General features: G+C 40.4%; 11 protein-coding genes, 1 long non-coding RNA gene and 2 other non-coding genes across 23 annotated transcripts; 12 read left to right on the forward strand and 2 right to left on the reverse strand.

Moving 5' to 3' along the window:
• Positions 1-4012: 4012 nt before the first annotated feature.
• Bicd2 (BICD cargo adaptor 2) lies at positions 4013-51636 on the forward strand. 2 transcript variants are annotated; one of them, XM_046457715.2, is made up of 8 exons: positions 4014-4336; positions 35399-35611; positions 40705-40857; positions 42627-43085; positions 43802-44842; positions 45402-45553; positions 47537-47747; positions 49525-51636. In XM_046457715.2, the coding sequence occupies exons 1-8, from the start codon at positions 4097-4099 to the stop codon at positions 49528-49530; spliced, it is 2475 nt and encodes an 824-aa protein (XP_046313671.1). In that variant the 5' UTR covers positions 4014-4096; the 3' UTR covers positions 49531-51636. The 2 variants fall into 2 exon arrangements, with proteins under 2 accessions (XP_046313670.1, XP_046313671.1); XM_046457714.2 differs by having other exon boundaries at positions 4013-4336; positions 47537-51636.
• Positions 51637-63144: 11508 nt separating this feature from the next.
• Positions 63145-84810, reverse strand: LOC124101625 (uncharacterized). 2 transcript variants are annotated; one of them, XR_006854674.2, is made up of 3 exons: positions 84460-84810; positions 67783-68060; positions 63145-67123 (listed from the first exon to the last, which is right to left on the reverse strand). It is a non-coding gene; the product is annotated as an uncharacterized LOC124101625 (long non-coding RNA). The 2 variants fall into 2 exon arrangements; XR_006854673.2 differs by having other exon boundaries at positions 63149-63259.
• Positions 84811-84975: 165 nt separating this feature from the next.
• Positions 84976-138485, forward strand: Ippk (inositol-pentakisphosphate 2-kinase). Its single transcript, XM_046457736.2, has 13 exons — positions 84976-85220; positions 96412-96459; positions 97855-97950; positions 101134-101200; positions 102554-102675; positions 103802-103891; positions 112569-112627; positions 114782-114854; positions 117946-118219; positions 120368-120518; positions 121249-121351; positions 132726-132805; positions 137026-138485. The coding sequence occupies exons 1-13, from the start codon at positions 85140-85142 to the stop codon at positions 137249-137251; spliced, it is 1470 nt and encodes a 489-aa protein (XP_046313692.1). The 5' UTR covers positions 84976-85139; the 3' UTR covers positions 137252-138485.
• Positions 137437-373070, reverse strand: Cenpp (centromere protein P). The gene is made up of 8 exons (XM_046457747.2): positions 372701-373070; positions 367830-368011; positions 366104-366192; positions 358751-358839; positions 327895-327991; positions 141358-141437; positions 140334-140425; positions 137437-140010 (listed from the first exon to the last, which is right to left on the reverse strand). Exons 1-8 carry the CDS (start codon positions 372805-372807, stop codon positions 139883-139885), a joined length of 864 nt encoding a protein of 287 aa, XP_046313703.1. The 5' UTR covers positions 372808-373070; the 3' UTR covers positions 137437-139882.
• Ecm2 (extracellular matrix protein 2) lies at positions 192266-225183 on the forward strand. Of its 6 annotated transcripts, none has more exons than XM_046457737.2 (13): positions 192266-192419; positions 193013-193062; positions 199153-199224; positions 200328-200419; positions 202662-202973; positions 207403-207591; positions 209713-210261; positions 212460-212575; positions 214304-214439; positions 218491-218648; positions 221373-221512; positions 222773-223099; positions 224918-225183. In XM_046457737.2, exons 5-13 carry the CDS (start codon positions 202685-202687, stop codon positions 225084-225086), a joined length of 2073 nt encoding a protein of 690 aa, XP_046313693.1. In that variant the 5' UTR covers positions 192266-192419; positions 193013-193062; positions 199153-199224; positions 200328-200419; positions 202662-202684; the 3' UTR covers positions 225087-225183. The 6 variants fall into 6 exon arrangements, with proteins under 6 accessions (XP_046313693.1, XP_046313698.1, XP_046313696.1 ...); XM_046457742.2 differs by having other exon boundaries at positions 209779-210261; XM_046457740.2 differs by lacking the exon at positions 200328-200419.
• On the forward strand, positions 245076-269474 carry Aspn (asporin). Of its 2 annotated transcripts, XM_046457745.2 has the most exons (9): positions 245076-245330; positions 249115-249211; positions 252242-252520; positions 255510-255622; positions 259392-259605; positions 260692-260802; positions 264842-264935; positions 265681-265819; positions 268214-269474. In XM_046457745.2, exons 3-9 carry the CDS (start codon positions 252271-252273, stop codon positions 268409-268411), a joined length of 1119 nt encoding a protein of 372 aa, XP_046313701.1. In that variant the 5' UTR covers positions 245076-245330; positions 249115-249211; positions 252242-252270; the 3' UTR covers positions 268412-269474. The 2 variants fall into 2 exon arrangements, with proteins under 2 accessions (XP_046313701.1, XP_046313700.1); XM_046457744.2 differs by lacking the exon at positions 249115-249211 and having other exon boundaries at positions 245078-245330.
• LOC124101659 (U6 spliceosomal RNA) lies at positions 249297-249400 on the forward strand. The gene has a single exon (XR_006854680.1). It is a non-coding gene; the product is annotated as a U6 spliceosomal RNA (small nuclear RNA).
• Omd (osteomodulin) lies at positions 293296-295316 on the forward strand. The gene is made up of 2 exons (XM_046457743.2): positions 293296-294271; positions 294777-295316. The coding sequence occupies exons 1-2, from the start codon at positions 293332-293334 to the stop codon at positions 295109-295111; spliced, it is 1275 nt and encodes a 424-aa protein (XP_046313699.1). The 5' UTR covers positions 293296-293331; the 3' UTR covers positions 295112-295316.
• Ogn (osteoglycin) lies at positions 305607-320724 on the forward strand. The gene is made up of 7 exons (XM_046457746.2): positions 305607-305752; positions 306723-306971; positions 308936-309023; positions 314796-314954; positions 317558-317760; positions 319382-319477; positions 320234-320724. Exons 2-7 carry the CDS (start codon positions 306798-306800, stop codon positions 320402-320404), a joined length of 891 nt encoding a protein of 296 aa, XP_046313702.1. The 5' UTR covers positions 305607-305752; positions 306723-306797; the 3' UTR covers positions 320405-320724.
• Positions 332278-332556, forward strand: LOC124101645 (large ribosomal subunit protein eL43-like). The gene has a single exon (XM_046457749.1). It carries the CDS (start codon positions 332278-332280, stop codon positions 332554-332556), a length of 279 nt encoding a protein of 92 aa, XP_046313705.1.
• A 73-nt stretch (positions 373071-373143) lies between the features above and the next one.
• Positions 373144-399601, forward strand: Nol8 (nucleolar protein 8). Its single transcript, XM_046457716.2, has 17 exons — positions 373144-373480; positions 374495-374660; positions 375160-375222; positions 376583-376661; positions 379256-379391; positions 380092-380160; positions 381159-382964; positions 384271-384384; positions 384875-384997; positions 385250-385340; positions 387343-387481; positions 388134-388211; positions 390379-390650; positions 391697-391826; positions 392575-392645; positions 398303-398382; positions 399076-399601. The coding sequence occupies exons 2-17, from the start codon at positions 374522-374524 to the stop codon at positions 399124-399126; spliced, it is 3441 nt and encodes a 1146-aa protein (XP_046313672.1). The 5' UTR covers positions 373144-373480; positions 374495-374521; the 3' UTR covers positions 399127-399601.
• Positions 399602-401958: 2357 nt separating this feature from the next.
• On the forward strand, positions 401959-460604 carry Iars1 (isoleucyl-tRNA synthetase 1). Of its 2 annotated transcripts, XM_046457697.2 has the most exons (35): positions 401959-402071; positions 404138-404181; positions 406417-406542; positions 407231-407387; positions 407640-407759; positions 410334-410416; positions 413070-413187; positions 415951-416098; positions 418385-418472; positions 418717-418777; positions 419819-419914; positions 422792-422914; positions 423767-423858; positions 425217-425315; positions 427248-427374; positions 428627-428700; positions 429950-430144; positions 431764-431850; positions 433207-433290; positions 434229-434373; positions 435547-435667; positions 437531-437622; positions 438311-438388; positions 439279-439400; positions 439828-439930; positions 440253-440336; positions 440625-440799; positions 442986-443098; positions 445206-445301; positions 446212-446388; positions 446853-446958; positions 453647-453772; positions 454221-454364; positions 455667-455819; positions 460097-460604. In XM_046457697.2, the coding sequence occupies exons 3-35, from the start codon at positions 406424-406426 to the stop codon at positions 460177-460179; spliced, it is 3789 nt and encodes a 1262-aa protein (XP_046313653.1). In that variant the 5' UTR covers positions 401959-402071; positions 404138-404181; positions 406417-406423; the 3' UTR covers positions 460180-460604. The 2 variants fall into 2 exon arrangements, 1 of the variants encoding a protein (XP_046313653.1); XR_006854675.2 differs by lacking the exons at positions 454221-454364; positions 455667-455819; positions 460097-460604 and adding an exon at positions 447116-447262.
• On the forward strand, positions 404692-404824 carry LOC124101661 (small nucleolar RNA SNORA84). Its single transcript, XR_006854682.1, has one exon. It is a non-coding gene; the product is annotated as a small nucleolar RNA SNORA84 (small nucleolar RNA).
• Positions 460605-480292: 19688 nt separating the features above from the next.
• On the forward strand, positions 480293-502051 carry Znf484 (zinc finger protein 484). Its single transcript, XM_046457757.2, has 5 exons — positions 480293-480408; positions 487350-487394; positions 494408-494534; positions 494822-494914; positions 498618-502051. Exons 2-5 carry the CDS (start codon positions 487380-487382, stop codon positions 500918-500920), a joined length of 2538 nt encoding a protein of 845 aa, XP_046313713.1. The 5' UTR covers positions 480293-480408; positions 487350-487379; the 3' UTR covers positions 500921-502051.
• The last annotated feature ends 13320 nt before the right edge of the window (positions 502052-515371 follow it).

Below are 515371 nucleotides of genomic sequence, written 5' to 3' on the forward strand. Positions count from 1 at the left end.
CAGTTAAGTCGGAATGACTGGCATTTTGCCAGAAGGAATGGTTGAAAAATGACCCTGCTCTGGGAATAGGGCGGCTCCGGGGATTAAGGCGGATCTTGCTGGGAATAGGGCGGCTCTAGGATTAGGGCGGATCCTGCTGCCTCTGTCTGGTGCCCACTACTTTGGAGTTCCCATTGAGTTCTTGTGGGGTTCCAAGAGAATTGGCGCGCGGAGCCTGGTGGAGGGAGTGGATTCCTGGGAAGTGTGTGTAGAGTGCTGGTGAGAGTTCGGGAATAAAGAGTTGCTATTTGAACCTACAAGGCTTTGTGGTGGCTCAGTTATTTTGTGCCCAGCCAGACTGCGGCAAGCCTCTACCTCAGAGCAAAGCCTATCGAAGGAAGGGGACATGACCCTTGTGCTTGGAAAAACCCATAGAGTACTCCTAGGCACATACCCACCCTGCTGAGTTGTATGTCTGCAAATAACAGGAGAGATCTGCAGCGCCAGGTGTCCTTGACTCAGTTAGGCTAGGTGAGGACCCATAGCAACCTCCTAGCAACCACCAATCAGCATGAGATAGGGAAAATACCTGGGATGCCAGATGACCCCCAGTAGTTTATGGTGGTTGATAACATGTTGGGAAACCATGTAGTTTAGCACATACACCCCTCATGGCTTAAACCAGTCAGTTCAAAGGAACCCCCTTCTTGTACTAACCAATCACCCTTACCCAACTTGTTCCCGCCAGTGAATGTGCTAATCAATGTTAAGAGTTGTTGTTTGACTTTCCCGTGGTGTGAAATGATTTGCTGTGTGATGTTGTGACACATAGAGTATCCCCCCAAAACCTATAAACTGAACAAAGGGCCAGGACTCACTCCCTGGGACCACTGCATGGGAAACGGCTGTGAATCCAGGCTCGAGCTTGCAATAAAGACTTTTGTGTGATTGCATCACATTCGGCTCCTGGAGGTCTATTGGGGTCCCACGAATCTGGCATTACAACATTCTAGGGAGAGGTCCACAGTGCAACAGCACATAGTATCCAACAGAGGAAAGCAAACAAATCTGGGAGGTGAGGTGCAAAGGGAGGGCCATTCTGGGGTGTGCAGAGCCTGGGAGGTGGCTGTGACGATTTGGCTTTGACTCTGAAAGGATTTGAGTAGAGAAGGTATGACCTTAGGACCCCTTTGCTGCCATATGAGAACAGACTGCGGTGGTGGTGGTGGTGGTGGTGAGGTTGGGAGGGGAGTGCCGAGGTGACATAGTGATCCAGGGAGAGGCAATGGAGTTGGGGCCAAGGAGGGTAGCTGGGGCTAGCAGGAGGCTCTCATGTGAAGTTTGTCCTGAAGCAGGGCAGGCAGTGTTTGCTGGCAGAGTGAAGGGAGGTGAAGGGTGATAGATACCAGGGATTCGGATGTGAGCCTAAGTTTCCTTGATTGTAAAACAGATGGCCTAATTTGTGACATTGTGAGGACTCAATGAGTTGATGCATGTCAGGGACCTGGCCATGTTGGGAACCGAGAAGGAGCTCAACAAGGGGGTGGCCCACGGTCTGTGGGGCAGGGGGAGCCACTTGCTTCTTGTTTTTGTGGGTCCCTTATTTCTGCAGCCTTGACCTGATCAATTCCTGTACATCCTCTTTCCTCCCTCAGGCAACACCTCCTCAGAAAAGCATTTCCTGATTCCTCCACCCTTATTTGTCACCATTGTGGATCCTAGGCTCCTCCCTCACATCCCTAAACTGTTCAGTGCTGTCCCTCCTGCAGAAAGAAAGCCCACAATGTTAGTGACAGATGCTCTGTCTATAACTGAATGTATATGAGATCTTCTACCTTGTCTCCAAGTTTAAAATTCTCTGATCAGTGTCTGCCCCAGATTTCCATGGCCTTTCCCCTCTCTCCTCAGACCTGTCCCATAGACAAGTGTGGCACAGGGGTAGGGAGGTCGCCAGTGTAGGCCAGTCTAGGTCTGGCAGGCATTGCCGAGGCTGTGCACTTGTTCAAACAAGGCTCTTTCCTCCTTTGCCCTAGAATCTCTCCCACTTAATACAAGAGCTTGCCTAGGTCTAAGATGTAGGAACTTCAGTGTGAATCCAGGACAGTCCAAGCAACTGGGCACATCAATCATGTCCCACTTCTACTACGGCTGAACTCCTTAATATCATTTAATATGACAATCCTAAGTATGACACACTCTCCTGAAAACATTAAACCACTAAAAAGAATCAAGGCTACATGGGGAAATGCCTGGTTGCAGGTCTAGAACTCAGAGAGTACAATCTTGGAATGACTCAAGCCAGAAAGTGAGAAAATGCTTTAAAAAAATTATGACATTTTGAAAGGGTATGGAACCAATCTGGAGGAATTCTCCCACTGGCCAAATTTGCTGACATTTGAGTATCAGAGTAAGGTGAGTAATGTATTGTAACCCACTGAGTAAAAAGAATTCATGGATTCGTATTGCTAATGAATTAATGAGAAGGAATAGTTTTCTTTCACTACAAAGGCAACTCATAATGAAGGATGGGTGGAATCCGAAAAACCACTAGTGTGGTAATGATTTATCCATGTAAGAAATATCAATTCATGCTAAACTAAATGTTTGAGGAGTGACAGGATATTTGCAAGGTCTATCTTCTCCTGTGACACTAATCACAAAGGAAAAAGCCAGCGGCAGTCAGGGATGCTGATCCATATCACGCGCCTTCCAAAGTGCACTGAGAACTAGCAACAACTCAGTGATGGTCCAAAATGCATGACCTAATTTACCCATGAGGATATGTCAAGAGTGCACATCACTGCTCTGCAATCCTTGCAAGGGTGGGATTGAAGAAGACCAAGGAAACCCGAGAACTGAATGCATATGGATCCTGCATTAGAAAAACAAAAGCTCTACAGGATGGTTCTGGGACCCTAGTGAAATTGAAGCATGGATTGTGCACCTGTGTGCTGTGATTTTTATTGTTATAATTTCTTTCTAATTTGATTTTGGGTTTCTTAAGAGTGACCATAAACCAAGATAGACATGGCCACTTTCTAGTAGAGGGATGGAGGTGAGCGTAGTTAGCTTCAGGTGTTATGTCAGGTGCGACAAAATGAGGAAGTGAAACGGAAATCTGTTATGGGGTGTGTGTGGTGGGGCAGTTGTGGATTGGCTGGTTCAAAGAAAACGGGATGGGAGAATGAACCTATTTACATGACTCTGGGGTGGACCGCTAGGTTTGGGTTTTGTGGGGGTGCGCGACTATGGGGTATGTGGGAAGGTTTTGGGGACAGTGAGAAGAATTATAGCCATACCACACACAAGGAGGGTTAGTTTCATCTAGGCACAGATGAAGCGTATGATGTAGCAAATAATTTAAGTCATGCCTGAAAATGGGTGCCAGGCAGAAACTCTATTAAACACATCTATGGCACTGTGCTCTCAGAATGTCTTCATCCCCATGAAACACGCTTTGAAGGATTGGAGGTCACGAGAGGAAGCAGTGATTAGGTCAGGTTCCCTTGGACTCCCAGCGCCCTTAGGCGTCACCAGCAGCCTTCCACACTTGCACCCAAAGACGCCTGGACGAGACGTCACACGGTCTCCAGGCTTTGATCAGAAGCTGTACACTGACGCTCCTGGCGTCGAGAGCTGCCTTGCTCTTTATACTGCCGGGAACTCGAGCCTAGGGGTACTCCGCGCGAGTCACCAGAATCCACGAGTGTCCGAAGAAGCCGGTGCTAGTCCGCGACCTCGGCGGCGCGGGCCAATCACCGCCGGGGGCTGGGCAGGCGCGGGGCACGACGGGCCCTGTAGTAGCCGTGCGGACCGAACTGCAACCCCCATAATGCCCCGGGAGGTGTCAGCTTCGCGACGGCGCCGGAGGGTCCGCCCCCGCAGGGCGCGGACCAATCAGGGCCGGGGACCGGGTGGACGCGGGGCCCGACGGGTCATGTAGTCGGCGCGGCGCAGGACTTCAGTCCCCAGTGTGCTCTGCGGACGGCGGGGAGGAGCAGTGCGGCGGCGCGGACGGCCGTCGGGGCTGGGCGGCGGCGGCGGCGGCGGCGGCGGCAGCTGAGGAGGGCCCGGTTGCGGGAGCCGCGGGGTGGACCGGCCTCGGCGCGCCGCCACCATGTCGGCGCCGTCGGAGGAGGAGGAGTATGCGCGGCTGGTGATGGAGGCGCAGCCCGAGTGGCTGCGCGCCGAGGTGAAGCGGTTGTCCCACGAACTGGCAGAGACCACGCGCGAGAAGATCCAGGCGGCCGAGTACGGGTTGGCGGTGCTGGAGGAGAAGCACCAGCTCAAGCTGCAGTTTGAGGAGCTCGAGGTGGACTATGAGGCCATCCGCAGCGAGATGGAGCAGCTCAAAGAGGTGAGCCACCGCCTGACTCTAGGGCGACCCATGTCCCGCGACCCTGGTGGGCTGGGGCCTGTGGGGATAAGGTCATCCTGCCCAGCGGGGGTTGCTAGGGGTGTGGACGCGGGGGCACGGGGCCGAGAGCTGTGGTCCCGGGCGGGGTGTGGGAGTGGGCTTGGCTTCGGCCGGCTGCGGCTGCAGGGCGCCTTGCAGACTTCCTTGCCTGCCGGACTGCTTCTCTGCTGGCCTTGGCGGCACCTTCGTAAGGGCTGATGCTTGCGGTTCTCGTCGCTGCCCTGGGTGTGTCTGTGTGTAGAGTGAGGGTGGGCGGGCAAAGACTGAGTCCAGGGCTAAGGCCACGGACGCAGGTGACCCGCTGGGCAAGACAGAGCCTGGGACTGGGTGGCCGCTGCTGTCACCTTCAAGCAAATCACTTCCCCTCTCTTAGCATGGTTGCTTTCGGCCCATTTCATCTCCTACTATGAGTGTCCAGAGGCCGGGAAGGAGCCCGAGGGAGTCGGGGCTCTGGTTGTACATGGCCATTGCTGCAGGCTGGAGTCCCCCAGTGTCCTGTTCTGTGGCCCAGAGCTCTGTCCTCATCGCCGTGATTGAGCTTTCACTGCCTAGGATGCATGGCTCCCTCGCCCACTTCCTGTCCTTCCCTCCCCCTCAATGTGGTGTCTATGTTCCTCCTGGACGGAAATCTAGGTGGCCTGTGTCATTCCCACTGTGGAGAAAAGAGGTTAGACCCCCAGGCTGACTGAGAGCTTACAGGAGGGGGCGGAAGGAGGGGCCTGGGCAGTTCTCCTGGGATGGTTTAATTACCAGTGCCTCTCCCATCCTCCCTGACTCCTCAGCCCTGTAGTGGAGATTGAGGAGAGAGAATGAACTTTCTGGATGGATACAGTCCACATTGGACCCGGGAACTACACCGTGCTAGTGATGATTGTGGGTAGGGGCACTCCCTGATGACCTTCCTCCTCTGCAAAATGGGGTGCAGCATTGCTGGTTCAGAAGGGGTTGTTTTGAGGGTTGTGTGTTTGGAAAGACTTGGTGTGTGGGGTCAGGCAACCAGTTTATTTGATGTGTCCCCTTCCCCATCTGAACCCATCCTAATCTTGGCTCTTGATCACAGGGCTCACCTCCTGGCACTTCTGCTTCTAGCCAACATTGGGCAGATATCTTGACTCTATGAAGTTTTTTTTTTTTTTTTTTTTGCCTTCCTGGGGGAGATAAATAGGATACCTGTCTGTGATAGTGGAGAGGAGGAACTGAATTAATCTTTAAATCAAAGCAGAAAAAACAGCAAGTTCTGGGTTAGTAACAGAAAACTACTGCCCCTCTGGGCAGGTGGGATCTGGGTCCTTGGACAAGATCTTGAGGACTTGACCCTGTTGTTTGTCAGGAAGTACTGTCACCTTCTCCAAGCCAGGCCCCACTGGCATTGGATCCACAAGGGATGGGATGTAGTCCCTCCTGTAAAGGTCCCTCATCTTGAGTTAGGAAGATATGACAGAGGAAGGCCAGGGACTGTGAGAATGTGGCTTGAATGCTTTCATCCTATTTCTGGGGGATTCTGCTCCTCTGACACCTACTGAGGATGTCCTTGCCTTCATTTCTTGAGCAGAGGACTCTTGGGGGCTGTGAGGCTGTGGGAGACCTGAAGATCTTTTGTGGACCCATTGCCTACCCGCCCCCTGGGAGGTCTGCAGCACTATCAGAGCACTCTTCCCTCTGCGCACACAGTGTGTGTGAACCCTGCTAGGCAGCCCCCGCAGTCCCCTTGTGTGATAACAGCTTTCCTTCAGTGGTATCCACTGTGAGAAGAAACTGTTGCTGACTTGACTCGTCCCCATTTCCCGGCCTTCAATTTGTTAGCTCTTCGCTATTATGGACATAATCATTTTTGGCACAGTGAAGAATCATGGCATAATGTTGTGGCATGTAGCTGGAGGGCAAGTCCCTAGCAGAATGGGGAAAAGGGCGTAAACCATTTCTGTTGGTGCTCTTTAGGTGTCTGCTTGCTCAATTTAATGTCATCTCTTGTCTCCTCTATACACTGGCCACATGGCCCTGGACAAATTGCTCCTCTCACTTTTGTAAGCTGGAATAGGGTTTCTGCTTGAAAGTCCTACTAGAGTATAGAGGAATGTGCATCAATTTCAGCAGATGTTGCCAAAATTTTGTTCATAGTTTGCCTCCCATGAATATTGTGCCTTTTCTGCACATCCATGCCAGCATAGGTTCTTGCTAACATGTTTGATTTTGGTCAGTATGGAAACATCAGGTTTTGTTTTAAAAGTCAGGATTTCAGGAGGTAATATTTGTGAAGGATTTTCTCCCATAGGCAGGTGAACCATCTTAGTTATTTTAAGGTTATTTCTTAAAATAAAGTGAGTGTAATTACTAATAAATTATTCTACAAATAGAATTACTTATGCTTCTCTGGTATTTCTAGATAAAACAATCTTTGAGGGAAGGAAGCTGGCTGACTGGTCCCAAGTGAGTGGATTTATGACCAAAGTGGAGGAGAGACCTGTGGTGGGTGAATGGAGTCAGGGCTGGCCTGCTGCCTTTCTCCCTGGGGCATGTCTGTGACCTCATGTTGGCTGGGGCTGGAGGTAGGGAGGCCACCCATGGCCCATTTTGCTGATGATTTTTTGAGTTTGACTCAATAAAGCCCACATCTTCTCTAAATTATACTATGCCCTCTCGCCTTCCCCAGCATGGTGTGGAGGAGAATTAGATGGACTTTGGTCAGCCACATGATGTTGGTGGTGTTGGTGGTCCTGAGTGGCCATGGAATATCTTGTACTGTATCCTCAGTTGCAGCTTCCAGGAGAGAGATGTGTTGGGCTGACGGGCATGGCAGGTATTATAGGTGAATGGGCTGAGTTCAGGTGCTCTGTGGTTCTCATCAGAGAGGAGACTGTGTTGGGAGAGGAATAGGAACAGTCTTGGCTCCACCTGAGGTTGGGCTCCATGTATAGGTTTGGATGCCTTCACTGTCTTGCACCACCTCAAATAGTGCTGAGCACTGGAGTGTCACCACCCTTGTCTCTGAGGTGTGCTGGGTGGAATTGCGTGTCAGACTGGGCATGGCACCTGGCATGCAGCAAGTGCTTTGTCAGCCTCTCCCCCACCTCACTTATGCCTCCATCTCGTTTTGGTATCTGCAGCTCCTCCCTATTCCTGTCAGTCGTGAGTGGTTTCTTTTGCTGCCTCCTGAAGGCTACCCTGTGTGTCATGCCCTGCCAGTTCGTGGGACCACCCTGTTTCTCCCTATGCTCCTGCTCACCCTTCCTCCTGGAAGTGCCGCCCACCCTTCAGCCTTGGACATTTCTTACTGGGAGCTCCTCTGGCTGCTGCCTTCTGGACTTGCCTGAGCCTCTGTTCCCAGTGTTTGGGCTACTGGAGGTGGAAGGGTGACAGGGCAATTAGCAGAGTTTCCACCCAACATCCATCCTTTGGTGTCCTCAACAGAGAGTTACTGGAAGTGAGCCCAACCTCCTGAAGCAGGAAAAGTTTTGTTTTGGTTAAGGCAAGTGGGGGATTCTCCAGCTCCTCTGATACCTACTGAGACTGTCCTTGCATTCATTTCTTGAGCAGAGGACTCTTGGGGACTGAGAGGCTGTTGGGAGACCTGAGGATCTTTTGTGATGACAGTGATCAGATATCTGCATGAAGAAGCCTGTCTTGAGGTGTAAGCTGGTATCCTGTGAATCCTTGAGGCACTAAAAGTGACCCTGTTCCCAGGATCTAACAGTTGGGAAGAAGTAGCTACAGACCTCCAAAGATGATGGCCAAGTGTTTCCATTCTTGTCACTGACTGCCTGGGCTTCCTTTCCAGCTGCTGAATCTGGGGCAGAGGTCTTGAAGGAATCTTAAAGTAACCTTCACATTTAAAAATGTCTGAGACTTCCAAATCAGGCTCTGGTACTGTTTTCTGCAGGGCTGGGGACTAGGCACCTGCGTCCAGTAGAGAATCTCCCCCAGGCATGTGGATGGCGGCTGTAGGCCAGCCCTGCCAGCATGTGGAGGCGTGGCCTTGGCCACCTTCCACTGGAAGTGCGGCTGGCACAGCTGTGTTGGAGCAGGCTGTCTTTAGGGATGCCAAGCATGCTTTGAGGCTTAACAGGTGGGGCCAGAGGGAGGGCCAGACCCAGTGCTGGGAGCCTGGGAGCCCTTGGGGAGCCAGGCATTGTTTGGGCAGGAGAGGAAGCTAATTGAATGTGGTTGTGTCCAGCCCTATGGTTTTCTTACTCTGAGGCCAAGGGTAGAGTTTGGACCCTGCCTGGCGATCAAAAAGTTTGCTGCCCTGGATGAGCCACTGTGCTTGTCTGGGCCACAGTAGGTTAATAATGGCACTAGCCACCACAGCCTGGCACTCTGAATGAACACTTGGGCTGTCACTGTTTTTCCCTTGGGTCTGAGCACCCAACTTGCATAAGAGCCATGGCCCAGGTTTGCGTGGGATTCCTGTTGAGCCTTCCTTATCCCTGGGCCAGCTCAGACCCTCCTTTGAGGGTGGAGGTGAATTTTGTCTTTGTCAGTTTGGGGCAGCACCCATCAGTCACACCTGCACCTTTACATTACAATGGACTGGAGGATGGGCTTTGCCCATGAGGGTATAGAAGGGTTTGGTTTCTTCTTAGATAATCCAAGAGGTGCCACCTGTGGGCAGGGATGGCCAGGACTGTGCTGGCTCGGACAGGCAAAGTGTTGGCTTGAACCCTGTGTTGTCTGTTCAGTGTTCAGTGTGGCTCCTTGAGCCAACCCCCAGAGCGGGAAGGGGCAAGGTGAATGCCCAGCTGCCTCCTCAGGATCCAGTCCCAGGTCTCATGCCCAGCCAGCTGTAGGAGGTAGATGGAGAGACGAGGGCCTCCCTGCTCAGGTGGATGTGAACATCTAGGAAGACTGGGGACCAGCTTCATTTTTAGAAGTTACTGTGTTTAAAAAATTGTACGTCTTAGGAACCTCAGAATGTAGAGCAGAGCAGTGTGGCACCCTGTAGGACCTGTGCAGATATGCGTGTTAAGTGGGGAACACCGGACATTTCTCCTGGCCAGCTCTTCTTCCTGAGAGTGTATAAGATACACATTCACCATAACAGGAAACGCTGGATGCTTCTGTGAAAGAGAATTTTAAAGGCAGATTTTTGAATGGTTCCCCTCTGAAAGGACTGTCCTAGTTTTTATATATGTAAGTATATATATGTTTTAGTTAGAGATGGACACGATACCTTCATTTTATTTGTTTATTTATTTTTTTAATATGGTGGTGGGGATCCAACCTAATGCCTCACATGTGCTAGGCAACTGCTCTTCCACCGAGCCCAATCATAGCCCCAACTGTACTAGTTTTTAAAAGCCACCTTCTCTGTTGGAAGTTTTAAACATAGCAAAAATAGAAGGAGCTGGTGAGCCTCCCGTACTCCTGTCCGCATCTGTGGTTTGTGGCGGTGATTAGTGTTGCTTCTGTACTTCAATTAATCTTGTCTGGCTACTTCTGTGAGTACCTCATTTGCTTTATTGAGAAAATAAGTTTCTTCAAACTGTAACTACAGTTGGTTTTTCAACCTGAAACCTACTGTCCAGGCAGCATTTGGTTTTCCCCAGTTTGGTTGCTTTGTCCCTATCAGGGGCCAAGCAGGTTTTGCATGTTGCATTTGGGTAAAGATAGAGTATATGCAGCCTGTTCTCTGACCCCTTTTCTGTAGTGCCTGGATTTGCTACTAGGTCTGCCGGTCCTGTGCTGTGGAAAGCCCTAGCATGCAGAAGTTCCCACCTTATCTCCCTTGTCCAGGCAGTCAACTCTTGTATTTTTTTTTTTTTTTTTTTAATTAGCTAGGGTGCTGCCTTTAGTTGATACTGGGCTTGGCTCAGGTACTGATGTGCTGTGGTCATCTGTTGCAGCTCATTCCTCACACTAGTCTTTATCTCATAACTGTGCCCACCTGGGGTGTTGCTGTCATCTAGTGAGTGTGTCCTTATATGCCGAAATGCCCAGGGATACCTAAACCAGGAGAGAGGAGCAATTGCCCCATCCTATAGGTGAAGACACCAAAGTCAGAGTGAGGACTGACTGCCTTCACTCTCACTGGCACAACTCCAGTTCAGCTGCTCTTGGCTTGGCTTGTGACCCCAAGCTGGTCCCATCCTGCTCTGGGCCTCAGTTTTCTTGTTTTTGGCTAGTGAATCCCTGATGCCCTTGTAGTTGGACCAGCTTCTCTCTCTGGTGATACTGGAAGTCATGGCAGCTAGGATGTAGCTGCCCTGTGGGTGCATTGCTGCTTCCTACCTGGTGTGCCCAGCCTAGGCCGTGCCCTTCTCATACCCTGTGCTTCACTGGCGCTCTTCTCACAGGGCTGCTCAGGAGGTACAGAGCTGGTTGTGGCCACTGTGTGACTTGTGTGACTTGAGATCATAGTACCTCAAGGTGAGATTTTCATGCTCACTGTTTATTTCTTTAGTGAAGCACAGTCAGTTCTAAATTAATGCTTGTTTTGGAAATGCCAATTTGGGTGGAACATAACTCTAACAGAGTGCTTTCCTAGCATGCTTGAGGCCTTAAGTTTGATCCCCAGAAATGCAACAACCAAAAAAAAAAAAAAAAGAGAGAGATAAAATTTGAATTTGATCCAAAGTGATTGATATGTGAAGAAATGATTTGAACAAAATGAGAATTTTGCATTTGCCTATGTGTGATTCCATTTTTAAAAACACTAGTTGTGGCTCAGAGGAAGAGTGCTCGCCTAGCATGCATGAGGCACTGGGTTCTATCCTCAGCACCACATAAAAATAAAATAAAGATATGTGTCCACCTACAACTAGAAAATAAAAATGTTTAAAAAAAAATTAGTGAGCACAGAGCCAGCGGATCTGAGCTACATGGGAATACACAGGACATACACACTGCATCTGGTAATACAGTTCCCATCCCATTTTGAAAACCTGCCTTCCTCCACCTCATAGCGGCTACAGAGCTGCCCACCTGTGACATAATCCAGTAGCAAACCTCAGCACCTCATTAAAATAGCATCATGTGTATTGTAATGTGTGTGTGTGTGTGTGTGTATGTTTACCCACTTAACATGTTCAGACTCTGCTGCCTTTTTGTCATTATTTTAGAACTAAACAACTTTAGGACAATTTTCTATTTGTAGAAAAATTGTAGATAGTACAGAGTTCTTGTATCTTCCACACCCGTTATTGTTATGTTATTAACATGGTACATTAGTGTGATGTTTGTTACAGTTCATGAACCAGTATCAAGTCATTTTCACTAAAATCTATATTTTCTCTGGATTGCCTTAGTTTTTACTTAACAGCCTTTTTTCTGACCCATAGTCCCATCCAGGATATCACATTTCATTTAATCATTATGTCTCCTTAGTGTCCTCTTGTCTGTGACACGTTCTCACTTTCCTCATTTTTGATGACTTTGACAATTTTAAGGAAGATTGGTCGGGTATTTTGTAGAATGTCCCTGAATTGGTCTTTGATGTTTTTCTCATAATTATATTGAGATTATGGATTTGAGGGAAGGAGATCAGAAGTAAAGGGCCTGTCTCATCACATGTCAAGGGTACATATGTCACAAGATGTGTCATGATTGTTGTTGATGTTGATCACCTGGCTGAGACAGTTTGTCAGATTTCTGCATTCTAAAGTTACTATTTTCCCTCCTTTCCATTCTGAACTCTTTGGATGGAAGTCACTGTGCAAATTATTTGAAATTTTTTTACATGGAAGATTTAACCCTCTTTCCTTCCTTTCCTTTATTTATCTTATGAGTATATGGACTCATGGAAGTTTATTTTATAATACACTGGGTTATAATCCAGGACTACTTAATTTTGTTACTTAAATTGTTCCAGCTTTGGCTATCAAGAGTTCTTTTAGGTGGCTCTTATGTCCCTATGACATACTCCATTATTGTGACTTATTTTTCCCTTTTCTTTTTAAAGGCACTTTTTAACTTTCTGACATTACAGGGTGCTCGAGGCTCATGTTATATATTTCTTTTTTGCAATCCTAGGATCAGCTATTCCGCCCAAGAAGCCCTAGTTCTTTTAATTGGGAGAGGTGTTAGACACTAAGATCTCATTGCTAGGTGTGCTCATTGCTACAGGGATGTGTTCTAGACTCTTTCAGCTACAGAGCAAGGGGATTTACATATGTCTCCTAACCCATATGTACACACATATCTAAAACTATTTATGTAGCTATGTGTATGTATATTTAACTAACCATGAATTCATACTGCTGCAGATCATCCTCACCACCTGTCTTTGCTTAATCTGTAACCTCCCACTCCAGCAGTGACACACCTGGCTCCCACCATCTACCATGCAGCACTTCATTGTTTGATTCCAGTTCACATGTGGTGTCTGAATTGTTAACCTGTACCCCAGTGGACTGTGTTGTCAGCTGTAGTACAGTGCTTCTGTGTTATTCCTTTGGTCTTCAGTTTTAGGCTCCACTTTTTACTTAAGTCACCATCTTATTCCCCCATCCCTCTAGGTGAGGTTGTTTCATACATCTGTAATATAATTGGATTGTTTTACCACATTCTTTATTCCATGATGGGATTCCTGATCTCTTAAATGACTTTTAAAACTTCACATACATCAAAAATTCACTCTTTGTTTTTTGAAGTTATCTGGTTTTGACAAATGCATAATGTATCATTCATCTACCATTCTAGTATTATACAGAATTGTTTCATTGCCTTAAAAAAAATCTCCTGTGTTTTACCCTCCTTGTGTGAACTCTGTGAACCACTAATCTTTTTACTATCTCTCTATAGTTTTTTTTTTCCAGAATGTCATATAATTGGAATCTGCCTTCTTTTACTTAGTAATTATGCATTTTAAGATTTATCCATGTCTTTTAATGGACTGTTAACTCACTCTCTCCTTTTTAGATTATAATAATATTTCATTGTATGGCTGTACCACAATTTATACAGTCACCGGTTGAAGGACATCTTGGTTGCTTCCAGTTTTTTGCAATTTATGAATAAAGCAGGGGCTGGGGTTGTGGCTCAACGGTAGAGTGCTCACTTCACATATGCGGAGACCCTGGGTTCAATCCTATCTTCTTTGCTATCCATTCCCAACTTTTGCTCATTTTAAACTAGGCTTGCTTCTTTTCTTATTGTTGAGTTTTAAGTGTTCTTTATGTGTTTTGGATATAAGTTGTATTTTTGCAAATAATTTTTCCTAGCTTGTTTTTTCATTCTCTTAGTGTCTTTGACAGATTTTTATTTCAATACTATTTTTTATTTTTGCTTTCATGGATTATGCTTTTTGGTGTTGTGAACTTTATCACCAAACCCAAGGTCACATCTTCTTCTTCTTTTTTTTTCCCCTCTAGTTTTCTATTTTTTACCTTGTTCATGTGGGTCTTTGGTCCTCCTCAAAAAATTTAAAAAAATTTAAAAAAATTTTTTTTTTTTTTTTAAATGATGAGTATGTCTGAACTGATTATTTTGCTGTGGGTGTCCAGGGGTCAAGTACCATTAGTTGAAAGGACTTTCCTTCACTAAATTGCTTTTGTTCCTTTATCAAAGATGAGTGGACAATATTTGCATGGTTCTATATCAGGGCTCCCTGTTCTGTTCTTTTCCACTGAGCTAGTGATTTTGCCAGTACCCCACTGTTTGAGAGTATATGAATGTCTTCATTAGGTTTCTATCTTTATGTGTCACTGATGAAGTTATACCCTAACCCATCTTTGCCTGAAGTCCTGTGGCTTTCATTGTGTGATTTTTGTACAGCACAGTGATTAGGAACCAGGCCTGGGTCTCCCTGTGCCTTCCTAATGAGTATTTGCCAGAGGCTCAGGTCTTTTACCCTGGACAGGTGGGATTGCCCTTGTCAATTGATGGTAGTTCTTTTTTGTTTTTAATCTGTAGAGAAAGTAGTAGTATTTGTACATTGGGTTAAAAAAAAATCACCCAGTAGAGTTGGTTAGCTTTTTCATAAAACGTGAATGTGGTATTTTTCTTCTTCTATTATGTTCCTATGCTCTTGTTTCTAGGGCTGTCTACAGGACAAGTTTCCATGTCATTTTCCTTCTGCTTGGGCTTAGCTCAGAGTAGGTTTCACTCCTGTAAACTAGCCTGTTGACTGAGTCATGTGTATTTTGATCAAGGTACCAGTTAGGGTAGGGTTCTGTAGTCAGCTACCAGTCAGCCTGAGTTTGAGTGCTGCTTGGGTATTCACATAGGCAGAGGTTGGTGCAATGTCCCTGACGAAGGATGACTGATTGATTGTCCTGCCTTTGAGTCAGATGCTTCCACTGTCATTTTAGTGTTAGCCCTACCCTTGCTGGGCTCCTGTTGCCACCACTGCCCTCTGGGAGTTCTTTTCTGTCTGGCAGTCCCCTGGATCTGGGGCTCCACATCCCAGGACCCCCACCCCCACCAATCCTAGGACCTTGTTCTACTCTGAGATGACTTTTTTCACCTCTTTCCTATACTTGCTTCACTGACTTTGGGACAGTTCTGTGTGAACCCACATGTGGGTCTGTGGACAGTCGGGTGGAGCTCTACATTCCAGACCATGTTGGGTCTCCTGTGGCATGGTGTCTGTCCCAGGCCTGAGCCCTCCTGCTCATGCACATTGCTGCTGTCAGTCACAGTTCCTCTCCCCACACACTGGCTGCGCCTCAGTTTCCACCATGGGGTACCTTTCTCTCATCCGCACTGGCTAGAGTCTGAAACACCATCCTGTTCTCAGGACTCACAAGGGAATGAGACTCAGAGGACCGCCTATCCCCCAGCTCATGCTCCTTAGCCCATGCTGCATCTCTGAGAAGTCACCTTTGTTCAGTGACCTAAGCATGCCTGTACCCTTCAGTAACTCTACACACAACCTAACACAATAGACTCTTTTGCCAGCGGGGAGGGGGTTGTAGTGTAAACTGCTCCTGTGAATTGGGGCACAGTCATTGCCTGAGGTTTGCATGGTGGCTGCTACTACTGGAACAAGGATTGCTGCGTTTGTGGTTGGACTATGTTTTTATCTGTTTTCTGCTGGTGCAACAGAATACTTGAGATCAGATCATGTTAAAAGGGTTAGGGGTTTATTTTAGTTTATGGTTCTGAAGGCTGGCAAGTCATCTATATCTGCTGGGCTTCTGGTGAGGTTCTCATGCAGCTTCAAGTCTGGTGGAAAGTGGAAGGGCAAGCAGGTGCATACAGAAGAGAGAAGGGGGCTGAACTCCCACAAGAAAGGCATACATCCATTCATGAGGGCCCAGACATTTCCCATGAGTCCCTAACATTGCCGCCTTGAGATGTCAAACCTCAACATGAGTTTGGTGGGAACAAATTATTCAAGCTGTGGCAGACTATGACATGGCCTAGGGTGGTCTCTGAAAGAGTGTGTCCAGGATGACCATGCAGGGTAGTGTGTCATCACGGGAAGAAACCAAAAGTGTTTCGCCTTGTGACCTGTCAAGGCATGGGGGACAGGCCTCAAGGTGTGAGGGGGATAGGGTTGGGGCTAGGACACCAGGCACTTGGGCTTGCCCTGCCTCTTAGGACAGACACACCAAGTCCTGCATCCCTCAGTCTGAACCTGGGTCTTGTCCTGTTGTGTGAGCCCCTTGTGGCAGGGACCCACCACAAGATGACTGAGATTGGATGTGCACCCAGGGTGCCTGTCACACTGCAACCCTGGGACAGGGGTGCTTGATTGCAGTGGGCCAGCAGACCTTCCCACCTTCCAGAACTTCTGGGCTATTGAGCGTTTGGGTCATCACCACCTATGACTGCCTCTCTTTGGGCTCCTCTCATGTCTCAGGTCCCATGGTGGGAACAATTCTAGGCTTGTGAGGAGATGGCCTAAGCTTGAGGTTCTCTTGCCATTTGCTGACCTGAAGGCTTGCTGATGTCCCTCCCTAAAATGGGCTAATGAAGTTAAGAAATGTGATGAGGGCTAGAGATGAATTGAGGAGAAAACCTGGCTGCTACCACACTCTGTTGTGGTTTCCACCCCAACCTGGGGTGGGCTGCTTTGCCCACTGAGCCACCCTCCCCTGGCCTGGAGAAGATGTAAGCTGGACGGCGCCCAGCATGGCCCTGGGCCTCCTCTTCTGCCCATTTCATACACTGTTGAATGGAGGTTTGTGTTGGGGCAGCCAGCTGCTGTTGAGGATGAGGACTGCTCTCCAGGCCCCAGGACTGGGCTCTTGTGTCCTCAGGTGGGGGAGCTATAGTCCATGGGGACCTCTGCCAGCCCCAGGGCTCAGCTGGCTAGAAGCCTGTCTGCTGACACCAGGGCAATTAGGGTGTAATCTTCTCTAAATGGCACCCAATTCTGGCTAAATCCCTCCTGTCCAGGGATGAATCCCCTGTTTTCTAAAAGCAGCTTAGCATTTGGATGTTGCCCAGGGCAGCTGGGCTTCTCAGTTGGTGACAGGATGGTCACTGAGGATTGACAGGGGCCTCACAGAGGAGGGGCTATGACCCAGCAGTGACAACCAATACAACCTCAGGCTATTCCCTGTTAGGGTGCCTCACAGGCCCTCTGTCCTAATGACTTCCACAGCCACAGTGTAAAGGCTCCTACAGAAAGAGCCCTGCAGTGAGAAGGGCAGGCTGCTCCCTCAGCCTCTTGCTATGGGACAAGAGGGACAGATGGATCATTGGAGAAGCCTGGGCCAGTATGGGTCTATGGCATGTGGTCTTATAGATAAATAAGGCCTGCTGGGCAGAGGAATGTGGGCAGATATTAGTGGGCCTGGCTCCTGAGTCCCAAGAGGCCACCATCCTCTACTGCAGGGATATCATAGTTTTCCCAGGCTCCTGCTTCTGAGGCCTGGGCCTCCTCCCTGCCCCCCTTCAGACAAGGCTATCTCAATTCCTCAGGGCCCAGCTCCGCCTCCTGGCCCTTCCTCAGCACCCCCTCCCCAGAACCCCTCTGCCTTTCTCTGGACACCTTCTCCTCTGGAACCACCCTGTTTCAAAGAAGAAAGATGTTTTTTTGGAATGACAGGCCCTATGGTGCCACTGAGGCAAGTCATCTGATCTCACTGAGTCTTAATTTTCTTACCTGTGAAATGGGGTTGGTGACCGGTTCTACTTTGCAGGACTACTATGAGGCTCAGATGAGAACTCTGTCCTCTCCTGGGAGCCCTGGAGACTATGCCCTCTGCAGTGTGCTTTGAACAAAAGGAGGAGGGAATTGCTCCAGATGACCTTTCCTGAAGCCCCTCACCCAGGTGGGGTAGATGGGAAGAGCTGGCTGAGGAGACCCCAGTGATTTCCTGGGGTCCTTTTGGGTGAGTCAGCAGGTCCATTGCCTAGATCTGCCTGCACAGGATCATCTGGAACTTTGAACATTTCAAAGCCCTGGCCACACTCGGGCCTATTAAATTGATCTCAGGAGAGTTTATGCTTCTAGAATAATTCTGTGGGAGGATGAGTGTGGGAACTCCAGCCCCTGCAGTTTACTCCTGGAGATCTAAATGCTCCTTCCTCTGCCCATGATATGATTTGGCCCATGGACAGGTCCTGTCTGTCTACTTTGGATACTTTAGTGCCCCTCTTTGGAGTAAGCCTGAGCCCAGGAGGGTACTGTGTGGGAATAGGGAAGACCCAGGAAAGGTTTGAGTCTGGGAGCTACTCCTGCTGTGTCATTACTGGGTTTATGTTCTCTCACTGACTGGAGGGGAAAGAGGAGATATCCACAGGAACTTGAAAAGCCAGCTTATCCAGCACCCCAGTGTGCCCTGAACCCCCAATCTTACCCTATATTCTAGCATCTATCATCTCTTGGACTTGCCATCCCCATCTGCCTATCTCCCAGCTGAGTCCCCATGTCTGTCCTCCGTTCATTCCACATATACTTCCTCTGAGTGCTCACCACCTGCTGGGCATGGGCTTGTCCTTTCCATTCCTACACCTGCCAAGGAGAAGTTTCTCAGATTCAATGTCAGTACAGTGTCCTCTCATGCAAGAAGCACTGCCCCGCCCCTTGCTGTATCTGGATGGCAAGCCCTGCCTCTGTCTTCTGACCAAGCCTCCTTTGGCAACTGTGAACTGGCTTGTCTGGGTGCTGGTCAAGGGTAGTGTTGGTCTGGAGGGGCTTCTCTTGTTCTGGGGGAGCTCCTGAATTATACCTCCCTGCCAGAAGCCTTCTTTCCGACCTTGGGCCTGACCCTGGGCCCTGAACTTTGCTCAAGAGCTGTGCTCCCACAGGCCTCCCATGAGGGAGGAGCAGGATGAGACCTCTTTCTGGAGCCTGCAGGGGCTTTGGAAGGGTTCACCAGCGTGCAGATCTATTTCCCACTGTAGCAGGGTCTGGTACAAAGTGTTCTCCACAGCCAGGCATGGTGGCACACAGCTGTAATCTCAGTATACTGGAGGCCAAGGAACGAGAATTGAAAGTTGAAGGCCAGCCTTGAGACTCTGACTCAAATTAAAATTTAAAAAGGACTGGGTATGCAGCTTAGTGGCAGAGTGCTTGCCTCTCATGCATGAGGCCTGGAGTTCAGTCCCCAGTAATGCAGGGAAATAAGTGCTTCTCCACAGTGCTGCCTGACTTCCCACACTGGGCCAAGATGCTGCAGCCAACTGCTGTTTGCAGGGAGGGTGGTGCCAAGTCCATTTTAGACCCTGGCGATATCCTGGCTCTGAAATGTGGCCTGATTGGGATCCAGCACGGAAGTTGCAGGACTCTTCCCCAGCCCTCTAGAAGGTTCTTTATTCATGTGGAAGATTAGCAGATCCTTTCTTAGAGGTTTCCAGGGTTTTGCTGCTATTGGGGTGTTTCACTGAGGCAGAGCTGAGCCCTGTTTTAAGATCAGGTGGCATTTTTGAAGTGGCCTCTGACCCCCAGGAGCAAGACAGGCGTTTTTGATGATTCTGCTTGGCACAGTCCTTAGTTTTTAAATTGAGGTATAATTCACTCCAAATACAATGTTCAGTGTGTATACTCAGGTGGCTGCTTCCTAAGTAAAACCCTCTGCCTGCCTGCTGCAGTGATCAGTGGACCACTTGGGGTGCAGCTCCTGTCACCTACCACAGCTGTGCATGTCAGGAGCTAGTTTTCTCACTGCTGAGTAACAGCTTCTGCGAACTGTGCACCAGGCTTGGTGTGGACATGTGGCACGTGCTCCCACCTTTCTTGGTGGAAACCACTGTCAACCCCTCTTCTTTCTTATTCACAAGTCAGCAGGTCTCCAACAGGGAGGTGGCCCTCTTCTGATGCTTTCCTCAGGTACCCTGCATCTGGGCAACAGGTGCTGTGTTTCAGGAGTGAATTGATTTCCATGGGAAGTGGGTTGGGGCTTCAGACCACAGGACCTGCTTCAGCCAGATCCAAATTAGTAGGCCTCCCCCCCAAGTCCAGACTTCCCAGGATCCAGGCCAAGCCACAGGTGTTCCCACCCTTGAGAACAGAAGTTTCAAGTTCCTCAGGTGATTCTGGGGAACAGGCAGGGTTAGGCAGTGCCAGTTCTTCTAGCTCCTGAGCCTTCAGACCACCTTAGGGAAATGTTTATGGAGTTAAGTTTCTCACCTGTAAAAAAGAGTTAAGCATTAACTCTTATGAGAAGCTAATGAGCTTCCATTGGGGCAAACTGTGAAAAACAGTTATTATTGCCCTCCTTTCCTGGGGCCAGGCTCTTTCTTGCTTTCCTGTTAATAGCTTTTGTCCTGGTCTTCTTCCTGCCCCAGTCTCCATCAGAGCTGGAGCAGGCAGAGCTGACAGCAGAGGTGCCCAAGGCGGTGGGGATTAGGGCAGAATGGGGGAGGGGGTATCTGAACAAAGCAGACCCAGGGAAGACGCCCCGGGATCTGGAAGCCCCCTTCTGATGGGTTCAATAGCCCCCACCCACCACTGCACTGTCTCAGCCCCTGTGTGTCTGGTGCTGCCAGGAGCGTCTGCACACACCTTGGGCTTTCTTGTCTTGGGTCATTACTGGGTTAAGCAATAGGGAGGGGTTTTAGTTCTTTTCACACGCATCCCCCAACCCAGTCCCTCCCTCATGGCCCTAGGGCCCTCCCAGCCCAATGCAGAGTAGGCCCTTTGACTGTTTAGCTGGTGCTTTGTAGCTCCTCAGTGCATCTGTTTGGAGCATATGGCCCTTTGTAAATCTGCAGTCCATTTCTTGTTACTATTTCTTGACCTGGCCCTGTGTTCTTATATCAGGTTTTTATGAAGTGCATTTAGGGAAATTGGATCTTTCATCCTGTCTATGATACTGTTTCATCAATAATGGGTAATTGAATTCCCTGGAGTATATTCAGACCAGGGGTACATTTAGTTTGGAGTTTCATTAACCTTTTAAACTATAGTTACATATAGTTGAATGCACAAACTTTAAGTGCATGAATGTGTTGGCAGATACCTGCTTCTTTCCTGGGGTCCATTTGCCATTCTGTTCCTTTCTTTTTTCTCTCCAGGAGTGGGAATGACTATGGCTTCTTGCTCACTTTAGAGTTGTACATCTGGGTAACATTTCAGATAGTGTGTCCTTATAGTTGAATTGCTTTGGGATTTTGTTTTAAATAGATTGATTCTATTTCAATACTCTGTTTCAGAGATGATTTTGTTTCTCTGTTTTTAAATTTAAATATAATTATTTTCAAGCCCTATTCATAATAGTTTTGATAACCATCTCTCTCTCTCTCTCTCTCTCTCTTTTTTTTTTTTTGGTGGTGCTGGGGATTGAACCCAGGGGCTGTGCATGAGAGGCAAGCACTCTATCAACTAAGCTATATCATCCCCAGCCTCTTGTTAATCATCATTTTACACTAGTTTCTTAAAGTAAAATGAGCTGTTGTTACCAGCAACCCAGTCAGGATAACCTGCCTGGATCCCAGCAGACTGGTTTCAGGGTCTGCCCACGTAAGAAATATGCAAATGATGGAAAAAGGAAAAATGAATTTTATGCAGTTTGATCGCACTGGAGAGAAGCAGCTAGATTGCTTTTCTCCAGTCTCAAAGACACAATATGATTTATAGAAACAAAAGCCAGGCGATATACACATATAGATTTCACTAACCAGAGAACAGGTCAGTTTTAGACTCCTTGGCACCAGTGTAGGCCAGGGGGGTAGTTTTTATTCTCCAAGTTAAATTCAGGAGCGGTTTCACTTTTCATTATAGTGTAAGGTGAATACAGAACCGACCTAGATCATAATGGCACAGCTTCATGGTTTATCACAGTGAGTGCACCTATACTGCCACAAGCAGATCAAGAAATCATGTTGTCAGCCACCCAGGGCTACTCTAGGTCTTTTGGGTCTGTGACACCACAGATCCATCTTGTCCACTTTCGACTTACTATACCTGGAGCACACGTGTTCACTGAGCGTTACTTTGTGAGAGTGATATTGGTGGTACCCGTGTGTGTAGGTTGTTGGAACCCCTTGCTGTATGAGGTTTGTTGTGTAGATGTCCACATCCTCCTCAGCCACTCAGGGGGACAGCATTTGGGTGGTTTCTAGCTTGGTGTTTGAACACTCCTGCGGATGGAGGGTGCTTCTGTCTGTTGGGCATGGATGGGCCATCCTCCAGATAGCAGGGCAATGTGAAGGAGCCCCAGTCCTCACTGTCCTTACTGCTGGCCTTTGTTTTCATTGGTTAAATACTAACCATCCCAATCCATGTATAGCAGTAGCTCATTGCGGTGCTGTTTGTCTTCCTCATGGATCATTTCCAGTACTTCTGGCATGAACTTGTCAGGACCTTCATCCAGTGCTCTTGTTGGACATCTGTCTTTTGTTGTTGTTGTTTGTTTGTTTTTGTTTTTTTCTGGCAGTACTAGGGATTAAACCCAGGGGCACTCTGCCTCTGAGTTAGACTCCCTAGCCCTTTTTGTTTTATTTTGAGATAGGGTCTCATTAAGTTGCCGAGGCTGAACTCAAACTTATGATCTTCCTGTTTCAGCTTCTGGAGTTGCTGGCATTGCACATATGCATCACCATGCCTGGCTGTCATGTTCTTATTGATGTGGGACCCCTTGATATAGCCAGGGTATGGCTCCCTTTGCCCTCAGGTAGCAGTTCTGACCCCTTTGTGCAGTGGAAGGAGCCAGCATGAAGGGGGCAGGGACAGCTCTATTCCAGCTGAGCCTCTGCCCTTTCATGGCCTCAGCTGAGAGCCTTAGTTTCTTCCTCAGTAAAATGGAAGCATGAATTCTCAGAAATTTGAGATAGGCATTAGGCAGAATAATATACTTTATGAGACATACAGAGTGGTAGCTTTTATTGTTTCTAATAATTTCATTATAAAATGAGAAGATACCTCAAACCCACTAGGATGGCTCTAATCAAAAGACAGATGACAGCAAGTACTGGTGAGGATGTGGAGAAGTTGGAACCCTCTACACTACTGTGGGAATGTAAAATGGGGTAGTCACTGTGGAAACAATTTGGTTCCTTAAAAAAAATAAAAGTTGAAGAGACACCATGTTCTTCTCCTAGGCATATATACCCAAGAGAATTGAAAATATACATCTGTGCAAAAATTTAGAGATACAAATTCATAGCACCGCTATTCGTTATAGCCTAAAAATAGAAACAGCCCAGACATTCATTAAATGGATTAATAGGATGTGGTCTGCCCATGCCATGGACTAGTATCCAGTCAGAAAAAAGGAATGACATACTGAAACACCCTGCAGAAACATTATGGCAAGTGGAAGAAAGGAGTCACCGAAGGCCACAGGTTGTGTGATTACATTTATGTGAACTGTCTAGAATAGACAAATTTATCAAGACAAAAGATAGCTTAGTGGCGTCACGGTCTAGGGGGAAGAGAGCTAGGGAGTGACTGAAATGGAGAGGGCTGTTTTTTTTTTGGGGGAGGGTAGTGACAAGGGAGCATTAATATAATGGTCATGCAACTCTGAATGTATGATAAACCAATGAATTGGTGTCTAATTCAGGGTGGATACTATGGTATGTGGATTATGTCTTTTTAAAGATGTTTAAATGGAGTTAAGGGGGAGAGGCCTTTGCTCACTAATCTTCTAGGTAGATTTCACTGTTAGTCTGAAGTAATCTCCAAAAGATTTGAAACAGCTTCCTTCCAGCTCTGCTGCTTTGGTGTCCACAGGGAATAAACTCCATTGAGGAATAATCTTACCTTGCTATTAAGTGTAGCCTTCCTCATTAGTGTATTTATAATTTCCTTGGGAGTCAATCATGTTTCTAGTCAAATTAATGGCTAGAGGTTCATTTTTTTTTTTTTTTTGAGGTAAAGTTATAAATGTAATTGCTCTTTTTCGTTATGTAGTCCTTACCTAACAATCAAACTTGAGGGAATTTAAATATTTGTCTGTGGCAGAAAGGTTGGTATTTTGCCTTCTGATGTATGATTTACTTATGCTTGTTGGTCTGTTCTGTTCCATAGCAGATGCTAAATCCAGGTTTTTTTAAAAAACTGAATTCACTTACTGTTTTTTGGTTCCTGGGCAAGATCTTCTGATCACGTGAGTAACTGACAAGACGAATATTGGTTCTCTGTGTGAGATTTGCAGTGGTTTGCTTCCACGTTCAGCACTGGTTTGGTCTTCGATCCTACCTTCTGGAAGGAAAGACGGGTTGAAATCTGGAGAACATTCATTGTTTGAGTGGATGTGGTAGAGACAGGGCACTGGGCCTGGTTTGAGTCCTACACTGCGGCCTGGCACCTGGGCTTCCTTTTGGACATGCACTTCATGCCTTGGTCCCGGGAGACAGGCCTGCTGCTGCTTGCTCTGGCCAGGGATGGGAGGTGGAACAGAGAGATACGGTGGCTCAGTCCTCACATACCTGTGGTACCGCACAGTCGTAAGTGTTCGGTTACCTGGTTTAGGGATGTGTACTTTTTACGGATTTACTGATTTGGATGCACTAAGTGGCCAAAACGTGCCAACAGTTGTTTTGCTGTAGTCTTTTGTTTCTGGGTTTGGTTGTGTCCCTGTCCCTTGGTGAGACTTGGCCTTGCTACCTTGTTCAGTTTCTGAAGTCCCTGAATAGATGCACTGTTTCTTTTTATCATTAATATTTATTTTTAGTGCAGAGCCACTCCTCCAGCACAGGACTTCTTGGCAGTGATCCCTGAGTTTTGATATGATACGTTTCTATTTTTTGTTTACTCGGTTTCCTGTTGTTTTGTTCTGTGTGCCTTCTCTGATAGAGACATTATTTAAGAGGTCATTTTTGTTTTCATGTTTGGGTGCAGGCTAACATAGTTTCCTCGAATGTTTACTTTTTTAAAACAGTTGTAGATTTACTTTTGTTCTTGCGTGGTGCATATACATGAAAGTGAAGTTTCTTTTTTAGATTACTCTGATGTTCTGTGTCCCTTTTTGATATCATTTTCTTCCAAAAAAGAACTTTTCTTGAAAAGAAGGTTGTGTCCTCAGTCCTGGTGTTGTCTTCTATGTTTGTACCAGTCCCAGTTGCCTGCCACTGTCACTGTGGGGGTCCCAGATTTCTTGCTCTTTGCCTAATCGACACTTTTGTACAGTATACTAGGCTCTTTGGGTCATGAAAGGTTTAATCAACCTTTGATTGTGAATTAAATCTCTTAATGCTGTAAATTATTTATCTCATAGAAATAGTGTTAATGCACTGTTTCTTTTTATATTTTTATCAGCTTAATAGTCCTGAGTCCCATCTTGAATGTAATAAGATTTGATGCCATTTGGATTCCTGTGGAATCAGAAGTAGGTGAGGATCGCATCTTCACCCTGCTTCCCCTGCCCTGACCAGGAGTCTAGCAGTGGGTCCACCAGCAGGTGGTGCGTGGGCCCTACCCAAGCAGATGGTGCTAGGGTGGGTGGATGGTGCCACTCAGGGATTCCTGGAATTCCCAGGCCCAGCCATTCAGGAAGGTGGGCCCACCCTGGGTGCAGGCATGGTGGCCTTTCAGGAACAAGTGTTGGACCTGCCATCTGTGGGTGAGTGGTATTGGATCAACCCTGACAAAGGAGTGGAGGGATCCCAGCGTCATTGTGTAAATTGTTTCCTGGAACAAGCCTTTCCTCATCAGAATGCTGAGGCCAGCTCCCTGCCTTGGCAAATGTTGTGACTGCTACATCAGATGACCAAACTGGTTTAGGAAGAAAGAATTCCTGGGACAGCCCTGCCTGGAAGCCTGTTTCTTGCCCTGTTGGCATAGGTCTTCCCTAGGAAACCAGGTCCCTGTGGACAGTGTGTCTGTGTGGGTGGGGTTGTGTTTAGTGTCTGACGTACACCTGTTTCCAGCTCTGCACAGGTTTGTCTGGAGACTGAAGGGTCAGCCTATACGGCTGGGACAGGCACACTCTCTTTGTGCAGTATCCACAGTGCTCTCAACAGTGGACAGAGGGTGGGTGGTTTTCTTTTTTAAACGAAGAAACTGTTTCAGTTGGCATTGTCAGACAGCCAGACAGCCCCTCGGCCTGCAGAGCAGGGCATCTCCTCTGCAGGTGGACAGCAAGGATGTTTAGGACCTCTGGCATGTGGCCTTGAGGGGACTAGCAGGGACAGGCCAACCATGTGGCAAGTGGAGAGGGGCAGGCACTGACTTGGGAACTGCTCTTCAAGTCCTGTTAGTCTTCACAAGTGGACTGTAACAAAGTGTGGAGCCAGTGCCCATGCTTCCTTGGGACACTGCTGGCCTTCCTTATGCCCAACAGCCTTGTAGCCTGCTTTATAGAGGGGCACAGCAAGGGGTGCTCACCCGGTGAGTGGCAGAGCCAGGACAGGAGCCCAAATGATGTGACTGCAGGCAACTGGGACATGCTCAGGGAAGGATACTTCCTGCACAGCAGGTTGTCAGGCTGGGGTCTGCCTGGTGTGGCCAAGGAGGAGGGGAGGGGATCCCTGTCTGGAGGTTGAGAGGCCCTGATGTGAACCCAGCAACCCAGCTCTCCTTGCTCCACCTTGATCTACCTCTGTGCTTTGCCTATACTGTTTCCTCCATCTGGGGCACCTCCCTATCCCCCAGACTCTGATCAGCGGCCTTCATTTCCTCTGCACCAGGCTCAGGTTAAGTACGGGATACCGCCCTTCCAGCATATGCTTACAGATTTTATGTAACGGACCATAGAAAGTAGCATGCAAATGAATTGTTCCAGGTTGGTAGAGGTGCATGCAGGAGACAATTGGAGCATTGCAGATGCCAAAATCATGAGAGGGTGAGAACTGCTGCCACCTGTTCTATGGAAACACAGCTATTAGATGGTCAATGATGTCCCCTAAATAAAACTGAAGGAGGCATCTTGGTGTTAGAGTCTTGAAACCAGTAAGGTCCTGCTTTTAAACTGCAGGAAGCACTTACCAGCCCTTGACCATTTCTGTTGTCCTGCTTCTGTTTCTGGCTCTCAGCCTCTGTTCAGGACAGTGGGAACCAGAGCATCTGGTGTGGGCTGGGGCCTGGCCATCAGGCAGCTCATTCTGGAGCCATCCAGGCTCTCATTTGCTGCCCCTGACCTGGGGTCATTTGGGGAGGGGGGTTCTCAGCATGTTGACACTGGGGTCCAGTGATGAGAACCTTGGCCACATCCTGAGTCAGACGTGCTGACTGTTGGGGAGTTGACTCCTTCTGGGGCAAATGGAAGGCAGAAGAGAGCAGGGAGTGTGTGACTCCCTGAACTTGTATTTCAAGCCTCCTGTTGTTGGGGGCCAGGTGGGGCTGGTGGGGCTACTGGTGTGGAGGCCACACAGGCTCTCTAAGTGAGTTGTTAACTGACTAAATCCTCACAACGATCACTGGTTGGAGGTATTATTATCTAGGTTACAGATGGGAAGTTGAGGCACACTGTAACTGGTGCCCATCGTGGCCACTCATCCCTATGCTGCAGCTTATTTCAGTGATGGACCAGCTGAGGTGGCAGGGATGCTGACCGTGCCGCCTGCCCAGGACTGGGCGTGGGGATGCTGGGTTCACCTCATGCATGTGACCCTAAGGCCCTGTTCTGTCAGGCCCCTACTGTGGCACTGCGTCATTCTGTACTGTGGCCAGACCAGATATCCTTGGCGAGGCCCTGAGTTCTGTTGTGCCTCAGTTTCTCTGTATGCAAGGTGGGCACATGTTCTTGGTGCCCATGGACCATAGCCTAGCTCACAGGCTGTGCTTGGTGTGCAGCAGCCGCTGTCATCACGCAGTGGTTTCCATAGGTCACAGACACTGCTGTCATTGAGAGATGAGGTCATCTGTCCTGTACTTGTGTGATTCAGACAGCCCTTAGGGTGAACAAGGAGGGGATAGCCCCGGCCTGGATGGCCCCGACTGGACCCGCTGGGAGCTCTTGCAGTGGGACTCAGAGCTTGAGTGAGACTCCAGGCCTTGTGTGCTGGGGACCCACAGGCTGGCCCCACAGGTGCAGCAGGAAGGCCACAGAAACACAGCGTTTGCAGAGGTCAGGTGCTGCTGTTCCCTTGTTGCTCCCCACTGTCCTGACTCTCCCCTTTGGCCTCCCTGGGGTCTGGTGTAGCTTTCCTTCCTGCCCAAGCCCTTTCCTCCACCTTCAAGCCCTCGAGGCTCCCTATGTCTTCCACTGCCTTCAGAAGGACTCCTGGTACTTTTCCCATGTGGTTGCTTATGATGTTCCCTCATCCACCTCTTTCACCATGTTGATCTTCAAGTCCTGCCCCCAGATCCCCTGTGATTTATTTTCCTGCCTTGTAGCTTGCCTTCCATCTCCTGCCCCTGCACCTCCTCTACTCCGAGACCATCAGGCCCAGTGCGTGTCCTGTGGCCGTGTCCCAAGGGAGGATCCAGCCTCCCTAGCCATGGCTGGCCTGGCTCCCTGTAGGCACAGATGATTGCATCCATCTGGGTGTGGCTGACTAAAGACCAGCATCCCAGGGGGTGGGGAGGGGGCCTGCATGTTGGCCAGGAGCAAACGTGGGCAGGCTCCTTCCTGAAGGCGCCTGGCTGGCTGTGACCTCATGCCTGGACTCTTCCAGCCCTGTTGGATCTTGCTGGACCTGGGCAGCTTCAGCACAGTGGGCAGGGTGTGTACCAGCAGCTCTGGTCAAGAGCTGCACCCTCCATAGAGCCCCTGGGAGCCATCACCAAGGTGCTGCCTCCTCACAGCCCAGATGAGTGCGTCCCTGTGGTCCAGGAGGGCAAGAGCTTTGAGCTTCCACCTGGCCCCTTAGGATTGAACCCAGGACTTCACGCCTCTACCACTGAGCTTTGTTCCCAGCCCTTTTTCTTTTTGAAACAGGGTCTTGCTAAATTGCCCTTGAACTTGTGGTCCTCCTGCCTTAGCTTCCCAGGTCTCTGTGATTACAGGTGTGTGCCACTGCATCTGGCTCTTTTCTTTGGGTTTCATTTGTTTGTTTTCTGGCTTTTAGTTTTTTAACTTTTTATTGAGAAAAAGTATACAGAGCATAAATCAGAAGGGGATTTTATTTGTTATTTTGTGTGAATATAAAACATTTAACTTAAAAATGTTCACACTATAATATATAAAATAGCTATTAAGATGTACATAGTGTATTCTATGGCAGCCAGGTATCTTTTTTTTTTTTTAAACTCTTAGTTATACTATGGCTAAGACTTGTATCTTCACTCTTGGAAAAGCCCACATTCTGTCACAGGGATGTAAGGTCAAACTCAACAGCCCCACTTGTTAAACACTTGTATCAAGTCTTAACCAGGTTTATTGCAAAAGGACTCTGTATACTTATTTATCAGTTCTAGTACCTTAATAGCTGCCCGACAACTCATTAAAACATAGAAACACGCATCCTGAGAAGCAAGAACTTCAACCATCCTTTCTGCATATTAGCAACTTGTCACTCCTGAGGTCTGTGAGCAGTCACTTTTAGCTTTCATCCTGAGTGGAAGATGGAATGACTGAAGTGCAAACGCAATATATTATTAGCAGTTTCTTACCAAAAAGGTGGAGGGGGGGAAGTATAAATCAAAGTATTTTATAGAGTGTACTATACAACTCCATAAAAATTGCTTTCCCTTAAACTCTCTCCCCGTATCCAGCGAACCAGTTGGGTGTCTTTGGGCATGATAGTGGCTGTGAGTGTGGGTGGCACACAGATTGGTGTCTTTAGATAAACCCACCAGGTCTGCTTCACTAGCCTCCTGAAGTATACCTGCGGCTGCATTCTGAAACCTCAAGTCGGCTCTGAAATCCTGGGTGAAGCTGTCACCTGTCTCTGGAAAGGCAACTTTTGGATGAGAAGCTCTGGCAATTTCTGCCAACTGCAAAATTCTTGAAGTGTCAGGGTCCTGGGCCTGTAGTGGTGAGATTTTGTCACTTAAGTGGTCGAGGGAATGCTTTTCCTGGTAGCTTTTATGTCCAGCTGTTGGGGTGGGGCAGGTTTCCCACCAGTGGCCTTAGGGGCAGACTGGTTCAGGCTGTTTTCTTCTACCCAACACCAAAACCTTGGACTGTGCTAAACTGTTGCCCAGTGAAGACCTGAGCCGCCAAGCAAGAGAACAGGGCTGCCCCTATGAGTGACTGAACTGTTCAGTGCTCCCAGAAATGTGTTTTCACCCAACAAGCCCCAGATCAAGAATTAAGACCTTAAGGGGCTGGGGATGTGGCTCAAGCGGTAGCGCGCTCGCCTGGCATGCGTGCGGCCCGGGTTCGATCCTCAGCACCGCATACAAAGATGTTGTGTCCACCGAAAGCTAAAAAAAAAAAAAAAAAAGAAAGAAATATTAAAAACTCTCTCTCTCTCTCTCTCTTTAAAAAAAAAGTATTAAGACCTTAAATCTCTCAAGTGTCCTCCAGGCACTGACCCTCCCTGTCCCAAAGGGTCACTTCTAACAACCTAAGTAAGCTTTACCTATTGAAACTTTATATAGAAACTTTATACAGATCTGTATGTAAAATACATGCAGCTTATACTGTAGTTTTCTGGTATCTTTCACTTTATATCATAGGAAATACATCTCTGTTGTCTGTGGCAATATCCATTTTTCATTTCTGCATAGTATTCTATTGCATGAATATATCACAATTCATTGATCCTTTTTCTGTTTATTTGGAAACTTGCTGGTATAGGCTTTTAAAAAAAATATTACTTTAATTGTAAATGGACACAATATCTTAATTTTATTTATTTATTTTTATGTGGTACTGAGGATTTTAACCCAGTGCCTCACGCGTGTGAGGTAAGTACTCTACCGCTGAGCCACAACCCCAGCCCCTGGTACGGCCTTTTGTAAATAATGTTCCTATAAATGTGTTTTTTCAGGGTTCCTCTCTAGTACATGCCTAGGAGTGGTAATGCTGGATCAGAGAACAGGTGCATGTTTAGCTTTAGTAGATACTGATTTCCTAAGTGGCCCTACAAGTTGTAGTCCCACACTAGATTAGGAGAGGTCCTGGAGTTTAGGCAAAGTTGTGTCCTAGTATTCCACTGATGCTGCCATATGTTTTTTGAGCAACTGAGGGAAGAAGTGAATGCACAAGCACCAGCTGCAGAGGACAGTTCTGACTGGGCCAGCTGACCTTTCCTCACAGAACTCATCAGATGCCAGCCTGCGCCTGTGGTTCCTGGGCTAGTTTTTTAAAGATGGAAACTGAAGTCATTGGACTTGTCTTTTTTTTCTTTTTAATTTTTTATACCTTTATTTTATTTATTGATTTTTTTTTAATGTGGTTTTGAGGATCGAACCCAGGGACTCGCATGTGCAAGGTGAGTGCTCTACCTGAGCCACGACCCCAGCCTGTCTTTTTTCCTATAGTAGGCATTTAGTCTTATAAATATCCTAAGTACTTGCTTATTGACATGCCTAAATTCTTATTTACATTTCATTTGTATTTAGTTAAAAATACTTTCATTTGGGCCAGTGCTGTGGCACATGGCTTGGGAGGTTGAGGCAGGAGGATTGTAAGTTAAAAGGCAGCCTCAGCAAAACTGAGGCGCTAAGCAACTCAGTGAGACCATGCCTCTAAATAAAATACAAAACAGAGCTGGGGATGTGGCTCCATGGTCCAGTGCCCTTGAGTTCAATTCCCAGTCCCCTGCCCCAATACTATCATTTGACACATGGGTTACTTAGAAGTGTGTTATTTAGTTGCTAAATATTTGGGGATTTTATAGAAATCTTTTATTAATGTAGATATTTCACATGTCCCAGCATCATTTGTTAAAAAACTATTTTTCTATCATTGAATTATTTTTGTACTCTTGTCAAAAATCAACTGAGCATATGTTTAGGGTTTATTTTTGGATGCTGTCTGTTCCAATGGTCTCTGTCTATTGCGATTCTATTACTACACTGTTTTAAACACTATAGCTTCATTTTATGTTTTAATGTTAGAAATTATGAGCCCTCCCTCTTTGTTACTTTTTCAGCATTCTTTTAGCTATTCCAGGACCTTTCTAATTCCATGTGAATTTTAAATTTAGCTTTTCCACTTCTTAAAAAAATGGCTTTGGAGTTTTGATAGGCATTGCATTGAATCTCAATTTAATTTTCTCTTAAAGAGACTTAAATAATGAGAACAAGTCTTTTACTTTGACCAACATAGTTAGCCATTTCTGGTGTGTTTCATTCTTCCTTGTAGGTTTAGATTTCTGTCTGGTACCATTTTTCTTCCACGTGAGGGATTTTACTTCCATGCCTTGTGTAAAGCAGGTCTGTTGTTGGTAAATTCTTTTGGCTTTTGTGTGTCTGAAATCTTCATCTCACCTTGTTAGTGAGCAATGTCTTCTGGGGGTGGTGGTCTGCTTAGCAGTTGCTGTGCTTTTCAGGGTGTTGCTCCGTTGTCTCTGGCTTGTCATAGAAATCTGCCATCATCCTTTCTTTTTTCCTTTGTAAGGCATGTATTCTCTGCCTGATTTTAATATTTTTGTTGTCACTGGCTTTGGACAATTTTATGTCAAACCTCAGTATAATTGTCTTCATGTTGTGCTTGGGGTTGACAAGCTGCTGATATTTATGGGTTTATAATTTTCATCAAATTTTGGAAAATTTATAAGCTATTTTTTTGGGGGGGAGTCATTTTTGTCTTCAAATATTTTCTCTCTTGTCCCCTTTTCTTCTCCTGTGTTTCTCCAGTTACCCATGCCGTAGGCCCCTTGAAGTTGTCCCACCCTTGACTGGTACTCAGTTTTGTTTGGTTTAATTGTGGGTAGTTTCCTAGGGTAGTTTTGGGTAGGGTTCAGAGTTAATCTTCTTCTGCACAGTGGGTCCGCCGTTAATACCTATTTTTCTCCTCAGAAGGTCTGTTTGATTCTGTTGAATCTTCTGTCCCTGCTTAGTATGATGTACCTTCCCCAGCTCTTGACTTGGGGGACTCGGTTCTGGTACCCTACTTCTCTGCCCAGCTACTCCTTCCATGGCCACATTAGCACTCAGTGCTATTCATTGATGTTTCTTCCTTAGCTTGGTTTGCTGTGGATCTCACCTGGTTCTTCAGGTTTGTTCTATGATGTAATGGCTAGGAAACGTTGATTCTTTCAGGGTTTGTCTTTATTTATTATTTAATTTAATTATTGTTATTATTATTATTGACATTACTGGGACTTGAACCCAGGGTCTCTGTACCACTGAGCTATAGCCCTAGCCCTTTTTATTTTCTATTTCAAGACAGGGTCTTGATAAGTTGCCAGGCTGGCCTTGAACTTGGCAATCCTCCCGCCTCAGCCTCCTGAGTTGCTGGGACTATAGATACGTGAGCCGGCCCAGGGTTTGTCTTTATCCTTTGCTGTGCCATGCCAGAGCAGCGTTTAATTCTGACTGATTTTTGCCAGTCCTTGGAGGGCTCCCTCTGGCCAGTTCTGGTGGGAACTGGCTCTTGTTTTTAGACTTTGTGAGTGGTGGGGATTGTTCCCTCTGGCCCCTGTGTGTCCTTTCGCCTGGCTTCCTCAGCCTGTGCTGACCATCCCACCATCCTTGTTGAAGACTCCTCTGTACACAGGTCTGCCTCTTCTGCCCTGCCTCCTGACTTCCAGCTCCCCCTCCCCCTCCACAGGCCACCACTCCTCCCCCCACCCCAGGCGACTTTTCTGTACCATGACCCGGAAGTTTCTCCTGTGGGGTGAGGACCATTGTGTAGCTTCTATCATCTTGTCACTCATTACCTGGTGCCAATGACCTGATAAAACCACTACTTATTATTCATTCATATTATTTCCATCACTGTTCAGTTTTTTAAAAAAATTTTTCACATAGGAAGTAGATTTGTTCCCTGTGGCCATCTTCTCTGAACTAGAGGCTCTGTTACTTTGTGTATGCAAAGCCATCTGGGGCACCTGAAGGCTCCAGGCTGGGAGCTTGGATGGAAGAGGAGATTCAAGGTCCAGGTCGGCAGGCCTGGACTTGACTGGTGTGTCACAGCGTGTATCCATTGCACCCCAAGAAAGCCTCTGAGATGTCTGCAGCTCCAGTTTCAAGTTTGTGGGTGTGTCCCGAGTTGCGCAGGTGCTGGCGTCCAGTCCGTGCAAGTCAGACCCAGCTGGCCTGGCACTGCCCTGTGCTGGCCTGTGGCCTACAGCCACCCCTTATCTAATGAGGGACTTGGGATGGGAACTGTCACTCAGGCCAGAAGCCCTGGGTTGGGGCCAGTTCCATGTCTAGCTTCCCTTCCCGTGTCCTGCACTGGGCAGCCAGCTTGGGTCAGGTGCTGTGCAAATGTAGCATTTTGTTACTTGGGCCCTTCCCGGGACCGGCATGAGAGTCGGAACAGGAATCACAAAGACGAGCTGCTTTGCGTTGAAGCACAGAGCATTGCTGGGCTGAGGGCAGGTGATCATGCCCCTGTCCCCTTGAGAATAGATGACATGAACATCCATAGATCTGCTGTAAGAGTGTCACAGTGTGAGCCCCAGGCCTCCCCATGCAGTCCCAGAGCCATCCCTGGTTGTCCTACTGGGCTGTAGTGTCTCTTGGTCCATTCCAGTGCTCCCCGCAACATGGGACATACAGCACGTGGCTGCTCCCGGGTGTGCTTGCAGGCAGGGTCTTCTGTCCTTGTGATGACCTGAGGTGGGCCTGTCTTCCCTCTCCTCTTGGCTCCACTCTGGGCCCCATGGAACCTGATGCTCAGACCAGACCTTTTCGCTAGTCCCTGTCGGGAGGGAAGTGGGTTGCCCTCTGTTTCGATTAATGGACGTTAGAAGTCACCTGTTTGGTATCATCCTTGTGTAACACAGTTTTGTACATTCTCCCAGTTGCTTTCTTGGGCTGAATTCCTAGACTTAACGATAAGTAGTAAAGGAAGAAATTGTTCTTTTTTAAGACCAAAAAAAAAAAAAATCATCCATTTTCTTGCTCTTTAGTAGCCCTTCTCTTGATTTTGTTTCGTGCTGTGGGCCTGGTGTCTTGTAAACAGAGGAGGGAGCAGGGAGGACACCTGCTGAGCGCCTGGCCCCTCACAGGGGCACAGAACTGGAGACTAGGCTGGCCAGGGTCCTTAGGACGGGTGTGGGCATGGCACAGCTGCTGACCTCAGAGTGTGGACAGACTTGGGTGTCCCGGGTTAGGCCAGCCCATTGTTGATTGCTCTTACTTAGGGGTTTCTCTCTGAGCCCCAGGGCTTCTCTGTCTGGGACGCAATGGTGTCTTCACCTCTGGGTCTGCACACACTGTGCTGGGCTCTCTGTTTTTTACCCCATTGCCATCCTTGGTTTCTGGGGCTCTGACTGCTCAGGTTTCTTTCAGAACAAGTGAAGGGGGATGGGTCAGCATTAAGTGGCTGGGTGGGAAGATTCCTTACCTCTTGTGTGGGGGAGGGCAGTGCACTTCCCTGAGCCTTGGTTTCCCCACTTGGAGTGGGGAGGAAGTCAAGGTTGTGTGGATAGCCTTGGGGTTGTTCCCCAGTGGAGCAGCCAGGCTTATGGTGTCTGACTCCTGATGGATCTCAGGAGGTTCCGTGTCAGCCCGAAGGATGAGGCCTGGCACTTGGTCCCACTTAGAGGGAGATCCTGCCACACGTGTCTACATGATGTCCTGAACCCAGAACCCTGTTACTGTCCACACTGCTCCCCAGACCCTGTTGGGGTTCATTATGGAGAGGCAGGCTCGCACACCAGCACACAGCACCGCCCACACTGAGGCCCTCACCCCTAGCCTGCTCTCCTGCAGTGAGATCGTCTCCTTGGTTCCGTGGTCCTGGGACAGCAGTGTCATGAGTGTCTGGTCTCCTGATACAGGCATTCGGACAGGCGCACACAAACCACAAGAAGGTGGCTGCAGATGGCGAGAGCCGCGAAGAGAGCCTGCTCCAGGAGTCGGCCTCCAAGGAGCAGTACTATGTGCGGAAGGTGCTGGAGCTGCAGACGGAGCTGAAGCAGCTGCGCAACGTCCTCACCAACACGCAGTCAGAGAACGAGCGCCTCACGTCAGTGGCCCAGGAGCTGAAGGAGGTTTGCTGGTTGGGGGGTACTGTCTGTCACCTGTGATAGTGGCACTGCATGGCAGGTGTGCCTTGGTGCTGTGCTGGCTTTTGTGACTTCTTCCAGGTTCCCCCTTGCCCCTGGTCGTGTTCCCCACAGCTCAGAGGTGAAGGCCTGAGCACTTCATCATCTGGGTTCTGCCCAACTTGCTGGTGAGGCAGGTGCCCTGAGGAGGCCCAGACCAGAGAAGTGATCAGCCCTTTGTGGGGCCCAGGTCTGGTGTCCACAGTGTGCTCCCCTCACTGGGCACTCCCTTACCTGGGGAAGGTTTTATTTCTTCAGGGCGAGACCATTCCTGGAAGGTAGGCCTGCACCAGAGGAGGACGGTGTCACAGGAGAGAGCTGCAGGCCTTAGTCAGGACCCTGGAGGAGCCATGGTCCTATTTGTGGTCTGGTGGCCATAGGGATAAAGATGGGTCTGAGAGCCTGGGAGACGCCTGGCAGTGGAGAGTCCCTATGATCAAGGTGAGGGTGTGGACAGACCTGGGCGTCCCGGGTTAGGCCAGGGACTCTGTCACCAGGAACAGCAGCAGTGACAGAAATTCCCACATGAGCTGCAGTCCTGATTGTGGCCTGAGCTTTTAGCCTCCAGGTTCCCATGGAGATGGGTGGATACTAGCTGTGCTCTTCACTGGGCCTCAAGACCTGGACAGAGCCTTGTCTTCAGGGTCAGCCTCAGTTTCCCACCTGTGTACCCATGTAGTTTCTAAAGCCCCTCAGGGGACACCCGTCTTCTTTGACCCCATATCTTTCAAGGACTTTTGGGCCTATTTTAGCTGTGAGAGCCCCACCCTGGGCCTGCTGTAGCTGTAAGACCAAGAGGTCAGCAGATCATGGGGTACCAGGGTGTGCAGCAGCCAGGGCCCCATAGGCAGCTTGCAGCCCAGCATCCAGGAATTTGGGGACACTGGCCCTGGGGCCAGTGAGCTCTGGGGGCCTGGGGAGGAGCTGGACCTGGGGGACAGCCCTCAGATTCTAGCCACAGTGGTGACATCATTTCCCTGGTAAGTGCTGCTCTGTAAGGGTGGGAGACGAGGCCATCCCGAGGGGGAGACTAGCCACATCTGCCCCTGCTGCCATCCCTTTTATTCTGGCTCCTCTTGTCCTGCAAAGCCAGTGCAGGGATGGGCAAGGGCTCTCTACAGTCCAGCACACCACACCGCCTTCCTTGGCAGCAGAGAGGGCTGGGTGACCCCTGCTGTGCCGGAAATGAGTTCAGTGAGTCAAAGACTGGAGGGGCGGGAGAGTCCTGCTGTTCCTGTTCAAGGCTCAGGAGGAAATCCTGAGTCTCCCTGTGTACCCCTGCCCTCATTTCTTTGGGTCCCCGCCTCTGTCCTTGGTCCTTGTGCCTGTGGCACTCTGTCCTCTTGGGCTTGGCCTCCCGTGTACCTGGCTGGGAAGCCCCCCGCCCCGCCCCCCGTGTCTGGACTCTGCCCATTCCTAGCCACTCCTCAGCTCCTGTTTCCCTGCTGCTTTTGTGTCCTGGTCTGAGCCACTGCTAAGCTCCTTTGTGGCCATGGCACGGCTGTCCTCTCTCACTGTCTGAGGCTTGTGCCTTCATGGGTTGGAGAGGGCACACTTGTGTCTTCCACCCACTGGTCTTGCTGGCCCTCAGTTTGCCCTTTTTGACCCACTACCTTGCCCCTGACAGCTCCTCTGATCCACCCCCCGGCCCAGTGACTACTGGTTAGGTATCTGTCCTCCTCCACACCCAGCACCCCCTGAGAACATGTGAAACTTCATGATACCAAACACGCGTAAACCTGTGTCTGATCCTTCAGACCTGGTCATCCTGGTGACCCTACCAGTGTCCTGTCACACATGAGGAAACAGGCGTGTGAAGTGGCTCTGGGGTTCTGTCTCCTGATGTCTGTGCTGTGTGGGGGACCTGAGGTGGACATCTTGTCAGCTTTCTGGGGGGTTTGGGGCCCCTGGTAGGTGGATGAGCATCTTAGGAATATTCTGGACAGGATTGAGAAGGACATGGCCTCATTTCCCAGATGGAGAAGCAGAGGCCAGAGAACTTCATGCAGGCAGGGAGAGCAGGGCCCGTGCATACACTAAGGCCTAGTGAGCTGCCGGGCTGCCTTGTGCCATCAGGGCAGACATAGTGTCCTGGGTGGGTGGGGTTGGGGACTCTGGGGGTTCAGTAAGGAGGATAGCCAACACCCCTGCATACTGGCTCTTGCTGGGTGGTCCCAAGGAAGGGAAAGCTGCGATGGAACCCAGCTGGTTGGGTCTAAGTCCGTGCCCCTGCCCTACCCAACCAGTGTAGTTCTTCACAGAGCAGAGCCTGTCCTCTGTAGCATCTCTGTTGTGCTGATGTCACACCAGCTCACCTGTCACAAGGTGGTTACCTGGGGAAAGCTAACCCTCCAGTGGCCAGTCAGAGCCTGCTTGAGCTCTCTGCAATTGGGTGTGTGCTGGGTGGTGGTGCCAGGCGGCAGACCAGCTGAATCTTGGTGCCTACGCGGGTGTGTCAGGGATGGAAGGAAGCATGGTTGCCCTGGAATGAAATTGCAGGTGTTTGGGTGCCCTCACTGCCATGTGGTATTGCCAGGCCAGTGCGTGACTTGTGTATGCCTCTCTGTTCTTGTGTCTTACCACATACCCATAGGCCTGCATGGGCCCAAAGACTCTTGACCAGCAGAAGGCTCTGTCATGGCTGACACCCTGGATTCCCTGCCTAGTGATGGTGCAGAGGCAGAGCTTCTAGAGTGTTCTGCCATGGCCAGGCTGGTGGACGGTGCTGAGGACTTGCACAGATGGCACAGACAGGGCCACAGCAGTGCAGTACTCCCCGTGCCTGGGGTCCCTGGTGTTACCAGGCTTCCATCCTGGCCATCTGCTGCTGTCTTCAGTTTGGCAGCTCGCCATCTTTCTGCCCCTCCCCTGAAAACACCTCCAGCCCTTCTCTCTCACCACCTGGAGGATCTCCTAGGTCTACCAGTTTTGATGCACAGACCTGGGGAGTTTATGGGACTCAGGACCTTTCCCTCGGCCCCCATTCCACCTGAGCATCCAGCCATGTCCACCTGTCTGAGCACTGCTGCTTGCCATGAGCATTAGCAGAGAAAGGGCAGGGGTTGGGGAACACTTCTGGCAGAGGGGCCTGAGCCCCCATGGAACATGAAGAGCCCGATGCTTTGGTTGCATGGCACCTCCAGGCTGTCGAGAGGGGCCTGTGGTCCTTCCTGTGGCTGTGCTGGGGCTGTTTTCTCTCCCTCCATCCCAGCACATGCCTCACCCGCCCTCTCCTCCTGCCTGAGGTTTTGTGAGACTTGGCCTTCTCTTCCTCTCTGCGTGTTGTCCCTTTCTCTTGGTGTTGGCTCTGGCGCCTCCTTGGGTTACCTCATGAGAGGGCTGTGTGTCGCTTTGTCATAAATTTTAAATATGATCTTTGTTCTGAGTGGTAAGCATTTATTTCTCAGTGGAGCTTATATCCTGACTCCCCCTTCCGTGGCCTTCCTTGTTTCTTTCTTTCTCTTCCTCTTGTGTGGTCCTGTTTCATTTTACTGACCCAGCGCTGCTGTTTTGTGTGTGCCTGCATGGCATCTTGGAGTCTCATCACTAAGGTGTGCTCGAGCCCTTCAGATGAACGCATGATAAAGTGACTAGAAGCAAATCCCACATAAACTGTGAGTGGGAAGCATCAGTGAGGACAGAGCTTTGGGTCCAGGGTGGGAACAGGGCTTCTGGTTAAGGGCTCTGGAGCAGGGGCATTGTTAGCCTGGGGATGCCACCCGGGCACTAGGAGCAGGGGACAGGAAGGGAGTAGAGTGCAGGGAGGGGATGGAGGCTTATCTGGGTTGTTGAATTTGCACCCAGGGAACATTGGCAGTGTCTGGAGTCACCTTCAGATACTACAGTGCAGGAGGGGCTGCCTCTGGTGGACAGAGCTCAGGGAGCTGTTGAGCGGACCCTGCAGCGTCCAGGGCAGCCCCCATCGCCAACACCTGGCCCCGAGCATCTCCAGGGCTGAGGTGGAGGCATGTGGTTCCAGGTGCGTGATGTGGGCATTAGCAGGTTGAGAATTCCCGCAGTCTGGGTTGCCTCCTGTTTACCCTAGCCCTGCCCAGGCCTCTCCCTTTCTGACTCCTCACAGGTGACTTGGAGCCCAGAACAGGCTTTGTTGAGATTATGCACACCCTATGCAACTTATCTGCTTACAGTGTGCGATCAGGAGTTTTAGCAAATATTTACACATGTGTGCCTTTCGGTAGTCCTTTATTTATTTTTTGTGTAGTGCTGGGATTGAGCCTAGGGCCTTGTACATGCTAGGGAAGCCCTACACCACAGAGCTACACCCCCAGCCCTTAAAGTCAACTTCAGAAGATTTTATCGCTTCAAAAAGAAACCCCATTCACAATCAGTCCCATCCCCCCTGGCACCCACTAATCCACTTTCTGTCTATGGATTTGCCTGTTCTGGACATTTCATATAATGGATTCATACAACGTGTGGCCTCTTGTGACTGGCTTCTTTCACTCAGTAGAATGTCTTCAGGGTTCATTCGTGTTGTAGCAAGCGTCAAGACGTCATTCCTTATTTTGGCTGAATACCATTCCATTATATGGATAGACCACATTTTGTTTACTCATTCACCCGTTGATGGATGTTTGGATTGCTTCCACCTTTTGACTGGGAACATTTGTGTACAGGATTCTGTGTGGATGTGTGTTCGTTTCTCTAGGTTAACTATTTGAGCAGACGTGTGCCATAGCATCACCATTTACTAGCCCACCAACCGGGTGACCCCATCTTACAGATGGAGCGCTGAGGCTCAGAGCAGGCTGAGTCACTTGCCAGGGGTTCCTCGGCTTTGAAGGGCTGAGAGACTCTGACTCAGGACCATGTGCTCTTCCCTACACACCATACTGCCTTGGGCTGCTTCTCCCTGTCAGGTGGCCACACTGGTGCCCAAGGGACTGGATCCTAAGTCCTGGTGCTGTGGTATGCCTGTGTGTCTGCCTACACTGAGCTCCTCTTATGCCACTTACAGGCAAACATGGTGGGGCTGGCCACAGAGGTCACTCATGCCCACATTTTTACTGCCCTGGCAGATCAACCAGAATGTGGAGATCCAGCGCAGCCGCCTGCGGGATGACATCAAGGAATACAAGTTCCGGGAGGCCCGCCTGCTGCAGGACTACTCCGAACTGGAGGAAGAGAACATCAGCCTACAGAAGCAAGTGTCTGTGCTCAGACAGAACCAGGCGAGTCTGAGGGTGTGGGTGGGCACACAGATCAGCTCTGGGTCTCAGCCCTCTTGCCCACCCCTGTCCTCTGTCTCCTGTCTCTCTCCACGTACCTGAGGCCCAGAACCAGCACACTACAGTGGAGGCAGGGGATACAGCCAAGAGGGCCTCGACTCTCCAGGGCCACAAAACAAAGCCTGTGGCTGCAGTGCTGCAGAGGATAGAGTGGTGGCACCAGAACCCTCTAGGCTCTGTCCCCTCGCGGGTGCTGACATGATGCCTGAAATATTGCCATGCCTCCACCTGCGGCAGGGATGAAGAGGGCCCTCTCTGTGATGACACAGGTGCCCGGGCTCTGGGGACCACTCAAGCCCTGAATGTGCCTCCCCCTCTCCGAGAGCCACAGCCCTGCAGAGAACTTTTTCTCAAGAAATTCTAAACTTTGTTCAGGACTGCTTTCCTCAGAACCCCTCTCCCATCCAGCTCCTCTCAGCAGAAGGTGTTACCATCAGTAGCCCAATATTTATATCCTGGGTGAGCAGCTTGTGTGTTTATGCCACAGTCTGTGTTTACAAAGGCAAGTGGGGAGCAGATTATGCTCCCCAGGAACTACAAGGACAGCTCACAGCCTCTGTTCTGCAGTGACAGCTCATGCCTGCATGTGGTAATAGCAGTTGTCCACGAGTAGGTATCGTTTGGTCCTTGGTCATTACTGTCTGTAGAAGCAGCCCATAGCATCTGAGGAGGAAGTTGCGAGTGGGAGAGACCCTGTCTTTGATGAAGTCACCCCTTTCCCCAGCATTCCTCGCCTACCAGTTTTGGACACTAAGGTTCAGGTCTCCACCTCTTGTGAGCACACCCTAGGATACGATGCCACCTGTCCTGTCCAGAACCCATGGATTCATTCAGTTCTTCATTTTATTGTTTTTTTTGTTTGTTTGTTTTTGAAAAAATATTATAGACTAAGGCATGTTTTTTAAAATTGCCCAAAAGTGGGGAAAAAAAAATTGTCCAAATGTCCTGACTCCTCACATTAAGCATCACTTTATGTCTTCTCTTTTCCTGTTCACTGCAAATACATTTTCAAATCAATGAGACTGATTGTGCTTTCCACCCACCCTCTAATTCCCTGAGGCCTGCAGTTCTGAGGGTTTGGTTGGTGCTGAGACATTCTCCTTCAGGGGAATTTCAGTTCCTTCATTTTGAAATAATAGCCATAGCACACATAGGAGTATATATTTTATGTGCCTTAAGATCCTTGGTTGGCTATTAATGTTAACTAAGTAATTTTGTAGATTTTTTTTTAATTGTAGATGGACACAATATTTTTATTTTACTTATATGTGGTGCTGAGGTTCAAATCCAGTGCCTCACACATGCTAGGCGAGCGCTCTACCACTGAGCCACAACCTTAGCTCCAATTTTGTAGAATTTTAATCAACACACTTGGTGATATTTTTAAGAAACCTTGTAGAAATTTGGCAGCATAGATGCGTGTTCTCAGGGCCATAGCAGCGCAGGCTGCCCGTGTCTGGTGTTGGTGTTGTCCACCCTCATGGTTCCTGCTAGTGGGCTGGGTGTTTCTGTGCATGTGCGTCCCATGCCCTGGAATGCTCTTGGCATCTACATCCCTTGATGGAGTAAATGGCATTGGCCTCTGCCTCCTCTGCAGGATGGTGCTTCACCATGAGGGTCACCTCACATTTTGTGGTACATTCTACTGATCCGTCAGACCTAAGCAGGGCCTCCGAGTCACCTTGACGGGGAGTATTAATGCTCTTTCTCAGGTGGAGTTTGAGGGCCTCAAGCATGAGATCAAGCGCCTAGAGGAGGAGACTGAGTACCTGAACAGCCAGCTAGAAGACGCCATCCGGCTCAAGGAGATTTCAGAACGGCAGCTGGAGGAGGCTCTAGAGACACTGAAGACGGAGCGGGAGCAGAAGAATAGTCTGCGCAAGGAGCTGTCGCACTACATGAGCATCAACGACTCCTTCTACACCAGCCACCTGCAGGTCTCCCTGGATGGCCTCAAGTTCAGTGATGACACTGCTGCCGAGCCCAACAATGATGCCGAGGCCCTAGTCAATGGCTTTGAGCACGGTGGCCTGGCTAAGCCATCACTGGACAATAAGACGTCCACACCCAGGAAGGATGGGCTGGCACCCCCCTCCCCCAGCCTCGTCTCTGACCTGCTCAGCGAGCTCCACATCTCTGAGATCCAGAAGCTGAAGCAGCAGCTGGTGCAGGTGAGCAGGCAGCCCCCCCCTCCACCCCCACCCAGGGCTGGCAGATCTGCACGCACCACCGCAGCTGGGCTCTCCTGGCACCTCACTAATGTTAACTTACTCCCACTGATTTTAAATGGTGTCACTAGCATGACTGAAACTCCAGTAGAACGAAGTGGAGTCCCAAAGAAGGAGGCTCCTGATTATTAGGTGAGGTTTGACACCTTTTGCTCATATTGTTCCTCAGTACCCACATAGTGTCCCCGTGAAGTGCATAATGCTGGCTGGTATTACATGTCCCCTCACTCCAAAAGACCACAGGCCACAGTGACAACAGGGCCATGTGTGGGCTCATCTCCTGGGAGATTGCTCTTGATGCAGCAAATAATCAGGTGCCTTCCACAGAGTGGGGCAGGACAGTTGGCAGAGCCCCTGTCATTCAGAGCAGAGAGCTAGGGCAGCGAGAGTCCCCGTCAACCTGTTCTGCCAACTTGTTGCTCTGCATTCTGAGCTTACTCTCCTTCAGCAGGGGTGGAGGGAGCCCTCAGGGATGACCACCATTGCTGGGGATGGGAGCATTCTGAGGATCTACTGCAAATTCTGTCCACTTTGCACCCTGCATGTTGCTGAAGGCCTGGTCAGGGAACCCCCAGGCCCATCCTGGCACAGACCAGGATGTATTGCTGGGCCACCCTGGAAGTCCTCTCACAGGCTCGCCTGCTGTTGTGCCTTTGTAGATGGAGCGGGAGAAGGTGGGCCTACTGGCCACACTGCAGGACACGCAGAAGCAGCTGGAGCAAGCTCGGGGAGCCCTATCCGAGCAGCATGAGAAGGTGAGCCGCCTCACAGAGAATGTGAGCGCCCTGCGGCGCCTGCAGGCCAGCAAGGAGCGGCAGACAGCCCTGGACAATGAGAAGGACCGCGATAGCCACGAGGATGGTGACTACTATGAAGTAGACATCAATGGGCCCGAGATCCTGGCCTGCAAGTACCATGTGGCTGTGGCCGAGGCTGGTGAGCTCCGTGAGCAGCTCAAGGCATTGCGTAACACACACGAAGCTGCTGAGGTCCAACACGCAGAGGAGAAAGGCCGCTATGAGGCTGAGGGCCAGGCACTCACCGAGAAGGTCTCCCTGCTGGAGAAGGCCAGCCGCCAGGATCGGGAGCTACTGGCCCGGCTGGAGAAGGAGCTGAAGAAGGTGAGCGATGTGGCTGGCGAGACGCAGGGCAGCCTGAGCGTGGCCCAGGATGAGCTGGTCACCTTCAGTGAGGAGCTGGCCAATCTCTACCACCACGTGTGCATGTGCAACAACGAGACCCCCAACCGTGTCATGCTGGACTACTACCGCGAGGGCCAGGGCGGGGCCGGCCGCACCAGCCCTGGCCGCACCAGCCCCGAGGGCCGCGGGCGCCGCTCACCCATCCTCCTGCCCAAGGGGCTGCTGGCCACAGAGGTGGGCCGAGCAGATAGTGCAGCTGGGGACAGCAGCCCCTCACCCAGCTCTTCACTGCCGTCACCCCTGAGTGATCCCCGCCGGGAGCCCATGAACATCTACAACCTGATTGCTATCATCCGCGACCAGATCAAGCACCTGCAGGCTGCCGTGGACCGCACAACAGAGCTGTCCCGGCAGCGCATTGCCTCTCAGGAGCTGGGCCCTGCTGTGGACAAGGACAAGGAGGCGCTCATGGAGGAGATCCTCAAGCTGAAGTCGCTGCTCAGCACCAAGAGGGAACAGATCACCACGCTGCGCACTGTGCTCAAGGCTAACAAGCAGGTGAGATGGGACTGGCCTGGTGGACGCTTCTTACCCTGGTCTCCAACCTCCTCCTGCTGCAGGGCCTCTTGGGCTTCCCACAAGATAGGACTGACTCTGTGTCAGTGTAGGCTCCTGCCTTCTGCCTGCCAATGGCTCCCAGCTAGAGGGTGGAATGGGCGGGCACACTTGAGGGTCCCTTCAACCAGAGCAGCTTGGCTAGTAAAAAACTGCCGCCGAGCGCCTTCCACCAGCTCTGAGGTGGAAGTAAAATGTGAGGACCCAGCGTGATTGCCCTGGAGAGAGCCATGTGGACTTTGTGGGATCCCCAAGGCAGATTGCGGGGTGCACAGTCTTCCTATACTGGTGAGGATAGTGAGTGGAACTCAGTGAGGAAAACTGAAATGAGGCATGGCTGCTGGAGCCTGTCCCCAGGGGTCCATGGAGGGAGGTGTCTCCCAGGTAATGTTCTTTGTGGGTGCAGCACACCTGAGACCCAGGGTGCCCCTGTGAACCTAAAGCATCTCCAGGACGGCCTCACACCCTTCACCTACTCGCCCTGCACCTGTCTGTCCCTTAGACGGCTGAAGTGGCCCTTGCCAACCTGAAGAGCAAGTATGAGAATGAGAAGGCCATGGTGACCGAGACCATGATGAAGCTACGTAACGAGCTCAAGGCCCTCAAGGAAGACGCAGCCACTTTCTCCTCGCTGCGTGCCATGTTCGCCACCAGGTAACTGCAGTACCCACAACCCTTCCTTTTTTTCAGCCTCTCCCTGCCTGAGGCCCACAGCCCTGCTGGCCTGGCAGGGCTCGTGTCCAGCTTCTTCAGGGGCCAGTGCAACTCAGGGTTTGGGGAGGACTGCCCCAGTCCATCCCTGGCATATGGCTCAAGTTGGTGAGAAGGAGGAGTGAGGAGATACAAGGACCTGCAGCATCAAGGTCCCCAGCTGTCTGTGCCTCAGCTTCCCAAGCGTCTCGTGGGCAGGTGCCCAGGTGGGAACATGCCTGGCAGGCACCACGTGCTGACGTTCATTGAGGGTGTGCAGTCCTTCCCATTCTTGTCGCTGCCTGGCCTGGCCCCAGCAGCCCAGTTCTGTAGGCTCTTTCTAATTTTGCTATTAGTAAAAACCTGGCAGATTCAATTAGTTTTGCTGTGAGTATAAGGAAGCTCAGGAGCAAAGGGACCAAGTGGAATGAGCTTTGTGGATAAACGGGATCCAAGAGTTACAAGTGCTAACTCAGGTCCAGTGGATGATAAGTCCTGAATTAGGTTGTAAGGCTCATAACAAAGAGTTCAAGTTTGTAGATCCCCCACCCTGCCTATTATGAGGGTCCTGAGATAGTCTGAAGGCCACTGTGTGTTTACACCCCTCCCAGGCTGGGGGAGATCAGATCCCAAGAATGGAAAACAGGTCGCCTGCCTTTTACCATTCAAAGGCAGACAGCACCACCTGCTGGTAGGTGTTGGGATGGCATTGTGGGGGATATCTCCACCCTCCAACCCCTCAGAACCTGGTCAACCCAGCCATTTCCTATGGTGGATAAGAAAGTGGAGACGCTGAGGGTTGACAGGATGGGAGCTGGGCCAGAAACTGCTTCTTGTATCCCAGGCCAGTCACTCCCAGTTTCTCAGACTTCCATGGGGAGGCCCTGCCAGGGTAGACAGGGATGAGGAGAGTTCCAGGGTTTCTCTAGAAGTTTCTTTTCTTCCTGGGATGTAGGAAAGTTCTTGGGGAAGGGTCAAATGACTCCTTGGCATATGGCATGTGGACCCTAGTCTTTTAAACTTGTTTTATTTAAAGACCTGACTTCAAAGGCTGGGGCTGTAGCTCAGTTGGTAATGTGCTTGCCTTGCATGCACAAGGCCCTGGGTTCCATCCTCAGTACCACCATAAATATAAATAGAGACCTGACTTCAGATGGACCCAGAGTTCTAAACCTGTGAGTAAGGCAGTGCAGGTATGTTACTGAGAGGGTGCTGGCAGAGGGTGGTTCACAGTAAGTAGGCACCCAGAGGGCAGGGATGTGGGACGGGCATGGAGGGGCTATGCTCAGTGCATGGCATGTCCCCCACCATCCTGTAGCCCTGAGGCTTAACCTGCCTGATGTCTCAGCACTTCCCCCAGGCCCTCATGGGAGAGGGATGCCAGGAACAGAATAGAGTAGGTGTTTCTCTTTCCTCCCCAGCCTGCACCTGGGTGGGGCCAACGTGTCACAGTAGGTGGAGGCCCAGGTACCGGGATGGTGTTGTGTACAGAATCCACATGTTCCTTTCCCTGGCCCTGGGTGTTGTTCAGCACGGACTTGCCAAGTACCAGCAGTGTGCTTACTGTGGGAACAAACCCAGTCCTGCCTTGGCTTTATTCTCAGACCCTGAGAGCCAGTGATGTCTTGGGTACCTGAACCACCTTGTGGCCTTAAAGTCAGAAGAGCCAAATTGCTCAGGGTCATAACCTTCTTATAGGAATGTCTTTTAAACAAATGGCAAAATAGCCCTTTCCCCTGCCCCAAAAAGGCAGGACAAAATTTAAACCAACTTTACAGGGCTATGCTGCCTGGGATCGAGCACCCCTCTGACCCTAGTCGGGACTCCTGCCCTTGCTAGAAGAAATCAGAACTTGTCTCGTCCCTCAGCTCCCGCCCCAACTCAGCGGCCCCGTGAGGGACAGCCCTCCCCTGCCTGGCCCTTTAGCTGTGCTCTTGGTCCCCATAGATGTGACGAGTATATCACACAGTTGGATGAGATGCAGCGGCAACTGGCCGCCGCGGAGGATGAGAAGAAGACACTTAACTCCCTGCTGCGCATGGCCATCCAGCAGAAGCTAGCGCTGACCCAACGGCTGGAGCTGCTCGAGTTGGACCACGAGCAGACCCGACGGGGCCGTTCCAAGGCCACCCCCAAAGCCAAGCCAGTCACCCCGAGCGTAAGTCACACCTGTGCCTGTGCCAGTGACAGGGCTGAGGGCACTGGGCTCTCCAACCAGGTGTTCTGCAGTGAGAAGCACAGCATTTACTGTGATTAGGGCTGTGGGGGCGCCGCACGCTGCAGCTAACGTCTGCTTCACCTCAACTAACCCAGCAGCAGCGGGACAGCGGTGCTAGGCCGGTCTTAACGTGACTAATGCACAGAGGGCAGGATTCTAGCCGAGCAGCAGCATGGGGCACATCTGTCACCAGGATGCTCCTGTGAGCTTTCTGTCGCTTCTTCCTTCTCAGCCCCCTCAGGAGCTCCTGGTGTCAGCTGTTGTCTTGGTGGGATCCCAGAGGTGGGGGTGGAGCTGTGCTCCATTACTGAAGACAAGTGCAAGAAGTGTCTTCCGGGGCCCCAGGCACTATCGGGAAAACGCAATGGAAAGAGTCCCGGTCCTGCTCCCTTGGGACCCTCAGAGGGGCAGAACCTGAATTGAAACTTGCATGTTCCTCGCATGTGTCTAATGTCAGCACCTGAAAGCAGTTGTAGAAGGTTCTGGCATCCAGCCTCGGGATGGCTCTGTGGTTGGCATAGTTTTAAGGAAAGAGTTATGTTGTAGTCTTTTGCAGGATCTCACTGCAAATCACATTCAGGACAAAAGTACAGAATTTCATCCCCAGACCAAGAGAAGAGTGGCCCTGAGCTCCTGCATTCTGCAGACAAGACTCACGTCTCAGACACAGCCGACTGTGGGTAGCACAGGAGAGCAAAGCTCAGCAGCCCTGGTTTCTGAGATTTACATGCTGGTCTGGTGGCCCTGTGAGGTCCCAATTGACAGGGCCCAAGGCCTAGGGTTTCCTTTTTTAATAAGAAAAGTGTTCCAAGTGCCTGGCCAGTTCTTGGTCCTCCGTGTGACGCCTGTCCTGTTGTATTTGGATAACCCAGGCTGCCCATTTTCAGGCCTTCCTCCCAAGGAGTTTCCGACCTGAAGAAACAGGGCTTTGAGAACTGCAGCCTGAAGTCTGAGCTGCCAGCGGGCTCGGCTGAACTGCAGGATACAGGTGTAGCAGAGCCCAGCCTTGTTCTGGGAGAGCTTTGCATGGTCCCGGGGCTGGTTCCCTGGCTGGCAGGTAGGAGGTGTGTGGTTCTCTATTTAGTGCAATTTGGGGGTGGTGACAGAGGAAAGCTAGCCAAGGGCTTTCTTATATGGGGAGGCTCTGTCCACGCCAGAGCTGTGGCATCAGGCATCTGAGTTCACACGTTCTGAAGCAGAACTCTTCTCAGTATTTTTCTCCTGATCCCTTTCGGGGGCAGCTGGACCTGAGGCTACTGTCTGCTCCCAATTGCTGCTTCCCTAAGGGAAGGGGACTAGCGTTGCCTGGTGCGAGGCCATGTTGTCCTCAATAGCCGTCTGCCCACCACCCGCTCTTCTCTTTGGTGCCGAAGGTGGCTCGGTCTCCTCTGGATTCTGGACACCACACAGTGCAGAACAGCTGGGGTGCAGAACAAGCCATGTGTCCCCTGCATGACCATCCTGGGGATGGCTGCCCGCATGCCTACCCACCTTCTTCCTTGCTGTCTCCTCGCCAGGCCAGCACGCAGCTTCTCTTGTACTTGTAATGGGCTTTGCGGGCACTCGGAGCCACCGGTCCCCCTAACACACACGCAGGTCTCCCTCGCCAACTAACGGGCTCGCACATGCCCAGCACGATCAGAGTTTTAGTTGTCGAGTGAACAGGAAGCAACAGGTGACCAATTTCTAACTCTTTCTTGTTTTCTCCCATTTTCAGCTGTAGAGTAGCTGCTGGGGAGGACGTGGCTACCCGGCCCTGTTACACCGCAGCCCCTTCCCCTCCCCTCCCATGGCCATGCAGAGGAAGGAAGGGCAACCTAAAAGTCCACTTAGAAACGTTTTGGCTATGCCACTGCAATTCTTTTCAAAATAGCATTCTCCGAGGTTTTAATGGGAGTAAAAAAAAAAAAAAAAAAAAAAAGCTTTAATATTGAGAATGCTGCGAGCTACTGCCTGAAAAGTCCTCTGCTTGGCCGAAGAACCTGCTTCCACAGCCCCCGCAGGCTTCTCGGAGCTCACGGGAACGCCCACCGTGGGCCTCCTTAGTATACACGTTCCTTTTTTATCCGATCAACCTGTGCACTTTTGATATTTTGATATTATACTTGCTTCCTTGATTCCTCGCGTAGACAGTCTCAGATGCCGTGGTCTGTGGTCGTGGTCCTGTAGCTGTCCGTCTTAGCTCCTGGCGTGTTGATCTGGTGTCAGCACGAGACAGAGCTGTGTGCTCCGTAGTGTGTAGCTCTAGACTGGAAAGGAGGCTTCAACCCAGCAAGGAGCTCAGCTCGTGTATCCACGCTGTGGTTCAGCCTTTTAGGTTTTACGGCGTTACGGCTCATGTTTGAAATTACAGATTTTAAATGCCATGTTCATTAAGAAATCCAGGGTATTTCGATTCTGGGGTTTTTCATATTGTATTATTATTATTCTTAGGAATAGTTCAATGTAACAAGAAGAAAACTTGACCTTTGCTCTGGTTAAAACAGTAATAGGCACTTGAAAAAAAAAGATAAATTATTGAATGAGTAGTATTACCTACAAATTCCAGAGTTGTCTGGGTTTTAGGACATTGTGAAGCATGACTGATTAACAGAATTTTATACAACTGTACCAGTGAAATTCCAAATTGGAATTGTTTTGTTACTCTGGTTGTTGTGCCAAATTGTGGTACACTTAGAAAATTCTACAGTTGTCGATTTTTTGGGTGTTCTATTTCAACGCCTTTTTGTTAGTAATCATTGCCAGTAGTGCCTTCATCAGTTAAGGGAGGTGTCCCAGCGAAGTTGATTCTCTACAATGTGCAGTGAAGAGCTAATTGGGAATGCTGAAGGCCAGTGTGGACCAACAGGTGGGAGCGGCACTCACCTCACACCTGTACCTGGGCATCTTCATTGAGGGAGAGAAAACAGTGATTGTACAAAATTCTGTTAGTCAGTGATTCTTTACTTGCAAATTCAGGGGCTTAGAAAACAAAACCACAAAACCTTGAGTGTGTTTTGGGAACCAAATGGACTTTATGGGACAAGCTAAGCAAGCTGTACGAACACCACGTTTGTGAAGAGCTGAGGGCGTTGAGAGAGCCGGCGTAGTCGGCACGTGAGTGGGGGACGAGGGTTAACCATAGTATTCTTTGCAAATGTGAAAACAAGACATTATATCTTCTCTTGCTTGGTGTAACTAATCACTGTTAATTTCAGGAAACAGAACTCATTAAAGCTCCTTAGCAAACCAGGTCTGCATCCTGTTCTGTTTGCTGAGTGAGGTTCACGGGTGTGGTCAGATTGGTACTATTGGAGGAAGAGAAGCTGTCCTCCATCCTCCAAAAAAAGGGACAAATTGTAATAATATAAATTGCAAGAATCAAAGAATTCTGTTTCCTGGAATGAGCATTTCTTATTCCTAGTTGTTGGGACTCCTATTTTTACCTTCTGTTACAGTGTTGATTCATAAGAAATATTGTTACATTTGAGATAACTTCATCTGTATGGGGTATTTATTTGCAATGATGTCTAAGTACTGTATTTTTTCTGTGCATTACCTTAGTGTCAGAATGTTGGTCTTTATTTTAAAGTCATATGCATGTCTTCCTGCCAAGGAACCTTTACACAGACCCAAACAAACAAATAATAATAAGCAAATGCCTTCAATTTCTGAGAAAATGAGGCAGAGCATGGAAAAGGAATAGGAAGGAGAAATTAATTGAAACTCTCTGGACACAGACATGTGACACAAATGTCTACAAAGCCAGCATGCATAGGAACCGCGGGCCTGGGTAAAGAGTCACGTTGGTAGGACCAATAAATAAAGAATAATAAAAAGATGAAGCACATCGCTCGCCGTCTGTGGTTGCTTTGACCCCTGTTCTGAGTGACTGGTTCCAGCAGCACACAGTAAGGTCAGCACCTCAAAGCCCGCCAGCCTATCGGGTGACCCTGGTTCTGGGAACTGGAAAAAACATGGGGGTCCATCCTCTCAGGGGTGTGGGGAGGAGACAGTCAGGCACATCCCCCAGGGTCCAGTCGGCACTGAAAATATCCAGCCGAGGCCACCAGGATATACTGTATTTGTACAGATGATAACTTCGAGTAGCCTGCATGTGGAAGCAGTGGTTGGATAATGTGGAAGCCCGGCCGGCTCTCTGGACCAGGAGTGAATAGATTCAGGCAACAAGGGTTACCTGTTTAACAACACAGAGCCTGTTTAACTGGGGGAATGTTCAAAGGTAAACTGGGAGCACTGGAATGATTGCCATGGGTGTGGGAAAAGGGAACAGTGTCCTAGCTACAGGGAATGCAGATACTAGGGTACGCTGTGGTTTCCTCTTGAGAACCTCACTCTGCAGAGGATTATCCCAGGCCTCGTCTCCCTCTAGGACCCCTCTTTAGTAGCAGTGCCATGACCTGTTTTCAGTGAACTATTCTTTCTGGTTGAACAGAAGAGACTGTTGTTCCAGTGGGCCCAGGAAAAGTTTGAACAGACCCCTCAGCTGATCTGGAGGAAGACCTTAAAGAGGAGGGAGGCCTGAGGCACCAGCGCCCAGTGGGCAGTCACCTTTCCAGGGGGTTGGCCTGCACCCTCAGCCCCCACCTGTGTGTGCCACCTGCTGCCGTCTGGCTACTTTCGCTCCTTGGGGCATTTGATTTACACAAGCATGTGGACACTGAGCCTGCTTCCCCCATTCTGGGTCTCCCATTGTAGGGGAGGAGTGACAGCCTCAGTGGTGGCGTCCTAGGGCTGAGGAGGGGAACAGTCCATTCCAGAGGCTGCCTGCTTAGCCGTGATTCCTTTCTGTGAGGTAACTGATGTGTCATCAAGCCCTTGATATCTGGCATGCAGCAGGTGTTCGGTGGACACTTGTTGGTAATATGGGTTCAGGCTGATACCATTATCATCACCAGGGCCTTTGACACCAGGCCTTGGAGCTGGGCCTTTGTCCTTTGAAGAATCTAATTTTAAATCATCTGTTTTTCAAGGTGTAATTGGCATCCAGGGGAGTACACACATCCTAACAAGGAGTTCGTGTTTGTGTGCAGTGAGTACAGCAGTGTGGCCAGCAGTTCTGAGGCTCCTTGAGCCCCCCAGGAGTGCTTTTTGTGGAATGTTTTATCTTCAGCACACAAATTAACAGGGCGTCTGCCTGCCAGGCCTCACGAGGCCTTAGGCTGCCTCCTGCTCACAGAGCCTCCCAGGACAGATATCCCACCTTGGGTTTGCTTCTGCATAGGCTCACCTTTCAGTCATGTCCATACAATGGAGCCAGAAGGGGCTTCGTGTTAATTGTTGAAGTTACTAGTTCACCTCATTTTCCCAAAAGTCTTCTTAAACACAATTCCTGGGGTGAAGGGTCTCCCCACATGGAGCACCTCTTCCTAGAAAGCAAGAAGAGGCAACACCTCACCATAGAAAAGCCCCCCCACCCCCCATGCAGGAAGCCTGGGACGTGGGAGGAAAGAGCAATAGGAATTTTCCTTTTGTTAGTCTCACCCTCAGGAAAGGAACCAAGAATTAAGGTTTCTGTGAAGGGCTGCACACATACACGAATCTGCAAACAATAGTGTTTACTAGTGGACTGGTTTTTGTTGTTGTTGTTGTTGTTTTTTTTTTGCTACTGGGGACCGAACCCAGGGGTGCTTAACTACTGAGCCACATACCCCATCTCCAGCCCTTTTTATATTTTATTTTGAGACAGGATCTCAATAAGTTGCTAAGGCTGGCTTTGAACTCATGTCCCCCCTGCTTGGGCCTCCTAAGCTGCTTTTTTATAGGCATTCACCACCATACCCAACAGCCTGCAGTCAGCATCCAGACTAGAAGCCCTAGAAGCCCTTGTGCTCTCTGCACCTATTCCTCCCCCTGGGGAGTTCCCTGATTTTGTCAGTGCAGATCATTTTTGCCTATTTCTGAACTGGAACTTTTATAGAGTTACCTATCAAACTGCTACATATCAGGATCCAGCTAGACTTGGAGGTGCCCTCTTTATATTCAAAGACACAAGTAAGTATGGGTTGAGCCTAGTGGCTCATGTCTGTAATCCCAACAGCTCAGAGGCTGAGGCAGGAGGATCACAAGTTCAAAGCCAACCTCAGAAACTTAGCAAAGCCCTAAGCAACTTAGACGCTGTCTCAAAACAAAACAAAAAATGGGCTCTGGGTGTGGCTTAGTGGTTAAGCGCCCTTGGATTCAATCCCTGGTACCCCACAAAAGTAAAAGTATGGAAAATGATATTTCATGAAAACAGTAACCAAAAGGGTACAAGAATGTCTATTCTAATATCAGACCAAATAGAATTGAAGACAGAAATTTGTTATGAAAAACTAAGGACAATCTATGGTAAGTTCACTAACTATAAAAGATATAACAACTGTGTGTGTGTGTGTGTGTGTGTGTGTATATATAAAACAATGTACATGCACCAAACATACCCTGAAATACTTGAAGTAAATACTGCCAGAATTGAAGGGAGAAATAAATGGTTAAAAATTTTATACTCTACTTTCAATATTAAATAAAACCACAGGACAGATCAGAAAAGAAGAATGTCTAAACAGGACTGTAAACCAGCTAAACCCAAGGGATTTCTAAAGAACACTTCACCCAACAGCACTACCCACATCAATGTACATGTGACATTTTCCAGGACAGAACATGTTAAATACAACAAGAGACTTGATTAACTTAGGAAGATTAAATTGTATGGATTATATTCTCCAATGGAAATGAAATAAAATTGGAAATAAGAATAAATTTGGAAAATTCAAAAGCATGTGGAAATAAAACAATACATTTCCCTGGGCATGTACTCTATATTATTTATTTGCAGTGCTGGGGATGGAACCCAGGCCTTGTGTATACCAGGCAAGCCCTCTACCATGAGCCAAACCGCAGCCTACCATACTTCCTAGGAAGAGAGAGCTGGAATTAATAACCTAGCATCCTAGCTTAAGAAACTGGAAAAGTAGGAACAAACTAGGCAGGAAACAAGCAGTCGGAAGAAAACAGTAAAGTGGACTTCAATAGCACAAAGAATGGGGGAAACCTCCACAAAACCAAACTTTTTTTTAGAAAATGGTGAACAAAAATGGCAAACGATTAGGTTACCAAGACCACACCCCCTCTCTCTCTCCTGCGGGGCGGCGGGGTGTGGGGGGGATAGAAAAAGGAGGACTAAATTACTAAGATCAGAAAAAAGGGGATGTTAAGACTGATTTTACAGAAAAACCAGGGATGCGAAGATTATAATGCCAATTAAACATCAAAGATCACTTAATCCCAATACAGCAAAGGGAAAGAACCTAGTTAGTAAAGGTTAGACTGAGGATAATGAAATTGAAAATCAAGAGAGAAAAATCAACAAACCAAGAATTGATTCCTTGAAAAGATACATTCGCAAACCTTTAGCTAGTTTGTCCAAGGAATAAACAATAGACCTGTGACAAACAAGAGATTCAATCAGTAATCAGAAGTCTTCCCACAGGAATTCCAGTTTCTGATGTGGTTACGTAAGGAGATCAGAAGTCAGCATTCTTTCCCAACAACAAGGAAAAAGGTGAACATTCTAAGATCCATCAGAGGAGTGAGTCATAGGGCAAACCACTGCACCAGAATCTAAAGACCAGGGGGATACATGAAGTCTCAGATGGAAATGAAGAGCATGTTATTTGAAACTGGAAAGAAAGAGCCAGATACATTGACGCATGCATGTAATCCCAGCAACGCAGGAGGATTACAAATTTGAGGCCAGACTCAGCAAGTTAGGAAGACTGTGTCTCAAGACTGGGTAGCTCAGTAGTAAAGCACCCCAGGATTCAAGTCCCAGTACCAAAGGAGGGAAGGAGAAGGAAACTAGAGAAAAGGTCATTCTTGTTCAAAAAAGGCAAATACTGGCTGAATTTTGTTCATGCCCTAGTATTTTATGGAAGGTAGAACTTAAAAGCAATTAAATTGGGTATTTAGCAGAAGCTATTTGTAAGCAAAATTTTGGAGGGGTGGGCTGGTTTCTTTTGACTGCCTATAGTTAAAATGCCATACAACAGAAAAGAGATCATTAGACATTGATCAAAAGGAAAGTGGAACTTAGAAATTGGGAAAATTCTCAGCCTGTCCATATTAGAAAAAAGAAAAAAGAAAGAAAGCCAATTTGGTAGATAACAAACGTGTGGCCAAGTAATCCTTGGATGAAATAATGAGTATGTATCATCTAACTCAATGGAAGCCAAGTACTATTCATCAACCGAGAGAGATTAGTCACCATCTATAAACCGTTCTCCAAGGCAGTGGAAGAATGACCCAAGAAGCATTTTAGAGATTAGAGCTGCACGTCCCACCAGCAGCCCAGTGCAAAGCTACGGGGGTGTAGTGGCCTTCCGGAATTCACAGGATGCAGCAGGCAGAGGATCACTGCAGATACAGGGTCACCCCAGAGAGGCTTCACTAGGCCCAAGGCTGGTGGAGCCATAGTGGAGGGGCTTCTTCCGTGGCCCCAGCCCAGTAAGGCCACCAGGGATTGATTCTAGGGAAACCCGTTGTTCGTGACTCAGGCACAGAACCACTGTAGGCACACAACTGTCTCAGAAGCAAGGCTGCCACCCCATGTGTCCTGAAGGTGGTACTATCACCCTAGTGGGTCTAGAGGGCAGAGCCCTGAGCCAGAGAAGATTGTTCTTGAACTGTAAGATTTAGTGTTATTTTTCTGTTGGGTTTTAGACTTCCTTGGAGCCTGTCATTTCTTTCTTCCTATTTCTCCATTTTTGGAATAGTAATATCTATCCTATACCCATCTCACTATTGTACTTTGCGAGTGAGAATTTGGTTCAGACAGAGCAGTTGGCTTCAGAATGAATCCAACACTCATTCTCACTTACGCTTGATTTACTGGAGACTCTGACTCTAAATTTTTTAGTTGATGTTAGAATGTCTTAAGAATTTTGAGAGGGGCTGGGGATGTGGCTCAAGCGGTAACGTGCTTGCCTGGCATACGTGGGGCTCTGGGTTCGATCCTCAGCACCACATAAAAATAAAATAAGGATGTTGTGTCCACCGAAAACTGAAAAATAAACATTAAAAAATTCTCTTCTCTTCTCTTCTCTTCTCTTCTCTTCTCTCTCTCTCTCAAAAAAAAAAAAAAAAAAAAAAAGAAGGAATTTTGAGGTTACTAGGATGGATTCAATGTATTTTTGGTGGGAGTAATGAGGATGGAATCCAGGGGCACTCTACCACTGAGCTGTATCCCCAACCCTTTTTATTTTTTAATTTTGAGACAGGGTCTCACTGGGTTGTCGAGGCTGGCCTTGAGCTTGTGAACCTCCTTTCCCAGCCTCCCAAGTTACTGAGATTATAGGTGTGTGTCACTGTATCTGGCTGATTTAATGTTTTTTTGCATATGAGATGTGCATGAGTTTTAGGGTACCCAAGGTAGAATGCTAGGGTCTGGGTGTTTGTTGAATTCTGATCTCCAAGGTGGTGATATGAAGAAGTAGAGCCTTTGGAGATGATTAGGTCTTGAGGGTGGGGTCCTCATGATTGGAAAAGCACCCTTCTAAGAGATTCCAAAAAGCTAGCTCTTGCATTCCACCATGTGAAGTTACAGTAAAAATACAGCTGCTCATGACCCAAGTAGTGAGATTTCACAAGACACCAAGTCTGCCCACACCTTGATTTTGTATCTCCCAGTCTCCATAACTGTGACAAGTAAATTTCTATTTTTTTTTTAAAAAATTATTTATTTATTATTCTAATTTGTTATATATGACAGCAGAATGCATTATAATTCATATTACACATGTCGAGCACAATTTTTCATATCTCTAGTTAAATTTCTATTTTTTATAAGCCACCCAGCTTAATGTATTTTGTTATGCAGCCCAAATGGACTAAGACACATATAAAATGCTCAGTTAAACAACAACAAAATAGTGGGAACAGGGTTGGGGATGTGGCTCAAGTGGTAGCGTGCTCGTCTGGCATGCGTGAGGCACTGGGTTCAAAACTTAGCACCATATAAAAATACAGATATTGTGTCTACCTAAGAAAACTAAAAAAAAATTTAAAAAAATAATTTAAAAATAGGGGGAACAAAAGTAGGAATAAATAACAAGGATAGCAAATAGAAAACAGTAACAAATATTAACCCAGCTATCAATGGATTAAATGTCGGTGGTCTAAATACTCTAAAATTATAAGATTATCAGAGTGGATTAGAAAACAAGACCCAACTGTTAAGTTGTCTGTTAGAATCTTTAAGGGGCTGCGGTTGTGGCTCAGTGGTAGAGTGCTTGCCTAGTATGCATGAGGCACTGGGTTTTATCCTCAGCACCACATAAATATAAAATAAAGAGTTTATGTCCACCAAAAACTAGAAAATAAATATTTTTAAAATAAATCTTTAAATGTAGCATATGCTTAAAAAAGAAATCTCAAGAGAAATTTTTAAATACTTTGAACTAAATGATGAAAATGCAGATTATCAAATTTTGTGGGATGTAGCTAAAGCAGTGCTTAGAGAGAAATTTATAGTATTGGATGCATGTCATTGGAAATAGGAAATTAACCAGCTAGTTCTTTGAAAAGATTAAAAAGAAAAAAAGGCAAATGTCTAATAACTACTTAAGACAAAAAGAAAATACAAAGTACCAGTATTAGAAATGAAGGAGGGAGACATTACTGCAGATTATGTGGACATTAAAAGGACAATATAATATTATGAACAACTGGGCTGGGGATGTGGCTCAAGTGGTAATGTGCTCGCCTGGTATGCGCGAGGCGCTGGGTTCGGTCCTCAGCACCACATAAAAATAAAATAAAGATGTTGTGTCCACCAAAAACTAAAAATAAATATTTTTTAAAAATTCTCTCTCTAAAAAAATAAAATGGACAACTTATGCCCACAAATTTGATAACTTAATAAAATGAACTCATTTCTTGAAATAATCTGCCAAGATTCACACAAGAAGAAATTGGCAATCTGCATAAGCCTATATCTATTAAAGAAATTAAATCAAGAGTTAATAACCTTCAAAGCATTAAGAACTACGCCCAGATGGGTTCACTGGTAAATTATATCAAACATTTTAAGGAAGATATTACCCCAGTGCACTACAGACTCATCCAGAAGATAGAAGCAGAAGGAAAGGTAAGCATTATCCCAATACCAAAAACAGACAAAGATTTGAAAAGAGAAGAAAACATACCAGTATTTCTTGTGAATAGAGATGCAAAAATTATCAGCAGAACATTTGCAAACTGAGTCCAAAAATCATCAACAAAAAAATATTAATACACCATGACCAAGGAACTTTTATCCCAGGTGTTCAAGTTTGGTTTGGAAGTGGAAAGTCACTTAATTCAGTTGATCACATAAACAAGCTAAAGAAGAAAATATGAATAGATTCAATAAATACAAACAAAGCATTTAACAAAACCCAACCCCCATTCTTGATTTAAACAACAAAAATCACACCATCTTGGTAAAATAGGAATAGAGGGGAACTTTTCCAGTTTTATAAAGAACATCTACAAAAACCAGATAGCTAACATCATAATTAATTGTGAGAGACAAACTTTGCCTGCTAAGATAGAACAAGACAGGGGTATCCCCTGTTAACACTTTTCACTTTTCAACATTGTACCAAAAGTTGTAACAAGGCAATAAGAAAAAAATAAAGGAAGTGAAAGGGAGAGATGGAAGGGTGGTATATAGGTTGAGAAGGAAGAAATAAAACTGTCTTTGGAGATGACATTATGTAGAAAATCTGAATATCAGTAAAAATATAGAATAAGTGTTTATAGCAAGATTATAGGGTACAAGGTTAAGATACAAAAATGAGTTGCTTTTTTATATACCAGTTAATGAATCAGTGGAACTTGGTGTTAAAAACACAATGCCGTTTACATTAGTATTCCCCCCCACAAATGAATACTTTTTTTTAGGTATAAATCTAACAAAATATGTACAAAATCTATGAGGAAAACTAGAAAACTAATGAAAGAAATCAAAGAACTAAATAAATGCAGAGAAATTCCATGTGGATAAGAAGACTTAGCCCTGTCACAATGTTTTTTTCCAACTCAATTTATACATTGAATGCAATCCCATTCAAAATCATAGCAAGACATTTTGTGAACATCGACAAACTGATTCTAAAGTTCATGTGGAGAATACATCCAACTCCATATTGAGGGAGAACAGAAGACTGACAGTACCTGACGTCAAAGGTCAACAGTAAAGCTACAGTCATCATGACAGTGTGGTAAGGCAAAAGAATAGACAGAGTAGAGAACTCAGAAATAGATCCACATTAGTCAGCCGATCTTGACACAGGAGAAGACAGCCTTCAGAACAAATGGTGCTGGAACAGCCGGATACCCATATGCCAAAATATATTTTTAAAAGAATGTAAACAAAGACTTTTTAAAAATACTCAAAATTGATCACAGACCTACATGTAAAATGCAAAACTATATAACTATGCAACTCCTAGACAGTAATATAGGAGAAAATCTCCATGACCCTGGGAATGGCAATGACTTTTTAAGTAAAACACAAAAGGAAAAATCCATGAAAGAATTGATAAGCTGAAATTCTTTCAAATTAAAAGCATCTTCTCTGTGAAGATATTGTTAAGAAAATGAGAAGACAGCTACAGACTGGGAGAAAGTGTTTGCATAAGCTGTGTCTGATGCAGGTCTGTTAACTAAAATATACAAAGAACTCATAAAAATCAACAATGTGAAACTAATGACCCAATTACAAAGGAGCAAAGGACCTGAAAAGACACTTCACCAAAGAAAATATACAGATAGCAAATAGCCATATGTTCAACTTTAGGCCATTAGAGAATTGTAAATAAAACAGTGAGATACTGCTGTACACTTATGAGAAAGGCAAATGTTGAAATTCTAACATCACCAAATGATGTCAAGGATTTGCAGGGGATCCTCAGCCATGGCTGGTAGCAATGCAAAATGCCTAAGTAAATTTGTTTTTTTAATAAATTATCCAGTCTGCGATATTAGTTACAGCAAGAGAAAATGGAATACGTTGGTAGATGAATGGATAATGCATTGTGGTGCATTAAGACAATGGAATGTTATTCATTGATGAAAAATAAGTGAGCTTAAGTGCATATTACCATTTAAAGGAAGCCAGTCTGGAGCCCAACCATGGAGCCATTCATTTAGTGGGGGTGCAGATTGCAGGAGCCAGCACTCCTGTAATCCCAGCAATTTGGGAGACTGAGGAGGATTGCAAGTTTGAGCCCAGCCTCAGCAACTTAGTGAGACCTTGCCTCAATATAAAAAGAAGGGCATTTGTGGGTTCAATCCCTAGTACCAAATAAATAAATAGGCCCATCTGAAAAGGTGACACAGTGTTTGATTCCACCTTTATGGACTTGTGGAAAAGGCAAAAACTGTGGAAACAGTAAAAAGATCAGTGGTTACCAGGGCTTAGCAGTGAGAGAGGGAAGAATAAGCAGAGCACAGAGGATTTTAGGGCAGTGAAACCATTCTATCCAATACTGTTACTGTGAAAACTTGGAATTATACATTTGTCCAAACCCATAGAATGTACAGCACCAGGAGTGAACCCTATCTGTAAACTATGGACCTTGGTAATAGTTTATCGCTGTGGGTGCATAAGTTATGACAAATGTGTCATTGATGCAGATGTTGAAAGTTGTGTGTGGGTGGAGGTGGGGAGTCTGTGGGAAACTCTGTACTTTCCTCTCTGCCATAAACTTAAAACTTCTCTAAAAAAATAGTCTTAAAAAAATCTTCTAGCAGGGACTAGGGTTGTGGCTCAGCTGTAGAGCACTTGTCTGACTTGTGTGAAACACTGTGTTCGATTCTCAGTACTACATATGAATAAATAAAATAAAGGTCTATCAAACAACTAAAAAAATTTTTTTTAAATCTTTTAGCAAAGAAAAGTTGAGGACCACAGATGACTAACCTCATGAGTTCTACTAAGCCTTAAAAGAAGAATTAACACTTCTTTTCAAACTCTTCTAAGAAATAAGAGGAGGACATTTCATATCTAAGGCCAGTATTACCCTCACACCAAAGACAAAGATATACAAGAAAATTATAGCCCCTTCCTTCATAAACATACTAAGTAATATTTATGATTGCATTAAAGTGAAGATGAATATAACTCAGGCTTGATTTCATTTTTATGTGTTCAGTGTTACATTCATCTTTCTCGTGATTTTCAAATAAATTAAACATTTTCAGGATCCCCTAAGCGCAGTACATGTCCACCTACCAGCACTGCCTGGAGGCCTCCCTTTGCGTATTTCTGGGCTCCTTGATGATGCTCAGGGTTGTCCAGGGTGCCTGTATTAGATTTCTATTACTGTAACAAATACCCAGGATAGGAAATTTATGAAGAGAAAGGGTTATTTTGGCTCCCTTAAGGTTTCCACCACCTTCCAAGAGCACCATAGGTTGAGGGTCAAGCCTTTAATACATTCCAAATCCAAACGATAGTAATGCAGATACCAGCCCTTCCCAGATACTGCAGGTAGGGGGTCTGTGTTTCCAGATGGAACATATGCAGTTCCTAAGGAAGCTTAGAGGACCTTAAAATTCTGTTAGGAAAAAATAGTCTGTATGTACCACAACCCCCATTTCCTCATAGATTGAAGCCCTAACCTCCAGAACTTGAGAATGTAACTGTATTTGTATATAGGTCCTTTACACAGGTAACTGAGTAGAAATCAAGTCATATGGATGGGCCCTAATCTAGTTTGACTGATGTCCTACAAGAAGAGATTAGGGGACACACACACACACACACACACACACACACACAATCAACCATGTGAAGACACAGGAGAGGATGGCCTTAGGAAAAAACCAACCCTGCTAATCTTATATGGTAGATGAACAGAGGTGCCAGCAGTCCTGTTGGCCTGAAGTTTTGTCCTAGTTGGAGTGAGGAATGGTTCAGGATTTAGTGTGGAATTTTGGAAGTGGAGACACCAATAGGGAACTTGGTAAGCTTATCACATGTCACAAGTTGATCCAAAGCATTTACACACATACATGGCAAAGGCCAGATGGGTTCCAGCCATTTCACACTCCAGCCAGCAACACACATGTGTATGCAGAGGACATGAAAGAAGTCCCAACAGGATGTGAAGGCTGAGATAGACCTGGAAGTGACCTGAGGTCAGATGGTGTGCCCTGGCCCAGGCCTCCATCCATCAATAGACAGTGGAAGCCTCATTGGCTCAGAGCATAATCTGACCAAGCTTTGGCTAAATCTACACTGGGAAGCCAGGTGTCTCTGTTTATTGGGCAAAATAAATAAAAGAAAAAAATTTCATACTGGGTAATTTATAAAGAACAAAAATTTATTTCCCAAAGTTCTGGCTGGAAAGTCCAAGATAAAGACATCAGGTCCAGTGTCTGGTGAGGTCTTAGCTTCCAATATGGTACCTTGTTGCTGTGCCCTGCAGAGGGAGAGAACACTCGGTCCTCACATGGAGGAAGGGAGAGAAGGGAAGGGCAAAAAGGGGGCCTGGCTAGTTGACCTCCTGCCCTTCTATAAAGTCACTAATCCCATCCATGAGGGCAGAGCTCTCATGGCCTAATCACCTCTTACAGGCCCTACTTCTTAATACCATGGCATTAGGGATTAAATTCCAACATGAATCAGTCTCCCTATTGTTATCTGAGGAGGGACAGACAACAAGTACTTCTGAAGGTCACAAAGACTGACCTAGCCATGGAATTATAGATTATCATTCCCTGACACTTGATCACCACATCAGTTAGGCTCCTATATACTAAAGAGATCAGAACAGGAAGAACTGCAAGACTAAGACCCTATTTAAGAAGTCTCTAGGAGGCTGGGGTGTGGCTCAGCAGTAAATTCTAGCATGTCTGAGGTAAAGTCTTTAGGGAAATCCACAGGCATTACAGGAGGCAAAAGCAATACCATGAGGGGGAACTTTGTCTCTGCCGCCTACATCTATGCCAAATGGTAATCACAGCCTAACTCTAGATAGATAAAACATAAAACCTCATTTTCTAATGGCCTATTTACCTGTTCATTTTACCCAATATATCATATCTAACTTTCAACAAAAAAATTACAGTCTGAAGAGGCAAAGCAAACATCGGACGGAGCCAGACTTAGATACGGAAGAGATAGACGACGTGCAAAAAATAAATGGGTGATAGAAGCAGATAGGTGGGAACTGTAATTAAGAATCCAGGGAAATGATAGAAATCAAAAACATTCTAACAAGCCAGGTACAGTGGCACACACCTGTAGTCCCAGTGACTTAGAAGGCTGAGGCAGGAGGATTGCAAGTTCAAAGCCAGCCTCAGTAACTTAGCGAGGTCCTGAGCAACTCAGCAAGACCCTATCTGAAAATTAAAGAAAGACTGGGGATGTGGCTCAGTTGGTAAGTGCCCCTGGTACAAACAAACAAACAAAAACTACTCTAACATAAATCAGTAATGAAGGACTTGTTAGTGGACTGGGCACAGCTAAGCAAAGAGTCAAGTGATTTTGAAGGTAAGTTTCAGAAACTTCTGGAACTGAAAAAGAGGAATGAACAAAACGGAACAGAATACCCAAGAACTTTGGGACAACTGCAAGAGATGTAGCATACATGCAATGGGAAGTCAGAAGAACTAGTGATTGGCAAAAATTGGTGACAAAAATTGGTCTTAGAGGACACCAAGGAGGATAAATACAAAACAAACAAACAACAAAAATCTACACCTACGCATATAGTTTTCAAACTGCAGAAAACCAAAGACAAAGAGAAAACTTTGAAACAAGCCAGAGAGGGAAAACACCTTATCTACAGAGGAACACAGATGAAAATTACATCAGACTTCTCTATAGGAACCATACAAGCAAGAAATAGAGCAAAATATTTAAAGGTTTTCAAAGGAAGAAAAACTATCCATCTAGAATTTTACCTCCATTGAAATTATCCTTCACAAGTGAAAGACTTTCTCATATAAAAAGAAATTTAGGAAATTTGACTCCGTAGGCATGACTTGCAGGATATATTGAAGCTCTTCAGAGAGAAGAGAAATAATATAGGTCTGCCAGGCCTGGTGGCGCACACCTGTAATCTCAGTGGCTTGGGAGGCTGAGGCAGGAGGATTGCAGGTTTGAAGCCTGCTTTAGCAACTTAGTGAGGCTGTAAAAACCTATGGAGACCCTGTCTCAAGATAAAAAATAAATGGGCTAGGGATATGGCTCAGTGGTTGAAGTGTCCTTGGTACCAAAAATAAATAAACAAACAAATAAATAAATAAAATACAAGTCTGAAACGTGGTTCTACACGAAGGGAAGCATTTATAATAAATAAGCTAGTAAAGGAATAAATGAAAGTAAAGTGAAAATCGTTTCTTACTCTTAGTGATTGCTCAAAATAATAATAATAATAATGTTTTTAATGATTATAGGTCATGGATAGGTGAATGATAGCAACATTAAGAGTAACAGGAGTGAGAAACGATTGTGTTATGTACAATACTTGCCCTGCCTGGGAAGTGATAATGTTAGTTAAAAATAGACTCGGATTAGCTTTAAATGTATGTTGAAAATTCCAAGACAAATACTAATTTTTAAAAAAGTACAATTGGTATACCAATAGAGAAAAGGAATTGAACTCATAAAATGTTCAAAAGCAGAGAGCAGAAATGACTGAAGCACACAAAGAAAGAATGAGGACAATAAACAGTTAAAATAAGTAGGTCTTCATCTAACTACAGCAATAATTACTTTAAATGAGAATGGTTTAAATATACCAATTAAAAGACTGTCAGAGTGAATTAAAAATAAACAATCCCCAACCATATGTTGTCATAAGTAACCCACCTTAAAAGTAGGGATACAAATAGATTAAAAGTAACAGGATAAGCTCCCCACTAGTACTAGGAAGCTAGTACTTAAAACACAAAACAAAATATGCAATGGCAAGGGATGAGGATATGGAGAAATTGGAATCTTTGGATATTGGTAGTGGAAGTGTTAAATGGTGCACTGCACTGGAAAACAATTTGGCAATTCCTCAGAAAGTAAAAATAGTTACCATATGTTTCAGGATTTTCATTTGTGGGTATATACTTCAAGGAGTTGAAAGCAAGGACTCAAGCATATAGTTCTAGACCAGTGTCCACTAACAGACAAATAAATAAATCAACAAAAATGTGGTGTATACATACAATCAAATACTATTCAGCCTTTAAAAGTCATGAGATTCTGATCCATGATACAGCATGGGTGAACCTTGAAGACAAAAAAGGTCAACTATTGTATGATTCTATTCATATGTGAAACTACTGGAGGGAAATCCTTAGAAAAAAGGAAGTAGAATAGAGATTACCAGTGGCAGTGGAGGGAGGAAAGGATTAGTGTTCAATGGGTGCAGAGTTTCTGTTTAGGATGACTCAAAGTTCTATAAATTGATGGTAGTGTTAACTTGCACAACATTGTGAAAGTACTGAAGAGCACTGAATTATATACTTAAAAATTGTTAGAATGGTAGAGTTTGTGTTATATATATTTTACCACATATAGAAGTGAGGGAGATGCAGAAAGATATACCTTGCTAGCAAAAGAAAATTAAGAGTGGTTGTATTAATTTCAGATACACTACAGAACAAAGAAAAATTTCAGGAATAAATAGGATTCAGTTGTCTAAGAAGACATACCAACTTGTATGCATCTAGCACAGAGTACCAAATATGTGAGGTAAAAACTAACAGAAATATAAGTAAAATTAGATGAATCAGCTGTTATGGTTGGAGACTTTAACACCCCTCTAACTGTAGTGGACACAGCCAGGAAGTGCACTGTATTGGTCATGGTTCTCCAGGGAAACAGAACCAATAACAGTGTGTGTGGTGGTGGTGGGGGGAAGGTGTTTAAGGAATTGGCTCATGATTATGGAGGCCGACAAATCCAAAATCTGCGCAGTGGGTCAACAGGCCTCAGACCCATGAGTTATTCATGTCCCAAGTCTGTGCTGCTGCATTCCCTCTTGCTCTGAGGAAGTCAGAATTTTTGTTCTACTCATGCTTTCAACTGATTGGAAGAGGCCCAGACACTCTGTGGAGGGCAGCGTATTTATTAAAAGTCCACCAATTTAAATACTAATGTCATTCAACATACCCTTACACCCAGTGTTACAGTTTGTCCCCCAAAGGCTCATGTGGTGAAAGCGTGGTCCCCAACTGGTGGTACTGTTAGAAGGTGTGGAAACTTAAGGAGATAGGCCTATTTGGAGGGAGTAGTCCATGAAGGAACATCCTTGCATCTTGTCCCTGGCTCCGTTCCCCAGTCCCTGTAATGAATGTCATGGGGTCAGCAGCTTTTCTCTACCATGTCCTCCCTCCATTATAGACTGCCTCACCATAGGCCCAGAAATGGTGGATCCAAGTGACCGTGGACTGAAACTGTGAGCCAAAATAAATCTTTCCTTAGGTATTCTGTCCCCATGACAGAAAGCTGACTGGCAGACCCAGAATAATGTTTGACTATATATCTGGACACTATGACTCAACTTTAACATAAAATTAATCATCACAGATTAGCTTCACTAATTTATCAATCTACTGGATTGAATTAGTGTCTGTAGAATACTTCATCTAACAAAATAGAGTATGCATTCTTCTCAGGCTCACATAGAACATTCATCAAGATAGACCACATTCTGGGGTTACCTTCACAAATTTAAAAGACCAGAAATACGTAATACGCTCTCTCACCATAATGGAACTACGTGTCAGAAGTAAAAAACCTACCAGAATTATTTGCAATTAGATTTAGACAAAGATTTTTTTTAAAGATGTGATACCAAAAAGATAAACTGTAAAGGAAAACTGTTAAATGGCTTCATTAAAATGAAACATGTTGTGATTCCAAAGAAAACATTGAGAGGATGAAGATGAACCACTTACTGGGAAAAATATTTGCTCATTGTATATCTGATAAATGACTTACCTTCAAAATGTACAAGGAAATCCTATAACTCAATAATGAGGAGACAAAGGTTGAAATAAATGCTCAGAACTTGCTTTGCAAAGGGTGTTGGTTACTGTCACTTGTTTGGCAGAGATTCAAAGGCAGGCAGAAGAGTGGAAAGGGCTTAGCCATGGGGCGCAGGGACTCTAGTGAGCCCTGATGTGAAGCTGTTGCCTAGGAAACTGGAGGCAGCTGAACCACATGTGATGGGTTAGGTAGGCGCATCTGGCTTTCTGTGGTGGGTCCTCCACTGGAAGCTGGGACAAAAATTAGGGAAGCTGTCAGTCATTGATCAAGTCCTGGCCAATTCAGGCTAATTATTACAAAAGTTAATGGGTAGCTTCCTGGATTATCATAGAAGTTGTCACTTCAGATTTGACCTATAGGTGACTGCTCTCCTGGGCTGGTTACTGTAGATAAGGGGATAGTTTCCCGGGCAGGTCACTACAGGCAGTGGGTCAAAGTTCCATTTTTGTATATTCAGTCTCACAAGCAACTCAATTTAAAATTGGGTTAAATATTTGAATAGACATTTCAGCAAAGAAAACATAAATGGCTAATACATCATGCTGGTAAAGCTGCTAGCAACCAGAATCCCTATAAATTGCTGGTCAGAATGTAAAATTGTATAGCACCAATGATACAAACTTATCAGAATAGTTTGGCAGTTTCTGAAAGAGACAAGCATTATAAGACCCAGGAAATTTATTCTTAGAATTCTTCTCAAGAGAAATCAACATGACATTCATTCAGAGGCTTGTACGTGAATGTATATGACATTATTATTCATGATAGCCAATGAATGGAGAAATTCAATTGCCTGTCAACTGATGGATGTGTAAAACACAATGTGGTATGAATACTAGTTGGTTGAAACAAACAAACAAACAGAAAAAGCTGTAGCATGTATGAACATCAAAAGTATGCAGTGGAAAAAAAAAAGCATTGAAACTATCCACCTGAGGCTTGAGGATCTCCTTGGCTCCTAGCAGCCAATCCTGACATTCTGACTCCTGCCCTCAGTTTAGTGGCCACTTCTCAAAGCAGTGGCTCTGAGAAGGAAGGCAGCACTAGTTGACAAACTTTCTCTGAAACTGCAGCCTCATGGCTCTTCAAAATCAAGGTTATTGTCCTTTTTCTGATCCAGGAGGTACTTTAGAAGGAGACTGGGGGATCAGGCTTCCTCTTTTCCCAGTTGTAACTACAGTACTGGTCCCTATCACCCGGATATCACTCCTTTCACCTTAAGGTTGAGACACTTATGCCCATTAGGGTGCTTTTGGTTACGAGTAACTGAACTCTGGCTTCAGTCAAGAAAATCTGTGTATGTATTTGAATCTTCACAAGGCAGTCTACCTCCAAGAGCAGCTTGTTCAGGGTTATGGCCTGCTGAGGTCTGGATAAGTGTTCCCCAAAGGCCCAGGTGTTAAAGGCTTGGTCCCCGTGGTGACCCTGTTGGGAAATTGTAGAGTCGTGGAGCTGGGGTCCTGTGGGAGGTCCTTGTGTGTCCTCAAAGGGATTGTGTGACCCTAGCCCTTTCTTCCTTCTCTTTTGCTTCCTGACTGATGAGGTGAACAGTTTTTCTTTGCCATTTGCTCTTGCCACATGTGCTGCCTCTCCACAGGCTCAAAGCAAAGGAGAGCAACTGGTCATGGCCTGGAACCCCCAAAACTGTGAGCCAAAATAAACTTTTTAAAAATCATCTCAGGTATTTTGTTATGGTAATAGGATGCTAACACATGACCCTATGGCTGCTCAGTTCTCTGCCCTCCTCTCCACATAGCTTCATGCTGAGGATGGAAAAGTTACAAACTGGCTTCCGGAGCTACTCTGGTCTCACATGGCACATTATCCAAGAAGACAGCTCCTTTCTCTCCATCCATAAGACATAGTTCTGGCTTGACTTGGGTTGCTTGTCTAACAGGATCAGGGAATGCCATGTGGAGAGTGGCCCATGGCTGAGGCTAATGTGAGTCCCCTCAAGGAGCTGGGATGGGATCATTTCTTTCCAAATGCCATGACTGCTACCTGGTAGTTTCAAAGGGAAGTGATGTGCGGGGGGTGGAAGCACTATGTCCCCTCCATCAACCCTGCAAGCCTCCAGTTTACCTGGGAATGCAGGCCACAGGCTGAAAGGGCCTCACCAACCCTCTGGTTTTGGATAGGTGAGTTTCATCCTAAGAGTGTTCTTTCTTTAGGTGCTTTCTGCAGCCCATGTGGACAGAGCTCACATCAACAGTTTTCTCCAAGTGCCCTAATCCTGCAGGTGTCAGGTACATGAACTGTATCCCAGTGGACAACAGGCAACAGTTCAGCAAGGAGACTGAGATTCTAATTCTTTCTAACTCCTCTGAGCCTCAGTATCCTCGGAAAATGGAGACGCCATGTATGTCTGCAGTGTAAGAAGACAGACCCTTAAAGCCAGGATGCCTAGCTTAGGACCTCTACCGTCACTTACTTGTGAGAATGTGAGCAGATGACTCAATGTATCGTCCTCAGTTTCTTCACCAACAAATGGGACAGCTATGGTGCCAACCTCATAAGGTTGTATAAGAACTAAATAAATAGTGTAGGTAACCAGCTTCAAAAAGCACCTGCCTGGGGTTGGAGTTGTAGCTCAGTAGTAGAGCACTTGCCTAGTTTGTGTGAGGCACTGGGTTCAATTCTTAGCACCTGATACAAATAAATAAAAAAAAAGATCCAGAAACAACTAAAAAAAATAAATAAATAAAAGCACCTGCCTGGGTATGCCCCATGCAAGTCACCTGTTACTACTGTTGTACTTCTCAAAGTGGGGTGCTCAGCAGCACCACCTGGGAAAATGTTACAAATGTATATTCTCACTCACCGGATCTGGTCCCAGGTAACCACACATCTGTTTTCTGTTGGGGAATGGGATTTTGCTTGTGTTCCTTTTGTTCTGCATAATGATTCAGAGTTTAGCCTGCTCTTTAATGCTCTGAGATTCATAAGAGTGTAGTGTATACTCTAAAAATGCTATTATCAGAGGCCGCGCTCTACACACTGTCTTGCACCTGGAGGTCTTTCTTGCCACCTCGGATCTCTCCACCTTTCCTTCAAATGTATCCCCCATCCTGCACCACAGGATGACCTGTCCCCAGCTGATGGCTTGGAGGTAGTTTCCAGTTTGCCTATAGAAACCTCTACAGGGCACGCCTCTGATGTGTACTTTGGCATGTGTGTCTGTCGGTGCAGTGGGCTTAACCTTGGTGCCACAACTCTGGTGTAAGAAAGTCCTAATCCTACTGTGTTGTGGTTGGATGCTCATCTGTTCCCTGTCTCCATACCCTGGGGAACAAGAATTCAATCCCTTCCTTGCAAGGGTGGCCCAGCCCAGGGTACTAACCTAAGGGGTTTCTAGTGGTCACTGCTAAGCCCTGCTGCTGCCTATTGGGGTTTGTGCCATTTTACTCTTGGTCGGGGGCCTGGCTAGTGCTGGTTCTTCCTCCTTGGGGAACTGTGTGGTCATGTCAAAATGTACATTAAATCTTATCTCCCATCTTACAGTTCTTCCACCACTTCTCGTTGAACTTGGAGAAAACCCCCACTTCCCCTTCTGTTCTGCCTTCCCCTGTGTCTGCCTCTAGGGATCTCAGGCTTGTGCCTTCCTTGGGGCCTTGGACTTGCTCCTCCCTCTCCCTAAAGGTCTTTTCTCTTGGTCTCTTCTCATCAGCCTTAAGTTCATCCCCTGTCCCCCATCATAGCTCCTAGTCATCCCCTCTCTAAGATAATATGCATTACCTCCCTGCCCTGGGCCTGAATCAAGTGAATTGGACTTTCCTTCCTGGGAATGTGTGTAAGTGGTGGCTCCCTCAGGGGACATCTGTTCAGAGACATTTTTGGTTGTCACAACTGTGGTGGGGGTGCTAATAGGCAAATATCAAGGATGCTGCTCACATTTTATACTTTTCAGGGTTCTCCAGAGAAAGAGAACCAATAGACTGTGTGATTTATTATCACACAGTCAGGGCGTGACAAGTTCCAGAATCTGCAGGGTGAGTTAGCAGCCTAGAAGCTGGGGGAAGCTGGCCATGTATCCCAGTCCAAAGACTGGCAGGTGGAGACTCAGTAAGAGCCAAGAAAAAGGCATGTCCCAGTTTGAAGGCTGGAGGCAGGGGTTATTCCCCTACTCAGGAGAAGGTCAGCCTTTCTGTTGCATTTGGGCCTTCAAATTGGTGGCTGTAGCCTCTCTAAATTAGGGAGGGCCATTGGTTTTACTCAGTGCTGTGGACTGAAGGTGGTGCCCCGCCCCTAATTAATATGTTGAAATCCTAATCCCCAGGGTTATGGTGGTATTAGAGTTGGGAGCTTGGGAAGGTGATTAAGTCACGGGGCAGGAACCTCATGAATGGGATCAGTGCCCTTATGACAGCATCAAAGGAGCTTGTTCACCCGGGTCTGCTAATTGAGGACACATGGAAGGTGCTGTCTATGGGGAACAGGCCCTTACCAGTCTGCCAGCCCCTTAATCTTGAACTTTCAGCCTCCAGGACTATGAGAAGTAAATTTCTGTTGTTTATAAGCCACCAGCAACACAAATGAATAAGACAACTATTCTGCTGGTTCAAACACCAATTTCATCCTGAAACACCTTCACAGGCACATACAGAATAATGCTTGATCAGATGTCTTGGTACCCCATAACTATCACACCAGAACCCAGAACACAACCCACAACAACCTTCCACAATTCTCCAGCCCAAATGTCAGAAGAATTGAGACAGAAACCCTAGTAGGGTTTATCTTGATCCAAAGACATATCTAGAATAAATTCCTAGGAGATGGTTTTTGCATACTTTTAAATTTTATTTTGTTGCTGGGGATTAAACCCAGGGTCTTGCATATACAAGGTGAATACCATCACTGAGCTACATCCCCAGCCTCTGTGTAATTATATTTTAATAGATGTTGCCAAATTGTCCCCCAGAAACACTGCACCTGGTGAGATGACACATCATAGTGCAGAAAAGAATGTACTGTTTTTTCATGGCCCCACTAGCTCCTGTATTATGAGGTATTTATGCTTGAACAATTTTTCTCATCAGAAAACTGTGGAACCAACTCTTTGGTCAGTGAGTCAGGGACTCTGTAGCCTTCTAGGATTGACTGTTTTCTAATTATTTTTATAATACAACTTTCTGGCTGCTGGGTGGTGAAGCAGGTTGACATTCTTGAGAACTGTGAGTCATTTATGCATGTAAGGGCTTATCATAAGGGACTTGGCTGGCGCCAGGGGAGGACATCCTTTCCCTGGAGCAGGGGCTCATAAGAGAAAGAGGGAGCCAGGTTCTAGGCATCCTCGTGGGAGTATACTGGGCAGGGAGGTCCCTTGGGAGCAGCCCTAAGCCAGCCACTGCATTCCTGTCTTCTGTGCAGCCCCACCCCCAGCTTCTATCCCAGGGGACTATTGTTTCTCCCTTTTGGTCCTGCAAACAGGGGCATCTTCCTGGAGCCAAGTGGACTGAATCTGGTAAATTCTAGTTCCCAGGCAGCATTGTCAGGTTGTTGGCCCCAGTTCTTGCCTGGCAATATTGTGGGGTATTTCCATGACATTGGTGTAGGCTGGCGCCTGCCTGTTTATTCCTCTACCTTTGGGTACCTCCCAGCTGCTTTCTGGCAGGCTGGCCCCATTGCCTGGAAACCCCACCGGGGTAGCTTCAGGGTTCTGGCATTTGCCTTGCACATATGAATGGTGACACATTCCTGCAGTTTCTCTTAGGAACCAAGATGGCCATGAATCCCACTAGTCAAGCCTGCCCTGCACCATCGTCTAGCTCTTAGTCATTGTTACCCAAAGCACTTGTATAACCCAGTGACTCAAGGAAGTTTGCGTCTGTCTGGGACCCACCATCACTGTTCCCATCTATCCTCCCAAAAGCTCTTGAAGGTGCCTCCCTTGCCACTCCTGCAGGCAGCTGGCTTGCCTTTGTCTGCCTCTCCCACAGGTTTCTGGCCAGGTTTCTTGGTGCTTCCTGCTGTCTTCTCCAGTACCCTGGAGCTTTGCTCTGTACCACCTCTTCCTGTACCATCAAGCCATGTTCAAGGACTGGGACCCTCTATTTTATTAAGCCTTGTCTTGTGACTATTCTCTGCCTTGACAGTGGGTCCCAGTCTGACCTCATTAGTGGTACCCTGTGGCCAGTTCCAAGCCAAGGATTGTTGTGGTGTTTCCTGATCCTTCTCAGGAACTATGTGGGGAATGAAAAGAAAAGGGTACCCTGCCTGGCACACATGAGGTTGGTTCCGCTGTATTGGATACACCAATTCTAAAAGAGACATAAGCGTCTCTTTTAGAATTGGTGTATCCAAGCCAGGGAAATAACGCCATGATGTCTCAGGGATCCCCTTCCACCCCAACCTGCAGTGCTATAGAGCTAGTTTCTCCCCAGTAATGGTCTCTTTCAAAGTCCAGTCAGTCCCTAACAGACACCTCCTACTCTCCCTGGCCTTGCCTGTTAGGACTCTCACCCCATGAATTCTCCCTCCTTAGCATTTGCTGTTTATTGAAACTGAGCTCAAAGACTTCTTTGAAAGTTCCATTGACAACTCTCCAGCCAGGGTTTGGAGGATTGTATAGACTCACTGTCCCATACTCTGGCATCAGCAAAGCATCGGGGCATAAACATGTGCCCCTAAGGCAAGATAATTTATTTTACTATTATTAGTATTTTGTACCAAGGATTGAACCCAGGGGCCACTTAACCACTGAGCCATGTCACCAGCTCATTTTATTTTTTGGGACAAGATCTCTCTAAGTCACTTAGAGTCTCACAAAGTTACTGAGGCTGGCTTTGAACTCTCATCCTCCTGCCTCAGCCTTCTGAGCCGCTGGAATTACAGGCATGTGCCACTGCTCCCAGCACCTCATTTGTTTTTGATATATGAGAAGTAAAACGTTACAAATGCCACTGAGTTCCCTATGTATCTCCCAGCCTCACCCCTTGTACAAAATCAGGGTCCTGAATTCAGGGTTTATCAATGGGCCGTATATTGTTATTCTTTGGCTATGTGCCAGAGACATGATAAGATGTCAAGTTGCAGGAGTCTACTCCATATATGAATGAAATCACACTACACATACCCTTCTGAAAAGTTTTTTTCTCAGCTTTATATTTCTGATTCATCCCATTGATAAATAAGGACCAAGTGCATTTATTTTAACTGTTGTGTGATCTTTTGGCGAATCCACTGTAATGCAATTCATTGATTTCTCCTGTTGATGGACATTTAAGTCATTTATTAAGAGAGTACTGCTGTTCTTGTTTCCTTCTATACATGTGGAAAGAGACTTGTTAGGGCACATACCAGGAGGGAGATGTCCTAGCACCTGGCAGCCTTAGGTTACTACATTGTCCAATCAAGTCTTCATGTCTTAAACAGCCCTACCTGAAGAGATCCTGTTACCCGTTTCCTCTTAAGCCTGGGCCATAGTCAAAGACACTGTAATTTTTACCAGTCGGACAGGCATGGGATAGTACTTCTCTGATACATAAGCATCTCTTTTAGAATTGGTGGATTTAATTTGCATTTTGCCTGGTTACTAGTGCAGATCAGATCATTTCACATTTTTGTTGGGCATTTTGGCTTCCCCTTTTGTGAATTTCTTGCTTCAACTTTGTGACCATTTTTCTCTTTAGCTCAGTGTCTACTTGATTTCTAGGAGTTCTTTATATATTTTTCTAATTAAAAAATTATTTTATTCAAGTTGGGTGCAGTGTTGCAATGCCTGTCATTCCAGTGACTTGGGAGGCTGGGGTAGAGGAATCACAACTGAGACCCTGTCTCAAAATAAAAAAGTGGGGCTGGGGTGTAGCTCAGGGATAAAATGCTTGCCTAGCATGTCCAAGGCCCTGGGTTTAATCCCAACACCACCAAAATAAATAAATGAAGATAAATATGATAAGGATGAAACCTGATTAAAAAAAATAAAAAGGGCTGGGGATGCAGCTCAGTGGTAGAGCACCTCAGATTCAACCCATAGTACCCAAAATATTTTATTCATTTTGTTTATTTATAGATGTTATTTTTAGAGCAGTTTAAGGTTCACAGAAAATACAAGTGGAAAGTACATAAAGTTCTCACCCCACCCCCTGCCTGGGAACAAATTCCCCCACCATCAACATACCCCACCAAAGGGTACATTTGTTACAACTATGAACCTACATGGACACATCATTACCACTCACTGCAGTAAGTTCATTCTTGGTGGTGTACATTCTATAGGTTTGGAAGAATGTATAATGGCATGTATCCACCATTATAGTATCATATAGAAAAGCTTTCCTTCCTCCCATCAATCCCTGGCAACTGCTGATCTTTTTTACTGTCTCCATAATTTTGCCTTTTTCATGTCATAGGTTTGGAATTATACATTATGTAACCTTTTCAATCTGGCTTCTTTCCCTTGGCAATAAGCATTTAAGATTCCTCCATGTCTTTTTTTTTTTTAAACATCACTTAAAAATTTTTGTTCTAATTAGTTATACATGACAGGAGAATGTATTTTGACACATTGTATATAAATGGAGCATAACTTCTCATTCTTCTGGCTGTACATGATACTGAGTCACACCAGAAGTGTAATCATACATGTACATAGGGTAATTTTGTCTGTCTCATTCTACCATCCTTCCCATTCCCACTGCTCCCCGCCTCAACTCCCCTCTGCATAATCCAAAGTTCCTTCATTCTTCCCTTAACCCCCCACCCCCCCACACCTACTATGGATCAGCATCCGCTTATCAGAGAAAACATTTGTTGATCTTTGTTTTTTGGGGGATTGGCTTATTTTACTTAGCATGATATTCTCTAGTTCCATCCATTTACCTACATAATTTCATTCTTCTTTAAGGCTAAGTAATAGTCCACTGTGTACGTGTACCACATTTTCTTTATCCATTTTTTTATACCATATGAATGGCTTTCATGGCTTGGTAGCTCAGTTCTTTAAACAGCACTGAATAATATTGCATTGTATGGCCATACCAGTTTGCTTATCCACTTAGCTACTGAAGAAGACCACCAGGTTGCTTCCAAGTTATGTCAGTTATGAGTAAAGCTGCAGTCAATAGATGTGAGAGGACATAGGTTTTCATCTCAATTGGGTAAACACCAAGGAGCACAAAGGCTTGATCATATATTAAGACCATATTTTGGGGCTGGGGTTGTAGCTCAGTGGTAGAATGCATGCCTCGCATGCATGAGGCACTGGGTTCGATCCTCAGCACCACATAAAAATAAATAAATAAAAGATGTTGTACCCATCTACAACTAAATATATATATATATATATATATATATATATATATATATATATACACACACACACACACACACTATATTTACTTTTCTAAGAAGTACAAAACTTGTAAACTGGCCAGACCATTTTGCATTACTATCTCAGCCATGATTGGGAAATCCTGTTATTCCACCTCTTCTACAGCACTAGGTGTTGGTGTCTGCCAGTTATGTATTTTCTTTGGTGATATGTCTTGTCAGATCTTTTGCCATTTTTTAATTGGGTTGTTTTCTTATTGTTGAATTATAAGAATTCTTAATAGATTCTGGAATGCAATCCTTTATCAGAATGTCTTTGATAAATATTTTCCCCTACTCTGACTGGCCTTCTCATTCTCTTGACAGTGTCTCTTATAGCAGATTTTAATTTTAATCAAGTTTATCTTTTTGGTTATTGCTATCATAGGTGTGCCTTTGGCATTTTATTTGAAAGTTATTGCCAATCTCAAGATTACCAATGGTTCTCTTGTTACTTTCTATGAGTGTTTATAGTTTTGGTTTTACATTTTGGTCTGTGATCCATTTTTGGTTTATTTTTGTGAAAATGTAAGCTCTGTATCAAATTTTAAAAATAGTTTTGCATAGATTGGTTTCAGTTGTTCCAACTGAAAAGGTGGGCATTCATTGAAAAGGTGGGTATTCCCTTTGCTTATATCTTCTGGAAGAGAATGTAAGATTGGAATAATCTCTTCCTCAGATGTTTGGTACAATTCAACAGTGAACCCATCTGAGCCTGCCACTTTCTGTTTTAGAAGGTTATTAGTTACCAATTCACTTTCTTTGATAATTATATATTTCTTTCCATGTGAATTTTGGCAGGTTTTTTTTTTTTTTTTGAGGTATTGTTCCATTTATTCTAGATTATCAAGTTTGTGTGCACAAGATTGTTCATAATATTTCCTTATTAACCTTTTAATGTCCCTTCTTTCATTTCTAATATATGTCCTCTCTCACTATTATCACAATATTTTAATATTGTGTCTTCTCTTTTTTTTTCTTATTAAGCCTCATTAGAGGCTTATTGATTTTATTAATCTTTTCAATGAATCAGCTTTTGATTTCATTGATATTTCTCTTGATCTCCTAGGAATTTCCAATGTCATTGATTTCTACTGGAATTTTTATTATATTTATTTTCTCCTGTTTACTTTGGATTTAATTTGCTCTTCAAATTCTTAAGTTTCCTAAGTGGAAACTTATTGATTTTTAGAACTTTCTTCCTGACAAAACAGAATAGAATATACAATCCTTCTCAAGGAATACATTGCCTTGGGCAATGAGTAAATGCTGGGTTGAGTTTACTGGAGGATGCTAACTTTATATTGAATCTTATGTTTTCTAGAGAATTAAGATTTTTATTCTCTGTGGGTAATCTGTAACATGTAAAATTCTTTGCAACAGATCATCAATACATTTTCCCCCCAATACTGGGGATTGAACTCAGGGGTGCTTTAGTACTGAGCTACATCCTGAGCCCTTGGGTCTTGCTAAGTTGCTCAGGCTGGCTTTGAACTTTGATCCTCCTGCCTATCCTCCTGATTTAACAGGTGTGTGCCACTGTGCCTGGCCAAAGATACTTTTACATTTCTTCATTTAAAACAGTTGAAGCCATCAGGAGTTGGTGGGGAGCAGGTGTCAGTGGCCCAGATACTTAACCAATAACCATCAGGCACCTATCTCATCCCCTACTGCTCTGTTACAGCTGCTGTTGTCATCAGTCAGGGCTCCAAGCATATCTCTAGAAGCAGAGGAGACCTCAACTCAGATGTCCCAGGTGTCTGACCCTGTCATAAAAGAGAATTTAAAGGCACATAGTACAGTTCAATGGTAGAGTGATTGCCTAGTAAGTACAAGGCCTTAGTTTGATCTCCAACACTTAAAAAAAAAATTCTGTTGGCTTTTGACAGTTTACTAATAATGTGTTTCAGTGTGGATCTCTTTGATTTCATCCTATTTGGAGTTCTTTGAGCTTTTGAATGTTTATATTCATATCTTTAATCAAGTTTGTGAATATTTTGGGGAACATCAGCTTTTCTGGAACAAGTGCATGACTGCCTACCATGAGGTTGTGGGGTCAAGGATGAGAAGTTACTGTTAAGCCAATGCCTAAAATTGACCAACATTAACTGCAATTGACCATCTACGCCTGCCTGTGGAGTTTCCTCTTCAGTATCCTCTAGAGTTCTAGCAGGTTCTGCCAGTACAATTGTTGTCTAGGTGGGAAGATGGATTCCTGTTACTTCCTAATCTGCCACTTTCCCAGAATCCCATCTCCTTCTCTCTCTCTCACTCACACACACACACACAAACAAACAACAACAACAAAAAAAACCTTAAATGCAAAAACAAAAGTTCTACATGCTAATGGGATACTCCTTTACTTTTGAAGGATAATTTTGCTGCATACAGGTTTTTCTTTTTTTAAATTTTTTATTTCTTTGGTGTGTACATAATTTTTGTAGATAGCTGAGGCCACCTGGGATCACCGGGAGGTGCCATTGTGCATGGCCATTCAACTGACAGCTACCACTGCTGCCCTAGCACACAGCCAAGTGGCCACACTAGCTCTGCGTGATGAGCAAGTAGGGAAGGAATTGGCCAGCTATGCAGCTCCCTTGATTGTGTGGTTGTCGTTGCAGCAACCGCTGATTTAGCCATTGCTACTCCACTGTTAACACTAATAAGAGCTGGAGCTGATAACACTAAAGGGAACTGTACTTTGCCTTTTCATGATTTCTATCCAAGTTGAGCAAAACAAACAAACGAAAAAACCCTCAGCTGATTGGTAACATCATTAGCAACTACTAAGGGAGTATCCTGAACAAGAGGACCAACAACAGTGGTGATTGGCATGTCTTGCGGATAAGTGGCTGCCAGAATCTTTGCTTCTGTCAACTATGAATGGAGAGTTCTGTCTGGCTCTCCCTGTGTAGCTTTCCCCACCCAAAAAACACCACACCCCTTGTTTGTGTCCTCTATTCTTTCATCACCTTTTCTTCCTCTCATTTCTATTGCTCACCATTTCAGTTTCAGTGTTAAATTTGTGTTGCACAGCAGACATCCAAAGAGACTCCTGACTAAATTTGGAGGGTGGAAGTTGTAATGAAAACCAGATTGAGAAATGAGCAGATAGTAAAGATAGTTAACACTTTTAGGCTATTTGTTCTAGAAATTTTGAGGTAAGAAAATAACTAAAGACAGGTAATAGCTGAGAAGATTTTCAGAATAGATAGTTGAGTCTTTTTAGAGGAAGACAGCAAGGGCAGTTGAAAGGGAGTGAATACCCCAAAGGATGGGATAATTGGTTTTAATGTAAAGCACAGAGAGTCAGACTAGATCTGAAAAGGGACTCTGAGCATTGTGGAAGGCACCAGTTAAAGGAAGGCACCAGTGACCAGTGTCAGGGAGAGATGCTGACAAGTCCAGCAGTCTCCAACCACACCGGTGGCATCTATCTAGAGTTCAGTGGGTCGGTTGTCCACAGAGAATGTAGGAGCAGAGAGGACTGGAGCCAGTGTTGAAAGAGAGCTCCTAAAAAGAGATGAGAGCTAATGAGGGAGAAGAAAGAGAGGTTAAGATGGGTGGGAATACTCAGGGAGAGAGTGGTGAGACCCAGTAGCAAGTCAGGTTGGACATGCAAGGACAGGAGTAGGAGAATCAGATGCAGATGTTTCCCGGGACTGTTTTCAGACAAGTGTAAAAGAAAGGATGTGAAAGGACATCTGAAAGATTGTAGGGAGCCATGGATAGTTTCAAAAAGTATCCATAGCCTGTGGCCAAAGAGTTGTGAGCATGGGCTGCTAGGTAGAATGTGTAGATTTGGTATAGTCTGTCTATGCAAATATCACTATATGTCATGGACAGTGAATATGGAGGACAAGAATGGATTGCACACAAGAGCACTAATGAATCAGCCACATGATTCACAGATGGCAGCTCAAAGAATGGCAGATGGGGAAATATATAACTGTTCTTCATGACGCAGTAGAGTAGGAAAACAAGGAAAAATATTAGCTGGGCACAGGAGAAAAAGTGGTCTACTGGGTAAGAAAAATGAAAAAGAGCAGAGCATATAACTAAGCAGCTAAAAGAGGGGGGATGTTGGGAAGATCAAGGTGGGCACTGCTCCAAAGAAAGTACATCAGGGACCAAGAAGGGAGAGAGCATGGAGAGTACCACTACACTTGCTTCTCATGTTTTTAACCTTTTGGTAAAGTTGTGTCTTCCAAGTTATAGCAGTTCATGGTCAAACTGATATTTATGCATGGTTTCCCTTTAGTGGAAGAATCAGGTCCTATAGGTCATGAGAACAGTCAGTGGGAGATTTTTAATGCCTCCAGGGACCCATAGGGTCAATGCCTGTTGTCAGCTGTAAATAGTTAACGGAAGATAGAGACCTTCATCCTGACTCCTTAAGATTAAGGAGAGGGGCTGGGTTGTGGCTCAGTGGTAGAGCGCTTGCCTAGGCACTGTGTTCAATTCTCAACACCACATATAAATAAATTAATTAAATAAAGGTACATCAACAACTAAAAAAACGTTAAATTAAAAAAAAAAAAAAGATTAAGGAGAGCTGGAGTAGTGGTGCAGGCCTGTCACCCCAAGAGCCTGAGGTAGGAACATTGCAAGTTAAAGGCCAGCCTTGGCAACTTAGTGGGACCCCTTCTCAAAATAAAAGGGCTGGGGATATAGCTCAGTGGTGAAGCCTCCAGTAAGGAGTAGGGGGAAGAAAGGGAGAGATTAAAGAGGATAAAAATCTCGTAAGGGGGAAATGAGATTAGAATACAAAGGGCCTGACCCAACCCAAAAGGTGTTTTTCTGTTTTTCTCCTTTGTTTTCAAAGGTTGTTTTTGCAGTTGGCCAAAGCAACCTGGGACCAATAAGAGCAGGTACCACTTGACTGACAGTCCCCACTGTTGCCCCTGGGGATAGCTACATGGCCTCACCAGTTCTGTGGACAAGGTGTAGGTAGGGTAGGGACGGGATCAGGGCACCACTTATGCCACCTTTGCAGCCCCTGTGCCCATCGTGGCTTTCACTCTTTCTACAGCAACCTACTGCTCAGCAGCTGCTGCGCTGGAGGTCATTTCTCTCGTTGTTGCCACTCCAGAAGCCTTGGTCCAGCCTCTGTGGCTGTCATCAAGGCTGTGGCAACTGCCACTTCAGCTGCAGCCAGTTTAGAGGCATACATGGCACATGGCTGCCATCTTCCCTTTGAACTTGCTGGGAATTTCTCTTCCCCAAACATGAGAGCTGAGTACAGATGGACTTCATACACGTGTAGATCACCATGGTTAGCATTATGGTGCAGACAGTCTGTGGTCACCAGTTGACTGTGCCTGCAGGAGCCACCCTTTTGTCTATATAAGCTCTATTCCTGTCCTCAGGGTGCCAGTCTGATGGCTATAATTCTGAGATCAGAGTGCCAGCATGGTTGGGTTCTGATGAGGGCTGCCTTCTTGCTGGGTACTAATTGCTTCACAGGGGTTCCACCTTCATGACTTTGCAAAAAGTCCACCTCTAAATACCATCACATTGTTGTTTGCCCTTCTGCATAAGAATTTCTGGGGGACCTAAAATTCAGTTCATACACTTCTTATGTAGGAATCCTATCTAATAATACGCATTCAGTCTTTGCTTCCAATATCCACCTGAGGAGGTGATCCAGTATACTCTTGTTCCTGGTTTGGACTTATAAGTTGGGAGTAAAAAGAATCCAGCTTACACTGTCTTAAGCAAAAGATGGAATTCATTGGCTCAGAAGCTTTAAAGCAATCTGGTCAACAAAGTACTTGCTATTTCCCAGCTGTTTCCTGTTGATTCACCTATGCTGCCTGGGACACTACTGGCAGCATAAGCTAATGAGGCTGTTCTGTCAGCCATCTGAAAGTGCTTCTCCCCCTCAGGTCAGTGTAAGCCACAGGAGTGAGCTTCACAGGATCCTGTGTATCACCTCCCTGTACCTCCTGAACCAACCCCTTTATGTAATTTCCAGGGAATGTAATTCCTGGTTGCCTGTGTCAAAGTCACAAGCCCAGCCTTCAGAGTAGGAATTAAGCCCAGGTAAGTCAGATTACATAAACTGAATAGAGGAATGGTGCTTCCCATACAAAGCCTGTGTCGGTGTTTTGAAAAGGAGGGGATGTGGGGCAAAGGCATCAAAACAAAACAAACAAACAAAACAAACAAACAAAAAACACCCAAACCAAAAAACTGATGTCCCCCATTCCTATGGCTGATACTTTGTGATAAACACTCCTCCTTGGGGGGGGGGTGGTGGTGGTGTGGGTGGGGGTGGTGGTAAAGATGTAGAATGTTTCCAGCACCACAGAGGTTTCCTCAAGCAAATATTTTAAGACTTAATGTGGTATTGATACTTAGTATGATTCTGACTCCAGCTCTCCTTTCATGTTTAGGGTCTCCTGGCCTTGTAGGTGTGGGAAGTCAGGCCTTGGTGAACTTTAATGTCTTCTCACTGTCCTGTGCTTGTTCCCTCCACCCCTTTGGGGTCTGTTTACCTCCAGGAGTGGCTATTACTACCATTTCTGAAACTTTCCTGCAGAGGATTCTAAACAGCCTCCCACCTGGCCTCCCCTTTATCCCAAGCTAGAGGAAAAAGAGATGCTTGAAGCTGTTAGATCATTTTCCTGATGATCTAGCGTCATTTCGCTGTTATTCCCAAAGCCTGGCAGGTTCCCAGAGAGGCTCTCAGTAAGCCATTCTCAAGACTAGGTCTGACGGTCCTACTTTTATGAATCACATATCTGCATTGGCTCGATTTTCTTCATATACGTCAACCAAAGCAACCTTTAACATTGCAGCAAACCTAATGCAGATCTGAGAATCCCGTTACTATCCACTAAGCTTTAAAAAGAGTTGCAAAAAATGTAAAACACCATCACTCTTCTTTATTTTCGGGATATGAAATTTATCTACTAATTACATATAATATGTTCGTTTTTAAATTAAAAAATACGGCTAAACATTTGAGGGGAGTACTGGGGAATTAACCCAGGGGCGCTTTACCACGTATTACATTTTCCCCCTTTTGAGACAGGGTCACTAAGTTGCGTAGGCTGTCCTCGAACTTGGGATCCTCCTGCGGCACCTTCCCAAGTCAATGGAACTAGAGGCGTGCGCGACCACGCCGGTCAAACTTCTTGTTTTAATTTAACTATAACCCATATCAGCAAAAGCCTCTGGCCCCTCAATCACTGCTAGGAGCATCAAGTGATCCTGAGACTGAGGACACGTGAGCCTCACAGCGGCTCTGCGAGGCGGTGACATTCTCTCCTCCGCCCTAGGGAATAAGCCTAGGGCCAATTTCCTTCGCCTCACCTCTGTCCCTGGAGGTCCGCGGGCAAAAAGCGTCACCAGGGAAGGGGGGGGGGGTGTCTCTCGCTTTGCCGTGCCATGTTTTCCCGCGTGGAAAGCGAGGATGACAACGTTTTTACCTCACGGGACCCACGGATGCTCTGCGTCTGGTAATCCCGTGAGGGTGCAATGGGTCATATTCCATTCTACAGAAGCGAAAGATGAGGCTCAGAGACGCCAAGCACCTTGCTGGGGTCCCACCGTCAAGCGGTCCGGAGCCCCAAGACGCCAAACGCTGAGACAAGACACTGCCGAGGGGTCCCGGGTGCCGAGCAGCCGCCGGTCATTCTGGCCAGCCTCACATCCGGTGCTCGGGCCGGAAACCTCCCTTCCGGTTCCCAAGACCGCGCTTCGGAAGTGAGTCACTCTGCCAATACTTAAGATGGCCGTTGGCTCATTCACTGCTGCGGTCAAAGAGGTGAAGTGGGCGGGATCCCGGAAGTTGCCCGGCTTGGTCATGGCAGTCTCCGGGGGCGTGGCTTCCGGCGGCCCGCGCCTACGAGTAGCCGTGGAGGAGTCGACCGCAGGCGGCGGCTGACAGGCGCTCCTCCCCAGACTGCGGCCACTGGAGCCGGGCGAGGTGGGTGGCCCCCAGCTCGCGTCCTCACGTCCCGGACTGCGAGGCTCCAGGGCCGCGCCGGGGCATGGAAGAAGGGAAGATGGACGAGAATGAATGGAGGTACCACGGAGAAGGGAACAAGAGCCTGGTGGTGGCCCACGCGCAGGTGAGCTGCAGTCGGGCGGCGCGGTTCAGGGCCTTACCCGAGGGCCCGGGTTTTCGGGGCATCCCCATATCCGCTAGCATCTCCCCATTTTGGGTCCTTCATCCCTCTAGCAACTCTTCAGTTCATTCCCGCATACCCACCAGCACCCTCCGTAGTTCGGTCTCCAGTCATCCCCCAGACCCCATGTCGGTCCCCCATCCCTCTGGATCCCGTCCCCGCTTGGTCCCCGGTCCTGCCTCCAGTGCCACTACCGCCGTTGGGCCCCCGTCCCTTTCAGTTTCCCCCTCTTCTCGGTCCCCCATATCCCAAGTATCTCCTAGTCCCCGGCGTGGGTTCTGAGCCCTCCCCCACCACGCCGGGTCGCTGCCGAGAGGCCTCACGCAGTGCAGCCTCTGGCCTCGCCCGACTCCCAGGCTGCCAAGGGGTGTAGGCCAAGTCGGGACCAGGCCTGGGCAGCACAGGGGGGGAAGTGCCTAGGATGCTGTCGCTCCAGGCAAGGAGGGAATTCAGCCTCATGAAACGAAGGTACTGCTGTTCTCCCTGCTGCTGTTAATAACCGGGTACTGCCTACAGGTTCGCCTCCGGAGTCTTTTAGAATTTAAAGTTTCCTGATTCAGTGAGTTTCAGAAACTGCAGTGAAGACTTTCAAGGAGGTGGATACAGGAAGAGAAGCCTTTGGATTTGTGGCCCAGAATTCTTTGACATCTTTGGTACAACCCGGCAGGAACGTGGTGGGTAGGAGGGAGAAAGATGCCAGATAGGGAAGATTTAGAGCGGGACTTAGAAGCACAGGGAGCTGGGACCATTCCCAGTTTTGCCACCGTATGGGGAGGCTCAGTGCCTGCATTTGTAAAGTGGAACTAGGAATAGAATTTGCTTTTTGGCATTTCGGGAAAGATCAATTGAGAGGGAGCCAGACAAGTTATGCCTTGCCAGTGATACCTATCAGCCCCTTGGTCAGGTGAAGCAAGCAGAACTCAGAGCAGTTAAGGTCCTGCCCCATTACAGCAGCTGTTCAGGAATGGTGCAGGTTCTGGAGTAGGCACCTGGCCCATGATTCTATCCTTGTATTTTGTTACCCATTAGCATAATTGGGGAATTAAAGAACTGAGACCACAGGTTCTACTTATGACCTTTAGGTGAGTTAATAATGGACAAGGCTAACCTAAAGCTTCTCCTTCTAATGGAAGCTGATGTATTAAGTTTCAAAAGTAGTGGTAGATGAAGGAGCAAGTTCTAGACTTGGAGCAAAAGCACACCCAGGGTTAGAAGAACAGAGGCTTCTGTGCAGTTACCTCTGACACTTGGATCTCTCTCCATTGTCCCCAGCAGGCACATGTCCACCCCCCTTCCCTAAGGAGGCATTTTTCAAGGTAGCCCAGCTCCTGCCTTTTTACACAACTCCATTCGTCATGGTTGTGTTTCTTTTTACTTTTACCTTTTTAACTTACCTTCAGCCATTAGGCTGTCCTGGACCCATGCTTTCACGCTTTATTTAATTGTCATCATCATCATTATTTATCGTTATCATTTTTGCAGTGCTGGGGATGGAACCCAGGGCTTTGAGCATGCTAGGCAAATGCTTAATCACTGAGCTACACCCTAGCCTTAATTTTATTTTATTTATTTATTTCCTAGCCCTTAATTTTAAATCTAAATTTTCTCTCTATGCACCTTCCTCTTTGGTGAAGAGAGTTTCAGCTCTTCACTTGAAATTGAAGCTTATCAACACAAACCATCTCATAAGAAAATGTTTCCCACGAAGTTAAGGTGGATGATGTTTGCATCTAATGTAGGTAAACTGAATTTGTGCCGTGTTGAGAAGCCTGGAGAAGCCTTTGTGCTTGGCCTGGTTCTCGAGCCTGGCTGCCAGCTCATCCCTGCTGGCATGCTCAGGCTTTGGGCTGAGAAGAGAGTGAACCCTGGAAGGCAGCTTTTCAGGGCTTGTTGTGCCCAAGGAGTGTGTATATGAGTGGTTAGAAAGAAGGTGGGTGAGTGAGAAGACTGAGAACTGGAGGATTCCCATTCCTGTGAGCACTTAGGCACAAGCACTGCTCTTATTCCTATCTGGGCATAGGTGCATCTGCTTCTCTGCTCAGCTCTCCAGATCAGTATCATCCAATCCAAGAGAGATGGAGGCCTTCACCAAGTCTTTCCAGATAGAGGTTCACTGTCTCTGAGAGGGCACTGACCTTATAAAATCCCATCAATCCTCCCTCTGTAGCACGAGAGCATGATGCACAGTGCAGGTGCAGACAGTCATCTGAGGCCTGACCTGCAAGAGCTGAGGGTCTAGGTGGGGACATCTGCACTGTCATTGGCCAGCAATAGAAGGAATACAGTGATGCTTCTTCTGCCATATGCAAGTGTAAAATGAGAGGGAGACTTCTGTGGTATGCAGGACTTGGGGCCTGGGATTGAGGAACTCAGTGTGGACTGCTGGAGGTGGTGGGGCATGTTCAGGGTGGGCAGGAAAGTGAATGCAGGCCAGGCCATAGAGAGGAGTTGTAACAGCATTCCTGACAGGTGGTAGTCATCTTCCCAATAGCCCCTTCAGAGGCAGCCCAGTGGCCCAGGTGGTTCCAGTGTTGCCTGTCAGGACATGTTCTTTCTTGTTTGGGACAGTTGTGTAGATATCCCTTTCCCAGATACAGCACCTGACTGTCCTCTGCTCATTTGGTATGGACCATCTGACGTGCATGCCTCCTGTTAGTCGCCTGGACACTGTCCCCCATTGGTGTCTGGAGCCCTAGGCATGGACCCTGAGGGGGCTTCTTGAGCAGGGCATGTTGCATCTGGTCATATACTTTCCTTGTTGCTGCCTGAGTGCATGGCACTTGAGCTAGCAGCCATATCATAGGTCATCAAAACCTGTGACTATCCTCCATGCTACTGGGCTGGACTTTTGTCCCCAGGTCTCTGCACTTGCTCCTTCACTTTGACCTTATTGGTTTTGAATTACGGCTTGTCCTGTGAAGGTCATTTTATGTCTGGTTTATCCTTCCATCTGTAAGGTATCCAGGGCACTTAGCCTCTGGGTCACTCAGGCCTTGGTATGCAGGGGCAGACAGTGTGCACTTGTCATGACACTAAGCTGTCATGTTTTCCTTCTTGTTGACAAAGGTAACCTGAAGGATTTTGCTCTTCATTGACCTGCCAACAAAGAACATTTATCAAACTTGTGTAGAGAACTGTTCATTTCCAGTCATTCGGTTTTGTAGCCTTTCTCAGATTCTGAGGAGAGCTTCACATCATTTCTGCAAATTGGTTGGTGCTTGTGGTGTTTGTCTGGGCTTTGCAGGTGTGAAGGTCAAGCAGTCAGGGGTGAGGGGCCATCTCATTGTTTCTCTTCTCATCTTCTGTTTAGGATATCTGGTTTTCAGATTTTTTACTTTCAATATAGCAGTATATTATATATATATATATATATATAAAATGTAAACAATTTAAATGGCTGTTTTACAGAGACTGTATTAGGTAAATTATGCTGTATTCCATGTAATTTGGGTAAATGTTTACAATGTTAAAAGGAAAAAGGTTACAAAAGATGTATAGTGTCTTGTGGTTTTAAGTATATATGTGGGAGGAAATACATCAAAATGTTACAGGTAGTTACCACTTTGTGACCATATCAAGATTTATTTTTACCTCCTTTCCTCTTTCCTTTTTTTTTTTTTTTTTTTAAAGTGGGGTTTCACTATGTTGCTCATGATGGGCTTGAATGCCTTGACACAAGCAGTCCTACCTAAGTCTCTTTTGAGTGGCTGGAGCTATAGGCATGCATAACACTACACCCAGCTCCTTATTAATTTTTAAAAAATATTTTCTACAATGAATATGCATTGTAATCAAGAAAAGGGGCTGGGAGTGTAGCTCAGTGGTAGAATGTACATTTAGCTTGCTTGAGGTCCTGGGTTTGAATCCTTAGCATTAAAAAAAAAAAAAAAATCAGGAAGAAGGATTTCTAAATGGTTTATAGTCTGATCTAATTTCTGTTCGTTTTTTTTTTTTTTTTTTTTTTTTTTTGAATACCAGGTATTGAGCCAAGAGGTGCTTAACTACTGAGCCACATCCCCGGCTCTTTTTATTTATTTATTTTTGAGACAGGACCTTGCTAAGTTGCCTGGGACCTCTTCAACTTGATGAGGCTAGCTTTGAACTCATGATCCTCCTGCGTCAGCTTCCCAAGCTGCTGGGATTATAGGTGTGCGCCACAGTGCCCAGCTTTGTTCATGTATTCTTGTATTCTTGAAAAGGAGATAATTAGAAATGAAAATAAAGATTTTTGTACTAAAAGATATCCATTACAGAATTATTTATCGTAGCTTAGGTGGAAAGCAGTTGTTCAGTGCTATAGGAATGTTGTTAATCACACTTTTTCTGGAGATGCTGGAAGCCCATAAGTGTTGATATTCTTTGTTTTTTTGCAACCATCTGGCATATCCCTAAGCTCTGGGCTCTTGTTGAAATAGTCTTAACTTTTTCTTGCCACTAGCGTCTTTAAAAAACAACAACAACAAAAAAAACAAACAAACAAAAAAACCCTCTACATTTAAGGTTTTCATTGGCGTTCTTATAGGCTGCTGTTGCTGATATGACTTCTGTCTGTCTGTCTGTCTCCCTCCCTCCCTCCCTCCCTCCCTTCCTTCCTTCCTTCCCTTTCTTTCTGTATTGTACTGGGGATTGAAGTCAGGGGCACTAGACTGAGCCATATCCCCAGCCCTATTTTGTATTTTATTTAGAGACAGGATCTCACTGAGTTGTGTAGGGCTTTGCTTTTGCTGACGCTGGTTTTGAACTCTGGATCTTCCTGCCTCAGCCTCCCTAGCCACTGCGATTTCAGGTGTGTGCCACCGCGCCCAGTAATATGGCTTCTTTCTTGGTGAGGTTTGTTCTTTTCTTGTCCCACTCTAGCTTATTGCTGAGCTCTGCATGTGACCCCACTTTATGTATACCTTAATTTATATTTTTCATTGCATGGTTAGGATTTTTGTTTTTTAAATTCTCTTTGGTGGTTTTTAGCGCTGTGCCTCACTAGTATGTGAAGGTGTTCATCTGTCTGGTTTTACGTCTTCCCAGGTGACATGGCCACTTTTTCCTCCTCTTTGGTCAGAACTCAGTTGGAGATGGAGCTCCCCAGTGACTTTCTTTTGAGAGCTGCAACACAGGAAGGTGAGGGAGGCCTTGCTGCATCTAGAGAGCAAGGCTGCACTTGACTGGGCCTGCTTCATGGCTATGGTGCAGCTCAGGCAGGCAGTCCCAGGGATCCCATACTTGCTGTGCTTCTTCGGTTATGTGCTGCCATGAGTCGTGCCTTCTCTTCACACGTGTTCAGGTTTGCCATCCTTTAGGTATCACCAGGCTGTCCCAGTTTGTCCCTTCAGTTCTCCCGTTTTCTCAGTTATATCATCAGTGTGGCACATTCTTTTTTTTTTGGTGGGTTAGTACCTCCCCCATGGTTCACACCTGCATCCTCTTCAGTCCATTAAGGATGACCGAGAGGTCCAGCTGGAGCTGAAAGAGCTTGGGAAGGAGGTATCTTGCCCAGGTTGGACAAGGTTCCTGTGTCAGCTTCCTGGCTTTCCTGCATGCCTGCAGAACAGTGGGCTCCCTCCCAATATTACAGCTTTGCAGGTACCTTCCTTTACCACAGCTTCATTCTCTGTTGGTTTGCTTTGTGGCTCTTCTCTGAGATTGAGTTCACCCTGAGGTTGAATTGTACCACTGGGAGCACCTAGTGGAGCCCAGCCCTGGCAGCCCTGCTTCTTGGACTGCTGAGTCCTGGGGGCCCTGGGGATATGTTTCTGGTTGTATTGCAGAAGTCAGTGACTTGGCATCTTCTGCTCCTGGTGATTGGCAGACCCTGGGTGGCGTTGTCTGATGGAACAGAGCAGGGCAGGATGAAGAAGGGCTGTAGGGGGCCCGCCCCACTAGATGCACTTTTGGGTCCACCATGGTTGTTGCCTAGGAGTCATCTGCACCGATTGGGAAAAGCTGGCAGAGTGCTGTTTCTGGCCACATTCCGAGGGGTGACACCTGTGCTATTGTGTTTTTCTGTCTCCCTTTGAAAGTAGCCTAATCTCAGCTTCCCAGGGTCTTTCAGGTCACCTTCCTAGGTTATCTCATCACTATGATGGAATAACCAACTTGAGAAAGGACAGGGGACTTTGGTATGATTGACTTAGAGGGTGACTCCCATCCCACACCTTAAGAGTGCCTTGTAGGTGATGAGACAGCCTTTTCCTGTTCATCTTTATGGAAGGTCTCTCCATAACAGGGGACCATAAACCTTGTTATGGTCTAGATCTTAAATGTTCCCCAAAGACCTATGTGTTGAAGGCCTGGACTCCAGCCTGTGGTGGTATTACAAGGTGGTAGAACCTTTAGAACCTTCTACTACTCTAGTCTAATAGAAGGAAGCTAGATTGTTGGGGACAATATCCCCTATGCAGGGGATATTGGGCCCTCCATCTCTTTCTGTAGTTTTCTGTTTTCTGACTGCTATGAAGTGAACAGCTTTATTCTACCATGTGCTGCCTCCACAGTGTGCTACCTTTTCAGACCTGAATGCCCTTGAACTAAATTACCACAGACTAAAACCTCTGAAACTATGAGTCAAAATAAATCTTTTCCTCTTTTTAAGTTGATTTCCTGAGGAACTTTGTCATAGTGAAGAAGGCTGACTGGCAAATATTCTCTGTCTTCACACTGGCAGGTGTTCATTTTATTGTATTGGTTCACTGTAGGCTTTTTAAAAATGATTTATTGTGGTAAGAAAACAACATGATATCTACTTTTCTATTTAATGTTTAAGAGTAGAATATAATGTCATTAATAGGTATGCTTTATATAGCAGATCTCTAGAATTTATCTTGCTTGACTAAAACTTTATGTCCATTTATTAGTAATGCCACGTTTTCCCCTCACTTCTCTCTCTCTAGTAACCACAAGTGATTCTACTCTACAGATCCATGAATTTGACTATATTAGAGATCTTCATAGCTGAGTAATCATGGAGTGTTTGTCCTTCTGTTTGTCTTAGCACAGTATCCTCAAGTTTCATCCATGTTGTATCACACTGCAGAAGTTCTCTATTTTTTTTTAGGGTGAATAATATTTTATGATGTGCATATTTGTTGTATGCATTTTCTTTTATCCACTCATCCTCCATGGATGTTTAGCTTGTTTACACGTCTTCATCACTATGACTAGTGTTATAATGAACATGAGAGTACAAATATCTCTTCCAGATCCTGATTTCCATTCTTTGGGATAGACAACAGAGTCTGGTTTCAAAGGTTCAGTCCATGGTTGGCTGAATTCACTGCTTTTGGCCTGAGGTGAAGCTGATCATCATGGCAGTAAGACATGTTGGAGGAAATTTGTTTTCACCTTATGGTAACCATGAAGAGGAGGGAGAGTGAGCTCTCTGTGGCCTTTCATTTTTATTTATTACTAATCATTATTTCTTCCCTCTTCGGAAAATATATAGTATTAGAAGGAAGAAAGTAAAAATCACTCCACATTTCCCACCTAGATACTAGCTTTTATTATACTTTGGTGCACTTCCTTCCAGTCTTTACCCAGTTTTATGCCTTTTTTTGGTAGTTAGAAATCTGTCAATTTTCAGTTCTGGATTCCTCCAGGTGAGGGTGCCTCTTGGTATCATTCTGTTAATGAGAACTGATAACGGGTTGATTTTTTTTTTTTTTTTTTTTCCCACCTAATTTCTGCCATCAGCCTGCATGAGCGTCACCAGGCTCTGTCACCACCTGCCTAATGGCCTCTACCTGGCATAGCCAGGGGATCTCCCACCTCCAGCTGGTATCCCCTGCTCAGGCCTCTTGTGAGGGTCAGTTGGCACTGGCTGTGCGGGATAGGCTAGCTGAGTGTGTTTGAGTGTTGGTATTGATCAAGATTGGCATTTTAAGCTGATTCTGCAGTTTCCTTGGGGATGTTGGTCAGGTTTCTGGTGACATTTTTGGATGATAAGTGGGTAGGTGGAGAGAGCTTAGTAACCTTGAAATGGACACATCACTACATTCAGACTTTGTTGGTGTCGGTTCTGCCTCTTTGAGAGGAAGGGAATGACCTCTAACAGGGAGGCGGAGCCATGGTGCATGGATGGGGTGGCCGAGGACACACTGGGGTGGCTCCAGAAGGGGTGCTGGCAGGCCTCTTTGCTGCACAGGGCTGGGAAGGCCTGTGCCACATCCTCTGCCAGGGGCTAGCTCTCCAGCCAGTGCACACGCCCCACCCCCAAACTGGCAACTCAGCAGCCACAGGGATCCTGACAGTTGGAAGGACATGTAGGGTTCCTTTGGGGTTCGGGCCGCCATCCAAGCCCTGTTTCACCCTGCATGACCTTGATCTTGGGGATCCAGCCTTGATCTCTGGGCTTCCCTCCAGGCTGAAGCTGGGCCACTTTATGTGTATGTATTAATGCAAAGGAAGTTTATAATTTCCATTTGTAAATAAACAGAAAAGACTAGCTTTTCCTGCCTTTACCAGGAACATATTGATCAGAAACTTTGGAAATCTGAATCTGTATTAATAGGCAAGTGTTGCCAGGTATGATGAGGCATGGGTGTAATCACAGTGACTATGAAGTTGAGGCAGGAGGATGACAAGTTTGAGGCCAGCCTCATCAACTTAGTGAGGCCCTGTCTCAAAAAATGAAAAGGGTTGGGGATGTGACTCAGTGGTAAAGCACCCTTGAGTTTAATCCCCAGTACAAAAAAGATAAAGATAAAAGATGGCCAGATGCCTCCAGGTGAGAGGGTTCTTGTGTTCCTCACAGTTGGAATTTCATGGGGCTTTGAACTCCTTTCTCTGAGGCTGTAGTGGAGAGTTCTGTGAAGAAAAAGCTCACATGACTTGCCTTGCATTGCTTTTCTTAAGACTGCTTGGCTATAAAAATCTGGTTTTTAGCTCATTAGGCCCCTGGAAAGTTGAGAGAGACTCTGTTTTCCTCTAGATAATGCAGAACTCTGTGGGTGGCAGGGATGGCCCTGTTGGAAGCACAGAGGAGAGCTTGCATTGTGGATGGGCCAGGGCAGTGTGGGTTAATCTGTTGATCAGGGCATGAGTATGTTTTCTTATTACATTTTCCAGCATGATCAGGCTTACCCTGGGAAACTTAACTCACTTTACTCATTAACACATGTTTGTAGTGTGAAATACTTACTGTTAGTGGCAGCATTCTTATTGTATTTGGTGTCTAATTGTGGGAGGGATTGATCAGACAGGCCCTTGAACAGAACAGCCTATTGTGTCTAGATGAGGAGTGAATAACTGTTAAGGAGAGTGAGTTTCTGAAAAGTTGTCAAGAGTTTAGATTTCTGTGTATCAACTTCTGATACACTTTCTATGAAAGTGTGTTAGCCAGTTGATTTCCAGGACTGATTGTTGATGCCTGCCTTGACAGTTTAAGCATGTATGCCATAGACCTCAGCCCTCCTATTGCAGTTGGTGTGGAAGGAGGGCACATTTATTCAGTAGATTCACAACAAGCCTGGTAGATGGTACCAACTGGGAAGGAGAGCTCACTAAGGGGTGCTGGGGAAGCTGGGTGTGGTGGCACATGCCTGTAATTTCGGCTATGTAGGAGACTGAGGCAGGAGGATTGCAAGTTTGAGGGCAGCAACTTAGCAAGAGACCCTGTCTCCAAAAAAAAAAAAAAAAAAAAAAGGTGTGGGGGGACTGGGGATGTAGCTCAGAGGGAGCATCCCTGGATTCAATCCCCAGTCTGCCCGAAAAAGAAGAAAAGTGGGGGAGTGGTGGTGCTGTAGAAGCCAGCACCTATGCCTGTAGTCTGCACATTGTCTTAGCTGCTCAGGAGGCTGAAGTTGGATTTGAATTCAGGAGTTCAAGGCCAGCCTTGGCAACATAGTAAGATCCTGTTGCTTAAAAAATATATAAATATAAATAAATTTAAAAAGTTGCATATATGTTTGTGTGTGTGTGTGTATCCATATATCTATATCTATGTATATATAGATATAGATATAGGTGTAGATATAGGTATAAAAGGAAGAGGAGGAACTCGTGGACCAAGAGGTCCCAACCAGGACAGATGGGTTTTAGGAGGAACAGTGTTTCTGAGTGGGCATTCCCCAGGACTGAGGGCTGATTTCCTTTCTGTTGGGCCTTATTGCTCCTTAGGCATCTTCTAGAAATCTGTGCTCTCTAAGCCTTCTCCAATGTGCCCTGCCTACTCTTGCCCCTGCCAGGTTCATGGATGCTACCCAGGACTCCTGCCAGTCACCACCTCCCACTCCTCTGTGCAGGTGAAGCCTGCCCCAGGCACACTCTTTCCCATGTAGAATATGTGTTCTTATTCTGTGTACTATGAACATTAAAACATTTTGGAATATTCCAGTAAACATAAAAAAAAAAAAAATTGTGGTCATGACCTGATACTGTTAAACTTGTGTTGAACATCTTTTCAGACCTTTTCATACCAACAGATCATATGTATTTGTTACTTCAAAGTTTTTATTTTGAAAATCTAACATTGGAGTGTAACATACCTGTAAGAAAAGTGCTGAGGTTATGAATTTCATTTAATTGTCATAAAGTAACAAAATCTCATTACCATTCCCTTCTGGAACCTTCCTTGGGGGCATTTCCACCTACCTGAGGAGTGGACACCAGGGGTTGATCTTGCCTGTTTTTTTAAATTCATATAGGTAGGATTATTTGTAGATAGGTGTATATGTGTATATATATAGAGAGAATTTTTATGAAAGTGGACTGATGCTTTGTATGTAGCAGTATATGATGACTGCATGTCTGTCTTTAAATACTGACACCTTATTTTCTTGTAAATGACTGCATGGTATTCCATGGTTTGTGGTGTGTCCCCACTATTGGTGAGCAATTAGATTGTTTATACTTGGAATTATAAACTGCTTTTATACAAAGTAGCTAAAAATCACTTGAACTCCTTTAGTTATTTCCATAAGGTAAATAAGTAGGAATGGACAGGCTTGGTCAAAGGTAGTTTTTCCTGGCTTCCCTGCTACCCACATGCCCTGGAAGTGGCTTCACTCTAGTGTCCCTTCTCTGGGTCCTTCCTGGCAGCCTCAGTCCCGGGACCTCCTTGCTTTCTGGCCCCTTCTTCTCAGCTGCTGACTCCTGTGCCTGGGTGTCAGGCGAGTACTAATCAGACTGTTTTATTTTCCAACAGCGTTGTGTAGTGCTGCGTTTCCTGAAGTTTCCTCCAAATAGGAAGAAGGTAAGATTGGTGGGTGGGCCACCCTGTCATTCCAACTGTTATTTAAGAAGAATTGGGGGCCAGGTGCAGTGGTCCATGCCTGTAATCCCAGCACTTCGGAGGCTGAGGCAGGAGGATAAGTGCCCCTGGGTTCAATCCCTGATACAAAAAAAAAAAAAAGACTTGGATTTTTCCTTGCTGCGGAAACATTAATACTATTTGCAGAAATTTTAAACACAGCAGAAGCATCCAGTGGAATGTGGAAAGAGGTGGGCGCTCATTCCTGATATGAGAACTGCCAGGCCCCAGCACTTTGACCCATGTTTCACCATGTGTCACCATGACAGGGTCTGTGTATTGCTGAGCAGGACCTGCCCTGGCCTGGCCTCTGTGTCCTGCCTGAGGGCCCTGTTTGTGGTGAGGAACCTAGGACCAGGTCTCAGCTTTGCATTGCCCAGTCCCTTGGTACCCTTGCCCCAGTTTACCCATCTGTGGTTAATTGTATCTGTGAGCACAGTACTGACACTTGGTGGGCAGTCTGTGTTGAAGTGGCTCTGGGCAAGGTCTGGTGGATAATTAAGCTTCTTTTGACCGAGTCTTCCCAATACAGTGTCATAGACCCCCAGAAAACTTCTGCCGCCCCGATCAGCTGTCTAACTCCCGGTATATGTGAGTCTCAGGTGTTCACAGGTGCTTACTACACAGTGGAGGCTCCTGTGTCTATGGCCCTTTCTCTGCTTCTAGCACATCCTCTGAGGGAGAGGCTGAGACACTCATCTGGCTTGCTCTACCCATGAGGCCCCCTGGGTGGGTCTGATCCTTCTGTGAGGGTGGGTACCCCACAGTGTGGCAGGTGGAGTGCTTTTGAGGTGGCGCTAGCCATGTCGAATGTGTAGGATTGATGTGTCACCATCTCACTAGGGCAGTGGGTTGAGTGTCTGTGGGCAGAGGTCATAGAAAGCTGGGGCCCATTGGTGGGTGGAGGTGGCAGCACACACAGGTGCCTCACAGGGTTGGTTTCACAGGGGAGGAAGGAACTGGAGTGTCATTGGCAGGTGGGGCTGCAGTGAGAGTGGAGTGGAATGAGCAGCCGGGGTGCCCAAAGGGGCCCCAGCGTCCCGGGCTCCTTGCCTCAGCTGCTGAAGAGAAATGACCCAAAGGATTCTGTTTCAGTAGATGTGTTCCAGAGGTGGCTCCATCCTCTGTTCTGTCTGTCCCCTGTCCATTGACTGCACTGCCCAAAACCACCTGAGGCAGCACATTCTAGTCGGCGTTTTCTCCACGTTTTGCAGCACAACAGGTGGCTAAAGACTGTGGCCTAGATGCAGCCATTGTGACAGGGTCTTGGGGATTTTGGTGTCCCCCCAACTTTGGTGGGTTCTGCCCAGAGGTCCATCTTAAACTTGTCTCTTACAGACCTCAGAAGAGATATTTCAGCACCTACAGAACATAGTGGACTTTGGCAAAAACGTCATGAAAGAATTTTTGGGGGAGAACTATGTTCACTGTGGGGTAAGTGACTTTTGTTCATGTCTTAATCCATAGGTGGGTTCTGTGTGAACAATAATAGCATCTTGATTTTCCTTTGGAACTTGGTGCTTTTGAAAACCCCATATAGTCAGAGTCTCCAGGCGCTTTTCCTTCCTGTGCTGTGAGGCAGTTCAGCAGATGCTGAGGACCATGAGGTTCAGAGAGAAGCCTTCTACCTCCCCTGGCCCTCCTGCTTGGTGAGGGCTTTTGAATGAGTGTCGGCCTGTCCTTAAGCTCAAAGGGACAACTTCCAGTAGGTTAAGAAGCAAAGGGAGCCCCTTCCCTGTCCCTGGCTGGGGCTGCCTGTCCTTGTGGAGAGCACATGGGTGTGAGGTTGGAGGCAAGTCCCTGCTCTCCACACCCACCAAGGGCTCCAGTTGCCCAGTTTAATTTTAAAACCTGGGTCTAGAGAAACAGCTGTGAGAACCCTTAGCACTGCTGTGTGTGCAGGAGCCGCCTGCTGCTTACCTAAGGTCAGTGGGGACAGGACACACCCTGACCCATCTGTCTGACCTGTACTGTCCTCTGAGCAGAGCCTCAGGCCTGGGCCCATGAAAGCGTCCTCAGTTCTGCCTTAGCTGTTGCCAGGAGGCTTGCCTTCTGTGGCCTGTTTCGCACACTGTGGTCTTGTTGGACATCTGGAGGTCATGGGTGGTGCTTTAGGAAGAGTCGTGAGGTTCTTCCACACTGTGCCCCTTGGATGGTGTCTGTGCCAACATTCTCCTTGAGGAGAGAATGTTTGCAGAAGTGCTGGAAGTGCTGCTGCCTATACTCTGGCTCCTGTGCTGAGTGGGAGTGTTTCTGGTCCTGTGGGTTTCAGGTCTCTTTCTGGGAGGGTGGAGGACATGGGCAGCGATGGTGTTTACTGGCTGGGATAATTGGATGTGGGAGTGCAAGGGATGGTGACCTGTGGGGTGGTGGCAGGGACTCCTTTGAGGTAGGGGACAGGGTCAGAGTTGTCTGCAACAGTGGCTCTGGGTTTGGTTCTGTTTGTCTTTGATGTGCAAGGCTGTAGTAGAGTAATTTGCAGTGATAGCAGCTCAGCCCACAAGGTCAACTGCTATGTATCACCTCCACATTAAGACACCTGCCAGAGTCAGCTTGCTTTTCTTCAGGTGAGCAGGTGCTGGCAGGATGCTTGCAGTGTGGGCCTGATCAGCTTCTCCAGGCAGACATGTGTTCCCCAGGTGACAGCATCATTAGGGCTGCAGGGCCACACTGGCCCCAGTAGCAAGGGTGGATGTGTCAGCAAGTTAGGTGAGTGAAGCCCTTGAGAGGACATTTGCATCTTGTTTGCCCTGAGACAAGACATAACAGCCCCTGTGCCGAGGCTGTGGGAGACAGTGACCGCCACACCCTGACCCCAGGCCTGCTGAGGGAGCATGATGTGAGTCTAGGCATCTTTAGGGACCTCAGTCCTCCAGCCACTGCTCTTAAGTACTGTAGAGGTCTGCAATTCTACAAGTTCTGCCTCTGTTCTTTTTTTATCTTTTGTAGTTGTAGATGGACAGAATGCTTTTTAATATTTTTATGTGGTACTAAGGATTGAACCCTGTGCCTAATATGTTCTAGGCAAGTGCTGTGCCACTGAGCTACAGCCTCAGCCTCTCCACCTCTCTTCTGACCAGATCTACATGAGGTTGGATGCTACTGGGGTGGCCTTGACTCCCTGTTTTGATCCTCGGCATGCCGATGTGTTGGCCAGATTGGGATATGTCCTTCTGAGCAGTATCCCTTTGTCCCTTCAAGGATGGTACCACATCTGGAGGTCCTCACTCCGTGTCAGTGGCATGTCTCCAAGAGGGGCATTCTGTGGATGTTAACTTTGGCTCTTTGCAGGCTAGTGCCACACACAGGGACTGCTTGTCACTGGGCTCATGTGGTTGGTTGGATGGCAATGCTATGTGACTTCAAAGGGGCTGCCTACTATAGACATTTTATCTTGACTTAAAACATAGACATCCACATCATAAAATCAATAATTTAATGTTGTATAGAAGGAACCCAGGTCAGCTCTTCACTGGGTGGCTGTGGATTCATTTGGGCGGGAGGCAGAGGGTGGCCTGGAAGGTCTCTGTGTGTCTGGCCCCAGACCTGGGTGCTTGCTGTGTCTCCCCTGGTGTGCTTGGTGGTGTGGGACTAAGGTGCTTCCAGGATGGAGGATCATCATGCAGTTGTTATCATCATTGTTACACAGCTTAGAGACAGGCACCTGTGCCTTTGTAATTATGATTTCTTTAAAGCAGAATAAGAACTTGGACTTCAGTGAGATAACCCAGGTTTTGAGTTTCCACACTTTTGTGTTTCCCACTGTTTTACCTTACCTGATTCAGTACTTGGCATTTTAGTACCTCACCTGTTGTCAGCTTATATCAAGTGTAGGTAATGAAATCACAGGTGAAACTGGCCCAGCAGGCTGGGGAACTGATGTTTGGGCCAGGGCATGCTAGGCCTGAATGGAGAAGCTGGTCTCCTCATGGGCAGGATCCCAGCATTTTTATTATAGGCAGGTCTCCTGCGTCCCTTTGGGACAATTCAGCCACCCTGAAAACACAAAAGGAAAGGAAAGATGGTGAGCAGTGAGGCCTCAGCTGAATCCCTTTCACCTGGGATCCAGTTTCACTCAGCAGAGAAGCAGCTGAGTGGAGAGAAGTGTTGGGCAGCAGCTCCGTGGGTCCCCTGTGGCTGCGAGTCCCCTGGTGTGCAGGCGTCTCCCCTGACACTGATCATCAGACTGGCACTGCTGCTTAGGTGGAAGCATGAAATGCTCAGGTTGTGTGAGGGCTCTGCAAGGGTCTTCCTTGTGGCCTGAGAACTGCTGCAGGCTCTGTTCTGTGTCTGCAGATGCTGTGAGGATTGGGGACTGCAGGAGTGGGCTCTGTGGTGGGAGACTGGTGGTGTGAATGGCCACTGGCCACTCTGAGAGCCAGCCACCATTAGTACACTGAAACGTCGGCATCTCTGTTTAACCTGGATTGGTTCTGGAAATAGACCAGCTTATCACCAAGACCTATAATGAGTTTAAGCTGTAAATTTTTTTTTTTATTGTGATAGAATGGTTCATTTCACATTGTGTGTATGTTAACCCTGTTTAGATGCACTGCTATTCTGTGGCATCAGCTATCTTGTCATTGTGCAATCGCTCTGTTTTGTCTATTCTTACAGGAAGTTGTTCAGCTGCCTTTAGAGTTTGTGAAACAACTGTGTTTAAAGATACAGTCTGAAAGACCAGGTAAGGATGTCCTAGTTTAGGAATATTGTTTGTGATTTAAAAAATATCACTTCAGAAGTGTTTGACATGATCCCCTGGCAGCAGTTCTTTTTCCAGAAACTTCATCATCTCCACACATTCTTACCCTGGCCTCATGCCTATCTTTCTTGCACTTGCTGGTGGCCTTATGGGCAAGACCCAATTAAAGCTTTTTTCCCCCATAGTCACTGTCAAAGACATAAAGTTCATGTGCAAAGCATGGAAATATCTCTTCCTAGAGCACAGCCAACCAGTGAGAGGACGGAATTGGCCACCATAGAATTCCTTCCTGATTTGATTTGGAAAATGGAAGCCAGTAGTGCTCTGGGCCTGGGGTCTGGCTGTGGCAGGGAGGAGCAGGCTTTGTGCTGTAGGGGAGCCTGAGGTGGTTGTTGGCACAGGACAGTGTCTGGGTTCCCAGTCTTCATCTCCACCAAGGTGGATAGAGGCTGGCTCCAGGGTTTTGCCTCCAGCTGCTTGTGCTGCTCAGCATTCCTACTTCATGTTATAATCATAGTTGAAGCTTTATTGCACAATGGTAAGAACTGCTGTCCCTCATAGCAACCACTTGGAATGAGGCTTGCTATATGAAAGAAAGGACGCCTACCCCAGGGGCCTGGAGCCCAGTGCTCTTTGGCTCTATCCACACCAGCTTCCAGCAGAATCCTGTGAGGCAGAATGGGAGCACCATGTGTTGGGAAGGGCCAAGGCTTGAGAGGAAGAGGGGCTGCAGACTCCTTCCTCTCTGAGTTCCTGGACTTAGGGAGCCATGGAATTAGGGGGCCACTCCCAAGGCGAACCTTGCTTCTAACAGTTGCACCTTTAGGGTCCTTCAAGGCCATTCTTAGGGTTGATAATTGGCTAGAAGGACCCCAGGTCTCACTGTTACATTCATGGTTATGGTTTATTACAGTGAAAGGATAAAGACAAAATCAACCAAGGTAAGAGTACAGAGACAGGTTGGAGAAAGTTCCACAGGGCACATGGGCAGCACCTATTCTCTTCGTGAGGATGTGTTAGTGCCCCATGTGATGCCACTGGGAAAGCTCACAGCCTCAGTGTCCAAGGCCCTTACTGAGGTTCAGAGGCATGAGCCCCTCCAGACCTGAAAACATGTGGCCCAAGGCCTGCCATGAACCACTTTGTTACTGTCATGCATCCCAGAGCACCCAGGTAAAGTTGAGCTTCTTGCTGGGCTCTAAGTGACTTTGGAGCCAGCATGATGGTGGGCTTGTTTTGGGTGAGGTTGACCCTCCCCTATAGGATTCTTTTCAGTGCCTTGAGGTTAACTGTCTCTCCTGCTGACCTTCAGATGTCACTCTTGCTGTCTTCCAGAGTCTCGTTGTGACAAGGACCTGGACACTCTCAGTGGTTACGCTATGTGCCTTCCCAACTTAACCAGACTTCAAACCTACCGCTTTGCAGAGCACCGACCAATTCTGTGTGTAGAGATCAAGGTGAACTCAGGGAGAAGACTGATTGGGCAAGGGGAATATTGGTCTCAGACTGTGAAGGCCATGGGGTGTCTGCCTCAAGTACGTGTATGGCCCCTCAGCAGGAACTTGGTCTGCTTCTCTGTCCTTCCAGAGCCACTTACTACATTCCACATCTCCCCCAGTGAGAATGCCAGTCATGGATCCCTCCTGCAGCTCCCAGAGCCCAGGTTTAGGCTCCTTCCTGGGTGTTGACAATGCCCTGGACTGGGGCAAGCCCACGTCGAGGTTCACCAGGGGAAAGCAGGTCAGGTCATCCTACACACATCATTTCCAGGGATGCCCTTTAGACTGGACACTGTCTAACTCCAGAACATTTTCATCACTTCACCTGCACAGGAAGGACTTTCTCACAGGCACAGTGGCTGGTGTGTCATGATTAGGAATCCTGAACTTTTAGTGGGGGGAGGGCAGTAGATACTGGAGAAGGGCCAGGGCCCCCTTGCTTTACCGTCCATGTTGAGAGTGGCTGCCTAAGCCTCCCAGGAAGTTTTTTTTATAACATTTGTCTATTACCTCTCTCCATCCTTCCTACTTCTGAGGCAGTGATCTCTGGGTCATGCCCTTGGCCTGAGCACTTGATCCTCAGCCAAATTCTCTAGCACCCAACTCTGAGCACAGGCCTTCTGTGTTGCTTGTGCTCAGAGGACACAGTTTTTAGAAGGCAGCTGGATTCCCTGATGTTCTGGAAGCTACCAACTATCAGTTGGACGCCTTTAGGCCACGGACTGGTGTCAGCAGGAACAATGGTTATGCTCCTTGGAGCTGGGAGTTTGGGTCCATCTCTACGCCTTCTCATCTGCATTCCATAAAGAAAGCATAAAGCTGCTCTGTGTTGTGCTCTTGTTCAGCCAGTACAGAGCCAATGTTCCCTGTGGGAATGCTAGCCTTGGGTCCTCTGGAGGCCAAGAGAAATTTGTATGATGTGACAGGGAAGTGTTGATCCCTCTGGAAGCTGAAAGTGAAAACGGCTTCTGGGGCCGTTTCCACCTGACCCCCATTGCTCTTGATCATCTTAGTGACTTGTATGTTTAGAGCTGTGTGAATTCTCCCTAAATATTATTTTCTTCCTTATTTGCTTATTTTACAGCCAAAATGTGGGTTTATTCCTTTCTCCAGCTATGTTACCCATGAGATGAAGCACAAGGTGTGTCGCTACTGCATGCACCAGCACCTCAAGGTGAGAAGAACTGATTACCAGGTTGCAGGAGGGCTGCATGCAGGGTGTCTGAGCTCCCGAGGAGGCCACCCTGAGGTTTCAGAAGAGTTAAGGAAAATGTGAATATTTCCTGTTGACTTTTCTTTTTAATATTTATTTTTTAGTTGTAATTGGACACAATGCCTTTATTTTATTATTTTTATGAGGTGCTGAGGATTGAACCCAGGGCCTCGCACCTGCTAGGCGAGCGTTCTACCGCTGAGCTGCAACCCCAGCTCCTATTGATTTTTCATTTCACAAGTTCAAGTTTCTTAAGATATAGTTCACAACCATTAATATTCCTCTTAATTATTTAATTTAGTGGGTTTTACTCTTTCACAAGGTTGTGCAATGGACACTTCTAACTCCAGAACATTTTCATCATCTCAAGAAGAAACCCTGTCTGTTAGCAGTCACTTTCCATCCCCCACTCTTGCAAGCTTCCACCAACCACCAGTCTGCTCTGTCTCTGTGGATTTCTCTATTCTGGAATTTCACAATGGACTAATAATAGTAATATGCCTTCGGTGATTAGATTTTTTTTCATGTTGCATTAATTTTTTGAAGTTGATCCATGTTGAAGCATGTCAGTACTACTTTCCTTTTCTGGCTTCCTTATAACAATATTCCATATGGTATTCCATTGTGAATGTACCATGTTTAGTTTATTCATCTATCTACTAAATAGAATTCCAACATGTGGATCATTTTTCACCTTTGACTATTATGAATAGTGCTGCTATGAACATTTGAGTACATGTACCTCTTTGAGACCCTGTTTTTTAATTCTCCTGGTAGATTCCTATGAATGGAATTTTTGAGTGTTAAGGTAATCCTGTGCTTAACATTTTGAGGAAACACTAAACTATTTTTCATAGCAGCTGGACCTTTTGTATTCCTACCAGTAATGTGCAAGGGTTTTGATTTCTCCTTGCCAGTACTTGTTATTGTTTGTTTCTGTGGTTATATCTATCCTAGTAGGCATGAGTTGGTATCCGTTTGCATTTCCTTAATATTAGTGGTGTTGACCATCTTTTCATGTGCTTATTAGCCATTTTATATCTTCTTTGGAGAAATGTCTATTCAATTTCTTGGCCTATTTCTGAAATAGTTTTTTTGTTGTTTTTTTAATGTATTCTAGATATTAATACCTCATGAGATCTGATTTGCAGATATTTTCTCTAATTTTCTGTTACTTGCCTTTTTTCCCTGTGATTAATGTTTTCTGACGCACAGAAGTTTTTAATTTTGATGAAGTCCAGTGTGTTGTTTCTTTCATTACCTGTGTGTTTGATGTCATATCCAAGAAATCATTGCCAAATTCAGTGTTATGAAGCTTTTCTCCTGTATCGTCGTCTTCTAACAGTCTTGGGTCTTACGATGAAATCTTTGATCTCCCTCTCTCTCTCTCTCTCTCTCTCACACACACACACACACACACACACACACACACACACGTACGTTCTCTCTCTTGCTGTCTTCAGTACAGGGGATTGAACCCAGGGGTGCTTAACTACTGAGCCACATCCCTTTTTATTTTTTTTGAGACGGGGTCTCACTAAGTTGCTTAGGGCCTTGCTAAAGTGCTGAGGCTGATCTCAAACTTATGATCCTCTTGCCTCACCCTTCTCAGCTGTTGTTGAGAATAAATATACATATATATTTCTCAATTAACATTTTTTATATGTGTATGGACACCATACATTTATTTTGTTTATTTAATTTCTTTTATGTGGCGCTGGGGAACAAACCCAGTGCCTCACATGTACTAGGCAAGTGCTCTATCATTGAGCCACAACCCCAGTCTGGTCTTTGGTATTTTTTGAGTGGTTTAAGGTTAAGTGTTCAACTTAAGACTTTTACTATAGATAGCTGATTTTCCCAACACCTGTCAAAAGACTGTCCATTCATCCAAATAATTGTCCTGCCACCCTTTTTGAAGACCTTTTGGCCATATAGGTGAAGGTTTATTTCTGGGCTCTCTTCTCTGTTTTTCATTGGTCTGCATGTCTGTCGTTATGCCAGTATTATACTATTTTCTTATTGTAGATTTGTAATATATTTGAAATTGAGAAGTGTGGTGCTTCTAGCTTCTTTTTCAAGATTGTTTTGGCTACATGGGCCTTCTTACTGTTAAATAAAATTTGAGAATTGGTTTTTCATTTCTGAAAAAAAATGCTGTTGGAATTTGACAGAAATTGCATAAAACAAGATCATTTGGATAGGATTATTGTCTTAATAGTATTGGCTCACAATCATGAACACAAGTTTATTGTTTTTCTTTCATCTTCTTTAATTTCTTTCAACATTGTAGTTTTTGGTACTTTGTCTAAATTTCTGGGTATTTTATTCTTTTGGAATATTGTAAATGTCATTGTAAATGGAATGGGCTTCCTTAATTTCTTTTTCAGACTGTTCATTGCTGGTGTATACAACCACTACTGGCTTTTTTATTTTTTTCTTGGTATTGGGGATTGAACCTAGTACTGCTCTGCCACTGAGCTATAACACCCTTCTTGTTATTTATTTTGGGGACAGTGTGTCACTAAACTGTCAAGGCTGGCCTTGAATTTGTGATCCTCCTGTCTCAGCCTTCCAAGTCACTGGGATTACAGGTTTATGCCACCATGCATGGCCACTAATGACTTTTGTATGTTGATCTTCAACTCTGCAAATTTGCTTAGTTTTTTATCAGCTCTTATAGCTTTTTTGTGGATCATTTTGAATTTTCTGTACATAGTATCATTTGTGAATAGTTTTAAATTTTGGTGTCTTTTTTTTAATATATATTTTTTAGTTGTAGATAGACACAATACATTTGTTTATTTATTTTTATGTGGTGCTGAGGTTCAAACCCAGTGCCTCACATATGTGAGGCAACTGCTCTACCACTGAGCCACAACACCAGCCCCTAAATTTCGGTGTCTTTAGCTTGTCAACTTCTGAAGGAAACCATCTAGGATTTTTTTTTTTTTTTTGATACCAGGGATTGAACTCAGGGCACTTAACCACTGAGTCACATCCCCAGTCCTATTTGTATTTTATTTAGAGACGGGGTCTCACTGAGTTGCTTAGTCCCTTGCCTTTGCTGAGGCTGGCTTTGAACTTGCGATCCTCCTTCCTCAGCCTCCCGAGCCACTGGGATTACAGGTATGCACCACCGTGCACAGCTACCTTCTGGGATTTTGATAACTATTCCATTGAATCTGTGGATCAGTTTGGGAAGTATTGCCATCTTAACACTCTTAATACTCTGTGACCTTGGGGTGTCTTTCCATTTTTGTAGGTTCTTAATTTCTTTCATTGATGTTTTGTAGTGTAAATTTTTTACTTTTGTTATATTTATTCCTAAGTTTTTTATTCTTTTGGATGCCAATTCAGGGGTAATTTTTATTTTCAGACTGCTCATTGCTAATGCATAAAAATATGATGGATTTCACAATTTAAAATATATATTTAAAAATTCGTGAGGTGAAATACTTCTAACATAAAATTTATCATCTTAATCATTAAGTGTGGATGTCAGTGGCATTAAACATATTCATATTGTTGTACAACCATCACCACCATTTATTTCCAGAACTTTTTTCAGATTGCAACACTAAAACCCTGTGTTCATTAAACAGTAATTTCCCATTTTCCTTTCCCCTAGCCCTTTTGTAAACACCACTTTACTTTCTGTCTCTATGTATGTGACTAGCCTAGATACCTCATGTAGGTGGAATCATACAGTATTTGTCTTGTTGTGACTGGCATATAGTCCTGAACATAATATTCTCAAAGTCCATTCATGTTTTAGCATGTGTCAGATTACATCCTTTTTAAAGGCTGAATAATAATAATTTGTACCATATTTTGCTTATCCATGTGTCCATCAATTGGCACTTGGGTCACTTTCATTGTTTGGCTGCTTTCAGTTCTGTTTGTATATACAACCAGAAGTAGAATTGCTAGATTATATGGTGATTCTCCTTTTAATTATGAGGAACTGCTATAGTATTTTCCGTTGTAGCTGCACCATTTTACATTCCCATCAGTGGTGCATCAGGATTCCAGTTTCCCCATAATTTTGTCAACACTTGTTATTTTCTGTCCCCCCCCTCAATAGTAGCCATCCTAATGGGTGTGACGTAAGAAATTAAATTGTTTGTTGTTTACTGGTTTTGTATCCTGTCACTTAGCTGAACTTCATTTGTTCTAAATTCTTTTTTTGTGTGTAGATTCTTAGAACCATTTGTGTATATGATCAGATCATTACCACATGGAGATGGTATTCCTTCTTTCTTTCCGACCTTGAATAACCTTTCTTTTTCTTCCCTAATTGCATAGGCTAGAACTTGTAGTATTGTTATATAGAAGTATTGAGAAGTAGACATGTGGACTTGCTTGTCGTGTTTCTCATCTTAGGAAGAAAGCTTTCAGTCTTCTTCATTGAATGTGTACAGTTTGCTGGCGTTTTCATAGATGTTCTTTTTTTTTTTTTTGGAAGTTCTTAAAAGATATTGAATTTTATGAGATGCTTGTTTTGTGCCTGTTGAGATAATCATGAGATCATGAAGTGTATTTGTTCTTCCTATTAATGTGCTGTTAGTTAACATTGATTTTCATAAGTTGGACCACTTTTGTATTTCTGGGGTAATTCCCACCTTATATGCTATTGAATTCAGTTCTATAGTTTTTGTTGAATTTTTGAATCATAAGGGATACTGGTGTGTGGTTTTCTATGCTAGTGATGGCTCTGTCTGTCTTTGGTCATAATTGACTTCAAAGAATGAGTTAGTATTTCCTTCTCTACACTCTTCAGTTTTTCTTGAAGGGTTTGAATAGTGGTGTTGATTCTTTAAATGTTTGGTAGAACTCCCTTGTGAAGCTATCTGGTCCTGGGGTTCTTTATAAAGAGTTTTTTTGTTGTTGTTACTGATTCAGTCTCTTGTTATCTGTCTATGGAGGTTCTGTTTCTTGTGTCAGTTTTGGTCATTGTGTGTTGCTAGGAATTTGTCCATTTTGTCTAATTTGTTGGGATACAGTTGATCATACTATTCCTTTATAATTACTTTTTGTTTCTGCAGCATTGGTAGTCGTATTCCCTTTTTCAGTCATGACTTTGGTAACTTGATTCCTCTTTTTGTGGTCCAATTAGAGGATTGTGTCATATTTAATTTTTCATAGAAATAACTTTTGGTTTTGTTCCTTTTCCTTGGTTTTGTTCATCTTCTATTTTGTTTCACTTATCTCCACTTAATCTTACTGTTTTCTTCCCTCTGCTTGTGTTTCACTTGTTCTTTTTTGTTTCTTAAGAAGTTAGGCTAGTATTTCGAGTCTTTCTTCTTTTTAGTAGAGAAGTTTACAACTCCCGGTTTCCCTGTAAGCACTGCTTTCTCTTCATCCTCTAAGTTTTGGTATGGTGTGTTTTCATTTTGTTTATCTCGTTTTCTGATTTCCCTTTTGAGTTCCACTTTATCCATTGGTGATTAAAAATATCTCCTTTCCTCATGTTTGTTATTGATTTCTAATTTTACTGCACTGTGTTTGGAGAACATTGTTTGCATGGTTTTGCTCTTTTTAAATTTATCAAGGCTTGTTTTGTGGTTTAATTTAAGGCTTTTACTTGAATGTTTCATGTTTACTTGTAGAATGTTGAATAGAGTGTGTTCTGTATTTAGGTGTGTTTGACTTATACTGTTGTTCATGTCTTATTCTTCCTATTGATTTCCTTTTCTTTTAAAATTTATTTTTTTAAGTTTGTGGTTCTAGGGATCAAATCCAGAGTCTTGCACTGTTCTGCCATTGAGGTACATTCCCAGTCCTGTTTGTTTTATTTTTTTAAATTTGAGATAGGATCTTAGAGTTGTTAAGGCTGACCTCAAACTTATGATCCTCCTGCCTTAACTTTCCTAATAACTGGGATTACAGGTATGGACTACCATGCTGCTCAGCTACTTATACTTTTTAGTAACAGAATTTAAAATTCTGTTGTATTCGGTTCCTTTTTGTAATTTTTAGCTCTTTATTGATTATTCTCTATTTAAGACATTATTTTCCTTGTTTTCTTTAGTTCTTTGTCCCTGGCTTTCTTTAGCTCTAATTGTATTTAAAATTGTTTATTTAAATCTTTGTCTAGTAAGCCCAGTGTCTGGGCTTCCTCAGGGACAGTCTATCAATTGCTTTTTTCTTCACGTATGGACCATTCATTACATGTTTCGTGATTATTTGTTGAAAACAGTCATTGTAAGTAATGTGGCCATTTTGGAAATTGGATTCTCCCCCCCTTTCTGGAATTTTTTTTTTTTTTAATTGCTGCTGCTTATATTGTTTTGTTTAGTGACTTTTCTGTGCTTATTTTGTGAAGTCTGTATTCTTTGTCATGTTTGGTCCTTGAAGTCTCTGCTTGCTTAGCTTACTGGGAAGTTAATTGATAGATATCTTCTTCAGTCCTTAGATCCAGTAAGTCTTCCAGTCTTTGCCAAGGGGCTTTTTGTTGTTGAAGCCTACTAAACACTCAGCTGGGCAGTGGACAGCTCTGCCTTAGCCTATACTTCACAGAGCCATCAGCTCAGGAAAGAGCTCAGGGCCTTTTCAGGTCTTTCTTGAGCCTGTTCATGACTCATTAGATTGCCTGGGATATTTGGAGCTTCTCAAAGCTTCTTTGTACATCTCCTTCTTGGGTTTTTCTTCTTTTCTGGTACCAGAGATTGAACCCAGGGTGCTTAACCACTGAGCCACATCCACTGCCCTTTTTTATTTTTACTTAGAGACAGGGTCTTGCTGAGATGCTTAGCCTCATTAACTTAGTGAGGCCCTATCTTTGAACTTGTGATCCTCTTGCCTCAACTTCCTGAGTCATTTGGATTATAGGTGTGCATCACCACACCTTACTTTTTCTTTTTCGTTTTTAGCTTTAAGTTAGCCTGTGGTTTGTCCCATCTCAGAAAGTTGTGAAGTTATATAATTGCTTCTAAATATTTTTGACAAATGTCCCTAGGAAAAAGGGCTTCTGTACCAGAGAGCTTTGAATCAGGTCCTTTCAAATGGAATCTTCCTAGAATCTAGAGATGGGCTAGAAAGTGACGGTCCTCTGCGAACATGGCTTTGGGGATGCACCTGCCCTGTTCTGCTCGCTCTGTGGCTGCCAGACTGTGGGTGTTCACTGTGATTGTGGGAGGTGGTTTCCATGGTTCCCTTGGAGCTAGAGATAGAGAGATGGGAATAGGGCAGTTCAAGTACTAATAAGCACTCTGTTCTTGCTTAGATTTGGCTGATTTTCTTGAATAAATGTTTCCTGGATTGTTGCAAATCTCTGGTCAATTTCCAGAGTTCTAAAATTTTTGATTGACAATTTTTGCTAGTTTTCTTCCGCAAAAACCATGCCCAGCTTATGTGATGGGTTTTGAAGAAATATGTTTTTTTTTTTTTTAATTGTGAAGCAATACCTTGTCATGTAACTGATAAAATAGGCCATCATATGGATTTGGTCACCTGCCTTCCCAGGTAACTCATATTGTCAGTTTACACAACTTTCCATACTTTTTCCTGTGGCAACAAAATGAACATATTATTCAAGGGAAAAGAAAGTGATGTGTTTCTCTCAACATGTTCTAAAGTTTGTGTGTGCACACACCCTTATATGGTGAAATTGGATCATGCCAGGTGTACATGTTCTGCCAAGTCCTTGTTTTTTTTTTTTTTAATTTTTTATTTTTATTAAAATAACCCTTGAGGATTTGTTGTGTATTCTTTAAGGCCTTTTGCAGTGTATATTTGGATGTACAGATATGTAGGTAAACTTTTTTTTTTTTTTTTAAAAGAGAAATGACCTCATACTGTAGGCATCATCCTGCCGGTTGAACTGAGCCCTACTTCTTTCTGGGCCTGGTGCATAACATGTATTCATTCCTTCATTCAGCAGATTGCTGGCTGTGTGCTGACCCACTGAGTGGGTTCTTTAGTCCTTTCTTTGCTCTTGGCTTTTGGTTTCAGGGTTCTGCTGCTGTTGATAGTCTGCAGTCAACATTTTATCCTTATACCTTTTTGTCCTGTGTCAGTTTTTCAGGATTTCTTGTAGATTTATCAAGCCTGGGGGCATGCACTTTTTTTTTTTTTTAAGAGAGAGTGAGGGGGGGAGAGAGAATTTTAATATATATATATTTTTTTAGTTATCGGTGGACACAACATCTTTGTTTGTATGTGGTGCTGAGGATTGAACCCGAGCCACACGCATGCCAGGCGAGCGCACTACCGCTTGAGCCACATCCCCAGCCCGGCATGCACATTTTACATTTTGATTACCACCACAGAAGGTTGTGTCCGTTTTTCATCCCACTGGTGATATGGAGTTACTTGTTAACAACGCCCTCTCCATTACTGGGCTTTACAATTTTAAAGATTTATCAATCTCATCACCAAAAATGAGCCCTGTAATTTTCATGTGCTTGCTCCTTCTCTGCTCACTGAAGGCCTGGGCTGTGGTCACCTTACTCCCAGAGATGGGTGAATGTTTCCTTGGCTCCCTCCTGCAGAGAGTCGTGCACCTGGAGCCTTTTCTGGGAGAAGTCTACAGCCCCCCTGATGGTCGCATTTCACTTACGCTGCTCTGTGTGGAGGTGGCTCTGTGAAGTCGCAAACACCCAGTAATTTGACCCCCTCATTGTTGTTTTAACAGGTAGCAACTGGGAAGTGGAAGCAGATAAGTAAATACTGTCCCCTTGATCTCTACTCGGGGTAAGAGACATTTCTCCTTTATCCTCCAGAGGTGGGGTTGGTGACCCACTAGGGGATATCCTGTGGGGTGGGTCCTGTGGGTTCTGCGGAGTATTGGTGGGGGTATCTTGTGAGGGGAACTGAGGGGGGTTCTTCTAGTGTCAATGGTGGTGAGTATTCTGTGAGGTAGGAGCAGCTGGCGGGTCTTGTGTGAGGATGGTGGGAATATTCTGTGAGGTGTGAATGGAGGGGGGCTGTTTGTGAGATGAGAAGGATGGGGTATTGTGCGAGGTGTATTCTGTGAGGTGTTGACAGTGAGAGGTAGTCTGAGGTGGGGGTGCTTAGGGAGCTTTGAGAGATGTTCATGGTGGGGGGTGTTCTGTCAGGAGTGGGGGTGTATGGAGTGAGGTGGGACGGGGGGTCTCCACTGTTATAGGGCTTTCCTTGCCCTCAGTGTCTGAGAAACCCTGGGGACTTGGGTTTTAGGCTTTGTCCTTCTGCTCACAATTTGAAGTAGTCACGGATTTACTGATTTTCCTTCATTCAGGTTCCCACCAGATTTGTCTTCTACTCATGCCACGTTGTCACCCCCACCCTTAGACCCTCCTAGTCTGGTCATCTACACATTTGGCCCCTTGCTTGTCTACACATGTTAAAAGGGCTGAGGCTGCAGCAGCAGCTTCTGCCCTGGCAAGTCGGCCTCCAGCCAGTGGTCAGACTCTCAGGCCTCCTCTGCGCACTCTGGCCCTGCAGCTGTGCTGTGCACCCATCGTGTATCAGTTTGCATGTAGCACATGACCCAGTCTTGGCCCTTTAAGGTCAGGAAGGTGGTGGTGACTGGCGGCTGGGGTGGGTCCATCCAACAGCAGGGGCTGCAAGGGAGCAGTCAGGCGCTAGGGTGGAGGGGTGGCAGGAGGAGGCTGGCATAGGGAGAGCTGAGGTAGGGCCTGGATGGTACCTGTGTCTCACAACAGCGCACCCCAGCCCTGCCCCACTTTGGGTGGTCCCGTGAGTAAGTTGACCTCAGGGCAGAGTGTGATTGTGAGCCCTGCTGTCCTTTCTGACAAGCCAAGGCCCTTTCCAACGTCGTCTTCCCTCCTTGGACCCTGGTCGGTGCAGGGCTGTGTTGGTTCTTCCTTTGCCTCCCAGCCTGCCAGTGCTCATCTTGTGTCCCCTGCCAGTTCCCAACACACAGTGCCTGTGGGCACAGCCACAGTACTTTTTGTTGAGTGGTACTGCAAACCTTCCAGAACAAAGACTTTCAAAGTTAAAAAGTCCAAAATGAAGTGTTAAGTGTGCCAGAGCACAGGGAATGTGCTGATTTTTCATGTGGGAATCCTCCCCACACCCAAAAGCTGAGAAGTGGTTTTTGTTTTAAATGGTGCTGGGGATAGAGCCCAGGGCCTTGCGCTTGCTAGGCAAGTGCTCCCCAGCCAAGGCTCTTGAGTTTTGAAGCAGTTATTGATAAAGGTCTTTGTTGAGAATTTATAACTTGTCAAAACTCAACTTGGGAGCCTTCCCGGAATGTTCAGAATGCAGCCTTTCTAGAGCCGACTGACTGCGGGTGGGGGGCTTGGATCTTGCTGGCTTGCCCTCCCAGGGTGAGTGGTGACCTTTTGACTGGGCTCAGCATCCTTGCCTGGGGTGGTCTGCCTCCACCCCAGGTGGGTGGTTAGGGACAGTCCTGGGGCACCTCTGGAGAAGAGGCCCAGGGGTTAAGTGGTGGTGAGGTGGGGCGGTAGGCTGAGGTCTTTGGATAAGTGAGGGGCAGAGCGTGGGGTAAGTCCCAGCCCTCAGCTCCCAGGAGGTCAGAGTATGCGGAGTCCCAGGACTTCTACCCTTCTCTTCATGCTCCCCAATGACCTGTCAAGTGGCTACCTGAATGCATGCCCCAACCTTTGGAAGCTGCAGTGGGAGAGCAGTAGTGGGGGACACGCACGCTGATGGGGCCCTGGCCTCCTGCTCCCCTGTCTCAGCTGGGGTTGCTCAAATCTCCTGGGGCCAGGGTCAAGCCCCCTCTTCCCATGTATGCTCAGTGCTGTGGTGGGGGAGGATGTCATTGGACTTTCCCAGACTCTGGGTTTCCCAGTTAAGCTGAGAGCCAGGTGCTGGCGCACATGGAGGTCAGGATTATTCCTGCTGCCCTTAAAGCGTGACGACATTTGCTCCTTTTAGAAACAAGCAGAGGATGCACTTTGCCTTGAAGAGCTTGCTGCAGGAGGCACAGAACAACCTGAAGATATTTAAGGTGAGAGCTGCTTCCATTTGTGGGTAGTTTTGAGGTGAATCCGCTGCACTCTGTTCCTGGGAACAGGTTCAGTGATGACAGATGGGAGCATCTGGGCTAGGCTGCCTCAGGTCCTCAGAGTCTGACGTTGCTTGGAGTGCCTGGAGTCCTCGCTCCCCTGCCACCTACACACATCTTCTAGCCCCAGGCACTTCCTGTTTTCTAGCCCCAGTCCATAAGCATAGCATTCTGGTGACCCTGGGTTGTCTGTGTCCCCTGGGTGTGTGACAGTGAAGCCATACTGGATGTGTCTTCATCCCCTCTGAGATGCCAGAGGGCGCACACTGGTCAAAGACATACCTGGCACTGTCCCAGCTATCCTCCTCTGTGGGTGGCCCATGTGGCTGAGGAGGCAACAAGAACGGGGGCTACCGACTGCGCAGGTCCTGGTGACTGCCAGGGCACTTGTGGTAAGCTGAGTGCCAACTGCCAGCTTCACAGTGTCTGCCTCTTGTGTGCCTTTATTCCTGGTTAATTTAGGGACCTTGTAATTTGGGGAGCTCCTTGTTGAAAAGCAGATTCCCTAAGCCTTGTAGTTCTGACCATCCCAGCCCTGACAGCCTAGGGACAAGGGAACATTCGCCACTCAGCACAGCTGCCTGCAGTTCCTGGTGGCCAAGTGGGCTGGTGGTCTGGCCTGTTGCGAGCAGTGCTGCCCAGGGTGAGGAGGAGGAGGGCTGGGATGGAGAGGGAGGGGGTGAGGTCGGGGGCAGGGCTGGCCTGGGCAGCAGGTGGGGGCTGTGCCTATGCTGGAAAAGTGTCCCTGGAGTCTCCATTGCCATGGCCTTGACCTGTAGGAGCTGAACCTCTAAGACGGCCATTGTAGGTGCTGGACCTGCATGTGGCAGGGCTGATTGTGGGCCTCCCGACCCCCAGGCTTCCGTCTAGGAGAGGTCACCAGTGAGCTGGAAGCCCTTCCTCTTGCTGCTGTGTGTCCTGTGCCTTTGAGAACTGGGTGGACAGCCTGATCTTGACCCATTTCCCTTGTCTAACACAGAAGTCCCACTGCCCTGCCTGCTGGGACTTTATCATCACCTTTATTCCCTGCCTCCACCTTCCCTAATCCAGAAAAGAAGACTTATTTCAAAGGCAGGTTTTATTTTTAATTCTTCTCAAAGACTCAAGGAACTTGATATTTAAGTCCTGAAGATAATTTCCTTCTTTGGGGTGTTTGTTTAAAGCCCTTAGTGAGGGTGGTGTTTCTGACCCCCATCAGGCCCTCACTCAGGGTGTCACTGCCTCATAAAACTCGGCAGGAGAAAATCCAGATGATAAGGCAATAGTTTACAAAGATGGATAGAGACAAGTGAGATGGAGTGACTTTCTGAAATAATAGGACAGCAGCACAGTAAGTGATTGGTGGCAAGCCCCGCCGGCTCTCTGGAGCAGCTGTTTCTGACCCTAGACCTGTATTGCCCTGAGGCTCTTTAGACCTGCCCAGCAAGAGAGGACACGCCCAAGGCCCTGATGTCCCAGGTGTGGAGCTGCAGCCTGGGTCCTGGCTGGTGACCTTGCACTGGATACTAATGATGAGAGGCGTTGGTTGGGGCCTGCAGGGTGTGGACACTGTCAGAGAGGCACCATCTGGACTGCCTAGGGCATTGGCTTTGCCAAATGCCACCTGAGGTCCTTGAGCAGCTGAATTTGCATGTGTACAAAGCTGCCCACCTGGATTCCCCGCTCCCATTGACCTTCACATCTGATATCCTAATGCTGGATGGAGAGGCCCTGCTGTGAGAAGTCGCTCAGCCACCTGTGACTGGCTTCACTGTGGGCACTAGTAGTGGCCCTGCCCTGACGTCAGCTGGCCACCTATGATTCCACTTTTGTCTGCCTTCCCCTGCCTACTGCCCAGTGTGTCCCTGTGGTTAAGTGGGTGTGGATACCAAACAGGTGCTCCCAGAGAGGGGCCCTGGGATACAGGAAGAGGAGCGCCTGCTCGCATCTCTTAGATGGGGATTGCCCTCTGTGAGCTACTTGTGATCTCAGTGCCTGAGGTAGTAGCTGGTTCTGGCTGGGAGTCTTATCTGAAAGCTTGGTAGGTGCTGATGACCTTAGTTCCTTCTGCATGGGGCTCCTCCTGGGACTGCTCTGTGGCTGCTGTTTTGTGAGGAATGAGTGACTGAGATGGAAGTCACATCACCTTTTATAATGTGGCCCTGTGGGTGGTGCTGTTGCCTCGGTATCATGTTGGATATACTGAGCAGACCCCATGAGGAGAGGACTCCAGGAGCAGGAGTGCCCACCATACTTACACAGATGAAGCATAAGGTTCAGAGGGCCTCTTCCTGCTCCTGGGGTCAGCTGTGGCTCAGGCCTTCCCCAGACACATCATATGTCCTGTGAAAGCCCCTGTGTCAGGTCACTGGCCTATCTAGGGGAATCTGTGGTCACTGTTTTTTCAGAGTTTTCTACTGTTGCATCCAGGAATAGGAGTGGGAAACCCCCAAGTCAGGGCTGAGAGCCTCAGGAGCACACAGTACCTCCAGACGGGCCCACTCACCTTCGTTAATGCAAAGGCCACTGTCCCATCATCCTCAGTGGCCAGATCAAGCAGCTCCGAACAGTGTTGCCAAAGAAGCTTCTTTGTTGGACTGTGGGAAGGCAGGACTCTCAGGGTGCAGGTCTCACCTAGGGTCTTGCTTCGGCAACTCTGGAATTCCAGCCCCAGGGTTGCCTGGGGTCAACTCTTTCAACGCCTCAGCCTCTGCTCGGGCCCCTGAGTAATGGGCTGTTGCCTTTGGGAAGTTGATGCCTCGCGCTGTCTGCTCGTGGCTTCTACATGCTCGGGGAGGTCGTCTGGTAGGCTAGGGTGCTGGTTTTCAGTTTTTGAACTTCTCTTCCTTTTCAGGTTCAGTGGGATTCACCTCTTGGTTGATGACACAGCACATGAGGGCAGGTTTCCCAGAGAGGCCAGAGTGTGCAGCAACCCCAGGGGGCCCATCCAAAATATTGGGGCCTTCTGCTTGTGCCTGACCTTGCCCCTGCAGGAGCCGAGGTTTTTACTAGCTTGTGGGATCCATGTCTCCCTCTCTCTTTTTCCTGCCTGAAGAATGGTGAGCTGATTTATGGCTGTGGCGATGCCCGGAGCCCTGTGGCTGACTGGAGGGAGCTCGCACATCACCTGAAGCCTTTCTTCTTCCCTTCCAATGGCCTGGCCAGTGGGCCCCACTGCACGCGAGCTGTGATCCGGGAGCTGGTACATGTCATCACTCGGGTGCTGCTGAGCAGCTCGGACAAGGGGCGGGTCGGTGCACTGAGGCCTGGGCTCCGGGGCCCGCGTGTCTGTGAGGCCAGCCCTTTCAGCAGGAGCCTGCAGCGCCAAGGTAGGAGCTGGCCTTCCCTAGGTGGGTGGTGGGTGTCCACGGGGGTTTTAGGATTGTCCATTCCCAGTGGGCAGCTGTGGTGGAGCCGACAAAGCCAAGTCAGTGGCCCTGTGAGGCATCACAAAGCATCTTGGGGGAGTAGTCCCTTTGATCAGGGCTCCCCAGGGTGGCCCTGTTGCTCACGCCCAGTGGACATTACCTTTCTCATCTTGTGGCTGGATTTGTAAAAATTGCAGAACATGGGACTGGGGTTGTGGCTTGGAGGTAGAGTGCTCGCCTAGCATGCGTGAGGCACTGGGTTCAATCTGCAGCACCATGTAAAAGTAAAATAAAAAAGGGGCTGGGGCTGTAGCTCAGTGGTAGAGAGCTTGCCTGGCACATGTGGGGCCCTGGGTTTGATCCTTAGCAACACATATAAAGGTATCATGTCCAACTACAACTAAAAAATAAATATTTAAAATAAAATAAAGATATTGTGTCCACCTATAACTAAAAAAATAAGTAAATAAACTTTGCAGGACATATTTGTGATGTAGGGTTTTTCCCAGGAATACATCCATATATTTGTATTTGCAGAATTTTTTTTGTGTGTGTGGTGTCGGGGATCGAAATCAGTGCCTCACGCATGCTAGCCAAGTGCTCTATCACTGAGCCACAACCCCAGCCCCTGCAGCATGTTTTTGACTCCATTATCCCTTTGATCTTCATTGTAACTCTGTGGGTGGGGTCTCTATTTCTTCCTTGAGAACTGAGGCCAGGAGTCCTACCGGGCTGGACCTGAGAACTGTGGGTGAAGATGCATGCTCACTGGCTTCTGGGTCCAGGTTTTCTTCCTCAGACTGGAAGAAGCTGAATCAGGCTGGCCTCTGTGGCCTGTTGTGATGGACGTCTAGTGAGATGGAGCTGCGTGTCTTGTGGGAGACCACTGAGACCTGCTAAGAGTTGAAGGTGGCAGGTGGCTCCTATGCCAACAGAAACCCTCTTGGCTTTGCCTTCTTTGCTGCCCCCATTCCAAATTTTTCTTACCACAGATGAATTTAATTGGGTATATTTTTGTCATAAAAGCAATTCCTATTGTTTTAGAAGATTTTGTGAAAATTCTGGGCTCACAGCTGTAGAGTGTGTCTGGAAGTGTGCCAGCCACTGGGGTGGTCTGGGGTCTTCTAAGAGGAGGCTCCCTGGTGCCTGGGTTTCTCCCAGACCTGGGGACACTTGTGTGCAAACAGGCATAAACTTCGATGCTCAGTATTTCCCTCCACATGTTCTTTTGCAACTTTTTTTTTCTTATTTAACATAAATCTCTATCAACAAGTGCATTTTTTTCAACTTGTATTACCCTGCTGTTGTGGTAGATATTCACTGGCATTTAACACGCCTCCTGGGGGACCCTGTGAGCAGCTACTCCCGTGTCCTGCCTGGCGAGTGCACCCTGATGGGCAGCCTGATGCAGGCCTGCCACGGCTCTTCCCTACATGGATGTTGCCTGCCCTGTTTTCACCTGTGGCTGGTCCCTTCTGGGAGATGGTGGGATTTGGTGTGTCCCAGGCTTGGGCAGCGGTGTCAGCATACACAGTGTTGAGTGGAGTTTTGTCTCCTTGAATGTCCCTTTGAGATCATGTCCTTGTCAGTGGCTTTGGCTACTGTCCCTGGCCCTGCCTGGCCAGTTCTGAGCTTGTTCTGAGGGCAGCCAAGCTTCACCCTCTCAGTATGAATTTATGGCTCTTAACTCTGGAGACGGGGTCTCGGTTGTCTTTTGTGGTCTTTCAGATTTGGGAATGTCAACATGATCTTTTGCAGTTGGGCCTATCATAAGGGATTTCTGGGGTGAGTGTGGGGTTCAGTGGATGCTCTGAGGAGGAGAGTGTGTTTGGAGAGCACAGGCACAGAGTGAGATGCTAGGTTCCTGTCCTTTCCTTTATGCATGGCTTGGTGTGGCCAGCACAGTCCTAGCGTGTTCTGACCCCATGGCTCTGAGGTGGTCATGGCGTCTGCCCTCAGCGCCAGGCCAGGGCCCAGTCCTCACCTGCAATGGTGCTCCACAATTGAGCCCAGGGTGGGCCCTGCAGTCTGCACCAACCTGTGTCCCCCTCCCACAGTCTTCAGTGTGATAATAAACCTGCTCTCGTTTTCCCCTGATGTTCTTGGTAGGAAAAAACACCCCAGAGCGCTCGGGGTTACCGAAGGGCTGTCTTCTGTACAAAACCCTCCAGGTGCAGATGTTGGACCTTCTGGACATCGAGGGCCTCTACCCTCTGTACAATCGGATTGAGCGGTATCTGGAGGAGTTTCCTGAGCAGAGGTGAGGCTGGACATGAGGGGAGGCTCTGGTGGGCCAGGGATCAAGGTCTCCCCAATTCAAGGATAGAACAAGCTGCCTGGTGCCTAACTCCTGGAGGACGATGCCTGCTGGCTATTTCCCCTTGCACTCAAGTGCCATAGCCCTGCTGGGAATGTAGTACCTTGTGAGGAGAAACCCAGGCATGAGATTACTGGTTTTATGAATTAGATCAGTGGTTTTTGTTTTACCTCCTCTTTGTAGTAAAAGAAAGCACAGCGTATCTGTGAACCCAACTATTCAAAATCCTGAGTCAGGGCCAAGCCTGTAGAGGGCAGTATCGTTCCATGGGCTGCTGTGTGGAGCACTGGCTGCGGCTGCCCCCCTGAGTCCCCAAGCTTTCTTGTCAGCTGAAACTGGGTCCCTGTGCCTGCACTGGGGGCCCTGCAGTGTCAGATGGGGGTGGGTCTGCCTCCTGCCTCCTTAGCTGCCTTTGGAACCTCTGTGGGTAACTGGAGAGGGCCTAGCCTCAGGGCTCCTTGGGCCTTGGTCTTGCTGGGTTGTTTCAGACCTCGATGCTTCAGAACCAGGTTTAATATGAGGAAGAAGTAGATCCGTTGGGTGCCCTATAAAATGAATTGTGAGACTGTTAAATTCTGCTACATGCTGTAGCAATCTAAGAAATAATTTCCAGGTAGCTTTGTCATCCTGTTTTTTTTTTTTTTTTTTTTTTTTTTGGTGCTGTTCTCTTCAGAAAAATGTTACAAATAGATGGGCCTTATGATGAAGCCTTTTACCAGAAGCTGCTTGATCTGTCCACTGAGGATGATGGGACAGTGGCCTTTGCATTAACGAAGGTGAGTGGGCCCGTCTGGAGGTACTGTGTGCTCCTGAGGCTCTCAGCCCTGACTTGGGGGTTTCCCACTCCTACCCCTGGATGCAACAGCAGAAAACTCTGAAAAAACAGTGACCACAGATTCCCCTAGATAGGCCAGTGACCACTAAATGCTGGTGCATATAGTGTCCAAGGAATATTTCTCCTGGCTCAGTTTCTGCCCCAGCCAATGCAGGTGAAAGGAAGGGTCTAGTGAGTACTGTCCTGAGGGGCCACCTGGTTGGGACCATGGCCCAGGGTGGCCACTTTTAATCACTTTACGGCAGCTTTAGAACGGACTCAACACCAACCATCCTTCTCCTTGAGGCCTGGCCAGGGGCAGGGCCCACACCACACCCAAGACTGTGCATGGCTGCTTTTTTTACCCAGGCCACAGGCAGCCCAGGAAAGGCTCTTTCAGAGGAGGCCTGATTGTACTCTCTGGTTTTGTGAAATTCTGGCAATTCAGGGTTCCATGAACTTAGGTAGAAAGAAGATTGCATCTTTATTTTCACTGATATCTACCTGAAATTTAACATTTCCATCCATTTTGAAAGTGACATGACCTCATAGGGTAGGCAGGACTTGAGTCTCAGCCACTAGGAGAGGCCAGGCCTCCCTCCCTCTCCACAGTCCAACATCTCAGGATATGGTCATGTTCTTCACTTCCTGAGGTGTACTTTAGAATTCATTTCTTTTTTTTTTTTTTTTTAGAGAGAGAGAGAGAGAATTTTTTAATATTTATTTTTTAGTTTTTGGCAGACACAATGTCTTTGTTTTGTATGTGGTGCTGAGGATCGAACCCGGGCCACACGCATGCCAGGCGAGCGCGCTACCACTTGAGCCACATCCCCAGCCTCTAGAATTCATTTCTTTAAAAAATATTTCAATATTTTATAAGGTCATCCTTTTTTTTTTTTTTTTTTTTTTGTCTTTAAAGTTGTTATTCTAAGAGGGGTCATAGGTTTACTAGGTTGCTCAAATGGTGACGAATTCCTCTGTTCAGGGTGTGAAGTGCGGTGCTGTCTTCCTGCTGGTGTGTGATGGGCCAGGGCCTAATCTGTCCCATCCTGGAATTGTCTTGGCTCCCATCCTTGACAGAGCCCTAATGCCTTCATTGCCTATGGCCACAGCTGTAGAATGTCTGAGGAGGAAGCTGAGGATGTCTACCAGGGCCACAGGGGAGTGAGCTGAGTCAGAGGCAGAGCTCCTGCAAGGGTAGGGGAGGGTCCCAGAGGAGAACCTCAGGGTTAGGATAAAGCTGCCATACAGCATTGACAGCTTGGGTACATCAGCCTAGAAAAAACAACAGCATTGCCTTTCCTTTTTTTCTTCTAATAGAAGACACAGAACTTTCTTTTATATTTCTAATTTCCAATCTCCTAGCAACTATATACATGTATTACCTGAAGTTTTATTTTAATTTTTCAACTTCAGATGTAGTCTTGTTGTCAGAGACTAAAGCAAGTCATCCCTCAGCTGTCCTAATCTGGCTGAAATCTGTCCATCGGGACACACTAAATGCTGGTGCAGAGAAACTGGGTCTTGGATGCAGTGCTGGAGGGGCTGGAGGATGGCACCACCTCTCTGGAAAATGATCAGCGGTACCAAATCTGCAGCCCTCATGCAGCCCAGTACCTGCACTCCTGGGCCATTGTCCAGAGAGATGAGGTCTTATGCTCACCCCAAAACTGTACAGGGATGTTCTCAGCAGTTTCATTTGTAATAGCTAAGAACTGGAAACATCCTGGGTGCACAGGCTGTGATGCAATCATCCCTGGAACTTCTCAGCAGGAAAGAGGAACAGTCTATTCATCTGCATAGCAGCTGGATGGATGGCCAGGGAGCTTTGCTGAGTGATAAGAGTGAATTCCCCAAGGCTGCACACTGCAGGATTCCACATGTGTAACATCCTTGAAATGACAGATTAGTGGTTGCTGGGAGTTAGAGAGGATATGATTATAAAAGGTCAAACCTCAAGATCCCTTTGGTGATGGGACTATTTTGTACCTTGACTGTGGTGGTAGCTGCACAAACCTACACATGATAAAACACATATGTATATGCAGCCTGGGAGACCTGAGTGAGGTCATGGATTTAATCAAGGTCATGCTTCTTGCCATGATATTGGACTATAGTTTTTGCAAGATGCTACAATTGGGAAAATCTGGGAAGTGTGGCTTGTCGTCTTCCAGTTTTGGCATGAGAGGGTTTCCTCTTGTTTTTTTTTTTAAGGACTAAGGTGTTGGCAGCTGAGTCTGGAGAGGGTAGTTATGATGCTGAAGCTGGGGAGTGGATCGAGAACATTCCACAGAAGTTTTTTTTTTTTTTTTTTTTTTCCTGTTATTTATCTAATTGAACCTTATGCTTCTGGAGAAGGAATAATAATTCCATTGCTCAGGACACTGCAGTCCTTGGTATCTCTGGCTGTCACGTAGTATCTGGAGCAGGGATCAGCCACAGATGATTCAGGCTTTCATGTCTCTGTTTACAGCTGCTCAGCTTTGCCACTGTAGCTGATAAGTAGCCACTGATGGGACACAAATGAGCACTCTGTGTCCCAGAAGAACTGTATTCATAGGAATAGGTGGTAGGTGCTATTTGAGGCCTCTCCCCCTAGAGTGCTGCACTGTTGCTTTTTTTTTTTTAATTCCTTTTTTTGCTCTACTGGTTTAGAAGTTATCCCTTCGGTTTCTGTCCTGTGAATGTCCGCATCTAAGCTTGATCGATTATTTACCACCCCTTCCCCCACATCAGTGTGGAACTTGGGAGACGTCAATTCATTCAGCTCTCCTAACATGTGTGCAGTTATTATCTGGTATTTTGTATAAAAAACAAAACCCCCCAAAACAGTTTTTTTCCCCTTTTTTTCTTTTGGGTGTTGGGGATGAACTGAGCTGTACCTCCAGCCATTGTTATTTTTTTAAAGTCCCAATTTAGAGTATTATTTTATACAGATATTTGTCTAGATTTATCCATATGGTTTGACCAGTATCATCACTGCCTGACCTTTTTAGACCTTTCTACTTTTTCCTATAACAACTTTATTAAGATATAATTTATATGCCATTCAACATACCCACTTTAAGTCCACAATGCAGTGATTTTACTGTTTTCACACATGTGCAGCCCTCACCACAGTTAATTTTAGAAGACGTGCCTCACTTTAATAAAAATCCTATGGCTTTGGATATCATCCCATTGTCTGCCCACTCCTTTTAGCACTAAGCTACTACCACACTACCTTCTGTCCTCTGTAAGAGATTTGTCTATTCCAGAAAATACGTATGAATGGGATATTTAATAGCTGGTCCTTTGTGTCTGACTTTGTTCACTTAGCATAAGACTTTAAAATCTCATCAGTGAGAAGAGAGGTTGAACTGGGGATTTCTCTTACCTCTGCAAGCCAGCACTATGGGAAAAGAAGCCTTAGCAGGGTCTCTCGTTTTGTAGAAGGGCTCCTGAAGTCCTCCAGACCCCTGCCTCTTCTCTTGTGCAGTTATGCCATCGTTACATGTTTTTAATTTGTTACTGTTAGTGTCAGTATTTATGTTGTACTTTCACCCTTATGCACATAAACATTTGTCAGATTCTAGAACTAAAGTTGTTGCGTTATTTTGATAGACTATAACACAATATCCCACCAAAAAGATTTTTATTAATTTGGTTCGTTCTTGCAACTTGAGGACACTGTTTTCTCTACCCTCACTAACACTAAGAAGTTATTGGTATTTAAACTTCTGATTTTAATTTTATAAACTTCTGTTTCATTTTGTATCATGAAATAGTAGCATAATCAGAAAAGTGCTCAGAGAGAAAAATGTACAGTCCAGTGATCTGTCACAAAACAAACCCTTGTGGGGCCACAACAGAATACAGGCAGCTGCCCCGAGTCCCTGTTGGTGTCCTGGCTAAACCGCATTGTACTGATTGGTATCCCGATGGGTGTAGTTTGTCCTGTTGGAGTTTACATGGATTACATTACACAGATATGTATTCTCCTGTGTCTTGTAGTAGTGTTTTCTTTTTCCCTCTACACCATTTCTGAGATGCACCCTGGTGATTGCATGCTCGGCCACGTTTTCATTGCTTCTTAGTGATCCGTGAGTGGAGAGACTGCAGTTTTCCCATGCTGTTTGTGGACGTTTGTGTTGCTGGTCCTATGAATAAAGCCGAGGGAAGCAAGCATTCTTACACTGATCTCTTGACATGTATGCACTCCTTTATTGACTCCATCCTTGGGGGCGGGATTTCTAGGCCAGAACGATGTTAGCTGTAGTAGATCCTGCCAAACAGCTTTACCTGCTGCGTTCCCGACAATAGGTGGGGAGTGACCTGTGCACCACACTCTGGCACTTGTTTGTGCATCTTGCTGATTTTAGTCATTCTGGTATGTAGTAATGTCTCGTGGTGAGATCAAACACCTTTTCATATATTACTGGATTTTGTTTGCTTGTGAAGTAACCATTTAAGTCTCTGTAGAGCTGTATGTCCTGTCCTTATTGATTTGCAGGAGTTCCTTGTACGCTCTGGGTAGACGCCCTTTGTCAGGTCTATGTGCTACAGATAGCCTCTTCCACTCTTAACTTATCTTTTCATGTTTAATGGAGTCCTTTAGAAGAAGAGAAGTTCTTAATTTTAAGGTAATTCAATTTGCCAGCCTTTTTTCTGTTAACAAGTCTTTTTACCCTAAACTCCTAAAGATAACTTTCTTTAAAAATGTTATTGTGGGGCTAGGTGCTTGGTGTATGCCTGTAATCCCAGCTACTCAGAAGGCTGGTGCAGGAGCATCACAAGTTTGGGGCAATTTAGTGAGACCCTGTCTCAAAATAAAAAATAAAAAGGCTGGGGGTGTGAATGTGGCCAAGTTCAATCCCCAGTACCAAATAAATAACCTCAAGGCTCTATTCTGGGGACTAGGGTGTGCTTGGTGATAGAGCATTTCCTTAGCAAGCAAGAGGCCTTGGGTTCGATCGCCAGCATAGGAAGAAAAAAAGTTATGCCTTGCCTTTCACATTTTGGTGAGCAATCATCTGTGATTTGTTTTTGGAATGGCATGACGTAGTCTTTTCTTTTTGTATGGAATTGTCCTGGACACTGTAGTCTAGTACATCTTTAAAGTTGGTGGAAGGAATCCTTCTACCATCTTATAGATTGGGGCTCCCACAGTTCCTTCCTTGGGTTTGATTAATTTGCTTGAGTGGCTCACAGAACTCAGAGAAACGTTTACTGGTTTGTTATAAAGGATGTTACAAAGGACATAGGTGCTGAGACGCACAGGGTGAGGTACCACTTTTCAGGAAGCTCTTAGAACCTTGACTATTGGCAGTTTTATGGGGCCTTATTACACAGACATGATTGATTATGTCACTGGCCGTTGGTGATCTGTTTAACCTTCAGTCCCTGTTCCCTCTCCAGATGTTGGAGATTTGTGCTATGAAAGTCCTAACTGTAGTCCTGTTGTGGTCTTTCCAGTGACCAACCATCAGCCAACTCATCTGGTGCCAAAAAAACACTTATCACTTTACAGATTCCAAGGGTTTTAGGAATTGTGTGCCCAGAAATGGGAACAAAGGCCTAATATATATTTCACAATATTACATTTCTTCTCCAAGAATGTTTTGGCTTTAAAAAATGCCTCGGCTACACTTGACCTCTTGCTTGTCTACATCAGTTTTCATTCACCTTGTTCAGTTCATGAACTGGGCTTCTGGTTGGTTTGTAATTCAAGGATGGCAGACATTGGTGTCTGTACAGTACCGACCCTTTCAATGCGGATGTTTTCCATTTTTTTAAGTGTTATTAGTGATAAAATATATTTTTTGGTTTTCTTCAGAAGGATCTTATTTTTCTTTTAGGTTTATTTAAATATGTTTGATAGTTTTAGATATAAATGGCATCTTTAAAAATAACTTCATTTTAAAATGTTTAGGGTATATTGGCATCTGGTTGGGTTTTTCTTTTGATCTTGTATCCATCAACTTTGCTCACTAATAACCTAAGTTGCTTTTGGATTTTCTTGTGTGTAATCATAATCTCTGAATTTAATTTTTTCCTTTCTTTATTTTATTTTTTTATGTGGTGCTGAGGATTGAACCCAATGCCTCATGCATGCTAGGCGAGCACTCTACCACTAAGCCACAACCTCAGCCCCTAACTTTTTTCCATTCTAATCCTTTTTTCACTTATTTGTTTGCTTCAGGGTATATAGTTAATTTGTGATAGTGGGAATTTTGATTTTGTTATGACTTTCAAAGAGAATTTTACTATTATTTAGTGTAGGATTTTTGTTTTAAAATAGATGGTTGGGGTTGTGGCTCAGTGGTAGAGCGCTTGCCTAGCATTGTGAGGCACTGGGTTCAATTCTCGGCACCACATAAAAATAGATAGATAAAATAAAGGTATTGTGTCCATCTACAGCTAAAAATATTTTTTAAAATACAATGTTATCAAATTTGTTAAATTTTATTTTTGGTCAAGTGGATGTTGAATTTTATCAATGCCTTGTTTCTGTTGATAAGATCATATGATTTTTTCTTCTTAATGTGGTTAATACATCAGTTTGTTCTAATAGATTTTTTTTTTTTTTTTAATTTTTATTTTTTATGGTACATGGGGATAAAACCCAGGACTTTGTGCATGGTAGGCAAGTGCTCCACTGCTTAGCTACACCCCCAGGCCTTTAAATATTTTTAAGGTTTTGAGACATAAAATTTTGAGATTTTTTTTAAGTTGTCCAGGATGGCCTTGAATTTGGTCCTTCTGCCTTAGCCTCCCAGGTATCTGGGATTAACAGGCATGTGCCACCTTACCCTGCTTCAGTTTCAGATTTTCTATTTCATGTTTTGGTAGGTTTCCTTTATCTAAAAATTTGTCTCTTTTATCTGCATTTTCAGTAATAAGGCATATGGTTTTCTGAGTAATACTTTTAATGTTTTATTGGATCAGAGAAATGTTCTTTTATTCCTATGCCTGGTATTTATTTTTATGCTGTGTCTTTTTTCTGTTTGTGACCCTGCCCCACAAGGCGTATGTTGAAACTTTAACTCCCACCGTGGTGATGTCAGGAAGTGGGGCTTTGGGAGGTGATTAGATCATGAGGTTGGAGCCCCTCATGACTTGGATTAGTGCCTCACATAAGAAGCCTAGAGAGCTAATCAGCCCCTCCCACTGTGTGGCATAGAGTGAGAAGACGGCTCATTATGAGGAAATGAGCCCTTGCCAGTACCAAATCTGGTGGTACCTTGAGCCAATGTCTGAACCTCCAGAGCTGAGAGAAATAAATTTCTACTGGGTGTGGTGGCATGCAACTGTGATCTTAGTAAATGGGGAGGCTGAGGCAGGAGGGTCTCAACTTCAAGATCAGCCTCTGCAATTTAATGAGACCCTGTGTAGCTCAGTACTGGATCAACCCAGGATCAATCTCCAGTATGGGGGGAGGGTGGGGGTGTAAGACATTTCTGTTGTTTATAAGCCACTTTATTTTGTTATGGCAGCCCGGACAGACTGACACTGTCTTCTTCATCAGTCCTCAAAAGTTTTAGTTTTGTCAGTTTCATAAAAATTAAATTTTGATCCTTTTATACTATGGTGATTTTTGATTTTGTTAATTCTCTTACCTTGATACTCTACTGTATATTTTCGATTTTATTAATTCTTACCTTGACCATTCTTTTTCTACTTAGTTTGGATAACTTCTTCCTGCTCTGTTAGTTGGGAATGAGCCCTTTACTTTTCTGTTAGTACTTTTCCTGCTGTTGTAGCAAGCTGTCAGCTCTTAGGATTTAGTCGTTTCACCCTCCTCGTGGACAGTGCAGGCTTCCTGGGTGCCTTCTGCTGCTGCTGGTGTCGGCGCCTCCGCGTCCGCTCCAGGAGCCAGGGTTGCTGCTGCTCTCCGGTCATGCTCGTCCACCCATGTGCTGCCCTCCGCTCTGCCCTGCATCTTAGCTTCCACAGGGTCACTTAGTTTTTGTCTGAAGAACACCTTTTAATGTTTCCTTTAATGGATTCTGATTGTATTTAATGATATTATAAATGCTTTTTTTTTTCCTTTTTGGGGCTTTTTTTTTTTTTTTTAAGATATGTTTAATGTCTGTCTGCATTGGGGGAAAACTTGTGGCCTTTGTTGTGATTTTTTTTTGCCCACTTTCTCTCCTCTGGATTCTAACTGTATGTGTGTCAGACCATCTTGCACCCTTTCCTCTATATTTTCCATTTCATGTTTCATTCTGGATATTTTCTTTTGATCTGTCTTCCAGTTTAGAAGTTCTCTTTAGCATTTTCTTTCTTTTTAAGGTATCTACTTAGTTTGGAAAACTGTCATCTCTGCTTTGTTCCCTGCCTGCAGATTACCTTCTTTGTCCGGCTTATATCTGTGGGGGTAACTAGGTTTACAACCCTAGGTTTTATGGTAGTGTTTTTACTTGCTCAGTAACGTTAGCATTTTAACTATAAAAAAGTGAAAAATGTGGGAATTGCCGTTGCTTTGGAAGAAACGGTAGAAGATCCTTCAAGCCGCGGTGGTCAGTGAGCTCCTCTGTGCCAAGTGCTGGGTTGGCTCCTTCCCCACCTGTGGAGGGCGGCCTTAAGAACAGTGTTCCTTCCGAGTGACCATAACTGTAATCCTCCACTTTCAAAAGGAAATTGCTGGTTAGGAGAAATGCTCATTGTGAACAGTTGTTGAAATTATTCCCATCAACCACTATGTCAGCCTTTTCAGTTTTTTCTAATATGCTTTTAAAACTACTTGTTGAATTTTTAATATGAAATTTTGTTCTAGGGTTTCTATGTGGTTCATTTTTATAGTTTCCAGTTGTCCTCTGAAGTTGTTTTGTCTGTATCCTTTGAACACAGCAGCATGTGTGTCTGGCGCCACAGCTGGAGTCCCTGGAGTGGGAGTCCACTATTGTAGGTTTACTTTTTTTTTTTTTTTTTTTTTGTAAGAGCATTTTTGAGTTATCAGCAAAACTGAGTGGAAAGTGTGGAGATTCTCATTTGCCCGTCCCCTCGTGTGTTTATTGTTGGTTTACATTTGTGTTGTTCTGTCTTATTGTGTCTGCATATTTTTTTCTTATGTGCCAGAAACTATATTTGCAATTATTTTAGAAATACTTTAAAGCCTTGGATCATGTTTTTCCAGAGTGAATTTAGGTTTGTTTCTGCCAAGAGGCCTCAGAACCTCTAGCAAGCTGGAGTCGTAGTTTTGATGATTGATCTCTTCAAAGTCGAGCTTCAGTTCCCAGTAGGGCCTGTCGACTTTGGCTCAGTTTAGATGGACACAACACCTTTGTTTTATTTATTTATGTGGTGCAAAGGATCGAACCCAGTGCCCCATGCATGTGAGGCAAGCCCTTTACCACTGAGCCGCAACCCCAGCCCCCGGTTTCATCTTAAAGGAGCATTATTTGCACATTAACTCTAGGATGGGGTTCATCGTGGTTATTGTCCCCAAGGTCCTGGAGGGTAGTGAAAAGTGTCTCTCAGACAACCCTCCAGAATTAGAAAGCCCTCCCCTGGAAAGCAGACCCAAGCGCCTTCGTCCCCTCTGCCACCTCAGCTCTGCTTCAAGCTGAGGTTTCTGATAATTTGTTGAGCTTTTGTAGTTGGCCTCAGCAGAAGAGTTGGACCCAGTTACCTGCTCCAGCCCCACTCACAGGGAAAATGTGTCCTTTCATTTCATGCCTGAGGCACAGCTTTGCCCATCTGAAGAGTACATAGTATTTCATTGTTACATTAATTTGATTTTCATTGTTACTTTCTTTGACTAGTAGTGAGATTAATCATATTTTCATACATATAGAGGGTCTATGAGATATATATAAGAAAGGCCGTATTGATAGGAGATACGTACGTATATGTTTATATATTCATCACTTTGGGGCCTCTTGTGGGCAGTTTTCTTGGTCTGTCGAGCTCTGGCACTTAGTTATTTTGTGTTGATACTGTTTTATGCTGCATGTGTTTTCTCCCCATCTTCCACGGTCTTTGGATTAGGACTATATCACGTAATAGCTCTTTAGTTTTTAAGTCTAGAGAATCTTGTAGCATTTTGGATTTGTATCTTGGTTAGAAAGGCTTATAGCTGCACTAAGGACATGATAAACGTTTTGTACCTTTTTTTTATATTTGGCTCAGATCTTTTGGACTGGATTTTTGGTGTCTGCTGTGTATAAAACCTGAAGAGGGTGTGAGAACAGGAGTTGGTGTTCCCTCTGGGGCGAGGGCCTCACCTGGAGGGAGGAGGTCTGAAGCACACTCTTTTGTTCTTTGGTCCTCCCCACACCTGCCTGGGGGAGGGGTAGCTTTGAGGTTGGCCAGGGCAGAGCCTCCTGCTGCATGAAGCAAGGTTCAAGGGGTTCTGATCTGTCATCAGCACTGAGGCCAGTGATGACTTGTAAGGCCAGTTCCTTTTTGTCACTAGTTTTTCTTTTTTTTTTGGTGGAGCGGGGCCTGGAGATTGATCCTGACACCAACCACTGAGCCACATCCCCAGCCCTATTTTGTATTTTATTTAAAGACTGGATCTCACTGAGTTGCTTAGCGCCTCACTGTTGCTGAGGCTGGCTTTGAACTCGCCATCCTGCATCAGCCTCTGAGCTGCTGGGGTTACAGGCGTGTGCCACTGTGACTGGCTTAGTTTGTGGTTTTTAAAGCGGGAGCCATCCAAACTAAAAACTTCAAGTGAGACATAAAGTCGAAAGGAGGAGGAGGAAAAAAAAAAGTCTCAAACTGTGCATTGCAGAGGGAACAGTTGTGGACGTTTTGTGGACTGTCCTTTTGATCTCTCCTGTCACCTGCCATTCTTTTTTTTTTTTTTTAAATTGTTGATAGACCTTTATTTTATTTATTTATACGCGGTGCTGAGGAACAAATCCAGTGCCTCACACATGCCAGGCAAGTGCGTTACCGCTGAGCCCAGACCCAGCCCTGCCATTCATTCTTTCGGGCCTCACTTTTCTCATCTCTGTTGATGCCCGCAGTGCCCATAGGGTTGTGGAGGGTGAAGAGTTAGCATGTCGTGCTCCTAGTGTTCTGCGTGCACTGCCTGCTCAGTGCTCTGTGTGGCCAAAATGCCAGGGAGCGGAGAGGACTTACTGCTTTTTCTTTCAAAGACCCTTGCTGAAGACAAGTCATGTTTCAGGTTGCAGCAGGGCCCATGTGAGGGGGCAGCAGGCAGGGCTGAGCAGAACTGTGTTCTCATAGCAGGGACTCCTCAATACCGCTGCTCTGTGTGGACCACACTCCTAATCTCATCCTCGGCTTCTGTCACAGGAAGCAGTTCCTGTACCTGGCTGATCAGTGAGGGGTAGTTTGGTGGCTGTGAGCGTGACCCGGTGCTGACCTTTCCCTCCCCACAGGTGCAGCAGTACCGAGTCGCCATGACTGCCAAGGACTGCTCCATCATGATTGCGCTGTCCCCAAGTCTGCAGGACACAAGGTGAGGCCCCTGTTGCATGTCACCTGCCCTTGGGCTAATAGGGGTTTGTGGAATAATAGGGCAAGCAGGTTCCCCATACAGCTTATTCTTAATATCATTGGACTTACTAACTCTTGCTTCTCTGTAAGTTTATAATTCTGTCAGACATTTCTGGAGAGTAACTAGAGATGATTGTTCTCTTAGATTGTATTTTATCAGTGTCATTGTTTTTCCGTACTGGGGAGTGGACTCGGTGGGAGTTCCACCACTGAGATACATTCCTAGCCCTTTTATTTTCCATTTTGAGACAGGATCTTGCTGTGTTGCCTGGCTGGCCTTGAACTTGCAGTCAGTCTCCTGAGCAGCATGCCTGGCTATTGTTATTTTCTAAGAAAATACCCTAAGGGTGGAGAAGCGTGTGGATAACATGGTGAATTGCTTTGAAAGAGAGCTCAAGCCCCTTCTGGGCTCTCATACCTGAGGTGGCCTAGGTTCCCTGTGGGCCTTGTTCAAAGACTGTACCAGGTCAGTGGAACGTGCCAGCTCCAAGACTGTCACCATCATCTTAACACACATGTTCACTGGTCTGCTCCCCTTCTGAATAATTAGCGTCTGCAGTCTCTCCTGGCACTGCTTCTTACAGTCCCCCCATGAGTTTTCAGGAATTCGGGATGAGCTTGATAACCCTCACTAGTTGGCACCCTCAGCACTGATCTCCAGGATGCTGAACCCTGCGCGTGGTATCTGGAGTGTCCTGTTGTTCTGACGGGTGTTGCTGTGTCAGGATGACCTGCATCACCAGCTGTCAGCCACCCATCTTTCTGATACTTTTGAGCTAAACAGTTCCCAGGAATTCTGTTCCCTGGCAGGCACAGCACTGAAGGCTGTCCAGAGTGAAATGTGCTGAGGAGCAGGCACAGAGCACGACTGAGGTGAAGCACAAAAATGGTGCTTCTGTTTAGTTGAAAAGTCCTCTCATTCCTAAGAAAAATACCTCCAGTACTTGGTTATAAGGAACCCCCAGATGGATTGAACATTAGATAAGAGACACCCACCAAGACATTACTTGCCACCCGGCCTGACCATGGGTGCCGTGGGAAATGGAAAGTGCGTGAATGCAAGTGCTGAAGGGAAGTTGCAAGAAATGTGGGTTCACAGACTGACAGAGGCCTGCCTGTAAGAGGCTGCTAGTGGACAGATGTGCACCATGCTTCCTCCAGCACCTGTGTCCTGTGAGTGTAGCGCCCAGTGGTGTCACGTGGTGTGAGCTTCGGGCTGGGTCCTGTCCAGTTTGTACCAGCTGCCCAGCAGAAGTCAGCACTTGCTGAGAGGGGAGAAGAGTGCATGTCCAGAAGGTTCCTTGCCATGTGGGTGTCTCATACTGGGGGTAGAGGTACAGGAATCACCACCCACAAAATGCTCTATTTGGTCCTTTCTCCACAGAGCCAAAGGAAGATCATCTCTCTCTCTCTTTTTTTTTTAGACTTGTCAGTGGCTTGGATGTGACTCGGGGGCTGCCTCAATTCACTGACTTCTCTCTATTGCTTTGAATTGGCAGGGAGTTAAGGGAAATTGGTTATGGGGAGGGGTGAGGTGGCATGACTGGGTAGGACACTGATTGATTTCAGTTGCAGAAACTCTGCTCTGTGGGATCTCAGAGGCCCCAAAGCTGAGCAGTGTACTGTGCAGCAGGATTGTGATTTAAGAATCTGAAAACAATGTTAATGTGCAAAATAAGGAAATAGTTGAATTATGGTGTGGCCATTTGCTTATTAAATTTATAATTGTTTGTTCCATTTTTGTCTTAACATTTCATCCTGAGACCTCTGCCAAATTTATTTCATGATGCAAGTAAATGCATGATAAACATGAAAACATATTTAAAGGTAGGAGGCGAAAAAATTAAGGACAAAGGAAAGTATACCCAAGTGTTTCATACACAATGATTTAAGTTTAAAAATTAAACTGTGCATAGGTAAGCTTTGTGTTGGAAAAACTTTGCTGGTTAGAAATGAACCTTTGATTTGAAGGAGGTTAAGCCTGCGGAAGCCTGGAATTCTGTGATCCAGTTGAGGAGTGACAGGAAAGCTGGAAATTCTGACCTGCATTTGCAGAGGACTCTGCCCTGGGAAGCTGCTTCGCCTGCTGGAGTCTGGGGGCAAGGCCAGAGTAGGGACCCTCTGTCAAGGGGCTATGAACTGGTGGCCTAGCCCTACCTTGCAGAGTGGAAGTGGTGGTAGGAGAGTGGAGCAGGCCCCCACTGGTGCTAGTGTGACTTGTGCACCTGAGGGCAGTGGGAGTGAGGGGCTCCCCAGAGCTTTGTGCACAGGGATTGGGCGCTCAGTGGCTCTCAGAAGCCATGGCCAACTGTGGCCAGGGTATGTCCCAAGTCATCTTCACAGCCATGAAATGCACACCAAACCTAAGACTAAATTTAGATCCTTAAATTTTAATTTACAGCTCACAGACAGGTTGACTACATTTAAACTTACCACACCCCTAAAATAGAGGCTTCTCTATTTCTGTTTCGGCCCCATCATAAACAAGAAGGTCTTAAGTCCGCCACCTTGTTTGTGCAGGCATTTTGTGATTTTGGAATCACAGGGCGAGCTGCTCACAGCCTCCTATGTCTCAAGTTCTGGTCCTCTATTCCATTTCCTGTTCCAAACAGCACGGGCGCAGCTTCAGCCTTGGGCTACTCTGCCCGTCCCTCTTGCTACCTTCCCTACTGCTTTGGGCCCTGGAGGCCAACTGTCCAGGCGAGGGCAGCAGCTCCCTGCAGCCTGGTTATCCCAGCCCCAGTATCTGAGGCCATGGCAGAGGGACATGTGTGCCTTGGGAGATTCTTGCCCGGTTTTAGCTTCAAGGACCGACCCTGGGGGCAGGCAGATGTTTGGTGGCAGGGGCTAGTACCTGCTTCCCTGGCTTATAAGGAGCTTGTGGTCAACCAGGTTGTCGGACGGAACTGCTTAGAATTCCCTTCCTGTCGGCTTATGTGTCTTGTTGGATGCTGCTTACAACCTGAGAAATTGAGGTGTTCTTGAAAAGGCATAGGCCTTGTCCTGGGCTGACCATGGGCTTCGGGGCTCTCTGTAGCAGGCTGATCAGGGTGAGCTGTCCCCTTCTAGCTTCCAGAGGGAGACCCAAGATCTTGTACACAAGTTATTTGCTGTTCTCTGCTATTCAGCAGAGAGTAGGTAATGGTCCTGGCAACTGATTTGTGACCGTTTCTTTCTATGAACAGAATTCTGAAACGGGTTGAAGAGCTGAGGTCTTTATTAGCATCCTTAGAACAGGCTGTCTCCCAGGAGGGAGGCTTCACAGCTGGTGTTCTGTTTTTAATGATTTCTAAATTGAGAAGAGCAGTAAATATGGTAAAATCGGATCCCCAGAACACTTCTTCTGGGCGAAATGAAGTTTATAATTCATTCAGCCACTCTTTTGAATGCTATGTGTTGAGTTTTCTGAGCAAAGCAGATAGATAGATACATAGCCATCTCAGGACCAGATTCAGTTGTTCTCAAAGTGCTATTTTTCCTTCTGGTAATGAGGATTAAACCCGGGGTGCTCTGTCACTGAGCTACATCCACAATTTTGAGAGGGCCTCACTGATTTGCTGTGCCTGGTCTTTGCCTTAGCCTCCTGATCCCTGGGATCACAGGCGTGCGCCACCATGCCCAGCCCTGAAAGTGTTCTAAAGTACAAGTAGTTGTTCACACTGATGTTCACAAATGCTACAAAACTAAAGAGAAAATACCGAGTACTGAAGGTTTGATTTGAGAGTAAAACGTGAAACCAGGCCTCTCTCTGTGAGGAGCATTAAGAAGGCTGCTTTCCTCACCAGGCGTGGGAAAGGTGCGTAAAGAGGAGTCTGTTCTCGGCTTTCATCCATCTGGCTGTTGAACGGCCAGAACTACTTTTTAACTCTTAGGTTTTGTAATGCTTGGCTCGTGATAAAGTGACTTTTTCAGCATTCGTTCCCGCCACTGGGGCCTGGGGAATATCACTCAGGCGTTCCACATAATGGCTTTTCCATCTTCCAGTCCTTTATCCGTCTTGTCTGATGTGGCTCAGGGTGCTGGCCTGTGTCCCATAGGTAATTACTTCGTGGAAGCTCACATGCTAGTGTATACAGTTGGTGCAGACAGGATGCACACAAACACTGACTGGGTGCTCTTTGTGAGCTGGGATAAGAGAACTTGGAGGGTCCGTGTATTCTGAAATTGCTTTTTTACTTGCAGTTCTGATCAGAGGCCTGTCATCCCCTCGTCGAGGTCCAGGCTCGCCTTCTCCGTGTCTGTGCTGGACCTTGACCTCAAGCCCTATGAGAGCATTCCTCATCAGTATAAATTGGACAGCAAGATAGTCAACTATTACTCAAAGACTGTGCATGCCAAAGATGATGCTGTGGTGCCGACTCGGTTGAAGGAAAGTGAAGACTGCACGTTAGTTCTCCATAAGGTCTAACTTTTTTCCCTGCAGTGTCTTTGAAACTTGAATGTGAAAGTTGAATGATAGCTATTTTCTATTGTGTTGGACGACTTCTGGCTGTGAATGTTTTTGCTTTTAACCCTGTTGAGGTGATTGCCTCTTGAAGACATAAAATTAAAGAGCACTAGAAACATCTTCCAGGACAAGGAATGTAGGATGTGAGCGGGGTGTCCCAGGAGGCTGCTCATATTCTTAAATCGGAAGTGTCCGTTAAGCCCTGGGAAGACATCCTGGGTAGTTCTTCCTTCAACCAGGGCTCATGTCTAATTCTCTATGCGAAAAGCCTTATAAGACCAAGGTTTGGATCTCTTACCACCAGATTCCTGACGTAGAAAGCTTGAATTGTCACAAGCATTTTATGGTTTGAACTTTTGGAAAACAGATACCACTGGAACTTTCCCGGTTGTTACTGGTCACTTTTTCAATTTGAGCCACATATCAACACAGGCTTTGGGTGGTTCCCTGCTGCAGAGAGTGATCAGAAGTTAGTGTGGACGTCGGTTCTGAGTGGTCTAGACTCAGGGTCCCTGTGGAGGTGCCGAAGCTCAAGGCTCTTAAGGGTCAGCAGGGAGTGTGAGACTCAGGTCAGGATGGACACCACTCACAAGAGCATTGACTTTTTGTTTTTGCTTTATGATTTTTAACTCTAGGGGGAGATAAAGTGTTCTTTCCTACCTGAAATCGCTACTGTGGAAGCTGGGAGCACAGCTGTAACTCACTAGGCTGCCGCGGCTGGCTGGGGTGGGCACGCCCGGTGTCCCAGCGTTCTGGTAGCACTCCGTCGTGTAGGGTGGTCGAGGGACTTCCCAAGCTGCACTCCTCCCCTCGGTTTGCCTGGGGGCTTTTTTGGGTGTGGGCCCCAGAGCCTTGCCATTCCCGTTGGGCTGCCACGGGCCCTGCTTCTGGAAGATGGGTGGCTCCTAGCTGGTGGCTCCTAGCTGGTGCAGAGGGTTCTTGTTGGGATCACCAGAAGTGTGCCCGGCTGCTATAAAATTGTTGGGACTCTTGGCCTCCCCTTCCCCATGGCAGGTTGTACAGACTGATTATTTATATAATTTTGAGGGACTAATGAAGGCTTATTGTAACATAATATTAGTGAAACCATGGAATTGTATGAAAATGCTACATGAAAAATGAAAATATTTTGTTGATTGTAAAATTTTTGTGGGAAATTTTGCGATAACTTGAGAATTACACTTGTTTGAATCAAGCCAACTCTTCTAGAATTGATTCTTGAATTCTGTCCTTACATTTGCTTTATTCTATACTCGGGCACAAAAAGATAGTCATGTGTCTGGACACACTGGCCCCTTTTCCTTCAGCTTGCGTGGTATGTGTGCTAGGGTGGGGCTTTGGAGGTCCACCCCCAGTCACGTCCACAAAGCTCAGCTCGAGGCTGTGGAGGGTGGGAAGTGGCCATTAGCACTGTTTGGATTCAGGATGGTTTGTTGCTGCGGGCCTGGGCGGCGTCACTTGGGACAGGTTTCTGCACAAGGTGGTGCACTGTGTCCTGGGCTACGCCATGCTCTTGAGGTAGCATCCCTCTGCCAGAACCCCAGGCTCTCGGGGAGGTGGGCTGGGGAGTAGTGTTACAGCCTGGCAAGGGGCCTCATCCAGCTGGATGGGCGGAATGAAAACAAGCAGGCTGTATTCTCATAGGAGGGAGGAGGGAGCGCCCCAGCCTAGGTCTCGGCCCTCCGTCTGGCAGGTGGTGCTGAGGCTGGTCTCCAGCCCTGCCACGTCCCCGCTGCTGTGCTCAGACTCCAGGATGCCCCAATGGCGTGAAAACCCTCACTGACCCTGACTTACGGGTGATGGAGGGGCTCCCAGCTCTAGTTCTCATCTGAAATTATGGTGTAGCACTCAGGCCCTCTGGGGTTCTCTAGTGAAGGTCCTGTGAGAAGGGAGCAGTGCTGGGTGGCTGTCATCTGGCACTGTTTTGACGTTAACAGCCGTGCAGATTCTGGGGAGACCAAGAGGTTCAGGACTTAGAGGTGCTGCTGTGCAGCCAGCGGGGCAGGCGTGGCTGCTCTGGCTTCTGAGGAATGTTAAGAAATGAAGCTCCATCAACAACTGCCTCCAAGACCCCCCAGGTGGCAGGAGGTGGATGGCTTCTCAGGGCTGGACCACGCGTGGCTCCGTCTCTGGGCAGACTGTGAGGTGAGGTGGGGGCCCAAGCTGGTCCACACACATCAAGGGAGGGAGAACCACTCTTGGTATGTCTTCTCAAATGTTCAATTCTGTTTGACATTTTGTACATGAACAGCTGTATTTTTCACGCCATGAGAGTCTGATGTAGCATAACTGCACACAGCTTGTTTTGGGCAGTGATGGGGCCTTAACCCAGGGCTTCATGCATGCCAGGCAATCGTTTTACCACTGAGCGACGTGCCCAGCATTGGTTTATTCTTTGGAGACGGGGTCTACGTTGCTGAGGCTGGACTCAAACTTGATCCTTCTGCCTCCCAAGTAGCTGGGATGGTAGGCAGGTGTCAAATGCATCCAGCTAAGGGTGTGGTTTCTGAGGGGAAGGTAGATAGTACACTTAGAGTCAATATAGGTCGCACGCTTTTCGGTGCACCATCTTGTTCCTTCCCTGTGTGGGAACTAGTCATTCTCTGCACAAAGTAATTTTATCAGGCTTTCTAGAGCGGCTTCAATTCCAAGCACTTCTAGCAGGGTTCGGAAGCTCTGAGGGGCGGTTTCTAGGACTCTGTTCTTGTCCAGCTCCAGAGCTATAAAGAAAAAAATAAACCAGGTAAGAAACCTTGAGCTGTTGGCGTCCCCAAGACCCCTCCTCCTCCTGAAGGATCACATGGACCTGGAGGCACTAGCCCCGGAGCAGAGAGATGTGATCTCACCCATGTCTTGAGGCAGAGAACATTCTCCCTGCCTTCGGCCGGCAGGGCTGTGGGGGAACGATCACTCTTATGCTTTTTGGTTTTTAAATGTTCTTATTAGTAATTACTCAGTGTACAAAGTACACTAAGCCAGATGAACAACACCTAGCTTTGACTGAGAAGTCCCCTAGAAAGGACATCCGTACCCAGAGCCCTACCTCGCTGAGGGACTTTGGTGAGCAGGTCCAGCTTTGGTGAAACCTTCCCTTCTTCATCTATCTGTATTCTCCAAACAATCACCAATTCAAACCTGAAAGAGGTAAAACACATTGGCCAGTGCTTTTGAAATCTGGTTTTTAGCTCCTTTTCTCTATTCTGGCTTCCTTGCTCCTAAAGACATCCACCCCAGAGGAGGGAAAAGGTGGTCAAGGGGAACCAGGACCACACTGGCAAGAATTGGATGTAGACAGGACGCAGAGCGACAGGAACTTGCACATGGCTGGTGCCGGTGCAGAGGGTCATCTTCCTTGGAAATACTCTGGCACTGACAAAGCCGTGTGTGCCTCTACTCCACGGCTGGAGAATTTCGTGCCTCAATATCTGAGCCCAAGAGAAGCCTATGTAGTGTGGGCTGGGAGAAACAGACAGGGACGAAGATCCTAAACGCTCGAGAGCTGAGGCAGCCAGGCATTTTGGTGGACTGACCTACCAGAGGGTGAGGAGTAAAAATGAACGCACTGTGGTCATGGGTCAGGGGCAGAAGGACGCCTGCAGAAGACTACCTGTTTGAAGGCTTGAAGAGGCGCGCACAGGGAGATGCACAGGGAGATGCACAGGGGCTGAGGCAGGAGGCTGAGGAACATGGGCAGGGCAATGGCTCTGGGCAGAGTGTGGCCAGTGAAGGGAGGTGGCCGTGTGAGGAGCCCTGAAGCGGTTTCTCTGACTTGGCCTCAGGGGCTTCCTCACCCCAGCCTCCGTCCTTCCATTTGTGCAGTGGTTCCACACACACCTCCTCCTCCTCCCAGCGCCCCCTACATTTGCTCCTTAAAACCCCTCAGTGGAACTGAGGCCCAGGCCAATAGGCACTTGTCTGCGTTTCCTGTGGTGGTAATGTTCACAGGGTGCAGAACGGCCTGCCCACTTCTCCTCCACCCGACGGTCTCTGGTCCTCAGGGGATAGTTTCCCTTCTATTGAGAATCCCTGTTTCACAGGGACTCCAGGCCGCAGCGGCCCGCACTCACCCTGGCCTCCTGGCGCTGCGGATCTCCATGCAGCTGGAGCAGGACCCCTCCGAGAGGTGCACAGTGTCGGGGTACTTCTCCTGGTGGGAGAAGTGGTTACACAGATCCGTGAGGGAGGAGGAAGAGGCCCTGAGCTGGGGTTCTGGGGACTGGTTGGGAGTCAGGGAGAACCCCACTTGGAGTTGAGAGCCCTGTGCCAGGGCCGAGTGCACGGCCCCACTCCTTCATCCTGCCTCACCTGTTGTCACACAGGCCCACCCTTTTCGAGATCTCTCCAATGCCAGGCAGCCTCCACATTCCCGTGACCTGTCACCTCCCCTGTTTCTTCATCTCACATGACCAACCACTGTACAACTCTGATTTCACCGCCTGCCGCCCACTCAAGCCTGGTCGCAGGCCCCCTTGCTCAGGTCTGCTAACCTGGCCCTGAGCTGTGAAGACTGTTCTCAGAGGTCTGGCATCTGCCACCAAGCCTTTCACCCTGAGCCTCTGAGGGTGGTGGCTGCCACACTGCCACAGCAGATGCTCCTGGACTGTGCATCCTCCCAGCTCAGGCCGCAATCCAGATGGTTGTTTATCCATGTTTGTCAGCATGTCCTGGGGAACTCAGGATTGTGTGGAAAGCGTCCTTCTGTGTAAGTTAATCATCTGCTCCTGTCCTGCTTCACTCCCTTGTCTGGTCACCTCAACTGCAGAGCACAGCCCCTGGGATCCCCCCTGACGCCCACTGCACCAAGGGGAAGGCTCCATGATGAGCTGCACCCTACTCTGTAGCCACTGCAGGAGACAGGGTGCACTTTCCCCGTGTCTAGGCTCGCCACTCCAGGGCAGGTAGGGCTCCCCCACACGCTGCGACGCCTCTGGACACGTTATTCATAGCAGGACCTGGGAGCCTCCTGCCTACCAGAACTGCCACGTCTGTGTCATGACAGTTGAGCTTGCTTTACAGGCATCTTCACAGCTGGGAAGCAAGAACCCATCTGCTCAGTTCCCACAGACTTCCATCTGCTCTTAGGAGTCATGTTGTAGGGTTCGGGGTCATATGCCAACAACTCTAGGTTGGTTCATCATGAGATTTCAAGGTTCTCTTGTCTGTGTGTCCTGCCACCGTGCCTGATACGGAAACGGCCACCTGGGGATGGCTCAAGTCTGATGCAGGCCCCACCCTGGCCAACACCAAAGCCACAGTGGCCTCCACAAGCCTTGTGAAGGACAGTGAGGCGACCTGAGAAGCGTGGTCTGCCAGTCAGTCCCAGGAGAAAAGGGGGCAGGCTGGGACCCAGCTGGCACAGCTTCCTGGGAGGCAGATACTTGCTGGATTGAACAGCTTAGCTCCCTCAAGTGAGGTTGTGTGGGGACAAAGATGCGTCACAACTTTTAAAGGAGCCAGCTCCCTGTAAGAACTGCTGCCAGCACCCTGTGCATTAAGCCGCCAGAAAGCAAGAACGCATCCAGACCCTAAAGTGGGTGGGCATGGGGTCCGCTTACAGATAATGACCGATTTCGGCAGAACAGTTGTTAGGAGAAAATGTATACCTAAGTGACTTAAGCGGAAAGTGCTGGTTGATTTTTAAACCTCAAGCTCTTCTAAATTAATAACAACTGTTTGAGGAACATAAAGGAGAGTGTGTGGACGTGGCAGTTCAGCTTCCAGGCTGTGCTTGGCAGCAGCACGTGGGGCTCCGGGGACGACAGGGGCTTGGGCTGGCTCCAGCATGGGGCCACGGCGCAGCCTCCAAGCCAGAGGGAGCAAATCTTTGCCTCCCCAGGCTTTTCTTCTTTGGGAGCAAAAAGAGTTTAGGTGTTTTCACTAAATATACTCCTTTTAGTTTTTACAATAAAGACAAAAGTAGAACTGCTGAATCGGGGCAAGGCCCGGTGTCAGCATGTCCTGGGGAACTCAGGATTGTGTGGAAAGCGTCCTTCTGTGTAAGTTAATCATCTGCTCCTGTCCTGCTTCACTCCCTTGTCTGGTCACCTCAACTGCAGAGCACAGCTGGAATCAGAAGGAAGGAATTAAAGGCTGACAGAAGGGCCAGAGAGCCAAGCCCAAGAATGGCAGCCTCATGACAGTCACTGCAGTGCTGTGAAGGCCAGCTCACCTGAGCAGATGCACAGGTGGCTTTGAGGGAGAAATGATCTCACTAAACCAAGATGGGCTTGAGGTCACTGGCCAAGATTAACAGTGATGGAGAGTTTCAGATACTACTATATCTGACATTGATGAAAGATGATCAAATGGGCAAGGAGGTAAGATGGACAGCTATTGATAAGGTGGAGATATGTTCAATATATATAGAATACTTTACATGAAGATACACACAAGCCAGGCACGTGGTGCACGCCTGTGACCAGTGGCTTGAGAAGCTGAGGCAGGGGGATCGCAAGTTCAAAGCCAGCCTCAGCAACTTAGCAAGACTCTGTCTCAAAATAAAAAAAAAAAAAGGAGCGGGGGATGTGGCTCAGTGGTTAAGCTCCCCTAGGTTAAATCCCTAGCACCAAAGAAAAGTACACACAAGGTTAATTGGAAGCCTATAATTGATCTGGAAAGCACCTCTGAGACGTCAGATAGCCACCAGTGAAGCCAGGGAAGGGAAGCACCTGGCCAGCTCTCCAAGGACTCAGCCTTGGACCCAGGGCTCTTTGCAGAGAGCTGGAGTGATCTGCGCACCTCAAGGCTGTGGTGCCTGGAGGAGCCCCGCAGGAGGCTGTGTGCATCCACAGGTGCCTGGGGAAGGCTGTGCTGTGGAGGGGGCTGTCGGGAGGGGGCCTTGCTGGCTGGCGGGCGCTGGCATTTCCTTCTGGGGCCCCAGCCTCCCTCAGGAAAACTCCACCTGAGGAACGTGCTCAGACCGCAATCCAGATGGTTGTTTATCCAGCTGCTCGCCATATGGGGCAGTTTGCATTGGAGGCCTCTCCTGGTATTCATGATAGAAAACTGGTGGCAGTGGGAATGTGGCAATTGGATATCTGCCCATTCCACACCTGCCACCCACTGTGCTGCTGCAGCCGCTGCTGGGCTGCAGGCGTCTCACCCCTACTAGTGCAGGGCCAAGAGGAACGAGCACACCGCCTTCCACCCAAATGGAACTCTTGAAACGTGCGCACACTTCTTGTGTCCACGGGTGTCCACTCACCTAGACTTTACTGTTTTCCCAAAGATTATGTCTGAATGATTGAAAGAATAGAATTTTTAAAAATTGAGATATAATGCTTGTCAAGGCTGTGTGTGTTGGCACACGAGGCTAAGGAAGCACTATTGCAGGTTTGAGGACAGCCTCAGCAATTTAGTGAGACTCTGTCTCAAAATGAAATTTTAAAAAGGGCTGGGGGTGGAGCTCAATAGCAGAGGACCCCTGGGTTTAGGTCCCAGTACCGTGCACATGGTCGCCCTACAGTGCACTCATTTAAAGTTCACACCTCAGCGGGTTTTAGTGATATACCAGCAGCACCAGCGTCCTTCCCTTCTCTTGGTTTCCCTATTCTAGATATTTCGAACAAGTGCAGTTGCACAGTGTGCGGGTTTTGTGACCAGGGCTTAGTGTCTTTTCAGGGCCCCTCCACGCACTAGCAGGGATTACATCATTCCTTCATATTGCCAAATAGCACTGCACTGGACAGGTACTGGCCACATTTTGTTTATCGGCTTATCAACTAACAGACATGGGTTGTTTTTAGTTTTCGGCCACTGGGAATAATAATGCTACAATCATTATGGGAACATAAGGTTTCTTTTCTCTTGGTTACACATCTAGGGGTGGAATCCCAAGCTGTTTCCCACTGTGGCTGTGCTATTTTTATAATTCCATTAGCAGCGTAAGTCACCTGTCAGATGTATGGTATTGAAGAGTGTTCTCCTTTCTGTGTATTTTTTATGATCTTAATGGTATCATTTGAAGCACAAAGTTTTTAATTTTGAAGGAGTCCAATTTGTTTTATTTCATTTAATATTTTTGTGTGTGCTTTTGGTGTCACAGCTAAGACACTATTGCCTAATCCACGGTCATGAAGATTTATATCCGGTTAAGAATTTTATTTTTGGCTCTTATTAAGTCTTTGACCCAATTTTGAGTTGACTTTTGATTTCTGTGTGAAGTGGGAGCCCAGCTGTGTTCTTCTGCCTGTGATCACATTGTTCTTGATCAGCACAGATTGCTGAGACTGTCCTTCCCCATTTAACTGTCTTGGCTGCACCCACGTTTTTCAAAACTTTCTATTTTGGAAGCTTGTGGGATCCACAGAAGCGAGTTCAGTGAGGTTACCCTGTGGGTGAAAAAGTTGCCTGGATTTCTCAGGGACTGATGCGGGGACAAGTGGACACCCTCATGGAAGAATGAACCCCACTGCCTACCTCACACCATGTATAAAAGTTTACCAATGGATATAAATGTTAGAGCTAAAAAAAGACTTCTGAAAGAAACCACAGTAGGAAATCTTGGTAATCTTGGGTTACCCAAAGATTTGTCAGATACAAAATGAAAAGCAGTGATCATAAAAAGAAGCATAAATTGGCTAAATGACAAATTGACTTCATCATAATTAGAACCCCCCCCCCCCCCAAAAAAAAAAAAAAAAAAAAGGATCTCACTATGTTGCCCAGGCTGGCCTTAAACTCCTGGGCTCACGTGATTGCCTCATGTCAGCCTCTCAAGTAGATGGGACTGCAAGCATATGCCTCCTAACCTGGCTCGTAATTAGACACTCCTAGAAGAAAAGAAAAAGGCTGGCCTCAAACTAACTGAAAATATTGGCAAAAACAGAATATGTAAAAACCACACCTCGGTAATAAGATAAATCACACCTCAGTAATAAGATAAACAACCCACTTTTAAGTAACGGCAATGACATTAAGATGCTTAATCAAAGATGAGACATGGACAGCGGAAGACGTATTACTAGTAATTAGGGACACGCAAACTAACCACTTGGAGGCCCCCAGCACGGCTAATGTCAGAAAGACCAACACCGAGTCTTGGTGAAGACGTGGTGCACCCGCATCCAGCGGACATTCTTACTGGTAATCAGTAAGTGTGTAACATAAAACATCACCACACAGCCCAGCCATCCCACTCCTGCACATTGACCCAAGAGAAGGGGCAACATGTGAACCTGGATGTTCACTGACATTTTCAAAAGGGGTCACGGCCCTGTGGGGAGTCCTCGGAAGCAGTGGGTGGTGGTGGGAGAACAGCAGGACACTGGTCCCACAGCTGCAGTGTGGCTGCTGTGCATCTGGAGGGGACAAGGAGAGGGTGGAGGGGGTGGGGTGAGCAAGGCTATGCAAGAAGCTGGGGACTGTGGCCCTCGTGGCACTGGGTGGCCTCTGTGTACTCTGGGGAGGGAATGGACGCCCCTGGCTTGGACCTCTAGTTGGGGTGGCGAGGCAGGTGCTGTTGCTGAGGTGAGTGAGAGATGGGGCCCTGGCTTCAGGTGAGTCCCTGGGAAGTGTGCAGGGATGGCCAAGGAGGGACAGCCCAGGCGGCTGGTGAAAGCAGAGCCGTGCCTGTGCGGCGGGAGGACGTCTGCCTGCCTGACTGGGGTGGGTCAGGAAGGGCACAGGTGGTAACAGCAGGCACGAATGGCTTCCAGCAGCCCCATCAGGAGAGGCTGGGCAGCAGTGGGCCTCCAGGCTCTGGTACCTGGACACCTGGGATGATCCAGGGAGAAGGGAAAAGGGTGGAGGAGGAGAGCAGGGGGCATAATGGGTGCTGATGCTCCCTGCAGGAGGGCTCCTGGAGCTCAAATGACCCTGGCTGTCCTAGCCTGCTGCGACTGGAGAGAAGCACTCCAAGCTTCAAAAAGGTTTAGAAATGCTATGAGCACTTGAGGACAGGGATCTGCCCTCATTTTAAAAAGGAAACTAAGGACTACAAAGTGGTTCCTCTGCACCGTACACTGGTCCAAGTCCTGCACATGCATTCCTGTGATACACGATGCCATATGTAGATGACAGTCGCTGGTTCCACTCAGACCACAGGGACTGCGGTGCCGTGGTTCCTGGCACAGCTGCTCTGCCAGGAACAAGGAGCTTGGTGCCCAGGTCAACTGCACAGCTTTGAGAAATCACTTTGATGAGCCACATTTGACTGTTTTTAAAATTTAATTTGAAACAACTGAATTTACAGAAGCTGTGTCTGAAGAGAATGCTGAGCTGCCCCTTCACTCTGCCTCTTGCTCCTACACAGAGGTGTCTCCGCACTCGAGGACAGGTCCTTTATGACCAAAACCACCAACCAGGCCACAGAGTCCCTTCCTGATGTCCCTGCAGCATCCTGCTCCTTCTTGATCCTCAGGCCCTATATGAGCTGGCCTTGCCCTACGTTATGTCTTGACAGTCTGGGTGGCAGGTGGCCCCTCTGTGGCACAGGCTGGCTCTAATGCCATGTGTTCAGGCAGGAGAGAAGCCAGGGATGTCCCAAGACCCCTGCTCCCGGCCAGGCCCCAGGATAATGGCTATACAACCACAGTGAGGGTTGTTGAGGGTGGCTTTCTACCTTCCTTATGTGAACCAGCACTAACCAAGTGAGGTCTTTCTCCATGGGCTGTAACCTTTTGCGATCACTGTTGACCGTCATGCTCACACCTCCTCGGTCTGTCCTGCATAAGCCTCTACACGCTGCTCCTGGGACCTTCTGATGTGCCCCACATTGGAGGCTTTCCTGACTCTGGCCAACAGGCTGTTGGGGGCTCATTTTGTTCTTCCCATCCCTGCTGTAGAATGAAATGTTTCTCCAAGGAGCCAGTAGTACTGGTGACCAAGACAGGGCTTGCTGTTCCTGGGTACTCGTTACTTTTAGAGCCTCTCAGTGGAAAGAGGTAGGACAGATGCTTGTATGTGTGCACATGCATGCGTTTGCCAGTGGCCATTCCCACACCTCTCTGTGCATAGTGTTCAAAACAAGCACATACGAGCTCATCTGGACACCTCAGTCCACACACTTTGCAAGTCTGAATTGCTGCAGCCTCCACTCAAGGCATTTCCTTGTTTTGATCAGCTAGTTTGTTGTCACCCAAGAGTGCCTGCTGCCCTGCTGAGGGAAGGAAAGGCAATATCTTAAAAAAAACTAAACACGGTTTGTGATGCAGTAGACACAAGGCAGCTGACACTGGGAACCTTCTCAGGTCCTGGTGCAAGATTGGGTAGGTGCCTTGGTCCTTTTGGTCAGAATGTGCCATGAGAACCAAGGAAGCCGAGACAGGGTTTTCAGACTGTCTTGAGCTCTAGCAAGGGAAGGGCTGGCTTTCCCAGGGCAACGCTGGAGAGCTCCTTCCTATTTGAAGCCACCATCACAGCATCAGAAGCCCTTCTGGAACTCTCCTGGCTGGCACAGCCATGGGAAGGGAAGACTTGCTCCACAGTGCCTCCAGCTGAAGCACTAACAGTCCCATGCTGCGGCTGGCCAGACGGTGCCCCACCTTGAGTCCTGATTACAGCATGGAAAGACCAAATTTCCAAGTTAATGGAGCAGACTTTAACTATTTTCTCTTGAACCATATTTTTCTTTTCTTTTTTAACAGTTATTTTTTAGTTGTAGCTGGACACAATATCTTTATTTTATTTATTTATATGTGGTGCTGTGGATTGAACCCAGGGCGTTGCACATGCTAGGCGAACACTCTACCACTGAGCCACAACCCCAGCCCCTTGAACCATATTTTTCAAGCAAATTTTCCATGAAGTAAACAGAGCAGGATGAAGTTTTGCTGCAGAGTTATATCCTCTAAACCATATGATGCACACTTTCCTGGATGTGGTCTTGCAGACCCAAGACACAACACACAGGCCCAGGCACACGTGTCTGCCCCACGTCTGTCCTGTAAGAACAACAGGCACAGCTGCTCATGGCTCGGGGGCATCAGTGCCACATCTGGCTGACCCCACAGGGCTCAGAGCTCAGAGATCAGACATCATTAGTGTATGAATATGGGCATCCACCAAGGACTCCTGAGGATCAGCACCACTAGATCCATCCAGGAACCTGGGAAAGTTGGAATGTCGTGGCAGCACCAACAGTTACCAGACCAAAAACACAAATCTCTTAAGACAGGAGGACCCAGCCCAGCCTGGGTGTGACCTGTGGTCATCTTTCTGTGCTGATGTCTCAGAACCCTCTCAAGGGTGTTTACCAAACACTCTCCATGTGCCCAAGCCCGAGGGGTGGTCCCAAGCTCAGCACTTGTTGCCTCATCTCTGGATCACTCCAAAGCAGGCCTCTTTCCTCCCTGCACCCAACATTTCTTGTTTACACAGATTTGGGGAGAACTGGAGAACCTCAGGGTTCCTAATGGAAATAGACTCCAACAGCCATTCTAAAGCAAACACTTGGGAAATTAAAAAAAATGAATAGCAATGTGCGCATGAATAACCAGCTTGGGTCATCAGGGAGAGAACCACAGTGGAGGACGACCCTTGGAAAGTCGCCAACAACAGGTAGATGCCAAAGTCCAGGCACTCTTCCTTTTGTATGTCCCCAAGCTAAAAATGGATGGAAGAACGCAAAGGTTTTGACCTGTGAAAATTATATGAAAGTCAACATCAGCGTCCATAATGACACATGGCTGCATGGCCACACTCATTCATTTAGGTCCATGTAGCTCGTGGCTGCTTTTATGATAAGGCAGCAGAGCTTGGTACTAGAGATCTCTTGGCTACTCTCTGGCCTCTGACCCTGAGGGATCAGGGAGGGGCCTCAGTCCCTGGGGAGCCTGTGGTACACCAGGCAATTTGGACATCCCTGAGACACAGACCAACCACCTGGAGGCTGGAGGTGACCAGGGCTTGGGGGACTCAGACCCTGTTCCCTGCGGGGAGCAAAGTCTGGCAGGAACTACATCCTATTTTTTATAGTGTTTTCTTTTGGGAAGTGACCCTGGGAAACAGAAGGAGAACAGATTAAAAACAACCACCCTGCACATCATCCCTCCAGTGGCCCGGGCTGTCTCTGAAGAGGAAGGTCCGGTGGTCTTGCTGGACTCAGCCCCCAACCTTAGGGGACTGCCTTCTCTTTTTCAGTCTCCTTGCTCTAGGGCCACCATTAGGGCCCAGTTCAGGTGCCATTTCTGTACTTTTGGATTACAAAATGGTTTTAAACCTCCAGGAATGAAATTTCAACAGAAATTCCTTTATTCCCATAACCACAGTTCCTTCTGCTTCCACGTAGTTTTTACTTTTTTTCATATTTAATTTTCATTCCAGAAAGCTACAAAAACTCTTCAAAAAAAGTCCTCCTTTATTTTATAACAGTATTTACATTTCACTTATCTTTTGTTTTTGATCTTTGGCACTCGTGGCAGTTTCTGTCTTGGGACGACAGAGCATTCTGAGCTGGCACTGTGGTCAGGCCCCTGGTGCCCCATCTTCTCAACTCCCTCTGCCCAAACCCTGCTGAGACAGAACACCCAAGCTTGCCTTTTCCATCTCATAACACACATCATACCCCCAAAGAAAACAAGATGAGTTACTTTCCCATTCAATATCCCCTCCCGTCCAACCTCCCATCCAGGACTCCCAGATTTTTAACATTGAGTTTTCTCTCTGGAAATTGTTCTGCCGTTGCTGGGCCTGGGGGCGAGGCCCACTCCCCGTTGTGTGTGTGCCAACAGGGGTTCTTAGACACTCCCAGCCCAGCCTCCTCCACTCTGAGCCCTGAGTAACCTTGGCAGGCCCCATGCATGAGCTCATTGAATCCTCAGCTGTCGTATGAAATTTTTGGTCTGATGCCCATTGTAATGAAACTGAGGCTCAGAAAAGTTAAGAGACTTGCTCAAGATTACAAAACTAGTAGAGTGGTTCAAACCGAAGGCAGTCAGATTCCAAAACCTAAGCTCATAAACATATTACTATAGAACATTTCTAAATTCAAAGACTGTTGTAATCTACAGGTTAAGTTTCAGTACGATCTCATTTTGTAACATGATTCCATGTTATGCTGGGGACTGACTTTGATGGTAGTAACAGAAGCATTTTTGTTAGGGAACATAATTGCTTTAAAAAAGTTTTGTTCATATATTCCCCATCTAGTGCCAGGCATGAATAAGAGTGTTTTGACTTAGAGAGCCAGATCTAACAAAGGAAACTTCCTAGGCCTTACTTTTAAAATTGATAAATCCATAGTTTTCTCTGTAGAGGAAAGTTATTTAAAAAAGAAAGAAAGAAAAAGCCAGAGTGGGCCCAGAGTTCAGAATTTCTCAGTTCCATTTTTCCCACACGTAGGCTGGTCATCACAGTGGGGACAGCCGTGGGATGGGGGTAGCCTGTCGCCTCACACACTTTCAACCAGACCCTCTGCCACTCCGCCCTTCCTCAGGTTCCTGCTATCTGTTTTCTGAGCATGCTGGGGTTCTAGAGAACACAGCCATCTTCCAGGCTTTCTGTGGTCTCAGGCAAACACCGTTTCAGCTTCCTAGCTTCCAACACTCTGTTGTTGCCTTCTGCCGGCCTGTTCTTTACCTACATATTTATGTCTTTTAAATGCCTGCACACTGGTGCCTGTCTGCAATTCCAGCTACTCAGGAAGCTGGAGCAGGAGGATGGTAAGCTTGAGGCCAGTCTGGGCAACTTAGCAAGAAACCCTGTCTCAAAATAAATAAATATGAGCTAGGGATGTGGCTCAGTGGCAGAGCACCCTTGGGTTCAACCCCAAGTACCTGAGATGGGCAAGGGCGTTCGTTATCTTTACTGTCATGTTAGAAAGGCTATGTTAGGGTGTACAGGCAATGCTATCTATTTCAATCTGTTATTTTAGGGGATTTTTGTGTTCAACCATGTTTTTAATTTTCCTCCAAACTTAACAGCTAGTTTGGACATGGCATTTAAGGTTGAAATTATGTTTAAATTATATTTTATGAATAAAGCCCATGATGTATGTCTAAACTCACTTTAGAGTCCTACATTCAAATACTTTTTTGGGGTGGTATCTGGGATTGAACCCAGCGGCGCTGAGCCACATTCCCAGCACTTTTTTTTTTCTTTATTTTGAGACAGGGTCTTACTAAGTTGCTGAGGGTAGCCTTGAACTTGTGATCCTTCTGCCTCAGCCTCCTGAGTCTCTGGGATTACAGACTCCCCCACACACGTCCAGCCCAATACTGTGTTTTTAAAGATAGGGGAAATAAAAGAACCAAGAGTCAATACTTCTTAGAAAAAGAACAATCCCCTATCTCTAGGACAAAGGAAAACAAGGCATGAATAACTCACATAGCTCAAGAGCCAGGCCAGGTAATCCCAGTGGCTCAGGAGGCTGAGGCAGGAAGATCACAAGTTCAAAGTCAGCCTCAGGAACTCAGTGAGGCCCTAAGCCACTTAGTGAGACACTGCCTCTAAATAAAAAAACAAAAAGGGCTGGGGATGTGGCTCAGTGATTAAGCACCCCTGAGTCAAATCCCTGGTATGATACCAAAAACAAACAAACAAACAATAAAAACCCTGAAACCAAACCAAACCAAAACAACATACATAGATGGAGTTTTCTTTTTAAAGATTTTTTAGTCGTAGATAGACACGATATCTTCATTTTATTTATTTATTGTTTATGTGGTGCTGAGGATTGAACCCAGTGCCTCGTGCATGCCAGGCAAGTGCTCTACCCCTGAGCCACAACCCCAGACCCATAGATTGAATTTTAAATGGTTAAAATTTTGTATTACCTCAAGAGCTGATGGTTATGGAAAAATAAAATTAACCCAGGGCAAAAGAATCAACGCTTGAGGGGGGGGGGGAAAGCCATAGTAAAGCAGCGCCAGCAGCAGCCATGATTCATTCTATTTGCATAGCAGTTCTAGTTCTGAAAGATCTTTTATGCATTGAATCACAGAACACCTTTAAGAAGCAGGGACATAAAATTATGCCTGTTTTAAAAAATAAGAACAACAAGGCTCACAGACTGTCTGCACCAGCGCCCAGAGCAGCAGTACAAGTGGCTGTGCTAAGTGGGCTCCCTGCTCGCCACCTTTCAAGAAAACTTTAGGTTCCTCATGCACCAGCTGAGGTGTAAATGAGGGGTGGGGGTCAGAGGGGCATTCACTTGAGACAAGAGAGCAGAAGTCTCAGGGACCCCCCTTGACAGGCTCCTCCAGGGCCTGCTGTTATTTTTTTCTTACATTGACTTTTTCTAATATTTATTTTTTAATTGTGGGTGGAAACACAATCTTTATTTCACTTTTATGTGGCTGAGGATCGAACCCAATGCCTCACGTGTGCGAGGCAAGCACCTACCACTAAGCCCCAGCCCTAGCCCTTACATTAACTTTTTATTTATTTATTTATTAATTATTTCTCTTTGTCTTTTTATTTATTTATTTATTTGCATTCAATGGGCTTTTCTACAATACAATTACTCTCAGGTTTAAAACAGAACCCCAAAATCAAGTCATTTCACATTTTTTTCTTTAGTAAGGATTTTTTCCTGTATAAGTTGTTTGATGTTTTAAAATGTTACTGTATCAAGCAACGGCTTTCCCACATTGTTTACATTCACAAGGCATCTCTCCAGCATGAGTTCTTTCAATTAGAACAGTTTTAGAATGGCAGAAAAATTATGAAGACAGTGCCGAGTCCCCTCCCCCACCCCACGTCCGTAACATCTTACATGAGTGTTGGCACGCTAGCTACAATAAACGAACTAATGTTGTGCATCGTTATTATCACCTAAGTCCTTCCTGTATTCAGATGTCCTTAGTTTTTATTTAATGTCCTTTATTTTTATTCCAGGGCTCTATCCAGGATACATCACAGGTGAGGTTACTGGGGATGGTAGCAAAGTGCACCTGGATTCCTACTTCTTTACACCTTTTCCTCTGTGAACTCTCCTAGTGTAAGTGACCTCGGTTATCTTATGAGGGGCTCCCATTGTTTTCCTTAAAGATTTTAAAGAGAAAATGCATTTTATTTGGGCCCTAGAATAACACTCGCCTCACAGTCTGGCCACAGACCACAGAAACAGCTCCACCAATACTAATCACTGTTCTCCTTCCTTGCTGGCCTGGGCAAGAGGAAGGAACCAGCTTATTATGGCTTGACTTTTAAAGTCAGAAGAGATAATGGAAGAGTAGAAAACACTGTGTTCCCATTCATCTATTTCCTACAGATCATCCACGAATTGGCAAAAGGGATCTTATAAACCATTCGTATTTGAACATGAAACATCTCCTGAATTAGGGTAAGAGAGGATAGCAAGACAGAAAATCCTTTGTGCCCTGAAATGGCTCTGTTTCCCTAGAGGAACTCTTAGCATAAAGTACTTTAGATTTCTCTGTTGGTGGCCCACACAACCTGACGTGCATCTGAGATGATCTCACAGCGTCCCTGGTGTGTAAAGATGCCATGGTCCAGCTTTTCTCTGCCCAGCAAGCTTTCTCATCTCCCTTCTTCTGGCACAAATCCCAAAGGCCTGTGCTCAGGACAGGCTCGTCTCCTCACGGCCCCACCAGCGCCTTCCACACAGCGCACAGTTCCCTGGCCAGCCCCTGGTCCCCTGGCCAGCCTCCGTGCCTTGGAGATGGGAGCTCAGCACAGGGAGATGGTGACACGGGCCGGCACTTCTCCGACTGTCTGGACTGCTCCCGCCCTCCTGCAAGCCAGGAGCCGTTCAAGTTCCTTTTTCCACTTCAGCCAATGCTGTCCCACCCTCTGACCTTGTGGTGAAAGAGCCCCAACTACACACAGGCATGATGTTAACACATCTGAGGTTGAAAACGCTGGGTATTCATAGAAAAACACAAGAAATGCCACATCAGGGAAATGCAAACTAAGACCAAAAGGTACGCCATGACATATACGCCCAGTGGGCTAAAAACCACCACCAACAGTGTTGAAACAGGAGTGAGCAACTGGAGTACTTGGACACTGCTGATGGTGTAAGTTGGCATAGTTACCTTGGAAACTGTCTGGTAACATACATGTACCCCATGACTCATCGGTTCACCCAACATAAATCTGCACCTGTTCTCACATGCTCATGGTGGCCCTGTTTGTAATGGCCAGAACTAGAGAATGCACAGGACACTGTGATAAATACTCTGTGGTACATCACACAGTGGAATACCACACAGCGACGAGATGGATGATCTGTGGTCACGCACAACGGGGACCATGGCCCAATTCCATCCATGTCAGCGTTAATAGCGGGCTGCTGGCCCTTCCCCTAGAAGCCAGCAGAGTGCTCACCCACAGTGAAAGGATGACTGGAAGGAGCAGAAGGGCTTTTAGGGGCTGCTCAAGTTCTGTTTCTTGACCTGAGTGGTAGTTCTACAAATTCCTTTTGTGAAAAAACATCAAACTGTATATTTATGATGTACATCCCTTTTTATATGTGTATATTTCAACAAAGAATTAAAAAGTAAAGGCAGCATCCTTGACTCAGGAAGCACACAACTTGGTGGAGAAGACAGACAATAAGTACATAAATAAACTAAGTTTATAATTAAAACATCATGACATAGGCGAAGACGCCATCCCTTTTGCTGTCACCTTGCTGCTTTCTCCTCTGGAAGCACTGTAGCCATCCTGGTGACTTTACCGCCTGTCTGTGGATCTATCAGCGCTTTGCCGTATCCATCCTACACAACAGTGACCATAATGCACAACACATTGTAGATTCTCCAGGATTTGGTCCAAAGAACATATAATGTACTTTGCTTCCCATGAACTTCTGGATTAAGACTAGCCATCTGTAACCATTCTGCATGCTTCAGTGCCTGGGATACTGTTCAGGGAGCAATCACAGTGTCTTTCTTGGGTGAGGATTGAAAAGGCATATTTTTCAGTAAATATGTTTCAAAGCATGTTTGGTAGGGCCTACCTATAATCCCAGCTACTTGGGATGCTGAGGTAGGAGGATCACAAGTTTGAGGCCGGCCTGGGCAACTTAGTAAGACCCTGTCTCAAAATAAAGTAAAATAGTGCTGGAGATGCAGCTCAGTGGTAGAGCATTTGTCTAGCCTGTGCCAGGGCCCTGGGTCCAACCCTCAGCACTGCAAAAATACACAAACACACACACACACACAAGTATGCTTTGGATTTCTCCCCAAACATTTTATACCAATACACAAGGAATTCTGATTATTTTTCTGAGTGTTCTGAATGTTTTTAGTGCCTTTTTGTTCTCCTAGTATTTCAGTATGTGGAAAGGATTAAAGTTATCCGAAAATATCTGGAAAGGATTACAGTTATCAGAAGATAAGGAGATTTTTAATGTTGACTCTCTCTGGGATCATTTGTAGAAAATTTCAAGTGCTTTATATTTGTCTATCCTGAAACTATGGTCCAATGTGACTTGGCTCAACTAGAATTAGCTGCATTGCATTTGAAATAAATAGGCTAAGAACCGCAGTCTAGAAATCTTTGTTACATGAAGATTTTAGGTGTAGACATTTGTTTTGGTGTTTGTGAGTTTCTATTTGTTTTTCAAATCTTCCTCTATTAATAATTCAGCTTGTGTCAGTTAAAAATAAAAAATGTATTTCAAGAAGTAATTTGGCTTGCTTGTAGGTTTAAATAAACTTGAAGAAACACACTAATTTTCAGAAGCCAAGGCTGACCAAAGAAATGGAAAAGGACTGCACAGTTCTTAGCTTTATTTGGAAACACAAGATGCTGTGTTTAAGGGCTGGAGAGGGACAAGGGCCCCTGAGGCCCGGAGACTTGCATAACAGCTAACTGTGATCATGCCGTCCTGGCCAGCAGTGGGATGGAAACAGAGAGTGAAGGCCAAGACGGCGAAGCTGTCTGCTTTTTTCTTAAAGACAAAATGTCCAAAAGACAGACTCCAATTTCCTAAAAGTTGTACTTCAGCCTCAAACAAACATGAACTCTATGATGTTTTTTAAAGTGAAGTACCTTTTTTTAAAATATTTTTTTAATATTTATTTTTTAGTTGTAGTCAGACACAATATCTTTATTTATTTATTTTTATGTGGTGCTGAGGATCGAACCCAGGGCCTCGCACGTGCTAGGCGAGTGCTCTACTGCTGAGCCACAACCCCAGCCCTAAAGTGAAGAACCTTTTAAGCACATCATTTATTCACACATTTGTCCAGAAAAAGGATTCTTTATTTACAAGTACCATAGCACTGAATACTGACTAGATAGGCTTTACTGCCTCTTATGAAGCAAGAAAATGCACAGAGACACCAAAGTCAGACTTTGAAAAAAACTGTAGAACAAGTCATTAACTATCTGTGTGTTAGGGCTGGAGTCATGGCTCAGTGGTAGAGCACCTGTCTAGCACGCATGAGGCACTGTGTTCAACCCCAGCACCACATAATAATAAATAAACAAAATAAAGATATTTTTTAAAAAATCTGTGTTAAACAGAATCAGAGAAGCTAAAGTCCTTTGTTGACATGTACCTCACCCCTGACACCTCATCAGAGAACTTAACTTGCTCAGTCAGTGCCTGAAGGTGACTTTGGGGCAGCTGCAAATGTTTCTGGGTCTTCTCTTTTCTTTCTTTCTTTTTAAAAATTTCTCTGGGTCTTTTCTGTTCCTCAGTCTTTGTATGTGAATGAGAGAGGGATACTCTCATAAAGCACTCCTATGTGACTGGCTTATATTAACATGTTAACACGTCACCACTCGTGAAGCCATTTACTCATTCCATCTTGTAGCAAGGAGAGGTTTAACAGAACTATGCTTCTCCTGAAGAGCCAAACTGCATATTGTCAGATGAAATAATCAGCCTTTCTTTTGGGAGGTGTTATAGGGAGAGCGAGGATGATACTGTGTAGTCTGTGCTTATAGATGAATATACTCCTTAAAACCTATTGAAAAACAATTAAAAATGGGACAAAAGGTGATAAAGAAGTAATGTGAACATGTGGTAATTCTCAATTTAGATTATAACTAGACTTTATAAGATGAAGAAACTTAGGCATTCAGCAATAATCTGTCATAACTGGCTTAAATTACGCATTTGTAGGATCCTTGGTCTGACGTCCTCCCTAAATGCACAATCATCTCACAGCCCTTAGCACAGCTCTGGCAGGAGGCTCAAGGTGGAGGGCTTGAGGAAGGCTGGCAGCCTCGCTTCGCCTGGGGTGGGGGTCACAGACCACGGCTTCTCTGCGATGTGGGGGCAAGAGGTTTTTCCCTGGACTCGATGCTGGACAGTCAGACAAGGGAGGAGGACAGCTCTGGAGCCACGCCAGTGCCAGTGGGGGCCACAGGTCGGCCCAGCGGGAGGCAGGATTGGTGCGGCAAAACCTGAGGTCAGAACAGCAGCCTGCCCTAAGCTATTCCAGAGGCTGCTCTGCGCACTGCAGCTTGGAAAGGGCTCTGTTCCTCGGCTGGCAACCCACAGCTGGGGCAGCGCCATCTCCAGGCGGCTCCGCAGCTGCTGCCCTCAGCCCAGGAGGCACCTGGCAGAGCAGGAGTGGCCCAGGTGCAGAGCATGTGACTCAGGGGGTTCAAGAGGAACAGTGAAGGGGAGGCCAGCACACTCCCGCTTTGAGTCTGGTGGTCACCTGAGCAGCAAAAGCGGGCTGGGAATCTGAACAGGTGGTATGAACAGGCTCAAGAGCAAGTGTGTGCAAAGGCTGGGTCCAAGCAGCTGAGTGTGTGCAGCACTGGCGCCTCTGGCCCAGGAGCAGAATTTTTGGGAGGTTCCTAAGCAGAATCCTTGAGAGGCTCCACACTCCCAGCAGAGATCAGCAGGGCCAGGCCTTAGGGGCGTGTTGTTCTCATCTCCCCAAGCTCGCTCCTGAGGCCTCCACAGACCCAAGCCCCACCCCGGGACTCCACTCAGAACTCTGCAGCAGCTCCACCCTCCAGGGCACCGAGTTGGTCTGTGGGGACAAAACTCCAACTGGCAGGACTTGCCATTGTGTCCTACCTCACAGTGAGGAGAAGGGAAGCTGAGACTGACTTCAACCAGCTTCAGTCTGAGGCCACTCCAACTGTCGGTTGGGAGAGCAACACAAGAAGAGGAAGGGCTAACCTCCCCCAGTCTGTGCTCTTGCTCTGGGTACAGAGCTCAACAGGAAATGGAAAGACAGCATTTTAAAAAATGTAGTTATTTTTCCTTGCCTTGTCTTTTGAGGGTTAGAGTTTGGGGTTTATATATAAATTTGGGTTTTGTTTTGTATTGGTGTAAGTTGTTTCTCTCTTTTCTTCTTCTGTTAACAACTAAATTCAATTGTTGTCTCCTCCTTTAGTTTGTTTGTTATTTTTTCTGTTCCTTCCTTATAACAATCACTTGCTACATCTCTTCTACATTCTCTGTTCATTTTTTGAAATTGTAATCTCTTTTCTACCTATTTTCTTTTAATTATCATCTTATTACCATTGTTTAGCACTAATTGGTTTATATAACTCCTGCCTTTACCATTAATATGCTGTTGCAGTTATTATGTGGATGGATTATTGACACCTGTTGTTTGCTTTAATGCCAGATCTAGTTTATGATTACTTATTGTTTTTGCTGAAGGCAATTGCTGACCCCATCATTTCTTTTAATGCTATATGTTGTTTGCATTGGTTATTGCTGTTGTTTATTTTCTCCTCTTCTGTGAGGTGCTAAGAATCTACAGGGACACTAAGTTCACACGGTACAGACTCTGCTATTGAACTAAATTCAACCAAAAGACACAGCACCTTGCTTCACATCCAAATTAATGTCACTCAGTCTTCAGCTATACTTTAGCACAAAGACACAGAAACACAAACTTAACAACCAGGCCCCAAGTAAAGATGGTTAAGGTTGCCCCCCAGGTCCCACTTAAGAACATCCACTGTTATGGCAAAACAGAGAATTAACACAAAGGCTATGGATACCACACCTATGGGAGGGAGGGTCTCGATCTAGATCACTCTAGGACACTTTGGCAAGTGAAGACTGTGTCCTAAAAAGTCCCACACATAAGAGCAGAGGAGAAATCTTTCCCAACAGATGCACAAAACCCAACACAGGAATACAAGAAATATGAAAAAAATAAGATAACACCTCCTAAATTACATAATTCACCAGAAACTGACTCCAATATTAAAATGGATGAAATATCTGATAAAGAATTCAAAAGAATCATTATAAAAATGATCAATGAATTCCAAGAGAACACAGAAAAATAACTGAATGAATTAATGAAGTCAGTACAGGATATGAATGAGAAATTCAATAAGGAGATAGAAATACTGAAAAAGAACCAAACAGAAATCTTGGAGATGAAAGACACAATAAATCAAATAAAATGTCCAGTTGAAAGTTTCTCTAATAGACTTCACCATGCTGATAGAAGAATCTCAGAGCTGGAAGACAAACTGGCCAGCCTTAAACATTAAGACAGCACTAAAGAGAAGAAAATAAGTAATCATGATCAGAATATACAAGAGCTCTGGGAAAACATAAGGAGACCAAAGTTAAAAATCACTGGAATTGAGGAGGGCTCTGAGATGCAGGCTAATGGAATGGATAACCTCTTCAGGGAAATAATAACAGAAAAATTTCAAAACCTTCAGAATGAGACATTCAGATACAGAATCCATTCAAAACCCCACAGACGAGATCAAAAAAGAACCTCCCCATTCATGATAAGTAAAATGCCCAACATACAGAACAAGAACAGAATTTTAAAAGCCTTAACAGAAAAACATCAAGTCACATTTAGAGGTAAGCCAATCAGTACAAACTTATAATTTCTTATCACAAAATCTACAAGCCAGAAGGGCTTGGAATCATGTGTTCTAAGCCCTGAAAGAAAATAACTGTCAACCAAGATTGTTACCTCCAGCAAAGCTATTGTTCAAAAATGAAGATGAAATAAAAACCTTCCAAGATAAGCATAAACTAAAAGAATTCATGTCTACTAAACTGGTACTACAGAACTTACTTAAAGAAATACTGCACACAGAAGAAATAAAAAACAAACCTTGGAGCTCACAGAAGAACAAATCTCATTTGAAAAGTAGCGAAGCAAATGAGAAACAGCCAAATTAAACACAATAATCCAAAATGGCAGGAATTAATAAACACCTCTATAATAACACTGAAGTTTTTAGTCTCAATGCTCCAATTAAAAGACATATGCTAGCAGAATGGATTAAAAAAAAAGACCCAATTATATACTGTTCACAAAAGATGCACCTTACAGGCAAAGACAGCCAGAGGATGAAAGTGAATGGATGGAAATTAATATACTATGTGAATGGAGCTTGAAAACAAGCTGGAGTAGCTGCTCTCACAGCTGAAAAAGCAGATTTCAAACCAAAATTAATCAGAAGAGACAAAGAAGGTCACTTTATATTGGTAAAGGGAACAATCTAATAAGATACAACAATAATAAACATTTATACCCCCAAAATGGGTTTAATTAATTACATAAGAGCCACTACTCAAATTGAAGCCTCAGATAGACCCCAGTACAACAATACTGCTCTTACCATTAGATTGGGGTCACCCAGATGTAAACTCAGTAAAGACTCTTTGGTCCTTAAAAAAATTATAAATCAAATGGACTGAAATGACAGTTATAGACTATTATATCCCCAAACAGCTGAATACACTTTCTTCTTAGCAGCTCATGGAACTTTCTCCAAAATAGATCATATTTTAGGCCACAAAGCAACTTTTAGCAAATACCAAAAAAAAAAAAGTCATAATTCCTTGCATCTTATCAGATCATAATGGAATGAAATTATAAATATAATGGATATAGCTCAGTTGGTAGAGTACTTGCCTTACATCCACAAGGACCTGGGTTGAATCCCCAGCGTGCATGCGTGCACACACACACACACACACAAAAACACACGAACAAACCCTACAGAAATTATATAAACACACAGAGATTGAACAATATTCTTTTAAATGATGAAGGGGTAATAGAATAAATCAAGGGAGAAATAGAAAAATTCAAGTGAGAGTAGTGTTACAACACAGCAGAACCTCTTGGGACACTATGAATATAGTTCTAAGAGGAAAGCTTGTAGCTATGAGTGCCTACCTAAGAAAATCAGAAAGACCCCAAATAAAAAACTTAAGGATGCATCTCAGGGCCCTTGAAAACAGAAGTACAACCAATTCCAAAACCAGCAGAAGGAAATAATTAACATCAGAGCTGAAATCAATGAATTTGAGAATAAAAAACAATATAAAGGACCAATAAAACAAGAGTTGGTTATTTGAAAAAATAAACAAGATAGATAAGTCTTTAGCTAAACTAACCAAGGGAAGGGAGAAATGAAATTTAATAAAATTAGAGATGAAAAGGAAGAAATCACCACAGAAATCCATTAGGGACTATTTTGAAAAATTGGAAAATCTGCCAAGACTGAATCAAGAGGACACCAAAAAAAAAAAAAAAAAACAAAAAAAAACCAAACAAACAAACCTAAATTAATATCATTTCACCTCTAAATCCTCTTGCATTGCTTCACACAGGAGCTTTTGTGGGACATCTAATATTTAAATCATAACAGACCTCTACAATAAAAACTATAGACCACTGAAGAAAGCCTCAGAAGATGGAAAGACCTACCATGTTCATGGATAGGCAAAATTAATATTGTTAAAATGGCCATAATACCAAAAGCAATATACTGATTCAATGCAATCCCCATCAAAATACCAATCATATTTTTCACAGAACTAGAAAAACCAGTCCTAAAATTAATTTGGAAGAATAAGAGACCCAGAAGAGCAAAAGTAATTCTAAGCCAAGAAAAGCAATGCTGGAGGCATCACAATACCTGACTTCAAATTATACTACAGAGCTATAGTAATAAAAGCTGCATGGTACTGGCATAAAAACAGACATAGACCAATGGCACAAAACAGAAGATTTGGAAACAAACCCACAGATATAGTCATCTAATCCTGGACAAAGGTGCCAAAAACAATCACTGGAGAAAAGACAGTCTTTTAAACAAATGGTTCTGGGAAAACTGGTTATCCTTAAGTAGAAGAATGAAAATAGATCCTTATCTCTCACCCTGTACAAAAGTCAACTCAAAATGGATCAAAGACCTAGGAATTAGAACAGAAACTATGTAACTCCAAGAAGAAAATGTAGGACCAAAACATCAGTATGTAGGCACAGAGAACAACTTTTTCAATAGGACCTAAAGCTCAGGAAATAATGCCAAGAGTTAATAAATGGGATGGCATCATCACATAAAAAATTTTCTGCACAGCAAAGAAGAATTTAGAAATGTAAATTAGGAATGGGAGAAAATCTTTTCCAGTTACTCTTCTGACAAAGGATTAACATCTAGAATATATAAAGAACTCAAAACACTTTACATCAAAAAAGAAAAAAATCAAATAACCCAATTAATAAATGGGCAAATGAATTAAACAATTTTCAAAAGAAGAAATACAAATGGCCAACAAATATAATTTATAAATTTCAATATTATTAGCAATCAGGGAAATGCAAAACTACACAGATTTCATCTCACACTAGTGAGAATAGAATTCAAATATTAATAAAAGCTAGAGAGGATGCAGAGCAAATGGAGAAGAAGTAACACTTTTATATTATTGATAGCATTGTAAATTAGTTCAACTACTATGGAACTCAGTATGGAGGTTCCTCAAAGGACTGGACATGGAACAAATGACCCAGCTATACCACTCATGAATTATAGTATTTACCCTAATGAATTAAAGTCATTGTACTGTAGCAATACATGCATACCCATGTTCACAATAGCCAAACTATGGAACCAGCCTAGGCATCTATCAGTGGATGAATGGATAAAGAAAATGTGGTATATACACAATGGAGTTTTACTCAGCTTTAAAGAAGAATGAAATTATGTGATTGGCAGGAAAATGGATAGAACTAAAGACCATTATGTTAAGCAAAATAAATCAAATGCAGATGACCAAGGGTCTTATAGTATCTCTCATATGCAAAAGCTAGAAAGGAAAAACAAAAAGAAAAATGGGGGTGGATCTCATGGAAATCAAAGGGGAATCAGTAGAGGAAAGGGACCAGAGGGTGGAAGGGAGTAGGGAAGTGTTGGGGAGGGAGACTGGCAAATTATATTGTTACATTGCTTGCATGTATGGATATGTAACAACAAATCCCATCACTATATACAACTACAATGTACCAATAAAAAAATGTGGAGGAAAAAATAGCTGAGAGCCAATTCATAATAGCTAGACTGTGGAACCAACCTAGATGAATGGATTAAAAAAAATGTGGCATTTATACACAATGGAATATTACTCAGCACTACAAAATGACAACATCATGGCATTTGCAGGGAAATAGATAGCATTAGAGCAGATTATGCTAAGTGAAGCTAGCCAATCCCTAAAAAACAAATGCCGAATGTCTTCTTTGATATAAGGAGGGTGACTCAAAACAGAGCAGGGAGGAAGAGCATGAGAAGAAGATTACCATTAAACAGGGAGGAGAGGTGGGAGGGAATGGGAGAGAGAAGGGGAATCACACGGAAGATGGAAGGAGACCCTCATTGTTATACAAAATTACATATAGGATGGTGTGAGGGGGAAGGGAAAAAAAGAGAGAAATGTGTTACAGTTGATGGGGTAGAGAGGTGAGGGGAGGGGAGGGGAGGGGAGGGGGGATAGGAAGGGGATAGGAAGGGCAGAAGAATACAACAGACACTAGTGTGGCAGTATGTATAAACGTGGCTGTATAACCAATGTGATCCTGCAATCTGTACACGTGGGAAAAATAAGAATTCATACCCCATTTGAATCAAATGTATGAAATATGATGTCAAGATCATTGTAATGTTTTGAGCAACTAATAAAAAAGAAAAAAAACCCTAAAAAATAAATATTAAAAAAATTGAAAAAAAAATAGCTGTGAGCAAAAAATATAAGTGTGGGCAGAATGTGGAAGAAATGGAGCCTCACACACTGTTAGTGCAGCCAACACAAGAGAAGGTTAATGTGATCAAAAGAAGGAGAAAACATACACTTTGTAAAACAGTTGGAAGTTTCCTCTTTCTCCTTTTAATATCCTTTACAAAATCTAAAATGATACATTTCCATGTTAAGTAAAACTGTTCCTTTTTATTCTTGGTAATACAGGGTGTCTTATGTATTCATAACCCACATATACACCCTCCTCACAGGAGCTCTGGGGATGTGCTCTCTTACAAGGTCAATCTCTCAAACCTTCCTGTATCACTAATTCTGGGCCCCAACATTGGGACTTCTTCCAGGGAGGCAAGGCTAGAGGGACATAAACTGCTCTTTGATGTGGGTTACCCAATACTTTTCTCAATCCACCCTGGATTCCCTTTCCACAGTGAATCCTGTTATTTCATCCTTTCTGGACTGGGACAAACAATTGAGGGTATCTGACAAGGCAATGTTTTCTCTTCTCAAGAAACCTTCTCTGGAGCCCTGGGAGTTGGAGAATGGAAAGGGAGAAGGTATAACAGGGAGGGGTTTCTTAAACGTAAGCTACTCAGTCTGTTTCATTTTTACAAAATTCACATAACAGAAAATTAATGATTGAAGGTGTCTAATTTGGCAAAACTTAGTGCATTCTCATCATGGTACGATCACCACCTCTATTTACTTAGAAAAAATTTTATCACTCTAAAATAAAACCTGCACATTGGCCAGTTAATCCCAATTGTCCTCTCCCCCAGCCCCTTGCCCTACCGGTCACACACTCACTAATCTGATTTCTGTTTTTACAAACAGATAATTCATCCAAATAGAACCATACAATGTGGTCTTTTGTATCTGGCTTTTTTCATGCAGCACCAAGTGTTTTTGTGTCTGGCTCTCAGCCCACTTAAGGTGAGACAGGGAAAATGGGAGGAGTGAAGTTTAAAGGCTGTCAGCAAACATCAAAAACAACCAGACTCTTGATTCTCTTAGGTTTCCAAAGTTACCCTCCTAAAGTATGAGTGTTTTCATTTTGTTATTCCCCTCAAAAATGAATGTTGAGATTATCTGATGCTAAAATAAAGACTAAACTTCAAAACTGTGGTATTCAAGGACCTCTACGGAATTCCCCCAAACATACTTTCTATCTAGCATTTATTCTGATACCACACCCTGGTCCCCATTCACAGGTTTCCATTTTGTGCTACCTGTAAAAATTGTCATTGTACCCAAATGCTATCTCTTTACGAAATCTCTCTGTTCTTTCTGATTACTGGTGTACAACTAAATTCTAAAGCACTGAAGCACCTGCATAATTTGCAATTTGGTCAGAATATCTTACCATTTACTGCCAGTGTAGTACCTAGGCACACAGAAGGTGCTTGACAAACATTTGTTGAATACATGAATGTTCATGACCTACAAATAAAAATGCTAAAGGGAATCAAAAGAGATTTAGTGAAATTAGGAAATATAAGAGAATGAGAAATTTAAATAAGAAAGTAAAATTAAGGAAATTTTTACAGGCATTTTAATATAAAAGCTCTAGAGCTTACCTGTACAACTTTTATGTTTTTATGTATCAGTTAAAATTTTAAAACAAAACCAAAAAGCTTTATGAATGACAACTGGCTGGAGACAGAAGTAACTACTAGTAATTCCTAGCACCTAAGTGCCTGCTGAATGACATCTAGTTGGTTAAAACAAGTAAAGGAAGCAATGGAATAAAGAAACACTAACCACCTACTCTGTGCCAACAGGACGTGAAACACATACTTAGGCGAGGGCCTTGTCTGATTTGGGAGGCAAAAATTAAGTGGAATAAAGCTGACACATGCTGGGAGTCACTGACAGATACTTGTTTGGAGGGAACTTGTGTTACTGCAGATGGGAATCGTTGAATGGTACTTCATGAGACGGGTCAGACCAGGACTGGGGTGGTCATGGGAGCCAGCACAGTCCCTCAGACAGGTGAGCATGTGGACCTAATCACATGGTGTGACCAGCCTTTGGTTCACATTGACAGTGAGCACAGTGACCACACAGGTGGGACACTGAATGGAGTACACCATCAAGTCCATCTGAGAAAAGAGAGCTTGGCTGCTGCCGCGTGCTCACCATCACTCATGCTCCCCTCCTAAGACATCTAGAAGCTATTTTCAGCATGTAAACATTTACAATTTTCTTCTGCTATTCTGAATTAAAGACACTAAATGGCATACCATCATGAACAGATGAAGGCACAGCTCCTCCAGCTAGTGTGCTGGTGATTTCTTTTTTTTTTTTTTTTTTTTTTTAAAGAGAGTGAGAGAGGGAGAGAGCGAGAGAATTTTTTTTTAATATTTATTTTTTAGTTCTCGGCGGACACAACATCTTTGTTTGTATGTGGTGCTGAGGATCGAACCCGGGCCGCACACATGCCAGGCGAGCGCGCTACCGCCTGAGCCATATCCCCAGCCCAGTGCTGGTGATTTCATAGTGAAAATATTGTTTGTCTCACTAAAGCCTGCTTGATATTAGCTGATTTCAAAGCAAAACAATTCTTACCCACTGAGGACAGTGTATGTTATAACTAACACTTTTAAACTACTCTCTATATTAAAGAAAGAAAAAAAGAAAGAAAAAACCATCACCTCTCTAAATCAGAAAAAAAAATGCTGAAAATGAAATCAAGCAACTACTGTTTTTGAACTTAGTATGTAATTACAGGACAATTCTCATGAGATTGTACTAAAGAAAAAAACTGTATAAGATTCCTGTAATTAGTTACAAATACTCTAAATGAACCAAGCCAAAAAAATAATCAAATCAATAAATACTGACAGATTAATAGATGCAAAGTTTTTACTATATTATGCAACAAAGTACTCCAATATAAAGATCTTCTCTTCAGGAAGTAAAGATAAAGACATATTGACTTAAGTCAAATAAACATTAATAACTTTCCTCTGTTACCAAGGCTTTGTCACGGGATAGTCTACATGGAAGTTCATTCACAGACTACCCTATTATTACCACCACCCAGCCACGCCTGTACAACTTCCATTTGACCTTGACCACACAGATCAACAGGACCAAGGATGACCCAAGCTGGCCCAAGTAGATTTTCTTGGAGAAACCTGAAAGTGAGAGCCAGACCACCCGTCCGGGGAGCTATTTGAACTGAGGATAAAAAGACTTGAGGATGCACAGATCGACCCTTTGGCCACATGCCTGTCAACAATGACAGCTGTTCTGCAGAAGACAACACTTTGTGAAAGAGGATGAAACAGTATTGCAGAAAGTGGGAGGGATAGGCAATAAGACCCCAGAACAAGAAAGACCCTTTGTAGACATGAAGAGGCCTCATTACTGGTCCTGGGACCTCGGCAGTTTCCGTGATTTGTCCTGCCCTTTAAAGCGAGGAAATCCTTCAGTGTTCCTCTAAAATACTCTCTTGTATACTTGGGGGCTTACTTGAAGAAGATTACCATGACTTTCCACCAAAGAGTTTCAATAAGCACAATGGCCATTTCAATTCCTTTAGTGTCAATGTGGAATATAGGATAGGAATGAGACTCCCCCCACCAAAGGCTATCTAGGACATTATGATTAATATAGTTAATAAAGAAGAGGGCAGAATCAGCCTCCAAATTATTTGTTCTTTGCCTTTGGTCAATCTCTTGCCCTCAAGCAGTTATTGTTTTTAGAATAACTTTTCCAGTTTTATAGTTGCTTTCTTGGGAGGATGATTCACTGCCCTCTTAATTCTGCCATAGTTGGAAATCCCATGTGCAGATGAGAAGGATATATCTTTTGGGTAATGTGCTCTGCATATGTTTCCTGAGTTTTCAATCTCTTTATTAATACTTCCATTTTGTTCATTCATCGTTTCTTTTTACTTTTTCCACATTTTACTTGGGTTCTCTGAACAGTCTTAATACAGTTTTTGAGTCTTTTTATAATAATATGCCATGAGGTCTTTTTCATGAACAGTTTCTATTGATTTATTTTCCCTCTTGGAATAGGCCATACTTTTCCATTTCTTTATATGCCTTGCAATTTTATTGTTGAAAACTGGACATATGAATCTAATAATGTAATAACACAAGAAGTCAGATTCTCTCCCTTCTATAGGGTTTGTTTTTTAATTATTTTGTTATTTTGGTGGTTATAGAGTGTTTTCGTGACAAAGATCAGACTCAGGTATAAAATTATATCTTCTCGGGTCTGAACTGGTACTTTTTCTGGGGTATGCCTGGTCAATTTCTAATTTTCCCAGTACATACAGTTACTTTTCAATTTTTATATACCTTTATTTATTGTCTGCTCCTCTGTGATCAGAAGCAGCAGTCAAAGCACCAATTCCTGATACACGGAGGAGAATGTTGATCCCCCAGGTTCATTAAGCACAGATGTCTACCATGGAACTAGGTTGGGGAAGGGGGTAGGTGCTACTATGCTCAGAGCTGAAATTGACCAAATCAACTACAATTTACTATCTAAGCCTTCTTCTGAATGCTGCAAGCCTGTAAGAGACTCCAGAATTCCAAAATAGTTACATCAAACTGACTGTATATGTGCAACTACTGTCTAGGCGGGGAGACAGATTCTTGATGCTTCCTACTGTGCCATTTCCCCAGAATCCTCTAATATAATTTAACCAAATCTCTATTGATAATCATTTAGACTATTTTCAATTTTTTACTATTTTATATACTACAATAAATATCCATGTATGAGATTTTAAAAAATTTCTCTGTACAAAAATTTTAGTAGGACAGATTCCTAGAAACATAAAGGCTTGACATTTTATAGAAGTTAGTGAAATGACATAAACAGTTTATCATTTCACATTTCTTAACAACAAATGTATGATAGGAGGGAGCTTTAAAATTTTCTTTAGTTTCTCTAATTTTTTAAAACCTTGACAAACAGTTCTATTATATATAATGGTCTATGATCTCATGCAATTTTGTGGCTTCAGTAATATCTATACACATTCTGAGAAATCTTATATATTTTCCCCAGGTTTCTCTTTTGTTTTGCAGAACTGATTATGTTCTCTTTCTCTGTAAATCTGTGATCACCTCAGGAAATGGCAACAATGCAGCTGAATATGCCAGGAATCCCCGCTTCATATATTTGATTCCTCTTCCTTCCCCTTCCCTATATCCAACTATATCTTAGGTCCTGCTGATGTTACCTCCGAATTATATATTGAATGCCCCTACCTGAGTAAAGGAGTCTTCTCCCTTTTTTGGATAACCATAGTAGCCTTAAAAGTGTACTGCCTCTAATAGACTTCTTAAGCCATACTACAATCAGTGAGATCTTTCCAAAATGTAGACTCAGTTACTTTTTTTTTTTTCCCCCCTCACAGCCTTTGGGTAAATCAATATCATTTCCAATCCTTCCTTGCATGATATAGACAATTTCTTTTTGAACCTCCTCTCTCATGATCATGTTCATTCCCTGCGGGAGGAGGAACAACCAGTAAAAAGGACTAAGGAGTGAGACATAAGACAGGGGAGCTAAAAACACCTAAAGAATGCAGTGTTTGGGCTGGGGCTGTAGCTCAGTAGAGAGCGCTTGCCTAGCATGCACGAGGCACTGGGTTTGATCTTCAGCACCACATAAAAATAAACAAATAAAATAAAGGCACTGTATCCATCTAAAACTATAAAAAAATAAAATAAAAAAAAAGAACGGAGTGTTAGCTGGGCATGGTGGCACACGACTATAATCCTAGCAACTTAAGAAGCTGAGGCTGGAGGATCATAAGTTCGAGGCCAGCCTTAGCATCTTAGGACCCTGTCTCAAAAAATAATAAGGGCTGGGTGGTGACTCAGCGGTTAAGGACCGTGGACGTACTGAGCATTCATGCTCCCACTGTGCTGCACACCCAGCACGATCACACTATTCAATTCAGAGGCAGTGATTTGTCTGATACCCTAGCGGAGAGTAGTGACTATAATCAACTGTAGTTTCTTAAATCTGTTATTGTTACAGATTTCAGCAATCAGCTCGAGATGTAATAAAAGTTTGATGAATGACTTAATCACTGATAGGAATATGTGTGACTCCTCAAGGAATTTATGTACTATTTGGGGAAAACAAAGGAAAATTACCATTCATAATATAAAGCAGGGTGAAAGGAGTACTGGCAAAGTAGTGTGCCTGGCGTGCAGAGAGCACTGTGGGGCTGGAGATCACTTCTTGGAAGGGATGACATTTAATGAAGGGACTGAAAAGATTAATGTGCTCAGAAAGAGGAGACTTGAGGTTTTAAAAGAATGATACTTAATTGTTTTTAATGTTAATTTTTCCCTGTGTGGCATGACAGAGGTTGTACACATTTGAACCTATAAGTAGGCATGCCTAAATTCTTCACTCTACCAGAGGTACGCACAGCAGAACATTATATTATAAAATACTATTACTTATCTCAACAGTGTTGTGATTATGCCTTTTTGTTTTCATCTCTATATTTCCTAATCATTTCCAATTTTTTCCTTCCGCTTCAACAAGGACAAATTTTAGTGTTTTTATTTTTTTGTTTTGTTTTTAAAGATTGGAGTTTCTGGGCTGGGGATGTGGCTCAAGCAGTAGCGTGCTCGCCTGGCATGTGTGCGGCCCGGGTTCGGTCCTCAGCACCACATACAAACAAAGATGTTGTGTCCGCTGAAAACTAAAAAATAAATATTAAAATTCTCTCTCTCTCTTAAAAAAAAAAAAAAGATTGGAGTTTCTTTGGGGAAAATGAGAAAAGAAATTAATTGAAAACCTCCTGAGGATGAGGGTGTAGATCAGTGGTAGTGCATGTGCTTGGCAGGCATGATGCCCTGGATTGATCTTCAGCACAAAAAGAAAAGCAAAAGCAAAGGAAAGAGAAGAACTCCTTCAAACACATGGCAGAATTAAAACAAAAATTCTCTTTAAATATAGCATAATAAATGCAGTCAACATTAGTTTTTCCTTTTCCTGGACACGAAAAGATACTAAGGGAAATGAAAATGATGATGTCACCCACCAATAATGGGGAAAAAATGAGGCTGTGGACAAACACACTATGTTTTGATTTATTAAACCTCAAGTGAATGTCTTTTTATCCCCTCATGAGTGATGGGTTATGTTAGTTGCCAAAGTCTTTTTTTTTTTTTTTCATTAAATACCTTTGTAAATATTGTGGTTGCCCTGGTTTATAGCCATCTGTTTCAGACAGTGTATCAGTGGAAAAGAATCCCTATTCCCAGAAAATGTTAAAACTACCATATGTGCAATCCTCTCACCAACCTCACGCTAAGCATGGGCTTCAGGAGTTGCAGAAGAAAAATTACAGGGAAAAGAACAATTCTAGAGGCCATGTCTACAGCTGCCCACTTTCCAAAGCAAGAATACCACACCCTGGAATGCAAAAGAGGCACAACCTAGGAAATCTCTCTAATAGTATTATATGACAGATCAGAAGACAGAGTCCCAGAAGGAGAACGTGACTCATCCTGGCTTTGCTGAGGCACGTGACCCAGCTGAGGACTGACCTACTCTGTCGGCAGCAATCAGTCACTAAATTTCTCTCCAGGTACTAAGCAATCTGATTTTCATCTGAATCTTATGGATTTGAGGGAGGGGGAGGCCTTGATACACATGAGAATAGGTGTCTGTTAATGTGCTAGTCAGTCTGCTGGAGAAAGAAGTGCTGACTGGTGATTCCACCTTGAGTGCAAGAAAAGGAAATCAGACCAGCTTGGGTTCATTTGCAGTTTTCTAATTGATCAGTAAGTTAGGTAGTTTAACTCACCAAGGTTTAATTTCCTCATTTAGCTTCTGTGATGTTTTTAGTTTTCCTCATTCATAAATTGGAGAATAATAATGCATGTCATTAGGTTTAAGAATTTGAGAGTACATGTGTACAGTGCCCAGCAAAGAGCCAGGCATCTGGCAGCCAGGAGGTACTCAGGCATGCTGGCTCCCTCCATCACTTGTCATGTATAATGTTGAGGGGGAATAGGTCAGTACCTGATGCTGCCAATGAGCAGACTGTCTGTTCCTAGTTACTTTAAAATCTACAAAGCGAGAGCTGCCCCACGCGCCTGCAAGGTAGGCGGACCTGCGACCCACTGGCAGAACAGGCCCAGAAACCCGCGGAGGGGCAGAGCCGCCCACGCGCCTGCAAGGTAGGTAGACCTGCGACCCACCGGCAGAACAGGCCCAGCGGCCTGCGGAGGGGCAGAGCCGCCCAACGCACCTGCGAGGTAGGCGGACCTGCGACCCACCGGCAGAACAGGCCTAGCAACCCGTGGAGGGGCAGAGCCGCCCCCCGCGCCTGCAAGGTAGGTGGACCTGAGACACACCAGCAGAACAGGCCGAGCAGCCTGGCCGCGCCCCCCCCCCCCGCGCCTGCAAGGTAGGCGGAACTGCAACGCACCGACAGAACAGGCCCAGCGGCCCCGTGGAGGGGCAGAGCCGCCAACTGTGCCTGCAAGGTAGGCGGACCTGCGACCCACTGGCAGGACAGGCCCAGTGGCCCGCCAGCGTGGAAGACACATGGCCCCGGTTGGGGGAGGGGCAGAGCCGCCGCGCTCCTGCAAGGTAGGTGGACCTGTGACGAACAGGCAGAACAGGCCCAGAAACCCGCAGAGGGACAGAGCCGCCCCCGCACCTGCAAGGTAGGCGGACCTGCGACCCACCGGCAGGACAGGCCCAGCGGCCTGGAGAGGGGCAGAGCCGCCCGATGCGCCTGCAAGGTAGGCGGACCTGCGACCCCGGCAGAACAGTATGAAAAGACAAGGAAAGAAAGGACCACAAGCAATGCAGGTCAACTCAACTTTAGAAGAGGTAATATCTGCAACAGATGGAATGTCAGATAAAGAATTTAGGATATACATGCTTCAGATGATCTGGAGTCTCAAGGAAGACATTAGACAGCAAAATCAGACAATGAAAGATCACTTTGACAATGAATTACATAAACAAATCCAAGAAGCAAAAGATCAACTATACAGGGAGATAGAGGTTATAAAAAACAAACAAAAAGAAATCCTAGAAATGCAGGAAGCAATAAACCAACTTAAAACTCAATTGAGAATACTACCAGCAGAGTAGAACACTTAGAAGACAGAACATCAGACAATGAAGACAAAGTATTTCAACTTGAAAAGAACATAGACAGCTCAGCAAGACTGTTAAGAAACCAAGAGCAGAATACCCAAGAAATATGGGATAACATAAAGAGACCAAACTTAAGAGTCATTGGGATACAGGAAGGTATAGAGGTCCAAACCAAAGGAATGAGCAATCTATTCAATGAAATAATACGAGAAAACTTCCCAGACTTGAAGAATGAGACAGAATCCCAAATCCTAGAAGCCTACAGGACGCCGAATGTGCAAAATCATAAGAGATCCACACCTAGACACATTATAATGAAGATGCCCAACATACAGAATAAGGAGAGAATTTTAAAAGCTACAAGAGAAAGGAAGCAGATTACATTTAGGGGTAAACCAATCAGGATAACAGCTGATCTTTCAACACAGACTCTGAAAGCTAGAAGATCCTGGAATAACATATTTCAAACACTGAAAGAAAATGGGCTCCAACCAAGAATTGTGTATCCAGCGAAATTAAGCTTCAGGATGGAAGATGAAATTAAAACCTTCCACGGTAAACAAAAGTTAAATGAATTTGCAGCTAGAAAACCATCTCTTCAAAACATCCTCGGCAAAACATTACAGGAAGAGGAAATGGAAAATAACAATGAAAACCAACAGTGGGAGGTTCTACCACGCGGCCTGCACAATGGTTTCATTAATGAGGTTCTTGGCATAAAGTTAGTTAGAAGAGATCAAAATAAAACACACAGACTCAGTTACCTTATTTCTATTGCCAGGTCCGAGACGGCTCCCCTCTCTGGTTCCCTCCTCTAACCGCCCAGCAGGGCAGCAAGGATTACTCAGGGCTAGCAGGAGAGAGAGAGAGTGAACACGCCAGGGAGTAGCCTTTTATTGGGGAACAAGAAATTCAGGGGATAATTCCATCCAATGAAGGTTGAGGGGAGACTGCACTCCAAGGTCAGGGTCAGTGATTGGGCCCCCGGGGTCAGTGGTCAGTCACACCCCCACACGGACGGGTTCTCTCATCAGGAAAGGGCCGGGAAAGTTCCGACACAGCCAGAAGCCTCAGACCCTTAATGGGAGTCGCCCAGTCACGTGTCAGGATGGCTTCCCACAGGAGGTAGGACAGTAAAGGGGGGAAAATAATCAAAGAGGAAAACAAACCATGTTTAGTAACATAAATAAACAAATATGGCTGGAACAACAACCCATATCTCAATAATAACCCTAAATGTTAATGGCTTAAACTCACCAATTAAGAGACACAGGCTAGTAGAATGGATCACAAAACAAGACCCAACAATATGCTCCCTACAGGAGACACATTTGATAGGAAAAGACATACATAGACTGAAGGTGAAAGGTTGGGAAAAATCATATCACTCATATGGGCTTCGGAAACAAGCAGGAGTGTCCATACTCATATCAAATAAAATAGATTTCAAGCCAAAGTTAATCAAAAGGGATAAAGAGGGACACTACATACTGCTCAAGGGAACCATACACCAACAAGACATAACAATCATAAATATATATGCCCCACACAATGGTGCAGCTATGTTCATCAAACAAACTCTTCTCAAGTTCAAGAGTCTAATAGACCACCATACAATAATCATGGGAGACTTCAACACACCTCTCTCACCACTGGACAGATCTTCCAAACAAAAGTTGAATAAGGAAACTATAGAACTCAATAACACAATTAATAACCTAGACTTAATTGACATATATAGAATATACCACCCAACATCAAGCAGTTACACTTTTTTCTCAGCAGCACATGGATCCTTCTCAAAAATAGATCATATATTATGTCACAGGGCAACTCTTAGACAATATAAAGGAGTAGAGATAATACCATGCATCTTATCTGATCATAATGGAATGAAACTGAAAATCAAAGATAAAAGAAGGAAGGAAAAATCATGCATCACTTGGAGAATGAACAATAGGTTACTGAATGATCAATGGGTTATAGAAGACATCAAGGAGGAAATTAAAAAATTCTTAGAGATAAATGAAAACACAGACACAACATATCGGAATCTATGGGACACACTGAAAGCAGTTCTAAGAGGAAAATTCATTGCTTGGAGTTCATTCCTTAAAAAAAGGAAAAACCAACAAATAAATGATCTCATATTTCATCTCAAAATCCTAGAAAAAGAAGAGCAAAACAACAGCAAAAGAAGTAGAAGGCAAGAAATAATTAAAATCAGAGCTGAAATTAATGAAATCGAAACAAAAGAAACAATTGAAAAAATTGACAAAACTAAAAGTTGGTTCTTTGAAAAAATAAATAAAATCGACAGACCCTTAGCCATGCTAACGAAGAGAAGAAGAGAGAGAACTCAAATTACTAGCATACGGCATGAAAAAGGCAATATCACAACAGACACTTCAGAAATACAGAAGATAATCAGAAATTATTTTGAATCCTTACACTCCAATAAAATAGAAGATAGTGAAGGCATCGATAAATTTCTTAAGTCATATGATCTGCCCAGATTGAGTCAGGAGGATATAGACAACCTAAACAGACCAATATCAATTGAGGAAATAGAAGAAACCATCAAAAGACTACCAACTAAGAAAAGCCCAGGACCGGATGGGTATACAGCAGAGTTTTACAAAACCTTTAAAGAGGAACTAATACCAATACTTTTCAAGCTATTTCAGGAAATAGAAAAAGAGGGAGAACTTCCAAATTCATTCTACGAGGCCAACATCACCCTGATTCCTAAACCAGACAAAGACACTTCAAAGAAAGAAAACTACAGACCAATATCTCTAATGAACCTAGATGCAAAAATCCTCAATAAAATTCTGGCGAATCGGATACAAAAACATATCAAAAAAATTGTGCACCATGATCAAGTAGGATTCATCCCTGGGACGCAAGGCTGGTTCAATACACGGAAATCAATAAATGTTATTCACCACATCAATAGACTTAAAAATAAGAACCATATGATCATCTCGATAGATGCGGAAAAAGCATTCGACAAAGTACAGCATCCCTTTATGTTCAAAACTCTAGAAAAACTAGGGATAACAGGAACATACCTCAATATTGTAAAAGCAATCTATGCTAAGCCTCAGGCTAGCATCATTCTGAATGGAGAAAAATTGAAGGCATTCCCTCTAAAATCTGGAACAAGACAGGGATGCCCTCTCTCACCACTTCTGTTCAACATAGTTCTCGAAACACTGGCCAGAGCAATTAGACAGACGAAAGAAATTAAAGGCATAAAAATAGGAAAAGAAGAACTTAAATTATCACTATTTGCAGGTGACATGATTCTATACCTAGCAGACCCAAAAGGGTCTACAAAGAAACTATTAGAGCTAATAAATGAATTCAGCAAAGTGGCAGGATATCAAATCAACACGCATAAATCAAAGGCATTCCTGTATATCAGCGACAAATCCTCTGAAATGGAAATGAGGACAACCACTCCATTCACAATATCCTCAAAAAACATAAAATACTTGGGAATCAACCTAACAAAAGAGGTGAAAGACTTATACAATGAAAACTACAGAACCCTAAAGAGAGAAATAGAAGAAGATCTTAGAAGATGGAAAAACATACCCTGTTCATGGATAGGCAGAACTAACATCATCAAAATGGCGATATTACCAAAAGTTCTCTATAGGTTTAATGCAATGCCAATCAAAATCCCAACGGCATTTCTTATAGAAATTGATAAAGCAATTATGAAATTCATATTGAAAAATAAAAGACCCAGAATAGCAAAAACAATGCTAAGCAGGAAGTGTGAATCAGGCGGTATAGCGATACCAGACCTCAAACTATACTACAGAGCAATAGTAACAAAAACAGCATGGTACTGGTACCAAAACAGGAGGGTGGACCAATGGTACAGAATAGAGGACACAGAAACCAATCCACAAAACTACAACTATCTTATATTTGATAAAGGGGCTAAAACCATGCAATGGAGGAAGGATAGCATCTTCAACAAATGGTGCTGGGAAAACTGGAAATCCATATGCAACAAAATGAAACTGAATCCCTTTCTCTCGCCATGCACAAAAGTTAACTCAAAATGGATCAAGGAGCTTGATATCAAATCAGAGATATGGCATCTGATACAAGAAAAAGTTGGCTACGATCTACATACTGTGGGGTCGGACTCCAAATTCCTCAATAGGACACCCATAGCACAAGAGTTAATAACTATAATCAACAAATGGGACTTACTCAAACTAAAAAGTTTTTTCTCAGCAAAAGAAACAATAAGAGAGGTAAATAGGGAGCCTACACCCTGGGAACAAATCTTTACTCCTCACACTTCAGATAGAGCCCTAATATCCAGAGTATACAAAGAACTCAAAAAATTAAACAATAAGAAAACAAATAACCCAATCAACAAATGGGCCAAGAACCTGAACAGACACTTCTCAGAGGAGGACATACAATCAATCAACAAGTACATGAAAAAATGCTCACCATCTCTAGCAGTCAGAGAAATGCAAATCAAAACCACTCTAAGATACCATCTCACTCCAGTAAGATTGGCAGCCATTATGAAGTCTATTCCCTAAAGACCTAAAAAGAGCATGCTACAGGGACACTGCTACATCGATGTTCATAGCAGCTCAATTCACAATAGCAAGACTGTGGAACCAACCTAGATGCCCTTCAATAGACGAATGGATAAAAAAAAATGTGGCAGTTATACACAATGGAGTATTACTCTGCATTAAAAAAATGACAAAATCAGAATTTGCAGGGAAATGGATGGCATTAGAAGAGATTATGCTAAGTGAAGCTAGCCAATCCCTAAAAAACAAATGCCAAATGTTTTCTTTGATATAAGGAGAGTAACTAAGAACTGAGTTGGGAGGAAGAGCATGAGAAGAAGATTAACATTAAACAGGGGTGAGAGTTGGGAGGGAAAAGGAAAGAGAAGGGAAATTGCATGGAAATGGAAGGAGACCCTCATGGTTATATAAAATTACATACAAGAGGAAGTGAGGGGAAAGGGGAAAAAAAAACAAGGGGGAGAAATGAATTACAGTAGATGGGGTAGAGAGAGAAGATGGGAGCGGAGGGGATGGGGGATAGTAGAGGATAGGAAAGGCAGCAGAATACAACAGACACTAGTATAGCAATATGTAAAACAGTGGATGTGTAACTGATGTGATGCTGCAATCTGTATATGGGGTAAAAATGGGAGTTCATAACCCACTTGAATCAAAGTGTGAAATATGATATGTCAAGAACTATGTAATGTTTTGAACAACCAACAATAAAAATTAAAGGAAAAAAAATAAATAAAATCTACAAAGCTATTTAAATGCTGAATAAAACCTGGCATGGTGGTGCATGCCTGAAATCCTAGGGACTCAGGGAGCTGAGACAGGAGGATTGTAAATTCAAAGCCAACCTGAGCAATTTAGTGAGACTCACAGCAACTGAGCAAGAACCTAATAAAAATAAAAAAGGACTGTGACATAGTTCAGCAGTAAAGTGCCCTTGGGTTCAATCCCGAGTACCAAAAAAAAAAAAAAAAAAATTACATTTTTAGTTTCAGATGTGCATTCGTATAGCAAAAAAGGAACAATATGGTTTTTGAGAAAGGAAATTAAACTATAAACACCAAATATACTTTTCTTTGTATAAGTTTCTCCTGTAACTTAAACTCTTCCTGAACTCTTGTCAGAACAGTACAAGCTTTAAAACAGGTTGTTTTGGATAAGCAAAACAATTTCCTGGCTGTAGAGATGTAATATAAACTCACTATATCCTTCCAAGCCTAAGCTTAAATAACCAGCTGTTAACAAGAATGATGAAGCTAAATTTAAAAACCCCTCCAACCAATAAAACCAGTGGTTACATAAATCTTGCATGTCTGTAGTTCCATGAAGTACCTAAAATAAGGAATAACAAGTTTGGAGGGACAGCAGGGAAGATAGTAGGTCTTTCTCTTCTGGATATGCTGATAGGGTGCCTGGGAGAAATCCAAACCAAGGTGACCAACTGGAAGTCAGCAATTTTGATATAAGCTCAGAAAATAGCTTAGAACTTAAAATGGATATGTAACCATTAGGGTGAGTTAGAGCCATGTGACTGATACAACTCATTAGCATGTTAATGCAGTGTGATTAATGGAGGTGTTCCATTATGTTTAAAAAATGAAACAGACTATGAGAGAGAGAACAAGTGGGCAAGAGGCCAATATGGGATCTAAGGAACATCGATGTTTAAGGTATGGACACTGGCGAGAGGATCAGTATGACATATTCAGAAAGAGTCATGGAAGAAAGAGCACACTGACCTTCAAGAATAGGGTAGCCAATAAGGAAAGGACAAGAAAAAAGAAGTCTGATTCAATAGGTTTGGAGCCAATCAGACTTTTAAGAGAGCAATTTCCCCAGAGGAATAAATGCAGTAGCAGCACTGCAGGAGAATAAATAGTAAATGGGAGTGAATATGTGGACGCATTTCCCGCAGGTTATTTTTTCAAGAAATTGAGTAGAGAATGGAAAGAAGGAATAGGTGGCATTTTGAGAACAGGCAAACAAGATGTAGGAAAATTAATGTTGGCTGGCAGAGAAGTTTGAGCATGTTAGTAGGCTGAGAAACAAACAAAAAGATTATGCAAACTACCATGCTTCTGATTCAAGGATGCTGTCAGGCTATACTGTGACCCTACCAGGATGGTCACTGTCCTTCACTTGGTTCCTGGACTCTGATATTACTCTCTTCAGACAGGTTAGTTAGTTCAGTTCAAGACTAGGCATTCATGTTTGGGTTATAAATCCAAAGGAAGAACACTGGGGAGGTGTGTATTTATACCCAAGACCAGATCAGCAAACAACACAACCCAAGGGCGAAGGACTTATCACTTAATCATTCGCCTTTCTACATGTATGTGTGACCTTTTGCTGCAACAAACAAGTTCACAATGATGCCTACTTTAGTCATATTAGAATTTACCAGCTTCTTACAGGTTTATTTACTATCTTTTTTTTCCCCCTCCAAACTAGATTATTTCAAAATATTGTGATTTGTGTTATGCTTACAGTATATTTTCTATTATCTCAAGAGCAAAGTACATTTAAAAACCTGGGACATCATTTTGGGGGACTATGATATATCACATTTAGGTGAGGCTATTTCATCAAACTCCTTATCATACAACAGTACTATATGTTTCTTAGAATATTTTCTTCTTTTGAGAGAGAGAGAGAGAGAGAGAGAGAGAGAGAGAGAAAATATGAGAATATTTTATTTATATTTTAGGTTTTCCGCGGACACAACATCTTTGTTTGTATGTGGTGCTGAGGATAGAACCCGGGCCGCACGCATGCCAGGCGAGCGCGCTACCGCTTGAGCCACATCCCCAGCCCCAGAATATTTTCTTAACTGAAAGCTACAGGTTCCACTTATAATTCCAATCCCAATATCACACTTAGACCTGGACAGGAAGGGTCTCTGACTATGCCCTCTCCACTAAACCAGGCATCTACATGTTCAACACCGTGAACACTTCTAGATCCCATGGTGGGTCTAGCATCCCAGAATTCCCTGCTCAAATGTTTCTAGGGCTTATGTAGCCAGGCCTCTTCCCTGGCTCCGACATCTGGAAGGCAGATGCTGCTTGTGTGAGCAACTTTGCCACGAGGAATAACTGCTCACATGCAGTTGAAGGAGGAGCTTGGAGGCACCTAGATCACAGAACAGGGTAGCACCTGGCAACATCCAGGCTGGCCTGCCTTGATGTTCGGATTCTCCTGCCTCACCATCCTAAGGAGCTGCGATTACAGGCATGCAACATTGTGCTGGGCTTTATTTTTTCATTATGCCCGAATCAGCCTGTCTTTTGACTCTAGTACTAGTCTCTGGAGCACAACAGATCAAGCTGATAGCCTGTTTTCCTATCTGCAGTCAGCCGTGTCTCCCTCTTTAGTTTTTTTAAACAATCCACATGAGGCAAGAGGTCCCCATCATGAGCAGAGCCTCTTCTCTCACAAAGCCAGTGGCTGTACTGCTTATCCTTCCGTGGTTAACGAACTGTCTAACGCAGCACAGCTTTTTTATAATGAGTTGACATTTGGGAAAGTCATACAGTCTTGTTCTTCAGCATACCTTGGCCTTTCTTTGGTCTTTACGTTTCCAGATACATTTTAGAATTTGTCAAGTTCCACAATACACACACACACACACACACACACAAAAAAAAAAAAAACCGAACTCTTAAGACTTTTGATTCAGATTATATCAACTCAAAAGATCAGTTTAAGGATGAATGATAACTTAGCAACAATGAAGTTTTCATCCCGATTATAGTCTCTTTCTCTTCTTCCCCACCTTCAAGATTTGATTTCGCTCAAAACTTTATAAATTTATTCCGCAATTTTGTTATATTTATTCCTAAGTACTTCATATATTTTTTAAAAGTACTTGGTATTTTAAAATATGTCTTTTCATTGATTTCATTCTTTCACTATATAAAAATGTAATTTACTTTTTTGGGGTGGTTATCAGGAATTGAACTCATGGGCACATGACCAATGAGCCACATCCCTAACCCTATTTTGTATTTTATTTAGAGATAGGGTCTCCCTGAGTTGCTTGGTGCCTCACTGCTGCTGAGGCTGGTTTTGAACTCGGGATCCTCCTGCTTCAGCCTCCAAACTGCTAGGATTATAGGCATGTGGCACCTTTCCCAGCTGCAATTTACTTTTATATGTTAATTATATATCTGAAAAATTCTAAAGATTTTAAAAACAATTTAACTGAATTCTTTTGGATTTTGTACATCATAGTCACATAATCTCAAAATAATAATAACTTTCTTTGCTTTATTTCCTTTTATTCCATCTTCTTGTTTTTCTTGCTTTACTGTAGTGGCCAGGACTTACACCTGGAAAGGGAAAAAATTTAATATTTCACCCAAGTATTGAGATACAATTTATGTACCAAAAATCCTACACTATTTAAGGTATACAACTCAATGGGTCTTAGTGTAATTATTCATGGTTGGGAGCCAGCAGCACCACCTTTAATTGTTTATTTTTAAATGCTAGAAATTGAAACCAGGATCTCATACTTGTTACACAAGAACTCTACCACTGAGTTACACCCTCAGCCTCTGCCACCTATTTTTATAACATTTTACTTGCCCCCAAAAGAAATCCTGTACTCATTAACAGTCACTCCCCACCCTCTCATCCCATCACCCCCTCACTTCAGGTGACCACTCATGTGCCTCTCTATATGTATTTGTCTATTCTGGATTTTTCATATACCTGGAATCATCCAATAGGTGGTCTTTTGTGTTTAGCTTCTCTCATGTAGCATGTTTTTTTTTTAAAATTTTTTTTTTTAATTTTATTTTTTAGTTATTGGCGGACACAACATCTTTGTTTGTATGTGGTGCTGAGGATCGAACCCGGGCCGCACGCATGGCAGACGAGCGCGCTACCACTTGAGCCACATCCCCAGCCCAGCATGTTTTTTTTTAATATTTATTTTTTTAGTTGTAGTTGGACACAATATCTTTGTTCCATTCATTTAGTTTTATGTGGTGTTGAGAATCGAACCCAGGGCCCTGCACATGCTAGGTGAGCGCTCTACCTCTGAGCCACAATCCCAGCCCCTCATGTAACATGTTTTTTTAAAATTCATCCTTATTATAGCATGTATCACTGATTCTTTTGTACGGGGATTGAACCCAGGAGCAGTTAACCACTGGGCTACATCCCCAGCCCTATTTTTTATTTTGAGACAGGGTCTCACTAAGTTGCTGAGGCTGGCCTTGAACTTGCAATCCTCCTGCCTCAGCTTCCCAAGCTGCTGGGATTACAGGTCTGTGCTACCACACATGATTTAAAAAAAATTTTAAAATTTTTGTTCTAATTAGTTATACATGACAGTAGAATGCAATTTGACATATCACATATAAATGGAGTATAACTTCTCATTCTTCTGGTTGTACATGATGTAGAGTTACACAGGTTGTGTAATCATATATGCACATAGGGTAATAATGTCCAGTTCATTCTACTATCATTCTTGCCCCCATCGATTGACTTTTTTTTTTTTTAACTGCTGAGTACTATTTTATTATTTGGAGATGCCACATTTATCTATCAGTTGATGAACATTCATGTTGTGTCCACATTTTGGCTGCTATGAATACTGCAGCTATGACTACTCATATATAAGTTTTAATGTGTGTGTGTGTGTGTTTACTCCTTTTGGACATAGAGCTAGAACATATCTTGTGACTTTTGAAGATACTCAAGAATACTTTGTCAGACTAAAGTTTCCTTCTATTAATACCTACTATGGTAAATGTATGCTTTTTTTCCTTCTTCTTTCAACATTAATGGATGTTAAATTTTATTAAGTACTTTTATTTGATCATGTAGTATTTAGAATTTTATCTGAATAAACCCAGTGTAGTTATGATATATTAACCTATTTATATATTGTGGGATTTGGTGAGCTAATATTTTTTTAAAAATTTTTTACTTGTAGATGGACACAATACCTTTATTTGATTTATTTTTATGTGGTGCTGAGGATTAAACCCAGTCCCCCACACATGCTAAACAAATGCTCCACTACTGAGCTACAACCCCAGCCCCAATATTTTATTTTTTTAATCTGTTTGTTAGTGAAATTGACTTATATAATTTTCCTTTGTGATAATGTCCCTGATAATTTGTAGTATAGTTATTCTGGAAGAATTTAACCATGAAGAATATAGCCTGTGGTATTCTTTATGGGAATGACTAAATTTATAATTCATTTTCCTTAAATAACTATAGATGATTCAGATTTTGTTCCTTCTTGGGATAATTTTGTCAAGTTTAATTTTTCTAGGGATTATTCAAATCATCTAAATATGCCATTTATTGGCATAAAGTTGCTTATAATATCCTCTTTTCTAAAAGTTTTCAGAATCTGTAGCTATAGCAATTTTTCTAATTCTCACATTAACAATGTGCTTTCTCCCTCTGTGTATCAGTAATACTAAACATTAGTTTTATTTTAAAAAATAAACTTTTGTGACGCAGAAAAAGCATTTAACAAAAATCCAACATCCTTTCATGATAGAAACTCTAAACCAATTAGGTATAGAAGGAATGTATTTCAACACAGAATAGGTCATTTGTGACAAGTCCCACAGTTGACATCCTACTCAATAATGAAAAGCTGAAAACTTTTTCATTAAGATCAGGAACAAGACAAGGATGCCACTTCCATTCTACACAGCATTCGAAGTCCTAGCCAAAGCAACCAGGCAAGAGAAAAAAATAGAAGGCACTCAAATTGAAAATTAAGTGACATTGTTCCTGTTTGCAGATGAGCCAATCTTATATGCAGAACATCCTAAAGACACAAAAAACAAAAACAAACCTCTTAGAGCTAATAAATGAATTCAATGAAATTGTAGGATACAAAATCAATACAGGAAACTAAGTAGTGTCTATATATTAACAGCAAACTATCTGAAAAAAAAAACAAGAAAATATTTTCATTTACAAGAGCTAAAAATATCTCCCAAAACCCAAAGAATAAATTTAACCAAGGAGGTAAAAGATCTATACATTGAAACTTAAAAAGTACTGTTGAACACAAATTAGCGGAAGGACATACCATGTTCATGGATTAAAATATTGGTAAAGGATCCACACTATCTAAAGTAATATACAGATTTGATGCAATCAAATGATACTCTTCAAATAAACAGAATTCAATCCCCCCAATACAAATGAAAACACAAAGGACTCCAAATAGCCAAAGCAGTCTTTGAGTAAAAAGAACAAAGTTGGAGGCATCACATTACCTGACTGAAATTACACTACAAAGCTAGAGGAACAAAAAGAGAATACTACTGGCCTATAAATAGAGACCAATGAAACAGAATAGAAAAACCTAGAAATAAATCTATGTTTACAGTTGATTTTTTACAAAGTTACCAAGTACACAGAGAAAGGATACTCTCCTAAATTGGAAAAATCGTATATCCACATGCAGAAGAATGAAATTAGATCATATCTAATGCCATATACAAATAATAGAGTGAAATGAAGACTTCAATGTAAGATCCTAAACTCTGAAACTACTAAAACAAAACAGGGGAAAACTCTATGACATTGGTCTAGGCAATTATTTTTTTGATATGACTCCCAAGGTCCAGGCAGCAAAGGCAAAACAGACAAACTAAAAGGTTTCTGCACTGCAAAGGAAGCAATCAAAAGAGTAAAGAGGCAATGTACAGAATAAGAGAAAATATTTGCAAACTATACATCTGATAAGAGACTACTATCCATGATATATAAGGAACACAAAGGACTCAACAGCAAGAAAACAAATAACCTGATTTTTAAAAAATGGGGAAGTAATCAGAACAGATATTTCACAAAGAAGACATACAATGGTTGTTATAGTCAGCTATTTCACTACTGTGACTAGAAGACTTGACCAGTACAATTATAGGAGAGGAAAAGTTTATTTGAGGGCTCATGGTTTCAGAGGTCTCAGTCCACAAGAGGCTGGTTCCATTCCTCAGGGCTCAAGGTGATGCAGGACACAATGGTGGAGAAATGTGGCAGAGGAAAGAAGCTCCCATGATGATCAGAAAGTAGAGAGAGAGAGGTCTCCACTTGCCAGATACAAATATCTACCCAAAGCCACAATTCCCAGTTCCTCCAGCCATACCCTACCACTTCAGTTCCAGTCAATTAATCCTTCTCAGGGGATTAATTCACTGATTGGGTTAAGACTCTTACAACCCAATCATTTCTCTTCTGAACCTTCTTGCATTGTCTTACACATAAGCTTTTGGGGGATATCTTACATCCAAACTGTAACAGTAGTTAAGAGGTATATGAAAAAATGCTCAACATCTCTAATCATTAGGAAAATGCACACTAAAACCACATTGAGATACACCTCACTTAGAATTTAGAATAGAATGGTTATTATCAAAGAGTCAAAAGATAACAGAAGTTGTCAAGGATATGAAGAAAGGAGAACACGTGCATACTTTTGATAGGAATGTAAATTAAGAGAATCATTATGGAAAACAATATGGAAATTCCCCCACAGATTAAAAACATTACTACCATATGATCCAGCAAACCCACTACTGAATATATATCCAAAGGAAATAAAAATTAGTAGGTCAAAGAGATATCTGCACTTCCACATTTATTGCTGCACTATTCACAAGAGCCAAGAAATGGAAATAACTGAAGTGTCCACTAACTAAAGAATGGATAATACGGTAAGTACTATTTATGGCTAAAAAGTATTACATTACATTAGTAATGTAATACTATTAATATAGCCATAAAAAGGACAAAACCCTATCCTTTGCAACAACATGGATTGAACTGGAAGTCATTATGCTAAATCAAATAAGCCAGACACAGAAAAGATAAATACAAGGCTGGGGATATAGCTAAATGGTAGAGTGCTTTCTGGGCAAGTGCAAGGCACTTGGTTAGATTCCCCTTGCTGCATGATCTCACTTATATGCAGACTCTAGAACCCCTGAACTCAAACAGCAAGCAGAATGGTGGTTACCAGAGGCTGGGGAGATGTTAGTCAAAGGGTATAATGTTTCAGTTGGACAGGAGAAATAAATTTAAGTATTTGAGGTGATGGACGTAAAAAAAAAAAAAAAAAAGGACTTTAGGGGCTGGGGTTGTGGCTCAGTGTGCCTGGCATGTGTGAGGCACTGGTTTGATCCTTGGCACCACATAAAAATAAATAAATAAAATAAAGGTAATGTGTGCATCTGCAACTAAAAAAAACATATTAAAAATAAACTTTTGGTTTTGCTGATCTTGTGTATTGCATATTTGTTTTATAAAATTCCATTTATATTTTTGCTCTTTAATATTCTAGTAAACATTCCCAGTGCCAAAGTCTTCTCACAGTTATCTCCTAGATCTGGAACCAGAGATTCTACATCATCTTCTCACCTCACAGATGATTTTAACATGTTTTTGTATGTGATCTAGCAGTTTTAGTTTCTTCAATGCAAGGGGGCTGGTAGAATCGTCCAATTTACTAGTTCAGAATATAGAAAACTATGCACTTTAAAAATTGATGCTTATATGCATTACCATTAAAAATGTAGAAATCATTTAAAAAAACAGGGGCAGGAAAATGGGCATTTGATATATTTCTGGTGAGGGCATATCAAAATCGTTTTGGAGAGCAACTAGAAACATGTACCAAAACTCAAAAAGCACATTCTATTTCAGGGGAAAAGGGGAAATAAATCAAATATCCATCAATAGGAGAATGGTTAGATAAATCATGGCATATTTCTACATTATCACTCACTTAACTATTCCACTGTGAGGGCAAGTTTAACAAAAGGAAACAAACAACTGTGACATTTCCTTGTGAATTCTTTAAAAGGCTTTGAACTATGCCACGAAAAAGGCCGGGATAGTCCTAAAATACCTCTGAGGCAAGATAAGACTCCTGACTCAGTGGTCCTATCTAATAGCTCCAAAATTTAGCTTTTTCTGGGGGATTAATATCTATAAAGTTGTCATGTTGTAACAACTTCACCCTTAAAATAAAAACAAACTCATTGGCATTCTACATCGTATGGTGAAAACACTGAAAAGATCACCTTTTTAAAATGGCACCTAAAGGAAATATCCCCAGTCTGAATCCTCACAGGCAGACCACCCTGTGGTGTGGGTGCTGCTGGCTTTGCTCACATTCTTCTGGTGATCAACATCATGTTCCTGCAGAGCCAAGTTTCAGGACATAATTATGTCTGCAATAATAAAGGGGGCAGAGAAAACGTAATACCAGCAGTTTCCATGCACTCCTGTGGTTAAAATAGTTTCTGCAAAAGGAGTCATATAACAGTCCATTAAACCACAAACTTTTAGAGCAGTGACTTCAGAAATTGTAAAATTTGTTTTTCTGCAACCATGTCAATCTCAGCATGGTAGTTACTCCTCTATGCTCACTCTTTTAAGAACTACTTCTTTGCTGATTGTTTATATTCTTTTAAAATATTTCTTTTCTCATCTAGTTATAAAAAGCCTTGCTGCCCCCCCCCAATTACATAGTAAAATACCCATCATAATTCCATCACTCAAAAATAATTACTATCAAGAGTTTTATTTAATCCTTCCAACCTCTTCTCTAGTAAGATGATAAATTACATATATTAAAAGAAGGCAAGAGGGGATGGGGCTGTGGCTCAGCGGGAGAGCGCTTGCCTAGCACATGCAAAACCCTGGGTTCAATCCTCAGCACCACATAAAGATTAAAAAAAAAAAAAAGAAGATGGCTGCAAGAGCCAGGTGTGGTGATGCATGTCTGCAATTCCAGAGACTCAGGAGGCTGAGACAGGATGATCCAGAGTTCAAAGCCAGCTTTAGCAAAAAGTGAGGCACTAAACAACTCAGTGAGACCCTGTCTCTAAATAAATACAAAAAAAAAAAAAAATAGCTATAGATGTAGCTCAGTGGTCAAGTGCCCCTGAGCTCAACTCCGGGTATCCCACACCACCCCCCCCCCACAAAAAAAAAAAAAAGAAAGAAAGAAAAGAAAAGAAAGCAAAAACATAATGAATGTACAATTTTTAAAATTGCTTTTTTCCTCTTGGTTTGCCATAAAGCTATCAATATACAACAGGGTTAATTCTTTTATTTAAAAAAAAAATCTGTGGCTACAGTGCTTCAGAATACTTCCCTGGAGGTTTCTTTTGCATAGAAATTGTGTATCTATGTGGGAACAGATAGCACAGCTATTGTTAAGCTGTTCTCAAGTAGGAGAGTTTCCTATTGCCCCCGTACTGGCCAATACTGCATGTCATTGTCATCCACACACACACCCTCCAAAAAAACCCCAAACAACAAAAAACCACACAAACCCAATATATGTATTTAAAATCAGGCCATAATTTTTTATTTGCAGGGGTCCTCAGCCCTACTGTAGACTGAAATTATTTGGATAATTTTCAAAAATACAGGTGCACGGGGCTGGGGTTGTGGTTCAGTGGCAGAGCATATGTGCGAGGCACTGGGTTCGATCCTCAGCACCACATAAGAATAAGTAAACAAAATAAAGATATTGTGCCATCTATAACTAAAAAATTTTTTAAAAAATACAGATGCACAAACTCTACCCTCAAAGTTTGTTTTTTTACTACCAAAGAGGAACATTGATGACAATGTTTTAATTTACATTTTTCGAGTATTACTGAGGTTGAGAAGCAATTCTATCGATCACTGCTACTTCCTCTTCTCTGAACTGCTGGTTTATGGCTTTTTGCCCATTTGTGAGCTCAGATGTCTTTTTTCTTTTGGTCTGGAAACAACTCTTTGAGAAAAACTCCTTTCAGAATTTTAAAGGCATTTATCCACTATCTGCCTAATTTTAGAGTTGTTCTCGGCAGTCTGATGTCAATGTAATCCAGTATCCTATGATTTATTTTTTGTCTTTCAAGTATGTAAGATTTTCTCTTGGTCTCCAGCACTCTTAAATTTGAAAATTATGTGCCTTGATGAGGGTCAAACTTCATCTATTATGATGAATGCTTGCCAGGTCCTTCCATAATAGATATCCCTTCCCTTCAGTTCTGGAACATGTTCTTGAAATGTTTTTCCATTGATCACACAACTCCCTCCATTTTACTTTCCTGGAATTCCTAACTAGATGGTGAACTTCCTTGACTTGTCCTTTAATTGCATCTTTTTTATATCCCATCTACCTTTCTGCCTTTGGTCCTATTTTGTAGGAGGCTTCCTTACCTTTATCTCCTAACATGGACTATTGAGCTTCTTGTGTGTTATCAAGGTTTTGTTTAAATATATACTTTTTTTAGTTATAGATGGACACAATACCTTTATTTTATTTTTATGTGGTGCCGAGGATTAAACCCAGTGCCTTCCACATGCAAGGCAAGCACTCTACCACTGAGCTACAACCCCAGCCCCTGTTATCAAATTTTTAATCTCCAAAGTCATCATCAGATGTGTGAATGTATATTGCAGGGGAAGGGGTTCCCATCACTAATGTTAGACTCTTTCCAAATGCTTGGTAATCCCAGACTATCTACTTATGAATAAGAATTGAAGATTAATAAAACACTGACCAAAATCTCTGAACATGTAGACCAAGCTTGTCAAGATTGTGCTTGGAGCTGGGTTGTATTCATAGCTAGTTTGGGCTCTGAACATGGGGGCTCCCTGTTCCTCTCAGCACCCACCTCACTGTCCAGCCACTCCAGCCAAGTGGACCAGCACATGGTTCTCATGTGCAGACAAATGTGGAATACTTGAAACATCGGGAAAAGTCGGTTCCTCTTCCCTGTTCCTCTTGTGTATACCTTCCCAGTCAATGTCACTGCCCCCAGGACCCTCCCAAACCTGGAAGACCTACAGAACTGTCCTCTCTCACATATTTTGTGCTATGGTACCTTTGTTCGGATGAAGCCTTCCTACCTTTGGTCATTTCTGTTGTGGTGGTAATTGTGGTACTGAACTGAGGTGTGCTCTACCAGTCCTTTTTATTTTGAGACAGGGTCTTGCTAAGTTGCTGAGGCTGGCTTCAATCCTCCTGCCTCAGCTTCCCAAGTTGCTGTAATTACAAGTATGCACCACCACATCTAGCTGCCTTCAGTCTTTAAAGAGTTTATTAAAATTACTTGTCTTCTAAGAACACTACTTATTATTCTGCAGTGAAGATTTACATTTTTAAAAATGAAAGAGTTTTCATTATTTACAAGAATTTGGGTAATCAATGTACTTAGTCCATATCTTAATTCAGTCTGTTCAGGTCATTTTAAGATTTGGTGAAAATAGAAATTCAGCCCTTCTCTGTCAAATAATTTGTATCCCTGATAGTTCTTATGTAATTACCTAGTTTATGATAGGCCCTGAATTAGTCACTTTCCTTATGTTACTCCTTTCATTTTCACACAAAAAATTAAAAGGATATCCGCATCCCAGCTGTACAGAGGAAAAACCTTTAGTCAGAAGCATTAAGTAACTCCCTCGGAGCCCCGCAGGCAGCAGTACTGGGCGTGGAGTGCTGACCTGCTCTAACTTGCTCATGTGCAGACGAAGAAACTGAGGCCAAAGTAGACAACTAACTAATTTGCCAGAATAACAGGTAATTAGGAGCTTTACAGCTTCTTCCCACTATTTCTTTTTATTACTTAGTGGTTAGGAGTTACATAATTTCCAGTGGCATTTAGATGTAGCCAGTTATTGTTTTGTTTACAACATTGTGTGAGACTGGGGTGGGCTGGCAGAGAGAGGATGAGAGATTTAAATTTAAAAGGGATCCCAGACACATGCAGCCTTTAGTCAGACAAGAGCACCATCCCTACAGACTGATAAAGCTCAAGTGATACGCTGGTGGGCATGAACTTCAAAACTTTTTATGCAGACAGCCTATGAAACCACAAATTTCTTAAGCTCCTTTTTTGTGTTTTCAGCTCTGCCTTGTCAGCCTGCAAAGGAAACACTCCCCCCAAACCCCGCTGATGTTTTCCACTTTTCCTGAGTTTAAAAAAAAAATATTTACCTTGGTAACCATTTCCCTGGTTACTTTCTTGGCTGATTTTCTGCACAAAGAACTGAAAGGCATTTATTCCCAAGGGAAGGAGTTATTTTAGATTTTACTAAGAAGTCAGCTAACATTTTCAACATTCCCTTCTTTCTTTGTTTTTAAAGAAAGCTCTGATTTTGTTTCATTTTCAGCTGGAGACTTAAATGACACCAAGAAAAGTCTACTTAGTTTAGATTTCCAGGTAAAAAAGCTTTAAATTTTAAGTTTCTGCTAAAGCATGTGGCATGGTTTTGATAGCTGGGTATTTTATGTGCAAATATGTTTAATTCTTGAGAAAATTAGCTCTTTACTAATAGATTTTAAAAGTTCGAAGTGTGCATTATTCTGTTTACTTGTTTCTTCCCCCCCACCCAGGATGACTACTTCCAAAGTATTTCAAACTTTATAGAATAAGAATTAAATTATTTTCATATATTCAGATAGAATTATGTGACTAGAAATATAAATTTATTTGAAGAGTTCATTCTTTCTTGACTTTTAAGTCTTAAAAAACAAAGAATTAATAAAAGATATTTTTCATTTTAAAACTGTTGGGTAATGAGAAGGAGAAATAATAGCTGATGACTTCAAACATTACTTAAGAATTAATGAAAAACTTTGGAGAAAAATGATAAGTTAATCAAGTTTACAGATGATATTTAATGTTGGGATAAATACAAAAGTGCTAAAAAGAAAAAACTTTACTGATAAAAATGATATTGTGATTAGTGTCTCATAAAATTTTAGCTCCACTGTAATGTTGCTTTTTGAGGCAAACATTAAATGTAAAGCAAAATTCTATAGGACACTGAAAATAACAAGGACCTAAACATCAATTATAAAATTACTTTTAAGAGGTCATTTCATAAAATTCATTTAAAATTTTAATGAGACATTAATTTTGTCAAAATTAAGATACATATCTGTCAATTTACTTCTGTACATTTCTGGATAAGAAAAATGAGTCGACTTGAGGGACAAAGAGAGAATGAGCGAAATTACCGGGATGTGAATACTAGGGTCACAGCAGGCACACCCTCCTGCACACTCACGTAGGCCATGCCCTGGCAAGTGGGTGCTTCTAGGAGGCTGGGACAACCAGATGCCGGAGACCTTCCTGGGAGTTTGTCCTCGAGCTCTGAGGTCAGGGCCTTCTCAAGACCCTCACCTTTCACAGGATAGTGGGTCTGCACATGTGACTGTCAAACAAAGAAAATGTCAGTATGCACAGTTTATACCGTGCAGAGCATTAATGCTGTGTGTCCATCAGAGTTCGCTTGCCTCCGCAAATTCTAGCTCTACTCTGCCCCACAGCTCAAATTTTTATATTGCTTTCCCCTGCTGCTAATGCTACTCCTTTTCAACATGCTACCTTGCTCTACGAATTAACTTTTACAATTTCAGGTACCAATAGGCTTCTTTATATAGCCCATGTTAATTTTTCTGAAACTAAAGTAGATCATAAAAAGCTAATCAAGTATGTCATTTTAATGACCTACAGCAATGGATTTGACACCACTGCAGTAATTAACATACATACATGATGTATGAAGCTTACTGCTAAAGTGGACAGGGGCTGCCTCAGAGACTGCTGGCTGCTGAGCCAAGATGATGGAGTGGCAGGTCCACGCAGGTGAAACCTGACTTAGAGGGTGACTTTGGCAGAAGAATTTTAGAATGACTGAGATTCAAGAGGGCAAACCAAAAGACACTGTGCCCCTTTTTCTCTTACCAAGTCCATAGAAATAACAGAAGATATGTTACAAACAAGTAAGTGCATGAATATAAATAGCTATACTGGGAAATAAGTGGATTCCTGGTGGGACAGAAACTAAGGAGTCCTTCATAGAGGGAAGATAGAATTGAGTTTAAAGAGGGAAAATGTAGCTGTCCCACGCCTTTAATCCCATTAGCTTAGGAGGCTGAGGCAGGAGGATTGAGCGTTCAAAGCCAGCCTTGGCAATGGTGAGGTGCTAAGCAACTCAGCGATACCCTGTTTCTAAATAAAATACAAAATAGGGTTGGGATGTCCCTCAGTGGTCAAGTGCCCCTAAGGTCAATCCCCAGTAACCCCCCCGCCCCGCCCAAAAAAAGGAATGAAAATGTAGTCTTGAAAAGGCATAGGACAGAGCAGATAGTAAAGAGAGCTTGAAGGGAGAAAAAAAAAAAATCCCAAGAAGGAAAAACCAAACAACAACAATAAACTATTTCTAGGCATATCATAGGAAAATTTCTGAATATCAAAGATGCATTGAAAAATTTTTTAAAAAAATCATAGGAACAGAAATTTCTACAAAGGGATGTGAATCAGATTTCAAGTCAAATGTTTCATCAACACTAAATAAGAAAATAATGGGCTGATAATCTGCAAAGTACTATGGAAAAATGATTAAAATAATTTTGAAACCATAATTATATTTTCAATCACATAGAAAGTATTTTTACACACATAAGAATCACAAACTTTTGCAACCTGTAACTTTTTCTAAGAGGATACATATTTCTGCAATAAGCAAAATGAACCTTAAGGAGCTGCTCTGACAAGGCAAGTCAGACTCATTGTTCTGCTGACAATAACTAGGTAGGAAGATGAGAAAAACAACAGGACCAGTGTTTGGATTAGGCCTAAAATCCAGGGAGGTTTGGAACAGCTTTTCTTCTGGAACAATCTGTGGATTCCAGAAGAGGTGGCTGAGAATGTTAGCAGATCTTTAGAACAGTCTGATGAGGCAGGAGAGATATAAAAACAAGGAAAAGGGCCAAAAAGTGGGGGTGGTGAGAACAGTATTGCTGGTGAAATTGGCAGTTTCAAATGGGAACCAAAGTGTAATTATTAAATAGAAGGTCAGCTTCAAATAATTCAGTGTATGATTGGTAGTGCCCTCAACCTCATACCAAAAATGTAAATCTTTGGATAGAAAATACATAAATCCTATTTTTCAGTAATTTTCCTACTATGTCTGGCAGCAAATCAAAGGTCTTTAGGCAAATGAAGAAAAAGAACAACATGACTACAAGCCTAAAGAAATAATAGATGATAATAGAGAGTCCAGAAAACTATTCTTCAAACACAGACTTTATAGCAAACACAATAAATATATTAAAAAAGTAAAAGACGAGTAAAAATTTCAACAGAATTGGAAACAAGAAAAAGAAACAATAGAAGTCAATAGCTGGAGTTAACAGTATATAAACTACAGCTGAAGAGAGTATTAATGAACCAAAAGATGAGTGAGGAGAATGATCGAAGTAAATCGTGAAGCATCAGAACAAAAAGTATTAGGAGGCAAAGTGACATTGAAGACATAATGAGGAGGCTGTCACACCAGTAAGTGCAGTCATGACAAGGAGATGAGAGAAGCATGATAGACCTGTGTGCAAAGAGATAAGGGCTGAGATGGTCCTAAATTTGATGAACATTAGGACACAAATTCAGAAAGTCCTATGAATCCCAGATATGAGAATCATACCTATGTACATTGGAGCAAAACAGCTGAAAACCAAAGACAAAGAGAACATCTTAGCAGTCAGTGGGGGGGGAAAGTTTCTTTTAAAGAAGAAATAATTAGTTTGAGATATGTCTTCTCCACAGAATCAACAGAAACAATAAAGATATAGGAAGAGTATCTGGAGTATATATGCTCTAGAAACACTTTTCAACCTAAAATTCTATATCCAGAAAATATATACTTTCAAAATGAAGGTGATATCTAAACATTTTCAGAAAAACAAAAAGAGAACTGATCCTCAACAGATCTGCACAGAAGTAAATACTAAAAGATATTCTTTAACCAGAAGGAAAATAATCCTCAAAAAGATTGGAGATAAGGAAGGAGTGAGAAGAACTGAATAGGATAAATATGTTAGGTAAATCTGCATAAGTGGTCTCAACTGCAGGGCAGGCCATACTTGGTAATATCTGGAAACAGATTTGTTGTCTCAACTGGTGGGGAGGTGCTAGTGGCATCTAGTGGGTTGAGGCCAGCAATGCTGTTAAATAGCCTGTGACAACAAAAGGCAGCAGCTCCTCAGGAAAAAAAAAAAAAAAAGAGTTACTAGCTCCAAATAATAGTGGCAAGGTTGAAAAAGATCTAGATGAACTTTGAGTACATAACGATGATGATAATCTTTTGAGGGTTTAAGATCTATCTAGAATTAAAAAACTAAGAGTGGCATATGTGCCAGGATGGGCCAACTGGAATCAAGTTTGTCCTAGTTTTTGCATTGTCCAGGAAAAGGACAAGGTACTAATTTATATTAGACATTGATAAGTCAAGGATGTATGTGGTGATTTCTACAAAAAAACGGAATAGTAGAAAGTATATCATGGAATGACAAAAAATGAAGTCAGTTAAAAAGAGCAATAAAATGGAAAAAGGAATATAGAATAAACAGGAAAAAAAATAGAAAGCGAATCATCAAAAAGTAGGTTTAAACTCAAACGTATCAACTATTACATTAAATATAAACAGGTTATATGTTCCAATCAAGATACAAAGATTACCAGACTTCATTAAAAATGCTACTAATAAAAAGCATATCAAAAATATAATAGGGCTGGGGATGTAGCTCAGTGCTAGAACACTTACCTAGCACACAGGAGGCCCTGGCCCAGCAACATAAAAATGAAAAAAAAAAAAAAAAATAGAAAGGCTGAAAGAAAAATGATACAAAAAAAGATACACACATTATGTATGTACATATTTATATAAGGCAGATATTAACCAAAAGAAAGCAACTATACCAACATTAGACAAAGTAGCTATTTTGGCAAAAAGCAATACTAGAGATGTGAAGAATATTGATGTAATGATAAAAGTACCAGAAAGATAACAATTCTGCACTTGTAGCTACCTATAACAGGGCTCCAAGATTTATTAATAAGCTTGACCAAAGTGATTCATAAATGCTAAACTACATCAAAAAGTCAACCCAAAATAATATAGTTTAAAAACAACAGAGACTCTACTATTATTTGTAAATTAAAAATTTAAAAATAAAATTAAGAATACTTCCAGGTGATACATGATATATGCAACAATGCCATTTATGCTCAAATGTATATGTTCATTAGAAGGGGTCATGAAAGACATACTAAACTTGGGGTTGGAAAGCTGTAGCCCACAGACCAAATCCTGTTTTTAAACAAAGTGCCATCAGAACACAGTTATGCCTACCCATTTCCTTATTTTCAAGGGTTACTTTGTGGCTACAGCAACAAAGCTGAGTAGCTGTGACAGAGAACACTGGCCTGCAAACCCCAAAATATTTACTCTCTGGCCCTTAATGAAAACATTTGACTACCCTTGTACTAAACTATGAATTATGGTTAAGGCAACTTGTCTTTTCTGCCTTATAGACTTCTGTATCATTTTGGTTTTAAAAAATATGTATTGTTTTTCTAAATTTAAACACATTTTAAAAATCACTGATGAAAAATATTAAAAACTCAGGAAAAAACTGTGAACATGGTTTTATCTTTAAATCTCTTTTTGGGGGGTACTGGGGATTGAACTCAGGGACACTCAACTACTAAGCCACATCCCGGCCCTATTTTGTATTTTATTTATAGGCAGGGTCTCACTGAGTTGCTTAGGGCCTCACTTTTGCTGAGGCTGCCTTTGAGCTCATGATCCTTCTGCCTCAGTCTCCGGAGCCACTGGGATTCAGGGAGGAGTGTGCCATTGCATCCGGCTTTTAAATCTCACATGGGCTATCATGTGGACAACAAATTGTATCTTAAGCTAAGGAGGAACTTTCTGCCAATGCTGTATGAATACAAGGTGAGGCCCAAGGAATTAGAGTTCCCTACTACAGAAAAGTAGATGATGTCAGAAGTTCAATCAAAGCAAGTTCCATACAGTGTGCTAGGAACCAATAGAATCACCTAGATATAAGAGAAACACAACAAACTCCAGGGAGGTTCAGAAATCAAGGATCAGAATTCTGACTGCAGAAATTGCATGCATAATGTGGACAATGACACCAGCAGTAGTGCCATCTGCCATTAAGAATTTAAAGATTCAATATGGAGGATAATGAGTCTGGATTTTTCCTCTGTAACATGCAGTACAAGACTTGGAAATAGATCAAATGAAAACAAAGTCTTGGACTTGGGAGAAAACTTTGGGAAGGAGGTTACCATAGGAAATGATGATTATTTTCCACTGTTCCTTTTGATAACTAACCAAAGAAAGACTCCATCCAATTATAATTCATTATGTTTTGCCTATAGCAATATATGACTGTCTTGATTAAAAGCCTAGAATAACTCTTTATTTCTCTAAATCAGGTTTCACGGACCTCAGCACAATTGATATTTGGGCTAGCTGATTCTCTGTTGCAGCAGGCTGCCCTGCACACAGTAAGATGTTTAACAGCATTCCTGGCCTCTTCCCACTGGACACCTACATTGCCCTTCCCAACTATGACTACTAAAAATGTCTCCAGAAATTGCCAAATATCCCCAGAGGACAAAATCCCTCCACAACTGAGAAGCACTGCTCTAAACTATGAGCTGGCAACCATTCGCTGTAAATGACTTTAGAAAAATCTAGGCCAGATTATGAGTCTTGATTGCAACTACTGAGCCCTGCTGTTGTAGCACCTAACCATAAACAATACAGAAACAAACGAGCATGGTGTGTTCCAGTGTATATACTTTATGTACACTGAAATTTATTTTTATTTTTTAGTTATAGGTGCACACAATATCTTTATTTTATTTTTATGTGGTGCTGAGGATTGAACCCAGTGCCTTAGACATGCTAGGCGAGCGGTCTACCTCTGAGCCACAACCCCAGCCCTGAAATTTTAATTTCATCTATCATAAAATGTTTTTTTTAGCAGAGCAGGGAATCATATCCAAGGACTTGTATATGTTTGATAAGTATTCTACCACTGAGAAACATCCCAGCTGTATATTTTTTTTAACTATTTAAAAACAACAAAAACATTTTAGCTTGAAGGTTGTACAGAAACAAGTTAGCAGGCCCAATGTGTCTTCTGGGCTGTAATTTCTCAGCCCTAGCTGCAACTACTATCAGCTCCATGGCCTACTTCCTAAGGTCCTACATGACATGATTTCCCCTCCCTGATGAAAGTGTAGATCATATAACATTGTTAAGTACCTGGGACTAGTGTAGACTGTGGCTTTTGTTAATACACAACTTAAATGTGTTACTTCCTCATAACATAAAGTGATAGTCCTGTTCAAGTACAATAGTGAAGACAACTGAAAATTAAAGCATACATAAAGGTACCTGGAAAACTACTACCACAATCCAGAAAATGAACATCACCACCTTCAAAAGCTCCCTCATGACCTTTGGTGATTGCCACCTGTCTCACAGATAAACCCTCACCCCTGTCTTGAGGCAAACACAGACATGGTTTACAGGGTAGTCTATACCTTCTACAGTTTCCAGATAAAATTAGAACTAACTTGTCAATTTTTAACCAAAACAGCCTGCTAGAATTGGTTTTGTGATAAATCTATAGATTAATATGGGGAAGAACTGAGAATTTAACAACATTGAGTCATCTGATCCACATACATGGTATGTATTTCTACTTATAGAGGTCTTAATTGTTTTTAGCAACACTTTTATAAGTTCCAAGATGAACACTGTGCCAATCTTTTGTCAGAAGTATTCTTTAGTATTTCACATTTTTATGCTATTATAAATGGTACTGTATTTTTTACTTCTATTTCTGATTGTAGTTAGTACATAGAAATGGCCTTGATTTTTGTAGATTGATCTTACATCCTAACACCTTGCTAAATTCTCTTATTAGTTGTAGGAGCTTTTTTGGTGAATTCCATGAGATTTTCTATATAAATGACTAAGACATTTGTAAATAAAGCCAGTTTTATTTCTTTTTTTCATTCTGGATGCATTTTCTAAAAAGGGCAGGTTTATAAGAATTAAAATCCTAGTCTTCTTAAATGTTATAGGAAGACAAAATATATTTGGGTCTGTTAGTAAATATGCCCTGTTCCACATTAAAAATGTATTTTCTGCTGGGCGAAGGGGCACACACCTGTAATTCCTGCTGAGGCAGGAGGATCATAAGTTTGAGGCCAGCCTCAGCAAGTTAGGGAGACCTTGTCTCAAACTAATGAAGTAAAAAGGACTGGGAATGTAGCTCAGTGGTGCTGCCCCTGGGTTCAATTCCAGTACCAAAAACAAAACAAAATGAAGCCTCCCCAAGAACAACAATAAAAACTATCTGTTCAGAGATTATAAAGTGGTATTTATGTACAATATGGACACATATTTTATTTCTTGAACTTGTATTATTATACTGGCTAGAAAATGCAGTAAAATATTGAGCAGAAAGAAGTGCTGTGAACTGATGTCCTTGCATTGTGCCTGATCTTAAGTAGAAAAGATTGAATTTTTACTACTAAGTATGAGGTTAGCTGTAAGTTTTTTAAAAATGACAGTTATCACAGGGATGACTTTTCCCTTTCATTCCTAGTACTGAGATTTTATCAGAAATGGATGTTGGACTTTGTGCAGCAGCTCTCCATCTCAGGGTGGGCCTTGAGGACTGCATAAGGGCTGTCAGGATGGGGCAGCAAGTGGTGCATGGGGGTGGGGGTGGGGTGTGTGCATTTAAAAAAGGTGTCTCAGCTGACTTTTGAGAGGCAGTGGAAGTTGCACCAGCTTCGCTGGCAGAACTAATTGAAGTTCAGGGGAGCTCTGACTGCAGTCCTGGCAATTACCTGTGGAAATTTCTCTTTACCTGTCCATACTACCCAACTTCACTGGAATGCACCAGTCATCTGACCCAATGCTGATGGCTAAACTGTGCCTAAATACTTATTTTCTCAATTCCTTTTTTAGTTTCACAACATGCTTGGCCCTGCACTGGCCACTAGACCTGCCAATTAAGAGTTACTCTCTTTCTTTTGTTTATCACTGATGTCATGTGACTGTTACTTTTATGTGGTACAATCAGGTCATTCCCCAATAAATTAGAAAGCTAGAGAATAAGATATCAAAATAGAAAGACAGGAGCTGGGTGTAGAGATACACACCTGTAATCCCAGCAGCTCGGGAGGCTGAGGCAGGAGGATTGTGAATTCAAAGCCAGCCTCAGCAAAGGCAAGGGACTAAGCAACTCAGTGAGACCCTGCCTCTAAATAAAATACAAAAATAGGGCTGGGGATATGGCTCAGTGGTTGAGTACACCTGAGTTCAATCCCCAGTACCAAAAATCAAAAACCAAACCAAAAAACAAAACAAAACAAAAAACCAGAAAGACAGGTGAAATGGGTTGTAGGTGATTTTAGTCACAGAATGCCTTAGCAGACAGGTGAAGAGAAATCTCTTAAGTAATTGCCAAAAACCCAGAGCATAGTGAGGCCCAGAGAGGAGTCAGCTGACTGCAGCCCAGGTGCCAAGTCTGTCTTTGACAGTAATGAGCATTTTATTGGAACAAAGACATACTCGTTCATTTGCATATCATCTGTGGCTGACTTTATGCTACAGTGGCATAGCTGAATAGTCACAACAGAGAACACAGTTATAATGCCTGAAATATTTACTATTTGGCCTTTTATGGTCCAAGTTTGCTCAAACCTGGTCTAGAGATAAAGATGTGAAATGTTCTTTTATTCTTATAGAAAAAGTCCAAATTTTGATTTGGCAGTAATACCATAGGATACAACCCATGCATCACATCAACATTATTTCTCAAAGCCTTCCTACTGAGGAATTACTAGCAATAACAAGCCAATTTTCAGGATAAAAATTCAGTCAGCACTAACTTTGAAATTTTGTTTCATCCTAGAAACCAGATTCACTAAAGCAAACATGAAGTTTGCAGTTTGGTTCTGTTTTGTTCTGCTTATCATTTTCCAACCTGACTTTGGACAAAATGAAGACACTCCTAGAAAGCAAAGGAGGAAGATGTATTATCGAAGACTGAGGAAAAGTTCCTCACTCAACCACAGGTCAAACAGACACGCTGGAATTCCACAAACAACTGTTGCACCAGTAGCAAGAACATTTCCCACAGTTCACTTTGATTACAGCACAGAGGAAAAGTTTGAATCAATTTCAAGTTTTCCTGGAGTAGAATCAAGCTATGATGTTTTACCAGGTAAGAGAATAGTGTGAGAGAGAAAGAAGATTGGGAGAGGCAAGAGAGAGAGAGAAAGAGAACCTCCATGAAATTAAATTTTAAAAGAAAAATCCAAGTTAGCACACTTCCTAACTTTTGGTTTAATCTAAAAATGTACATTTTAGGATAATGTAAAAAAATTAATTTAAGAAACATAATTACACAAAATTATTGGAAAAATTAAAAAAAAATTATCCTACCACTATGCTAATAAAATCAAAGCTATCATTTTGGGTTATTTCTTCCCAGTTTGAATGCATTTTATGCATTTTAAATAGTTATAATCATAATACAGCTAAATTAAAAAATATTTAAGGGGCTTCTTCATTTGTAACTACAGATTATATAGAATAGAAATAAATTATTCAAATGATTTTATGAACACACAGTTATTAAATATTTCAATCCAAATTTTTTTCAGAAATGGAGTGAAAGCCACTGAATTTATTTTATAAAAAGACTAAATTACGGGCTGGGGTTGTGGCTCAGCAGTAGAGTGCTCACCTAGCACGAGCGAGACCCTAGGTTCGGTCCTCATCACCACATAAAAATAAATAAATAAAATAAGGGTATTGTGGGGGGCTGGGATTGTGGCTCAGCGGTAGAGCACTCGTCTAGCACAGGTGGGACTTGGGTTCAATCCTCAGCACCACATAAAAATAAAGGCATTGTCCATCTACACCTAAAAAATAAATTTTCTTTTTTTTAAATAAGGGTATTGTGTCCAACTACAACTAAAAAATAAATATTAAAAAAAGACTAAATTACTATCTTTTTAAAGGTTGAAAAGACTGGAAATTCTGCTAAAGGTTTCAATTAGGTATTTTTAAAAACTAGTATTTAATGAACCACATTTTTCTAAGTTTATAAGAAAAAAGTAATTATAGGTATGTCACCATTAAACAGAACTTCAAAAAGACAAAAGAAAACAACATCATATACTTTTCTATGGCCAGTAATTCGTACATTATCTTAATAAGACCAAATGCTTCTAAATTATTATTTCCATTGAGTTAACAGAAAAAAACATACCATTATCACAAAAACTGGTGATTTAGGCCACATTTACACCATAAGTGGGAAATGAGAGGCAAAGAAATCAACTAAAACAGTCATTGTTATAGAAGTGTATCCATAACCACTAAAGAAAGATAAATTTTCTTAGTTAAGGAAAAAGATATCCAGGCTATAATAATAAAACAATTAAAAGATTTAAAAGTAGTACACATAATGTGATCTCACATCTGTTTAAAAATTTATTTTCATATTTATTTATTTTTGAGATAGAGATCAAGATCTCTAACTTGTGGGTTCCAGCAACCACCTTGCCTCAGCCTCTCAGTAGCTGGGATTATAGGCACATAATCCTCATAGCTCTATGCCCATCTGAAAAAAAATTTTAAATATATGTAATATAGGATGATATGCATAAAAAGTACAGAAGATGTATATTAAACATTCTAAATTGTCAAAAAAATGTTTTCACAGTGATCTTAAAATATTTCTTTTTTAAAAAAATTTTTATAGCTGTAGATGGACAGAATACCTTTACTTGTTTATTTTTATATGATGCTAAGGATTAAACCCAGTGCCTCACACATGCTAGGCAAGCACTCTGCCACTGAGCTACAGCCCCAGCCCAAATATTTCTTTTTTTACTGTATTACTACAAATAACATAAACTTTACCATTTTAAAGTACATTTAGTCATATTTATAGTACATTCACAATGACCACTATCTAGTTCCTGAACATTTTCATCACCTCAAAAGAAAACCCAGGGGGCTGGGATTGTGGCTCAGTGGTAGTGTACTTGCCTTATGTGTGAGGCACTGGGTTCAATTCTCAGCACCATGTTTAAATAAATAAAAAATAAAGATCTATCAATAACTAAAGGAAAAAAATATAAAAAAATAAAAACCTGGGACAAAAAAAAATCCTCATTCCTTCCTACCTACAACACTTCGCAACCCCTCATCAGTTATCTGTCTCTATGAATCTGCCTATTCTGAAAATTTCACATAAATGGAATCATACAATACGTGACATTTTTAGGCTCAGCCATGTTTACTATGTATCAGAACTTCATTCCTTTTTATAGCTGAAAATAATATTCCATTTATGGAAAATTACATTTTTTGTTTATTTATCCATTCATCACTTCATAGACATTTGGGTTGCTTCTACCCTTTGGCTAATGTGAGTTTTGTAGCAATGGACATTTGTTGAATTTTATTTGAACACCTGTTTTCAATTCTTTTAAGTATATTCCTAGAAGTGAAAGTTCTGGGCTATAAGGTAATGCTAAATTTAATATATTGTTTTATGGCTGGGGCTGTAGCTCAGTGGTAGAGTGATTGCCTGGCATGTGTGAGGCACTGGGTGTGATCCTCAGCACCACACACACACAAAAATAAATAAATAAATAAAGGTACTGTGTCCATCTACAACAAAAAAAATTTTAAAAAAATTTTAACTCTTATCATTGTAGTGAGTATGAAGTAGAAACTCATTGTGATTTTGATTTGCACATCTCTATTGACAAATAATGTTGGGCACTAGACTTTATGACTTACAGTCCATTGTTTATCTTCTTTGGAGAAATGTCTATTCAAGCTCTTTGCCCATTTTTAATTTTTTTTGTCATTGTAGATGAACAGAATGCCTTTATTTTATTTGTTAATTTTTATGTTGTGCTGAGGATTGAACCCAGTGCCCCATGCATGCTGGGCAAGCGCTCCACCAATGAGCTACAGCTTCAACCCTCTCTGCCCATTTTAAAATTGTGTTGTCTTTTTCTCTAAAGACTTCTGTAACCATATGTTTAGATAAGAGACCTTATATGACTTGCAATTATTTTCTCTCCCTGTGTATGCTGCCTTTTTATTTCTTGACAGTATCTTTTGTTTTCTTTCATTGCTTGTGTTCTTGGTTTCATATCTAAGAATCTGTTGCCAAACATGAGGTCATGAAGATTTACCTCTATATCTTCTTCAAAGAACTTTACAGTCTTAGCTTTTATATATTTAGGTTTTTGATCCATTTTGAATTATATTTTGTATTTGGTGCAAGGTAGAAGCTCAAACTCATTCTTTTGCATATGGAAATACAGTTGTCCCAGCACCACTTGGTGAAGAGACGTTCCTTTCTTCATTAAGTGGTTTTTCTATCCTTCTTGAAAATTAATTTGCCATAGATGTGTGGTCTTTCAATATTCACACTAGCATAAGCTGGTCACTGTAGCTTTGTAGTAAACATTTTGTAGTTTCTTAAAATATGGAAGTGTGAGGACTCTAGCTTTTTCTTAAAATTATTTTGGCTATTTTAGATCCTTTATAATTCAATAAAAATTTGAAGATCAGCTTTTTCATTTCTGTAAAACAAACTGTTATGAGTTTTGAAAGGGTTTAGCTATAGTGCTTATAAAATTAGGGGGGAAAATCATGTTTATTTTTTTCCAGAGTGAATAGATGGGTGAGATTAGTTTATTTGCAAGTATCAAAATGAGAGATAGATAGGTCCTGAATGGGCTGAGACAGTGGCAGGGGTTGGGTAAAGAGGAGACCAGTGAGAGCTTATCTAGGGGTAGAATTTGAGGACAGTGGCTCAGATGGAGGAGAGGCATAAGCAATGATACCTGGGGTGGAAAGAAAATATTCCTTAATATTCTCTATTACAGCTAGCTGATACAGGGTTGCAGATAAGTGGACAAGCATAGGTACAGAGTGAATATACTAAAAACCACTGCACTGTGCACTTTAAAAGGGCAACTATTATGGTATGCAAATTTTATTTGAATAATAAAAGAACTGGAAAAGAGACAGCTGCAATATCTTACTGAGATGTCCACAGAAACAGGCTGTCTGTTTCACCTTTCCTGTGTTTACATTCACAAGCATGGGATGTGGGTGGTTACTGGCGCTGTTCCAGCTCTCTGGGGATGCCATAGAACTGCACTGCTTCCCCCTCTGAAGTTAGATATAGCCACACAATTTGCTTTGGCCAGTACGATTAGACACTTGGAACTCAAGTGTGATTTTCAACCTCTTTCTTATCACTGTGGCAATCTGGGAAGCCTGCTTGTTGTCAAATTGAACAAGAAACAACTGAGATTTAGAGGTTGTTCCTTCTGTAACTTAGCCTATCCTGAAAGACAGGCTGAATGTGTGGTTCACAGTCAAGTTACCATAGGGAGATCATTTTCAGAGGCTTAGTGAAAGCAGCTGAAGAGAGAGCCAGTGAAAAACATTTCAGAGGCCCTTTTTACCCTGTGTACAAATGTTTACCGTGTGCACACAGATTCTGCTCTTGGCCGGTTATATCAATTTGACTTCACATTGTGCCCTCGTCCATTCACAAATGCTGGTAACTACTTAAGAAATTTAAATGTGTTATTATTCTCTTCTAGGAAAAAAGGGACACTGCTTGGTAAAGGGCATGACTATGTACAACAAAGCTGTATGGTCTCCTGAGCCCTGCACCACCTGTCTCTGCTCAGATGGAAAAGTGCTCTGTGATGAAACCATGTGCCACCCCCAGATGTGCCCCCACACTGTTGTACCTGAAGGGGAATGCTGCCCCGTCTGCACTGATACTGGTATAGAGATTTAGCCAAAACAAAACATCACGTGTGTCTTTAACTTCTACTTGTTTTTATTTTGTCACTACTTTAAGCTGTAAGTGATGATGAACTAGCTATCAGCCTACTTAAAATAAGGCACAGTGCTGATAAACACAGAGTCTTAGGAAGTGTGTAGGCAGGGTATAGAACATCATGACTGTGACTCTATTAGAGTAGGACCAGACTACATTCCACATGTGACTTCTAGCTTTAAACATACAGTTACAGAATTTTTACAGTAGACCATGGGTTATTATGAATTAAGCACTTCGGTCTGATCTGTACAGGCATTATCTCACTTAATCCAACTCACCATGGGTACAGTTATCATTTCAAATGAAGATACTGAAGTCATGAGAACAAAGCTTCAAGTCTCCTGGCTATTCCCAAACACTCCAGGGCAGCACAGGAACCTGCTTCATGGCCTGAGTAATCTCCAGGGAAATACAGGTTTTGTGTGGAGCAGTTTTCTTAGATCCTCACTGACCCCTCTCCAGTGAGGCTGGTACCTAACCATGTAGAGGTCCTTTGGAGGAAGGTCCAGTCCTCTTGTGAGAAAAGCCAAGTCAATGACTTGTAAAAAGAAACAAGCACTTTTTAAATAATTTGAGAGGGAGCGATAGAGACATTTTCTCTTTTCTATAACCCCGACAGAGTGCTCCTACAGAAGCACACAGTTATTCACAAAGTAAGTATCTATAAAAGTCTTGCCAACACGAACTTTAGAATATTTAGGAATTGTATTTTGTTTCACCCTGCCAATTACTTACTAAAACATGCTTTGTGAAAAATGTTAGAAAATAAAAGTGTTTAATGAAAATGATTCCTTGGAGTGAAATACAAGGTCTATAGGGCAAGATCCAGAAATTCTCAGACACTTTTCAAAGGACATGGAGTACTTTTGAAATGTTGTAGTTATTTTGGAAAAATAAACTTGGATATACAGGAAGGATTTTAAATGCTTCAATATGATAGCTTTCACTTCCCTTACTTTTTCCTATTCTCCTTCTACATGCTTTGTTAGAGATGTGAAAAAATAACTGACTTTATAATATATGCTGAATTAATACCACAAGTAATTTTTCCAAGTGATTATATTTTCTGAGTTCTTTTTAGGGGTAGTTTGTATATAGTATTATGTGAAAGAAGAGAGATGATTAATTTATAAATTTTGATGGATGAAAACCTAGGCACTGTGAACTCACTTTTCCTTAGAACTCTTAAGGGTAAGACTGAATCTAAAACCTACGTCACGTCTTCTTCACTTCCTGCCAAAGATATAAAACTAAATACAAGTGTAGATCTGTTTGCTATGATCCTTCTCTCACCTTCATGGAATGATGAGCAGCACTCCTGTGCAGATGTCTAACTTAAAACAATACCACTTAGGGCCAGGACATCCTTGATGATAAAACTGATTTATACAGAGTCCAGAAAAGACAGAGAGAACTTTTTCTTTCTTTAATTTGCAGTATTGAGGCTTGAACCCTGGGTCTTGCACATGCTAGGCAAGTTCTCCCTAGCCCCCCAAAAGAGAATTTTCTGTCTATAATTCTGAATTTCAGTGCATCCCATCAGGCCCACGGAGCTAAAAGAAAATTGGATGAAAATAATAATAAATCTATAAATAAAAACTATAAGCAAGTAAAACATGTAAGTTTCACCTTTTAAAATAAATATCTGATAGCAGGCTATAAATTCTTACATTATCAATAGCTCCAATTAATGGAACAGTATCTATTATAAAGGAATCACATCTGATCATATCACAATATCACAACAGCATTACTTTCCACTTTGCATCACGTGGCAATATTATTCCCTCTTCAGTCACCAGATAGTGTTAAATTCTAGCCAAAATAAGTGTTAAGTTATCTAATGTAGAAACTAGTACTAAGACCCATCCCCCCCAAAAAAAATGTATAGATCTTCCAAAACAGAAATAAAATTATGGTTAAATTTTTTCAAGAAAAAATTTCAAAGTGGCACTCAAATATTGGAGGGAATAATATTTACTAACCTCATTTTCATTATGATTTTTTCCTTTTATTAACATCCTCAACTTGCCCCTGCTACCTGCTCTTGCGTGGTCATTAGTCTCCTATTCCCTACTCAGTGGTAAAGCGTTAAATGATAGAAATGAATTTTCTGGTGATTCTTCAGAACAAACAGAACCTACCAATATACTTCATAAGCCACCTCCTCAGGTGGAAATGGACCAAGTATTCAGAAAAGAAGCACTTGAATCTGAGGAGGATGAAGAAGTTAAAGAGAATGGGCACCAGGAAGAGATTGCTGGACCCCGAGACCAGGGTACGTTTCACAGTGAGGAGGAAAGCAGGAGACGGAGGAAGCCAAGCCCTGGGGAGGGGAGGCCAGCACACCCGTGGCTCTACCATGGAAGGGGGGAGGAGGAGGAGGAAGAGGAGAATGAAGAGGAAGGAGAGGAGGAAGAAGAGGAAGATGCTGTGAGAGGAGATGTGTTCCGCCTGCCCTCCCGGTTCGCCACTGCTGCTCCCCGTAGAGGCAAGCCTCGCCTGCCCAGCAGCTGCTCCCTGTCCTACAGGACCATCAGCTGTGTCCACACAGCCCTCAGCCACATCCCACCACTCACAGCACCAGAGATAACAAGTCTGGAGCTCCTTGGTAAGAGATGTTGACTTGTTTTATTTTGTGCTTTAGATGTAAATGGTGACTCTCACTGCTCAACGCATGTTTTACATTTTAATTTCATCATAGAGACTAATTTCATCACACATGTGTTCTGCGCAGAAGACAGATGCTCACCATAGAACAGCTCAGTTAGGTGGAAAGCAAACTTCAAACCAAATGATGTTTTTCCATGGATCTTTTAAAAAAAGTCACTTTTAATGAGGTATAATTTATGTATGGTAAAACTTATTTTAGTGTCTAGTTCTATAGTTTCAACAAATACATACAGTTATATAAATACCACCATAATTAAGATATAGAATATTTCCATCACTCCTCAAAATTCTTCGTGTCTCTATCTCATTAAAAAAAAAACTGATCTGTTTTCTGTCCCCATATCTTTGGCTTTTACAGAATGTCACATAAATGAAATTGCACAGTTTTCAGTCGGGCTTTTTCTTTTCTTTTTCATGGTATTGGGAATTGAACCTAGGTTGTTCTACCACTGAGCTACATCCCCATCCCTTTTTGAGACAGAGTCTCGATAAATTACAGAGACTGGCTTCTAACTTGCAATTCTCCTGCCTCAGCCTTCCAAGTCACAGTGCCCCACTGTGCCTGGCCAGTCCTTCCTTATTGCTGAGCAATGTTTCATTGTATGGATGAACCAGTGGCCAGCTGGGGAACAGCCGGTGTTTCTAGTGGAGTGCTTATATACAAAGTTGCTCTAAACATCCACATACAGATGATTGTATGGACTTGAGTCTTTATTTCTCTGGGGTTATGTCCAGGAGCTGAAGTGCTGAGCAATGTGGCAAATTCACATTTAACTTAGTAAGAAACTGCCCAACTCCAACTGGCCACACCATTTGCCCCAGAAGTGTTGGAGAGTTCCCGAGGCTCCACCACCTGCCAGCACTAGTGTCAGTTGTTTCCACTCACTTTAGCCATTTCAGTGGGAATGTGGTATACAGATCTTGCCCAGAGAGCCACCAGACAGGTTCAGAGTGGAAGAACATCAAGACCAGTTGTGAGAGACTGGCTGATGGGACACACTAGGGGTGGTCCTGAGGAATCAGGAATGAGGGGATCTAATGAGTGTAATGTTTGTGCAGGGACGGCTATCTGCAATAGGACTCTGCTAACACCTTTGACACTGGCAGAGTCCTGTTATAGATAGCTTCCATAGCCTCCCTGACACAGGCTTTCATCCCACTTTCATATGACCACCTCAAAAATTCCTCTCATGCCCACTAAGGCCCCTCCTCCTGCAGGCTACATGCCAAGTATGGACTGCCCTAAGAAAACCCAATTTGTGAAAGTTCAAAGTCTTGGGAAGGATGAACAACCCATGCTGGACCATCCTATCTAGGTTTTACAAGCAGGTCATCATATGGTTTTTATAGAATGTATTATTTCTGAAGGGTCACTACCATACTTAACTAAATGTCAAAACAAAAACTTATCAACAAAAACTTATCAAACTGAAGTAGAATGAAAACAGAGGATAGCATTAGGTTGAGGGGTGTGGTCTGAGAGATGATCTTCCCAGGCTTTTTTTTTTCCTTAAGTTTTTTTTGTATTTGTAGATGGACAGAATGCCTTTATTTTATTTGTTTGTTTTTAATGTGGTGTTAAGGATAGAATCCAGTGACTTACATGTGCTAGGCAAGCACTCTGCCACTGAGCTCTAGCCCCAGGAAGCTCCAGCCTCCTTCCCAGGCTTCTTATACAAAGAAGGAAACATGCTTACAGGAAGTTAGTGACTTGCCTGTGATTTCTTGGATAAAAATAGTAACATGTTGCCAGTCCATTTCCAAAACAGAAATGAAAAAATATGAAAAAGAAAAAATCAGTTTCTATATAACCTTGCAGAAACATACTTTTGTTGTAGATGCAGAATGCTACCAATATTATCCAGCAGACTGCATTCTGGCTGTCTTAATCAGAGTCATGTGAAACATGAAGTATTGACCATTATGAACTTTTGAGAGAAAATTCTGATTATGTTGAATTGTCTAGTTATTACTGTGAACATGTATTTGTTTATATATTTTCTGTCCTTGTTCTGCACATTGCTTTCTCCTTCAGATAATCAATAACCATGTACATGCATGCATGCATACACCCCTTACACATGTTAACATGTATGTATGTGCACATGGGCCTAACACAACTGCTGTGTGTCCTAGGGAATTCCATCACCTCCATCCCGGATGAAGCATTTAATGGATTACCGAATTTGGAAAGGCTTGATCTAAGCAAAAATAATATAACCTCTTCAGGAATAGGCCCAAAAGCATTCAAGGTAATCACATGCTCCAATTTGTGAATAACAATCTATGTGGACTTGCACTGGCTGTTGGTGGAGTGGGTAAGGGAGAAAAAGCAAAGTTTTAATTGGTAGTTTTCTTCTACATTAAAAAAAGTTTCCTGGGCTAGGGTTGTGGCTCAGTAGTAGAGCATTTGCCTAGCACAAGTGAGGCACTGAGTTCAATCCTCAACACCACATAAAAATAATTAAAATAAAGGCATTGTGTCCATCTGCAACTAAAGTATTTAAAAAAATTATTTTTTAAAAAATTTCCTCTCTGATGTCCCTAAATCGCATTTAAGTTTCTCTTGAATACAGTTTGTTGGTTTATATATTCATAGTCTTACCCTAAGAACACCAGCAATAACATCAGTGACATAACTAATATTTTGAATTTATGAACTAGTTTCTCCCCAAATAGCTGGAAACATGTTGAAATCTGATCCCTTAGTATATAAAGTATTGTCTAGGAACAAATGAGTGCTCATCTGGAAACTCTATTAACATTTTCAGGTCAGCAAGCTATTGCTTTCTTATTTTTGTGCGTGGGCAAAATCTGATGGAGGATACTTTGGCAGAGTGGGTTCTGGAAAAATAAATGGGTTTAGAACAAATTAGCATGGGATAGGTTGGAAAAGAGGAGGGAAAAAGAAATGATAGGAAATAGTACAGCAAATATTTAAACGGAACAGATTTGAGTAAATTTTTTTTTAAAAAAGGAGAAGATCAAGGAATTTCAGGAAAACAAAAAATAGAAGCAAGAGAGGAAAAGGATTTTGTGTATAAATAAAAACTAATTCTCTTTCCTCTGTCTCTCTCTCCCCTTCACTCATTTTCTTCATACCCCCTGCCCTGTGATGCTGGGGTTTGAACCCAGGGCCTTACACATACTAGGCAAGCACTCTATCATTGAGCTGTGTCCCCCCTGCCCCACACATTTCCTATACTTGATCAAGAGATTTCTTGATCAAAGCAAGATTTCTTGCTTTGAGATTTTCTGTGCTGTTCCAAAACTGCTGCAATTTGAGTATGATCAATGGAGAAGAGAATTATTCCATGTGGCTTCACTAAAATTTACCCAATTTCAGTACTCTGCTTTTGGAGGTTGCAGGCGAGGTTTGTCCAAGAGGTACGCAACTACAAATGTGGAAACATGCTTTTTCAGAGGTCAGTTGTTTGGGTACCATACATGAATAGCTTGTGACATTTGTTGTGCTTTGTTTTGAAAACTTTTCACAGTAATTAGTGCTATTTTATGACCCCTTTTCTAACATAAATATTACCAGAGTTTGGAAACTGAATTTTATAAATATGTTAAAAAGATAAGAATCACTGTCCTGTTAGTATCCACAAAAGATTCACAGTATTGTATGACTTACAAAAAAATTTCTGTCTCTTGCTGTGAAGGTGAACACCTCAGACCTCAACAAAATACAACTGACCCTTTAGATATAGTAGCTTTCTAAAGCTGTAATATGTGTGAGTAGAATACGAGTCATCAAATGCAGCCTGCTGCAAATGCTTGATAATCAATGCTGTTACTTGGCAGGGGAATGGGGTGTGGCCTGGACATCACTGCTTAAGCCTAAGGAAGTGCAGAATTGTAAAACTTAGTCCCTACTTTAAAATAAAGATACAGTAATGTATCTCACCATTATGTGAGATACATTACTGTATAAATTTGACGAGATAAAATGGTAATTTTGAGATCTGCTTTTGTAGCTTTTGAAGAAGTTAACACGTCTGAATATGGATGGAAATAATTTGGTACGAATTCCTTCAGAACTACCATCTACATTAGAAGAACTTAAAATCAATGAGAACAATCTTCAGGCTATTGATGAAGAAAGTTTATCAGGTATTTAACATTTTTTTTTTTTTACGTTTCCTTAAAACCTTTCTTCCACTGTTGTATAGAAATCTGATTTATAGTATTGTCAAGTATATAACTAGAAAAAAAATTAGGTCACTTTATCATTTCAGTTGACCATCAGTGGCCACCACTTTTGATTGGTAAAACTTAGCCTTTTTATTTTTAAAATATTTTTAGTTGTATATGGACACAATACCGTTTACTTATTTTTATTTATTTATATAGTGCTAAGGATGAAACCTAGTGCCTCACACATGTGAGACAAATGGTCTACCACTGAGCAACAACTCCAGCCTCTGGTAAACTTAATCTTAAAGTATACTTTAACTGTCTGTTGTCTTAAATAAGTAAATAAATAAAAGTAGCCAGACACAGTGGCACATGGAGGTAATCCTAGTGACTCGGGAGGCTTAGGCATGAGGATCACAAGGTTGAGGCCAGTCTTAGCAATTTAGTGACACTGTCTGGGGGGAAATAAAAGGAAGCGAGCTGGAGCTCGGTGTACAGAGCCCCAGCTTAGATCCCCTGTACCAAAAAGAAAAAAAAAATTCTCTCATTGATCCCAGGTTCTCATCATTCATAATACAGTAACTCTCTGACAAATCCCTACTATCTGAAGGGCTGCACTAATACCTCCCACAATACTGCATATTTTGGTTCTCTGTTTGGTGTTGAAACCGGAGTCCAATCACACAAGAATTATGTATGAAGCAGGAGTAAGTGGACATAGTATGAGGCTGAAGTGCTGCTGGAATGAAGGCAGTGCACCTCCCGCAGCAACCCTGGCTTTGTTTCTGAGGGTGCGTGGGCCAGTACTAGGGTCTTGCCATGTCCTCACTCCATGGTATGTGGAACCAGGCTGCACAGAGGCCCAGCTTTCTGATGGATGGACTTTGGTGAGGTGCATTTGAACCAGCTGTGATGCTCTGCTGCTTTTTCTGGACTTGGTGAGGTAGCCAAAGTTGGCACAATGGGGCTGTACAGAAGAGGCTTGGTTATACTCTACTTTTCACATACTCTGACACCTTTGGTTAGACGGCATGCTTCCTTAAGACAAAGACTGCTTAAGTTTTCTTTCAGTTTCCCATTTAGCCTAACTCCTGAAGTACTCAACACTTGCTGCTAACTTAATTTAAAACATATTTAAATGTAAATGTTGATAAGTCAAGCATTTAAAGGAATAATACCATCCTTCTATTTCCTTCAGCTCCCCCAAAATTTTATAGAAACAAAACACTTCTGGTGATGAGAAAACTAATCATAAGACTTGCCAAATCTGAGGATAATGAAGTTATGGAAATGCTCAATTTCCAGATGGATTTCAGGGTACACATGAAAAACATTAATAAGCACAAATTTTGATGGGCTTTGTCATAAGGAGAAGACATTGGAAAATTTAATTTCTAACTGCTTCGTTAGACTGAAGGGAACATGAAATTTAGACCAAGAATACTGACAGGCTACTTAGGAACGCCACGTGGGTTCACATTTCTAGCATTACTGTCACACGACAAGATAAAACATAAGTCCTTATTTTGAAGGCACTCTCCTATATCCCTGGAACTTCTTCTCAGTGAACTTTTCTCCCTCGCACACTAAAGCTTCTATATTCCCAGTGTTGATGTGTTGATGTGTAGTCCAGGGAGAACTGGCTGCCTACCCTATCTCATACTTGAAGCATGGACATGGCATTGATCCCACACAGGTGGCAAGAAAGGAAGCTTTCTGCATTGCTCTTGCCCAGAAAACCTTCTTGTACTTCCTGGGTGGGCTGTATCTTTAACCTACTGTGGTGCTGGATCCATGGATCCAGGTCCTCCCTTGCCCCTGTGAGGCCTGCTGCTCTGGACGGTAGGGCGGGCTGACAATGGGCAGGTGGGCCCAAGCACAGCTCTACCCAGTTCCAAGATGCAGCTGCCTGTGTGAGGGCCCCTTGCTTGGCCTGAGGTGGCTCTTGCTCTCCCAGCATCCCTCTCTGGCATCTTCCCACTTATGGCAGATTATAGTTCCAGAGAAGTGGGGAGGAGAGCAGTCCAGGAATAGAAGACAGCACATAAAAGACATGAAGAGACAGGCTGATTCTAGGTGCTATGACAACTGAGGCAGGCATATGATAAGGGTGCAGGGCAGGTGAACACACGAGGATGAATGTGCCTACCACGTGAGGTGTGGGGAGATCACCGCAGATGTGTGCACACACTGAGGAGAAAGAGAAGGTCAACAATTGAGGGAGAACAATGAAAGGAAGAGGAGGGGCAATGGGAAACTGGGCATGCTTCAGAAACATTCCTGTCTTGACTAGCAACCAGAACGAACAAAGCACCATCACTCAGGTTTCCTGTAGGCCACCATTAACACTGACATGTCACCTTGTCCACAACAGGTCATGGCACCTCACCCAAAACAAAGGTCTTCTTACCTCTGCCTAGTTCCTGCTCACAAATCCCTTTTCAACATCAACCAGAAACGTCCTCTAACTCCATCTTGTTGCTATACACACACACAGTGTTGTGCATTTGCCTGTTTCTCTCAGGAGGTCACGCATGACTGTCAGTCCCCTTGTTACCTACTTTTTAATGGAAAACTTTCACCGTTTAAAATATCTCACCTATGTACAAGAGAAATGTTGGCTTATTGGTACCTTTAGTTTTGGAAATAGGAAAATATGAGGAAATATATCCTCTTATTGCAGATTCTTGGCTTCAACTGATCTTGAGCTCCACCACCAGTTTACCACGTGGCTTTTGCCATGCCACCCAGGCCTTTCTCCTGAGCCTAGAGAACGGGAGCCAGACTTGCACCTAGAGAACAAAGGCCTGTTCCAGAGTACTTCTCCCAGAGGACCAACTTTACCCCATTGCCCATAGCCCATTGCAGGGTGAAGCCCCCAGCCCCAGCTCACCACTGGGCCCTTCGCCTGAGCGTGTTTCAGTGTACAAGCTTCTCCCACTTTTATCTAAATCTTTTTAACCCCAAATCTTACCACTTCCATCCCACTCGAATCTGTACTTCTTTCTCTTCCAGCATTCACTGTCCCTACTCTTGCTGCTGCCTAAATGTAGGAATGGATTGCACAGGACATTTGGTGCAAGACCCATGACAGGAGTTTAACAGGAAAACATCCCTATTCTGGGAATCTTGACCATGCCCTGAATCTCTGACTCAGATTCCTCTGGGTATGTCACTGTTGAGTGGTGTGATCCAGTGCCACATGTCCAATTGACCTGGATGGTACCACTCCTGAGGCCACTAGAAACAGTGTAGAAAAGACTTGTTTGTATAAAGGCCTTTCTTGGTAGCTCAATCTGGATGCGTGGAGAATTCTTTCATCATCTTTCTTTCAAAACTTCCATTTGGCTGCACTCTGCGCCAATAAGTGAATAACTACGATGGGAATTTACTGCTCTGCTTTATTTCTAACTCCCTTGCTCAGAGATTTTGAGGGTTTTCCAGGGAAAGAAGGTTGCTTTCTTTTTCCTGGAAAAAGGAATCCTTCATCAACCCTTTACTATCATGCTGCCAATTCATACCTACATGTCTCTGCAAATGCTTCCAATGATCTTACATGACTTTCTACTCCTTGCCCACCTGAATTTCAAATTCCTGCTTGATCAGTGCAGCCTCTGTAGACAACTCTGACTCTCTCCCTGCCTTCTTCCTCCTCCTACCCCCTTTTGCTTCTGTTCCTTATACATATTTGTAATGTATAGCACTAGAGTCATTTCTTTTCTGGACCATGCCTTTTGCCCTGCTTGAATGGTGCATTTGAGATATGTGAAGTACTTTGGAAAGGCGGGGCGGGGGGCAAAGATAAAGAAACTACACACTCTGAATAAACTAAATTTTTCACATGCATGGTATAATACTGGTATTTCTTTTTCCTTTTTTTGGGGGGTGGTGGTGGTGGTGGTGTTAGAGATGGAACCCAGGGCCTTATGCAGGCTAGACAAGCAACTCTCCTGAGCTTATAATTCTAGACCAAACTGCATAGTTTAAAAAATTATTGAAATATCCTGATAACTTTATTTTTTTGTAGACTTAAATCAACTGGTCACCTTAGAATTGGAAGGAAACAATCTCAGTGAAATCAATGTCAATCCTTTAGCTTTTAAATCTTTGAAGAGCCTATCTTATCTGCGTCTGGGAAAAAATAAATTTAGAATTATACCACAGGGTCTTCCTGCTTCTATTGAGGTACCACTATTCTTCTTCTAATGTTTTAAATGTATTATACTTTAAATACAATATACAACAAAACAAACAATAAATCTTAAAAGACTATGGTGATATCCATTAAACTCAGTAGAGTTTTGGTGCTGTATACAGAATTCACTATAACCTGAGCTTCTATGTCCTGAAAAAAGTGAAAAATGATGCTGCTGACAGCTCTTGGAGGGAATGAGGAAGGGGAACTGAGAATATGAATAGAAACCCCAACTTCCAAAAGGTACTCTGAGTCCCAAAACAGCTTAAACTATCCCAAACAAGAACCATGAATTTCAACACAGATGAAGCTCAAAACTCATAGACCTCCTGTCTCCACTCACAAGCAGCAGATAGAATCACAGATACTCAGACTGAATAGCAACCGCAAAGGCTTTGATCATTCCAGCAACTCTATAGCTTAAAATTTTTGATGGATCCCTATCAAAACAGTCTTGTGACCATCTCCAGTCCCAGAGCCCCATCCTCATTTCACCCTTGCAGCACCTCCCCAGCAGTTTCCAGAGGTGCAGTTTCCTTGCTGCTGGTGTTGTGTGTGTGTGTGTGTGGGTGGGGGGGGGCGGCTTAGGTCATCTATGGCCAGTTAGTGTCAACACTCCTCATTTCTTAGATTAGGAACACTGGGACCCAGAGTGTCTGTAAACACTGACAGACCCAGCCAGAAGTCAGGTTTCTTATCTGAGCTTCGTTTCTACCACACTGTATGATCATTCCATCAGAACCCAGGATAGAGCTCACCCTGGCAGTGGCTCTAGTGAGCCAGAAAAAGGTCATCTATTGTCACTTCATGGCTACCTCCTTCCCTCTTTCTCATATTTCCAAACTAAGAGATGTTTGGAAATTAGTAGTTACGTAACACTGGAATTTACCGACACTTGGCTTTACATCAGAATTACCTGGGTTCTTAAGATGTATAGATTCTTGGACCTATTTCAGACATTCTAAGTCAGATCCTTTACAGAACAGGGTAGAAATTTAGATTTTTTTTCTTTGAAAGGACTACTGGGGATTGAATCCAGGGTCTTGCACTTGCTAAGCAAGTACTCTACCTCTGAACTACACCCTGGCACTTTTAAAAATTTTGAGACAGGGTCTCATTAAGTTGCCAAGGCTGGACTCAAACTTGGGACCCTCCAACTTCAGCCTCCCAAATTAATTGAGATTATAAGCAGGTGCCAATACACCCTGATAATTTTCTTAAGTATCAAAATTTTATATAGATAATCCATGCAATTGGTAAAACACATACAACTTGGATGATATGTAAGAACAATGTGCCCATTCCCATACCTGATCTCATTCTGGCTTCTCTCTCCAAAGAGACCTACCTGGGAGCGCTGGGCATGCAAGCATACAAGTGCAAAGCAAACACCATAAACCCTTCCTAAGTCACTGCTGCATGCCAGCCTCCCCCAATTCCACCCCTGAAGTGTGTCTCACATCATTCTTTCCTATAGCTGTAGTTGTCAGCACAGGAATGGGTATGCCACGACTTAGTTCCTGACTGAGGTATATTTAACTTTTTTAAAACATTTTTTTAGTTGTAGATAGACACAATATATTTATTTATTTATTTTTATGTGGTGCTGAGGACCAAACCAGTGCCTCAAATATGCAAGGCAAGTGCTCTACCACTGAACTACAACCTCAACCATGAATTGTAAACTTTAAAAAACTCATGAGGTGATCCTAATGTACAGACAAGTTTGGGGACCAATGATCTAGTTCACTCTTAATACATATGAAGGTAAAAGTGAAAAGCTGCAAGTTACTTTAATAATACCTGAATTAAATGACAACGGAAAAGTTATCATGATGAAAAGTTACAATGAATACGTAATGCCAATTCTTCTGAATTCTGTTGAAAACAAGAATTTTACAATTCATATCCTTTAGCTAAAAACTCCTTCAATGCCAACTAATTTATCTTGAAGACAGCTAGCTATTAAAAATTTACTAATTGGGGTCTGAGGATATGCACAAGGCCATGGGTTCAATTCCCAGCACCACACACACACATACACACACAAAAAAAAAAAAAGAAAGAAAGAAAGAAAGAAAAAAAATTTACAAAGTGTTCTAGCAAACTCTATCAAACTAATAGTTCTAACAAACTCTAGCAAACTTGGCTGGTTCTAAATTAAGGCTCTTAACTAATTAAAATTAACTTTTAATTAAATTAAATTCAAATAAGTCTAAAAACATGAGCCTAAAAAAATTAATTACCACATGGGGTCGTGGGAAGCTGTTCTGGAGGACGAGCCCCTCTTGGGCACCAGCTCTGGACCTTGGGCAAGCATTGCTGTCTCTCTAGGCTCAAGTTCCTAACTAGTGAGTGGAGATAAATAATTTCACCTACTTTCTGGAGCTTTGAAGTACAAATAAGATATTGTGAATCAGTTTTATAAATTAGAAAGTTTTATATAAGAATGTGGCATGCTATATTTTATAACATAGTATGGCTAAAAAATTAAATGAAATTCATTTAATTCCATAATCAGGATAGACAGTACTTTTTATTTTACTAGTTATAAAATAGGACAACTTATAAGTATGAACTCACTTGAAAGAGCAATAAAACTCTTTAGATAACACTAAATAAGAAATCTTCATTAGAATTTTAGTCTCTGAAAGTGAGAATATTTATCAACTAACACAAATGAAAGAAAAATAAGTCTTTTCTCTTAATTATAGGAATTATACTTGGAAAATAACCAAATTGAAGAGATAACTGAAATTTGTTTTAATCAAACCAGAAAGATTAATGTGATTGTACTACGTTATAATAACATAGAAGAAAACAGGATTGCTCCTTTAGCCTGGATCAATCAAGAGTAAGTATATTCTACCTCTTCACTTTCTTAGTGAGCTCTCACCCTACCCCAGGTTTGATTACTCTGTAGAGTTGTTCATGACATGACTAGTATTAGGATCACTACTGCCTACTGGACACCCTATTGCATGCCAAATGCTGAGCTGCTAGCACACAAATGCCACCCTAGCTCTGCCTTCTACACAGGTTGCCAGGAGGTCCTCCTGTACCTCACTGCCTTCTTTTATCCAAACTTTCTCTTTCTTTGGCCTAACAATGGAAGCAGAGAGTAGAATCCATCTTCCTGAACAGGAATCAGCAGGCTCACTGCAGCCCTCAGTGAAGTAAGTAGGAGGCAGCTGGGGTGAGCCTTGGCAGCATGTCACAGATGATCTGGACAGGCTGGGTATGTCCTGGAACAATGTACCACAAGTAGCACAGCCTCTGAAACAAAGGTTGTTCAGAGGTGGAATGGAAAGAAATGAAAAGAGGCCTTTGCTGGTAATTGGAGGGTACCTGACGCCCCTGTGTGTAGAGGAGTCTTCCTTAAGTGAAAAGAGATGGGCAGAAACCCCAAAAGACTCAGGTGAGGCTCCTGGTACAAGCCAGGAATTCAGCATATTCCCCAGGTGCTCTAACGAGTAACAACTTCTAGATTCCTCAGTCTTATCCCAAGTTCTAGGTGTGGCACATCATCAAATCAAATGTGAAATGAAAATGTGGGGAGAAATACAAAATAAGTAAAAAACAAACAAAAAACCCAAGCAAAAAACTTTCTTGCCCAGGGCTCCTGGATTTCATCTCTCTCTTTTTTTTCTAATTAATTTCTTTTTTTAATATTTATTTTTTAGTTATAGGTGGATACAATATCTTTATTTTATTTTTATGTGGCGCTGAGGATCAAACCCAGTGCATGTGAGGCAAGTGCACTTCCTCTGAGCCAAAATCCCAGCCCTGGATTTCATTTCTGATTCAACAGTTCAACCTTAGAAATATTTCAGGGACATCTTTGGGCCTCCCCATTAACCCAAAGATGTAAATTTCTGGTATGCCCTAGGGAGGCAAATCTATAGCTAGAAGGCAGTGTGGGTGATGGGAAGAAGATGAGCCTTGCAAACAGACGGACCCATACCAGCACACAGTTACGCTTATGTTTAGGATCATCACTGCAGACTGGTGCTTATAAGAAAACAGCTAGCATCACATTTGGCCCTATCAAAATTCAGAGTTGCTAGTTGCTACTCTGACATTTCCTACCCTGTTCACTTTTTCTTTGCCACAGGAACCTAGAATCCATCGACCTGTCCTACAACAAGCTCTACCACGTGCCTTCCTACCTGCCCAAGTCTCTGCTGCACCTCGTGCTCATAGGGAACCATATTGAACGGATACCTGGCTATGTGTTTGGTCACATGGAACCAGGCCTGGAATACTTGTACCTGTCATTTAACAGACTCACTGATGATGGTTTGGACCGAGTCTCATTCTATGGGGCATATCATTCTCTGAGAGAGTTATTTCTGGATCACAATGACTTAAAATCTATACCACCTGGGGTGCAAGAGATGAAAGCACTACATTTTCTGAGACTGAACAACAATAAGATTCGGTAAATTTTGGCCTTTTCAAGTATCAATTAAAATTGTGGTTGACAAAATATTTATATCATTAAACAGCCATGACATGAACTTTGGGATTTACCTAAAAAAAGAAAAAAAGGGGTGGATGGGATGGATTAAATGGGGTTGGGTTAAAAAAAAATTGGCAATGCTAATAACTCTTGAAGCAAGGTGATAGGTACATAAGAATTCATTATGTTTTTTCTTTTTTCCACGTTTGCAAATTTTTATAGTATTACTGAATATTATTACACAATACTTTAGAACATTGAGGACAGGTTCAAATAAGGTTGTGAAGTAATAAACAGACTATGCTACTACATATGAAATTTGAAAGAAACTTATCTGCACAGCAAAAACAAATATATGCTAAAATTAAAATACATTCTATCTAGATTTTTCTGAAGGCAAAAAGTTTTTTTCTGAAGGAAAAATTCTGAATGAATTTACTGAGACTCAACTTTGTTCGCTTTTAGGGATATATATATATATATTTTTTTTTTTGCATATTTTAAGAAATTACCTGTCCCTAGATAGCACAACTAAGTTAAGAATTAAGCTGGACATTTTGTGAATGTGATCTTTACCATTGGCAATGAGGAAGAGGGAAACCTAAGCTCTCTCAGAATTATGCCCCTTTCCCCTTCCCTATTTCTAAAATTCCAAACTAAATGCCTAAAAAACAAAGTAAAAGAAAGGTTTAAGAATTTTTAGAAGTACGGGAGGAAGTGGCGAGTGAGGAAGGCTTTGTTAAAATTCAGCTTCAAACTTTGGGGGCCAAATAACTTTAGAGGTTATGCATCAGGAGACATAATGTATTTGTCTCACTGTTAGTGATTCTAAAATTTATCAGGGGATTTATGTGGTCACAGCCTGGGGACTCTTAGCACAAACTTTCCTCTCATCATTGAACCAATGGTTTCATTCAGAGAAGGTTATTGCTTGAATCTATTATTTCATTAGAGGTAATGAAACTATGAATTTCTATTTTTACCATTCTTTCCATGCTTATTAGCTGGAATCCCTCTCTAAAGAAATTTTGCTCATCAACTAGGACTGTTTTGCTACTCTGAAAGGATGGACAAACACTCAATTCTTTCCTTTACAATGCCAGTCAGAATAAGTTAATGCCTATGGTATTCTACTTTAATATTTTGTTTTGGGATGCCCTCTTTCCCTGGAGAATGAACACATGCATGAAGTCCATATGGTAAGCCAGAGACTGGAGAAGGGCCAGACTTTTTTTTTTAGTTGTTGACGGACCTTTATTTATTTATTTATATGTGGTGCTGAGAATGGAACCCAGTGCCTCACACATGCAAGGCAAGCACTGTGCCACTGAGCCACAACCCCAGCCCAGTCTAGGAATTTTTAAAACCCAATATATGGGAATTAATGCCCTTCAAAAGAGCTGCATTAATTCCTGGCAAGGGCAATGCTCCCAATGATCCTACCAGCTTCTCAAATTGCTACCCAGAAGACCAATCCTCCAGGAAATGATTCCTTGGGGGGACAAAGCACTTCAAATCTTAACACAGTGCTTCTGGTTTTCAAATCACAGATAGGAAGATTTCCCCCACTTGCAGGGTGTTATCATGCTGCATTCAAATGTATTTATAGTTTCATTTTTCACATTTCAATCTTTAACATACTTGGAATATATTCTGGTTTATGATATGAGAAAAGGATCCAACTTTATTTTAAGAACAAAAGCATTTTTTTAAACAAATGTAAAATTTCAACTCCTAAATCATGAAGGCAGATTATTACTTGGACCATTTATGATTTGCACATCTATTTTTCCTTAGGAATATTCTTCCGGAACAACTTTGCAACGTTGAAGAGGACAGTGACTCAACTCTGGAACATCTTCATCTTGAAAATAACTATATTAAAGTTAGAGAAATATCACCCTATGCATTTTCATGCATAAGATCATATTCAAGTGTTGTTCTCAAACCACAAAACATTAAGTAATTCCAAGATTTCTTGTGACATTTATAAATTTTACTCATGTATTTGTTGTAGTAGCATTTGTCATTAATAAGAAATATAATCCTCATGTTATACTCAATATCATTATGCTGTCAATTGATTTGCCAATCCACAGATGAACAACCAAATATACATAATGCAAAGGGTGTAGTCTTCCAGCTTTAAGGAAGGTGAAAACACCTCAGTTTCCCACCTCTAGAAAAAAGCCACATCGCTAAAATATAACGTTATATATGCCTAGCTAGACCAGGAGAGTCTGGAACAAATAAGGATCCAACAATGGTTGATCTAACTCCTGCTGTTAGCTGAGAACTCCTCAAGTCCCTTTAAAAATTATGCATGTTATGATTTAAGACAAAGAAACACACTCCCAGGAAAAAAAGAAAAAACAGAATTTATGAATTATTATTCTGTTAAAATAATGATTTGTTAATTTCTGTAAGATCCCATGCTATAATTACTGGTAAAAATATATCTCACTATTGGGTTAGCTTTAGTTCTTCTATTAATTATATGTGTGAATTTAAAACACTATTGTAATGGTAACTTCTCGGTTTAGATAACTGCACGGTGGTTATGTACATAGTTAGCATTAAGGAAAGATAGTTGAAGGGTACATATGAACTCTATACTATCTCTGAAAGTTTTGTAAGTCTAAATTTATTTTTTAAAGATAAAAAAATAGTACTTTCAGATCATCTTCATTATTCTTCATTCAAGATCAAAAGATTATGGAAAGCAGTAGAGTTTGTTAAAAATATAAATTATTTTTGACTACACTCTTATTAAATGTAAATCTAATACATGTACTTTCTTTTTTAAAATATTTATTCTTAAGCTTTAGGTGGATACAATATCTTTATTTTACATTTATGTTGTGCTGAGGATCGAACTCGGTGCCTTGTGCATGCTAGGCGAGTGCTCTATCACTGAGCCACAACCCCAACCCACATGTACTTTCGAAAACCTTTGCTCCACTATCAAAGTTAGCACCTATGACTTTTGCTCTAATCTACTGAAATGTATTCAGTTCAACTAAACCCAACTTAAGTAGTGTTTTCATTTACCATACCTACCCAAACCACATATTAAAGTTTTCATTCCACAATGACCTTTTATCTTTGCATTGCTAAAATAACACAGAGAGTTTACCCTAGGTCTTCTCAAAGGAGTCACCATGACTCGGTGGCCTTGGCTGGCTCCTTGTAAATTTCTCTAAAGGGTTTTGGCTGAAAAAGAGCCACTTAGAAGGTGCACACCCATCTATTAAAAAGGGCAGCGGCGTTCTCCCTGATGTGTGCATTTCCACATTTTCAAAAGCCATTTCCTCTACCCTGAATCAGCTATGATTAGCAAAGACCTGAATGACGGTCCACCCCAGACGTACATCCCCACTGAGACTAGTTGCAGTGCATGAGAAGAACTGGGATTGCCCAGCACTCATCAGGCACTCTGAAGACCTGGAAGTGACAAAGAAGGCCTTTCTGGATACAGATTCTGTCTTCCACACTCAGCTCCCATAGCAGCCCAAGGTATGTACCTAAGTGCGACCGACTGGCAGAACAGGCCCAGGGGTCCGCGGACGTGGTAGACACGTCACACCAATTGGAGGAGGGGCAGAGCAGAGCCGCTGCCTGCGCCTGCAAAGTAGGCAGACCTGCGACCGACTGGCAGAACAGGCCCAGCGTTCCCTCAGCGTGGTAGACAGATCACCCCAATTGGAGGAGGGGCACAGTCACCGCCTGCCGGTGCAAGGGAGACTTTTCAACTATACAAGAGCAATATAAATATATAGGGGGAAAATTTTAAAAACACAACAGTTTCACCAAGCAGAAAGAAACGCGAGCAGTATGAAAAGACGAGGAAAGAAAGGACCACAAGCAATGCAGGTCAACTCAACTTTAGAAGAGGTAACAGCTGCAGCAGATGGAATGTCAGATAAAGAATTTAGGATATACATGCTTCAGATGATCTGGAGTCTCAAGGAAGACATTAGACAGCAAAATCAGACAATGAAAGATCACTTTGACAATGAATTACATAAACAAATCCAAGAAGCAAAAGATCAACTATACAGGGAGATAGAGGTTATAAAAAACAAACAAAAAGAAATCCTAGAAATGCAGGAAGCAATAAACCAACTTAAAACTCAATTGAGAATACTACCAGCAGAGTAGAACACTTAGAAGACAGAACATCAGACAATGAAGACAAAGTATTTCAACTTGAAAAGAACATAGACAGCTCAGCAAGACTGTTAAGAAACCAAGAGCAGAATACCCAAGAAATATGGGATAACATAAAGAGACCAAACTTAAGAGTCATTGGGATACAGGAAGGTATAGAGGACCAAACCAAAGGAATGAGCAATCTATTCAATGAAATAATACGAGAAAACTTCCCAGACTTGAAGAATGAGACAGAATCCCAAATCCTAGAAGCCTACAGGACGCCGAATGTGCAAAATCATAAGAGATCCACACCTAGACACATTATAATGAAGATGCCCAACATACAGAATAAGGAGAGAATTTTAAAAGCTACAAGAGAAAGGAAGCAGATTACATTTAGGGGTAAACCAATCAGGATAACAGCTGATCTTTCAACACAGACTCTGAAAGCTAGAAGATCCTGGAATAACATATTTCAAACACTGAAAGAAAATGGGCTCCAACCAAGAATTGTGTATCCAGCGAAATTAAGCTTCAGGATGGAAGATGAAATTAAAACCTTCCACGATAAACAAAAGTTAAAAGAACTTGCAGCTAGAAAACCATCTCTTCAAAACATCCTCGGCAAAACATTACAGGAAGAGGAAATGGAAAATAACAATGAAAACCAACAGTGGGAGGTAGGACAGTAAAGGGGGGAAAAATAATCAAAGAGGAAAACAAACCATGTTTAGTAACATACATAAACAAATATGGCTGGAACAACAACCCATATCTCAATAATAACCCTAAAGGTTAATGGCTTAAACTCACCAATTAAGAGACACAGGCTAGTAGAATGGATCACAAAACAAGACCCAACAATATGCTCCCTACAGGAGACACATTTGATAGGAAAAGACATACATAGACTGAAGGTGAAAGGTTGGGAAAAATCATATCACTCATATGGGCTTCGGAAACAAGCAGAAGTGTCCATACTCATATCAAATAAAATAGATTTCAAGCCAAAGTTAATCAAAAGGGATAAAGAGGGACACTACATACTGCTCAAGGGAACCATACACCAACAAGACATAACAATCATAAATATATATGCCCCACACAATGGTGCAGCTATGTTCATCAAACAAACTCTTCTCAAGTTCAAGAGTCTAATAGACCACCATACAATAATCATGGGAGACTTCAACACACCTCTCTCACCACTGGACAGATCTTCCAAACAAAAGTTGAATAAGGAAACTATAGAACTCAATAACACAATTAATAACCTAGACTTAATTGACATATATAGAATATACCACCCAACATCAAGCAGTTACACTTTTTTCTCAGCAGCACATGGATCCTTCTTAAAAATAGATCATATATTATGTCACAGGGCAACTCTTAGACAATATAAAGGAGTAGAGATAATACCATGCATCTTATCTGATCATAATGGAATGAAACTGAAAATCAAAGATAAAAGAAGGAAGGAAAAATCATGCATCACTTGGAGAATGAACAATAGGTTACTGAATGATCAATGGGTTATAGAAGACATCAAGGAGGAAATTAAAAAATTCTTAGAGATAAATGAAAACACAGACACAACATATCGGAATCTATGGGACACACTGAAAGCAGTTCTAAGAGGAAAATTCATTGCTTGGAGTTCATTCCTTAAAAAAAGGAAAAACCAACAAATAAATGATCTCATATTTCATCTCAAAATCCTAGAAAAAGAAGAGCAAAACAACAGCAAAAGAAGTAGAAGGCAAGAAATAATTAAAATCAGAGCTGAAATTAATGAAATCGAAACAAAAGAAACAATTGAAAAAATTGACAAAACTAAAAGTTGGTTCTTTGAAAAAATAAATAAAATCGACAGACCCTTAGCCATGCTAACGAAGAGAAGAAGAGAGAGAACTCAAATTACTAGCATACGGCATGAAAAAGGCAATATCACAACAGACACTTCAGAAATACAGAAGATAATCAGAAATTATTTTGAATCCTTACACTCCAATAAAATAGAAGATAGTGAAGGCATCGATAAATTTCTTAAGTCATATGATCTGCCCAGATTGAGTCAGGAGGATATAGACAACCTAAACAGACCAATATCAATTGAGGAAATAGAAGAAACCATCAAAAGACTACCAACTAAGAAAAGCCCAGGACCGGATGGGTATACAGCAGAGTTTTACAAAACCTTTAAAGAGGAACTAATACCAATACTTTTCAAGCTATTTCAGGAAATAGAAAAAGAGGGAGAACTTCCAAATTCATTCTACGAGGCCAACATCACCCTGATTCCTAAACCAGACAAAGACACTTCAAAGAAAGAAAACTACAGACCAATATCTCTAATGAACCTAGATGCAAAAATCCTCAATAAAATTCTGGCGAATCGGATACAAAAACATATCAAAAAAATTGTGCACCATGATCAAGTAGGATTCATCCCTGGGACGCAAGGCTGGTTCAATACACGGAAATCAATAAATGTTATTCACCACATCAATAGACTTAAAAATAAGAACCATATGATCATCTCGATAGATGCGGAAAAAGCATTCGACAAAGTACAGCATCCCTTTATGTTCAAAACTCTAGAAAAACTAGGGATAACAGGAACATACCTCAATATTGTAAAAGCAATCTATGCTAAGCCTCAGGCTAGCATCATTCTGAATGGAGAAAAATTGAAGGCATTCCCTCTAAAATCTGGAACAAGACAGGGATGCCCTCTCTCACCACTTCTGTTCAACATAGTTCTCGAAACACTGGCCAGAGCAATTAGACAGACGAAAGAAATTAAAGGCATAAAAATAGGAAAAGAAGAACTTAAATTATCACTATTTGCAGGTGACATGATTCTATACCTAGCAGACCCAAAAGGGTCTACAAAGAAACTATTAGAGCTAATAAATGAATTCAGCAAAGTGGCAGGATATCAAATCAACACGCATAAATCAAAGGCATTCCTGTATATCAGCGACAAATCCTCTGAAATGGAAATGAGGACAACCACTCCATTCACAATATCCTCAAAAAACATAAAATACTTGGGAATCAACCTAACAAAAGAGGTGAAAGACTTATACAATGAAAACTACAGAACCCTAAAGAGAGAAATAGAAGAAGATCTTAGAAGATGGAAAAACATACCCTGTTCATGGATAGGCAGAACTAACATCATCAAAATGGCGATATTACCAAAAGTTCTCTATAGGTTTAATGCAATGCCAATCAAAATCCCAACGGCATTTCTTATAGAAATTGATAAAGCAATTATGAAATTCATATTGAAAAATAAAAGACCCAGAATAGCAAAAACAATGCTAAGCAGGAAGTGTGAATCAGGCGGTATAGCGATACCAGACCTCAAACTATACTACAGAGCAATAGTAACAAAAACAGCATGGTACTGGTACCAAAACAGGAGGGTGGACCAATGGTACAGAATAGAGGACACAGAAACCAATCCACAAAACTACAACTATCTTATATTTGATAAAGGGGCTAAAACCATGCAATGGAGGAAGGATAGCATCTTCAACAAATGGTGCTGGGAAAACTGGAAATCCATATGCAACAAAATGAAACTGAATCCCTTTCTCTCGCCATGCACAAAAGTTAACTCAAAATGGATCAAGGAGCTTGATATCAAATCAGAGATATGGCATCTGATACAAGAAAAAGTTGGCTACGATCTACATACTGTGGGGTCGGGCTCCAAATTCCTCAATAGGACACCCATAGCACAAGAGTTAATAACTAGAATCAACAAATGGGACTTACTCAAACTAAAAAGTTTTTTCTCAGCAAAAGAAACAATAAGAGAGGTAAATAGGGAGCCTACACCCTGGGAACAAATCTTTACTCCTCACACTTCAGATAGAGCCCTAATATCCAGAGTATACAAAGAACTCAAAAAATTAAACAATAAGAAAACAAATAACCCAATCAACAAATGGGCCAAGGACCTGAACAGACACTTCTCAGAGGAGGACATACAATCAATCAACAAGTATATGAAAAAATGCTCACCATCTCTAGCAGTCAGAGAAATGCAAATCAAAACCACCCTAAGATACCATCTCATGCCAGTAAGATTGGTGGCCATTAAGAAGTCAAACAACAAAAAGTGCTGGCGAGGATGTGGGGAAAAGGGTACACTTGTACATTGCTGGTGGGACTGCAAATTGGTGCGGCCAATTTGGAAAGCAGTATGGAGATTTCTTGGAAAGCTGGGAATGGAACCACCATTTGACCCAGCTATTCCCCTTCTAGGTCTATTCCCTAAAGACCTAAAAAGAGCATGCTACAGGGACACTGCTACATCGATGTTCATAGCAGTTCAATTCACAATAGCAAGACTGTGGAACCAACCTAGATGCCCTTCAATAGACGAATGGATAAAAAAAATGTGGCATTTATACACAATGGAGTATTACTCTGCATTAAAAAATGACAAAATCATAGAATTTGCAGGGAAATGGATGGCATTAGAGCAGATTATGCTAAGTGAAGCTAGCCAATCCCTAAAAATCAAATGCCAAATGTCTTCTTTGATATAAGGAGAGTAACTAAGAATAGAGTAGGGACGAAGAGCATGAGAAGAAGATTAACATTAAACAGGGATGAGAGGTGGGAGGGAAAGGGAGAGAGAAGGGAAATTGCATGGAAATGGAAGGAGACCCTCAGGGTTATACAAAATTACATACAAGAGGAAGTGAGGGGAAAGGGAAAAATAATACAAGGGGGAGAAATGAATGACAGTAGAGGGGGTAGAGAGAGAAGAGGGGAGGGGAGGGGAGAGGAGGGGGGATAGTAGAGGATAGGAAAGGCAGCAGAATACAACAGACACTAGTATGGCAATATATAAATCAATGGATGTAAAACTGATGTGATTCTGCAATCTGTATAAGGGGTAAAAAATGGGAGTTCATAACCCACTTGAATCAAAGTGTGAAATATGATATATCAAGAACTATGTAATGTTTTGAACAACCAACAATAAAAATTTTAAAAAAAGAAAAAAAATAACACAGAAACTATGTTAACTTCACTTCTATTGTTACTCTCTCAGTGTTGTGTCTTGAAGCCAGACACCAGACTCAAAACTTAAATTTTAGACTTGGCCCACCTTGAGCAGCTTCCTCTAATTTTTAAGATTTCAGTTATTTAATCTCTTTCTTCCTCTCTTTGTTATTTAATCTCTCTCTCTCTCTTTTTGTTAGTTTGAGGGACTGAACTCAGAGTTGCTTTACCACTGAGCTACATCCCAGCCCACTTTATTTTTCATATTTTAAGACAAGATCTAAGTTGCCCAGGCTGGCCTTGAACTTGCAAAACCTCCTGCCTTTGCCTCCCAAGTAGCTGGGATCATAAACATGTAACACTGCACTGGTTTAATCTTTTAATAGTTTTCCCATCACCCCCAGGAACCTCCATCATGACTTCACAGGGCTATTATGAGAACCAGAGAAAAATGTAAAGCATTTTGGAAAACTGACTGTAGTTATTATCATCAATATTTCATGCAGTAACCAGCATATTCAACCAGTTTGGCAATTTCATGGTTAACTTTTCTTTCAATTTTTTATTTATTTATTTTTTTAATCATACATGACAGTAGAATGCATTTTGATATATAATAAATACATGGAATGTACATACATCAATCATATTGTCTATTCTATTCTGCTGCCCTTCCTATCCTCCCTACTCCTCCCTCATGGTTAACTTTCAAGGCATGAAGGTTTGATTTCCTCCATCTGAGCTAATGTTATTTCTAAACTTTTGTTTCTAAACATCTTTCTTTGATATCTAGGATTCTGAGATTTCAACATGAATAGAATAATATATGAATATAATTATTAGGCTCAAGGGTAAAAGACTAACTGCAGGTGTTTGAGAACAGAAATAGAATCTTCTGAAACAAAAAGGTTGGATTCATAATCAGTTTAGGAATGTAGGAGCATCACTAATTTAAACTGGCTGAGCATAATTTAAGATAGAAGATAAGCTTACGTATCCATTCAATAAGAATATTTGTGCAATATTTTCTGCTTGACTATAAACACATTGACATAAGTGGCTGAAGGACATCTAAGCCATAAAAGGGCCTCAAACTGAATAAGGTAAGTCAACTGAGTTGACACAGATTACCAGCCATTCCTCCATTCATTTCTTATTTTGACCTCATTCAGCAGCATTTCAGATGCTGTTCTCTAGAGCGTGACAGAACAAAGTTCTCTCCTCTCTGCTAGGGCAATAAGCAAGAAATCAAGAAAGCAGGAAAATGCTGAGTCAGTCATTCAGGAGGCAATGCATATAGGACACTAGGCTAGGCCTCCTCTGCCTGGGCCTGGAGATTCCCAGTGAGGATGTGGCCACATCCAATGGCCTACAGAGACAACAGGCAAGGCTGATATCTGAGGAGCAGGCACATTGTAGCCTGTTTTGCACATCTCTTCCCAGCTTACAAAGGTAACAGAATTCCTAGTAAGAGCCTAAAATTAGAATACCTGATTGGAACTTTGCTCTTCAGTTGGAAGATTCATTTTTTTCAACTGTTTTTATAGTTTTAAAAACATATCCAACATGGAACTTGTTCAGTCTTGAAATTTCATCATGTTCTGAATGGAATGTTTTAAGTCCAATAAAAAACAGTGATAAATGTTCTTATAGCAAACATTCTCCATGATATAAGATGATAACAAACAGATGTTTGATTTGGCTTCATAAATGTACTGTAACTACTAATACATATGTACACCAAGGAAGTCCTGGCCTAGCCATGGTCTAAAAATATAATCTTCATATATATATATACACATACATACACAAAGGATGCTAACTGTATTTTTAAAAATTAATTTGAGGTACTGGGGATTGAACTTGGGGCACTCGACCACTAAGCCACATCCCCAGCCCTATTTTTGTATTTTACTTAGAGACAGGATCTCACTGAGTTGCTTAGCGTCTTGCTTTTGCTGAGGCTGGCTTTGATCAAACTTGCAATCCTCCTGCCTCAGCTGCCCAAGTTGCTGGGATTACAGGTGTGCGCCAGTCCAGCTGTATTTTAAATTTTGAGGTGTGACTCATTATATATATGAATACTTTTGAAAGCAATAAGGTGTGCTATAGTACAGGACATATATAGCCAGGTATCATGAAGAAATAATTATATCGGGAACCAGGAAGCCCATGTATATTCTTCAGTGACAAATTATGCAGTCATTTTACCACTCTGGGATTCATTTGATTCAATTATAAAAATAACATATTTGGAACAGATCAGTGTTTAGCACACTTGGGGCTTTGTGTTTCTGACAAGGAAGTAAGTACATGTCTTCCAGTTCAGGCAGTTTTGTTCTCATCAGAAAGGGTGCGCTCCCCCTCACCCTTTTTTTCTTCTTAAAAAATCAACAGACTAGGTACTATCTAAATGACATACCAGCTTTTACAATCTATGAAGAGCATATAGCCATCTTCCTTCCCCTTTCCCCAGCTCTACCTACACTCCCAGACAACCAGACTGGAGAGCCCTGGTCTTAGGCAGGGGCTGCCTGTTGTTCCTTTGGAACTTGAACAAGCACAGGGGAGCAGAGTTAGCCCTGAGCAGCTTGTTGCCCATAAGTCCTGAGTGCTCCTTTTGAAGGGAGAGGCACAATGCCACAGAGCTCACAGACCTACTGTGAAGCAGACAGGTGACAACATTGGACTCAGAATGTACAGGTAACAAAAGACAGTGACAGGGGAGTATGTGATCAAATCTGGACTCGACCTTCATTTTCTGACTCTGAAGCATGCTCCTTTCCTATTGGACCATGCTGTCTCCCTGAGTGACTCCCTGAGTCACTCCCTGAGTGACTACCAACACAGAGGTGAAAGATAGTCAAAACCACCTCTCCTTGGGTTGGTATTGTCAGATGGCACCATATACATCTTAGAGGTCTTTCTCATTAAATCAGAGTTAATTACTAGTTAAGATCAGTGCTTTTATTAAGTTGGGGGAAAATGCCCACAATATTATAGAACTGAAAAATCGCATGAGCACAGCATGGGTACCTCCACCTATTATCAGGGCAGCAAAATTATGCCCATTCACACATAGTTATTCCAGTAACTCCCTCCAACCCCCAGTGCTGGGATCAAACCCAGGGCCTTGTGTATGCCAGGCAAGCACTGTACCACTGAGCTATATCCTGGGCTCCACTCCAGTAACTTTTTAATAATATGTTCTGTAAACCTTTGAATCCATTTGCAGTGTTAATAAATATGACAATACTTGTTTTAAGATTACTTTAGATTTGGTAAGTATATGAAAATTTAAGCCACAAAATTTAAGAACATGGCTAAAGAAAAAAAAATTTACTGGCAGCACACTCTGTAAGCACAGTGCTATAGGCAAAAATGTTTTCACTAAATTGAGAAACTTAGGGATAAGAAAGGATGCCTGTGATATAACATGGTATATAATTAACACTAACTCCTACAATATACACATGCAGTTCAGAGAAGAAAAGTTCAACAGGTCTGAGCTGGGTCTGGAGACAGGAGATGTATCAATAGAGGGCAGGGGATGAAGGAGCATAACTCAAGCATGTCTTAGATCTGGGCTCACTGATCAACAGGAAGCTGTCCTCACTGCAGCAGGAATGAGTAGCAAGGGGAGGTCTACCAAGTCCAGGCAGAAGTGTAGCATGCCACCAAAACACCCTGAAGGGGGAAGGCTCCTATGAAAGCAGCCGTGTAAGAAAGGGAAAAAGATAACCAATCACGGCAAAAATCCAGAACACACAGCAACTTGGGAGGCTGAGGCAGAGGAATCACAGGTTGAAGGTCAGTTTCAGCAACTTAGTGAGACCCTGTCTCAAAATAGCTCAGTGTAAAGTGCCCCAGAGTTCTGTCCCCAATACAAAAAGAAAAAAAAAAAAAAAAAAAAAAGCCAGAAACAGAGTGAGTGGGAACCTACACAGCACAGATGCAAGAAGGACTCCAAAAGGAATTCAAACAAGTAGCTGTCTGAACAAATAAGGGGACACACAGAGAAGTTACCAGAGAGGACAGCTGAACCAAGTCTTATGCTACTGTTGGGAAATTGTGAAAAAGAGCCATTTGTAAGAAAACAGCGACTGAAGCTGGAGCGTCATGGTGGGGTTTACACCAGAGGATGGGGAGGATGGTAATGACAGGAAGGCACAGGATGTAGCCCAAAGCCAGGTTAGGACACATGCCTGGAGGGGTCTGGGAACAAAAGGGCAGGTGACACTCATTTGGGGTGGGGGGAAGCAAACTTCACGGCAGTCTTCATGATTTAAGCCTCTGATCTCCCAGATTCCCTACCAGGCTCCCTTCCTACTGGACAATGGAAGAGTTGTGCCTAAAGTCCAGCTCCTCAGAAAGTTTCCACAAGCACTTGCCCATCAGTCCTCAGTGCTCCACCACCTGGGACAGATCTGTGCATATTAATTAGGTCTGTATTGATTACCTAGTAGTACTAGTTAGATATTGATTATTTCTTTGTATATGTGGGTGTTGTAAAGTAGCTGCTTCTCCAAAAAGATCATAAAACTTAGGAGAAAAGAGAAAAGTGATTTCTTGGACCCTTGTATTCTTTGCTAAAATGGCTGTTGGGTCAAGAGTTCCATCTCCCTGTTCCCCAGGGTAAACTGGATCAACTCATGAGTTGTCCAAAGTTGATATTAACAGTAATCCTAAACAAAACAGAAATAAATTTGCAAACCTTCAGGATTTTCAAAGGAAAAATGAGAAACTAAATTGAAAAATATTTATACAGGGCCATAAAATTAATTATGAATAATTTCTCCTATTCATATTTCTTGAAATGGACATGAGAAAGCAGAGTGTACTTTTTTGTATTCTGGGGATGAACCCAGAGGTACTTTACACTGATCCACATGCCCAGTCCTTTTTATTTTTTAAGACAGGGTCTTGCTAAGTTGCTGAGGGTCTCACTAAGTTGCTAATGTTGGCCTCAAACTTGCAATCCTCTTGCCTCAGTCTACTATGTCTCTGAGATTACAGGCGTGTGACACCACGCCCAGACAGATTATAGTTTTTGAACAATTAACTCATGCTTCGACAACTGGTAATACTTAGTAATCGATCTGGCTGTTGTGCATAATAGCAACATTGACTATGTCCTTCCAAAGCCATCATTTAAACATACCATGAATTACTATGTTCCCGAGACGCTGACATAATAGAATACTCAAATTCTGCTGTTTAAGTGAAACCTCAAGAGTGGGATAAAACCTATAAGATATCAATTCCATCTCTCTCTCTTAATTAGAGAAAGAGAAGAAACTTTCCTCATAGAAGTATTTACAAACTCACAGATGACTGAACCAAGATCCTTGATCTACCTAAAATTAAAAAATATTACAAATACCAACCCCAGAAGTTTCTGTCCAGCTCTAACCTAATACCAGATGACCATTGGGGGCCCTTAAACTCTAGATGACTGTAAAGTGTAGAGATTCATCTCTTTTAGTTAAACAAAAGCAAAAACAAGTATTACTGTTCTGAACTGGGATTAGTATTAGCCATGGACCTGGCCAAGTGGCTTAGTCTGGGTATCAGTGTCCATGTTCACAGAATTGGGAAAACATCAGTATCTCACAGCTGATGGGATAATTAATGAGATGATTTCCTGAAAAAGTGCTGGGCAAAAGGCAGACATTAAATATAAATGAATGTTATGGCCTGTATTGACAGATCTCAGGAAAATGGCACCCTGGGAGTTCTGTGACTTGTTCAAGGCTGTCAGGCCTCTTAGCATTATTTACTTATTTATTTATTTTTGAGACAGGGTCTAGCTATGTTGCCCAGACTGGTCTCAAAACTCCTGGGCTCAAGTGATCCTTCCCACCTCAGCCTCCCAAGTATCTGGGACTGCAGCCATGCGCCACCACACCTAGACTGATGTTACTTAAAATTATGGTTTCTTAGATCCATGTGAAACAGTAGATGAAGGAGGGAGCCTAGGACACTAGCAGAGTTCTCAGCATACTGCTGTGTACAAGGTCAGAACATAAACACCTCAGGCTTCACAGCTGGGCATGTTCCAACAGGGAACCTGTGGCCATGCCAGCAGCTAAATAAACTACCGCTCTCCTGAGAAGAAGGCCCCAGATTTACAAGATTCATTTATGACCACCTTCCTACTGGGTCACAGTATGCTCATGTCCGTGGCACAGCACAGAGCAAACTCCAGTGTCAAACATCCCTGAGCAGGATGTCTAGGCTGAGAGAGCCCAGTGGGTAAGAAGGCTGGAATTCAGAATCTAAACTATTTCTCATCATAGGTTTAAAAAAATTCCTGGCCATAGCAAAGAAAATTAAGTTTGACCTGTGAGTATAATTCATGGTGGTTATCCATAACATCCCAAAAGGAGAAAAACTATATAGTATTTCAAATAGCTAGTCAAACAAGAAAAATATTTGATCAATAAGCTTGTCCTGTAGGTGGATTCCTACAGGACAAGCTTATTGAGAAATAACCTGAGTGAATCTCCAAGTGTCTCTTGCTAGCCTCCATCACAAGTCTGCACTGATAAACCCAAAGTTTGTGCAGCAGACTTTGGGCAGGGGGTTCCTGGCAAGTTTGTTCCTTTTCCCGTTTCACTGCTGGCCCTCTGACCATCCACTCCAATTAAATCTCATCCAGTAGAACCAGAGGCACTTGTAAAAGATTTTCAGAGAAAGGAAAATCCACTACAAATTGCAGTCGTGCATTATACAAGTTATGATTCTTCATATCTCAAATTAGGATTTCACATGTTACATGTCTTTGCTTTGACTTGGACAGAAACATAAGGGACTTAAAATCTCTGCCAGAATTCAGTCCATCACATGCTATTATTTGCAAAGGAGTGAATGTTTCTAACTTAACAAAAGCACAACTATTTCTTCTACGAAGTTACATTTCCTTTTCTACATGAAAACTGATAGTTAAAACTTAGTTACTTTTTCCTTTGCATAAAATGTGAAGAATGTGAATTCCACACCAGGGAAAGCAGAATTGTATTAAAAATAACTCGTGACTACACTAAATGCTGTATTAGTTTGGAAAAGAAAAGGAATACATCATGTTATTAAAATGTCCTGGTTTGTTTCTAAGTAACAGAATCTCTGTGGTCAAATAAACTTACATTAAACTATCAGCTGATATAAGCAAATCATTTTGTAAGATGGGTTCTGCTTAAGATTTATTTTGCATAAACTTGGAATCACATTCACAATCACCAAAATTTATATGGGAACCGTTTCAGGGCTAATTCAACCAATATTGTGAAACTCAGAATAAAGAATGCATTATAAATTGTAAGTCTATTCTAGGGCAGTAGTTCTTAACTATTTGAAGGATGGGGCCCTTTTGAGACTATGATGAAAGCTATGATGGACTCTCTCTGCAAAAAAATATACACATGAAAACACTCTGCATGTACCAAAAGATTTATAAAATCTTTCCATAAATCCTCTAGGGATTCCTGTACCCAACATAAGAATCCCTGTCTAGTTAATACCTTAATTAACTTAAAATAAACTTTATAATATTTTACCAGAGTGGGCGGGGTATATAGCTCAGTTGGTAGAATGCTTGCCTTGCATGCACAAGGCCCTGGGTTCAATCCCCAGCAACACACACACACACACACACACATAAATTAAAATAATATTTTACCAGAGTAAGGATAAACCAAAGGATTAAAATTAAGGCAAAGTGCCTTATTTTCTCTATTTTTTAAGCATTTATTCTACTTGTTCAGTAATATTTTCAAGGCTACAGAAAAGTTTAAAGAATATAATGAGCATCTAAATACCCTTCACCTATATTCATCGATAATACCGTCAATTCATTTAATCTTTTTTTCCTTCTGTATACATTTGTTCACCTATCTATCCTTTTACATACTTGTATCTAAATCATACCTATCCATCCACCCACTTGTATACTTGTATGCATAACTATACCTGTTCATCCACCCGTCCATCACCAGGTGACAAGTCTAGACCATTTGAATGTATATTGCAGAAATCTTAATACTTCATTCCAATATGTCAATATGAATCACCTAAGAATAAGGATATTTTTCTCAAACAACCATGAGAAAATTATTAATTCTCTCAAATTATCAAATCCAAGAAATTTTACACTGATTCAATATTATCTAGCATATAATACCTGCTCAGATCTCACTTGTCCCAATAATGTTCTATGCTATCATGAATGAGGTTCAAGATGTAATCAAGGTTTATAGACCTGTTATTGGCCATTTCTCTAAGGATCCCTAATTCCATCCAGTGGGGAGGAGTATTTAGAAACACAGATCTGGAAGCTAGATATGGTTACTACTCTCAGGTACTCTCAGTTCAAAGACGGGAAAGTTTATTTAAACCATTACTTATACCAATTCCTCAAAGCAAACTGACTTCTGAGACATTCTTTAAAAATATCTGACATCCATATAATATAATAAATTAAAATGTGGAAGTCCTTTGTCATTTATAAACTCAAATAAATTCTCACTAAATGACACTTTGTGGCAATAATTGATTTTTATAACTGGACACCTCAAGTAAGATGACAAGAGAGAGCTCCACCCTTTCACATTGCAGACTTGAGTACGTGAAAGCTCAGGGAAGCAGAGAACCAGGGAGATGCTTCCTACATGCTCAGAGAACTACTGTCATACGGGATTTCAGAGCTTGTTCTGTCAGCATTTTTCAAGATATGCTATACATTTGGACACCTATAATCAAAAATTAATAAAATTATTAATTATTAATAAAATTATTAATTAATAAAATTCCCTGGCTTTTAAAAATGTCATATGCTCCAAACACAGCTTCAGGCTGAATATTTCCTATGCTTCATGATCTACAGGATAAAGTAAATTTATTATAAACCCAAGTGCCTAGTATACCACGAGGGACACTTGAATATGAAAATAACCCATGAAATCTTAACCATCCATTTCTTTACAGAAGTTTTTTTTGTGCAAAACCCTATGCTATGCAAATTTACACAAACATTTTTAAAGTGGCATTTCTATGTTAACACCTCCTTGCAGCCTTCATCCAACAGTGAGTTTCCTCAAACTTTCATCCTACTCTATGAAAACGGTTGTGGAAAAAAATGTCCTTGTTCTGAGGTTATTCCTACTGAAGTACTGAAGTATTAGGATGTATGCAAGTTCCTTCACCATACTCAAACCATTTGTTGGATGAATGGATGAATGGATGGTCTTCCTTGCAGCAGCTACTACTACAAGAAAACATTATGCAAACCATTCCAATTCCATGAGAAGGTGAGGGCACACAACATACTGGCTAATAAACATCAGAAAACACAAATGGCTGGTAGGCATTGTGTGCATTCACAGTTCACCTCTATCACACAGCTCCTAGAGTACCTGCCTCATCAATTAATTTTTTTTAATATTTATTTTTTAGTTTTAAGTGGATACAACATCTTTATTTTACATTTATGTGGTGCTGAGGATCGAACTCAGTCCATCAAGCATTTTAGGCGAGCACTCTACCACTGAGCCACAACCCCAGCCCTACCATTAAATTTTTTATTTGCATGACACAATTTCTAAGGTCCTTCCCTGTTGTGATTTGTATTTGGATTGTGAACACTCCTGTTCATGTCTAGACCAGAGAAGGGGTGGACAGGGTTTCAGAAATCATATGTGACCTTGGCATTAATTTATTTTTATCTTCACCATGTTGCAATATATAGGGTCAAAAAATAAATTTGCATTTAAGTTCCTTTTAGGGCAATCAATATTTCTGTTCATAAAGTGTCAGTATAGGGGCTATTACTTTTCCAATTTATCTTCTTGTTTGCAATATAATACGCAGATTACTCAAGACTTTGGTTTTTGTTTTCTGTCATGCACAGCACCTATAATCAAAATACTGTGTACTAATTAAAAATATTGCCATACAATTAGTTCTTCAATATTTAGGCCAAAGCCATATGAGGAAAAAATATCAAATGTATAGAAAAGCGGTCCCCTCCATAGGACCTCCTGAGGAGCCAAAGACAGGAGATCTTCCTCTCACAATGCTTAGGGAAGAGGAGGTACACTGCTGTGTTTGGAATAATGACCTGGGAAAAGGTGGCAGGAACAGCTTCTCCTAAGTTCTTGTCTGCTACGCCACATCTGGCAAAGGGGAAGTATGGCTTTCCACAGCACAGCCCCATGACAGGGAAGGCTGCACCCTGGGCAACACAGCTACCACACCGGCTACCACACCATCTGCAGAATGAACAGAGGAATAAGCCAAGCATACCAGCCCCTGCCAGCACCAGACTCCAAGGCCTATTTCTTCCCCCCAACCTCTAATCTGAGATCAAAGCAAGACAGCAGAGGAAGACTAGCTTAAGGCTCATGGTGAGAAGAAGAGAAAGCAGCCCTAATACACCTGTAGAAACATGTTACAGGAACTGCCTCCATCTCTCAAGAGTGAGGGGAGGGAACTTGGGTGGTGATGTGGACATAGTGTGTGCAAAGAAGTAAAAATATATGTCCCCTGAGCAGAGGAGTCTGAGCCCCAGACAACTGTTACTATATAAAAATAGGAACCACATATTGGCAAAACTTGATTTCTCCAGAGAAGTTGAAATCTTATAATCTTTAAGTATAGCAATTCCCACCTAATAAAAATACACACATGATCCGCAAATGATAGATTAAGAGTGTTCATAGCAGTTCTTTAATAGGTAATTAGCTCAGTAGAATATATGAATAACTTGTGGCATATTCCTGGGATAAAATACTATGCAGTAATGAAAATAAATTAATGACTTCTAACCATAGTGACATGGAAGGCTCTCAAAATGAATGAAAAATGCAAGAACACAGAGTATGGGTCTGTGATTCCATTTACGTAAAGTTCAGGAAAGAACCTATGGTGCTGAAGTTAGCCAGGAGCTTTTTTTTTTTTTTTTTTTTTTTTGGTGGAACTAGAGATTGAACCCGAGGCACTTCATCTCCGAGTTACACCCCCAGCCCTTTTTAATTTTTATTCTTTTTTAAATGTTTTTTGTAGTTGTAGTTGGACAATACCTTTATTTTATTTATTTTTATGTGGTGCTGAGGATTGAACCCAGGGCCTCACATGTGCTAGGTGAGTGTTCTACCACTGATCCCCAACCCCAGCCCCTTTTTTTATTTTTGAGACAGGGTTTCACCAAATTGCCAAGGCTGGTCTTGAATTTGCAATCCTCCTGCCTCAGCCCCCTTAAGCCACTGGGATCAGAGGCAGATGTCACTATGCCTGGCAACAGGGTTCCTTGAGGAGGATGAGCATGAAGATGAATTGAAGAAATGCTGGGATCACTTGATCAGGATGGATCAGTTTGTGAGAATGAACTGAAATGTACCATTATGATATGTTTATCTCATTGTATATATACTTCAATAAAAAGTTTAAAAACAAAACATTATGCAGGACAAACTGAATTTTACCCAAGAGCTTCCTGTTCATGACTGTGTTCTGATGGAATCCAGGCAGACGCTGGATGCCCTGGGCACAAGAATTAATACAATTCAGTTCAAACTTTCATGATGTTCCCAATTCATCAAGTTAACAGATATATTCACAACTAAAAGATAACTGAATAAATGAGAATATGAGCATTCTGACTCAAACAAGATGGCTGCCATTTCCTCAGGTGCTGGGAGCTCCGAGTACCACCTGAGCTATGCTGAGGACTGGTGGTGTGGGACTGTTGAGCTAGCTGTGATGGTCAGACTCAAGGTCCAAGGATGACTATTTTGTTTAAGTGAAGGGAATATGAACATATGCACATGTGAGGCATAAGTAGTCTCTCCATGACTGTAGTTGTATCGCTTCAAACAATGAGTGCCATTTCTCCGGAAAGTGGGAACAACAGATAATCAAGATTCTTTATGACAGGAAGTATCAGATTCTGATGATTGGTTGAAAAAGCTGCAAACAGACTGGCCCCGAATTCACACAACAACCAGGTGATCCACTGGGGACCACTATGCAGGGTGAGTCTTTGTCCCTAGAGTTAGAAAAATGTCTTATCTCAAAGGACTGTCTTAGTGGATGGGAAGTGGGCAATTTCTCAGGGTTAAGTGGAAAAGGGGGACACAAACAATGATTTTCTTCTCAGAGTACAGCATCTTCCCTGCTTTCAGGTCTCCAAATTCCTAGTGAGGGCATAGCCAAGTTCCCCTTACTGCAAAGGGGAACCTGCAAAAATCCAAAGGAGTTACCTGGTCACTCATCTGTTTGCACCATACTATGTGCTAGGGCTGGGGAGCAGCTTGCAGGGCCTTGTCTGCAGTTCCTTTGACATGCCTATGGCTGGAATAAGAGCTTTTTTTTTTTAAAAAAAAAAAAAAAAAAAAAAAAAAAGACTTGAGAAATTTGTTTAATGTAATAGCTTCAGTCATTAGGAGAAAACAAAAGCCTGGACTCCATTCTCAGGTCCACTGGAATTTGGGTTTACAATTCAGTAATGTTGGTGTTCTTTACTAAGATTGACAAATATCTTAATAGTTTATACAGGGTGAATGATTTTTGAAATTGCAGTTTATAAGTAATCACTCATTTAAGAATTTCATAGTGTTTTTTTCAAATCAGGTATTTGAGTGACTCTGACTGTAATTTCAATGGCCGGCTGCCATGCATTATTAAACTCTCTTTTTTTTTCTTCCGAATCTTCCAGTAGACGTCTAGAGTTTAGCTAGAAGTTTTGGCTACGATACAAACAGTGATGGAAAACATATGAGCAGTAACAAGTTTTAATCTCGCTCCTCAGTACTAACATGGACTAATCTGTGGAAGCAGTTTATTCCAGTATCACCCAGGGTGCAGCCACACCAGGGTGCAGCTGTGTTAGTGAGTTTTTTTTTTTCTTTTAAATGTAACACATTCTCATATTTTCTTTTTAAACAGTGCCTGAGAACATTTACATTACAGATAAGTAGTGCAGGGTGGATAAATTCTACTTTCAAGACCACTACTCTCTTCTGACAAGGTATGTTTTCAAGTCTATCTTACATGTGCCAGTATATAATTATTTTATAGTCAATAATGGGAGACATTAATGTTACTAATAAACATTTGTAAATAATATGGTAAAGTTTAAAGCTTATTTTTATAGTTTCTTAAAAATCACCATTTAAATACAAACCTAAATTTGTACTTAAAATTACTATAGTTTTATGCCTTTTGCATAATAAATTTATTTTAAATATAATCTCTTTTATAATAGCTAAGAGAAAACCAGTCATTAAGCTTTATAATAAAAACCAAACATGACTGATTTTAAAAATTACTTCAGTAGACATATGTTCTTTTAGGAAAATAGCATTACTTTAGTCATTGATGATAATGAAGTTTGGGGATAAAATAGCAAATATTTATTTCAAAGTGTAAAACTGACATTTTCTAATGTGTTTTTAAAATGTGTGAATTATTCAAATATCATTTTTACTTACACATTTGAATGTCCATATTTTCTTCGATATTTTAAATGTCTTTCTTATTTTTTATGCAATGAAATGGTACTGAACAATAAATCCACATAATTTCAAAAAATACCAGCAATAGTTTAACTATTTCTATATTCCATATGAAAAATTAGGGACTGCTTTTAATAAAATCCATAGTTAGAATTTAATACATTCAAAGATTCCCTTTATCCTTTCCCAAATTTTTTATGAAATCTTAGATTTAAAATATTAGGCAATGTGTTCAATATTCTGCTCCCTGGTAATCTAAACAGAGCAGAGCATTCTTTCATGTTCATCTGTTCAGAGGTGTGGCAGCCAAGGAACAGTGGCCACATGCTTTAGGGACTGAGTCATAAAGAACCTGAAGGGTTTATATCTCCCTAAAAATAAAGCCTCCCCCTTTTTCTTTTTTGTAATCCCACCAAGAATCATTGAGTTGTTAAAAAAGAAAAATAAATCACAAGTCCACACCCATGTAAAAGCATCTTCATGTTTTCTGTTTGCTTTTGGCATTCAGCAATATTGTGCCATAGTAGAAAGGAGGAGGATATGCAGTCTTCTATTACAACTAACCACTACATTTAAAAAGAATATTCCCATACCTGAGCTGAGGTTTGAAGCAAAATAGGCTAACTTTGCAAGTAAGGCATTGTAGTAAATGTCAGAAAAAGGAGGGGCAGGAAGGTGGGTTTTTTTTTTTTTTTTAATAGCAGCTAGGTTGCTAGAGATATTAAAAAATTTATGAAGGAAAAACTGATATGAAAGGAAAAGCAGTCAAAAGGTCTTTAATCAGAATGCTATTTATACTTCTAAAGTAAAATTAATTGTTTCCTGTAGAAAATGTTGTTTTAAAAGCATCAGTGTCCAAAACAAATGGTACTGTGCATAACAATTTCCAAATGCATGCTTGGAGTTTTAACTTGTTAGCTTACAAGGCTGTCTTGATTATATCTGAATATGGTTTGGATTCTTTCTGTGAACCATGTGGGGCATGTTATGTTATGTCACATTTATATACTAAAACCTATAACTGGTACCTGTGAACTGATAGGAATGTGGAAGCCAAGAAGGGAAACTGCAAAGTGGATCTATAAACATGGGATTTAAAAGCACGGTGACTTGTTTATTAAACACAGCGTCTCAGAGGAAATACCATTTCACTTAGACACATTTTCCATTCCAAATCTGGAGCGGTATAAAGGACACTGTCGCATTTCTCAGCTACATTTCTAGTTCTGTTATGAAGCCTTTTGAGGACCTGGTCAAAGCATATTTTCCAGAGGAAAGTCTGTTTACTGTGCATAAATAATAAGATGAAAATCCACTGAGAGGCTGAGCATGGTGGAAAGCGCAGCAGTGAGGAAAGAGGATGCTGCCTCAGCTCTGCCATCTCCAGGGAGTTTTGGACTCCCAAGCCTCCGCTTCTTTCTTTATAAAAAGAGGTCCCTGTAGGAATGTCTTAGAGGCCTCTCTCATGTCTAAATGGCTATGATTTATTAGTAACTGCAGGAGCACAGGAATAATATTTTAAACAGTCTTCTGATTAAGAGAAACCTGAGTCCAAAATCCAAAGCTGTCCAGGAGTAGAACACACTGGCAAAACTGGTTAAAGTCAGGGAAATATTGAGTCTTCCTGAGAACAAGATATAAATATTTTTTAAAGTTTCAAAAATAGCACAGACTAAATGATGCCAAAACTAATAAAACTGAGTTTGAGGCATATTAAGAAACTCAAAATTTTAAATAAAATTAAAAAGCATATCATTTTAAGTAAGACATGATATTCTCTATATTCTTCCTGAATGAGAAAGCACAGCTATCAAATATTCCCTCCTAGATAGTCTACTATTTATCTATGGGTTAGCAACTGTGCAGCAGAACACGGGAAAGCCTAGGACCTACTTGTGGGCCAATGGAGCCTCAGGCAGAGGCCCAACACATGAGGCAGAGAGTATAAACAGTGAATTCCTCAAGGAATCAAGGCTGGCCTGACTTTTCTTTGCAAGCAACCAGGATAAGAGAACACACAATTATTCTTATAGGGCCAAGAGAACACAGAGCTAGCACAGAGAAAATAATTTGCCAGAAGGTGTTTTGGGTGTCAATATAAGGAGTTTTCTAAAGCCATCAATGGGTAGCAGTGGATGATGATGCATTGAGGTGGTGGGTTCCCTTTGAGTCCTTTCACCGGAGATATTCAAGCACAGTGGTTCAGAATGTTCTGGAACCTTCACCACCAAGAGGAAACTTCAATTAGACGACAGGCCCTGCATCCACAGGCCTCCATCTGTCACCAGTGAAGAGCCCAGCTACCACATTACTCACACAATTGCAACATTCCCCCTTTACTTGCAGGCAGCAGTCTCAATTGCATGTTTTCACTTCATCTCTGATTTGAATAAAGGCTTTCATGAGATACACCAGTCTAAAAAAGAAGACAGAGAATCGGAGGAACCCTGCCTGACACTCTGCTGACCCAGGGTGGGCTGCTCGGCACAGTTGCAGCGGGATATGGAACAGCAAGCCTGTCACTGTTGTGCTCCCCCTTTCTCGGCCCTGTGTAGCCAGCCTCTCATTATCCTTTCTACTCCAAATTCTGCTTCTCACCCCTTATCCTGCCCCTCAGCCTGAACCTCTGGCTGGCACTGAGGGAGCTTCTCCTGAGCTCATGGAGGCTACAAGGCTGAAGGAATCTGGCAGACCAGCATGTGGCCTGCACAGGAGCAAGGCCAGCCCTTAACTCCTGCTGCCAGGCCACAAGGAAAACCAAGACATGTTCTTGGCATCTGCTCTGGAACTCCAACACATTCCTCTTATTATATGTTATATATATATTTTTCCAGTTCTGTAGTGTCTTTAGTTTTCTATTTCAGTTATATTATGTGTTAAAAGATATATTTTTTTCCTTGTGTAGACTGGGAATTTAAATCCTTATAGCTCAAAGTTTCTAGGAGAAAACATGTTGAAACAACCAACCAAATGAAAAATAAACAAACAACTTCATTAAAAATCCTTATTTCATAAGTCAGGCGCAATAGCACACCCTGTAATCCCAGTGACTTGGGAGGCTGAGGCAGTAGGATTGCAATTTCAAGGCCAGCCTTAAGTGAGACCCTGTCTCAAAATAAAAAATAAAAATGGCTGGGGATAGAGTTTAGTGGTTAAGTGTCCTGGGATTCAATACCCAATGCCCCAAAGAAACAAAACCAAAACTTTATTTCCTACAAACCAGAAAATGAGGTTAGGAATCAAGAAATTATGAACTTCAAAACAATTTCCCAGTTAGGTGCTTTTGTTTGACTTTAGGGGGAAATAAATCAGAAGAGTATCCAGGAAATCCTTAACTGTACCACCTGTGATATCAGTCGCTGGAGACGGGGCAGGAAAAGGCAAAGGTACATAGGTAAGATCAAAGCAAAGCAGACTTTGTTGGCAAACCAGAATTTTGAAAAATTTTAATGCAACATAATTTTAAAAATCATGCATGAGTGTTTGCTTCAGCAGCACATATACTAAAATTGGAACGATACAGAGATTAGCATGGCCCCTGTGGAAGGATGGCACGCAAATTCATGAAGTGTTCCTTACTTTTTTGTAATAATAAAGGCGGTATAATTTAAAAAAAAATCATGCATGAGAAAATAATGCTTCACTCACAATCTGACCACCCTTACTCTTACCAGTTATTGTGCACTATTTCAAAACTAGGTATTGTATGCTCTTTTTTCATATGCATGTATGTTTTCACAAATATCTTCAGCTTTGTTGATCTCAAACAGCAACTGACAATTATGAGAGCAGAGAGACACCTAACAAAGAATATCACTTTCCGAAAGCTAGAGACACACATTCCTATTCAAATGTTTGAGATCCCCACTCCAGAGCAAGTGTACATAGCTAACATTGTCTTTTACTAGTCTATTAGTTTAGGTGTTTTATTTTTAAATTTTCTATCAATGCACCTAACATTAAAGTATCAATCTTTTTTTTTTTTTTTGGTACCAGGGATTGAACACAGGAGCGCTTAACCATACCCCCAGCCCCTTTTATTTCTTATTTTGAGACAGGGTCTCACTATGTTGCTTAGGGCCTCACTAAATTGCTGAGACTGGCCTCTAACTTTCGATCCTCCTGCCTCAGCCTCCTGAGTCACTGGGATTATAGGCATGTGCAACTATGCCCAACTTCAAGGATTAACTTTAACAATCACATACTTTCCTCAGAGTAGTTGATTAGGAGTTGTGGTTGTGCTTTAATAAGGGAAATATGAGAGAGAATAGAGAGAGGAGAGAGAAGTGCTCCAGCCCACCCATTCAGCATCGTGACATAATTCCTAGGGCACAGTGTGTGTATAAGAAATGCCCAGTGAATAATTCTAGCAACCTCAAACTAAGCCAGAGACAGGATTTCACATGACATTGAAAGTTTCTCATCACCATGGTCAAGAAGAGCTTTGAACCTGGAAGATGGAGCTAAAACTTAAGAATACTAAAGAATGCACTAGAATCAAGGACAAGTTTTGATTCAGCTAATGACCTAGAGCTGAATTTCCAGGGAATTGAGTATTTTGGAGGTCCAGGTGAAGCCAGGAACTAAACACTAAGGATCCAGGAACTTCAAAAAAACCTGAAGTCTAAAAAACATAATGGGTCAAAATTAGGCAGAGAGCTGAGAAACAGAGTCAGGAAAAAGTGATTCTGAAAATGAAGACCAGATGACCTTCCCTAGACCTTTGTCAGGATTTACCAGCAGGTAGGACCCACAGCATCAATGGCAACACTAAACTATAGAAAGTTTTTTGACTTTCTTAGCTTTGCTGTAATCTCTTTCCTAGTATATTCAAGTGTAGATTATCACCGAGATTGCATACACACTTGGTCAGTGTGACACAGCTACCCAGTGGGCAAATGTTCACATCACCATTTAGATTTCTGGAGCATATAAAATAATTTTCAGATTAATAACTCATAGTAGGATTTTCTAACACTCTTTTGGTGATTAAAAAAGACACACCATGTGCAAATGTGTAGTTTAATTAAGCCAGGGAGTTAATTGCTTATTGAGTTCAGGGAAACCCAAGCCCATGCAGTGATATTAAAGCTGATTTCTGTGTTCTGGGAAATAGTAACAGCTGAGAGGACTCAGGGACTAGGGGAGGAGGTCTTCCTGAGGCAAGGCTAGCCCTGAATGAAGTCTCTCCTATTCATTCACTGTTGGCACTCAAGCGACTGAGGGCCAGAGGACTTTTAAATGAATTAGGCTGAGAAACATCCTGTGGAGCTTCTGCTAGGGAGGCCAGTAAATGCCCGCCTGCCAGGACTGGGTCTCATGAATGGGCTTCTCTGGGATACACTTATTTGGGATGATTTCATAATGTTTTTAATTTTATAGAAATTTCTAAGAATGTGCCAGTTTCACTGAAGTAGTTAAGAAACTACATGTAAACATCCCTGTGGAAATATCAGCCGACACATGGCAATGAATCTACGCTCTGAGGGTTCTCATTAATATGTTCCAGTTTTGTGTGAGCTTTAAAAAAAAAAATCATAACTAAAACCAATGCAGCACCCACCAAAAACAAAACTCACTGGAAAAATGAATAAAGAGTCTGGACATCACTTGGATTGGATCAGGTGTTAGACAATGGAACAGATTAGAAGTAAGAAGATACCAATGACATTGTGGAAAAAGTGACCAAAGATGAGCGGAAGGTTGGAGAGAGTGAAGAGAAAATGGTTGAGGAAAATTTCCAGATGTTGTCTAAGGGACGCTGATGATGTTTCTCTGACAGGGTCATAGATATGTTTTTAAAAATATTCATTCATTTTCTAATTATATAAGCATTACTTATTGCTCATTATAAAAATTAAAGTGAAAGGGGGAAAAGACAAAAGTTGTTTGTGATTCTACTACCAAAGCTTATTTTTAACCAGGTATATGCATGTAGGTTGTTTTTTTTTCTCCTGCCTTTGCATTTGTAAGTATAGTAGGTATGGAGTTTTTATAATTGCTTTTATAACCTCATTTTAAAATGTCTTTATAAAACATCTTGTAGGTTCCAAAATATTTCATGGAATAAATAAACCCTACCCTATTTAATTTTACTGTTATCACTACATTAACCACTAGGATTGTCTTTTAATTTTTTATATTATAAATTATTCTGTGATGAACATCTTTTTGAACTTTTTAACTATTTCCTGAGATTAGATTCCAAAAAGCAGAATTTGTAAATAGCAAATAAAGATTTTTTTTAAAGCTCCCAAAGCTTATTGCTAAGTTGCTTTCCAAAAAGTTTTTATAAATTTACCCTCATACTACCTACCAAAGCAGAAGAATGCCATTTTATTGTATTTTTGCCAGGACGCAGAAATGCATAGATGCAGAAGTTATGTCTGTTTAAATTCTAACTTAATGCTCAATGTCTACTTAGTCCTAGATCAGTCTTGCACCTAAGAGAGCATGAAGGAATATGTGCTTCTATTGCTCTTGGCTGTGTGCTCTGCCAAACCCTTCTTTAGCCCTTCAAACATGACACTGAAGAATATGATGCTGAAGGATATGGAAGATGCAGATGACGATGACGACGATGATGACAACTCTCTTTTTCCAACAAAAGAGCCAACGCACCCCTTTTTCCCATTTGATTTGTTTCCAACATGTCCATTTGGATGCCAATGCTATTCACGAGTCGTGCACTGTTCTGATCTAGGTAAGCGCCACAGATCCACTGTTTTGAAGAATAACGCTATTTTGATAAAATTAAAAGGATAGGAACGGTCATTGCTGAAATCTGAAAAATCATCCCACTGACTACACATTTTTTTAAAAAATTTAAATGTTTAGGTGGAAGTGGGATATGGCAGCACATGCCTGTCATCTCAGCTGCTTGAGAGGCTGAGGCAGGAGGACTGCGAGTTCCAGGCCAGCCTGAGCAACACAGGGAGAGCCTCTCTTATAAGAAAAATAAGGAGCTTGGGGTTCAGTAGGGCATGTATGCTCAAGGGCCTAGGTTTCATCCCCAGCACCTCAAAACAAACAAATAAATAAATGTTTAGGTAGAGAGTACAACAAATTGCAAAGCACATCCACAGTTATTTTAAAGATCCAAAATAATAGAGAGAAATAATAGGGAGCTTACAATACAGAACATTTCTTTCTTTTCCCAAATTAAAGCACTATTTCAATTTTCTTCCCTGTGGTTCATATCATTGTATCAGCAAGTTGAGAATGTCATTTCTAGAAAAATTCTATGATCACAAAGTAAGATGCTTGCCCAGAACAATGAAACAGGTTATACAGAATGTGAAATCTGTAATCTAGATGATATATATATATATATATATATATATATATATATATATATATACATATATATATATATATATTTTTTTTTTTTTGGTGCCAGGGATTGAACCTGGGGCACTCAACCACGGAAGCCACATCCCTAGTCCTTTTTATTTTATATTTTGAGACAGGGTCTTGCTAATTTGCTTAGGGCCTCACTAAGTTGCTGAGGCTGGCATTGAACTTGTCATCTTCCTGCCTTAGCCTCCCAAGTCGTTGGGATTATAGACATGGGCCACCATGCTGGTTTATAATCTAGATGTTTTAAAGATAATATTCTATTCATTTTGAATGCTGTGGGTCTAGAACTGCCTAGAAAAGAAGTGATTGAACTAAATTCTCTCTGAAATTTTCTAATTCTCTATTGAGTATCTTTTTTTAACACTTCTAATGAAGAAGCACTCAAGAGCATACTCATCTTGCTCAGAGAGATCAGAAAGGACATAAAGAGTTGTACTCAGCTACTTCCTAAAGAGGGGATACAGAGACCCGCCCCACTGTGGAGGCCAAGGTTTGGCCACAGCTCCCACAGAAGCCGATGGTCCACTAGGGCCTCTTCCGGAGTCCTCTTTGCAGATGATACACACAGCTCACCTCCCTCAAAACATGACTGTGAAAGGGTCTTGATAAATTGTCACTTTTCCTCCCTCAGGAAATAAACACTTTCCAGAACTTCAATTCCATCACGGCCATGATGGGAGCAGGTTTGGCAAAAATCTGTTATCAGGAGGATCCTTTCAGCAAAACCTCCCACTTCCCACAAGACTTCCTATCACTTTCTAAAACCAAAATGATCCCTTATAACAAACAAAACTGACTCTGCCTTGCTAATTCATCAAGTTATCCCCTTTCCTCTGTCTATCTATGGTGAAAGTTCTTAAGAGTTGCTAATTTTTAAAAATATCTTTATTTTTACTTGTTTATTTTTTTTATGTGGTGCTAAGCTCGAACCCAGGGCCTCCCGCATGTGAGGCAAGTGCTCTACCACTGAGTTACAAGCCCAGTCCAAGAGTTGCTAATTTTAAAGTATGGAGGGGGAAAACACATAGGCCTACAAAGCTGAAGGTAGCTATTCAAAATATTTGGATATTCAATTCAGATTGGGGCTGCCATACATAATTGCTTTTTAGGATAAAGGCAGAGTTTTTTGTTTCTTTTTGTTTTAAGTCAAAAGTGTAAATATTTACATCTCACTTTAAAATTTATAAAAAGATGAACTGAGGGACAATAAGTTTAGTATAATAAAATGCTGATGGTACAAAGTAGATAAATAAAGTGTGGATTTTCACTATAAAATTCTTACATCTATTAAAACCTTTCATAATCAAATATTGGGAAAAAACTCCAAGAAGGCCTTAGGCTCATCAATCATTTTGTTGCATGGAATGTCCAATAATAAGCAGGAGATAGGCACCTTCAGTCCAAAGATTAAAGGTTGGCCATCTACAGAAAGCAAAGAAACTAAGGAAGAACTGCATTACAAACAGCTTCTGAGTTTTTCTCATTTTTCTCAACCCAAGAAGAGGGAAAAAGTTTAAGTCTATTAATCATTTAATTAGTATTTGCCTATCTACACAAAGAGGAAGCATGCAACTGTACCTTATTCTAAGATGATAAAGACAGCTATCATTGCACCTGCAAAGAGGAACAACAACTAAAAGGTAGACCTGTGTACTTCTGGCACAAAAGTGAAAAACAGAAGTGAATCAAATACCTTTGCTCCTGAACTAATATTATGCATGATGATATAAGTAAAGGTAAATATCACACTTAGTTGCTAATGAAGAGTTATGTAGAAATAAATAAGAATTAGTTTAATAATTTATGACTAGAAGAGTCGATTACAGAAAATGGGTGGTGAAATTTATGATTATGTACATGACAATAATCTATTTTCTAAGCACAGCTTTCTATATTTTGAGCCTTCCTAAAAATGAAAAAGACCTACATGCTTCAATTTCTCACTATCCCAGCCAAAAATCTAGACAAAAGCTAGTCTTCTTCATAAGCTACGCCTCAGCTGCCTGCCAGTCCATCTTACACCCAATTATTTCACATTGAAGCCTGCAAGACCCAAGATAAAAACCATGTACAGATAAATGAGCCATGTGAAATGGCTCTGAGTATTAAAACAAAAACAAAAAAAACCCTATGTTTTTGTCATATTACAACTACTGAGTCCTGGTACTTAATGATATCCATGCATTTTAAAAAATGTACATCTCTATCATATCAGCGATCGATCTAGTCTTCAGCATGACTAATAAATAATATAACCATATATTTCTACCATTTAGAGATCTTGTCTTTGGTACGATTTTCTAGTAGTTGTAACACGTTTGCTTATTTCTCAGGTTTAACCTCGGTCCCAAACAACATTCCATTTGATACTCGAATGGTCGACCTTCAAAACAATAAAATTAAGGAAATCAAAGAAAATGACTTTAAAGGACTCACTTCACTTTATGTAAGTATTTGCTAATATTTTCAAATATTTTAAGTGAAAATCTCTATCATTAACAAAATAATTATATTGTATAAGTGTAAACATGTTTTTTAGGTGAATATGACAAAATTTCTCTATTCAGAAAAGTTATAGTCAACAAGAAATTATAGATTTAAGTCAATTAATGATTTAATTCAACTGATGTTTACTGAATAATAGCCAGGTAAAAGGTAGTGAGCTGAGAGTTGATGGTCCTTAAATGTGTTTCTAATCCATTCAGGTAACAATAATGACTATATATTAAAATGAACAAGAACACAATTATTTACAACGACCACAGCCTAGAGCATAAGCAATCTTTACCCAAACCTGTTGACTCCAGACACCACAAATTTCTAATATCAGCACATAGGACATATCTAAGTGACTAACACTCAAACCTTGCATCGAGCATGAGCAGCAAGGTAACGCTCCTGTTGGCGCCTGGGTTGCCTCCTGCAGAAGGGTCACTCTGATGGGTACCCACTGCTTTCACTACTCCTTTCCCTTTTGAATTATGCACATAGCTCAGATTTGGAAAGTCACCATTCCAAAATACAGCTTCAATGTATGTATTTTTAAAAAAGCAAGTGGAAAACTTTTTTTTTTTAGAACTGAGGCCTCACTTAAATATTAAGACAATCATCAGCAGCACAAAAGATTCCACCAAAGATCCACTCAGCCCACCCCACTAACTTCAGACCACAGAAACTTTTGAATAATAGAAAGACCATTTTTCTAGCATCAGAAGTTGGAAATAAAAATTGTATGTGTGTGTGTGTGTGTGCGCACACTTATTTATATATTTATGTAAAAATAAAAGCAAGAATAGCTTATGGGGCTGGGGCTGTAGCTCAGTGGTAGAGCGCTTGCCTTGTATTTGTGAGGTACTGAATTAGATCCTCAGCACCTAAAAAAATAAATTAATAAAGATATTGTGTAAAAAAAATAAAAAAGAACAGCTTATGACTGCTTCCACTACTTCAGCCCACATTCAGCTTAGATGACCACAAGAATACTAATGACATATTTAATACCTGAGCTATGTGAGCTTTCAATTTGTCATATCATTATTTTGTTGCATTTTTAGGAGTCTTCCAGGTATTTATTCCTCATGTACTCCTGTTATTCATTGGGAAATGATAATCTAAAATGTGTCAGGAACATTCTTAGGTCTCTTTAGCATTTTCTTAATCAACTTCTATATGGCAATTTTGTTTAAGGGTGAACATTCTGGAGTCAAGTAGAGCTGAGCCCAAATCTGTGCTCTAAGGGGGAAATGGCCTCACCTTCCTCAACTGTAAGAGAATGTAATAATAGCATGAATTTCACAAAGTGGTTATAAGGTTAAATCAGCAAATACATGTAAGGTGCTTAGCAATGGTAGGGTCCCCACCCCCATCTTTTAGCCAATGTTACTACCAGGCCAATATGAGTAGGCTGACCCAACATACTCATGTAAAGCTGTTTTGTTTTGTTTTGTTTTATGAGACGGGGTCTTGCTCTGTTGCCCAAGCTGGCCTTAAACTCCTGGGCTCAAATGATCCTCTCACCTCATCTTCTCAAGTAGTTAGGACTACAGGCTACACCACTGCACCAGGATGTAAAGTACTTTTAAAAGTACATGTTTTATACTTGAATTATAGGTATATTGCACACTTAAAGAGAATAAAAATATTTTAGACAGTTTACAAATCTTTTACGTTTCAGTTGCTTGTTTAGCATTGTGACTCTCACACAAAGGGTGACATATGTAGAGAGTGAATGAATGTAATCTATGACATTCAGGCCTCCCAGCTCACTTCTTGCTGCTATTAAAGACACATTCACCATGACTTCTTGTTGTTTTACTTCTGCACAATACACTTTTCTTCTGTCCTTATACATAATCACACTGCTTATTAATGATAACTTTAATGTTCCATGACAGCCAGTTCCTCGTGTGAAAACCAACATTGGCAGTACGCTGATCTAGAGTCACTCTGCCAGCCTATCATGCTGGGTTAGCATTTGACAATGCTGCATAAAAACTTCCATTTGAGCTTTATTACTCATCCTTCCTTTTATGCAGCTCCAGCAACTCCATGTCTTCACCATAGGGAACAAACAAACAAACAGACAAAAGCTCATGTACTGAGTCTGAATCTCACTGAGGCACACACCAGTTCGGGGCAGGGCAGCTCTGACCCTTGCAGGATGATCACAGACATGTTCTGCATTACTCAAAGGAGAGCAACTCTTTCTGTTAAACTTAAACCTTATGGGGTCAAGTGAGGTTCACAAACCATCTTTGTGATGCACCAACTTGCTAAACTCCCCACCTCAAAAAACTAAAGGAAAAGAACACTCTCCTAGCTGGCCTCACATACTCAGAAAGGTGCATATCTTGACAGTTGGCAATAAGATGCAATCTCCCCTCTTCTCCTAGGCTTAACCTTTCCAGGTGCAACCTTTAACAGTAGTGGTATGTCTAGAAGGTGAGAAAAGACATGCAAAGGGCTGAGTGAAATGGTAATCATGATGGTAAAGAGTGTTTACTGGGCAACCTAAGTGCATATATTTCTGCTATGAAAAACAACGATGTGAGTAGTACCAGTCAGGCCTGTTCAATCAGTCTGGAAACAAAAAGAAGACTGCTTTAGAATGGAATTGTGATCAAATCCCTGAAAGGAATTATCCTCAACTTATATCTTAAGAAAATCAAAGGGTCTACAATAAGAGGGACAAAAAGGTTCTGAAGATTCTAAGCAATCTGCCAGCATCCTTGGCACACACTGAAAACTATATCTTTACAGCTGGCAAAGAAAATGACTAAGCTATGTCATTTTGTAATAAAAATTGTTATCAAGGGGTGGGGCTATAGCTCAGTGGCAGAGCACTTGCCTTGCAAGTGTAAGGCACTGGGTTCAATCCTCAGCACCACATAAAGAATAAATAAAAAAAGATATTGTGTCCATCTACAACTATAAGAATACTAAGGAAAAAAAGAAAGAAAAGAAAATGGTTATCAGAAGACCAATATATCCCAGTTTGCCCAGGATGTTCCCAGGTTGGGTTCTGAAATTCCTACATCCCAATTTGATGGTTCTAGCAGACCAAGGTAGCTGGTCACAAAAAGGACTTGGCCACAAAGAGGGTCACCCTGGTATTAAGCTCTTTACTCTCTGGGGTTAGATTCACCTCAAGGATGCTGCCTTGTAGCCCTGAGAAATATCCACATAATTGAGACAGGGGTGCACCATTTCTCAGGATCCACTGCTACCTCAAGGACTGAAAATATGCCAGAATGCTGAGGGAACTTTGTAGGAGGGGTTTTCCTTACAGGTCTTTGCTCTGGGAGAAATGGTAAACATTAGCACACATGAAAAAAGTGAGGCTTTCAAGGTCGATTAAATCATGCAAAAGTATTTTGTAGAGTAAACAGATATCATTTAAGATAAAAATAACATTGTTGGTCACTTCCACAAGGGTTGGGTAGAGGTTAAAGCCTCAACCATGACTGTATCACCTACTCAAAGATAAAAAAGATAAGTGTGTATCAAAAGGCATAATGTTAATCAATAAAGCTTTAATTGTTCCTACTCCGTAGTAAACAATGTTTTTAAAGCCTGGATTGGACCAGGAAAATTTTTACATAGTTTTCAAGTACATAAATGACCTAAATCATATTGATTTTAAAGATGAATCATTATTGAATATCAGTAAATCAAATCCACTTTCTAATACTATGTAACTTACCATGCTTATCTAGGCTCTGATTCTGAACAACAACAAGCTAACAAAGATTCACCCAAAAACCTTTCTAACCACAAAAAAGCTTCGAAGGCTGTATTTATCCCACAATCAACTAAGTGAAATACCACTTAATCTTCCCAAGTCACTAGCAGAGCTCAGAATTCATGATAATAAAGTTAAGAAAATACAAAAGGACACCTTCAAAGGAATGAGCGCTTTACACGTGTTGGGTAAGTTATTCCAATAAATGGGCCATCTTGAAATCATCATTAACATGCAAATACTGAAATTTATTATCATTATTTTAGGATTTCTAAGATAAACTGTTCATAAACCAATGAGAATATGAAATAAAGCTTAGGGTGGCATCTCAGGCCTTGCAGTCCTAGCAAACTCAAGAGTCTGGGAAAACAGCAAGACCCCAATTCTAAATAAATAAAGAAGAAACAAAAGTTTCTTGGGAGTTGATGTATCACTGGGTTTTCTAACAGTTTCTAATAATTAAAGAAAATATGGCTTTTGTAGTACATAATCTCTTTCTCAAGAATCTCCTTTGAAATTCCTAGTGTGGGCTCTGTTTTATGAACTGAACCCTAAGTAATAAAATCTACGCTATTCTTATTTAATATAAAGGTAATATTTTTAATTTATCACATAAACTACTAAAATATAATGTACAAAGCTAATTCATATATCATTTGAAATGTAAACCTTTTTGTTATCTGCTTTAGGAGTATTGATCTAAGCAATTTTTGTTGTGTGTTTTAAACTCCAGTATATTTTACTTGTAACACCCATCAAATAACCATGCCATTCCTCTGCAATATCCATTCAAAATTCCTAACCAAGATTCTCATTCATTTATTCACTAATTTAACCAAGTACCTGCACTGACCAAACAGCCTCTTATTAGCAATTCCTTGAAGTTATCTTTCTGCTAATCACATAATTTCTAATTAACTTGTGATTAAAAATAGTTTGGAAGACAAAACAGAAAACACAAATGCTTCGAATTATATGAAGAATGATCTTTTTTTTCTGAAGCAATATTATTACAACAAAACTTTTATCATGCTTACTATTGGAGGAGAATGATAATGTAATTTATTAATTTAAAGCAAAAAAGTGATCCTATTATATATTCCAGTTTACAAAGTACAAAGGAAACTTTCCTGAAACCAACAGAAATGAGAGTAAATCAACAGGAATGATGAAATCCACACTTCTTAAAATATTCTTGGAATGTGTCTCTCTGCATTGTGAATTTCCTTTGCATAACAAGCTATGTGTGCTAAATCATGTCATTTCCCCCACAGAAATGAGTGCAAACCCTCTTGATAATAATGGGATAGAGCCAGGGGCATTTGAAGGGGTGACAGTATTCCATATCAGAATTGCTGAAGCAAAACTAACCTCAATTCCTAAAGGTATGTATTTGCTTTAAGACAATATTTTTAAAATTGTCCTCTTTTAATGACCATTAAATGTAGTATTGTAAACTGAACAGTATACATTGTCAAAACTATACTACAATTAGAAATCCTTTTATCAATGTATCTGGTCAGAGTAGTATGAATTTAACTTTGTTTCACATACACATAGGGAGCCTTATATAGTGATTATTTTTTTTGACAATATTAAACTGCAATATTTTTCCCCAGTAAAAATAAATATTAAGAAGCAATGAACTTTTTATTTTCCTTCTTTTTTTTTGACATTTACTCACCTATGTTTGACATCAGAGGCAGAAAATTCTGTAGAGAAAAAATACAGATAGTTGGCCAGACCGTACCCCCAGCTGAGCTGCCACACTTGAGGTAAAGCCCTTGAGGCCTTATGGAGGTGCCTGGCTCTGGTGAGAGTGGATGTACACTGGTTCTCCAACAGCTCCCTTCTAGGAGTGCTATGAAGAGGAATGCACTAACAGAGAATGGTTTCGGGAAAGTGTCTGGCCTAGAAGGCGTCCTCTCCTAGCAAAAAACTTACCTGAAGGAACCCTGCACTCTTGATGCTGGCTTTAAGAGAATTAGAAGCTGGCATTTCAATGTCTCCTTAACTTTGTTAGATGACCAGTTTTCTACAATGTCATCTCCATGCTCCCTGATGACTAGCTGGACAGAATTACCTTTATGGGAACTCATACTCAAAATTTTGCTTTCCTTGACCCAGAAAAGGGCTCTGTGCTTTGACAATTATCTAGGTCAGAAATAACACCATGTGAGTAATAATATGTTTTTCACTCTCAAACACATCTTTCAGTATCCACTAGTAAAAGCAGCAACTTTATCGTAACCCCTCTCTACTACCAACCTGATCCAGAGATAAACAAAACAAATATAAACAGAGAACTTGAGATACAGTGAACTTATTATTAATAACAATTATTAGTAATTATTATAATAACAATAATTAGTAATTGTTATTATCAATCAACTAATCTTTCACCTAGGTTTCACTTAGGTGAAAGACAATTTTTTTATCAGAAAAAAAAAAAAAAAAAAAACAGTTAAATCCAGACTATACCAATAAAAAACACTTTCATTGAGCCTTAAAGGAGGTGGCTGTTTTTTTACAAGAAATCTAAAATGTTAACCTTAAGCTTTTCAGTTTTAAAATACCTATGCAATAGGTAAAATATATAAAAATCCCTTTTTTATGATGGAAGCTGACAGGGAAAAAAGGAAAGTCAGGACAAGGAAGGGAGTGAAGGCAGAGGGAGGAAAGGAGGCAAGACTGAAGGGCAGGAGGAGGGAGCTGCTGCGTCAGGCTGTGGCACTTGGTAAGGTGCCCTGGTTGTTCTTTATGTTCACAGATCTGACACACGTAACCAGGCAGGGCCACTTGTACATTCACACTGGTGGGCTTTCTTATACTGCAAAACACCCCAGTTATAATTCTCAAATTTCAAACTGCATCTCAGGGTTAACTTCTCGTGAAATTCTCAACATTCTCTGAAAGCTTAAGGAATGTTAGAAAATTAAACTGCAATCTCTCAACTTACATAACTACTCCTTCAAGGTCTGACATTCAGAAACCAGTTAAACTATATTCTGCTTTTGTAGTTTATTCACTAAAATGTGATGGCTGACTTTCTGCATATCACAATTCCATCCATACTATCCCTTGTGACAGGATGAAGTGATAGACCTCTCAGGAGTCCCTACTAGGAAGAGTTAATAGGAGAGTCTTCCTTCTTATTCACTTGGGAAATTCTGCATAATTGCATTGCTTGCAATGTGTGTAGGCGGTGTGGTGGCAGTGGCTGTAGCACCTGTGTGGGAACAGGGTGGGAACAGACATTCCTGTAGAAGCCTATTCAGGCTTCCCATGTCCACATTCACTGAGCTTCTGCCAGATTCACACCTCTGCTCACACCTGTTTTAGAGGCTGTGTTCCACTTTTCTCTGTGGTCACTCACCTTCCTCAAATTCTTCAAACCCTCTTTCAAAGATTTTGCTTTTCTCAGACATCCTACAATCTACTCTAGAAGAGTTGGCACATTACACCATCCATTTTTCAGTGAGGACACAAGGTCTTTGAGCACAGAACATTTATCTTACATACTGGAAGGAACATATAGTCATCCCATAAAATATAATTAAACTTAGTTATTTAGAATTCAAGGAATTAGAAACAACCTAAGTTTAGAAGAATTATTTTCTTGCTCTCTACTAACTTTGAAAGTTCAAAATAAATCCTGAAATCAAAATTAATTAAGCCACGAAGACTACTGATATATATATAAAATCCCTTTTTTGGTAGTAGAGAGGGGTTATGATAAAGTTGCTGCTTTTACTAATAGATACTGAAAGACAGCTGTTTCAGAGTGAAAAACATATTATTATGTTTTATATAATGTTATATATATTTTGTTATATATATATGTATTTAGTTATGTGTGTGTGTGTGTGTGTGTGTATGGATATTTCAATGACTTTCATCAGTCTTCATCGTTAATGTAGGAAGAAAATGTTTCAGCAAAAGTTGAAGGAAAAAAAAAAGCTGTTCCCATCTACCTACCTAGAACCTTTGGTTGACAAATAATTTATTATATAGAAAACAAAACAAGGCCTGACTGAATTTCTGGCCAGTCTCTTTCGTTCAAGCTTCATCCAGCCTTGTCAGGATATACCTGACGTGTTCAGGAGAAAGAACATTCACGGGGTGTCTGCCATGTGGTGGCACAGCAGACACACTTCCTAATTTATAAAGAAAAAATAATAATGCAATGAATTGTCTCAGTGTAAATATTTGTATAATTATGTTAAAAAAAAAAAAAAAAAAAAAAAAAACAAACCTGGGCTGGGGTTGTGGCTCAGTGGTAGAGCACTTGCCTAGCATGTACAAGATGCTTGATTGAATTCGCAGCACCACATGTAAATAAACAAATAAACAAAGGTCCATCGACAACTAAAAAAAATATTTTAAAAAACTTAATTGGTCACTTTTTTGTACTACTTCATTACTTGAGAGAATTAATCCTTTCAGCTACTTTTTGTATTAAAACTGTAGGACAAGTAATTTAATAATTGATAAGGGAATTTATTTAGAGAGCAATTCCAACTTACAAATCCATGAAGAATGATAAAATCAAAAAATCACAGTGGTGTATACCTGCAATCCAGCTACTTAGGAAGCTGAGGTGGGAGGATGCTGGGCTCTGGAGTTTGTGGCCAGCCTGACAGCAAAGAGAAACCCCAACCCAACCCCAAGCAAAGAAAGAAAACAGAAAGTCACCATTTTACAATTCCTCCTATGAATGAATAAATGCCAAAACCATCCGTTGAAAGGTGATCTTCCTGACTCTGCATCTCTGGATCTGAGGGCCAGGTCATAAGAAACAAGGGGTTAGGATTCTGATAAATAACATCTGGAAGCTGTAGACAATTTATAAAAAGAATGTCTCAAGTCAATATTTGAAATCAACAGAATAGGAAGAAAAAGGAAGGAGTATATTATAGGAGATCTTAAAAGACATAAATCAAACCAATTGTAAAATGATATATTTGAGACACCTGGGATGGAGGGTGACCATTAGATGATAGTAAAGAATTGTTAATTTTATTAGATGTGTTATCAATGAGGTTAAAAGAAAGACAAGCTTTTCAGTTAGACATTAAGTGAAGTGTTCATAGGTGAAATTACACTGTATGAGAATTGAGTTTAAATACTATACCAATCAAAGAAGTGACTAAACAAATAAAAAACAAATAGATAAATCAGTAAATAAATGGGGGTAAATATAACAAGATCAGAAAAAATGGAAATAACTGTTGAAGCTGGACAACAGCAGGATAATTAATAATAATAGTTTCCATTTTTGTGTATAGATGAAATTTTCCATGATAAAAAAAAAATTAAAGAAAGTACTTAAACAATTGCCTGAATCCATAATCTGATACTTGACAAGTAAATAGTGGGGGTTGCTTTTACTTAATCTAACAAACATCTTTCTCTTCTTATTAGACCTACCATCTACTTTATTGGAACTCCATTTAGATTATAATAAAATTGCAACTGTGGAACTCGAGGATTTTAAACGATACAAAGAACTGCAAAGGTAAAAGTTTCCAAAATCTTAACATACAAATGGTAGACCCTATGACTAAGATAGTAATGAAGCTTCTTGGAGAACATGTACAGGGGGGCTAGGCATATAGCTCATTTGGGAAAGTGCTTGCTTTGCATGCACAATGCCCTGGGCTCGATCCCCAGCACACACACACACACATACACACACACACACAAAAGCCAACAGGTATGTAAAAATTTGGAATGTGATAGACATCATTATCCAGTATGAAGACAAAAATTGGTATCAACATACTTTATATGGTTGTATAAGAGATAAGAAAATTGTGCTGTATATGTGTATTAAGAATTGTAATGCATTCAGCTGTCATTTATTTATTTTAAATAAAAGAGAGAGAGTGAGAGAATGTGTACAGGGAAACTAGTTGAGATCATTGCTATTGCTACTGAAAAGTGTGAAGGGAATACTAGAAAGAAACATTGTTTTTACTGTCTATACTAACATCAGAGGCAAACCTGTGGAAAGAAGACAAAGGCACTCTGCGAATTTTCCATTTGCTAGATTTACCACAGATAATTTTCTAAAAGTGGGAGGAAATAGTTGTTCCATACTGAAATAGGTTAGTAAATAACGCCATAAAACACTTTTCTGTGATCATATAAAAAAAAAAAGGTCAGACTTATATTATAACTAGTTTTGTGTGTGGTATTTTCAGCAAACTCTATCAAACCTAGCAATCTGCATGAGTTAATGCATTTCATATCATTTTTAGGCTGGGCCTAGGAAATAACAGAATCACAGAAATTGAAAATGGAAGTTTTGCTAACATACCACGTGTGAGAGAAATACACTTGGAAAACAATAAACTAAAAAAGATCCCTTCAGGATTACAGGAGTTGAAATACCTCCAGGTAAAACATTCTACTTGTGTTTGGCAGACATGAGCTCTTTAATTTTTATAAAACACTCAAGCAAAAACCAAGCAAGTAGTACAGGTAACTCAGACACAAGTACTCTCCAGGTTGCATGAGGTGTTCTACCAGGTAGGACTACAAAGCTGTCACCTGAGAAGTTCAGGTTCTATAACCACCTTCAGTTTCTCCTACTGATACTGCTAAGGTCATTGTTGCAAAGCTTCGGATCCAGCTAACTTCAAGTTTCTGAAGTTTCTGAGGTAGGACAGCTAAGGACACCAAGAAGGATACTATATGCTTTTGTTCTTGAAATATTTCACAAGGCAGAGCAAGAGGATTAGGATCCAGGTATTTTCACCATCAATGTGGTGTTAGATTAGAAGTAGATATGCTTTTTTAAATATTCAAACCCAAATATATAATTGACTGAAAGTCACTCTTTGGAGTATCAAGAGTTCACTTTGGGGTGGAGATGAGCTCAGTGGTAGTGTGTTTGCCTAGAATAAAAGGTCCTGATTTGATTTTCAGTGCCACTAAAAAAAATTCACATTTTATCATTTGTTGCTTTTCATTATTAGAAATCATTCCTTTCTCATTGAGCAGCTCTTAATTTGCTGGCAATTGTCACAGAAAGTGAAGAAAATATTTTGCACATAATTCTAGGACTTTCACAATCTCAATGGTTTTTCTCTACGGCCTCAGATTAAGAATCCCTACTTAATATTATTTCACCTTAATCCATTTTTCTTATGTGCAAAGCCTTTCTCTTCTAAGAAGAAAAAGACACCCTGAGAACAACAATGAGAACAAAATGGGGCATTGAGCACTCAACTTCTTCTAGATTTTGTTCTGATCCCTCTTTAAACAAGTTTTGCTTCTGTATTCCTTGGAAACACATCCATCTAAGGATGTGCTGTATGCAGGTGTGGATCTTGGGGCAATACCTGCTCTGATGTTTCTGAAAGCTGCATCTGTACAACGGCTAGCAGTGACCACAATCTGGCTACCTCAAGCCAGTCCTCCTTGATCTCACATCTGCTATTCTGTGCCACTCAGATCCCAACTTCTTCTCTCTCTCATATCTACCTGCACTCCTACTAGATTTTTTTTTTTTTTGGTACTGGGGACTGAACCCAGGGGCACTTAACCACTGAACCACATCCTCACTCCTTTTTATATTTTATTTTTGAGACAGGGACTCACTAAGTTGCTTAGGTCCTTGCTAAATTGATGAGACTGGCTTTGAACTCATATCCTCCTGCTTCAGCCCCCAAGCTACTGGGATCAAAGGCTTGTGCCATCATGCCTGGCTTATTAGCATTTTTTAAATGAACAAAATTGTGGCACAAACAGAGAAGAATACATGTCACATGTATACAATTCAATGAACATCCACAAAGTAAACACATCCCACACACAGCCTGTTGTCACAGTGAGGTCAGAGCTGTGATGAAGGATGTTGACCTCTGACACTGAGCAGCGGGGGACATGCAGAGGGACCACACAAAGCCTCTGTCACAAAATCTTAATATTAATATAAGACAGAGGAGAGTTAAACGCCAAAGAAATATTTTAGCAATGCCTGGAGTTTTCATAATCACAGATCCATCTTAAATAAAAGCAAAATTTAGAGGTAACAAGAGTCAAAGCCAATAACCCAGCTTTGCCAGCAAGAGGCTCCTACTTTTTAATATGCCAAAACGCTATCAGGCAAGCAGTTTGCTTTTACTTCCCAAATCTAAATAAAAGCCTGAAGAAGAAACAGAAAAGCAGTTAATGGGATGAAAGTTCATCGTTCTTTATGAGTAATAATTTTAAAAAACACATATGTGGCTTATAAAACTGTGATTTGTCCACTGCTGCAAAATAAAGATTCAACTACTGATATAGTATACAAATATGTATTTAAGATGTTGACAGACACATCTTTCTATAAAACAAATTACAGCTTCTTTCCACAATAGAAAATGCCAGCCAGTGTTCCTTCATGTTCATGTTGTGAGTTGAATTCCTAGATCACTGAATTTCATTCCTTTGCTCATTTCTAATACTTTCAAAACAAATTAATGTAAATATGGCACTGAAAAAACTATTTACACAAATCAGGGGTGGGAGGAGCTAGGGGACCCAGCTGATCAGGCAGTATGCTCTGAGCCATGGCACCAATGGCACCAGTTTTATGCCATACAGGCCGTCTCCCAAATATGAACTTGGAGTTGTTAGAACAGTATTTAACATGCATAAATAAGTGTATCTCTTTTAAGTGAAAATACATTCAAGTCAATGAAAAATAAACTGCTGAATAATGTCATAAATGCTGACTATAAACAGAATATCTTCTTTGTACATTTACTGTGTATTTTAATCCATTCTTTTTTCCTACTACAACAGATAATCTTCCTTCATTCTAATTCAATTACAAAAGTGGGAGTGAATGACTTCTGTCCAACAATGCCAAAGATGAAGAAATCTTTATACAGTGCAATAAGTTTATTCCACAATCCAGTAAAGTACTGGGAAATACAACCTGCAACATTTCGTTGTGTTTTGGGCAGAATGAGTGTTCAGCTTGGAAACTTCAGAAAGTAATTACTAATGTATGCTGAATATTAAATTCAAAAATTCTTACATTTGGAATACTTGAACTCTATTAATAATGGTGGTATTATACACATACACAAAAATCTATCTCATATGGTAAATGACAAAAAATTTCAACAGAATTTTGCCAAACTATTGATACATAAGGATTAACAGAAACAAGCATGTATTGCAGTTTCATTTTGCATACAAATGATTTTACATAAATTTCTTGCTTGAACATTCCTTTCTCAGTAACAAAAAAATAGACATTCAATATTTAACCTTCAGTTATCAAGTGCATTTCAAAAACAACGGTACTGTAAATGGAATGCTTGACTTAAAACATTTGTGCTTTTTCATTTGTTTTCAGAAATACAAAACTGACAGCTATATGAAGAGTATACTATACTATTCTTATTCTTTATTAACTTGGGTAGTACTGTAATATTTCTAGTCATGTTCAAGTATGGTTTGATAAAACCACATTGAAATCCTCATGTGTTAGAGCATGTTTTTTATTTTTAAAACTAACTTCTTATAATAAAACTTCCAGTAAGTATTCATTACCAATCAACAGATGCTATTCGTAAAAGCTGGTTTTTTGACTGTAGCACATTGTTTTCTTTTTTCTTTTTTTTTAATTATTACCTGACTATAAAATCTCTGTAAAAATGCATCGTGAGTGTTTATATAAAATCTGTAACTCACATTTTTTATTCAGTTATTATAAGCTTTTAATAACATGTTAATTGTTAGGTTACATAACATTGTCACCTCAACTGTAAGGAATATTTTTAGGATGTCCCTTGGAAAGACCTTGTTTGGAAGACTCTGAACACTGTCAATTCTACACTAATTTGACTCTTCAAATACATAGTAGACTGGACAACTCTGAGAAGCACACGTGGTCTAACGGAATTGGCAAAGAATCAAAAAAAAAAAAAAAAAACTGAAGACTCTGTACAAAAGTTAAGAATACTTTGATTTTTTAAAAATTGGCATTCAGCATAAGTTAAGTGAAATTAGAAAGTAAGAAAAACATCATTAAAAATATTGGTTCGAAATAAAATATTTGTGCTCTGGTCTAATTCCTTTTCCACCTGGGAACACAGTTCTTTTCAGAAAAATCTGATTTATGGATAACATTTTTAGAGCAGCATTAATTTTCCCTCCTTCCCTCCCTCCCTCTCTCTCTCTCTGGGGAACTGAGCTACATCTTTAGTTCCTTTTATTTTTTATTTTGAGAGAGGTTCTCATTAAATTGAACTTATAATCCTCTTGCCTCAGCTTCCTGAGTCCCTGGGATTACAGGTGTGTGCCACCATGCCCAGCTAATGTTTATTCTCAGTAACAGTACTAAAAAAATCATATAAGTCTTGCACTATTAAAGATAATCGCACCTTTATGTTAAACTACCTCAAACACTAAATTTAACTTATTATTTTTTGTAGGGGAGAAAATAACATACAAAAGGGGTAGAGGGCCGAAATCAAGGTTAAGAATGGGTATATAAAATCTCCTGTCTTTTGTGGTGCTAGGGTTGGAACCCAGGGTTTAGTGCATGTTAGGCAAGCACTCTAGCTCTGAGCTACACACTAAGGTCTCACTCTTGACAGCAGTTCGTCAATTTTGGCACTATTGAGATTTTGGGCCAGATGGCTCTACACTGTAGAATGTTTCTGCAGTTCCCTGGTCTCTACCACCAGATGCTAGCAACACCTGCATCTTCTGCCCATCTCTGTTGTGATAATCAACAATTTCTCCAGATTTTGCCAAACGTTCCTGAGGAGGACAGGAGATGAAACAAAATCTCAATTGATTGAGAACAGTTACTTTAACAGGAAATTTACTTAATTTTTTTTTCAGGTTGTTCCAATGATCAATCTTGCCCCCCAACTTTCCCTCCCACCCCTCTGCCCTATCTAGAGTTCGTCTATTCCTCCCGCTCCCTACCCCACTATGAATGAGCCTCCTTATATCAGAGAGAACATTAGGCATTTGGCTTTTGGGGATTGGCTAACTTCACTTAGCATTATCTTCTCTAACTCCATCCATTTACCTGCAAATGCCATGATTTTATTCTCTTTTATTGCTGAGTAATATTCCATTGTGTATATACGCCATATTTTTTTTATCCATTAATCTACTGAAGGGTATCTAGATTTTAAGACATAAATTTGCAAATCTGTAACAAAACTGCTACTTTGGTGAAAACTGTAGAGGGAAGATCACAGTGTGATTAAAAATAATAAAGATTGGGCTGGAGATGTAGCTTAGTAGGAGAGTGCTTGCCCAGCGTGTGTGAGGCCCTGGGTTCAATCACCAGCACTCCAATAAATAAATACATACATAAAATAAAGTGAAATAATAAGAGTCAATTACCATTACAAAGAGAGGAACACAGGGCTCTAAGCTGGAAATCCAGTTCCATTTCCAGTCCAGGGCAAGTCATCATCTCTTGGACCCCTTGGATCCTGCTTTCTTATCTTTAGAGGATAGAGGCGACAACACAGATCTATGAAGTTGTTATGAGACTTGAGTGATAAAAATGAATGTGAAATGCTTTGCAAACCAAAAGTTCATAAAACATGAGCAACTATTATACCAGACAACTATGGACAGACAAAAAAAATTAAAGATCATTAAGTCCTTAAAAATAAAACACTGCAAGGATAATTATTCTAAAATTAAAATACAGTATAAAGTTTGAGTTGTTTTAATATTTTTTCTACAACATAACAAAAATAAAATAAATCATGATGTCAGGGCCATGATAAGAACACATATAAAAATAAAATGTTCAATGAGATTGGAAAAATCCATTTCTTGAAATTATTAAAATACTAAGATTAATGCTGAAGCTAAAATAATCAAAACAAACAGCTTAGAGCAGTTAATATTTTTTCTAAAAAGAAAAGACAGAACAAAAATGTTTAAATAATGGAAATGATTCCAGAAATCCCCGCAATTAACATCCCACAGTTAATGTTTGTGTTTTCCATCCACAGCTGTTATCCATTTTTGACTTTAAGTTTGCAAAAAACAAATCATTAATAAAAATCATAAACAACCAAAACTTCATTAAAAATTTCTGCTATAAACACATTTTATGGTAAATACAAAATATTATCCAGTTGAAATCCATTCAAGATTGAAAACAAATGAGTTATCACAACTTACTGTGTTTATTAAAGCCTTCAAGGCAACAAAGAATCTCAATGACCACAAATCTATATTTCCTCCCAACTATTGGTCATCATCTATTAGTCATCAATATTCATGAAACAAACATAATACCTTAAGAAAACCACTTACTGACAAAAGCTTAAAAAAAGAACAAACCCTTAATATTTGTTCCCCTTGAAGCTACTACACTATTTCTCTTTCATTCACAATTCCCTTTTGCTTATTAAAGAAGAAAGAAAGAAAGAAAAGACAGAGTCTTGCTATGCTGCCCAGACTGGAATTAAACTATTGGGCTCAAGTGATCGTTTTACCTTGGATTCCTGAGTAGATGGGACTACAAGTACATGGCACTCTGCCTGGTGTTCCCATCACTTTTTCAAATCATTCTTACTCAGTCTTCATTACCTTTCTATTCACATGGACCTTAACCTATTGCAACTGACCTAACCCTTCTAAATTTATTTTCCTCAAATTGTGTCATATAAATAATATTAATCCAGGATAGCTGATGTTCAAAGAATACTTTGACATATCCTACTAAATGCTTTACTTATATTTATTAATTTAATCTTCACAATAACCCTATAAAGCAGGTACCTTTAGTTATATCTGTTTTTTCAGGTGTGGGAACTGAGGAACAAAGATTTAAATAATTTGGGCAGATATTGGATTGATACCCAGCAGCCTTGATGCATATAATACACACACACGAACACACACACACACACACACTCTTTTCTCTCTGCCCTCTAACAATTTCATTTGCTTTTGTGTTTAGCCACTAGCAAAATCCAAAATTCACATCTCACATGCTGACCTCTTTCATGAGGAACAAACCTTGAAAAGCAAACCCAAATATTCAGTGCCATAAAAATCAACCTCTTAAACAATTTCCTTCAAACTCTCATGATCCCTTTCAACTTTGTCTTTCCTCCCAGTTATTCAGGTTCTAAACTTCTAAGGAGTCACTTATTCCTAACACTCTTGCAACAGCCAAGTAGGCACCAAATCCTTTCCTGCCTTCCGATAAACATAGACTCCTTTTATCCTCAGTCACTATATCACAATCTCAATTCCAGCTGGAATATCAAAATAGTTCCCTGGCCTCATCTTGCTTATCCAATTCTAACAAACTGCCATCTGGATTAATTATGTCATTCCCTTCATCAAAATCTTACAATAGTTTTTTATTGGTGACTGAATTAAGAACACATCATTACTTTAAGACTACCTTTTAAGACTATCATCTACATTCAAATAATGACATTTGAGGTTTTTATTTCACAGTTCTGCTCAGATTACTTCCTATTTCTCAAATACACTCTACATTTTCTGGCTCCTGTGTCTTCATTCATACCATCCTCTGCATCTGTCAACATTTTAACTTCAAATGTCTGTGTCAAAACTATTCATCTCAGCTCATCTTCTTGATTCTCACATAAACTGATGTAGACTGTTGTCTCATCTCCCAGGTGTTCCCAGTATTTTGACTGTGCTTCTCCTTTGTTGTCATGATATAACTTATTATAGCCATTTGTATGCTGGTTCTCTCTTTCACATTTTCCCAAGGATTTTAGACATGCTGGTTGCAAAGACTGTCTTGGTCATCTGTCTCCCTTTCCCTAATACTTGTACATTGCCATGGCTCCACATTTCTGAATGAAATCATTGAAATGAAATGTGTTCTCATCCTAAAATCGAAGCGTGTTTTTATCCTTCGCATCTTCTCCCACTCTAGCAGCTCCCATCCCCCCACCCCCGCAGCCCTGTCACAGTCCACACTTCCTATTTGAAGATGTGCTGCTTTTACTCCACATGATGTGGATGTAGGGCAACCAGCCTTTTTTTTCTCCCAATGCACTTTTACACGATCACTGAAGGCATCTTTTACATTCTCCATCACAGACTCTGGGGAGGTCTGGAACACATTCTCCCATCCAATTACCTCTGAACAGAGCTAACCAGGAAAAAATAGCTCTGTCAGTAAAATTTTAAAAATTGCTTTGAAATGAACCCATACACAGAAGAGGCTGCAAAGAGTCTGATGGAGAAACACAGGGACAATTCAGGCCAAGGAGTAAAAACACACACCACTTTTGCTGCTGCAGTAGCCAAAAGACGTGACATGAAGACTTGTAGTGTGACGGAGATTTTCTTTTCCCTGTTTACTGAGAAACATTTATAACAGGAGCAAAAGCAAAAGCAGGTAAAACAATATGATAATTAGCAATGATAATTATTTTATATTCCCATTCCTATTATTTTAAGTTATTGAGTAGAAATTCAGTACTGTATAATTTATTAAAGTGTACAAAATTTCTTTAGTACAGGTATGCAACCATCACTATAATCTATTTTACATTTTCATCACAAAAATAATCCACATATCCAAGTTCCTCCCACTTACTCCTTGGCAAGTCTACTTTTTCTATGGATTTCCCTACTCATACATTTTATATAAATGGAAACATAGCAAGGGGTCTTTTGTGAGTGGCTTTTTCTGCTTAGCCTAATATTTTCCAAGTTTATCCATGAGATAGCAAGTCAGTACTTCATTGCTTTTTATTACCAAGGACATACTATATTTATTTATTAATTCATTCATTGGTGGAGGGTTGGGTTATCTCTAGTTTTGGGCTATTACAAATAAAGTTACTATAAACACAACAAATTTCTGAGTGGACATATATTTTCATTTCTCTTGAGTATAAACCTAGGGATGGAACTCTGGGGCCAAATGGTAACTATGCTCTTTTTGAAGCTGTGCCATTTTACATTCCCATCAGAATTTATATGGATTCTAATTTCTCCACATTCTCGCCAATACTTCTTATTGTCCTTGTCCTTTTTTTTTGGGGGGGGGGGGCCTTTGGTGCTGATCATTTTTCTGATTACTGCCATCCTGGGTAGTATGAAATGGTACCTCACTATTGTTTGTTTTAATATACAGATTTAACTTTATTCATTGTTGTCATTTAAAGCTTGATTCACAAATCATTTTCACATTTCTATATTACAAGAATTAAGCAGTATAATTATACATTGCTTCATGGGTTCAAGTTCTGTATGTTAAGCCAAATAATGAATATTTTTTTCCATATGGAAACTATACAATATAATAAATGTCAAAGAAAGCACTTTTTCTTTACTTTCAGGATCTAAACATTCTGAATGTTCAAAAGTCTTTTGCTATATTATTTTATATTCAAATATCTATCTATATTGAGTCAAGTTACATGACCAAAACAACTTAGAAAAGTAATTAATTGTGTTGTACAAGATTTTCCACCTACCACTATCATGTTCAAAGGAATTCATGTTGCAATGCTGACAAAATCTGGGGCTACTCTGGAAAAACGTGCAGTTTACTCATTACCTTAACCCTGAGGCAAGTTCAACCAGGACAGTGCTAGCTTCCCAGCTAAAAGTAACCAATGAAATACAACACATCAACTGCAGTTGACGTGGTTTCAGGAAAACCACACTTGAGAATTATAATACATTATCTTCCTCATCTCACCCTCAGTCATTGAGTTTGTAGTCCACCATGCTGTTTACTTTGTGGACTGTGGTAGTAAATGAGTCAAGATGGACTTCCTCAGAAATGATAATGAACTGTGGTCCCAATTCTTCCCATTTTTCAGGTACAACCTGCCATGACCAGAGCAGCCAAACTAGCAGGTTCTGGTGAGGGGTGATGGGAGATTGGAAGAAATAAGACTCACGTACTCAGACTGCGAAATTAACAGCTGGGATTGTTTGGAGTGCTGCTCTCTGATGGAGAAGCAGGTCTAAAGAATTAAGCCAGCAATGTTTATTATATGTCTCATTAATCAGATTAAAGACTAGACAAGCATTATTCTTTGTATTCATGAAAGTTACAGAGTGAGCAATATTATGCAGCTTATTCCTCAGTTACATTCTACAGTTGCAATATGCAATGGTAGGAGCATTGTGCAGCTCTCAAGAAAGTCCATTGTTTAAAGCTACCTTTATGTGAGCAGGTTCAGGAGGTGCAGAGCTGGTGAAACATTGTAGTTGTTTTAATAAGAGAATTCCTTCATTCCCAGGAGGTGTGTGCCTGAGAGCAAGATTGAGGCTGATAAGACTCTAGCACAGAGCCTCCCCATGGAGGGCATTACCATAGCAACCAGGCATCCTGCACCTTTGCACAGAAACTTTCCAAGGCACCAAGCATGCCACAGCCATGCAGTCATCAGGGATCCCAATTTCAGACAATGCTTTCCCATTCACTGTCATGGCTCTCTATAACAACCAAATCTTTGTCTTTATAACTCAATAGATCAAATGAACCTGTCATCTTTTGCAGTCTTGTTGCACTCAATATCAAATTGCCACCCTTTGATGACTGAATTGAATACTTGTAGAGCTTTCACCACACTGCTACACTTTATGAGCTCAGGGTTGGTAGTTATCAGCAAGGTGAGTTCATACTTCTGCAGTCAAGTAAAGGTTTCAGAGGGATATATGCCACGCTGGCACAGAATAAGAACTCGGCCATGAACTCTGCACTGCTCTTGGCCCGTCATGATGCCCTGCTCCCAGGACAGCTGCTGGGCCATGGTGAGGCTGCAACCAAGGGGAGATTCCAGTAACCTGTGACAACCATCACCTGGTTTCAAAAGTCCTGTTTTTTTGTTTGTTTGTTTTTAGTTGTATTTGGATACAATATCTTTATTTTATTTATTTTTATGTGGTGCAGAGGATTGAACCCAGGGCCTTGCACATGCTAGGCAAGTGCTCTACTACTGAGCCACAACCCCAACCCCAGCCCCTCACTGTGGTTTTGATTTGTATTTTTCTGATGCTTTCCTTCAAGTGTTTGGCCATTTCCTTGTGGAGATGTCAATTTAGAGTCTACCTCCATCTTTAAATTAGTTTTATTTTTTAAATTATTGAGTTGCAGAAATTCTAGACACAATTCCCTTAGAAAATAAATGATTTGCAAAATTATCCCATTTGGTGACTTGTTTTTTCACTTTCTTGACAGTGTCCTTTGACATGCAAAAGCTTTCAATATTGGTGATGTCCAATTTATCTATTTTTTTCTTTTCTTGCTTTTATTCTTTGTGTCACATTAAGAAACAGTCACCTAATCAAAGCTCATGTATATTTATATCTAGGATTTCTTTTAAACATTCAATAGTTTCAGTTCTTTTGGTTAGGTCTTTGTTTCATTTGTAGGTAAATTTTGTATATGGTGTTACAAAGATATCCAGTTGTCCCAGTACCATTATTCAAAGCAGATCAAGATCAAGATCAAGATCAAGATACCAAACACATCTATTCACCTACAAGGTTCTTCCACACTCCTTCTCAGTCCATACCTAGCCCTAAAGGCACTAATTTCATAGTGTACACTGCCATCTATTAATTTTACCTGTTCTTGAACTTGAATTAAACAGACTCATACACATAAATATTCAGTTACTAATTTTTTTTGCTTGTTAAAAGAGAAAATTACAGGTGGGCCTGGAGGCCCATGCCTGTAATCTCAGTAACTTGGAAGGCTAAGGCAGGAGGATTGCAAGTTCAAGGCCAGCCTGGGCTTACTGACACTCTGTCTCAAAATTTAATAATAATTTTTAAATGAGTCTATGGATGTAGTTCAGTGGTAGAGCATCCCTGGGTTTAATCCCCAGTACTGTAAAAAAGAAAAAAGAAGAGATGCAAGGTGCAGTGGCCCTAAGCAACTTAGCAAAACCCTGATTTTAAATTTAAAAAAAAAAAAGAAGAAAGAAAGAAAGAAAAAGTGCTGGGAATATGGCTCAGTGGTAAAGCTTCTCTGTGTTTAATCCTTGGTACCAAAAAGGGAGAAAATTACAAACAAATCTAGTTTTGCAGATCTTAACTGGCTTTATCTGATTCTAAAGTAAGGTAGCAGTCTAGACACAAATCGGTTTAGAAGAGAATGGCTTAGAAGAATCTACCAACCAAAAGGCAGATCATATGCAGAGCCAGAAAAAACTTAAGCACAGAAAAGTACAAAAAATGGAAATGAGATAGAATAGCCAGTTTAGTTATAGCTTGCATCTGTCTTGTCTTAACATGATTTGAGGAGATGGTTGCTTATGATTGACTGAAACTCAGCTACTTGTTAGGAGAGTAGGTCACAGTCTGCTTACCTAAAATATTAGGTTACAGTTCATTAGGTGTGGATAAGCCTTTATTAAGCCAAACTAGAAAATGTACGGAAGCAGCTTGAGGCCAAACTTGTTAACACCCTCAATGTGATAGCTACGAGATGCATCTATGTTATCACATATATCAACAAATTCCTTTTTATTACTAAAGAACATTTCACAGTAGGGTGCAGTGGTGCATGCTTGCAATCCCAGCAACTTTAGAGGTTGAGATGGGAGGATTGTAGGTTTGAGGCCAGCCTCAGTAATTTAATAAGGCCCTAAGCATGTTAGTGAGACCCTGTCTCAAAATGAAAAATAAAAAACGGTTGGTGATGTGGCTTATTGATGAAGCTCCCCTAGGTTAAAAACCCAGTATCAAAACAAAACAAACAAAAATTATTCAACTGCATATATCCCAGTGTATTTTTTTCATTCTAATGTTGAAAGTCTCTTGAGCTGTTTTTAGTTTGGACCTATTATATATAAATAAGTTGCTATAAGCATGTTTATGCACAACTTTTTAAGGGCATATGCATTCATTTCCATGGGATACATACCTGAGAGTAGAACAGTTGAATCATAGGATAGGACCATTTACAGATGTGGTGGACACTATCAATAGTTTTCCACAATTGTACCAACTGATATTCTCACTAACAATGTTTAAGAGCTTCTTTTGTTCCACAACCTGATCCACAATTGATGCTGTTAGTCCTTTTTTATTTTATTTTATTTTTTTGTACCAGGAATTAAATCTAGGGGTGCTTAACCATTGAGCCACATTCCCAGCCCTTTTAATATTTTGAGATAGGATATTGCTAAGTTGCTTAGGGCCTTGCTAAGTTGCTGAGGCTGGCTTTGAACACATGACCCTCCTGTCTAGGCCTCCTGAGTCACTGGGTTTACAGGAGTGTCCCACCATGGCCAGCTGTTAGTCTTTTACAGCCTTTTTGGTGGGAAAGCAACACAATCACCTTGTGGTTTTAATTTGCATGTTTCTAATAACTAAGGACATTAAGCATCATTTCACATGCATACTGGCCAACTGGGTGGCTGCTTTTATAAAATTCCAAGTCTTTTACCCAATTTAGTGTTGTTTATTTTTTTTAACTGATTTAAAGTGTTAGTTATACATTCCTAATATGAGTCTTTGATTACTATACACACTGTATCTCTCCTCAGGCTGTGACTTTTTTTTTTAATATTTATTTTTTAGTTTTTAGGTGGAAACAATTTCTTTATTTTATTTTTATGTGGTGTTGTGGATCAAACCAGCGTCCCCTGCATGCCAGACGAGTGCGCCATTGCTTGAGCCATATCCCCAGCCCAGGCTGTGACTTTTTTTTAACTCTGAAAAATTGGTGTTTTTTTTTTTTTGATTAACAAAAGTTCTTATTTTTAATGATGTCCAATTTATCAAGTTTTGACTTCATGATTGGTGTTTTTAACTTCTTCCTTAAGAAATCTTTGCTTATCCCAAGTATATGAAGCTACTTGCCCCTATTTTCTCCTGGAAGCATGTTTTATTATCTTTCATATTGAAGGTTGATGACCCATCTTGAATTGATTTTTGTGTTTGGTATAAGATATGCATAAAAATTCACTTTTCTCCCTTAGCAAAATCCATTTGTTCCATATCATTTATTGGAAAGATATCTTTAACTCACTGAATTTCAGTGGTGTCTTTATCATAAGTGATTTCATATATCTAATTTATTTCTGGGCTCTATGTCTATTTCTAAAGTCTGAATTTTTGTTCCATGTGCTTGAAATTCAGTAATATAAGTCCTCCAATTTTGTTGGTCTTACTCAGAATTGTGGTAGGGCGCTCGCCTGGCATGCGCAGGGCGCTGGGTTCAATCCTCAGCACTACATAAAAATAAAACAAAGATGTTGTGACCACCGAAAACTAAAAAATAAATATTAAAAAATCTCTCTCTCTCTCTCTTTAAAAAAAATATTGTGAATCATATCGGTCATTTTCCAAACCAACTAGAATTCTTGGAAAAATTCTTGATCATAATGTATCCATTTTATGTATACTAGATTTTAATATATAATGTTTTATTTACTATTCATATATTTATTGGCCTATAAATTTTGTGATGTCATCATCAGATTATGGCATAGAGGCTATTTGGCCTAATAAAAAGAATATCTTCCTCCACTTTTTAAACATAATAAATTATCACACAAACATACTGACTATAATTACTTAATACCATCAAACCCAGTAATTGTTCAACTTTCCAACTTTTCCACAATTTTTTAAACAGGTTTGTTTGAGGCAGTATCCACATAAGGCCTACACAGATGCCCTAAATTGATAAGAAGTCTTTTAAACTATAAATTTCCCCTTCGTCTCTTTCTTACAATTTATTTGATCGAGAAATTACGCAGTTATCCAACGGTATCTTCCTTAGTTTAGATTTTGCTGATTGTATAGTGGTAATATCCTTTAACATAATGATGTCTTCTACATTCCCAATAAGTCAGTAGTTGAATCAATATTGACATTTAAAAATTTTTTTATTTGTTCTCTTTACATATACATGACAGTAGAGTATATTTTGACACATTTATATAAACATGAAATATATCTTATTCTATTTAGGATCCCAATCTTGTGGTTGAACATGATGTGGAGATTCATTGTGGTTTATTCATATGTGTACATAGAAAACTTATGTTAGATTCATACCACTGTCTTTCCTATTCCGATCTCATTTCCCTTCCTTTTATTCCCCTTTGTCTAATCCAAAGTACTTCTATTCTTCCGCCTTCCCTCCTTGTGTGAGAGCATTTGCATATCAGAGAGAACATTCAACCTTTGGTTTTCTGGGATTAGCACTAGGCTACTATAAATATTGATGTGGCTGTGTCACTGAAGTATGCTGATTTTAAGTCCTTTGGATATATACTGAGGAATGGTATAACTGAATCAAATGGTGCTTCCATTCCTAGATTTTTGAGGAATCTCCATACTGCTTTCCAGAGTAGTTGCACCAATCTGCAGTCCCACCAGCAATGTATGAGTGTGTCCTTTCCCCACATCCTCACCAACATTTATTGTTACTTGTATTATTGATAATTGCCATTCTCACTGGAATGAGATAAAATGGAGTGAGATTAATGGTCTATCAGAAGTACAGGTGGCAAAGATTTTCTCCTATTCTGTAGATTCTCTTCATGCTCTGATTTCCTTTGCTGTGAAGAAGCTTTTTAGTTTGATACAATGCCATTTATTGATTCTTAATTTTAGTTCTTGCCAATCATTTTCCCCCTCCGTCACCTGCAGACCCTGCCTTTTGTGGACTCTGGATTTCAGCCTCAAACTCAGTCACTCTAACTCTGGCCCTTTTGACTTCCTGGCAGGGCATGACCCTCCCAGTTGGTACTGGGAGCCACTAAACTCAAAGGGAAAAGGGGATCTATGTGGATTTCCACCACTCGTATTCCCTGGTGTAAAATGCTCTCTGCCTCTGAGTTTCCCCTGGCTTCTTGGGCATTCTCTATGACATGCTGTGTGGATTTGTCAGACCTGATTTTCAGACTGGCTTGGGCTTGCCAGGACCCCCGCAGCCACAGCCACGGCCCCAGCGGGAGTGGGCTTCAAGATGGCTCTTTCCTTAGCTCTCCTCGGGCAGCTGGGAAAGACAGGACATCTCTACCACATGAGAGTACTATGCAGAACACCTCTGAATCCATCTGGCAGTGTCCTTAATCTCTGATTTTTCCATAACAAGACATGCCACAGGCCTCCCAAAAATGCGGGTTTGCTTTATGCGGGTTTGCTTTATATGGCTTTGATTGCAAAGGGACTGCTGTGAAGGCAGGCAGGGGTGTAATTTTTACCTTATTCTATTATATCCAACCTCCTGAGTCCCCTATCTGTTTTGACTGTCCAGTATTAATTCCCAGTAAAGCTCCCCCCATCCCCCGACTCCCATGGCCCCCTTTTTTTCCCCCCTAACCGCTTTACTGAGAAGCTGTCTACCCTCTTTCTTGGTTTCACACCATGAAGCAGCCTGGAAAGCAACCTTCTCTACTCTACCATCTTCCAGATCTAATACTGACATTTTAAATTATTATTATTTTTGGTACTGGTAACTGAACCCAGGGGCATTTTACTGATAAGCTACATCCCCAGCCAGTTTTATTTTTTAGACAAGGTCTCACTAAGTTGCTGAGGGCCTCACTAAATTGCTAAGGCTGGCTTCAAACTTGTGGTCCTCCTGCTTTGGCCTCCATAGTCACTGGGATTACAAGTGGGCAACACGGGGCCTGGCTCAATTTTGACTTAAAAAGAATTAAAAAAAAATTTTTTTTTTTTAGTTGTCAATGGACCTTTATTTAATTTATTTACTTATATGTTGTGCTGAGGATTGAACCCAGGGCCTCACACAAGCCAGGCTCTACCACTGAGCCACAACCCCAGCCCCCTTAAAAAGAAATTTTAATAAAGTTGTAAAAGTTTTATAAGCATACAGCTTGATAATTGTTTACAACTAAGCACAGCATGTAACTAGTATCCAGGTTAAGATAAGAACACCCCTAGCACCTAAGACTTCTGTCTGGTCACTAGCACATCAAAGGGCCACCACTGTTTTGACTACTAGCATGATTTACTTTTCTTGATGTACTTGTATATCGATGTGATCACACTTACGCTGTAAATATTTGTTCCAATCACTGACAGGAGCAAAGCAAGAACATTGCTGTCCAGACACTGAGCTCTACTATTCTCATCTGGGGTTCTGACTTACAATCAACCAAGGCAAGGGGACAAGGAATTTCTTACACAGGAAATGTAACTCAAAAAGTTCTTCATCATCAATACTGCTTGATGGGCTGTGCCTGTGGACTGCTGCATCTACCAGTGGGGGTGCTTTCAAACTCAGGAAGCTTCTGCATGCAGGTCTAATGAGAGTAGGCTCCCCATTAACCCTCCCAGTGGACACTTCAAGCACTTGCTACAGGTTCTGCGAGTCATTTGAGATACTGATGAACCAGAGCAAAATGTTGTAACTCTTAATTTGTTTGTACTAGGAAAGAAGATGATACTCTCATTTTCTATAGGAGTCAGAGGCAATGACATAAAGTTATCAGTCCTCAAACCGCACTTAGTGAATTACACAACTATAAAAGTTCTCCAAAAGCCACTAAAACATTTCTTAATGTAGTAGGAGCTGAGTTAGCTTATTCAACTTGGTTTTAAAACTAAATTTAAAATTATTCAAAAATGAACATATTAACTTCTCTTCCATATGATCTAAAAGGATTAGTGACCCATAACTTAAGCTCTGAGAAATGGTAATATCTGAAAACCCATCTTCCCACTTCATAGCATCAAAAGCCCCATTTTTTCCCCTTGCCCAAGGCCCACCACAGCTGTTCACTTACTCCAGACACACTGCAAAAAATTGCCAACAATATAAAAATTTCTCTCATCTCACAAATTTCTCCTTAATCAATTTATTTAACAACTATTAGCTTGAATAAATATAATAGAAATTCTATTTCCTAGATCTATATATATATATATCCTCTGCTCCCACCCATATTTCCCATCAATTTACTACTATGAATAAGTCAAAGAGTTCCTTTCATCTAAAGGGTACTTGTAGCAATATTATATAATTCCACAGAAAATATGAAGACTAATCCATTGAGACTGAGTCTAATAATATTAAACTCAATCTCTATGTCTTCATATGGAGATTAATCCATTAATACCAAAACTAATAAATCTCAAGGGAGACTCCAAGTACTTTAACATGGAATTGAAGAAGACGATTAGACATGAAAAGGCATCCCCTAAAATGATAGGAAGCCAAAGAAAAGGTGGGACAAAAAGCCAAAGGTGCAATACAATTTTAGATATGGAGTAGCCACATTTATATCTGTCTCCTAAGATGAAAAACAACTCCACAGATAGAAAAGTGATCTCAGGGGGCTGGGGTTGTGCCTCAGTGGTAGCACACTTGCCTGGCACTGGGTTTGATTCTCAGCACCACACATAAATAAATGAATAAAATAAAGGTCCATCAATAACTAGAAAATACATATTAAAAAAAATAAAAAAAGAAAGGTGACCACAGACCACTGATAAGTGACAAGCTATAGGGACCAGACCACCTGGGCTTGTTGGCTACTCTGACTCTATAGCTACAGGGGTCCAACCAGCTTTGTCCATTTAGAAACCGCAGAATAATTTATCTCTTATTTCCAACATATTTGTTAAAAGATACATTTCAAAGTGCCCTCCTCCCTGGCTCCCCCACTAAAAAAATTAGCCCATTAAATTTACAGGTCGAATTACTTAATTTTTACCATGGGAGGGCAGTCTTATTCTAATATACTTTAGAAGTCTGAAATAAAAACAACAAAGTCAGATATATTTTAAAATAATCTTAAAACACTAATCATATTTTAAAAATTCGGACAATGACAAATAACTACAAGCAAAAACTCTAACACATGGCTGGACTGCTAAAAAATACTTGGGAAAATGAAGGGATGAAATATTTGAAAACTGAGACAAAAAATTATGCTTCGTATATTTATAAAGTATCTAAGTCACTTCACAATAGTAGGAAATCTTAATAATAATGATGATGATGATAAGAAGAAGAGGAGCACCCAGTATTTACTAAGTCCATACTATGTGCCAATAACAAAATAAGCACTGCTGAAATACCCGCACTTGATCAGTAGAAATGGACACACCAACCCTCCAGATTATATGGACATGCAAAGGACTCACAATAGGGACAGGGTATAGCTCAGTGTATATGTATACTTTGTATATATTTGTTAAATTACCCACGCTGACCTCTCCAGGTATAAAGATGCTAGAACCTAAAATTTTAAAAAGAATCCCTGGTAATTCTGATCCTGATGGCTCTCTTACTATACTTTAGGAAGCACTGATTGAGAGGACTCCTAAACTTCTGACTTACCTAAAAAAGGTGGGGCTGGGATGGGGAGGCACCATTTATAGAAAAAGTGAATAATGAAGGAAAGAAAACTTGTGAGGTGTCTCAGTTTTACTTTTGTCCTCTTGGCTTGCTCCCTTACAATATGAAGACCTAAATATTTAAACTTTCTAAAATAGTGTCTGCCTCCTACTTTTTAAATATATAAATTATATTTTAGAGTAGTTTTAGGTTCACAGCAAAACTGAGCAACAGGTATAGAGACTTTCCAGACCCCTTTCTGTATTGAATACTTCCTGCTAGTGCTATCCAAAGCTCCAGGCCCATCTTGTTCTTTCCCTCAGTCCTCCTGGAATCAGCCATTTTCCAAAGGAGTAGCCCTGGTTCCTTTTATTGGAGAATGGTATTAGAAAGCAAGATCTGGGGCTTGGGATGTGGCTTAGTGGTAGACTGCTTGCCTAACATACTGACAAAGAAAAAAGCCAAGATCTAGTTACTAGGTGTGCTCATTGCTCTTGGGCTCTCTTTTATTCTAGACCCTTTCAGCTTCAGCAAGGAGATACACATGTGTCTACTAAGTCATGTAAGTACATGTATCTATAAATATCTCAATACGTAACCATCTCTGTGTATATTTAGCTAAATATGAGTTATATTACTGCATCCAACTCTAATCCACCATGATGTGGATCATTCTTACCTCCTGCCCTTGCTTATCTGTTACCTCCCACTTCAACAGTGAGAAGCCTGGCTCCTACCATCTTCCTTATAATAAATAACTTAAACACTCCATTCCAGTTCACAAGTGCCCAGTATATGGGTATATCCACAAACTCCTCCGTCTCATCTGTTTTTATCCCTCTCCTTGCTTTATTCTCCTTGATTGCACTCTACACCACTTGATAAAAGCTTATTTTCTGATTTCCTCCTTTATGATATCACTGCTAAGTCCCCAGCATCTAAAACTGCCTTACACATAGTAGGGGTTCAATTAAAAAAAAAGAGCTGAATAAATGAATAAAAACATGTTATGCCTATTATATTAGTTAAGCAGGTCTCACTTTCCTAGCTGAATATGTTATTCACTTTGAGATACTATATGTACTTCAATCAAATTACAATTAAAACATATAATTTAGACTATTCACCAATTCAGCTGACTTCCCAATTATCACAATTAAAACCAATGAACTAAATCACTGGTCACCAAGTATCATTCACAGCTCCTACTTTCCTGGAAGGTCTGACTCTAACCATCATCTCCCTCTATTTCCAACCACTGCCAATTTAGATCTTCTAAACACTGCCAACCTAGTTTAAAATTTTAGACAGTTTTGATTCTATGTACTCTAGCTATGTATTCATTAAATATTTTTCCACATTTGCTGGGATCATGAACAACATAATCACTACTATAAGTTCAAATCATCTAGTTAATGAAGAATTATATAAAAATAAAGTGGTTAATTTTAAGTTAATCTTCCAAAGAACTGTGGAAACATTAAAACTTTTTAAAAAACTACACAGATCTGCTCTCTTTTCCTTGTGTGGAAGCCTGAGGTTTAAGAACAAAGATACTAATAGGAAACATATGGAAAAGATCAGTAACAAAATGGAATCTTGGCCCAAATGTTTTGCCACGTTTTACATACCAATGTCTCAAATAATAGGCTAGATTTTTACAATATTGAAACGCTGTATATGTTTCTTAAATCTGAAACGTAACAAAATAAATCTGTGAGTTCTATGTAAAATCTTAATAAAAAACATGGTTTTAGGAACCAAAAATGAACTCCAAGGTTTACTTTACCTTATTTGCTCAAGCTTGAAAGAATCCTCCCTCCCCAAAAGAACACAGGTCCCACTGCCAAGAGATACAAGTTAACTCTGTTTCAATATGAAAACATTAGCAGAAAAACTTAGCATCTAAGCAAGCTCCTTAGCTGTTACTCTTTAGGAGGGAGTGCTCAGTGAAATGGGGATATTTTCTAAATCTGCAAAATAAAGGCAATAGTTCTCAGGCCACAGAATCTTTTCATTTCACCTTATTCAATACCAGAAGAAATCAGACATACCCTCAAAGTGCAAGGCAAAGACTACCACAATAAAGGATTCATTTTTATTTTAAAGGTCATTAGGCATTCTAATGAGTATATTCAGAAGCAAGATGAGAGAAGGGATAACTAATAGAAAAGAAGGTATGAATTTTTGTATGGAAAAGTTATATCTTTAATTTGTGAAACCAATGAAAATCTACTGCATTTAAAAAATATATTTGAGCCAGTCACATGGCTCACACCTATAATCCCAGTGATTTAGGAGGCTGAGGCAGGAGGAATGTAAGTTCAAAGCCCAGTTCAGCAATTTAATGAGACCTAAACAACCTAGTGAGAACCTGGTTTTTTTTTTTTTTTTTTTTTTTTGTTGTTATTGTTTTAATTTAAAAAGGCTCAGTGCTTAAGCACCTCTGGGTTTAATCTCTCATACCAAAAACAAAACAAAAGAATAAATTTGATATGAAATATTTTTATTCTGATTCCTTCAACAAAGGGAAGCATTGATGTGAGCATGAGATGTTGGACAACCCAGGGACTAAAGACAATTCTGAGTTCCACCTTAAATTTCTGAGATACTGGCCTCCTTGTCACAGCGGACCTTAATTTGAAGAATTCTCTGGCATGAAAATGAAAATAAAAACAGTAATCAGTAAATGCTGTTTCATTTAGTTCTGTTTTCCTTTCATATTAGAGGAAATTCTTGCCACACCTCAAACCAAAATTAAGGGGAAAAGAAAGAAGTAAGCCACATAAATCTGACCAAGAACACAAACATCTTAATTTGAATCCTCAAAGTTTTGTGTAATGAAAAGAAATACATAATTTTAATTCAACCCAAGTGTTTTCCAACCAGATTGTATTTGCTTAAATTGCTACAGTAATTCAAGGGACAACCCTGTCTGGACACAGAGTTACTGTGGATTTTTAAAGAGACTCAGTTAAAGAATTTAGGAATTTCTGATTCATTTAAAGGATTTGCAAATTCATCAACCCTTGAAAACTAAAGCAAATTTAACAGGTATGATGATAAAATAATTTTCAATTTTTAAAGAACGTATTCCTACTGTTGAAATTAAAAAGTACTTTAGATTTGTTTAATGTTAAATAGACTGGAGCTACCATAAAAGCACAATTTTGGGAAGCAAAATCTGGTAATAGGTCAAAATTTAAATTTTGATTAAGCAAATTCAGAGAAACAAATAAGTAGAGTGAGTTTAAATTTCTAATATAAGATTACCCAACAATTTTGTTTAGACTTTTTTAAACTTTAAGAAAGAAAAGATTATCAGGTCATCTTTCTCTCTCTCTCTTTCTCTCTCTCTCTCTCTCTCTCTCTCTCTCTCTCTCTCTCTCTCTCTCTTTATTTTTTCCTCTTTCAAATTTAAATGACAAAAATATCTAATGTTTTTGATCCATGAATAGCGCTAGTGAGTCTAGCCGTAGTGATGATGGATAATTACACTCAAGATTTTCTCAAAATTTTTCTATTAATCAAATTCCCAACATAAAATGTTTTGTTTTCATTTACCCTTTTCTGAAAGGGAAGGCACAAATGCCTTATTCAATCTATTGAAGGATCTACTACAGTTACTTGAGTTCATGGTAATTAATAATTAAATGCATCATGGCTAAAAATAATTGAATTTTAAAATTTTAAATAGCAAAAGAATTTCAGAAATTTAAAATTGTTTTGGACAAAACTTGAATATTGTTTCTTACAATGCTAGCTTCTATAGCATGCAAATGAATCCTTAAAATAATAAAATGCCATGACTCTTTTAAATTTTCCAGAGCTAAGTAAATACACCTCATTTTTATAAAGAATTTGAATCAGATTCTTGATGAAGGCATGAGTGCTTTTCTCCACATAAGAGAAATTTATGATATAGAAGCTTTTATTGTAATATATGATATGAAAACTCACATTAATGGATAATGTTAAAAAAACTGATATATATATATATATATATATATATAAATTTGTTTTGTTTTCTTTTAAGTTTTCCTTTTATTATTTTTCTACTGGACAGTGTAATAAGAGAGGGAGTATTGTTAAGACAAGATATTCATAGAAAAGACAATAGCCAAGTTCTTAATGTTCATCTGAAGAAATCACAATTGTGAAATAAATGCCTAGGGATAATCAACATTAGTAAAAAGAAGCATTGCTAACAAGATGAAATCTATAACTTATTAATTCAATCATCCATTCAAAAAACTTTGATCATTTATAATCATAATTGATTTTGTTAAAAATTAGAGCTTGCAGGGTGAGGGGTGTAGCCCAGTAGTAGAGCACTTGCCTAGGATGTGTGAGGCTCTGGGTTCAATCTCCAGTTCAACAACAATAAAAATTAGGGCCGGGAAATGAGATGACTGATGTGTGTTCTAATGTTTTGCTGTGAGTTTTCCTATAAGGAACAAGGCATAGACTATAGAATATGAAAGTGAAAGTAGCAAAAATATTCTTAGCAAATGGTTGAGATTAGTTGGATAAATGAAATAAGATCATTACAACAGGAAAAATTATCACAGGGAACAAGGAAAAGGAATCAGAGCTGATGAGTGTATGGATAGAAAGAGGCTAATTTCAGACAGGAAACTACACTTGGTTAAAAGAGGGCAGGACAAGGTGGCACTAGAGGTTACAAATACAGAGGGAATGTTTAAAATGAGTTCGGGTTTAGAAGAGAAATTGCTTTTCAGGGAAGTATTTCTTCTTAGGTGCCCGCAAAGAATAAAAGTTGACAGCATGAAGAATTTCCTTTATTTTCGGAGAGGTCCCAGTAATGAGGTTTCGATTTTAGTCAAAGGTATATAATTAAGTGTAGGGTCAAAGATATCATTCACATATCCTTTTTCCCCCCCAATTTTTCATAATTGTTAAACAACAGATTCTCAAATGTAAGTTTGTAAGTTTGCTAAATTATAATATCTAAAGTTATTAACACAAAGATAAAATTCAGGCTAAATGTCAGTGAGCAATATTCTTTTAACATTTCCAGGTGTGGTGCTGCATGCCAGTAATCTCAGCAGCTTGGGAGGCTGAGGTGGGAGGATTGCAGGTTCAAAGCCAGCCTCAGAAATTTAGTGAGGCTATAAGCAACTTAGTGAGACACTGCCTCTAAATAAAAAATAAAAGTGGCTGGGGATGTGGCCAGCCTTGGGTTCAATCCCTGGTTTAAAAAAAAAAAAAAAAAAAAAAATCCTGTGTGAAAGTTGGCTGCAGACAGACTCCTGTGTGGCCTGGTCCAATGGTATGGCCATCTCTACGTCTCAGCTTCCACCTTCATCTTCTGGGAAGGTAGCAGTTTTATAGACCCAATTTTAGTGGCTTTAGTGGCACTAAAACTCATATGCTATAGTATAATGAGTGATAATAAAAACCCTATAGAATTTCCTATAAAATATAATCCACAATAAGATGTATAGGATTTTCTATACCAGTTTCTCCAATCTCCCAAAGTCTAGGTTAAATGATATCTAAAAGAGACTTCCCCACTGCCCTCAAGCAGGGTCAAGCTCCTGGGCCACACAGCATTGTCTGTGACTGCTACAAACTACACAACCCTCTGCGTTAGGTTAAGGTTAATTTTGTGGTGTGTTTCTCTTCCATTAAAACATTTCTCTTTATAGAAGGGACTATGGCTTCATGTCCTCTTCATTTCTGTGTTCCTCACCAATTTAGCACAGTGCTTTACATTTAGAAATAATTCAAGACATATGTAAACTAAAGGAACTCAATCAAACTAACCACTAATATTTGTATATTATTACTCAACACATCCCATACAATAGCTAGCAGAATAACTACAGCAGGTAAAAAAAGTTCCATGAAGCAGATGCATGGAAGCTTCCAGCCTGGCACAGAGAGCTGGCTTGCTCTGAACACTGCCCTGTGGGATGAAACCTGTCCGACACTCCAGCTCCTCTGGAGACTCTCTCCTACTTCACCCAATGACACTAGAGAATGAAGAACTACAGCCCAAATTCATTAATTCACTAAATTAAGCATTCATTTCTAGAGGGAAAATTCTTTTTTTAATGTATATTTTTTTAGTTGTAGATGTACCTTTATTTTGTTTATTTATTTTTATGTGGTCCTGAGGATAGAACCCAGTGCCCCACGTGCAAAGTAAGCGCTCTACTGCTGAGCCACAGTCCCAGTCCTAGAGTGAAAATCCTTTACATCAGAATGTATTCTATTCAGATTCTGGCTATAGTAGTCTTATTCTGCTCCTTTAGCAGTTAACCACCATTTCTCAAACAACTCATACTTTGTTCCTTCTATGCTGTTACTCAGCTCTTCCAACTGGAAATAATCATCCTCACCTCATTCTATGAGAACCCTAACATTCCTTCAAGGATGCAGAATGAACAACAAATGTAATGTATCTAGATCTGCAAAAAGAAACTTCAAGTATTTACAAAATCACATACTGGTAAAGGGATGACCATTGCATCTAGCTTCCACTTAAGAGAGAAAATATATGACCCTTGACTTTGAGTTTGGCTTATTTCACTTAACATAATATTCTCAAGTTTCATCTATTTTCCTGCAAATAAAATAATTTTAATCTTCTTTATGACTGAATAAAACTCCACTGTGTATATGTAATACATTTTCTTTATCCATTCATCTGTTGATGGACATCTAGGCTGGTTCCATAGTTTGGCTATTGTGAATTGTGCTGCTGTTAACATGGGTATGCATGTATCACTACAGTAGGATGATTTTAATTCTTCAGGATAAATACCAGAGTGATATCTTCATGATATTGGGAGTGAAGGATGAAATGCAATGAAAAGACAGTAGGATTAATATATTTTACATTTCACTGAAACTGGAGAATTATTGCATTTGGAATTACCATATGAAGATAGTGGTCAGTGTGAGATGTGCAAAATTGAGAGTATGAGGGGGTTACTATTCTGATAATGACAAACCTAGGATGTGGGTACATGGGAAGAATGGAGGACAAGGTCATGGAAGGAAAAAGGATCAAGGGCCTCTGACTCTACTTGAGTAAGTGCTTCAAATCCTAAACACATACAATATTTACATTGTATGCATTTTTAAAATTTCGGACAAGAAACTCAAGATTTTCTCAAATGGTATTCTGTGAAGAGAAAATGATTCAAGTAGCATCTTCTCAATTATACTGATAAAGGACAGTACCGTTCTAGATGAAGAGGAGATAAGTAATTTCATTACAAACATTTGTTCTCTCATGAAACCCTAGATGAGAAGGGTAGCAAAAAAAAAAAAAAAAAAAAAGTCTCAGGAAAAGGAAAAAAAAAAAAGAGGTAAAATCTTTAAGTTTTTCCTAAACAATATATTCATTCTACCTGTGTATAGCAGTTTTCAATTTGCAAAGTACTTTTAAATGTGTATCTCTTATGATACCAACAACTACCAGGTGAGATAAGCAGGCTAAGTATAATTTCAAGTACAATTTTGTAACTTTCAGTTTATTTATTTGAGACAGTCTCACTGTGTTACCCAAGTTGGTCTCGAATTCCTAGGCTCAAGTAAGCCTCCCTAGTCTCCCAAGTAGCTGGCACCATGAGACACATATGTTCAGTAACAAGACTGAAATGGAAATTTTCAGTCTTAAGATATAATACTCTTCTCTGTAAGTTTCAGCGATACAAGTGTTAATTGTGTAAGATATCTTTCCCCTTACAATCCTGCTCCACATAATGTCCTTCTGCTGCACTGCACTGCACTCTCTGCTTCCCTGATTCTCCACTAGACTTTAAACTCCTGGGAGACAGGGAAAGTAGTGTTTTGAATATTTGTATATCTAGAAATTAACTAAAAATATTAGTGGCAATAAGGAAATTAGGAAGAAAACATAAAGACTAATTTACTAGAAACTAAACTTGGCAGGATATAGATATTATATTTGAAGTTGTTACTCAAACAGAGAAATTAGACTCTGGAAACTGTTTCATGAAGACAATTTGAAGGTGCAAAATAGACTTAGAAAGCATCAAGAGGAAACAAATTAGGTTTTTCTAAGTATCACATGTTATCACATAAAAGGGCACATTTCGTATTCTTTCAAAGGGGATTAAAGGGTACCAGTAATAGAAGTTGTGGGGTGAGGATTTTAGCTTTACACTAGGAATCTAATTAGCAAAAGCACTCTAACAGAAACATAGGTCTCTCTTCTCATAGGGAGTAACCATCACTAAAGGATGGAATGGCTGGTAAAAACACCCAACATTTACAGTGGAGGGAGCACCTGACTGTAGTTGAGTCATGTCAGGTAGCTAATACTAGGGGAGTAAGCAAGATAACTGAGGTTCTCATGAAAGAGAATGGTTTCTTAGTAAAAAGCACACAACACTAGACCTTTGATTCTGGTTCAGTGCAAGGTGATTTTTTGTTTTTTAAATTCTGCTTCAATGGTATATAATCATTACTTTTGGTTTCAGTATTGCCCATTCTTCTGGATATTCTCTTATCTACAACATAATATATTGTATATAATTGTCAATTTAAATGAGAATTATTCTGAGTTTCATTCATTTTTTTCCCACAATATATTTCCTTTTCTCCTTGCAATAGGAAAAAAAAAAAAAAAAAGAACATGGGCTTTTTAAGTCTAGTATATGTCCTATTCTTCTTTTTTGGAGACAAAGTATCCTGCCAATATGAAACTTATCAATGGGATGAAGATTATGACCAAGAACCAAATGAGGATTATGAACCAGAAATCCAATTTCGTCAACATGTAGAATATGGAGTTCCTTTTTATCAGCATAGTTTAGGTTGTGCCAGTGAATGCTTCTGTCCAACTAACTTTCCAACATCGATGTACTGTGACAATCGCAAACTCAAGACTATCCCAAATATTCCAATGCATATCCAGCAACTCTACCTTCAGTTCAATGAAATTGAGGCTGTGACTGCAAATTCATTCATCAATGCAACTCATCTTAAAGAAATTAACCTCAGCCACAACAAAATTAAATCTCAAAAGATTGAGTATGGTGTGTTTGCAAAATTTTCAAATCTACTACAACTTCACCTAGAGCATAACAATTTAGAAGAATTTCCATTTCCTCTTCCTAAATCTCTGGAAAGACTCCTCCTTGGTTACAATGAAATCTCCACATTACACACAAGTGCCATGGATGGGCTGGTAAACTTGACTATGCTCGATCTCTGTTATAATCACCTTCATGACTCCGTGTTAAAAGAAAAAAACCTTGCCAAGATGGAAAAATTAATGCAGCTCAACCTATGTCATAACAGATTAGAATCAATGCCTCCTGGATTACCTTCCTCACTTATGTATCTATCTTTAGAAAATAATTCAATTTCTTCTATACCAGACAAATACTTTGATGAACTTCCAAAACTTCACGCTCTAAGAATGTCACACAACAAACTGCAAGACATCCCATATAACATCTTTAATCTTTCCAACCTTATAGAGCTCAACGTCGGACACAACAAATTGAAGCAAGCATTTTACATTCCAAGAAATTTGGAACACCTATACCTAGAAAATAATGAAATAGAAAGTATGTAAAATTTTATATATTTTAATGAACAAGAAATGTATTTTGCCTCTTTAAGGAATAAATTGTCAATAATCTATGCTTCATAAATTATGAGAAAGTGCTGCTTTGAAATTGGCTAAGGAAAAGGTAGAAATTGACCCCAGAAAAAGGTTTTCCATTAAGTGTATGTCTTTCCTATTAAAATTTTATTATCTTGAATATTAGGAAATTGTACTAATAGAGTATATAAAGAAATATAAATATAAGTCCCCTGAGTAGTGGGACTATGAATGATTTTTATTTTATTTGTTTCTATTAAGAATTTATTAAGTAATCAGAAAAGTCAGTAAATTTATATTAACTTTGGAAACGAAATTCATTTATACTTTCATTTTCCTTAGCATCAAATAATAATTGAACCTAAAACCACTTATAAATATTTTAATAAAACTATTCCATGTAACATAAAACCCTACATAGAATTATGAATATAAACTAGTTTTAATTTTTAATTCGTATTTTTCAGATATCAATGTGACAATGATGTGTCCTTCTATTGACCCACTACATCTTCACCATTTAACATACCTTCGTGTGGACCAAAATAAGCTGAAAGAACCCATAAATTCACATATCTTCTCCTGCTTCCCTCATATACATAGTATTTATTATGGTGAACAAAGAAGCACAAATGGTCAAACAATACAACTGAAGACCCAAGTTTTTGGGAGATTTCAAGATGATGACGAAGATGATGGGGATGATCATGATAACACTCCTGAAGGCCAAGAAACAGAAGGGACAGAAGAACACTTCAACCCTCACTACTATGAAACTCAAGAATGGCAAGAAATTATATAGGTATATGTTTATGACTTCATAAAATTTATAACTAACTGAACACATAATTGTGCAAAATAATATATCTAGAATTATGTATTAGTATAAAACCAGACTTGCATTTAACAATCAACTGCATCATTGCATAGCATTAGAACTTACTCAAATGACATAGATCTTTAGAAATATCAATTAGAAATAGTGAGAATAAAAAACTAAACTTCAATGGCTTCTTATACTTTTTTCAAACTTTTAAACATCATCAAGCTGGAAAAAAAGTGAACATGTCGATTCTCTTAACAGTAATTTCCACAGAATGATTAAGAAAATAGCATTAGCCAGGAGACCAGAGTCAAGTCCATTCCATCACTCTGAGGACATCTGATAACAGTTGGGCACATCAGTGTAAAAAGCAAGCATTCATTTAAGTAATACACTGTCTTCTTCCACTCTTTCTTCAGACTTCAAGCTTGTAGTTGTTACTCATTCATTACGGTACCCTAGGATTACTATTAGGAGCACAGAATATGTTTTATTTTTAAGAGGCCATCTTACTAAGAATCCAAAGCACACAGATTTATGAAATCACATGTTCACACTTTTCTCTTAAAGCATCAAACAGGTAACTAAAAACCACCAGATTATTTCAGAGCAATTTGTCTTTTAGGAAAATTTAGCAATAGTTGAAAATCTTTATTGTGTTCCATTTTCTCTCTCTCTCTCTTTTTTAGTTATATAAAGATTTGCTGATAAATAACTGCTTTGTTCACAAAGTTAAATTAATGTTGCCAAAATAAGTCATTTTATATAATAAAAAGCCCTTCTGTTTTCCTAACACATTACAGTGCATACTTACTTTGTGCTAAAGTGTTTATTGACATGGTGCTAAAGGTGAATATAGATCCTTTATAATTCTAGAATAGACAAGTTTTAACATCTTCTCTAAAATCTTAAAAATCACTCATATTCTTTAATCTATCATTTTGAAGTATTTTAAGTGTACCTTATAACAAAGATTCTAACTGCTGTGATCAAGTCTCTTGATTTACCAGGCAAACATTTCATAGATTTCCTCAGGTAAGAAATGCAGCATTAAAAGAGAATAAAATTATGGCATTTGCAGGTAAGTGGATGGTATTGGAGAATATCATGCTAAGCGGAGTAAGCCAATCCCCAAAAACCAAAGGCCGAATATTCCTCTGATAAGTAGATGCTGACCCATAATGGGGGAAGGGGGAGATGCAAAAAATGGAGTGAGATGAACATCATTACCCTAGGTACATGTATGACTGCACATGTGGTGCAATGTTATATGGTGTACAACCAGAGAAATGAAAAGTTGTGTTGCAATTGTGTACAATGAATCAAAATGCACTCTGCTGTCATACATATCTAATTAGAATAAATAAATTAAAAAATTAAAGAATCAAAAAAAGAGAAATGCATACCAATCCAAGACTAACATATTATATGAGGAATCCCAAATACATAATAACAATTTGGACAATATGCAATAATCAGACAGGTAAAACTATATTTCAGAAGTATCCACGCTTCTGAGTCTTTTGTATTTCTGGAGATGTCAATACAAAATGAAGCCACTAAGTGTTCTTTATATATTTCAAAAGGCTGGTAGCATTACCAGGAATTCTGCGAACACTTACCTGCTCACAGAAAATCCTTAACAATTCAGATTGAACATGAACAAAACTCCATTCATTTACTCATCAAGCCATTTGGTGTACAGGGCTTAGGAATGAGAGATCAAGAAACAGTACAACGTGTAACTGTGGTGTAAGATGCAGGTGTGAGTTAAGAGTAAAATGCTAGTAATTTGGGGAATGTAAAAGTCCACCTCTCTTTTTTTTTTTTTTTTTGTAGTTGTAGATGGATACAATGCCTTTATTTTGTTTATTTTTATGTGGTGCTGAGGATCAAATCCAGTGCCTCACCCATACTAGGTAAGCACCCTGCTGCCAAGCTACAGCCCCAGCCCCACCTCTCTTTCTTGAAAAATTTAAAAACAGTGTCATAAATTCAAACATTTATTATGAATTAATAGGTGGAAAACACCATGAGTATTTAATAGGGACAAAAAAAGATAAGACTATTTCTAACCTAGAGCAATTTAAAATTAATAAGGATCCATCAGGGGCTGGGGATGTGGCTTAAGCGGTAGCGCGCTCGCCTGGCATGCGTGTGGCCCGGGTTCGATCCTCAGCACCACATACAAACAAAGATGTTGTGTCCGCCAATAACTAAAAGAAATAAATATTAAAAAAAAAATTAAAAAAAAAAAGAAAAAAAAATAAGGATCCATCAGATAAATGCATTTCAAAATCACAGTGAGATACCACTTCATGCTCATTAGGATGGCTGGAATCAAAAACCAAATAAGAGTTGTTAGAAAGGAGACAGAGAAATTGGTGCCCTTGCACACTTCTGAGAAGAGCGTCAAATGGTGCAGCTGCTTCAGAAAGCAATCTGGCAGTTGTTCAAAAGCTAACGTTATACATAAGTCAGTAATTCCACTTCCATTTATGAATCCAAGAAAATTGAACACAATGTTCATGCAAAAATGTGTACATGAATGTCCATAGCAGCATTGTCCATAAGAGTCAAAAAGGAAACCACCCAAGTGCTTATGAACAGATAAGCAAAATGTGGTTTATCTATATAGTGGAATGTTATTCAGTCATAAGAAGGAATGAAGCACTAACACATGCTACAACTTGAATAAGCCTTTATAAACATTATGCATGGTAAAAGTCAGCTATAGAACACATACCGAATGATTTCATTTGTAAATAATGTGCAGAACATGGAAATTTATAGAGACAAAATTTATTGGCTATCTAAGGCAGCAGGGTAGGGAAACAGGGAAAAAATGGGGAGTGACTCCTAATGGATTACAGGGTTTCTTTTAGGGGTGATGAAAAAAAACCTAAAAATGATTATGCTGATGGCTATACAAAAGCCTGAAAATACTAAGCTCTACTGAATCATATACTTTTAAAGGGTGAATTGTATTGAATGTGAATTAGCTCAGGAAAGCAGATATTTTGGCTGAGCACACTGGTACATGTCTGTAATCCCATTAGCTCAGGAGGCTGAGGCAGGAGGATTGCAAGTTCAAAGCCAGCCTTAGCAACTTATTGAGGCCCTAAGCAACTCACTGAGACCCTATTAAAAGGGCTTGGGATGTGGCTCAGTAATTAAGTACCCCTGGGTTCAGTCCCTGGGACCAAAAAATAAAGAAAATAAGACCAAACAGTTCCTCCTAACACAAAGAAGAAAGGAAGAAAATGCTGAAAAGGCAGCAACTGTGAAAAATCGTGTGAGCACAGATACCACCACCATTACCCATTGTGAGGACCTGCTGAAGTTGCTGAAGGCTACAGAAAGAAGTGTTATCTTGATGTGTGACAGGAACTGACCAACAGAAGGGAAGAAAAAAGCTCTTGGCTGAGATTAACATAAAGAAGTAGTAATTACTTTTTTGAACTCTTACAAAGTTTAAAAAGTAAAAAATCTTCCAATTTTCAGAATTCTGGAGCTTCTATTTTTATCTTTCTGAACTTATAAAAAATAATTAAATTCTCAAATAACATCCTTATCAAAAATAAAACTACACAATTTAGCAATTCAAAACAAGGACTTTGATATCACATATTTGGGTATGAAGCCCGATTTAACACTTTTAAGCCAGGTAACTTTGAGTAGGTTATTTGGTTTTCCTAAGCCTCCCCTTTCTAGTTTTTCTTTTTTGTGTGTGCTGTTGGGGATTGAACCCAGAGCCTCACACATGCCAGACAAGCACCCTAGCACTGAGTCACATCCCCAGTCCTCTTTCCTAGTGATTAAAGGAAGATGGCTCTTACATAGTTGATACAAAGATAGAAAGTGCATGCCAGTTGCACGTATCCAATAAACACGTCTTGCTCAGGAGGTCTGGCCTGCAGCCCGTGGGTCTCGGTGCTAGACACTCTGGAGTGCTCGTGTTGGCTTTCCTGTACTGGAGTGTGCACAGAAAGGAGTCAGCACCTCTTTTCAGGTTCTTCCAACATTCTACTCATACACAAGATTGATGGACAAGAGAGACGTTACTAATGATTTTGCCAGGGTATGTACTCCACAAAAAAACAAATGCATAGTCACTGTGGATAGTTTAGCTTTCCAAAGCAACTAACTTGTGAAAGATAGTTCACGTCTTTCAAAAAATGGCTCAACAGGATGAGGATGGCAGTATTCTCTCCATCACCCTCACAAGTTTGTTCTTCCACCCAAATTCTTCCTACCAGGCAGAACAACTCAACTCCACTCTGCTCTGGTTCCTCTCTACAAATATGTATAAATAAGTGCATCAACAAACATCCTCCAGCTAAAAGCCCAATGAGGAGGTAGAGTAACCACCATTTATTCTTTGGCAACTCAAACCTATCCCAAGTATTTCTCATTAAACGTAAAACAAACAAAACAGCATAATCATTTTTAGGTTCCCCAGGAGAAACTGAAGAACAAAGTATTTTCTTTAACTAGGCCATAAAGATTGCAGAGTCCCTGTACTGCAGCAGTAAACCATACTAGCTGATTTGATATTTATAATAAGAAAGAAAAACATGAAAATACACCTATAATTTTTTCTCATTATTTCCATTACACAACAAAGTAGTTGTATTAGCTAATAGACTAAACCATTTAAAACTATTAACAAAAAATCCAAATCATAACATAAATCCAAATTTAATCAAGAAACACACAGTGAACATACATTTAAAGGCTTGGGGATGTAGCTCGGTGGTAGAGTGCTTGCCTAGCTTGTGTGAGGCCCTGGGTTCAATCCCTAGCAAAACACACACACACACACACACACACACACACACAGTAAAACTGAACATATACTTAGCTTTTAGAAAGAAAATAAAAATTTCAAGATACTTCATAAATTAGTTCAAAATAATACTGGTTGAAAATGCTTAGCTTGTATTTAAATACTATCTGAAACACTACGCATATGTTTTCACTTTATTCTTCAACACTGGGGCTACTAAACTAAAATACAGATGTATGCATATCACATAACATACTTAAGCAGCTCCCTGTGGAAAAAAGAAAATAGAAGAAATAAACCTTGTCTCTTCTATATACTCTTTCTGTTATAAAGCATTCATATGACTCCAAGGACATCTGGAACTTAAACCTTGGTTTCCTGATTCCAAATTAATTTTTTGTAAATCTTGGAAATAAAGTATAAGAGCAGATGGAAACAAGATTAAATCCTAAGATTTAAAAATCTGAAGTTCCTTTTATGCTCCAATTTCTTCAATATATACAATTATGCCTAGTTATAAGCTAAATATGCTTAGTTATAAGTATCATATTGTGGACATCTTTTATCAATTTACCTGTTTAGGTTGTGAATTCATCATAGAGATTTATGCACTACTAAGAAAAATATAAATTCACAAATAAAGACAAATTTTTACCATAAACTCTTCCTTATGTTTAGTCATAATTCCCCTTCCTTTAAATACTTAGGAAAATACTCATTGTACTCCTGTGAACAAACAACCAGTGTTCAGGCATGAGCAGGAGATTTAAACCATAGGCTTGCCATAATACCTTCAAATGTTGGCTTTAAAAGGTACAAATATGTAAACTCAGTAGTTCTCAACAGGGTCAATTCCACCACCCCTGACATTTCCACAACTGGAGGTGGTACTGGTAAACATCCTGCAGTGCATACAAAGGCCCCAAAACAAAGGATTATCAGGGTGGAGCTCATGGGAGAGTGCTTGCCCAGCATGCCCAAACCCTGGGTTCAATCCCAAGAACCACAAAAAATAAAAACAAAAAACTCCCACAAGAGAATTCTAAGGTCCGAAAGTCAATGGTATGGAGGATGAGAAACTCTATGGTATGTAGATTATAGTCATTCAGATAAAAAGCCAGGCACAGTGGTGCACCCCTGTAATTCTAGTGACTCAGGGAGCTGAGACAGGAAGATTTCAAGTTCCAGGACAGCCTTGGCAACTTAGTTGAGATCTTTTCTAAAAATAAAAAAGGGCTAAGGAAGTAGCATAGTCATAGAGCACCTCTAAGTTCTATCCTGAGTATCAAAAACAAAATACAAACACAAAATAACAAAGAATGAGGCCTAAAGAAATTAAAGAATGTGTCCAAGATCAGCTCAGGTAAATGCAGATCAAAACTAGAACTTAAGTGTTCTGATTTCTACAGTTAGAAGATGAAGGAAATGAAAATGGAGAAAAGACTCTTATGGTTTGTAGCTTTTATTGAAAGTCCATTTGGTAGCTAAAAGGGCTCTGTCAGTAGAACCAAGATACCTCATTCCCAGAAAACCCTTGTTTTCAAAACTCAGTTCCATATTCTCTCTCTCTCTCTCTCTCTCTCTCTCTCTCTCTCTCTCTCTCTCTCTCATAAGCAATTGGGAGGAAGAACCACAGGCTAATGGGACACTATCAAAGAAATAAATCTCCTAGAAGATACAGGGATAATGCAACAGGGTCACCTAAAAGAATCCAACGGATAAAAATCCTTCATTTTGGATACAATGTCTACTCTTGAACAGTAGCAGTTTTCATCTTGTTCCTAGTCTTTTGACTCAAACAAAACATTTCCTTCTTGAACAGAAAACAACCTATTTTAGTTTTAAGCATTTAATATTGGGAAATGTATATACAATGTCTGGCTTTGGCCAGGTGTCATATTAACTACTTGGGAGGCTGAGGCAGGAGGATTGTAAATTCAAGGACAGCCTAAGCAACTTAGCAATACCCTATTTGGGGGGGGGGGGAGAATTAGATAAGAAGGGCTGGAGATATAGCTCAGAGGTAGATCACCACTAGGTTCAATCCCCAGTATAGCAATTGAGAGAGAGAGAGCGCGCCAGAGAGAGAGAGAGCCTGAAGAGAGGTCTGGACCTTGCCTTGACTATCTTAGTTTATATAGGACCAGTCAAATTCAATAGTTTCAGGTTGAGGTAATCAGAAATATCAACCATGAAATTTAGATGGGGGCTTTGCATAATGTAGTATCAGTAGATGTGGAGGTTGAATTCAATCACATGAACAATCAACCAGTCATTAATGAAGCCCCAATAAAAACTCTGGACATCAAGGCTTGGATGATCTTCCCTGGCAATCAATTCTTTGTGTGTACATACTGTCACCATCAATGCTTACAGGGCAACATATCCTGAGAACAATGGAAGCTTCATATTTGGAACCCCTCTAGATTCTGCCCTATGCATCTCTTCCTTTGGCTGATTTTTCTGCTTATCTTTCCCTACATAAGCCATAATCTTGAGTAGTACAGCCTTCACTTACTTCTAGAAGCACTTCTAGACAATTATTGATTATGAGGGTGGTTTGGGGAGTCATCTGAACTTGGATTTGCTATCAAAGGTGAGGGTGGTCTTGGAGGGTATGGCCTCAATTTTATCATTTGGCTAACTTTAGGCAGGAACATTAGTTTATTTTCCAATGTAATTCTGGATATTTCCAGACTCTAGCTTGTATAATCATTGCCCCTTTGGTTTATGTGAGCACTCTGAGACTTACTTTTAGTCAACAAAATGTGGCAAAGCTGAGAATGCACATGTGATCATGTTTATTTGAAGGCCACAAAAGACCATGTTGCCCACCTTGCTATACATAACCTCCCTCTCCAGTGTAAAGCAGGCTGCATGTCGCAAGCTGCCCTATAAAGGAAGTCACACTGCAAGGAAGGAGGCCTTCAGCTAACAGCAGAAAACTGAGGCCTATAGTCCCAAATTCTGCAAGGATCTGAACGCTGCCAACAACTCTTCCCCATTGGACCCTCAAAATGAGGCTCCAGTTCTGGCTGCATTTCAAATGCAGCTTTCAGATGAGATTCTGAAGCAGGCAAACAAACAAAGCCATGTCAAACTCCTGACCCACAGTAGCTGTGAAATAGTAAGTGTATGTTATTTAAAGTCATTAATTTGTGATAATTTCTTACACAGTACTAGACAACCATCACAACAATCAGAAACACACCATGAGAGGGAAATTTATAAAATGCAAACAGGGTCATAATTACTTAATGGCTTAAGAATTTCTCAGTAGTCTCTCACTGATTACAGACCAAAGTCTAAACATTTTAGGTGTTTTAGTCAGCTTTTTCACTGCTATGACTAAAGGACCTGACCACAACAACATTAGGGGAGAAAAAGTTTATCTGGGGGTTCCAGTTTCAGAGGTCTTAGTCCATAGCTCCATGCCTTAGGGCTCAAGGTGAGAAAAACATGGCAGAAGAGTGTGGTAGAGGGAAGCACCTCACATGGTAATCAGAAAGCATGGGACTGTGCAGGGTGGGGGCAGAGAGACAGAAAGAGAGATCTCCACTTTCCAGATACAAACACATACCCCAAACCTATGGCCCAAAGCCCCACCTCCTCTAGCCACACCCCACCTGCTTTCAGCCACCACCCAATTAATCCCATGAGGTGATTAATTCACTGATTGTGTTGAGACTCTCAATCCAATCATTTCTTCTCTGAACCTTCTTTCATTGTCTCACATGTGAGCTTTTGGGGACACTTCACATCCAAACCATAATAGTAGGGTATAAAAGACTCTTTTTAATCTGATTCTGGTTCCTTGTCTAATCAAATCTCTTAAAATAGTCCATTCTGTCTCATCTTTTCTCTTTCTCCCTCACTCTAAGCTCCAGCCAAATTCAACCAAGTACAAGTTTTTAAAAATTATCTATCCATCCCTTCCACAATAAGCTGTGCCTCTTGCCTGGAACACCGCAATGCCATGCAACCCTCCTCTTTTCAAATCTCTATAGAAGTCAGCGTGGGTGCACCTCCTTGACCTCAACCAATAAAGGTTGTGGCTTCTTCCAGTATCAGCCAGCCCTGTGTACATTTCTGTGCAGCAAACCCAACTTACATTCTAGTTGCTTATTAGCTGCCTTTCTGTTGATTTAGACTACAAGAAATCCTTGAGGGGGAAAACTGAATTCTATTTGTCTAAGTTAGTTTGTAGTTCTGGCACAGATCTGGTGCTTAATAAAGTTTTATTAAATAAATGAACGCTCATAAAATTATACTTACTGGTCATAACTTTTCAAGGAAAGACATTACAATACACAAAATAATTTTCTGTAATCCAAAGTACCAAATTGTAGCATTAATGAAACCATGACTTCAAGGTTTTCCAAATCTGGACATATATCTATCCAGCTTACATTTCAGCTCCATTAACCTGCCACACAATACCAATCAATATCTACTGTTTTATGATTACATATTTTTAAGACCCTCTACTGTTTTAAAAAATAAATTTAAGGTGGGAGTGGTGACACACACCTATAATCCCATTGGCTTGAGAGGCTGAGACAGGAAGATATTGAGTTTGAAGTCAGCCTCAGCAACAACAAGGTGCTAAGCAACTCAGTGAGACCCTGTCTCTAAATAAAATACAAAATAGGGCTGGGGACGTGACTCGGTGGTTGACAATCCCCATCACCAAAATAAATGAACAAATAAACAAATGTGATAAAAAAGAAAATTCAGAAAAGTTTACTCTACCTTTAAAGCCATAAAATCAATAATTTATCTCAACCAAAATCAGAGCATATCATAATTAAAATTAAAGTAATTCACATTCAAATAAAAACTTGAGTGTTAAAAGTTTTAGTTTATCTAAACTTTGATTTGAAATTTGCTAAAACCAATTTTCAATAGAAAATAAAACTGGTATTCTTTCAGGTTCCATTTTAACAAAATATTCATATTTGTTAAATTTTTACCTTAGAGAAAAAAGAAATATTACTTTGATTGCCAAAAGCACTAAAGAGTAATACAAATAAAAGTGCCTAGGTTTTAAAAAGTGAATCTTCAAAGTTACTTACATGGTACCTATAATACCACTTTAACTTTTTAAAATCAATTTAATATTAAAATAAGTTTATGCAGTTCCATTCATTCAGCAAACAAAAATATTTTTATTACCAACCCCAAAATTATAGATCAATTTTATTTTTAAACAACTAATTCTCATACATGGGTTTTTATTACATGTAACTAAAATAAAGGAACAAAAACACCAAAAGATCAAATTATAAAATAAATTAGGCTAAAACTAAATATTTTATTGGATATTTCTGACTATAAAATTAATTAAAAACTTTGGACAAGACCTTTAGTCCATATAAAATTAGAAGCACAGACCACATTTTGGTTTTAGTGTTCTATTTCATTCAAAAAGCAGGTATTTTATCTCATGGGAAAGCAGCAAAATGAAAATTGTGATTTTTGTAACTATGTCATTTTATAAACTCATATTCACTAAAAGATTAGTGATTATTACACAAGATAAAAAGAACATGGGTCTGTATTCAGTCGAAGCAGCCAGATAGCAGCGATTTCCAACATCTCCAGCACAGTTCTCTAGTACAACACCCTGCATTTCACCCTAGAGGAGGAATGTTGGCAAAGATCTTTACCACATGGAAACTGCTCTCTTAAAGCTGCTGGGCCCTGAAATTTTATTCAGCAGTTTGAAATCAATCCACTGCTTTCCTCACTCGCCCTACCACTTGGGGCTAATGCACAGGCATGAACACCTATTGAGGAAAACCACAAAAAACTTCAAAACGGCTGTAACGGTAGGCTTTTCCCCCCACATATTATTTTAAATATTATTTGCTAAAGTGTGATGTATCTAATAGTCTTAATAAATGTAAAGGACATTTCTAATGTGTTTAAGTTCAGTTACCTTGAACAATTAATTTTTAACAATTATTTTCATCTATCATTACATTACATAACTTAATATTGAGGCAGATAAGAACTGGGTGTTACAAAACTCACAAACTCATTTTATTCTTAATTTTCAATCACTGGATTTTTGAGAAATTGGCATCTATAATGTAGCATCAGCAACTCTGTATGATTCTGAAGTTACTTAAGAAATAATCTGAAATATCTGCCCACCAGATAAAATACACTGATGAATCTAAAAGAATCCTTTCCAGTATGTTCCTCAAAGTTCCTTGATTAAACACTGCATTTCCTCTAGTCTACAATACTATTGTTTCAGTTTTCATAGTTTAAACTGAAAAGACCTTATTATTAATTAAAAATAGTGATAATCTATTAAATTTACAAAACTCTATATTCTGTAAGTATTAATGACTACATGATATGAAATTAAGATTTAAGTTTTAAATTTTTTCTAGGAACTTGTTTCAAAAAGCAAAATCAAGAGTTCTTATAAAGCAGCAAAGTTGAAATATGATATTTTTAACTCACATGAGACAGATCTTGGGTCTTCATTTAACTATTTCTACTACAGGTATCCTAAAAATATTTCATTGTATACAAGTACCTCTATTGAAGGCACTTAATTATTAAGAAACTTAAATTATCAACCTCTCTTAAATCTTTGATAGACAATAAATAAAACTTTCTAAAACTATTTTTCAGAATGTTTACTGATACATGCAAACTGCTAGTATCTAATTAAAGATCACTAAGGGTTAAATACTTGTTCTCTGGCCCCTACTGCGTACACTCTGCCAAAACATCCTCTAAGCTTTTAAATATTGCTTCGATGGTCTGCATTTTTATTTCCAGGGAAAAGCAGAGTTTTGTCCCACAGTCTGCAGGCCACTGGTTTATTAACTTCTAGTCACCTTGATTTCTGCTGAAATGAAGACTGTGCAGTCTACACTGCTCCTGTTACTGTTCATGCCTCTGACAGAGCCAGCACCACCAGCTCAGCAGGACTCAGGCATCACCCATGAGTATGGAACAGATAACTTGGAAGAAACCATATTTAGCCAAGATTATGAGGATAAATACCTGGATGGAAAAAATATTAAGGTATTTTATTTCTATTCTAAATTTACCTTCTAAAATAGTACCCATTTAAATGTACATTTTGTTTTTCTTCAATTTATCTGATAAAGTAAGGGGAAATGAAAAGCATTTTAAATGGTTAAAAGTAATTCATAATAATTGTCCCCTGAGATTATACTTTTAGAACATGCATGACTTCCAAATTAATAAATACTACTTATAGTAACCAAATAGTTGCTATAGTAAACAAAAAATAAAATTTAAGGGAAACTAAACTTTAAAGATGATCTCCGACCAGTTGCAATTTATATATTATGTTATTCAATGCCCTATATTTGCATATTTTACTGCCTAAAAAATAAATTAATGAGAATAAAGATGAATTCTTAGCTTAGTTTATTATTTTGGGAAAAAATGGTTCAAGGAAATGACCAGAAGAGCACTGGTTATGTCAACTACACAAAGTACCAAAAATTGAAAAACAAATTCATAGGGGCTTTCTTTTAAATCAGTTTTAGCAGTTTAGACTCTATATCAGTTTGCAAGGATCTGCAACTGTTATTGAGTTAACATTCTACAAGGAGAGTTTCTATAACACATCATTCACATCTCACCTTCAAGCAATGTAATTATTTGTGGTTTTCTTGGCACACAGAAATGAATATTGGTTAAGGAAAAAGTTACATAGCACATAACTATCTGTTGCCCATTGTATGCGTCATACACACATACACACATACAATGGAAAACCAGAAATGTAGCCAAAAATATAATAAAATTGGTTGCTGGATAAGTTCTTCTCTGCTATAAACCAGAGGGTGAAGATTTTAAGACTGACTAGTTAAATTACTTTTCTTTTTGCACAGAATAAGCAAATGTTAATACCATTGTTTCTTTCTTCTAACGCAGTTAAGTTGATATACTGGTATTATTTTTGTCCATGATTATGACAGAAAATATTGGTATTTCCAGTCATAGTTACAAATTAAAAAAGAAGCGGCACCCCATCATAATATAAGCTAAATATAAGCAATTGGCTCACTTGGATAATTTGAATCCATCAATCAATTATAAGAACACTTTCAAATTCCCTGATTCTTAAAAAGTTTAGAGATAACTTTCTCTCTGCTTCTTCTCGTTACAGGGTTTTAGCAGTTTTTCAGTCTAAACATGTAGACTAAATTTTGTGGAATGGAAGAGAATTCAATGGGACAGGGGGTAGGGGAGGCAGCCAGCACAGATGAAAAAATGAAGACCAAGGAAGGCAAGGCCAGGAGTGATGACTGAGATAAAGTGAAGCACACTTACAACGAGTGGAAAGAATAGGACCCCACATAATATGCTACACTTCAATGGCTGAAAACATACTCTCTGAGAATAGAGGGGAAGGTCAATGTTAGGGACTCCAGTTCCCCAGAGTTGACAGCTTAGGCCAGTGGTTTGAGTACCACAGAAGGCCAGAATAAAGGGGCTCTGAAGGTCAGGGCTTCAAGGAGACATGTAGGTAATTAAAGGTTCAACCCTAAAAGAGACAGAAGAAGCTTACACAATACTTCACTCATGTGGCTTCAGGGAGCTCTGGTGCACCTCTTGCTCAAAATGGTAGAATCTGATAAGAGGAACTAAGACAAGAACCACATGAAATAGCTTCACCTCAAAAAAACTGTGATTCCCATTTGGAGAATTCTCTCCAAGTTTCCACTAGGAATTTCAATGGATTCAACATTTACTAAGTACTGAGTTCAGCCATTGCAAATACAAAAATAAAAAAATAATCTGGTTCTTTTACTCCAGGAGCTCACAGTCTAGGGTAAAACCACATTTATATTATAATGTAATAAATTATGAAATGAAATTATGTAAAAAATGCTAACAGAACACAAAAGAAATTGTGATTATGAGAAGATAAACACTCTCTGTGACACCTGGGTTGACAGTCAAATTTAGACCTCATCACACCTGATAACAAACTATTATTTCTCCAATAGGAAAATATGATAATACCTGATGAGAAAAGTCTTCAGGTACAAAAAGACGAAGCTGTAACATTATTACCCCCCAAGAAAGAAAATGATGGTAAGTACAAATACTCTATAATCTAATTTTTTCTAAAAGAACCTTTAAAAATAACTGCAGGAACTTTATCTTATAGTAATAAAAAATTACCTCAAGATAACAGTAAATGTAAACTGAAATTTTAGCTCCAGTGGTAAAGACAAGCAAATTATTGGGAGTGCAATCATTTGTCACTGCACACTATGAATGAGAATATGGAACAGGAGCATTCAAGAACAACCAAAGCTTAGTCCAAGCTTACCATCTGCAGAATGTATGTTTATACCCAAATGAAATCAATTCCAGAAATACTTAAAGATTGATCATTTCCTGAATACAATGCACAGCCTCAGGATAAGGTAAATAAAATGTAATTCTTGGCTTCAAGAAACTCACCGAAGAGAAATGGCTCTTTTTATAATTAACTAAAATGTCCATTTCCATTAAACTAATAGAGAACTTATAGTAAAATAAGTTCCATTTAATAGTTCCTATGTATTCCGTTTATCCCTGCTCTAAAACAGAACATTATTTCATACAAAATCATGAAAAATACACATTAATTTCTATAATGCTACAATAAATTTAAAATGAACCAAGCAGAAAATACATCTTAAAGTACCTTAGGAAAAGCAGACTTGGACAAATGGTCATTCCTTGTTCTTAGATAGGATGACTCAATATCATAAAAATGGCAGTTATCTCTAAGTTCACTAAAATTACTAAAAACTTATAAAAGCTGGAAAAACAGATTCTAAAGTTCATATGGAAAAACATGCACAAACACAGGGGGAAGCACTGAACAATGTCTGGTATATGCAGAATGAGACCTACCACACATTAAAACATATTATAATTTAAAAATTGTGAATCCTAGTGCATGAATAGATAGAAATGTAGCACACAGTACCAACTTAAATCACTGACACAAAAATGGTACTTTTAAAAAACTGAGGCTGGGGCTGGGGCTGGGGTTGTGGCTCAGTGGTAGACGAGGCCCTGGGTTCGATCCTCAGCACCTCATAAAAAATAAATTAAATAAAGGTATTATGACCAACTACAACTAAAAAATAAATATTTTTTAACAAACTGGGGCTGGTAAAACTACACATCCATTTGAAAAGGGATATAATTAGATTCATACTTTAGACAAAAACAAAAAACAAAAACCATACTCCAAGTAGATTAGGGATCCAAATGTTTATGATGAAAATACATGCACTAGAAGGCACCCTGTGTGGAACATCTCAAAGTTCAGATATATTAACAGAAAAGATCATTACATTTGATTCCATTAAACTTTTGCAAGCTGGGAATGATGAGATTCCAACAGCAATGGGCACACCCAGAACCGAGATCTTGGTTTCTAATACCATTCTGCACTAAAAAGAACCAGTACTTTTTGAAGAGAGAACTCACTTTAGGATTGAGGTAGGGAAAATGCAAGATTTGTCTGGGACATCTTTCTAGGACAAAAAATAAAGACTTTCTCAAAGAATAATAGATGTATATAATATTTTTTAAAAATTCATCAAAATGTATGAAATACACAAGTAAATATGTAGAAAATATATATAAGTCCTATACACTGAAAGTCAGACAATACTATTGAGAGAAATTAAAGAAGATTTAAATATATGGAGAAATATATTGTGTTCAAAGTCTGGAATACTTAATAACAATCAAGATATCAATTTTCCCCAAACATAAATGCAACTCAACACAACTCCAATCAAAATTCTAACAGGCTTTTTCAAGATTTTATTTTAAATTAAAAGCTGTGTCTAAATTTGTATGGAAAAAGGCAGTTGTAGTGGCATATGCCTTTAATCCCAGCAACTTTGGCAGTTAAGACAGGAGGATAACAAGTTTGAAGCCAGCCTTGGCAACTTAGCAAGATCCTGTCTCAAAATAAAAATAAAAAGGGTTGGGGATGTAGCTCAGTATATGAGTGCCCCTGGGTTCCATACCTAGTACAAAAAATAAAAAATAAAATTTATATGGATATACAAAGCACCTATAATACTCAAAACAATGTTGAAGAAGAATAAAGTTGGAGAATTTATACGACATCATAGCAAGACTTATAAAAGTACAAGAATCAAGATATTGTGGTATTGGTGTAAAAATAAAATTTTAAAAACATCAATGGAACAAAATAAAAATCCAAGGGTTTATACAATATGGTGAACCAGTTTTTGAAAATGTGCCAACACAAATCAGTGGGGGAAAGGTTAATCTTTCCCCAAAATTATGTTGAAATACCAACAGCCATAACAGAGAAAAAAAAGATATTAACCTTTTTTATTACCATATTTACCATAAAAGTTAACTCAAAATGGACCAGTGCCTAAATGTAAAGAGCTTAAACTATACAACTTGTGGTGGTGGTGGGGGGGGGATTAAAATCTTAGTGATTGTTGTAGTTTGAATCTAAAAATGTGCCCCCAAAATTCATGTGTTAAAGATAGCTTCCAAAGCTGATGGCACTATTAGGAGGGATGGAAACTTTAGGCAGTGGGGCCTAATGGGAGGGATTTAGGGGTGTGCCCTTTGAGGGTATATTGGGACCCTGGGCCCATCCTCTTTCTCTGCTTCCTGGAGACTATGAGGTGAGCAGCTCTGCTCCACCACATTCTCCCTGCCATGATGTTCTGCCTTGTCATAGACCCAAAAGGAATTGTGCCAACAACTGACCATGGACTGAAACCTCTGAAACTGTGAGCCAAAAATAAATATTTCTTCAAGTTGATTCTCTCAAGTGTTTTGCCACCGTGACAGAAAGCTAACACAGGGACTACCAAATAGTTCATAAAAACAATAGCAACAACAAAAAATATGTATATAAAGCAATCATTCATTAAAATTTAAAATATTTGTATTTCAAAAGACACTGACAAAAAATAAAAAGACAAGTTACAACTGGGGTAAACATTTATGAAACATAAATATGACAAATGACTTATATCTAGAATACATAATCCTACAAGTCAATAATTGTACAAAAATCCAGTTAAAAAATAAGCAAAACATATGAATAGACACTTTACCAAGGAAAATTTGAGGATGTCAAATAAGTACATAAAAAATGTTCAATATTACTTGTGATTAGGGAAATGCAAATTACATAATGACATACAACACACTCTACTTGAAGGCTAAAATTAAAAAGACTGACCATATCAAATGTTGATAAGGATATACAGCAACTAGAGTTCTCATACATTGTGGTGGAAATGTTAAAAATGGCATAGTCCCTTAGAAAATAGTTGAAGACTTTCTTCAAAAGATAAAACTTACACTCATAATACAATCCAGTCATTCCATTTCTTGGTATGTACTTGAGAATTGAAAGAATTAAGTCTACAAAAATCTGTGTGTAAGTGTTCACAGAAGCTTTCTTAGAAATGGCCAAAACCTGACCCAAATGTCTATAAGAGCCGATGTACTGATTGTATACACTTAGACAATGAAATAATAATAAAGAGGAATGAATCACTGAAACACTCAACAATGGTTGAATCTCAAAATAACTATGTGGAGTGAAAGAAGCCAGACAAAAGAATATATAGTGAATTATTCTTTTTTTTTTAATTTTTATTGTAGGTTGTTCAAAACATTACATAGTTCTTGATATATCATATTTCACACTTTGATTCAAGTGGGTTATGAACTCCCATTTTTACCCCATATACAGATTGCAGAATCACATCAGTTACACATCCATTGATTTATATATTGCCATACTAGTGTCTGTTGTATTCTGCTGCCTTTCCTATCCTCTACTATCCCCCCTCCTCTCCCCTCCCCTCCCCTCCCCTCCCCTCTTCTCTCTCTACCCCCTCTACTGTCATTCATTTCTCCCCCTTGTATTATTTTTCCCTTTCCCCTCACTTCCTCTTGTATGTAATTTTGTATAACCCTGAGGGTCTCCTTCCATTTCCATGCAATTTCCCTTCTCTCTCCCTTTCCCTCCCACCTCTCATCCCTGTTTAATGTTAATCTTCTTCTCATGCTCTTCGTCCCTACTCTGTTCTTAGTTACTCTCCTTATATCAAAGAAGACATTTGGCATTTGATTTTTAGGGATTGGCTAGCTTCACTTAGCATAATCTGCTCTAATGCCATTCATTTCCCTGCAAATTCTATGATTTTGTCATTTTTTAATGCAGAGTAATACTCCATTGTGTATAAATGCCACATTTTTTTTTAATCCATTCGTCTATTGAAGGGCATCTAGGTTGGTTCCACAGTCTTGCTATTGTGAATTGTGCTAAATTATTCTTTTCTTATAAAATTCTCCTAAATTCAAAGTAATGAAAGCAGATCAGTGGTTGCTTGGCAACAAGAGTGGGAGAAAGGTATTATAAGGGGCATGAAAAAATTTGGGGGTGGGGATGGATATATCAATTGTCTCAATTAGAGTGAAAGTCTTGTGGGTACATACATATGTCAAATACAAATTGTACAATTTAAATATATGAATTTACTCAATTAGCCATAAAAAATTGTGGGAGAAAAAGCTTAAAAAAAAAAAGCCAGCTAATCCATGACAATTTGATTATTAAAACAAACATGATGGTAACTGATTATGACTCATGAATAGAAAATCCATGAATTCATATTGATATAAAAAATAAATAGGAAAAGAATGGTCCACTTTACAGCAGAACACCAACTAACAAAAACATAAGGGATGATGCAATTAGATACTCGCTACTTGGCAACTATCCTAATAAGGAATGAGTCGGGCCTGGAACAGTGGCACATGCCTGTAATCCCAGTGGCTCAGGAGGCTGAGACAAGGGGATCCTGAGTTCAAAGCCAGCCTCAGCAATGGTGAGGCATAAGCAACTCAGTGAGACCCTGTCACTAAATAAAATACAAAACAGGTCTGGGGATGTGGACCAGTGGTTGAATGCCTGAGTTCAATCCCTGGTTCAAAAAAAAAAAAAAAAAATCATTCAGTTAAGAATTATTGATGCATCCTAAAACAGTGGATAAAAGTTTGACAACACATCAAATTTTTTTGTGTGTTTTTGTCTCAAAGTACTTTTCCAAAAGATATTATTAATTACAAGATGAAAAATAGTAACCTTACAGAGTGAGAAACATGGCAGACCCATTTTAGCCATATGACCAAAAACATTATCAGGAATGAGACAGATACCAAGTGTCTCCTGATACGCAACACTGAGGACACAACGCCATTTTCAAGGTATTCCAGCCAAAAAATGAAATTCTCAGACAAACCCTAATACAAAGAAATTCTGCAAAATAAATGTCAGGGGACAGCAGGGGATGGAGGGTTTTCACTCTTCAAAAATGATACAAAAAACAAAGACTAAGGAACTGCTCCAGGTTAAAAGAAAAAGGTGGGATAAATAAATGCAATCAACGAGTTGGGGCACAAATAACTTCCCAAGTTACCCCGAGGCAACTCAAGTAGAATTCAGACCTGGTATCTGAACAGTGCCTGTGATGACTTCTAATTTTCAAATTAATATTTTGCTCATTCAACTAGTGATTTCTAAAGACTTTAGTCACTGTCACCAATCTGAAATAAATTTATAGATTTAAATTTTTTTTAGACCTTAAAAATTCTAATTATCAAGCACAATGTAGGTCACTGGCTACCATTACTAAATAAATATGCTTACTACTATCATCTATGATTCTGTCAAATACCTTTTCAAATTAATAGTAACATTTTTAATACCAACAATTTTAGCACTAGAGGCTAAATATTTTCAAACTGCTTTTTATACTTTCATGACTTTGTTTCCCAATTTAGAAATGCCCACGTGCCTCTTATGTGTTTGTTTAAGTGGCTCTGTGTACTGTGAAGAAGTTGACATCGATGCTGTACCACCCTTGCCAAAGGAATCAGCCTATCTTTATGCACGATTCAATAAAATTAAAAAGCTGACTGCTAAAGATTTCGCAGACATGCGTAAGTTAAGTTTAAATATGATAGTAGTACTAACTCCTATAAAGAAGTTTGTACATACTTATAGCCTGCCACATATGGAGTTGTCACAAAAATGACTGGTTTGTTGGTAAATATTCTTTCCACTCTGACTTTCTCTGTCATCTTTCTTTACTGGTGATTGATGTCTGTGTCGACAGCCTAACAAACGAACAGCAGTAATTTTTCAACCCTCATAACTCAAGATCCACTTTGCAGACTGAGAGTATAGCTCAATGGCTGAGAGCTTGCCTAGCATGCATCAAGCTCTGGGTTCAATCTCCAGAACTTCTAAAAAGAAAAAGGAAGGAAGGATGGATCCATTGCTTCAGATAGTGAGCACCATCAACATAACTACAATACTTCTCTAACCATAATGTTTTATATTCCACCTTTTCTGTGAAAGCACAGGAACTGCTTTTCTTCATTTTAACTCATGTTTTACAAACCTGGCTATATATTAAAAATATCTGGGCAAGTATTTTTAAAATACTAATACAAAGCTGTATTTCCCAGAGGTTCTAATCCAGGATGTGGCAGAGGCCAGGCATCATCATTAAAAAGAACCAAACTTCTTTGTTGCAAATAGTGGCATTTAACTTTCCCAGGTCATTAATGATGTTAAACTCCTGGATTCCTATTAAACCTTAACCCAACAAGGGTGTTATCATTTGTATAGCAGAAGGCTCTACCTCTTCAGTATAAAACCTCATTGGATCATTGATTTCTTGTCAGTTTCTTAGACTCTGTAGCTCAGTGGTAGAGTGCTTGCCTAGCACATGCAAGACCCTGGGTTCGATCCTCAGTACCACATAAAAATAAATAAATAAAATAAAAGGTATTGTGTCCATCTACAATTAAAAAAAAAAAAATATATATATATATATATATACACACACACACACACACACACACTAAAAACATCACACACACATAGGAATGTGCACTGACCTCATTATACATTTACTGTATTAACTATAACTGCATTCATGCTGCCAGTAGTATCTCCCAACTGTGGAATGAAGTACATTTCATTCTCATGATTTGGGATCCCTTATTTGCAAATTAACCTACTTGCTAATGTCTTTTTGTAACCTCCAAATCAATACACATGATACTTTCGTGATCATTAGCAGATACAAATGGAGCAGCAAAAAAAAAAAATTGAGTTATTTAAAATGAGCATCCCCAGCTGAGGCTGAACAAAACAAAACTCTCTTCTGATTTCAACTCTCATACTGTAAATAAATGCTTATTCAGTCTATTTAGTGACATGTTTTCTGTAGTTTTATCCTTTTTATTGATAATTTTACTGTTGAAAAGAGCCCAAGACTAGTGCTGCAGTGCTCCATAGCATTTCTAAGTGCAGGAAGGCTGTGATATGCTTTACAGAGAAAATACATGTGCCCAATAAACTACATTCAGGCATAAGGTAATAGTGCAATGTTAATGAGCCAACATTGTACATTAAACAAATTATCTTTAAATAAAAACACATAACAGCAGCAACTGGTTGACAAAAATAACTGACTAAAGGCTCATGGAAACCTAACCTTGTAATTCCCCTAGGAGCAATGGTTCAGTTTTCATTAATTTAATATTTGTAGCAACATTATAGAGATGACTATTGTGGCCTGGCACAGTGGTACATACTTGTAATTCCAGCTACTTGGAAAGTCAAGGTAGGAGGAACACAAGTCTAAAGCCAGCTTCAGCTAGTTGGCATGACCTTGTCTCAAAATTTGAAAATTTAAAAAGAGCTGGAAATGTGCACACCAGGCGTGGTTGTGCACACCTGTAATCCCAGAAACAGGAGGATTGTGAGTTTAAAAGCAGTCTTAGCAACTTAGTGAGGCCTTAAGCAACTCGTTAGACCCTGTCTCTAAATAAAATATAAGGGCTGGGGATATGGCTCAGTGGTAGAAGACCCCTGGGTTCCATTCCTAGTACCACAGGGGGAGGAGAAAAACTAATATGAATGAGTACCAACTGTATTTCTCAATCATCTTGGAAAAAGTGATATGCACATACATATGCACACTGAATTTCTCAATCTCTCAATCTGCATGACTGTTACAAATCAGGAAACACTTAAGTAATAAGGCTTAGAGAGATTAAAGTAACATACCCACAATTACAATGCAATGTGCTGGCCAAAAATTTTTTTCAAAAGCACTAATTACATGATTCCAGTCAATCTAATGTTATGCTTACTTCCCATGATTTGCAATAAGAATTTATTTCAATCTGCCTATGCATCCTGAGAAATTCAAATAGAGAACTATGGAAAGACTACTTAAAATCTCTTCCAAACCTGAGATTCTTGGACTGCAGTTAGACAAAGCATTATCGTTAGACACAAAGAGATATTCGGTGTTCAACAAAATTCTACTGATGCAGCTTGAGATGTATCACATAGTAGAGATTGACGCAAGACCTGAAGTTCAATTCTTAGCACCATCCACACAAATGATAACAACAGTAAACTTTCCTGAGCAGACACTCTAGTAGGCACTAAAGAAAAGATGTGATCTGTTAAACAAATGCTTTCTTCAGGCAACAACAAGATTTTTTTTTTCCCCCTCAAGCTAACTTAAGAAGACTTGATTTTACGGGAAACTTGATAGAAGATATAGAAGATGGTACTTTTTCAAAACTTTCTCTGTTAGAAGAGCTTTCGCTTGCTGAAAATCAACTACTGAAACTTCCAGTTCTTCCTCCAAAGCTTACTTTATTTAATGCAAAATACAACAAAATCAAGAGCAGAGGGATCAAAGCAAATACATTCAAAGTAAGTATTTCATCATATGGCTGAACACAGTATCAGCGATAAAATATTAAAAGAGAGAGAAACTTTGGTCAGTAATTCTGTTTTGATTACTTATTTTTTCTTTCTTTCTTTTTTTGAAATGCTCTTGCTATCTTGCCAGCCTTGAACTCCTGGGTTCAAATGACCCTCCTACCTCAGACTCCAGAGTTGCTGAGATGACAGGGGTGTGACACCTCATGCAGATTTTGTTTGGATGACCATTGAAGACTATTTTGATGAAATAAATGAAGATATTTCTTTCATAACAAAGAGCCATTATACATTATACAATGTATAATGTGTCCATAAATGTATAGTCTCTTGAAAAATGTTAAAATATTTCACTTCTCTTCCCTTTTTGTTTATATTTAAGATCTCCTTTTTCAATTTTAAGAGAGATTTTAAAGTTAGATCAGAGTTCCTGATATGTTTCTGATAAGGAACTCAGAAGTTAAGAGGCTTTTAGCAGACTTTTTAAAAGCATACTCACTTCTTAAAACTTGTAATTTCAAGATATAAATTTAAGTAGGGCATCTTTGAATAATTGGCGTACTAAAGACTTACCAGATAATCAACATTTCATTAAAAAACAAAAAAATGTTGAGCTGGGCACAGTATCACATGCCTATAGTCGATATTATTTGGAATGCTGCAGCAGGAGAATCATTTGAGCCCAGGAGTTTAAGGCCAGCCTAGGCAAGACAGTGAGACTCCTTATGGGGGCAGGGGGTGAGGAATGTTTCAAGTACTTGTGGTTTTACACATATAGAGAGGATTCATGACAACTTGAATGAAAATGATAAATTTGGCCTTTTTGTAGCTTTGCTAAATGCCCTAGGATTATAACAGATACTAGTAAAATAAGGTTACTATAATTCACATAAATGAGACCCACTGGGAATATAGGTGCTTGTTACCCATATGTTGGAAAAGCAGGATGCTTTTACAAAGGAATTTAATAGTACAGAAAAGAATTAGCAAGATCTGATACAGAATGCATATCAAAGTTAAGGTAAAACAGCAATATCTAGGAAAACTATAGTATATAATTATACACTTTAATGAGTTAGTGTTCACGAAGAGTAACCCAACATGAATTCCTTATGGAAAAAGCCATAGCAAGTTAAGTGTTTCATAAATTGCTTCAGGAAACATGTTGCTCAACATACATCTGTTAGGTGTGACTGCTTCACTACAAGTTGGTGGAGTTGAAATGGGAAGCTTCAGAAAATCAAGAGAGGTTAGGACAGCATCAGGATCCAAAAAGCAATTTCCCACAGTAAGTGAACTCATTAAGCTGTTTCCAGGACAAATTCAAAGGGCCCAGAAAGATCATGGCATCAAAGCTTGGTATTCAGAGATGAGATGAATGGACAGAAACTTGAGGTAAGAAGCAGAGCTTTGCTGGTCATCATAAAGGCCATAAAGGACCAAAATACACTAGTTGTGAAGCCAAACAGTGATGACCAAAACAAGAAACTATCATACCAAGCATATGTACTATTGATATGTGTTCATACCAATATTCTTTTATAGAAATTGCTTGAATCCAGTGAAGGAATACACAAACCTCAATAACACTCCAACTAAATTTTCCTTTCAGAAATTGAATAATCTCTCCTTCCTCTACCTGGACCATAATTCCCTGGAATCTGTGCCTCCTAACTTACCAGAAAGTCTACGTATAATTCATCTTCAGGTATAATTGCTCTTATTACAATCTCTGGCTTTGAGTACCTATGGGTCATTCTTAAAATTCACTGGGAAAGTCACTTGTAAATTACGGTTAGATGACTACGGCAGTGCAATAGCTCAATGTTCATCAAAAGTATTAATATTTAGTCAAATGAACCTTCCTGCCCAGAAGCTGAGATTAGAACCAGATCAGCCACTGGTTACACCCACTACAGGTGTAAAGAATGCTCTTAAGTGAAATTTGTGTCCAATGTACACTTGGCATCTCTTAGCTAATCTTAACACATGGACTTACAGTGAGGGGGCACTGGGACCTCTAATTCATGTCTCTTTCTCCAAACAGGTAAACATTTCTAAGTACAACATCAAGTAGGGAATGCAAAAGTGAAGGAGGAATGAAAACAAAAAACTGAAATTGTTTTTTCAGAATCATAAGAATTCCAACTTGCGTTACTTCCTTAGAGAATACCTAAGGACACAGTACATTTTTGGAAGTGACACTCTAGAATAGGATACTTTCTCCATTTAATATAAGCCTATTTACATTCAGAACTTTGTGCTACACAAAAATTACTTTTTAATAATTGATAGTCTATTCTTCCAAAATATCATTGTACACTTAAAAAGTGGTGCTCAGACTGCACAGTTTTATTATCATGAGATACACTTTTTTGAAAAAATATTCCATGGGATCCTACTACATAGCAACAGATGGTTGATTTCAGATTTATGATCAATTTTTATTTCTTTTGTTTTTCAGTTTAACAACATAACTTCAATTACAGATGATACATTCTGCAAGGCTAATGACACTCGTTACATTCGGGATCGGATCGAAGAGATTCGCCTGGAGGGCAACCCAATCATCCTGGGAAAGCATCCAAACAGTTTTATTTGCTTAAAAAGACTACCTATAGGGTCATACTTTTAATCACTATCAATACAGCTTGTAAGCTAAAGTACACATACATATAATCTGTCTAAACATTTTCTAAAGGATCATAAATACAGGTTTAATATTAACTTTTTATCCCACTGAGATGGAATTTTATGTTTTAAACAAAGATTTGAACCATCTTACATAACTGAATCTCTAAGTTCAAAGTAATGTAATGTGAAAATATTTAAACAGCACTAGAAAACCCCTCTTGATTACACTAGACTACCATTTAAAAGGCATGTTTTTATATAAATACCATTTGGATGTTATTACTCCCCTTACTAATAAAGGAAGAGAAGAAGTCCAAGAAACTTTCAGCTGTCTTTCCTGTCCTTTACTCTATCTCAAAAACATTTAAGGCAGATTTTCCAAAAACTTCAAAAAGCTAAATGTTCCCAGTGATCTCCAATGTTTTTTCGTTTATGATTCATCATTATTTATTATGAAGTAGGAACTTTGATTTCTTCCCGTCAAGGCAGCTATTTTAGCTATATTTTCACTTAGTCTAAGAAAAAAGAGATAGTCTCATGCTTCAGCAAAATTTTCCAAAAGTAGAATTTTATTCTCTGATAAAGACCTAATATAGAAAGGTTCACAGTGTTCTGCTTTGTGGTTATACAATTAAAATCTTAAATAGTAAACATTTTTCTTTTATATAAATATTAACATTCTAAGCCTACCATAAAACATTTTAAAAGTCAAGCAAGTTAAAACCAGTAAGCTTCTAAGAAAAATCAAATCTATCCCATTTCTCAGAGAATAAGATTCCTCCACTGTACAGATTTTCAAATATGAAATAATAGCAAAATATTTTCTTTTTACATTATAGGAATGAGGGTCTCATAAATAAATTTGTTCAAAGATGAAAAAATGAAAACAAAATGTCTTCTGTGGGGTCACTGAACACCATGTGCCACCTGCCCAGACATACACACATTCACCCAAACAAACTGAAAATTCGTAGCAAAGCTTCTCAGCAACATTCTCATGTTTTAGAAACATGAGTCTGATCTGTATACGTAAAAGTACCAATGACATTTCCATTATAAATTATACATTGGAATTGGGTATGTCTTTATATTATACTATTCCCGGAACACTTACTTATTTCCATTAAAATTTTTTTAATATATTTTCTTTTCTTTAAAATATATTTTTTTAGTTGTAGTTGGACACAATTGATTTTATTTATTTTTATGTGGTGCTGAGGATCGAACCCAGCACCTCACACGTGCTAGGCGAGTGCTCTACCACTGAGCCACAACCTCAACCCCTACTTATTCCCATTTTTAACCATTTACTTGTTTTTTCCCCTACCTAGAATGACCCTTCCCACATTTGTCTAGGTAGATGCCAAAATAAAACTTTTTCATTTAAGCATCTGTGATGTCTTAAGGCCACGATTGCTAATCTAATAATGCTTATTAACTTATTCATTGATTGTGGTAATTGATGAGCATAGGTATTTTGTGTGTTTACCCCATTTCTCTGTGACTGAATGCTCACTGAAAAGCCTGGACACCACTTTATCTTCTAAGAAGCCTAGCACAATATCAAGCACATTGGAATTAAACATACAATAAATATTGTAAAATCCACCCAAACAGAAGGGTTCTATTTTATTTGGAAAATAGCCATCTTTAAACTATCATAATCATGAATAAATCAATGAAAATAAACTATAACTGTATCCAGGAATACACACCTAATAAACAAGGGCTTGGTGAAAAGGCTGAGTTTAGGGAGGTGTTAAGTTTCTAGTTTTCAGAAGAATGATTTTTTTTCTATATTCTTTTCATAATAAAACATACTGAGAAAAGCACCACGAAATAAATCACACATTAAAGAAAATTAAGTCTGTAGTTAATCTTAATTAATGAATTTTCTTAAACAAATAATTTTGGGACTTCTAGATAAGAAGATATAACATTGTATCTTCATCTACACATCCTTAAAATAAAAATACAAATTATACCACTGAGAAGGTAAAAGCAGAAATAATAAAGTAAAAATGAGATTCCATTATATTATGTAGATGTTTCATTCTTGATAATAAGAAAAGAGGCTTAAAATTAAAAATGATTTACTCCTTACAAATACAATCTCCAGATTCAAAGCAATTCCTATGAAGGCCACAATTTTTTTTTTCAGAAATAGAAAAATTCACTCTAAAATTCATATGGGAGCTCAACAGACTGCAAGCAAACAAAAGAATATTGAAGAGAAAAAAGGGAATTCTCACACTTCCTTAATTTCAAAACTTACTATAAGCTACAGTCATCAAAATAATGTGATACTGTCATAAATACAGATATATAACCAATAAAATAGACTAATGAGTCCAGAAATAAATACTTAACATATGGTCAAATGATTTTCAAAAGGGGTATCAAGACCACTCAATGGAGAAAGGACAGTCTCTTCAACATAAGCTGCTGGGAAAACTGCATACTCACATGCAAAAGAATGCCTTACCTTACACCACAAACAAAACTTAATCCAAACTTAGTGCAGTGACACATGCTTGTAATACTAGTGGTTCTGGAGGCTGAGGCAGGAGGATCTCAAGTTCATTCTATTTATTTATTTACTTAATTTGTACTTTTTAAATATATATGACAGTAGAGTATATTTTGACAGATTATACATATATGGAGTATAACTTATTCTAATTAGGATACCATTCTTGAGATTGTACATGATGTGGAGTTTCCCTAGAGGTGTATTCATATGTGAACATAGGAAAGTTATGTCCAACTCATTCCACTGTCTTTTCTTTTCCCATCCCAACTCCCTTGCCTTCATTCTCCTTTGTCTAATTCACTGAATTTTATTCTTCCCCTCCTCCACTTATTGTGTTGTTATATACACATATCAGAGAGAACACATGATCTTTGGATCTTGGGATTGGCTTATTTCACTTAGTATGATAGTTTACAGGGCCATCCATTTACCAATAAAAATCGTTTTTAAGGTTGAGTAATATTCCACTGTGTATACACACCACATTTTCTTCATCTGTTGAAGGGAAACTAACCTAGTAGGTTAGCTATTGTGAGTTGTGCTGCTATAAACATTGCCAATACAAAAAATCGTTACAAAAGCAGGCATTGTGCAAAATCATGTGGGATGATAAAGATTGAGTCTTCAGATGCAATGAAAAGAATCACATGTTCATTACACAGATCATTTTATTTGTTATATAGAGATATAAAACATTAAAATAGAATGACTGGTAAACACTGGGCAGGATGTCATGGACTTCAGAGCCAGGAGACTACTTGGAATCAAATCTTGGCTCTGCTGCTTCCTTTTTTTTTTTTTTTTTTTTTAATTTTTTCTGGTGTTCTTTTTAGTTATACATAACAGTAGAATATTTTGACATATTATACATAAATGTATAACTTCCCATTCTGTGGTTGTACATGATGGGGAGTTACAATGGTCATGTATTCATATACTAACATAAGAAACTTATGTCCAATTCATCCACTGTCTTTCCTATTCCCATACCTTCTCCCTTCCCTTTATTCCCTTTTGTCTAAACCAAAGTACCTCTATTCTCCCCCCAACCCTTATTGTGTGTTACCATCCACAATATCAGAGAGAACATTCGGCCTTTGGTTTTTTTAAGATTGATTTATTTCACCTAGCATGATAAGTCTCCGGTTCCATCCATTTAACTATAGAGGCCATAATTTCATTCTTCGTTATGGCTAAGTAACGTTCCACTGTGTATACGTACCACATTCTCTTTATCCATTTATCTGTTGACAGGTACCTAGATTGGTTCCCTGGCTTAGCTATTGTGAATTGAGCTGCTAAAAACATTAATGTGGCTGTGCCACTGCAGTATGCTGATTTTAATTCCTTTGGGATAACTGGGTCAAACTATGGTTTCATTCCAAGTTTTCTGAGGAATCTCCATGCTTCTTTCCCGAGTGGTTGCACCAGTTTGCAGTCCCACCAGCAATATATGAGTGTACCTTTTCCCCCACATCCTCACCAACATTTACTGTTATTTGTATTCTTGATAATTGCCACTCTGACTGGAGTAAGATGAAATCTCAGTGTAGTTTTGATTTGCATTTGTCTACTTGTTAGAGATTTGAACATTTTTTTTTATATATTTGTTGACCGATTGTATTTCTTTTGCTGTGAAGCATCTATTCAGTTCCTTTGCCCATTTATTGATTGGGTTATTTGTTTTTCTGGTGTTAACTTTTTTTGAGTTTTTTATATATCCTGAAGATTATTGCTCTATCTGAGGTGGAAGTGGCAAAGATTTTAGGAGAAATACAAGTTCAAAGCCGGCCTCAGCAACTTAGTAAGGCCCTAAGCAACTTAGTAAGACCTTGTCTCAAAATAAAAAATAAAAAGAGGGGCTGGGGTTGTAGCTCAGTGGTAGAGCACTTGCCTAGCTTGTATAAGGCACTGGGTTCAAGCCTTAGCACCACATAAATAAATAAATAAATAAATAAATAAAGGCAATGTATCTGTCTACAACTAAAAATAGAAAAAGAATTGAAGTATGGACAGTTCAATAAATAAATAAAAAGAGCAGAGATGTGTCTCAGTGGTTAAGTGCCCCTGGGTTCAATTCCTGGTACCACAAACAAACATATAAACAACAACAACAAAAAAAATATCAAAAAACAAAAAAATCAAATACATAGCCTTCAGAGCTAAATTATTAAATTTTGAAAAGAAAACAGAAATAAATCTTTATGACAATTAATATAGTAATAGTTTATTGAATAGGACACAAAAAACACAGGCCATAAAGAAACATGTGAGAAACAGTTTTTTATGAAAATTAAAAATTTCTGTGCATTAACGCTCCTTGGTCTATACCATACCCAAAGGACTTAACAATCAGCATACTACAGTGACGTAGCCACATCAATGTTTATTCCAGCTCAATTCATAATACCTAAACTATGGAGCCAACTTAAATGTCCTTCAATAGAAGAATGGATAAGGAAAATGTGGTATATATATTCAATGGAATACTATTACTGAGCCATAAAGAAGAATGAAATTATGGCATTTGCTGGTAAATGGATGGAGTTGGAGAATATCATGCTAAGTGAAATAAACCAATCCCAAAAGACCAAAGGCCAAATGTTTTCTCTGATATGCAGATGCTAATTCACAATAAATGGGGGGGGAGGGGTACTAGAGAAGAACAGAATTAACTTAGATTAGGTAGAGGGGAGTGAAAGAAGGGGAGGAAGGGGATACATGGATAGGAAGAATAGTAGAATGGTACAGACATTATTAACTTATGTATATGTATGACTGCATGACTGATGTGATTCTACAACATGTACAATCAGAAAAATGAGAAATTATACTTCACCTATGTATGATATATCAAAGTATATAAATGCATTCTATTGTTATGTATAACTAATTAAAACAAATTTTTTAAAAAAGAAAGACACTGTCTTCATCCAGAGAAAGAAACTACATATATATATATATACATATATATGAGAAACCAATTTCTACCATATATATATATATATATATATGAAACTTTACAATTCAACAACAACAAAAAAATCCTAATTCAAAAATGGAAAAAGAACTTACCCATTAAATATACTAATGGCTAAGAAGCACAAGAAAAGACATTAGCATTGCTAATCTACTAGGAAGAGGCAAATCAAAACCACAATGAGATATCACTACATACCTATTAGACTATTAACAAAACAAAACAAAAAATCAAACAAACAAACAAACAAAAAAAAAAAAACAGAAAATACCAAGTGTTGGAGAGGTTTTGGAGAAAGTAGAACCCTTATATTGGTTAATAGGATGTAAAATGGCAGAGCTGCTATGGAAACCAGTTTGTGATTCGTCCAAAAATTCAACTTAGAACTATCCTATGATTCAGCAATTCCATGTCCAGATAAATACTTAAAAGAATTCTGGGCAGGGACATTTGAAGAGATATTGGTACATCTATGTTCAGAGCCACATTATTCTAACAGCCAAAACATGGAAACAACCCAGGTGCCCATCCACACACAAATGGATAAGCAAAACGTGATACATCCACACAAGAAATATTAAGCCTTAAAAAGGAAACCTGAAACATGCTGCAACATTGATAAACGATGATGTGAACTAATCCAGACAAAAAGTCAACTCCTCTTGTATGAGGTACCTGGAATACTCAAATTCACAGAACCAGAAAACATAAAACTGGTTACCAGGGGCTGGGGCAAGGAGGGAATGGGAACTGATGGGTACAGAGTTTCAGTTTTGAATAATGCAAAATATACAGAGAAGATTAATGGTGATGGCTGTAGAAAAAAAAAAAAAATCAATGCTTTTTTCAATCCTAGTTATATTATCACCAGCAAAAGCCAGCTCATGGAGTGCTCTATCCTCCATAGAAACAACATACCAATCATACTTCTTCACTTGCCTGGAGAGCAGCTAGAGTCAAAACAGCTTAGGAAACGGGGACCACAGCTCACAGTTACCATCAGCCACTCCGGAGCATAATAAAACAGCAATACTGGGTGACTCATTCACTACCTCAACTGCCAGCAAATCTCCCAGTCATTATATTTTACCAGTTGTGAAACACAGATATTTAATTGTCCTGGCACAAGACTACATATAAGAAAATATAACAAAATCATGAAAACACCTCAAGGAACCATAGTATGGGAAATGACCATGTTTCATTCTGAAGAAAATCCTCTGCCTGACAAATTTTATTAGCTATGCCAAAGAGAATAAATCTTATAATAATAGTAAAAAAGGAATAGAGCCCAAAATAAAGAGGAGTTAGTATCAATCTTAAAAACAACAGTCATGACCATTAGGCTTTTTAAAAGGAACATGAACCTTAAAATTTTATGTTGACTCTTTCACAGGTGGTTTTTGTATGATTCACCGCTGTCAATAATGTGATACCATCAAGCTAAGAAAGACCTGAATGATTACTGAACAGCCAAACAATTCTGGTTACACCCACAAAACAAATAAAAACAAGTGCTTTAAAGTCTCTCCACCAGCCCAAAGACGCATTACTTCACAAAACAGACTTCAATATTTAAACTAAAAATGTGCAAGAATTAAGAGGTTCAAAATACAGTCTGGATCAGGAAGTTAAGATTATAGTACTTCATGACAAGCCTGCTCTGACTGTATTTTTTAGTAGAATTTATTATTTTATTTCAAGTACCCTTGAAAGACTGATTTTTCAAAATGTACATCTTAAAATACATTAAAATTTTACTCTATTTCTTTCAAAACAACCCACAATATAAATTAGTCACTAGTTTATACTGAAGCTTCTTCTCAATTTATTACAAAGAACTGCAAATTCCTGAAGTCAATGGAAATATTTTCTCTTCTTTGAAAACTTTGAGAAAACTATGCTATGACTGAATCTCCAAATTTACAACCAGTTTCATTTTCCATATATGTTTAAATTCAAAGACTTTAAACTTTACCTTGAAATGTTTAAATGTGCGCTTACGACACTTGTACCACTCCACAAAAAAATGTAGGCTTCGGAAGAACATGAATAAATCTCTTTTTTCTTCAGCTCTGTAGAAATAAGAGAGTATGATTAATAAATACTATTAAATGATAGACCAAATCTAGCTTTACTTCTTATTCTTCCTTTTTATGTTCTATGCTAACACTAAAAAAGTACTGGATATACTTCTACATACTAAACCTTGAACTTATGCATGTTTTTCACTTTATGATTGCTACTATCTCAGACTGAAATGCCCTTTCCAAATGTTTAAGTCCTATCAATCTTTCAAATGCCATATTATCCAAGAAATCTTATTTGATGAATATGGTACAATAAGGAATAGTTAAGAATTTATGTTGGGCTGGGTGCAGTGGTGCATACTTCTAATCCCAACAACTCAGGAGGCTGAGGAAGGAGGATTGCAAGCTTGAGGACAGTCTCCACAATTTAGGGAGACTTTGTCTCAAAATATAAAAAGGGCTGCAGATGTAGCTCAGTAGTAAAGTGACCCTGGGTTCAATCCCCAGTACGAAAAAAAAAAATATTTATGTGCCAGTTTAGGGCACAGTTTAGCCACATTAGTAAAGGGATGGACCTGGACTAGCGAGACCTCCAGGAAGAAAGAGTACTGACGAGTGAGCTCAATCACATGGCCAATAATTTAATCAATCATGCCTATGTAAACCCAAATAAAAACTCTGAACCTAGGAGCTCAGTGGAACCTCCTGACTGGGGAACATTTTGATTTGCTGGGAGGGTGATATGCTAGATTCTACAAGAAAGATGTCTATCCCCAGCCCCTTGCCCTTCCTCTCACAGCCACCAGCTATGTATGTACTGCTTCCATTTGGTTGTTTCTAAATTTTAACCTTAATAATAAAATGGTAATTATGAGCATAGTGTTTTCAGCAAGCTCCTCATGGTTTTAGCAACTATTGAACCCAGGGGCCTAACAGGAACTCCTGAATTCATAGCCTATCAGTTATTAATGCAGGTGGACCCTAAAACTTGGAGCTGGGGTCTAAAAGGAGGCAGTCTTGTGGGGGACCTTGCCCATAACCATAAGTGTCACAACTAAACTATACTGCATAATTCCTGCAACACATATCCTATTCCCTAATAGCTATAAATAATTTCATTTCTTTCCCTATGAGCTCCCATAGAAATCTGTCTTAATTCACCTAATACTTTATCTATTGTAACACTGTCAGCCACATAAACTATGAGCAAGTTGGGGCCAAAATCTGTTAGTTCAATTTATTCATTCACTAAATAAATGGTTGTTGGAATCGAGTTCCTGCTCAAGCTATAATGGAATAAGCACATCAACTGAAAAGCTCCCATTAACTGTAACTGAAAACACTGGACACACAGAGAAAGCAAACATGAGAAGATCTGAAATTTTGGCAGAAAAAAAGCAGAATTGGTAGTATTCTGGAATCTAAGAAAGACCTGATGATGAATTCCTTGGAGTTTATTTTTGCCTCCTATATATACCAGTTTGGATACTTGAGCTGCCTGTAACCCAGAACTACCAAAGGGTGCAGATAAAACTACAACCACAAGAAGTTAGGGAAAGACCACTCCCTTTAGCCAGCAGAGGGGGGCACTGCAGAATGGAACCCTAATACTGCATTCCTTTGGCTCCCAATCAAACACTGAGTGGGGCATGAAGCCTGTCAACTGGCTCTGTCAGCAATAAGCAAAAGCATGTTGAGCAGTTCCTTCCCTTCCCAATTGGGTGCTGAGCTGAGGAGACTGTGAAGGAAACTGAGTCAGTCAGCCCCCACCTGACATCCAAGAAATCTAACACCGAGCAAATATGAGCAAAGAAAGGGTGCCATTCCTATAGCCCAAAGTATACTTGTGACATGCTGCACAGAGGGGGTGCTCTGCCACTTTTCCTCACTCTACACTAAGCAGAGAAGGGCCAGAATCAGGAGGAACCTAAAGAAAGGGATCCTTTACCTGTTTTAATGAAGTCCTGGAATGACTACATTTGTCTCATACACAAAACCAACCAGAATCTACAAAGCAAAACTACTGAGTACTGATCTATGGTGCAGAGTATCACCCAGCATCCTCATCAGCCCCAAGGCAGTATATGAGTTAACAGACAAAAACAAGACATTTGAACTTCATACCATGAAAGTGGGCCACAACATGTTTTTGAATAACATGCATTGATAAGGACAACAGCCAAAATGGCAAACAAAGTAGAGAGCATTAAAGGCCATTCCACCCCAGAAATATAAAATCCACAGCATGGCTGTCAGAACTAGAACTCAGGCAGAGAGCAGAAAGTTTACTGCAACCAAGAAAACACCTAACCAGGAAAAGAGCAATGGAAACAGGGTAGGACAGCTTTGTAGCATTTTAACTTGCCCTTTCCACAACTCCCACCTTGCAGTCTTGAAGATAGTGTGCCACTTTACTGATGTGAGATCCTGAATTGATAACCATAAAAGGGACCATATTCCCAAGGAACTGTTGGTCTTTTTTGACTTGTCTGTGGGTTCTCTAAGGACTAACTTAAGAGGTCTGTATAAGCACAAGAAATTTCTAAAAAATACAGAAGGGTAAATGAATAAGTTTTCACTACCCAGAACAAAATAACGGTGGATGCAAACAACAGATATGTCAAAAAACAAGGTAGGAAAAGAGTGGGAGTGAGCATCTTTGAGGAACAAGGACTCTGAAAAGAGCCCAAGTAAACCAGGAAACTTGAAAGTTACATGAACGCCTGGGGCAGGATGCATGCTCAGAAGAGACCTGGGAAAACCATAAGCCTTCACCTCTGGCTGATCCTTAAGGTAAGGACTAGGCTAAGGCAGAACACTGAGAATCCTGGGTAAGCAATGAACCAGTGTTCCAACATAGAATCAAATGCAAAGATGAGAGATTACACGTGTTCAAATTTTTTTCCTTTTTGCACATCGTAATATTAAAAATTTCCACTACTCAACAATAAGAAAAACTAAGCATGCAAATAATTAAGAAAGCATGGCCCACTGACAGAAAAAACAAATTAATAGAAACTTTTGCTAAGATAACATAAATTGGAATCACTAGCAAAGATGTTCTAAATAACTATCTTAAATATGTTTAAAGAACTCCCAGAAACCAAAATAATAATGTGTAACATCAGTGAAAAGGAAACAATATATAGAGAGAAATAATAAGGAAAAAAAATAGACATTTTAGAATTGAAAAGTATAATAACAAAAATTTAAAACCCACTAAAGAGCTTCAATAGTGGATATAGATAGTCATAAGATTCAGCACAATAAACATAGGTCAAGTAAAATAGTTTAAAATTATCAGTGGGTGGAGTGGTGCATGCCTCTAATCCCAGCAGCTTAGAAGGCTGAGGCAGGAGAATTGCAGTTTTGAGGCCAGCCTCAGCAACTTAGGAAGACCTAGTCTCAAAATTCAAAATAAAGAATAAAAAGGGCTATGGATGTGGCTCAGTGGTTGAACACCCCTTGGTTTAATTCCTGATACAAAAAAAAAAAGAGGTTAAAATTACCATAGCTCAAGTTATCCAGCTCAAGAAAAGAATAAAGAAAATAAACAAGCCTAAGAGATTTGGGGGGCACCAAAAAGAATACCAAAATACATATAACAGAGTTCACAGAAGGAGAGCTAAGAAAGAAAAGATCTCAAAGCAATCTCAAGAAATAATGGTCAACTAGACAAAGGTGCCAAAAACACACACTGGACAAAAGAGAGCCTCTTCAACAAATGGTGCTGGGAAAACTGGAAGTCCATATGCAGCAAAATGAAACTAAACCCCTATCTCTCACCATGCACGAAACTCAACTCAAAGTGGATCAAGGACCTGGGAATTAGACCAGAGAACCTATGCCTAATAGAAGAAAAAGTAGGTCCAAATCTTTATCATGTCAGATTAGGTCCTGACTTAACAAGACTCCTAAAGCACAAGAAATAAAAATCAAGAATCAATAAATGGGATGAATTCAAATTAAAAAGCTTCTTCTCAGCAAAAAGAAATAATCAATGAGGTGAAGAGACAGCCTACGGTATGGGAGCAAATTTTTACCACACATACATCAGATAGAGCACTAATCTCCAGGATATATAAAGAACTCAAAAAACTTAACACCAAAAAAACAACCCAATCAATAAATGAGCTAAGGACCTGAACAGACACTTCTCAGAAGAAGATATACAATAGATCAACAAGTATATGAAAAAGTGTTCAACATCTCTAGTAATTAGAGAAATGCAAATCAAAACTACTCTAAGATTTCATCTCCTCCCAGTCAGAAGGACATTCATCAAGAACACAAGCAACAGCTCTTCAGTCTCGGGACTAAGTCACGGTGACATGGCTAAACACACTCAGAAATTCGGAATCGTCGGTAAATATGGGACCTGCTACGGTGCCTCCCTCCGGAAAATGGTGAAGAAAATTGAAATCAGTCGGCACGCCAAGTATACTTGTTCCTTCTGTGGCAAAACCAAGATGAAGAGATGGGTTGTGGGGATCTGTCACTGTGGTTTCTGCATAAAAACAGTGGTTGGTGGTGCTTGGACCTACAACATCACTTCTGCTGTCACAGTCAAGTCTGCAACCAGAAGGCTGAAGGAACTGAAAGACCAGTAGAAAGTTCTACCATATAGCAAAATTGTGGCTTGTTGTAAATTATATTCACTGGATGTTCTGATGTGAATTGCATTAATATTGCCCTTTCAAAAGAGATTTGTAAATTGAAGCCCTTCTCATTTGAATTGGAAAATTTTGCTGAGATGGGTTATTGTAATTCAGGTGTTTTTCGCCCATTAGTCAGATGATAATGGCATGAAACTAAGTCTTACAGCTTAGGTATATACTTAGCTTTTTTTTGTTGTTGTTTTGTTTTTTTAAACCACTGTTCAATGACTCAGAGATATGTTGACATATAGTACAAAATTTGTTTTAAAGGTGAAATGTGGTAAAATATACAAAGGATATACATAAAAAAAGAATACAAGCAACAGTAAGTGTTGGTGAGGATGTGGGGGGAAAGGTACACTCATACACTGCTGGTGGGACTGCAAATTGGTACAACCAATCTGGAAAGCAGTATGGAGATGCCTCAGAAAACTTCTAATGGAATCACCATTTGATCCAGCTATCCAACTCCTTGGTCTATACCCAAAGGACTTAAAAACAGCATACTACAGTGATGCAGCCACATCAATATTTACAGCATTCAATTCATAATAGCCAAACTGTGGAACCAACCTAGATGCCCTTCAATAGGTGAATGGATAAAGAAACTGTGGTATATACACACAATGGAATATTACTCAGTAATAAGAGAGAATAAAAAATTATGGCATTTGCAGGTAAATGGATGGAGTTAGAGAATATCATGCTAAGCGAACTAAGCCAATCCCAAAAAAGCGAAGGCCAAATGTTTTCTCTGATAAGTGGATGCTAATCCATAATGGGGCAGTGGGGAGCATGGGATGAATGGAGGAACTTTGGATTGGCCAAAGGGGAGGGAGGAGTGGGAAGGGGGCATGGGGATAGGAAAGATGGTGGAATAAGACCGGCATCATTACCCCAAGTACATGTATGATCACATGAATGGTGTGACCAAGACAGGGTTAGAGGGTGGGACTTGCAGCTCTACCTTCAACCTCCAGGAAGGAGAGTAGCTGAAAGTTGAGTTGATTACCAATGGCCAATTATTTAGTCAAGCCTATGAAATTAATTCTCCACTATAAAATCCAAAATGATAGGGTTCTAGAGAGTTTTCAGACAGCTAAAAATGTGTAGGTGCCTGGAGAGTGGCACACAGAGAAGAGGACACGGAAGCTCCAAGCCCCTTCTCTAGTACCCTGCCCTGTGAATCCCCTCAACTCTCTTTTGTAAAAGTCTTTGTAATAAGCCAGTAAATAAGTATATATTTCTCTTGAGGTCTGTAAGTGCCTCAAGCAAATTAACTGAACCCAAGGAGGAGGCTTGTGAAAACCTTGATTTACAGCCAATAGGTCAGAGGCACAGGTGAAACAACCTAGGTTTTGGAAAAGCATTTAAAGTGGGAAGCAGTCTTGGGGACTGAGCCCTCAACCTGTGGGATCTGATGCTATCTCCAAATAGTACCAGAATTAAATTTGAGGATATCCAGCTGTTGCTGTAATGCTTGTTTGCTTGTAGTGAGAAATCCCACATCTTCTGAAGTTATAGAAGTCTTCTGTGTTAATTATGGTGAGAAACCAAAGGAAAATAGGCAATTTGTTTTTCCAACATGGGCATATACCCAAAAGAAATAAAATCATATGTCAAAGAATCCATACTTGCATCTTTATTGCTGCACTTTTTTTTTTTTTTTACTAGGGATTAAACCCAAGGGCATTTAGTCACTGAGCAATATCCCAGCCCCTTTTTTATTCATACGTTTATTTCACTTACACCCTTGCTAAGTTGCTAAAGCTGGCTTTGAACATGTGATCCTCCTGCCTCTGCCTCTTGAGCCATTGGGATTACAGACGTGTACCACCATGCTTGTCATTGCCGCACTATTCAAAATAGCCAAGATCCAGAGAAATTCATCAATGGATGAATGAATTTTCTTTAAAATGTGGTGTGTTGTATGTACACACACACACACACACACAAAATGAAATATTAGTTATGAAAATTCGATTTTTATTCATTCTGTTATCTGTAACAGTATGTCTGGAACTGAATCACATTATGATAAGAGAAAAAAAGGCAGGTACAAAAAGAGACACTGCATGTTCTCACATGTTGAAGCTAAAAAATTGATCTCGTAGAAACAGAATAAAATACTGGTTACCAAAGCCTGAGAAGGATATGGGAGAGAGGGTTACAGAGAGGATGATTATTAGGGCACAGAGGCAAAGTTTAATAGGAGATATAACTTTTTTTTTTTTTTAATGGTTCTGGGTCTTGTACATGCTAGACAAGCCCTCTACCACTGAGCCACATCCCCATTTCCCAGGAGAAATAACTTCTAATGTTCCATAGCACAGTAGGATAATTATGATTGATAAAAAAAAAAAACAATTGTTTAGGGGCTGGGGTTATAGCTCAGCGGTAGAGCACTCGCCTAGCATGGGGTTTGAGCCTCAGCACCACATAAAAATAAATAAATAAATAAAATAAAAGTAAAAAAAAAAACAAAAAACAAAAAAAACAATTGTTTAAAAATAGCTAGCATGAAAAATTTTCAATGTTCCTAATAAAAAAGAATAATAAATTTCTGAGATGATAGAAATGCCAGTTACCCTAATCTGATGTACCTCATAAAAAAGTGTACAATTAAAAATTAAAAAACTGGGCATGGTGGCATACACCTATAATCCCAGCAGTTCGGGAGGCTGATACAGGAGGATTACAAGTTCAAAGGCAGCCTAATCAATTTAGCAAGCCCCAATCTCAAAAATAAAAAAGGGCTAGGGATGTGGCTAGGTAGTTAAGTGTCCCTGGGTTCAACCCCCAGTAACAAAGAATAAATAAAAAATAAAATAAAAACATATTTAAAAGTTGCAGAATATAAGACCAAGCATCAATAATCATTTACATTCCTATGCAATTAACAATGTGAAAATAAAATGCCATTTATACTATCATCAAAAGGAATAAAATATTCAAGAATAAATTTCCCAAGAAGGTACAAAAGATAACATGCACTGAAAAATAAGAACACTGTTGAAATAAAGTGGGTCTAAATAAAAGGAAATATATTTATGTATGTTCATAGTTGGAAGATTTATATTGAATATAGAAACTATTCAATACCAAGAGAGAAAGACTGTAGGAAAAAGTGAAGATATCTTCAGAGAGTTGTTGGATAATAATAAAAATTTTAAGCTTCTTGTCATAGGAGCCTCAAAAGGAGAGAAAAGGCTTGAGGCTGAAAATATATTTTAAGAAATAAGGACTGAGGGCTGGGGATGTAGCTCAGCGGTTAAGTGCCTCTGGGTTTAATCCCTGGTACCAAAAAAGAAAGAAAGAATGGCTGAATACTTCCCAAATTTTACCCCCCCCCCCAAACAGAATAAAATCAAAGATTTCTAAGCCCTGACAAATCATGGCTGAATATCTGAAAACTGAGGGCAAAGAAAAGTTCTTGAGAGTAAGCAGAAAGAAATGAGGAATTCCAAATAAAAGGGAACAATGACTTACTTGTGGATTTCTCATCAAGAACTATGGAAGCCAGAAGCAAGTGGCACACATTTCAGGAGCCAAAATAAAATAACTATCAAACTAGAATTCTCATTTCCAGGGAAACTTTCCATAGGTGATGCAAATAAACATATTCTCACGCGAAGAAGACTAAGGTAATTTGTTGCCACAGACATCATTCATATGGTTTTCTTAGCTCTTTGAGCTGATTGAAATCTGAACATCGGCTTCCTCAAGGCAGCATCTATTGATGTTTTTTCCTCCTGTGTGCCATCCTTTGTTATAATTTTTTTTTGCCTGTAACTTTTGTTGAAAATTTAAATTTTTAAATAATACAGTGTAGCAATTCTGAAAACTGTATTCCCACCTCCCCAGAGAATGTTATTGCATTTTTTGTTTGTTTAATGGCTTTTCTAAGCTAATCTGTAAAGTCTGTATTTTTTGTTGTGTGTTGCAAATTAAGTAATCAGCTAACAGAGAGGTCCTTCTTATCCTTAGTTTCACTTCTAGTAGTTATAGCTACCCAAAGTCAACTGTGACCCAAAAATATCAAGTGGAAAATTCCAGAAATAAATAATTAGTAAGTTTTAAATTATGTTCCCTTAAAATCTTGCAATGGTCTGATCCACCCTGCTCAGGATATAAATCACCCTTTTGTCAAGTGCTGTATATATATATATATATATATATATATATACACACACACACACAACCCACCCATAGTCACGTAGTAGCCATTTCAATTATCAGATTATCCAATACCACAATGCCAGTGTTAAGTAACCCTTACTAACTCCAAAGTGCAACAGTGATGCTGGCAAAACAGCTATGCCAACAGGAAGCCATAACATGCTTTCTATGAGAGAAAAGGTGAAACTTCTCCACTTAATGAGGAAAGAAAATAAATTGTGTGCTGAAGTTGCTAAGATGTATAATAATAAATCTTCTATCCATGAAATTAAAAAAAAAAAAAAGAAATTCATGCTACTTTAGCTGTTGTGCATAAAACTACAACAACAAGGAAAGTCCACAGTGGTAAAAGAAAAATTAACCAATATTTTAGAGAATACATTCACAAAATGGTTGCTATACTAGATTGTTACAATTGTTTTACTGTGTTACAGTTATTAATATCTTATTATGACTAATTTATAAATTAAACTTTATCATAGGTCTTACATACAGGAAAATACATAGTATAGTAAACATTCCACATCAGTGGGGTCAACATCCACAGATTTACTTGATGGTGCACCAAAAATATCTGAAAAAAACTACATATATTCTGACCACGTACAGACTTTTCTTATTATTATTCCTTAAATAACACAGAACAACTATTTACAAAGCATCACATTATTTTAGGTATTATATGTAATGTAGAGATGATTTAAAGTATATGGGAGAATGTGTGTAGGTTATATGAAAATACTATACCATTTTATATAAGGGACTTTAACACCTGTGTGAGATCTTAGAATCAAGCTGTATGGCACCAAGGGATGATTTTATATACTGGGTTAGGTACAACCATGATTTGAGGCATCCACAGAGTATTATGGAAAATATCCTCTGTAGAAAAGGGGAGTACTACTGTATTCAGAGATTTACTTGAATATCTACAACCATTGTCTCTTGGTCTTTACCAAGGACCTCTGAGTGTGTTTGTTAATACACACTTCAATAATCAATAAAATAAGTAAACATTCGGTTTTAGCCTTCACTTTTTTTTTTGGCAGAGGGTTATGGTCAGCCAGTAGCAAGAACTTGGAGCCATCTCAGGTCTTTCCTGAGCAGCCATACAGCCCTGGGCATGAGTACAACCCTACATATAAGCAGGACCCTCTAGATTCCTAAGAACATGTCAGAGCTTTGAACAGCTCTCACAGCCATCTCATCCTCCAGTTTTTCCTTTTATTCTTTTTTGATAAACCTGCTATTTATCTCAACTACTATCTACTTCCTCAGGCAGACAAGAAGTTTTAAAAGTTACTCCCAATTATTTTCATCAGATGTTCCTAGGTAAAAAAGGTTTTTGACACTTGGTGAGTTCTGAGTCAGATCAAAGATAGTCAAATGAGATTATTCAAAGGACCAAGGGACAGGTCATCAATGACAGTTCACTGGAAATATGAGGTTTCCAAGGAACTTAACCCATTATGTTCCCTCTCGTGTCTGCCAGACTGCTGGTTATCATTGTGATTATGGAATTTTGCTTTTCAAGGTTAATGTGGACTGGAAAGGGAGAGAGAGAGGAATAGGGCATTTTAAATGCCACAAAGTTCATTCTTCTTACCAAGATGCTTCCATCTTCTGAATAAATGCTTTCTGTGTTACTACAAGTATTTGGTTAATTTCAAGTGTTCTGAAAACACTGATTCTGACAGCTTTTGCCAGTTTCCCCATTGCTTTTATGGAGGAGAGAATTTTTTAAGGTATTTATTCTTCCATTTCTACCAACTTGGATTTAAAAAAAGGCGTTGGGAGGCAGGATTCCATATTAACCTTGTTTTTTTACTGTATTCTGATTTTGACATCTGGAGTCTTGCTGACCCTGGAGTAAATACCTTTCTAAAGGTTAGCCAATCCTGAGAAACAGTTGAAAATCCTGCCCTGGAGCATGCTTCTCAAACATAAATCAAACAATCCAGAGTCCAGGGACAATCACCTGATTTACAGGTCTCTTTCCCATGGAAACCAAGAGAAAGACACCTGCCTACAGATTCCCTTTTCCCATCTGCCTACTGACTGACCTCCCAGGGATCCTCAATCCACGCCCCCCCCCCCCCGCCAGTATGGTATGCCCCCTTTCCTGTTAACAAATTTTCAGTGGTATGTTTGGATCTGAAATGTTCCCCAAAGTCTCACGTGTTGAAGGTGAGGTTCCCCACATGAGTGGTACTGTTGGGAGGTGGTGGAAACTTTAGGAGATGGGCTTAGTTGGAGGAAGTGGGTGTCCTTGAAGGGTATATCTTGTCCCTTTCCTCTCTTACCCTGCTTCCTGGCATCATTAGGTGAGCAGTTTTGCTCCACTACACACTCCCCTCCATGATGTTCTACCTCACTACAAGTCCACAGAGATGGGGCCAGGACGACACTTCTGATATCATGGGCCAAAATAAATCTTTCCTCCTTTAAGTTCACCTTCTCAGGTATTTTGTCACAGCTAGGGAGAGTCAACTAACACAAATGACAATCTTTTTTGTGGGCCTCAACATATTTAAATAATAATAAAATCTATTAAAGGCTCCTCCTATTCACTATTCTTGACTTAAATATTGGTCATGCAGTAAATATAAACATAGATATTGTATGTCTAATTTAAACTGTTGGTTCCTATAAATAGTGAAAGGACTATCCCTGAATATATAAACTAGTGGGGCCAATCTCCATATTTGGTCCCTCACACAGTTCTACAACAGATGATGAACTCATTATGTTGCTTCTTAGAGACACCTCACAAAATTGGTCTTCACAGCAGCTGCAGTTAATGTCTATGAAGGTGATTCACTTAGTGTAGCTCCTGATCATTGAGCAAATGGCCCTTCAAAGTTACTTTGAAGCTAATCTTGGTAACTTTATTAGAGGTTAGAACAGTAACTTCATGAGCATTCTTGGGGAAGCCAGTACAAGCATAAAATGGACTGTGATTCTCTTGGACCCTATCCTTAGAGGTTTGAAAAAATGAGCATGAGTATATAAAAACTCATTCAGTTTACCTGTACAATGACAAATCTGAGAAATTTTGTCCCAAACCCCTTCCAGTTATAACTTTTTATGCTTTTCTGTGTTTAAAAGAAAAAAAAAACAAAACACACTTTTAAAAAACAAATACCGAAGATGGGCTAGGATTGTAGCTCAGTAGTAGAGTGCTCACCTTGCAAGTGGAAGGCACTGGGTTCAATCCTCAGCACTACATAAAAATAAAATAAAGGTATTGTGTCCATCTACAACTAAAAAAAATATGTATATATTGAAAAAAATACTGAAGAAAGCATGTGGCACACAAAATTTAATCTTGAGGAATCTTTATAACTGAATCAGCTGAGTATTTTGTAAATAGCAATGAGTATACATACTTACTAGAGGAGTTTAAGAATGTGTACCATAGTAATATCAAACAATAAGCAATCTGTAAAATGAAGTAACTCCATCTTTTAGTTGGCCCAGGTAAACAGTATTTTGTCGATGAGGCTTTGCTAAGAAGCATTCCCCAAATATTGTCAGTCACTCCATGTGGTAATAGATATAAAACACAGAACATTCTTCTGACATTTCTATCATGCCAATTGCAGTATGTCTCATTATTTCTCAGATATATTCTTTAATTCATAAATATAAAATTTTGGAATGAGGCAGAAAGTGCAAAATAATTTTATCCAGTTCTTAGTTTTGCAGATAAAAAGCTCCAGAGATTAAAATAGTGTTCCTAGGTGGTGTTGGTCATTAGATTAAGGAAAAAAAAACCTAGCTGGGTAGTAGTGCATGCCTATAATCCCAGTGGCTCAGGAGGCTGAGGCAGGAGGATCACAAGTTCAAAACCAGTCTCAGCAACTTAGTGAGGCCCTAAGCAAGTCAGTAAGACCCTTTCTCTAAATAAAATATTAAAAAGGTTAGTTATATGTGGCTTAGTGGTTAAGTGCCTGATGTGTTCAATCCCCAATACCAAACAAACAAACAAAAAAACCCAAACACCAAAAAAACAATAAAATGTTATATGAACATATGTATGAACTATTAAATGTTACATGCACATTGTCCTTATAACCACAAATTTATAATCTACGCTAGGAGAATATACAGTTAATGATTATAGTACAAGGCGGTATTTGATACATTTTCATAGTGCACCAACCCATGCACTGTGTTCTTCACAAGGCTCCGTCACTGTACTATCTAAAGATGGACACCTCTGCTTCACCTGTGCATACTTATCACCCATTTTCCCACTTTATTTTTTTCCATATTTATCAACATTTAATGTATTATTTATTTTACATGTTTTCATATATTGCTTATCTCCACTATTAGAAAATAAACATCGTAAATCTATGAAGACAGGGGTTTTTCTTTTATTCATTGCTACCTAGTAAGCACAGAAATAACTGTGGAAGGCCATCTCACTCACTTGTCTATGCAGTCTGTTCTCAGTCTTGTCCTGCCAAGGGTTTGCTGGCTAAGTCATTCAATCACAGTTTGAATACTAACCACATGCAAGGCATTCTTGAGGTGACCTGGGGCTAGTACCATCCTCACTTTCCCTTGAATGGATTATGTGTGCCCTTACAGCTATTGATGCTATTCCCATAATCAATTACCACACATTACTGGTTTTACTCCTTTATTTATAGTAAATCAGAAACTATCTTATTTATCATTGTATTCTAAGAGACTAATACAGTACAAAAGTACATAATATTCTTTTAAACACATGTATTTATTTTAAATTTAGATACAGTAAAATTCACTGATTTTTGCCAAATGGAGAAAGTTATGTAACTACCATCCTTAAAGAAGTGATAAATCAGTTTCATCCATACAGGAGAACAAAGAGAAGAAACACATCAGACTAACTCTTAAAGCCAAAAGACAACAGATGAATATCTTTAAAGTACTCAGGAGGAAAAAAAAAAAGCTATCAACCAAATATTCTATACCCAAAGGATATGATATATCTTTCAAAAACAAAGATGAACTAAGACTTTTAAAACTTAAAATAAAAACAGGCTAAAGTAATCCATTACAAGCAGATCTTCACTACAAAAAATAGTAGGATTAAGCAAATGACTAAAATATTGATATTGCTGGTAGCCAAGTTTCTCAATGTGGAAGAAGGAACATACAAATACAAAAAATGAGAGCAAGTATAAAAACACTCTGAGGGCTGTGGATATAGTTCAGCAGTACAGGTGCTTACCTAGCACTAGAGAAAATCAGAAAGTAATTGTGTATGCCCAAGAAAGATGCAGGCTCAGAAAACATCTAAGACCTTAAATTTATACCTCAAAATAGTCCTTTGCAGGAGACAGCCTTCAAAAATGCATATAAGTAAATAATCAAAACCAAGCCACCTCTGGGGAAGGGGAAAAATCTAATGTTAGGAGTGGGCACTTTTAAAATAAATAAAACAGAACACAAAGAAAGAGGAAAATATGGTCCATTTAAAGGGAAAAATTAATTGATCAACATACACCATCCTTAAAAAGAAGACAGCAGATCTACTATGACAAACTAAAAGAACTGATTTAAATATGCTCAAAGAACTAAAGGAAAACATGGAGAAAGTCAAGAAAATGAAAGATTAATTAAAAGGCAACATCAATAAATATCTAAAAAGAAACCAAAAAGAATTCTAGCACTGAAAAGTACAATAACTGAAATGGAAAATTCTCTAGAGGGATTTAAAGGTAGAACTGAACAGGCATAAGAAAGAATTGGTGAACTTAAAGACAGCACAATGGAAATTATCTGAGCCACAGAAAGGAAAAAGATTTAAAAGAAAAGTGAACACAGCCAAAGAGAGCTGTGCACCAACACCAAAAGGACTAACTTGCACATGACAGGAGTCCCAGGAGAAGAGAATAAAGGGGCAGGAAAAATATTTGAAGGAATAATTAATGCATTTGAAAATGCCTCAAGTTTGATGACAGATACAAACAGAAAATATCCAAGAAGCCGAAAGAACTCCAAGGTACAATCAAAGAGATCCACACCAGGACACATTATAACTATCAAAGCCAAAGACTAAGAACAAACCTTCAAAGCTGTAAGAAAGAAGAATATATAAGGAAATTTTAATAATATTATTAGCAGAGTCCTCATCAGAAACTTTGGTGACTATAAGGCAGTAGGCAATATATTCATAATGCTAAAGAAAAAACAAAAACTATAAACTAAGTATCTTATTATAGCCTGAAAACTCTTTCAAAGGTGAGAAAAAAATTAAGGCATTCTCAGGTAAATAAAATTTGAGGGAGTTCATTACAATTAGACTTGTCTGGCATGATAATGCTTGAGAGACTTTCAGAATGAAATGAAAAGATACTAGATAGAACTTCAAGCCATATGAAGAAATAAGGACTCAAAGGTAAACATATGGGGAATTATATGAGTTGATTTTTTTTAATATTTATTTTTTAGTTGTAGTTGAACACAATACCTTTATTTTATTTATTTATTTTTATATGGTGCTGAGGATTGAACCCAGGGCCTTGCATGTGCTAGGACCCACTTTTATTATTGTAAAAGTGGTTTGTAATTCCACTTGTTTTCTAAATAATTTACAAGACTAATACTTTAAAAAAATAGCTATTAGTCTGAAAGTACCACTGTCCCAAAGGATCAGTTATAGAACCCCCATGGATTCCAAAATCTATGGATGCTGAAGTTCCTTAAATAAAATACTCTAGTATTTGCAGTATAACCCCCACACATCCTTCCATATAATTTAAACCATCTATGAATTACTTATAATAAAATGTAAATGCTATGTAAATAGCTGCTATATTGTATTACTTAGGGAATAATGTTTAAGGAAAATGTCTTTACATATTCTGTACAGATTCAATTTTTTAAAAATATTTTGAACCACAAGGTAAATTGAATCTACAGATAAGGAACCAATGATATAACAGACTAATTGTATTATTTTAACATTGTTTCTGACTCTACACATTATTTTCTATCTAACTTAAGAGATTAATGTATTTGAAAGAATTATTCATTAATGTTTTGGGGCACCTAATGTATATAGTACATGATTTTGTAACTTTAATGACTAAAAGGACTGGAGAAGGAGCTATAAAGAAACTCAGTTTTTCTGTTACTAGTTAAACTGGCATAATTTCATATTATAACACTATAACTTTAGAATGTTAAATGAGATTCCCATGATAACCACAAAGAAAAACTACAAGATTTACACAAAAGGAAATGAAAAATGAATTTAAATCTTTTTATAAAATCAATTAAAACCAAAAGAAGAAGGGGGAAAAAATGGTCATAACTTTCCTAGCCTTGTATTTGTACACATGAACAGAGTAATGCCACATCATATACGACCCCAAGAGTGGGAACCTAAATAGAATAAGTTATATTCTATGTATGTATATTCTGCCAAAATACATTCTACTGTCATGTATAACTAAAAATAAAAAATAAATTAAAAATTATTATTAAAAAACCTACAAGGTGTAGATAACAAATAGCAACATGATAGATGTCAGTCTCCTTTTTTTAGTAATTATTTTAAAAGTAAATAGATTTGTCAGGCATGGTGGCATGAACTTATAATCCCAGCTACTTGGGAGGCAAAGGCAGGAAGATCACGAGTTTGAGGCCAACTCAATGAGACCCACATCTCAAAAATAAATAAATAAAACTAAATGACAGGCTCTTCAATAAATGGTACTGGGAAAACTGGAAGTCCATATGCAGCAAAATGAAATTAAGCCCCTATCTCTCACCATGCACAAAACTCAACACAAAGTGGATCAAGGACCTGGGAATCAGACCAGAGACCTTACACTTAATAGAAGAAAAAGTAGTCCCAAATCTTCATCATGTCAGATTAGGCCCCAACTTAACAAGACTCCTAAAGCACAATAAATAAAATCAAGAATCAATAAATGGGATGAATTCAAATTAAAAAGCTTCTTCTCGAAGCAAAAAGAAATAATCAATGAGGTGGAGAGGCAGCCTACAGTATGGGAGCAAATTTTTACCACACGCACATCAGATAGCACTAATCTCCAGGATATATAAAGAACTCAAAAAACTTAACACCAAAAAAACAAACAACCCCATCAATAAATGAGCTAAGGAGCTGAACAGACACTTCTCAGAAGAAGATATACATGCAATCAACGAATACATGAAAAAGTATTCAACATCTCTAGTGATTAGAGAAATGCAAATCAAAACTACTCTAAGATTTCATCTCACCCCAGTCAGAATTGTAGTTACCAAGAGTACAAGCAGTAAAAAGTGTTAGGACAAGATGTGGGGAAAAACATACACTCATACATTGCTTGCTGGTGGGACTGCAAATTGGTGCAAACACTTTGGAAAGCAGTGTGGAGATTCCTCAGAAATCTTCTAATAGAACCACCATTTGACCCAGCTGTCCCACTCCTCAGTTTATACCCCCAAAGACTTAAAATCAGCATACTATAGTGACATAGCCACACCAATGTTTATAGCAGCTGAATTCACAATAGCTAAACTGTGGAACCAACCTAGATGCCCTTCAATAGATGAATGGATAAAGAAACTGTGGTATATATAGACAATTAAATAGTATTCAGAATTAAAAGAGAATAAAATCATGGCATATGCAGCTAAATGAATGGAGTTGAAGAATATTATGCTAAGCGAAGTAAGCCAATCCCCAAAAAACTAAAGGCCAAATGTTTCTCTCATCAGTGGATGCTGATCTATGATGGGTGGCAGGTGGCATGGGAAGAATGGAAGATCTTTGAATTGGGCAAAGGGAAGTTGTGGAGGGGTTATAAGGGTAGGAAAGATGGTGAAATGAGATGATCATCATTACCCTAGGTACATGTATGATTGCACAAATGGTGTGTCTCTACACTGTATACAACCAGAGGATTGAAATGTTGCACTCCATTTGTGTATGATGAATTGAAATGCATTCTGCTGTCATGCACAACTAAGTAGAACAAATAAAAAATAAATAAATATATGTAAAAAAGACTACATGGACTAAACTCCTCAATGAAAAGACAGGGATTAGCAAAAGGGACTTTTTAATGACGTTGTACACATGAAGTCTCAATTTAGTTCTAAAGAGCAAATAAACTGAAAATGATATTTCATGCAAATAATAACCAAAACAATATAATTGCTGTGTGAATAGCTGCTACACTGTACTGTTTAGTGAATAACGTTAATGCAAAAGGTCAGGGATGGCTATGCTAATATCATGCAAAAAAGACTTTAAATTAAAAAAAGGTTGAGACACAAAAAAGTACACTGTTTAATAAAAATACAATAAAAAATATAATACTTTCAAATATCTGGCACCAAGATATGTGAAGCAAAACTTGGCAAATGTGAAAGGAGAAATAGTTCTGCAATTAACAATTATAGACTTCATTATCCCACTCCCAATAATGGATAGAACAACCAGACAGAAGAAAATAGAAGACTTAACACAACAAACCAACTAGATTTAACCTTACCAGAAATACAACCCTCTACCCAACAGGCAACAGCTGTGGAGAAACATAATGATAATTCTTGAAAAAAATAAAAATGGAATTACCATATAATCCAGTGATTCCATTTATGGGTACATACCTAACAGATGTGAAAGCAAGATCTCAAAGAGATACTTGAACAGTCATATTCATAGCAGCAGTATTCACAATAGTTAGAACAAGGAAACAATTCTACCGATGATGGATGAAGAGATGGGCAAGATATGATGTAGACATACAATGGAATACCACATTTCACTGCATAATTGTTGCAGATTTTATGGCAATTTTTTGTGTGTGGTGGAGGTGGAATGTGACCATTATGTGAAGCTTTAAAAAATTATGCCATTATTACTCAAAAATCATTTATTACCAAATATCCCTCTCTTGGATCCCTCCGTCTTCGGGAGATCTGATTTCTGACTATTACTCTAATAAATCCTGTTACTTTGCTCTCAAATAAATAAATAAATAAATAAATCACTGTTGCTAAACTGTCTTTGGTGCAAAACTAGAATACACAGATATTTGTGAATATACATTAAAACGGAATAGTCCAAATCGACACAAATCTTTTCTTCAAGATCATTTAATAAACATTTTCCAGTTTGAAAAATAGAAAGTTAACATATTAGTTGTTATTGATTTATGGTTATAGCCAAAATATTACCCATGAGAAAATTTACTACAGGGTTGCAAACTATGGACTTAGAAAATGTAATCTCTGTTTGAAGATTCTATGCCTCTATCATTGGTTTCTTTGTCTGACATGCCTCCTCAGCACCACTCACATAAAATATGTTTACCACTAATACTGTAGTGCTCTAAAAGAACCATATATGTCATTTTCTAAAACCCACTGACAAAGTAGGTATACTGAGAATTCTAGGCTTGCAACTATACAGTATGCAAGACAAATGCACATCCACAAGCCACTAGTGAATACACTGCTGCTCTGTTTGCTCACCTTTTAAGTGGTGTGATGAACAGAACACCATGCAAGAAGCTCAATGAAAAGTTATAAACCAATTTGGGGACTGAAAAAACAGGGTGCAACAATTATGCAGTGAAATATAGTACCATTCTACTTTAAAATAGAAAGAAATGCTGACATAGACCATAGATACACCCTAACAATATTTTACTAAGTGGGGATAACTATAGATAACAATTTTTTGAATTTTAAAACGATATTTCAAAAAGCTAGGAGAAAGGATTTTGGAAGTTTTCACTATAAATACATAAATGTATACATGTATCAAAACACATTACCCCATTAATGTGTACAAATTATGTTTTTATGTATTAGTTTACAATAAATTTAAATAAAAATATTATGCTAAGGGAAGAAAGCCAGTCAAAATAAGGCAAACACTGATTCCATTTCTATCAGGTAGATTATTAGTAATTACCTACTAGTGTAGTCAAAAATCAAACACAAAAATTTGAATGGTGGTTGCCAGGGTTAGGGGGAGGAAAGAAGGGGAGTTACTGTTTAATGAATTCAGAGTTACAGTCTTACAGGAAGAAGAGTTATAGAAATGGACAGTGGTGACAGTTGTACAATATTGTGATTGCTTTGTACTACTGCACACTTAAATATGGTTAAAATGGTAAATTTTGTGAGTATTTTACCACAATAAAAAGAAAACGGGGTTGGGGATGTAGTTCAGTGGTAGGGCATGCTTAACATTTATGAGGCCCTAGGTTGGATCTCCAGGGCTGCAAAAATAAGAAAAAGGGGGTAAAATTAAATAATCCAAAAGAAGACAAGAAAGGAACAGAAGAACAAAACACAAAGGGAACACAGAGACAATGGAGGAAATCAGAATAGCTGAATTAACACAGATACATAAGCATATACTTTATATGGAACACTGCATATTAAGTGTTTAAATTTAGTCTCATGTGTATTAAAAATATATTGTCAATGTCTGAGAAAACAAATTTCTTGGCAAAGAATATAGGCCTTTAAAAAAGCAGAAGTTTATCCAATAGTGCATCGAGGCCAAAGTGACATGGTATTTCATTTTCCATCAAACAAATAAGCAGAAAGTTAAGTTCCTCATCATGTGATGAGGAGTAAGCCAAGAAAATAATCTTAAAAGCAATAATGACCAAATTTCTTTTCCCCACATGCACACAAACAGAAAGAGGAACAGACTATTTTTTTAAAAGAACTTTAAAAGTAGAGTAATTCACAATTCTTTCATACCTCATTTGTATCTTCATAATACTGTTATTACAGCAACATACAGTTTTCCATTATAGAAACTGTATGTGTGTGTTGGCTCTTAGAACTATAAGAATAATTGTAATTTATCTATTTTTTCCTAAGCAAAGGCCAAATTTCACTAAATGTAAAACAGATGTCATGGATTTCTTTCACAAAATATTGGCAGTAAAATACTTCAATTTTAACTGAAGTAGTCAGAAAACTAAAATAATTCCAAATGTCTCCATCTTAAGCATAAAGCAAAACACAAACAGAATTTTAGTATAAAAATTCTAACATTTTCTAAAAATAAATTTCTAGGAAAATTCAGTGTATAATTAGGTGATTATCCAAAGTTAATTCACTAAAATATTATCAATTATTCATACATTGTTGGTGGGAATGCAAAATAGTATGGTCACTCTGTAAAAAACAGTTAAGCAGTCTATTATAAATTTAAACAGATTGTTATCATATGACTCAGCAATTCCACTTGTGGTTATTTATGCTAGAGAAAAGAAAATGTACATTCAAATAAAAACCTGTGAAATGTTTGTAGTAGCAATACATGTGTACACACACACACACACACACACACACACACAGCCCTTCACATCAGAGTGGGATGTTCATAGAGGCATATATGTTCATATATACAATAGTCCCCCCATATCCAAGTAGAATACATTCTAAGACCTTAAGTAGGTGCCTGAAACTGCAAATAGGACCAAATCCTACATATGTTTTTTGTTTGTTTGGTTTTGGTTTTTTGCAGTACTGGTAATTGAACCCATTACCTTGTACATGCTAGAAAGCACTGAGCTACATCCCAAGCCCTTTATTTAAATTTTTATATTTGTTACAGGGTCTCACTAAGTTACCCAGGCTGGCCTCAAACTTGGTATCCTCCTGCCTCAGCCTCCTGAATACCTGGGATAACAAGCATGTGCTACCATGCCCAGCTACATTTTTTCCCATGTATACATAACCATGATAAAGTTAAACTTATAAACTTAGCACAATAAGAGATCAACAACAATAACAGCAAAACACAACAATGATCACAATATACTATAATAAAAGTTAAGTAAATGTAATGTCTCTCTTGAAAGAGTCAAGACAAACATTAACAGTTTTAGACCATGGTTGACCACAGATAACTGAAACTGCAGAAAAAGACATTGTAAATAAGGAGGGATTACTATACAAACATACATACATATATTTATAGAGATAATATTCTATATTATATACTATGATTTTATACTTATATATACATATGTTTATAGTATATATAAACATATGTATATATACACACATAAACTATAACATCCTATATTCACCAAAATATGAAAATAATGCAAAGGTTTTCAATGGATACATGGACAAACTGATATATATGAACAGTGGAATACTACTTTAAAATGAAAAGATCAGAGCAGGTTTTCCAGGGTGTGTTCAGGGTCGTGGAGGGAGGCCACCACAGTCCACCTGTAGTCTAGCTACTTCGGAGGCTGAGGCAGAAGGATTTCTTGAGCCCAGGAGCTCCAGGCTAGCCTATGCAACATAGTGAGACCCTGACTCAAAACAAAAAGGAATCCTAGAGAATGTGACAATAAAAGGATAGCAAAAAGGCTTTTTGTGTGTTCATAGAAGAGTTCAATATCTTGATTGTGGTAATTGGTACACAAATCCATACATATGTCAAAATGTAAAGACTATCACCAAAAATGCCAATTAATTATTTAAAAGTGACTAGGTAAGCAGAAAATTGAAAACTACGCATGAGTCTATCCAGAGTAGAAGGAACATATTTTAGGTAAAATATTTTAGAAATTCAAAAATGTGTACGATATTTTATTTAAATATGTATGTTCACATATCTAAACTGTATGTTCACACAGTGGAATAATAATAAGAATGAAAACTTCCAACTTCATATGACAATATAGGTGGACATACTAAGTTAAACAAGATGATAAGAATACAAATGCAAGACTACATTCACATGAAGTTCAAAACCTGGCAAAATGTATCTTTGGTGCTAGACCTCAGGAAGTAGCTGAACTTAGTGGGGGTGAGTAGCGCCTAGAGCGGTATGAGGGGCTCTGGGTGCTGGTTTCACAAATGTATCCTGCATTGGGGCAATTCATTGAGCCATGTACTCAGGATCTGTTATTCTGTATGTATACAATATCGAAATAAAGTGTTTTAAATGACAAAAAATAAAAAGGTCAAATAAGACCATTAATCTACAAATACAGTAAACTATCTTTTCCTGAAATCTCCCTATTTACGGGCACTGAAGGCACCACAGTGAATGACAACAAAAGGCATGATCCCTACCCTTGAGGAAGGAAGGGCAAATTTTATACACGATACAAATAATCCCAAGTACTGAGAAGAAAATTAAATAAAGAAACACAGGACTGGGGATATAGCTCAGTGACGGAACACTTGCCTAGTACGTGCAAGACTATGGGTTCAATACCCAACACTGGAAACAAAAAATATATATATATATATAAACACACACACACATATGTTCATATATGTATAAATGAATACACACAGATTTTCAGTATGAATTTATATATATACATATATATGTGTGTGTGTGTGTGTGTGTGTGTATCTCAAAAGGAAATTAGACCCCATCTCTCATCTTGCACAAAACTCAATTCTAGGGCTGGGGGCTCAGTTGGTAGAGTGCATGCCTCGTATGCACAAGACCCTGGGTTCAATCCCCAGCACCACAAAATACAAAAAAAACACCACAACTCAACTCTAAGTGGATCAAAGACCTAGGCATTGGACTAGGGACCCTACATCTACTAGAAAAAATAGCCAGATACGGTGATGCACACCTGTAATCCCAGCAGCTCAAGAGGCTGAGGCAGGAATATTGGGAGTTCAAAGCTAGCCTCAGCAACTTAGCAAGGCACTTAACAATTCAGCAAGACCCTGTCTTAAATAAAATATGAAAAAAGGGCTGGGAATGTGGCTCAGTAGTTGAGCACCCCTGGGTTCAATCCTCAGTCCAAAAAAATTAAAAAAGAAAGAAAAAGTAGACCTAAATCTTCATCATGTCAGCTTAAGAACTGACTTCTTCAACAAGACTCCTAAAGCACAAGAAGTAAAATCAAGAACCAGTAAATGGGATGATATCAAACTAAAATTCTTCTTCACAGCAAAGGAAACAATAACATGAGAAAGCCTATAGAATGGGAGAAAAATCTTTGCCACCTTCACCTCAAACAGAGCATTAATCTCCAGTATATATAAAGAACTCAAAAAACAACACCAAAAAAAATATATAATAATCCAATCAATAAAGGGGCAAAGGAACTAAAAAGACACTTCACAGAAGAAATACAAATGGTCAACAAACATATGGAAAAATGTTTATATATATGAATATAGAAGAATGGAGGAAGCTATTTTCCCTCTAAAGCCAGAGAACTGGGTTTTATCACCTGTGCAGAATGGGAGAGAAGACTGTGTGAGGAGGAGAGCTGGAAACGAGTACTCCAAAGAGCTGCAATGCTCCTTAGGCCACAGCTGCAGTGGAAGGTACACTAGAAAAAAACCTACTCTTTACCACAGGAATGAACATGAAGGTTTGTTATGCCTGTGCCACAAGTGGTTAAGTTTTCTGTCAGAAAGTAAAAAAATATGAGCCAGAATATCACACAAGCATGATATATGAATTTATAACACCTTCACGGTGAAACAAACTTCAAGAAGTCAGGGGAAAAAAAAAACTGGTCCCTGAGCAATAATTCCACTGGGGCAAAATCATTCTGGACAGATACTTCAACAACATAGGACCCATAGAATTTCCCCAGAGAAAATAAGCACCACTAAAATGAGTGCATAATTTTAAAATATATATATATATATATGAATATATATATATATGAATATATATATATGAAACTTATGAGGAAATGAGAAATTAATAAACAAGAATTAGCAAACACAACAAATAGAAAGATCAGTGCCTCAGGAATGTAAACTAACAGAACAATTTAAGTTATAATTGTATTTAAAAATAAAAAGCTAACAGGGAAAGAAATGATAGAAATTATTTATACTAAAAATTTTCCTAGCTGAAGTGCTGGGAAAATCCTGAGCCTTGGGAGCAGAATAAAGGAACAGTTGAAAGCCCACTGTAGACAATAGCAGGCAGACTGGGTAGGAGAGTAAGTTCGAAACTGAACCTACCTCTCACTGTCACTCAAACGGTGGTCATGGCAGCACACCTTTATGGTACCTATGCAGACAACTGAAACTCTGAAGGAAAAGCCTGTCATCTGCAGTCCTCTGTGAAATGAATCCTCACGTTGCTTTTTTTTTTTTTTTCCTTCTCTCCCCCTACCAGATAGCCCTGGACATGGAAATTAACAAAGAAAGTGCATAGAAAAGGAGAAAAGCTTAACCCCAGGTTGTTGGCTAAAGGATTAAGAAGGGAAGTCATAAAGGGCCTGAAAAGATGTTGGTAGACTGAAGAAATAAAGAACATAAAGAGAAATCTCATAAAGATATATATGAACCACTGGCTTACCTCTACATTGCACATACATGTATGTGACCCTAAATAATACATCATAAACTTTGAGAACTTAGCTATCTGACAGACCACCACCCAAAACCAGACTGGCTACTGGCTGGCACAAACAAAAGGACTGATCTGAATAGTCCTATTTCATAATAGCAAAAAATGGGAAATAATACAAATGTTCTTGGATGGGTAAAAAGAATAAATAAACTATTGTATTATACCCATACAATGGAATTTCTAAGGCATTATCCTGAATAAAATAAGCAAGTTTCAAAAGCATACATTCTGTGTGGTTTCATATTATATGGACAAGGTAAAACTCTGCAAATGGGAACAGAATGATAGTTGCCAGAGCACAGGAGTGGGGTGTGAGAAATAGAAAGTTCAGTGGTTCATCTTCAGAATATAGTCTTTAGCCTTTTTTTATTATTATTATTATTAGTTGTTCAAAACATTACAAAGTTCTTGACATATCATATTTCATACATTTGATTCAAGTGGATTATGAACTCCCATTTTTACCCTATATACATATTGCAGATTCACATGGGTTACACATCCACTTTTTTTAGTCTTTAGCCTTAACTGGATCCAATCGTAGCCGTTTTGATTTTAGCCCTTCCCTTTTCCCACATCAATTTTAAAATTAGCTAACTCCTATCAGGGCAAAAGGCAGTGCTGCAGTCAGGGACAAAAGCAGGTGGACTGCCTGCTGCCAAGATGCGCTTGCTAGCTAGGTTTGGAAATGTGCCCTTCTGGCAGAAGTCAAGTTTTGCCTTTCCAACCCACTTCTAAGCACATGCTCAATTCTGTGGCACCTCACTATTTCTAACAAGGGTCACATCTACAGAGGGCATGATGAATTGTTGATTTGATATGATGGTAGTTTCACGAATCTATGTATGGAAACTGGTAAGACCTACATAACAACAAAAAAAGTCAATTTTGTTTTAAGTTAATTTAAATAAAAAGGCAAATTAGGAAAGATGCCACATAGAGAACTCTTGAGAAACAGTCAGCACTATAATGAAGCTGAAAGCTCAATGGATGTGTTTAATAGCAGATTAGAAAAAAATTGAAGAAACAATTATCCTTTACTGGACTACACACTGAAAGAAATAATCTAGAAAAATTACATGGAAAAGAAAAAAAAAAGATTATTTTTAATAAAAAAAAAATTTATAATGAAAATTTTTGAAGAAGACACATGGAACATATACAAATGAGAGGTACTGCCAATGAAACTGAAAATTCAATGAATGGGGTTTAGTCACAAAATGAAGAAAAATTACTGAAGTATAGATTTGAGGAATAAACACAAAGGCATAAAGAGGAAAACATAAGGGAGAAAAATAAGGAGATGCGGGACGGAATGTGGCTCAAGCGGTAGCGCGCTCGCCTGGCATACGTGTGGCCCGGGTTCGATCCTCAGCACCACATACAAACAAAGATGTTGTGTCCGCCGAAAACTAAAAAATAAATAAATATTTAAAAAAAAAAAAAAGAAAAAGAAGGAGATGCAAGAGAAAAGAAGGATGAGCATCCATTCCAACTTCTAGAGTAAGAATCAAGAGAAAAATAAGAAGAGTTCTGCTTTCAATGTTAAATGCCACAAGGTCATTCTCAGCCTAAGAACAAAATCTGCAAAACTTATAGGATCAGATCCTTTTTTTGAGCCATCATGAACTTGGAAGTCACAAGGCAACTAAATAAATTAAAACATTTCTTCCTCAATGAAGAGTCAGGACACATGAATAGTTCACCTTTGGTTAAGCATGGAGGAAAGAGCCATCATACAAATGAGTAATTAAGAAATCGCTAAAATTGAGAAATTCTTAAAGGGCAAATGTCGAATGGTATCAACCTGAAACAGATGAGAAACCCAAACACAAAGGAAGACTGGGATCATGGCAGGAATTCAGAGAGAATTCTGCTCAGTGGCACAGGAACAAAAAAAGTGATCAGCTGCTGATGGGGTACAGCAATGAAGCCTGAACTCTACTCTTGTCAGAGCAAAAACCTTAAGCCACTGAAAAAGACACAACAAAGCAATAGAAGAACATCCCTGCTAAGACAAAGATTCACTGCTTCTGAAGGAGGGAGAGTGGAAAACCCTCTGTTCCACAGGAGGTACAAGATACCCACTGGGCCCAGGATCCTACACGAACTCCAAGCAAAGGTCTGCTACCACTGGAGGAGGGAAAAGAAACTCCCTCCCACTCAAGACCAAACAGACAGACAAAGGGCAAGTCTAGCTGCACTGGAGAGGAAGAGCAGGAATGCTGACAACGCCCTACCACTGAGGCACAAGCTTCAGGGACCTATCCAATACTGAGGATGGACCATAGAAAGGTAGAACACCTCTTATTCCAACCACAAGCCTAGCACTAAGTAACAAACACCAACAATCCACTGCTGGGGAAAGATTGCCCTCCCAGGTGCTGATGTGTAGAGACGACTGATGGCTGGGAGCAGAACTGAAACACTGAGGAAAACCCTCCAGCTTCTAAGGCACTGTTCTAAGCATAGGTAACCGCAGCCCACTGCTAGAAGAATTAGAAGATATGGTGCCTGAAGGGAATGAAAGCAACAAGAATTCCAAATCCAGCTGGGTGTGGTGGCACATGCCCATAATCCTAGTGACTTGGAAGGCTAAGGCAAGAGGATTGAAAATTCGAAGCCAGTCTGGGAATTTAGCAATTTGTCTCAAAAGTACCCCTGGGTTCAATCCCAAGTACAGCCAAAAAAAAAAAAAAAAAAAGGAAGAAAAATTCCCAAATCAAGATCAACTACTGATAAAGGGCATGAAGAATACTATTTGCTTAAGTCTGTTTTTCCACAATGTTTGCCATTCAATCAAAAATCGTGGGCTGGGGTGTGGCTTAGCGGTACAGTGCTTGCTAGCACATGCGAGGCCCTGGATTCAATCCTCAGCACTACATAAAAATAAATAAAAACAAAATAAAGGTATTGTGCCAAACTAAAAAAAAAAAAAAAAAGTGAGACACAAAAATTCAAGAAAAGATCCAACCCATTGTAAACTAATCAGCAAAACCAGACTCAAAGATGACTCAAAGGCTGGTATTGTTAGACAGGGACTTAAAAATAACTATGATTCATATGTTAAAGGATCTAGTGGAAAACGTATATATCATACACAAACAGATTTTTGGGGGGGGGGGGCGAAGGGGTACTTGAAACTGAACCCGGGATGCTTAACTACTAGGCCACATCCTCAGCCTTTTTTTTTATTTTGAGACAGGTTCTTACTAAGTTGCTTGAGGCCGCATTAAATTGCTGAGGCTGGCTTTGAATTTGCTATCCACTGGCCTCAGCCTCAAGAGCTGCTGAGATTACAGGCCTATACCACCACACCCGGTACAAATGGAGAATTTCAACAAAGAGAAAGAAATAAAATTAAGAATCAAATGAAAACATAAGCAATAAAAAAATTGCAAGAGATGAAGAATTCCTTCAAGGGACTGACATACTGTACTTTATGGAGAAAAGAACCTTTTAACTTGTAGGTATGCTCGCGGAAGTTATCTAAACTGGGGCACCATGGCACATGTCTATAAACTCAGCTGCTCAGAAGGCTGAGGCTAGAGGATCATGAGTTGGAGCAGAGCCCAACACAGTGAACCTCATTTCAAAAAAAAACAGATTACCCAAACTGAAACACAAAGAGAAAAAGAAATAGAACACAGCATCCAAACATTGTGAGACAATATATCAAATATTCTAGCATATATATAATTAAGAGTTGCAGAAGAATAAAGACCGCAAAACTAACATTTGAAGACACATAGTCCAGACTCTTTAAACAAAAACGTTCTAGACAACACAAACTGTGGAAAAGCAAAATTAAGGGAAAGATTTGAAGGCAATCTCTAAACACATAATGCAAATAAGGCAAGTGCTCTACCACTGAGCTACATTTGCAGCTCTTTTTATTTTTTATTTCAATCAGGGTCTCACTAAGTTGCCCATGCTGGCCTCACACTTATGATCTACCTGCCTTAACAAAATAGCTGAGATTACAGGCCAGGTGCTACCACACCTGGCTCATATTGTTGTTTTATACAAGCAATGCTTAGTGTTTGATGTGAAGGCAGATTGTGATAAGGGATAATCAGGGTAGAGGCAAGAGTTAATGAAATAATGACTAAGAATTTTCCAAAAAATTAAAGATATTGATCTTTTGTCTGAAAACTACAAGTCTATAATGGAAAACTAAAAGTAAATTCAACTTTAAAAATACAGTATTTAAAAACAATTGAGTGATGGGCTGGAATTGTGGCTCAGTGGTAGAGTGGTTGCCTAGCATGTGTAAGGCACTGGACTTGATTCTCAGCACCACATATAAATAAACAAAATAAAGTCCATTGACAAATAAAAAAATTTTTTTTTCTAAATTGAGTGAAAGGAAGATCTGTAGAGAAAGGAGAATGAGGGAAGGAGTGGTGGGGGAACATTAACTAAAACTGAATTCCATGAATGCACAAATTTGTTAAAATGAACCCAACTACTATGTATAGCTACCATGCTCTAATTTAAAAAAATAAAAAAAAGTAATTAACACCTGTAATCCCAACAACTGAAGAAACTGAGGCAGGATGATTACAAATTCAAGGCCAGCCTGAGACACTTAGCAAGACTCTGTCTCAAAATATAAAAAGGACTGAGGGTTCAGCTCATTGCCACAGCATCCCTAGGCTCAATCCCTAGTACCACAAAAAACAAACAAAAAAGAATACACTATTTGAAGGGAGGGGGCATGCGGGAAAAAAGATGGTGGAATGAGATGGATATTATTACTCTAAGTACATGTATGATGACACACAAAAAAATAAATAATTAAACTGCATAACAGGGTGACAAAGAAGAAACAAACTCCAAAAAGGAGAAGCAACTTATACAATATCATATACAAAGTCTGGACTAAAGTCCAGGTCTTCTGACCTGTGTTCAGCACTTTTTCTAAAATACCAGTCACACTCCACAAAGTGAGATCACAGTTTAGAAGAATTACCCAAAAGTCTGAAGTCAAATATTTATTAAGTAACCACAACATACCCATTACTACAGGGTGACAGATATTCTAGTATTCTTCCTTTTATAATTTGCACAAGACCAGATGCTACTTTTGAAGCATGGTCTGGAAAAAAAGGTCATGTGAGCTCTACATGACACAACACATTCCTGGTTTTCCTTCTACCCGTCTGTCTAGGACCTCTTGGTTAGTTAAGGCCCATTCATTTTTCAGTTGTCAACTCAAGCTTCGGGAAATCATTCCACGTTTTCCCTGACAAGTCAAAGTCCTAATGCACTTCAACAGTCTATGCAGCTCTCTTTCTAGCATGCCACATAGCCATAATTTCACATTTATTTCTACAATTATTCCGTTAATATAGAACATCTTATGGTTGCAAATTCCATGAAGATCAAGGATTATGTCTATTTTTGTCCATATTTTAATTTTAATGCCCAGCATAGTGAACATACAATAAATAGAGATTCATAGAGGTGATAAGTGTTTGAGTATATGCCCTAGTAATGGTGTTATGCTTTTGGAGAAGATACATTTACTAAGAAAAGTATAAGTTTAAAACTGCAGAGTAAAAATAGCTCATAAAATAAGTCAGTAAAATAGCTTACCTAGATACAAATTCACTTAATTCTAAATATTCTGTGGGTTCCATTATTATGTTGAGCTCAGTAATGACAGAAGATAAATTCTCCTTAGTCTAAAATTTAAAAAAAAAAGAAAATTTATACATCATTTATCCATTTTCTTATTAAAACACTTTTTAAGTTATGCAAAATGAAGTATCTTCAAATAATAGGAAAGCATAATGAAAAAACGATAATCAAAGTACTGGTTATTCATTGAAACAATAAGATCAGATCCCACTCCATACCAAAAACTAAAATGAACTCCAAATGAATTATTTCCTTAAATTCAACATTAAAATCACAAAATACTGGGAGGAAATGTGAACATTTAACAAATTACTGAGTCAGGAAAAACTTCCTAAGCAAACAATAGGGAGGGAAAAAAGCAAATAGGATTACATAAAAACCCAGTATCTAAGTAAAAATAAAATAAAAAAGAAGTATTAAACTGAGGAAAACATTCACAATAAATATGACAAAGAGACAAAACTGAAAAGAAAAAGGCATAGAACATGAACTAAAAGTTCAGCGGTGAAAAAAAAAAAATTAACCTATAAAAAAGTGTTTTACCTCAACAGTAAGATAAATGTAAATTAAAAACAAACATTTTAACGAATCAGCAAAGACTAAAAAAATATTACTGCTGGTAAATATACACTCAAAGCTGGCAGTGGGAATATAAATTGGTATAACCCTTCTAGAAATCATTTTGACAATGAATAACCTGAAATATTCATTTTCTCTTAATTTGAATTCTAAGAGTCTATACTCTGGTAATAAGAAATGAAAACAGATTTATGAACAAAGATATTCCTAATAATGCTACAAAAAGCCAGAAACAATTCTATACCTGATGATGAAGACTGTTACACAAACTGTTATTTTGATATGCAAACTCAAGTAAATGTTTCCATTTTCTTATTAATTTCCTTTCTTTTCCTGGCATTATTTTGCCCTGATTTTATTTTAGGTTGCTTTGTCCAATAGGACAATGAAAGAACACCATATCATCTTGTACTTTGATGTCTGTGGCTCCTATTTGTTGTTAATGAAAGTCAATCTAGAAATTTCTGTTATTTCCTAAAACTAGAGTGCATTTTAGGAAACTCTGACATGTCTCCTTAATATTCTGAGCTGTCAGAGAATGGATATTGATGATATCTAATCTTCATATAGTTTTTTTCATCTGCTTGAGGGTATAGTTGGAATTGCTGGGAGCAGCTGTCTGTGACATCTACCATCATACCTAATCAAAACAAATTCCTGAGGCTTTCTCACCACTCATTTAAAAAAAAATTAAAAATTATTCAAAGGATCTGCAAAGACATTTTTCCAAAGATGATATACAAGTGGCCTATAAGCATTGAAAGATGCTCAACATCATTAGTGCCATTTGATGTAGTAATTTCACTCTTATATATAAAGCAAAAAAAACATGTTCACAAATACATGAGTGTTTATAACAATGTTATTCATAACCAAAAAAATGAAAATAACCATTTCTATCAACTGAAGGAATAGATAAAGTGTGGTATATCCACACAATGGAATATTATTCAACCCAAAAAGGGTACTCACATGTGCTACAACATGAATGAATCTTGAAAACATGCTAAATGAAAGAAGTCAGTAAATGACCATTTACATGAAATGTCCAAAATATAAAGAAATCCATAGAGAAAAAAACAGATTAGCAACTGCTTAGGGCTGAAAGAATCCAGGGATATTGAAAGATGGAAGTTAAAGCATACGGGGCTTCTTTTTAAACAGACGAAAATTTCCTAAAATTAATTGTAGGAGTGGTTGTACAACTCTGGTGTAATAAACACTACTGAATTGTACACTTTAAAGTTATATGATATGAAATTACATCTCAGTAGAGCTGTTACCAAGTAAATAAATAAAAGAAAGCAAGGAAGACAAAAATCTCAGAGGCATGTCTTACTTCAAGTATGCAGGGTGCATGGTAGATTTTGGCCTTTTGCCCGTTAGGACAAGAAAGTCATCCTGTCAACACAAAGTCTGGGATTACTGGCCTTCTATTTATTTTCCTCCTTTGGTAGTTTGCAGACTCTGTTCAACCACTGGACAGCTAACTTCAAAATATTGTTTTTCCATCATTTTCCTGCCTGTGGTACTACTGCCAACCAGGTTTTCTCCCCAGTTGGTAAACAAGGGCCAGGACCTTATAAACATACTAACCTCAAACCTTCTACGTGAATCTCAGCAGCTTCTTTTTTCTACTGGGTTCTTTTCTACTATTTAAGTCCACATTTCTCATTCTTCTCCACAACTTAAGAATTGTGGGTGGAGATCTTAAAGAAAATGGTCTCACAAACTTTTGCAAAATACCGATGCCTCTCAAAAGCACTCTGTATTGAGATTTCAGTGTTTAGGTTCAAATATCATAACAAGAAACAGATTTTCTTTAGAGCCTATGATAATGAGAATATATTCTATTTGCTTAAAAACGTCCCTTTTTAAATCATTTTGTTCATTTTATTGGGTTTCAGGGAGACAAGTTATGCACACATACATAATTTGCTACTTTTTGTACAAACTCCTAAACATCTCACTTATTATGCTACATGGTCTGTGGGAGGCATGTTAATTTTCATGATCTTCCAACTCCTCATAAAAATTATAGCCCTATGGAAATGGAAGGAGACCCTCAGGGTTATACAAAATTACATACAAGAGGAAGTGAGGGGAAAGGGAAAAAAAATACAAGGGGGAGAAATGAATTACAGTAGAGTGGGTAGAGAGAGAAGAGGGGAGGGGAGGGGAGGGGAGGGGGGATAGTAGAAGATAGGAAAGGCAGCAGAATACAACAGACACTAGTATGGCAATATGTAAATCAATGGATGTGTAACTGATGTGATTCTGCAATCTGTATACGGGGTAAAAATGGGAGTTCATAACTCACTTGAATCAAAGTGTGAAATATGATATATCAAGAACTATGTAATGTTTTGAACAACCAACAACAAAAATTTAAAAAAAAAAAAAAAATGCTTACCAGTATGGGATTCTAATCCCCCAAATAGTTTTTGTCCAGCAAATAATATAGACAGAAAGATTTAGTTGGTTGAAAACATGTGTTTATTCTTTTTAAAGCAAAGGAATATGTTATGTCAGTACAAAACCATTAACATAGTTTAGAACCTATAGAAATCTCTCCTTATGAAAATAAGTTATGAAATATTACTGTTTGGGTCCTTTTCCAATGTGATTTTCTCCTGGTGTTCTGCCCTATATTAAGAAAGTTTCTAATAATTAAAAAAAAAAATTATAGCCCTGATAACACCAGACAGTAAATCTGAGGAACAGAGTTCTATATTCCAACTACCTTTGACAATAATAGCTTTGCCAACAGACAATCTATACTCTGCATAGATTTCCCTATAAAGTAAGGAGGTTGACCTAGAAAATCTATGAGGTTGCTTTTGGTTCTAACATATTCAATTTATATGATTTTAGGTTTTTATGGGAATTGTATATTAATAAGATTTCTATTCTGGAAAAATATTTATAATATTATGAAAAAAGAGTTATTATTTACTCTTTAATGTTCTGAGAGCTAAACATCTCCCTCTAGTGGAACGTTTGATTTTAAAAAATGAGAACACAAGGTTTATTTATTTATTTTGGTCAGTCTTAACAGTAAAAATGTGCTCAATAAATGGCAAAATCATTTTAGAAGGCAAATCAACACTATTATTAGAAATTACACGTACATTTTCTTTTATTTTTTTTATTTGTTGATAGACCTTTATTTTATTTATTTATTTATTTATATGTGGTGCGAAGAATCGAGCCCAGAGCCTCATACATGCCAGGCAAGTGTGCTACTGCTGAGCCCCAGCCCCAGCCCCCTACACGTGCATTTTCTTTGAGCAATTCTATTAGAGATATATTTCTAAAAGGAATAGGAATAGGCCTAGCATACGGTAGCATTTACCATTAAATAGTAAAAACTTTAACAATTCTTGGTCAGGCACAGTGGTACACACCTATAATCCCAGCTTCTTGGGAGGCTGAGACAGAAGTACTGCAAGTTCAAGGACAGCCTACACAACTTAGTGAGACTCTGTCCCAAAAAAAGGATATAGCTTAGTAGGAGAGCACTGATGGGTTCAATTCCCAGTACCACCAAGCAACCAACCAACAAACAAAAAAAACTAACATCATCACCACATTAGCATTCTGAGCAACAAACAAAAAAGCCTTTTGTTCCTTTCCTTTCTAAACAAGGACTCTTGGTGACTCCTACACAACTGATTCCTAAAGCCCTGCTGATTCCACAGCTGTCTATAACTGCTTCCAACATCTTACCAGTCAAATCTTCAAGAAGAATCATAAAATTAAAAGGTTCAGAGAGAAATGAGTGCTCTTAATACAACCAAGGAGAGTATGCTTTTTCTAGTAGTAAAAAAAATCAAGCAGTCCCAAAACCCCATACTTTAAAATGTGAACAAGAATTCATGTTTCTTTATAGATTCAGCAAATTCTTTCAAATAGTATCAACACTTCCTCTCAGATTTTTCCCCCCTGTATCCTTTAAAGAATATAGGTCAGAAACTGCTAGTTGTCCCCAAAATTTATTCTTCTTCCTTGTCCCAACTTTTCATTGTCTTAATGTAACAAAAGTAAGCAATTTAAAGAAATTGAAATTAAACAGGGTGCAGTGGTGCACACCTGTAATCCCAACAGCTCAGGAAGCTTAAGACAGGAGTATTGCAACTTCAAGGCTAGCCTCAGCAACTTAGGGAGACCCTCAGCAATTTAACATAGCCCTGTCTCAAAAAATAAAAAGGGCTGGGGATTTAGCTCAATTGTAGAGTGTCCTTGGGTTCAATCCCCCGTACCAATAAAACCAAACAACAAACAAAAAATAATAATAAAAAATAAACAAAGTTAAGGGCTGGGGATGTGGCTCAAGCAGTAGCGCGCTCGCCTGGCATGTGTGCGGCTCGGGTTCGATCCTCAGCACCACATACAAAGATGTTGTGTCCGCCGAAAACTAAAAAATAAATATTAAAAAGTCTCCCTCTCTCTCTCTCTCTCTTAAAAAAAAAAAAAAAAAAACAAAGTTAAAATATTACAATCTATGTCAACTCTCAGGCCACAGCCCTATTAATGAGAATGCCAACAAATCTTTGGCCACCACCTATCTGGGAATGTACAACCTCACAGAGCAGCTTGTTTACCTCAACTTTACAGAACAGTCTTTTTTATTTTTTTTTTTAATTTTTTATTGTTGGTTGTTCAAAACATTACTACAGAACAGTCTTGATCTTTTCAGTTGGATTTGTGGACACACCATCCTAGGACAAGACTAATTTTGCCCACAGTCTTACTTCTCTCCAGATAATCCAAGAAGCAACTGTGAAACAAATGAACACCTATATTAGAAAAAGCCTGCAAGACTCCCAAAGCTGCTAGAATGTCCCTGAGTTGTTCTCGTGGAAAAAAAAAAAAAAAAAATATATATATATATATATTAGAATATAGTAGTTATCAGAGAGGGAACTGGATATCAGGTTTATAACTCCACCAATCTGCTATAGGTTCTGGGTCTAGCCCATTCATGGATAACAGCATGCAGGAGAACAACTGGTGTATTGCCACTCTAAGGTCAGAATCTCATTCGCCACAAAAAAAAAAAAAGAAGATGCAATTGAGCTGAGTATGGTAGTGCATGCCTATAAGCCTAGCTACTTAGGAGGCTGAGGCAGAGGACTCCAAGTCCTAGGGCAGCCTAGGGAATTCAGTGATATCCTGTCTCAAAATTAAAAACAAAGCAAAAACCCTAAAAGTGGTAGGGATGTATTTCAGCAGTAGTTCTTTGCCTACCATGTGCAAAGTCCTAGGTTCAAGTCCCAGCACTGGGGGGGAAAAATGCAGTTGGTCAGACTATAAAATCATCAACAATGCAAAAACATTCAGGAATCCCCAGATCACCCAAAGGAAAAGACTGGGGTCCTAACAAGTGGTACAACCCAATTGATGCCAGTCATTTGGGTTCATGCTCCATTTCAGCCTTCAACAGATAATCTCTGTAGTTATGCAAAACACTGATATCACCTTGGTGACCCTGGAAAGCCCCAAGGCCTGGTGATAATTGGGAACACTGTAGGCCACTGAAGGCCACTCACCATCCATGCATGATATAAGAAAATGCTGAATTATGTGTCACATTCTGCCTAACAAGCCCTGGGAATGCCACATTGCATTTTCTTAGTCAGCTTGGCAGTAACTGCAGGGTGATAAGTAGGTGAGTGCAAATGGAAGCTCTGTCATCAAATGAGGAGCCTAGATCCCCATCCTGTCTTCAGCCTGCCCAGGCCAATGATAGAAATTGGATACTCTGACTGCAAAGAGAAGCAAAACTTCCAAGCCCAGATTCCTGGACCCTGTCCTTTGACTTAGTAAGGAAATGGTTGTCTGACACCTAAGGAGGCAGGGTCCTAAATCCCTGACTGACTCCCATCATATAAAACAAACACACACACACACAGTACAACTTGGGGCTCTTCGTGGCTGGGAACACTAACAACAAGAATGAGGAATCCTGGCATCTTACTGTGGGTACATAAAGGTCACTTGTCCCAATGACTTGACTGTGACAATTACACTATACCCAGTGTATTGATCTGATGAGGTAGGTAGCCTGCCTGTCCTTCCTTGTTCTATTCTTCCTCTTTGTACACATTCCCTTGAGCCCAGCTAGTGAAAACAACTGATTGAAAATCTTTTCTACCACCAAAGCAGTGCTGAGCCTCAGACAGTTCTCAAAATCATGCTTGGATCCCGCTTTTCTTAGAGCCAGCCTTTGAAAGTGTCTAAGCCCGTTCTACCTGACCCTGTCCAGAAGACTATGCTACCGTTCTTTTTTCATTGTTTTCTAAATCTTAGCAAAACATATCTGCTTCCCTGTGTTGGCTTAGCAATCCAGCATAATTTGTGGATCATCCAACTAGGCTGCTCCCAAATTCCTGACTCAAAGAAGATGAAAAAAATAGGGTTTTTGTTTGTTTGTTTGTGGTTTTTTTTTTTTTGCTGTTTCCATATGTTAGATATTGGAGAAATCTGTTACTCAGCAATAGGTAACTGATAATACATGGCTGGTGTATGACTACTCTTACAACCTCAGGGCTTATACAAGGAGCCCAGAAGCGTTTTGCTACCTACCCTATGATAAAGCACCTGTTGCCTTAGCAACAATTGTACAAATGTGACTCCTCATTGCAGTCATTGCTGGAGGCTGGGTTGTGTGAATTGCTTCTGTTATAAAGAAATATCTCTGTTATCACAATAGGCTCCTTAATTTACCTGAATTTCTAGAATTTGAAATTCAAGTTGAAATGTAACCATGTGGCAATTTCCTGATAATCTGTGTCTCTGTACAACTTTCTTTATACCTGTAAATTAGAAAAACAAATATTTTATTTGACAAAAACAATTTTCATCACATACCTATCACATATATGTGATTATCTATGATACATATGAGTAGATGTATGAAAGTATATGTTGATAATTGCATTAAAAAATCTGAACAATGTGCACCAAACTGATTATCCTTACAAAATAGGATTAATGACAATTTATACACTGTAGTACTCAATTATACCAAAGGTTAAGTAAAAGACAGAAACATAGTGGTATAGCCCTAGATAAGTTTCAATCATATTTTTCTTTTTTTTTTAACATTACCTAGTTCCTGTCTAAATGGATTCAGCTTAACATGACTGCAGCTTCAGCCTCCTGAGTAGCTGGGAATATAGGTGTGCGCCACTGCACATGGCAAGGCCACAGCTTTCTTAAAACCTTGCCTAGGGACTGGGGTTGTGGCTCAGTGGTAGAGTGCTTCCCTAAAAAAAAAATTATTATTTTTTTTAAAAAAACAACAACTTGTGGGCTGGGGATGTGGCTCAAGCGGTAGCGCGCTCGCCTGGTATGCGTGCGGCCAAGGTTCCATCCTCAGCACCACTTACAAAGATGTTGTGCCTGCCAAAAACTAAAAAAATATTAAAATTCTCTCTCTCAAAAAACAAAACAAAAAAACTCATGCTTAAGAATTTATATCAAGACTTTATACTGGTGAAAGTTTTACATGTGACCTGTCCTCATCCTCCATTTTTTTTTTTTTTTTTTGGTGGGGGAGGTACTGGAGAGAATTCAGGGGCACTCGAACACTGAGCCACATTCCCAGCCCTATTCTGTATTTTATTTAGAGATAGGATCTCACTGCGTTGCTTAGCACCTCACTTTTGCTGAGGCTGGCTTTGAACTCAGGAGCCTCCTGCCTCAGCCTCCCGAGTAGCTGTGATTACAGGCATGCATCATTACACAAGACTGTCCTCATCCTCTATACTTGCTGTATTCCATCTCTTCAAGTAATTCAGTATCTAAATTACATCACTCCATTTCTATATGTAGTTCAGAAACTCCCTGCAGTGAGCTGCCCAAGATTCTCTTCCCTGTCCTAAAAGTTGTTTCAGTGGAAAAGTCAGGAAGCACTTTCAAAAATGATTTCTGCTTTGGGATGTTATTCTTGTCCAACTAAAGTTCTTGACATCCAGTTGCAAGGCTGAATTAGCTTCCTCTTAGCTGTTAGTACACTATAGATCTTCAGCAATAAAACTCTGTCATTAGGAACAGATATCTTCTTTCTGGCAAAAGGTTCAGGTGCTGAACATTTATTTGGCCATAGGCAATGACAGCAGCAAACCATTACAGATCAGGCAGGTTTCACATCAGTAATGAATTATTATGTTCATATATTAATAGTGCTGTTCTAACAATCCCTAATCACATATCACTATTACTTAACTATTAAGGTTATTTAATGATAAAGACTGTATTTCATTATTTAATATTTACCTTAGACAACTTTTAAATAGTATTGGGCACAATGGAATATTCAAAAGACTATAAACAGGTTTATCATAACTAGATTTTCAAATAGTGAATCTTCAGAATTTTTCAACATTATGATAACCAATCATAATATGGTAAGCTTCAAAACCACTTCTAGACTAAAAATAATGCTCACCTTTTTCTGTCATCTCAGTCGTTGTTAGGTCCTCTGTCTGCTTGGCATAATTTCTTATATTGAAACCAGTTAGTGTACTTAGAAATGAAAGTTCTGATTTTAAATGTCCAAGCTGACTTTTTAGATCTTTTGAAGATTCACATTTCTTAGTATCTGATTGGTATGTTTCTTGAAATGATTTTCTAAAAAGTAAATATCAGAAAGTTATTACAACTACTAACAATTGGTTCATTTAATACCCCAATTTTCTTTAAACCATTCCCATTTTCTTTCTCTTAATCACTTCCCATTAAAACTAAAGCTTTATCAAAACTAATATGGCCATTAATACTGTAATCTCTAGTTTCAACAAAAAACAAAAATAACCAAATTATACTAGGATATTTGTACATAGTAGAAACACCTTAAAATAAACTAAAACAGAAGTACTTTGCAAAATTGAAAGGTCAGTTCTCATCTGGGAATTTCCAACCTAAAAAACTAATACCCAAGACATCTCATAAAAACAAAATTAAATAGCTAATTTTTTTTTAAAAAAAGCAAATATCACAAAACATTTTATACTAAGAGATATCTCAGGAAATCTAAGAATACAGAGGGGAGTAAAGACTCCAAAGAAGAAATGTCATCATCTCTTCAAATAAAACTATAACCAGACATTCTGAGAACATGTAACTTTAATTTTCCTTGAAAAAAAGAATGAGTTAATAATTGCATTAGATTATACTTTTTTTCATCCTTTTTTTCCCCCTAAACACTCAGCTATATTCTACAGTATAGACTTCTGCCATTCCAAAACATCTCTTTTTTGGATTCTGGGGCATGATTATCCTGACTTTCATTTATAACTTGGATCTTCTGCTATCTCTGCTTTTTGTTACCAACATTAAAGGAAAACCCTAATACTCTTACCCCTAGTTTCTTAAATATTATATATTCTTCTCATTCCAGAGAAACACTCAATGATTAACCTCAGCTCCCCTATGCCAGCAACTCCTAAAACACACCTTTGCCATAGATCTTTTCTTCCTGCAATGTAGACCTACTTACTTATTCCACATTTTCCCCCCTTGAATAAGCTTTTCTTCCAAATTCCCCCTGATGCATAAGGCTCCATATTTTAGCAGTTTATGTTTCATTGGCCTTATCTCTGGATATAGTGTCATCCTTTCTGCTCCCTCTCCAACCTCTTCTTCCTTTACTATTTCTAATTCCACTACATTAATCAATGCTTTTATGGCCTTCTACCGTGTCTATAGGAAACAATCTAACTCTACTCACACTGAGGATCAAAGACTTGCATAAGGTCTATAAAAAAGTTTAATATTGTTTTACTGCTACTTTTAAATATCAATAAGTACATTTTGTAACATCTGAAAGATTACCACATATTCTTCCACATTTTCCATCAGGATTGATGACAAAAAAATTTACTTTGAATATAAAAAACCAATAAAAAAAACAGAGGCGATCTTCAAACATAAATGATGAGTTTCTGCTAAGTGAACACCAACTGTCACAGAACGTTCAAGAGAGCAAAGCAATCACATTAAAGGATAGACAGAATTCAAAAAAGAACTTGCAGTTGGCAATGGGAAAGAGGGATAACAGTTAATTATTTAATGGGTATAGAGTTACAGACTGGAATGATGAAAAAGTTCTGAAGATTGATAGTGGTAATGTTGCACAACAATATGAACATGTTTAATGCTACTGACCAATATGCTTAAAATGATTAAAATAGTAAATTGTATGACATATGTGTATTTGTATATATATATTTCTTATCATATACACAAAAGAGGAGCTGTATATTCTCATTGACAGAAACTAGTTATATAAGCAAAGTGGTTTATTTCAACTAATAATATTAGTTTGAATTATGTTCTTTTTTTGGAGGGTAGCAGGGATTGAACTCAGGACACTCAACCACTAAGCCATATCCCCATCCCTATTTTGTATTTTATTTAGAGACAGGGTCTCAGTTGCTTAGCACCTCACTTTTGCTGAGGCTGGCTCTGAACTCAGGATCCTCCTGCCTCAGCCTCCCTAGCCACTGGAATTACATCCATGTGCCACCACTCCCAGCTGAATTATTTTTAGCTTGAATTTTATTGGTTCTGTAGTTTTATTATTTGCAAATTTCTTATTAGCATAAAATGCTTTTGTCAACACTAGAGGTTCACAAGAAACCCCCTTTTAAACCAAATCTATACTTGATTTGAGCTTAAAAGTCAATGATCTACTAATTAGTGTTAGTTATTATTAGGAGTTGAGTACTGTTCTAAATAAATATGTTAATTCAGTCCTCACAACAAGGTGAAAACTTGGGTACCATTTTAACAAGGAAGGGGTTCCAATCAAGATCATGCAGCCATTAACAGCCAGAATTTGAAGGCAGGCAATTTGGCTCCAGGATGTGGATATATGGATATAAATGAATAATTTATTTATTTTATTTGTTCTTTTTAGTTATACATGACAATAGAATGTATTTTGGCAAATTTATACATAGAGTGTTAACATTCTATTTAGGATCCCACTCTTGTGGTTGTACATGTTTTACCCTGGTCATGTATTCAAAAACAAGGCTAGGAAAGTTATGTCCAATTAATTCTACTGTCTTTCCTATTCCCTTTCCCCTCCCATTCCTTCATTTCCCTTTTTTTTGTTTGTTTGTTTGTTTTTGTTTGAGAGAGAGAGAGAGAGAGAGAGAGAGAGATTAATATTTATTTTTTTAGATTTTGGTGGACACAACATCTTTATTTTATTTGTATGTAATGCTGAGGATCGAACCCAGCGCCTCGAGCATGCCAGGCGAGCGCACTACCACTTGAGCCACATCCCCAGCCCCTCATTTCCCTATTTTCTAATCCAATGGATATCTATTATTCCCCACCCCAATTTCCCTTGTTTTGGGTTAGCATCCACAAATCAGTGAGAACATTTGGCCTTTGGTTTTGGGGGATTGGCTTATTTTTACTTAGTATAATATTCTCCAGTTCCATCCATTTACCAGCAAATGCCATTATTTCATTCTTCTTTATGTTTGAGTAATATTCCATTGTGTATATTATACCATATTTTCTTTATCCATTCATCTGCTTTAGGACAGACAGGTTATTTCCATAGCTTGGCTTTTGTGAGTTGAGCTGCTATAAACATTGATGTGGCTGCATCACTGCAGTATGCTATAACTGACTAATTTAGCTCCAACTTTTCTACCACCAACACATCCAACCATTTAAAATCACTTAAAAAGTAGCTTTCACACAGGTCCCAATCTTCCATCTCCACCATAGTGAGAAAAAAATTTCCCATTAAACCTAAATACCTTGGACTGACATTTAATGTCTTCTAGAGTCTGGAACTCTTGTGACTTTTCCAGTGTGATCAATGAGGAGTCCCACATAACAAATAATCTACTATGGTATTCTGGACTAATAATGACATCTTGTGGTCAGTGGAGAAATCATCCTCCCCATAATATGATACAGTGTTTCTCAAACTTAGAGTTTGCATATTGGGGAGGTAAGAGGAGGATGTCTCATTAAAATGTAGGTTACGATTTAGTCGGTAGTTCTCAAACTCCCAAGTGATACTAATGCTTCCAATCTATGGTTTACACCTGGAGTAGTAAGGACATTTCATTTACTCTTGTGAGAAGCATATACATACCCTGTTCACCTGTTTCCTTCATTTTTGTTTGTTTTTTTGGTACCAGGGATTAGGGGCACTCGACCATTGAGTCACATCCCTATCCCTATTTTGTAGAGACAGGGACTCACTAAATTGCTTAGCACCTCACTTTTGCTGAGGCTGGCTTTGAACTCGCAATCCTCCTGCCTCAGCCTCCCAAGCCGCTGAGATTACAGGCTTGGGCCACTGCACCCGGCTGCTTTTTCCCTTTTACCAGTAACAGCTTTCTCTGCTTTTATGACTGCATAGAACATCATGCAAACTTCCCCCAGCTCTAAGAATGGAACTGAGGACCTCACTGCATGCTAAGCAAGCATTCTACCATTAAGCTACATCCCCAACCCAAACATTTTCTTTAGACCCCCTCATCCTCCTTCACATTTTCTAGCACTTTTGTCCATTTAGATCAGGGGGAGGAGGGAAACCCCTCTCTCTGCACCTATACCAAATTAGTCTTGTTTTTAAAAACGAAGATAGTTTGATTTCAAGTAATGAGATGATACATAACTGATAATTGTTAGAGATCTTTTCTCTTCTTCAATCAAGAAGACTCCTAGTATTTTAGGGTCCAATTCAGTTCTAACACCTCCTTTGTCTAAGACTTTTGGCAAGCTAGTTCTGATTCTCAGGTTTTCTAACTTTAAAACTGAGTTAAGGATAGCATCTACGTCAGAGGGCTGTCAGATTCTCCCTACAGTCGATATCAGCTACTTTTCCTTGTATCAGCTTTTCACCTAAACCGTGTTTCAAAGAAAATTTTATGTCATTTTCATAATAATTTAAAAAAAGGTATCCCCGTAGCTAGGTGACATATACAAACAAATGTCCCGAAAACAATCCCACTTTGAAACTGCTGCCTGCCGAAGGCAAGATTTTCTAGTTAAAAGAAATAAACAGGACTTGGGACCTTGCAAGAAACGACTTTCTCACCACTATCAGTGGATGCGCTGAAAGGCGCGTATCACAGAGAGAACCCCGTAAGCGGTACTCCAGACGCTAGGCCACCGTCATTACAAATCGGCGACGGTTCCAGTCTACGTTTGGGAATGTCCCAAGCTACAACCCGCAGGTCAGGGCCTCGGGGAACCGCGGCCCGGAGAGCTCTGTGCGGTCCTCTGCCTCGCCTTGAGGCAGTGCCCGGGAGTCCCAGGGAGAGGACAGGAGCCACGTACCGGTCTCTGGCCGTCCCTTCCCAGGGCGCCGGCAGCTCGCTGCACGCTTGCTGTAGCGCCGCAATCTCCGCCTCCAAGGCGCGCACCTCAGCGCGCTGGGCGTCCATGGCGCACCGAATTGCCAAGCCGGGTCCCGGCCGCCTCGCCCCGAGCTTCAAGCGGCGCGCGCTACCGGCACGCACCACTGCGGAGCTCGAGGGGTAGGGGAGGAGGCAGGGTGACGCGTAACCGCGCGGGCCGGAGAGTCCACCCCCGCGCTCAGACGAGACTCCAGGTCTTGAGGATCCTCCCCACCACCCCACGGCTGTCTCTAAACAGTCCCGACCTCTTGCGAGTTGGTTCCTTCCAATCCGCCAAGCGTCCGGCTGCCCACCCCCGCCAGCAGCCTTGGAACTACCCGGATGTCTAGGTTACTGGAGAGGCGGTTCCGGGACCTGGTGAAAGGGGGCGCTCGTGCATTTTCTTCCGCTCCCTCACTCCAGCCTGCTCAGTGCGGGAGTCACTGATCAAGTCGGCTCTTTAGAAATTAGGGGATTTTGCAACGGGTTGTTTTTTTTGTTTGTTTGTTTGTTTGTTTTTTGCGGAAGTTGAGGGGAGGGTGGTGGATGCATCACAGCCGCCTGAACGACGGGAAACAAAGAGTGCTCCGGAACTAAGTGCGGAAACGGAACCTTAGGAGACGAAGTTGGAAATCGAGTAGGAAGGAAGAGGAATTGCACTTGGTGGGCCATGTGATTAGAAGTGGGCAGACGCGCGGCGCTGGCTCTAGGGGACGGCGTGGTGAGCTCTGGGCTTGGGCTTGGGAAGTGATAGGGCTCCTGGATCTGAGCTCTACTTTCTCTTTTTTTGGTCTTCCGGGAGGAAGAAGGCTGGGGTGGGGAGGTTGGGGTAGAGGCTGCTAGGAAGAGTTTCAGTTGGAGCTATCACCCAGACTTGGTGTCATGCCTTGGGCTTCAGGAGCTCTTCTGTGATCTCCCATGAGGAGGAGTATGTCAGCTCTTGAAGAAGAGCAGGATGAGAGCTTAGCGCCCGAAGAGAGCTAAAGGAGATGAGGGATCTGATGATGGATGTCAAACCTCAAGCACCTCTAGAAAAGTTTTCCTGAATCCCCTGTAATCCAACAACTTTCGTTAGTATAGTGTTAACAATTCCGGGATCGGAAATTAGACCTGCATTATAATTCTGGCTTCATCACTGATTTTCTTCCTAGCATTGGGAAAGTGGATTCTGCTCGTGTGAGAAATGGAATACATGCAAACTGCTATGCACCATATAGACACATAGTAAAAAAGCAAGTCTTCGTGCCTGAACAGCACTTTGCAGCACTTTTATTGTGCATAATATTGTAATTTTAGTATTGGTTTACTTCTCTTGTGGGTGTGGAGCTTCAGGATGGAGATGTGACTTTCTCCCTTAGCATATGAACTGCCGCATCCTACATTTGTCAGCCTTGGTTAAAGTGACAAAAAGAATGTATGAAGGAAGGAAGAAAGAACACCGAAAAATAAGTAAATAAGTAAATGAAAAGAGACAGTATATAGTAGTTGTGGTCATTTAAAAGGAATATTATGTGTGTTCCTGTGATTGTGTAAGTGTGCAGGTGCTGTTCCAAAGTGCATTCAGGAAGAATTGGTATGTAGTCCTTGAGCAGAATCTCCAGGGAGATACAATAGGAAGTGAAGCATGCCTCCAGAAGACCAATTTGTCATGTAGGCTCAGGGGAGAAGGAGTTATGTTTGAGGAGAACTATGGGAAAGAACTCCTCCATATACAGAAAATTACTTTTCCCACTAGAACATACGAAGTGTATGCCCAACCTTCATGAAAGCCAACAAAGAAACCAAGCGCCTTTTTGTGGGTGGCCTTGGCCAGGCCATTTCTGAGACAGATCTACAAATTCAGTTCAGCAGATTTGGAGAAGTTTCTGATGTGGAGATCATCACACGGAAAGATGACCAAGGTAAATTTATAATCCTTCACTGGATGGTTACAGGCAGACATGGGTTAAATATTACAAGATTAAGCAACCCCAGCAGTAAATATTAGCTCTGAACACTGAAAATGATATGTGATGCCCTGCAGGTATTATATGTGATATGAAACTTGTTCACAATTGCTGAAATCAGAAAAATTCTAAAACATGATATCAGAAAGGTCTTAACATCCAGTTTTGAGAATTAATATTCTAAATCTGTTAAATGTTCTGTTATGTAGAGTATCACTAACATATGATCCAGATGTTTCCTTATCTGGTCACTTAATTTTCTTTTCCTTATTCATTTTGTTTTGGAATATTTTGATGATGATGCTTAGGAAAGTTCAATCTTTGTATCCGATGAAAAACAACATTTGTCTTTGAAATAATAAGTTTCTAAAAACTGATCTTTTAAACTTAGAAAGTTAATTTTTACATTATTCTCTGGATAATATTTAAAATAAACTTATTTTTATTTTCTTAGGAAACCCACAGAAAATCTTTGCATATATTAACATCAAAGTAGCAGAAGAAGATCTGAAAAAATGTAAGATTGTCATTATTTTTTATATTGTCTGCTAGTTGGCATCACTGTGTAATTTGAAGTAACTTTGGTTCTAAATCTAAACCTCAACAGACACTTCTAAGTCATACAAAAGAACAACTATGATTAAGAGGATTCTGGTATTCTACATTTCTGCTGATTTAGGTCAATTCCATTTATGTCAGCAGACCTATAGTAGCACAATGCTAGTGAGTTTGCTCAAAAACTGGTATTCTCAAATAATTTTGACAGGGGCCAAAATTTCATAGAAACTGCCTGCTAGAAATCTCTCTCTGTCACACTTCTCTATTCAATTCTTGGGTAGCTAATCTTTGTCATTAAATATTCTGAGGAGGGGGCATTAGAATATACAATTGTAAGATACTATGGTATCTCTTGATATGATTTAGTAAACTGAATACTGAGGGTGAATACTGACTGTCAAAGAGGAAGGAGAGGGCAAGAATCCATAATGCTGCTGATACAGTAATGTATTCTAGTTACTTAGGGGTCAGAAAGTCAAAGACACTGAAAAGTGAGTAAAAGGAACATATGATAGAGGAAGAAGGCTATCAGTCTTATAGTTTTATTTGCCAAAATATTATTATTCAGGGAGGAAGTTGTGTGACAGATAGGAAAACTTGTGTTTAAGAACACATTAGCTCTGCTAATGTGATCTGTGGCAGATTATTTGAACTTCTAAGCCCCAGTTTGCTTTTCTAGTGAATGAAAAAGATAATGCCTTATAATATTCCTGTGATGGTTAAATTAAATTTATGCTTAGTATGGTGCCTAACATATAAAATTCTGTTAATGGTTGTTATAAAGCTGGTAGCAGATGTTTAGAAAAACTGGCTACTGGGGCATAACAGTACTAACAGTTCAGACACTTGCAGTTATTTGTGGGTTACACATTGATAATTGATATGAGGTAATAAGTAAAAGGTGCTCCCAGGATTCTCAGATGTCCTCTTTTCACCCTGACAACTTACCACTTTCATAGTTAGAAAATAACAAGGAAATAGTAAATGTCGGTTATTCACTAGAGGTTCCTGACATTAGTTTATAAACAAATTTTGCTTTACAGTTTACATGCTTCCTTATTCTAGTCTCTTGGTAACGATGAGATAGGAAGTAAAAGGAAATTTCTGGTAAGTGGTCAGGATAGATGGAAGCCTAGGCTTCCTGTCTCTAGGTCACATTTCCTTTTTTTGTGTGTGTTTGTGTGTGTGTGTATGTGTGTGTTTATGTGTTTCTTTTAACAAGTCTACTTTTCTTGGTACTAAATTACTAAAAAGAAAGCATATACTGAATTATATTTTTGCACTGCTATGTACTCGGGTAGTAATTCTTTACCTTTTAGGTATGTCTGTTTTAAATAAAACAAAATGGAAAGGTGGAACACTGCAAATTCAGCTAGCAAAAGAAAGCTTTTTGCACAGGTAAGATTTTTTCCATATAAATTTAAAGCCCATTTCTTTATTTTTTAAATTTTTATTTATTTTTTTTAGTTTTTGCAGTATGGGAATTGAATCCAGAATCTTGCCCATCTTAGGCAAGCACTGTCACAGAGCTACATCCCCATCCCTAAACCCAATCTCATTTATTGGATTTATATATTCACTTAATTTATTTGAAGTTATTAAGCAATATAGTACTAGTAAATTTATACTAGTAAATATATATTACTAAAAAGAATATATCTGAAATTCCTCTCAACTCTGACTCTCCTTAGCCCAGACCCCATTAAAAAAGAATTCCATACATTTACATGTGTATATATTAAGATATTTATGTATCTAAGTACTGTGGCACATGCCTGTAATCCCAGTGGCTTGGGAGAATCAAAAGTTCAAAGCCAACTTTAGCAACTTAGTGAGGCCCTAAGGAACTTAGTGAGACCCTGTCTCAAAAAATAAAAAGGACTGGAGTGTGGTTCAATGGTTAGGTGCTCCTGGGTTCAATCCCTGGTACAAAAAAAAGTATGTATATGTACACACACTTATTTTCTCTTTTAACATAACCTTCTGTGGCAATGTAGCCTCCCCTTTTTTCCTAACACCAGTTAGTACAGAACTTGGTTGTGCTGCAGTGTAGTTGGTCCTTCCCACTGATGGACATTTAGAGTGTGTTATAGTTTAGATATGAGGTGTCACATGTGAGACAGTGCTCAGGTTTAGAGGTGAAATGATTGGGTTATGAAAGCCCTCACCTAGTGAGTTAATCCCTTAATAGGGATAAACTGAATGGTAACTGAAGGCAGGTAAGGGATGGCTGGAGAAGGTAGCTCACTGGAGATGTCCCTGGCAAGGAGAATTCTCTCTGCTTTGTGATACCATGTTCCCAACTGCTTTCCTCAACCACACTCTTCCACCATGATATTCTGCCTTACCCTGAGCCCCCAAACAATGGAGCCAGCCTTCAATGGAGTGAGACCTTTGAAACCATGAGCTCCAAAATAAACGTTTCCTCCTCTAATTGTTCTTATCAAGTTTTTCAGTCATAGCAATGAAAAAGCTGACTAACCAAAACAGAGTGTTTGCACCTTTTCATGATTATAGGTGCTCCTTGAGGATGTCTCCTGCATGTGCACAAGTGTTTCTCTGGGATTTATGTCAAAAAGTGGAGTTGCTGAGTCTTAGTGTTATGTACATTTACATTTTAATAGACATGGATTTTTCACTACTAATGCTAGCATCATATTAAAATATAAAAGTAATAGGAGATACCCAAATAAGAGTATTTATGCAGGTAATTTAAGAATAAGACAGTTTAACAACCATTGGCATTTTTAAAAGTATAAAAGTGATTTTTCAGGAAGAAAAGACTGTATTAGCTTGAGAACTCTTCAATAGGAAACATTTTTAAGAATATACTAATGGAGTGACTAGGAGAGTTAATAAGATTAAGATTGTTCTAGACCAAGAAAAGATACAGTCTAAAACAAGCAGCAAACAGATTACTGGAGGCATGTTTTGAGGGACTGTTCTTACGGAAAGGTAAGTATTAGATTTTGTTCTTCATCTGGGGGCCTCTGACTATGAACAGGGTAGTCATGTACTTTTCATTCATTCTGCATCACTTAGGTACTACCACGTAGGCCTGGGACTCTGTGCTGAGCAGGGAGAGCACATGGTGCTGCTGCCCTGAACTATATGTGCAGATAGGCCCGAGGAACACATCTGGGTGGTAGAACATAAAGAGATAGACTAGAGACAAAGAGACCACTGAGCATTGATCAACGCAGTTGTCCACACCTGAGTGAGGTGAATGTAACTTGAATTGGAAGGTCAGGATGGCATTCTCTTCATTAGGAAGATAGAAACCAGCAAGACTTAACAAATTGGGCTCTAAAAACACCTCTTCCTCACAGGGGGGAGTGGAGAGAGGGAGGATATGGAAAGTGTCCAGAATTTATAAGTTGAAAGGGGAAAATTGAACAAGTTTGTGATCCACGTCTTGGTCTTGCGTGAAGGGGAACTGAGATATCTGCTGTATTGGAGCATAGACGTTGGAGTGAATGGCAGAGGCTGGGAGGCTGACTAGAGAGGGTGGTCAGGAGGAAAGAAGCCTCCATGCTCAGCCCTCCACTGCTCAGTTGCCTACGGCAGGGGACTGGTAAATAAAACAGATTTATGCAATGTGTGTAGTAGGGCAATAACAATGGTGTTTTCAAAAAACATAGTGATAGAAAAAAGATTACCCAACAATACCTATAAGATTATCTATATTATACTTTTAAATGTATATATTTATATTTAGAACAGAACAGATAAAATTTAAACCATAGGGTATGAGATGAGGAACATGTTTGGTTTTCTTCATTTTTCCATGTTTTTCATTTTTTCTGTAATGAAAATCTGTGTTTAGAAAATAATAAATGTCATTATACTATCAACAGAGTTTTTTGTTTTATTTTGGTTTTTAATGCTATGAAGATGTTTAGAATGCTCATTTGAGTTCACCTAAAGGAAAATAACCATTTTGAATGAGTGATTATTTTACCTGTTTTATTTATATTTTCCCTTTGACCCAGATTGGCCCAAGAGAGAGAAGAAGCGAAATCAAAAAAAGAAAAATCAACAACAGGCAATACCAATGTGTCGGAAAAGATGGGAGGGATAGATTTCCAAATGAAAGCTGTGCCGGGAACAGAAGTACCAGGGCACAAAGTGAGTCTCTTCTGATAGCCTGAGCCAACCCAGGAACTGAACACCTGAGACCATGTTATTTTTGTATGTCATGTCTTAAGCCAATAGCATTTTTCCCCTTGCTATAAAGCAATTAACATAGATCACGTGTTCTAATTCTTAAGATGCATGTATGACTCTTAAGTTAGCATAGTTCCCCATCATTTTAGAGAAATAATAAAGCAGAAACAGATAAAAGCTGTCTCCTAAAGGACAGGTAGTAAGAAGTATAGGCAGCTTCCATGTTTGGCTTTTTAGTAGCTAATGTTTTTTCTTTTTTTTTTTTTTTTTTTTTCATTTTTTTGAATATCTATTTTCCAGTTATAGTTGGACACAATACCTTTATTTTCTTTCTTTATTTTTATGTGGTGCTGAGGATCCAACTCAGGGCCTTGCATGGGCTAAGCGCGCACTCTACTGCTGAGCCACAACCCCAGCCCTAGTGTTTTTTATATAATATTCTCCATCGTATGTTTAGATTTGATATCTGCTCCAAAATTTCTCTTTTTTTTTCCTTTTGTAGATTTTTCTCTTTGAGAATTCTTGTTTCATTATTAGAAAACTAAACCCAACAATAATAATGATTCACTATGAGTTCAACTTTTTAAAAATTATATTTATTGTTTCTTTATTAATTTTTAATTTGTGACACATTATAACACTTATTATTATTATTTTTTAGAATTGGGTTGTAAGTAAGTTTGGAAGAGTCTTACCTGTTCTTCACCTGAAGAATCAACATAAACGTAAAATATCCTTTGTGATATGCTTCTCAGAATGACTGTTATTTACTGGAGTGATGAATACTTGCAAAACACATATACGTTATTACTGCCTCTATTAGTAAATCTTCAGTGTTTATTTAATAGTTTGTATGTTCCCATTTTAAAGACAAGATAATTAAGAGAATGTCATGAGATTTTATATAATTAATATGAATGATGAATGCCGAAAGAGAAGTTTCATTTATCAGAGTATACATCTTATTGCATATGGGTTCACGATCATTGCAAAAGGAGTTATAGAACAGTAAGAGAAAAAGGGCCTATTGTTAAAGAAGGCTTAAGGAGAATTGAGATAGGTCTTGAGTTAATAGTAAAATGGTAGAAAGTAGTCTTAGAGGAAAATTATAGATATAAGTATAGAGAACTGAGAACAGTGGCCCACATCTATAATCCTAGCTACTCAGAAGGCTAAGGCAGGAGGATCGCATATTCAAGGCCAGTCTTGGCAACTTATTGAGACCCTGTCTCAAAATGAAAAGTGAAAAAGAGATGGGGATGTAGCCTAGTGGTAGAGTACCTCTGGGTTCAATCCTCAGTACTACCAAAAAAAAGAAAAAGAAAGAGAAAAAGAAAAATATAGACTGGCAGGAGAATGGTCAGTGGAAAAACAGTAGGCAAATTCTGTGCCTATTCAGTTTGATCACGTGGAGACCTTGAAGAACTGATGTCATGGGATTCTTTGTAGAAGGTGTGTATGTATTGTCTGGATTTGCTGTAGTATCTATAAAGTTCAAGTAATTTGCCAACTGATAATGGTGGTACTTGGTTTTAACTCTGGAAATGTTTTAGAAGGCTTCATTTCATAGATCATGAAAATTTATTATGGAGTCCCTGTTTTGTTTTATAAGAAACTGAGAGTAAGATAAAATAAATGATGTGCTTGAGATTAAACAATATTCTTTTTGTTTCATATAGGTGTCCCTAACACCTAGTGCTTTTGCTTTGTTCCTTGACTCTGGGTAACATCATGAAATATGATCCGTCAAAATACTGCCACAACCTAAAGAAGATAGGAGAAGATTTTACAAATACCACTCCTATAACTAGCCTCACTTGGGAATTGGAAGGAGGTAATGACCCTATCAGTAAGAAAAGGCGAGGAGAGTTCTCTGACTTTCATGGCCCTCCCAAGAAGACTATAATAGTGCAAAAGGGCAAGGGTTCCACTGTGAGTCCAAGGACCAATCGTGAAACAGAGAATAATAGCACATCAACCCAGAAAATGCCTTGTGCTTCTGTTATTCCCAAATCATCCCCTGTACCTAATTCTGGTTCTCAAAAACTTCAAAATGTACCTTTTCAGACTTTTGGTTTGGAAACTGCCAGGAAGAGAAATAGCATGTCTGATGATGATATTGATTCTGAGGATGAATTAAGAATGCTGATTGCAGAAGAGGAAAACTTACAGAGAAGTAAATGGTCCTCAATAAATGAATCTGAAAATGATCTTTTTGAAGTTGTAAGAGATGATTTCAAAACAGATGGTCACAAATTTCACTCTTTAGCGGGGCTAGGAGTTAAAAACATCTCTCACTGTGTTAGTGACAGTATTATGGGAAGTGACCATGAATATGATTCAGGAGATACAGATGAAATCATTGCAATGAAACAAAACATTAGTAAGGTCAAAAATAGTGCAGAGATTTCACAAACAGAAAAACCTATGCACAACAAAACTTTGAAAAAGAAAGAGATTTTCAATCATTGTAATAAAGTACAAAAAAGAGAAAACAAGAAAGAGTCAGCTGTCAGTAATGGAGTGAAGCCTCTAAGTCATAAATCTTCATCTGACTCCAGCAGCAGTAATGATGAAGACAGTGAAGGAGATGAGGAATATAACGCCATCATGAAAAACTGTCTCCGTGTGAATTTCACTTTAGCTGATTTGGAACAGTTGGCTGGCAGTGATCTGGTGGTACCAGAAGATTCTGAGAGCGATGGCCCAGAAACCAAGTTTGACAGAGCCTCCAAGAGCCCCAAGACACCCCGTGCCCTTGGCCGAGGCCGACAGTGCATTCATCCTGAGGAAATTGTGGCTTCCCTTTTAGAGGAAGAGAAAACCTGTGACAAACAGAAACTAAAGGAAAACAACTTAAAGCCCAAATTCCAGGCATTCAGGGGTGTAGGCTGTCTCTATGGAAAGGAATCAGTGAAAAAAACCTTGAAAGAGAGTGTGGACTCTAACAATATAAATGAAGATCAGAGTTCCTTGAAACTGGAGGATTCCAGTAGCATTTCCATTGAAAATGAGTCCCTACGTGTTAATGGTTCATCAAGCAAACTGACTTCACAGCAATGTGCAAAGACAATAAATAGCCCAAATCACACTCCACCTCAAAAAAGACAGTTCAGTTTTGAGACCCAATATCACAAGGTAGTTTCCCCTAGCAGTTCAAAAAAGGGAGGTAGAGATTCTATTTCTAGTCTGATGCCATTGAAAGGTAAGAAATCCTTAAGTCTTAGTACAAAGACGCACAAAACAGGCATTGACAAAGACAGTTGCCATGGTACCAAAAAGACAGACGAAGCTTCTGAGGAAGAGGGGTCTGATTCAAGCAGCCTCACTTCTCTTGAGAAATTGCCAACCGTCTCTCCCAGAAAAGATGCTCAGGAAAGCACAGCAGATTTCTCACTTTTTAGTAGTTCGGCAAATGTGACTGGTAAGAATAAGTATGCTGAAGACAATCAGAGACGTTTGGCAGCCTTGGAAGCAAGGCAGAAAGCAAAAGAAGTGAAGAAGAAACTGGTCCACGATGCCCTAGCCAATTTGGTGAGTGTATTGTCTTTTTTTTTTTTTTTTCTTTTTATGTTTTTTTAGTTGTAGATAGACACAATACCTTTATTTTATTTGTTTTTAATGTGGTGCTGGGAATCCAACCCAGTGCCTCACACATGCAAGGCAAATGCTCTACCACTGAGCCACAATCCCAGCCCCAGGTGAGTGTATTTTCAATCTATGCATTTAATAAGAACATTCTGGAAGTTCAGCTTTTCCTTCATATGCAGGTAGGTGTGCCTCCTAAGAGCTCTTTGTCTTCACCACTTTTCATGTTTTTTGTCCTTAAGTTAGAAACTTGTATCACCCTAAAAATTTAGCGTATTCTTAAGGTATTGAAATTAAATATTAGTATTTACCTAAAACATTTTAAATTTATTTGAAATTTTCTTCAGGGCCGGGGATACAGCTCAGTGCTTTCCTAGCATGGGGCCCTGGATTCAATCCCCAGCAACAACAAAAATCCCTAAAATTTTCTTTATTTTTAAATTTCACATAGTGATTACAAAGTGATTTGTAGCTTGCCAAGACTTGCTAAGATTTATTGTAATGAACCTTTGAGAAATGTGAACAGTTAAGTGGGAATTAGGCAGAGGTAAAAGACCAGGAAGGGAGAGGAAAGATGTTCCAGGAAAAGGAAGCACATTTTACAACAGTGAATATTTTCACTCAGACTATTATTTACAGATATATAGAGGTGGCCAGAAATATAGAGGCTGCAGAGGTTGAACTTCACTCTTAATGCTAAAGAATTTTAGTAAGGAATTGAAGATCAGTTGTATATTTGGAAAAGATTTGGCAAACTATGGCTCTCAGGCCATCCAGACCATGGTCCTGTTATGTATAGCCTTTAAGCTAAGAGTGGTTATTGAATATAGGACAGAGACTATATGTGGCCTGCAGATTCTAAAATATCTACTTTCTGGCCCTTTACAGAAAAAGTTAGTGAACCTCTGTTTGGCAGAGATCCTTCAGGACATTTCAAAAACAAATAGAATGGGTCAATTCTGGAGATAAGGAAATCCTTTGGAAGGTTCGGGACCAGAACCAGGGCACCGATGGTGGACATAGATTTAACTTTTCCAAGAAGGTCTAGTTGATAGGAGTTGGTGGTCATTGGATATGGAGAGAAAGGAGTTCTAAGTTTCTATCTCAGGCAAATAGCAGATGAGAGTGGCATTCATTAGATAAAGAAAAGGACAGGAAGGAGATGTGGCAGGAGAAAGAGATGATGGATTAGGACTTGGTCAGTGTGAGTTTGTGTTGTCTTAAAATGTGATGCTTCTGATGGCCTCCCCAGGATGGTCGTCCAGAGGATAAGCCAACACACATCATCTTTGGTTCTGACAGTGAAGATGAAACAGAAGAGACAAACCCTCGGGAGCAAAGCCATCCAGGAGAGGAGCTGGTGAAAGTAAGATGTTCCATACATCCTTGTGGACATTCATCTGCTTGGCAGATCCATCTGTCTATTGCATTTCAAGTCTTCCACACAACTACCAGTTCAGCACAAAGTCCTGGGAGCTGCAGTGAAACTCACGCCTGCCCAGGCCGTCACACACTCAGATGAGTGGGGTCATAATGATTTTTTCACACATGAACCTCTCTGTATTCTCCACATCATCTGCAAAGTCACGTCACTATCAGTGAAAGACTACAGAAGATGTTCTTGCATGCAGTAACTGCCCCCCAAATCCAGGTAGCATCGGAGAGCCTTGGGATTAATGATACTGGAGTTCAGTTAGAGATTCCTGAGTCAGGAGTTTCTGTCTGATGCATCCTGGTAGATGCATCTGGGTTATTTTCATTGTTTATTTGTTTTTTAATGTGGGCAGAAGATTACATTGTAAAGGAGATGCTGATTGCCTCAGTTACTAAACATTTCTGTTTTCTCTATATAACAGGAATCTGTGGGTAAAGCCTCCGGGCAACTGTTTGGCAGCAGTGATGATGAGGAACTTGATTCAGAGGATGACATTGACAGGTTCAAAATTAAACCTCAATTTGAGGGCAAAGCTGGACAGAAGGTTAGTGAACACTAAAAACAGAAAAATGTGTAGCATATTATTATCCTTCAGATAAATGCAGCAGACTTTGACACATATTTCATCATTGGGAAATAGGAAGCAAATCCTCTCTAATTCTCTGATTAGGCAGGTGAGGTTGTGCAAATGTTAACAATGTGAATTTCAGAGTGTGGGGAAGTGTACCTGGAGAGTCTTGTTTAGAAGCAATGTCTTGGGAACATGGTTATCAATTGTGTATACTTGTCTGTTTAGCTCCTGGATTTGCAATCGCACTTTGGCAATGATGACAGGTTCCGCTTGGACTCTCGATTTCTGGAGAGTGACAGTGAAGAGGAACAGGAAGGTAAATGCTTCATTGTCCCAATAGTCCTGATGTAGAGAAGTCATCCAGCATACCTCCTTTGTTTAACCTGAAGAAACTCTACACACCAAGACATTGAATTGAGTTTCTAATTAAATGTTTTGTCAAAAGTTAACTTAATATTTAAGATTTTTTGTACATTTTTATTCTGTAAAATTTTATTCCTTGAAGCTGAAAAATAGGACAGGAATAGAAAGCATTCACCAAAGATAACATATTCCTACATCCTATTCCTGGCATGAGAGAAGGTGGCCAAGGCCCCTCCTTGGCAATTGTATTTGTAGTACCTCAGGTTTGGGGTTGGCCTTGGAAGACAATTAAGTCCAACTTGACTCTTTCTAATAAAGAGGCTTTGTCTTCCTCTGCTGTGCATACCAGGTATATGTTTTTTAAAAAGCATAGTATCATGGGATGCCATTCAATGGAATTTATCCTTACTTGGGTAAATCTAAAAGTAAATGCCAAATTCATCTTTACCTGGATAAATCTAAGAGGAACAGGGCTTTTAGAAGTATGCTGATTCTACTTCCTGTGCCATTTTTCATAGCAGTGTTTCTACACATTATCTAGACGACTATCTATTCTCATCCTTTTGAAGACCTGATCTACACGACCACTGTGAATGACCTCAGCCTCAGAACCTCTGTCCTTATCTTCCTTGTCTTGTTCTATTCTCCTTCCTGAGTTAACTAACTTAATGTGCATCTTAATCTCACAATTTGTACTTCCTGTCACCCCATTTCTCAAATAGTCTATTATTATTTGATCCTATCAGTGCTTTAAAGTGATTATTATCAACACTATACATTTTGGGAAACCAAGGTTCAATGGGGCTTATGAGTAAATTCTTCAGGGTTCACACCAACTTGCTTCCAAACCAACATTTGACTTTTGAATCTTTGTACAATCCTGTATTGAAAGCACAAGAATGAATAGAATCTTGAGAAGAGCCTATGTTCAGAAATTACATAGCTGTGACGGTAGAGGTTACTTTCTTGAGTTCTTCCACTTTTGTGGAACAACTTCCTGTCCAGTGACACTTCCAGGTAGCACCCTCCTCAGCTGGCCTGCTCCCCTTGTTAATGTTGATCATCCTTTTTGAAATTTTTTTACCTTTGTGGCCAATGAAGCATATTTTCTATGTAGGGTCTTAAAGGCTTAGACTTCTTTCATGTTTCTATTATCCAAACTCGGTATTTGACTCTGTTCTCTGTGTCCGTTTCTGGTAGTTGAGGGTAGCAGCTGACAGTGTTCAGTGATGCCTCATGTGTATGAGAAATAGAGCTTTCTTCCTGCTATACTTTTTACTGAATCAAAGACTGAATAACTGTCCATTTTAATCTGTCACACTAACAGTCACTAAAATAACTATCTTTTACTGTTCTTATAACTTTTAGACCTAAATGTAATCAAGATTACATTTTTAGAATGTTAAAAGAAATCAAAGGGTCTATAATCACTTTTGTGTTAGTATCTTGCCATATTACATTTTTTGATCTTTACCTTGAAAATTTCAGACTTCTGCTGGGCACAGTGGTACATTCCTATAATACCAGCTCTTTAGCAAGCTGAAGTTAAGAGGATCACAAGTATGAGGCCAGCATCAGCAAATTAGATCCTGTCTCAGAATAAAATTAAAAAGGACCAGGGATACTATAGCTCAGCGGTGGAGCACTATTTAATGTGCATAAAGCCATAAATTCAATCTCCAGCACTGCAAAAATTTAAAAATTTAGAATTGCCACTGAAGTCCAGATTTCTTTTTTATAATCACAAATAAAAATAGAGCATTTTGTTTGCTGGTGATGCAACTTCTGGGTTTGTTGTACCATGAGGGTCTTGTAGGTAGAAAGGTTAGCAGAATGTGTCAACCTTTAATCTCAGTGTGCTTCAGACATATTATGGTGATTGGTAAAGCTTTTGATGATTGAGAGTTCTCAAGCTGTTTGTCAAGATATAATAATAATTTTTTTTTTCCTTAAAGAGGTAAATGAAACGGAAACTGCTGAGGAAGAAGAGCTTGCTGCAGAAAAAAAGAAAGCCTTGAATGTTGCACAAAGTGTTTTGCACATTAGCTTGAACAATCCTACAAGCAAAGGATCAGTAGCTGCTAAGAAATTTAAGTATGCTTTATGTTCTAGCCTATTCCTCTGTATTTTCCTTTGCCATAAATGCCTTCTTGACCACAATTTAAAGTTATGTCTTTCTATTAATTTTTGGGTAGTGCTTGAGATCACTAGGCAATCCCTTAACCACGAAACTACCGTCCCCAACCCAGATGGCTAATTTTTAATTTCCTGTGAGGATCTGTTGACAATTTGTATCAGATTCTTAGAAATATTCTTATTTTGACCCAGTGATTCACTTCAAACATGTAATTTGTACAGACTGGTGTAATCAAACCCATGTAATTCCATCATCCAACTTTGACAGTCACCAAAATATAACCAGTTTTCTCTTCTATACATTTGTTTAATCTGCCATACTCACTGGAGTATTTAATGCAAATTCCACATAGTATGTCATTTTTTCTGTATTTATTTTAGGATGTTTAAAATAATTTTTAAGATTAAAACAAGATCCAGGGAAACTCAAAATTTCGTAATTTTAAAATATTGTTTTTAACAAGGTCCTAATTTGTCTTCTTTCATACCATTAGCTTCATTTTGGCCTAACATTGGTATGCTTCATGTTGAATTATAATTTGCTATTAATTTTTTGTATTAGTGTTCTGATTGATTTCTCTCTTTCATGCTTTTTTTTTTTTTAACATAGGGACATCATTCGTTATGATCCAACGAGGCATGATCATGCCACTTATGAAAGAAAAAAAGATGATAAACCAAAAGAAAGGTAAATTAAGCTATTTTTTACCTTAGGTAGCTTCTGAAACTGCTTAACTGCAATGCTTTCAAGCTCCATAAACACCCTGTGGTTTGAGCAGTTGAATTTTCTTACCTCTGTCTAAAGCATTAACAAAAGATTTATCTATTTATTTCTGGTACTAGAGATTGAACCCAAGGGCTTTTAACCCCTGAGCCACATACCCAGACCTTTTTATTTTGAGACAGTGTCTTCCCAAGTTGCTTATGGCCTCCCTAAATTGCTAAGACTGGCCTTGAACTTGCAATCCTCCTGTCTTAGCCTCCCAAGTTACTGGGATTACAGGCTTGTGCCACCCCACCCAGCACACTTCTTCTTTCTTTCTATCTTTCTTTTTTTTTTTTTTTTTTTTTGGTGTGTGTGTGGGGGGTGTGTGTGGTGCTGGGGATTGAGCACAGGGCCTTGTGCATGCGAGGCAAGCATTCTACAAACTAAGCTATATCCCCAGCCTGACTTTCATTTTTAAAGGATGGTCTATAAATTTTTCCTTAAAGAGTCAGATAGTAGACATGTTAGATTTTGCAAGCCTCTGTTAGGACAACTGCCCTTTTCCTTTGTATCAGAAAAGCAGGGAGATGCTTTCCAATAAAACTATTAACAGACACTAGAATTTGCCTTTTATATAACTGACATGTCATAAAATCACCCTATCTCCCTGGTCATTTCAAACTGTAAAAAATATTAATGTGAAGGGGCAGCAGCCTAGATTTGGCCCAGGGGCCATAGTTTGCCACTCCTGCTTTAGATCATTTCCTGGGTGGCATAGATTTGATTTTTGCTTAGAAACCACTTATTAGATTTTATGTCATTTGCCTTCTGGAGATGAGGAATCTTTAAAATCATGAGATCTTGGTGCCTATGAAAGAAAAATATATTCCCTTTAGGGTTACTTCTCTCACATTTTATTCTAAGCATCAAGAAGACCCCCTCCAAAAAAAAAAAAAAAAGCCTTCAGCTTTTCTGGGTGTCTCCTTAGCTAGATCATCTGGTTAATTAGGTACATTTTCTATTTTCTACAGTAATACAGGTAATGTTGCTGAACTTTTGGCCATCATGTAATAGGGATCCACTTTCCTCCAATTTTCAATATCATTTATCATGCTTTTCTGCAATTCCTTACCTGCAACCTCCTCAAGGCCATGTGGTTCCTACTAATGGTTTCCTTAAGATCCTTTAGGCTTTTGCTATATCCGTGTCTCAGAAGTCACATAGTACCACATCTACCTTCTTTTCTTTGTGAACAGATCACTAAATCCAGTCCATGCCCAAGGAATGAGGAAATTACCTTCTGTCTCTTGAAAAAAGTATCAAGGAATTTGAGACCAGTTTTAAAGCCACCACATGATGGTTCAATCAGAATGGCCTGAAGCTATCCATGTGATGCTCTTTTATAGAGCTCAGTTTCATAGGAGATACATCCATCTTAAAACCTAGCCAAGTGGTTTATTTTATGAAGTATAAACAGTTTCTTTCTTTGAGATGACCTTCACCATTAAAATAGTTATTTAGGACATCCTGTTCAATTTTAAGTAATACATTAAGAACTTCTTGCCTGGTCTTATACATGGAGTGGACTATACTAGGAAAAAGGATTTTAATCTTTTTATTAGCTGGAAACTCAATATTGAAAATGACCATGTAACTTTCTATATAAGATCAAAGAGAAAAGCATATTCATCCCTAACTGCAGAACAAATTTATGACAACATAAAAATCTCATTTCAAGAGATTAGACTTAGCACATTTATGTTTCACTTCTAAAACTGAATGATAATTGATGACCCATCACTTTCTTAAAACTCACAGAATTTTGGAACTTAAAATGATCTGAGAAGTCATTTGATGTAACAGGTTCATTTCAAAGACATGGAAACAGGCCCACTGAGGCTAAGTGATTTCTCTATTTACAGGTAACAGTTTAAGTATAATTTGGAAACATGGTTTAGAGGATAAGAGAAGAATATGATTCATGCTAAATATTTGCAATTTTTGTGCTTATTGGTCAAGATACTTTGGATATTTTTAGTTGTTAAAAGGATGAAATTAAAGTTATCCTAGGAGTTTACCTTTTCTGATTATTAGAAACTTTCCAAAACTTGTTTCTTTGTAACATGTGTACCTGTATATGTCATTGCAGTAAAGCAAAGCGGAAAAAGAAAAGGGAGGAAGCCGAGAAGCTACCTGAGGTGTCTAAGGAAATGTATTACAACATTGCTACGAATTTGAAAGAAATATTCCAAAATACAAAAGATACCAGTGAAAAGGACGAAGGGACAGCCTGGAACCAGGACTGTGGTGGAGATAAAACCGAGGAAATTGATAATGCTACAGCTCTGACAAGTGGGACTGAGCAGCCCAGCGGGTTCATGTTCTCCTTTTTTGATTCAGATGTTAAAGCTGTAAAGGAAGGTATTTTCTGTTTTCCCCCCCCTCACTTTTTCTTTTCAGGTGGATTGAAGTTAATTGATTGAATCTCCCTTAAGTTTAATGGATTTACAGTTATCTGAGATTCAGTGCTGCATGACCATAATTGTGATGCTCCTGAGATGTGAAAGAAACTATTTTTGCATTTAAGCGAGCACACTTGTAGCCAGCTGTCATATGAAGGGAAGGAATATGTCATATGAAGCCAGGGAATAATGTACCACATTCCTTCTTCTACATATGAAGTTGTCAAGAAGTAAAGTAAATCATTTAATTAACTCCATGTCTCAAGTGCAGTTGGAAATGCATGAGTCATGGAGAATTAATATTGCATATGATAGGTGAAAGAAATAGGTAACCTTGGTTTAATACAAATAAGCTATATCATTAATATATCAGTATGCCAATTATTTCTAAGTTTATCTTTGACAATTTTCAGAACCTAAAAGAAAGAAGTATAAACACTAGTTTTTAGTTGTTGTTTTTCTCTTTTTTTTTTTTTTCCACCCTACTTCGGGAGATTTATCTCTAAAAGCCCAGGTGAAAGGAGACTGTTCTTTTCCTAATTTTAAGATGATCGTGTTGAAGTTTTCAGAATATTCACTATAAAAAAAGCAAGACCTATCCAGAAGAATACAGGCACAACTAACTGCAGTGATTCTACTTTAAAGATTGGCACATAAAATAGTATACATATGTTGAGCAAATATATGTCAAATGTCAGCTCTGTGATACTCCAAAAATATTTCAAAAATTATAAATAAGACATGATGTGCTCCACTTATTTTATGTTCTTGTCTTGTCCATTTGAGCATTATGGTTAGCCCTAAACTGTTGAGTGTTGAGTAGAGTTGATGCAAATGTTAAATATATATTTAATATATATATCTACATATATGTATTTATAAGGGAGATAGATAGATACTGGGGGTTGAACCCAGGCACACTCTACCACTAGGCTATACCCCACTCCTTTTATGTATCTTAGTTGCTCATTTGTGCCATCACCTTTTATTTTCATAACCATATAGAGACCTATAAAGTTGAAGCAGTGAAATCTGGGAAGACTATCTGGAAGGGAAACCCTCATTTCCAGGACAGCAGCAGTTCAGAAGAAGAAGATGTTACTGAAGAAACAGATCACAGAAAGTCCAGCCCTGGGTAAGCATTTTGTTTGTATAAGGGTATACTTTGTGATTTGTGAAAATCTGAGTTAGACATGCTAGAAGTATTTTGTTAAGTATCTAGGCTTCTCTTTATGGGACAACTTTATTTTCTTTTCTCAGCTTCTTCGATATGCCTTTTTATAGTGGGGAGTGTGATTCTTTTTTCTTGAGATTTCCATAGAATTGGGAGGGAGATAATATATGCCCAAAGCTATAGCTCAGTAAATGAGCGCACCACAAAACAGAATGACCATTAATGGGCAGATTGAACTAATAACTTAAAATATAAATAAATATATATATATATATATATATATATATATATATATATATATATATATATAAAATACATACATAATACATATACACACATACACGTATACACACGCCCAAGGAATTGAGCCTGATGGTAAAGTTACTGGTCTGGACACTGGATCCTGAGGTTGTCTGGGTGCCTTCCCAAAGGGAATGCTGGCAAACAGTGTTGCGATGGTGGGAGTGACAGCACCAACAACAACCAGAGTGGGAAAGGTGGAATTTGTACATAAGTCCTCATTATCAAAGCTTTAGTTAGAGGAGAATTTTGAATGGAGAAGGGGCAGGGTCATTTTAACTCAAGGCAAAATGAGCAAAACAAAGCAGCTATTTTTAAGAAATAGCTTATATTTTCAATGTAAATATTTCCTCTTAAATATTCAAAGTAAACTAACCAACACCTGTCCTTTTCTCCCTCCCCTTTTCAGAGAAGCATCAGTACCTGAAAAAGGGACCACTAGATTTTTCTTTTTCTCTAGGAATGATGAAAGACTTCATGGTAAGTCCTTTTTTCTGTTAAGTGATATAGTATAGCTCTGATCACACACTCTTGTATGATAACTGGCATCTAGAGATTCTGGCTTTCTGTAGTAGACTGATGCGAGTTGACTTGTAAAGCTCTCAGAACTGAGTGCTCCTCAGTGTCCACGTTCCTTGCTCATTTGTTATCCACAAGGGCTTGTTTTGTTATAGGAACTTGCTAGTCTGTCAACATAAAAACAAACAAACAAAACCGAGGTTTTAGTACCCTAAAAGTCCACATAAAAACTCAAAAGCTGATGGCAAACTCCTTACTTCTTAAAGCCTAAGCACAAACAGCAACAAAGTTATGTTACAGTAAAAGATATGTGAACAGTACTTGAAAGAACATTCAAGGCTTGCCATCAGAGAAAATGCCCGTTTATTGAGGAACAGCTCTGCATATTTATAGAGCCAGGGGTGGTCTGACAGTTGGCATGGGGTGCTTTTTGATTGGTGGGTAAGGATCAGGTGAGCCAGCAGGGCTAGTCTGATTGGTGGATAAGGATCAGGTGAGCCAGCAGGGCTCACCATTGGATGGCTCTTCTTGGGGGATGGAGAAGTTAGTCTTTGGAGCTGGGGCAACTCCCAACATTCCCCCCTCTTTGTTATTAAATGAGAGTGGGCATCGACTCATTCTGGCTGCTTCCTGCTGAAATGGGGCAGTGTGGGAGAAAGAGAGGAGGGAAGTAAGGAGCCCCCACAGGAGGGCAGAGAAGACAGGTATCAACAAAGGTTCCTTGCCACCACAGTTCCATGAGGACATCAGTCCATTCGGCACAGGTCTCGATTGGAGGTACCATTAGTAGCCAGGAGTTGGTAATTCCTGAGGAGAAGCTGGTTAAAAGCTTGATTAGAAATTTTACCCACCTGAGTCTGAATGAACTTTATGATAGGGGGAAGGAACAGGCACAGGGAGTTTTTATAGCCCAAATCTAATGGGGTCTCTGGGTCTGCAAGCTGCCTTGTTGGCCCAAGGGGGGGTTAAGTGTTCAACCTTGAGCGGGAGCTTGGGCGTTGGGCGTTTGGGCTTAAAGCAAACAGGTGATAAAGAATCAGACAGAGGGTTTGAGAAGCCAGGGCATCCTGCAGCTAACTTTGTTTGGCATGCCCTGCAGACCAGCCTGTCCTGCACCTAACACCCTCAATTCCACTCCTCATTCCTAGTCAATCTAACTCCCACCCCTCTCTATTAAGGCTGCTCTTCAAGCTTTCTCCTACCAGGGTGTACCAGCTTGCTTCTCTCTTTGCCTTTCTCGAAGGTGGCCAAGGGAGGACGGTGGCCCATTGTTACCATATTTCCCTTTGAGAGCAGTCAGATCTCTCCGGGTTTTATGTGAAACATCTCAACTTTAAATACTGATACTTGAAATTCTTCCGAAACTGGGAGGGTAAACAAAACACACATGTTCCTCCTTAGGCCCAGAAAGCAACTGGTAAAGTGCTCTCTTATGATCACACTTATTCAGGGGTCACCATGCTCTGGACACCCAAGTGGTTTGTTAGGACAACACACAGCGGTCCCACTACCAGCCAGATTCAAGCAAGTGGAGGGGGGATCTGGCTGGAGGGGGCCCTTAGGGTCACTTGCCTTGAATCTTCAGACATAGGGCCAAGAGAGGACCCAAGAGGGGCCAGAAATGAGGCGGAGCATTGACAAGAGTACTCAATGACAGGTGACGATCATTGGCTCTTCTGATGAAGGTGTAGGAGTGCCAGGCTTAAGCCTGGAAATGTGAATCCACAGGGTAAGTCAGTTATTAGGTAGTTTGAGTTTGGCTGCTAAGGGAGTGCACATAATCACCTGAGCAGGACTCTCCCATTTTGGTTTTAGAGGGGGGCTTTTCTCCCGGTGGGCAATAGTAAACAGGTTGACCAGGTGTTAAGGAGGTAGGGTTTTGAAAGAGACTGAGGTCAGGAAGGAGCCAGTCTTGATAGCACCAGAGTTGAGAGTGTAGATGGAAGAGGAGGGGCAGGGCATAGGTTTCGGAGATGGGTAGGGGTTCTATAGGCAATCGGGGAGGAACGAGAGGAAGGTCATACATGACTTTGAAAGGTGAGAGATTAGAAGGTTTCTTTGGCACAATAAAGCCAAAAGAAGCACCTTTACCCAGTCCAGGCTTAATTCCATGGTGAGCTTGGTGAGGGTCTCTTTAAGGGACCGATTGGTCCATTCAACCTTTCCGGAAGCCTGGTGGCGGTAAGGGCAATGGAAATGCCAAGGGAGTGAGCCAGTCCCTGAGTTATCTTAGAGGTGAATTCTGGGCCATTGTCTGATTGGATAGATGTGGGCATCCTGAAATGGGGGATTCTGTGAGTAAGCAACAGATCAACTACTGTAGAGGCCCGCTTGTTAGAAGTGGAAAAGGCTTCAACACATCCCGAGAAAGTATCTACCAATACAAGAAGATATTATGTTTTTTACTCATGGCATGTTGGTGAAATCAATCTGCCAGTCTGCAGCCGGGGTATGACCACGGGCCTGATGAGAAGGGAAAGGTTTAGGTTTTAATGGAGTATTGGTATTGGGGTTCTCTGGCAGATCTGACAAGTGGAAGTGATCTGTTGTAGGAGGGTCTTATCACACGGGGAAAGGGTGAAAAAGGAGCGAAGGAAAGTAGTGAGGCTCTGAACCAGACGAGGTCCGAAGAGGGCAGGGGTCCCTCAGAAATGGTGGTAGGGCAGGGTAAAATCGTGTCTAATACCTCCAGGCATTTGTGGACAGGATCTTGTGAGGGAGAAGATGGGAGGAGGGAGGCAGGGTTTCAAGGAATGAGACAAGGAGGGATAGAATCCTGGAAGGAGGAAGTCACTGTAACCCCTTGTGAGGAAATCCTTTATGAGATGGTTAGCAGGGAGCCAAAGGTAAGCTTGTGTGCTTCTTTCTGGACGTCATGGGCTGCTGCTAGGGCTCTGAGGCATGGGGGCCAGCCCCTGAAGGTGGGGTTGGATAGGTAAGCCACTGGTGCAAATGTGGGGCCATCCTGACCCAGAACACCCAGACTTTGTCCCTGTTTTTACATAGAGGGTGAAGGGTCAGGAGAGGTCAGGGAGATGCAGTGCTTGTGCCCGGAAGAGGGCCTTTTTGAGGATTGTAAAGGGCTTTCCTACCACTGAGGGCAGGGGTTCATCTTGGAGGCCCTTGGCCAGATTATACCCAGCCAAACCCAAGAAGGAGAGTATGTCACCTTTGGTCTTTGGTGTAGGTATAGACACAATAAGCTGTTTTCTACTGTAATGGCCTTTTTCCCTTGAAAGATGCTATTTGGGCCTTTTGTGGAGAGGCCCAATATACCTTTAAGGCCAAGAAATTAAGTAGGAGAACTGTGTCATCTGTTGAGCGCCCTTTGGACAGGCTAGAAGAATTTGTAGAGGTTTGCAAGAGGTGCAGAGAGCAGGATTGGATTGGAGCAAGAAGAAAGCCTGGACATAAGCGATCTCTATCCATTTTTCTTGAACGCTCACAGTAATTGTAGAGATCCCTTAGAATGGAGTGATCCAGGGACCCAAAAAGGGGCCATCTGCTTTGGTTGTCTAAGGGATAAGTGGGCCAGGCCTGGGTGCTATATTTGATCCAAGAGGCATTGTAGGGGAGAGTCGACCAGCAGAGAGGACACATTACCCATGTAAAGAGGAGGAAAGAGGACACAGAGAAGGAGGAAACTGATTTATTGGCAAAAGGGGCGTCCACGCAAGAGCCAAAAAATCAGGAGTGCCTAAGTGGCAGGTTCGAGCTACAGAGATTGGTCGTCACCGAATCCTGACAGTCGAAGCTCTCATCCTGGATGGAGCCTGAGCCGTGGGAGACCTTGGCCAAGGCTTTTCAGGACCCCTCCTGGAGAGGCCGGATACTCCCAGGGTCAGAGAGAGGGGAGAGGAAGGGGAGGGTAAACATCTCTCTATCGGCCGAGTCTTAAGGTGAGAGGACTAGGACTTTCGAATCTGCCCAAGGAAGGAGTCCCTGAGGGCCACCATAGCCTTAAAGGCAGTGGTGGGGTGCTTTCCTCCCTGCAGATGGGCAAAGAGATTTGCTGGATGATAATCAACATATTGCAAGAGGGTGGATTTGGGGCACTGGGGGTGAAAAGATTGGAGGTCGGAGGCCAAGGTTTGTCCAAAGAGGTGTGGACTATCTTGAAATCCCTGAGGAAGACAGTCCAGATTAAAGGCAAAAAGATATCCTTTAAATCTATGACCAAAAAGTGGGTGGCAGTGTGGGGGATCTGAGACAGCAGAGTATATGGGTTGGGAACCAAAGGCTGTATGGGCCTAATGGAGGTGTTGATGAGCCGTAAGTAGGACCCATTGGGCTTTTCTACCGCTAGTTTGGGAGTATTGTAAGGGGAATGAGCAGGTCGGAGGTACCCCTTGCTAAGAAAGTCCTGAATAATGGGTTGTAGGCCCAGAAGAGCTTTTATGGACAGGGGGTATTGAGCCTGATTGGGGAAGATGTTAGGATCTTTGAGATGAATGTTAACTGGTAGGCAGGAAATGGTGGAGGGGGTATGGGTATCCCATACAGTCGGGTCACCAGGTTAGTATGGTATTTCATGTCAGCCTCACAAGTGGAGCAGAATGGCCAGTCTTCTGCCAAAAGGGCCAGAAAAGATGAACAGGCCGATTCTGGGGCCTGCCTGATGCCAGGAGCCCGGATGTTGATTGTTGTATTGAATTTAGAGAGAATATCTCGGCTGAGCAAAGGAACTGGACATTGGGGCATAACTAGGAACGTCTGAGAGAATGGGAAGTTGTCTATGGAACAGAGTAATAGGGGAGTCTTTCTTGGATAGATGGTCTTTCCTCCTACCCCGACAATAGGAGAGGTGGACAGCACTGTTTGCCCCAGAATTCTGTCAGGACTGAGAAGGTAGCCTGGTGTCAAGAAGAAAGTCAACCTTGCGTCCATCCACCTGAATCCGCACCCTGGGTTCCTGTCTATTGATCATTACGGCCGGGGACAAGGACCTAAGGCTCCATCAATTGATTGCTGTGCTCAGAAGGGCGGAGGGTTCCCTGGCCATAGGCCTCCTATGGGGTCTAGGACAGTCAGAGCTCCAATGACCTTGTTGTTGACATTTAGGGCATGGAGTATGCGGAGTGCGTGGTGCAGGGCATGCCCTGGCCCAATGTCCCTCCTTGCCACACTTGAAGCAGGCGCCCAGGGGGTGTTTTCTGTGGTGGGCGGCGACCCAAGGAAGCACCTTGCTGGGCCTGAGCCAGCAGGACTAGTCTGATTGATGGGTAAGGATCAGGTGAGCCAGCAGGGCTAGTCTGATTGGTGGGTAAGGATCAGGTGAGCCAGCAGGGCTAGTCTGATTGGTGGGTAAGAATCAGGTGAGCCAGCAGTGCTAGTCTGATTGGTGGGTAAGGATCATGTGAGCCAGCAGGGCTCACCATTGGATGGCTTTTCTTGGGGTATGGAGAGGTTAGTCTTTGGAGCCAGGGCGACTCCCAACAGCACTATTCTAGCAATGCTACATGTTTAATTTTGAAAGAAAAATGTATTTTTGAAAATTTTATAGAAATTTTTTAAAAAGATCTTAACTAGAATTGGATACCTTAGTAATGCCAGCTTCAGAATGTTGTCCATTTCAGTAGTAATTTACTGCCCTGTGTTTCTTGTTTTTCCATTAATAGGTTCTGACATGTTTTGGTGTGGCGTGGGAAGTAATGTTAGCACGAATTCTTGGGAGGCCCGAACAAATAGCTTACGTATGGTGAGTAATTGTTTCTCCATATCATTGTCTCTGAACATAGATAACTGTTCTTTGTGTTAAGATTCCCTTAGTGTGAGAATATTAGGAATATGATATGAAAATTTAGAAACAAACAACTGAGAAAAGGATTTAAACTCTCAGAATTATCTCATTGGAGGGAATTTAGAGGTTCATGCATCCCACAGCTGGTACAGGCAGAAAGACTGGCTATTTAAGTGTTGGGTCCCAGAATTCATCCAGGTTCATTTTCATTAAGTAACAGGAAATCAAAATTTTTTTGTTTTCTATTGTTTTTGGTACCAAGGATTGAACTTTGGGGCACTTGACCACTGAGCCACATCCCCAGCCCTGTTTTTGTATTTTATTTAGAGACAAGGTCTCACTGAGTTGCTTAACAACTTGCCATTGCTGAGGCTGGCTTTGAACTCACAGTCATCCTGTCTCCGCCTCCGAGCAGCTGGGATTACTGGTGGGCTGCCACCACACCCTGCTAGGAAATCAGGTTTTTAAAGTCTGAATTATAGTTCCCTGATCTTCTACAGCTAAGAGTTTAAATAGTCCTTATTTATTTCAGTGAGCACTTCCAAAATAGGTTTCCACAGTAAGCTAAAGTTTACTGTATAATTATTGAACACCATGAGAACGATTTGTTTTTATTGTTAACTAAGGCTTCTGGTTTTATTGTTTTTCTAGGATTGTCGAAAGAAACATAAAGAAGCCAAAAGGAAAATGAAATCAAAATAGTAAATGTTGGCATTGGTTTTGTTACTGAACGTGAACAATACTGAAGGAAATTGACCCAGAAAATAGTTTTAGACATCAAAGAAGAAATTTCAAAGTGGAAGAAAATTCAAAATCTGGCTTGTTGATTATTATTCTGGTTGCCACCTTTTTCTGTGGAATTCCTCCATATTTCTTCTTAGGTGATTACTTCAAAAAATTAAACTGAGCTGGACACGATGATGTACAACTGAAGTCCCAGCACTTGGGAGGCTGAGGTGGGAAGGTCATTTGAGCCTAGCAATTTGAGACCAGCCTTGGCAACACAGTGAGATCCTATTTCAAAAAAAGAAAAAGAAATTAAAGGGAACTTTCAAGAAGTGAAGTTCATTAAAGTCCTACTTGTATATAACCTCCTTGCCCTCCGTCCTCAGTAAGTAGTATGCATTTTTTCATGCAAAGTTTGCATGAAGCCTTTTTAAATAAATGATTTATTGTACTTGTGTTTCCCAAGTTAATCTTTATGTTAGTTATAGACTATTTGAAATATTTGTTTCTGATTGTACCACATACATCCACCTCCATTTTGTACTTTTTATTTGGCATATCAACTTTGAGTCCTATACTCATTTCCTGATAATGAGCTAACTGAAATGAGAGTTCAGTGAAGACCAGGAAAGGAAGACAGATAACAGTTTTCCTGTCTCTGACTTTGAGAAATTATGGAGCAATTTATAGAGACAAATCCATCTATCCCAGAATTCTAGTTAGACCAGAAGCTTATGAAAAATACCAGGTATCTTGAAAGATTTTAGTCAAGAGCTGGAGTCAGATTCCCAAGTCCAGAAGCAGGTTTAATATCTCACTAAGTACCCAAACCTGGCTAGGATTCAAGAGAGAGATACCCTCTATCAAAATGGGTCTGTACAAAATTGTGTTCCATAGACACTTCCAAGGGATTATTATCAAACCATGAGGTGTATATATGTGTGTGTGTACATGTATATGCATGTGTACATGTGTGTGTGTGTGTGTATATATATGTCATAATTTTTGGATTTATATCTTGCTTAAATACAAACTGTAAGGGTTGGAATTTCATCAGGTTTGTTAACCATTATATTCCCACTACATAGATCTGTGTCTGGCACATAGTATGTCTGGCACATAGTAGATGCTCAGTATGTATGTTTTTTAAATAAATATGATACATATATTAAGTAGCTTAAAGAATCATTCTGGATTCATATGGATCTAAGATTTCAGGTTTGTGTGTGTGTGTGTGTGTGTATGTGTGTGTGTTACTAGGGATTTAACCCAAAGGTTCTTTACCACTGAGCTGTGTCCCCAGCCCATCTTTTAAATTTTGAGTCAGGCTCTAGGTTGCTAAGCCTGGCCTCAAACTTGGCAATCCTCCTGCCTCGGCCTCCCTAAAGACTTCAGACATTAAGGAAAATGGGAACAACCACTCAACAGGATAAATCTAATATTTCACCTTCTTTTAAAGTAATCACATACTTTCTTATCTGTTGCTTCATAGCAAGCCATTCCAATAACAGTAATTTACTTTGTTCACAAATGTGATTTAGTGTCTCTGCTTCACATGGTGTCATAGAAATGGTTCAGCTGGGGAGAGGGGATCTACTGTTCAGTGCTTGTCCGTAGGCTTCCGCAGACTCTAATTTCTTAATTTTTGTTTTGATTAACTTTTTCCTAGAGAAGTCTTCCCATACCTTCCAACACTACTTTAGAAATGTGTCTCAGTCCACTTTTTAAACAATCAGACTGGGAATATACCTGACCTGTAGGTTTTTCCCCCAGGCACACCTGTCCAGGAGCCCTCTGTCCTGCTCCAATCTGTTTTCTGGACTAGTGGCAGAAATCAACTGAACAGATGGTAATTAAGAAATGCAAAAACTTTGAACATATTCTAAACACTTCCATTTAGCAAAGATATGCAACTATTAAATACATTCAAGTGATTCAAGTAACTCCTTTGGGAGGAAATTAAGCCTTTTACTCTAATCTGTGATGGCTAATAGGACCTAGACCATGGTAACTGTTGAGTAAATGCTCAACAGACTTATCAAAATGTTCTCAGTGCTTTCTACCTATTAATGAAGTAGGTAAAATAAGCAATTAGCTACACAACTACTCTCAATTTGTCAAGACCAAAAGTTCCTTCATAGGCTGTGGTGCCAACCTCCAGAATCCCTTTTGTTTTTGTTGTTTTTTGTGTACTGGGGATGGAAATCCCGGCCTCCTTGCATGCTAGACAAGCACCTATACCACTAAGCTATATCCCCATTACCAGTAGAACTAGGAGGTGCTAGGCAGGCGCAGAGCAATGATAAATAAGCCAATGATTCTTTTTATTACAGGAAACATTTTTTTTTTAAAGTGCAGTAAATCATATAAAGATGGTCATGAAGCCTTTTCATCCGTTCCCTTGCCATTTACCACAGGGAAAGCGGCCTCTGGATTACAGTAGTTAGCAAGCCACCGCTCCGAAGTCTCAGTGTTTTTAGGATGTAAATTTTAACAGTAATTTACATGAAGTGAGATGCAGACCTTAAATGTCTGGTTAGATGAACGCTGACACGCAAGACAGAGGCCCATGGTCCCTGCCCCAGCTTGGGACGGTGGGGTGCAACCTGAGCCTAGCACGTAAGGCTTCCGGCCAGCCCCGCCCAGGCCTCCGCCTCTGAGCGCCGGGCTCCTCCCCTCGCAGAGCTGCGTTCACTGAGCGCACTGCGGTACAAATTTCGGCCCGTGGGCGTGGCCGGAATCGTGCCCCTTGCGGCCAATCACCTCTCGGGTTGTTGGAGGGTGTTAGCGCGTTCTGATTGGCTGGCCCCGGGGCAGCCTCTTCCTTGCCCCGCGTGCTATCTGGGTGTTGCATCACCTCGGGCCGCCGCCGCGTGGGTGTCGGCTGCCTCCTAGGCTTGCGGCCCCCCGGGGCTCCCCAGGTAAGCCAGGCCCTTCTGGTATGCAGGGTCCCTCACGTCCGTCCGCTGCTGCTCGTGGCGCCCCTCGGGGACGCGGCATCCTGCCCTCAGAAGGAGAGTCACGTGTACGGTAAACCCCTGAGACTAGGACTGTGTGTGTGTCTCTGGCTACACACACACACACGTATATAAAATTCTCCTAAGGGGCGTTTTCTTCAGGATCTGCTGCGAGTTGGTTGCCTGTGTATCTGTTTCCAAGGAGGAAGATGGGATTCGTTCTAAAGGAGCACCGCGGGACTTAGAGCCCGGCACAAATCCGGGTCCGACTTCTTGGACCCTGATTTAGCATCCGCGGAAGTTCTGCAGCTGCCCCCTTTGGCCACAGTGGTCCTTGAACACTGTGGTTTGAGAATTCAGGGTGACGGGGCATGCGGGAGTTAAGGCGAGTGAGTTTATTGCCAGTCTAGATAATTATAAGGACAAATCAAGGCGTTATTTCGAGTCCCAGAGTGCAGCTTCTTGTCCCTGTTTTCCGTTGGTGTGCATTTAGCATTGGGGACCTGGGTCCCAACGCGGGCATGCGCGATGTCCCTGCCCTCAGTAATAATGCAGTAGCCAAGTGGACGCCTTATTGGGAGCACAGAGAAGATAGATATCTTTTCACTGCGATTTGGAATTGAGAGAAGGAGGTCGCTTCTCAAGGGCTGCTATAGGGCATGGGCCTTGAAAATGGGCAGAGGATCATACCTAGAGTAGTGTAGGATTTGAAAGTACCAATCATATTCATTCAGAAGATGGGGAGGCACTGTTGTCACTGCAGCTTAGAATGTGTGTGTGAGGAATAGGTGGGAGGTGGCACTTAGTTTCCAGCCTTATGAATGCGTGGTTGCTATTTTTAATGAAGTAGTGAAATGAGTAAGTGTATTTTGAAAATCATATATAACATAGTATAAGTTTGTATATCTGACTGACACTTGGTCTTTTCTTTCTCAATATGTATAAATAATATATATACAGTTGGCCTTCCATATCCATGGATTCTGTATCTGCATTCAACCAACCTCCGTTCACGTGATATGTAGATAGGCCTGTGATAGTTGCATCTGCATTGAGCAAATACAGGCTGTTTTTGGTGGTCATTATTCATTAAACAATACTGTATAACAACTAATTATGTAGCATTTAAATCATATTAGGTATTTTAAGTAACCTAGAGATGATTTAAATTGTATGGGAGAATGTATATAAGTTATATGAAAATACTATGCCATTTTATAAACAGGATTTGAGTATCTGGATTTTGGCATCCCAGAGGGTTCTGGAACCAGATTCCCAGGGATACTAAGAGACAACTATTTTGTTTTATTTTGTTCTTCTTATGGTAGGAATTCCTTCAAGGGCCTTGCATATGCTAAGCAAGTGCTCTACCATTGAGCTGTGCCCCCAGCCACCCCCACCCCACAACTGAATTTTATATATGCCAGTTCATTATTTTTAATGGCTGGTGGTATTCTTTTTATTGATATCCCATAGTGTACTTTATTCATCTTAAATATTTAAATTGTTTTCAATTGTTTGCATATAGAAATAATGCTTCCATGTTTCAACCTAAATATCAACAAGAGGGAGAGTGTTCAAAGAACAGTGGTATTTATTTGGGAGTAGCAGAGCATCACAATGGGAATATGCATGCCATAGTAAACTATGGGCATATTCCAGGAAGTCCTAGCAAGAGAAATATTTTAAAATCAAAAAAGGAGAAAGTTACTTGGATACAGAGTTCACTGGTCTTGGAGACCTTAGGCAGAAATTTGCATTAGCCCATTGGTGGAGATACCCCGTCCTGAGCAGATGTTCTCTCAAGAGCATCTTGTCTGAATTATTGCAGTCTTAAAGGGCATTAAAGATATGTGCCAGGCTTACAAAAATGGGATACATGTAGAATGAGAAGAAATATTTTCTTAGCCTTTATTTAGCTGAGTGCTAGGCATTGAAGCCAGGGCTCCAACCCCTCTTTTGGAGCCTTTAGAAAGTCCTTGACAAATTTCTTAGACAAGCATTAACCTTCCGTCTTCCTAACTTCCTAGGTCTGACAAGAAGGATCTCATCTTGTTGTCATCAACATTCACATGTAAGTATCTTTGTATACATATTTTTTTCACAAGTAGTCTGTGGGATGTATGTTAGTAGGATATAACTAATTTGAGGAAAAAACTTGAGATAACCCACTGTGGGTTATATTTGACTTAATGTAACAGAGTAGGAAGTCCTAGGAATGAAAAAGAGTGAGCCTCAGAAATAGACTTCCAGGTAGAATCCACATGTCTTGGTGATTAGTTGGATGTGGTAGTCCTTTTGGTACTATTACAGGTAATTCAGAAATGCCATCCTTATGAAAGGTAAAGAATAGTGAAACCACAAAGACAGTTTTAAAAGAAATCAGTTTGGGCAAGTAAAATCTGAGATTTTATACAAAATGTTTAGAATTTGCTGAACAAAAGGTTGAAGCTAAGGTATCTGAAGCAGGGAATTGTGGAATAGGGAAGAATAAAGGGCCTAATTACAGGAAGAGGAAGAAGAGGAGATGGCATCCCTGGTTGCAACCTGGCAAGGTTAACCTGCTCTTCACCCCACACCCACCGCCCTGTGGTTGCTGGAGGCTGTTGTGCTGGTACAGTTCTCTAGTGGATACAGTGGGCCAGAGCAATCCTGTGATTTATGCATGGGAGCTGTTTGTCCTCAACAGCTTCCATAGCCCGGTCATTGGTACATGGTTCAGTTCTCTTACTCTCTTACTCTGGGTCTTGGTGTTTGGCATAATAATACTATGATTCTAAATCTTTTGGGTCAGCAGAGGCATCCTTAAAAATTTTTTTTCCTATATAGAACACAGACACTCTTGCATGTGAAAATGAACGAGAACAAAAAAGTAATAGTTACAAGACTATTTGCCAAATACTTTTTTGTTGGCCTGAGTTGATTGCTAAATACTTAGACCACAGAGCTTTCAGTGCTTTCAGAATTGGTTGAGGAATATATAGGTCTTTTCTTCTAGAGTCAATTACTTCTAACTGATGTGATTCTTGAGTACTTAAGGCTTTTCATCTTCTCTATTGTTCTCTCATTATTAGCAATCTGACCTTGGCTTAGAAATCTGGTTACTAACTTTATTAGAATTTTAAGTAAAGGGGTTGGGGTTGTGGCTCAGCAGTAGAGCACTTGCCTAGCACATGCAAGGTGCTGGGTTCTATCCTCAGTAACTCATAAAAATAAATAAATAAAATAAAGGTATTGTGTCCAACTACAACTAAAAAATAAATATTTGAAAAAAGAATTTTAAGTAAATAGCCTTTGAGAGGGAAGGGGCTTGATGATGCTTACCCACAGAGGACACAAAAGACCAATAAATACCTGGAATGATACTCAACATCATTAGTCATTACGGAAATGTGATTCAAAACCACAATCAGATACCACTTCATACCCTCTCAGATAGCTGTAATCCAAAGGTAGACAATAAGGAGTGTTGGGGAAGATTTGGAGAAATTGGCATCCTCATTCTCTGCGGGGGAATGTAAAGTGGTGCAGTCACTTTACTTTTGTGTGTGTTGTTTTGATGTTGGTATAGTGTATTGAACCCAGGGTTCTTGCATCTAGACTAGCACTCTACCATTGAGCTACACCCCAGCCCATTGCAGTCACTTTGTTAAGTATTTTGGTAGTTTGTCATAAAGCTAAAATACGGAGTTAACATATGACCCAGAAATTCTACTCCTAAAGAAAAATAAAAATGTATATCCACATGCAAACTTGTACCTGAACATTCATATCAACCTTATTCACAATAGCCCAAAGTGGAAACAATCCAAGAGTCTGTGCACCAATGAATGGAAAAACATAGTATCATGTATTAATGTAGAGAACATACTCAGCCATAAAAAGTAATGCAGTGTGAATACATGTTACAGCACAAATGAATCTTGAAAATGTGCTAATGAAATGAAACTCAGACACATATAGATGACTCATAGAAATGCTTCTATTTATAAAATGTCAAAATAGGCAACTTAAGAAAGCTGATTAAAGCTTTTCAGGGACCAAAGAAGTGAATGTGACTGCTAATTTATTATAGGGGTTGAGAAGTGTTGAAATGAAATAGTGATAATGATACATAACCTTTTGAATATACTGAAACCTACTGTATTGTCCATTTTAAAAGATTGGACTTTGTTATGTGAAGGTACCTCAATAAAGCTATAATTTTATCACATAGTTATGTAGTGATATGTTCACTCATTTAATAATATATTACCCTGCTATTCCTAGATTTCTCTTTTGACAGTAATAAATTTGATTTCTTTTGCAGCAACAGAATGGTTCAACAAGTTCCAGAAAACATCAATTTTCCTGCTGAAGAAGACAAAATTTTGCAATTCTGGTCCAAATTCAATTGTTTTCAAGAATGCTTAAAGCAGTCAAAACATAGGCCAAAGTATGTGAATTTCTTTGGTAAAGGTGAAGTCCTTGAGAATGAGTTCCACTAAAGCAGAAACCCTTTATTCATCTTTGTATCTCCACATTGTGCTCGATTTTTACATGCTGCATACTCAGTAGTAGGTAATTGTTAAATGGATGAGTTCTTGGTTAAGGTAGATTAAATTTCTTTAAGAAACCATCTAAATAGAATGAATATACCACTCGCTACCATTCCACTTTTTTCATCATCCCCACCCTCTCTTAGCACTTATACCTAAGTCCTATGTAGAAGACTTTTACAGTACTTCCTGCCTCTGGTCTTCATTTACCTAAAAGACCAGTCCTTTATTCACTGATTCCATTGTGTGCCTTCTGTGCTCAAAAGCTTTGAGATCAGTGTCTGTTGCCCTGATTTACTGATGAGCTAACTCAGGATCAGAGCTATTAACTTGTCTTAAGTTATTAGACCAATAAATAAAGAACGGATAATCAAATGGCAGTCTCCCCAACTCTCATAACCAGTAGCCTTTCTGAAGCCTAGGCCTCTAGTAAATATCTAATCAATTATGTCTGAAATTCCTGATCTTGCTACTTTTTTTGTTCCTAAACACTCCAGTAGGAGTTGGGTATTAAAAAAAAAAAAATGTCTTAAATTCTTGCTGTCAGTTCTAAAATGACTAATGTGTTTTTATTACCTCTGTTAGATTTACCTTCTATGATGGGCCTCCTTTTGCAACTGGACTGCCTCATTATGGACACATACTTGCAGGGACAATTAAAGATATAGTTACAAGATATGCTCACCAGAGCGGGTTTCACGTTGACAGAAGATTTGGATGGGATTGTCATGGCTTACCTGTGGTATGTTTGAGTCTCCAGCCTTATAAATCTGATTTTTTTAAGCATTACATTTCATCATGTCATTGAAATATAGTAAATTTTAACTATATGTCTGACTTTTTGTTCTTCATTTCCATAAAATTATTTATAGTTCATTTTCTCTGTAGATTGAGAACTATTGGTTATTTTTCAAGCTGTTTTATTTTCTTGAGTTGCTTACTTGTATTTGTTTCTTAAGTCAAGGACATTAACAGTCTTCCCACAAATTTTCAGGAATATGAAATTGATAAGACACTGGGAATCAGAGGGCCAGAGGATGTGGCCAAAATGGGGATTGCAGAGTATAACAATCAGTGCCGCACAATTGTGATGAGATATTCTGCTGAGTGGAAGGTATGTTAGGTTATTTTCAGTAGAATGAACAGAAAGTTTAGTTTTAAATGAAAGTTGAAATGGCCTATTGTCTTTGTTCTTTTTATGAGATGTTCTCAAAAGTATGGTGGTACATATGAAGATGTGACACAAAAAAGGGTTGATCTAGTCTCCTGCCTACCCCACAGTATATGACTAGAATCATGCTGTAACAGGCTTACTTGAATGCTTCATTGTAATAATTCATGTATTTTTAAAAATTCAAGTTTGGGCCTGGCACAATGGCACATGCCTACAATCCCAGCAGCTTGGATGGCTAAGGCAGGAGGATTATGAGTTCAAAGCCAGCCTCAATAACTTAGTGAGGCGCTAAGCAACTCAGATTCTAAATAAAATACAAAGAAGGATTGGGAATGTGGTTTAGCACCCCTGGGTTCAGTTTCTGGATCAAAAAAAAAAAAAAATCAAGTTTGGGCTCATGCTTGTTATGTTAATTTGACTCCCATGTTGCACTCTTCTTTTTAGTAATCAATCTCCAAGCTGCAGAGCTCCTGCCCTCCTCTTCTTCTGAACATCAGAACATAGATTCCCCCTTCCTCCCTGCCTCTCAGATTGGCTTAGTATGTTTATATAACTTAAAAGCATGTCTGGCTTTGTTTTTTCCTTATTCTCCATCTTCGCTTCAACCTCTCAAACTTGCTATTCTTCAGAATTTCCTGTTTGGCTAGTGGTATGACTCTTCCAGCCATGATCACATCAAGTGCCAAATCCTAATATAGATATAGGCATTTCTTAATTTTTAGACTTTTCATTCTGAAAGTTGTTTTTTGTTTTTTGTGGTGCTGGGGATCCACCCAGGTCCTCTCACCTCTCACATTCTAAACATGCCCTCTACCTTCCTTCTCAGCCCCTGATGTCATTTCAGACATGCTAAAAAATGTTTGAAGCATTCCTCTAAACCCTTCATCCACTTTCCCAATTGCTCCTGTCTTCTATAATTATAATGTAATTTCAAAAGCAGTAAACTAACGTTGATAAAATACTATCAACCAACAGATAACATTTTAAATGAACAAAGTTGTCAACATTAATGAGATAATTTATATTTATAATTTATATATATTTTAAATTTATGTATATATGTATACATTTTAGTTGTTGATTGGACTTCATTTTATTCATTTATTTATATGTGGTGCTGAGAATCAAACCCAGTGCCTCACACATGCCAGGCAAGTGCTCTACCACTGAGCCATAACCCCAGCTCAAAATACTATGGATCTTGTTTGAATTTCACCAGTTGTCCTACCAATTTTTACTTCTGAACTAATATCCAATCCAGAATCACAAATTACATTTGGTTGTTGTGTCTTGTCAGTCCCACTTTTGTTTGGGGGTGGTTACAGGGGGTTAAACTCGGGGGCATTCCACCATTGGACCACATCCCCAGCCCTATTTTGAATTTTATTTAGAGATCGGGTCTCACTGAGTTGCTTAGTGCCTCCATTTTGCTGGGGCTGGCTTTGAACTTGCTATCCTCCTGTCTCACCCTCCTAAGCTGCTGAGATTACAGGCATACACCACCACTACCAGCTCAGGCTCTTTCAATGTCAAACAGTCATTCAATCTTTGTCTTTCGTGACATTGGTGCTTCTGGGGTGTGGGAGGTATTAGTAGGGATTGAACCCAGAGATGGTTTACCACTGTGCTACGTCCCCAGCACTTACTTATTTTGTATTTTATGACACAGTCTCACTAAGTTGCTGAGGCTGATTCCAAACTTTCAGTCCTCCTGCCTCTGTCTCCTAATAAGTTGGGATTACAGGTGTGCACCACCACACCCAGTCCATATTACTTTTATCCTCACAAATTTAATTTAGGTTACAGGTTTTGGACAGGAATGCTTCAGAGGTGATGTCATGTCCTCCTCAGCATGTCATGGCAGGAAGCCTGTGTTGTTGCTATGTCTCATTAATGATAACTTTGTTCATTTAAGGTGTCATCTGTTGGTTGTCTCCTTTGTAAAGTTTCAGTTTTTCTTTTGCTGGGAGGATCTTTTCAAATATTCTTTTTTTGTTGTGTGTGTGTGTGTGTGTGCGCGCGCGCGCGCCCCCAGCATCGAACTCAGGGGCGCTTAACTATCCCCAGCTGTTTTTTTGTATTTTATTTAGAGATAGGATCTTGCTGAGTTACTTAGGGCCTCACTAAGTTGCTGAGGCTGGCTTTGAACTCACTGTCCAGAACCATTTGGATTATAGGCATGGACCACGGCGTCCAGCCAAATATTCTTTTTCTTGGGATACTTTCACTTATTAATTTGAGCACGTATTGATTATTTACTAGCAACAGTTATATTTCTGGTTATTGCCAAATGGCAGTTTCGGTCGACTTTTATAAATGGATATTTTAGCATCTGTATATAGTATAATTCTTAACTTCACATAGTATGTTGTTTGAAATATAGATTTATTTGAACCATTTATTGTTTGGATTTCCAAAAATTATCATATATGGATACAATAAAAGTAAACAACACATTGGTGTACAATATCAAATATCATTGTCTAATACTGCTCTAATATCCATACGTTTTAGTCTACTGTTACCAGACTTGGCCGATGGATTGACTTTGACAATGACTACAAAACTCTGTATCCACAGTTCATGGAATCTGTCTGGTAGGTTTATTTAAAATTGTAAATACAATGAATATTCTCTTAGTCAGTGGGAAGGTATGCTAGTGTGAATTAGTTTGTCTTCAGATCCATAATTCTGTATATTTGGGAATAAATAATGTTTTTGAATTCAGATCATTTGTATTTGAAAAATTTACCAGTATTTGCATGTATTCTTTTACATATAATAGCCCAAGTGGGTTGAATAGCAAGTTGTAATAAATACATTAGTAATTCTGCATCATTAAGTAAAGAATGTAAATGGCCTCACATTTATATTTTACATTTTTTTTTCAAATTAGTTTATACCAAATATAGGAAAAATAACATTTCAAAAGTGTTTTTTTTTTAATTTTTATTTTTTTTAAGTCTAAGAGAATGTGTACCTGAATTTAGTGCTAAAAGAAACTATGTAGTGAAGTTACTGTTCCATAGTGGTTCCAAGTGAAATTTTTTTGACCATCATTAGCCATGCCAATCTTGATTAGTGGTTTGCCTTGGGCTTCCTACGATAATATGAGATCATTACAAGGCAAACAGGTACCCTTAGCATGGTTATAAATGTCCAAGGTACATAATCCAGCCTTGAGGAAGTCCTACTTTCATTAAATTGTACATGAAAGTACAGGTGAGTTGCAGAGCTGTTTTGTAGACCACAGTTTCTTTGAATTGCTTTGTAGCTGCTTGTAGCTTTTATTGCCTTCTTATCCACTCACATTTCTCTTAGTCTGTGTCTGTTGTACATGCTTGGCATACATACTTTGCCTTTGAGGAGCTAGGCGCTTTACCACAGTTCTTCAATCCCTTTGACTCTGACATGCACCTGTGGACATATCTCTAGACTTCCAAACCCAAGAAAAGGAAGCCATTTAGATTCTCTGGAATGCTAGACTTTGAACAGGAACCTTCCTGTCATTGAGCAGCTGGATTTCCCTAGAGCAACTGACTACCAGTTGTTGGTCAAGCATCTCAAAAAGAAGTGCCATGAAACTGAAATTTTAAGTTTGCCAAATTGAAATGTTTAAATTTTTTTAATTTAAATTAAAAACAACATGTAGATAGCACTCATATTAATTAGTATAGCTCTAAAACCCACTCCTTTTCTTCTTACTTTTCTTCTTACTTCTTAATTTACATAAATGGTTGGAACAAGAGGAAAATAGATTTTAAATTTTAGAATGTTAATAACTCCTAAGGAGGGGCTACTGAGTGGTAAAATGCTCGCCTAGCACGTGCGAGGCCCTGTGTTCTATCCTCAGCACCACATAAAAAATAAATAAATAAAATAAAGATATTGTGTTCAACTACAACTAAAACATAAATACTAAAAAAATTATTTTAAAAATACTCCTAAGGAATTTGTTTGTAGGGTGAATTTAGAAATGATAGGAGATAACTTTGATAATTACATTAATAGTGGTAGTAACTTAGATTCAATTGTTGCTTTTGACTATATAAAGTAATTCCCCATGAATTTTCCCATATGACCCAGAGAGTTCCATGGATAGACTCAGGACCCCTATTTGAGGTAGAGGCAAGTAATTGTGATTTGCATGAGCTTGCAAAGCTAATAGTTACTTCATCAAATCTAAACTTTTTAAAAATTTTTAAAAGTTTACCTTTTTTTAAGCTTTAAAAGCTCAGGAATAACACTTTTTTAAAAACCTTTTCTTCATTAAAATGTTATTTTAACAAATGAGTTTAATTCATTTACTGTGCCATGTTCATAGCCACTAGAATATAATTTTTTTTAAAAGGCATAATTAAGCATGGATTTCCAACAGTGCCTTTATTATCCAGCTGGGAGAAGAACTCTTGGGGTGACCATTACAATTAGTGCCTGGTGTACTTAGGTTAACACAGCACATTTAAAAGCTCAGTAAAAGTTTTGATTAAATGTACAAGAAATATGGGGTTGGGGCTGTGGCTCAGTGGTAGTGCACTTGCCTCACATGTGTGAGACACTGGGTTCGATTTTCAGCACCACATCTAAATAAATAAATTTAAAAAATAAAGGTCTATCATCAACTTAAAAAAATATTTTAAAAATGTGCAGGAAGGGGTTGGGGTTGTGGCTCAGCAGTAGAGCACTCGGCTAGCATGTGCAAGGCCCTGGGTTTGATCCTCAGCACGACATAAAAATAAAGATATTGTGTCCAATTACAACTAAAAAATAATTTAAAAAAATTTTTTTAAATGTACAAGAAATAGCTGATCCTAATCCCAGTAGTTTATATATATTTTTTTAATTGTATTTGTTAAACTCTTATGAGATTTAAATAGTAGACCAGAAAACTAAAGGATCAGCTCTGAAATGCCAATTATGATTATTATCTTGTTTTTTTTTAACATTTCTAAAAATGTTAGTATGTATGCTGATAGGTACAGATTTATATCATTGGCCCTTCATTGTGCTGAATGGTCTTCACATTATGTCATGAACATAAAAATGTCATTAGAGAGTAGCATATTTAGTGTTTATTTAATGTCTTGTAATTATTTATAAGATCTGATGTAATTTACTACTTAGTCCACAAATGAGACATTTTTTCACTTCTTTGGCAGATAGAAACTGAAAGTGTTCATAAATATTTGCGTTTGAGGAAATAGATATTTGTATATGTAATTATGAAACTCCCAACTCTTTACTTGCCAGGTGGGTCTTTAAACAACTCTATGACAAAGGCCTTGTATACAGAGGGGTGAAAGTCATGCCCTTCTCCACTGCATGTAACACTCCACTTTCCAACTTCGAATCCCACCAGAATTATAAGGTATGTGAAATGGTGAGATATCTTTCAGTGCCAAGTAATGTACCTGGAATGGTTGTAAACATCATTAAGTACTCCCAGGTAGCCCCAACATGGAATGGCAGTCTTGGCATTGGTCACTACTGAGTACTGATGATGTTACCAGTCGCTGAATGAAGCCTCTTTTACGATTAAAATGAGCTTTTGGTTTTGTTTACATTGAATTTATGAGGTGTCTTATAGATTTTGCTTGCTTTGAGCATATTTTTATGCTTCTCTTCATTTATAATTCCAGCTCTGACATACTTCCCACCACTCAAAATTAATGGTTACCATTTTGGGTGACTTTGTGCTGTATCTGGGACCTGGTACATCATTAGATGTTGGGAAGAAAATTTGGGATGGTGAATTGTATTATGACCTGTTCTTTGATGAAATGGAGTCTCTACCTGTCATTAGTGTGACAGAGGTGTTGAGACATTCTGATTTTCTTTACCTCATCTAGACAGATGGTAAATGGCAGGGAATCTTCTGAAACATAGGAAGTGTTTTCATTTTTGCAAGTTTATCTAATCCTCTGTTTTTAATGGATATTAACTTGTTTGGAAGTCTTGTTTCAGGAGCCAGGTTTGGAAATTATATAAATAAAATTCAAATTTTATAAGGCCTTATCCTCTTAGAGGATGCTTTCACATATTCCATTTGATCTTTGCAAATCCTTATGAGATGAATGTGATGATTCCTTTTTGTCTTCTTGTGATTGTGCTCGTGTTGTGTTGTGTTTGTTTAATAAAATATTTCAAGCACATAAAAGTATAGAGAAAAATATACTACCTGAATACTAAGCCTGAGCTTTACCAGATCTTAATATATTTTGCTTTTTAAAGATGGGCTGGGTGTTGTCACACACACACACCTATAATCCGAGCAACTCAGAGTTTGAGGCAGGAGGATTGCAAGTTCAAGCCCAGCCTCAGCAATTTAGCAAGACTCTGTCTCAGAATGAAAAATGTAAGGGACTGGGCATGTTATTCAGGTGAGTGACCCAGAGTTCAATCACCAATACCAAGCAAATACATAAATAAAAACACTTGGGCCTGGGAATATACCTGTTAGAGCACTTTCCTAACATGTACATGTGAGGCTCTAGGTTCCCTCGCTAGCACTGCAAAAAAAAACAAATAAAAGTGCACATTAACATGGAGAATTTCAAGCACATGAAAAAGTAAATAGAAATGGGATATAAATAATGATTAACTCCCATGTGCCCTTCTGGCATCCTAACAACCATTGAATGTGGCTAGTCCTGCACTATCCATATATACGTATTACATTCATTATCACACCTAAACATAGTCATTTAACAATCATCTTTAGCATTCTCTTTTCAAGTGTATTATTTGCTGATACACATAGCATATATTTCCTATATATACTTATGTGTGTATGTATAACTTAGTTTTCACATTTCTTTTTGCGGGGGATACTAGGGATTGAACTCGGGAACACTCAATCACTGAACCACATCCCCAGCCCTATTTTGTATTTTATTTAGAGACAGGGCTCTCTAAGTTGCTTAGCGCCTTACTGTTGCTGAGGCTGGCTTTGAACTCACAATCCTCCTGCCTCCAAGTAGCTGGGATTACAGGTGTGCCCCAGTGCGCCCAGCTAGTGTTCACATTTCTAATTATTTCATAATGGTTCCAGGATTATTTTCTATTTAGATCTTGCTGGGTTTTCAGGCATGCTCCACTGTACCCAACTTATGTATTTTTAAATTTTTTTTTTTTTTAATTGTAGTGGACAAAATACCTTTATTTTATTTACTTATTCTTATGTGGTGTTGAGGATCAAACCCAGTGCCTCACATGTGCTAGTCAAGTGCTCTACCTCGGGGCCACAACCCCTGCCCCAAGATAACTATTTTCTAAAACAGTTGTTTTGTTGACTTAACTCTTCATAGGCTTATTATAAAATAGATCATTCTAACAGTGAAGCCTCCATTCTTTTATTCCTTTTCATAGAGACAGGGTCTTACTGAATTGCTTAGCACCTTACTATTGCCGAGGCTGGATTTGAACTTGCCATCTATTCTGCTTCAGTCTCCCAAGCCACTGGGATTGCAGGTGTATGCCACCATGCCTGTCTATTTTTTAGTTTTTATTTTGAGATAGTTTCACTAAGTTGATTAGGGTCTTGCTAAATTGCTGAGGCTGGTCTTGAATTTATGATCATCCTGTCTCAGCCTCCTGAGCCACTGGGATTATAGGCGTATACCACCATGCCCAGCTAAGTATTAAAAATTTTATGTGAAATTTCTTGGCTTTGAACTTTCTTTTTATAAATGTGGTGCATGGTTGCTTTGTTTTGTTTAGTGCTGGGAACTTAACCCACAGATAGTTTACCTCTGAGCAAAATCCCCAGCCCATTTTTAAGTTTTGGGACAGGATCTCACTAAGTTACTTAGGTCCTGGGCAAATTGCTAGGCTGGCCTCAAACTTTCAGTCCTCCTGCCTCTGCCTGTCAAGTCACTGGGATTATAGGCATGTACCAGCACACCACTCAGTAAACAGGTTTTTGTTGTTTTGTTTTTGTTTTTGTTTTTTTGTGGGGTGTGTTCCAGGAATTGAACTCAGGGGTTTTTTTGTTTTGTTTTGTTTTGTTTTTGAGAGCTCATTTTATTCTGAAAATTCATTTATTTTAGTCCTATTTAGGATTTGTTTCCTTTTATTTTATGACTATTATTGAGGGGTTTGTAAAATAGTACTTTACCTCAATTTGTTTCAGGATGTTCAAGATCCCTCAATATTTGTAACTTTCCCTTTGGAGGAAGATGAAAGTATCTCCTTAGTTGCTTGGACAACTACTCCTTGGACTCTCCCTAGTAATCTTGCCCTCTGTGTTAATCCAGATATGCAATATGTGAAGATTAAAGGTAAGTGGGTGCCTGTTTAGTTGTGACAAATAAGATAATATAATTTTATTTACCCAGGCGTGGTGGTACACACCATTGCTGTAGTCCCAGCAATTTGGGATTGCAAGTTCAGAGCCATCTTCAGCAATTTAGCAAGACCCTAAGAACTTAGTAAGATCCTATCTCAAAATTCAGGGGGGGAGAAAAAAAAGGAAAAGGGCTGGCACTTAGCTCAGTGGTAAAGCATCCCAGGGTTCAATCCCCAGTACCAAAGCAATCAAAGAATTTTATTTAATCAGGAAGGTAGGTAGACTTTAAGATTCTTTCATTCATTTCATTTCTGATTGAAAAGTAACACTAAAAGATTAAATTATTCTGAAATATTAAAAAGTAGAAAGTAAAATCTTGTCATATTTTTCAGTTTGTAAGCTGCTTTTATTCTTTATGCCCTTAAGGCAGATTAAGACTCTAAGATTCAAAAAAAAAACATCACATTCACTTTTAGAAATCAGTACTAGAACTTGAGAATTTTGTGCCTTTCAAATATTCCCTGGTAGAGAGTTATCACAGGCTCAACTAGGTCCTTCCATAGAGACTTAAATGAAAAAAGAATGTACTTAGTAAGTGTACCTTCATATTTGTATAGCTTACAGAAGGGAAATGAAACAAAGAAGAGAAAAACCCACTGCCAGCCAGATGCAGTGATACACACCAATAATCACAGCTACTTGGGAGGGTGAGGCAGGAGAATTGCAAGTTCAATGCTAGCCTCAGCAACTTAGTGAAAGACTCTTTCTCAGTATAAAAAGGGAGTAGGTGGCTAGGATGTAGCTCTGTGATAGAACACCATTGGGTCCTATCCCTAAAACAGAAAAAAAAAAAAAAAAAAAGAAAGAAAACCTTTGCTGGGGTACTGATAGTAGGGATTGAACCCAGGGATGCTCTACCACTGACCTACATCCTTAGCCCTTTTTCTTTTGAAACATGGAGTCTTGCTAAGTTGCTTTGGGCCTCACTAAGCTGCTGAGTCTGGCCTAAAACTTGTGATTCACTTGTCTTAGTCTCTTAGGGGTCACTGGAATTATAGGCATGCATCACCATACTTGGCTCAAAATTTTCTGTTTTTTGTATTTACCTCAAAGAATTGAGAAACAGGACTTGAACAAATATTGATGTGCCCATTTTCACAGTAGGAATATTCACAGTAGCCAAAAGTTGGAGGCATCCCAAGTGTCTTATCAACAGATGAATTGAGTAACAAAATACAGTTATTTACATACAGTAGAGTACTACTCATTCTTGAAATGTGGTCTGTTGAGTTCCTAATGGGTTACACCCATCTCAGATGCTACTTTGAGGAACATTTCTAGCAGAGCAGAGGGTAACATGCATTGGGCAGTCTGTCACCGCAGGATAACCACAGGAAGTTCCCAATGCCATGCCTATCCCTTCCTGGCTTCCATGCTGAGAGAAGGTCCTCATGTATTTCATGGATGGCTTCCTGCACACAGGCCCTGTGTTTGATCCCAACACTGCAAAAAAAAGAATTAGAAAGATGTATGTATGGTAATATATGGAGAAATGTTCACAAAATACTATGTGAAAACAAGTTTTAAAACCGTTTAGAATATTGCCTCATAATATTTGAAAAAGTAAAAAGAGGGGCTGAGGTTGTGGCTTAGCGGTAGAGCGCTCGCCTAGCACGTGCAAGGCCCTGGTTTTGATCCTCAGCACCACATAAAAATAAATAAATAAATAGAATGAAGGTATCATGTTCAACGACAACTAAAAAATATATATATATATATATATATATATATATATATATATTTTTTTTTTTTTTTTTTTTTTTTTTAAGAAGAACCTTATACATTTACACATACATTTCTTAGGTAGAATGTGCATTAAAAAATCTGGATGGAGAGACACCTGAATGAGGATATCTGAGAGGGAGTGAGATTGTATGGGACTTTTACTTTGTGAGCCATTTGATTTTTGTTAATGTTCTGATTTTTTAAACATTCACATGTATTAACCTATAGAAGGAGAAAATAAGACCAACTTTCTTCAAGTGGATATGGGTGAGAAGTAAAATAACAGCCAGCTGCCTACATGCCTTTAGGGTCTGTCTGACACAGGTTTGGAAAGCAGGGTGCTGCAGTGTTCTGTGCAGTGCTCCCTGCCAAGTCCTGAGCACTCTGGTGCTGGTGGCACAGGAGCTCTTCAGCAAAGAAATAGGCCTGATGCATGTCTCCAGAGCCAGTCTGTCTGAATCTCACTGAGGTCTACCTTTTCTCATTCTCATAGATGTTGCCAGAGGAAAATTACTCATTTTAATGGAAGCAAGATTGTCAGCCCTCTATAAAATGGAGAGTGACTATGAGGTCCTTGAAAGGTAATTATTCAGATAGTTGATATGTAGGTATATATGTGTGTGTGTCTGATTTTCGTTTTAAAGAGACGAACTTTATTACCCACCACTGTACTTTTCAAGTTGAGTCCTAAGTACTAGTAAGTCCAGGGCACATGTTCTGTTCTCATGACTAACGGTCAGGAAACCAGTGAAAGTGGTGACTTGGTGTGACTTGCAGCCTCATTTCTTTAACTTAATAATGAATTTGCATTTCTCCTTTTTCCAGATTTCCTGGTGTCTCTCTCAAAGGCAAGAAGTACAAGCCTCTGTTCGACTATTTTGTGAAGGTAAATATAGGGAACACCATGGCAGGGACTCCCCACATCCATTTCTTTGATTACTGCGGTGAAGTGATGAGTGGATTCAGTTCTTATTGTTGGATTGTCCATGTGAGTGTGCCTGAACCCACAATCTGAATTAGCATTAACAAAATTAAATTGTTGCCTTCTGGTTTAAATCATTAAATTCGTGTGGGAATGTCTGGGATGTATAGCTCAATTGTAGTCAATTGGCATGCACAGGCCCTGGATTTAATCCTCAGAACCACAAAAAGCGGGGGCAGGGGTTGGGGTTTTTTAGGGTGTTTTGTTTTTTGGTACTGGCTATTGAACACAGGGACACTCTACCACCACTGAGCCACATCCATTCCCAGCCCGTTTTATTTTGAGACAGGGTATCACTAAGTTGCTTAGGGCCTCACTAAGTTGCTGAGGCTGGCCTCAAACTTCTGATCTTCCTGCCTCAATATCCTGAGTCCCTGGGATTACAGGTTTGTGCCACCATGCCCAGCTTATGTGGGAATTTTTAAATAATGCTCTCATATTATAGAAGGAGTCACCTTCTATAATATGTTAGATTTGTATATGTATCTATGTATTGTTTATACTGTACTAGGGAACTTATGCCTCTTGATTCCCCTATCCATATTCTTTGAAATTTCCTTCTGTGACTGAATTGCTTGAGCTGGGTTGAAAGGAAGAGGAAAGCAAAGCACATGCAATGAATGGAAATAAACCAGAAGTGAGACCATATGCTAGTTCATGCTCAGGCAAGGGAAAATAATGAAGAAGCCCAGTTATGTGGCCACAAAAATTAGAAATTTTTATCTGTAAGTCTTCAAATAATTCCATCATTAATAAATGGTGAGCCACTATCCAGAGAAATGATGTCTTTAATCATCAGGTTTCTTCCCAACCTGAATAATCCTATTTTTTCTATTTCTGAAAATAACTTCACATGCTAAAGGGTTTTTCAGGCTCTTTGCATTGTTGATGCAGAAGTGTTTTTCTCTCCATCCCTGATGCCTGCCAACCTTTCTTTTTTTGCAGTGTAAAGAGAATGGCGCTTTCACTGTGCTTGTTGACCACTATGTGAAGGAGGAAGAAGGCACAGGGGTTGTACATCAGGCTCCTTACTTTGGTGCTGTGAGTAGCAGAATCTTGCAAACTTACTTATGAGAAGTAAATGTCAATAGCTGCTTGTCATGGGATGCTGAGTCTTATGTGTCATTAGGCTCTTCTCGTGTGGACTATGGAGTCAGCCTCTTCTTTGGCTCACTCCTCCCAAGATGGCATGTTAAACTTGCATCTGCAGTTTCCACTCATTGTGAACTGGTTTCTGGAAATGATGGGTAAAATCCTGGTCTGTGGCCAGACATTTAAGCTCCAAAAGGCCACCATTCCTGTTGTGTCTTTATTCATTCTTTCATGGTTTACATGTAGTAAATGTCTGTCTTGTGTGTGTGCAGTTGACAAGCTCTGTAAGTTTTAACAGCACTTAGAGATGTGCAGACACTTGGACCATCAAAATAAAGATCTCTTCCATTTCCTCTACTTGTTCTTAACCAAATACTATAGGATCAGGAGGAAGAATCTGTCCTTATCTTCCTAAACCCTATAGAAGGGTGCTCCCTTTTATGTTTTTCCTAGAATAAAAATTTTTCTAACAACACATTCCCTTTAATGTAATTTATATATAAAGATATAAACAAATAACAGAGATTTGTAAAGGCACGTTGCTTTAGAGTAAACCTTGAGTCGTGGACCTGCTGTTGATGGGAAGATCCTGGGCAAGTGTTATAGCCTGTCTGAATTTCCTTTTCTCCTCTGTAAGATGAGGGATGGTAGTTGCCTATTGGGGTAACTGAAGGATTAAATGTCATCATGTCCCTGGTGTTTAGCACAGTGCCTAATACTGTAAGAGTGAGAGTCCCTGTGGTCACTACTGCAAGAGTAGTGCCCACAGGGCACCTATAGACTCTGGGACTTTGTTATAATAATTTATTTTGTTCTCCCTTCTTTCCCTTATACCTCTTTTATTTTGGCTAGAGGATTTTGAAGCAAATCCTCAGCCTCATGTCTTTCTTTAAATAATTCCAGGTGCATCTGTGACTGATAAGGACATTTCTTTTTAATGTAGTCACCATGCCATTGTTATTTATATACAATAAAATCAAGATTTCCTTAATAGTCCTAATAATTATTCATATTTGATGTGAGTAGTCTTAATGATACCAATTAGTGTTGTAGGAACTGGTCACATATGAGGTCAAAAAATTTTTTGTGTCCGCTGGTAATGATTACTCCACTGATAGTACATAATAAAAATACAACTTCTGTAGCTGAGTCACAGCACCAAAAAATAAAGATAGTTTCATGTTTTTGAATCATAGTTCAGATTGTCCTTGTCATATGTGAATAGTTGTTACTAACTATAGTTATACTTCACATATCTACTATAATTATACCATGCAGTTCTGCAAACTATACTTTTTAAGCCCACTTGGAAAACATTTTCTAAGAGGCCTCAACTTACCTTGTCTTTGCCTGGCAGTACAGTACATCACTGTGTTGAACATCACCTGTTCCACCTCCATTCAGGGGGCTGCTTTTTCCTTATCGCAGTGGCTGAGGGCTGTTTGCACTGCAATTAATATTTCTAGTTTTTGTGTCGTGGGCATTTCCTGTCTGCCCACACATCCCGCCACCCAAGCAATACAGCGCAGTGAGAAGTGAACACAGTTCCAGGGAGAAGCATGTTAGCTTTCTAGCTTGTCTTATAGTCAAACCAGAGTAGTTTCAGTCTAACGGCCTCTGTAACTTCATATTTAAGGAGCATAGCATGTTAGTGGACACTGTAGACTCTGAAGTGGGCTGTTTGGATTTGACTCTAACTATTGCCACTTTGCAGCTGACTTCTTGTTTGGGGTTTTTGTGGGGGGTTTTTAATTTATTTTTATTAGTTATTGACGGACCTTTAATTATTTATTTGTTTTTATGTGGTGCTGAGAATCGAACCCAGTGCCTCACTCATGCTAGGCAAACACTTTACCACTGAGCCACAACCCTAGCCCCTGCAGCTGACTTCTTTGTGTGTCAGCCCCCTTATGTGTAACATGGGGGTCATCACTGTTGTGTGCAAAGAAAGCACTTGTGAAACCCTAATACACCTTCTGCCTTCCTTGCAGCATCATCATGAGGGCTAAATGAGCTAGTGTGATGAAGTGCTCGGCATTGCCGACATGCAGGTCTAATGGTTAACACTCTTCAAGGCTATTCCTGAGGCACCGTGATTTATTTATTTATTTGTTTGTTTGTTTTCGGTGGACACAACGTCTTTATTTTTATGTGGTGCTGAGGATGGAACCCAGCGCCCCGCGCATGCTGGGCAAGCACGTTACCTGTTTGAGCCACCTCCCCAGCCCCCGTGATATATTTATAAGGTGAATACCTTGGTTTTAGATTATTATTGGCATCCTTTGATAGGATGCATGCCCAGATGTATATCAAGCATCTTGTGGTGCGGTAGATTATGCTTTATACCTGTATATGCCTTTGTTTTTTAGATTTATATATATGCTGCTGTTATAAATCAAATTTTTTTTTTAAATATTTATTTTTTAGTTTTAGGTGGACACAGTATCGTTATTTTATTTTTATGTGGTGCTGAGAATCGAACCCAGTGCCTCATGCATGCTAGGGCGAGCACGCTACCACTTCCCCAGCCCTCTTATTATTCAAATTTGACTGTTTTTTTAAATATTCATATATGTCCTCTGTCATCTCAGTGAATACCCTGCTATATATGGCAGGTCTGTGAAATAATTGTTGGAAAGACTAAGCTGGATGATCTAATCAGCCTAAATGGTCGTTGAATCACCTTTAGTTAAAAGGATGAAGCTGATTATGTGTATATATCAGAATACTCAAAAGTTTGTAAACCTACCATTTCATGCTTTCCTCCTTCCTCGCACATTCAACTGTTTTATTCTTCCCTCTTGCTCCTCCGTTCCCTTTTCCCAGGATGACTATCGGGTCTGCATGGACTTCAACATTATTCAGAAAGACTCACTCCCTATTTGTCCTGTGGATGCTTCAGGCTGCTTCACAGAAGAAGTAACACATTTTGTGGGACAGTATGTGAAGGTTTGTAGTCCATAAGACCAGAAGGATGTTACTCTTATATATATATATATTTCATCAATCAGTCCCCCCTTTTTCCTCCTCAAGTAAGGAAATCAATGCAACTTATCACTCTCATTTATAGCTTATGTTGTAATTCATCTAGGAACTTGGTGGGGTTTTTTGTTGTTTCAGCATCAAATCAAACAGGCAGATACTACCAGCTGTACTAGACGGGTGTGATGTCTTTAAAGGAAGCGTGCTCTAGTTTCAGGAGCAGGAGTCAAAAACAGAACTCTGTGATTCATGAAGCAGTTTTGTGACCTTGGGGTAATGGTTTCCAATTGAAAACTTCCTTAAATGTTATGGAGCCAGGCGTGATGGTTTGCCCTGTGATCCCAGCAACATGGGAGGGTGAGGTGGAGAGTAACATGTTTGGGGCCAGTCTGGGCAGTGTAGCCAGACTTTGTCTCTAAAAAATAAAAAGGGCTGAGACTGTAGCTCAGTAGTCAAGTGTCCCTGGGTTTAATCCCCAGTGTCACCCCCCCCCCCTTTTAAAAAAACGTCATGGAATGTATTTATGTGACTAAAAATGAACACTGTTTTTTTAATGACACATTTTTTTGATGCCTTTAAATCACAACACAATGTTCGATTTTACTAATATAATTATGTTGCTGCTAAATATGATAGGGTTTTTTATATATATTTATTTTTTAGTTGTAGTTGAACACAATATCTTTATTTTATTTATTTTTGTGTGGTTCTGAGGATTGAACCCAGGGCCTCGCACGTGGTAAGCAAGCGCTCTACTGCTGAGCCACATCCCCAGCCCTGATAGGATGTTTTAATGACTGAATTTTTATTTTTTAACAGGATGCCGACAAAAACATCATCAGGACCTTGAAGGAACAGGGCAGACTTCTTGTTGCCAGCACCTTCACACACAGTTACCCTTTCTGCTGGAGGTAAGAGGAGGCCAAGACTATCGTAGCTGGAACTCCACACTCTGGTTACGCCGTTTGTGTGCCTGTACCTTCACATTCATAGGATCCATCTCAGGGGTACCCTGTAGTTAGTGTTTGGAAACTGCCCTCTTATTTTTAGGAGAATGCAAAAAAGTCGTCTCTTTCCTTGGGAGTTGCGGGGTTGGGGGATACACACTATTTTATGTTGTGGCCACATTTTTTTTTTTCTTTTTTAAGGATGCCAAACATCTTTGAAATTTTATAATGGAATTTATTGAGAAATATAATGTTATGATATCAAGTCTTAATACTGGATCATGCTACAAATTTGTGGACCAAAATCTAGTGTTCAGTGGCCTAAAATTCAGTCCCCATATTTTGTCTCTCTGCTGACAGTCACATCACATCTTAGAAAACTGTCATCAGTAGAACTCTTGTTTTTCTTTTTAGTGTTGGTATTTATTTATTTATTTACTTATTTTGTGCTGGGTAGTGAACACAGGTGTGCTTTACCATTGAGCTGTGTACCTAATCTTTTTTTGTTTTTTATTTTAAGACAAGATCTTTCACTAAGTTGCCTTGGGGTCTCTCAGTAAGACTGTCCTCAGATTTACAATCCTGCTGCAGCCTTCCAAGGGTGTGCAGCACTGCATCCACCTCTGGTCTCATTCTTTTATTGGGTTTTGCCCTTCGTAGTATTGTGGAGATGATGTTGAGTTTTTTTGTTTGTTTGTTTGTTACCAGACATTGAACTCAGGGGCACTCGACCACTGAGCCACATTCCCAGTCCTCTTTTATATTTATTTAGAGATAGGGTTTCACTGAGTTGCTTAGTGTCTCGCCATTGCTGAGGCTGGCTTTGAACTCTGATCCTCCTGCCTTAGCTCCCAAGCTGCTGGGATTACAGGCATATGCCACTGCCCCCAGTGAGATGACCAATTTTTAAGACTTAAGACATTTGCATCTATAATAAAAATGAATTTTAACCAGGCTCAGTGGCACACCCTGTAATCCCAGTAGCTTTGGAGGCTGAGACTGGAAGATCACATGTTTGAGGCCAGCTTCATTCAGCAACTTATAGAGAGCCTGTCTCAAAATTAAAAAATAAAAAGTTCTGAGCATGTAGTTCAGTGATAAAGCATTCCCTGAATTAAATCCCCAGTACTAAAAAATAAAATAGAATAAAATAAAATGAAATAATTAAAATTTAAAAATACAGTACAGTATAACGTGTATGTATGTGTTCGTCTAAGCAGAAGTCCAGGTAGATAGTGGTGTATTAATAAATGACTGAAAGTCAGTTTTCCTTGGGTGCTTACATCTCTCCTGACTGGCTCCATCTGTGTTTGCCTCCCCAGATCAGACACTCCGCTCATTTACAAAGCAGTGCCCAGCTGGTTTGTGCGAGTGGAGCACATGGTGGATCAGCTACTGAAGAACAACGACCTGTGTTACTGGTGAGCAGTGAGATGTGTTTCTTCATACTCTCCTTTGCTTTGGTTAGTATGGTTTACACTCTCCCAAGTCACAATTTTTATTATGACTGTACTTTTTATAGTCATCTTTTTTTTTAAGTTGGACATAATACCTTTATTTTATTTATGTGTTTTTTGTGGTACTGCAAGCACTCTACCAGCCCCTATAACCATCTTTTATTGTTCATTGTTATAGCTGTCTCTATTCTGTATGTAAAGGAACATAAAATAATTTAATATACAAGAGTAATATCCTTATGATACAACATGTAAAGAAGCCTTTTTTTTCTTTAAAACCCAATGGAAATGAGAAATGGCCCCTTATACGTTTTACATAGTAAAATGACTTTGGAGGAAAAATTCTGGCGTTACTCCCTCTGCTAACATCAAATAAAAATTTTCAGGATAAACATTTTGTGGTGTATCCGCAAAACACCATTTGTACTTAACCATTTTTGGTGCTTGTTGAGTTCCTGGTATAGATAAGCTCCAAGCTCAGAAACTTTTCTCTCTGCAGCTGAAGTTTGGCAAATAGATGACAATGTCATCTCCACCTGTGTTTGTAAAATGAAGCAAAGTTTGAATTTGCAAAATGAAACAAAGTTCAAATCTGCATTTCAAAAGAATGTTTTTCGCTGAGAGTTTGGATTTCAATTCTTTTTTGTTTTGTTTTGTTTTTTTGGATTTCAATTCTTACTTCCCACAGGGACTTAACCCAACCAAAGAATTGTATTTGATTTGGGGAAAATGAGATCTCAGGACAATAAAGAAAAATGGTTTTAAACTATGGCTTTCTAGTACATTATAGCAAAGTGTGACTTCTCAAAAAGCAGCTTTTTTTTTTTTAAGAGAGGATTTTTTTTAAATATTTATTTTTTAGTTTTCGGCGGACACAATATCTTTGTTTGTATGTGGTGCTGAGGATCGAACCTGGGCTGCACACATGCCAAGTCGAGCGCGCTACCGCTTGAGCCACATCCCCAGCCCAAAAAAAAGCAGCTTTTTCATCTAAAGCTAGCAAGCTCATTAGTTCCTCTAATGTATAAGGTAGTAGTGTGGAATAAGGTAGCCTCAAAGGAGAATAGACATATAAACTGATCTGTAGAAAGCAGGATAAAAATGCAGTGCCCAAAAGAAGAAGACATATTTAGAAGCCTGGCAATACCCTGACTCAGCCTTGTGCTTAGAGGAATTCCTGCAAAGCTGAACCTTAAGGAATAAGGAGCTCTTTTCCAGTCAAAATAGTAGAAGTTCTGGGAGTAGTAGGGATGGCAGAGGGAAGGAAGACTAAATGGCAGAGAAAGATGGGGAGTCACATGCCAAGGAACTTAACCTCATTGCTGAAGGCTAAAATGCAAGGTCAGGGATGACCAAGGAGGAGACCAGAGAGGGCCACAGAGAAACTTCCAATTACCCAGCTCATTAGGAGCTTATGCTAATACTTTTTAGTAAAGCTGGTGTCATCAGATGACATGAAGACTAGAATTGCTTGGAATGAAGCTGCTAGAGTCAGGGTGGCTAGTCAAGAGAGGTCTGTGGTGGTCCCCAGTTGACAAGGAGGATGTGGGGAATGTATATGCTTTGGGTCAAGTCAGTGGAAGCAAAGGCTGTCACGTATGCTGGTGCTATCCATTATAAAATATGCTTCTTGTATCTCAAGTTCAAGGCCAGCCTTAGCAATTCTGGGAGACCCTGTCTCAAAAAATAAGAAGGGTTAGGGATGTAGCACAGAGGTAGAGCACTCCTGTGTCCAATCCCCAGTACTGGGGGGAAAAAATAAAAAGAAAACATGTTCCTAGCAGTGAGCTCAGTATTTTATATCATTTGATTCACAAAAGCTTATATGAATATAATTTACAATTTTTATTTCAATGGAATTTTGTTCTTAAATGATTGTCTAATGTACTACGGCAGGGTCCCAGAGTTCGTGCGAGAAAAGCGGTTTGGAAATTGGCTGAAAGATGCACGTGACTGGGCAATTTCCAGAAACAGATACTGGGGCACCCCCATCCCACTGTGGGTCAGTGAAGACTTTGAGGAGGTGAGGTGGGGCCATGTGGACTGTGCTGGGGCACTTTGCTCATGCAGCGTGAATGTGGTGGAAAGTCATGTTTTTCTCTCTTTGCCCCTTTCTTATTTCATCTCTTTTTTTTCTCTATTCTTTTCTAGAATCATGACATAAAATAATTATTTTTAGTATTTGAATTTCTAAATTTTCTTCTTCTATAAAAAGTAAAAAATACATTCTGCGTTTTTCTCAGGGAAATCCACATATTAAGTGCTTTATTCTTGTGTTACACAGATCTCTTCCTCTGTGCATTAAGTTATAGCATTAACTTAAGGTTAATAATGAAAATAATGAAAAAGCAGAACTTGAAAAAAATTTAACATTGTGTTGATGGCTTTAGTAAACTTCTAAAATTGCATTAGTAAACTTACAAAAATTTGTGTGTGTGTGTGTACATGTGTGTACATGCGCAGATACACAGACATATTTCCATGAGAGGGTCTTCTGCCATTACTGAGAGCTTTACAGCAAAGATAAGCAATGGCACCTTGGGGACTTGTCACTTTCCTTTAGGGACCTAAGAGGCAGCTGTGAAGTAACTGAATCAGAAGATTTTGGGGAACTGGACAGGAAAGACGGAGAAAGAGACTGTGGGTGCCTGTAGTGTAGCCGAAACCCCCTTGCTAGGTGAGACCCACAGCAGCTCCCGCTGGCACAGCCCCGGTCAAAGGATTCCCCTAATTCTGAGTGTACCAGCAAGCTCCATCTCTCACTTCCTTACTTAGATAAATCCTAACATCTAGTGAGTTAGGCTGAGTCTTTTGATCTGATCCAAGAACACTAACTTAGTTCTAGCTTTGTCTTGGGCAGATTCCAGATTAAAGTTCTAGGTGCCAGGAAGAAACACAGATGCCTTAGATCAATAGTCCAAGGCATTTCTCTTATGCATTTCACCATGATTTTGGCAGAGATTTGCACATAGTAAACCCTCCATAATTACCCACTAAGATGATGGCTGTCAGTGTTTAAAATCCCCACGTAAGAGCCCTCTGACATAGGGTAGATAACAAAGTGGACAAGTTAGTGCTTGCCTTGTCAGAGACCAGTGTGTGGTGTTGTTGAACAGTCAACCATGTTGAAGATAGTGTCCTTCAGCCCAGATTGGTATTTTAATGAGCTTTTAAGGAAAAATCAGAGGTTTCTCAAACAGGAATATCACGTAAATTAATTCAGTTTGATCTCTCTGGCTCTAAGGAACTCTTTCTTTTAACTTTATTTTTAACAGGTAGTTTGCATTGGGTCAGTGGCAGAACTTGAAGAACTGTCAGGAGCAAAAATCTCGGATCTCCACAGAGAGAGGTCAGTTTCTCAATGATTAATTCACTTCAGTCCTGTCACCTCCTACTGAGACATGATACCTAACAAATTACATAGCTGCACATGGCAAGCGCTAGTTTGTGAATCACTATTGATGACTTGCATAGGATTAAGGTAATATGTCCTCCCTCCCCAGTTGAAACACCAGGTGACAATAATGTGTGGTACTCTCAAAAGCCTTTGAGAATGGCTGACATTTCTGTTTACAAATGCATTTTCATTTATGCTTCACTTAACTATGGGATATGTCCTGAGAAATGCATCCTTAGACAATTCTTTTTTAGTATGAACACCCATTTTGGAGTGTCCTTGCACAAACCCAGATGGCATAGATGACTCGCTTGACATGGCCTTTTTATGCAACCAAGAAACATGGTAAACACAAGATGTAGGTGGATACTGTTAGTATAATAGCCATACAGTTTTGACAGTTTCGTTTTGGTTTTTTTCCTGTCATACTGGGAATTAAGCCCAGGGCTTCACATGTGCTAAGTAACTACCCCTACCACTGAGGTATATCACCAGCTCTTTTTTCAAGTTTCATTTTTGTGACAGGGTCTCACTAAGTTGTCCAGACTGACTTTGAAATTTTTAATTTTGGTCATTCTGCCTCAGCCTCCCAAGTAGCTGGGATTACAGGCTTCATTAACTTTTTTTTTTCATGAGTAGAAGTACACTCTAAAGTAACAATGAGAAGGCCAAGCAAGGTGGTGGCCCACCTGAAATCCTAGTGACTTGAGAGGCTGAGTCAAGAAGATCAGAAATTCAAGGCCAGTCTGGGCAATTTAGCAAGACCCTGTCTCAAAACGAAAACTGGCTGGAGATGCAGCTCAGTGGCAGAGTGCTCCTGGACTCAATCCCCATTACCACACACAAAAAAATAAGTAAATGCATAAACCAGTTACATCATTTGTTATCATGTTATGTGCTGTACTTAATTATATGTGCTATATTTTTATTACTTTTATACATCTGGTAGCACACTGGTTTGTTCACACCACTATCACCATAAACACATGAATAATCCATTTACTCAGCGTCAGGACCATTATATGTCACTAAGTGAGAGGAATTCTTCTGCTCCCTTACAGTTGCATGGGACCACCATTGTACATGCCTTGTTGTACAACCTTTGAATAATATCGTATTGGGGCTCTGTGTTTCTTACTGGCAGTTAAACTGCAAGTTCTGTTGTGCATAAAATGAGAAGTACTGCTTTTCTGTGTACTAGCATTGACCACCTGACCATTCCATCACGCTGTGGGAAAGGATCACTGAGGCGCGTGTCTGAGGTATTTGACTGCTGGTTCGAAAGTGGCAGCATGCCCTATGCTCAGGTTCATTATCCATTTGAAAACAAGAGGGAGTTTGAAGATGCTTTTCCTGCAGACTTCATTGCCGAAGGCATAGACCAAACCAGAGGATGGTATGCCCTTTCTTGCTTTAAGTGTTTTCTTGATTTTATTGAGTACCTACCGTGTGTCCTTTTGTGCTGACTAGGGCCGTGGCAAACAAGACAGCCTGTGTTCCTGCTTTCTGACCTTTCTACCCACTATGAATACTAAAATGCTTTTCAACTAGGATATTCTTTCACTGAAATAGAACTATGGTATTATAATTTGAATTATTTCACTAATATTTTTGCATTTATCTATATGTTAAGTTGGAAGTTTAAGTCATACAAAACAATATGTGTTCTTAACTTTTTCTTATTATTTACTCAAATGCCTAATGAGTATTTACAAGATTATAGGTTGGGTGCTTAATATTGGGGAGGTAGTCATGTGCATGGGTAAAAATTCTAGCCTTATCAATTAACATTTTAAAGAAAATCCAAATTTTAAAATACACAAGGGAGGAGGATTTGGGAATTGGGTTTTGTCTTGTGCCCTATTAAGCAATATGCTCATCCCCTTAATTGGAAAAAAGTGTGTTGCCTTCTTTTTTGGATAGGATTTGCTGGCCCATGTGCTAATTATAGTTTCATTAATAATGTTTCTAAAGGGATGTATTTAAGGAATTTTTGGTGTTATTTTCTGCTCTTCCAGTTTGTGTTAATCATTGAATCCATACCTTAGTGTATTCAATGTGTCATTTTAATATTCTAATCAATTTATCTATAGGAACAGCTATCAGAAACAAATTCCTATTGTGGGGAGGGCCAGATGACTTCCCAGTGAGCTTGTTTCTCTTAAAAATAGTGAAGTCTGGCAGCTGTTTTAAGTCTTTGTGTGGACCCCATGTGCCCACTCTCCCTTTCCACAGATCATGGCTGCCTCCTGGGTACCAGCAGTCCTCCTAGCCTGTTTTTTTTGAACTGAAAGGGCTGTCTGGCTTGGTATTTATACTAGAATGGGGGTCTTCTCTCCTCATTAGTTATGTTCCCTGATGTTCCTAGAGTACAGGGTTAGGTCAGGTGATAGGAGAACATCACCCCTGGGATAGTAGGTACATGTCAGGGTGGCATGTAAGCATCACCCAGGGCAGTGGCAGGAATGTGAGAGTTCTCACAAGGAACAGGCTAGGGAGCTATGCATTAATGGGATGCATAACATCTGACAAAATAGAAGCATTTTCTAGGTTCTGGAGTCTGCCTTTTGACCTTTGTATGAGTGCTTTTTTTTCTTTTTGTCATCACATTATTTGTCCTGTATGATCTTTTCTTGTTTCACCAGGTGTTTCAGGTGGTGCTGAGGGAACCCTGTGCTGCCTTTATAGCTGGTTATACTTAGCTCCCTATTGGGGAGTTGGGGTAGCAGAGGGAGGACCAGGACATTGATGGAGGCTTTTATTTCTTTGCAAGCCAGAGGCTCTAATTTGATAGATCTCTGGTGGGTTCCATGCATCTGTTTATTTTTCAACCCTTCCTTCATGGTTATGATGTGTAACTAGAATTAAGAACCTTTGGTTTGTATGATTATCAAGAAGTATACTGTATCAAAAATAGAAATTCAGTCCAGTGAGTTAATGTATTTTTTCCTGTGCTTGGATTCCTTCTCTGTTCTTACCGAATTGTTGGGGTTTTGCTGTTTTTTTTTTCTTCAGGTTTTACACCCTACTGGTGCTGGCCACAGCCCTCTTTGGACAACCACCTTTCAAGAATGTGATTGTGAACGGTCTTGTCCTGGCAAGGCAGGTGCACTCTTCTATGTAGTGACTAGTTCAGTCCTAAAATGTGGGGTTTTGTTAACCTCTGTTTAACTTACAAGGAAGCTCTCTGGGGCTCTAGAACCCAAGTTCTAAGACCCAAGCTAGTGAGAGCCACACCATGCTCCACTCTGCCCCCCATTGAGTATTATTTCCAATTTTTGACTATTATAGGACACTCTTATTTTTCCTTTGCTTCCATTACCTCTACTCATTGAGAATAAACATAAATAAAATAATATAGAGGCATGGCTATGAGGAGGAAGATCTAACATCTAGTCTGTCTGTGTCCTTACCCTGTGTACATCAACATGTCCTCACACTGTCAATTTTCAGAACTATTTCACATGGCTCCTGTAATTATCTCCTTTCAATGATGAAGAAATTTACAGCACAGAAAAGTAACTTGCTGAAGGGCTTAGCAAATGAGTGCTAAATTCATGTCTCGAATCCTGAACTCAGGGCTTTCACGTATTAAGCATGTGTTCTTTTGAGCTGCACTCTCAGACCTTTTCTTTCCTCCCTCACTGAAAATGTTATTGACGTTATTATAAGTTTGCATGCATAAAGATGTCAAAAAGTATGCTCTCTTGCATACTTTGCATAGTTTCCCTCCAGTGGTTACATTTGGAAATCATAGTCTAATAATAAATATCACAACCAGGAGGCTGACGTACGTAGTCCACTGATATTATTCTCATTTCTCCTGTTTTAGATATACTCATTTGCTTATGTGTATTTACTAGAATACAACTTTCTCACATCTGTAGGTTTCTCTGTCCACAAACACAGTCATAATAATGAATGATTTCAACACCACAAGGTTTTCTCCTATTGCCCTTTATAATTACACTCACTCTCCAACCTTCCACCCTCATTCCCAATCCCTGGCAACCACTAGTCTAGATAGTATATGATTGTGATAGAGGTATATATCAAAAGTTCATTCATTTCCATTGATGAATAGTGTTCCATAGTATGGGTGTACCATAGTTTATTTAACCTTCCACCCCTTGAAAGACATCTGGGTGTTTCACTGTTTGCTGGTGTGAATAAAGCTGTTGTGAACATTCTTGTAGTAATTTTTTATGTAACTATAATTCTTTATTTCTCTGGGATAAATGCAAAGATATCTTCCTTCTCTAGTCAGCCTGATGGCTCCCCATGGTATTCAGAAATTGTTTACAACCGTAGGTATGTCTTAATGCTGGCTTGCATCTAAATTATTTACTCCTTCCATTTGCATTTGTGTATTCCTAGTTGCAGATAATCTATATACATGTGTAAAAGTCAGCTGTGTTGTTTACTTGTTTAATTGGCATCTACTTTTTGCTTTATAAGTGATGGCCAGAAAATGAGCAAAAGAAAAAAGAATTATCCTGATCCTGTTTCAATTATCGAGAAGTATGGTGCTGATGCGCTCAGGTACAAAGCAGTCCTTCATCTTCAGTGTGTGTGTCATTTTTATATTGGCATCTCTCATATTATTAATTACAGTTCTTAAGTTCTTAGTTTGTAATTATGCTTTTTAACATGGATTTGTTATATGGAAAGTTACATTGGTGTGGTTGTTGATTTTAAGGCCTAAAAACAGTTTTCTGTATAATAAAATCATTTTCAAACCTAGAGATTTTTTTTGAGGAAAAGGACCTGCTTTGGATTTTATGAGCTATCCAGGGCCTCCCCGAGACTAGTTGCAGGTTGCCTATGAGTCACATTCTTTCTAGTTTCTGTGTCTTGTGTATTAGGATTTTTTTTTTTTACCATTTATTTTAATTTCACACTTATAAAACCATATGAGTAAGAGCAAATAAATTAATATTGAAGAAGTTTTAGAGAAATTTGAGCCACTGTTTGAAATGTTCATAATCATGAAATCACATGGTATTCAAGTTGAAAGGGACCTGAAGGTCTCATTCAGCATCCCCATGTCATAGAGAAGACCCAAGCCCTGGAGCAGTGAGAAGGGCTATCCTTCAACTCATTTATCTGTCAGACTTGCCCTTGGTGCATCCACTATTTAGGCTAAGTAACTATAGTGTGGGCTATCCTGTAGAGTGATTGATATTCCTAATATCTTCACTCAAATGCCACACTCTGCACTTTGTAAAGGCTACTCTCTCTGAACTCCTGTGTCCACATGCATTGGAGATGTGGGCAGTGTCCATGGGAGACAAGAAGTGTCTCTTGATGAGGATCAGGCAGCCTTCCTCTTATTCTGAATGCAGTGCCATATTTTGGTATGGGGTCACAAACGGGTAACCCCTTTGTAATTTGCTGTGTCTTGTACACAAAACAAAGACTTTTTGACTTTTAAATTGATCATATGTAACTTTCCCATGTGAATTTTCTGCCTTTTCCAGATTATATCTGATTAATTCCCCTGTGGTGAGAGCAGAAAATCTCCGCTTTAAGGAGGAGGGCGTGCGGGACGTCCTTAAGGATGTGCTGCTCCCATGGTACAACGCTTACCGCTTCTTCATCCAGAACATCTTGAGGCTCCAGAAGGTACAGGCCACAGTAGGCCACACATGTGCTAAGCCACAAGGTGGGGCTCTGTGTGGCCACTTTGTTGTACTCTCTGATGTTGGGGACAGCCAAGAGCCATGAGGAGGCCATGCATGAAGGTGCAATAGTTGTCCAGGGTCTTCTGTGGGTCATGGGCCTCACCTGTAGAGGGGTAGGGTATGTTTGTTTTATCAGCAGATTCTCAGTGCCAGGGACATCATGTTTAGTGAGGTCACATTATCTCTGCTCTTGTTACCCTGGTGCTGCTGCTGCTGCCTGAACCAAAGTGGTCAGGGAATTCAGTTTGTGGAGCAGGGACAGGTGAAATGGGCTTTTAGAATCAAGGAAGATTTGGACAAAGCAAAAAGCAGAGAGGAATAGAGTATTCTGGGTAAGGTCATCAGCCTAAGAATGCAAATAGTTCCCAGTACTAGGTTTCCGTTTGTAGACAATCCTGTATTCTGTCCCAGAAAGTTTTATTGTCCTTTTTTCCTTCCATTGATTGATTGATAGATAGATATTTATGGTACTGAGACTTGAACTCGAGTTCACCCAGCCTTTTTTTATATTTTTTTTAGAGATAAGGTCTCACTGAGTTTCTTAGGATCTCACTAAGTTGCTGAGGCTGGCTTTGAACTTGTGATCCTCCTGCCTCAGCCTCCTAATGTGCTGAGATTACAGGCATGCACCACCCCACCCAGCTCTTTCCTTGGATTTTAAAGTATTTAAACCATATATAAGATTTGCAAATATCTCTCAATTCAGAAGCACTCTTCAGTGCAGAGCAGTAGTTTTTTTCCCTGAATTCTCTTCACTTCACTCAGAAAACAATTATTGCCAGGCACCATCATACACACCCATAATCCCAGCAATTTATCAAGGCCCTATCTCAAAATATTAAAAGGGATGAGGTTGTTTCTCAGTGATCAGTGACCTCTAAGGTCAGTACCCGGTACCAAAAAATAATAGTATGAAGGAATTAAAGACTTAATGTCCCAAGTTAGTGTGTATCTGGATAATATTGCTGAATGTCAGAAAATTAGATTGCCTGTTAATAATTTGAGTTGTTTTGGGTTTTTGCTGCTCTTTCTGTTTTAGTGATTTTTGAGTTTATTTTTCTCTAGTAAGTTACTTCCCTTCTGTTAATGTGAATGTCTCATTAATTGTCCTCAGGAAGAAGAAATAGAATTCCTCTACAATGAGAGCACTGTTACAGAAAGCCCCAATATCACAGACCGGTGGATTCTGTCCTTCATGCAGTCGCTTGTGGGCTTCTTTGAGACCGAAATGGCAGGTGAGTCTCTCCTGGTCTGTCCTCTTATGATTAAGGACTGTTTATGTGTGTTTATGTGTTTATGTGTGTCATTTCATTATTTAATTGCTTTTCTTTGAAAAAAAAAAATAGAAGAAATTTTGAGAGATAACAGAATGAACAGACAGCAAATAAATATTTCTTCTAATCCCCAAATATAATTTTGTTACGGCTTGTTGATTATAGAAAGGTATTTGTTTCCAAGCCCTTAAGAATTCTGTCTGAGGGGTGTCCAGGTGGCCTCACTCCTTCACAGTGTAATAGGCTTTGGATTTGGATAGCTATGGGTTCAGACCCCAGGTCTACCACTTGTTACCTCTCCAGGGTCTTGCCTCAGGTCTCTCAGCCTAGATTTCCTTATCTGCAGAATGCCTGGTAGAATTATAATAAGGCTAAATAGAGATGATTCACATAAGTTGACAGGCAGAAATAGGTATTCGATAAGTAATACTTGTTATAATGCATTTTTTTTTTTAATTTTAGGTCTGTTTTCCTAAATAAACACCAGTGAGTTTAGTTTTAGAGAGAGGTTGGGAAAGTGGGTTATATTGACTTCCTCAGGGTTTGAGAATGGTAAAATCATAGATCCAGTGAAAAATTCTAGAAACTGTTGACTGGTGCATCTCAGTCTGGAAAGTGGGCAGGCAGATGCCCCAGGTCACAGTGGGCGCAAGAGAGACCAGAGAGGTTGACCTGCCTTCTCTGCACCCTGTTGGGCAGGTACAGCTGGACAGAGTAGACCAGGGTCAGCATTAGCCTGGTCATCTGCACTGGGCTTTCCCTGGTTTAGTCAGTACTGTTAAATTTGGCACAGAAGGTCTGTGTAGCTGCTGGGCAAATTGACATGAATGGAGTTGGAAATGAGTGAGAGTCTGACTCCTGCCAGGAAAGGGCAGTGCTGAGAGCTTGCTCACACACAGCTGTCAACAAGTGGGTGGACAATGTGGGGATTGTGAGTGAGGCCTGTGCCACCTTTTAGCACCAGCTGCCAGGACTTCCTATGAAGTTGGTCTGGAGAGCTTACACCCTGGCCAGAGCTCACTCTGCCTAGCAACTAGGTCTTTTGTGGGAATCCAGGTATCCACATAGAGACCAACTCATGACCCAGACTGTTCAGTTGAGATCCCAACTTTGCTGGCCTGCCACCTCTGTGCCCAAGAGGTCTCTTTTTCCACTACACCTTTGGCTTTCTTCCTTGACTATCTGAATCTCTAGAAAGCCTGTTCTGTTTTTAATCATAGCCTTTGTCAGAATTTCTCAGCAGTGGCATTGTCAATAGTATGGGCTAGATTCTTTGTTTTGGTGTGGGCCATGCTGTCCTCTATATCATTTTGGCAGCATCTCTAGATCCCCCCTCTAGATGCCAGTAGTACCCCTACCCCACAAATTAAGACAACCAAAGTGTCTTCTAGGCATTGCGAAATGTCCTCTGGAGGTAAGAGGCATAGACCTTTAGAGCTTTCTGCTTATCGGGTTTTTAATTGAGGTGTGAAGTTGCACACTGGAAAGAAGCTGGACTTCGTTGGTGCTGTTACATTGTCCAACTCCATGCACACCATGCTTCCCAGAATTGTGTGTGCCTCGGACTGTGCGACACACACAGACTGGAGTTCTGTGTTTCCTACTGACCAGTGTGGGTTTGCATGTGGCTCATGGTGCATTCCTGAACACTTTGACTCTTATTTATTCTCAATAAATGAGCCACTTGTGGTTGCTTTGGTCTGATTCTTACTGTCTCTATAGTGAATGGAGTCCCTAGGTAGAGGGGCTGCTTGTGCTTTATTGTGTACAGGCCTCATCTCATGAGGCTGTTAAAGGCCACCTGGCTGATTCTCTTACTTTTAGCTTATAGGCTTTACACTGTGGTGCCTCGCCTGGTCAAGTTTGTAGACGTTCTAACCAATTGGTATGTCAGAATGAACCGCAGAAGATTAAAGGTAGGTGCTGGTGGGAAAAGCAAAAAGTGTGTGAAAGTTTGAGCGTTGGAAAAATGAGAACAGTCAAAGGGAAAATGAACATTGTCCCAAAGCCTCTGTTTTTGAAACTTTCTTTTCCTTTTACCTTGCATACTAATTGTATTGATTGCTGTTTGGTAACAGGGACCTATAAGTTCTAAAAGTCATTGTACATGTTTTCACAATATAGGTGTGGACATGTCATAATCTATAAGGATATATACTAAGGTGTTTATAGTAGTTATGTCTGAGAAACTAAAATATAGTTGGATTTTCTTTCATCTTTTTTCTTTTCATATGGGGATTGAACCCAGAGGAGCTTAGGAGCTTTACCACTGAGCTATATCCACAGCCCTTTTAATTTTTTATTTGGAGACAGGGTCTCGCTAAGTTGCTGTGGCTGGCCTCGAACTTGTGATCCTCCTGCTTCAGCCTCCTGAGTTGCCGTCCTACCTGGCTCTTTTATTATTATCTTAATTTTTTCCTACAATGAATTAGACCACCATGATGGATGACCCTCTGTGGCCGATGGTTGTCACCATTTCTCCTTGTTCTACCTTGTGTCCTCTCTGCTATTTGCTCTTTGCTGTCTTCAGGTTGCCTCTTTTAATAAATGGTTTATTGATAAACTTTTTTTTAAGCAGTTTCCTGTTTCTTTTTTATTCACTAGGGTGAAAATGGGATGGAGGATTGTGTCATGGCCCTGGAGACCTTGTTTAGTGTCCTGCTTTCTCTGTGCAGACTAATGGTGAGATATTTGGCCAGTTCCTATAACTGGCCTGTAGGTTGCATGTGGTGCCCTTCTTTAGCTTGTATATGTTTGGTATAAAAGTCTTGAAAGAGCTTATCTTTAGTTCCTTGTTCATATATTTTAAATAAGTGCTAAGAAATACTAGATTCTTATAGTCATTGGCAGTGTAGTACAGGTCAGAAATCTTGCATCTAGACCAAGATCTATAATTGAAGATCATGACTTAATATGGATTGCCATAATTATAACCAGGAGGTTCCTGAATTCATCTACCTGAACAAATACATCACAAACAACATTTTTAACTTAACCATTGAGAGAAAAATGTGCAGGTAACTGGAATGTGTCTTCCTTCCAGTTCAAATATTAGTTGAATATTATATAGTAAGAAGCCTTCGGTTTTAATTGCCTATATCCCGTTCTCCTACTCCAGTATAATATTACAATCTCCCCATTCATTCTGTAACATTCACTGTAGGAGGATCTACTTTGTGCAAAGTCCTGCATGCCTAGTGCTTTCCATGTCTGACTTTATTTACCAGAATACTGCACAGCATGTGGTGTTTCCCCAATTATGGATGAGGTTTCAGTCCTCTGTGCATATTGACTTGACTGATTCTTGGTCACAGGCTCCTGATTTGATTTTTGTTTGTTTGTTTGACATATTGCAGAAATTTAGGGATATTTTAAGTTCTGCTGACTGTTGCCCTACTGCTGGGCTTCACAGATACAAGGTCCTTTCTGTTTCACAGAGTGTGTTTAATAACCTTATGCCCAAGTCTGCATAGTACCTTGTCATTCTCTAAAATGTTTAATTACTGTTTCTCACTGTGAGATCAGCTGTTGTTATGTATATGAATGACATGATGTTCTGTGTCCTCATACAGGCCCCATACACACCATTTCTCACTGAATTGATGTACCAGAATCTAAAGGTGCTGATTGACCCAGCTTCTGTGCAGGACAAGGACACCCTCAGCATTCACTACCTCATGTTGCCCCGTGTTCGGTAGGAACCAAATGCAGATAAACCTTTCCTAGGCCATAGGAAGGGGAGTTGCCAGAGCATGTGGCAGCCCAAGCTCCCAGGGAAGGAATGGAAAAGAGTAGGCTGTTCCCTACCCCAGCCCCTCTGTGCCTCTCTTCCCACCCAAGCTAATGTAAGTTGCTCCTCAAGCTGCAGAATGGGGCCCATTTCCATAAGCAGTAGGAGAGGGATGCTGTATGTAGAACCCCTCTGTAGAACTGTGGCAGGTGGTATGTGGATGCACTCCTAAGGACAGCTGGGGAGCTCATTGTGTACCCCCTAATGCAGTTCCAGGTGCCTTGCCAAAAGAGACTATCCCTTCTCTAGCCTGACCCTCTTCCTCACTTAAGTATGCCTATTTTGGATTTGTCCTTTTTAATTTCTTTCTTTTTTCTGCTCTGTCAAACAGTGAGGAATTAATTGACAAGAAAACTGAGAGTGCAGTGTCTAGAATGCAGTCTGTGATTGAACTTGGACGAGTGATCCGAGACCGCAAAACTATTCCAATAAAGGTTTGAATTTTTTTTTTTTTTCATTTTATGTGGGAATTGCTTCCTTTTTTTTTTTAATATTTATTTTTTTAGTTCTAGGTGGACACAGTATCTTTATTTTGTTTCTATGTGGTGCCCAGTGCCTCACGCACTGGGTTCTTAATATAGACAGCATTTAGCAATGGCAGAATTTTCCCCCCTTTTCTGCTTTTGGGGATGTGAATGGACGTAGTTCAACCTAACTGGTCTGGAGCTTACAATTCAGATAAACATTTAACATTCCAGTTTCTTCCATTTAGAGGACTGGCTACTTAACAAACATTTTTCTCCTGTTTCCTCTTAGTATCCTTTGAAAGAAATTGTGGTTATTCATCAGGATCCAGAAGCTCTTAATGATATCAAGTCTTTAGAAAAGTATATCCTTGAGGTAAGATTGATGAATCATCTGTTTGGGATCCAAATAGTTTTTTGGTTTTTGTTTTTTTAAGAAGATAATTTTGATGAATATTCTTCCATGGGTTTTTTGTTGTTGTTGTTGTTGTTTTGTTGTTTTGTTTTTTTTTTGTAAATCATAACAAATATAAAGATTTATTAAATTTTACAGTTTGCATAGAATCATCTTGCTATGGACTTTTGTTTACATATCCTATTTCATGTGAACTTGTTTTCATTTCTCATATATATATATATTTTTTTTCCTGGGTACTAAATATAGGAACTGAATGTTCGAAAAGTTACACTGTCTACAGATAAAAACAAGTATGGCGTTCGGCTAAGGGCAGAACCGGATCACATGGTCCTGGGGAAGCGTCTGAAGGGAGCCTTTAAAACCGTGATGATGGCCATCAAGCAGCTGAACAGTGAGGAGCTGGAGCAGTTCCAGAAGAGTGGTGGGTGTCCGCTCAGGTGGGGCTGTGTTTCCTTCATGTCTTCAGGCCAGGGCATATTTCATATTCAGGCTACTATTGGACTTTGACCTTCTCATCCTCTTCTTAAATAAAAAGTTTTTTCAAGTTCATAAGAAAAATTATTATAAATTATGTAAATCATTTTATAATTACATAAATAATTCCAAAGATTTGGAAAGACAATAAAAATGACCCCTAGCCCACCACTCATCCCTGTAACTAATAGACAGGTAACTACTCGCTGTAGTTTAATATGTAGCCTCATAAGTGCTTGTGCACTGCTAAAATTTTGACTTCTTTCCACCAGTTACATATAGTCACAGAATCAGTCTTAATGGAGATCGCACTAAACTTTTAAATTTCTCATCTTTCACTTTTATGTATTTCAGTACTTTATGTACTTTGGCAGTTCTTTCCTACATTCTTAACTTTGTGTTTTCAATTTATATTATCAACATATTATGTATTTGTATATGGAAATGCTATTTTAGTAGCTGTATAATTTTCCTTCATGTGCATAATTCATGTTACCATTCTTTGGTTTGGGTGCTTTAGGCCACTCACCATCACATTTTAGTCTATTCATAGTATGAATATTGTTCCAGTGAATACTTTTGCATGTATTTATTTTATAGAATTGATGTCTTTAGGTGAGATAACTAGATTGAAGTTACTGGATCAAATGGATTAGTTACCAGGGAGCTCTACAAATCCCTCTGTGGCCTCGAAAACCATCCTTCCTTGTGAGAGAAAACAGCTTACTGGGGCTTCATGACTGGGGAATGGTGTTCCCCAGGAGCATCTGGAAGTTGCTTGTGGAGAGAAAAAGGACAATTTTTGGACGTGTCCGAACAAAGACTGGAAAAGAGTCAAAAGAAGAGATTGCAGTGGTTTCAGAGGAAAGGAAATTAGCAGTGAGGTTTGGAGCTTCTTGTTAAGGAGAAATGGATAGAGCTCACCACTGTTCTACCCACGCTTCTGCTAAGATATCTACATATTGATCTCTTATTTGTCAAAGTTGGATTTGTTCATTCAACAAATATATTTTAAAGCCCAGTAGAGCTGAATATAAAGTGCTGTGAAGAAAGAATATGGGGTAATGTGAGAATATGTAGCCAGGAGGCCCAGTCAACTTATGGGGCTAGGGAAGGAACCTCAACCCACTCTCCCCACCCCACTAAATAGTGTCTCAAGGTGCCCAGGAATTTGAAACCTTGCTATGATAATCGTACTCAGTCTGAATATGGCTGTTTGACATCCTTCAGCTGCCCTAGGACACAAGTTATTTGTTACTAGGTCTACCTAAAATTGAAAATCATAAGCCTAAAGGTATTTGGAGTAGAGATTTAAGTACTCGGGAATAAGATGAGTAGGTATGGAAATTCTGGGACATGTCTCTAAGATTCCTCAAATTTTTAGAGGTTAGCAGCTAAAACTTCAGTCACTCGTTCCTAATTCAGCTCAGAATATTTAATTGGAAGATGCCGTTTCATCAGCCTTCTAAGTCCCCAGTCTAAGTCATTTGACCAAGTAACCAACACATCAGAAATTCCTAAAGTAAACCTTACTTGAAACTGAAAGCCTATCATTTCTAAACTGTAGTTTCTGGATGAAGTGTTCTGTACTGATGGAAAGCAGAAGAGTTTTCAGAACGCAGGGACCTAAAGTAGAACTGGCAGCCTAGAGCTTGAAGCCCAGGAACATGACGAGAGAGCACAGGGGGCTTTCTTGAAGGTGGGACCACCATCAGCATCTGCCCACACTTTCTGCTGGCCCTGGACAGACCTGCTACACAGTTCTTCACACCGTCCATCTCATTTCACCCACACCAACCCTTCCAGCCACTCGTGAGTGGACTCTAAAAGACTCATTTCACCATCTGCTCCTTGTTTAGATGGGAACCTGTCGTCTCATGGTGCACCTCTTTAGCTTGTGACCTGGAAGCTTATTAAAATGGACATTGGTGCTGACTTAACTGTCCTCAGGGCAACATAGAGTATTCTACAGATGTCACATTCTTGGCTGCAGCAATGGTAGGAATCTGGGGTAGTAACATCTTCTCACATTTGCAGCCCTGCTGCTGTGAAATTTTCATCAAAATGGGCACAGTGCACTAGTAACCAGGCAGCTTAAAGAGGAGGAACTGATGGAGTCGTCTTCTCCCTCAGGGAGCATTGTCGTGGAAGGCCATGAATTGCATGAAGAGGACATCCGTCTCATGTACACCTTTGACCAGGCCACAGGTGGGACTGCACAGTTTGAAGCTCACTCAGATGCTCAGGTATTTTTCTGTTTCCTACAAGGTTCTTTACAAAGAGATAAGAACATGAGAAATTTTACTTATTCCTTTCCTGACTATGTTGACAGTTTATCTCAAGGTAAAATAAACCAGATATTTACTTCCGATTTGCTGTATTAAACTTCTCTATGGTAGACCCTTGACATATATGTTTGTTTAATGAATGCATGAATCAGTGTTTTGTAGTTATTACTTGTGAGAAAGTCTTTTAAATGTTGGATTGCAGAAAAATAAACTCCGTGAGAAACAAGTCAGTCATGACACAAGAAAGGAAGCCAAATCTTTTTGTTTTTAAAACAGATTATCGTGATACACATAAGAGTAGGATTCATTGTGGCATTTGTACATACATATAACATAATTTGGTCATTTTCATTCCCCGTCCCTCCTTCCCCTCCTCACTCCCTCCCCCTATTCTACTGGTCTCCCTTCAGTTTTTTTTTTTGTTTGTTTGTTTGTTTGTTTTTTGAGAGAGAGAGAGAAGGAATTTTAATATTTATTTTTTAGTTTTTCGGCAGGCACAACGTCTTTGTATGTGGTGCTGAGGATCGAACCCGGGCCACACGCGTGCCAGGGAGCGCGCTACGGCTAGAGCCACATCCCCAGCCCTCCCTTCAGTTTTCTTGAGCTCCCTCCCCACTTCCTTTCTTTTTTTTTTTAATCGTCTCTAGTTTCCAGTATGAGAGAAAATATATGACCCTTGGCTTTCTGAGTCTGGTTTAGTTTGTTTAACAGTGCTCTCAAGCCAAGTCTTGATATCTGCCTGGAGAAGTTCTCAGGTGGAAATAAGTTCGGAGAGGCCCTATAGTGGTCAGGTTGGAGGTCTTCAGGAACCTCTCCGTGAAGAAAATTGTATAGGCTATTTCGGATTCAGGGTCACTCCTTTTGTTAAGATTGAACAGAGTCTCTCTCCCCAGTCGTGACTCCACTTCTCCAAGCAGGAATATCTCCCGTGGGGGTGGGGGCAGGGGGAGGTGGCATTTCCATAAAAAGAAGACCAGCCTCCTCAAGCCTTTACACAGAGATGTGATTTCACATCTGCCAGTCTCCACGTGACAGTGGCAAGGAGTCAGAGATGACATGGCCAGAAGGAAGGCAGAGAAGCAGTTTCTAAGCAGTGAGAGTAGGCAGCCCTTCCTGGTAAGAGTACATCAGGGGCCTGGAAAGTTTTTCCTATTTAAAGAAGTGTCATCTGTGATGCCTCTTAATTTCTTGATGTGGCTCACATATTGTAGTGGGCTATATCCACTTCCACCTGTCTTTTTGTGTATTAAGGCGGTTTGTGAACTTCTCTGATTGAGTTTACTCCATGGGAAATGGATGATTCCCGATTTACAAGGACTTTTGTAGAGTATATTTCACCCTATAATGGGTTATGTAATCAAAGTAGTAGTGTCATTATTACTGCATATAACCAAAACCTTCAGAACAGATGTGATAGGAACTAAGGTTAGGAATAAGATGGCAGCTTAAATCAAATCATATAAAAAGTATTGAAGTCCATTCTAGAATTCACGTTTTGAATCATACTGACAAACTAAAGGATCATCAGTAGTCACAGATCAAGAAAATTGCCTGGAGTTGGCTGCTTTGAGGCCTCAGTCCACTCATTTGTGGTATACAAAGTTTACTTTTCTGGGGAGTGTCATGTTTGTTTATCTTAATTATTAGTAGACTTGATGCTCGTTATTAGAAGACCAAAATACAGAGTTTCATGAGGGACTTGTGAAAGAGGGTCTCATGTCATCTCCTGTGAGCAGCACCCTACAAAGAAGTAAATGCTACATCTTTCTCCCATGGTGAAAGATAGCTGTTTACAAAGAAGTACCTGAATGGTGAAGGTACTGGATTAGTTTTATTTCCTTTGCTCAGTAAAATGAATAAATGGTATTGCATCATAGACTCCTGAGAATTCAGTTTTTACATTTATTTTTTTCGATGTTGCTGGGGATCAAACCCAGGTCCTTATTCATATAGGCAAGCACTCTGCCTCTCAACTATAACCAAGAATTAGTTTTAAGTAACATTTTGCTGAGTTTGAAAGACAGGTTCTTCTTGATTGTCACGTTGTGCGCTGCTCCTTCTGCAGGCTTTGGTGCTCTTGGATGTCACCCCTGACCAATCAATGGTGGATGAGGGAATGGCTCGGGAAGTCATCAATCGCATCCAGAAACTTCGAAAGAAGGTCAGTTTGCAGATCAAGGAGAAGCTGCCTGTGTTTGTTTTATGTTGGTTGTTGACAAGGACCAGCAAGGCATGTAATGTAAATTAAGCTGATGGATTAATGGTAATGATTCATTAATCCATTGTCTGTTAAGATTGTACTCTTCAGGGAAATTAGGCCTCTTTTTCTACCTGCTTACACACTCTCAAGCTGGATATGGTTCTTTTTATTTCTTTGACCAAGAGTTTTTAGCTAACCTATGCCCCTTACCATTCTTCTTCAATTTCATCGTGCTTCCACAAAATCACCTGGAACAATAGCTCTCTGGCTGGTGCAGAAAGTAACTTGAGATGACAGTGTCTCTGAGGAAGGCAGACCTGCAGTCAGTGTGGAGGGCTTCTTGCACAGGGGAGAGATTTGGGGCCTGGACAGAGTGGGATGGTTTTTCCTCCTTTGGGAACTGAGGAAGGCACAGAGCCCATTGCCTGCAGAGCAGAGGGGCCACCAAACCCAGTGAGAGAATGGGAAAACTCTTACCTCAAGGAGGTGTCGACATTTAGGAGTTCTCCTCTATATCTTCCTCCCCAGGCCAGATGTCTGGGATCTGTGGGTCTCAGAGGAGTCATCCAGCAGATCACAGGAGTGTTTGTGCACACTCTGCCAGTTCAGAGCTTTTTGAGTGAGTTCTCAGTTGTTCCTTTGTTTCAGTGTTCATGAGGGGCTGATTGTATTAGGAAGACACCCATCCTGTCTTCCCAAAAAATAAGAAGAGGACCACAAAGCCAATCATGTTCTTACAGTGTAGCTCTTCCCAAGGAGGCAGCCCTTGCTTGGTGATCCAATGCGGTGTTGTCAGTACTGGTTTGATAGTACCTGAGTTTTGATTAGCAAAATGTGCTTCTTTTTTAAATTTTTCTGTATATACTTTCAGTGTAATCTGGTTCCAACTGATGAAATAACAGTCTATTATAATGCAACGTCTGAAGAAAGGTACCTTAATAACGTTATTGAAAGCCACGCAGAATTCATATTTGCCACCATAAAAGCTCCCTTGAAACCATACCCAGTTCCTACATCAGATAAAATCCTTATTCAGGAAAAAACACAGGTGAGTTCAGAATTCTGTTGAACTATTGAAAGATTGCAGATTTGGTTTTACTTTAAGTTTATTTAGTTACATCTGGATATTCTGGCGCCCAATAGAAGTATTACTCTGAATGGTAGTGAGTAGGTTCAGAGAGGAATCCATAAGAAATGAAGGGGAGGGAAGCAGAACTGTTCTCGTACAAGTTCTCTTGGAGGAGGTAGCCAGGAGGGTGTGTGAGATCTGCCAGGAAATGAAATGGCTATGTGGATCTGTTTTGTCTAACACTAGAAAAGTTGATATTATAGATGCTGGTGATAATCGTTAGAAGTAAATGACAATTGACTTATTTTTTAAAGAACAGAATAAAAGAATGGGAATCTTTTTTTTTTTTTTTTAAGATTTATTGTTCTTGTTAAGAATTCAGTGATAGTGTGACATACTGCAGTCTAAAGGCTGCAGTTAATCATATGTTCTCATTTGCTCAGTTAAAGGGGTCTGAATTGGAGATCACACTGACTAAAGGAGCATCCCTGCCTGGTCCTGCTTGTGCATATGTCAACCTTAACATTTGTGCAAACGGCAGTGAACAAGGTAGGAGGAAATTCATTCCATGGCTTGTATGGCATTATTTAAACCTTTGGGAATCTTTAGGCTATCAGAAGGGAATTGGTAAAAATCAGATAACTTTTTGTTTTTAATTGACATCAAAGTGAATCCATTAAAGTAAATGATGGACTTGCACTTACAGGAAGATGGACGTGTTTTTCCCAATTCCTCCCATTAAATACATCAAAATACCCCGTCCATTATATACCAAAGCAAACATAAGACTGTCAAAGGTAGAGGGAAGAAAGCAGACCAGCTAGGAATGTTGAAACCAAGCAACATTATAGTGGTGAGTTCCCTGGATTTTCTTTTTTTGCCTCATATATCTCAAACGTAGGGCTTAAGAAGTTGGCAACCTAGAAATGCCAACAAGTACAGACCAAAAAAAAAAAAAAACACAACCTTGCTTTCTCTAAACAAAGGGGTAGGATTTTGTTTGAGGTTCTGGGGATTGAACCCAGGGCCTTACATAAGCTAGATAAGTGTGGAGGAGCAGTAAAGAGGCACCACCATTTAACTGGGGCTCTAGAGGAGAATGAGATCTCTCTCCCCTGCCACCCCACAGTAACAACAAGCTTGGTTAAAGTAGAGCCTGATAGTGAACCTGGACTCCTTCTCCCACCTTGAAGTAACTAGGCAGTGTCCCTTTTACCTGCCAGTGTGACATCAAAATCAACTAAAATAGAGATCTTACTCAAATGTCCAGGTTTCATTGGAAAATCACTGATCATACCAAGAACCAAGAAGATCTCAAACTGAATGAGAAAAGATGCAAATACTTACTGACATGACTGAAATGTTAAAATTGTCTCAGAATTTAAAGCAACCATAATAATGTTTCAGGGATTAATAACAAATATAATAGAAACAAATGAAAAATACAAGGCCTCAGCAAAGAAATAGAAGGTATAAAGGAGAATCCAATTGAAATTTTAGAACTGAAAAATACAACTAACCTTCATGTGGTAGTACATGTCTATAATCCCAGCTACTTGGGAGGCTGAGCAGGAGGATTGAAAGTTTAAGGCAGCCTGGGCAACTTAGCAAAACCCTTTCTCAAAACAAAAAAAAAAAAAATTTAAATGGGCTCGGCATGTGGCTTAGTGGTTGAGCATTTACATACCATGCAGACACGAGATCCTGAGTTCAACCTCCAGTACTAAAAAAGGAGGAAAAATATAGCTTTAAAAAAAACCAAAAACCTCAGTGGATAGACTCAGCAAAAATAGAAGAGAAAGGAAAGAATCAGTGAACTAGAAGATGGAAAAAAAATTATCCATTTCTGAACAACAGAGTTGGAAAAAAATGAATATCAAAAGATTAACATTCTTGTTACTGGCGTCAGAAGAGAGAGACTAAAAGAGTACTCAGAAATAATAGCTAAAAACCTCCTAAAGTTGCCAAAATGTATAAATGGGACCCCAGAGAGCTAGTCACTCCTTCGACTGTGTTAGGACACAGCAAAAAAGTGCCATCTGTGTACTTGGACATGGTCCCTTACTAGACACCAAATCTGTGGGTGTCTTGATCTTGAACCACTGAGTCTTCAGAAATATGAGAAATGAATTTATCTAGTTTTATAAGCTACCTAGCTTGTGGCATTTTCTTACAGAGTCTGAACAGACTAACACACTGAGTGAAACACAAACAGGATAAACCCCAAAGAGTACATATCAATACACATCATAATCCAACTTCTGAAAAGTTGACAAAATGTGTTGAAAGTAGTGAGAGAGATAAAATACCTTACTTACATTGTTTTCTGATCAGAAAACAGGCCAGAAAGTAAAAGACATCTTTCAGCTCTTGAAAGATATATATTACCTGTCTAGAATGCTATATCAGGCAACCTACAGGATAATGGGAAAATGAGAGAAAACTAAACAAATATGTTGCCAGCAGATCATTCCTACAAGAATAGCTGATTGAGTATGTTTTTTGAGGGGACAGGGGATATACCAGGGATTGAATCAAGAGACACTTAACCACTGAGCCACGAGTCACATCCCCAGCCCTTTTATTTTTTATTTTGAGGGAGGGTCTTGCTAAGTTGCTTAGGACCTCCCTGAATTGCTGAGGCTGACTTTGAACTTGCAATCCTCCTGCCTTAGCCTCCCAAATTCCTGGGATTATAGGCATTCACCACTGTGCCCTGTGCTACTGGAGTTGTTTTTCTTTCTTTCTTTCTTTTTTTTAATATATTTTTTTTTAATTTTTAAATTTTATTTTATTCTAATTTGTTATATATGACAGCAGAATGCAATTCAATTCATATTACACAAATAGAGCACAATTTTTCATGTCTCTGGTTGTACACAGAGTCGAGTCACACCATTCATGTTTTCATACACGTACTTAGGGCAGTGATGTCTATCACATTTTACCGTCTTTACTACCCCCATATCCCTTTTCTTCCCTTTGCCCTATCTAAAGTCCATCTATTTCTCACATGCTGCTCATCCATCCCTACTATGAATCAGCCTCCTTATATTAGAGAAAACATTCAGCATTTGGTTTTATTTACTTATTATTATTATTATTATTTTTATGTGGTGCTGAGGATTGAACCCAGTGCCTCACACGTGCTAGGCAAGAACTGTATGGCTGAGCCACAGCCACAGACCCTCTTTGTATTCTTAATAGCTGCCATTCTGACTGGAGAGGGATGAAATTTTATTTGCATTGCTCAAATTGCTAGAGAAGTTGAACATTTTTTCATATATTTGTTGATTGATTGTGTATCAACTTCTGTTCAGTTTCTTGGCCCATTTATTCATTGGGTTATTTGGGGGTTTTTTGGTGTTAAGATTTTTGAGTTCTTTATGTATCTTATGTGCATGTGGTAAAAATTTGTTCCCATTCTGTAGGCTCTCTATTCATTCCACTGATTGTTTCTTTTGCTGAGAAGAATCTTTTTAGTTTGAACCCACCCCATTTATTGGTTGGTTCCATAACTTAGCTATTGTGAATTGAGCTGCTATAAACATTGATGTGGCAGTGTCACTATAGTATGCTGATTTAAGTCCTTCGGGTATAAAGCTAGGAGTGGGATAGCTGGGTCATCTGAAGTGTAGGTTGCTGGGTTTCTGTTCTCGCAACTAAAAGGCTCAGGAATCACTCCAGGTAAACTGGGCTAACTGGTCTGCGCAAAATAACCACACAAGAGACACAAGTACCTTTTTCTTTGGGATCGCTGTGATGGCTCCTCTGACCTTAAGGGTCCTCAGGAAGAGAGAGAGAGCACACGCTGACCCCTTTTATTGAAGAGAAGCTATTCAAATGAGGCAAGGGGTCAGGTTTCAGGGGGCTGAGTCTATCTTCCTGATGTCCACTGTCAACAGGTTGACTGACATCTGGGTAGTCCACACTCAAGGGCACTGTAAGAGAAGGGGACACATACAAGGCACTTCCATGGAAGATTCTATCCTAAACAGGGCAAGGGGTTATATTACAAAGGAACAGATGAGCGTAGCTCCACCCATGGGGCTATAGCAAGACACACCCATGCAGGAGACACCGTCCCTGGAACCCAAGAAAGGTGGGGAAAGCTCTGCCAAATTGCTGTGACTGAGCACCTCAGCACCCAGCCGGGGAGTATGACTCAGTCATGTGCAAGGTTGATCTCCCACAGTAGGTGGTAAAGATTTTATCCCATTCTTTAGGCTCTCTCTTCACATCCTTTGCTGTGAAGAAGCTTTTTAGTTTGATATGATATATCAAAGTGCATTCTACTTTATGTATAATTAATTAGAACAAAAATTTTTTTAAATTTTTTTAAAGAAAAAAAATTCCATTTATTGATTCTTGATTTTATTTCTTGCACTGTAGGAGTCTTGTTGAGGAAGTTAGTTCCTAAGCTGACATGATATAGATTTGGGCCAACTTTTTCTTCTATTTGGCATAGGATCTCTGATCTAATGAGTAGGTCCTTGATCTACTCTGAGTTTTGTGCATGGTGAGAGATAGGAGGTTAAATTCATTTTGCTGCATATGGATTTCCAGTTTTCCCAACACCGTTTGTTGAAGAGGCTATCTTTTCTCCAATGTATGTTTTTGGCACCTTTTTCTAGTATGAGATAACTGTACTTATATGGGTGTGTCTATTTTGGTGCCAATACCATGCCATTTTTGTCACTATAGCTCTGTAGTATAATTTAAGTTTTGGTATTGTGATGCCTCACTTTTCTCACTGAGGATTGCTTTGGCTATTCTGAATCTCTTATTTTTCAAAATGAATTTCATGACTGCTTTTTCTATTTCTATGAAGAATGTCATCAGAACCTTAATAAGAATTAAATTAAATCTCTGTAGCACTTTTGGTAGTATGGCCATTTTGACGATATTAATTCTGCCTACCTAATAACATGGGAGATCTTCCCATCTTCTAAGGTCTTCAATTTCTTTAGAGTTCTGTAGTTTTGTCATAGAGGTCTTTCACCTCTTTTGTTAGATTGATTCCCATTTTGGTTTTTTGTTTTGTTTGTTTTGTTTTTGAGGCTATTATGAATGGGGTGGGTTTTTATATACATATAATGTGTATATATATTTAGTTGTAGTTGGACATGATATTTTATTTATTTATTTACTTAAATGTGGTGCTGAGAATTAAACCTAGTGTCTCACACATGCTAGGCAAGTGCTCTACCACTGAGCCACAACCCCAGCTCATGAATGGGGTAGTTTTCCTAATTTCTCTTTCAGTTGATTCATTACTGATACATAAGAACATAATTGATTTATGGGTGTTGATTTTATATCCTGCTACTTTGCTGAATTCATTTATGAGTTCTAGAAGTTTTTTTGGGTCTTCTTAATAGGGAATTATGTTGTCGCCATATAGGGATAGTTTGAGTTCTTTTTTCCCTATTTGTATGTCTTTAATTTTTTTCTTCTATCTAATTGCTCTGGCTGGGGTTACACTGATTGAATTTTGAATATTGAATAAGCCTTACATTCCTGGAATAGACCCTACTTGGTTGTGGTGCATAATTATTTTTTTATATAGCTGAATTCTGTTTCAAAAATGTGGTAAGCATTTTATACTTTCATGTGAGATATTAGGGTTTTTTTCACCTCTCTTCATATGGCTGCATATAAGCATGGAATAAATAATTCATATGGCCCAAGTTTTCCACTTACATTTGTGGAAAAAACAGGATTTTTCATTTAGGCACAAAGTTTTAAAGACTGGACACCAAGAACACTGTCCATAAAAGGGAAAATTGGTAAATTGAACTTTATCAACATTAAAATGATTTTCCTTGTAAAAGATACATAAAATGAATGAAAATCAAGCGGCAGACTGGGAGGCTTTTATAAACAACATATCCAACAAAAAACATCTAAAATGTAGAGATCTATCAGCACTCAACAGTAAAAATACAATCCAATTAGAAAAAAAGTATAAACATTCTTGTAAGAGAATATGCTAATGATGAAAATATTAACATCGTTAGCCATTAGGGAAATACAAATTAAAACCACAGTGAGGTTTTGCTGCACACCTATCAGAGTGACTCAAATAAATGCTGGTGAGGATGCAGAGGAGCTAGATCTCATACAACGCTGGGGAAATGTAAAATGGCACAGCTACTCTGGGAAAGGGTTTGTCAGTGTCTTATAGAAACTAAGCCTGTGCTTTCCATGATGATTCAACAGTTGCACTGCTAGGTATTTATCCCAGTGAACTGAAAACATGTTCACCAGGTCACCTGTTTGGATATAACCAAACACATAGTAGCCAAAACCAGGATGCTCTTCAGCAGGTAAAATGGCAAAGTGTGATACATTCATACCACAGAACACTGCTTAGCAATAAGAAGGAACAACCATTGATTAGCACTGCCACTTATTTTATTTTAATCCTTTAGAGATGATGCTGGCTGGAAAAAAGTCCCCAAAATTCCACCCTGTGTGATTGCACTCTTGAAATGATACCACAGGAATAAAGACTATTATTTGCTAGGAGTTGTGGAGGCATTAGGGTGCTTATCAGAAGGAAACAGGATTCTTGTGATGACAGAACTGTTCTGTATCTTAATGGTGATGATGGATGCAGGATCTACACCAGTATTAAAACTGAAGAGAACTAAACACACACCCCAATAAGTAAAAGTAAAACTGAGGAAATCTGAATAGGATTAGCCGTGTACATCATTGTCGATACCCTGGTTGTGATATTGTATTATTTTGGTAAAGATGTTACCTTTGAGGGGAACTAGGACCTGTGGTATCTCTATTATTTCCTATAACTTCATGTGACTATAATTACCTTAAAGGAAAATGTTTAAAAATATCTGTAATTGAATCTAGGTCTAGGATACATCAACATCAGGGCCACTGAAGGGTATTTTTTAGATAATGATCAGATCGTATTTTTAACCACTCTGTACCTTGTGCGTTTACAAATGGCAACAAATGAAAAATGGGGGTTATAAATACAAAGATTTGAATCTAGAAAAAGATGAGAACTATAAAGTCTCATGCTTAATCATATCTACTTGAGGATTGCCAGAACTTGTACTAAGTAGATAGAAGTAGTATATACTTCAGAAAAAGAAAAAATAAAATATTAGGGCTTTAAACCCCCTTGTATACCTTGTCTTTTCCTCTAAGTAAAACATTTGTTTTTAAGTCTTACTTTTTTAAAGATCTTATTTTTGTGGATTTTTAGGTGGAGTTTTGCTTCTAGAAAATCCAAAAGGGGACAATAGGTTGGACCTTTTAAAGCTGAAGAATGTTGTTACTAGCATTTTTGGTGTTAAAAATACAGAGCTGTCTATCTTCCATGGTGAAACAGGTATGTGGAAAGAGAATGTGCTTTGACTCTACCAAACCCTGGTGCTTTTCTTGAGTCTACATGCTATGATACAGTTTTTAAAAATTACAGCTTTTTTGCTGATTATAATTATCATTTTTCAAATGTAAGCTTTTCATGGTGAAGTTGGAAATTAAGAGGAGCCACATTATAACAGTGAAAAATTGCTTTTTGTTTTAAATTATATTATTATTACATTTATTTTTCAATATTAAGTATTTCTACTGTTTTGGGGGCTGGGATGTAGCTCGGTAGTAGAATGCTTGCCTCAGTTCAATTTCCAGTACAAAAAAAAAAAAGATTTTCTACTCTTTGGATGTCAGTGGAAAGCATCACTGTAAAAAGACAGCATGATAATTTAATAGTGAAGTAGGAAATTTAATAGTGAAGTAGGAAAAGGTGAATGACTTCAGAGTTTTTATATTTTTAGAAATACAAAACCAAACTGACTTGATGAGTCTTAGTGGAAAAACACTTTGTGTGACTGCGGGATCAGTTCCCTCTCCTGTCAACAGCCCTAGTACTCTTCTCTGTGAATATATCAACCTGCAGCTCCTGAACGCAGAGCCACAAGGTATGTGTCTCCTGGGGCAGGCAGGCTGTGGGGTGTTGGGTATTAAGATTCCCTTAAGGCTCAAATCTATGACTCGTGTATTTGTGAACACATAACAGTGATTTTAAAGTGTAGACTCCCCAGCTATTTGGAGAGCACCACAGGTTTTTTTTCTTTTCAAAGTGTGTTTATGGAGAAAGCCTTTATCTATCTGGTGTGGTCAGGAAACTACATAAATAGATTAGGTAAAAATGACAAATAATGAAACAATTGTTTAAATCCCAGAATGTTTCATTTTATAATTTTTAAAATTTTTTCTTTTATCATTTTCGTTGTCATTGTTGTTGTTTATTTTTATTTTACCCTTTTTTCCCTTGGTAAATGTTCTGAAAACTTGTATGCCTCCATGCCTTAATCAAGAATCTATAGATTGATACCTATTTTAGCTTAGTGTCGTGGCACATTTGAAATAAATCACCGGGTTAGTCCTGAAACAGGACGAGGAACTTCATTTGCTGGCCACCAAATGGTGGTGATTAATTTGCTTCTGCACACTTTGACTCCCCACCAGGATTCACACATGTCATTTATAGCCCCAAACCCAAGCAGAGTAGGTCAGAATAACCTAAGTCAGGGTACATTGCATAGGAATGAAAGATAATATCTTGAGAAACATTTTTTCCTTTTTCTTTTACATTATATGCTGCCAAACAGGATGTACTAAGCATGAGAAGAAGAATATGGGAGACATGGGTGTGGGCTTTGGTGGGGGCGGGGGGGGCTCTTCTTATAGAAAATGGAGCCTTGGTGTAAAATGGAGTTTGTTTGGCCAAGACACGTGGAGTCTGGCCCACAGTACTGGTATGCTAGGATCCTCGTTGTATGCATTTTTTGTTGTTGTTGTTTTAGTTGTAGGTGGACACAATACCTTTTTCTTTCTTTCTTTCTTTCTTTTTTTTTTTTTTAATGTGATGCCAGGGATCAAACCCAGTGTCTGACTTGTGCTAAGCAAATACTCTACCACTGAGCCACAGCCCTGGCCCCAGTCATTATATGCATTTTTGTGGAAGTCTTTTGGTTTTTCACTTGACTATGTATTACTAACTGTCCTTCCCCAAGCTGTTGGCTTTTATATAAGTCCATTTTTCTTTCCCTTGTCTCCTTCACCTTTGGAGACTGTCTAGGACTGTTTCTACAGACCGTATGTCTAGCTATTAGATGCCCTCGGAGCCAACAGTGCCACCCATTAGAGCTGTCCATAGTCACTGCCTGTGTTAGAAGGTGAGCTCTCAGGCATTAATCCAGGTTGTTTTCCTTCTGCAGAGTGTTTAATGGGAACAGTGGGCACCCTCCTGCTTGAAAACCCACTTGGGCAGAATGGACTCACCCACCAAGGTCTCCTGTATGAGGCAGCCAAGGTGTTTGGCCTGCGAAGCAGGAAGCTAAAATTGTTTCTGAATGAGACTCAAACACAAGGTAAGGGGATTATGGACCATGAATTTTTTTCTTCATTGAAAGTTGCTATTAATGCCATGAACCATTTATAGATTATGGGTATAAGAGATGGTACTTTTTTTTTTTTTTTTTTTTTTTTGCACTATTTCTTTAGAAACTAACTACAGTATAATTTTTTAGAAATAATAATTGAAAGGGTAATTACTTTTTGCTTTGAAAATAATTTACAAATATAGGGCTTCTAGGTAAATGAGCATATTTGCTGACCTAAAATTTATTCTTTTCCTCAAGAATCAAAATTATCACATTGTAAGATACTAGCCTAAAGGAAACTTATAACTGACATTACCATCGGTTACCTCCCTTTTCAACTTATGAAGCTTACTCCCATTTTGTTACTGGGCCATATAACATGAAGAGCTAGGTCAGTTGGTGACATCCATTAATTCAGAAAACAAAATCAGGACAGCGACTTCCACAAGCTGATGTCTAGCAGCAACATGTTTTCTCCCCTCGTTTTCCCCCTTCATATCACCTCTTTTGTGATTTCAGTTTTGGTGGCACTTTTGTCAACTTCTCTGTTGACATCATAGCCTTCCCTGGAGTTTTGTCGTGGAATCCTGCTTATTCACCCAGCACTTCACTTTTGGTGCCTCTGGAGTCATTTCCCAAATAACTTCCCTTCCTGGGATCTGTTCATGGCCATCCTTCTCACAATCCCAACTCAAAATCTCCTGCCCTTCCATCCTTTTGCTTACAAAGCATAAGGCAGGACTGAGGGGCTTTTCAATCAGGGTTTATGTCTTTTAGCACTTGTGCAAAGTTGCCAGGCATTGTGTGTTCCAAAGTAATCTCTTATCCGTTCTCTAGTAATCATCTCTTCCTTGAACTTTGATGAGACATTTTCAAGACACACCACCCTGCCTCTCTCCTATGTGTTTGTATTTTCCCTCTCTTCATCCTTGTATGCCGTAGTCCAGTTTATTTTGGCTGATTTTATTCTTGCTTCTCCGTAATAAGGTGTTTTTTCTTGTGGATTCTTTCAAGATTTTTACCATTGTCTTTGATTTTCTGCAGTTCTACTAAGATATGCCTAAGTGTTTAGATTTTTGATAGAAGTCATTGTTTCTATTATAGTGCTGATTTGATTTCTAGCATCTCCTTTTTAAACATTCTTTATTAATTTCCATCTTTCTGTCTATGTCACTGATTTGTTTTGCTTATTCTATACTGTTTCTATTGAAGCCCAATTTTAAGGATCACTTAAAATTAAGGAACACTTCTCTAGTTCCTTGGAGACACTGTTCACCCACACTGTCTTTCAGCTCAGTTGTTTGGGCCACAGAGAGTATTTAGAAAGTTGAGTCCATCATGCCCAAGGCCAGAAATTCCTGGAGAGAGTCTACATGTCCCTGTAGGGCTGAATGACTCCTGCTTTCTGTTCTGGTTTCCTGGGGCCATCACAGTGAACTGCCTGCCACTCACTGGGTGGCTTAAGACAACAGAAATTTATTTTTTTCACGGTTCTGAAGCCTGAAATCAAGATATCAGTGAAGCTACACTCTCCTAAGGCTGAGGAAAGAATCCTTTCCTTGCAGCCCCATCACTCCCTGGTCACGTTGCTTCCTTCCCTTCTACTTCCTCTTTTTACAAAAGGTTACATTCACAGCTTCTGGGAAGTTAGAATATGGATAAGTAGTTGGGGAGGCTATTATTAAACAGTGCATTCTCCCCTCCCACCTTTGGTGATAGATCTTATTCATATTTATCCGTTTGCTATCTGTTCCTTTTTGAAGTCCCAGTTTCTTGAGGAGGGCTGTTTTAGACTTCCTAGTTTGTGTAGACCAAGAGATTTTTCTGATTTCTCTTTCACAGACTTTAGTACAAAAAGCATTAAGCCATTAGAAACCACCAAAAAATCTTTAATAAAGTACAAATCCTTATTTTCTCTTGAGTTCCTCTCTCCCTCCCTTTAATGAAAAACAGCCAACTCTACCTTAGATTTACTTTCAGTGACTTTCCCTTGTTTTTTATCCTTTCACCTTGTTTAGGGTGTTATCATCCATTGAAATCACCTGTCTGCAGTCTATTCTTCCGTCAAAATTGTCTTCATGAACATTCCTGCCATGATGCTGTTCCCCACTCAGAGTCCCCAAGGTCCCCATTGCTTAATACTTCAAGAATTTCAGCTTGGCACACAAGATCCTTCATGTTCTGGGCCTTGTCTGACTTTCCAGTTATGTCTTTGAGTCTTTCCCCCTATCAGGAGACTGGTTTTACTTTCCCTCCTACACACATGGTTCTTTCACTGTGGTGTGGTGGTAAGAATCATCTGTAGGACATGTAACTTCCTATCATGATAAGCACATTCTTACCTCCTTTTCCTTAGCCCTTGAATCCATTGATCACCACATGCTTCTCATCCCCACAAAGTTTATTTCTGTACTTGAGTTCTTAAGTATAGAAAGTAGAAGTAATCTAAATGATTGGAATTGGTTAAGGATAGAATCATGTCTCTGTGAATTAAATATTTATAATACTACTGTGATTCATACAACCAGCAATCTTACCTATACTGTCTTACTCCATTCCTTTTCTCTGAGGTTAGCTAGGCAAAAGTTTAGTAGCTAAGAGCATAAGGGTGGCTTACCCAAGCTTATCACAAAGCTGGGACTTCTTACAGTGCAGTACCTTTTTCAGTCCAGTATCTGCAGTCTCATTTTCATTATAATTTGCCTTTTAAAATTGTTTTCATAAAGTATTAATAACCTAGTAAATTAGACCACAAAATGCTTATAATTTAGAAACTCTTCAGCATCTTCTTGTGTTTAACCCTAAACTCTAAACATCTCCAGATCCTGTCATTACCATTAAGGAGACAGCTTAGAGGGGTTTTTCACATCCAGAATTGTCTGCTAGGACATCAGCTATTTTTGAGAAAGCTGGTTCTTTTCCTTTTTAAATTCAGATCTCATTTTGTCTCAGAGACAAAATGTCCCACAGTGGGCAAATAACTTATAAATTTCTTTTTCCTTTCTTTTCCCCCTATAGTTAGTATGTTTTAATACACTGCATCTTTATTATACTTTTAGATGTACAAAGGTTTCATCATTGGCCATACTGAATCCTGTGTGTTCTTTGACATGAGCACTTCAGCCTTTGGTGACTTTTTTCTTTATAGTAGCAACATGTCTTAGGCCTGTCGTGTACCCCTGCTCACCCATACCTGGAATAGATATTCTTCCAGTTATAGAGAGTTTTATTTTAGAAAGCATGTCTGGACTAGTGGGTTGACACTCCTTCTAGACTTTTTCTATTGGTAAAATATATGCTTATGAGGGGAAAAAGCATCTTGGGCAGTACCCAGAGTAAGTCACACTGTAAAGTGAGGAAATGGTCCTTTACATGTTTCCAGTAGTCTGCCCAAAACTTCTCATTCCAACAGCAAGGAGATAAGGTTCAACTGTGAACTCAAAGAATCTACATAAGACCATCATCACTTCTGACACCAACTACAACTTCCAGGGGCAGGGGGCATCCCAAATCACCCTCAGGTTCAGTAATTTGCCAAAAGGACTCAGAAAGGTATTACACCCATGGATTGTCTATTATAGTTGAAGGATACAAATTAGAACCAGCTAAAGAAAGAGATTAATGGGTAGAATCTTACAGGGGTTCAAATGAGAGGCTCCAGGTCCTCTTCTCCTCATGCAGAGGAGAGCTTTTGGGATCATGTCAACTGGCTCTAACACAGAAACATCTTGCAGAAGAGCCAAGTTAAAATTAACCAAAGAGATGCTCAGGGCAGAATTTAGGAAAAGAACCAAGTATTTCCATTGTCCTATCCCCAGGGCCAGAATGGCATCAATGTTACCTCCTTCAAATGTGACAGTACAGAGTATTACCAACCAGGGTAGCTCACAAGAGCCTTGTTGTCAGAAAGTTTTTATTGAGGTTTCATTTAGGCATGATTTGATTCATTGCTCCCACGGCTGACTGGTTTCTATATCAACTGATACTGTGTGGCTCAGTCCCCACCCTGAATCTTACAGTAAGTCTTTCTGGTGTGCCAACTCTACCATGAGTCATCTCATTAGCATCAACTATTGTGTGTGGTCACGTGCCACCATGAGTGACAAAGACATTCCTATTAGTAAATTCCAAGGATTTAGAAGATCACTTTAGAAGCAGGGACAAAGGTCAGATCTTACTTAGGATGAGGCCAGATTTCATAGCCAGTTAACATTTTTTAAAATATGTTACTTACTCACACTAGAAATTTTTTCTTTCCATTCTAGAAATCACAGAAGACATCCCAATGAAGACTTTGAATATGAAGACTGTGTATGTTTCTGTGTTGCCAACAACTGCAGACTTCTAATGTTGAATTATCAGTGTGGTTCAGTAAGCCTTTCCCTGACTTACACCCATCACCTACACCTGTGTACACATGGACCTGTTGAAGATACTTCCTTCAGGTGCATGTCTGATAGGCCGCTTTGGGCCTAAAATTCAAATGGGATTAATTAATTAACTTGAGACCTCACATAATATTCACACTTAACCTTAAACACCTATGCAGTCACGTTGGGGAAAGGTTATGATATTACCTCAGCACCACAAAGTTTATAGTTTATTTCTCTACTTGAGTTCTTCAGTTACAGAAAGTAGAAGTGATTTAAATGGCACAGTATATATACTTATATGTACATCATTTTGGCCTTTTAAAACTAATTTGAGACCTCTTAAAGAAATGAACATGTTATATATTACTTTAAGTTTCAGTAAATCAAAATCTCTCTCAGATATGTTTGTTAGAAGTGATTCATTCTCCTATGATTTAATGAAACTGGACTTGTAATCTTTTAAACATACAAAAACTTAATTGTGATTTCTGTATTAAGACAGTGAATTATAAACCTAATATCACCTCTTCCCAAACCCTTGGTTGACAGTTTGAGTCCTTAAAGAAGCAGATACCAAGACAAAATTAGATGCACAAACGTGTATTAGAAGAAACATAAATGAAGGATGACAGGAAACGAGAACAAGCATGGGTACTTTGTTCTACAGCATAGGTCTGATTCTTGTAAAAAGAGAGGACGAGTACAAAAAAAGCAGTGCAGCTCTGAGACAATGTAGTCAGGCCAGTGGAGAGTCTCCAGGCAAGTATTCCTGTCATCAGAGTTTGGAGTTTGGTGGAAATGGCCTGCCTTTGTGCCCCATGCCTTGCTGAGTTAGTATCTAGGAGTAGCCCACAGGGATCATTGCCTTGGCACAAATGCCTTGATGGATCTCAAAGTACAGCAGCCAGAAGCTGCCAGCCAGTTCACTTCCACATCAGATTTTTTTGAAGGACAGTCTGAATGACACATCCTGATGACTGCTACAACAATCGCACTCAAACACACCCACAAAGTTGGAGAAATGAAAGTAAACAACTACCAGAATTTGGGGAACTGGAAAGCAGATACACGGGCATTAACTAACTTGTAGACCCAACAAAACCCAGTTTTAAATAGGCCACAGAGTGACTAAGAAATGTATTTACAGCTCAGAATCCTCAGTACCAATTTCCTCTAGGACTAAGGATAAAGGCAAGGCATGAAAATAGGGAAGAGTGGCTAGACAACTCTGTACACCCCCACAGTTGGCATGAGAGGGTAATAGAGTATATTAGTCAGCTCTTCATCACTTTGACCAAAATACCTGACATAACCTTAAGGAGGAAAAGTTTATTATGGCTCATTTTCAGAGGTTTCAGTGTGGCAGAAACATGACAGAAGGGTGTGCCAGAGCGGAGGAAAGCTACTCCGCTCATAGCAGCTGGAAAGGAGAAAGAGAGGAAGGGCCAGAGATAAGAAGTACCCTTCCAGACATGCCCCCAGGGACCTAATTCCTCCAACAGTGCCCCCATATAATCCATTCACCTATCAATGGATTAATCCACTGACAGATCAGAAGAGCCCTCATGGTTCAGTCACTTCTCAAAAGCCCCCTCTGAACATTGCTGCACTGGTGTCTAAGTTTGCAACACTTGAGACCTTAGGAGACATTCCAGAGCCAAACTCTAACATAAAGTGAACCTGGGTGGTGGAAATTAGTGAGTTGAAAACAAGGGCATTTACAAGTTTGGAAGATTCCCCAAACCAGTCCTAGATTAGATAATTCCCTAGAAGGATTCAGACCTTACTGAAAGCAGTTATATTCATGGTTGTAACAATTACCTGACAAATAACTGAAGGGGGAGAATTTATTTTGGCTCACTGTTTCAGAGCTTTTGGGACCATGTCAACTGGCTCTAACACAGAAACATCTTGCAGAAGAGCCAAGTTAAAATTAACCAAAGAGATGCTCAGGGCAGAATTTAGGAAAAGAACCAAGTATGTTCTATCCCCAGGGCCAGAATGGCATCAGTGTGTGACTCTGCACAGGGGAATGTCAACCAAATAAGTTCACCCAAGCTTTAGAATCCAGAGTTGTTGTGGGCTTTTTTATCAACTACACATGATTGACTATCCTTACTATTAGTCTCAGTGTCTAGGTCAGTTGATACTGCCTCTGCCTTGATAGTTTTCTGATGTGATTATACCCCTGCCCTGTTCCCTAACCCAGGACTATCCATTATGACCCAAATCCCTGGGCAAAGACATGCCTTCCTAGCATAAGATAATGCCACTTTGCTTTTTATACACTACTGCAATGGAAACAAGATTTATGTGGCTTTATATATACTGCCCACTAAAAGAAGAAAATTGTAAAAATTCTAATACCAGGGATTAGCCAATGGCTCACTGACCAACCTATAATTAAGTTTAAAATTGATAGTTACTGTCTTACTTCAGTGTTGTAGATGCTGTGTTAGCTTTCTGTTATTATAACACATACTTGAGTAATCAACTTATAAGGAGAAAAGGCTCATTTTGGCTCACAACTTTGTCAGTTTCCATCCCTTCTTGGTTGGCCCAGTTGCTTTTGGGCCTGTGGCAAAGCAGCACAACACGGCAGGAAATGCATGGTGGAGCAAATCCTTTTCCTTTTTTTGTCACCTCATGCCTGGAAGACAAAAAAGGAAGAGGTTGGGGGTCCCACAGTCCCCCTTCAAGGGCCCACCCCCAATGACAAGAAGACTGCCCACCAGGCCTCACCTCTTAACATTCCACCACCTCCCAGTAGTGCCAAGCTGGGAGCTAAGCCTTTATCACATGGCTCTTTGGATGCCATTAAGGTCCAAACTATAGAAGCCCTAATTCTTATTTATTTATGAGACTCCCTCCAAAATTACCAGATTTTATAATGAAAGCCTCTAACATGGAAGAAAGGTCAAATGGAAAGCAATGAGAACTACCGCCTGCCAACTTTTAGATATGAAAGGTAAGAGTTCACATCTATAAAATTTTAAAAAAGAACAATACAAAACATGGAAATCTCAGAGGAGAAAACACTCCTGTTGACTTAAAACATAATAGAAATTTAAAAACTAGTGGAATCATTGGAAAGTGATATTAAGAAAATTTTCTAAATGCTGGAATGATTAAAGATGGAAGGTGGGAGAGAAGAGAAACAAATTATTCAGTCTAGGAGGTCCAAGATCCAAATGACAGGAACTCCAGAAAGAACAAAGAAAAGATAGGAACTCGTAAATGTAAATTTCACTAGATGTAAAAGGCAACCGAGTGATATCTTCAAGTGCCTAGCACACTGTGCATAAAAATATATTCCAAGGCTTACAACTGAAATCTTGGAACATAAAGAAGGAAAGAAAAAAACAGGATATATTTAAAAGAATACTCAGTAACGATTTGGTATTCTTAACAGCAACATAGAAAGAAAGAAGAGAACCGTCAAATTCTTAGGGAAAGTTTGTTAGATAAATGTCTACCTCACCACAATAGCAAATGAGTATAAAGGTAGAATAATGCCTTTCAGACATGGGTTAGATCTCATAGGTTATTATCTCCCATGTACTTTCAGAGAGCTATTGCTAATACCATTCTCCAATTAAAGGAAACAGAGTGCTTGGTTGATCCTGAAGCTGGAGTTGGGATATATACAAGATGAGCCTGGGGCATCTTATAGTGCAGAAATAAGAATACTCAAAAATCAATGTGCGTAGAGAGTGGCATCAGCAAGAGGGCAGAATAGGAAGCCCCAGACTGATTCTCCCATGGAGATACTGACTTCAAGATAGACGGACCAAATTGCCTTTGAGAATTCTAGAAACTGGTCAAGAGGTTTTCCCTTTCAGGAGGGAAAGGGTAAAGTAGCATGTATGAACAATGTTCTGGTTTATTGTGAGTCTGCCCAAAGGACTGACTTGGGACAGTGTGGCTTGGCAGCTCTGACAGGAACAGTGTGCCATTTTGGTTGCCTGGGGTATCCGCTGCAGTCATGTTGCAGCACCAGAGAGACTGCAGGACCACAGACAGACACCAGGGGGGGGAGCAAGATATGACTTAAAATGGCAAATCTGGAAATTTACACACTCAAGTCTAGAGGGTTCAGTAAAGAAATCAAAAGGAGACAAAAGCAAGGTGCAGAGGCAAAAATGGCTGCTCATCTTAACTGTCAGCTTTATTTATACCATTAGCTTACATTAGGTCATAATGTAAGATGTTTTGCTTATGATATGTGCTCCTGCCAAGCATGCATTGGTTATCTTAAGAGTTCCTGGGGAACACTGCAAAATGTTCCAGCTGTGGGAAACAAGATGTCTATTCTCCAGGAGTTTGCTTACCAGAGAAACTCTATCCTATATATTCCCACAGAACTCTTACAGATACAGTTCTAGAAAACGTTTGAGAGGCCCTAAAAATCTAGCTGGACTAGCTGTGAAGATATCACCCTAATCTGTAAAGACTGGGAGAAGTGGCAGGGTTGGGTTTTTTTGTTTGTTTGTTTGTTTGTTTTCCGATTCATAACAGCATTTATTAAGTGGTGGCAGTTTTTTCACAAGCCCAGATCTCAGCAAAAGAGCACAAGGCATACATAAAATAGAAAAACATGGCTCAACCAAGGAGCAAAATAAATCTCCAGAAGCCAACCCTAAAGAAATGGAGATCTGTGTATTATCTGACAAGGAATTCAAAATAACCATGTTAAAGATGCTTAATGAGCTAAAGTACACAAATAAATGAAATTTGCAAACAGTGCATGCATGAACAAAATGAATATATCAGCAAATAGAAACTATAAAAAGGAACCAAACGTTTTAGAAATGAAGAATACAGTAACAGAATTGAAAAGCAACAAGAGTTCAGCAATAGACTTGGTCAAGGAGAAGACACAGTAAACTGAAGACATGTCATTTGAAATTATTGAACGAGAGGAGTGAAGGAGGGGTAGTAAAGGGGACAAAGCTTAAGTAACTTTAACCTGATACCCAAGACAATATAGAAAACAGACTAGCACCCATGGTATATACCATGACAGTGGGATTTATTTCTGGAAAACAAAAATGTTTCAGCACATGAAAATCAATCCTATGATATACCACACTACCTGAACAGGAAGTGGGGAACCACATAACCATCTCAATAGCTGCAGAAAACATTTCACAAAGTCCAGCCTTTCATGATGCAAACAATAAATTGGGAATACAAGAAAAATCCCTGGACATGATAAAGGCCACATATAAAAAGCCCACAGCTGAAATCAACAGTGAAAATTGAAATTTTTTCCTCTAAAATAGGAACAACAAAAAGCAAACTTTGTTCACTTTTCCCCATTCACAAAAGGAAAATATTGGCCCCTGGGGCATTCTACCACTGAGCTATATCCCCAGCCCTTTTTATTTTAAGACAGGGGAATCAGCCTCAAACTTAGGATCCTCCCGCTTCACAATTTCTATTCAACATAGTTCTAGAAGTTCTAGCCAGAGCAATTATACAAGAAGAAACAAAAGATATCCAGATAGGAAAAGAAGAAATAAAGTTATCTTTGTATTTTTATTTTTTAGTGGGGGTAGAACCCAGGGCCTCACACATGGCGAGGCAACTCTTCTGCCACTGAACTGCATCCCCATCCCTTTTTATTTTTATTTTGAGACAGTGTCTCACTGAGTTGCCCAGACTGTCCTTGAACTTGTGATCCTCTTGCCTCAGTCTCCTGAGTACCTGGAATTACAGGTGTACACCAGCATGTCCACTTGCAGCTGTGTATGATGTAATCTTGTACGTAGAAATCCCCAAAAAAACAATGCCCCTCCTCAAAAAAACCTGTTAAAACTAATAAATTCAGAAAAGTTGAAGGATTCAAAATCAACATTAAAAAATTATTTGCATTTCTATACAATGAAAAACCCAAAAAATAAATTAAGAACATAAATCTAGGAACTGAGGTTGTAGCTCAGCAGAAGAGCGCTCGCCTAGCACATGTGAGGCCCTGGGTTCGATCCTCAGTACCACATAAAAATAAATAAACAAAATAAAGATATATTTTTAAAGAATTTTTTTAAAAATATAATTCTATTTGCAATAGCATTGAAAAGAATAAAGTACTTAGGAATAACAATCAAGAAAACAGAAGACTTTCTACAGTAAAAACTACAAAGAATTGCTGAAAGTTCGTAAATTAGAAAAATAAATGAAAAGACACCTCATGTTTGTGGATAGAAAGACAGTATTTTTAAAATATCCATACTTTGCCATGAGATTTACAGATTAAATGCAATCCCTATCAAAAATTTTTTACAGAATAAAATAATCCTAAAATTCTTATGGAGTTTCAAGGATCTCTGCCTAGTCATAACAGTCATGAAAAAAAATAATAATAAAGCTGGAGGACTCACACTTTCTGATTTCAATACACCTTACAAAGCTATGGTAATCATTGTGGTACCACATCTATAGAAATATTTCAAAATGAATCTCTTTTCACTGAACAACAACTACCTGTTTCCTCTCCTTGCAGTCCTTAATAGGTACCATTCTACTTTCTGTTTCCATGAGTTGAATACTATAGATATTTCATATAAGTGGAATCATACAGTATTTGTCTTCTCTTGACTGGCTTATTATTATAATGTCCTCATGGTTCATCCATGATGTAGCACACGACTGGATTTCCTTCCTTTTTAATAAAGGCTGAATTATATACCATGGTATATACCACATTTTCTTCATCCACTTGATAATGGATATTTGGGTGCTTACACCTCTGGGGCTATTGTGAGTAACGTTGCAGTGAGCATGGATGTTCAAACATACCTTCAAGATCCTGCTTTTCATCTTTTGGATATATACCCAAACTGAGCTATCTGGATCATAAGGTGATTCCATTTTTAGTGTTTTGAGGAACAACTATGCTGTTTGTCATAGCAGCTGCTGTACTTGCTGTGCTGATTGGTTCAGGGCATATATGCATGTGCATATTCGTTTCTTTTTTCCTTCATTTTCAGTATTTTTTTCCTTTTTTAAAATATTTTTTTAGTTGTAGATGGACACAATACCTTTATTTTTATGTGGTGCTGAGGATTGAACCCAGGGCCTCACACATGGGAGGTAAGCACTCTACCACTGAGCCACAACCCCAGTCCTTTCAGCATTTTTTTTTTTTTTAATTTTTTAGTTTTCGGCGGACACAACATCTTTGTTTGTATGTGGTGCTGAGGATCGAACCCGGGCCGCACACATGCCAGACGAGCGTGCTACTGCTTGAGCCACATCCCCAGCCCCCTTTCAGCATTTTTAATGTAGTTAATTTTCCTTGCCTTGTCTTTTGAGGATTTGCATTTTTTGATTTGTATGTTTGGGGTTTGTTTTGTAGTGTTTTCATTTTGTTTCTCTTTTTCTCATTTCTTATACTAACAGCCAAATTTGATTGCTCTGTCTTCCTCTCTCCCATTACTTTGTTTCTCCTGTGTCTTCCTTTCTGGAACCAGCACCTGCTACATCTCTTCTGCATTCTCTGTTCAATTTTTGAAAATGTAAGTCTGTACCCAGAAAGGCCCACACAAAAGAGCCCAAGAAATTTCCCTCCCAAGAGATACATAAAACCCAATGCAGGAGTACAACAAATATGGGGAAAAAACAGGTAACATAAGTATAATTACAGACAGAAATCACTTAGTTAACTCAATAGATGCAGAAAAGGTCTTTGGCAAAATTTAGTACCCATTCTTTATAAGAACACTGAAGGAACTAAGCATATAAGGAACCTACTTCAACATCATAAAAACTATATATGGAAACCCCAAAACCAACCTCATGGTAAATGGGGGGAAGTTGAAAGCATTTCCTTTAATATCTGAGACAAGACAAGAATGTCCACTCTTACACTCCTATTTAATATAATGCTAAAAATTCTAGCCAGAGGGCTGGGGTTATGGCTCAGCAGTAGAGCACCTGCCTTGCACGTGTGAGACCCTGGGTTCGATCCTCAGCACCACATAAAAATAAATAAAATAAAGACATTGTGCCCAAGTATAATTTTAAAAATATTTAAAAAAAATTCTAGCCAGAGTAGTTAGGCAAGAGAAGGGGAAAAGAAGAAGTCAAATTATATCACTGTTTTGCAGATGCTATGATCCTTTACCTAGAAGATCCAAAAAGCTCTAACAAAAGACTGCTAGAACTAATAATCAAATTTTGCAAAGTAGCAGTTTATAAAATCAAATACAGAAATCAATAGCTTTCTTATATACCAATAATGAATCTGAGAAAGAATATATAGAGCTCTTACAACTCAGTGCTAAGAACACCCCAATTTTTTAATTGTGCTAATTATTTGAACATTTTACCAAAGATACAAGTGGTAATAAGCATGTGAACAGTGATCAGCATCATGAGTCACTAAGGAACGGAAATTAAATAAGGTTACAGTGAGATTACACAGCCACTAAAATGGTTAAAAAGTTCATGTCTGACCATATCATGTTTTGGTAAGAACATGAGAACAAATGGGCCTCTCAGTGCTGTTGGGAATGTGAAATGGTCCCATTCATTTAAAAAACAGCTTGGCAGTTTCTTCAACAGGTAAATATAGGCTTCTAGTCAAGACAAGATGGCCTAGACCTTGTTTTCTTGCAGTAATATTATGTTGCCTCAGCATCCATTTTTTTTTATACTTGCCAATATTTTTTATTTGTTTTAACTAGTTATATATGACAGGAGAATGCAATTTGACACATTGTACACAAATGGAGCATAACTTCCAACTCCTCTGGCTATAAGTGGTTCAGCATCCATTTTGAATATATATAAGTTTAGCTCTTGTAGCAGAAACAGAGCTTAGTTAACTCATAGGGCAGCTTTCAGTCCTCCATCTTTGCCCAGTTCTTCACCGTGGTCAATCCAGATACCAGCCTCATATCCCCTCCTGGTGACCCCTTCCTATGGGACAGCTAGCTTCCACCTACTTGACTGGCCCCACTGACCCCCTCACTGCACATCGACTGCCCAGATCTGCCCCAGTGACCACATCTCAATCACAGCATGATTTCATTCCTGCTTGCCTTAAACTCAGCAATTAGAACTCTCCATGGGAAACCAGCTTGGGTCTCGATCTGGACCCCAGTAAAGGCTTTGGCTCAAAGGCCTCCTTCTCTCTCGCTCCCCACCCACTGGTGGAAGGTGTGTTTTCAGATGGCTCCCTGCTTCCTGTAGACCCTACAAAGCCCCCTGCTCTCCTCTCTCATAGATCTGAATCATTAGACACTTCTGTTGTTCCAGTGTCATGTTCTGCTGCCTCTCTGTGTCTCCTCTGCCTAACACTCAACCCTAACTCTCCTCCTAGAGAGGGACTATCTTGGTGAAATAAATTGGACACAGGCCAGACAAGAGCCACAATGGTGTCTGCCATATATAGAAGTTTCTGGCAAAGGGCCACCTGGTCAAGGTCTGACGCTCAGGCTGCAGCCATCAGCCAAGATAAAAAGTGTCCCGTGAAGGGCGCACCGTCTACATCCATGACCACCTCCCCTCGAGTCACTTCAGAGCAGGACTAGAGCTTATAGCCACTCTCCAGAGAGAGACATCAGGACCAAATTAGAAGGAGAAATGACAATAAAAGCAACAACTATAAACCATGACAATAACCAAAGGCAACCAGAGGAGGACTCTGGGAGGCAGTCAAAGCAAGATGAACTGGTTCAGGAGCCAAGACTAGAACAACAGCATAGTAGTAAGGTGTCCTTAATCTCCCCATCCAACAGAAGATGGCTTAGACCCCAAATTGCCTGACCCCATCCAACATATGTAGGCTCATGCCCCCCATAGAACAAACAGGAGTTCCTCTGACACACCAGCCATAGCCAGACAAGGGAGCCCAGCCAACTGCAGGCAGCAAGGGGAAGTGTTCCTTTCCCACTGGGCCTGAGAGTCCCCTCTCCTGACCTGGCATTACAAGGTCACTCACTGATAGGCTCATCCTCTCAGGGGCACCCAGTCAGGGCAGTCTAGGGCAGCCTTTTTGTCTTTATTGCCTGAGACACCCCTCCTCTCACCAGGGGTGGCTGGGTGGCAGGGGGTGGGTTTCACCATAACAAACAATTGTGCTGATCTCTGTCTCCACAGATAGAAGGGATCCTAGCACAAGCAGGGACACAAAGCCTTTGTCCTCAAAGACCAAGAAAAACCCTTTCCCCAGTGTCCTTCCGTGGGAAGAGTCATTTTGTCTTTTCAGGAACCAATGGAAGCCCCAGTGACACCAATTAAACAGACCAAGATGAAACCACAAAGGCTCTGAAAATAGAATTGTTAGTGAACTGCTGGCCACAAAGGTAGGCCAGGACCCGCAGGCTAAGCGAACAGGGCGCTTGTCTGCTGAAAGGCCTGAACAGACCCAGAGTCGCCTAACGATGGAAAATCACTGTTCAAGCCAAGAAAAGCACAACTTACATGAGAAAAGTAAATCAACCGACACCGAATTGACTAAGGTGTCGGAATTATCTGTTAAAAATTCTAAGGCAGCTATTGAAAAGTTGCTTCAACAAATAATTCAATTTTTTTTCACATTTGTCAAGGTGTTTATTGTAAATATTTTGTTGTTATATAAGGCATACATTTTGGGAAAAAAATCTGTTCAATGTTCACTATTAGTATGAGTTTTCAGATGTTCAATGAATTTAAAATTTGAATAGTTTTGAAAATATTAACTTTTTAGAATTTCTGGGCACAATGAATTCCCCAAAAATCAGTAGTGCTTAAGAAACATGTAACTTTGCTTAAGAAACATGTGACTTTGCTTATCTTGAGAAAATGAGACCAAAAAAATAAGCAAAGAAATAAAAATTATGAAAAAGGAGCCAAATTTAAATTATAGAACTAAAAATACAAAATGATGTCTATTTTCCATCAATATTCAATGTATAACTGGAAATTCAAGCCAGTGAAATAAGAAGAAAAGGAAATAAAAAGCATATACATAAGAAAGAAATATAAAAATAAAGAAAGAAAATTATCCCTATTTCCAGATGATATGACTGCATATTTCTAAGTTCTGAGGAATCTACCAAAATACCTAGAACTGGGCTGGGGTTGTAGTTCAGTGGCTGAGCACTTGCCTCACATGTGTGAAGCACCACCTTAAAAAAAATAAATAAATAAATAAAAGAAAGATATTGTGTCCATCTACAACTAAAAAAAAATTAATAAAAAAATCCTAGAACTAATAACCAAGCACAACATGTTCTTTGAATACAAGATCACCACAGAAAAAGTCAATTTCATTTCTGTATACTAACAGCATACACATGGAAATCAACACTAAATCTGAATGCTATTTGTAATTGCTTCAAAGAAAATGCATGACAAGAACCTGGAAATGGAATTCTGTAAGCTCAAAAAGAAAGAGTACCAAGAAGAGTAAACTCATGTTAGGCAATTTACACATGCCAACTGCCCAGTTTTCAAACAGGAAGAATGTTCCAGGCTCATCTATAATCCCAGTGGCTCCAGAGGCTGAGGCAGGAGGATTGGGAGTTCAAAACCAGTCTCAGCAAAAGTGAGGCACTTTAAGCAACTCAATGAGACCCTGTCTCTAAATAAAATACAAAAATAGGGCTGGGATGTGGCTCAGCAGTTGAGTGCCCCTGGTACCAAAACAAACAAACAAACAAACAAAAAAAACAGAATGTTTTTTGTTTTTGGCTTTTGGTGCTGAGGATTACACCCAGGACCTCCTGTATGCAATGCAAGCATTTCACCAGTGAGCTATGTTTAAATAGGTCTACCAATCTGCCAAGTGGCAGGACCTAAGAGAATAAAAAGAATATGCCATTAAAATTAGCTGCCAAGTAGAGAAATGATAAACATTAAACATCCTAAGTCCAGGTAGCAGGCATCAGCAGCAATTTCCAGTTGCTGACATGGCATAAAGAAAATTCTGAAGGAAGAAATATCTGGACGGCAAAATGCCAATCTGCTGGTAGAACTCAGGGTTTCATTTCAAATGCTCATCTTCAAATCCCAAATGTGGTTGCTAATAACTTCTCCACATTACCAAGGGTATGCATCAAGTAGTTTTTGGAGGATTATGGAAAACACATAGTAGAAGGTGACAGGAGTGAAATTGGAAGTAGAGAAATTTTATCATTCTCAAATTTGTAGTGTAGACAAGAGGTGAGGGTGTCAATACATGGCAGAAACAAAAAGATGCAAATTGGGTTAGACAGCCACCTTGGAATCATAGCTCCCGTGGAAGAAGGAGGGAGAAAAGGAGAAAGAGAACAGGAAGAGGAGGAAGGGAGAGGAGGGACAGATTATCCAGCCCAAAAATGACCTACTGTTAGCCCCCAAATGCTCAATTAACTCCCTAAATAAATGCAATTTCCTGGATAACGTATTGAGAGAATCTATTACCCAAATCTTTCCTCCTTTATTGGGCTGTGAAGTATTGACTTACTTCTCCTGTATTTCAGGAAGTGCCCCACATTCTAATGTATTAGAGATAGAGTCTGTTTGTCTTGCCTACACTATTCATGCATCTGGGCTCACACAAGTGGAGAGTCAGCCCGATGCCCTGGTTTTGGACTACCAAGTAGTTGTTTCCAAGCTGGCCTGAGAGGACAAGAGGTGAAATAATGGCAACTCCTTGCCTTCCCCCAGTATAATGTTCCTATATGAACATTTCCACTTTACTATGGAACTTCTGAGCACTGTTTTCCTTACTAGAGTTTTTCTCTGGTAACTGTTTTTCTTCAAAACATCATGACTATTTCAGATTTCAAGAATATTTTATGTCCTTCAGTTTTAGGGGCCATCTTAATTAATACTAAACAGCAAGCTATTAATGATGTCCCAAGGGTCATGTATTCTACCAAAGCTTTTGGAGAATTTTTCTGTTTCAAAAATCCCAGAAGTCGCCACTAGGTGGCACACATGAGCTTTCTCCATATACCCTAATCTCTGGAAGTGCTCTAAGAGCCATCTGTCTTTTGTGGGTCACACAGTGCTGTTATACAAAAGAATTTGTTGGTGCCAGCATTTGGGTTGTCCTTATCACTAGTATCAGAAATATTGTCACTGTAATCCTACCAGGTGTCCTACAGTTCATTTATGACACTAACTACCTGTAGGTGGAAGTGCATTACTACCTAGGTAAAGTAAGGGCTCAGAGCCACCAGACTGTGCCCCCTCCTGGGTCACCTGGGTACTCACACTTCTGTTCTTGGCTAATTGGAGCCTCACAGAACTCCCTCTACAGGTTCAGTCATTTGCTATGGCAGTTCACAGAACTCAGGAGCACTTATGTTTGCTGGTTTATTTAATATAAAGAATACAAATGAACAGCCAGATAAAGAGGAATGCAGTTCAAAGTCTGAAAGGGTCCTGAGTACAGAAGTTTCTGTTCCGGTGAAGTTGAAGTGTGCCCCCGGTCCTGGCAGCTGAACTCCCGTCTTTCAGGGATTTTTATGGAGGCATCAAGATGTAGGCATGTCAATCACTACCTCCATTTCCTGCCCCATTCCCCTTCCTGGAGGATGAGAGGTGGGGGTCAAAGTCCCAAGATTTTAATCATGACTTGGTCTTTCTGATGACCAGCCCCCATCCTGAAGCTGTACAGAAACCTATCAAGGGTGACCTCATTAGAACCAAAAGATGTTCCTCTACCACCCAGGAAATTCCATGAGATTTAGGAGCTCTGTGTCAGGAACCAGGGTTGAAAACCAAACTCTCATCATATCACAGTATCACACCATTAATACATTGAAGTAAATGAGACAGCCACTCTGCACAAAGCCTGTTCTAACCTTCCACTTCTTAAATAACTTTTATCCTAATCCAATCACCCATGGAATCCCTGTATCCTGTCAATCTAACCCTTGTTAGGTCATCACCACAAGGTCCCATGTCAAGAAGTGCTCAGTTTCTTTGTTCCCTGGCCATTTTCTCATGCACCTGCTAGTGGCCTTGGGTTCCCACGTGGTGGTTGGGCCAAGGAACCTCATCCTTTCATTAATCGTTATCCTGATTGGTTCGATGGACCACTGTCACTCTTCCCACCCTCCACAGTGCTGCATTCAGATCTTTGTTTTGTCTCCAATCAATATGAGCTTTATTCATATCATTTCTTATAAACCATGGGATGAATTTCTGAATTCTTTGTTTTTTCCCAGCTCTTATGAGACATTCTAATTTTCTGTTATTTCAGCCTTATGTTTTTTTTTCCCTTTGGCTTTGGCCCTGATGCTAATGGCTATACATCAGATGGGCTGAAACCTGAGCTTGACAGACCTCAGGATTTTCTCTGATATACTCTTTTATTTCATTTTAGCTATTTCAGACAATAAACAAGAGATTGTACGTTTAGAAGTTTCTTGTTATTTTACATTTCACTATGTAACTAATAAGCCATCTCTTCAGGAATTGGTTTGATTGTTTCTAAATTCCATTGGTTACTTTTACCTGTATTAACTAGTTGTAACACAGTCCCTGCTTCCCTCCAAAGGAAACCCAGGAGCTACCCAGGAATCAAAGATGTATCAACTGTCACCCTCTCATCCTTTCCCCCAAACTATGCTCTTGTATGTTTCACTAAGCCATGGCCCTCAACACTAAGAGGACCCACTCTCTCTTTTCCTATCCCTTCAATAAACTCTGAGTGACATGTCCAAAATCTTCCTGACTTGATCTCAAGAGTCCAGGTTTGAAGTAGGTAGGGGTCTTCATACTGCCTCAGCTTCAGGAAGGCCCTGGCTCTGTAACATTATGACACTTGGATCTTCTTTTAAAATTTTATTTTAGCTGGTTTTACCCAACACTGCTCCCGCAGGAGAAGGAGCTACACCACAGATTGTGCCAGGTGGGGTCCAGGCTCCCCACATGGTCTCCCACATGGTCATCCAATGGGAGGCCAGCTGGATTAAGGTCCCAGCTTTCTGCTCTAACAGTAGACTGGTGGTTGGGGAGGGGTGTTTGGGTACCATCATGTGAGGTCAGAAGTCTCAGCTCCTCTCCTACCTTGCTGAGGGGTGGAGTGGAGTTGGTTTCTTCTTCTGTGGTATTTGGCTAGAGCAGATGAGTCATTGTCCAATAGCTCTCTATCTTGCTAAACTGTCCCTCTCCCAGGGGGCCTTTGGCAAGAGCAGCCTCTTTAAGAAGGTGTTTGTTTTTGTCTGAGCTAGTTGACATTCCTGAGATGCTGGTTTCTCTAGCTCCAAGTCTAGAATTATATGGGGTCGGGGGAAATCCCAAGAAAATCACTGCCATGTCACTCCTTGGACTGCAAGGTCCTTTGATGTCCTGCCTTCTTCTCTTCGCCTTTAAATCTTTGTGTTTGTTTTACAGATTAATGTCCAGTGCTTGGTGGGAGACACAGAGAATAATAGGCATCTACTCTATCTTCCTAGACATGGAAACGCCACGTTCTTTTGAACGCAGTGTGGAACCCAAAACATGGTATGGCACTGCCTTCCACCCCATTTCTATCTGCTTACGGAATTAAATGTGTTTAAATTTTAGTTAAAATGTGTGTGTGTGTGTGTGCGCGTGCGCGCGCATGCGCGCACACACACACAGGCACACATGAGAGAGAGAGACACACACACGCTATTTCGGATGCTATAAAAAGAATGCCTTAAACTAGGTAACTTATAAACAATGAAAACTTATTTCTCACAGTTCTGGATGCTGAAGTCCAAGATCAAGGTGCTAACAGACTTGGGTGTCTAGTGAGGGTCTGTATCATTTGTTCATCGATGATGCCTCCTTGCTATGTCCCCACATGGTAGAAGGGGTGAGGAAGTCTGGGGCCTCATTTCTAAGGAGAGAATCCACTGATGAGGGCTCTGCCTTCATAACCTAATCACCGCCCAACAGCATCATATTGATGATCAACATATAAATGTGGGGGACACAAACATTCAGACCAAAGGAGGATATGTATATGTATAATAGAATAAATTCTGAAGCATAAAAGAGTCCTAAGCAAGAATGGGCTCAGATTTAAGACAGGAGGACCTGCTGATCTTGGCAGTGGGGCATCCATGATCCCCCTAGTGCTGAGTCTGGGCCTCACTGGCCACCAATCTGTTCTTCCTTTTCCCAGCTCAGAATTGAGACAAAGTCGGTTCAGGACACACAGCCTCTGGCAGGCAGTGCAGAGCAAACCTCCAAATGTCTCCCATCTAGAGGCCTGACTGTGAAGCCCCTGCCAGCTCACCTGTAATAGGGACACCTTTACAGAGAGACGCTGCCAAGGTTCGGCAGAGGCTGCCAGAGGCCCACGTGAGTTGCCATCAGGGCATACCTGTACTAGAGGCCAAGGCCTCTCCAACTCCAGTGAGACTCTTGTTTTCCTTTTATAGATAACTTGCCTAGTCCTCCTGGCAGCAGGTCCAGGTCTCAGGTTCTCTCCATGGCCCCTTCTGCCTGAAATCTGGGGTTGTTTTGAAGGTGTTTTTCTTGCATCCTGTGACACATGTTTATAGTTCATTGAAAAAAAGTTTGATGACTATCCTTGTGTCTATATATTTACGTAGTATTTTAATTATTTCCTTAGGAAAAAAATCCAAGAGCTGGAGATGCTGAGTCAGAAAGTCTGCAGTTTTATAGTCTAAATTATATTGTGTAAATATTATGACAGGCCTGTGAACTTATGCTAGCTATTTCCCCACATACTGGCCAAAATAGAGTAAAATGTAAGAAAACAGCAACATATTTGATTTTTAGACTATTGATCTTGTATACTGTGACTTTTTTAAACTCCTTTATTTTGTAAGTTTTTAGCAGATTTCTTTTTTTTTACATTTATTTATTTATTTATATGTGGTACTGAGGATTGAACCCAGGGCCTCACATGTGCTAGGCGAGCACTTTACCACTGAGCTACAACCTCAGCCCATTTAGCAGATTTCTTTTTCTTTTTTTTTTATTAGTTGCTCATGACAATACAATGATCTTGACATATCATACATTTGAATCAAATGGGGTATAATTTCTCATTTTTCCAAGTGTACAGGGTTAGGGTTAGCAGATTTCTTAACATTGATTTTACATAGATCATTCATTCATCTACAAATAGAAATAGTTTTGCTTCTTTCTCTAATTTGGATGCCTCTTACTTCTTGTCCTTGACCAACTTTCCTAGCTAGAACTTCCAGTGTGAGGCAGATTAGAGCTGGAGGGAGTGGACCCTCTCATCGTATTCCTTATCTTACGTTGAAAGCATCAGTCTTTCACCTTTAAGTATGATATTAACTGTGAACTCTTCCAAGGACACCCTTTCTCAGGTTGAAGAATTTCCTTTCTAAGATAATAGAATGAAACAGACATTATTACTTTATGTATGTATTTGACTATATGACCAATGTGATTCTACAATATATATAATCAGAAAAATGAGAAATTATATACCATCTATGTATGATATATCAAAGTATATACGTGCATTCTACTGTCATGTATACCTAACTAAAACAAATAAAAATTTTTTAAAAAGATTTTCCTTTCTATTCCTAACTTGATGTTTTCATCATTTAAGGGTATTGGATTTTCTCAAATGCTTTTAATTCATTAAGAGATGATCATGTGATTGTTTTTTATTCTCCTGATATAGTGCATTATATTAGTTGATCTGGAGGTGAAATCAATATGGCATTCCTTGATGGTGGTATACAATTCTATTTATATATTGCCAAATACGGTTTATGGTTTACTAATACTGTGCTGAGAATTTATGTCTATCTTTGCGTTAGTCAGCTTTTTGTTGCTGTGACCAAATGCCTGGCAAGAATAACTTTGGAGGAAATACCAATGGGTGGATAATGACTCCACAAAGAGATTATGGGTGTGACTTATCCATCTATGATGCCATCTCAGGAGAATATGGGAATAGAGATGGGATTATACCTGAATGGAAAATGGAACACAGATGGGTTAAAATGAATGAAAGCTTTTGGACCTCTAGGCTTCCACAGGATGGGCCAATAGAATGGTCAAACTGTGAACATGTGTAATCCTTGGAGAAAGGAGAATAAAGATTCCAAAGATGAGGCTTTCACCTTAATGGTTTTATGGGGTAGGTTTATCTTCCAGGCTTCAGCACAACAGGTTGCCATTCAGTGCCACAGGGGCAGGGCTACTGCCCAAGGCTGCAGAGGGGACTCTGCTACTCAGAGCTAAGGAGGTGGGACTCCTTTCTAGGGCAGTGAGGGTAATACTGCTGCCCCATTAGTCCCTGAAAGTCAGGATGCCCACCTGACGTCTCTTGGATCTCCAGGAGATTGTTGAACCAAAGAGGATTATTCTAGTGCCTGAAAATCTAATGAAATTTGTCCTGCTAGCTTTCAGTCTTTCTTGGGATCCCTTTTTTCTTTTTTTGCAACAAGAATGTCTATTGTGTGCTTTTTCCACCACTGTATTTGGGAACTAGATAATTTTCCTGGTTTCATGGTTTAGCAGCCGGAGAGGAATTTTGTCTCAGGATGAATCATACCTCAAGTTTTATTCACATTTCATTTAGATGATATTTAAATTAGATATTAAAGTTAGAGGCGATGCTACAATGGGTTAAGATTTTTGGGTTGTTGAGATGTGGGTGAACGTGCGTAAGAAGAACACAAATATTGGGGTCCAGAGGACAGAGTGTTATGAACTCAGTTACATTCTTCCGAACTTCACAAGTTGAAATCCCAAATCCAGTGCTTCAGAATGTGATTGTATTTGGAGACAGGGCCCTCCAAAAAATGAACAAGTTAAAAATCCAATCTGGTGCCCTTATGAGAAGAAATTTAGACACAAGTGAGACACCAGGGATTTTCACACACAAAAGGAAAACCACAGAAGGACAAAGCAAAAAGACAGCTATCTGTAAGCCAAGGAAAGAGACTTTAAAAGAAACCAAAGTTGACAATATCTTATCTTGGACTTTTGGGAAAGTGTTTTTTTTTTTTAATACTTATTTAGTTGTAGATGAACACACAGTATATTTATTTATTTTTATGTGGTTCTGAGGATGGAACCCAGTGCCTCACACATGTGAGGCAAGCACTTTACCATTGAGCTACAGCCCCAATCTCAGTGTTTAGGTTTTTGTATAAATACGATCATATTGTCAGGAAGTAGTGAAAATTTCACTTCTTCTTCTTTTGCACTTGGATGCTTTGTATTTCTTTTTCTTGTCTGTTTGACTTGGTAGGACTTCCCAGTACAATGCTGAATAGAAGTGGTAAGAGTGAGCATCCCATGTGACTCCTGATCTTAAAAGAAAAGTTTTATGTTACATTAAGTAAGCATAAGAAAAAGCAAAATATTTTATTTCATCTTCATTTATCCCTTCAGTAATGCTTTTTCTATTTTATGAGATTAAAAAAATATTTGGGAGGGTGATTCATTAGATAATATTTCTTCTGCTCCCTTCTCTCTCTCTTCTTCTTCTGGTATTCCCATTATGCTCCTTTACATGTTTTGTAATTGTTTCACAGTTCTTGGAAATTCTGATTGTTTTAAATCTTTGATTTTAGTTTTCAGAACTTCTGGTGGTATATTTTTAAAGTCACTGGTTTTTTTCCTCAGTTGAGTCCAGTCTATTGATAAAGCCCTGATAGAGATTTTTTATTTATATTACTGTGTTTATTTCTAGTATTTCATTTTGATTCTTAGAATTTCCATCCCTCTGCTTACTTTATCCATTTGTTCTCGCATGTTACACAGTTTTTCCACTAGAATCCTAAGCATAATGCTTATTGTTATTTATTGTTGATCTGAGAAATCTAACATTTCTGCCATATCTGAGTCAGGTTCTGATGCTTTTAAATTTTGCTTCTTCAGATACTTCTTTCTTGTCTTTTTGCATACATTGAGTGACTTGCGATAGGCTCTGATTGTGCTCTAACTGAAGAGGAGGGTGTACCTCAATTTTTTGGGGAAGGCAGGTCAGCCCATCGAGCCAACATGGCCGCCCACAAGCCCTAGTGTCAGCATGGGCGCCGCCATATTGGCGTTAAGCCCCTCCTTCATCACACCGGAATGGGAACTAGTTTAGCAGAATGCCATGTTGTTTAAGGGCAACCTCGGTCCGTGAAGCCTCCGCTGAGCATGCGCACACGCAGGCCACGCCCCTGGAGTCCTGCTAGGGCAGGGCGGGGGGGAATCAAAGGGAGTGGGTTGCGTTTTAATTCCTGCGACTGTAGTCGCCGCCCAAGGCAAAAGAGAGTGCGGGTGAGCGACAGGTGAGTGCAGGGATGGAGCGTCTGTGCTCCGGGTGAAGCTGGCATCCGCGATGAGGGGTCGGACTGCGATGGGGATGGGGAGCGGATTGGATAACGGGTCGGGTAGTCTCGGAGGGTGGGTGTGAACCAGGGGAGCGGGCTGCGGGGGCTGTGGGGGCGGACCCGAGGGAGGACAGCTGGGCGCTGGCGCGCGGGTCTGGGGGTCGGTGACGGCGGCCCCAACTGATCTCTGACGACACCGGCGTGTTTACCTGGGCGTCTCCTTATCATATCGTCTTTATTTTGCTAGGGCTTCGAAAACTGCATTGCCACGGGGTGGCGTGTAAGTTTGCAGTTACCTTGTTTTGTGACCTTTCATTTCCTGTCATTGCCGTGAATACGTTTATATATCATCTTCTCTTTTCAAAAATCAGGCATCACAAGGGCATATTTTTTATTTTTTAAAATTTTTTGGTATCGGGGATTGAACTCGGGCTCTCAACCACTGAGCCACATCTCAGCCCTATTTTGTATTTTATTTAGAGACAGGGTCTCACTGATTTGCTTAGGTACTCGCTTTTGCTGAGGCTGGCTTTGAACTTGGGATCCTCCTGCCTCAGCCTCCCAAGGCGCTGGAATTACAGGCATGCTCTGCACCCGACTCCAATTACTTCTCTATCTGTGAAATGTATAAATTCAATTTGATATTCCGCTTTTATCCTGAGCTATTTGGGAGAGTTTCTTCATCCTTAAGCTGTTAAGATGTTTTTATTGCTTATTTTTATTTTATTGTATTTTCAGGAACTGTATACTGTCAAATTTCAACTTCTTAAAATTTATTAAGATTTTCTGTGTATTGGGCAAAATTCTTTTATGTTTATTAAATTTGTCTTGTTGAATTGTTCAAATCTTTCCTGATTTTGGTCTACTTGATTCAAAATATTCAGGAGGGAATAAAAATACAATAAAAACGTCTTACTTTGATAGATCATTTTGGAGTACTGTGTGCTTTTTCCCTAATTTTATTTGTGTTGCATCTGGGGGAGGGGCATATATACATAAACCTAATGGTTAATGCATTAACTATCATTTTTCATTTATTGGATGCTATTAATATAGAATTCTTTTTTTGAAAACAGAAAAGCACTTAACCTTGAATTCCATTTTGATATTTACATTGTAGCCACTGCTTTCACTTTTATTGCATTCAGATGGTATATCTTTGTTTGGAGCTTTGTTTTATACTTACATTTGCCTATTAGTTTTAGGTGATCTGCTTGTAAATAATAGATTTTATTTTTTTAAAATCTAGCCTTTAGTCTCTGTCTTGGCAAGAGAATTTTACCTCTTCAGTTTAGTGTAGTAATGATTTACTTGATTTTATACCTTCCAACTTATGGTTACTCTTTTTTCAGGGTTACTCTTTATTTTAACTACTACTACTTTTTTTTTTTTGGTACTGGGGATTGAACTCAAGGGCACTCGAACATTGAGCCACATCCCCAGCCCTGTTTTGTTTTTTATTTAGAGACAGGGTCTCACTGAGTTGCTAAGTTCCTTGCTGTTGTTGAGGCTGACTTTGAACTCAAGATCCTCCTGTCTCAGCCTCCCAAGCTGCTGGTATTACAGATGTGCACCACCACACCTGGCTATTTTAATTCTATTCTTATTTTGTGCTTTTTCTTTTCATCTTAATAATCTCGTTGGATTGATGAAATTTCTATTCATTGTTTCCACTTACACCCCATGTAACTTCTATTTCTTCCTCAGATAATTAGGAATGTTTGTTGTAGGATATTATTAATTTTCTCTTTAGTTGCCTCCTTATCACATCTTTACATTGTCCTTTTTTATAATTACATATCTTGTGTAAAAATTGTTGCTGAATTATATTTTCCTGTTTGAGATTTCTCCCTCCTGATTTGTTTTACTTTTATTTGTAATATTCCCTTCAGTATTTTCCTCCAGATAAAGATGGAGATGTTCAGCCAATGTTTTCATTTCTGAAAATGTACCTCTCTGGCCTTAACAGAAGAGTGGTTTTTTTATGTACTATTTCCCAAATCATTTAGCACTCATTACTGAAGATTAGGAGTCTTTTGATTTTCTTTATTCTTTCTGTTTAAATAATCCGTTCTTTCATATGTGCTGTATCTTTAGCATTTAGGAGTTTTCCCAGATTTGTTCATTCATTGGCTTCCTCTGTGTGTGTGTGTGTGTGTGTGTGTAAATGTGTGGGAAAGACTGACTAATGGGCCAGGAGTGGTGGTGCACCCCTGTAATCACAGCAGCTTGGGAGTCTGAGGTAGGAGGATTGCAAGTTCAAAGCCAGCCTCAGCAACTTAGTGATGCCCTAAGCAATTTAGCAAGACTCTGTTTCAAAATGAAAAATAGAGGGAAAAAAGCAGGGGTAGGTGCTGGGGATGTGGCTCAGAGGGTTTATGAAAGAACGAGCGGACAAAGCTCGTCATAGGAGAGGTACCCATTTATTGAGGAACAGCATTGCACATTTATAGAGGGAGGGGGCGCTTTCTGATTGGTGGGTAAGGATCATGAGAGTCAGCAGGGCTCACCATTGGGCGGCTGTGGGAGACCAACCTTACACGTGACTGAGTACACTCCCTGGCTGGGTGCTGAGGCGCTCAGTTGCAGAAATGTGGCAGAGCTATGCTCACCTGTTCCTTTGTAATATAACCCCCTGCCCTGTTTAGGATAGAATCTTCCATGGATGTGCCTTTTTGTGTCCCCTTCTCTTACTGTGCCCTTGGGTGTGGCCTACCCAGGTGTCAGTCAACCTGCTGACAGTGGACATCATGAAGATAGACTCAGCCCCCTGAAACCGGATCCCTTGCCTCATTTGAATAGCTTCTCCTCAATAAAAGGGGTCAGCGCCTGCTCTCGCTCTCTTAAAAGGGACAGGTGAGCATAGCTTCACCCTTGGGGCTGTAGCAAGACACACCCATGCACGAGACACCTCGGACCCAAGAAGGGTGGGGAGAGCTCTGCCACATTTCTGCAACTGAGCGCCTCAGCACCCAGCCAGGGAATGTAACCAGTCACATGTAAGGTTGGTCTCCCACAATCATCCATAGTCAAATTCCCCTTACCATCTAAAAAGTGACTTTTTAAACTTTTTACCGTGAGAATTTCAAAGATACAAAAGTGAAGTGAGTTGTAGAGTAAACCCATCTGTAGTCTTCAACCAGCTTCCATGATCAGCAGCTCATACCTGACTATGTCATCTGCACCCTCCCTTCCCTCATGTTTTTCTTTCTCTGCGGGATTATTTTGAATCAAATCTCAGCATTGTGTTCTCTCATCTACACATATTTTGGTGTGTAAATCTAAAGATAACTGCTTTAAAAAATAGTACTGTTATAACATTAAAAAAATCACAGTGTGTTTTAAAGTATCGTTTTATGTGTGTTGGTAGGTAGTGTTAAAGAAAAGTTATAGACAAATTAAATTTAGCAGAGCTTATTTGGGCAAGGAATGATTCATGAATCAGGCAGCACTCAGAACCAGAAGGAATTCAGAAAGCTCTGCCCAGTAGTGGGAGATCTGAGCTTTTATTGGCTGGTAGGACACGGAACCAAAGTTGAGCCATCACCTGACTGGTTACAGCTAGATGTCTGTCTTATTTGGTATGATGTGATATGTTGGCTGCTTGTGATTGAAACTTGGCAGTTATACTCTTTTTTTTTTTTTTTCCCTCCCAGTACTGGGGATTGAATCCAGGGCACTCTACCACTGGGTTACATTCCCAGTCTCCGTTTTTCTTTTTGTGGTGCTGGAGATAGAACCCAGGGCCTTGTGCTTGTGAGGTAAGCACTCTACCAACTGAGTGCTGTATATCCCCAGCCCCTGTCCCCAGTCCTTTTTATTTTTTATTTTGAGACAGTTGCCCAGGCTGGCCTTGAACCTGTGATCCTCCAGCCTCTGCCTTCCCAGTCGCTGGGATTACAGGTGTGCCCCCTGCCTGTCTCTTACACTCTTAAGTTAGGCTTTGGTTTGTTTGCACACTAAGTTAGGTCGTAGTCTGCTGTGTAGAGACTACGATCTAACTTCCTTCAGACCAGCTTCAGGGGGGCAGCTTCAGGCCAAATTTAAGTTTATTTGTAGATGAGAGGACACAATGCTGAGATTTGATTCAAAATAGTAGATTTAGAAGTTTGATTGGATTAGGTTCCCTTTTTGTTACCTTTTTGGCAAGGTGGCTTCCAGTTAGTATTGTGTGTCTCCATTGTGAGACGTGTCTGCTCATCACTTTTTATGATGTGAGCATCCATTGCTGATCATTTCCTAGATCCGCTATTGCTTTAGGGGTGCAAAATGGACAGATTCCATTTCTGCCATTGCTTTTAGTTCTTAGCTGGTATAAATATAGAGACAGGAATTCCTTCATCAGTGTTGAGTTACCCAAAATTTAAGCTGTTTAGGAAAGGCAGCAGAAATGCCTTTTTCTTCCTCTATTTATAGATTTGAAAAATAATAATTTGATACCCAACATTTTCCAAAGGTTCCAGAAATCTTGATCTGAGTGGTAGATGCACAGGTGTGGGAAATATAGAAAATGCATCAAGCTATATACCTAATATTTATGTAAAAATTAGCAAAGTCAGGGAAAAATATTGAAAGAATGGAGCTAGGGTAAAGGGGACACAGTAGCCAATGGATGGCTTTTTTTTTTTTTGGTGATAGTGGGGATAGAGCCCAGGGCCCCATACATGCTATAAGAGGTCTACCACTGAGCCACATCCCCAGCCCCACTCTTTGGAGCCTGCTCCCAAAGAATCGATAAAAGCATGTGTTAGGGGATAATTGGGAAATTTTTAAAAAATATTTATTTATTTTTTAGTTACAGGTGGACACAATGTCTTTATTTTACTTTATGTGGTGCTGAGGATCGAACCCAGTGCCTCACACATGCTAGGCGAGTGCACTACCGCTGAGCCACAACCCAGCACGGGAAATTTTGAATATGAGCCCATATTAGCATGATATTACAGAATTACTATTACTTTTCTGAGGGCATGATAATGATTTTTAAGATTTATGTGATGTGTTTAGACCTGAAATGTCACATCTGCAACTTTCAAATTGTTCAACAAAAGCAAAGTATAGAAATAAAGCACAATTTTACCTCTTCTCTCTTAGGGTTTTTTTTTTTTTTTTTTTTTTTTTGGTGGGGGGAAGGTAGAGGTTGGGCCTGAAAGTTAAATTGACCTTAAACAGATTAATAGAAAAGCATACCAATTTCATATAAGTCACATGTGACCTGGGAACCTCGTAAAGAAATGAAGACCAATGAAGGGACAAAACCTCATGCTTTTATGTTAGGTGGACCGAGAGGCAGGGGGGAAAGGGACTGAATGCTGTGGGGAGGCTAAAGGAAGAGAGTGATTGTAACAAGGTCGGTACAGAATTCCCTTGGCCACGGCTTCCCATCAACAGCGCTTCTCCTCTCAGTTTCAGTGTGGGCATCTTCCACACCGGGCGTTCATCTTCTATTTTAAAGAAGAGAAGTGGCGAATTTGAGTGCTCTTCTTGCATCTGCAAATTTTCAGGTGTTCTTAGCTCACAACAATCTTTATATCAAAATAGCATGTTTTGGAATTCTTACTTTGCCATCCTTCAGACGCATATTTAAAATACACATATATGTGTATATGAATATGTGTATGTTTGGAAAGATGAAATAAATTTGGCAAACTGCTAATTATTGAAACAAGGTGGAGGGTATATCCTTGTAATCTAATCATTCAACTTTTCTTTATGTTGGAAAACTCATAAAAAGAGTTGGGGAACAATGGCCACAGTCAGTTGGTGACTTGGCTCAGGTCTTATGGCTCATTATTAACTAGAACTTGATCCCCTTACTGTGCTGTAGCCAAAACAAAGTTTCTACTGAAAGCTCTCTCCGAAGAACTATATGTAAGGGAAAGCAGTAAAAAAGTTAAGAAGCTCCCTTTCTGGTATTTCTTGTGGATATTCTCACTTCTTGGGGTAATTAACAGAAGCTCAGAGTAAAATTATCAATTTTAGGAGTCATCTAACACTGTATGGAAGATGGTCAGGTATGGATAGATAGAATCCAAGCTAAGAGAAAATGAAGAGGAGACTACCAGTTCTAAGTCAAGTTTGGAATATCGCTTTATGTATTTTCACACAGTTTTGAATTTGAACTATAAAATATTTATTCTTTAAAACAGTTATTTTGTTGTTTACTGACAATAAAAAAGTTGTTGAAATCACCTATACATTTACCATCACCCAGATATTATATGTTAACATGTTAGTATATTTGTTTCCATATAATAGCCTATGTACATAAATACATTTGTGCATGCATATATGTATGAATGTGTACGTACACATGAGTAAACACAGTACAATGAAAGTAGAATCATACTATTTGGTATGTCTTTTTTAGGGGGGGAAGTACTGGGGATTGAACTCTGGCACTCGACCACTGAGCCACATCCCCAGCCCTGTTTTGTATTTTATTTCGAGACAGGGTCTCACTGAGTTGCTTCACACATCACCTTTGCTAAGGCTGGCTTTGAACTCGCAATCCTCCTGCCTCAGCCTCCTGAGCTGCTGGGATTATAGGTGTGTGCCACCACGCCCAGCCTATTTGGTACATCTTTTTATATTTACTCAGCATTTTAACATACTATTCTATTGTATTTCAATTTTATGTAACATTATGTCCTATAAAGTGTTTAATTAATCTACGGTTATTGTCAGGGTTTGTAGCTTTTCTTTGTTATTGGCCATGTTGTTGTGAAATTCCCACCTTTGTGCAATATTGGGTGTTTTTTTTTTTTTTTTTAATGATGTAATCCTAAAAGTAAATTTTGGGATTGTAGATGCAAAAGTGCTAAATGACACATGTATCCATGTGTGACAATGGCATGCTTCCTACTCTCATCTATACCTCTGCCCATCTGTTTTCTCAGATCTCTGCCCCTTCTCTAGAAGAGCCCAAGATGAGCAAGTCCCTGGTGAGTTCTTGTCTGTTCATCTATTTATTTGTTTTTTAAAAAATTTTCCTAGTGAATTTTAGGAGTCATCTAACACACTGTGTGGAAGATGGACAGGTATGGATAGATAGAACCCAAGCCAAGAGAAAATGAAGAGGAGACTACCAGTTCTAATTCAAGTTTGGAATATCGCTTTATGCATTCTCACACAGTTATGAACTTGAACTATAAAATTGTTTCTGATCTTCCTGACGTAAAGATAATGGAAATGGATGCATGGTTTGTATTATTGACAGGTGATTTGTCAGTAATATCAGTTTCCTCACTCTTGATATTTGTGAAAGTTTTTGATGGATTTTCAGGTGAGTGGTGGCTGAGCGGTGTCTCAGTGGTGACCTTGTTCACAGTGCCCTGGCAGGTTTTCCCTGTTGGTTGAGCAGTGCTTCCCATGCTTGACTTGCACATTAATTCAGGTTCTGGTTCTGGGATGGAATACAGTTTGCATTACTCACAGTCCCAAAGAATGTCAGGGCTTCCTTTCCAAGGACCACCCTTTGAAGCAGACTTAAGTTTTTATCATGAATAGGTGTTGGATTATGCAAATGCTTTTTCTGCATCAGTTGACATGATCATGTGATTTCACTTCTTTAAACTGTTGATATGGTAGACTACTTTGATTAGTTTTGTAATATTGAACCAACCTATCATTTTTGGAATAAATCCTATTTTGTCATGATATAGATTTCTTTTTATATGTTGTATTTAATCAGTATTTTGTTAAAGATCTTTGCATCATGTGTATGAGAGAGATTGCTCTTACTTCTCTCTGCCTTTCTCTCCCCCACTCCCTCTACCAGTTTTGGTTTTGATATTAGAGTAATAATGGCCTCTGAAATGAATTGGAATGTGTTCCTTTATATTGATTACTCTGCCAGAGATTGTGTATAATTTGTGTTTACTTTTTTTCTACTGTGTGTCCAGTTTTTAATATTAGGTAATACATCATAGAATTAATCAGAAAATAATTCCCTTCTGTTTTCTGCAACACATTGGGTGGAATTCATGTTCATCCTCTAAGTATTTGGTAGAATTCTCCAGAGAAATCATCTAGGTCTACAGATTTCTTTTATGGAAATTTTAAAATTGCAAACTCAATTTCATTATTATTTGTTTATTATTGAGGTTTGTATTTTTTAGGCATTGATTCCTTTAAGTTGTCACATTTCTGTGTGTAAAGTTGTTTGTAGTTGTGTTAGTCTACTCTGGCTGCCTTAACATTAAACCACAGATTGGGTGGATCAAAAACCAGAACTTTTGTTTTCTCACAGTTTTGGAGGTTGGAAGTGGGAGTTCAGGGTGTCAGCGTGGTCAAGTTCTGGGGAGGGTGCTCTTAATTCGAAAATGGCTGGTTTCTGACAGTGCACACGTGGCCTTCCTCAGTGCATGCTCACCTGTAGGGAGAAAGAGAACTCTTCTTTAAAGCCATCAGGTTGATTTTTACTTTTTTTGTTTGGTTGTTGGATTCTACTTTTTTTTTCCATAGACAAGAATAACCTTACTGAGCCCAGCTTGCCCTTCACATCAGTACCTCCTCATCTTTGCCACTGCCAGAATTTTCACCACTTGGATCTCTGGCATCAGCCCATCCTGTGATGGTGACAGTTGTTTCAGGGGGCATAGAGCTAGAAGTGGCACTGTCACCTCAGCTGGGGTAGAAGAGATAGATAAGGGTGTTGGCCAAGAAGAAAAGGAAACTGCCACCATCCATGTTGCTGAGAGCTGGGGCCCCACTTTTGTTGGGTTTGGGGGGGTGGTCTGATGGTAGTCATGTGTCCCAAGACTCCAGTTTATATCTGAGTTAAAACTAGGAGGCTGAAGTTGAGTGGGAGGAAGAGGAAGCCCTTCATCCTGGCAGAGTCTTGGTGGGCTCTCCTGGTGACATCTGTGGTAGATGAGTTCAGGGCTCTCTGCCTAATACCACCTGTCTTCCCAGAGCAGGATCCCACCCCACCTGTGTGACCTCATCTAATCTTAATTACCTCTTAAAAGCCCTGTCTCCAAGTCATGTTAGCTTAGGCTGTCAACATGAAATTTTGGAGGACACAGCTCAGTTCATAGCAGTAATATTTCCTTTATAAATACCAATAAATGATCTTTTCATAGAATCTTCAAAAAATTTATTGATTTTCATTATATTTTTATCTTTTCAATCTTATTGATTCCTGCTTTTATCTGTATTATCTGCCACCCCTCAACCCCAGTTTGCTTTGGGTTTTGATATTTTTCTCTAGTTTCTTTAGGTGGCATCTCAGTATTGATTTGAGAAGTTTCTCATGTAAGCCTTATCGCTATGGATTTTCTTCTCACCACTGCTTTAGTTGTATCCCCAAAATTTGAATACTTTAAATTTTTATTCACTTCAGTGTAATTTTTGTATTTGCCTAAGACTTCCTTTTTGACTCATGCATTATTTAGATATGTGTTGTTTAGTTTCCAAATGTTTGGAGATTTTCCTGTGTTCTTTCTGCTACTGATTTCTAGTTTGAATTCACTGTGTACAGAGAATATACTCTGTATGACTGCATTCACTAAGATTTGTTTAGTTATTCTGAAAAATGTTGAGAGAGGGGTGAAGTCTTCAACTGCAACTATGGATTAGCCTGTTTCTCCTTTTAGTACCACCAATTGTTGTTGCTCCCTGAGTTTTGCAGCTTTATTGTTTGGTGCATACATATTTAAGATTGTTTTGTCTTCTTACTGAATTGACCCATTTATAACTATATTATGGTCTGAATGTTTGTGTCTTGCAAGCACTCATAGGTTGGAACCCTAACCCCCAATATAATAGTCTCAGGATATACAGCCTTTGGGAGGTAATTAGATTTAGATAAGGTTATGAGGGTAGAACCCCATGTGGAATCAGTACCCTTGTAATAAGAGAAAGAGACCAGAGCTCATTTTCCCTTTGCCATAAGAATATACAACAAGAAGGAGGCCATCTGCAAACCAGGAAGTGGGCTCTCCCCAGTCACAGAATCTTTGAGCGCTTTAATCTTGGACTTCTAGCTTCCAGAACTATGAGAGATAAATATTTATTATTTAATCCTTCCGGTCTGTAGTATTTTGTTATAGCAGCCTGAGCTAATTAAGATATTATGTAACATCCCTGATAATTTTCTTTCCTCCAAAGTCTATTTTATTTAATATGGATATAGCCATTTCTGCTTTCATTTAATATTTGTATGTTATATATTTGTATTAGTGCCCTAGGGCCATCATAACAAACTTCATAAACAAGGTGGCTTAAAACAATAGGGATTTATTCTTTCACAGTTCTGAAGGCTGGAAGTCCAAAATCAAGGTATTGGTAGGGTATGCTCTCTCTTCTTCTTCCAGTGGTTGCTGGAAATCCTTGTGTTCTTGGTGTTCTCCTACTGTTTCTATTGTCACATAGCCATCTTTCCTCTCTCTGTGTGGCGTTCTTCCCTCTACAGAACATAAACAGTTCCTATTTTATTTTCACTGGATATTGAGTTCTACATCAACAGTTCTTTCCCTTTAGCAACTGGAAACTATTGTGCCACTTCCTTTTGATTCTGTAGTCTATGAGAAACCATCTTTCATTCAAACTGCTATTTCCCTACAGATAACATATAATTACCCTCTGGCTGCTTTCAGATTCTTTTCTTGAATATGATTTTCAAACATTTCATTGTAATGTGTCTGGGCATGGATTTATTTGATCCCTTCCTGTTTGAGACTTGCTCAGCTTCTGGAATCTGTAGATTTATACCTTTTTTTTTTTAAATCTGGAAAGTTTTCAACTATTATTTCTTCAAATATTTTTTGCACTTCCCCATCCCATTCCTTTTCCTTCCTTCTAGGACTCTGATGAAATGAGCGTTAGATCTGCTACATTATTGTATGGGTCCCTTAGGCTATGTTTGATTTTTCCATATATTTTATTTCTTTTGTTCAGATTAGTTAACATCTCTTGATCTGTCTTCAGGACAGTTGATTCTTTCCTTTGTATGTTCATTCTGCTGTTGAAATCATTGAAGTCTTAAATTTCAGTTTTAAATTTTTCTTTTCTTTCTGTGTGTGTATGTGTGTGTGTATGTGTGTGTGTGTGTGTGTGTGTTGCTAAGGATCAGTCAACCCAGGGCTTCATGCCTCACATGTGCTATCTAAGCACTGAGCTACACTTCTCAGTCTCTGGTTCTTTTTAGTATCTTCTATTTCTTTGCTGAGAGTTTCTATATTTCCATTTATTTCAAGAGTATTTGCAACTGCTTGTTAGAGTATTTTTGTGTTAGCTTCTTTAAATCCTTGCCAAGTAATCCCAACAGCTCATTCATCTCAGTGTTAGCATCTGTTGATAGTCATTTCTCATTTGATCTGAGATTTTTTTTGGTTTTGATATATAAATAATTTTGAATTTATTCAGGACATTCCGATTATTATTTATGAGACATGGTTTTGTCTTTAAATTTTCTGTTTTAGCAGGTAGTCAGCCTGTTTAGGTTCAGAGGGTATGTCCTGGTCTGTTTCCAAGGGCTATAGTTCTGATGCCAATTTAGTTTTCAAAGTCCTTGCTCTTATCAGGTCTGTCTGTCTTTAGTGCTGTTCAGAGGCCAACTTGAGATCTGGGCAGTATCTCACACCCTGTCTGGGCTTGGATTTATTTGATCCCTTCCTGTTTGAAACTTGCTCAGCTTCTGGAATCTGTAGATTTAGACCTTTTTAAAAAAAAAAATCTGGAAAGTTTTCAACTATTATTTCTTCAAATATTTTTGCATTTCCCCATCCCATTCCTTTTCCTTCCTTCTAGGACTCTGATGAAATGAGCGTTTAGCTCATGACTTCTTCAGTGATTATTCTAATTTGTTTCATGCATGGGCTGCACATACTGAGTTGTGCAACCATCTTTAGAATCAACTTTAGAACATTTTCTTTACTCACCCTAAAAATCTCATAGTTTTAGCTAAGACCCTCATATTCCTCCATTTCCCCTAGCTGAAGTCAACCACTAGTCTATTCACTATCTCAATAGATTTGCTTATTCTGGAATTTCATATTAATGAAATCATATAACATATCATTTTTTGTGACTGGCTTTTTTTATTTAACACAATATTTTCACGATTCATCCACATTATAGCATGTATCAATACTTCAGTATGTTTTATGACTGAATGTTTTTTTTTAATTTTTTTTAGATTGAACCTTTATTTTATTCATTTATTTATCTGTGGTGCTGAGAATTGAACCCACTGCCTCACATGTTAGGCAAGAGCTCTGCCACTGAGCCACAACCCCAGCCCATGACTGAATGTTTTTATATTATATGGATAGACCACGTGTTTGTTATCTCTTTATTGTTTGGAAGACATTCGTGTTGTTTCCACTTTTGGCTATTATGAGCATTCATATGCAAGCTTTGTATAGATAAATGTTCTCATTTCTCTTGGGTGTGTACCTACAAATAGAATTTCTGTGTTGTATTGTAACTCTGTGTTTAATATTTTGAAGAATTGTCAGACTGCATTACAAAGTGACCACACCAGTTTTTACTCCTACCTGCACTGTAGGAGGGATCCAGCTTCTCTTCCTTACCAACACTTGTCATTATCTTTTTTATTATACACACCCTAGTGACTGCACTTCTCTAATAACTAGTGATATTGAACTATTTTCATTACAGTTTTCTTAGTGAATTCACAGGGATGTCTCTTTGTAATTTTGATTCTGTTTCCTTGATGACTCATGATGCCGAGGACCTTTTTCATGTGCTCATTGGCTGTTTGTATGTCTTCATTGGAGAAATGTATCACTGGATCATTTGCCCATTTTTTAATTGGGTTGTCTTTTATTAGGTTGTAAATGTTCTTTGTATATTTTAGATACAAATCCCTATCAAATATATGATTTGAAAAAAAATTCCCCCGGTCTATGAGTCTTTTGCTCACATGACTGTGTCACTTGACACACAAGTTTTAATTTTATCTGTTTTTTCCTTTGGGTGCTTGTGCTTTGGGGGTCTCATATTAAGAAACCATTGCCACATTCAATGTCATAAAGATTTACCCCTTTTAGCTAAAATGTAAGTTTTTTTTTTCTAAATGTAAAAACATTTAGACTTCCGATCCATTTTGAGGTAACATTTTACTGTGGTGTGAAGGAGGGTTCAACTTTATAACATGGATCTCCACTTGTCCCAGCACCATTTGTTGAAGAGTCTGTTCTTTCCTTTATAAATTGACCCTTGGCCAGGCACGGTGGTGTGTGCTTCTTAGTCCCAGCTATGTGGGAGGCTGAGGCACGAGGCTTGCTTGAGCCTATAGGTTTCAGACCAGCCTGGGCAACAAACAAGACCATGTCTCAAAAGCAATTTGTTTTGACACTCTTAGCAAATAGTAATTAACAACAATTTGAAGGGTTTACTTATGGATTTTGAGTTGTATTCTAGTGGTCTGTATGTTTATCCCGATGCTAGTACCACGCTATTTTGAAAGAAGAGCCTTATTTTAATTTTCTTTTTTAAAGAAAAAACTGGCTTAGTGGATCGTTGAATGCAAAGTGTGTGGCAATAAGTGAACTATTATTGGAATATGGCATACATAGAGAAGTTTGAAGATTGATGAATTTTCACAGCTTATTTCTATGTAACCAGCATACAGGTTTTTGAAAAAGATTATTGGGCTGGGGTTGTGGCTCAATAATAGAGTGCTTGCGTAGCATGCACTGGTTCAATCCTCAACACCACATAAAAATAAATAAATAAGGTAAAGGTATTGTGTCTATCTACAACTAAAAAAAAAGATTATTATTATTATCATTACTGCAAAAGAACCAGCAGGATACTTTTAAAAAGATTTCTTTTTTTTAGTCAAAACAACAAAATAAAATATAGGTGTTTAGTAGGAACTTATATATTATAACCTAATAAATCAAATTAAAAATAAGGTCCTAAATATCTTGTTCCCATGGTGCAGTCTTGACCCTTCACATTGAATAGGAATTGGTTCTTACAGGGACCAGTGTCTTTCAAGGATGTAACCGTGGAGTTCAGTGGGGAGGAGTGGCAGCACCTGGACCTTGCCCAGAGAAGCCTGTACAGGGATGTGATGCTGGAGAACTATTTCAACCTGATCTCAGTGGGTGAGCACAGCCCTGCGCGTGCAGAGCAGGCTGCACCCAGGGTACTCTTTTTCTTTCCTAGACGAATTTCTGAAATCTGTGGGTTTTCTTAAGTCTCTGCAACTCCCAAAGACTGCAGGGCATCTGAAATATGTAATGGTTCTGTCTTTGTTTTGTCCCGTGTTCTTAAGAATCTCTTTTGGGTACTGTGAATATACCTCTGTTCCCAGTAGACATTTTTGAAAATCACATGGCGTACTTTATCATGTGGCCTCTGAAACACATTCTCTATCATTTCCTGTTGACAGGCTGTCCAGTTCCCAAACCAGAAGTCATCTTCAACCTGGAGCAAGCAGAGCCACGCGTGTGGGATGAGGAGGCCTCCGGTCAGCACTGTGCGGGTGAGTGGGAGCCAGGAGCATGGACCATGGTTCAGCCCACCTGCAGTCGTGCTGGGAGAGCTTCTGTTTCGTGCCATTAATGTGACTTTTCTGCTTACCTTTTGAGTTTTCAGAACTGCTTGATGGAGCTGATGTCATCCCCTTGGAAATGGAAATGCTGTCCCCCTCACGGCCTCTTCCCATACCAGTGCCAGGACCTCTGAGGAGGGCCTGTGCTGGTTGGCAGTGCCTTGGGTGGGATCTCACCCAGCATCATCTAGGATCATGCCCTCTTGCCCTTTGTTCTCTCTCCATAGAGAACTTCTGCTCCTTCTACCTCCAGCCAGGGCTTAGTTCCTTTTCTTAGGCATTTAAACTCCCATAGATCTGCCTTCTTTTAAAAAGTCACCATGGGTCACAGTCCTGTTCCCTGGTGTCTTTTCCTTTGTGTTTCAGCATTGTCACCTGGATGGCTTATTTGATAACCTGTGCTCTTCTTCACTGCTGACTTCGAGGGCATCCTGGTCACTTTCTTCCTGCCTGGCTAGTGCAACACAACACTGACTCGATCTTTCTAATTTGGATATTTTACCAGAGGCTTTTGTACCTCATGTTCAGGAGATTGAGTTAATTATAACCTTAGTTTGTGGTCAGTGTCCTCATCAATGTGTTTCAAGGCCCCTCTTACTTATTCCTTTTAATCCCCATTCTCCATACTCATTGTTCCTTCTCAAGGGCAACTGCTTTAATATGTGTGCTATCTGTCCTAGAATTTGTGGGGGTTTTGTAAAATCTAAATTATTGGTATTTTTAGTTTATAGAAATGGTCAGTTTCTTTCCCTGCCCCCTTTCCTTCTGTCTCTCTTTCTTTAAATTGGCATGTTTCGATATTTTCTAGGTTAATTGCTTCCAACTGCTGCATAGCACGCTTAGTACAGATAAATATACCACATTTTACTACTACAAACAGTATTGTAATAAATTTCTTCAAGCACTATTCATATTGGAAATGAGAATTTCTCAGGAGTGGTAGGATTGCTTTGACATGGACTATACTAATACTTAATATGACTTAGTATAATTGCACTGTTTTCTGGATTGACTCCTACAATCCCCTGAACATTACACAAGGGTATTAGTTTCCCCATATCTCTGCCTATATTTAGTATTACATGCATCTCCAGTAATTTGGATTTCAACTTCTAATTATTGTTTTGTGTTTCTTTAATAACAGAATGTGTGGAACATTCAGCTGCATCTTGTCGTAGACTCTGTTTTTGATGTTTGACTACTGACATCTTCCAAGCCTTCCCTCTGTCTCTTCCCCATCTGCCCCACATCTGGACAAACTGATAAGCAAGTTCAGGTTTTCCTTCCTTTGGGAACATACAAGGCCAGGCAGCCAGCCCTACCTCCAACCAGCAGAAAACCCCAGGCCACTTTGGACCTGCTTGGAGCTCTCCCCAGAGCCTCTTTGCATGAACAAGCCATTTCCTACCCACTTAGCTTTTGTATTCCACCATCACTCTTGACATCTGAACCAGACCTGGGCTGGGCCAGTTCTCCCCTGCAGGTGCCTTAACACTGAGGCAGTAAGCAGGCAGTTCGGACAGGGACCACCACCAAGGGCCTTTCTCCTCTTCCCAACAGCTCCACTGTCTGCACTTTGCCTCTGCCGTGTACATAACCAACCTGAGGTGGAGGTTGCAGTTGTTATTTAGGAACAGATGTAAAGAGTTAGGCCCTTCCTTAAATTTGCCCTTGGTCATGTGTCTTGGCTTGAACTATTTGTGTGTTTTACATTGAATCGTGTGTCCGGGTTCCAGCTGGGACTGATGCTCGGCTCACAGGAATGACTGTCACTCTGTGACCACTGTGTGTCTTAGCCAGGCCTTGGCCCCATTTATGCAGGGCCCAGGAATACAGATGCCTTTTGTGTACGAGGGTGGGTCCCTCCGTGGCTGCCTGAAGAAAGGCAGACAAGTCCCTGTGCAGCAGACTACAAGCAAGTGGCTGACCTCAAAATCTTCCCCTGTTCTACGTGGGTTTTTGCTTTTCCCTCTGATCTACCTTCTCAAACAATTCCTTCTGCTTTTCTGCTAATTTTTCTCTTAGAAAAGATCATTTAGATGCCCTCTTCTTACTTCCTCCTGGTATCACCTAAAGCCATACTTATGTTTTCTCATGCCTGGATTATTCTAATCTTATTTGAATATGTTGATTTCATTTTTTTTCCTACTTCACTTTATTTTTTTTTTAATATTTTTTTAAGAGAGAGAGAATTTTTAATATTTATTTTTAGTTTTCGGCGGACACAACATCTTTGTTTGTATGTGGTGCTGAGGATCGAACCCGGGTGGCACGCATGCCAGGCGAGCGCGCTACTGCTTGAGCCACATCCCCAGCCCCCTACTTCACTTTAGATGTGACTGACAGATTTATTACTTAAATCACTATACATTTTGTTTATCTTGTCCTAGTTATATGGAGCAAAACTGAAGTCACTCATTATTATCTAAATTATGACACATTCTTTTCTTAATGGGTTTGTAAGTGAAAGAAATAACATGGCCTCAATTTGTAATGCACATTTGTCTCTGTGTAGTTTCTAAAACCATGTCTGTTCCATTTTAACATTTTCTTTAATGTTCCCCTGCATTGTTTTCTCATTTCTCTGCCTTTTCAAATTATGCACACACTCATATTTTTTGTGCAGATTTCTCTTGCTCCTTGAATCAGATCTCATACAACATACCTACCTGCTTTCTCCCTCCTCTAATTCTCCAGTCCATAGAAATTCAGAGAAAAGCTACATTAAATGATATGATAACCAAGCCTTTTACCACTATACTTCTAAAAAAATTGTTTATATAGAAAATACTTAGTAAAATTGAATTTAATCTCTAGGCAGAAAAGGTTGTTTTGCTCTATTTCAAAAGAATTTTAATTTTTTTCTTCTAGAATCAATTCATAGGGCCAGAGATAGTAATTAGAAAGAGAAGATAATGGGTGGAATCCTTATAAAGTTTCAGCTTTGGTGCAGTATGCATATGCTAATGTATACATCTAAGTAAATTTAAGTATAAATATGAGTGACTGAGAGTATTCATTTGTTCACTTTTAAGTTAAATGAAAACAGAGCCTCCCCAGAGTTGTGGGGAGGTTAGAGATTAGCTCTTAGAGCAGAGTACCCTTCATGGTCTTAGCATGCACATGGACCTAGTTTTATCCCCAGCATCAAAAAGAAAACAAAACCAAAAAAGTTCTTTTAAGCCACAGGGTTTACATTTTGTTCTTCTGGCGCCTTCCTCGTTCTCCCTTTGCTTGATTTGAATCTCTTCCTTCCCAATTACTAATCATTTGATTTGGGCAGTTATTAAGCTTTTCTGTGGCTCACTTTCCTTGTCTGTAAAATGGGGATAACAATACCAAAGGTATTGTAATAAAACCAAAGGGTTGAAATAAAGTTTATATAGAACTTAGAACAGCACCTCCAAATGCTCTTGCTTATCCTAAGGTAAATGTAATGTCTTAATTTTATTACTGTATGTTATTGTATTTATATTACATAGAGAGTATTGTACCTATATATTTATATATCTTTACATATTATGTGTATTTATTATGTTTATAGAGCGAGTGTCCCATTTCTCTGTGTTCATCCTGAATTAACTCAAGGTATCAGTTGTTCTCTGTGTCAGTTTAATCTTTTCTTTCTTTTCAGATGGGGATATTGGTTTTGAGACTTCACAACAGAGACTGTCTGAGGAATTTTCTTTCCAGTGTGAGAGAGTTGATCTCTTCACAGGAGATAACCCCTATTCCCTTTTAGAAGAATTGTGGAAGCAAAGGGGGAGATGTGAAGAAAACCAGGCCACGCCTTTACGTCACGTTGTCTTCAGGGACAGGGCAGCACTAGCTGATTCAAGGAGCTGTGGATACCAGGACGCTGGGAAAATTGGGCACATAAACACACATCTGATTCCTTCACGAAAAGGATTCCATCGTGGTGATGCCTTTGGAAAGAATCTGAAGCTCGTTGCAAGCTTATATAATCATAATAGAAACAATGCAACAGAAAATCATGGTGAGGATGCTGTTACTCATACCGGTTCTCATACGGAAGGGAGTGCTTGTGGAGGTAAGCATTGTCGGGAACGTGGGGGTCATAAGCAAGCTCTCACTCCACATCTGAAAAGTCATGCTGTGGAAAATCTCCCTTTGTTTTCTGACTATGTGAAAGTTTTCACTGAGAATTCCCACCTCTTTACACATCAGAGGATTTATGCTGGAGAAAAACAGCATGAGTGTAGTAAATGTGAGACAGTCTTCACCCAGAAGCCCCCACTTGCTACTCCTTGCAGAGTTTCTGCAGGAGAGGAGCCCTATAAGTGTATGGAATTTGGGAAGTCAAGTCACCAGAAAACTCGTAATGAGGAAAATTACTATAAATTCAGTGAATACAGAAGAGCCTTTATCCAGAAGTCTGATCAGTTCAGACGCCAGAGAGACCATCCTGGAGAAAAACCCTATGAATTCAGTGAATGTGTGAAAAGCTTCTCACAGAATTCAAACCTCAGCATAATTAAAAAAAATCATACTGGAGGGAAACACTTTGAATGTACTGACTGTGGAAAAGCCTTCACAAGGAAATCCACACTAAGTATGCATCAGAAAATTCACACAGGAGAAAAACCCTATGTATGTGCTGAGTGTGGGAAAGCCTTTATCCGGAAATCCCATTTTATCACACATGAAAGAATTCATACTGGAGAGAAGCCCTATGAATGCAGCAACTGTGGGAAATCCTTTATAAAAAAATCACAGCTCCATGTGCATCAGCGAATTCACACAGGAGAAAATCCTTTTATATGTTCACAATGTGGCAAGGTCTTCACTCACAAGACAAATCTCATTATACACCAGAAAATTCATACTGGGGAGAGACCCTACATATGTACTGAATGTGGGAAAGCCTTTACTGACAGGTCCAATCTCATTAAACACCAAAAAATTCACACTGGAGAAAAACCTTATAAATGCAATGACTGTGGAAAATCATTCACCTGGAAGTCACGGCTCAGAATCCATCAGAAATGCCATACTGGCGAGAGACATTACCAGTGTCGTGAGTGCGGGAAAGCCTTCATTCAGAAGTCCACACTAAGTATGCACCAGAGGATTCACAGAGGAGAGAAGCCCTATGTGTGCAGTGAGTGTGGGAAGGCCTTCTTCCACAAATCCCATTTTATCACACATGAAAGAATCCACACTGGAGAGAAACCCTATGAATGCAGCGATTGTGGGAAATCCTTCACCAAGAAATCACAGCTCCACGTGCATCAGCAGATTCACACAGGAGAGAAGCCCTACAGGTGTGCTGAATGTGGAAAGGCCTTCACTGACAGGTCCAATCTCTTCACACACCAGAAAATTCACACCGGAGAGAAACCCTATAAATGTAGTGACTGTGGAAAAGCCTTCACTCGAAAGTCAGGCCTCCACATACATCAGCAGTCCCACACTGGAGAAAGACATTACGAGTGCAGCGAATGTGGGAAAGCCTTTGCCAGAAAGTCAACACTAATTATGCACCAGAGAATTCACACTGGAGAGAAACCCTATGTTTGTACTGAATGTGGGAAGTCCTTCATCCAGAAGTCACACTTAAATAGACACAGGAGAATTCACACAGGAGAGAAGCCCTATGGGTGCAGCGACTGTGGGAAGTCTTTCATTAAGAAGTCACAACTCCATGAGCATCATCGAACCCATACAGGAGAAAAACCGTATGTATGTGCTGAATGTGGAAAGGCCTTCACCATCCGATCAAATCTTCTTAAACACCAGAAAATTCATAGTAAACAGAAACCCTACAAACGCAGTGACTTTGGGAAGGCCTTTCACTGGAACGTGCAGCTCACAAGTCAACACAGTGTACCTCAGAAGTCTGACGCTGGGGAGGTGGAGTGCCCAGTGCCGCAATCATGGTGTGGGGGTACGAATAAACAAGAGGCCACAGCTTGACCAAGAAGCAGGAGGTGACCAAGACCCACCCACTGCCTCTGTCTAGTCAGAATTATGGATATCTGCTTCACATAGTGGATGTCCACGACACGTCCAGGAAGATACTTTGGAGGAAGTGTTTACACAATGTACTGTGGCCAGGCTTGGTTACTGGACAGATTGTCAGGCCCCTGAAAATCACAGTGAAGATGAAGCCAGAGGCATGGTGCATGCCTCTAATCCCAGCTACTTGGGAGGCTGAAGAAGAAGGATCAGATGGGAGGATCGCTTGAGCCCAGGAGTTTGGGTCCAGCCTGGGCAACATAGCAAGATCCTGTGTCCACAAAAACAAAGGAAAAAAAAAAAAAAGAAAAGGTGGCTTACAATCTTTCTCATTTCACTTTTTTTGATAAGCAGCTGTCTAAACTCAGAGCTGTTGAATTTCTCATGCCCTGGGTAGCAAAACTTTAATATTGTCCAAAAAAATATTTCATAAGGAGTAGAGTGGCGAGAAAATTTTTCATTGTCTTAGTCCCCAAAGGACACCAAAATCAGGATGGAAATCAACCAATTCAGGTCTGCAATGAAAAGAAATTAGAAGCTTTTGTGAAAATTGATACTAAAGATACAAAGAAAGGACTCAACTCTCACCCCCCTTTTGGAAATCACTAGTTGTTGTTCATAGCAGTTATTGCGTGTGCCTTGTTAGTAGCTTCCAGGAGGCCTAAAACGGGCTCCCAGTCTGTATCTCTGAAGCAGTCAGTGATGCAAGCAGCAGTCCTATGACTGTTTCACAGCTGGGGCCAGGGTCCTGGAGCAGCACAGGGACCCAGACTTAGATAACAGCACTTTGGAGCCTCAACTTTGTTCATAGAAAACTGCACTTTCTTACTGATTCCTGTTTGAAAAAGAGACAAATTAAGGAAAAAATCTGTTTCAAAACCTAGAATACTTTCTCTCCGATTTTGATAGTGTATTCTCTACATATTAATTATGTACTAGGTTACCATGAGACATAATTGTAGTTTGTTATTTTAGGAGATAAAATATAGTTAAACATTTGGAAAAGTACTCCTATTCTTTCCCATTCTCTACAAATTAATCTTATTTTATCAGACAATAAAAGAAGTGCATCATGATCTTCCAGAATAATTATGAATTTGTCTCTTTTAGAGATACTGATTTTTACTTTATATTTTGAAGTGTTTTACATGCATTGAAATTTAGAATTGTTATGGTTTTCTTAGTTAATTGAAACTTTAACATTAAGTAGTGTCCCTTTTTATCTCTGATGATGCTTTTTGATTTAAAATGTCCTATGCCAGATATTAATACAATGTAGTAACTCCTGTATTAAAGGCCAGAGTAAATGAGTGCCGCTACCACTCCTCAAGGGGAGGAGTTAGAACATGACCTCCAGGTGTTCCCTTCTTCACCTACATATCCCCATGTGGTGCATCTGAAGTCTGCGTGTAGTTGCCGTAGTCAATCATTCTTGTTTCAGAACCATATGCATTTAAGTTAACCCAAATGTTTACCCTTTTCATTACTTTTTTCTTTTTATTCTTTTATTCTCCCCCGGAGCCAGTTTTTTTCTTGTTTCTGAACACTCTTTAGTGTTTCTTTTAGTGTGAATTTGCAGATAACAAATTCTGTTTTTATTTGTTGCAAATATCGTTATTTTGGCTTTTTAAAAAAATTGCTTTGGTGCTGAGGATTGAACCTAGGGCCTTGTGGATGCTAAGCACTGGGCCGTATGCCCCGCCCTTGCCTTTATTTCTGAAGGACTTTTAGAGGGAATGGACTTCTAAGTTGGCACTTGCTGTCTATTCATATTTTGGAATACTTAATTATGTTCTGTCTTCCATTGAAAAGTAAGTGGTCAATTTAATTACTTTTGAAGTACCTGGTCCTTTTTTCTCTGTTTCCTTTAAATTTTATCTTTTATTTTTAACAGTTGTACATTATCTCTAGATATGATCTCCTATATATTTATCCTGCTTGGTTTTTGCAGTGATTTTTAAAATATGTGGGTAAATGGGGTTTGTGTGTGCACGTGCTCATGTGTGTGTGCGAGTATGTGCGTGCATATGTATGTGCGTGCATATGTATGTGCATTTTGGGAATTCCTAGCTGTTATCTGTTCACATTATGCATCTGCTTCATTTCCTTGCTTCTTCTAGGGGTAGCCCCATTTTCTAAATCCCCTATTGACCTATTTTTGTTAGTTGTTTTTCTTGGGTTTTGGTGATGTCTTGTCTTCTCATATATCTGGTGAGTTTATTTTTATTTTTTTATTTTTTAGGTTCTGGGAATTGAACTCCCAGGGGCACTTAACCACTAAGCCACATCCCCAGCCCTTTTTATTTTGAGACAGGGTCTCATTAAGTTAATTAGGGCCTCACTAAGTTGCTGACCTTGACCTCAAACTTGTGATCCTCCTGCCTCAGCCTCCTGAGTCACTGGGATTACATGTGTGTGCCATCAAGCCTGGCTATCTGGGGATTTTTTAAATCAGTTGTCAGATTCTGTATACTAAAATTATAGAGATAAGATGGTCTGGGTGATATCTTCTTCCAGAAGGAATCTGTCTTTTGCTTCTAGCAGGGTGACTGAGCTAGGGATATTAGCAATTACTACCTGCCTTCATCCAATCATGTGTTGAGATAATTTAAAACTGGCCTTAGTCTCTCTAACAGTTTGTGTTTTTTTTTTTCTCCCTTATTTCTAGGATATACTTTTAGGACTTAAAACTGTGGGAAGTTTATTAGGACCTTCTTCCTTGGAAGGATCTGAATTCAAGTATTTGTCTTTGTTTTCATGAATTTGTCAAAAGTCTCTCCAGCCTCTCTTGCCCAGTATTTACTAAAAGAATTGGCTAAAACCTTTCCATAATAAACAATCCCAAATTCCAGATAGTATGTCTTATCTCTAATTTTATTTTTGCAATTTCTCACTGTTTTGTAGCTCTACTAATTTTCAGAAATTAAGTATGTTTAGTATTTTCTTCCATGTATTTTTAGTTCTCAAAAGGGAGTAGTGAGCTGGGCTCTACGGCACGCACCCATAGGAGTTAAGCAGGAGGATCATGAGTTCAAAGCCAGCCTCAGCAATGGTGGAGCACTAAGCAACTCAGTGAGACCTGTCTCTAAATAAAAAACAAAATAGTGCTGGGGATGTGGCTCAGTGGTCAAGTGCCCCTGAGTTAAATCCCTGGTACCAAAAAAAAAAAGGGGGTGGGGGAACAGTGATATGTACCACTTACTCTGCCATTGGCAGAAAATTTCAGTTGGCTGCTTCTATGTAAGGAGTTTGGAGTCAATAAATACATAAATAAATAAATAAATAAATAAATAATCAATCCTTTTTCTAAAAGGGATTGAAACCAGGGGCACCTTTCCACTGAGTTACATCTGGACCCTTTTTTTAATTTCTTGAGACAGGGTCTCTTAGCTATCATGCCTAGCTAAATATATTTTTAAATTACCAAAATTACTTACTTAAAAATGAAAATGTTCTAGTTTACAATATTCCTTTTTTCTTGTTAAGGACTTTTTAAAGTTGTGACATAGAAGAGAATGTTACCTGTGTTGGTATCAGTTTTATTATGATAGCTTCCAAACTTCAACAGTAGGAGAAGATTAACTGAAACTTCTCAGGTGTTTTCTTTTTAAAATATTTTTAGTTGTAGTTGGACACAATACCTTTATTTTTATTTGTTTCTATTTTTCTGTGGTGCTGAGGATGGAACCCAGCACCTCTCAAGTGCTAGGGGAGCGCTCTACCGCTGAGCCACTGCTTCAGCCCTCAGATGTCTTCTTTAATACTATGATTTTCCTTTGCATCATTATTTGAAAATGATGTTAATGGAGACTGGCCCTAGAGCCCTGGGATTTTAAAATAAGAATTTCAAGAATTAATTTAATAGGATTACTGAGATTGTGATTCTCAACCTTTTTTATGCTCAGGCATAGTTTAAAACATAAAATTCTACACCCCCAACTTGGGGAGTGGGCAGGACAAAAAAAAAAAAAAAAAAAGCTACTTTGCCTTTTGTCAACACAGTATTAGTCTCCAGGAGAAAGGAAGGCTTCCTTTTGTGGGGCTCCTTGCATCCCTGTGGAGGGAATGATGGAAACCCGTGAGTGGACAGGACAGCTGGCTCTGAAGTAGAACTGAGGTGAGTGCAAGCACACAGGGCTGGCCTCCCCTGGGGGTCCTGTGGTGACCAGGCCTCTTCACACCAGCATGCACTGGAGCTCCTCTGTGGTGACAGCAAAACTATTTTTAAAAGTTTTACAATTTATAAAGTTTTTAATAAACGTGCCTTTTAATGTTTCAGAGAGGAACCTCATGCTGTGAATTCAGTAAGTATAGGAGATGTGCACTCCAACCAACACTTAATTATAAATCGGATAGTTCATAGGGCAGAGTGGCTGGCTGTCTGTACTGACTGTGAATAGGGTTGCATTCACAAGTCCCCCTTCCTTACATATCAGAGTAGTCATGCTGGAGAGCAGCTTGGGGAATAGACAACAGTGGGAAATCCTCCAGGGGAAAGTCAACGAGTTCCTACAGAAGCAAAGTCTTCCGGTAGAAGCAAAAAACACGAGAAATAGAATTCATGTTTACTAATTTAAGTCAGATTATAAAGTGGTCTGTATAATTTGTGTACCTTTTATGTCTTTTGAAAAAAATGATTGTTTTCTTGGACATGAATGGACACTTTCACAGTGTCAGACACAGTCTGCTAAACCAACATGCAATTTTAGTGCTCCTATCTCTACTGACTTCTTTATCATCTTTTGAGGCTGGGAGTAGCTGAGTGACTTGCCTCAAGCCAAGAGAAGCAAAACACTAGTGGGTGTGTCCCGGGAAAACCTTTGCTTTCCCAAGAAAAGGGACAAATGTAACTGCTGCCATCAGTTCTACTGTTCTTCCTGATGGTTAGTTACATGGTTCCTGCTGTATGGACTACCTTCTTTCAAACACTGGTAAAGACCAAAAGAATCACAGAGACACTGGGTCATGTATTATCTGTTCAACACTAGCAGCAACTGACTGCCAGTCCAGACTTTAATTATGTTATAAAAATATATTTTGGGCTGGGGATGTGGCTTAAGCGGTAACGCACTCACCTGGCATGCACCGGGTGCTGGGTTCGATCCTTAGCACCACATAAAATAAAAGATGTTTTGTCCACCGAAAACTGAAAAATAAATATTAAAAAATATTCTCTCTCTCTCTCTCTCTCTTTCTCTCTCTCCCTCCCTCTCTCCCTCTCTCCCTCCCTCCCTCCCCCTCCCCCCTCTCTCTTTCCTCTCTCTTTAAAAAATAAATAAATATATTTTGCATGAATCATTGTATTTTAGGTTTATCTTATACTCAAAGTATACCTAAATTTTTTCAGACATCAAATGTATAAAATAGTTCATTTTCTCCTATATATTATAAAATATTTTTTTAAAATTGTTTATTTAAACTAGATTCTCCACACAATCTTGAATAAGATAAACTGCAAAATTATCGATGACCCTTAATGAGTAAAAGGAATCAGATCTTGAAAAAACAGGATCAGAAGAGAATACTACCTAGAATAAATGAAGTTTTCTAGCAAGACATAATTTATTAAGTTGAAGAAATGAAAAACTGAAAAAAAATCAATAAAATAACTTCAGAATATTTCAGAACTACCATTTAAACTGTACCAGGTATATAGGAAGAAATTTCTTAGGACACAAAAGGAATGAATTATAAAAGAATAAGTTGAACTTTTCAAATATAAAAGCTCTTGCCCTTTTAAACACCATTAGGAAAATGAAAAGGAGAGGCATAGAATGGGAAGAAATATTTACAATAGGTATCTGACAAGAGATTTGTCTCCTGAAAATAATAAAAACTTAAACCCATTATACAACAGCCCAATAAAAATAGCAGTATACCTGAACAGAAATAATTCACAAAATAAGTTATAAAATGGCCAAGAAGGAATTTCAACATCAGCCATAGAAGAAACACAAATTATTAAAACGGTGAGACACCTTTCCACACCCATTAAAATGATTGGCACTGCCAAACACTGGAAAGTATTGAGAACATGGCAGTCGTAAATGGCAGAAATACTTGAAAATGGTTTGTCATATTCTTACAATTTTCATATATGAAGCTACCACAAAACCCAGAGATTCTACTTTGGAATGTAACACAATAGAAATAAAAACTTACGTCCATCCAATACTTGAACATGAATGTTGATAACTATTCATGATAGACTAAAAGTGGAAATGATTTACGTGTCCATCAAGGGAATAGTGTGGTATATTCATAAATATAAAACTATACTACAAGGCAATAAAAAGGAACAGATTACTGATAAATGTAACAATGTGGATGGATTACACAGTTATTTTGATTAAGGAAAAACAGACACAAGAGTATTGTATGATTGCATTTACATGAAATTTTAGAAATGCAAAATAATAAAAAAGATTGGTAGTTGCCTGGGACTCAGGAAAGGAGGGACTCTTCTTGGGATGATACAAATGTGGAGTGCTTTTTGGTGGTTGTGAGTACACAAATGTCAGAATGCAATGAGTTGAACATTAAGTGGACTGAATGTAAATTATATCCCAATAAAGTTGATTCTAAAAACTGAACATGAAAAGATGGACCCACATCTGAACTGATCATGTTTAAAGGTAACTGTTGACTTCACATCATTCCAGTTTATGGAGAGAGACTTTTTTTTTCTCCAGTGTGTTTCGTTGTCTCCCCTGATTGCTTCATTGCAGCTTTACAACGTGCCATTGTTCTTAAGATGTCACAGGAACCACTGTGCAAAAATAAGGAATTACTGACTCATTGCTTGTGATCATAGATGCAGAAATCCTAAATAAAATTTTAGCAAGTAGAATTTTTCAGTATATAAATAAAAATTAGGGCTGGGGCTGTAGCTCAGTGGGAGAGCACTTGCCTAGCACATGTGAGGCACTGGGTTTGATCCTTAGCATCACATAAAAATAAAGTATTGTGTCCATCCACAACTAAAAAAATATTTTTAAAAAATAAAAATTAGTCGTGATTTTATTTTTAAATTTAAAAATGATAGAATAGTTCCTCATTTGAACACTCGTAAATTCACTAAAATTTGTAATCCCAAAATCAATGCTTAAGGCATTTTTCTGGGCATACACTGGTGAAAAGTTTGAGTCAAACAATGTGCTCATTCCTGCTTGGCAACCATGTTTCTGTTTTCTTTCTCCCATTCTGTCAGTTAACATCCCACTATTTTGATAGTGTCCTTGATGCACAAATGTTTTTCATGTTGATGAAGTTCAATTTCTTTCTTTTGGCAACTGCTCTTTGATGTCATATCCAATAAATCATTATCAAAATCAGTGTTGGAAACTTTTCCCCACAGGTTTCCTTCTGACTTTTTGCCTTTACCTTTAGTTTTTAACATATTTTGCATTCATTTTAGTATAAAATGAAGGTCCAACTTCATTCTTTTCATGTGGACATCCAGCTTTCCAGACACTATTTTTGAAAAGACTATCCTTTCTCATCTTGATGTCCTTGTTGAAAATCATTTGACCGTACATATGAGAGTTTATTTCCAAGGTCTCCTTTCTAATCCATTAGTCTGTATGTCTGTCTTCTTGACAATACTGCCCTGTTTGACTACCACAGCCTCGTAGTAAATTGTGAAATTGGTACACAAGATTCCAAATTTGTTCTCCTTTTAGATATTTTTTGACTGTTTGGAGACCCTTGAGATTCTGTATGAAATTCAGGATGAATTTTTCTATTGGGAAAGTCATTGAGATTTTTATAGGAATTGCAATGAGTCTGTAGTTCACTTCAGGTAGAATTGTCATCTTAACAATATTAAGTTTTCCAATGCAAGAACATGGAGTTTTTCCATTTATTTGTGTCATTTTAAAATTCTTTCAGTTCTGTTATGTAGTTTTCATTGTATAAGACCTCTTGGTTGAATTTACTTCTAAACATTTTTTAGTATGTTTCAAAATGTAACATTCAAAATGTAATTTATATCTTAATTTCATTTTGGTATAGTTCATTTATAATATATGGAAACATCAGAATTTTGTGGATTGGTTTTGTACCCTACAATTTTATTGAATCCATGTATTAGTGTGTGTGTGTGTGTGTGTGCATGCACATGCATGTATGTTTGTGTGATGTTTAGGGTTTTCTACAATCAAGACTGTGAAATCTATGAACAGAGATAATCCCACTTCTTTCCAATTTGGGTGCTTTTATTTCTTCTTCATGTCTGATTTCTCTGGCTTGAACTTCCAGTACTATGTTGAATAGAAGAAAGGTAAAAGTTTGCATCCATATCTTGTTTCTTTCTCTCTCTCTCTCTCTCCCCCCCCCCCTTGGTATTGGGGAGTGAACCCAGGGGTGCTGAACCACTGAGCCACATCCCCAGCCCTTTTTATTTTTTGGAGACCAGGTCTTGCTACATTGCTTAGGGCCTCGCTAGGTTACTGAAGCTGCCTTTGGACTTGAAATCCTCTGGCCTCAGCCTCCTGGGCTGCTGGGATTACAGGTGTGTCCACCACGTCTTCCAAGTCTCATTTCTAATCACAGAGGAAACACTTCCACCAATGAGTGTGCTCTTGTCTGTTTTGATATGTGGTTTTTATTATATTGAAGTAGTTTCATTTGTGTCTAGTTTATTTAGTGTCTTTGTCATTAAAGGGTTTTGGATTTTGTAAAAGGCTTTTTCTACATCAATTGAAATGAACATATGTTCTTTCCCCTTTATTCTGTTAATGATGAGTATTACACTGATTGATTTTCATACATTGTATCATCCTTACCTTCTGAGAATAATTTTCATTGGCCATAGTGTATAATCCTTTAAATACACTTTGAATTTGTTTTGCTAGTATTTTGTTGATCTTTGTATCAACATTTATCCAGGATATTTGTATAGGTAAGAAAAACATTACATTCTCTTGTTATTGGGCAGAATATTCCATGTAATTGGTCTGCAGTGTTGTTCAATTCTATTATTTCCTTCTTGATCATTTGTCTGGTTGTTTTATCCATGATTGAAAGCATGATTGAAGCCTCCTACTATTGCTGTAGATCTGTTTATACACTTCAGTTCTGTCAGTGTTTTCTTCATATGTTTGGAGCTCTGATTTGGGGGTATATATGTTCATAATTGTTACATATTCTGACGTATTGACTCTTCTTATCAATATGCAATGACTCTTTGTCTCTTAAAACAGTTCCAGTGTAAAGTCTAATTCTCCTATTTTTAGTACCGCCACCTCTGCTCTCCTTTATTATTTGCATGGAATCTTTTTTCATTTCTTCATCTTTTTACTTTCAATCTATGTGTGTAGTTATTTTCTTTTTAAAAATATTTTAAGTTTTAGATGGACCCAAGATCTTAATTTTATTTATTTAGTTTTATGTGGTGCTGAGGATTGAACCCAGTGCCAGACATGTGTGAGGCAAGGGCTCTACCACTGAGCTACACCCTGTAGTTATTTCCTTGTAGACAACTATTATGGTTTTGATCTGGAATGTCCTCCACAGTTAATGTGTACGGAGATGGGGCCTCTAGCCACTGATTAATGGATTGATCTGTTGGTGCTTAAATGGACCGTTGGGTGGTGGGGCCTAGTTGGGGGAAATAGTTCACAGGAAGCATGTTCTAAAGAATTTTTTAAAAAAATCTTTTCTCCGGCATAACTCAGGCCCACAGCAATGAAGTGGGTCAATCAGTCAATCGTGGACAAAATCTTCTGAAACCATGAGCCAAAATAAATCTTTCCTTCTCTAAATATTCTTGTTAGGTATTTTGGTCACAGTGATGAAAGGTAACTAACACAATAGACAATCCTGTTTTTTTCATCCATCTGGCAATCTGTGCCTTTGGATTGGATAGTTTATTTCACTTACATCTAAGTAGTTACTAAGAGGAAAGACTTACTTTTGCCATTTATTCATTTTCTGTGTCGTAGCTTTTTGGTCTGACATTCCTCCATCATTGCCTTCCTTTGTATCTAGTTGACTTCCTTTCCCTTTTCTTTGCCTTTTGTGAATATTCTAGATATTTTATTTGTTGTCACCATGGAAAATATATTATAAACATCCTACATTCATTTATTTATTTTTAATTTATTATTTTTTATATTTATTTTTTAGTTGTAGTTGGACACAATACCTTCATTCTATTTATTTACTTTTATGTGGCGATGAGGATCAAACCCAGGGCCTTGCATGCACTAGGCAAGTGCTCTACTGCTGAGCCAAAAACCCAGCCCCTATTTATTTATTTTTAATGTATTTTTTAGTTGTTGATGGACTTTTATTTATTTAATGTGGTGCTGAGTGCCTCACATATGCTGGGCAAGTTCTCTACCACTGAGCTACAGCCCCAGCACAACATCCTAAATTGATAACAATCTATTTTATTTTTTGTTACGGGGGTTGAAACCAGGGGAGTTTAACTATGAGCCACATCCCCAGTCCTTTTTATTTTGAGACAGAGTCTCACTGAGTTGCTTAGTGCCTCACATTTGCTGGGGCTGGCTTTGAACTCATGATCCTCCTGTCTCAGCCTCCTGAGCTACTGGGATTGCAGGCGTGTGCCACCATGCCCAGCAACTTTTTTTTTTTTTTTTTTAACTTGTGAATGTCTGAATTTCTCCCTTGTTTGTGAATGACAACTTTTCCATATGTGATTCTCAACAGAGACATCTTATTTTTCCTTTCAGCATTTTAACTATATCATCTTACTGCCTTCTGGCCTGTAAGGTTTTTCCAAGAAATCTATTGATAATCTTACTAGAAATCCCTTCCATGACAAGCCACATTTTCTTCCTGCTTTTAAGACTGTCTTTTTTCCTTTTGACAGTTTGATTATAATGTATCTGTGTAGATTTCTCTGGTTTTATCCTACTTGGAATTTGTTCTTTGAGCTTCTTGGACTTATAGATCTGTCATTTTGCAAACTTAGGGAAATTTTAGGTAAAGGGTTAAGATCTTTTCAGATCTTTTTCTGAGCATGCATCTTACCTAGCCCTTTGTATGCTTTATCTTTATTCCTGAGTATATATGTCTACTTTGAAATATCTTAATTTCCTAAAGAGCATTGTTCTAACTCCTCTCCAAGGCTGCAGATACTCTAGTATATGCTCTCACCTGTGTCTCTTACCTAAAGCATCTGCAGGTGTATAGTTCCCCTACAGCTTTCACAAGGTGTCTGCTGCTTCCAAGTTTTCTCCAGGATGAGATGCAGGCTATGCTGCATTTCCCCATCTAAATTTCAAGTCAAAACAGAAACCAGTCCCTAAACCAGTCCTTTGCTATAAACATTGATGTGGCTGCCATCACTGTAGTATGCTGACTTTAAGTTTTTAACTCCTTTGGGTATAAACCGAGGAGTGGGATAGCTGGGTCAAATGGTGACCAGACAGGTCCAAATGTTGCAAAATATGGTAATTTCTCCTCCTCACATTTCAATCAAGGAAATTGAGCACTAGGCTGTTGCTTCCTTCAGACTGTGAACCTCGTCGTACCAGGGAGGTGTTGGGCTAAGGGAGAGTAAAATCACCTCAAGGCTTCCTGCCATTTTGAATGTGGCTTTTTCTTTTCTTTTTTTTTTTAATTGGTTCAAGTCTTTTTTAAAAGAATTATTATTTGTTCTTTTTAGTTATACATGACTGTAGAATGTATTTTGACATATCGTACATACATAGAATATGCTTTCCCATTCTTGTGATTGTGCATGATGTGGAGTTACATTAGTCATATATTCCTATATGAACATAGGAAAGTGATGTCCAAAGTTATGTTCATTCTACTGTCTTTCTTATTCCTATCTCCCCCTTCCCCCCACCTGCCCGGTTCAATCCAGTGAACCTCCCCTAATCCCCTTCCCCTGCCAATTGTGAGTCAGTACCTGCATCTCAGAAGAGAAAATATGGCCTTTGGTTTTTTTGGGTTTGAATTATTTCACTTAGCATGATTGTCTCCAGTTACATCCATTTACCCGCAAATGCTACAATCTCATTCTTCTTTATGCCGAGTAATATTCTGTGGTGTATATGTAACACATTTTTTTAATCCATTCATCTGTTGAAGGGCACCTAGCTTAGCTATTGTGAACTGAGCTGCTATAAACATTGATGTGGCTGCCACCACTGTAGTATGCTGATTTTAAGTTTTTAACTCCTTTGGGTATAAACCAAGGAGTGGGATAGCTGGGTCAAATGGTGGGTCCATTCCAAGTTTACTAAGGAATCTCCATACTGCTTTCCAGATTGTTTGCACCAATTTGCAGTCCCACCAGCAATGTGTGAGTGTGCCTTTCCCCCAACATCCTTGCCAACATTGTTACTTTTATTCTTAATAATTGCATCTAACTGGAGTGAGATGAAATCTCAGTGTAGTTTTAATTTGCATTTCTCTTGCTAGTGATATTGAACATTTTTTCGTGTATTTGTTGACTGATCATATTCTGGGAAGTGTTCAGTTCCTTTGCCCATTTATTGATTGGGTTATTGGTTTTTTTGGTATTACGTATTTTGAGTTCTTTATATATCCTGGAGATTAATGCTCTGAGATATAGGCAAAGATTTTCTCCTATTCTGTAGGCTCTCTCTTCAAATTATTTATTGTTTCCTTTGCTATGAAGAAGCTTTTTAGTTTGAAACCATCCTGTTTATTGATTCTCGATTTTACTTCTTGCGCTTGTTGAGGAAATTGGTTCCTAAGCTAACATGATAGAGTTGGACCTACTTTTTCTTCTGGTTGGATGAGGGTCTCTGGTCTAATGCTTAGGTCCTTGATCCACTTTTGAGTTTTTTTTTTAATATTTTTTTAATTGTAGGTGAACACAATACCTTTATTTTATTTATTTATTTTTATGTGGTGCTGAGGATTGAACCCACTCCTTCACACATGCCAGATGAGTATGTTACCACTGAGCCACAACCTCAGCCCAACTTTGAGTTGTTTTGTCCAGAGTGAAAGGGGTCTAATTTCACTTTGCTACATATGGACTTCCAGTTCTCCCACCACCATTTGTGGAAGAGCCCCTTTTCTCCAATGTACGTTTATGGCAACTTTGTCTAGTATGAGGTAACTATATTTATATGGGGTTTTCTCTGTTACTTCTATTCTGTACCATTGGCCTACATTTCTGTTTTGATGCCAATACCATGCTGTTTTTGTTAGTACAACCCTGTAGTGTAATTTAAGGTTTGGTATTGTGATGCCTCATGCTTCACTTTTCTTGCTTGGGATTGCTTTAGCTTCTTATTTTTCCAAATGAATTTCATGACTGATTGTTCTATTTCTATGAAGAAGGTCATTGGAAGCTTAATAGGAATTGCATTAAATCTGTGTAGCACTTTTGGTAGTATGGCCATTTTGACAATATTAATTCTGCCCATCCAAGAACATGGGAGCTTGTTCCGTCCTCTCAGGTCTTCTTCAATTTCTTTCTTTAGAGTTCTGTAGTTTTCATTGTTGAGGTCTTTCACCTCTTGTTAGATCAATTCCCAAATATTTTATTTTTATTTTTTGAGGCTAGTGTGAATGGGACAGTTTTCCTAATTTCTCTTTCCATTGTTTCATCCCTGATGTATATGAATGCAATTAATTTAGGTGTTAATTTTATATCCTGCTACTTTCTGAATTGACTTATGAGTTCTAAAAGTTTTCTAGTGGAGTTTTTGTTTTGTTTTTTTTTTTACTTCTAAATATAGAATCATGTCATTGGTAAACAGGGAGAGTTTGGGTTCTTTTTTTCCTATTTGTATCCTTTTTAAAAATTGCTCTAGCTACAGTTTCAAGGACTATGTTGAACAGAAGTGGTGAAAGAGGGCATCCCTGTCTTGTTCCAGTTTTTTTAGAGGGAATGCTTTCAGTTTTTCTCCTTGTATATAACGTTGGCCATGGGTTTGACATAGATAGCTTTTACAATGTTGAGGTATGTTCCTACTTTCCCTAGTTTTTCTAGTGTTTTGAGCAAAAATGGATGCTGTATTTTATCAAATGCTTTTTCTGCATCTATTGAGAGAATCATGGGATTCTACTGATGTGATGAATTACATTCATTGAATGTGGCTTTTTCTTGATTGAAAGCATTCACTTGATTGCTATGAACCTTTTAACTGTATCTCAGAGCTCCTATATAGTTATTTTAGTCAGTCCCCCATTATGTTTTGCTTTATTTTTTATGTCTCTATGGAGCCAAGGGCCCAGAGAGTCCTAGTCTGCCAACTTGTTAATGTCATTCCACTGTGTCTGGTTCTATCCCAATGCTCAGTAATGGTTTTAAATCGGATGTGTGGGCACAGGCTTCAGGTTTTCCCACCATAATTTGCCGGTAGGGTCAAAATGAGATGTGTGTCTAAATGACATATGATAGCACAAAATTACAATCAATGTACTTCTACTTGTAACTGTCAACATGGA

The sequence above is a fragment of the Marmota monax genome, unplaced genomic scaffold, assembly GCF_021218885.2.
Source record: "Marmota monax isolate L192 unplaced genomic scaffold, Marmota_monax_Labrador192_F-V1.1 WCK01_AAM20220418_F8-fsc00231, whole genome shotgun sequence".
NCBI classification, from domain to species: Eukaryota; Metazoa; Chordata; class Mammalia; order Rodentia; family Sciuridae; genus Marmota; species Marmota monax.

What these genes read in the sequence shown, in the direction of transcription:
- Cenpp (XM_046457747.2), bottom strand. Translation starts at nt 372,807, where the DNA reads ATGGACGCCCAGCGCGCTGAGGTGCGCGCCTTGGAGGCGGAGATTGCG. An exon ending in GCACATTTAAACATTTCAAG is followed by an intron (nt 141,438 to 327,894) that starts GTAAAGTTTAAA and finishes TTCTCCCACCAG; the next exon opens with GAGAAGTACCCCGACACTGT. An exon ending in CACCAAAGTCCCTCAGCGAG is followed by an intron (nt 140,011 to 140,333) that starts GTAGGGCTCTGG and finishes TTTTCTTTATAG; the next exon opens with CTCTGGAGCTGGACAAGAAC.
- Iars1 (XM_046457697.2), top strand. Translation starts at nt 406,424, where the DNA reads ATGGTTCAACAAGTTCCAGAAAACATCAATTTTCCTGCTGAAGAAGAC. An exon ending in AACAACGACCTGTGTTACTG is followed by an intron (nt 425,316 to 427,247) that starts GTGAGCAGTGAG and finishes GTACTACGGCAG; the next exon opens with GGTCCCAGAGTTCGTGCGAG. An exon ending in TCGGATCTCCACAGAGAGAG is followed by an intron (nt 428,701 to 429,949) that starts GTCAGTTTCTCA and finishes TCTGTGTACTAG; the next exon opens with CATTGACCACCTGACCATTC.
- Ogn (XM_046457746.2), top strand. Translation starts at nt 306,798, where the DNA reads ATGAAGACTGTGCAGTCTACACTGCTCCTGTTACTGTTCATGCCTCTG. An exon ending in TAAAGATTTCGCAGACATGC is followed by an intron (nt 314,955 to 317,557) that starts GTAAGTTAAGTT and finishes TTCCCCCTCAAG; the next exon opens with CTAACTTAAGAAGACTTGAT. An exon ending in TCAAAGCAAATACATTCAAA is followed by an intron (nt 317,761 to 319,381) that starts GTAAGTATTTCA and finishes TTTTCCTTTCAG; the next exon opens with AAATTGAATAATCTCTCCTT.
- Nol8 (XM_046457716.2), top strand. Translation starts at nt 374,522, where the DNA reads ATGAAAGCCAACAAAGAAACCAAGCGCCTTTTTGTGGGTGGCCTTGGC. An exon ending in AGAAGAAGATCTGAAAAAAT is followed by an intron (nt 375,223 to 376,582) that starts GTAAGATTGTCA and finishes TTTACCTTTTAG; the next exon opens with GTATGTCTGTTTTAAATAAA. An exon ending in AAAGAAAGCTTTTTGCACAG is followed by an intron (nt 376,662 to 379,255) that starts GTAAGATTTTTT and finishes CCTTTGACCCAG; the next exon opens with ATTGGCCCAAGAGAGAGAAG.
- Znf484 (XM_046457757.2), top strand. An exon ending in TTTCAACCTGATCTCAGTGG is followed by an intron (nt 494,535 to 494,821) that starts GTGAGCACAGCC and finishes TCCTGTTGACAG; the next exon opens with GCTGTCCAGTTCCCAAACCA. An exon ending in CTCCGGTCAGCACTGTGCGG is followed by an intron (nt 494,915 to 498,617) that starts GTGAGTGGGAGC and finishes CTTTCTTTTCAG; the next exon opens with ATGGGGATATTGGTTTTGAG.
- LOC124101645 (XM_046457749.1), top strand. Translation starts at nt 332,278, where the DNA reads ATGGCTAAACACACTCAGAAATTCGGAATCGTCGGTAAATATGGGACC.
- Aspn (XM_046457745.2), top strand. Translation starts at nt 252,271, where the DNA reads ATGAAGGAATATGTGCTTCTATTGCTCTTGGCTGTGTGCTCTGCCAAA. An exon ending in CGTGCACTGTTCTGATCTAG is followed by an intron (nt 252,521 to 255,509) that starts GTAAGCGCCACA and finishes CTTATTTCTCAG; the next exon opens with GTTTAACCTCGGTCCCAAAC. An exon ending in AGGAGTTGAAATACCTCCAG is followed by an intron (nt 265,820 to 268,213) that starts GTAAAACATTCT and finishes CTACTACAACAG; the next exon opens with ATAATCTTCCTTCATTCTAA.
- Ippk (XM_046457736.2), top strand. Translation starts at nt 85,140, where the DNA reads ATGGAAGAAGGGAAGATGGACGAGAATGAATGGAGGTACCACGGAGAA. An exon ending in TTCCTCCAAATAGGAAGAAG is followed by an intron (nt 96,460 to 97,854) that starts GTAAGATTGGTG and finishes TGTCTCTTACAG; the next exon opens with ACCTCAGAAGAGATATTTCA. An exon ending in CAGGAGCCTGCAGCGCCAAG is followed by an intron (nt 118,220 to 120,367) that starts GTAGGAGCTGGC and finishes TGTTCTTGGTAG; the next exon opens with GAAAAAACACCCCAGAGCGC.
- Bicd2 (XM_046457714.2), top strand. Translation starts at nt 4,097, where the DNA reads ATGTCGGCGCCGTCGGAGGAGGAGGAGTATGCGCGGCTGGTGATGGAG. An exon ending in TGAAGCAGCAGCTGGTGCAG is followed by an intron (nt 43,086 to 43,801) that starts GTGAGCAGGCAG and finishes GTGCCTTTGTAG; the next exon opens with ATGGAGCGGGAGAAGGTGGG. An exon ending in TGCTCAAGGCTAACAAGCAG is followed by an intron (nt 44,843 to 45,401) that starts GTGAGATGGGAC and finishes TCTGTCCCTTAG; the next exon opens with ACGGCTGAAGTGGCCCTTGC.
- Ecm2 (XM_046457737.2), top strand. Translation starts at nt 202,685, where the DNA reads ATGAAGTTTGCAGTTTGGTTCTGTTTTGTTCTGCTTATCATTTTCCAA. An exon ending in AACAAGTCTGGAGCTCCTTG is followed by an intron (nt 210,262 to 212,459) that starts GTAAGAGATGTT and finishes TGTGTGTCCTAG; the next exon opens with GGAATTCCATCACCTCCATC. An exon ending in CTGAACAACAATAAGATTCG is followed by an intron (nt 223,100 to 224,917) that starts GTAAATTTTGGC and finishes ATTTTTCCTTAG; the next exon opens with GAATATTCTTCCGGAACAAC.
- Omd (XM_046457743.2), top strand. Translation starts at nt 293,332, where the DNA reads ATGGGCTTTTTAAGTCTAGTATATGTCCTATTCTTCTTTTTTGGAGAC. An exon ending in AGAAAATAATGAAATAGAAA is followed by an intron (nt 294,272 to 294,776) that starts GTATGTAAAATT and finishes CGTATTTTTCAG; the next exon opens with ATATCAATGTGACAATGATG.